The following is a 576,716-nucleotide window of genomic DNA, read 5'->3' on the forward strand; positions in this document are numbered from 1 at the left end:
CGGGATAGAATCCGGCGCCCCAACCGGGACTAGAACCCGGTGTGCCGGCACCGCAAGGCGGAGGATTAGCCTGTTAAGCCTCGGCTCCGGCCGGGAACCCACTTTTAACCCAATGGCTCCACCACAAGTTTCCTGAAGCTCTGGCCCCTGGGAGTGTGCGTGCTGCCACCCATGACCAGGGAGGGAGGGAGGGCAGGAGAGCACCGGCCCTCTGCTCTGATCCCCTCCCTCCTTCCTTCCTTGCCTGCCCTTTTCTTTCCTGGTTCCTTCTTTCTTTTCCTCCTGTCTATGAATATTCATTGGGAGCCTGCACCTGCCGGGCCCAGGGCTGTGAGCTGGGAATACGGTATTAACAAATTTTATATTCAGAGAAGGGGCAGGGGGAACAGGACAGATAATAAAAAGAACCAAATAAACACAGTAATTATAGATGGTGATAAGGACTGGATGTGACCTTGAAGGGTATCAGTAAGTAGAAGGGCACTGGGTGCTGACGATGGTGGGAGTGGCCATGCCAAGATGGGGGCAGGGCAGCAGGCTCAACTCTGCTCCTGCCAAGCCTCCTGGGTCCAGGCAGCAGCAGCCAGCATTGCCTGGGGAGCTCTGGAAGGAGGCCGGCCTCTCCTCTAGAGTGGATGCAGGTAAAACCTCAACTTTCTCATCTGTCAAATGGCAACACAATCAGCCCCCAGTATCCACAGGTTCCGCATCTGTGGATTCAACCAACCTTGGACCCAAAATATTCAAAGACATTATTGTGTCCCTACCGAACATGTTCAAACTTTTTGTTCTTGTTAATCCATAAATAATAATGTCTAACAACTTGCAGAACATTTTCATTCCATTAGGTATGCCACGTAGTCCTGAGGTCATTCGAAGTATAGGGAAGGGTGGTGTAGGTTATACGTAAATACTACAGCACTACAGGCATGTGTAGCCTGGGATTTCAGCAGCCTGGGACTCCTGGAACCCCTCTGCCTGGATACCCAGGGGTGACTGGGACAATAATCTCACAGACAATAATGTCACAGACATGATACATTGTTTGAGAAATCCCAGCGGATGAGGGATTCCATAAAAGTGAGTTGGAACTGTAGCCAGGAGAGCTCAGCTGGGCATGAAGAAGCACTTTTGATGGAATGGATGACAGAGCATTAGAGATTCCCACGAAGACTCTATTTACCCATCCAGCAGGGCGCCTGACTCCTCCTAGGTTTCACAGTTTAAAATCAGGCAGAAATGAGTGAATTGTTCAAGTGTAAAACTGATTTGGGGAATAAATGACTGACAGAGATCAGAAGGTTCTTTGCTATTCCTGTTCTGGGGATTCCAGAAGATTCTCTCTCAGTCGTTCCATGTGGATGACTGAAAATCAGCCCGTGGCCCCTGCAAGGGGTGGGGGCTGGGAGAGATCCTTGTAGCCCACATCAGCCCAGCCAAGTAGCCTGGGGGCCCACCAGGGGTGACACCAAGGGACAGGCAGAAGGCACAGAGAGCAAAAGAACAGAGCTGTGACCAGAGCGTCTCAGAAAGCGAGAGCTGAGGAGGCTCGGAAACCAAGCGCTGCGAGACAGGGCACCCAGTCCTGTGCCTGGGGGACCACAGTCCCCTCCCTGGCCCTGTAAATCCACCAGCTGGAAGACATGGACCACGCTGCTGGAGCCGCCTACAGATTCTGTCCCCTCACTCTGCGGTGAGGAAAGTCGGCCGTCTGGAGACAGAACCAGCATCTCTGAGTGTCGTGCCTTCTCTCAACCCCCAGGTCCAGGCAGGGCCCGGAAGTGGCTCAGCCTCTGGTCCCTGACGAAGCAGACGTGGCGTTCGCTGCATCTGCACTTGGAAGCGTGCCTGCCTTTGGTCTGGCTGTTGGCATCCCTGAGGCTCCCCTTTGTCCACGTGGCTGAACAGGCCACGGCAGGAGCCACTGTGCCACCAGCTTCCGTGCCAGCTCCTTCCTGTAGCGACAGCTGACTGCAGAGCCAGCCAGTCTGGCTCAGCTGGTTGCTGAGATGGGCTCTCAGGGAGCCTGGCAGGGTGGGGTCTGATGGGGTGTACCATGTAGAGATGCGTGCTGGAGCATTTAGAATAGAGAGAGAGAGATGCCCAAGTAAGCAAACAATAATCAAAGGAATTGGATCCCAGTGACCATCGGCTGGCTGGTTTGAGGAGTGGACCCAGGCAGCCTCAAGAAAGGCATGGTCAGGGAGATGGCCGGCAGCCATGGTTGGTCCCTGGTCCATAACCACAGGTCATCAGGAGCATGTCTCTGCTCCCAGGAGGCACTGGGGCTTCATGTCTACTGTGCAAGAACAGAAGTGAGGAGCTCACGATGAGGCGAGAAGTGCCAACTCAGGACCTGCTTGGAGGGAAACAGCCACCAACGTCCCCTCCCAGGAAGAGGGAGACAGCCACGTGGTCACAGCGCATTTCCGGTTCCCTCTGAAGTGTCTTCTTGCCTCGCAACCCCACAGACCCAAACTTCTCACTGGCACCAAACGCAAGCCCCCAGGGCTGAAGGTTAAGGCCAGTGTCATCTCTTCTCCAGCAAGCTTGAGGAACCAGCCTCCTCATACAGAAGCCATCAGTGTGAGCCCCTCTCCCACAACTCAACTTCTCCAAGGCCCTCTCAGCTCCACTTTCACCTCGCTGTGGCTGGTGCCAGCCCCCCGGGAAGAGGCGCTCTGAGTGCCTATGGCTCCAGACACGCCGCCCCCACCCCTTCCTTCACTGCTAGCATGCAGACGGTCCCCAGCTTAACGATGGCTCAACTTGTGATTTTTTGACAACACGATTGAGCAAAAGCAGTATGCGTTCAGTGGAAACTGGACTTGGAATTTTGCATTTGGATCATTTCCTGGGTTAACGCCGCATTGATGCGGTCTGACTCTCTGGCAACATGGGACAGCCCCACCTCACCAAGGGCGATGGCCAATGCTCTGCAGTGTGCTGTGTGGCTAAGCCAGGATGTTTGATAGGTGAGGCACACCAAGCGCATTTCCCACTTATGCTATTTCCAAGTGACTGCGAGTGTATCAAGGCAAATCCATCGCCAGTGGAGGAGTGTCTGTCCTGAAGATGTATCTTTGTCTAAAATCCAAGTGTGCAAATATTGCCATTGGTTTGCAACACTCAGCCAGAGGAACACAGTGGGAACCGCAGGTGAATGCAATCCAGCCGTGTGCACCTGTTACTCCACTTCTTAGCAACCTCTTTACCCAGCAGGCTTCACCCCATCTCTCAGTGACATCTGCACTGGCTGAACTTGATTTTCACAAGTCAGGGATTTGGGTGAGGCAGGAAGTATGGAGGGCCCCACACTCTAGAGGGATTCTTGGACTTGGTCCAGGTGTTAGGAGAGATCTGAGTTAGGATCTCTCATCACTTCCCTTCTCTTACAACTAAAGGGAGGGAGTGATTGGGAGAGGAGACGAGCTTCTCTCCTCACACACCTCATCCCCCTGCTGCTGCCCTTATCACAGACACAGTGGGAGAACCCAGGTAGAACGTACGCAGTCGGCCCTCTGTGAGGCAGAATGGCTGCGCTGGTGCCTGCCATTCACACACCCTCCCTGTGAGACTGAAACTTCTGCAGTACAGGGAATGTGTCTCTGCACTTCCCAAGAACCAGCACAGAGTGGGCTTCCCAGACGTCTTCTAAAGCAATCCTACGGCTGTGCCTGTGACGTGTCTCTGAACCCAGTTCAAGCCGTCCATACTTGATGCATAATTCATGAGCAGTCCAGCCCTGTAGCACATCAGAATACCCCGATTCCCAAAATGGTTGACTGCACCTGCAGGCGTGGGACTGGGCTCGCTCTTATCTCTGGACATCTCACCACTGGGCTCGACTTCACGGAGTCTTCCCTCGAGAAGCCAATAGCAGGCATTCGTAGTTCCCGGAGCCCCTCAAGGACAAATGGCTGATCCGGATAGGGCCAGAAATCTCCCGAGGATTTAATCAAGGGTAACGAAGCACGAGACCTCCCCTAGGGGCAGTCAGCTGAGGGAGCTGTGGTTTTCCTGGCTCTCCAGGGACCACATTAACCTGTTGCTTTCAACTGCCTTGCGTTGCTCATTTACATCTCCTCCCCGGGGATAGAGCGGCCACGCCGATCCTCCCCCGTGAATGTAATTCCTGAAATCCAGCCAAGACTTGTGGGGGGGATTGTGCAACCGGAGGAGAGGGAGGGGCATAGACGTTGGGAAATTCTAAAGAAATGGAAAATTCTGCCTTGTATTTCAGAGTATTTGCAAACAGCCTCTTAGCCGCAGAAGCGAGTCACACGCGTCTCCTTAGCACCATGTCTGCAGAGCGGAGCGTGGGCCAGACTCGGCTGCCCACTGGGAACCGATGGAGGAAGATAGCAGCAGGTTCCATTCAGGGAGGAAGTTATTGACCCAAAGCATCACCAGGGGAATTCAGATGGAACGCTGCCCCTGGGGCCTTTGGGAAGCCACTGCCCTCCTCGAGGCGGACTTGGGCAGCCCTCGGAGTGAAGATAAAAATCCTAAGTCCCGGCTCTGCCTGCTGCCACCTGTGTGACTCGGCCAAGGGCTTCCCAAGCAGAGTGTGCCGCATGGGCCATGTGTCCCCATACACTGCTCCCGCATCTGCGGGGCTTGCATGGGCCCGGGACAACAGCCTTCCCCGTCACCCCAGCACACCTGACACCACCCAGCGTGCTCCACCTGGCCACGCCAGGAAAACTCAGGATTCCACAGCCCTTGACCTCCCCGCTGCAGGGGACTGCAAGGGTGCCTGCTGGTAGGAACCATGCACAGTCGCTGCCTGGTTCGGGCAGGGCAGCCCCGTAGGCAGTGAACGGCAGGCACAGCAGCAGTTAGAGGGCTCCCAGCCATCCTTTTATCGTTCCTGACGTGGTCTCAACCTCAGGCTTCCAGACGCTTAGGGGCCACGTGCTTTTCTGCCCTGCCTTTGACAAGGCTGCAGTGGGGCTCAGCAGAGGCTTGGAGCCAAGGCTGACCACACACCCAGGGCAGTGCCTCCCTGGGGACCTGAGCACCCAGGATACTGAGGTCTCTCTCCTTGTTCCCACACGTGCACGCAGTGCCTCGGTCCCGGGAGGCATCTGAAAAGCTGGTTCTCTGGCCTATGCGGGTCCTGCTGCCCATCATGGCTGGGTGCCATGAACCCATCACGCTAAGGCACAGGAGGCAGGTGGACGTGAGCATCAGCGTGAAGAAAACCACCCCTGCCATCCAAAGTGTGCCATCGTGTGGCCGCGTGACTGCTCTTGCCTTTGACCGGTGACATTGGCCTTGCTGCGAAGAGGCTGGAATAAAAAGTAAGACGTGTGGACTCCGGGGACGTTTCTGGGTCCCAGACTCCCTCTTCCTAGCCCTGTGTCATCATCCTCTGCCCCCTCTCACTCTCCATAGCTTTTTGGCCACCAGACTTTGTGCCTGTGTCTCCTTAGGACCTTCCTAACTGGTTTCCTTGGCCATGGTCTCACCCAATTCCTGTCCATCCCGCACTTCGCAGACCAGATAGCCTTTCCTACACGGGCATTGATCTGAGCAAGGTTCCCAGTGCGTCCTCAGCATGGCCCACCAGGAGACCCTTCCCCAATGTGACTTCTCTCCTCTGTTTATTTTGTACCCTCACTCACCACCCGCCTCAGCCACACAAGCTTGGTATATCCTTGGATATGCTGGGCTCTTTCTCAGGCTTGTATAGTTTTGTACATGCCACTGTTCTAGAATGTTCTTCCTCTTGCCCCCACCAGGCCTGATCTTGCCTGCCCAGGGTGTCGAGGACTGTCCTTCCTTGGTGTGCTGTACTTCCTGCCCACACAGTCAGTGCACCATGGTGGAATTGTGCAGAAGTCCTTGCACCGTGGTGTGTCTCCCAGCAGAGGGCAAGCAGCCTGTTTCCCTGTCACAGCCCTGCGTGGTGCTACACACATTTAGAGCGCTGCATCGTTGGCCAAAGCATTCTCGGGCCATCCTGTCATCTTGCAGGACCCATACAGATTCCAGAACGTGGTGCACGCTTATTATAAACGTACTGGAAGGCAAATGAGGGGAAGGCCTGTACCCAGAATACCACCACTAAGGAGGAGAAGAGTAAAGAAGAGACCAGTAGTACCACTGCATCCTTGGAAAGCCAAGGGGAGTGAAATTTGGGTCAAACTCAGGGTTAGACTGCAGAGAAGTGTAAGCTATTCCAGCAAGGGCTCCGTGAGAAGGAATTAGGAAGCCTTCCGTCCCCGCGAGCCACGGGACAAGTAGGAGGCAGGGATGTGAGTCGGAGCTGCATCCTTGGAAAATGACTGAGCTGTGAGCAGGTCCAGGGCCAATCTGCAGCCTAGCGTGGAATGAGAGGTTGCTGGGAAAAGGAAAGGGACGTGCCTGGGGAGTTCCGAGTCTCAGATCTCTGCAGCAAAGCACGCTTGGCCATTACCAGTATCTCATGTTAAAAAAAAGAGAGAGAGAGAACGTCAAGCAGAAGCCACTAACAGCGTCAAAGCGCCAAGAACCATTCACAAGTAATCTTTGCTGCTTTGCCAGTTCCATCTTATTTATTTATTTATTTATTTTACTTATTTGATAGGTAGAATTAGCCAGTGAGAGAGAGAGAGAGACAGAGAGAAAGGTCTTCCTTCTGTTGGTTCACCCCCCAAATGGTCACCACGGCCGGCACTGTGCCGATCCAAAGCCAGGAGCCAGATGCTTCCTCCTGGTCTCCCATGTGGGTGCAGGCACCCAATCACCTGCACCATCCTCCACTGCACTCACTGGCCACAGCAGAGAGCTAGACTGGAAGAGGAGCAGCCGGGACTAGAACCCGGTGCCCATATGGGATGCCGGCGCTGCAGGCGGAGGATTAACCAAGTGAGCCACGGCGCCAGCCCCCCAGTTCCATCTTGCACCTACACTGACTTGGTGTGCTTCCTTCCTTACATAGAAGAAATCCATCTTCATGGCTGCAGCATGAAAAACAGCAGATTTCTATTGGCCTCTACCTTCCCAGATACCTCTACCTCATTGTGCTTTCCCAAACTGCTTGGTGATAATGGATTGATCCCAAAGAGCATAGAATGAGACCCCGCAGGCACAGCCCAGGACTGAAGGAAATGTGTAGGGACTGGGGAGTCAGGTAATGCACACGCATCACAGCCTCCAAACCACAATCACCAAGTTTTGCTTTGTTATCTATGTCTGATGAACAGGATTAAAGACAAAAGTTTTACCTAAAGTTTGCAAATTGCAAAAGCCCAGCTTGTTTTGGGCCACTAATGCCTAGAACCTGTGAGACACAAATGTCACAGAGCATTTGTCCTAGGAGAGCTGAACAAGTGTTGAGAAATCCGATCTCCTTCACTCTGAATGGGGCAAGATTCTGCAACGTGGATGGCATTTGAGTGCAGGGCAGCCTTTCCCAAGCAGACAGCAGCTTTATACTCTGTCTTCCAGATGAGAAAGGCCTGAGAGGGCCCCACCACTAAGCAAGCTCTTGCAACAATAGGAAGATGCCCCGATGCCCCGAGACAGACACCCTGCACCCTTGTCTGTCCCCAGCAGGAAAAGGCTGCACCAAGTGTGGTGCAAGCGAACGGAGGCTTCGGCTGCCTCTGGCTGTGGCACTGGGAGACGGCCAGGGCGAGGAGGATGCAGCTCCCACGTGAGATCCACAGGTCAAGAGCATCAAAGAAGAGAGCGAAAACCACACTTTTATCCCCTGGGAGTGGAGGGACAGGTCTGTCTGGATGGAGAAAGGGCTCAATTTCCACAAGATTTCATTCCTTTTGTCTACAAAGAGACAATGAGGGGTTTCTCCCCTTACCTCATGGATTGCCAGAGTAAATGTGGAGACGAAAACTCATTTGCTTGGTCCCCAAGAAGGCAGCCGATTCTTGAGGTGAGCGAGTCCTTCCCCTTTGGTCAAAGAGTTTGGCTGTCCTGGATGAGGGTACCGGAGGCCCTGTTGGTTTTTATGGGTCTGTGGGTCGGCTCAGACTGGTTGCCGACTCATCTGTATGCAATCGCACTCAAAGAACATGGTTTACTTTATAACCGGATCCAACAAGAGTAGGCGTGCCAGGTAAACGGGCTAGGTACACCAAAGGTGTTGAGCTGCCAAGGCTAATTAAGAAGAATTTGTTTATGGAGCTGTGGCTTGGAACCAGAAGGCCCGTGTGCTTAGGCCAGTAGTGTCGGAGTCAGGTGCGTGAGCCTGAGCGCATGTGAACACAGGGTTAGATGAGCCAAGATGGAGAGGGGCCCTCAGGAGCCCCTCTGAAGTCTCTCCTGCTCAGGGACTCACTCTGTGGCCCTAGACGGTCAGACTCACCTTCCCTTGGCCCTTCAACTGTCACTCTGGTCCCTGGGCAACATAGAGCTTTCTAATAGGCTTTGTGGGTAGGGCAGTGAAGACCTGGGGCAAGGCTCCTAACTTCCCACCCACCCAGAGGTGGAATGGAGGGTGGTAGAAGAATGCAAGGAATGCACTTGCCATTGAGTAAGCACAAAAGTCAACTTGCTCCAAGTGTCAACATTCTCTCCTTCCATCACTCCCTCCCAACCTTCTCGGGTCATCTCTCTCTCTGATTCTAACTAGGAGAGAGAAAATCATCTCCCATCTCTCCTTGGTTTGTCTCTTCCAAACGTTCATCCAGGTCATGGTGTCCTCCATGAACCCACTTCATTGCTGTGGTCACCACTGGGAAGCATCAGGTAACTGTCTCTTTAATAAGGTGCAGCTCATTTGCATGGAGCAACAGTGGTGAGTATGGGTAGGCTACACACATCTTTACTGTCTGTCCCCTTCGCTTAACACACTGCACACGGTGGTATGAGATGCCAGCCTTTATTCAGGAGTCCAAGTGCAGAGAAGGATAGGAGGAAAGTCCAAGCAGCATGCATCCAGCTTGGACGGCAGATGTCAGAGGCTCTGACCCCACAGGACTTGCCTACATCACGTGGTCACAGAGGGAGTGAAGCAGAAACTGACGCACCACTACATGGGACAGGGAGATTTTATTTTCTGACACTTAGAAGTATAGCCAGTTGTTATTGAGAAGAAGAAAGGAATATAGTAGATTGCTATGGCCTGACTATGTCCCCCAGAATTCATGCGTTGAAATTTAATTGCCAGTGTGATGGTTTTACAGGGTGATTGAGTTGTGAGAGCAGAGCCCTCAGGGATGGAATTAGGGCCCTTGCAAAGGGTTTGAAGGGGAGAACCTGGGCTCCTTCCTCTTTCCGCCAGTCTGTCTCCCACCATGTGAGACCCAAGCACTCAAGCTGCGGTCTTGGATGGAGAACCTGTAGGTTTCCCAGAAGTGTAAGCAGTAAAGTCTGCTGCTTCTAAGTTACCCAGGCTCGTATATTTTGTTATCGCGACACAAAGAGACTAAGGCATAGGCATCCGGGAAACCGCTGAGGGAGTGGAGTCTGATGGTGCAAGGAGGTGGCAAAGCCGTAGGGGAAACAGTGGGAGGAGCGATTCAAAGCGTGCTCTGGCCATGGCCTCTCCCTCCACACAGGGTCCCCCTGTGGACCGCCAACCAGTCCCTACTGTTGCTCCGCATCCCTGGGCTCACTCCAGTCTCCAAAAGTTCCTTCTTTCACAATCGTTCTGCTGACCTGCGTGGTCTTCTATGTACCTTTCCAGGTCTCCCAACCCCATACCCAGCTTCTTGTCTCTTTTGTTCCTGAATGCCAGAGACCCCAGCTGCCCCCTCCCAATTTTGCTCACCTGAGCATTTGCCCTAATATAGTCTTTTCATTATTATTTATTTATTTATTGACAGGCAGAGTTAGACAGAGAGAGAGACAGAGAGAAAGGTCTTCCTTTTTCTGTTGGTTCACCCCCCAAATGGCTGCTACCGCCGGCCTGCTGCATCAGTTTGAAGCCAGGAGCCAGGTGCTTCTCCTGTTCTCCCATGCGGGTGCAGGGCCCAAACACTTGGGCCATCCTCCACTGCCTTCCCGGGCCACAGCAGAGAGCTGGCCTGGAAGAGGGGCAACCGGGATAGAATCTGGCGCCCCAACCAGGACTAGAACCCGGGGTGCCGGCGCCACAGGTGGAGGATTAGCCTAGTGAGCTGAGGAGCCGGCCGTCTTCTCATTCTAAATCCCATTGTAGAGTCCACTGCTTGGAAAACCTGGATGGGTATATCGTGTTGTTCAAACAAGACAGGAACAGTCTGAGAGCTGAACAGTGGAGACACCGGCATTCTGAAGATCAGCTCGGGAACAAGCTTTGTGACCCAATGTCCAGAGCAGAGAAACACCAGGATGCAGGTGTCCTGAGAGTCCCCAGCAGTGTGAGCCCTGGGGATGCCTTTTCATTCTCCCAATTATCCAGCAGGTGACCGTGGGAACACAAGCACACATATAAAACACACACCTCTCCATGTGAGCACGAATTCTCAGAGGCAGGACAGAATATACCCGCAACGAGGAAGATAAATGTCTTCACTGCTTCATTCCTTGCAGGGTGGAGCCAGAAAGTCTCATTATTATGCAGACTAATTGGTTCTCTACCCTTAGACCTCTAACTTCAAACCTGGACCCCTTTGCACCTGCTGGGAATGAGAAAGTGCTGGTTGCTAAGCAACAAGAAGGCAGAGCTGATGCCTCCTTCCCGTTCCACAAATCCTGATTATGATGATGCACAAGTGAAAATATTTGACGGCAACTTCCACAAAACCAGTGTGGCTCATTTTCTCAGTCTTTGCCCCATACCCACTGTTTCCATGAGAATTCTGATCCTGCTCTGGGTAGCAATGGTGATGCTGCCACCTGCACCATCCCCACCCACCCAGCTCCCCCACAGGACAAGACAGAGGGACTCTTGGCTGTAAGAAGTCCTTGCATCTTTGAGGTTTGATGTGAGTCTGTGTGATGTCTGAACATGTTTGCTACAGAGAAGAATAAGAAAATGCATTGAGATGGTGAGGGGGACCAAGCATGGGATCCACATTTTCCTACGGAACGGTTTTGAGGAAGACGTAGACCAGGGGGAAGTGCTTTGCCTCCAGGACACTGACTGCCACTGAGAATGAGAGTGTGGCACTAAGTGAGAAATTGCAGGTCAAAGGACTTATCATGAAAGAGAGACTTGAGGAGAAGACGGTGGTAATCCCATTCATTTCTCCCAAACTTGTTGAGTGCTTTGTAAACAAGAACTACCATGCTAGGTAGGCACTTTAAGAACAGCAAAAATGAATTAAACATGCATCTTACCCATCGATAGCTCAACATCTAAAACTATTTTTATTTATATAGAGGGGAGAAATTTCATATATACAGGTTTTAAAAAGATATTTATTTATTTATTTGTTTGTTTGTTTTAGAGGTAGAGTTTCAGACAGAGAGAGGGAGAGACAGAGAGAAAGATCTTCCATCCACTGGTTTACCCGCCAGATGGCCACTGTGGCCAGAGCTGAGCTGATTCGAAGCCAGGAGCCAGGAGATTCTTCCAGGTCTCGCACGTGGTGCAGGGGCTCAAGCACTTGGGCCATCTTCTACTGCTTTCCCAGGCCTTAGCAGAGAGTTGGATCAGAAGAGGAGCAGCAGGGACTTGAAGTGACACCTATATGGGATCCCAGTGCCACAGGTGGAGACTTCGACCACTACGCCACCAAGCTGGCCCCTTATATGTACAGTTTTAAGAGCATAAGGATACTTCCCACCCTACCCTCCATCCCTCACTCACTCCAACCCCTCCTCCTCCTTCCTTTCTTCTTTTTCTTTCAGATTTTACAAAGATGTACTTTCAATTTACTTTATAATCACAAGCTTAACCTTCCACTAAATAAAGTATTCAACAAGTACTAAGTAAAAAAACCACAGTTCTTCAGTATGTAGAACTATAAACAATAGTCAAATCTCAAAACATCAATTTCACTCATATATATTACATTTTTTGTACTCTATATATTAGTTACCACAAGTCAGGAAAACATATAATATTTATCTTTTTGGGACTGAATTATTTCACTAAGCATAATGGTCTCCAGTTGTATCCATTTTGTTATGAAAGACAGGATTTCATTCTTTTTTATGGCTGAGTAGTATTTCATTTTATATATATATATATATATATATATATATATATATACATATATCTCACATACACACACACACACACATATATATATCACAATTGGCATCGGCAAAGACTTTATGGATAAGATCCAGAAGCACAGGCAATAAAGGCAAAAATAGGCAAATGGGATGACATCAAGCTAAAAAGCTTTTGCACAGCAAAAGGAAACAAAGTAAAGATGCAACTGACAGAATGGGAGAAAACATGTGCAAACTATGCAAGTGATAAAGAATTAATATCCAGGATCTACAAAGTGCTCCAAAAAATCAACAAAACAAAACAAATAACCCAATTAAGAAATGGGCAAAGGACATGAACAGGCATTTTGCAAAGGCTGAAATTCAAATGAACAATAGACATGTGAAAAAGTCTAGGATCACTAGCCATCAGCAAATAAAAACAACGCAAATAAAAACCACCATGAGGTTTCACCTCACCCCAAGTAGAATGGCTCTCATACAGAAATCAATAATCAACAAATGCTGATGAGGGTGTGAGGGAAAATGTATCCTAATCCACTGTCAGTGTGAATGTAAACTTGTACAATCATTATGGAAGACGGCATGGAGATTCCTCAGAAATCTGAAATAAGATCTACCATATGACCCAGCAATCCCACTCCTGGGAATTTACCCAAACTAAATGAAATCAGCATGTGAGTTATCTGTGACCCCATTGAAAGAAGCAGTGTTTAAGAGAAGGTGTGTCGGTAGCTGAGACAGAGGTGGGCCGGTGGGGACCAGATGACATTAAGGGTGTGTTGTGTCCACTGGGGTTTTGACCTCAGAGATCTCTCGACACAGGAATTGTTATTTCTTCCTGGGGAGGAGACATAAACTTGAAATGTGGGAGCCATGGTTCACCCCCAACCCCACCACATGATGCTTATCATTATTTGTGTGTGTTTCATTTTCTCTCTCGAGGAGTTTCCCCGTGTTTTCCACAGAATTTCACATGTACAGACTACTTCATAGTTAGGCATCTCTAGTACATTTTTGACAGCTACACAATTTCTCTCTCACTAGGACATTGTGGGGCACATCCCATAAGCCTCACAGCATATTATTCCAGAACAAGGAACAGGAGGTGCCAGGTGGTTGAAGACCTGGCCTCATATCCGCTCTGCCAAGCTTCCTACAAACGGCTGCTGGCATCCCTAGGCAGTGCCCTCAGGTCTGCATGCCTCTCTGAAATGCTCCAGAGACTGAACAGCTCGCAGTCAGCTCTCCTGAAGCAGGTGCAACGTCAGCACTAACAGTCACGGCCAGTGGCAGCTGCTGGGAACGGAACCACCCTGGGGCTGTGCAGCTTGAACCCCATACACTCTCAGATGTCTGCTTCCAGGAGGCAGAGTTCGCACCAGAGGTCACAGACACGGGAAGCAGGACCCTGGGTTCCAGCTCTTGCTCCTCCCCTGATCCTTCTGCTGGGGGCTCCAAGATTTCTTTTCTCAGGGAGTTAAGGCAGGCAACACAAGGCGAGATCCGTTAGTAAAGATGTTGAGCTGTTTTCCCTCTGCAGCTCAGAGGTGCCTTGGTGTTGCACTGCTATCTGGATCTTTTCAGCCCGGGAAGGAGGCAGAGAGAGCTTCTCTTAGCAGACAGAGGATTTGTGAGTTCAGCTGCAGGAGGACCTTGTACATTCTTTCAAAAAGGGTCCTGGTGTCAGCTGAATTCAGGCACCAACTCTGAGAATCTGACCACTCGGGAGTTTTGTTTTCTTAACTTGAAAGGCAGGGAGAGAGAGAGAGGGAGAGAGAGAGAGATTGAGAGAGAGAGAGAGAGAGAGAGAGAGAGAGAGAGACAGAGAGAGAGTTAGTTCCCCAACTACTAGTTCACTTTCCAAATGCCCACAACAGCCAGGAAAGGGTCAGGCTTTAGCGAGGAGCTAGGAGTTCAGTCTGGGTCTCCCACGTGGGAGGCAGGCACCCAAGTACTTAACCTATCACCTGTTGCTTCCCAGGAGGTACATTCGGGAAGCTGGAATTGGGAGTGGAGTCAGATCTCCAGCCCAAGTGCTGTGATACGGCACACAGGAGTCCCAGGCAGCATCCATATAGGGCAGGGGGACACAAGAGCCCCACAGTGGTCTCCCAAGATTCATCCTCCCACCGGCCTGACCCCTGTCCCAGCCCTCAGCGAGGGAGACAGGGCTGCCTTCCTAAGTCTGTATCCTTGGGCTTCTCCAGGAAGGCTTCCACACCTCTGAGCCAGCAGCCCCCTCTTTCTCTCTAACCCCTGAAGACCTTTGCTGATACAGCTTGAGCACCCCAGATCTGAACGTTTGAAATCCAGAATGCTCCAAGACCTGAAAACAATGTGACACTGCAAGTGGAAAAGTCCACCCCTGACCTCCCAGGACTGGTCACAGTCAAACCTGGAGCACTAAAAATGAAAAAGAAATAAACCACGTGTCGAGACATGGGTCCCACCCCCAAGACTGCCCGTCACGCTAATGCAAATATTCCAAAATCTGAATCCGCGCACTGTGTTCCCAAGCATCTTAGATGATGGCTCCTCAACATGACCGTCTCTTGGCCCCGCTGTGTGCACCTGCCTGTCTCCCTTCCTGGCTAGAAGTTCCTGGGAGGCAGGTGCCTCCTCCGAGTCTTCACAGTCTCCTCTCAGGTCCCTCACACTCCAAAGCTACGAAGAAACAACTTGTCCAAAAAAGGAATGGAGGAAGGACTACAACTGTGTTTCCTCTTCCCTTCACCTTGAACAACCCGCTCATGCAAGATGCACATTCCTCTACAATGTGCCCCACCACCACCACCACCAAGGAGCCACCAGATCTTTTTTTTTTTTTTTAATTAATTTATTTGTTTGAAAGGCAGAGTTACAGAGAGGCAGAGGCAGAGGCAGAGAGGCAGGGAGGGAGAGAGAGAGAGAGAGGTGTCTTTCATTGGCTGGTTCACTTTCCAAATGGCTACAATGGCTGGAGCCAGGCTAGGAGCCAGGAGCCAGGAGCTTCTTCTGGGTCTCCCACGTGGGCACAGGGGCCCAAGGACTTGGACCATTTTCTGCTGTTTCCCCAGGTGCATTAGCAGGGAGCTGGATCAGAAGTGGAGCAGCCAGGATTCGAACTGGCACCCATATGGGATGCTGGCACTTCAGGCGGCAGCTTAAATCACTGTACCACAGCACCAGCCCCAAAGCTGTTGCTCATACTCAAGATCAAGACACAAGGTTCAAGCTGCCAGGTGCCACTGCGTAGTTTCTTCTTTTCACTGTCTGGGTCCCCGATCCTAGAACACACACAGGAGTCCCTGGACTGTGCAGTCCATGGCAAAGTAGGTGGGGGAGGTTGTTTGAATTTGGGGGGATTTCTGTTTGCTTGGAAACCCCCAAGATGGCCTTCCTGGGACCAAGACACACATGCATAGTGGTGGGAGGGTGGTACAAAGACAAAGCTGAGTGTCCCCACCACTCTGTGCCGGAGGCCATGCCCCTGAGAGCCACAGTACCCTGGTGACCAAACTCCAAAAGGCCCAGCCTACCACCGGCTCCAGAACAATGGTCAGCTGCTCATAGCCCTGTTTTGGGAGGGGCTCGGGGATGGGGAGGTGGTAGGGCATAGGCCAGGGGCTCACACTAGAGACTTGGGAAAAATCACAAGAAGGGGGTCCAGGGGCCCCTCACTCTGCCTCCTGGGCAACGCTGGCCTGGGGTTTTCAGATCAGCAACTCGGACATCTTGTTCCAGTGTCCCCATTGCCTCACACCTGTCCTCACAAGATCAGAAATCAAGACAAGTTCACACAGTCCCAGCTGGCCACCCCCACGTGCTTATTGAATGTGTGGGAGAGGTGGGGAGGCGAGCACAGGGAGCAAATTCCCCTGCACAGATCGCCTATGGCAGGCACCTCTGCTCAGCCACGCAAGGTGATGAGAGCCGGCTTTCCGATCCAGCACCCAATGCTGGCTCCGCCGGCACCTGCAGTGACAGCCCCTAAACACTCTGGCCAGTCCGGTGACCTTGACACTGATTCACGTCAGCCACGTTAGCTGAAGTCAAGTCTGGTCCTGCCATGGTGACCTGCCTTACACCTGCCTTGCTGGAAAAGCCGCCCACAACTAAAGCTGTGGGACGGCTTTGGGTGCTCCCCACAGGGATGAACCCCAGACCCCAGGCCATCCCAGAATATCTAGGAACTTGAGAAGAAGGGCTGTCTCTGGCCTGCAGCCGCCAGGGGCTAGGGCACGAGGATTCCACGCAGGGGAAGGAAACGTGCGTTCGAATAAGGGGCCCAGATTTCAGGCCGGCAGCCTCAGGGAGCTTGGGTTGTAGGAAAATCACTGACCCCGGAGTCAGCAAATCTGGGTTTGCAGTGTGCCGTGGCCACTTCACAGCAGTCTGACCTTGGGGTGGTTACGGGAGCTTCCTGAGGCTCAGCTTCCTCCCGTGGAAAAAGGACAAAGTAGGCCGGCGCCATGGCTCAACAGGCTAATCCTCCGCCTTGCGGCGCCAGCTCACCGGGTTCTAGTCCTGGTTGAGGCACCAGATTCTATCCCGGTTGCCCCTCTTCCAGGCCAGCTCTCTGCTGTGGCCCGGGAGTGCAGTGGAGGATGGCCAAGTCCTTGGGCCCTGCACCCCATGGGAGACCAGGAGAAGCACCTGGCTCCTGGCTTCGGATCAGAGCGATGTGCCGGCCGCAGCGGCCATTGGAGGGTGAACCAACGGCAAAAAGGAAGACCTTTCTCTCTTTTTTTTTTTTTTTTTTTTTTTTTTTTTTTTTTTTTTTATCAGTTTAGTATATATTAGGTAAAGATTTCAACTTTTTGCCCATATAGCAACATCAAGTGAAAAAACTACCATTGGATTACTAATTATAGCATTAAATAGCAATGTACAGCACATTAAAGACAGAGATCCTACATAATTTTTTTTTTCAAATTAATTAATTTTCTATGCCATTTCCATTTTAACACCAGGTTGTTTTTTTTTTTTTTTCATTTCCAATTCTCTTTATATACAGAAGATCACTTCAGTATATAATTAGCAAAGACCTCATCAGTCTGCGCCCACACAGAAATGCAAAGTATAAAAATACCGTTTCAGTACCAGTCATAGCATCACTTGGCTTTAGACGACACATTAGGGACAGATCCCACATGGGGTGTAAGTACACAGTGACTCCTGTTGCTGATTTAACAATTTGACACTCCTGTTCATGGCGTCAGTAATCTCCCTAGGCTCTAGTCATGAGTTGCCAGGGCTATGGAAGCCTTTAGAGTTCGCTGACTTTGATCTTATTCCGATAGGGTCATAGTCAAAGTGGAGGTTCTCTCCTCCCTTCGGAGAAGGGTACCTCCTTCTTTGATGGCCCCGTTCTTTCCACTGGGATCTCACTCACAGAGATCATTCATTTAGGAGGAAGACCTTTCTCTCTGTCTCTCTCTCTCACTATCCACTCTGCCTGTCAAAAAAAAAAAAAAAAAAAAAAAGAAAGAAAAAGGACAGTATACTTGTATGGAAACATCACTTGTCGGCCTTATTTTTATTACTGCTATTGCTGCTGAGTGTCACCCTAAAGTGGAACGAAGCAGGGGCTAGGAATCCTGATTTCAGCTGAGGCCTCCATCAAAGCACAGTGCCTCCCCCGGCTGTAACACGGGGGCACACACAGTGGTCTCCGGTGGGCTATGTGCAGGGGCTACATGCAAGGGGGTGTGGGTGGCTGGGATGCTCGTTGAAGACTGGCGAGGCCTCACCTTGGCCTGGGTGGTCGCACCATCAGGCGAAAGAATTCCAACGGGGAGCTCTGCTCTGCAAAGGCATCTTGGTGTTGCCCATGGGGCTGCTCCCTGTGTCTTCTGGCCGTTTACAAGCACATCCGTGGACAATATCTATGACCATCTATGCAAGAGAAGTAGCTGCAGGGGAGGGCAAGGGCTGGCCTTGGCCTCATGGCTCTTGGCCAGGTTTACAATCTTGTCTCCTTACCCTGGCTGCCTGGGGCTCTTGGAATGAAGTGGTCCCATTCCCCACTTCTACCCGGGCAACCCACACCCCAACCTCACCTCGTCCTCCCTGGGAGTAAGCAGACACCATGAGCACCATCCCAGGGCCCTTCCAGTCTTCCTTGTGAATCTGCAGTGGAGGAGGAAGATCCTTCCACTCTCACCCGCAACCCTGGGGCTTGGTTTCTTCTGGACCTCCAGGCTCTCGACAGCAGGTGATTGCATAGAAACAATTGCCCAGGACGCGTTTCCCACTACTATGAAGAGGGGGAGGCAGGCATATGACCCTCTAGGAAGCACCCTGCAAGTGATTCTTCAACCCCCAGCAGGTGTACACACGACCAGACAGATGGAGATAGATCCTGCCATCTAGGAAAGGACCATGTCACCTGTCCCTGGGGCATCGCCCTTTGCCAGAGTAGGGCTTTAGCACCTGGGGGATCAGCGTTGGGTGGAGGAGTCTGCACCCCCGAGAGAAGGCTCACCTGCATAGAGTCCTCTCACAGGGCCAGAACTAATGTAGTAAAGAGAAGAACAGGCCCTAATGTACTGAGAATCAGGCACCTTCTTTCACAGTCAGCAGACTCCAACACCCCAGTCCACTGAACACGACCTTCATTCCATAGTCAAGGCCAATAGGCACCCAGGCATCTACAATTCACGCCCTTGTTGGACTCCAGGCTCACCTAGCAAAATGCCAGGGATGATTAGCCCTGAGCTCTGGCTCACTGCCTATAGGGAGAGCTGGGCTGGATAACGCCATCATGGCATCTGTGTTCTCAGCACAGCTACAGAGCTCACTGCATTAGTCCATGAGTCGGCATTCTCGTGCAGGCGCCAGCAATCTGGACTGTCGTTGATGGAGACGGGTGACCTCAGGAGGGGGCCATGCTGGAGATCAGGTGTCTGGACTTGCAAGGAGATTTTTTTTTGACAGGCAGAGTCAGACAGTGAGAGAGAGAGACAGAGAGAAAGGTCTTCCTTCCATTGGTTCACCCCCGAAATGGCTGCTACGGCCGGTGCACTGTGCCGATCCGAAGCCAGGAGCCAGGTGCTTCCTCCTGGTCTCCCATGCGGGTGCAGAGCCCAAGCACTTGGGCCATCCTCCACTGCACTCCCGGGCCACAGCAGAGAGCTGGACTGGAAGAGGGGCAACCAGAATCCAGCACCCCAACCGGGACTAGAACCTGCGGTGCTGGCGCCACAGGCGGAGGATTAACCAAGTGAGCCAAGGCACCAGCTGCAAGGGGATCTTGCTAAGCTACGTTGCTTCCTGGGATCTTCACTTGCAGGGAGACGCCCTACCATCACCACTAGCTGTGCTCCTCTGTCCATAAGCTTTGATAGCTATTTATGAGTCTGCTACCACACAGGGCAGGCAGCCTTGAGGAGACAGGAAACATGACCTGATTCATCACCATAGCACAGAGTCCACTGTATGTTAGGGTTGACACACATTTGTAGCCTAGATGGTTGAAAAATACATACGCACTTGACGTTAAGACACCCAACTCTCTTCTCTGACTTGATTCCAGGAAGCTGGTAGTGAGGCCTAGACTCTTCAAGCAAGAGGTTGAAAGAATGGTTCCTGTGGCCGGTGCTGTGGCGCAGTAGGTTAACATCCTGGCTTGAAGCACTGGCGTCCCATATGGGCGCCGGTTTGAGACCCGGCTGCTCCACTTCGATCCAGCTCTCTGCTATGGCCTGGGAAAAGCAGTAGATGGCCTAAATCCTTGGGCCCCTGCACCCACATGGGAGACCCAAAAGAAGCTCCTGGCTCCTGGCTTCAGATTGGCACAGCTCAGGCCATTGTAGCCGTCTGGGGAGTGAACCAGCGGATGGAAGACCTCTCTCTCTCTCTCTCTCCCTCCCTCCCTCTCCACTTCTGCCTCTGCCTCTCTGTAACTCTGCCTTTCAAATAAATAAATAAATCTTTTTTTAAAAGCACTTGGAGAAAACAGAGACCATGCAGGGAGAAGACAGCCTCAAACAGAAAGCGTACCACAAAAGGATCTGCACTTTCCGAGAATAAAACAGGGGGAGCTCATAGAAATCGAACTGTGATAGAAAACACAGAACTCTCAAAGGAAAGGGGAAGGGAAATGCTTGAAAAAAAAAACATACCAAGCCATGCAACGAAAATACAAAGGCATGCGAGGAGAGAAAAGATAAGGAAACAAGAGGTTTCCACAGCCAGACATCTGAGTGACAGGAATTCTAAAATGAGAGAATGGGGAAGAAATCATCAAAGAGGCACTGCAAGAAACTCCCAGATGGAGAGGCGATGATTTAGAGAGCTACCCGACGCCCAGCACACCGGATGGGAAAAGTCTCACATGGAGTCGCGTCGTCATGAAATCATCACACCACTGTGGACAAAGCAAAAGGCCTGCAGGTTTTCAGGTGGAAAAAAAGAGGACCCACAAAAGGCTCCGGAATGAAAGAATCCAGCTGCAGGCTTTACAACAGCACCGGGACGTAGAAGGAAAGTACGAGCTGCTCTGAAATTCTGAAGGAAAACTATTTCCCATTAAGAAGTCTAGCCCTGAGCCGGCTGTCAGTCAGAGACGGGGCAGACTCTGAGAAGCAGAAGATGGATCTCCGCGACTCCCATTCTCAGAGAGCAACTGTGGGATGTGTCCCTCCAAAGTGGCAGAGAGAACCAAGAATGCTACCCAGGATTCAGGACACAGGGGATGCAATTTGGGAGTGTCCTGGAAACAGCAGAAGCCTCCGGTTGAGATGTGAGGTCCTACACAGGGTAGAGAAAAACCATCCACCCATCGTGGTGCCAAGGTTTGAAAGGTTAACCCTGGCAACAAAGTCCAGAGTCTTCCACAAGAGGCAAAGTGAAAAGAAGCAGAGAGAGCAAGGGGACCAGGAAGTTTCCGGGGGAAATTCCTCCAGGAGGTGGAATTAATAGGCAATCCAGTGAGGCTGGGCATCATGAGAAGAGACTACCAATGGTGGAAAGTGTTTCTGTTGCTGACATTGGTGATGAAAAGAAAGCTGAAGACAACTCATCACTCTCGGGAAAACAAGAAGCTGTGCAGGAAAGAAAAAACAAACTGGTTTGCTGCATGCATCAGCTATAAGTAGAATTTTATAGACATAATAATATTAAAACTGTTATCCAAACAAGATAGTGACACAGGTGCATTGCTGAAGGAGAAATGGGAACGGTGAGTGCGGGATGGGGACAGGGTCAGAAAGACAGCTGAGTTTCCAACTTCACAGTGGAAAGTGAATGGATGATTTCTGAGACAGAAACATCTAGAACTATTATTATAAGCGTGTCATTCAGAGATATGCAGGAAAACCAAGCGGCGAGGGGTAGGAATCGCCAAAGGAAATGAAAGTAGTAGCTTGGCGATTCAGAGATGGAGCACAAGGAAGCACAGCTGTTTTCATTTCAGATTATTTGCAACACTGTTGTGCTTCAAATATGTGCGTGCATACCTTTCTCTGATAAAACAAAAACTAAAGATCAGAGGAGTGAATGACTAAATGCATGTGCAAGAGAAGTTCAAAGACTGTGGAAAACAGAATTAAGGATGCTGGGTGGGTGCAGAAAATATATGGCATCGTGCTTAGGTTTCTCATAACATGCATTTTCCACACACGTTTTGAAGATTCTGTACTCCACCAGGTGTGAAATCTCTTGCAACCACTAGATGGTGCCATTGGCCCCTTGTGGAAACCACGCCAGGAAAGGGGGGACACTTAACTTGCCTGTCAGCTCATCTATGCATTCTTCCACGAAAGATAATTAAGTGAGAATTTCAGCAATAAAATGAGGAAGGAATTAAAGCTGCCTATTACGATAAATGGTATTCCCCGCTGGTGGTGCCGGAATTGAAAACGCTCTTGGGACAGCCCAGAGTCGCGCCCTCCTGTGCAGCCAGCAGGGGGCAGGTGGCTCTCTCTGGGCACCTGGGCCCAGACTCCCGAATGAGAGGGAATCCAGACCCGGGGAGCCAGGGCCACCACCGATCCTGTGGTCAGAATTCAATGAAACTCGCTGACAAGTGTGTTTGGGGTTCCCTGTGGTGGGCAGGAAGGTGACCCACCAGTAGCAGGCAGGCGAGGCCCAGCCAAGACCAGCAGGCTGCTGCCCCAGCCAGCATCCACTTTCTTCATTGACACTGGACAGAGCCGTGTCTGCCACCCCCGCACAGCTCCAAGGACACCGCCCAAGGCGGATCACGGGTGGGTGGGTGCTCTCCTGACAACACTTCCCTTGACCGTGTGACGCTGTGGTTATGCCTTCCTTGCCCGCTGCTGTGCTGAGCTTTGGGAGATGAATCTGTCCTGGGTCCTGAGTAGACGCCTCCTCACTGAGCAAAGCTGGGGCGCTGACCACGCGGCTTTCTTGCCACTCCGCCGTCCTGCGTGGCGCTGCCACCCTGGCCTGGCCATCTTCCTCTGCCCCTGCCCTACACAGGGACATGGCCTCCAGCTCTGGCCTCTTCCCTCCCCTCTCCTCCAGGTACCTACACTGTTTCTCGGAGCTGCAGTCTTCTCTCTGCAGAGGGCGTCCTAAGGTCTGCATCCCCCCCCCCGACTCCCTCACTGCACGCATCCATTGCCCCACACAGGTGGCTCTGGGCCCCTGTCGGCCTGCGGGTGTCAGAAACCCTTCTGCAGCTCTCACAACCAGCCCTCCACCTGCTGAACCCCTCACTGCTCTCTTCTTCGGGTGCATAACTCAGGAAACAGTCACTGGGGATCAGGGATTCTAAGGAGCAAGATCCCACCATCAAGGAACTTGTAGACGGCAGGTAGGGGAGGGAGACAGCACATGTGACCAGAGTCCTAGTGGATGAAAATGGAGGGGACCCCTGGGGACCCCTGGAGAATCAGCTCCAAGTCACCCAATGTTATCGCTGTTCTCCACGGGTGTCCAGATGTTATCAGACGCTCGGCCCTGTTGCTTCTTTCTAGCTGTGTCTTCTGCATGGTTTTCTGCAAAACCCCACGGTGCCCCTGAGCCACTGGGGGAAGCTCATGAGCAAGAAGATGCTGCTCTCTGAACAGGCGGAGGGTGTAGCCTGAGACGCTGCCCTTCTTGCCCACACCCAGCAGGTGGCGCTCCCGCTGCTATACTGGGTTGGCATCCTGAGGTTCTTTCTGCACCTGCCTGAGAGGTTGCCCTGTCACCCAGTGTCTGGCCCACAGTGCTCTCCTTGCTTCTAATCCTAGCCTGCAAATATAGTAGCCAGCAGCCACAATGCCGACTTCAATTAAAATTATTCAAAATGGAAAATTCCATTTCTTATTCACAGAAGCCACGTTTTGCATGTTCCAATCCACGCATGCGGGCCACATTATTCAGAATATTATAGATACATTTCTCTTTCTTAATATTTACTTATTTATTCAAAAGGCAGAGTGACAGAGACAGAGGGAGAGACAGAAAGAGAAAGAGAGGCCTTCCATCTTCTGGTTCTCTCCCCCAAATGACTACAAGAGCTAGGGCTAAGCCAGACTGAAAGCAGAGCCTGGACTTTCATCTGGGTCTGCCACATGGTAGTAGAGGCCCAAGTGCTTGGACCATCATCTACTGTTTTCGTGGGCACATCAGCAGGGAGCTGGATGGGACGCAGAGCAGCAAGGACTTGAACAAGCACTCTGACCTAGGATGCCAGCGATGCAAGTTGCAAGCAGTGGCTTACAGTGTTGTGCCACAATGTAGGCCCTTTCAAACCTTCCTTCCTTGAAAAAGTTTTTTGGACGGGCTGGCATTGTGGTGCAGCGGGTAAAGCCGCAGCCTGCAGTGTAGGCATCCCATACAGGCACCGGTTCTAGTCCCACCTGCTCCACTTCGGATCCAATTCTCTGCTATGGCCTGGGAAAGCAGTAGAAGATGGCCCAAGTCCTTGGGCCCCTGCACCCGAGTGGCAGACCCGGAAGAATCTCCTGGCTCCTGTCTTCAGATTAGCCCAGCCTTGGCCATTGCAGCCATTTGGGGAATGAACCAGCTGATGGAAGACTCTCCTTCTCTCTCTCTCTGTCTCTCTGTCTCTCTCTCTCTCTCTCTCTCTGCCTCTGCTTCTCTGTAACTCTGCCTTTCAAATAAATAAAATAAAATAATAAAATAAAAGTTCTTTGGACAGCACTGCTTAATTGTGCATATCTCTGCCCCACCAAAACCAATGTCTTTGTGGAACTAGTTATAACACCCACTGCCATCCTTAACAAACTGGGAGCTCTTTGAAGGCAAGCTCTGTTCGGCTTGTCACTTTATCTGCAGAACTTACACCCTATCCTTTCTGTCACTTGACAAATATTTGTTGATCATCTACTATGTACTAGATGCTGTGCTTAGCACTGGGAGCAGGTGCTTCTCAGAGGTGAACAAGAAAACTGTGATCCCTGCCGTCAGGAGCATCACAAAACCAATGCTGTGTGATTACTCATTGAAATGAAATGAATCATTCCACCCCCAGGCAAATCTTCTCAGTGACATTCGTAATTCTTCCCAATTCAAAAGTCTTCCATAATGACATTCCCATCTGCAGATTCCCATCCAGATTCCACAGCTTGGGATCCAGGGCCCTGCCAAGTGGCAGAGGTGTGACATGGTTAGCATATGAGTCTGTCCCTGCTGTGCTAGTGAAATGCCACAGAACGAGCAGCTTCATCCACACAACTTTAGTCCCCATAGCTTTGGAGGTTGGCAGTCCAAGAGCAAGGTCTTGGTGCAGGGGCCCAAGGACTTGGGCCATCTTCCATTGCTTTCCCAGGCCATAGCAGAGAGCTGGATCGGAAGTGGAGCAGCCGGGACTCGAACCAGTGCCCATATGGGATGCTGGCCCTGCCGGTGGCGGCTTTACTTGCCACGCCACAGCACCAGCCCCAATGACTTCATTTGAATGTAGCCACCCCTTCACAGGCCCTGTTTCCAAATGCAGTCACCTTCTTAGCTGCAGGGGGCTGGGACTTCAGTGTATGGACGGGGGACACAGTTTAGCCTATAATCATTCACATGATTTTGGAATCTAACAAAACTGGTCCTTACACCAGCTCTGCAATGCACTGTTAATAACTTGCCACTGAGAAGACACTGCTGCCGGCTCGCTAGCTCCCTCACAAGGCTGTTAGCAAAATCACAGCCAGGACTTCCACGAAGTACCTTGCAGAGCTCACGACAGAGGAGGCACTCAACCAGCTGAAGCCACTGCCATCACTCCTTGCCCCCTCCCCAACCCCCCCTGGCAACCCCTGCCTTCCTCTGGCCCCTGCCCACTGCCCACCCCCATCCGTGGTACACACCCCTGCCCCTCTCTGCATATTCAAATCCAGCCTCCCTGCCTGGCTTGGTCTGGAAGTCCCTTCTCCTTGGCCTTGGGGTCAGAAGTGAGCCTCAGCTCCTCTCTCCCAACTCCGTTAGCGTTCCTGCCGCTTGCAGCTCGCCGTCCAGTTGTCACTGACCCAGTGAGGTCCCACGTGGTTAATGCCTCCACTCACTTTGCCTGCACATCCACTGCCCCTCCCGAGGAGATGTGAGGCATGGTGGACCCAGGCCGCCGGGGCACTCCATGGTCTCTCTCCCAGCACCTGTCTATGTCTTGCAAACATAGGAGGCTTTCTTCTACCAGAAGAGGCTGGGAATACAGAAGCACTGGCAGAGGTCTGACCTCTGTGGGGACCCCACGCAGGATGCCTGAAACCTCTGACAGTGTGGAACTCTGCATCTGGGATGTTTTTTGCTGCACAAACAACTGAATGTCTCGCCCGTCTTTATGAAGCTCTCATGATGTGCTGTACTGTAGCTGAAGCTTTCGTCGCTACAGGTGCGACAGAAAAGTGAGCACAACGTTTTTCCCTTGTTCGCATGTTCACAGATTTGTTCTTCCCGTGGATCTTAGCCACCTCAGCATGGGATGCTTTTCTCTCCTTGTGAAGTCGGGGACTTTCTGCTTTTCACACAAAGGAAGCTCTTTGCAGCTTCTTTTTTTTTTTTTTTTTTTTTTTTGGCATATCTAAATCTCCAGCCTCCCTGGTCTTGAACTATGGGGCCGTTATGTTACTTTTATTTAAAAGGTCTATTCGAACGTGAGCTCTACTGTGCCAGTCGATCTGGTAACCAAGGCAGCCACTGAGAGACTAACGGGTGGGTAGCATATACAGCGTGGATACACTGGACCAAGGGGGATTCGCATCATAGGCAGGAGGGAGTGGGATGGCATGAGATGACGTCACCCTACTCAAAACAGCAGGCAATGAGCTGTTTACTTCTGGACTCTCTCAGGTAATATTTTTTAAAAAGTAATTGATCACGGTAGCTGAAGTCAGGAACACTGAAACAGTTGCAAGGGGAATTACGTAAGATGATCCATATCCACAGACTGAACAAGTGTGGAAGGGGTGTGTGTGCATGTGTGGTATATGTGTTGTGTGTGTTGTGAATCATATGTATGTATGTAGTATGTGTGTGTACTGTCTCTGAATGGTGTGTGTATTGTGCAGTGTGTATACGTGTATGATGTGTGTGTTTATGTGTGTGCATATGCTGTGTGTGATGTGCGTGGTGTGTGTGTGTGGTGTGTGGTGTATGCGCATGTGTGGTGTATGTGTGTGGTATGTGTGTGTGTAGCTGTGTGATATATGTATGCATATGTGTGGTTGTGCGTGGTGTGCATACATGTGTGGTGTGTGTTGCATGTGCATGTATGGTATATGTATGTGGCATGTGTATGTGGTATGCATGTGTGTGTGTATGTGCGTGTGTGTGTTCGGTTTTAATAAGAAGAAACCATGGGAGACAAAAAGACCAAATAGAAGCTGCTGTTTCTGTCTTGAGGGAAGAAGTGACCCAGGCTGAAGTCAACAGCACAGGCAGTGTTTTGCTTTGTTTTTAAACTGAGTGGCAGCTGCGCAATTATTTGTTAAGTATTACAAAGCAATATCTCATTAATTGATAGATCTATGCTGTTTACAGATGAGCTCATTACCATAACCAAGTAACGTATGAGGAGTTCTCATATGAGAAAAAAATACTTAAAATATTTGTCTTAGAAGAGATTCAGTTAGAATTTCAGAGTATAACTCAAGAAACTCTTTTAATTAATATTTTATCTGGTAGGAAATATTTATGAGACATTACCAGTCTCATAAATGCAAATGGAATTTCCATAAATAGGAGAAAAATAATTTCCTGTAAGTGTCATATTCTAAAGAGAAAGTGCCAATGGAGAACGGGTGGTCTGTTTGATGAAGGAAGGTCAGAGAGGCAGATAGCAGGGGGTGAGGAGGGGTCACACACATGGATCCTTCCAGCACGCTCTCCTATACTTCCAAGCAATGCAAGGCACGCTTAGCGCCTTCCAGAGCTGACCGAGCAGCTCTTCCCTTGAGTCTGTTAGCCTGTCTGTCCTCCTTGGAAGAAGCGGCCATGGGAAGGCAGGGCTCGCCCAGGTCTGCGACGGCCCCTCAGCACCAGAGTGCCCTCTGGTCTCCTGGACTCGAATTTTCGGCCCCATGACCCAGGATCCCAGCCCTGAGAGAGTGTTTGCAAGACCAAATTTCCCAGATCGCTCCAGGTCTTGCTTTAAAGCCAGCTGGGCTCCACCCATTGTTGCAGAAGGAAGACCTGGTGGCTCTTTCTACACAGTCCCAAGGCTACTGCTACCCCAGGACGGTGTGTCTCATCAGAGCTCAGAACTGCAGCGGGTGTGGGTTCTGGGCCCAAAAGCTGCACAGCTGAACCTTCTCCTAAGAATGAGGAGATAAGGGAATATGAATTTTCCTCTCCAGGTGTTAAACTGTAAGACCAACCAACATATTGTGAGCACCAAGACAGGCTCAGTCCCCTAAGGGGGCCGAGAGATGTCCTGGTTGTCTGGGCCAACAGCGGCCACACGGAGCACTCAGCGCCTCTGCAGAGAGAAGGGGGGTGCCCAGGACTTCTCCATGCACTATGCCCATGGTGAGGGTGGGGGTTCCTATAGGCACCGGACAGCAGGACAGCAGGGCAGGGACAGCGTTGGTGCACGTCTGTCTCAGGGACAAGCATTCTTCTTTGTAGTTAAACAATGCAGTTTTCTTGTTGTGGGTGAATTTTACTTAATAAATACTCGCTGAGTGCCAGGTACTGGGGATACCACCCACTCAAGGGAGCTGTGCCTGCCCCCAGATGGAGGAGAAGTCACAGGCTGGCAGCCGGCGTGTAGAACCCCAGGGCTGGGCCACAGACCACAGACGGAGCAGTCAGAGATAACGAAGGCTCGGGACACCTGTGCATCCTCTGCCCCGCCCACCCAGGCTGCTGGGTCCCTTTGCCAGCTGCCTCTCCTGCAGCTCACCGGATTACGCATCAGTTCAGGGAACCACCTTTCCCCAGGGCAGGCCCGAGTCCAGAGCGGAAGGGCTGGAGGCTGAGAGGGCCCTGCCGGAGCAGCTCTGCCCAGGCCTGGGGCTGCGTCCAGCTGTCTCTGCCTCAGGCTGCTGCTGTCTTGCAGTGGTGGGCACGTGTCCCGTTTATTCCAACCCACAGGCCGCTGGGAAGAAGAGCCAGGGGCGTACAGAGAGCCAGGGCACGGCAGATCTGTTTTCTGCCCTTGGACCGTCTCCACTTGCAGCCGGCGGGTCAGTCTGTAGTCTGTAGCCCCTCAGCCCAGTCTGTAGGGGTGTGGACACTGTGCCCGGACTGTGGCTCCCCTGACTTTCTGAAGGAATTCCCCCATCTGCTGCCCCCCCCCCCAGTACCCTGCACAGTGACGGAGCAGCCCCTCCTAGGCTCTGAGACACGCCTTCTGCTGTAGGACTCTCTTCCTGCTTTCTGTCTGCTCCCTCGGACGCCCTGAACACATGCACACTCGCATGTGTGCATGGGGTGCTGGCACATGTGCACAGGCACTTACACACATACACGAATACACACACGTGCACACTCACACGCATGGGCACATATAGGCACCCCCCCACACACACAGCACTCACGTGTGTGCCCATGTACACAGGTCCCAGCACCACCAGCCCAGGAGGGCATAGCGGGGAAGTGAGGCACCAGTCTGGGGCAAAGAGTGGAGCTCTGCTTACACACTCTCTCTCTCTCTCCTCTCTCTCCTCTCTCTCTCTCTCTCTCTCTCTCTCTCTCTCTCTTCTCTCTCCTCCCTCTCTCCTCTCTCTCTCCTCTCTCTCTCCTCTCTCTCTTCTCTCTCTCCTCTCTCTCTTCTCTCTCTCCCCTCTCTCCTTTCTCTCTCCTCTCTCTCCTCTCTCTCTTCTCTCTCTCCCCTCTCTCTCTCTCCTCTCTCCCTCTCTCTCTCCTCCCTCCCTCTCTCTCCTCCCTCCCTCTCCTCTCTTCTCTCTCTCCTCTCTCTCCTCTCTCCCTCTCTCTCTCCTCTATCCTCTCTCTCTCCTCTCTCTCCTCCCTCTCTCCTCTCTCTCTCCTCTCTCTCCTCTCTCTCTTCTCTCTCTCTCCTCCCTCTCTCCCCCCTCTCTCTCTCTTTCTCTCTCTCTCTCTCTCTCTCTCTCTCTCTCTCACTCTCTCTCCCTTCCTCCTCCCGCCGGTAGCGTCTCCGGAACCCAGGGAGCCCCCGCCCCATCCCCACCCCGCCCTGTAGCCTTTGCCCGGGGCCCTTTAAATCGCAATATTACCCAGAGATTTCATTTGTCCTGGGAGGGAGAAAGGAGGTGGAGAGGGAGAGAGAGGGAGGGGGAGAGAGCGCGAGCCCGCCTCTGGCTGCTCTAAGAAAAGGGAGTGACTGAGGGGCTGGCGGTGAAGGGACAGGATGGCCGCAGGACCCCAGGCTCAGGGGAAACCATAGGCTGCGGCCACTGCGCCGGTCATGGCGGTGGCCCCAGAGTTCCCTCGCAAGCCCTGAGCGCTGGCGCCCCTCGCCGAAGTTTCGCACCGGCGGGACGCGGAGCTCCCATCGCGGCCGGTAAGTTGCCCCTCCGTTGCACCCCCGGGTTTCCTGCCGGGTTCCCGGGCTCTGCGAGACAGAGACCCTCGCTTCTGGCCCCTGGCCCACCGAGGGGGCGGTGGGGATAGGCAAAGGCTTAGGGCGGGTCCAAAGTTGCGCAGGGAAATCCGCGGTGCCTGCATCCAGCGGTGGCCTGGGGCGCTTGGGAGGCTGCTAGCATCTGGCCGCTGGTGGGAGACCCCAGGAGCTGGCTGCGGGGAGAGGCCGGGGCGGTGGCGGCTGGGGGATGAGGGGGCGTCATTGCCCTGGGCGGCGGCGGCTCTACCTGCAGAGAGGGACAGGATGGGGGCGGCGGCTCCCCGCGCCTGCTGTCTTCAGCGTCTTCTTGCTTTCTCTTGTAAGCGGGGCCAAGCTGGAAGCACGGCCTTGTTATTTCTGCCCGGGTCACTTCCTGCGTGCCTCCCTAGCTATTCTTCAACATCTATCAAAGTGCTGGGAAAGGCGAGGCGGGCGTGCGGGCACAGGGAACAGAGAAAGGCAACCTCCTCTTTATCCCCCCTCTCCTCAGCACAGTGCCTCTCCCCCGGACAGCTGTGGACCCTGGTTCTGCCCCCACCTCCCTTCCAACAGGGCTCTCCTGCACCAGGGGCTGTGCAGCCGCCCTGGGTCCGGGAGGAGGGGGTGCTCCCGGACCTGGTCTGAATCTCAGAGTTCCAGCGCATCCCCCAAACACGTCGTCGAGGCAGACAAGGCCAGCTCAGCACCTGCTCCGAGAGCCCTGGTCAACAGCAGTGGCAGGAGCAGATGGCCGGGGGCATGCACGCTAGCCAACCGCTTTTCACTCTCTTGTCATCCTTTCAAGGAAGCAGATCTTGCCATCCTCACTCCACAGGTGAGACCTGGCAGCCCAGAGAGGCTGTGTCACTGGCCTGCAGCACACAGCTCGTAAGCAGAGGCTGTCACCTGGGTTTCACTCCCAGACGTACCTGGTTTTCGTGAACAGCCACCCAGTTAGAGGGCTGTGTGGTTCACCAAGCGCTTTCCATGGGAGAGAGAGAGAGGTAGGGGGGAGAAGCTGATACTCAGGGAGCCACATGCAGGCTGCACTTGTGTATGTGGGTGAGTCCAGTCCTACAAGGCAGTGCTCTCTCCTCTGGTGTGTGGATGAGACGAAAGCTCACGAGTTCTTCCGTGCTAAGTGGCAGCACTGTTAACTTCTATACCCTGCCCCCGGCTTCAAGTCCTGGGAGGGGTCTTCTCACTGTCAATCACTAGCCCTGAAAGTGTTCCCCACTTCCCCGATCCATGCCTCTTCCTCACATCCAGGTGCAAATCCTGGCAGTGGGCTGAATGGGGCCCCAGGCTTCCTAGAATCTGAACACAGCAGAAGAAGTGGCTTAGGGGTTGGAGAGAGGAGGCCCCGGAGTGGCTCTGACTTGCCGAGCTGGGCCAGCCGGCTGTGAGCTGCGACTGCGGACGGTGGAGCCCACCTGAGCCTCACATCTTGCTCCAAGGCAAAACGCAAAGTCTCCATGGGTGTCCAGGGATGCAGGAGTGAGCTGCTTGGAAGGACAGCAGCAAGGCCACCACTGAAAGGGACGAAGAGCACACAGGGAACTCACCTGCCCACACCGCAACCCATGGGGATCGCACAACCTGGCCTCCGACAGAATGGGCCCAACCACTGGGGCTGGGCATTTCCTGGCCTCCGCGGGAGCCATGCGAACAGCTGGCCTTACTCCCCTGCTCGGTTTCTTGCGCAGGCAATAGGTCTATAGGAGACAGATGGCAGTGGGCTCCAGCCGGCAAGCAGTGCCCCTGAGGAGGAGGCAGGACAAAGGGCAAGCAGAGAGACGCACCTGCCGCTCGCTCTGCCCAGAGTGGTTCCCAAAGCCGAGCTCCTTCCCTGGGCTGGAGGCAGCTCTCAGTGGGACTCCCCACTGTGGATTTCCCTAAGGCTGCACACACATCCTGGGCCCTGCAGCTCGCTTCCCTCTGCCTCCCTGCCCCTGGTGCAAGCTGCCAGGCAAGATGGCTCTGGGCTTTCTGCACGGGCCTGGGTGGATTTCTTGCCCAGGAACTGGGGAGACTCTTAGGGCTGCTTTAGTCACCTGTGATGAGGCCAACCCCAAGCAGGGACCAAACAACTACAGTATTGTACTCTAGGCCCTTTCTCTCTTAACACGGCCCGTTCTCCATGCCTTAGGTGGCTGAAGTCATGAGCACGGGTGCTGTGTGTTCAGATAACTTGGGAACTGCTTCTGCTTCTGTTTTTTTATTTTGTTTTAAATCTGTTCAGGCATCTGATCACCTGGTGTTTGCCAGGGCGAATTCAATGTTGAAAACCTTGGAATGTGACTGTGCGGGCAAGGTTACGTTTCCTATTTAGGAGAATGCTAACAAAAGCTTGCATTTTCTATGCCAATTACTGGGGTGGGAGGTGGAAGGACAAGGGAGAGGAAGCAGGGGGCCCAGGATCCCACCAGGTCATTCAAGGGAGCCAGGTTTAGATGAAATGTTCGCTGTGCGTCTGAGCTCCAGCGGCCATTGGGAGCTGGCAGGGTTTGTAGAAGAGAAACTATCATGAGATGGCTCTTTAGATGGTTGGTTGCCAGCCAGGGAAGCATTTTTTTCATTTTTTTTCTAAAAGCAGGAAGATGGGGGGTTCAAACACACAGAATTGTAGTGCAGCATTTGAGTCAAAAGGCCTGAGTGCATTTTACAGAGACTTGTAGAGTGGCTTTCTCTGAAGTTGTTTTATAAAGAAGCTGAGAGCACCCCACTGCCTAAAGCCAGGGCCGGCTGGGCTGGCCTCCCTGCCATCCACTCCCTCCCACCTTGACATTCAGATAAGGGAGCTATTCTGGTCTACAGAGCCGGGGATGACAGTAACCGTCGCCAAGAGCAGTGTTAAGCTAAATGTCAAAGCCAGACCTTCCGCACATGACCCTGGAGATGCTGGCGGGGCCTTAAATGTTAAGTTCCATTATCTTTCCAGACCAGAGCAGGCTGGGGGCAAAGGTCAGGGATCACCTGACCAGGTGGCAGGTGGCAACAGCACTTCCTAGACACCAGGGGTCAACCCCTATGGGGGGCAGAGGGTCCGGGGACAGGGTAGCCGGGAAGGGGATGGAGGTGGGTGGGCAGGAAGAGTGAGATGAAGCCTGCAGACTCCTGGCCATCTCCTGTCCTGGCTGTTTGGGGCCAGATGAGCTGCCCACTCCCACACCTTCTCTCCCATTTCAGGCTCCTGACCTTGCAACACGGTGGCCCCTGTGCCAGTATTCTCCACTATCTCCTCCTGCTCAGAAAAGGAAAGTATGGGGTGGGGTGCAAGAGGGCCACAGATGATGCCTGGGGCTGTGCCTGTGTCTCACCCCAGCTGGACACCAGGGCACAGAGACCTCCCTCCCAAGTCAGATGAGCTCAAAGTCTCACTGGTACCCTTTCAGATGCGCGCATGGAGGTTCTCTGGTGCAGGCCCCTGAGACAGAAGATGGGGGTCATTCACACAGAGGGGCTGTACCGGCCCAGGAATCAGCGCCTGCTTCAGCGGCAGGTGCCATGAAGGAGATGTGCCGAGGCTACAGCAGGCAGAGGCAGAGCAACCAGGGAGGCTTTCTGTGGGGCTTGCAAAACACCCAGAGGGGCTGGAGAGGGGTGGAGGAGGCCCCGGGCATGGCTCCAGGAGCGGGGAGCCCAGGTGAGCAGCAAGGGAACAGGAGGGGGGTAAGAGCAGGGCCCGCGGGGCGACGACCCCAGAAGCTGCCCTGTGTGGCCGTTTCCTTTGCATGTCGCCTGCTCCTTCTCCCCAGCACCCACCCTGTCGCCTTTACTTCCTTTCCTGGCCTCTCCAGCCAGTTTGCTTCCTCCACTTTTGTCCTTTCCTCACTCATTCTCTTTATGTCAGTGCCCCGCTGTGCCTCCTGGGCTCAGTCCCTCCCACTTTTTTTTACAGCATTCGTTCTCCTCTGTCTTTATTAAATAGCTTTCTATCATGAGATCATTGTAAACTCACGTGCATAGAAGAAATAATACAGAGAGATTGCCCGTGCTCTTTACCCAGCCTCTCTCAGCCTCGCGGTGTGCAGGACTACAGCACGACATCGCAAGGGGTGACCGCTTGCATTCACTGTCATGTGCATGTCCACCAGTATCTCTGGGGGTGTTGTTCTGTAGCCAACACCTGCTCTCTGCCACCGCCTCCACCCTCGAGCCCCTGACACCACTTATCGTCCCCTGTTTCTGTAGCTTTTTCTCCTTTCAAGAATGCTATACAAATAAACTCACACTGTTGTGGTCTTTGGGGATTGGTGTTTTCATTCACCATAATTCTCAGGACATTCCCCCAGGGATGGGGCAGGGAGGTCTCGGATTTATCGCAAAGTAGTGATCCACAGTGGAGTGGATCACCATTTGTCTAAACGCTCGCTCACTGACAGGTGTGCGGGTTGTCTGTAGTCCAGGGCTACTACAAGTCTTTGGGTGCTGAGCTTTGTGTGAACATAAGTTCTCATTCCTCTGGGATGCCTGCCCAGAGGGCGACCAGAGTCCTAGGGTAGTTTGCTTGAAAATTTTGTCTTTTTAAAAAAAAATTATTTATTTTTATTTGGAAGGCAGAGTTACAGAGAAGTGGAGGAAGCAGAGAGAGAGAGAGAAAGAGAGGTGTTCTATCTGCTGATTCACTGTCCAGATGGCTACAATGGCTGGATTTGCACCAATCCGAAGTCAGGAGCCAGGAACTTCTTTTGGGTCTCCCACGCAGGTGTAGGGGCCTAAGCACTTGGGCCATCTTCCACTGGTTTCCTAGGCCATAGCAGAGAGCTGGATCATAAGTGGAGCAGCAGGGACTCAAACCGGCGTCCATATGGGATGCTGGCGCTGTAGGCCAGGGCTTTAACCCATTGTCCAGCTCTGGCCCCTTTCTAAAATTTTTAGCTTCCTCTTTTACATTGAAAGCCATGATCCATTTTTAGTTCCTTTTTGTATAAGAACTGAGAGTCAGGTCAGGATTCATTTGTTTTCCCTATGGGTGCCCCTGGCCCCAGCACTATTTGTTGAAAAAGATTGTCTTTCCTCTATGGAGTTGTTTGTGCACTTTGGTCAAAAATCTTGTGCACATCTTTGTGAAGGCCAGTTGTGGGGTTCTCCCTTCTATTCCATCCATCTCTCTTCCCATCATCCATCCAGCAACACTGAATAGTCGTGACTGCTGGAGCGGCGACTAGCCGTGTAGTGAGTCTTAAAATTAGGTAGACTGGCCCCTTTAAACATTGTCTTGCCTAGCTAGCTTCTTTGCCTTTCCATATACATGTGAAAATAATCATATCAGTATCTACACAAAACTATTGTGGGATGCTGCTGGGAGTCGCGGTGAGCTGGAATCAGTACATCATCGCTGGGTTTTCCAGCCCACTGACGCGGGCGTGCTCCCTCCATCCAGCCCACTGACACGGGCGTGCGCCTCCACTCCTTTAGCTGCTCTGTGACTCCTCCCTTCTGCACTCAGGAGCTGCCAGCAGGTCTTTCTGCTCTCCTATTCGTAACCTCGCTTCCTTTCTCAGGCTTTCAGTTCCCTTTCTATGAAATGGGGCTAATCACACCGACTGGAAGTGGCGAGAAAAAGCTCAATTAAGCTGGGTACTGGGAAGCGCCCGCAGGCCAGTGTCCCATGAGGTGTTGCCCTTGCACCGGCCCTCTTTTCTCTTCCCCTCCCTGCCCCATGCTCACCTCCTGCACCTGCACTCACTTCCTTTCACTTTGTCACTTCTTTACATCATCCGTGTTTTTATCTTCCTGTCCCATTCATTCTCCCCTATTTCTGTGGTTCCTCTTCCTCCAGTCGTTAGCAGCATTTTCTTTGCCTTGTTTTCCTGAACTGTGAGCGTGACTCCAGGGCAGTCAGCCTGGGTTCAAATCCAAATCAGCAACTCACCTTCCTGTGCCCAACATGGAAAACAGTACCCACCTCAAATCTTTTCTGAAATGAGATAGTCCGTGTAAGGCACTCGGTAAAAATCAGTGCATGGCGCGCTCTGCTAGGGTTCAGCCACGTGGCTGGGGCTTTGCCTAGTGGGCTCTGTGTCTCTGGTTCTTTCTCACTGGTCTACTTACCTCTCTCACCCTCCCATCCTTTCGTACTTGTACATAAATATAATCATATCCACAGCATCCTGCTCTCTCGCTGTTGTGTTCCCTGCATTTGCCCTATCTCATATTCTGTAATCATCACTGATAAATCGACACTAGCCCAGGAAGTCTGTCCCTTGGGCTGTAGAGAGGAAACAAGTGGTTTTTCATTTTGATTTAATTATTAATCCCTGTTATTATTGAATGCACAATACATGCAGTGTGGGGTTACAAGGGAGAAAATGTAGGATCAGGGGGCTGCCTGCTTTCAAAGGGATGGCAGACGGAGAGGAGGTAAGACTGGACAGACAGGTGCAATTGTGGGGGAAATGTAAAATGAATTAATTTGATTTCCAAGGCCTTCAGTCATGATTCTGCAGAGGCTTCCTGCATGTCTGCAGAAGGCGGGAGGTGGGTGAGCACGCGGATCGAGTGGTTGAGCCTTAGCCAAGGTCTAGCGTGTACAGATGGAAGGGGCCAGGCGTGGCCCCCGGCAGCTCGCCAGGGAGGACGGCGAACCGGGCCGTTCCATCCTAAGGGACCCTCAGCCACACGCTCACAAGCCTGCTCCAAGGTGCCCTGCTCAATACTTGGGTCCAAACGCAGTGTTAAATGCCTTGAAAGATACTCAAACGTGATTAAGCCTTTCAAATCTGTGTCCCACACTTCAAATTAGTTCTAATATATGCGCTTTTTAAAATCGCTGCATATATGTGGACTTGCTTTGATATGCTCAAATGGATCTTTTATTTATTTATTTATTTTTTGACAGGCAGAGTGGACAGTGAGAGAGAGAGACAGAGAGAAAGGTCTTCCTTTTGCCGTTGGTTCACCCTCCAATGGCTGCCGCGGCTGGCGTGCTGCGGCCGGTGCACTGCGCTGATCCGATGGCAGGAGCCAGGTGCTTCTCCTGGTCTCCCATGGGGTGCAGGGCCCAAGCACTTGGGCCATCCTCCACTGCACTCCTGGGCCACAGCAGAGAGCTGGCCTGGAAGAGGGGCAACCGGGACAGAATCCGGAGCCCCGACCGGGACTAGAACCCGGTGTGCCGGCGCCACAAGGCGGAGGATTAGCCTGTTGAGCCAAGGCGCCGGCCAAATGGATCTTTTAAATACCAGCTTTTTGTCTCTGTTTTCTCCAAAGAATCGAACTCCCCAAGCAAAATATCAGATCTCTCTGCTCTCATTTCAGGCCAGAGCCCTGTCTTCCTCCACAAACCCTTCAGTGAAAACCATTCAGCCCGCCCCTCTCTGTCTGTTGTCTTGACTGTGAGCTCTGAGCATTGCTGCTTCCTTCATGACAGAGTAACCGTGGGATTTGTGCTCAGCGCTTCTAATAGGGCGCTTGGGCCTCTCCAGACACCAGAAGATGATGCCCGGGGCTTTATTACTTCCTTAGACTGGGGCCGGGAATCCTGCAAGGACACAATCGCAATGGGGATCAGAAGCCCCCAGGGCAGGGCCGCCCGAGGCTGCGAAGGCCCCTAGCCCACTTTCCGGTGCCCCTTTGGGCACTGACCACACCCAGCCCTTGCTTTGCAGCGGGATATCAGGGCCGCCTGTTGGACCTGTCCTAAGTCTTTGTAAGTTCTCATTGTTTGTCTTACATGAGACTAAACAGTCAGTGTTTCTGGGTCTACGATGCCCTTATCCTGGGTTTCAGTTAACTTCATTAGTGTGCCCTTGGCCAAGCCCAAACTGCTCAGCTGTAGAACAGTTAACATGACAGAATCCCCATCAGTCAAGTCAAGAGTTGTGAAAGAGTCCAATGGAGAGGCAAATTGCCATGTTCTTCTTCCATAATACTAATTCTCTGTAATAGTAATGCTGGCATTATTTCCTGCTCCGTCGTTGTTCTTAACCTATACCAGGTCAGGTGAAGGGCCAAGTCCATTGCGTATGTAGTAGGGCAGAATTTTCCTGAGAAGATGGCTGGTGTTTCATTCACATTGTGATGCCTGTTGGTATTTGCATTTCTATTTTTGAGATTTATTTGTTTATTTAAAAGTCAGAAGAAGAGGAGAACAGAAGAAGAGGGAGGAACAGAGACAGAGAGATTGATCTTCCACCTGGTGGTTCAATTACCAAAAAGCCACAACAGCCAGGTCTAGATCAGGCAGAAGCCAGGAGCCAGGAACTCCATCCGGGCCAGGAGAGTCAGGACTATAATCCAGAGCCAAGGTCGCTGGACCCTGATGGATGAGAAGTAGGAGGGAAGGAGAACAGGGGCTCGGAGTCAGGCCAGGGATAGTTCACAGCTGCGCTCTTCCAAGCCATGTGGCCTTTGGCAAGTTCTCTCTCCCTGCTCTGAATCTCAGTGTCCTTATCTGTATAATGGGTGCCTTGTACTTACCCATTAGCATTGCTGAGTTAACCTATGTAAGGCACACACATGCACGTGCACACACACACACTTCACTTCCAGAGCTATTTTGCAAAGAAAAACAAGTCAGTGCACCCTGCTGCCGGAGGTGAGTTGAGCACAAGCCTAATACAAAATTCAAGAGTGCAAAGAGCATGGGGAACACAGCACAGGTGGGACACGTGCTCCCTACGGAGCCTGCCCTGGATAGAGTGCCTCCAGGGGCCAGCCCAGCGACTGGGGAGCAACCTCAGCCCTGTGTCCTTGTCCTCACCTGGACTTCGTTCTCAATGGTAATCCCACCCGGGCTAAGGGACCAGATTCAAGGGCTCCCCTGTGAGGGACAAAGGCATCTCAGAATGGAGCCCAGGGCGTCCTGAGCAGGGGTAGCCTATGAGCTCATGATCCAGGGATGGGTAGGGCCGGGAGGCCAGAGCCTGTAGCTCAGCAGTCAGAGCAGGGACAGCCCTGGCTGAGGAGTGTCGCACCTGACACAGCCTGTACCTAGGTCCACACTGCCCCTGGCTCTGGGTTCCAGCCCCTTGCCCTGCTCCTGGCACCCAGCCCCTCTTGACCACTGTGGCTGTGGGTCAACACAAGAAGGCTCCTTTTCTTGGGCATTCTGCCCCAAGGCAGAGCTCTGCATTCCCCAGATCCTCATGGAAGCAAGAAGCATCCCAGCCATGAACAGCCACACTGTGGTCAGCTCCACACAGCCGTCCTATTGGTCCATGGTCCTCTAATCCTTGGTCATCAGCAGTCGTTGCCCCTGGGCCAGAAACCAGCTTGGGGGAGGGGGCACCTGCTCCGCCCTCCTCTGTAGCAAGGGCACATGAAATCTCCCGTTGAGTGCCACTGGGGGAATGGGAGCATCAGGATGCCACCCAACGCTGCCCTCAGCGGTGTGTTTGCAAGCAGTGCAGGCCGCTGGGGGGCAGAAGATGTCATTGTAGCCACGGAACATGTCCTAACAGCCACCTGTATAGGAGGACAAAGCCATGCCAGGAGGAGGGGCTTGCTAGGACCTCGGGAACCAGCTAATGGTGATGGAGGCGCGCATGTGTCCGTGTTGATGTGTCATCTTCCCCCAGCCCAGGCCTCCTGCCATCCTCTCTCCTGAGGACTGATGGGCTGTGTTCAATGCAGACCCATTAGTGCAAACAAGACAGCTGTGAGGAGAATTCGTTGGCGCTATCACAGCCCTTAACACCAGGCTCAGCATCACTGCTAGTGTAAGCCGATGTGTCCAGGGGAGGAGCAAGCTTCTCCGTGACTCAGGAGCCCAGAATGTAAATTGGCAGCTCACAGGCTGGATCTGACTCAGACATATGTTTGCGTTGGCTAGTTCAGTGTTTTCCAAATTCACCAAAATTGTTGTCAATATAGAAAAAAAATTTTCATGTTCACGAGTTTTAATTTCTAGTTTCCCTAGGAAATGAACGTGGAACTTTGCAGTACCAGCTCCACATTCTGCCCTGGTGATAATTAGCTAAAGCCGAGTCACTGTGCCCCTCTAGACCTGATCATGTGCTCAGCGCACTGCAGTCCCCGCCATGCCCTATTGTTTCCCAAAACCCAGAGCAAGTCTTGCTTTCATTTGCCTTATATTTGTATGGCTACTTTTCCAGAATAAAGATAAGATAATTAAATATTCTAAATTTCTTTCTCTATGAAAAAAATATAAAAATTAAGTTCTTTTTTTTAAAAAAAATCATTTAACTGAAAGGCAGAGTAACAGAGAGAAAAGGGAGAGAGAGAGAGAGAGATCCTCCATCTGCTGGTTCACTCCCCAAATGGCCACAATGGCTGAGACTGATCCAGGCTGAAGACAGGAGCCTGGAACTCCATCCAGGTCTCCCATGTGGATGGCAGGGGCCAAAGCACTTGGTTCACCTCTGCTGCCTCCCCAGGCACATTTAGTAGGGAGCTGGATCAGAAGCAGAGTAGCTGGGACTAAGATCAGCATTCCGATATGTTATGTCACAGGTGCTGGCTTACCCTCCTATGCCACAGCAGCGACCCCAAAAATGAAGTTCTGAGAAAACCCTCCATTTAAACACAAATGGAAGAAAGCGTGTGTCTGTCTATGACCAAGAAGCATAGGCAGCGAGTCTGTGTGGCAAGAACACTCGGTGAGCCCATGTGTCTGCCCCTGCAGGCAGCAGAGTGCCACAGGGACCCGTGCATTCTGAACATGCACGGCCCGCCCAGCTCAGAGATGCGGGAGTAACGAGACCCCGGCAGAGGCAGCTGAAGGAAGATCCAGCCGTGAAACGTTAAGAGTGAAACTGGTGGCTGCCAGTTAGTGGTCTTTCCCTGCTGGGGGACCTGCTGTCCAAGCAGATGCCCTTTGAACAGTGAAAGTGCCACACCTAGAAACTGCTGGAACACCAGGTGTGACCTTGGATGCGTGGAACCTGTTTCCTGAGCGCAATCGGGAGCTTCTGGGGGCAAGGACTGTGGGAGTGTGGAAAAGTCGGGAGCCATTGGAAGATGAGCAGGAGCCGCTGGAGGAACCCAGGATGGTGGTGGAAGACTCAGCCCCCACAGGCAGGGCAGGTGGACCGGGGCACTGCAGGGCAGGGTAAGCGGTTTCCTGACCCAGATTGGTTGTGCGTCGGTCCAGCTGCATACGGGGCCAGGTTTCTCAGTGCCTGATCCCCACTGAGGCTCGGAGCATCTGGCCAGCCCCTGAGGGCTGGGGAGGAGCAGCTTCCAGGGCATGCTGGCTGTGCTTAGAGCTCCTGGAGTCCCCAGCTCTGCCCGTTAATCATCGTGTGCCCATAAGCAAATGACTAAGACTTGTGCTCTTTATATATATATATATATATATATATATATATATATATGCATATATATATTTAATTTATTTGACAGGTAGAGTTATAGACAGTGAGAGAGAGAGAGAGAGAGAGAGACAGAGAGACAGAGAGACAGAGAGAGACAGAGAGAAAGGTCTTCCTTCCATTGATTCACTCCCCAAATGGCTGCCACGGCCAGTGCCGCACCAATCCAAAGTCAGAAGCCAAGTGCTTCCTCCCGGTCTCCCATGCAGGTGCAGGGCCCAAGCACTTGGGCCATCCTCCCCTGCCTTCCCAGGTCACAGAGAGAGCTGGCCTGGAAGAGGAGCAGCCAGGACTAGAACCGGCACCCATATGGAATGCCGGAGCCACAGGCAGCACCAGCCCTGACTTCCACACTCTTATGATCTGGAAAATGAGGCTACTAAGAAGGACTCCATGGAACTGTGTGTGGATTAAATGACACGATGCAGGGGCCGGCGCTATGGCATAGCAGGTAAAGCCGCCGTCTGCAGTGCCGGCATCCCATATGGGTGCCGGTTCCAGTCCTGGCTGTTCCACTTCTGATCCAGCTCTCTGCTATGGCCTGAGAAAGCAGTAGAAGATGGCCCAAGTCCTTGGGCCCCTGTACCCACACGGGAGACCCAGAAGAAGCTCCTGGCTCCTGGCTTCGGATTGGCGCAGCTCTGGCTGTTATGGCCAACTGGGGAGTGAACCAGCGAATGGAAAACCTCTCTCCTCTCTCTCTGCCTCTCCTTCTCTCTATGTGAAACTCTGACTTTCAAATAAATAAATAAATCTTTAAAAAAATGACATGGTACATAGAACCACACAAGAGACAGATGTCCTCTCCCAGAGCTGTGTTCCTGTCTGCCCCCACCTTTCAGTCTCGTGCCAGGAAGCGTCCACTACCCCTGCCCCTCCACTCCCAGGGCACCCCCGGCTCTTCTGCACCCACCCCAGCCATTCTGAATTCACAGCTCATCTAGGTCTCTCCCCTCATTCATAACTGGGCTGTGTGCTCTTTGCCTGGTGGGCAGGGAACAGGCCAGTGGCCCTCGGTCTCATCACCTACCATAGTCACCCCGTGGGGTGGGACCAAGGCAGCACCTCCTGTGGAGCTTGCAGCACCCTGGGAGGACCGGCCTCTTACTAAAGGTGGGCTAAGGATGAGGCGTGACTTAGGGAACAAATGCAGATTTGGGGGACCTCAGATTGAGTGCCCGAGAACCTCATTTTCACACCATGCCCAGTATGGAAAGCACAATGCCTTTCTACCCCCCAGGACCCAACACCCAAAAACACTAGGACATGCTCAGTGGAGGTTCACTGATTGGCTGACTGACTGACTGACTGAATGAATGAATGAGTCCGTGGGCTTCACATCTGCACCTCATGTGCCATGACTCAGGCGAATGTGGCTCCTATAAGGAAAGCTGCAATACCTCCAGGAATTCAAGTCTCCGGCCCCACCGCACAGGCGAGGGCAACAGGTGCAGAGCGACGGGGCTTCACATGAAACACCTGATGGAGGTGCTCAAAGATTTACCGCTGCCCTGGCTCCCAGCCCTAGTCAAGCCTCACCGTGCTACAGTTTTTCTCGCTTTGTTTTAGGATTGGTAAATTTAAAGGCTGAGAAAGCAGGGCTGGCCCTGTGGGAGGTCCCAGCTCTTCCTTTTTGTTTGGGAACCCAGCTCTGGTGGTGGGGCTACTGGATGACACTGCCCTCCCCCACCCTGCAGGAAAAGGGGCCTGGGTCTGCCAAACCCCCATGCTCCTTCCCTGGGGACTAGGCTCAGCCTTCTGTGCCCTGCAGGCTCCCCCTGGACATTCCCAGCTGCTCTTTCTGCCCTGGGGCTGGGCTGGACTCTGGCTGGCCACGTGCCCCAGGCTGCCCCCTCCCAGCCTCAGAGCAGGTGGCTGTCGGGGGACCAGAGCAACAATGCTGTTTCAGGCTCCTCTAGAGGCACTGTCCCAGGGGACCCACGCCCCCCATTCTGGCTCCCCCCTCTCTCTGGCTCCCACGAAGTGCACGGGGGACCTAGAAGTCAGGAAGAGGCCTCTGTAGCGATGAAGGAGGCAGGTGACCTGCAAGAGAGACGCGGCCCCCAGCCTGGCCTCAGCATGGGATTGGGGTGGTCTCTGCTCAAGGTGAACAGGCAGACAGGGAAAGTTCTTAGAACGTCCTCCTGGCACAGCTTCCTGGGGAAGTGGGGGTTGGGTGGGGGCTCCCAATGCTAGAATCCAGAGGAGCAGGGTCTGGATCTCAGCTCTGGACACTAGCTGTGTGGCTCTGACAAATTCTCAAAGCTCCTGGTTCCCTTTTTGTAAAGTGAAGGTAGCACCCTCTGCAGGAGCCAGTGAGACGAAGCGAACCAGCAGGCACTGTGTGCACACGACGCACTCGGGACCCTTGGGTCCTCCCTTCTTATCCTCGAATTATTGCCTGCAGCACCCCCACCCCTGCTCCCTGTCCCAGTCCTATCCCAGAACCACACCTCCACCACTACCAAAATCCCAGGCACCCCTTCCTGTGTCTTTAAGTCATCCTAGACTACTTAGAATACCGAGTCCAGCATAATGCACATGAATTGCTATACTGCATCATTTACAGAATGACGAGAAAAAAAAAAAATCTGTGTGTGTTCAGTACAGATGCATTTTCTCCCAATACTTTCGATGCCTGTTTGGTTGAATCCACAGATGCAGACCCCACAGACCTGGAGGGCCAGACACCTTTCATTTAGTCACCAGAGCGTCTTCAGATTCGTACTATCATCATCCCATTTCGCAGGCACAATCGCTGAGGCTCAGAGAAGTCACTTCTCTCAGAGTCGTTTAGCTCAAGGTAGAATAGGAACCTAGGCACTCTGATGTCACACTCAGCTTTCCTCATTGTCCACACCCAGCTTCATTGTCTGTCCTGATCTGCAGGTCAGAAGTCCAGGCATCACGGAGTGCGTTCTCGGCCCTGTTCACACGAGGCCTGTGGTTGTGGCAGAACTCAGGTCATGGTGGTTTGTAGGCCTGAAGCTTTCACTACCTGGTTGGCCATTAGCTGAGGCTATTTCAGCCCCTGGACCCTACCATCCTGGAATTCAGTAGAAGAGGGTCTCCCTCTCATCCAGTTCCTCTAATGCTGCAACTTGTCTCATTCCGGAAAAGCCCAGTCCCTTCTGAGGGCTGCTATGACTAGGTCAGGTGCACCTGCCATGCCTTCTTTTCCTTGAAGTCCCCTGTGCCACACAACAGCTTCTAATGATGGGAATGAGGGTCCCATGGCCACATCCCCCGATGGGGGGACATCTGAGGAAGTCTGCCTACATACATGTGCCTTCTCTCTACCCAGGATATATGAGGGGATTTTCATAAAGTTCATGAAAAATCCAAGTTACAAAAACACTGTGCATTGATTTCAAAAACATTTTGCACCAAAATCAGCACCTTTTGATTCACTTTTGCATGAGCTTTTTGAAATCCCCATATTCTGTCCTTGGGGGGCGATTGGAGCAACCCACTCACCAACCTGCCTGGATTTTAACAACCTGCCATATGTTAACAGTGAGTGCATTCCTACAGATTCACTGGTTTGTGTTAATATACAGGTGTCTCCCTGGGATCCATGAGTTTGTCCTCCTCCACTGCTCTCCCGCCAACCTCATCCCATGTCTCCAATCCCAGGGAATGCAGATTCTGACCTCGCATGAAGAGAGAAAGGACATGGATAAAAGATGTCAGTGAATCTTGTTTCCCTGGATGGGGAAACTGAGTCAGAGGCAAGGCTCCAGCCCAGTGCTCTCTGCTGACCCCAGGGCAGCTCCCATCACGCTGTGTAGCCATAGTTCTCCTCCTTCTGGACCACCCCCATGGTGGTCTTCCCTGCTGGGCACGGGTGATTTCTGGAATCCTTCATCCAGAGCCCCATTGAGATGGATGTCAGCTCCAGTAATGCATCTTCTAAAATACAACTTCCTTTGATGTTGCCTCTTTTGAGTCTTTCTCCACTTGCGTTTTGCTATCAAAGGGACTAAGCCACTGTGCTGGACTCCAGGCTCCCAAGAGCTTTCATCACGTCTTGGACGGTGTCCCATTCACGGGCACAGGAGGAGGTGGAAGATGAAGATCTGCGAAGGGCTTGTTGAGATGCAACGGGATTTGTTCAAGCCCGTGGTGCCTCACCCCCGTCCTGCGGAGAGCCCATCTCCTTGCTTTGTTCTCTGCAGAAGCTTCCACACAAATCCTAGGTTCAAAGAGGCACTGCTAGAATATAAACTACGGGAGGGCTGGGTCTGCATTAACCTGCTTCTCCCACATGGGCTGGACTACAGTAGCTCCTCAATTAATGCTCACAGAATATCTGCATAAATTGTAAGTCCGATTAAAGAAACTCATCTCTGTCGTCCCTGAAAATCCTTTTGAACTTAGAGGCACGTGGCCCTGGAGGCCAGGGTTCCTAGGGTGCACATTTTGTTTATCCTTGGAAGAAATCTGGATAACAGAGCTCCATGCCAGTCAGCTCAATGCCTACCTTGCAAGTCATCTATGCTGGAGTCTTGGATGGTTGACTTATGTGCCCTGTGCCTCATCTTCTTCATCTGTAAAATGGATTTTAGGAAGGCAGGCATTTGGCTCAGCAGTTAAGACCTCGTTTGGAATGCCTTGGAGTTTCTGGGTTCAAGTCCTGTCTCTACTTCCAAACCAGCTTCCTACTAATGCACCCTGGCAGGCAGTAGGTGATGGCTCAAGGAGTTAGGTCTCTACCACCCACATGGAGACCTGGGTTGAGTTTCAGCCTTCTGGCTTCAGCTTGGTCCAGCTCCAGCTGTTGTGGGCAGTTGAGGAGTGAACCATAGGGTAGAAGATATCCCTTTCTCTTTCCTTCTCTCTCTCTCTTTCTGTACCTTTCAACTAAAATGAAAATAAATATTTTCTTCAAACAACATTCCATGGAGCTAATGAAAGTTGGATATTACACTTCAATTCAAGGATACATGTACATTTATACTTATCTTATCATATATTCTTCCTGTGGATCCCTTTCATGATGCCCAGGGCTGAGATTTATATGAGGATCCTCCATAAAAGTTGATGGAAAAGAGAATACAAAGATAAATTACTTTGGTGCCAAAAAAAAATTAAATTCATGTTTGCTTTTAATACTATGCATAGTTTTTTCATTTTCTTTTTAAAAAAGATTTATTTATTTATTTGAAAGGCAGACATACAGAGAGGAGGAGGAGAAGAGAGAGAAAGATGGGGGTGGGGGGGGAGGTCTTCCATCTACTGGCTATTTCCCCAGATGGCCACAATGGTTGGAGCTGGGTCAGGCAGAAACCAGGAGTTTCTTCCAGGTCTCCCACGTGGGTGCAGGGGTCCTAGCACTTGGGCCATCTTCTACTACTTTCACAGGCCAAAGCAGAGAGCTGGATCAGAAGAGGAGCAGCCGGGACTTGAACCAGAGCCCGTATGGGACACTGGCTCTACAGGCAGAGGTTTAACCTTCTACACCACAGTGCCGGGTCCAATTTTTTTTCATTTTCAGTGACCTTTTGAAGACCCCTACAGCAGAGCAAGCTAAGGCAAAGAAAGTTCAGATCAGCTTGGTTTTGGGTTGTTTTCGGACTGTAGGGCACGTTTGCTGGACGCTGAGCCCCAGAAGAAACCTTACCCTGGCGTGAGGGAGGAGCAGTCCGTGTGCACGGGGAGAAGGAATCGCGGCGTCAGTCAGAGCGACCGCCTTTACTGCCTGGTCCTGTCAAAAGGCGACGTGTCCAGGGCTGCACTGAGCTATCCTAGGAAACAGTTCCCTGGGGGCCGGCGCTGTGGCGTAGCAGGTAAAGCCACCGCCTGCAGTGCTGGCATCCCATATGGGCGCTGGTTCAAGTCCCAGCTGCTCCAAATTCCAATCCAGCTCTCTGCTATGGCCTGGGAAAGCAATAAATGGCCCAAGTGCTTGGGCTCCTGCACTCATGTGGGAGACCTGAAGAAGCTCCTGGCTCCTGGCTTCGGATCGGCACAGCTCGAGCCATTGTAGCCATCTGGGGAGTGAACCAGTGGATGGAAGACCTCTCTTTCTCTCTCCTTTCTCTGTGTAACTCTGACTTTCAAATAAATAACTAAATCTTTAAAAAATGGAAATAATAACAGATATTTTTAAAAAAAAAAGAAAGAAAGAAAACACTTTCCTGTTTCCGGTACAGCACAAGGCTTTCTGTGACAAGAACATAGGAGAGTACGTTTAAAAATAAAGAAGGAAACAGTGCGGAAAATCAGCAGAAAGCTGTTCTCCCCAAAGAGCTGAAGGCAGGAGAATGTGCTTCCCCAGGTGCCCTGGCCGATGACTCATTCTTGCGGGCACTGTGCCTGCCCCACCCAACACCAGCAGCTCAGGCAGTCCCTGCCGCCCCTCTGCTGGGATCCCTATGTGGATCCCCGCGAGCTCAGGACCTGGGGATCTGCAGCGTTTCTCAGGCCTGATGCATGTCCATTGGGTTTTCAGTGAAACATCTGCACAGGCCACATCTTGCTTGGGATTCCACAAAGCAGCCCCATGCATGTCCCTCTTTGTTGCATGTATCATTATGAGCGCCCTGTGACGGAGCAGGGAGCAGGTGGCTCTGTGCAGAATGGAACGTGGCCAGTGGACGTCCAAGACAAATCATCCTTTGCATGACCCTTCGACAAGTTTTAAAGGTTACCTTCAAATGGCCGCAGTCATTCAGGCAGCAAAGGAAAAGAAGTCCCAGGGCCATCTGCCATCCCAGGTTGGGTGAGCTCTGCCTTGGTTAACCAATGAGCCGGTTGCTTCATTGACTTATAGAACACTCACCCCATTATTCTATCCGGGACACGTTTCCTGGTGTGCTGTCCGGCTACACCCACAACTGGGGTTACCCCCAAAGTGATGGCTGGGCAGTTCCCACAAAGGAACACCTCAAACCACCCCAAAATAGGGCCGATGTGTATTCCAAAGAAGGAAGTGCTAAAGGCCAGGGTGGTCTCGAAGCGGCCAGCTGTCCTTGAGAGGGACACTGAGAAAAAGCCATCCTGCCCAGGTGTGTCTGCATCCAGGGCTCAGGTGTGGTGTTTACACAGGCCTTAAGGAATTGGTTTAGAGCCCAGGCTGATTTCTAAGAGCTTAACAATGTGTGCAGTCCTTCAGTGTTTCAGGCAATGGCCTGTACAAGTCTATCAGTGCCTGGGAATGTTCAAAGCTTCGGCTTGGGCTCAAGCATACAGCAGAGAACAGGCAGCTGGCTGGGTGACAGAGCAGCCAAGGCACCCCCATGTTTCTCAGCCAGGACAGAGAAAGAGAGAGGTCTTCCATAAGCTGGTTCACTCCCCAATTGGGGAGCAATTGGCTGCAAAGGCTGGAGCTGCGCCAATCCAAAGCAAGGAGCCAGGAGCTTCCTCCGCGTCTCCTACATGGGTGCAGGGGCCCAAGGCCTTGGGCCATCTTCTACTGCTTTCCCAGGCCATAGCAGAGAGCTGGATTGGAAGTGGTGCAGCCAGGACTCAAACCAGCACCCATATGGGATGCTGGCCCTGCCGTTGGCTTTACCTGCTAAGCCACAGCGCCAGCCCCCCATATATTTCTAGAGCTTCATTCTCCTCACCTGCAAGAGGCGGGGAAGACGGCAGTGCTGTCAGCCAGCTTTGCTGTGAGTGACAAACGGGGCAGTGCATTTAAATTTCTTACACAGTTGCCTGGTTCATGAATACTCAGAGGCTTAAGCTATTGTTATTCAGTGCAGAGATTCCCATGGTCTTTCCTCAGATCCTCAAAGTATTCTAAGTGGGTTGGAGCAGCAGAGCAGAGAAACAACAGATTGGGTATCGCAGGTGTCTCGCTGTCTCCTCAGGGCATGGACTGGAAAAATGCTTCCCCGTCCCTTTGAAAACCACGGGACGTGAACATCTTGCCCATTTCAATTTCTTAGAGGCCAGGGTATAACTGTATCAGATTTTGCCATGGTGGGTCCGCATGGCAATTTGTCATTTTGGTGAGTGCTCAGCCAGCCACAGGCGCCCTGTTCAGACAAGAGGAGTGGCCACGTGGTGAATCAGACACGCTGCCTTTTCCTCTCTGTCTGCTGCTAAAAGATCCCAGATAAAAAGAAGGGAGACAGCAAGGCATAAAGGCAAGGGCACAGGCTTTGAGCCCGGCGAGCAGGTTTCAAATATCAGCTCTGCCACTTTCTGGTTTTGTGGCCTGGATATCACTTAATCTTTTAACACTATGTCTTCCTGTATTCTCATCCATGTACTCATGAAGTACCTTTAGCATACAGAGGATGAGAGGACCACAAAGACTTCAAGCAGGGGCCAGTGTTGTGGTGCAGCGGGCTAAGCCGCCACCTGCGTGTGATGCCGGCATCCCGTATGGGTTTGACTCCTGGCTGCTCCACTTCTGATCCAGCTCCCTGCTGATGCACCTGGGAAAGCAGTAGAGGATGGACCAAGGGCTTGGGCCCCTACACTCATGTGGGAGACTCAGAGTTTCTAGCTCCTGGCTTTGGCTTGGCCCACCCTCAACCACTGAGGCCACCTGGGGAGTGAACTAAGGTGTGGAAGATCTCTGTCTCTCTCTGTCTCTCTCTCTAACTCTGCCTTTCAAATAAATAAATAAATAAATAAATCTTTTTTTAAAAAAAAGATCATGAAAATGGAATTTAAAAATGTTTATCTTGGTATAAAAAATTGGAAATCTATGCATAGTTTTTTTCACAACACACATTTTCCATGAACTTTTTGAAGACCCCCTTGTGTTGCCTAAATATGCTGTAGGTGCTTGGAATGTATCCAGGAACAAAGTGTACAGAACTATGGCCTTGAGGAACTTACACCCCAGTGAAGGAGAGAGACCTACAAGAAAACACAGTGCATAAGCACACATCATAAACTGGGTATTCCAATATCTAACTCCAATGGGTTATGTGGTGAGCAAAGGCAATAACCCAAGAATATTACAAGGACCATAGTAGACATTTATTAAATTGTTATGATTATGATGTTTTCAATTGCCCCCAGAGTTCCTTAAATCCTTTAAGCACTTTTTGTGTAGTTTACATTCAGGGACTGTTCATGTATTCATTCAGCAAACAACTGCTTTTTTAAAAGACTGTATTTATTTAAATGAGAGGCAGAGTTACAAAGAAAGGGAGAGGCAGAGAGAAATCTTCCACCTGATGGTTCACCCCCCAAAAATGTCTGCAACACCAGGAACCAGGAGTTTCTTCCTGGTCTCCCACACAGGTGCAGGGGCCCAAGGGCTTGGGCCATCTTCTGCTGCTTTCCCAGGCCATCAGCAGAGAGCTGGATCGGAAAAGGAGCAGCCAGGACATGAACTGGAGCCCATATGGGATACCGGCAGAGGATTAACCCACCAAGCCACAGGGCCAGCTGGCCCCCAGCAAAATCAACTCTTGAGCAACTATTATGTGCCAGGAACCGTCCCTGGAATACTAACGAGCTGCCCTTGAGAATTCAGTCGGATGCCCTGCATGGTAGAGGGTCGGGGTGTGTGTGCGCGCGGGGTACAGGGGGAGGGGAGGTCTCCACTCTGGTGTTTCTGTGGCTGAGGACAGTCTACTCCACTCATGGTATCTTTTTTTAACTCAGCGTATCCCAGCTATGGCTGGCGACTCTAGGAATGCTATGAACCAGGACATGGAGATTGGAGTCACTCCCCGGGACCCCAAGAAGATCCCCAAACAGGCCCGCGATGACGTCCCCATCGCCACCGACCGCACGCGCCTGCTGACCGAAGGCAAGAAACCGCGGCAGCGCTACATGGAGAAGAGCGGCAAGTGCAACGTGCATCATGGCAACGTGCGGGAGACCTACCGCTACCTGAGCGACCTCTTCACCACCCTGGTGGACCTCAAGTGGCGCTTCAACCTGCTGGTCTTCACCATGGTCTACACCGTCACCTGGCTGTTCTTCGGTTTCATCTGGTGGCTCATTGCTTACATCCGGGGGGATCTGGACCACGTGGGCGACCAGGAGTGGATTCCGTGCGTGGAAAACCTCAGCGGCTTCGTGTCGGCTTTCCTGTTCTCCATCGAAACGGAGACGACCATCGGGTATGGCTTCCGGGTCATCACCGAGAAGTGCCCCGAGGGCATCGTGCTGCTCCTGGTACAGGCCATCCTGGGCTCCATCGTCAACGCCTTCATGGTGGGCTGCATGTTTGTCAAGATCAGCCAGCCCAAGAAGCGAGCCGAGACCCTCATGTTCTCCAACAACGCCGTCATCTCCATGCGGGATGAGAAGCTATGCCTCATGTTCCGCGTGGGCGACCTGCGCAACTCCCACATCGTGGAGGCCTCCATCCGCGCCAAGCTCATCAAGTCCAGGCAGACCAAAGAAGGGGAGTTCATCCCCCTCAACCAGACGGACATCAACGTGGGCTTCGACACCGGCGACGACCGCCTCTTCCTTGTGTCTCCGCTCATCATTTCCCACGAGATCAACGAGAAGAGCCCCTTCTGGGAGATGTCTCGGGCCCAGCTGGATCAGGAGGAGTTCGAAGTCGTGGTCATTCTAGAAGGGATGGTGGAAGCCACAGGTAAGGTGCTCTGTCCGCCCTGGCCACCGAGTCCCCTGCCCACACCCAGGACCTTGGGCCACTGCGACCCCAAGAAGATGCAGGTTTGTGTCTGAGGGTCTAGAGACAGCACAGGGCACCCAGTCCCAAAACTGTGGTCCAAAGGGCACTGCTGCTCAAGCTGACACTAACGCTGAGCCTTCTCCAGGCGAGGTTCTAGACTTGAAACATATTTTAACTCTTTGTCTCCCCCCCCCCCAATAAAAGTTTTCAGTTAAAGTACAGATGAAGGAAACATGGGCGGAGACAAGTTAAATTATTTCCCCAAGAACAAGCACTAACGCCTAAATTGCAGAGCAAAGTTGTGAACCTCAAAGTAGCCGCACTGCCTTCCCCACCACAGCCTGGCACAGGTGCAAGCCCCAAAAAGAGTTCTCTGATCAAATGACTTTGGTAAGCATGGGGTGACACAGAAGACCGATGCTTTCCAGTAGGGTGGCTTTGTATAACGTGAAGCTCATCAGAGAGGAGTGTGCAGCCTCTCTTGCACTCAGGGCATCCACAGAGAATCCTGGTTCTGGAGAGAGAGCTATGGCCCAGCCCTGGGGGAGGGGCTCTTCTGGCCACGCCCACTCCCGAGCAGTCTGCCGGGTGCTTTCCTGCTCTGAACCCAGAGCAGGCTGGCTTGTTCCTGCAGTGCACAGTCACTCATGCTGGGCCAGCGGCTCTCACATACACCCTAGAACGTGACCTCTTTACCTTCAGCCTGCTCCTCCCCACTCAGGAGCTCACCCTCACAGGCAGCTGGTGGCCAGGAGCCTCCGCTGTTCCTCGGTCACGTGGCCCGGGGAGCCTAAGGCCTAAGGGAGCCCAAGCCCGGGCTGAGAACCACCATCCCCCTACCCACATTCAAGGCCAAGTCTCTCGGCTGGGAGCCCACCAGCAAAACCCTGCACCTGCCTTTCACTTCCTTCCCTCCTCTCACCTTCTTTCTCTTTCTATCACAGAGTAGACAGAGCAGCCAGAGAAGGCAACTTAGAAAACTCACCCATGCTCAGAATGACACATTTTTTAGAAGATTTATTTATTTATTTGAGAGGCAGAGCTACACACAGAGAGAAGGAGAGACAGAGAGAGAGAGAGGTCTTCCATCTACTGGTTCATTCCCCAAATGGCCTCAATGGCTGGACCTGGGCCAGTCCAAAGCCAGGAGCCAGGAGCTTCTTCCTGGTCTCCCACATGAGTTCAGGAGCCCAAGCACTTGGGCCTTCTTCTACTGCTTTCCCAGGCCATAGCAGAGAGCTGGGTTAGAAGAGGAGAAGCCAGGACCCGAACTGGTGCCCCTAGGGGATGCCGGCACCGCAGGTGGAGACTTAACCTACTATACCACTGCACCAGCCCTCCCTTTTTAAAAATTATTTTGTTCTAATTATTGCACATAACAGTGAAGGGCTGGCTTCAGCCCCATTTTATACATGTGGATGCTGACTGTCCAAAGGATGGCACAGGCTGTCAGTGTTCACACTACGGTTTTTCACTAAAATAATAGGGGCTGTCTCCCAGGTGGCCGAGCGCTCCTTTGTGGCCTTTGGGAAGCTGCTTCCTGGATGGGAGACTCAAAGGGGCATCCGCAGACATTCCCATTGTTTTGGAAGCAGTGGCATAGGATGGGGCTGCTAACAGACTTCAGGGACTGGTGCCAGAGGGGGCTGCTTGGCCATCTGCTGGGAGCCGGAGCCTGGCCAAGCAACATATGGTGACAGCCGCAGTATCCCCTGGGGCCAAGGACAGCCAGGATGCAGGAACCTTCCTCCTGCAGAGCTGGGGGCTCCCGGGTCACCCTGCCCTTGATCGGAGCATCAGCTGAGTTTGCACAGAGATCTCCCCTCAGAAACCACAAAGGGGGACCTGGGTCAGAGACATGAGGATAAATGCTAAAGCCATGCTTGACCCTCTCCTCCTGCAGTCACCCTGGCTGATGCCGGCTGTGCAGCAGGGAGCGCCTGTGGTCCACACACAGCAGCGGGAGCAGACCCTGACCCGGCCCAGCTGGCTCCTTCTGCAACATCTCCCTCAAAGTCAGTGGCCCAGAGTTGCCTTGTCCTAACTGCTTGACTTCCTCCCTTCCTGGGGAGGCCCACGAGGAGGGAGGGAGGCCATCTGGCCACATCTGTCTGACCTCAGTGCCTTGAAGGGTGTGGCCAGCAGGCTCACCTAGGCAAGCAGAAGCTGTGCTGTCAGATCTAGGTTGGAACAGCAGCGCTTCACCATCGCCTCCCTGTGTGCATTTGTGCAAGTTGCTTGACTTGTCAGCACAATGAGGAGGGCCAGCCTCGGGTGCTGGGAGGATTCAATGCCGAAATGAACACCAGATGTAAAGGAGGCTGGAGACTCCTCCCAAACACGTTGAAGGGGGACAACGGTTGTAGGTGGCCAGGGACGCATGCAGGTTCGCTCCTGCTGGGCAACCCAGGCCTCATCCCCGGGGGTGGGGCAGGAAGAAGAGCAGGAAAAGCCCAACGGGGACTCCTGTGGAAGGCCTGGCTCACTGAGCCCTGGGGGGCCTGCAGGCATCTAGCCTGGACCTGTAGACCTTGGGTGTCTACACCTCTGTTGAGGCTGGGGACCAGTGAGCACTGAGAGGGGAGACCTGGCCTGGGGCGGGCATCTCCTGAGAGCAGCCAGGAGCTGTGAGCCCACCGTGTTTGGGGGTGCCAAGGGCCTGGAGCACATGTGGGTGGGAAGCCACCTTTGACCTGGGTCCATGAGACTCCTCCCAGGCAAGGCTCCCAGAGGGCAGCTGCAAAAAGCGTCTCTCTCTGCTTCCGAAGAGCACGGCCAGAAGATTAAATATCAGGAGGCTGCTTTCCTGGGACTTAAGAACAGAGGCTTCCTCATCCATAAACAAAGCTTCCCTCCCTCTCTGGAGAGAAAACAGCACCTAAAAATAACACAGGCATGGCGAGGGCTGAGTGGACAGGGAACGGATGCACTGGGGCATCCCCAAATCGAGAAGCCAGGCTGTGTGTGTGTGTGTGTGTGTGTGTGAGGCTGCTATCCATATGTGTCTACTCACACAGTCCCCATATACTCTCAACTCCCGGCAGCCTCAACTCGGAATCTCTCCTGCCTTTTCCTATCTCTTTTCCTACCTCGGTCTTCTGGACCTAAATGCTTTAGCAGTAGCCACGCCCTAGCCTCAAGCTATTTCAAAAGTGAGTTCATCCTAGTCAGGGAGGTACTCCAGGATCGTGTGAGTTGAGCTCTGATTTTCTGCCCCTGTCATACCTTGAGCTCCTCCAGGACAAGTCTGTGTCTCGGCTTTCTATTTCCAGTGTGATTAGCATGAAGTGAACCTTCCGCAAATGCTTGATTGGACGAATAGGATGGACAGGTGGCTGGCTGGGTGGGTGGAAGGAAGGAAGGAGACAAGGATGGGGGATGGATCGATGGCTGGATGAATGGGTGGAAGGAGGGACAGACGGATGTGTGACTGCACCTTCATTTATGTGGCCTCTCTCTCTCCAGGCATGACTTGCCAAGCACGAAGCTCCTACATGGATACAGAGGTGCTATGGGGCCACCGATTCACACCAGTGCTTACCTTAGAAAAGGGCTTCTATGAGGTGGACTACAATACCTTCCACGACACCTACGAGACCAACACACCCAGCTGCTGTGCCAAGGAACTGGCGGAAATGAAGCGGGAAGGCCGCCTCCTGCAGTACCTCCCCAGTCCGCTCCTGCTGGGGGGCTGTGCTGAGGCAGGGCCGGATGTGGAGGCTGAGAAGGACGGAGAGGATGAGCCCGAGAGGCTCTGTGTCTCCCGGGAGACCAGGGGCTCCGTGTGAGGGGGCCACGTCCCCGAGGCCTCCCCTCCCCGGTTTCTGTGCACAAAGGCACTGCGGAGTCGGGGCAGGGGAGAGAAGAGATTGCTGATTGAGCTTCGGTAGGGGGCCCAGGAGCTGTCAAGGCTCAGTGGGGGAGAAATATCTCATACATCCCCTAGCTTAGGGCCTCCCAGAGCAGGTGGCCTCTTGCAGGGCACATCCTGGGCCCTTTCTGTCGCAGCCTCTGTCTGCACTGGCTAGAGGCCAAGCCAGCCGGGCTTCCCCCACGATAGCAGGTGCAGGGTGGCCTCTGTCCTCTCTCTGTCGACTGATGCCCAGTCACTTCTCTTCCGGAGACTCCTCAGAGACCTCCCCAAGGACTGACAGCTGCAAGGGGCTCCCCCTGCCCTCTTGCTGTGACCTGAGGCTTGTGGGTTCAGAGAGGAGGAGGATCTGCCTGGTAAGATGGCAGCTCCAACCTCTGGCCTGGGGGGTGAGCTCATGGAGCCTTTGTGGCTTAAGGTCCATCCAAGTCCTGTAGGCAACCCCTTTGAAATCTGAAGCCAATGGCATCCTGTTGAGAGCCACAGAGCACAGGGTCCTTGGCCGTCTCTGCCACCTGCCCAGTGAGAGTGTTTCCCCACTGCTGTGTCTGCGTGCCTGCTGTCACCCTCCAGATGCTGGATCTCCCTAGAGTGAGTCTTAGAAGGGAGCCTGGGCCCTATGCACCATGGCCTGTGCCTCCCACCCAAGGGAGAGCCTCAGCAGCTGGCTTTCGTCCTGTCCTTCATGGCCCAAGACCCACCTCTAACCGGCTCTGCCGTGCTCTCTCACAGTCTCAGAGCCTGTGGTGTGAGGGGGGAGAAAGCCGAGTTTCAGAGGGCAGGGTGGGCAGGAGGAGAGGGGGATACACAGAAAGGAAAGCCACAGCGATCTGAAAATAAGCCCCGACACAGCCTGAGCTCAGGGTGCTCACCTGTGCTGTCAAGGTGAGTAACAGGACATGAGGCAGGGGTGACAGGTGACAGACAGGTGTCAGGGAAGGACTCCAGGGGAAGGACATGAGGCAGTGGTGACAGGTGACAGACAGGTGTCAGGGAAGGACTCCAGGGGAAGGACATGAGGCAGTGGTGACAGGTGACAGACAGGTGTCAGGGAAGGACTCCAGGGGATGGACATGAGGCAGTGGTGACAGGTGACAGACAGGTGTCAGGGAAGGACTCCAGGGGATGGACATGAGGCAGTGGTGACAGGTGACAGACAGGTGTCAGGGAAGGACTCCAGGGGAAGGACATGAGGCAAGGGTGACAGGTGACAGACAGGTGTCAGGGAAGGACTCCAGGGGATGAGCACACACAATGCAAGATGGGACAGGAGCTAGCTTAAGTCCTGGCCTCACAGCCAGGCCCAGGTTGAACCACACTCCTGGGCTGGGTGAGAAGCCCCTGGATTTCCCTCCTACCTGGCAGGGGGCCTTGGCCAGGCAGGACAGGGGCAAGGCCCAGGGAAGGAGGGGTGGGCTGCCACCTCCCACCCTGGGAATGGGGTCAGGGAGGCGCATGTTAAGAGAAACAGATTAGAGAAGAGCCTTGACGTGGATGTCATGGGCTTTTGTGTTCCAGTCTGGAAGTCCAGGTAGCAGTCTGGAGGCAGGCGGTATAGACCGCCCCATCTATAAAGCAGGGACTGAGATGGCCTCCTGCTGGGCTGCCTTGGACTGGCATCGAGCATTCCCATGTTCCCAGGCACACGGCCTCACCCAGCCACGGCTCCCCTGGCCTCTGAAGACAGAAGCCTCATCCTGTCCAGGTGCTGGAGCACCTTCCCAGGGGGCAGAGGCAGAGCCACAGTGAGACAGGGCAAGGGGGCGGCGTGTGGAGCCCAGGCCCCACACCCTCAGGCCAGGTCTTCTAGGTCCTGGGGCTGGTAAGAAGAGGAGGGAGGTGGCCTGGGATGGGACCTGCATGCCTCCCAGGAGAGGGTCTCTGTGTTTGGCACATGGCTGTGACCTTGAGAGCAGTGGGCATGTGGGGCCTTCCCACCAGGGGCATGAGGGAAGGGGTAAGGGACTGGCACCCCACCCTCAGGGGAAAAGGAGGTGGACAGCAGACCTGCACCCACTGGGGGAGCCAGTGCAATCAAGAGTCTAAGGTGGGCGCCCACCACCAAGCCTGGATGCCTTGGTTACATGTAGGGGAACTACAGCCCAGCTGCTGGGTGAGGGCCAGCACCCCCGCCCCCACCCAGGCTCCCCAGATCCAGGCCTACCCAGCAGGCCTATTTCCACACCCTGTTGTTGCCAGGCCTAGAACTGGTCGGAGTCAGACGCAGTCAGTGCCCACCGGTGACAACCCCAGGGAGGCGGCCAGGTGAGGCAAGGATGGGATGCCATGGCGACAGCCACCCTGGCAGCTGGACATTGGCCAGGTTCCTGATTCACACCGGCCTCCATGCACCATTCTGCAACGTCCCCCACCTGGCCAAGGAAGGCACCCTCCAGCTCTCTAACGCTGCTGGGGCCTCCAGGAGTCAGGGCCAAAACCCATACGTCAGCACACTCTAGGAACTCCAGAGGGTGCGGAAGGGGAACAGATCAACACAACGATGTCCTGAAACTCCCCAGGCCAGAGCCCGCCAACACAGGGATTAGTAAACTATTAATCTCCATGTGCCAATTCTGCTTCCTGGCGTGGAAAGAAGTGACAGTACAAGAAGGCAGCCCCTGGTATCCCAAGCAAACCCCATCCTGGACGATCAGTTGCTCCAATCAGAGTCTGGAACATTCTCCTAATCGTACCCTAGAAGTCCTGGACCAAACATGGACTTACCAGATGTTAAGTCTGAGGGCCGCCAGCTTTTCAGTGGGTCGCTTCCCAACACTGCCCCTCCGTGCAGACCCCCTGCGGGGTGTGGCCCTCAGCAAGGGAGTGGCTCTGAGCTCGTCACTGTACACGGACCAATGGGAGCGGAGCCAGGCTTGGAGACCGGGTTGCTGGTGATTCCCACAGACCTCAGCATCTCCAGATTTCCCAAAGCAACTGCTCATCTGTGAGACTCCACAAGTTTGGGGAGTCGACTTCCTGCCTTAACATCCCCACCTCTCCTGTCTGGAAAGGCCCACTACCAGGGAGAAGCCACCAGGACCCCAGAAGAAAAGCTTGCCCTATGGCCAGTGCTGTGGCTCACTTGGCTAATCCTCTGCCTGCAGCGCCGGCACCCTGGGTTCTAGTCCTGGTTGCTCCTCTTCCAGTCCAGCTCTCTGCTGTGGCCTGGGAGGGCAGTGGAGGATGGCCCAAGTGCTTGGGCCCTGCACCGGCATGGGAGACCAGGAAGAAGCACCTGGCTCCTGGCTTTGGATCGGCACAGCGCCGGCCATGGCGGCCATTAGGGGAGTGAACCAATGGAAGGAAGACCTTTCTCTCTGTCTCTCTCTCACTGTCTATAACTCTCTGTCTGTCTCTCTCACTGTCTAACTCTGCCTGTCCAAAAAAAAAAGCTTGCCCCAGTTCTCCCCCTCTCCACCCATGAGCACCCCTGCAGGCCAAGGTGGGTATTGCCCATGACTCTCCCAACAGATGCTACCTGCCAGCCTCCTGCACAGCTAGGGAGCCCACTGGTCTTCATTCCTGCTGCTTTGGGTTATTGCCTAGGACAGCTGCTCTTGACGGAGGAGAGGAGCTCCTGTGTGTCCGGGGAGTCCCTTCTCTATTGCTGATCTGGAGCAAATGGTCCCCATTTTTCATGGCCTCCTTCCTGCTGGCCTCAGTGGCGTGTCTCAGGGAAGGGGAGCATCACAGAAACCTAAATTGCTTGCACTGAAGTTGCCAAAAAGACAAGAGTTGCTGCTGTCGTCTAAGCCTGAGTCCGGACTCATCTCTGCAGTGTCCCGTGGCCTGAGCACCTGTTGTGTGCCCGGCGGCAGGCTGGCGTCACCGTGGTGCGTGACCTTGATTCTCAAAACACTGCAGAGAAGCACACAGTAGCCCCTCGGTACTAACGAGACAGCCGCGGTTCAGAGAGAGCCGTGCTTTTGCTCAAGGCCACAGATAATGAGACAAAGCTTTGGTGCCAAGCTCCTCCCAAGCACACACAAGGGGCCACCAGGTTGCATAAACATCCCTGTCTGCAGCTCAGCAGCAGGACCAGGGACAGCCCCTCCTCTCCCCACAGCGCCACGCTGCCACGTGCACTGTGCAGCGGAGCTCCGGCCGCCAGCCCCCAGCAGGGCTTGCCTGTGGCAGGATAATTGGGAAGCACCTTTTTCTGGTTCCCAGAGAACTAATGAGCTGTGAAAGGAGATCCGATGGGGAAGAATCACTTTACTCTGCTCAGCTTCGTGCTTGCTAATGACATCTCCTTAAATTGCTGTGTCAAATCTCTTTGTCTCCGTGTAGGATTTGTCAGTCTTATAAAAAAAAAAAAAACGCCACCGCACTGCTACAAATTCACCCAATAAAATGGATTTGGCCTTACAGGATTCTTTCTCATTTTAAATACGTGGCCACTGCTTTCCCAAGAAACAAACTCACTGCCGGTTTCAGTAAATGTGCCCTTTGTGTTTTCATCAGACTGAAAAATAGAATATTAACATCCGGACTGATGCTGAGCGGGTCAGATGGGCAGAGGTGGGGAGGAGAGGAGTGGGCGGGGCCAGGTACACCAGGTGTCAGGGCTCAGCCTCGGCAGAGCAGGACAGCAGCAGGTGCAGAGGATGCAAGAAGGGAGGGTTCTCTCACTCACACCTTCATTCCACCTCCCGATCACACTCATGCGCTTCAGTGTCCAGTATTCACAATCCACACTACCTAACCCTAACCGCGGTCATTGGTTCTTCATTACTGTGACAAAAATACTTGAGGCTGGGTACTTACAAAGATGGAGGTTGGGGCAGGCATTTGTCCCAGCATTGAATATGACAAGTTAACCCACCCATATCCCACAGCAAAGTGCCTGGGCTCCAACCCCAGTTCCACTCCTGATTCCAGCTTTCGGCTAATGCACAGCCTGGGAGGTGGTGGGGAAGCTTCAGGTAGCTGGGTCCCTGCCACTGTGTGGCTGATTGGGTTCCTGGCTTCTGGCTTTGGCTGGGCACAGCCGTTCGGGCAGTGACCCGGTGGAGGGGAGCTCCATCTCTACCTCTCTATGTCTCTTTCTTTCCTGCCTCTCAAATATGTACAAATAAACAACAAAATGAATAGCAGTTCATTTGGCTACAGTTTTGGAGGCTGAAAATCTAATCCTTAGGTACCAGCTCCACAGTGGCCAGAACCTGCTAACTTGCTGTGGGGAGAGATCACATGGCCAGGCAGGAAGCCAGAATGGGGGGGTGGGGCCAATCTCACCACTCTCCACAAGGCCACATCTCTTAAAGGTCCCACCACCTCTCAACACCATCACACTGGGGTCTGAGCTCCCAACATATGAATGCTTGGGGGATGCAATGAAACCATGTCCAATTCCTATCACTAAGTCATGAGTAACTTTGAAAATGCCCATTTTGGGAGTCTCTGGACTGGTAATCTACATTTGTGCCATAAGTGCCCAAAATGTTATGGGATGGGGTAGTGCAGGGGCGGGGACAAGGAGACCATGACAGTTAACACTGGCAGAGCTGTGAGTCTTCAGGGCAGACCATGGATTGTCACTGGAAGTGGCGTGAGCAGCAGAGGAGGGGAGGCTAGCTTCTCTTCTGCCCTGGCTGACCACTGATGACCCTGGAGCATCCAGGCTGACAAGCAGGCTCACCGAAGAGCTCTCACTCCAACCTCTGCGGAAGGTCTGGCAGCTCGCCCAAGCTATGACACGAAAGGAGATGCAATACCATGAGGTGGGAAGGGCTCTGCCACCCTGTGGTTGTGGGGCTGGTTCCTGCACCTGACCCAGCAGCCCACCGGAGCTGCTGGATAGAAAGCAGGTGCCCAGTCTTTCCTGGCAGCACTGACAGTGAAACAGCCTCCATGTTGGGGCTGAAAAAGAACTGACTCCTGCATGCCAGGGAGCCTGGGGAATGGCTGGAGGTTGCTCTGCAGGGACTGTGCTACAAATGCTGTCCCAGGTCAGAATGGAGACACCAGCACAGGGGGAGAAAAGTGTCCAAATGGGCACATTTGCTGGTGAGATCTGCATTATAATTTAGGGAAGGAGATCTATACACACACACCTAATAAAAAAGCAAAACCCTAAATGTTCCTCTTAGAAAAACTCAGCCCAGGGGCTGGTGTGATGGTGCAGTAGGTTAATCCTCCACCTGAGGCACCAGCATCCCATATGAGCACTGGTTCTAGTCCTGGCTGTTCCTCTTCTGATCCAGCTTTCTGCTATGGCCTGGGAGAGCAGTGGAGGATGGCCCAAGTCCTTGGGTTCCTGCACCCACATGGGAGACCTTGAAGAAGCTCCTAGCTCTTGGCTTCAATCAGCCCAGCTCTAGCCATTGCAGCTATTTGGGGGGTGAACCAGCACATGAAAGACCTTTCTCTCTGTCTCTCCCTCTCACTGTAGCTCTACCTCTCAAATAAATATTTAAAAAAATAAGAAAAGAAAAGCCCATCCCAGCCCAGGAGATCCACTCTGCTAGCACCCCCAGAAGACCAGCACCCCCATATTCACGCCAGATGCCTCTTCCCACCCCATTCAATCCAGCTGGGAGGCCTGTTGACATCTTTGTAGAAGTCAATGTCTGGAAGGCGTTTTGCATGCAGAAGCACTGCTGGCTTTTTCTCTAAGGCACTCTTCACTTCTATCCAGAAGCTGTTACTCAAACAAGTGGTTGACTCCCACAGGGGAAGCAAAGATCCCAAATCTCAGGGGAGAAATTACTGAGCCTTTAGACGCCTTTGCATGTGCTTTGAACTTCATCCCTCTACCCAGTGGCAAAATCATTAAGGGGAGAGACGCAGAGCTGAGAGGGGTGCGGCTGCTGCTGGCGGCAGGGCTGATAGAGACGTGCGGTGAGTGTGCACCCAGTCAATGCCACTGCCGCGTCCCAAATTGCCTCCTGGATAACCCTGCTCACAGAAGAGACTGCAGCCTGCCTGTGTGACGTGAGTCTTCCCGGCAGTACGTGTTTCCTCTCCTAACCGTGTGGTTACCTAGAGAAGCGTGCAGCCTTGGCCATCCGGAAATTTACCCCTCACGGAGGACAGCCCCCTGGCTCTGATCCGCAATGACAGCAGGGAAGGAGGGGAGAGCAATGGCTAAACCCGGACTGCACCCTGGCGGACGGAGACTGGCTGTGTCAGCCCCCGCGCCGGCCCCATTCCATAACGCGTTGGGAGAGCCTGCCCCCCACTTTCCAGCTGAAGCATCAGGCTCGGATTCTCCCCCACCCACACAGCCTGCCTGTGGGTTCCCACAGGCTTTTTGACCCGAGGGCGGAATCCTGCAAGGCAGCGTCCTCCTGTGCTTGTCTCCCAGAATCCCACGCTGGCAGGAGGACCTGGGCCTTTGTCCAGCAGCGGCCCATCCTGACCATTTCCTCCAGGTTTGGGGTTGCTGGGCGTCCCAGTGACCTCACTGTGGCAGAGGGTAGGGATGATGCATCAGCGATCACAGGGTCCAGGGGGGTCTCTGAGTCCTCATGACTTTATTTTCCAGTGCAGTCCCTCCTTCAACAACCACATTTTGAGCTCCAAATCTGTGTCAGAAGCAAGAAGAGACACTGTGGATTCAGTAACAGTCAAGACTGTCTTAGTCAGTCCCAGCTGCTGTAACAAAAGATCTTCGGCCGGCTAACTGACAAACAACAGAAATTTGCCAGAGGCAGTTCTGCAGGCTGAGGTCCAAGGTCAAGGCACCAACACACTGAGTGTTAGATGAGGGCCCACTGCTCGTGGGTGGCTCCTTCATGTTTCATCGTATGGTGGAAGTGGGAAGGGGCTCAACACTGATGACCTCATCACCCCTCCCAAAGGCCCACCTCTTAACACCATCACTTTGGAGGTTTGGGTTTCAATATACTTTGCACGGTCACAGACATTTAGACAGTAACGAAGATGACTTGCTCTCATGGCTCCCTGGTTGGTAGGGAACAGAGAGCAGGGGATCAGAGATGGAGAAAGTGTGAACACAAGGATGACTGTTTGCAAGAAGGGCTATGAAGGAAACAAACAGACCAAGCTCTAGAGCAACATGTGGCAGGGCTGACGCTCTGAGGGGTGCCTGTTCTGGGAGCTGGGACTCACCAGGAGACTTGGTCAAGGCTACTGAATCTGGGCAGAGCAAGCGAGTGTATGAAAGCCCTGACATGGAAGACGCAAGGTGTGTCAGCAGAACTGAAAAAAGACCACGGCACTTGCAGCCCTGGAGGGCAGGGAAGTGGAGTCTACCCATGCCCGATGGGCAGGCAAAGCAGGTAGTTGGGATTTCATTCCAAGGCAGTGGGCAGCCATGGGAGGGTTTTATTGGAGGCTGACCTGTGTGACCGGGCTCAGACACAGGGTCCCCCTGTTCTCCTGGGGGTCACAGGTTATCAGCCACATGGAGGCATTTCCGAGCTGCTTAGTCTAGCTGTTCTCGATCCTGTCATCTAAGGCCTAAAAGCCACAGATAATTCCAAATACTTCTTCCCAGGATGAGGGAACTTCAGAACCATGGAAAATGGAATAAAGCAATGTTTATCTTGGTGCAAAAAATCTGAAATCCACGCAGTTTTTTCACAGTATGCATTTTGCAGGAACTTTGGGGAGACCACTCATAGTACCAAGTTGCAAACTCAGGTGTATTTTTGCCCATTCCCAACAAATTCATCCTAAAGACTATCTCACATCCCTCATATAATCGCCAGATTGCACAAGGATCTTTCCATGTGCCACAGCCCACAGCCCACGGCCACAGTCACTTGCCTCATTTTCCACCTGTGCCTTGGGAACAGGCTCTCCGAGCTGGTCACACTGGATACCTGTCTGCCATGGGCTACTTAAGAAGTGGAGAAAGTCGTCCAGAGGGAGAGACAGACATCTTCCAACCGCTGGTTCACTCCCCAGGATGGGTCAAACCAAAGCCAGGAGCCAGGAGCTTCTTCCAGGTCTCCCACATGGGGCAACAGCCCAAGCATTTGGGCCATCCTCTTCTGCTTCCCCAGGCACATTAGCAGGTACCTGAATTGGAAATGGTACTTCAACTCGACCCAGCGCCCATATGGGATGCTGGCATTGCAGACAGAGGCTTAACCTGCTACCCTTACAGCACCAGCCCCATCTCCCCCTTTTCAATCTCTGCTCCCTCCGCCTTCCTGTCTCACCCATGCACCCCACTGCTCCCTCAGTTCTCCCTCTCAGGGACCCTGGGGGCAGGTTTCCATCCCCTAGCCAGCTTAAACTTTCTCCTCTGCAGATGAAAATGAGACTGTTTCTTTAAAACAGCAGCAGCAGCAGCAAATAAGCAAACCAACGCCTTTTCAGAGTGGAAGGCTTTGGGAGACGGCCCTTTGCCTCCCTCCTCTGAGTCGCTTGGTTCACTAATTGTGTAGCTTTCTTTGCACTCTGTTTACAAAGATCTTTGTGGTGTGCAGACCAAGACAAATGCCGTGTTGTTGGTCACTACAGTAAAGAATTGGGTGAAAACATATGGATTCAGACATAAAAGAAAAAGACTGAAGGAAAAGACACAAAATGCATGTTTTAGCTAAAAAAGCAATCAATGACTCGCCATCAACTGATGTTAGTGATTTACACAATGACGAGGCATCCAGTGCCCATCCCAGGCACGGCCTTCCTGCCCCGCACAGGGCCACGCCATGCTCTCCACCTTCATCTCTACAGACCTGCTTTGGACCTGCAGCAGCCAATCCCGTGAGCCCGGAGCCCGTCCTCACCTGTGTTGTGCACGGAGGAAGTGGTGTGGGTTCGGGGTTTCCTGAGGGCAATCCTTGGTTTAAAGCACAGGTGTGGGTTGAATCAGGGATTCCCCAGTTCCCAGAATGTTTCCATGCCCCAAACAAGAAAATAAAAATATCACATCCTGGTTGTTTGTCCACAACTGGAGGGGGACAGCACCCTGCCCACAGACAGCCCACTGCCCCGAGACCTTCCTCTGCCCAACTTAGCCGCAATACTGCAGGTGGCCAGGAGGAGGCAGCATTTCCCACCTGGCCTGCAGAGGGGATTTCTGCAGAACAGGGAGTCCAGTTCTCACACTCACACACAACCTCCCTGAGCAGCCCTCACTGGAGCACTCCAAGCCAGGGCTGAGGACTCCCAGACCAGGCATGGTGCCCGAGACTCGAGTCCCACCCAGCTGTGAGCAAGAGAGGCCTGAAGCCCAACAGGGAGACAGATGTGAAGGCTACACAACGACCCCAGTGTCAACTTAACCTGTAGCCTGTACACACACACACACACACACACGGTAACAAAAGTGTAAGAAACATACACCAGATGTCCTCGTATCAGTTGGCTTTTCATTACAGTAATGGAATACCCAAGGCAGGTGACGTTATAAAGGAAAGAACCTTATTTGGGCTCATGGTTTTGGAGGTTCACGGTTCAAGATCAGGCTGGCCCCATGGGTTCAGGCTCAGGGATGGCGTTCCTGCTGGTAGAGTCCAGATGCAGCTCAGAGTATCACACAGTGTGCACGTCTGTGATCTTCTCCTTAGAAAACCACCAGGATGGGGCCAGTGCTGCGGCGTAGCAGGTACAGCCACTACTTGCTGTGCTGTGCTGACATCCCATGTGGCCACGAGTTTGAGTCCCAGCTGCTCCATTTCCAATCCAGCTCTCTGCTATGGCTTGGGAAAGCAGTAGAAGATGGCCCATGTCCTTGGGCCCCTGCATCCATGTGGGAGACTTGGAAGAAGCTCCTGGCTCTTGGCTTTGGATCTGCCCAGCTTCAAGCATTGTGGCCATTTGGGGAGTAAGCCAGTAGATGGAAGACCTTTCTCTCTCTCTCTCTCTCTCTCTCTCTCTCTCTCTCTCTCCCTCCCTCCCTCTCTCTCCCTCTCTCTCTCCCTCTCTCTCTCTCTCTCTCTCTCTCTTTCTCTCTCCCTGTCTCTCTGTAATTCTGCCTTTCAAATAAGTAAAATAAATCTTTGGAGGAAAAAAAAAAACCACCAGGATTAAATCAGAGGGCTCCACCCTAACTATTTTATCTAATGCTAATCATTCCCCAAGGGCCCCACCTCTAATTTAATTAAATCCATAAGGGGATTAACCTTCCATACTCTTTCTATCACTAACCCTTAGTATCAAGACATTGGGGACCAAATTTGGGGGGTTTAGCAGGGAAGCAATCCATACTCCACCCATAGCCCAGGCCAGCACCGTCAGCAGCAGTCCACTCTTTGTCCTAAGCAGGCTGCAGCCTTGGAAGTTCCCACTGCAACTTGCCTGCTCCCTCCCAAGCTCAGGAGCTCGGCCCCAAGAGGCCAAGCATGAGAACCCATGTCGTGCCCAGCTTTGCTCCAACACCGGCTTCCCTCCCCCTGAACCCGGCCTCCGTTTCTCTCTTTCCGGCCTGTCACGTGATCTGGGCTGCTCTGACTTTCTCTCCTAATTACTTCTTTTTACATGGGGAGCGTTGCCATTTCTTGGATTTCCACTGCCGATTTAAATGCGTTATTGTCATTTCTGAAGCATTTCTTTAAATTTCCTGTCACCTCCTGGGTTTCTATTGTAACGTCTGACATGTAACTAGTTTAAAGGAGTGAATTTCCATATTCTCTTTACAGATTTGCGTTCTCATTTCAGCTGGAGAAGTAGCTGGCGGGCAGAGAGGTGTATCGGATGAAATGCTGGGCTCCTGCTGCAAGTGAGATCTCAGGGGGAAAAATGTCAGAGATGAACCGTGGGTACAGAGCTTTGCGGGTTAGCGTCAAATTTGATTCCTGAATGACTGCCCGCATCCCACCCCACCTCTCCTAATTTGTACTTACTGTGTCTAGGACAGCCTGTTTGGGAAGAGAACGCAGCAACAGCCTTGGTCATGTCCCACGTAATTCCACCTCTTTTGTCTTATGAACTCGAGGCTGGTCTCTGTGTCTCATGAGCCAGCACCCTTTCCTTCCAGGGTGCCCAGCGCTCTCTCCCCTGCCCTCCTCAGGAAAGCTTGCTTCAAATTTCTGTAGCACAACCTTGTGGCCAGGCTTCACGGACATACATCCAACAGGTGGCAACACGTCCACCAACACAGTGACAAGGCAGACACAAAGACACGGCCCCCGCTCTGAGACTCACAGCGGTCACCACTGCGTCATTCCGGGGTTCACTCTGCTTCCTGCCCGTAGACCCCACAGCCAGCCCTCCTCGCCAATTAACAACCAGAGTCATAAATACAACACCGTGGACGAAACAGCAGGCTCCTGCCCTGGCATTAACGTCTCACCACTGCTGTCTGCTAACACCTCCCTGTGCAGAGCAGGAGGCATCCCCGTCAGCCCTTAAGCCAGCATGGAGCCTGCCCTGCCTTTCCCTCAGTGTCCCCCTCCCCCCTCCACATCACCTTTTCTTTTCCATGCAAGCACAGGCCTCCTGAGAACCTCTTAGGCCAGGCTACTTGGGCATCCTGTCCTGTTGCTCAGAGCAGGACACTGTTGTGTGGGGCCCGGATCCCCTGTGCCCTCCCAGTAGGCAGCTCTCCTCCCTGTTTTCCCTGCACCCCAGCCTTGCACGCCTCCACTTGCTCTGCAGACATCAATCTGCTGTGTGTGTGCTCCACAGCTGGCTTCCCCTGCACCTGGCACTGCACCAGCTCCTGCCCAGGGTTTCCTGGTGGTCACTGGAAACACAAGCCAGTCAGGCTTCATGCACGCTGGGCAGGGTGCTGGGGCCAAGGGCACGTCTCGGCTAATGAGCTTCAGCTCCCAGTTACTCCTGTGCGTGGGAGGGCTGATGGGAGTGCATTCTAGAAAAGCAAGCAGGCTCTCCTTTCCCTGGGCTTGTGAAGTCATGAGCAGGGATAGGGTAGGACCCAAAAGAGACCTCTGGAAGCCGGATTCTCTGTCTACCTAATGTGGGCAGTCGATGGGACCGTTGGCTCATGAATCAGCCCCTTTGCCGTTGCGAATACTCTCTTCAGAGATGCGGGCAACACGCGGAAATGAGTCACAACAGAGAGCTGTAATAAATTCATCTCCAGCAGAGCAGTCCCCCGAAAATCACTTGCCAGGTCACAGAGCCAAGCAATGACCTCAGTCAGCCCCGGCTTGCTGTGACCCAGCGGACAGAGCAGACTGGTCGGCTGGGGGTCAGCGGTCCCACTTGCTGGAAACCCTGCCCAGAGAGGGGGAGCTGGAGGGAGCAGTTTGCACTTGGCTGTGTAAGTAACACCTTCCCGTCTGCTCAGTTGCTTCTCCCCCAGCACTCTACCCATGGTGTAGTGGACAAGATGGTGACCAAGGCTGTGATGCCTGTGTTCCCACTCCTTTCCCAGCCCCTCCACCCGCACCCGCCCTGGCATTACTTTCCCTATAATGTCTGCTTACTCTTCTCTTCCCCTCCTTCTCCATGTATGTGTTTTGCTGGTTGGTTTTTCTTTCTGCCATAGTTCAGACTCCCCCAGATTCGCATGTTGAAGCCCCAACGTGGTGTTAGGAGATGAGGCCTTTGGGAGGGACTATGAGCTGGAGCCCTCATAGATGGGATCTGGTGCCTTATAGAAGAGGCTGGATCAAGACCCCTTGCAGCGAGAAGGTGCCCACCTTGAACCAGAAAGTGGGCCCTCACCAGAGCCCAGTGCTGGGGGAAACACGTTGCTGCTGTTACAAGCTGCCCAGTCTTTGGCAGAGCCAGCCCCAAGGGAGCCGTCCACTGATGGCCTCGTCTGCCTTCAGACTGAAGTCACCTGCCCCACAGCCAGGCCTGGACATTCTGGCTTCCTCGATGCAGGCCCAGGCCTGAGCTCCCACGGGCTCTCTGAGCCTTGCTCCGGGATGCCCTGCCCTCTGAGGATCTTCGTCTCCTTCTGTAGGCGGCAGACTCACCCTAGGCTCTCTCCACCCACTTCTGCTTAGTTCCAAGCTGACAAATCATCTCCGGCCTTCACCTGAGCCTTCAGAATTTGCTGGGGCTGTGCTTTTGGTCTCTGATAGCTCAGTTGATCCTTATGACCAAACCCTGACCTCACTTTCAGCACAGCCTGTATTCTTGCCAGAGGAGATGAGCGTGTCTTTCCACGGCCACAGGGACCTGCTGGCTTCCAGGCACGTTCCGAGGTGACCGACCATTGGTGGACTTGAGCCCTTCATTCTGTGTTGTCATGGGGCAGAAAACAAAACTACCCAGCTCCACAGTCATTATCCACCCCCTGCTCCATGCCTTTCATTTTCTGGAGCTGTGGCATGAGCTGGAGAGAGAACACAGGCTAGACTGTTGAATGTGGGTGATGGCCATCGAATGGGGGTGATGGCCGTCGAATGGGGGTGATGGCCATCGAATGTGGAAAGCCAGGTCTTTTTACACCAACTCTTTCCTTCATTGGTTGAGGCTTGCCCTGGGGCTCCAGACTCCCAGCCAGGCAGTCTAGTACTCTGGCCAAGCAAGCTCTTACTGCACAGAGAAGCAGGGTGTGGGGCAGGAAGGGAGACGGTCCAGGGCAACACCCAGAGGTGGGCCTGGGGCCCTGGGAGCTGGGCATCAGCAACATCTGCCTTAGGGGACAGCTGACCTGCACTGCTCAACTCTCTCCACTATCTCTGGGATGGAGCGGTAGGTATGGTGGAGGCCAGGGCCCATCAATTCTTAGAGCTTTGTGTGGGAATCATGATTTTTTTTTTCAACAAGTGGACTTTTATAAACCGGAATGCAAACTTCATATGAATTTGTCAAAGGAAATGTGAAACTTCAAAAAAATAATAATAATAACCTCACAGCTGCTCTGTGTGGCCTCCTAGGGCCCCCTTCATCCACGCAGAACATGTTGACAAGAGGAGCTGTGCATCACTGCCAGTCACCCAGGATCTTTCAGCAAGGAAACATCGTACAAGACCAGATCTGTGGTGTAGAGGGAGAGTGGGCAGGAGAGAGGGATCGGGCCTCCAGCAGATTCCAAGCGCCCGGGGTCAGAACACACAGTGTCGGGTGCAGCCATGACAGCGGTGGACAGAAGTTCTCATGCGGGTGGGGACAGGGAGGCATCCCCAAAGTCGTGCTGCAGGTAGCCCTGAGTCCCCGCTGGGAGAGCCACTCTGCAGAGCGCCCTGGGGACGATGCCACAGAACGCAGAGCTAACACAGGCCAAGGCAGTCCCCGGCCAGTTCATCCAGGCAACGAACTGGCAGGATGAGCAGGAGTGAATTCATTAAAGATATGGAAGGAAAACACCCTGGACTTCGGAAGCAGCATGTGGATGCGAGGAGCCTGCAACGCTGGAGGAAGGGACAAGTGTGGGCAGAGTCCTGGGCACGGGGGCTAGGGCAGCCCAGGGGGGCCTGGCAGCATCTCCGGAGCCAGCCCAGTCAAGCCTCCAGGCCATGTGGAGGATTCTGAGCTGACCCTGGCTGATTCACGCTGGGGAGCTAGGAGATGAGATTGGGAACTCGGAACAGATCAAGCGGGTTGCAGTGTGCAGAGTGACCTGGGGAAAGCCCGGAGTGGCTGCAGGAGGTCAGTTAGGAAACAAATGTGTCAGTCCAGGAGGCAACGCTGGTAGCTTGGTCCTGAGGAGCAGCAGCAATCCGTAGCTATGGGAGGAAACACACAGCTCCGGGAGCTATCTAAGAGGTCGGGTTGAGGGGCAGGGGAGGAATGGGAGAGGTGGATAGAGCAGGGCGAGAGAGGTCAAGATCGCTTCCCTCATTTGGGGCCTGAACAACTGGGCGGGTGGGAAGAACATTTATGAAGAGTGTTGTGGAGCAGGGTCTGGCTTGAGATGGAGCTAAGTGCCACCTTTCCTGTCAGCTACAGAGATGCTGTGTACATCCCAGGAAGACTCTGAGTTGGGAAGGAAGCCGGGGCAGGACAACCACAAAGGCAGACCTGAACCAGGTGGTCCCTGGGGGAGCAGCCCCTGGTGTCACGAGGGGGTCACGAGGGGGTCATGCGTAGACGGCAGGGACGTGAGCTACAGGCAATGTGAGCGGGAGGCGAGCTCCGGGGCAGGCAGAGCGGTGCAGGAGGTGAGACATTGAGAAGGAGGGTGTATACCTCCATCTGGAACACTGGCTCTGGAGCTGGGACAGGAACCAGGGCCTGGAGGACTCCAGCATGGCCTGCTGCTGTGTTAGGATACCAGCGACTGGAGCAGGTTCAAACACTCACAGGACAGGGGCCAGCACCATAGCTCACTTGGTTAATCTTTCGCCTGTGGCACTGGCATCCCATATGGACTCCGGGTTCTAGTCCTGGTTACTCCTCTTCCAGTCCAGCTCTCTGCTGTGGCCTGGGAGGGCAGTGGAGGATGGCCCAAGTGCTTGGGCCCTGCACCCGCATGGGAGACCAGGAGAAGCACCTGGCTCCTGGCTTCGGATCGGCGCAGTTCCAGCCAAGCCGTTAGCAGCCATTTGGGGGGTGAACCAACGAAGGGAAGACCTTTCTCTGTCTCTCCCTCTCACTGTCTGTAACTCTACCTGTCAAATACATAAATAAGTAAAATACTCACAGGAAGACTCTACTAAGCAGGAGGGAGTGGGAGAGGCCTGGCCACAAAGTCACGGTGGAGAGTGAGGGCCCAGGGCAGGTGGGAAGGCTGGACTTGGAGCTCCCGGCAGGCCTGCGGGGCCTGCTCCCTTCCCTCTGCCTCCCTGAGATTCCACTTACCCTCCCTCTCCCAGAAGACTCTATTCTCCAACTCAGTCCTCATTGCTCCCCTTAGCCATGGCGTGCATGTGGTCTCCGTCTCACTGTCCACACTGAATAAGGACCAGTATCCCCCGGAAGTACCAAAGGCCTCGCCTGCCCACTGGCCCAGCCGGTGAGGAAGTGTCTCCCCGTTGTTGGTGAACCCTCCTCAACACCCCGCACTGACCTGAGCAGAAAGGGAGGTGCCTGCAGAAGGCTCTCTCCAGGAGTGAGGCAAAGGACGAAGCCCCACGACCCGCTGTGCACAGCAGGACTCCGCCCCTTGAGTGAGCGCTCAGAAACGGACAGGCAGCCTGCGAAAGAGGCCACAGCCCTGGGAGCTCAAGTGTAAGAGCTGAGCTGGGGGAAGGGGGTGCCGAGGGTGGGGTGCTGACAGCATCCCTGGTGCCCGTGCAGTTCCTCTCCTCATCACACCTGTCAAACTCAGGCGCTAATCTCAGAAGCCACTGGGAGGTGTTAAGAGCAGATGAGGTGTGAATACCGTGGAGGAGATAACCAGCCCCAGGCAGCTCAGAGCCCTCCAGGCTCCCACTCCCCATTTTCGCCCCCTCCCCCCACTCCTCCAGCCCCCCCCCCACAAGGCTCCCTGCAGGGCCATGTTGACCACAGGCTTCTCACACCTCCAGGAACTTGAAGTGGTGGGTAGGCGGTGGTAAAGTGTTTAGAGCAGTGCCTGCGGGAGACAGAGAGAGTGTAAGTGCTAAATACAAAACCACCAGCACCAGCACCACAGAAGTTCTTATGACTGTGCAAAAGTAAGGGAGAGAGCCAGGGAAGCCTGGCCGTGAGCAGTGCCTCGGCTGTCCACTGGTAAGTCACTGATCTCGCTCGTGCTTCTTCATCAGGGAAACCAGGTCCTCCCACCTACGGGGCAGCGGTTGTCATGGGGACAGAGAAGCCAGCCCAGAGGGGCTTCACAGGGCTGGGGCCCGGTTTTCCCAGGGAAGGATGCTCTTCCACAGATGCCCACCATCACTCCAGGAAGGCTTCCCCAAAAAGACGCTGTGATGGCTGGCTTTCTATGTTGCTTCAGCTGGCCCACGGAGACCAGACACCTGGTCAAGCATCACTCTGGATGTCCCTGTGAAGACGACAACACCTTTTAAAGCTGTGGATTTCAGATAACACAGACCGATGCCTCCATCATGGTGGTCGACCTCCTGCAGCCAATGGGGGTGCTGACAGAAGACTGACATCCACGGGGCCCAAAGATGACTTCTGACCCGTGCTCCAGCATCAAATCCTGCCAGGGTCTCTAGACTACAAGTATGTGAGCCAGTTCCTAACAGGAGTCTCTCTAGCTATGTCCATCCTATTAGTTGTATTTCTTTGGGGAATTCTGACTAACACATACACAAAACTCCCTCAGATGGTCAGAATGATGCAAAATCAGGCCACGCCCCTACCCATCTGACCACCCGATGGGCGTCAGGGCTCTTTGCCCATTGGGCTTCTGCTGTGGTCCCTGCTGAGCCCCCATGCCTATCAGAATGGCTGCCTATCTGCACAGGGACTCCAAGAACACAAGGCCTGGGGGGCCCTGGCACCAGGTCTCACCTGGGATGGATGGAACGTATTCATTCCCCAATGTATGGAGTCCATGGTGCTGGGGGCTGGCGATAACAACCACAACCAGAATGAGTTTCAACAAATTGGAAACTTAATCCACAGTGAAGTACAGCATTATTGTGTAAGCCGAGAAGACAAGAGAAAAAAGTACTGTAGATTTCAGAGATGTCAGTATGGGGGAAAACATATCTTGGAATGAACACGATGTGATTATGATAACAATAAGTTGTCCAGGACTTGCTGTGTCCTGGTCCTATTCCTACTGCTTTACGTAAATTGATTCCCATGGTCCGTGGATCTACGAGATAGAATCTATTACCAGCCATTTTATGGATGAAGACACTGAGACACAGCCAGGCGGGGTGCCCTGCCCAGGGCCACACTGCCTCTATGTGGCAGAGCCAGGCTTTGAACCCAGACCCTGAAGCGTGGCCCCGCGACCTCAAGAGCTCTACAGGGATTGAAGTTAGGAGACTGTCCCTTCCAAATTTGCCCCGTTTTGCAGCATCCAGCTGAGCAGCCTACAGCCCATTCTGGAAAACCCAGTGGCTGTCGATCAGCTCGGCCATAAGTAACCACCCTTCAATGTACCATTAGCTTTGCTCGGGAAGCAAAGCACATCCACAGCAGATCCCAACTTGCCAGGATGTCGCTTTGCCAGATGGCACTTCTGGGGAGAGGCCAGAACGCAGACAGTACCATGCTGCAGCCTGGATTTGTCCAGAGGACAGGGAGTCCCTTAATTGTATCACCAAGTTAATTGTCATGCACCTACCAGGCATAAGACAGCTGGAAAGGACCAAAGATTCAGAGGAAATGTGAGAGAACGCTCGGGCCCTTGACAGCCCCAACGAACCTGGGGCAGACGTCTAAAATGTAACAGGAAACGGAAGCCAACTGAGGCTTCGCCCCGCGGTGTGATTCCTCAGACGGTTTGTTCTCCTCTGGCGCTATTCCTCTGGGTTTCCACGGCATCCTGGGGCATGGCACCTAGGCAGAGGGATGATGCTGCAGCTCCAGTTCCCATGGAAACTAGACTGGGACGCAGTAGCAAAAGGCTCCTCAAGGCCATCAGCTCCAAGGACTGGAGACAGAGTGGCTGCTACTCACCACAGCATGTGACTTTACCGGGAGCCCCAGATTTCTCCAGCTCGGCTCTGTGGTTCCTCCCCACCTCCCCAGCCTGCCACTCGGCCCTGTGTCCAAGTCTGGAGATGCCGCCCATGTCGGTGGACAAGAGCTCCCGAGCCCTTCCCCCTCTTGAGAGCCTCGGAGTGCGTCAACTTCAGTATCAGTCACAGAAATGACTTCCCGGAGGCAGGGCTCGCTGCCTGCAGGCCCACTGTCCTTGTCCCCATGTCCCTCTCCTCCCACTGCTTGCCCTGGCCTCCCCTACGTAGCTCCTCCATTTAGCCCTTCCTTGCGGGATGCCCGAGCCTCCTGCCTCCCCCAACCCACGCTGTTCCTGCCTCCCAGAGACTCAGGGTCAGAGGCGGAGGGCAGGCTGCCCCCTTGGGACTCATCTCTGTCAGGGCGGTCAGCCCCGAGCAGGGCCCAGTCCCCAGGGCTATGGACATCCCCAGCCAACCCGGGGCCTCTGACCTGTCATAGGGTCCAGGTGAGGCAGGGAGTCCAGGTTCAGATCCAGCACGCTGGGGGAACAGAATCCTAGGTGATAAGGGGCCATGGACGAGCCCACTTCTTGTCTGGATTTCAATTAGGATCCAGATTGCACCTGGCTTCCTCCAGGTGGACCCGGGCAGTTAGGGCTATGGCTGCAGGGCCCTGCATGGGCCCAGCCTCTGCCTCCCCACTGTCTGAAGCTTGCACAGCTCTGGGGCTCACCATGGGGACTCCCTGTCCACAGAGAATGAGGGGACTTGGCTTCTCCCCCTTTTGTGACTGGGGCCAGCACTAACAGGGTTAAAACCCATCCACACGAACAACTAGGATGCACACATCAGCAGAGGTGGCAGCACGGTCAGGTCTACTGTGAGGGTCAGTGTTGGTATTTCAGCTTGACTGGGGAGAGGCCTGTAGGGCTGTGCTACAAGCACACACCTCAGGAGATGCTTTTAAAGCCATTCGACTATTTAGGGAAGGGGCTGGGGCGGGGTTCGGAGCGCTGTCACCAACCAGCCAGGAGTTACAGGAAGGCAATGAACCTCTGTGTCCACAGTTGTCACGAGTGGGCTAGTGGTCGACACTCCTTCCTTCAGCTGGGCCCAGGCTGGCTGAACACTGCCTGCCCTTGGCCTCTCCTGCTGGTGGAACTCGGGGTGAGGGAAGGGGCAGGAGGGGAACAATAGCTGGGGTCAATGTCCTGAGCCAGGTCTCTGCCAGTGTTCAGTGTCTGCTCCTTGTTTAACCATCCTAACATTGTAGGAACTGTGGATTATTCCCATTTTACGGGTGAAGAAAGTGAGGCCTAGAAATACGATGGGGGAGGGATGCACAGAGTCACAGCTGGGAAGCTCAGGGACACGACTGTGAGCAGCCTGACTTCAAAACCCACAAAGCCCACCCCCACCAAAGGGACTTGCCCCAGACGTCCCATGGGCTGCGCCGCAGGGCCAGAGAAGGGGCGGTAGGGGTGAGGCGGTGGGGGGCGGGGGGGCGGAAAGTTTAATGAAAGGGCTACTTGCAAAGATGTGGCCTGAGTCTAGGGAAAGCCACAGGGGTGATGCAGTTTGCAGAACAGAAGGTCAAGGTGAGGAAAAGGCTTCCAGGGTCCAGTGTGCAGACCTGAGAGTAGCCCATGGCAAGAGCCATGGTTTCTGCAGGGTGACACAGCCCACAAGGACCCTGCAGGGATCCCCTGTCTCCTGCAGCTCCCCTACCCATGCTATGGAGAAGGTCAGGGTCTAGTGCAGCACCTGCCAGGAAAGAGAGCCGGCGGGTGAGCCGTTGGTGGTGCTTCAAACTGTTGGACAGGGTTCCCCTGAGGAAGGCTGTGTCCTGGTCCTGTCCCTGACACAGGACCTGACGTCCTAGCACAGAGAGCACCCCCAGTCTCCTCCGGGCCCTGCTGCCCATTTCCAAGCTCTCAGATACAGAGAAGCAGCACGGGCTCAGAGAGCCAGTCCAGGGCCAGATGGTCAGAGCAAGATGGCAGCCATGCTTCCCAGTGCCTCCCTCTGTTCTCTCTGCCCAGGAGGTCCCTGCACTTCTGAGGATCATGGAGGTCGTATTCCTTCCTCTCCCACCTGCTTCTGGGGAGGAAATCAGGCAGCCCCAGCTATGCAGAACACTTGGGGTTTGGTCAGCTCTGCTGGGGTGCAAATCCACCCGTGGAGACCACATAGAAAGCCTTGATGTGGTTCAACATGGTGTGTAGGAGAGAAAGGGGGGAGGGTGAGAGTTTGAGCTGGTGCCTCCATCTACCTCCTCCAGCCACTGACCATTCTCCAGCATTCATAGCCACGTGTCTGGGTCTCCACCTGGCAATGTGTTGGGCATCATATATTGCTACGTGTTTTCAGCATCTGAACTGGACTTTGGGGATTTGCTGTCCAGCCCTAACCCACATGGTTCTCTCGTAGGTTGTAACAGCCCGTTTACACCATAGATGGGGTAAGTTGTAGGACAACAGGTTTATTTTGGTTCATGGTTCAAGGAGCCACATCTGGGGAAGGCTTTCTTGTCCTGAGGTTGCACAGAGTGCAATGATGAATCACTATGGTAAAATACCTGAAACAGGTTCATTCTATAAGAAAAGAGGTTATTTTGGCCTACAGTTTTGGAGGTTCACAGTCCAAGATTGGCAGTTCCCATTGGTTTGGCTTCCAGTGATGGTGTTCTTGCTGGCCATCTCACATGGTACAGGGTGTGACACAGCAAGAGACAGGCAGCACAGGTGTCTATGTCTGTGAGATCTCTTGCAAAGCCACCAGGGCTCTCTCATGGGGCTGCACCTAACAAATACAACCTAATCACTCCCCAAAGGTTCCACCCTGAACTCAAAATTGAATAAAATTTCCACCCACTTAGCACCATTGACATAAGAGTTCAGGCACTGGGGCCGGTGTTATGGCATAGTGGGTAAAGCTGCCTCATGCAATGTTGGCATCCCATTTACATACAGGTTCAAATCCCAGCTGCTCCACTTCTGATCCAACTTCCTACTAATATGCCTGGGAAAGCAGCGGAGAATGACCCAAGTGCTTGGGCCCCTCTACCCATGTGGGAGACCCAGAAGAGGCTCCAGGCTTCTGGCTTCAGTTTGGCCCAGCCTCAGACATTTCGGGCCATCTGGGGAGTGAACCAGTGGATGGACGATATCCCCCACTAACTGTGCTTTCAAATAAAAAAAAAAAGCCTTTAAAAAAAAACACCAGACTTTGGACTGGCATTTAGCTTGGCAGGTGAAACCATAGCCTGAAACACTGGTATCCCATATGGGCACTGGTATGAGACCCTGCTGCTCCGCTTCTAATCCAGCTCCCTGATAATGGCCTTGGAAAAGCAGTGGAAGGTGGCCTGAATGCCTGGGCCCCTGCCACCCACATGGGAGACTGGGGTGAAGCTCCTGGCTCCTGGCTTTAGCCTGGCCCAGCCCTGGCCATTGTGGCCATTTGGGGAATGAACCAATGGAATTTAAGATCTCTCTCATTCTCTCCCTCTCTCTCCCTCCCTCCCTCTCTCTCTCGCTGCGCGCGCGCGCGTGTGTAACTCTGCCTTTCAAATAAATAAATTAATTAAAAAAAGATATTCTGGGGACTAAACTCCAGAGTCTGGGAGAACAATTATTCAGACCACAGCACGTGCATGGCCTCTGGTCTCTCTTTCTGACCACATGACCTTATCTAATCCTGCTCACCTCCCAAAGGCCCCACCTCTGGACACCACCGTCAGAATGCTTCCACCTGCAGAGGTCCCATTAGGGCAGTCCTAACTCAGCAGTGACTCTGATGGCTCAGAAGCCCTGGGCGGCCCGTTCAGGAGTATGAAGCCTCCATGCAGTGCAGAGAGAGCCGCTTCCTTTGAAGAGTGGGGCTGTTGCCACAGAGCATTGCCTGCAATGGGGGTGTTTCTTTGTTTATTTTAAATATTTATTTATTTTCTTCTACTTAAAAGAGCAAGAGAGAGAGAGAGAGAGGGAAAGAGAGAGAGAGAGAGGCCCTCCTACTTGTTGGCCTCTTTTATGAGGTAGGGGTGGTGCCTCTGCAGGCATGATGCCATCTGGGAATTGTACGGCCCCTCCACAAGTTCCACATGAAGCTCAACATCCATGTTCTCATGGTGTCCTCCCTCAATTCCCACATGAAGCAGGTGCATCCCAGGAAAGGGGGCGTTTTGATTGACAAGTAGGAGGATGGTTACACAGGAGGGCTTGCAGCAACTTTTAGTTCAGCAGACCTTAACTAACTATCCATCTACTTATCTCACATCTCATCTGCTGGTTCATTCCCCAAATATCTGTGAAAGCCAGGACTGGGCCAGGCTGAAGCCAGGAGCCAGTAACTTCATCCAGGTCTCCCACATGGCGGGCAGGGACTCAAACACTTGGGCTATCCTCTGCTGCCTTCCCAGACACGTCATCAGGAAGCTGGATGTGAAGTGGAATAGCTGGGACTTGAACCAGAACTCCAGTTATGGGATGCTGGCATCACAGGTGGCAGCCTAACCTGCTGTGCCCCAATGCCACCCCAGTGGGCGTTTCTGATTCATACTCTGCCTTAAAGTTTGTTTTCATGTACAAACTTTCTATTCTATTCTCTTCTGTTCTGTTCTGTTCTGTTCTCCTTCTATTCTCTGTTTGAAAGGTGAAACATCTGCATGTAGGGGCCCGGACTGAATTCTTGCTGCAAGGCAGGGTCGGCTAAAGTCGGAGCCAGGCAGGGTCAGACCTGACTTCAAGGTGTTTCATTTTCAAGTTGGTTTTCCCAACTCTCTCCGCTCCACTCCAAACCCTCTGTCCTGCCAGCAGTAAGTGAACGTCACCGCTCCCTGAGTGCCAGGGCTGGGTAACGGATGCACTCAGATCCCAGCTGAACAGAGAAAGACAGCACCAGGCGAGGGTGAGAAGGCAGCTATCTCTGCTAACAGGGGCCCCTGGATGCTAATTCTGGATCAGCTCAAATGTAGTTTGTGGTTATCCCGTGAGTCTACAGCTCCTACCCAGATGCGAGTCCTGTCTGCCCTCTAATGAAGCCTTACCCACTCAAGATGGTGTCACAGGGCCTGGCGTTGTGGCACAGCGCCCACTTAGCGATGAGAACCTCTGGGATTGGAGCGCCAGCTTGAGTCCTGGCTCCTCTGCCTCCTGCTACTGCACCTAGGAAGGCGGTGGAGGATGGTCACAGTGGTCGGGCCCCTACCACCCACCTGGGAGACTTGGATGGAGTCCTTGGCTTCTGGCTTTGGCCCAGCCCCAGCTGTTATAGGTTATCTGGGACACAAACAAGAGGATGGGAGATTTTTGTCTCTGTGTGTCTCCTCCTCTTCTGTCAGCCTGCCTTTTAAATGAATGAATGACTCTTGTTTGAAAAGATGGCACCATAGGCACAGCATTGGTGCCTATGCCTACTCCAAAGTTCCAGCTGGCAGACAAACAATGCCTTTTTATTCCTCCAAATCCTTTGAGAGATGCTTGTATTTGGGAGCTTTTTGATCCCAGCCCTGGATCGTCTCCATGGCAGTGCTTGTATCACAGTGCATGGGAAGCTGATACGGTCAACTCTCACTGGACAGAAGGCCTGGGGCTCTTCAGTAAACCAGAGAAGATGCCTTGCTGTGAGACACAGTCCCATCGTTTTCCAAAAATTGATTTGCATTCTCTGAGAGATGTAACTCATATGTCCTTGTCTTGTTCCTGAATCAAAAGTTATAGTTTTGGAACTGGCGCTGTGGTGTAGTGGGTAAAGCTGCCACCTGCAGTGCCAGCATCCTACATGGGTGGCGGTTCAAGTCCCGGCTACTCCACTTCCGATCCAGCTCTCTGCTATGGCCTGGGAAAGCAGTGGAAGACGGCCCAAGTTCTTGGGCCCCTGCACCCACGTGGGAGACCCAGAAGAAACTCCTGGCTCCTGGCTTCAGATTGACACAGCTCTGGCCGTTGTAGCCAACTGGGGAGTGAACCAGCAGATGGAAGACCTCTCTCTCTCTCTCTCTCTCTCTCTCTCTCTGCCTCTTCTCCTCTCTCTGACTTACAAATAAATAAATAAATCTTAAAAAAAAGAGAAGTTGTAGTTTTGCAATGAAATGTTTTTGTGCAGATATTTTTTGTTTGTGTGTTGTGGTTGGCCTGGAGTGTGGAGCCCTGTTCAGGAGTGGCTCTGATCCCTACACCCAGCACCCAGGGACAGCAAACACTGGTGAAGGAATCTGTACCCTCTCTGGCTTTGGGCCTTCTCGCAGCACTTCCTTCTAAGCCCTTTCCCTAAAGCGAGGGAGGAGAATCTACACAGCCATGTTCTGCTCATGAACAATGACTGGGACTTAAAGATCGCTGTTCATCTGTACTACTCCCCTTGAACTTGTGCTTCCGTGGGGCCTGTCTGCTGAGACTTGGTTGGCCTCCGCTGTTCTCATACCTCCTAGGGCAGGCAAGGGCCAGGCGGAGCTCTCCTCTGGGTCTAGGCCAGCCTCATCAGTCTGGCAAATGAGTCCAGGATTGGCTCTCTAGACCTGGCCTGTCCCTCCTGCCGACCCGGCTAAGGCCTCTAGCTTCCTGCCCATTTTCCTCTACTAAGCTACGCTCAGTGTTTGTTTTCATAATAGAAACATGAACTTCAGGGTCCTGGGCATGGTCTGGGCTATTAGTAATGGGCACTTCTCTTACTTTGGCCTGTGGAGTTCCTTCTGTTAGATCCTCAAAGTGAGAATGAACGAGTGGCGGCTCAATCTCCAGGAATTCTTGGGCTTCTGGCCTAGTACCACCCTAGTCTTTGAACCTGCAAGTTGGACTTAAGGCCATGAAGGGGAGGAGAGACAGAGATGAGGGTAGAGAGGTAGGTAATGCCCAAAATGACTTCCCATGCCGCCCCAAGAAGACTGATTCATTCAAAGGTGGGCCTTAGGCCACCTGCATCAAGCAATCTGAGGCATGAGTTAAAAATGCTGACTCCTGAGTCCCATCCCAGATCTATTGCATCAGAATTTTGTGGGTGGGGCCCAGGAATCCACATAGTTAAATTTTAGAGATTCTTAAGCATAAATCAGTTGAAGACACAGGCACCATTGAGTGAGATTTGGTAACTGAAGAACCCAAGCAGATGGCTGACATAATCAGATGGGTCACTTTGGGCTGTACTTTATGGAATGAAATTTTACAACTGAGGTCAGACAAGCTGTTATTATAATACTCCAGGTAAGAAATGATGACGCTCTGAATTAGGCCACTAGCAGTGGGGATCAAGCAATATGATGTCCATGGTGACTGTGTAAATAAAGGACAGTTAGGGAATTCAGAAGGAGGCATAATTTGGGGAGTGAAGTCATTAGTTGCTCAAGATATGTTAAGTGGAGGAGACGTCCAAAGAAACTGTCCAGGAGAAAGTTGGATGAACAGATCTGGAACTTTGGAGACAGTTCTGAGCAAAGGATACAAACAGAGGACAAAGGAAATCTTTGGTATGGATGCAATTGCCAGGAATATTGTGAGGGCCAGGAAAAAGGGCAGAGGACAACCTTCAGGAACACCCAGACTAAAGGCTTAGGTGGAAGAAAGTGCCCTGTGACTTGGGAGTGTAATTTTTGTGTCTGTTTTTGGAACATTTCACATTTTAACAGGACAGAACTTTGTTTGAGTAGTGGCTGGTAAATATGGCTCTATTGAAGTATTTTCCCCATTATTTAATTAGTTCTATCAATAATCACACAATGAGATGAATGAGGAAATCTTCAAAAAAGTTCATGGAAAATGCATATTATGAGAAAACCATGCATGGATTTCAAAAATGTTTTCATCAAAATATACTTATTTTTTAATTCCATTTTCCATGAACTTTTTAAAATGTCCTTGGATGCAGTAATGACCGGAGTTAAATGTCCTGTTAGGGACAGGGGATCAGAGGCCTGAATGGTGGAAGAGCAGCTATACTATCAGGGGCGGGCCAGGTGATGCAGACATAACTGTCCGTTCTTCACTGAGGCTCAATGTCTTAGTCACGTTTTCATCACAAGTCAACAGCTGACGCTTGTGAAAGAATTAGGTTATTTTAGCTCACTGTTATGGAGGTTCACAGTCTAAGATCGAGAAACTCCACTGGTTTAGCATCTGGTGATGGTGTTCTTGCTGGCAGAGTCATGAGGTGGCATAGACCATCATGTGGCTGGAGGGAGCAAACCTGCCTGCCTATGCCTCTCCTTATAAAACCAAAATGATTCAGTCGTGGGCTCCACCCTAACAGCCCAATCCCACCTAACCATTTTCCAAGGGCCTCATCTCTAAACATAATGCAGTTAAGTTTCCACACTCCTAGTACCTTTTTTTTTTTTTTTAATTTGTTTGACAGATAGAGTTGGACAGTGAGAGGGAGGGACAGAGAGAATGGTCTTTTTTCCGTTGGTTCACTCCCCAAATTGCCGCTACGGCCAGAGCTAGGCCAATCCGAAGCCAGCAGCCAGGTGTTCCTCCCAGTCTCCCATGCGGGTGCAGGGGCCCAACCACTTGGGCCATCCTCCACTGACTTCCCAGGCCACAGCAGAGAGCTGGACTGGAAGAGGAGCAACTGGGACTAGAACCTGGTGCCCACATGGGATGCCAGCACCGTAGGCGGATGATTAACCAAGTGAGCCATGGCGTAGGCCCTCCTAGTACCTTTTACATAAGACTTTGGGGACCACATCCTTAATTTATGGGTCTTTGGGGGACACTCAAACTTATATCCAAACCATAGCATTCAAGTCTCTGCACATTGAGAAAGCAAAAATTCTTTCAGCAAAAATGTCTTCAGTAGGAAATGCCACTAGTTGACTTTTTCAGGTGTGAGTATAAGAAAAATCAGAAATATATTTTTGGAAGGACAGAGTGGAAAACTGCTTTTCTACACTTCACATTTGAGTGGGGTCAGAACAGGCATTTGCTTTAAATGTCTCTTGACTGGGAATAAATTGGATTTTCCTGTTTCCCTCTTTCCATGTATGTTGTTGGTAATAATTCACAGAGTAAGTTCCTATCTGTTTTTCCATTCCCCCAAGTAAATGTTTGACCACAGTTGCACTCTGAGAAGAAGAATTTACATGGCGAGCTTCACCATGCACCAGACCTTATTCTAAGTGCATGATGGGTATGAACCCATTTGCTTTGTACAACCCTGGTATGGCACAGAGACTGTTCTCTTTGCTTTATGGAAGAGTAAGCAGGGATGGGGAGGCCAACTGACTTCACCAAGGTCACCCAAGTAGTACGTGGCCAGCTGGGGATTCTCACCCAGCCAGTCTGGCTCCCGGGCCTGCTCTCCTGCCCTTTAGTTTATACCTCTTTAAAGTTCATGGGTTCTGAGTGGTGATTAATAAGCGGAACCATTTAGATTATACAGGTGCTTTTGAATTTCTCAGAAGCCGCCAAACGTAGTCAACAACCGTGAACTAACATGAAAGTTTCTGATAAACAAACGCAGGGAAGCAGAATAATTCATAAATGTTCTTTCTTGCCATCAGATGACTTGGGCTTTATAATAGATGTACATTTCATTACACAATGTCATGCATATTTATCACTTTTATTCAGTTTCACCTGCCTGCTTTCAGCTAGATTATAAATTCGAATTTATAATGAGGTTAAGAAGTGCACATCCCCGATATTTGGAGCCAAGGCACAGGAAGCCAGTGAAAACCTATGATGCACTCCTAATGAATGAGTCAGGCAATGAAGGGGCGCTCTGAGCGCTCATTCTACTTCACACACACACAAATCCATTGTTTTCCCAGTCACTTGATTTGGGAAATCTAAGTCAAAAATATTTTTTAAGGCTTGGTATTCTTTTTAGAAGATATTTAAATATATTTTTATACCTTCAAGAGATATAGCCAGATAGATGGAATTCCTTTTCAAATTACCCTATAGGATCCATAGAATTAAGTGCTTTTTTTTTTTTTTTTTTTTGACAGGCAGAGTGGACAGTGAGAGAGAGACACAGAGAGAAAGGTCTTACTTTTTGTCTTTGGTTCACCCTCCAATGGCTGCTGCGGCCGGCGCATCTCGCTGATCTGAAGCCAGGAGCCAGGTGCTTCTCCTGGTCTCCCATGCAGGTGCAGGGCCCAAGCACTTGGGCCATCCTCCACTGCCTTCCCGGGCCACAGCAGAGAGCTGGCCTGGAAGAGGGGCAACCGGGATAGAATCCGGCGCCCCAACCGGGACTAGAACCCGGTGTGCCGGCGCCGCAAGGCGGAGGATTAGCCTAGTGAGTCGCGGCGCCGGCCTAAGTGCTTCTTTTTAAAAAATGAAGAAAATAACAAAGTTTCTTGCCCAAGTTCATCTCTGTACAGAAGACTGTGACTGAAGGTGGCTGTGGCCCAAAGGGACCGCAAACTCTGCCGCCAGCACCCTGAAGGCTGCTCTCCCTCTTCCTCTCCGTCATCACAGCAGCCTCAGGTGCAGCTCCGGCCTCTGGGCCACATCTGACACTAGTTTCAAAGAGTGAAAGCTTGGGGCCGACGCTGTGTCGTAGCGCGTAAAGCCACCGCCTGCAGTGTTGGCATCTCATACGGACGCCGGTTTGAGTCCCGGTTGCTCTACTTCTGATCCAGCTCTCTGCTATGGCCTGGGAAAGCAATGGATGAAGGCCCAAATCCTTGGGCCCCTGCACCCATGTGGGAGACCCAGAAGAAGTCCCTGGCTCCTGGCTTTGGATCAGTGCAGCTCCGGCCATGTGGCTAATTGGGGAATGAACCAGGGGATGGAAAACCTCTCTCTCTCTCTCTCTCTCTCTCTCTGCCTCTCCTTCTCTCTGTGTGGAACTCTGATTGATAAATAAACAAATAAATAAAACGAATACTTGAGGCTAGTGCTGAGGCACAATGGGTTAAAGCACATATCGGCACTGTTCAAGTCCCGGCTGTTCCACTTCCGATCCAGCTCCCTGCTAACGTTCCTGGGAAAGCAGTGGAAGATGGCCCAAGTGCTTGGGGCCCTGCACCTGTGTGGGAGACCCAGAAGAAGCTCCTGGATTTGGATTGGCCCAGCTATGGCCATTGCGGCCATTTGGTGATGGAAGATCCCTGTCGGTCTCTGTCTCACTCTGTAACTCTGTCTTTCAGATAAATAAAGTAAATCTTTAAAAAAAGAAAAAAGAATGCATGCTGGTGCCCAGAGCCCTTCTGCTCTGCTGCTGGACCTGGAGAACTCAGCAATGTGCAGCACCCCTCCAGCTGAGAACAAGAAAACAGATAAAAACTTCAAACAAAATAAAACAAAAAATCCACGTTTCCTGAAGGCACTGTTAGCTCCTGTTAGTGAGCTAAGAAACTCTTGATGAGTTACTGGGGAAAGATCTAGAAGTCAGAGGCTCAGAGACCCAGCAGCTCAGGCCGCTCTGGGAGCACGTGTGGTTCTAGAAGGGTTGGCTGAGTGGCTGGGCAGCCTGTCACGGGACTGGAGTCCAGCACTCAGCAGGGAAGGGTGAGCCGGTGCATGCTGGGCGGCCCGATGAACCCACTTCTTTCTGGGTCAGGATCACAGCAAGGCTGCACCTGGGAGAAGCCGAGCCCTGGACTGTGTCAAGTAGGCTACAGTTTGGCTTCAAGCTCTCCCAGTCTCTGGGACGGGAGTAAGAATAGCCCTCTGTGTTGGCATCCCTCGAATGATTATAGCTCAGGGATAATTTTAAGCACACAATGAGAAATAACAGGCATACAAGGAAATAAGAAAAGAAATAAATAGGCAACAGAAACAGACTTATAGGGACTTAAGAAATAGGAGTTGTTGGACGTGGACTTTTTTAAAAAAAGATTTGAGACAGAGAGCTCCAAGCCTCTAGCGCACTCCCCAGACACCCACAGTGACCCCCGTTGGGGCAGGCCAGGTCAAAACTGGGAGCCGGGAGCCAGGGGCCTAGTTCTTGAGCCACCCCTGCTGCCTCCCAGCGTGCACACTAGCAGGAAGCTGGAGTCAGAGTGAAGCCAGGTGCTCTGACATGGACACAAGTATCTTAACTGATGCATTCAATGCCCACCCCTCGACGTGGGCTTCGAAATAGATGACAAAAGACAATTTTAAGCATTGTGGCAGAGCTGGAAATTATACACACACACACGCATGAGGATACTTCAAAAAAAATTTAAAAATGTTTATTTTGGTGCAAAACTCAAAAAGTTCTGGAAAATGTCTATTTTGAAAAATATATGCATGATTTCAATTTGTTTTGTACCAAAACAAACTTATTTTCAGATTCTACTTTCCATGAGCCTTTTGAAGTGCCCTCAGATATAATACTTCAGAAATGCAAATTACCAAAGTCCATTTTTAAAATTCAACAGATGTGCTCTGTAAGGAATTTGGAAAGATAATTACTGAACTTATGGACTGGCAAAAAAAAAAAAGTGCTCAAAATGAAGCATGGAGAGACGAAACAAAAAATACAGAACAGAGAATATTAAACTCAATGTGCCCTGAGGCTGCCTCCTACCTTGGGTCCCTCTTCAGGGAACTGCAACTTCAGTATGTGGACAAAGTTGCAAACCTCATGTAGGAGAACATGGCTAGGTATGAACCAATCGCAGCAGCTGAGCACCAGCCAACCCCAGGCTGCCGACTGACCTGCACGTGTCCAGGTAAGGCAAGCGCCAGACTAGGAGCAGTCAAGCTGTTTGTGTGCCTCACTCCCGTTTTGTGTGTGTGTGTGTGTGTGTGTGTTTGAGATTTATTTATTTATTTATTTGAAAGTCAGAGTTCCACAGAGAGAGAAGGAGAGGCAGAGAGAGAGAGAGAGGTCTTTCATCTGCTGGTTCACTCCCCAGTTGGCCGCAATGGCCAGAACTGCGCAGATCCAAAGCCAGGGGCCAGGAGCTTCCAATTCACAAATCATTCTTCACTCAATGAAACTTGTTAAATTTAGCTTGCCAGGAATCAATCTTTCTCTCTTTCTCCTTTTTATACACCCTTCTTTCCTTTCTTTCTTTTTCTTTCTTTTCCTTCCTTCCTTCCTTCCTTCCTTCCTTCCTTCCTTCCTTCCTTCCTTCCTTCCTTCCTTTCTTTTAATATTTATTTTATTTATTTGAAAGAGTTACAGAGAGAGGCAGGGACAGAGAGGTCTTCCATCTGCTGGTTCACTCCCCAGATGGCCGCAACGGCCAGAGCTGTGCCGATCCGAAGCCAGGAGCTTCCTCCGGGTCTCCCACGTGGGTGCAGGGACCCAAGGACTTGGGCCATCTTCCACTGCTTTCCCAGGCCACAGCAGAGAGCTGGATCGGAAGTGGAGCAGCTGGGACTAGAACCGGTGCCCATATGGGATGCCGGCGCTTCAGGCCAGGGCATTAACCCACTGCACCACAGCACCGGCCTCTTTTTTTCTTTCAACAAGAGTAAGAGGCAGCGGTGATAAAGCAAGAGACTAACACACAGACGCTTGGAATCTCAGGAGCGGAGATGAAAAACAGACAATATTTAGAGAGACAATGACTGAGAACATCACAAAAATGCCAAAAGATATTAAGCCACATATTTAAGGAGTACTACAACTCTAAGCCAAAGACAAAAGAAAACAATTTATCTATACCTATATCGTTATATATCATCTCCACTTTAAAGCACATTTTAATAAAAATGTTAAAAATAACAAACAGAAAATCTTAAATGCAGCTTGAGGGAGAAATGATTGAACTTAGAGCTGACTTCTCAACAGAAACAACAGAAGTCACAGACAATGTAGAGAAAATCATGGGTACTCCAATGAAAATGACCTTCAAGGATGAATGTGAAACGGACACTCTCCCACACAGAAATCAAGAGAGTTATTCATTAGCAGGCCCACACTGAAGGAAATACTGAGGGTTGTTATTCAGACAGAAGGAAATAAGCTCACAAGGAAGTTCAAAGGTGGATGGCCCATTAAGGAGATAATGGATGAACCTGGCTACATCACATTTCACATATGGTTCCTTAAAATGGACCATTGAGGGAGTGACAAGATGAGGCAAGGAGTGGGAGAAGACATTTGCAACACACAAAATGAACCAAGGGTTCCTATCCTTTACGTATTCTTATGCAAAGCTCTTCTTGAAATTAAGAAAAAAACAAATACTCAAAAAATGGGTAGTGGAGGAGCCAGTGCTGTGATATAGTGGATAAAGCTGCTGCCTGCAGTGCCGGCATCCCATATGGGCGCCAGATCCAGTCCCGGCTGCTCCACTTCCAATCCAGCTCCCTGCTAATGTGCCTGGGAAAGCAGCAGAAGATGGCCCAAGTCCCTGGGCCCCTGCATCCACATGGGAGATGCAGTTTGGTTGAAGCTCCTGGTTCCTGGCTTCAACCTAGTGAACAGAACATCTCTCTCTGCCTCTGTCTGCATGGAACTCTTTCAAGTATATAAATCTTAACAAAAAAGCTATTAGCCAAAAAATCAGCTCCTTGCTGCTTAAGTAGCTTGTCTTCGGGATTTAGTTGTAGTAATAAAGGGCTGGCTGATACAGGAAGTTCACAGAAGAGAGGCCGGGGATTGAAAGGGACTTCTTTCACCTGGCAATGGCCACATGGGTGTTCACTCTGGAATAAACCTGCATGGCACTTTTCAATGTACTGTATTTCATGATATGACAGGTTTTACACAAGAGTGAAATTTGGGACAAAAGGGGGGAATTAGTAAGATGGGCTCTTGGAACATACATGGAGATTTCGATTGTTATGATTGGTATTACGAATGTTCTTTTATAAACTGTAATGAGTTCATAGTATTCAGTTACTTGCTCTGCCATATATATATATACATATATATATATATATATATATATTTTTTAAATTTATTTGACAGGTAGAGTTAGACAGTGAGAGAGAGACACACACAGAGAAAGGTCTTCCTTCCGTTGGTTCACCCCCAAAATGGCTGCTATGGTCGGTGCTATGCCGTTCTGAAGCCAGGAGCCAGGTGCTTCCTCCTGATCTTCATGCGGGTGCAGGCACCCAAGCACTTGGGCCATCCTCCACTGCACTCCCTGGCCACAGCAGGGAGCTAGACTGGAAGAGGAGCAACCAGGACTAGAACCTGGTGCCCATATGGGATGCCGGCGCCGCAGGCGGAGGATTAGCATAGTGAGCCACGGCGCCGGCCCTCTGCCTTATATTTTTAACAAGTATGCACACTCCTTGTAGTTATTTGACTTTTCAAATTTAAAAATTAATTTAGAAAAGAAAAATCTTACAAATACATATGTTTGTACATTCAATCCACAAGTAGCATTGAAGATGGAAAAGCTGGAAACTCTGCTCCATGGTCCAAGCCTGTAAGAAGCCCAAGGAAACCTGGCGACATTTGATTAGCGCTTCAAATAGTTGGCTTGGCCTCCATGCAAAGCAATGGGAACAGGAAAGGAGAACTCACCCTTGTGGGTTCTAAAGATTCCTTGCATTTCCCTGCAGTCAGGCTCAGAAGTGGGCCAGGGGAGATTAGAGCAGAGAGCAGCCTGGTGGGTTCAGGGTTAGAATCGGAGCCCCCAGGTTTCCTTATAAGAGAATGCCCCAGGCAGCAGAGAAGGCCACAGAATTCTCTAGATGGAAAGGGCAGGCACCGTTAATCCAGCCACGGATTCAGCTGAAGTCCAGACACTTCTTGCTCCTCTCTCTCAAGAATATTGTCCTGGGAGGCCGGTGCTGTGGTGAGATAGGCTAAGCCTCCACCTGCGGTGCCGGCATCCCATAAGCAGCTCTCTGAGAAGCTGCTCCACTTCTGATCCAGTTCCCTGCTGATGCACCTGGGAAAGCAGCCGAGGATGGCCCAAGTCCTGGGGCCCCTGCACACACATTGGAGACCTGGATGAATCTCCTATTCCTGGCTTAGGTTTGGGCAAGCCCCAGCTGTTTTGGCCATTTGGGGAGCGAGCCAGTGGATGGAAGATATTCTCTCTCTTTATCTCTCTCCCTTCCTCTCTCTCTCTCTCCCTCTTTTTTTCCCTCCCTCTCTCTCTAACAGCATTTCAAATAAATACATAAATCTTTAAAAAATGCAGAAGTAAAAAAAATTCAATATTAGTATTAGTTTTTAAATAAATTTTTTAGAAAGTAGAGAATATATCAGAAATGAACAATGGGAGAAAAAAAGAGAAATTGAAGATCCATGTTGAAATTTCAAAATCCAAGTAACAGGGATTAATAAAAATCACTGAGTGGCTGGCGCTGTGGTAAAGTGGGCTAAGACTCCATCAGGAGCGCTGGCATCCCATGTAGGCACCGGTTCAAGTCCTGGCTGCTCCACTGGCGCTGTGGTGTAGTGGGTAAAGCTGCCACCTGCAGTGCCAGCATCCTACATGGGTGGCGGTTCAAGTCCCGGCTACTCCACTTCCGATCCATCTCTCTGCTGATGGCCTGGGAAAGCAGTGGAGGGTGGCCCAAGTCCTTGGGCCCCTGCACCCACATGGGAGACCTGGAAGAAGCTCCTGGCTCCTGGCTTCAGATCAGCCCAGCTCTGGCCATTGCAGCCATCTGGGGAGTGAACCAGTGGATGGAAGACCTTTCTCTCTGTCTCTACCTCTCTCTGACTGTAACTCTACCTCTCAAATAAATAAATAAATAAGAAAGAAAGAAAGAGAGAGAGAGAGAGAGAGAGAGAAAGAAAGAGAGAAAGAAAGAAAACAAGATCATTGAAAGTATCAGAGAAAGGATACTTTGATCTCTCCAGAACTGGAGACTGGACATGAGCATTTGCAGATTGAAAAGGCCATAAAAACCTGGCACAGTTAGTGTGAAATGACCCATACCAAGATACATCAACATTAAAACTCAGAACACCAGAGGCGGAAAAAAAAAAATCCATGAAAGTTTCCAAAGAGAAAACTAGTTCACAGATGAGAGATCTTCAAAAAGTTCAGGGAAAATGAGTATTACACAAGTCTATGCATGAATTTCCTTTTTTTTTTTTTTTTGCTCCAGTTTCATTCCATCTTCCACACACATTCTGACATACCCCACGTAAAGATCAAGGAACAGAATGCCATCAGACTCATCAACCACAGGAGACCAGAAGTACCACCATCAGAATGACAGGACAGGGTTTTCATCTGGAGTTGCATATTCAGCCAAAGCATCAAGCAGAGTAGAATGGAGCACAAAGATATGTTCAGGCACAGAAGGTTACAAACATTACTTGCAGTTTTTTTCCATTAAGAGGCAGGAATGAAACCGTGCACGGGCAGCCAGGGTGCAGGACACAAGTGGTGGCCTCCAGAGAGAGGGAATGGGTGCCCCCACAGTGCTCCTGCTACCCAGCAGGCTTCCGGACTGTCCAGCCCCGAGCAGGAGGGAGCGGCAGGCAGAGCTCTCTATGACCTGCCTGCAGAAGGAAATGCACAAAGAAGCAGATCAGCCGATACGGAGAGATTTACAGACCCACGGCGGAGGCCAAGGGCGGGAATAATGAATATTGCTAGTAGGGCTCTGTGCTGTGACGCGGGGAGGAAAATACAGACGAGAACGTGTGTGTCGTTGGGGCAGTGAGCAACACAGCACTAGCGTGAGTGTCCTCTTCATACTCCTCTTTAGGGGGAGAAACCGGAAACAATCAAGAACTAGCACACTGTTCAGAAACAGCGTGGTAAATACCAGACAGAAGCAACGTCTAACATGGTTGAACAAGATTGTCTCCGGAAACTAGGAACTGGGAAATCGATGGAAATTGCTAGTGTAGCAGAAGACTTGTGATCCTGTTTGACTTTGAAAGTGAACAATTCGTATTATTTTCATTGCAAACAAGTTTTTATAATAGATGGAAGTGGTTAAATATTGCATGGCATTATTAGATCAGTTCTCACTTTCTACTGGATCCAATGCTACTGTTCTTTTCCTTATGTGAAGAAACCGTGACTACTTCACTCTTTTCAGGGCATTCAGGGTGATGGAGGCTTTAGGAGACGGAGTGAGTACCTTACAAATGCTCGAGGTGCTCAGGTTTTGTGTGGGATGAGTCAGTCACATAGTTAATTAACAGAGGCCCTGACCAAAGCCATACCTGTCTTACACCTAGTTCAGACCACGTTCAGCTAGACGAGGTTTCCAGAAACGTGTTCCAGGCAAACGTTCTATAGATAACGTGTCCTGTGAGCTGATGCTGTGTCTCCTTAGAACTCTGACCATGACTCGTGCCGTGGCATGGCGTGGATCTCTTAAGCAATTCTGCGGTTAGAAACAATCCAACCCATGAGCTTCATGGCATCATCTGAGGATGGGGACTGGGACCAGAACTGGAGGGCAGGACTGGCAGGTGCAAGAAGCGAGGCTGGAAGGATCTGCTCCAGGGACCGGGCTGTGAAGCATGAGGGGCTTGGTCGCCTGGGAAGCTCTGCTCACAGCACAGTGTCTGTGCCCACAGCCACCTAGTGGGACAGGCAGAGGAATCTATCTTTGTAGAAAGCTTTGCAGGGGCGCATCCAGGTTTGGAAGTTGTTGGGGCTCAATAGCCCTGCCTGGACCTGAGAGTATAGAATGGAATACAGTGGAATGCAGCTGTTTCATGCCATTCTCCAAAAGGTGACGGTAAATAATAGTTCAGAATTTTAAAACATGAATCTTCCTGGAAACAGGGAAACCTCTTTAACAAAATCAAAGCTTCACTTGGTGTTTGGAGTTTTACCCAGCCTATTCCATTTGCCCTTCTTTATTCAGGGCTTTTTCCAAAAATACACACATCAGCTCTCAGTATTAGCTGTCAGGTCACTGCCCTTAAAACGGCTCCAGGAGGCCAGCGCTGTGATGTAGTAGGCTAAGCCTCTGCCAGCGGTACCACCATCTCATATGGTTACTGGTTTGAGTCCTGGCTGCTCCTCTTCTGATCCAGCTCTCTGCTATGGCCTGGGAAAGCAGTAGAAGATGGCCCAAATCCTTGGGCCCCTGCACCCACGTGGGAGACCCAGAAGAGGCTCCTGGCTCCTGGCTTTGGGCTGGACTAGGCCTGGTTGTTGTGGCCAATTGGGGAGTGAACCAGCAGATGGAAGACCTCTCTGTCTCTCCCTCTTTCTGTGCCTCGCAAATAAATAAATAAATAAATCTTAGAAACACTGCTCAGGTAAAAGTAGGGTACAAAGAGATGACGAAGAATGACCCTGACTCACCTATTCAATCTGGGAACCTTTTCAGTAAAGGGGAATGTGTGTGAAGAAAGAATGTGTCAATAGCACCCTCTGGTGGCTGCTTAGAGATGCCAATTCCTACACAGCATTGGAAGCGACTCCTGGTGGCTACAGGGAATGCCCTTTGCTGTGGGGCTGAGCTAAGACACGAGTGTGTTAAAGCTGTTGTTTTCAGCGTTCCCTTGCCTTCTGAAACTTTGTGTATTTAACAAACCTACCTGATCTATCCCGCATGCCACGTGCTACGGAGCTCACAAAGTAGTGAAGAGGCAGAGATGGTTGGTAGACTAATCAGTCATTAGAAATGACTCTGGAGTGAGGGTGCTGCTGAGAGAATTAGGAGGGTGGCATGACCAAGAGGCTTCCCCAGACTGGGTCTTCCAGAAGGCCTGGGTGATAAAGTAAGATCAGCGGCTGACGAGGCCTCCCCTGGGCAGGGGTCTTCCAGGCCAAGGGCACGGCTCTCTACAAGGAACCTGGGAGAGCAGATGGAGGCAGAAGGGTGGGCCCTGCAGGCCAGGCTGAGCAGTCCGCATTGAACTGAAGTCTGGTGTCCGTCTTTGGAGGGGCAGGGGGAGCACTTCAGGTTGGAGAGCTGTGCACTCACTGGCAGCAGGCAGATAGTCCCAGGTGGCATCTAGGTGGCCTGGGGGACTTCACAAGTATCACAAAACCTCAGGATTGGCAGGGACTTGCCATATTTGCTCCAGCTGCCTGTCCAGAGTCTCCATCCTGTGATACCCTGGCCCGATGACCGCCCATCACTGACTATCTCCACTATCTAGGATAAATCGATCAGAGTAAGTCCGAGCCCTTGCCTTCTCAGAGCTTCCGCTGGCTCACGTGCTGTCAGCTGGCTCCCAAGTCTCCTGGCTTTCACTGCCGTATGGGATACAGGTTAGCTGGGTGCGCTGCCGAGGACCCCGTGCGGCATCTTCCTGGTTAATAAGGAGGGCTTTGAACCCGCAGTGAGACACACTCTCTAACCAAGGAGAAAATGGGGGCCCGTTTTTGTAAGAGGGAATCAGTCCCAAAAGCCAAGTGGTGCTAACCTTAGAGGAGAATGACAGCATTGGTCACTCATGGATCGCTCACTCGTGATTGGTGCAGCACAGTATTTTTGAGTCCAACATTGGCTCTGTCTGCCTAGCCTCAAGGAAGCACCTTCCACATTCTGGCCTTTAAAGAGAAGACTGAAAAGCATCAAAGAGACAACACGGCCATTGGTACCCTGACAACGACAGATACTGGTAGGAAGAAACGCCCACCAGGGTCACATCAAGTGGTGTGGAGGGGCCAGGCAACAATGAGAACTCAGAGAGTTCTTCTGGCTCCAGGGACCCAAGGGCATTTGGGGTTCCTGGAGTCCCGGGAACTGTTAGGGCCTAGGTAGCATCAATGCTATGTTATCTCCTCTGAAACACATGCACACAGGAACTCAGTCACTACATTCATAAATTCTCCCGACTCAGTACACAGGCTCTGTATCTTTGTTGAAAAATACTTAAGCCTTCATGTTGCCTTCTCTTTCAAGGTTGCTGAAGGCCTAGAAAAAAAGCATTCCTGGGGCTGTGCTGTGGCATAGCGGGTAAAGGCACTGCCTTTATGGGATGCAGTGCTGGCATCAACATGGGTGCCGGTTCGAGTCCCGGCTGCTCCACTTCTGATCCAGCTCTCTGCTATGGCCTGGGAAAGCAGCAGAAGATGGCTCAAGTGCTTGGGTCCCTGAACCTGCATGAGAGACCCCGAAGAAGCTCCTGGCTCCTGACTTTGGATTGGTGCAGCTCTGGCTGTTGTGGCCATCTGGGGAGTGAACCAGCGGATGGAAGACCTCTGTCTCTCTCTCTCACTGCCTCTGCCTCTCTGTAACTGCCTTTCAAATAAATAAATAAATAAATCTTAAAAAAAGCAATCTTCTCAGTTCCACGTCCTCAGATACTTTGCAAGGCGGATGCAGGTGTGGGAAGAGAAAGTCCCTACAGAGATTCATAACATCATCCTCCCTCTACTCCAAACAACCCCTCTGTCCCTACTTGCCAGACACATCTCAAAGCTGATCCCCCTTAGAGAGATGTCCCAACAGATCCCCTCAGCAGTTTAGTCACTTTGGAAGCTGAATTTTAGATCATTTAGGCCTGCTTGTCTTTCCTTCCGGGATCACCAGCCAACACCAGCAGTCCAGATGTGGCTGTCACATATAAAGCTAAACCAAATGATGGGGTAGATTCATCCTCTGTACAGAAGCAAAACAAGCTGTTGTATTCCAGCACCCAGTACAAAGGGTCCCTGAGGACACACTTACACTGCATTACCATGGCCAATTGATTTCTTCCACATATAGCCATGCACACGCTATGCTGTAGCACTGTTTAAGGCACTAGGATATAATGGCAAAGAAGACAAATCTCTTGTCCTTTTTGATTTCAAATCCTGGAGGAAATATAAATGAAAAATCCATAACTTAAGAAATGGAGTGAGGTCGGGGCTCTGGGAGTGATGAGATGCTATTTTAGATAGGGTGGTCCTGGGGCGTCATCTCTAAGGGGTGACAGTAGGAACAGACTTGGGGAGGGAGCCACATCTGGAGCCTGAGCAATCCAGGGGCAGGCATGTTGTGCAGTGCAAAGGCCAGGACAGAAGTGCACCTGACAGGTTTATGGAAGGACAGGCAGTCGGTGAGGCCGTGGAGGCCAGGCAGAGGGAGGGTGGTTGGCCCAGACTCTCAGCACTCAGGGAGTGCCCCTGCCCCTTTGCAAGCCATCCTCCCTCTCTCCAGAGCCAGAGGACGTTCCCTCTCCTTACTTCATGAAGCTTCTCTAGCTCCCTAATCTTTGACCAGTAACCTGTGGGTGAAGGGCCACCCTCTGCCACTGCTATGGGGTCCCTAAGAACCCCTCCCTGGGCAACCTGCCAATCTCCTCTGCCCCTCCAGGTGGTCCTGAGCTTGTCCGCAGGAGGCTGTAAGCGTGGCTTTCAGCAGCAGGAAGCTAAAGCATTGCTCTCGCTGGTGCTGCTGTGGTCAGTGACTGAAGTTGGGGGAGGGTCTGAGTGACAGTGGAGCTTCATAGCAGAGGGCAATGGCTCTCAGCTCACCTCCCCTCCTAGCACATGGCCCACCACACTGCAGGCATCCTTCCTGTGGTCAGGCAGGATGAGGCTAGGGCTTGCCGAGTTGGGTGCAGCAATGATTTGTCTTACTTCTGGGCTGCCTTTTCACTTAACCACACCTGGAGACCCACCGTGGGCAGAAACGTGGCAGAGACGCAAACTGCAGGCTCTGGAGTTAGGAGATTGGGCTTGGGTTCCGCTTAACCTCTGCAGTATGGACCCAAACCCATTACGTAAACCATCTGGGCCTGTTTATTGCAGGTGGCAATAAACGTAAGGATTCTACTTCACATAACTGTTCGGAAGACTAATGAGTTAATAAATGCAAAACACTTAGGATCAATTACCTGCCAACTGATCAAAAAATCATTAAAATCACTTCTCTGGAAAAGTGTTTTGCTTTAAAGACCTTAAGTCTTAAGAAAGTCAGGAGAAATGTGTTTAACAGAAGAGGCTGACGTTGCGGCATCGCGAGTGAACCTCCCTGCTACTGGGTATTCTGGGAGGCAGCAGGTGATGGCACAAGTTGTTAGGTCCCTGCCACCATATGGAAGATGTAGATTGAGTTTCTGGCTCCTGGCTTCCTCCTGGCCCAGTCCCAGCTGTTGTGAATATGTGGGGGAGTGACCAGTGGATAATCTCTTTCTTTCAAATAAAAATACATAATTCTATAAAAGTTCAGGGAAAAAGTTAAAAGACAAGCATATTTTCTTATGTGAACCATGTGAACACTGTTTTTCAAAGGTTGCTCCTTAATAAATTCTTAGTGATACAAGAAAATTGATTCAGCTCTTTTTAAAAATATTTATGTATATATTTCAAAGGCAGAGTGACAGAGAGGGAGATCCACGTACATAGAGACAAGAGATCCACCATGCATTGGTTCACTCTCCAAATGGCTCCAACAGCCAAGCGTGGGCCAGGCTGAAGCCAGGAGCCAGGAGCCAGGAAGCCCATCCTGGTCTCCCAGTGTGGCAAGGGTAAAAGCACTTGGGCCATCTGTTGCTGCCTTCCCAGGTGCATTAGCTGACAACGCAGGCAGCTGCTTAACCTACTGTGCCACCATACAAGGCCCAATTAAATTCTCAATGATACAGTTATCTAAGAATAATATAATCCTCTTCCATTCACCGGCTGCATGGTCTCGTACCACTTCACGGTAAGAAATCCAGGTCACTTTTTTTTTTTTTTACAGGCAGAGTGGACAGTGAGAGAGAGAGACAGAGAGAAAAGTCTTCCTTTTTGCCGTTGGTTCACCCTCCAATGGCCGCCGCGGCCGGCACACCATGCTGAACTGAAGCCAGGAGCCAGGAGCTTCTCCTGGTCTCCTATGCGGGTGCAGGGCCCAAGCACTTGGGCCATCCTCCACTGCCTTCCCGGGCCACAGTAGAGAGCTGGCCTGGAAGAGGGGCAACCGGGACAGAATCCAGCGCCCCGACCAGGACTAGAACCCAGTGTGCCGGCGGCGCAAGGTGGAGGATTAGCCTATTGAGCTGCGGCGCTGGCCCAGGTAACTTTCACTCAGTGCTTGCTCCCCTGCTAAGCCTTTTGGAACCGCCTATTATCTAATTTAGTCCTCACAGCAAGTCTTAGGTACTATTATTACTTCTATTTTAGAGACGGGAAAGCCCTGGCTTAGAATTTTAGAAACCATTATAGAGGGTTCCGGTAGTTTAGTGGGGAGCTTAGGATCAGTTAAGTAGCAGCCGGGATTCAACTACCCAACCCTGATGTCTGCTTTTATCAGCGTGTAAGCCGGCCAGGTGCCTGGGCCTAAATCTCAGCTCCATGCAACTCTGGCCTATGGCTGCAGGTAAAGTGCCTCACTTTCATGTGCTTTATTGCAGCTGGAAGCTGATGGGCTACAGGCAACGTATAAGACAACAGACACAAAATGCCTTCAACAGTGACTGGCACTATAGTACAGTGAGCATGTTAGTTACTGTTAGCTGTTGAAAACCTTGTTGTTTTATTTTCCGCAAATGATAGAAGTACTTAAAACTAAGAGTCAAAAAAGCTGATTATGTGAAAGTAGTTCTTGTGGGAGTTTTGGTGAGGGTAGCTACATTGCTTGATTTGAAGAGCTGTATCTGTTTTCCATGAATACAGTATTGAAACAACTGACTGCCCAAACAGTAGACACCTACCAGCCACACTTCCTAACCAGCCTAAGTGCATACCTGCTTCACTATACTATGTAGGCATGTAATGGGAGGCAATTATATACACAGTAATGCTTTCTCTTGACCACCTGTAGAGAATGAATTATTTCCACATTATCCAGCTCAGTTAGTTCTAGTTTTTACATATCATTGTTGTACATGAAACTAGTTAATATTTAAACAGAAGGAGGTGGGGCAGGCATTTGCTGCCTGGGATGTCTGCGTCCTACATTAGGGGTGCCTTGGTTCAAGTCCCTGCTCCACTGCCGACTCCAGCTCCTGCTCATGTGTACCCTGGGAGGCAGCAGGTGATGGTGCAAGTGTTTTGGTTCCTGCCACCCATCTGGAACACTTGGATTGATTTCTGGGCTCCTGACTGGCCAGGCCCAGCTCTGGATCTCCCAGTCACTTAGGAAACAGACTAACAGATTGAAGATCTGTGTCCTTTGCCTTCCAGCTAAGTTATTTACTTAAAAGGGGGACAGAGAAATCAAATTTCTGTTCCAATGTCACCAACATGATGTGAAACCAATATGCGAATTGGAAAATAGTGGTAAAGCTCAACAAACTATAGACAGGTTCCCTTTGAGAGAAGGGACTTTAAAAACACACTAGCAACAGTTTAGCCAACTACACTCTAAATCTCACGGCACGGTTGCAAAAATGCAGAATCCTGAGGCCGATCCCAGGCCGATCTGATCAGACTGCCTGGTGGTTGCTCATGCCATCTTGTTTGCCCTCTCTCCAGGTGTTCTATGGATTCTGAGGTCTGAGCACTACTTGCTGAGTTTAAAACATGAACTAGTGGCCAAGAAATCCCAGGATGCTTTTCAAAAAAAATTTTAGGGCATTAAAAAAACACTAATTGAAAAGTTCTGATGTTTCTACGTGTCAGCATGGCATTGTTTCTTTGCTGTGGATGTTAAAACATCTTCTGTGGGGGATTACCCTGCAGTTATTAACAGGGAAACACTATTGTGTCTCACCAGCTTTCTCAAATTCAGGGTAAACTTACTCTTTCTCACCACCTTATACAGTAACATCTTTCTTAAGCCTAGCTACTCAAGTGCTCAAGATCAAACCTAGATACTCAAGATCATGAAGCCCTGGGTAGTAAGAAATAGATGAGAGGCTGAAGTTGAGGCACAGTAAATGAGGCCGATGTTTGTGATGCCGGTGTCCCATTTCAGCAGGCTGGTTTGAATCCTGGCTGCTCCACTTCCGATCCAGCTCCCTGCTAATGTGCCTACGAAGACAGCAGAAGATGGCCCAAGTACTTGAGCCCCTGCCATCCATATGGGAGACCAGGAGGGAGTTCTTGGCTTCTGGCTTCGGCCTGGCCCAGCCCTGGCTGTTGTGGTCATTTGGGGAGTAAACCAGTGGATGGAAGATCCCTTTCACTCTGCCTTTCAAATAAATGGAGGGAGGGAGGGAAAAGAGGACACAAATTCCATACAATCCAGGGTAATCTTTCAGGTCCCAGTTCCGAACTTCTTTTACTCACCATTTTGACAATCTTCTGTCCTTTCCAAGAGTCACAAAGCGAAGAGGAAGAGGAAGGAACATTTACAGGTAGTTTGTTACCAGTAGCAAGAAGTAACAGCAGAAAGCAAAGGATATAGAAAACTTCTAAAAAGGCACAAAAATAAAAAGGCACTGGTGTTGGACTATTTGGCAAGCAAACACTTTCTTTTCTTCTTTTTTTTTTTTTTTTTTTTTCTTTTTGACAGGCAGAGTGGACAGTGAGAGAGAGACAGAGAGAAAGGTCTTCTTTTGCCATTGGTTCACCCTCCAATGGCCGCCGCAGCCGGCACACTGCGCTGATCCAAAGCCACGAGCCAGGTGCTTCTCCTGGTCTCCCATGTGGGTGCAGGGCCCAAGGACTTGGGCCATCCTCCACTGCACTCCCGGGCCATAGCAGAGAGCTGGCCTGGAAGAGGGGCAACCGGGACAGAATCTGATGCCCCAACCGGGACTAGAACCCGGTGTGCCGGCTCCGCAGGTGGAGGATTAGCCTATTGAGCCGCAGCGCCGGCTCTCTGTGTGTCTGAGGGTATCACCATTGTGCAGTAATCCATACATATGATGTCTTTCAGTAAACCCGCAGCAGTATGAGTATATCCCGTAAATACTTACATCTCACACTTTTCAGAGGAACACCTAACTATGCGGAAAATGTGGCCACCTGCATGTTCTGTTTCTGCTGGCTTCAGGAGCCAACTTTCCTGTAGTGGAGAGTATTACTTTAAAACACGCCTTTCCCTAAAATCTTCAGCATTACTAGTGTATTTATCAGTGATCCATCAATTATATATACACACGTGAAGAGGTGCGTGCCGTATTTTCTTCAGTATGAAGGAAACTTGGTGATGAAACAGCTGGCATGGAAAGCAGAGTCCAGGAAGTTAAAGACTCAGCGGAAACGTGGGTCTTCTACCTCATCTGAGCAGTCGCCACAGGCACACACTCAGGCCCGGGAGTGTTTATTGAAGCAAATGTTCTACCTGTGAGTCTGGGGGGTGGCATACAGGCATATGAAAGGTGGCCAGCTCACCAGGGTCATCTGAAACAAGCAGGACACCCTCCCTACTGCTGGCCAAAATGGACAGGCCTCTCCTACATTTAAATGAAGAATGATTTGCAGTTTCTAACTTGCAGTAGGAAGAGTCAATGCTCAACAGTCAAATACTTGGGGTCCCCTCCTAAAGTCCTGATATATGTTGACATGGAGTTCGACGTGCTACTGTTGTGCAGAGAGGTCGGCCAGGTCGATGCTGAAATGGCTGAGAATTCTGCAGAAGGCAGCTAGGCCACTTGTAGCACACGGCTCCAGTCTACAGCACCTTGTCTCACTGCATGAGGGGACTCCCCAGGAGCCCGTGGAAAACTGAAATTAAGTCACGTTCTCGTGCAAAACCAAACTGAAATCCATGCAGAGTTTTTTAACGCCACACATTTTCCATGAACTTTTGGAAGTTTGTCACAAGCCAGCTTACGACAGGTGGCCTGGTTTAGGTGATTCTGTTCTGGTCATTTCATTCTGAGAAGAAAATGGGACATTCAAGATGCTGTGTGAGAATCTTTTTAAAATGTGTTTTTTATTCACAATCCCGTTCTGGAAGACGCTGAGAGGAGAGGCCGATTCGGCTTCCTGGGAACTGCTACCGTGGGAGCCAGACGGCAGCAGCGCGTATCCCTGAGGACAGCCCTCAGGTTGTAGGTCACCTGTACTTCCCAGTGCAGAGTGAGAGGCCTGTACAGCCCGAAGGAGGTTAGAGTTGGCCTGGGGGACATCTGGCCAGGCAGTGCACTGAGAAAAACAGATAAAAACCAAACCAAACAAAAAAACAAAAACACAGGGGGCAGTTCTACCCCTTTCCTCAGATAATATCCCCGTGGGTGTAACAGCCCATGTTACACACAACACACTTCTTTTGGTCCAAATTACTCCCCATCTGTTTTACTACAGATCATATTAGGTAAAAAAGGAAACACAATACACACAGAAGTCTGTTTTAACCTGAAATAATTCTGTTGATATTTGAATTGCTTTCAGTGGGACATTTGCTTTAAACCACAAGATATCTCCAAGTACAAAACCCCTTCTCTCCCACCCCCCAACCAACCAACCAACCAAAACCCCAAACCCACAACTCAGCTTCAAATAAGTTTGGAAGAAATGAGGTTCTAAATATTTACATACAGGGCAAGAAATAAATCACAAAACTATTTACAAAAATACATAAGCTTATATGCATTAACAATTTACACCAGTTCACAAAAAAATATTAAAACGTAAAAAAAAAAAAAAACCACTATATAAATTAACGTTAAGAACTCAAAAGTATGACCTAAGACTTCCTAGGATGCTTCTCTCATGCAGGTCATGGTTGAAAAAATCAGGTTTTGCTATCTCAGAATCTAAACTGTAAAACAACCATTTTTATTCTTTGAACATTAACAGTACTTATCAGGTAAGGAATAAAGACCCTCTGCGCACACTGACACCATCTTGCACACGTTACGACACACCATGCCTGACACCTCCGGAACACATAGCACTGAGATTCACATGCCTCTCACCATTTGGAAGTCACCTTCTGACATACCTTCGCTCTCTCAACTGATCTCCTTGCACACTCTGCTCAGGCGAGACTCTGCTAACTTTACCACATGGGTGACTGACAGGGCTGGAGAAACTGGACTTGGCAGACTCCTGCTTTAACTAAAGGGGCAAATTTCAAGTTTACAATGGATATGTTATTACTGCTTACAGCATGATCACCTACTGTACCCCCTCTCATGTGAAAGGCCCCTCTTTACATAGTTAGCCCTAAAAATGTTCAACCTCACCCTAAATTTTAAAAAATGCTTTGCTAGTATAAGAAACGTGCAGGCCCTACCCTTGGGACCAACCCAGGAACTTTCATGTTTAAAACTTTCATGTTAAGTGAATATAGTAAGAAATAAGGCTCAGATAAAATCTATTAAGAAGAAAATGGCATCTGTGGGGCTGGTAGGAAAGTTTCCAGCCAGACTGCCAGGGCCTAAACAGTAAATACTTCAAACTACACTAAGGAATCAGAATTCTGCCCCAAATGTAAAATCTGGAGACACGGCTCTGAGAACATCTAAAGGATGATGGGTTGCATGCATAAGGCGCTCCAGTCCCTTGATGGCAATGCTCCATGGCAACACTTGAAAGCAGTAACATTCACTGGCCCTATTTGTGAAGTCACACCGCAGGGGGAACGACGCCGAGGTAAGCGGTTCACAGTGATTTGCCATCCGATGTCTACCCCTCAGGATCAGAGAGGGAAAATGTGGGCAGGGTCTTTTAGACAACCAAATCCAAAGTTAAGGCTCTTGCTACATACACTGAGCGAAACACCTCTAGATTGGATCTAAAGTTTGTGTTTCAACACTTCTGTAATTTGAGTCGCCATTCTCTATTCAAAATAATTACCTGATACTTCAAAACCCACAGTACTATTAATAAAGGAGTTTTTCTGAGGAATTAACCTTCATATTTATAAAAGGGACTTTAGCTTCAGGAGTGAACAATGTGTGTGACAACAAATCCACAAACATTAAAGCTGCACTGGCCTTCCTCTGCCACTTCATTTTGGACCCTCGGTTACTACAGCCATGTGCACACCAGCTTCTCTTCCTAACCTCCACAGTTGGTGAGAAGCTGCAGGGCTGGTGTGCTCTCCAAGGGACAAAGAGTTGCCTACTTGACAAAAAGATGGTCATGGTTAAAAAAAAATAATTGCTACATATTCACCAAAGAGCAAAGTCCAGTATGTAGCAGCGGATGTGCCCGTGTGCCAAGGGGAACTTTCCTACCAGACTTTCCAACGTTCTGACTACGCTAGCTGGGCTTCCACCTTCCATGTAAAGGCCTAACCTCCCACAGACCTTGTCCCTTATCACCACCGGCTCAAGAATTATACCATGGTCTTTATTTCAGCCCTCCAATTAATTCTGGGAAACAAAAGAAGACCTTATAGAGTACTTCCAGATATAAATTGTGTTGTTCTTAAAACTTTTTCTTTTACTAAATATAAATTCTTATAATGTAATGACTTTTTTTGCAACAATAGCAGCATGATTTTAGCCTCTTAAAAATTTTCTTCCTTTGCCCTAAATAAAAGTTAATTCCAAGTTCTAAAAAGCCAGAGCAGCAACCATCCATTAAATGGAATGACATCTCCTAGTGTCTTCTATAAAGTGAGTATTTAAAATGTACGAATGTATAAAACTCAAGTATTATTAAGAGTTATGGAATGAAACGATATCCTAACCTTATATTGTAAATTCAGGACTGCCTTGCTGGTCTAGTCTGGCGTATCTGTGGCGAGGTGGACTCAGGAAACAGAATGGAGTTGAGCTAGAGAAGTGTCCTGTTCTTACTATAATAAGGAATGAAGCTTTCAAAACAAAGTCACATGCTCACGAAGTTATAAAGAGCTGTACCTGAAATGCTGGTGTAATGACAGTTATGTTAAGACTGATCTCACAAGACCAGAGGAAGTGAAGTCTATGTAACTGCTCAGGACATAAACAGCGGTTGCCTGGGAAAGCCTCCGCTGAAGAGGGGCTGTGTAGAAGTGGTTATTGTGGGAACTAGCAGTTTCCTAACAGACGACACAGCTACATTCCCAGGGATCCTGTATCCTGGTTCAGAAACAAAATTTAACATGTAAATTTATGGCCAAGATAAATAATGTGGGTTTATCCAAACCATGTTGATTTTTTTTAATTAAAGAAAAAAAAAAAAGCAAGTTGCTAATTTAAGAGAACAAATGGGGTCTGAAATATTTGTACTGAGATTCTCATTTACCAAACGTTGTTGAGCACGAAACCCTGAAGGCAGGCAACACATTCAAAGCACTGACAACTTTCTGCTGCTAACACAGTGCAATGACAATGAGAACTTCACTTTCTCCCACCTAAGAAGTTTCCTCAAATTCTAACTTAAAAAAACAAACAAACAAAATAAGCCTTCTGCAGTGGTACGAGCCTGTTCTTGAACTGTGAGGAACAAGCATGGAAAGAAAGACTGGGAAGAGCATACAGTTCAGCCTGAGTCGAATGGTCCCACGTTTTATGATGACTCTTTAGTATGTTTAATTTAAAGACTTCCCTGCTTTTTACCGTCATGCTTCTAATTGTCTGACTGATTGTTCTGAAGGACCAAAGAGCTTCCTTCCACTCTCATCTAACACACAAGCCCCTTCTCAGCCGAGGGCTAATGAAGGAGAAGAGGGAGCATCCCACTGGGCAAGCTGTGTAGCTGCAGAAGAAGGGGGAACACAACAGTAAGTGTCACAGCCCACCAGGAAACAGATGCAAACTGCTCTGGACTTGGTAGCAAAGACTAAGAAGCCAAGAGAGAGTTAGGTTCAAATTCAGCTACAGGCAGCCCTCAGGCTCTTACAAATTAGCCCTATGTGGCAAGTGTGGTCTCTGACAAAGTCTTTACTCAGTTTCCAACACAGTGCTTTACAACCATTCAGCTCGCTTTTAAAAGACAAAAACGATACAGTCTATAGATGGAAGAGGTGGTAATGAGGCAGGGAAGGGGGGGGGGAGATGCTGATTTGTTTACTTTTATTATGTTTTTTAAATGTGACCAGGGGGTTGTAGCATTTTTTTTTTGTTTTTTTAATCTTTTTGGTTATTGAAAAAAATAGAACAGTCCACTGTCCAGCAGAGACTGCTTCGACTCTATTGCTCCCAGGGCTCATTCTGCGTGGACCTGTGTTTCAGGATGCTGCAAGGCCAGCTCTGTGGGCAGGAAGGCCCCCTGGCCCAAAGCTGTCGCGTATGTCCTGCTCTGTGGGTGGGGAAAGCCAGGGGGCACGTACGTCCCCAGGCCTCCCCCTCCAAAGCCCCCCCTCTGGTGCTGAGGCAGGGAGTGGTAATCCTCCAGGTTGTCATACTGGGACATGACAGTCATATTGCTCTGGCGCTTGCCATGTGTTTGGTATGGGTACAGCACACCGGGGTCCCTCTCCACGTTCTGGGTGTGATGGAGTTTGAGGCTGTGACTCCTCTCGGGCTTAGGAGGTGGGACCGTGGACTGTGTGAAGTGCTCTTCCTCCTTGTAGCAGTCTCTGGGGTGTTTCTCTGAGGCCGGAGGCTGCCTGGCTCGAGGCCGCTCCAGCTCTTTGGGAAGCCTCACCTCCTTGTGGTTCAGTCTCAAAGACTCCGGACCTGCTGGACCATATTTCCCTGCAGAGTTATGGTAACTCCCTGGCTCCGACGTGTCTGGAATTCCTTTGGGCCCATAATCTAACTGTCCAGCTCCCTGCAGGAAAGGAGCCCCATTTTTCGATTCACATAACTGCCTATGGCTTGCTTCCGGATGTGCCCTGTGCTCAGGGAGGCTGCAACCCACGTCGTGAAGCCTCCTGTTCCTCAGGCTGCTCTGCTTCTGTGGGAGAGAGGGTTTCTCTCCCTGCGTGCTGCCATACCCTGCGTGGGCGTGGGTTCTGTCTAACTCTGGCTCTGTGTGCTTCCTGTAGAAGCGGTCATCTCCCTCAGGACTGATGACCTTGGGTGGGTGCCGCCCCTCCTTGCCCTCTGCCACTGAAAGAAGTCCAGTTTTCCCAGGATCTGATTTGCTGCGCAGATGGATGACATAGATCCCACCCAAGTCATCTTGCACAGCTGGAGTCATATTATCGTACTGCGACATGACAGGCCCTTTCACCTTCTGCCGAGCACGGCTCTCTCTGCGGATGGACTGCATGCGGTACTTCTCCATGTCTTCAAGATCCCAAGAGGCATAGGTGTGCTTTACATCAGCAGCTGGCGCCATGTTGACTACATGATGGTCATTACCAGAGAAATAGCCGGTCATGTTGGCCCGTGGGCGAGGAGGCAACCCAGCATAACCGTACAAGCTCTTCCCTTGCAGCCTAGGATTGTAGAAAGCAAAATCACGACTGGGTAGGCGGTGAAGGGGTCTCAGCTGTACTGTGCTGTAGGCATCCGCATCACACAGGGCCCCATCTGGACTGTAATAGGAGCCAGAAGAGGAACTGGAATATGGGCTATACCGGTAGTGGACCCGTCCATTCTCAAAGTAAGGCTGAAGCTGCGTTACGTGATAATCCGAGCGGGCCTGGGAGGACTGATATGGCTTGTACTGGTACAGGGGTCTTGGGCAGTAGGCTGGTTCATCATCTGGGGGAACCTCTGTCCGTGAAATGGGAACAGAGCGAATCATGGAAGATGGGGGTGCGTGGAGAGACTGGACCCTCCGGATGGTAGGGTATGGTGGAATATCTTCAGGGTAACAAGTACTCCTCACAGAAGAGCTCGACACATACTCGATCCGGCTGCATGGCTTGGAGTGGTGTACAGATGCGTTTCTTCCTGGGGCCACATATGTGTTGTAACGAGGCCCCACAGAGGCTGGTGGCTCTGATCTGGCACCATACACTTGGTGTTGCTCCATTTTATTGTGATGTGGAGGTACACTCTGGGGACGGTACTGGCAGTTTGGAGTCATACTGAAATGCAAACAGTTTTCCGGACCAAAGGGTTCGGTGGTGACATCAGGCCTAGCAAAGGAGGAGGAGTACACTATTTTCTGAGCAGCATGCTTGGGTTGTAGCACAGGAGGTGGCAAAGGCATCCCGTCATCTACAGAGGCCGATGAAGAAGTGACAAAGGAGTGGTAATTTGGACTGCTGGTGGCATCCGCACTGTTGGAGTGCATGACAGCAGTGAGCTTACTCTCTGCCGTCCTGGCAGGGGGTACTGGTGCAGCAAAGCCACAGGAGTGCACGGGGACAGACTCGGCTCGCAGGTGCAGCAGTGGGGCCCTGGCGCTGTCCCGCACTTTCTCAGGCAGGCCTGGCTGGAGAGCAGCGGTAGCCATGGGACACTGGGCAGCAGCGCTACCATCACTGACAAAGACAGGTGTAGGCTCATCCAGAGCTCGGGGTTCAGGTGGCCTCTCTGGAGCTGGAGCTACACCTTGAACCTAATGAAAGATGACAATATGATGAGTTTTATGCCTCCCATGGAATCAAATACTACTCTATCTGTAACTCACGAGTAGAGGCTATTTCAGCCATTTTGAACTTTTCTCAAGCTACATGGCTGAACTGGACCTATCCCCACTATCAGGAAAAGAAGGCCCATACTACCATTTGGCACAAAAGCCATCGCCATTTTTGTAGGACAGTCCAAAGTTTTCTCGTTTATGATAGGTTTTAAATGTGACATAACATTGACTATGACATCATCTTAAGACCAAAACAGATTTAAAATAGTACTGCTGAACTTAAAAAATATTTGTATATACCCAGGCTATAGGTCTAGCTTAGTCTCAATACCAAGAATACCTTGTCAAGAGTGGATTCTGTCAAATGGAGAGATTTCTGAAGTGATTCACAGCGGCACATTCAGTAGCTTTAAGAGCCCAAATACAGGGAAGAGTGATACAGTGACCCTTCGAAGGTGGCATTCAAGGCAAAGGTTACTATACCTCCTCCACCTCCTACTCTGCCTCGTCTACAGACTCCTGAGCCCAGTTTGATCCTCACAGCAATACTTCAAATCTGCTATTCCTGACAAGTAGCTGCTAAAAGTTGCACCCTTCATTAGGACTAGAAATTAAGTCCTTCCTGTTCAAGGTGACCAGCAGTGACCAATGGCACTTTTTTTAAGAATTAGAAAATTAGGAAGAAACTTTAACATTCTGCAAAAAAAACATTCTCTCATCCAAGACTGCTTGACTATGGAGCAATCATCTGGTTACTGTTGAGAAAATAACAAAGAATCCCAAGGCACTATCATCTCCAATACTTCCAAAGAAGTCTGCAAGGCAGAGAAACTTAGAAGCATCTTGAGAATTAAGTATCTGCACTGTGCAGATGTGAGGAATTGGCAGACAGTGTTAAATAACTTGCCCAAAGTCACAGTAAGTCAGTGATGGAGCTGGGAAAGAAAACACACAAAACAGCAACAACAACAAAAACAGGTGCTGTCCTGACACCTAGAGCCCTTGGGTCTTCTTTACTCAGGATCTCTCAGTGTTCCTGTGAACAGGCTTGATGCTTTAGGAAGGAAAGGAAGCAGGCACAGTTAAGCAAGAGTTCCACCTAGTAACTGCTTCTTTCTCCAAGAGAAAATCAGCAACAAAGTTAAGGCAGATTCCAAGAACACAGGGAAACTATTTCATGGAAACCTGCCACAGGACTTAAAAGTAAATGTCGGATCTGACTCAAAGATAACAACACTCCCTGCTGGAAGATGACATACCTTTGGGAAAAGAGTATTTCATCTCCCTGACTTCCTCCCCTTCTTACCTTGTGAGAGTTACTTAATCCTATACCGGCTGCTGCTTGTACTTGCCCCGCGACTGGCAGCTGCTCTGTTGACCTCTGGGAAGGAGGTGGGGGAAGGGGCCGGTTAGTTCTCTGTGTGCGCTGGAGGGTTGCAGCAGTAAAGCCAGTGGCAGCAAAGCCAGCAGTAGTGGACTGTTCAACCACATCCCAGTTGACTTCTCTGGGGCTTATTTCAGCTGCTGCTGTCACGTAAGCCATGGAGGCTATGCTGGTATTATCTTCGGGGGTCCTGGAAGGAGGGTAGCTTTTGTCCCTAGGCAAATCAGAAGGTGTGGGAGATTTGTCTGCAGGTTCTAAAGGGTGATGGGTCTTATCCACACTTGCACCGAGAAAAGGAGGAGGCTGATCCCCGCTGCAGAAACGGGCTGGAGGCTCTTCCTGATCCGCGAAGGAGACAGTCGGCACACTGGTCTTCCCTGACTGTTCTTCAGGGACACTCACGTGATCGTCACACCGCTCTGAGTCTGGTACAACCGAAGTGATTCTGGCCTTTTCTGGGGCCCCAGACACGTGGGATCGCTGTGGCTGCTCCCCTGCTATGTGCACTTGGTGGAGCTGCTCCCCAGACTCAGCTGTGCTGGAAGGAGGGTCCTCCCCAGCAACAGACTCCTGGAGAGGCACGTCGCAGTCCCCTGGCACACGGCTCTGCAGCTGGGACTGATCTGCTGATCGATCCGCTTGGAAATAGGCTTTATCTAGAGCAACGCTAGAGTAGGAACTGGGAAATGCATCTTCCGTTGCAGCCACTGCAATGTCTCCGTAATTTGTGTAGCCAGTCTGGGAAATCCCGGGTCTCTTCAGGGACTGGGTTGAAGCTTGCTGTGCAGACTCAGCTAATGCTAGCGCCAACATTCGGGCAACATTTTTCGGAGGTGGTGGTGGTGGGATAAGAGAGACTGAACTGACAGGAACGGAATCCTGAGGGGGGTCATGGGTAACTGCTCCTAGTGGGAAATTGGGAAAAAAAATGAGAGTGAAAAGGTAACTTATGTTAGCCTATATGGAAAGCCAAACACTCCCCATTTGATCATTAAAAAACAGATGCCTTCCACAATGGCAATCCATGATCTTCCATCCCACATGCAAATGCTGTAGAAAGCACATCTGCTTCCGAAGAAAAACGAAAGCAGTGTTTAGAAAGACTGCAATCTCCTCTTGAGTTGCTACAGAGATGGGGGTGAAAAAAAGCAAACCCTCACCTGGCTCAGAGAAGACTGCTTAGAAAACAGGCTTCAAGTGCTTGAAGATTAAGAATAGTTTCTAACGTCTGAGGCTGTAGGCTGGCTTGCTAACTTGTAAGGCTACCATAAAGGTATTTTATGACAAGGGAAAATATAATCAAGAGCTATGAATGTGTGCAAAAATCATCCATGAATTCTGACTGTCCAAAGAGAGAAGGGGACTTTTGTGAAAGTCTGAGGCAGGACTACTGTCTCTGTGGGGAGTTTTGTTCCACTGGCTTTTAATGTAGGGCTTTGAGCCATTAGCACCTCCCAGAACAGCATCCTCTTTGATTACACACTAGCTGTGGAGCAAATTTCTCTCTTAGAAGGCACAGGTGGTACACAGGATCAACGATCCCTCTTAACTTAAAGAAAGAATGGAGGAAAACAAACGATACCTGTCTGAGTCTGTCCAGCAGCCACAGCCTTGCTCTGACTGCTGCAGACAGACTGCTCCTCCTTCCCTGGCAACTCTATTTCTTCAGCAGCCGCCTGGCCCAGGGGCTGGACGTCAGATTCGCATCCTTCTTGGGCCTCCCTCTCACTTGTTTTCATCTTTACTATCTGGGTGGGGGATCTATTTGTGACATCACTTTCTTCAATACTTCTGTCCCAGGTTGGAGACGATGTGTTCTGAGCTGCAGGATTTGAGACTGCACCAATGACTTCTGACACCCGAGGTGGAAGGGTCACTGAAATTGGCTCAGATATGTTCATAGAAGGTGATTTGCTTAATTTCCTTCCCAGCTTTGGGGAGAAAGCATAGACAACCTTTTCTGTAAACGAGGATGGCTTAGATGATTTCTCTTCGGTTGGGCTCAAGTCCAGAGTAAAGAACGGACTCAGTTTCTCCTGAAGAGGAGAGACCGGTTCAGAGCTTGCAGTGCTTCCTGGCGTCTGAGACTGGCTACCACCTGCTTCTACATCCTTTTTACTGGCACAGGATTTATCCTTGGAGTATCCTAGTGAATCTAAAAAGGAAATACTGCTCTCCAGACATTCTGATTCAGGCTTGGGAGGACTACACTGGAAGGACATTGGGTCAAAATCCAAGCTGGCTACTCCGATGTCCGGTGGGCTCAAGTCAACATCCTCGGCTGAATGCGGAGACACAAGGGCTGGAATGTGGAGCAGCCCGACCTCCTCCTCACTCTCATTGTCGTGGGGCAGATTGTCATAGGAATTGCAGCGGTTCCCCAGCATCTCTCCATTAAATGAGGCAGACAGAGCGTCACTGCTGGATCTGGGTCTTCTGGGTCGGAAGAGCTTGGAATCACCTGGGGAAAACAGACAACAGTGTCAAAGCACGAACGTCGCAGCATACACAATGCCAGGAGAAGCCACCTATACAGAACAGCAGTAATTTACTCCACAGGGCAAGAAAATGCCACTTCTCATTTTCTGCCTAGAAATCGTCTCTCAGTGTGCACAGATCATTTCAACTTAGAGTCACCCAACTCCCAAGCCCAGTGCTAAATAATAAACACATCTGGTATAATCCGAGGAAGAATGCAGCACTGTGTGGTCTGGATGAAACAGAGACTCAGAACTCTTAAGATTCTATTACTAGTCCAACACTGACTCTTGGTGTGACTTTGGGCAAGTTTTTCATTTCTTTGTCTTATTTTATTCCCAAACTTACACATGACTTGTGAGGTAGAATTATAACTTGAAGTAGCACTTTGGATATGTAACAGGGAGAAGGTTTCTTTTTGTGGGGAAATGTCTTTATAATACCCACATTTTTCAAAAAAATTCTCTTCTAAGAAAATCTTCAAAACCTCATAGAATCTTTACATGTGTTTTAGGACTCCTTTCAGATACTTAAAAGTCATCTCATTTTTCTCTCTAAAGGAACAGGCTTTATGTTCCTCAAATGTAGAACGTATGTGATCCTGATAAAGTATAACTGGCAAAAAGGGGACCTCCGTTCCATTAGAAAAATGACAGTTGGCATAATGAACATGTACTGTATCAAGGCAGAAACTAACACAAATACATTCACTAATGTACTGAGCATTATAAAACGAATCCCTACCCCAAATTATTTTCTGCTGAACATTAGCATCTACCCAAACCACCACACAGATTTTGTAGATGATCTGGTCTGCAGTTGGCCAGCCCCTGAAAGTGATGTGGGAGAACCTCTTGAATCACAAGCAAAGCTGGTAGTCTATGAAGAGCTGGCCGTTAACGCTTTTACATGGAGACAAGAAATCTGACCAGGATGATGAGAGCCCAGGATACTTCCAAAGATCATGATTTGAAGATCATGACTTGAGACATCAAAGTAGCTATCGTCAGTTTTGCAAAAGTGACCTGCTTTCTAGTCCCAATACACAGGCCAAACATCAAGTAAAGAGTGTTCTGTTGCACTTCGCATGTTTTTTTTTTTAAATAAATAAATAACTTCTTCCAAATTAACACTGTGAAGTAATGTCTTATCCTAGAAATTAGTAGAACTACAGCTATAATCAAATTTTCCTAAACAGAAAATTCAGCAAAAAGTTTGTTGCATAACTGTTTTTTCAAGTTATGTTGCAATCAACCCTTTTTCACTATTTCCCATGAAATTTGGGTCCCCATATAAACGGATTCAGTTTAAGTTGCCTTCTTCAGGTACTGATTATCCTTAGAAAAAACGACATTTCTGTTTTCAACCTGATCTATGTATGACACTTACACCATGGTAAGACATGTGCATGACAAGAGACTACTGGTCCAAATAACAAAATGGCTTAATGTTGTACTTTTTTTTTTTTTTTTTTTTATTTGACAGATAGACAGTGAGAGAGAGAGAGACAGAGAGAAAGGTCTTCCTTCCGATGGTTCACCCCCCAAATGGCTGCCACGGCCGGAGCTATGCCGATGCGAAGCCAGGAGCCAGGTGCTTCCTCCTGGTCTCCCATGTGGGTACAGGGCCCAAGCACTTGGGCCATCCTCCACTGCCCTCCTGGGCCACAGCAGAGAGCTGGACTGGAAGAGGAGCAACCAGGACTAGAACCCGGTGCCCATATGGGATGCTGGCGCCTCAGGTGGAGGATTAACCAAGTGAGCTGTGGCGCCAGCCCCTAATGTTGTACTTTTTAACATGGTGCTCCTGTAGTGGAAACGTAAAGAAGAAAATCGCAATAACACCAATTTTCAATAGGTAATAATAAATATGAACGGTTAACTTAAACGTCTCAGCTATTTTTATGTAAACTCAATAGCAATTATGCCAGAAATGAAAACAGTAAAGACTGTAACCATATTAAAACATCAATAAATTTTAGTCTGAACAATACTAAATTGATATTAAAATATACTCAAATGGCTGTGTTCTTTTATGCAATATAGCACACAATAAAACGATGGATTCCTTCCGTCTTACCATCAACTGCATGGAGAGAAGTAAGAGATTCCTCACTTTTAGCTGAACGGAGGGCTCCCTCTGCCCTGCCACCTGAAGAATCAAAACCAGACAGTGTGAAGTTGGGACATGTTACACGTGTAGCAAATAAAGGATGCGCATCTTTCCCTGACTCATGCTGACACTTCCAAGAGTTAGGAGCTGTGCCTTTGGTGGTCATATTCAATTTGCTGCTGTACTGTTTTCACTATGGAAAGTTTTTTTAGAAAGTTTTTATTTAATGAATACAAGTTTCATATGTACAGCTTTTAGGAATATAGTGGTTCTTCCCACCCCTTCTCCCATTCCACCTCCTACTCCCTCTCCCATTCCATTCTTCATTAAGATTCATTTTTAATTGACTTTATATACAGAAGACCAACTCTATGCTAAGTAGAGATTTCAACAGTTTACAGACACACAAAGTATAAAGGAAAGTTTGAAGAGGACAAGATCTACCATTAATTCTCATAGTATACCTCATTAAGTACAGAGGTCCAACATGGGGAGTAAGTGCTCAGTGACTCCTGTTGTTGATTTAACAGCTGCCAAGGCTATGGAAGCCTTTTGAGTCCACAAACTCTGACGGTATTTAGACAGGGCCATATACAAATTTTGGAAAGGATTTTGAACTTGATTCTAAAGGATTATGAACTTGAGCACAGAGATGAACTAAAAGACTTTTCTTTCTTTTTTATTTCCTGAAGACAAATATCATATCTTAAGAAGGCATTGTACTGAATTAGAATGGACCTTAAACTCAATGATTGGTGTTCCTATTTTGTTACATTTATTTGCAAGGTGGAGTTACAGTGAGAGAGAGGGGGAGAGACAGAAAAAGAGATCTTCCATCCACTGGTTTTCTCCTCAAATGGTTGCAGAGACCAGAGCTGGGCCAGTCTGAAGCCAGGAGCCAGGAGCTTCATCTGGGTCTCGCACATGGGTGCAGGGGTCCAAAAACTTGGGCCATCTTCCACTGCTTTCCCAGGCCATAGCAGAGAGCAGGATTGGAGTGGAGGAGCCAGGACTTGAACCGGCACCCATATGGGATGCTGGCACAGCAGGCAGCAGCTTTATCCCTACACCATAACGCCAACCCTGATTAGTGTTCTTTTAAGAGTAGGTAAGGGGCTGGTGCTGTGGTGTGGCAGGTGAGGCTGCCTCCTGCAGTGCCAGTATCCTAGATGGGCGTCGGTTTGGGTCCTGGCTGCTCCATTTCTGACTCAGCTCTCTGCTGATGGCCTGGGAAAGCAGTGGAGGATGGCCCAAGTCCTTGGGCCCCTGCACCCATGTGGGAGACCTGGGGGAAGCTCCAGGCTCCTGGCTTTGGAAGAGCCCAGCTCTGGACACTGGGATCAGGATCCTGGAGTTTAAAAAAGAAAGAGTAGGTGAGGACACAGAGATGCACAGGAAAAGGCTGCACGAAGGAGGCAGAGTCTGGTGTGATCCTGCCACAAGCCAAGGAATGTCAGGAGCCACCAGAGAGAGGTAAGAAAGGACTCTTCCTGGAGCAGAGAACTGCTAGAAGCCACTCAATTAGTGGTAATTTTCACGACAGCCCTTGGATATTAACGCAGACACTTTAATTATGTATGCTGAATTTCGTTTGCTAAATGTCTCCATCCTCTCTCATCCTTTGGTGGCCCTGGACACTGCCCACACTTCTGTTAGCCCTTCCTCCCCTGCTGGATTAGTGCCGTCTCTGTCCTTTGTCTACCCTTGTAACCACTTCCTTTCTCTCTTCTCCCATGACAGCTCTTCTCTTCCAGTTCTTTTTTTTTTTTTTTTTTTTTTTTTTGACAGGCAGAGTGGACAGTGAGAGAGAGAGACAGAGAGAAAGGTCTTCCTTTGCCGTTGGTTCACCCTCTAATGGCCGCCGCGGTAGCGCGCTGCGGCCGGCGCACCGCGCTGTTCCGATGGCAGGAGCCAGGTGCTTCTCCTGGTCTCCCATGGGGTGCAGGGCCCAAGGACTTGGGCCATCCTCCACTGCACTCCCTGGCCACAGCAGAGAGCTGGCCTGGAAGAGGGGCAACCGGGACAGGATCGGTGCCCCGACCGGGACTAGAACCCGGTGTGCCGGCGCCGCAAGGCGGAGGATTAGCCTGTTGAGCCGCGGCGCCGGCCCTCTTCCAGTTCTTCATACACTGCTTTTCTCCAGAATTCAGTCCCCAACCTACTTCTCGTCTCACTCTCCTCCATCTCAGAAATACCTCTTAGTCCCATGTGATTAGGCCAATCCCTAAAACCCACGTCAAGGCTAAGGCTATCTTATCTGACCACTAGTCCCTCCCCAACAAGAATGGACACTTGCTAACACAAACACCTATACAAACCTCTCTTCCAGTAACTATGATTCAGTACTGAAATCTATTTTCTCACACATAGGGTTACATGCTGAGGGCAAAGGCACCACCTTACTTTGCTTTCTACCTGCAGAGCTCGCTATGCAAGTATCTAGCACAGACTTAGGGAATGATGATTATCAGCTGAATGAGTGATTAGTGAACGAGCTGGTGATACTTCTAACATTACCTGGAAAGACTCAGAAGATGTTAATATCAGCAGAATGTGAGTTTTAAACTAATTTTAAAAAGCTTTATTCAACAATAAAAGATTTATTTTTCCAACAACATACTCTCATTACTGAGTTACCTAGTAAACATAAAGTGCCTTTAGTCATAAGCATTACAGACTCAAAAGGCCTATTTAATCAGTTTGTCATTTTAAAATCTATGAGAATATATACCAATAAATTTAACTACCAGAGCAGTACTTACTACAAACTATAGACAAGCTATGAAACAATTGTGTTGTGAATTTTTAATCCATATGTAATTTATACAGCTTCCTCAACAAATTGGTTATTTTTACATATTCACATATGCAGGTACTTCAAAAAGTTCATGGGAGACAATTAAAAGATAAGCCTACGGTGGTGTAAAAAAAATTGAAATCCACGCCTAGGAGTATAATTTATGTCATCTTTCAAGTTAGGAATAAAGAATTGGTAAAGAAGACCATCTATGTGGCCATATGACACTGAAGCCTATTATAATGATAATACGTGGCTCCGTGCCCACCGTGCAGCAGGAGCCGCCCCTTCAGGGCAAAGTGCTCTGTGAGCAGCAGGATGCGAGACAGCTGTGAAGCCCTTACCTTTCAGGGCCATAGCTTTCATCTCTGAAGGCTCGCTCTCGTTGCGCTGCAACTTCCGCTTAGACACGGAAGACGACTTCCCCAGGTTGAAAAAGGAGCGCCAACTGCCAACGGGAGACTTCTTCATCTTGGTTTGAGGCCTCTTTCTGTGAGAGAGAAGACATTTAATCCTCAGCATTCAGAGAGCCAACGATCCATCTCCTGCTCTAGAAGAAGAAAGAGCAAACGATACCAAGAACCAGCCATAGAAACACAGCTGGACAGGGAGCAGACACCCTCCTTCCACACAGCGCACTCAGCACAGTGCAGTGAAAGCGTGGAAGACACTGCACGTGCAGACTTTAATGCCAGTAACTGGTCGCACAATGCTCATTTCTATACAGAACTTCAGATCCAGCCTCCTAGTCTGCAAACCAAGTGGGAACAAGAGAGATCTGCAAGTAGAAAATGGTAAGCTTCCACAAATAAAACAGAGTTGACAATAGGGGTGAGGAGAGAGAATAAGAGCAGAAAAGAAAAGAACAGCAAGTATCATACACTAATGCCAGGCATGGTGCTAACTGCCTTACACATGTAAACCCTTGGATCAGACAGAACCACACGAGGCAGGTACAACTACCCTCATTTTACAGCTTACTGCTGCAAATAGAGTTTTGTAAAACTTTGTTTTATACCTTTGTGAAACCAGTGGTTAAGAATGTTATACTACTATAGTTTTAATCATCTGTGATTGCTTTCAGATTTACTGTATATTGTCAAATGGTCATTTTCCCATTCAATTATTGTTTATAGCCATTGTCTATATCCCCACTAAACTAGGTCTTTTTGTTTTCTAGTTGTTAACTTCTTATTTGGTGAAGTATTAAGCCTTTTTACTGTAACGTAAATTTAAAAGATGTTATCTCAAAAACTAAAAAAAAGAAAGGGAGAAGGAGGGAGGGTGGGAGGGAGAGAGGCTGAGGATATCATTATGTTCTCAGAATTGTATCTGACAAAGTACACTGAACCTGCCAAAAACTTAAATTAAAAAATTAATAAAACAGTAAGAAACTGAAATAACTACTCTAACATTATAAACTACTAAATGCCAGGTCTGTTTGCATCCCAACACCAACTCTCTCTCTTTTTTTTTAAATTAATTAATTAATTATTTTTTTATTTCATAAATGTGAATTTACAAAGTGTAACTTTTGTATTGTTGTGGCTTCCCCCCCCCAACATCCCTCCCTCCCGTGGCCCTCCCCTCTCCCATCCCACCCTTTATCGAGTTTCATTTTCAATTACCTTCATATACTGAAGATCAACTTAGTATATACTAAGCAAGGATTTCAACAGGCTGCACTCACACAACCGCACAAGGTATAGGGTACTGTTCGATTAGTAGTGTTTTAAAGTTTCATAGTAAAACACATTAAGGACAGAGATCCTACGTGGGGAGCATGTACCCAGTGACTCCCGTTGTTGATTTAACAATTGGCACTCTTATTTATGACGTCAGCAATCACCCGAGACTCTTGCTATGAGCTGTCTAGGCTATGGAAGTCCCTTGAGTTCACCGACTCTGAACTTGTTTAGTCAAGGCCGTGTCACAGTGGAGGTTCCTTCCTCCCTTCAGAGAAAGGCGCCTCTCTCCTTGATGGCCTGTTCCTTCTGCTGGGGTCTTGTTCACCAGGGTCTTTCATTTAGATTGGTTTTTGCCATCATGTCATGGCTTTCCATGCCTGTGAGACTCTCATGGACCTTTTAGCCAGATCCGAATGTCCCGAGGGTTGATTCTGAGGCAGGAGTGCTGTTTTGGGCATATGCCATTCTATAAGTCTGCTGTGTGTCCTGCTTCCCCTGCAGGATCATTCTCTCCCTTTTAATTCTATCCTTCATTATTTGCTTACACTGGTCTTATTTGTGAAATCTCTTCGACACATACCCTATCTTTTTGATCGGTTGTGTATTTATACTTTTCACTTTACCAAGTGCGTTGGCATTGGTACCTGCCTTCTTGGTAAAATTGATTTGAAATCCCCTAGTTCCACCATTGGAGGTAAGTCCGAGTGAACATGTGCCAACCTATATATCTTCTCCCTCTCTTATTCCCACTCCTATGTTTAACATAGATCACTTTTCTGTTAATTTTAAACGCCTAAGAATGATTGTGCATTGATTACAGAGTTCAACAACAACAACCACAACAACAAAAATACTAAAAGGAATAAAATAGTAAGTTGTTCCTCAACAGTCTAGACAAGGGCTGATCTTGTCATTGTCTCTCATGGCCCAACACCAACTCTCTTTAACTACTACTTTGTAAAGAGAATTGACTGCAGCAAGTGTTTGGCCTGGCTGTTATGACTTCAGTAAGGATACCTACATTACTTATATCACATGCTGGAGTGCCTGGGTTCAAGTTCCAGCTCTACTTCCAATTCTAGCTTCTTACTAGTGTACATCCTGGGAGGCAGCAAGTAACAGCCCAAGTAGTTGGGTCTTTCCCACCCAGATGGGAGATCTGGATTGAGTTCCCAGTTCCCAGCTGTGGCCTAGCCTAGGAACAGCCATTGTGGGCATCTGGGGAGTGAACCAGCACATGGGAATTCTGTGCATCTCTTTCTGCTTTTTAAAGTAAGGAAATAAAAGAGAGAGAAAAGTATCTAAGCACAAAATAAAACTTAAAAACAATCTTTGAGTAAATTATGGAGATAAAATATAAAACCAAAATGTGAAGACAAAGCTGGAATGACAAATAAGTATAAGACTATGCTCCACGTTTTTACTGTCAGAACATTTTTAGTCATGGGAAGTTGACTGGAAGTTAGAGGAGTATACGCAAAGAAGAAATTCAAAGGTTTTATTAGTATGACCCAGTCCAGAAAAGTGGAATAATTCATTGATTTCTAATAGCCAAGGGAGTAGCATAGACATCAAACTAATTCTTACATACGAATCTTCCCACAACAACCTTGTAAAGAAGATAGAGAAACTATGGTATCGTCATTTCTTCAGAGAAATGGAGAATTTCAAAGCCAGAAGGGACACTGAGAGAGTGCCTACCCCTACCCCTGTAGTGGTTTTCAAAGGTTAGCACACGGGCCGGCGCCGTGGCTCAGTAGGCTAATCCTCCGCCTTGCGGCGCCGGCACACCGGGTTCTAGTCCCGGTCGGGGCACCGATCCTGTCCCGGTTGCCCCTCTTCCAGGCCAGCTCTCTGCTGTGGCCAGGGAGTGCAGTGGAGGATGGCCCAACTGCTTGGGCCCTGCACCCGTATGGGAGACCAGGGTAAGCATTGGCTCCTGCCATCAGATCAGTGCGGTGTGCCGGCCGCGGTGGCCATTGGAGGGTGAGCCAATGGCAAAGGAAGACCTTTCTCTCTGTCTCTCTCTCTCACTGTCCACTCTGCCTGTCAAAAATAAATAAATAAATAAATAAAACAAAGGTTAGCACACAGCAGAATGGCCTGGAAAAACTTGAGGAAAGGCTGATTAGCGGGGCCCCACTCCCAGAGTTTTTGATTCAGTGGGTCTGGGGTAGACTGGAGGATTTGCCTTCACAGAATTACCAGGTGCTGCTACTGCCGCTGCTGGGAGTCTTAATGTGGAATCAGTGTCCCACAAGTCACTGTCCATTCATTACCTTCTGAATAATCTGTTCCAATACAACTAATTTCCAAATAAACCTCAAAGCATGTCTCACAGAGAAAAATCAAGCACGCATAGTGGAAGTTCCTAATTTTTCCTAGCTATTTTCCCTGTGTAATTGACTTTTTTTTTTTCCAAAAATTCCACAATGTTATAATCCTTTGCTAAAATCCTAGTGTCACTCCTGAGGAAGGGTTAAGTATTATGTATATTCAAATGAACAGGTTTTCTTGGGAATGGCCCAGATTTTAATACAGTAATATCAGGGGCTGGAGCCATGGTGCAGAAGGTTAATCCTCTGCCTGCGGCGCCAGCATTCCATATGGGTGCCGGTTTGAGTCTCGGCTGCTCCACTTCCGATCCAGCTCTCTGCTGTGGCCTGGGAAAGCAGTGGAAGATGGCCCAAGTCCTTGGGCCCCTGCACCCATAGGGGAGACAGGGAAGAAGCACCTGGCTCCTGGCTTTGGATCAGTGCAGCTCCGGCCTTTGTGGGAGTGAACCAACGAACAGAAGACCATTCTCTCTGTTCTTCCCTCACTGTCTGTAATCCTACCTCTGAAATAAATAAATTTAAAAAATTATATAGTAATACCAAAACACAGGAGCTAGCATTGTAATGTAGTGGATTAAACCAGTTTAAGTCCTGGATGCTCTACTGCTGATCCAGTTCTTTTATGATGTGCCTGGGAAAGTGGTGGATGATGGCTAGAGTGCTTGAACCCCTGTCAACCACCTGGGAGCCCAGAATGGAGTTCCTGCCTCCTGGCCATCTGGGGACTGAACCAGCAGGTAGAAGATCTCTCCTTTTCTCCTCCCTCCTCCCGCTGCCCCTGCTGCTGTCACTCTGCCTTTCAAATAAATAAATCAATCTTTAAAGAAAATACTAATACATAAAATAGGAAAACAAAAATATTACATAGCTACGAAAACCAGATCTTAAATAGGATTTAATGAAATTTACCTTTCCAGTGGGAACTCAATTATGGTATGAAATTTTCCCTGAAGTGCCGCAGGTCCTTCTCCAACTTCAATGTATTTATTTTCAGTCACAATTGGAGAATTGACCTGAGCTTGTGTCCGCGCCTGGGCTTCCTCCAATGTCAACAGCTTAGTGGACGGGGAGGACACCAGCAGGGACTTGGGCCTTGACAGAGAAGCTTCAAAAGAGAAGGCAAGCGGTGAAGACTCAGCTTTGTGCGAGCACCTGTCTTTCTGCCTGTCTCCCCATCCATCTAGCTCTCGGTGTTGTCTCTAATTTTCTGTAAGTTTTTTAAGTAGCAAAGCTATAATGCTTTATATTGAGTGAGAAATAGAAGGTGACACACCAAGTCATGTTAACAGTGAGGCGTAACCATATATGTAATTTTTAATAATTTAACTATTTCCCATTCTTAAAAACTACCAGCAAAGGATAGCACTCAAATATTTTTAGTTTTGGAAGGAATTTTTCTTCTTCTGATCCATATTACACTTCTATATACATCAATAATAGATGACAGGGTGTTTTTTTTTTTTTTTTTTTTTTTAATGTGTCATGAACTTTGACCACAGGGGGTCTAGTACGTAGTACTTACTATAAACTGTCAAATGTTCATTCTGGAAGACAGATATAAACTGGCTGCCTTCTAACAAAAAGAGTATCTTTTTTAATCAAGTTAAGAAATACCTAGTTTTCCATGCCTTAAAAGCTCAGCTCTGGGTCCCTGCCAGTACACCAAGTCCCTCGGGCCTTACCTGCCCCTTCCTGCATGACTGCGCTGATTTTGCCGCTGAAGAGCACGTCCACGTGATTGAGGATGAACTCGACAACCACAGACTGAATCCTCACTTCCATGAAGGCCGCCGTTCCACTGAAGCAGGCAGATTCTATCTGCTTTGACCTGGGAGGTAAACAACATTCCCATCAGAGTCAAAGACAGCAGTCTTGAAGAACAGTTTGTTTCTATGATCATATCAAAGACAAGCCAGAGGAAGAGATCGTACTGTTGCAATTCCTTAACTAAACCCCAGTTGCCTGTTTTAGGGAGACACCAATTAAAAAATATCTGTTTCACTTTTAAAAATTTTCTGTAAGGAATACTGATGAACTAAGACTTTTATTTAATATAATCAGTTTTTCTAAAGGCCATTAAGTCAAATATAAATTACCTTAGCAAGTTTGGAGCCCAAACAATTGCTAGGTTTTTAGCATGCATATTTGTGATGGAGCAGTAGTCAGCCAGAAGAGACAAATGTCTCATCAGGAACTCCAGTGTTCTGGAAGATGAAAGAAACATTATGTAGCAATACAGACCATGAAAACCCACCTATTTATAAGTTTTCAAGAGCAAAATGAAAAATGAGCCTATTCAAATCCTACTAATTGTTTTTTACTGCCTACTGTGAGATGTGAATCCTCCACAAAAGCTAGTTTTATAACCAAATGATATTTTGAAGTTATACTTTCTTACTTGCAGCAGCAGAATGGGAAAGGATTTGAACAGTTCTTCTATTAAAGAATTAAAAATATGTTTTTGGAATAAAGACCCTACCTGAAATCCTGATATTCTAGTTTATCTTGTCCATTCACTATTTGCTTTATTTAAACAATTCCAAATATATTGAGATTAAGCAACAGAGTATTTTTGAAAAAAGAACATCAGCTTAAATATAAATTAAACCAGATGGAAACCACACACACACACACACACACACTACCTATTACTAACCTTGTCTCAAAGTGTCCCTACCTAACTATAAAGGAATTAAAACTACTAAAGACAGCAAATGAGAAGGAAATACAAGATTCTATGATTTCAAACAGTACTGCAAGTTAAATTATGGTCTCTATATGAGCCACAAAGATTCAGATGGGCCCAACAGGAACTGGAGAAGATAACAGTTATACTAGGCTTTTACAGGGGTCTAATTTAATTGTCATGATAACCCTAGGAGAACAGAATCACCTCCCTCCTGTAAAGGAGAAAGTAACAGCTTACTGAAGGTCGCACAGACAAGCAGTGTCAGGGCTGGGATTCAGATCAACATCAGCATAGCTGTGAAGTCCCTGCCCATTCAAGAGCGCCTACTCTGTCCGCCCTACAGTGATTCTCTGTGCCTCCTGGACACAGTTAAATAAGGAAAGGCAGGCAGAGAGACAAGTGCCGCTGACCTGGGACTATGTAGAGGTAGGAAGCTTGAGCAATGTGTTTAGAAAACAACATGAAGGGGCTGGTGCTGTGGCATATCAGGTAAAGCCACCGCCTGTGGCACCGGCATCCCATATGGGCACTGGATCGAGCCCCAGCTGCTCCACTTCCAATCCAGCTCCCTGCTAATGTGCCTGGGAAAGCATCGGAAAATGGCCAAGTCCTTGGGCCCCTGCGCCCACCTGAGAGACCCAGAAGAAGCTCCTGGCTTCAGACTGGCCCAGCTCCAGCCATTGAGGCCATTTGGGATGGCAGTGGATAGAAGATCTCTGTCTCTCCTTCCTATCCCTGCCTCTGTAACTCTGCCTTTCAAATGAGTAACTAAATGCTTTTTTTGAAGAAAGAAAAAAAAAAACCATAAAACTTATTATTGGAGTGACAGATAAAGGAAAATGAAGATCAAAGGCCTTTAGAAAGGTATTTTGTAGGAAATGCAAATTAGGGGCCAGGCACTGTGGTGCAGCAGGTTAAGCTGCTGCTTCTGACACCTGCGTTCCATACCCCAGTGTGCCATTTGGAATCCCACTGTTACCATCTGGGCAGTGAACCAGTGGATGGAAGTTCTCTGTCACTCTGCCCTTCAAATAAAAAATTAATAAATCTTAAAAAAAGAAATGCAAATGAAAACAATCAAATATAGCTATTTCATTCACCCATCTAATTATAAATAATTTAAAAAAATTTTTAAGATTTTATTTATTTATTTAAGAGGCAGAGTTACAGACAGTGGGAGAGAGAGAGAGAGAGAAAGGTCTTCTGTCCACTGGTTCACTCCCCCAATGGCTGCAACAGCCGGAGCTGCGCCGATCTGAAGCCAGGAGCCAGGAGCTTCTTCCGGGTCTTCTATGTGGGTGCAGGGGTCAAGGGCTTGGACCATCTTCTACTGCTATCCTAGGCCATAGCAGAGAGCTGGATGGGAAGAGGAGCAGCTGAGGCTAGAACCAGCACCCACATGGGATGCTGGCACCGCAGGCAGAGGATTAACCTACTGAGCCACAGCACCGGCCCCTAATTTTTAAATTTTTTAAAGATGTATTTATTCATTTGAAAGGCAGGGTTATAGACAGAGAGAGGGAGAAACAGAGAGAGGGGTGTTCCATCTGCTAGATTATTCCTCATATGACTACAACAGTCGGGGCTGAACCAGGCCAAAGCCAGGAGCCAGGAGCTTCATCCAGGTCTCCCACGTGGGTGCAGGGGATCAAGCGTTTAGGCCATCCCTCCTCTGCCTTCCCAGGTGCATTAGGAGAGACCTGGATTGAATGTGGAGCATCCAGGACTCATATGGGAATATTGGTGCTGCAAGTGGCGGCCCCACTCACATTGCCACAGTGTTGGCGCCATAAATAAATGTTTTAAAAAAAACAACAGAGGGACTGGAGACAAATTAATAGGTAGAAACTGACAAAGGGAAGGTGAGGAAGTAAAAGGGTTGGTTCAAGAGTTAAAACAATACCAGAAGGAGAATAAAGGATTGGGATTAAATTGTAATGAGCACCATCAACAAAATAATACAAGAAAATCTCCCAGAGCTGAAAAACCTGAGTGTCCACCTAGAAAAGACCCACGAACTGTCCAAAGCAAAGAATTAAAATAATCTCTATGTAAGATATGTCAAGGTGAGCACTGACCAAGCAGGTTATGTTCTGAATCTGCAAGCCTCTAGAAAGCACAGAAACAGAAGAAGACAGGGCATCCCAAAAAGTGACACACATTAGGGCCAGACTTCACTGTAGCAGTTGTTGGTAGATGACAATGGTCTAATACTTTCAAAATTATGAGGCAAAAAGTTACTTACATACTAAATTGATATAGCTAATTTTCAATTACATGCAACAACAGAGTAAGTATTTTCAGGTATCAAGATTTTTAAAAATTTACCTCTCTTAAAGCTTTTCTCAGGATTTAAACTACAAAAACTGGGAGTAAAAACAAGGCAGGTGACAGGAGACACAGAAAAGAAAGGTTCTGTCTCGTGAAGGAGGTGAAGGGAGTGGTCAGCCAAAGGCAGGGTGGGGCTTGATAGGGTCACTGAAGATCTAGAGAACGTTCAGTTTCACTGATGCAGGGGACAAAAGGTCCTGGAAGGATGTTTTCAGGAAGAAGAAAAAAAAGAGGTGAAAAGCTGCTTGACATGGTTGTACACACCGACAGAACATCGGTAGTTCTGCCAGAGTCTGGTGGATAAGCTAGCGATGAAGACACTCAGCAAGCCACAAAGCTCTCCAGAAAACACAACAAGCTGTACCAGAAAGGAAATACAATCCTAGTACATTATTAGCAGGGGTTGTGAATTTAAGCCCAAATGGCGGTAACTAGACTAGATAAATAACTAGACTCTGAAGATGGTACTGGGGAGAAGAGGCTTTAAGAGAGTTAAATCTTCATTTACCATAAAAAGAAAGCAAAAAAATAGTATAAAAAAGTAAAAACTTAAGAGCTACAAACATAAACATGCCATTTAAAAACAGAGCATCAACTCCAGAACTAAGAATTGGCAAAGAGAAGTTGGGTATGAAGAAGTGTGGAGCTTTGCATGCGGCTTGACTTCCAAAACCCTGTACGTACATCATATTGCTAGTTTCCTCTCAGTGTGCAGGAAAAAGGTATTTACATCATCCTTCATACACAATTTTCAAGTCAAGGGGCCAGCACTATAGCGTAGAGGTTAAAGCTACCACCTGCAATGCTAGCAACCCATATGGGTGTTGGTTTGAGTCCCAGCTGCTCCACTTCCGACCCAGCTCCCTGCTAATGGTCTAGCAAAGCAGTGGAGGATGGCCCAAGTATCTGGGCCTGTCACCCACGTGGGAGACCTGGCTGAAGCTCCTGGCTCTGGGTTTCAGGCTGGCCCCAGCCCTGACCATTGTAGCCATTTGGGGAATGAACCAGCAGATGGAAGACCTTTCTCTTTCTTCTCTCTCTCTCTCTTTCAAATAATAAATAAACCTTTAAAAAATATTTTTTCCAAGTCAAGAGGCATTGGCTTAACTCAATTCATCTGTGTTGCTACGTTTTATTTATTTTTTTAAAAGTAAAGGCCAGGCTCACTCACAGATTTTATCATTTAAAAACATCCTAAGAAAGCATTACTTGTATCCTGCTGACAGATAGGAAGACTGATGCTTTGAGAAGTCACACAGTTGTTTGGCAGTTCAAACTCGGGTCCATCAATCAAATTTAATGTTCTTTATATTGAACTCAGTTGTTCTGATCAGTTAGTAATGTTGACCCTTAAAGGTATTTTTCCAATAACTGTCTTTGATCAGATTTGCTTCCTGAGCCTTCCTTTTCAGGCCTAAATATCTCGATTTCTTTGTGTTTATATCACAAAAACTCTTAATTTCCTTTGAGTTTTTCTTTTTCATTCTCTCATGAGTCCTTCGATTACATCACGCTCCTCTTAAGACAGGCTCCATTAGTAGTACAATGTGATTATGCTGTTACCCTCAAACTATCATGCATTTATATCAACAGAGCTGACTGAATAGTATGCTAATTTTTAGTACTGGTTAAAAAATGTTAGTGTTGGCACTGGCATTGTGGTGTAAGGGGTAAAGCCACTGCCTGTGATACTGGTATCCCATAGGGGTGTCGGTTCTAGTCTCAGCTGCTCCACTTCCAATCCAGCTCCCTGCTCATGACCTGTGAAAAGCAACAAAAGATGGTCCAAGATGTGGGAGAATTGCATGAAGCTCCTGGATCCTGGCTTTGCCCGGCTCAGCCCTGGCCACTGCAGCCAACTGGGAAGTGAATCAGCAGATGGAGGACCTCTCCCACTTTCTCTCCCTCTCTCTCTCTATAACTCTGCCTTTCAATTAAATAAATGAATCTTCTAAAAAAATTACTGTTGATTTAGTGCTGAGATTTAAAATATACACAATCAAAGTCATCTTGAAAAACAATACCAAATTACTTTTTATTACCAAAATATTTTGCTAAATTTAGCTTTTTTTGCCAATAACTGAATTTTTAAAGTGTATATTTTGCTTCTTTATAATTCAAAGTTTCTACTGTTTTCTTTCTCACTAGCAAAATAGCTTTGGCTGGCGCCGTGGCTTAACAGGCTAATCCTCTGCCTTGCGGCGCCGGCACACCGGGTTCTAGTACTGGTTGGGGTGCCGGATTCTATCCCGGTTGCCCCTCTTCCAGACCAGCTCTCTGCTATGGCCCGGGAAGGCAGTGGAGGATGGCCCAAGTCTTTGGGCCCTGCACCTGCTTGGGTGACCAGGAGAAGCACCTGGCTCCTGGCTTCGGATCAGCGAGATGCACTGGCCGCAGCGGCCATTGGAGGGTGAACCAACTGCAAAGGAAGACCTTTCTCTCTGTCTCTCTCTCTCTCTCACTATCCACTCTGCCTGTCAAAAATAAAAAACAAAAACAAAACAAAAAAAATAGTTTCAATTTTATTCTGGTCTTCTCAGACACAAACAAAAATATTTCTGAGAGTCCAAAGATAAAAATTAAACTGGGTTTTAAAAAGTAAATAAGTAAAGACAATTTCTGAAAAGTAGTAACAACAATAAAACTAATACAAAATCTAAAAAAGAAATTCCAGACTTAGTCAGCATTCATTCGTTCCTTTTTTCCTGTATTCAGTCGTTTACACAACATTTCCTAAGTACCTATTGGATGTTAAGCACAATGTCAGGCCCTGGAGATACAAAGCAAATAAATAGATATGAATGGACCTATTTATGAATACAACTCACTCCAGAAAAATGGAGCTTTAATGCGTCAGAACCACAAACTCAAAGGAAAAACCACTTTTACATATGAGCTGACTTTTACCTCTAACTTTTTTACCTTTTTACCTCTAACTCCAACACATAGTTTACCTGTAGTGTGGCGGGGGGAGCTGCTGGATGACATCATGAATTTTTATCAGCCTCTCTTCATCTGTTGCTGCAGAAACGGCATCCTGTAACAGTCACAATGCAAGATGAACTAGTAAGTTTTGTGGGTAAAAACAAAAGTTCTTCCCTTTCAATTCAGTTTTCACTCAGCTTAACTCTCTTTACTCCCTGATGATAAACAGCAAGGAAGTACAACACAGTATCAGGGAAATAAATTACCTTTATGTGATGGAAACATCAGCATCTTTTCAAATATAGTTTTTTAAAAAGCTTGTAGGTAAGATAAGGGTGATAAGATTAATGGCTCAAAGTCAGAAACTAAGGGGATGACAATGTGAAAACAGCAAAAACTAGTTAGCCATAATGTTTTATTTTTCAAGGAGTCATTTTAGTCACAGAACTACTCCTTATATACAACCAAAATAATTTTTACATGTTTTGAACAAAATTGCAGCAAAACTTCACAAAGAACCTGGTTCAGAATGACTTGTACTCACAGAGAATTTCTCATACAGCTGGTAGGTGAGCAGAGGGTTTGGCAGCTCTCGGAAGTACAGCTTGCAGAGAGAGCCCACAGAGTGGATGTCTTGGACATACGGCTCTTTTGTCAGGTCGGGGACATGCTCAGAGTCAAATTCATGACTAACACAGACAGAAGAAGACAAAAATAACATGATTTTTACTGAAAGAAAGTAAGTACATGACTTAAAAACAGAAAGTCCCAAAGTGTTCACCTCTACCTCAGTAAGTTGCTGTTTTTTCCCCACGTTATTATATTTCATATACATTATATTTGTGCTTTAGCAGTCACTGGATGTTTTTTCATAAGACAGGTATCTTTCTATGCAGAAATTAAGGGCATGGCTTTAATATTAAAATGGAAAATAACTCATAAAACCCATATGAATAAGCAGCTCTTATAACACACTGATTGAAATCAGGATTCCTAATTTCCAATAGTTTGCATATCCAATATTTTGGCAATTCCAGAAACTATGGTTGAGTGGCAACTGGGTCCATGTGGATGTATAGAAATTCTACAGACACAAGTTGTATAGCACAGATACACTTTACTGAAGCAGGATAAGGAAGTCAGAAGCGATAAGAAGCAATTCCCAGCCAACATCACATTTTAATAGTATTAGAGTAAAAGGACAGTTGTGCTTGAACTACAAAGGCAGATAAAGTGAAATTCTCTCTCAAGGAAGCTAGTTAATACTAACCCACATGTATGAGAGCCCTTAACCCTGTACACAGAGGACTAACGTGTCTGAACATAAGGCTGCCTGCATCTGAAACCAGATAGAAACTGTCTTTGGTACAAGAACCAATTTAAGTGTTTCCAAACACGTATTCTTGAGAACAGAGATGAACTCTAAAGTCAATGAAATTATTAAAATTTCTAGAGAATGGCAGTCACCCTGCACCATCATGGGGAAAAAAAAAAAGAAAAAAGAAGGTATAACAGCGTATTAGGAATGGACTAGAACCCAAGAGGATGACTAAGGAAAGACTTCTATTGCTAGTGGCTCAGAGAAGAACCTGGGGAGGATACAGAATAGGCAGCCATGCACACTTGAGAGACACTGAAGAATTCGAGTTAAAGGAAACTAGAAAAGCTTTGGCTCCTAACAATTTCAATAAAAACTAAAGGAAAATTCATTATAATGTAAATTTCACCTCTCATGGTTGTCATGGGTTCAGATTCAACTTGCTAAAACCTTCATACATCATGAAAAACAAAAAACAGGTTCTGCAGAGGTTACAGTCTGGTTCTGATACTACAGATGAAGTCACGCCACTTAGAAAAACATGCACAGGGAATATGGCTAGTACTTCCTATTTCATCTAAACTATTTTACTGCAAATTATAGTTATCAGAATAAATGACTAAATTCAGAAATAACTTCATTTTAGTAAGTGAAACAGGAATGCAAATGAAAACGTCTTTACCGTAGTCTCTGGATATTGGAGGCAACGCCAGAGAGACGATATATTCCATCCACGATGCCATATCTCTCAATGAATGCTGTGCAGCTTTGAAGAACCTGGGGCACTAAAGAAGTTTCAAAGACAAATTAAATTGGTAGTGTCTGGTGGAACCAAAGTTACTAAAAAATGGGAATGTCCTAGTTTTAGCAAACAAAACACTTTGCAAGTTAAAGGCAAAGCGGGGAGGGGAGCAGGTGTTTGGCTTGATGGTTAAGGTACTGTTTAGGTACCCACACTCCATACTGGGACCTGGATTGGACTGTCAGCTCTAGTTCCCAATTCCAGCTTCCTGCTAATGCAGACCCTGGGAGGTAGCAGGTCAGATGGCTCCAGCACCCATGTGGGAGACCCGGATTGAGTTCCTGGTTCAGCCTGGCTCATCCCTCAACATTGCAGGCATCTGGGGGAATGGACCAGTGGACGAGAGCTGTCTCTTTCTGTGTCTCTCAAATTAAAAATTTTAAAAAGGTAAAGGGGAGAGGGATTAATTCACTACAAAAATTAGTGAGGGAAGGAATGTGCACTTAGCCTAATGGTTGAGACATCTGCCTCCCATATCAGAGTATGAGTTTGACTTCTGGCTCCATCTGGACTCTAGCTTTTAGGCAATGCAGACCCTGGGAAGCAGCAGAAGTCTCGAGTAATTGGGTCCCTGACACCCATGTTGAGTTACCAGTTCCTGGTTTTGGTCCTGGGCCAACCCCAGCCACTGCAGGTATTTGGGGAGTGAAAGGGCAGATAAGAGTTCTGTCTCTCTCTTTCTCTCAAATAATTAAATAAAAAGAATTTTCTTCTTTAAATGGAAGAGGTATATTTACTTAAATTCACATTTAAAGAAGGCAATTGGTTCCTGAACAATCAAGCCTGGCTCTGCATCCTGACTTTCAGGTGAGAGTTCAGGCATCACTAGGACAGACTCTCCAGGATCTTCTGCAATAGACTCACCTAGACCAGGTGACAACAGTAGGGACGAACTGTTTGCTCCCACATCGCACCAGATTAAAAACTACACAGCTGGGCCCTATGCAGTGGCATAGCAGGTAAAGCTGCCACCTGGGGTGCCAGCATCCCATGTGGGTGCTTGTTTGTGTCCCAGCTGCTCCGCTTCTGATCCAGCTCTCTGCTAATGTGCCTGGGGAGGTAGTGAAGGACGGCCCAAGTCCTTGTGCCCCTGCACCCATGTGGGAGACCTGGATGAAGCTCCTGGCTCCTGGCTTCGTCCTGGTTCAGCCCTGGCCATCATGGCCAGTGGGAAGTTAACCAGTAGATGGAAGACCTCTCTTTCTGTCTTTCCCTCTCTCTCTGTAACTCTGCCTTTCAAATAAATCTTTAAAAAAATAGACAGCTGTCCAGCTGAACTTCACAAATAGCAAAGGGATAAAGTTAAATGTTTATCCCATAACATAATAGCTCATGATGCTGTAATTTTCCCTTCTAAAAAAGTTTCTTTTCTTTTCATAACTAATGCCAACTCTAGTTATATTCAGCAAGCTAAACATCAACACCATGCAAAGTTCTAAGTAATTTCAAATACATGGAACCTTTTCATTTCCTGCCCACTTTGCATTAAATTTACTGGGTTCTGACTCAGTATTATCAGCTCCCACGGATACTCCAAGAATAAGCAGAAAAGAAAGAAGTGTGGCCGGTTAGCTTTATGGATACACTCAAAGGGACAGATATTCTGGGGTTTACAGCCTACAGCTGAACTTTCATACAAGCATTCAAGAATTTATAACATCTGAGATTTAAATATTGTTTATGCTGCAGCACGGATTGTTGAGTCCACAAGACTTTAGTAGCTGGTCATTTGATAGCATTAGTTAAAAGCCCTGAAAAGAAATGTTTGGAAGAACATGATTTGGTTTATGAAGAGGTATTATACTAGAGACGAAACATTCACAGGGACACATGAAAGAAATAAATATTTTAATAAGAATTTTAGATTATGTATTTCACTTACAGTGTACTACTGTAGCATCCTTTATTCTGTAACAGACTTTTCCTTGGTTTTTCTGCTATTGGCTATCCTTCCTGCAGTCTATCTTTTAAATCAGATCCTATAACTCACGTTTAAAACTTAGTCTCCTTATTTTTTATTTTTATTTTTTATTTAAAAAAACAAAATCAGAAATGGATAGTATTGAGCACTTAACTTAATATATGCCAGGTTTGGTGCTTACTTCCAACTGACTTTGTAATTCTCAGAGAAATCATAATGTACTATCATTAAGCAGTGACAGAAATAAGATTTTAACACAAACAGACTAAGCACACAGCCAATACTTCTAACTACTCAACAGAACTGCCTGGCATATAAGGCCCTTCACAATTTACCCTGAGTTATTATCATATTTCCATATTTCACAGTTCTAGGCCCACTGAAAACTCACCTTTTGCCATACAGAACAGTCTTCTATGGCTCCTTCACGACTCTCACCCAGACTCTCCATCATCCCCACCCTTTTCACATAGAAAATTCTTGGCTATTGTTAAAAAGGAGCTCAACTACCCTCTTACGGAAGTCTTCACTGCATACCCACACGTGGAAGCAGCTGCAGTACTATGGTTCAAAGAACTACATAGTTCTGAATTATCATTGATTTGTTTACATAACCATTGTCTCTTCCTTGACTGAGTATTCTAGGCAAAAATCATGCTTTGTTCATCTTTGTATTTTCAAAACTCAGGAGTACTGTCCTGGAACAATATATAATATTAGTTAAGTGAATAATTTACAGGTGTGCTGAAAGCTTGAAAAAGTTTATATAAAATATCTATTAAGAGCTTGGGTCCTATTTATTATTATTATTATTATTATTTGAAGAGGAGGGGGAATGAGAGAGTGATTGATTAATTTCCCATTTGTCAATTTGCTCCCCAAACTCACACAAGAGTTAGAAGTTGGGCTGGGCCAAAGCCAGGACCTAGGAACTCAATCCAGGTCTTCCATGTTGGTGACATGGACCCCACTCAATCACCACTTCCTCTCAGGGTGTACATTCACAGAGAGCTAGAACTGGAAGTGGAACCAGGACTTACACCTAGGCACTCATGTTGTGTTCCAAACAGCACTTATCTGCCACACCAAACATCTACCCTTGAGCCCTATTTCTGATTGAAGGGCACTTCAAAGGTTCATGGAAGATTCTGATGAAAACAAGGAAATTCATACACAGTTTTTCATAGGATCCACTTTCTCATGAACTACTTGAAGTACCTAGTATTGCTCCATCAATGACAAACTCCATGTGTTAGGTTTCTATTCTATAAACTACAAGTGGAGCAATACAATTTGGGTCTAAGAGAATTTCTGTCATCCACTTCAAAGGAAGCTGATTTAGAGATCACTGGGAAAATAACATAATTACTTAAAACAAAACAGGACTTTGCTTCTTTTTCTTAAGACATTTTTCATTATGTATGCTTAAAATCAGCATGGTAACTCACCCAAGTACACAAATGCCTGCCTTCAGAGTCCTCAGCTTTATTTTCATACAATCAGACTCTTTATTTAAAAAAATGCATAAAAATAAACTGCCATTATACAAAGGTATAGATAAATTTTGCTGGACTCTTACTTATTCCTGTAATATTAATTCTTATCTGCTAGGGAAATATAAAAACACAGAGAATTAGAGGCTATTCTCTGATAAAAAGACCACACCTCTACAGACATTGAAAACATCTTAATGGTTCTTTTACATTTTATGTTTCCTAAGCAAGAAGACTGAATTCTACAAAACAATCATAGGGAGAGGCTTAATACATAATATTTTAAGTATTATTATAATCTTAAGACAAATAAGACATTTAATAAAAATAGTTTGCAAACCTAGAAGAAACAGCTAGATTCCTGAACATATACAACCTACTTAAGTTGAGCCATGAAGACATAGGAAACCTAAACAGACCCATTACCAAGGAAATTGAATCAGTAATAAAGATCCTCCCAACAGAGAAAAGCCCAGGACTAGATGGTTTCGATGCTGAATTCTACCACACATTTAAAGAACTAACTCCAAGTCTTCTCAAGTTATTCAAAACAATTGAAAGGGAGGGAATCCTCTCAAATTCTTCCTATGAAGCCAGCATCACCCTCTTTCTTAAACCCAGAAAAGACGCAACAGATAAAGAGAACTACAGACCAATTTCTCTAATGAACACAGATGCAAAAATCCTCAACAAAATTTAGACCAATCAAATCCAACAATACATCAGAAAGATCATTCACCTAGATCAAGAGAGATTTATCCCTGGTATGCCAGGATGGTTCAACATTCACAAATCAAACAATGTGATATGTCACATTAACAAACTTAAGAACAAAAACCATCTGATTATCTCAAAAGATGCAGAGAAAGCATTTGATAAAATATAACACCCTTTCATGATGAAAACTCTAAGCAAATTTGGTATATAAAGGGCATTCCTCAACACAATCAAGGCAATTTATGAAAAACCCATGGCCAGAATCCTATTGCATGGGAAAAAGTTGGAAGCATTCCCATTAAGATCTGGAACCAGACAGGGATGCCCACTCTCACCAATGCTATTCAATATCATCATGGAAATTTTAGTCAGAGCCATTAGACAATAAAAAGAAATCAAAAGCATTCAAATTGGGAAGGAGAAAGTTAAGCTATCCCTATTTGCAGATGACATGAGTCTATATATAGAGGATCCAAAAGACTCAACCAAGAGACTTTTGGAACTCATAGAAGAGTTTGGCAAAGCAGGAGGATATAAAATCAATAGCCTTTTTATACACAGAGAATGCTGTGGCTGAAAAATAACTGCTAAGATTAATTCCATTCATAATAGCTACAAAAAAAAATACTTTGGAATACATTTAACCAGGGATGTCAAAGATCTGTACAATTAGAATTATAAAACATTAAAGACAGAAATAGAAGAAGATACAAAAAAATGGAAAAATTTTCCAAGTTCATGGATTGGAACAACCAAAATCATCAAAATGTCCATGTCCATTCTTCCAAAAGTAATTTACAGATTTAATGTGATACTAATCAAAATACCAAAGACATTCTTCTCAGATCTAGAAAAAAGGATGCTGAAATTCATATGGAAACACAGGAGACCTCAAATAGCTAAAGAAATCTTATACAACAAAAAACAAAGCTGGAGGAATCACAATACCAGGTTTCAAAACATATTACAAGGTAATTATAATCAAAACAGCTTGGTACTGGTACAAAAACAGATGGACAGATGAATGGAACAGAATAGAAATGCCAAGAAATCAATCCAACCATCTACAACCAACTTATATTTGACCAAGGAGCTAAAACCAATCCTTGGAGCAAGGACAGTCTTCAACAAATGGTGCTGGGAAGACAGGATTTCCACATGCAGGAGTATGAAGCAGGACCCCTATCTTACACCTTACACAAAAATCCATTCAAAATGGTTTAAAGACCTAAATCTATGACCTGATACCATCAAATTACTAGAGAACATCGGGAAAACATTGCAAGACATTGGCATACACAAAGAGTTCTTGGAAAAGACCCCAAAGGCACAGGCAATCAAAGCCAAAATCAACAAATAGGATTTCATCAAATTGAGAAGCTTCAGTATTGCAAAAGAAACAGTAAAAGTGAAGAGGCAACCGACAGAATGGGAGAAATCATTTGCAAACAACGCAACTAATACAGGATTAATAACCAGAATATATAAAGAGATCAAGAAACTCCACAGCAACAAAACAAACAATCCACTTAAGAGATGGGCCAAGGACCTAAATAGATATTTTTCAAAAGAAGAAATCCAAATGGCCAAAAGACACATGAAAAAATGCTCAGGATCACTAGCCATCAGGGAAATGCAAATCAAAACCACAATGAGGTTTCCCCTCACCCCACTTCGAATGGCTTTTATACCGAAATCAACACCACAACAAATGCTGGCGAGGATGTGGGGGGAAAAGGTACCTTAATCCACTGTTGGTGGAAATGTAAACTGGTAAAACCACTATGGGAATCAGTTTGAGATTTCTCAGAAATCTGAATATAGACCTACTATGTGCCCCAGCCATACCACTCCTGGGAATTTATCCAAGGGAAAGAAATCAGAAAATAAAATAGTTATCTGCACACCCATGTTTACTGCAGCTCAATTCACAATAGCTAAAACATGAAATCAACCTAAATGCCTGTCAACTGAAGACTGGATAAAGAAATTATGGAATATACACTCTATGGAATACTGCACAGTAGAAAAAAAATGAAATCCAGGCATTTGCAACAAAATGGATGAATCTGAAAAACATTATACTTAGTGAAATAAGTCAGTCCCAAAGGGACAAATACCATATGTTCTCCCTGATCTGTGATAACTAATAGTGTACCTAAAAGGAAATCTGTAGAAGTGAAATTGACACTTTGAGAAACAATGACTTGAACAGCCCTTGTCTTGACTGTGGAGGAACAGGTTTCTTTTTTTTTTTTCCCCTTAATAGAGAATGGGACTGGGAATGGGAGAGGGAGGAGGAGGTGAGGTGGGGGCGAGGGTAGGGGTGGGAAGGCGGGTATGATGGGAAGAATCACTATATTCCTCAAGTTGTACTTATAAATAAAATTTTCACTAAATAAAAGGTTTCTCTGGGGAAAAAATTGGTAGCAAAATGAAAGAGAAAGGCAGAAACTTTAATTTTGAATAAAAAAGAAAAAAAACAAAGCATTGTGTCAGAACATGAAAAGAGTTTCCTTTTGGTCTAGTTCCTTATTTCACTAACATGTAGAAAAGTAATGAGAATCCAAAACAGTAAGTCTCGGAAAAAAATCTGAGTTAAAAAAAAGACACCTTCAGGTGGGTACTGTGGCACAGTAGGTTAAGTGTCCTCTTATGATGCCCACATTCCATACAGGAGCACCTGATTTGAGTCATAGCTACTCTACCTTCCTAATCCAGCTTCCTGCTAACAAGTTTGGGAAGCAGCACATAATGGTCCAAGTGCTTGGGTCCCTGCTACCCATGTGGGAGACCCAAATAGAGTTCTTGGCTTCTGACCTAAGTTGTGGGCATTTGGGGAGTGAAGCAGCTGGTGGAAGGTTGCTCTCTGTCACTCCACCTTTCAAATAAATAAACCTCTAAATGTATGCACAGATACACACATATGTATTAAAATATTTCTTAAAAGGCATCTTATTAGACAACATTCCCCAACCACCTAACTACTCAGGCAAACGCATTGGAAATAATGACTGCCAAAATATAACTCCAAAATGTTTTCTCCTAAAGATTACATATCATATGATTTTCTTTTATATTCAGTCTCCAAGTAATATACTTCAAATCCACTTTGGTTTAACATTCTTAGTTTTAAAAATATCATCATATGATAACAGAATAAAAAATAAAAATTTGCATTAAAAGCTGATGATCCTTGGGCCAGCACTGTAGTCCAGTGGGTTAAACTCCTGTCTGCACCGCCAGCATCTCATATGGGCACCTGTTTGAGTGTCAGCTACTCCACTTCCAATGCAGCTCCCCACCAATGAGCCTGGGAAAGCAGTGAAGGATGACCCAAGTGCTTGGGCCCCTGCCAACCAAGCAGGAGATACAGATGAAACTCCTGGTTTTAGCTTGGCCCAACCCTGGCTGTCATGGCAATTTGGGGAGTCAACCAGAAGATGGAGATCTTTATCTCTTTAAATCTTTCAAATAAATAAATAAATCTGTCAAAAATAATAAAAAAAATATTTTTAAAACCCTGATGATCCTTAAGATTAGAATCAAGGCTAAAATAAGTAAGAAGATTATAATTAAGCATGAAAGAATTGATAGCTTGACTTTTCTTGACAGGTTTTGTTTCACTTGTTCTTGTCAATTATTCTTCCACCCATCCATTCACTCATCAATCACATACCTATCAAGTCCTTTCTATTGGGCAGGCATTGTGCAAGCATAACAGTGACAGATGAAAAGGCTGGAGTTCCATTATAGAGAACTGGCTTCCAGTCTAGGTGACAGATCTTTCATTAGGGAAGTATGATTACCTGAAATCAGTTTCAGTGGTTATTTGGGCCTTGTTTCCTTGAGTTGAGCTCTGATCACAAAGTCCATGTACACACATAGGCCTCCTGATGAATGGGCCAAACATCTCAAACTCAGAGGCATGTTCAGGCAACAGATCTTGGTCTTTTTTATATTATATGTTCAATATAATTTTATCTATTTCTGCAAAGTTTCCCCCCCTCTTCTTTTTTAGCAATCTCTTTTCAGCTTCTCAAGGAAATCTGATTTTAAGTAAGTGCAGCACATAGGGTAACTCTTATAAAAAAGTACCAATACTACAAGAAAATTCTCTCCTATTCAAAGGGATTTTTATCACAATTATGGAAAACGCAAACAGTGTAGCGAAACTGGCTACTTTTCATGAGATATTACATGTTAGCATCTATCATCTGCTATCATTAATAGGAATGGAAACATACCTGAAATTTCTATGTATAACTAAAACTTAATGAATTGATGTTTGAAAGCTAATTGAGCATTGTAGAACAAAATGGAAAACGGTCACTCACATTAGTGATCACATCTAAGCAAAGTTGAAAAATGGTAAGAGATACAAAAAAAAAAAACTAATACAAGAAATGTTAACTCTAAAATTAAGAACGTCTATGTCAGGCATGTTAGTTTATGTACAAAAAAGTACTATGTGGGCACATTTAAAAGAATTACTTCTACAGATAATTGTGATGTAATCTTTAATGAATGATTAAACACCATGGTTTGCTCATAGCTGAAAATGCTGTAAGATTATCTCAAGTGAACCCTGACACTAGGAATCAAAAATAAAAGCATGAAAAGAAAATTGCCTTGTCAGGCTCCTACATGATTTCTTACAACATTCTGCATGAAAGAAATAGGTCAGTAGAGACACTTGCTCCAGCAGGGAGGTGCTCAAGTCTAGAAGTACAACAGGATAATCTCTGTAAAGTTGATTATTCACTATGATTAACAGCATGAGTCACTTAGCAAAGCACTATTCTGATATGTGCTTCCTTCTCAGAAAACTCTAGTAAAAAATCTACTTTGCTTAGGGTAAATACAGGATTTTAAACCTTAAACTAAAACAGTAGTTGGGAGCAAGAAATGATTATATACATTATATCTACCTATAGAAGTATCTAGATTTTATACAACATATCCACGTTAATATATTTTATTAATACATATTTTCTCTCTTCACAATTTTGTTACAGTATATATAATTCTTAGTTATGATTATTCTAATATGTTAATTTATAGTTTAAAGATACATGTTCAATTTTAATTGTTTCAATTTAGATTTTAAAGTGTCTTTGTATGTAAATAACATATACATATGATGCAATTGCAGTTGAATATGCACTACATAGTCTCAAAACCTTAAAAATAATTCCTCATACAATTACTAAATCAGACTAATAAATCATTTTGATATTAAATTCATTTTTTCTACTTAAATGAATTTTAGTTTAAAAACATCTAAAGTTTTGCTCTTCCTGATTGTCTTCATTTGACTATTCAAATGAATATCCTGCATATGTTTATTGTTCAATTTCCATCATCCCCAATAAAACAAAAATTATTTTAATATGCCAACTAAAATATATCTGACCTCAGTCTTCAAAGTTTCTACGACCATGAAATCCTTCTAATTTCAACCATACTGTAATGTCACAAGTATTTTTAGTTTCTGCTTCTTGTAGTCTGTGTACAGACGTTCTCTGTGGCACAGGCCATCAGCTAGAAGACCTTTATATTCTAAGATTATTTAATTCATCCCTAATATTAATTCAGAATTCCCTAAGTCATCTATTTCTGGTTCTCGCCAACTCTACAGGCAGACGCTTCCTGAATATTCTAGCAGCCCCAAAGGAGAGGACGGAGGAAAGTGCTATTTAACAATATCAAGGAAAACTCCCCTTTCCTTCCCTCCAGTGCACTCACTCCCTGCACCTCACTATATTCCTGACTCAGAATTCAAATGATGGAGGAAGGACCGTGATGCGATGTATAAGAGTTGGAAGACTGATTTTCGCATTTTATCATGGACATCTCTGAAGTTCCCTCTCCAGCCTTGCTCCACCCAGAGCCCACATGAGCACTGAGAAAGCACAACCCCTTCCACACTTGCTGCTGCCCGGAAATTAATCAGGCAGCAATGCCTGCTTAACCTGCCCCACGATGGGGCAGACAAAATCAGTATGTAGAGCTTGGAAATGGAAACTGTGAGTTTATGAACTTTATTTTTACCTTCAAAACCAGAATTCAGAAGGTGCTCCCCCAGGTCACAGCCAAATACCCTCTCTTTCAAGATTCCCCGTTGCTTCAGCTTCTGCTTTGTTGGACGAGACTTCATGAATGTTCGTAGGAAAGTAATGAGCTTGCCGTGCTTTTTAGACACTAAAAAATAGTAACAAAGAGAAAATATCCTAGTTTTGTGGCAAGAGGTTACATTTACTTGGCATGAAAACAAACAAACATCATAGAGACAGACTAGAAAAAAAAAATCTATTACACATTCATCTTACAATCTGTAGGAAATTTCCAGCAGAAGTGCAGCTAACGACTGTGTTATAAATAACATTTTTCTACACTTTCTTCTCACCAGTCTACGATTTTACTTGATGGTATTAATAACAAGTTTAAGTGTTGTAACTTCTGTCCCGTAAATGAAGGTTGGTATACCAGCCATCTTCCCAGTGCACAGGAAGGGCTGCTACACAACTCCAAAAGGGACCTGAATCTTACTTTTGCTTTGGAAATCTTCAAAATAAGAAACACTTAAAATGTTGCAAATGGGCTGGTATTTCTAGCCAATTTGTAAGATATTTACCTGATGTTTAGAAATTATCAAAGCATTTGTAACTGGGTGAGTACAGGTAAGAAAAGAAAACTCCCTCTTTTCTCATTTTACAAATAGGACAATCCCATGATGACAGAGAACACACTTGTTGACCTATTGGTTATATAAATCTCTCTCTCTCTCTCTCTCTCTCTCTCTCTCTCTCACACACACACACACACACAGAGGCATCAGGTCTTCTAGTAATGTTCACCTAGCATCTAAATCTACACACACTAAATACATAACCTTAAGTCAGACCAGGACAGAGGATAAGTGGATTAGCACTGGGGGAAACTACTTCCACTGACTGATATATTACAAAGACAATAATGTAAGTACCGAAAACAAACAACTCCCCTCAGAAATGACTTCTGCTGAGAAGTGCAGGTACAGGAAAAATCATGCAAAAGTCAACACATGCCTAGTATGATGAGCTCATGGGTGAGCCGCAGGAAAGGACACAAAGCCATTATGCTTCAGTCCTCCTACAAATGATGACTCGGAGAGTTACTGTGTCCTACTGTGGTTTCTAAGTGAATCTCAATCTTAGACATCCTGAGCTCCCGAGGGGACCTGTGGCCTAGATGTACACTGGAGGCATTGCTCTGGACTGGATCAAACCTTTCCTATCCATTTCTTTTTGTTTTTACTAAAAACATTGCTTGCAGGTGTAGCCATCTTTTGTACAGACTGTAGCAAGAGGGTGACAAAGCAGTCTGGCATGCTGATGACTGACAGGTTTCCTGGGACATCTGACTTTCCATGCAAAAATCAGGAAAAATCCTGGGCAAGCCATGACAAAGCAGTCAGCCTAAGCTGCACACAGACTAAAATGGAAAATGTATTCTTTTCACTAACTATCTGAAATATTATTAACATCAAAATTACAAGCATGATTCTATCTCTGATATGCTCTGAAGATTAGTAAATTATAACACCTGTTGTATCTGAGATTCCTTGCTGTAAAATTAAATATGTGCTGTTTTATTCGTGAATGAAATACAATTATAGCACATGTGTTTAACTTCTGAGGTCTGCTACACACATACTAATGTTGCTATAGCAGAAGTTATGAGCTGGCATGTTTCCTTTTCCCCATGTTGCAATCATATTGTGTGTTATGCATCTTTGGTAAAGAGTGGCCATTTCTGTTCATTTTCAAATATTTTTCATGTGAACTTTAAAATAATTTTCAGTAAGTTCCACACAAAATACAATTAAGTTTGGTTAGCAACAACTTAACCTTACACAGTAATTTGGAATAACTTTAATTTCCACAGTATTCAGTATTTCCACCTAGAAACAGGGTATGCCATCGTTCTTCTAAATATTTTATCTTTCTTATTTACATATTCCACATTTTCCTGGATAGGGACATTGTGGAACATGATTTTTACTGCTTTTCTAGATCAATCACTTTCTTCTATTATGGTTTTCGCTGATAATCACTGGTATGTTAGAAAACAAGTTCTTCAAGTATAGCTCACATATGGTCATTTATTCAACTCACAATAATTTTAGGATTTTAGTTGATCCTTTGGTAAATGTGGTAATTCAAGGCTTTTTTTTTTGCAGAAGTAACTCCTGATTGCTGTTCAGATGTTACTAACCAGCTAGAACCTCCAAGACACACGTCAACAGGAGGCATTCACATTTTGTGCAGAGTTGATGAGAACACCTGCTGAATGGTGTATATGAGAAGACATTCTTTTAGTCACATATTTCAAAGAATGTTTCAAAGCAATGGGAATTGAATCTCAGTTATTTTTCAATCAGAAACAAATATACAATAAGCACTAGATCTCAGGAGCTGTTCTAAGTTCTGAGACTACAGTGAGAGATGAGAAAGACAAGACACACGCCACCACAGGGTTTACTGGGAGGAGATGGACAACAGGGATAGGAACACAGTCAGTACTTAGGATACATTTTATATGTGCAAGTAACCGCATACATGTTTCCACATAGGTAAGATTCGTTTCTCACAGCACTGTTTAAGGGTAATATTATCCAAATTTTAGATGAAGAAACTGAGGCGCAGAAGAGGAAGCTAAAAGGCTCAGGTTTAAAAATCAGGATTCAAATCAGGCCATTTGCTTCAAAGCTCAGACTTCTAGCCAGCAGAAGGTACTGCTGCCGTGAAGACAACAGGTAATATCAGGTTGTTACTGGTGGCTAATGGGAAATCAACTGGGGGAAGAAACCACTGCAGACAGGGTGACCGGGGCTGACTTCTCTGGAGAAGTCTTAGCTGAGCTGGAAGCCAAGAGACCGTGGTGAGCCAGGGAGACAGTGGCACAGGATGAGGCCGAAGAGCAAGCCAAGGCAGGATTCCAGGCCAAATGGAGTCAGGGTTGATGCTCTAAGAACACGCTGAGTGCCTGAGCATTTTCAAACAGTTTCTGTAAAAATAACCCAACATGTGTATCAGAAACCTGAAATTGAAAGCACATCCAGGGGAATTGGCTGAACAAACTGAGATTTCCCCAGAGAGGATGGACATCAGCTTTTGCTGTTTCTATCGTTAAGGAGGATCTCTACTCACCAACATGGGGGCATCTTCAGGACACAGTAAGTCAAACACACAAGGCAGAGAACAGTGCATTTACCACGTGAAAGCATGAGGAACGCACACGATGCACACACACACACACAGAGTATCACACAGAGACTGTTTGCACACAGGAGCTTATTTTTGCAAAAAGAAACACTAGAAAGATAAAGCAGAAACTAACAAAAATGGGGCAAGTAAGATGGATTGCGAGAGTGGAGGATGGGGACAGCGAGACTTCCCTGAGCAAAATTTTGCTATATAATTTGGGTTTTGAATCACATTAATGTTCTTTCTGCATGTTCAAAAATAAACATAAAACACTTTGGAAAGCAAATTCTAATGCTGAAAATAACCTGAAAACATGCATCCAATAATATACAAAATTCATAACATAGGGGCTGGTATTGTGGCCTAGTGAGTTAAGCTGCCACCTGGGATGCCAGTATTCCATACGGGTGCTGGTTTGAGTCCCAGCTCCAGCTTCCTGATACAGGCTTGGAAAAAGCAGCAGAAGATGGCAATAGTCCTTGTGCCTCTGCCACCCTCATGGGAGATCCAGATGAAGTTCATGGCTCCTGGCCTTGGCCTGGCCCAGCCCTGGCTATTGCAGCCAAGTGGTGAGTGAACCAGCAGAGGGAATATCTCTGTGTATGTATGTATGTATGTGTGTGTATGTACATACATACATATATATAAAACTCTGTATATATACATAACTTTGACTTTCAAATAAATAAATAAACCTTAAAAATAAGGAATGTCTGCTCATTTAAAAAACTGATAACATAGTCAAGAGACAGAAGATAGATGACTCATTAGTAGTAAACTGACCACATGCTGAGTAGGGATATACTCAAAAGAACAAAAAGATTGCCAAGTAATATCTAGCTTCATTCACATGTTTCACTTGTGGCAGTATTGGTAGTGTAGTTCTGAAACAATCTGATACACATTGTGGGACAAAACAAATTATCAGAAACCAAGATTTCAAAAAAGACAGAATGATAAAATTAAAGAACTCAAGAAAAAAAATCTGCAGTGTTAACCGTTACTTGGATATGTCAACATGAACACATGATTAACATGCACCTACATACTTTCCCTAAGCCCTGACAACTGAAGATACTCTACTGACAATGATGTATCAGTAGAAATGGAGACCTGAGATCTCAAATCTGGGTTTCTAAATATCCTCTTTTAGTAAAATGATCCTGAAACCCTTGAAGAAATGCCTGATTGCAAGTCGACAGCAGGCAAAGCACAAGGTGAGAGCAGGAAACCTTGCTGTGACAGAAAGCAAGGGACCCAGACTGGTGGAGCTGTGCCAAGGGGTCAAGGCCAAGGGACCCCCTTCTTCTCTGCTCTAGGACTATCTGACCATCACAAAGGATGAACAACCATAACTGACTGTAAAACATCCCATAAGTAAAAATTCACGAGTCCACAGTAACAGTTCCCAAAAGGAAGGAAATAATGATTTTGGGGACAAATGAAACTGGAAGATGTTTAAAACTGCAGCAGCAGTCTGCCAGATTAAACTGGGCTGTTCAACAGGACAAAACAGAACAATTCACTTCTTTCAAATGACTTAGTAATATCCTACTTGGAATTATAAACTAGAACTAATTATACAAGTTAATTAACTGTTCCTGCACAATTCACGGATAACTGCATGGAACCAGATTCGTAAATTTGATTGGAACTTCCAATCAAACCCTCACCACCACACAATCCCCTTTGTCAGAAGGCAGCTCTGTACAACCTCACTCTCTCGGGCACTGGGTACATCTGTGCCTGCTTCTTGGTTTGGTAAATTTGGCTCAAGAACAAGGAAACTTGTCTTTCTGTTCCTGTTAACTAAAGACTTCACATTCACTTTTCCTAAATGGTGACGCAAGGCCCAATTAAGAGCTGCAATAAAGCTCAAAGCTAAGGCACTGCACAGTGTCCCCAGCAACTCTGTGCGCACTTGGCACTGGGAGGCCCTGGGAACCTGGGCTGAAATGTGTGCAGCTCTGCTTCTGCTCTGTGAGGCCACCTTGCTCCTGTTGGAACTTGAACCTAAAGGTGGAATGAGAGGAAGAATCATCACATGGGCTCTCCTTGCCAGTCTGTATCGCAATCTGAGGCCCCGAATCATAGGTATTACGATGGTAACTACACATAAACCCTTCAGTGAGTTCTAAGCCTTCAATGGAAGATTAAACCATCTTGTGCAGAATTTGGGTCTGCTGTTACTCATGCTATAACTGACATTCTCACACACTACAGTAGAGATAGTTGTGGGGGAATGAGAAGCCCTGACATCTATAACTAAATAATCAATTATCCGGCAAGATAGACTCATTTCATTGCACTGAACATTTAAACTAATAAAAATATTCCATTTGATTATACTCAGATCTGAGGATCTGATACTTCCAAATACAAACGTCTCTTTGTACTAATTTTATTCGTTTCAAGCTTCCTTCTCATTTCTTAGACACTAAAATGGCCAAAAGGGGCTTATTTTGGGGCACAGCACTGTCCCTCACCACTGCCTTCCTGTTCAGTCTTACCACCTGCTGTCTGGGGAGAAACATAGTGCTGGCCCCTGTCAATCCCATGAGAGACCCCACTGAGGAAGGGGCAGTCGGGGGCTGGTTTGAGACCCGGCTCTAGAGAGGAACATGGGAATGCAGTGGGCAGGGAGGTGGTCAGCGTCAGGGTTCACCAAATACACTAGAGATGCAAAAATGGTAATAGATAAATGTCCACAGATAAACTACTTCCAAAATAAAACACAAAACAATACTCAGACAAGATGAAATCATACCACTTTATATCCAATTCCCTATTCTAGAGTTAAAATGCAACGTGTGCCGCAATGCTGAATTCTTCCACACTAGACACGACAGATTTTATATCTGCAATCTTCTTTTAAACCCGAGACAACCCCACCAAACCAGTCTTTCTGGTAGTTAATAGCTTTAGCAGTAAGACACACAACTGAGTTATCTCCAAGGCAAATCTTTATGATACCAATAACCAGTGAATAGGGAGATACTAGAAATATGCAGCTCAGTAAGCCACAGTGAACCTTGAAACGTAGGACAGGCCACTGGAATTGCGCAAGCACAGTATTTCTCAGACAGTCCCAAAGTAGTCTTCTAGTATTTCACCTAAACTAGATTTGTCTAAATTGGTCCTCAGAAATCTCTAAGACCGATTTAAGGCAGGTCTTGACTTGGAATCACCTCTGAGCATAAAGGAAGATGGTCTTTGTTTAGATAATGGCCTCAGCATTGTTGACTTGATGATATGCATTGAGTTCTATGATCTATAATAAACTCAAGGCCAAGCAGACAGAATTAGACAATAGTGGTGGGGCTATATAATACCTGTGGAAATTGCCCTGATTAAACCTAAGGTGTAGTAAAGTATAAAATTAATGTTCCATGTGTCCTGTGGCATTTCCTCACATCTGGTTTACACCATCCTATCTTTTACTCAGAGGTTTCAGCTCAGATTATCTGGCCATTTTGAAGGAAATACAGGAGAGGAGAAAACACATACAGGCAACTCCTAGGCACACCGACATTTAAGGCCAAGAAACACTCGAATGGCACATAGTTTTCTATTTCCCTTCTTTATACCTTTATTCTTTTCAGTTCTGGGAGATTACTTTTGTCAATCTGGTGAGTATAAAATTGTACTTCTCTATAATATGCATGTCTGTGGTTGCTAAGGACAGTAGGTGTTTTTCCATGTTCATTGGTCATTCAGGTTTCCTCTGCTGTGAAATGAAAGGTTATATTTTGTGCCGATCTTTCTACCTGTCTTTCTCTTATCCATGTACATGACTTCTTTACATACTCTGGCAATGACTCCTTTGCCAGTTACACATGTTGCAAAAATCTTCTCTAAGTCTGTGGTTTATCTCTTGGAAAAATTTTAAAACATCTTCAGATATATTTTTAGCACTTTACGACATCTTTCCTCTTCTTCTTTATTTTATTTTATTTTATTTTTTATTTTATTTTTTATTTTTGACAGGCAGAGTGGACAGTGAGAGAGAGACAGAGAGAAAGGTCTTCCTTTTGCCGTTGGTTCACCCTCCAATGGCTGCCGCGGTAGGCGCGCAGCGCGCCGATCCGATGGCAGGAGCCAGGTGCTTCTCCTGGTCTCCCATGGGGTGCAGGGCCCAAGCACTTGGGCCATCCTCCACTGCACTCCCTGGCCACAGCAGAGAGCTGGCCTGGAAGAGGGGCAACCGGGACAGGATCGGTGCCCCGACCGGGACTAGAACCCAGTGTGCCGGCGCCGCAAGGCGGAGGATTAGCCTAGTGAGCTGCGGCGCCGGCTACGACATCTTTCCTGATCCCAAGTCATAAACACCAGCCCTACTTCTTCTAAAACTTCTGCTTTTTCATGTTTTTTAGCTGACTTTGTGCTTTTTGTGTTTTGTGTTTAGGAAGGGACAATTTTATTGCTTTTCCTCATACGTATAATCTACTATTACATCATCTTTAATTGGAAGTTCTTGCTATATTGATTTATAAGACTGACTCTGTCTTAAGTGAAATGCATATCCAAAGCTTATAGAAAATGCGTATCAACGGGGCAAGGACAAAAGCCTTAGCGTGTGATGGGTCTCCTAGTGAGTTCTCTTGATTCTATCAGTTCTGTCTCTCCATCAAAACTTCCCTTTCTTAACTCCTAGCATTTTATCTGAACATATGAGCCCCTCCACTGATTCTTCAAAACCGCCTTGCATTTTAATTTTTACCTCTGTTATGGTTTGCACTGGATTAGTCTATCCAAAACCCATGCAGATGTTCAAATCCCAGATTTGTATATTAATGACTAATGGATGAAAATGGAGACTTGATCTAATTACACTATCATGGTGGTGAGCCGAGTGGAAGGTCTTTAGATCACTGGGAGCCAGCAGACGAGGGATGAACACACAGGCTACATAGTTTCCTGTGTGTCCCTCTGCTCCCTGGTTCACCATGTGATCATTTCTCCACACCTACTCTGCCATTGCCAACTTCCACCAGATGCTAGACTAATTAATGGGGCTGCCTGATCTCAAACTGTGAACTCCCAAACTGTGAACTAAATAAATCTTCCTTTTTAAGAAACTGTCATCAGGTATTCTGGTTACAGTAATGAAAATAAGACTAGCAATACTATTTCATATAAATTTAGAATAGCTTGCAAAATTTTGGGCACTTCACTGAAGAGAAATTGGTTATACAGATTATTGTAGAGAATGCATTTGTTTATGACAGTGAGCCTTCTTATCAATGAATATAGTATCTCTCTTTACTTGTTTAAGTTTCTCTTATATCTTCCAATAAAATTTTCTAATTTTCGGCCAGCGCCGTGGCTTAACAGGCTAATCCTCTGCCCTGCGGCGCCAGCACACCGGGTTCTAGTCCCGGTTGGGGTGCCGGATTCTCTCCCAGTTGCACCTCTTCCAGGCCAGCTCTCTGCTATGGCCCGGGAAGGCAGTGGAGAATGGCCCAAGTGCTTGGGCCCTGCACCTGCATAGGAGACCAGGAGAAGCACCTGGCTCCTGGCTTCGGATCAGCGAGATGCGCCGGCCGCAGCGGCCATTGGAGGGTGAACCAACGGCAAAAAGGAAGACCTTTCTCTCTGTCTCTCTCTCTCTCTCTCACTATCCACTCTGCCTGTCAAAAAAAAAAAAATTTTTTTTTTCTAATTTTCTTCCAGAAAGGTCATATAAGTTCTGTTATGGCTAATTTTAGGAATTTAGTGATTTTGCTGCTAATCTAAATATTATCTATTTACTAAATCTTGTTTTCTAATCCTTTATTATTAGTATTTACAAATAAAATTAGCAACATGGTGAATGAGGCACACACTGGTTCCAAGATTACAACCTTGTCTCTGACGCCTCTAGCCGTGTGACTACAAAGAGCCTAACCTCTGGGCCCTAGCCTTTCCTTATCTATGAAGAAGTCAAAAATAAGAACTGTTCCAGGATAGTTGCAAAGATTAAATTAGTTAAGTCTACAGCACTGAGTGATGAATAGAAAGCTATTATTGTATTTTTCATCTTTTACTCTCCAAGTTGGCTGAACTCTGTTATTACTTCTTATAACTTGATCATAGCTTTTTTTCTGGATTTACAGATCTGATATGAATACAGATCTAATTCTTTCCAAACTTTTTTTTTTAATTACTACTTATTTTCATTTTGTTTGAAATACAGAGAGAGACCATCAATATTCTGGATGACTTCTGAAATGCCCACAAGTGCCCCAATGCCTCCAAAAGCTGCTTATCTTAGTCTTGCCTTTAAATAGATTGTTTAATAGGTTTCACCACCAAGAATGCAATTTGATTGGGATTTTTGGGTAGAAGCCTTAAATATAAAGCAATTCGCTATTCCTAACTGCTAAAATATATAAAACGAACAGTGTGCTGGCCTTTAGCAAGTGATTTCTCTGCATCTATTATGAAGATCTTTTGATCTGTCTTGTCTGAGTTTTGAGATTAGTAAGCTAAATTTTACACACTTTGCAGTCTTGTTTTTATATTTATGGGATGAATCCCTTTTCTCCTACTTTCCCTAAATCCTCTTCAGTGATGAAAATGGGTGCAAGAGACTTGAGAAGGCACATGACAATTTAAATAACAAAAGCCTTAAGTCACAGTTAAGTTCCCTCCTGAAAACTGTAATAATCTTAAGAGTACTGTAAACATAGTAGAAATGGCCTTCAATACACGAAGAGAAACTCCATAGGGTGCAAGCACAGACAAAAAAATTCTAGAAAATGGAAAACTGCAATAGGCTGTAGATGCCTTAAAAACTAGCAAAGCAGAATGACAAATTGACAGTGATAGTCTTAAATAAATAACTGAGGTGAACTCTGTCACTTAGTACTTCCAAATTTATTAAAAGAGATGCTGATGTAAAAACCACTTTTAGCATGCACTGTCATACGAAAAGATCTTTGAGTAACTGAGAAATAAAACTTCTGAACAAGTTAAGTGAGCACTCATGCTGGGGAAAATGTGATGTAATTCCTATTTTGCCTATATAGCTTTAAGTACTGCAACTAGTTTAAATTTAACCAATAAAAGTTTTATTTGCAAATAAATTATGTAGAATAACTCTAAAATCTTTTAAAGAAAAATTTCTAGGTAGTTGAGCAAAATTCTTTTATTTTTTTGGACAGGCAGAGTGGATAGTGAGAGAGAGAGAGACAGAGAGAAAGGTCTTCCTTTTTGCCGTTGGTTCACCCTCCAATGGCCGCTGCGGCCGGGAGCAAGATTCTAATATGTGACTCAAATATTGGCTAAATGAACTAATTCCGTTTTCTAGCAACTGAAACAGAACTTCTTGTAACTTTATCTCCTTTATAATATAAAAACACTTTAATGTAAATAAGGCTTTTAGGACAAATAATAATGTAAAAGCAATTCCTTAAGGCAATAACTAAAAAATAAGGATGAATAATTCTGATGATGTGCTTTTCAGTTTTACAAAAAAAGAAAAAACCTTCCACATCACAGTGAAGTCATTATTGTAAACTACACTCAGTTCTGATTTACTGAAATAAGGACATGCTGAAGAACTTCTGTCACTGGCTTGATTGTTACTTCTGTAAATCCTCTCGTCAATTTGGTGACAGATCTGCCCTCTCCCTGGCTCTACCCATTGACCTGTTCCCATTCCTACAAAGGAAAAAAAAAAAAGATAAATCCTACACCAGATATCCAACAAGAACTGAACAAAAATCTAGAAACTGCAGTAATATCACAACAGAAATTACAGTGCAGCTAACATCTACAGAGTGTTACTATGTCCCAGTGCTTTCCAGACTCCGGCTTTCACATCAGTGCAGACCTTAAGGGGTAGTGATGAGGACTCAAGTTATTTGGATTGCTGTGTCGGAGATGGGGATTCTTAGATTTTGTTCTTGTCTCTTGGCTTTGATTCTGGTCCAGCCTTGGCTATCCTGAACATCTGAGGAGTAAACTAGAAGGTGGAAGTTGTCTGTCTCTCCTTTTTTTTCTCCCAGTCTCAATTTTTTTTTTTAAACTTGCATCTTGGGACAGGGGTTATGTTGTAGTAGGTTAAGCTGCCACTTGGGACACCCACATCCCATATTGTAGAGCAAGTCCAGGTCCCAGCTACTGTTTTAAATATAAATTCTTCCTAATGTATCCTGGAAGTCAGCAGATATTGGCTCAAGGGCTTGGGCTCCATTCACCTGTGCAGGAGACTTTGATGGAACTCCAGGCTCCTGGCTTTGGCCTGGTCCAGCCCCGGCTGTTGGGGACATATGGTGAGTGAGCTAGTAGATAAAAGACCATTCATTCATTCACTCATTCATTCATTCATTCATTCTCTATCACTCTGCCTTTGAAGCAGAAGAAAATAAACACTGAAAACAAAAAATCATCCTGTCTGAATGTCACACTCTAAATGATTGAAAATCAAATACAAGCACTTCTCTCTGCACACTAAAATCACTGCCTTAAGTTTTTCAGAGGGGCTGGCACTGTGGCGCAGTGCCACAATAACTGCAGCCTGCAGTGCCAACATTCCATGTGGGCACCTGTTTGAGTCCCAGCTGCTCCAGTTCCAATCCAGCCCCCTGCTAATGCACGTGGGAAAGCACTGGAAGATGGCCCAAGTCCCTGGGTCCCTGCAGCTATGTGGGAGACCTGAAAGAAACTCTTGGCTCCTGGCATCAGCCTGGCACAGCCCTGGCTGTTGCAGCCATTTGGGAGAATAAGCCAATGATGGACAATCTCTCTTCCTGTCTCTCCCTCTCTCTACAACTCTACCTTTCAAGTAAATAAACAAATTTTTTTTTAAAAAAAGTTTTTCAGAGGAATGAGTATGTTGAGTAAAATCTATCTCTAGTACATTCTATGTAATGATTTAAACATCATTAAGGGGATTATTAGAATAATGATACTTTATTTCTCTCCTCTCTTCTGTGTCCAGCTCAAATGATCAAGATAAACTAATAATTATATTTCAATTCCTTCTCTTTAGTGTATTTCTTTTCACAGACTAGCAGAATATATTTGGATACTATAATCTGATTAGAGGTTAATGTGCAAAACATAGTAGGAGCTTATGAAACTATGTAACAAAGAAATAAATAATTACAAAACATCAAAATAACTGAATAAACATATGTCAGGAGAAAATGTATCAATTGCCAATAGGAATATGGAAATGGAATGTTCTGCAGCATTAATCATCAGAGAAATATAAATGAAAAGCATACACAATATGACTTTTCCCCAGTTAAGATGGGTATTATCAAAAATACAAAAAATAGTGCTAGCAAGAATTTTGAGATAATGGAACTTAAATGCAATTGGTGTGAAAACAAATTGGTATACTATTGTGAAAAGCAGTACAGAGGATCCTTCAATTAAAAATGGAACTGTGTATGAGTGAAATGGTCATCTTTTCATTTGATTATTGTTTATCCCTTATCCACATTCCCAGCGAACCAGGCAGGGTCTTTCTACTTTCCACCTAGTTTAACTCTTCATATAGAACAGCAAGCCCTTGACTATAATGTAAATTAAAAATGTTATCTCAAAATCTTAGAAAGAAAGAAAAAAGAATCATTACAAAACTGTGTTTATGAACTACATTTAATCTGCTCCCTTTATATTAAAAACAAAAACTATTTAAAATGTAAAATATTCAATTCTAAGAGGTGAAAATGATAAATTATATTTCCTCTGATATTTCTTCTGTTTATATAGGTAGTCTCAACTGATCCCTTTATCTTTGTACAGGATCTTTAAAAAAACCATACTGAAATACCAAGGAAGGGATGTATTTTAAATAGATTCATCTTCTCAAATATCCTAATACTTAATCTTTAGCTTGCATTTGAACATCTCAGGTGCATTTTTTCTACTGAATCTGACATCTCCATTCAAATTTTTGAAATATATAGATTATAAGTTTCATATAATACATCACTCAGGCCAATGGCACTTCTAAGTCTTAACACTTTTGGAAAAAAATGAGTAAGAATAGTTTGTATGAAAATTTATTCTTTTTTATATAATGGGAACAAATTTCACCTATTTCACATATACAGTTTTAACAGCATAATTATACTTCCCACTCTTCACTCCCTCCCTCACTCTCACCCTTCTTCCTCCTGTTCTTATTTTTTATATTAAGGTTTTTTTTAAAGATTTTATTCATTTATTTATTTGAGAAGTACAGTTACAGACAGAGGGAGAGACAGAAAGTAAAGTCTTCCATCTGTTGGTTCACTCCCCAAATGGCCTCAAATGGTACTGTAAATATATACTATATACACACACACACACACACTCTCTCTCTCCATAATTTCTTCATCTAGTCATCAGTTCCTGAACATCCAGGTTAATTCCGTATCTTAGCTACTGTGAACTGAACTGCAATAAACCTGGGGGCACGGATCACTCTTTCATATGCCGATTTCATTTCCTTTGGGTAAGTTCCCAGGAGTGGAAGGGTTGGGTCATATGGTATACCTATTTTCAGATTTCTGAGGAATCGCCTACTGACTCCCATAATAGTTGTACCAGTTTACATTCCCACCAATAGTGTTCTTTAATATATTTGGTAATACCTTATAACATCTAAATGTATAGCTGGTATGTGGTAAAAATATTACATAACCACAAAACATTAGTAACTGAAGATTTAAAAATATACACTTGAGCCAATGCCCTAGTATTGAAAGCTTTCATGGCTCTCTAATCATAAGGCAGAACGTCTGATGAAGGTTGTCCTGCAATCATGCCCATTATCCAGGAAAGTGCTAGTGAGAGAGCTCTGGACCAGGAATGTACAGATGTAGTTTTAGTCCTGATTCTGCCAATAACTGATTATAACATTCTATTTTATTTTTCTTTTCTGTGTTTCATGGTCTCTCTTGATCTGTCAGTATTTTTTCAAAATATTTTAAAATAAATTTACATATTTTTTTCTAATTTGAAAGGCAGAGAGACAGAGAAAGATATCTCTCCCAATTATTGGTTCATTCCCCAAATGCCTACAATGGCCAGGACTACTAATTGGTTTAGCCCTTAATCAGTTTAGACTTCCATGAAAATTCTAGATTTCAATTAAAACAGCCAAGAAATCGTGAAGTACTCTGAGCAAAGTGTGGAGTGTGAACAGCACAGAAAGTTTACAGTCTATGAAAAATATCTTTTCTTGGGAAGATTTATCAGGGGGAAAAAGCAGACATTTAAAAGTTCCTTGGAGAGTTTTATCCAAAAAAAAATTCAGGCCTCTGAAATTATCCTGGCAAAGGCTACATGAACTTGTCAGGTGCAGGTGTTTGGCCTAGAGTTAAGTTAGCACACCTTCATCCCCACCGCAGTGCCTGTACTCACTTCCTGGTTCTGGCTCTTGACTGGAGCTTCCTACTACTGCAGACACTGGGAGGCAGTGGTGGTTGAGTTCCTGGCTCCCAGCTTTGATCTGACCCAGCCCCGCTGTGGAGGGTATTAGGAGTGGATCGGCAGATGAGAGACCTCTCTCTCTGCCTCTCAAAGAACTTTTTAAAAAAAAATTTAATAAAACAAGGTTTCAAGGAAAAATATCACCGTTAAAGTGTATTGTTTTATGCACTCATATAGTATATTAGGTTCAGCACTTTTTAAATGAAGTTTAATTTAACTTTTTTTTTTTTTTTTTTGCTTCACGAACGCTCAGAATAGTTAGTAGGAGTCTTAATATAAGTAACTTATATAACATGCTTATAACTGTTGCCAGGACTTCATGTATAACTGTACTATCTCTAATTGCTAAAGACATTCACAGTTGTTGATCATGCCACATGGTATACTGTTGCTTACATTTCTTTATTTGTTTGCATGTCCTTTTTCAACAATACAATACAATGGCCACTTATAGTTTTTATTAGTAAATACCATATACTTTATAAAGATTAATTTTTGATGTGACTTTCAAAAACTGAAGTAGGAGAAAAACAAGGCAAATATTATCTAAGGTTCTCAACTTCTGAAAATTTATATTCCACCAGATTTTGGTGCTCAAAAAGCAAAATACTCAGTCCCTCTAAGAATCCCTGAGGTTAGCTTCTAATTTTTAAGTCAGAAATACAAGTCATTCAGCCTTAGATTTCATTCCCTTCTCAAGCATAAGTCCAAGAAATTCCTGAGATAAATTGAATCTTAAATTATAACAGACTATTGAGGCTACTGTGGAACCATAAGGCGCAGAATCACTTTTGATCAATGTATCATAAACAATTTTTCAAGTATGAGAAAACACAGTTCTCTGACTGATGCAGGTAACAGCTGCAAGGGGCTGCCACAGAGAAAATATCTGGGAGCAGCCCAAGAATGAGGTTCTGGAATGTGGACGACTGTATCAGTTTGATGTCTGAACATTCCAACCTCAAAGGGAGGAAACAGGTATCCAAGAAATGTCATGTATACTCCATGCTAAATTAAAAATAGCACTGACAGTAAAGGCTCTTGATTGAAAAATGGGAAGATACCAAGTTACATAAGTCAGACAAGCTTCCATTTACTGAAGAGAAAGAAGAGCCATTTCAAAAGGCACTGCTGACCAGAATGCAAATGAATGATACTAAGGCTTCTGGAAAACAAATCTATAGTGAATTTTAGAAAAAAAAAAATAATACTGGGAAAAAGAGAAGCGGACAACACACCACAAACTGCCATTTCAGAATATGCCAGAGGCTAAATAAAATTCGCTTTGGATGATGGAATGCTGAAGTTAAACTGTATCTTGTCTGCAGGGCTGAGAATGAAATCAAAGCTGGACAGTTACAACATGGAAAACAGGAGGCAGACAGTTACAACACCAAACCAGCCTGGCATGTTAGATAGAGCTTTCCTACTCACAGCTCCCTGGGGAAATGGTCAGAAGGTTAAGGGAAAACTCTGTCATTATCTACCTTACACATTTATGTTTCCAGAAGCTAGAAGGCTCAGATTTAGATTTTTAGATTGATAAAAAAGAGTTTTATCCTTTTGCTGTTAAAAGTAATAATCATTCATTTTTATTTAAAAATTTAAATAAAAATTAAATTAAAAATTCTAACAATAAATGCCACTGGGTTTGTTCTTCATACAGAAAACAGAAACGATGTAAGGGTTATTTTTTTAACTTGGTGACTTTACCACTTTGGTTATTATATAAAAGACTATGACTAATTTCATTTCTAAAAACAGAACAAAGGGAAGATTTGCATTTTACCAGAAGGAAGTAGGAGGAACCATGAGGTGGATATAAATTCCTGACACTGAAAGTATTTTAACACCAGAACGGGATAGAAGATACAGGTTACAGATTTTTTAACTTGCTAATAAGACTTTTTACACTGATGGGGCTGGTACTGTTCCACAATGAAACTGACTCTGTTTTCCAGACCTAGTTTAATTTAACGTAGCTCTGCATCTTAACTCCAGGACTGAAGCCATGTTGGGAGGGAGCACTCCACAAGGCTCTTGCTCTCACTCTCACTCCTCCTCCTGTAGTTTTCTTAAAGGGAAACTTAACCCAAGAGAGTTTAGATTGCCAAATACCAGTCTTACATAAGACTTTTTTTAAAAAAAGATGTGACAGCTTCAAATCAATATCACAGGAGCAACAGGTGCTTTAAAAAAATGGCTAGGAAAAAAAGCCCTGAATTCTGAAATTCCTCCACTTATGGTCGTGAAAACTAAAATAATGATGTCATCCTAGCAACAGTGTAATAAACATGAAAAGAAAATATTCAATTTCTTGACAGGGCTGATTTGTGGTTCACAGAAAATTCTGTTCTCCCTGTTATTTAATGGAAAGTAATTATTACCCAGGTCTAAAGGAAGCAGCATATAAACATGGGATACTTAATACCTCAGGGGCAAAAATCCCTGAGAGGTAATGCAACATATTTCATGGATGGAGATGGCCATCCTCACCAATGCCCATGAGGCGTAAAACACCGTATCTGAAGTAAGAAGGGCAGAAGGGCTGCATTCCTTGTGGTAATCTAGGAAGACACTTTTTACAGCTTACTAAATACTTGCAAATAAGTCAGCATTGTCCATTTTGCTTTAATCAGTAATTGAAACATTACTAAACCATCAGTAGAAAGTGTAAACATATGATATACACTGAGTGCTTAAGATGTAAAGAAAGATATGTTCTTTTAACATGAACATTCCTGTTATAGTAACCTCAGGTCTATTAAATACTGAGAAATAAGCTGATGGGAAATAGTACATAAACAGGTATTTCCTGAAACTGCGTAGGAAAATACCTATGTGGCACAAGCAACAGAACCCTACTTCAAAATATGGTCATCTCTCTACAAACATGACAAATATTAATGCTCAATTACACAATTCTAGATAATTAGATAATTAACCTAAATTTAGCTTAGAGCAACCAACTTAACCCACCCGAATATAATCTAAAAATAGTGTCAGTTGAGAAAAATATTTGAACAACTGACTGAGATCTCCTTACCTCTTGCTGTGGTACAAGTTTTAGGATGAATACTTAAATTATTCCAAATGACTGTATTTAGCAGTAGACTCAAAAGCTCTGCCTTCCGTGCAAAAGCATAAAGAATGAGTCATAATCACGTGGGCTCAGACCTCCTCCACCACAGGGCAACTCCAAGTCAGGTCTCCAAGGCACAGGCAGGGTCAGCTCTGTTCGCAGGGCCCCTTTCTGGCAGCACTTCTGTGGCCCGGTTCTCTGTTCTTGATGGAACCCAGGGAGCTGGCTGGCTGGTGGGGGAGCTCTGCCTTCAGGAGCTTAATCCTCCTCTGTCAGCAGGGACTGCCTCACAACCCACAGGAACGCCCCAGCCTAACTCACACTTGCAGAACAGGCTTCACCAGAATAGCTCCGCCCACCTACCTCACACAGGTGACTGTTTCCAATGCAGAAAACGCCTGGGTGACATTGATATTTTATTATGCCTTTTATCTTTTAAAAAGTTACATACTATTTAGTTGTTTATATCGGCCAAGTGTGTGGGAGACAGTGTATACAATAAAAATGATAGCACACCAGGCCCAGATAAAATAAAAAAAGTAATTGATCAAGTAGGAAGTATTGCCAGTGGAAGCCGGACTCGTTTCACAGCATCAGGCTAAGAAAACAAACACTTTTAGTATCTCTGCTGATACTGAGGTGTGATCACTATTCTACTAACACATTTTTTAAAAAGCACTCATTTACACAGCCTCTGTGAAAAGTTCTGAGAAAGACAATAATCTCTCTCTCTCTCACACACACACACACATTAGGAAGAAAAAAGGCGATTTCTTCAGCTTTGAAAATCCAAAATTAATCGAATTTCCCCAAGTGTGGCCTCCTCCTCTGCCCACTCCTGGTGTTCAGTTAGCTGAGCCTTCCTCGGGCAGCACTACACTCTTCTGCTCTACCAGAAACATCCATCAGTGAAAGTGAACATCTGTGGCAACCGCTAACAAACTAGATTCAAAAACCTCAAATCTGTGACTTCTTAAGAACACTCTAATTAGTGATTGGCATAAGTGCAATATGTTGAAGAGACTCAATATTTATACCAAACAACAGTACTGAATTGACAATGTTAATTAGAACTATTTGAAGAAATAAATGTACTGGAAAAGACTGACATACTTTCTGTTTCAAATGACTTCTTACTAATATTAACATAAATTCCACCTTCATGTATGTTTTAGCTAACAAAAGGACATCAATATTACACTACTTACTATGTGCCAGACACAATCCCAAGTATTTACAGAATTCTTCACCGTAACTCTGTGTAGTTGATTCTATTAATTATCCCACCTTATAGGTGAGGAAACCAAGGCAGGGAGATTAAGCAAACTGCCAAGGTCGAACAAGTGATCAGCAGAGACAAGATCCTCACTTAGCATGCACCAAGCCAGGATCTGCTGCTGTATGCTGCTGCTAACAGAATTTATTCTTTCCTTCCTCTCTGAGCATAGTTCTAAATACAATTGTTGATAATGGTAGGCCACAATTAAAAAGCAACGAATTAGTATGATTTTATAACATGAAAGACCATGGAGAAGTCCAGTATGTGGTAGGAACAAAACAGGGTAGCTTTTACCAATGGTACAGGTGTTGTTTATGAAGTTCTTAAAATTCATTCACAGGACAGAAAGCAAAGACACTGTTCTTCTCATCAATTTTAAACTAACGTACCCCACCTTTACATCCCCTTCCCTTGGTCAATATTGAAAACAATAAGGGGACTAAAAAACAGGAAGAAGAGAGAGGGAGATAGAGCAGGGGGAGAGAGGAGGAGAGAGAACATGAAAAGAAAAAAGTACATACTGTGGAAAAGCCACTCAGGGAGTATTTAGTACAATTCATAAGTCCCCCATATTACCTAACATCTAAGAACAGACGGGAATAAAACTACATTTCACAACAGTCTGCCTGAGTGTGGGAGAATTATACAATCAATGACAGTAACTGTCACCTGAAAGCCAAAAGGCTGCTCTCTAGGTCATATAAAATGCATGTTAGGAAAACGATTCCATGCAAAGACTGGCACATCTGGAGTGAAGTCTGTGCTGTATTTAAGTGTATTGTGACAACGTCAATTTCCTCATTTTGATGAGGTATTATATAGTAATGTAAAATGGTACATCTGGGAGAAGTTGAGTGATAAGTACCTAAGAATTCTGTACTATTTTAGCAACTTCTTCTGAAATGAATTATCTCAAAACGTTAAAAAACGTCTGTCAGAAAAGTTTTAGGTGTGTGGTCTAGTGACTGCTTGAGGATGAGAGAGGGCATCTGTCATCTCTCTTGTTAACAGAATGTTCATAGGCTCTCTGCTAATGGGACTGGGATGGTGGGGGTGGGCAATAGAGAATTCACTGGAAAGGCAATAGCTATATTCTAACCATTCTATCATAAAAATTAGCTGAATGACTCCAACTGTTTGTGGTATGTCTGGAAATGTTACCAGCTCCATGGCCAAAATACACCTGCTTCTAACAGCTGCTATCCCAGTCTAAGCCACCAGCATCTCTTGCCTGGCTCATTTTAATGCCTCGGTTTCTCTTTTTCTACTTATGTCAGCAACCAAAGCAATCCCTTTAAAACGCAAATTAGATCAAACAACTCCTCTGCTCAATACCTTCCAGCACCTTCCCAACTCACTCTACATAAACACAAAAAGCCTCACAGAGATACAAAGGCCCCAGAGTGGATCTGATCTCCTCTCCCCTCTTGACCTCACGGTCACCTTTTCACTCTCTGTTGGAGCAGACTTGTCTGGCCTGCAGATCCTTCAACAAGCCAGACACACTTCCAGCTCAGCCGCATCCCACTTGCTGCCCTCTCTCTGGAAAGCTCTTCCCCCAGGTATGTGCATGTCTCCCTTTCTCATCTACTAGAGGTCTTTGCTCAAAAATAACTTTCTAATGAGCACTCCCCTGGCCACCCTACCCTCTTCTGAAATTATGACCACACATGTATCACATCCAAGTACGTCCTAGTCTCTTACCCTTTCTGGGCTGTGCTTTTCTCTATACCACTTATTTATCACACTGTCTATTTTATTTCTCTGTTTACCCCTCTCCCTTTCATCACACTTGAATGTAAACACGGAAATGGCAGAATTTCTTTCTACTGTGTTCACTGCTTTAGTGATAGCACCTAGCATGCACTCAAAAAACTCTTGATCAATGAATCAATGAACTCTAGAAATGACCAACAGTGAAAAGGATTATTTAGGGCAAAGAGAAGACTGATTAAGGCCAGTGCTGTGGCTCACTAGGCTAATACTCTGCCTGTGGCGCTGGCACCCCAGGTTCTAGTCCTGGTCGGGGCGCCGGTTCTGTCCCGGTTGCCCCTCTTCCAGTCCAGCTCTCTGCTGTGGCCCAGGAGGGCAGTGGAGGATGGCCCAAGTGCTTGGGCCCTGCACCCACATGGGAGACCAGGAGCAAGCACCTGGCTCCTGGATTCGGATCGGCGCAGCACGCTGGCCATAGCGGCCATTTTAGGGGTGAACCAATAGAAAAGGAAGACCTTTCTCTCTCTCTCTCTCTCTCTCACTGTCTAACTCTGCCTGTCCAAAAAAAAAAAAAAAAAAAAAAAAAAAAAAAAAGACTGATTAAGGCCTACTTTAAGCATTGGCCAAATGACACAGAGATTAAGGAAACATTTTTGACAACTGTAGGGAAGTTGTTCATTTTTATAATTATCAATCAAGAGCTATTCTGGCTTTGGAAATTTCGAAGGTGGAAATGTAATTAGGACCCGTAGCACTGGGATCACCTGGCAGCTTATCAGAAATGCAGAACTCCAGTCCCTTCCCAGATCTACAGAATCAGGATCTACGCTTAACAACGTCCCCCAGGTGAGCTGGGTGAATGCACATGAAGGCCTTGAGAGCCTTCACACGGGGCAAGGTAAGTTTTCACAGGCAGAAGAGAAGATTAGGGGCAAGGGAAGGAGGCCCAAAGTACGCTGGGAGAAGAGTAAAGAGAAGTGTTACTGAAGCTGAATTACATAAAATGGGAGGAAAGGGTCTGGCGCTGTGGCACAGCAGGGTAAGCCACTGTCTGAAGTACCAGCATTCCATATGGATGCTGGTTTGAGTCCCAGCTCCTCCACTTCCAATCCAGCTTCCTACTAATGCGCCTAGGATACCAGTGAAAGACAGCCCAAGTGCTTGGGCCCCTGCATCCACATGGGAGACCTGGAAGAAACTCCTGGCTCCTGGCTTCAGCCTGGCCCAGCCCTGGCCGAAGCAGTCATTTGGGGAGTAAATCAGTGGATGAAAGAAATCTCTCTCTGCGTCTCTCCCTCTCTCTCTGTAACTCAAATAAATAAATAAATCTTTAAAAATAAGAAAAAATATGGAGAAAAATAGGTCACCAAGGTAAGTTGGTTCTGATTTTTGTGAAGCACTTTAAATTCTAAAGATTTTATATGTAATTCTGGCACAGGAGGAAATCATTAACATTTTCTGAAGATAAGGATTACCTGATAAAGTTACAAGTTACATTCTAAAATTTGAACCTGTAAATATTAGGATGGGTTAATTCAACAGGCAATAACTGTGCATACACATCTTATGGAAGAGATAGAGATGAAAGAGACTTATTTGTCACTTGTGAGAAAAGCACAATTCTATGAACAAATGAAATGACTATTACATTAGATCATAAGTAGTATTGGGAAGGCATTAGGGAGGGATGGGCCAGCGAAGCTTTCAAGGAACAAGCAAATTATAGTCTGAGTCTTGAAACCGGAGAACACCACCAACTGGCCGAACTGGGGAAACAGGGCATTTCAGGTTGAGGAAGAGCAGGACCAAAGGGAAGGCTGTGAAACCACGTGGCATGTTCAGAGAGCAGAGAAGCAGATCCCAGCTGAGTACATGGGAAGCAAAGATTAAAACAGAAAGGAGGGGTGGGGGGTGGCAGCTGCAAAAGCCATGAAGTAAACACGTTTTTACATTAAAGAGGCTGGCACTTGGCAATTATGTTCTGATGCCCACGTAACACGTCAGAGTCCCTACTTTGAGGCCCAGCTCCACTTCCATATCCAGCTTTTGGCTAATGTGCATCTTGAGAGGTAGCAGATGATGGCTCAAGTACTTGAATCTGGATTGAGTTCCAGGCTCCTGGCTTTGGCCTGGCCCAGACCTGGCTATTGCAGGCATTTCGGGAGTGAGCCAACAGATGGGAGCTCTCTCAATCTCTCTCTCTCTACCATCCAAATAAAAATAATTAAAAGAGGCATCAGAAAGGATGATGGTTAAAAACAAAACTCACAGCTTTCAGCAATTCAATCCATGCTCAGTTTAACTCATCTTTTGCCCCTATTTCTGTTCTGATCATATAAGACTTGTGGAAATTCAAATACATTTTATTGGCTCCTATTATAACAAAGATATACCAAGATACTAAATAAATACTTGTTCTGAGACAGAGAACAATAATGTTTGTCTCTAGTCAATAGTCTAAAGTGGGAAGAATTCTGGGTTTTGACTTAATGAATCACACGTGAGTTAATCTAGTCAAGTACCCAGGCCAGCGCCCACTGTGCAGTGAGAACCACCAGTCAGTGTTAGCTGTGATTACTGTGCTGTGTCCCGCAGCATCGAATTCTGTAAGCTCGGTTTGTGAAGCCTCAGGCGTCTCTGAAGCCTTCTGTGTTGGGGTAGGAAGAGTGGCAAAGAAGTACTGAGATTAAAGTCCAGTTTAAACACAAGTACTCACAACTCTAAAGTGCTTTACAGATACACAGTAGGCTAAGTTTTCCAACTGTTTTTTGCTGATGCAGACTGAAGAAATAGCTCATTCCTTTGCAATGTATTTGGGGAGAAACTTCCTGCAGCACTCCAGCATTTTAGGATTTCTTTGATTCTTTTACCAGTGCCTCCGAGGGCACTGATTTTAGTATGTGATTTTTTTTTTATAAAGATCCATTTATTTGAAAGGCAGAATGACAGACAGAAAAATAGGAAAAGACAGAAAGAAAAAGATCTTCCTTCTGCTGTTTACTTCTGAAACAGCTGCAAGGGTCACTTCTAGATCAGATTAAAGCCAGGAGCAAGGAACTGCATCTGGGTCTCCCACAGTAGTGGCAGGGGCCCAAGTTCTTGGACCACCATCCAATGCTTGCCTAGTCACAATTAGCAGTGAACTGGATCCAAAGTAGAGTAGCTGGGACTTAAACTAACACTCTGATGTGGAATGCAGGCAATGCAAGCACCAGTTTAATCCCCTGCACCACAAATGGGGCCCTCCACACCTGATTTTATTTTATTCTATTTTTTTTTCACACCTGATTTTAAACCAGCCTTCAGCACTCAAGTAGGTATCTGTCCAATGGGAATATACTGAATCCAACACTCCCAGTGGGGTAAGAAGCAACCAGGAATTTCTCAGGTGACACGTAAATATGTGGTCACTTCACACTAAAGTGACATGTAAGGAAACGTAGCTACAAGGGAGCAAAGTGCTGAAAAGTGAAAAAAAAAAAAAAAAAAAAAAAAAAAGAAAACAGAAACAACCCAGGAACAATCAAGTGAAAAATAAAGAAAAAACATTAATTGGGTAAAACTGTAAGCATAACAACAACAATAATAAAAAAGCAAGATACTGGAAAACTGCTTTTCTAAAGAACACTGAAAGGATACTTTTTAATTTTAAAATCAGTTACAAACTCAGGCTGATTAGTTACCTTATAATTTACTTCTTAAATACAAAAATTTCATCAGCATTATGCCTAATTACTAAATCTTCCTCCAAAATTAAATTCCTAGGTAATTTTATGCCTGTAAACAATAAAAATCAGGTATCATCAAAAAAGACCACAAAAATTTATTAAGTAAACTCTATTTATCCAAAGACAGTCATCATCCTCACTATAGTTAATTTGTTTCAGTGATACACTGGCACACAGATTTTATCAATACATAATATTTTAACTAAACTAAATAGACCAAGTTCCGACACTCATGAATTTAAGTAAGATGGTAGACAAAAATAAATGTAAGGAAATAATAGCTGACCTTCATCAGGTATCCAGGAATCTTAAATGCCTAATGTTCAAAAGAATCTTGCCTCAATTTTTAATATAAGGAAACTGAAAATCAGAGAAGCCACATGATGTACACACAGACAGTGAAAAGGGCCACCAGGATTAAGATCCCAGGTTGGCTGAGCTCCAACCCTTCAACCAACTACTTTTCATACAGGCATGCAAGTTCAACATCTGCATTAGATCTACTGTCACAAAAGTGTCCCTTGTACAGGATGGTTGTATTAAGAGAAGGACCCTTAGGGAACACAAAAAACTCAACAACAAACAATCCACTTACAAATACATAAACGATCTGAATAGATATTTCTCAAAAGACAAACAAATGGCCAATAAGTACATGAAAACACACTCAATATCACTATCAGAAAAACACAATTCAAAACCACAAAGACATGTCATCTCATCTCCAGTCAGAATGGCTATAAATGAAAAAGACAAATATTCCCAACACAAAGAAATGATAAATGTTTAAGAAAATGGAAAACATTAATAATCTTAACTTGATCATTACACATGGTATATACATAAACAATTATCACACTGTGCCCTATAAATACATACAATGTATTTAGCTATTTTGAAATACACATTCTACTCTCAAGTTCAATGAGATCAACTTTTTTAGATTGCACATAAAAGTGAGATCATATAATATCTGTCTTTCTGTGCCTGGCTTATCTCACTTAACATGACATTCTCTAGGTTCATCCATACTGTCACAAATGACAGGATTTCATCCTTTATTTACGATTTCCATTATATTTACATACTACATAATCTTTCTTGAGTCATCTGCTGAGGGACACTTAGGTTGATTCCTATCTTGGCTACTGTAGATAGTACTACAATAAACATGGGAGTGCTGATGCCTGTTTCACATATTAATTTTATTTCCTTTGAGTATATACACCCAGTACTGGGTTTTCTGGATCACAGAGTAGCTCTATCTTTAATTTTTAAGGGATGTTAAACAAGTTGATGCTAGCTATTTTGGAAACTTTTGAGAAATGCACCTATTTCCTAAAAACAAATTCATAAAACCTAGAAAAACTTTTTTTAACAGTCCCATATATATTTTTAAAATTATTTATTTATTTATATATTTTGCGTGTATCTCATAAATACAACATTAGGAACACAGTAATCTACCCTCCACACCTACTCTCCCATGCATTCTCCCAGCCCTCTTCCTCTTCCCTCTCCTGTTCCCTGTCCTGTTTTCTTTTCTCTCTTTTTTTTTTGACAGGCAGAGCTAGACAGTGAGAGAGAGAGACAGAGAGAAAGGTCTTCCTTCCTTTTATATATATTTAATTTCATATATATACATATATATGTATAAACAAGAGTCACTGTGCACTCACTTCCCATGCAGGACCTCTGTCCCCAAAGAGCTGTATCACAAAACTTAATAGTAAAACTTGTTCTCAAGAATCACTTCCTTTTGGTGTATTAAGTGGAAGATACTCTTGTGTCGCATAAGTTATAGTTATGTCTAAGAGCTCACAAAAGATAGATCATTCTTGAGTTCTTCTTAAAAGATAATTAAGTTTCTAAAAAGAAAAAGAGGGAAGGGAAAAAAGAAAAAAAAAAGCTCAAAATCACCTTTAAGATGCAATAACTTGAATAAACAGCCCTTGTCTGGACTGTTGAGGAACAGCTTTTGTTGTTGTTGTTGTTGTTGTTTCTTTTTTAGACTAAGTGTTGAACTCTTTACCTAGAATAGAGTTAATCCTCTGTATATAAAGTTAAATGAAATAGATCTTAGTGAAAAACAGGATGGGGGCTGGTGCCACGGCTCACTAGGCTAATCCTCCACCTGCGGCACTGGCACTCCGGTTTCTAGTCTCGGTTGGGGCACTGGATTCTATCCCGGTTGCTCCTCTTCCTGTCCAGCTCTCTGCTGTGGCCCGGGAATGCAGTGGAGGATGGCCCAAGTGCTTGCGCCCTGCACCCGCATGGGAGACCAGGAGGAAGCATCTGGCTCCTGGCTTCGGATGGGCACAGCATGCTGGCTGTAGCGGCCATTTAGCGGGTGAACCAACAGAAGGAAGCCCTTTCTCCTCTTTTTCTCTCTCTCTCACTGTCTAACTCTGCCTGTCAAAACAAAAAACAAAAAACACCTAATGCCTACAAGAAAAAAAAAAAAAATCACTGAATTGTAGTCCTGATTAACAGGTCAAAAAATCCTTAACTAAATATATAGCAAAACAAATTTAAAAAAGGGAAAACTCAAATAGGAGTTACTGTATTTGTCTTCTTTCTCTTCTGTGTGTCTGTTCCACTGCTGAGATTCATACTTCGTTTATTTTCATGACGGCCATCACCCTCTCCCAACGCAGGACTCCTGCATGCACTTCCTGTAGGGCCAGCCTGTGGTGTGAATTCCTTCAGTTTTCACTCAGCATGGAAAGTCTTTGTTTTTCTTTCATTTTTTAAAAAATATTTATTTATTTATTTATTTGAAAATCAGAGTTACACAGTGGAGAGGCAGAGAGAGAGAAAGAGAGAGAGAGAGAGAGGTTCTTCCATCTTCTGGTTCCCTCCCCAGTTGGCCGCAATGGCCAGAGCTGCACTGATCTGAAGCCAGGAGCCAGCAGCTTCTTCCAGGTCTCCCACATGGGTGCAGGGGCCCAAGGACTTGGGCCATTCTCTACTGCTTTCCCAGGCCAATGCAGAGAGCTGGATTGGAAGTGGAGCAGCTGGGACTAGAACTGGTGCCCATATGGGATACCAGCGCTTCAGGCCAGGGCGTTAACCCGCTGTGCCATAGCACTGGCCTCTCCATTTGTGAAGGGCAGTTTCTTTTTTTTCTTTTTTTGAGTATAATATTCTTGGCTGGCACTTGTTTTTCCTTCAAGACTTAAAAACATTTCATCCCATTCTCTCCTAGCCTGTAAAGTTTAAGCTGAGAATTTGTCATTAATCTAATGAGGATTCCTTTCTACGTGACTCAACACTTTTCTCTTGCTGTTTTTAAAATTCTCCTTTTCTCTTGTATTTTCAAAGTTCAACTTTAAGATGGCTCAGAGAAGGTCTTTTCTGGTCAAGTATGTTATGGATCTTTTAGGTTTCTCAGAACTGGATATCCCTATTCTTTCTCAAGGTTCATGAAGTTTTCAACAATTACTTCACTGAATGGATTTTCTATGCCCTTCCCTTTCTGCTGTTTTTCCAGGTGTATTAGCAGGGACCCGGATTGGAGTTGGAGCAGCCAGGAACCAGCGCCCATATGGGATGCCGGCATTGCAGGTGGCAGCTTCAAACATTATGCCACAATACCAGCCCCTAATCTGAGGTTTATGAGTTGCTAAATACCCCAGCCTTTCAGCTGGGATTTTTGTGGAGACTGATAAGTGATTCTGAATTCAAAATTCATGTGGAAACACATAGAAAAGAATATACAAGCAATCTTCAAGAACAAATAAGTGGGAAACTTATTATAATACATCTCAAGATTTATACTCAACGATGGACAAATACATCATTGAAACAGAATAGAGTCCAGAAACAAACCTGTGTATATGTGGATACTTGATTTATGGCAAAGATAGCATTGCAGAACACCGTCAAAAGGACAGTCATTTTTTTTTTTTTAAGATTTATTTATTTGAAAGGCAGAGTTACAGAGAGGCAGAGAGAGAGAGAGAGAGAGAGAGAGAGAGAGAGAGAAGAGAGGTCTTCCATTTGCTGGTTTACTTCTCTTTCTTTCTTTCTTTCTTTCTTTATTTATTTATTTTTTTTTTTTACAGGCAGAGTGGACAGTGAGAGAGAGAGAGAGAGACAGAGAGAAAGGTCCTCCTTTGCAGTTGGTTCACTCTCCAATGGCTGTCACGGCCGGCGCGCTGCTCGCCGGCACACCGCACTGATCCAAAGCCAGGAGCCAGGTGCTTCTCCTGGTCTCCCATGGGGTGCAGGGCCCAAGCACTTGGGCCATCCTCCACTGCACTCCCGGGCCACAGCAGAGAGCTGGCCTGGAAGAGGGGCAACCGGGACAGAATCTGGCGCCCTGACCAGGACTAGAACCTGGTGTGCTGGCGCCACTAGGTGGAGGATTAGCCTATTGAGCCACGGCGCCGGCCTAAAGGACAGTCATTTCTACAAAGAGTGCCAAGTCATCCTGCTGGATATTTGAATATAAATTCTTTTTTTAAAAAATCATTGTTTTTGAATTCTTTATCAACCAGTTTGTTGATTTCTACCTGTTTGTGCTGTGTTGCTAGAATTATTATATTTCCTTGAGGGGTGTCGTGTTACCTTGTTTTTTCATGTTTATTGAACTACTACATTGGTTTTTATGCATCTGGTGGGTGAGTTCCCTCTACCCGTTTTATAGGGCAGCATCTTTCAGTAGAGCACCTTCTGCTTGGTGATGTATCCCAGGGTCCGGACTAGATGTGCTGCACTGCCTTGGTTCCAGGTGGATGCTTAGATGTAGCATCTGAGCAGCTTCTTCAGTTGTAATCAACAATGGTGTTATCTGTGAGTGTCTGTGACTTAGGCCGTAGGGTAGTGGGTGGGAAGCAACCCCTTAGGTGGGAAGGGTTCACTGGCAGCTCTAGATGTGGTACACCCAGCTGTAGGTGCGGGGCACCTATCAGTTTCCACAGGTTCTGTGAGAGCAACACCACTCCTATAGGATCAAGTGAGTGAAGGGCTATGAGCCCGGTAGCAGAGTGCGGAGTCTATCAGTGTATGAAAACAGCACAGGGACCAGGCCACCACACTGTACTCAGATTAGACAGCGGTCAGTATCTAAGGGCTGCATGGTTAGTATCACAGGGCCTCAGAGGCTGAGCTGCTCAGGGAGGTCTGCTCAGCTACCTCCCGGGGCTGAGTCAGGTGGGTGGGGCCAAACTTTTGCTTCTCAGGGCCTCCAGAACCAAGCATCTGAGAACAGACTGCTTAGTTGGCCTCAGCACCAGGTTCTCACACAAGAGATGACTGCTTCCCACTGTCCTTGGTGGGCCAAGCCACTGACGAAGGGTTGCTTGACTGCTTGTTAGGGCCACGGGTGGGTAGGCAAGGCCACTTGGCTGCTTCTCTGGGCAGACCTACTCAGGGCTTATTGAGTGGCTGATTCCTGGGACTCACAGCACGGAGGTGCGGCCTCCCAGTTGTTTCTAGGACAGCATGAGGGTGGGAGGGGCATGCTGGCAGATTCCTGACATCAACCATGGGTAATTAGGAGCCACCTGGAATTTTCCTGGACATCAGAGGGAAGCCAAGGCTGCCAGAATGTTTTCCAGCCAAACTAGGCTCAGAGCCTGTGAGGGCCAAAGGGTTGTCTAGCCAAAATTTTCACGTGTGTGTAGCATGAATAGAGACTGCCAGTCTCTTGCTTAACCCTTCTCCAACTGATTTAATTCCCTCTTGGCGTTGGGTTGGTTTTGAGTGATGGAATGATAAATGCTGTGTGTTTATAAGGTTCTTCATAAAGTCATTATGTATCTCCTTGCTCTGCAACATCTGGTCCTGCACTCACTTGCTATCTTACTTCCCAGTAGGTGGAATCCTCCTTGGCACTGTGTTGGCCACGGCTGGGGGAGGAGTCGTGGATGCAGTCTATTGGCCACCAGGCTAAGGCAGTTACAGAGGCTCAGTTTGCAGGACAGGGCCCGTGGGGCTCTGCCCAGCAGAGCTTCACCATGGCAGACCTAATGCTGGACCTGGTGCTGAGGCCAGTTAATTAATTTCCTCTCCTTTCCTCAAGAAGATGGTGTTTCTCCTCACACTGTGCTGCTTAGAGCTGGAGGAGGGCTGACACAGGCAACCCTTTCCTTCATGCCCTCTTCACAGCGTGCAATTACTGCACTAAAATCAAGCACTACAGACTCTCGTTTACCTTCCCCGGCTTTTGTAAAGGTAGACTGGTGCATGAATAGCTGTGCGAATTGGTGCTGCTGTGGGAAACTGACTAGTGGAGGATCTTACTGAGCTGCCCTTACTGATTCTTCACATCCTTGGGTGATGAGACCTCTGACAGGCAGCTGTTCTAAAATAACTTTTCCACTTTGTGATGAGCCCTTTAATAAAGCTCTTAATTTTAATTGAGCTTAATCATTAAGCTTTTCAGTTATGATTAATGCTTATATCTAACCCAAGGTCACGGAGATATTCTAATGTACTGTCTTCTAAAAGTTTTATTCCCCTTTCATATACAGATCTGATTCTCCTGGAACAGATTTGTTGTGTATGGGTATAAGGGTCAGTTTTTTTTTTTTTTTAATGTTCAGATGTCCAATTGACCCAGATCTTTGAAATGACTGTTAAATGTCACTGCCCTGTAATGCCACCTTTGCCAAAAATCAAGTATTACATACACAAAGGTTTGTTTCTTGACCCTATTCTGTTCCACTGATCTATTCATCTATCCTTGCAAATGATTCTCAATAGCAATTACAGTAAGTTTCTGAGCTTTTTGTTCTTTAACATTACCTTGCATTTTTTTTGTCTCCATTTTCACATAAATTTTAGAATCAGTTATCAGTTTCCACAAAATTCACAACGAAAGGTTGGGGCATTTGTCAGCAACTCTGCTCCCACTGGCTCTGACCTCTAATTTTCATTCCCTTAGCAGTGTGACCTCCTCTGCTCCATCAGCAGATACCCAATAAAGTGCCACATGCTGGGTTACCTCCTGAATTCACTTCTTCTGCTTCATCTTAGCTCAGTAACTGTCTACCGCCAATAGCCCTCCAGGGCTTTTATATATATAAAATGTATATATTCTATATATTTGAATGTATCTGTCCAACTTTTCTAACTGTTCTCAGAGGGATGTTCCCACTTCTCCTTTTCTTCCCCTTACCCCCCTCCTCTCTTTTTCTTTCTTTATGGTGAAAAAGGTAGGTAAGATGGAAAGATGGAGAACTCTAGCATGGATATCATAAAAAAGTAATGTTGAAACTAGCAATGAAAATTATATAATGAGAGTTGAAGAACTGTCTAGATGGCCTAAAAAGAAGAAGGCCCATAGCAGACGGAAGACTCCCTGCACTTGAAGATAGCTCAAAGTGTCTAAACTGAAAAGAGAAAGAAAGAATAAAGAGAAATCAAAATGAAAGGTCTTGAGACTGTAACTGATGTGTAAAGGGTAAGACAGAGAACAGCACAAAAATAAATACTTTAAGAGATAATAGCTGAGAACACCTTGCATTTGAGCAAGATATCAATTAACCGATAACAAATAAACTCCAGGCATAGTAAATATAAAGGAAACATGTGCTTTCCCATTCTCCATTAAGATTCATTTTCAATTAAATTTGTACACAGAAGACCAACTCTATATTAAGTAAAGATCTCAACAGTTTGCACCACACACACACACACAAAACTGTTTGAGAACTAGTTTTACAGTTAACTCTCAATACAACTCATTAAGGACAGAAGTCCTGCATGTGGAGTAAGTGCACAGTGACTCCTGTTGTTAATTTAACAATTAACACTCTGATGTATGATGTCAGCGACCACCTGAGGCTCTTGACATGAACTGCCTAGGCCATGGAAGCCTTTGGAGTCCACCCTCTGTCAGTGTTTGGACAAGGCCATGTACAAAATGGAAGTTCTCTCCTCCCTTTAGAGTAGAGTGCATCCTTCTTTGTTGGCCACTTCTTTCCCCTGGGGTCTCAACACAGAGATCCTTCATGTCGAACATCTTGTGTCACAGTGTCTTGGTTTTGGGACAAGCTTCCCCTGTCTTCCTCTTCTCTTCTCCAACTCTCATTGTCTTTTCCTTAAGGCTCCGTGGATATTTGCTAACTTGGTCAGGACATGGTGACTCACTTATTTTTGTATACACAAATAATTGAACATATTGAGAATATAAAGAACAGTTTCAAAAGAAAAAATTTTCCTATTACCCTTGTTGTATAATGATATAGAGAACTTTAAATTTTGCTTCAAACTATAGCTGCATCTTTTAGATTTGGCATCTAACACTGACAGATGGCAATGTTAAAAATAAATAGAACACTCAAGTTGTTTATACTGTAGGCAAAGACAGTTTTAAAGTGTGAAACAAGTCCAAGTATGACAGAATTCATATCATCCTTTTTAAAATGTATCAAGAATGCACATTTCCCTATTCCAACTCTGTGATGCTACCCATAAACGATAAAATATTAGCTTTTGAAAGTATGCTTGTTTTTTATATGTCATTAGTAACTAAGAATTAATAATGCCACACAGGTCAAGGAATACAAACTGTTTTCCAGAGTTACCAGTAAGTGATCAACCTTATCACCAAAGGAAGCATCACTTTCCCATTCAAAACATGAGAAAATATTTGATTGATATAGTTTATTTTAATGCCAATATTAAGCTAATTTTTAAAAACTCAGCTCGCAGTACACCTCTGAGTCAAAATTTTCAAGGATGTTTTAATGATTAATAAAAGGCAAGTTTCCACAACAGAAGAATGGGTAAAAATAATGCACAAAAAATCACAATACATTTTTAATGCCAAATTTTAGTAACTTCAAAATAGTGACTATAAAAACAACTCAATTATTTCAGTAAAGAAATAAAGCCTTTGAAAGAAATCTAATACTCTTTTCATGACAACAGTCAACAAATGACAGAGATAGAAAGGCACTTCCTGAACCTGATAAAGAGCATCTATGAACCCCACTGCCAACATCGTAATCAGTGGTGAGAGACTGCATGTTTTCCACTAGGTTCAGGATCAAGGCAAGGATGCCTGCTCTTGAGACTTCTGTTCATTAATTTATTAGGTGTTTGCACCTGGGCAAAACTGGGTAAGGAAAAAGAGCAAAAGGTATCAACACAGGAAAGGAAGAATTAAAAGGATCTCTATTTGTAGATGACATGATCTTATATATAGAAAATCCCTAGGAATCCACTAAAATCGACTAGAACTAATAAACAGTTTAGCAGAGTTTCAGGATACAAGATCAACACACAAAAATTGTATTTCTACACTCTTGGAATGAAGAAAATGAAATGAAGAAAATAACATCTATAATAACATCAAAAAACTGAATACTTAAAGATAAATCTAACAAAATATACACAAAAGTTATACTATGAAAACTGTGAAACAAGAAAAGAAAATTAAAGAATATCTAAATAAATGGGAAAAGATCCCATGCTCAAGGATTGGAAAGCTTAATACTGTTGAGATAATGCTTCCCAAATTGAGCTACAGATTCAATATAATCCCTACCAGAACCCCAACTGGCTTTTTTGTAGAAACTGACAAATTGTTTCTAAAATTCCTAAGGAACAATAAAAGACCCACAAAAGCCAAATCAACCATTAAAGAACTTTAAAGTAGGAATAAACACACATCCTAACTACAAAACTTACTACAAAGCAACAGCCGTCAAGAAGGGGTAGTACCGGCATAGGACATACAAATCAGAGTTCAGAAAGAAGCTCATGTGTCAAAGGCAAGCCAGGAGGCAGGCACTCTCCCACAAGGGTGGCAGGAGCCCAGTTCCTGAGTCATCACCTCTGCCTCCCAGAGGCTGCCTCGCTGGGGAGCTGGAGCTGGAGCCGGAGCTGGGAACTGAACCTACACATGACGCTGCGGGACGTGGCCATCTTCACTGCAAGGTTCCCCGAAGTCATGCAAACATTTCAAGTCCAAAGTCTTATGTGAATGGTCAGTAGATAACTTACTATGTTAATCGGTGGATTAAAAGTGGAGGCTTGGACCAATCCTGGTATCTGGGGGGTGTGCCCTGTGAGAGGTCCTTAGGTCACTGCCCTCAGAAGGGTTGGTTGTAAAAGCTGAGTGTGCTCCCTTCCGCTCTCTGCTCCCGGCTCGCCCTGTGATCAGTCCTCTGCACATGCCCTGCTATTGCCAACCTCCACAACCATTGGACACCAGGCTAACAGGGACTGCTCAATCTGCAACCACATGAACACTAGAATCGTAACAATCACTAATGAACATTTACTGAGCAAGTACCTACTAAGGAAGTTTTTTTGAAAAGTTTACCTAAAGAAGGATAAAACTGCCTGGAAAAACACTGAGAAGCCCAGCTGAAGTGGAACAGCAGAGAACATTGTTTTGAAGTATTTTCTCTACTAAGCAATAAAGTTAGTTTGTCTAAAGTAAACAAATTCCTATGACAACAACTACAGCAATGCTCCCCTAATGGCAACGAAGAAATAAGCTTTAAAAGGGGTTACTACCTTTCACCTTTACATAAATACTATATGCAAAGACTGTTTGATGTGTGCTTTGGGAGTAGATGTACAAATACACTAAATAATGAAAGAATAAACTTTTTCCTTCATAACTCTTACAAACAATTCCTAAACATAGAAGATACTTTGAAGAAATAGCTCAAATAAATCCTGAGGCCCAGAAAATATTTTTCTTTTATTGGTAGGAGGCAAAGGGCATAAGAAACATAACTAGAAAATGTAAATTTCATTCCTTCCTCTTAATCTTTGCTTTCATTTTATTCTTTAAAAATTTGTATCAGATCAAAAAGTTCCAAAGTAGGTATTCTATGGACTCCTAACTAACCAGATTAAATTACCTCCAATAAGTATAGAAATTCCAATTTTCTTTAGTTTTATCCCCTCTAAAACTGCTTTACTTATTTGTAAAATATGCAATACTATGTACTATATGTACGCATGTGAAATGCTGCTTAAGACAGTTTGGATGTTCACAGGCACTGATAAAATATATATTCCCTTCATCTATTAATTTCTAATTAATCATACCATCACTATGTTAGTTCTCTAGACCTATTATATTTTTAATCATTTATTCATCAATAAGCTACATTCCTACTGAGTAATTAGGAAAGCAAACAACAAAGCTTATTGTAGAGCACAGTTTTAAAATTTTTCTAAAACTACAAATGCATGTAAACCCTCGTGAAATGAACAACACAGACATAAGAATACATTTTAAAATTAAAATGATATAAAATTAACAATGCTCATTTTATGTCAATAAATGCAAGGAATAATAACAACAAGTTACCTACTTGAAGGGAGATCTTGGAGCAGTTGGTAAAGTAACCACACTAATAAAAAAAGTGTACTCACCTGGTTTTGGCACTGAGTTGGTCACTGACTGGGGAACTTTCTGGTTAATTAACTCAACACAGTGTCCAGGGAAGAGTCCCACCTAAAGAAAAGCACAGAGAGAGGATTCTAAACCAGCAGACGAACCAGTATGTGAACACTGCCAATTCAATTCCAGTAATGTACTCCACAGTCCCTCCCAAATGATTGTCTTATTCCAAGACTCTAAATAACAGATGATGCCAATTACACAAACAAATAATAAAACAATCTGTTGCTATGAGTATATAGAGTTATGCGAGTACTCCGTCCAAATAGCTGTCAGCTTGTTTTAGTTTTAAATTTTCCAAACTTCTTTTAACAGCAGATAAAATAGTTAGGCTGACTACAATCTATGCAATCAATAGGTAATATTTTTATCACTTAATAAATCACTTTGCTGAAACCTCCATCAACTGTCACCAATTTACTATATTTATTGTCTTCTTTATGATTTTTTAAATATTTATGTATTTATTTGAAGGGCAGAGTTACATTAAGAGGGGCAGAGAGAGAGAGAGAGAGAGAGGTCTTCCATCTACTGGTTCACTCCCCAAATGACCATAATGCTCGGAGCTGCGCCCATCCAAAGTCAGTAGCCAGGAGCTTCTTCCGGTTCTCCGATGCAGGTGCAGGGGCCCAAGCACTCGGGCCATCCTCCACTGCTTTGCCAGGCCATTAGCAGGGAGCTGGATTGGAAGCGGAGCAGCTGGGACTCTACTCAGCACCCATACAGGATGTTGGCGCCACAGGTGGACAGCTTTACCCACTATGCCAGGGCACCCTGCCCCCTTTATGATTTTTTAAAACCTCAACTTGAAATGTTTGTGTGAATTTTTTCTTCCTTCTCTCACAGGTTTCATTAAAAAAATAACGACTAGTATAAATTTCTAAGACAATCAATCATTCAAAATTCAGCTATTCACTGCTGTTAGAGAGCCAGGGAAAGAAAGGGGAAGAAAACAGCCTGCCTCAGCAGTGGAGAGACTCTGGTGTTGAAGACAACACCTCACTGACCTTGTGAAAGAACTGTGACAAGTGGTATTTAGAAACACACTGAGCTCAGATCACCGAGAGAGACTGTATACGTACACAGAGTGGAAATCATACAGAGATAAACATTCTGGAAACAAAAGTAAAAAGGAAATCTTTACCAATATTTATAGATGTTTCCTGAGATAGGAATATGAATGGGCTGCCACACAGCAGATGTTAGAACTGAAACATGCAAACTCCATCACTCTGTGTAGCCCTGTGCTGACAGGCTCGGGGAAGAGCGGAACAGTCTTCCAAGAGTATGACTCATCATGAAGTTGGGAGCTGTAAAATTTCCATCTGTGTGGAACTGCTTTCATAAACTCATTTGCTGTATTCTTATTTCAAATTCTGGATCAATATTCTATGATAGTTCTTAAAACTATGAAGACATAACCAGTTATTTTGAGCTGAAAAGACATTAACAAATTACCAGCTTGGTTAGAAAGATCTGAATTTGGTATTCTTAAAAGCCAGTATGTATTTTCTTCCAAAATGTGGTTTAAGTATTTGTTTTATGGGTAAAATTCCATAAACAAATTCTACCCAACATCCAATTTCACTAAACAAATGGAAATTCTTCCAAGATTGCTGGAACCAGGTAAAAATTGACTTGAAGAATCCTTCTCATCCTCTCTTACAAAAGTTGGTGGTCATAGAGAGTATGCGGGGCACCAGCTAACACAGCAGCCTCAGGAACAAGGCATTTGGGTTCAATCCCGAGTCTGTCACTCACTAGATCAGGTGTGCAACACACCCTCGGCGTTTCACATTCTTCACCTATATCACACAGCTGCTATGAGAATTACATGGACAGCCTAAGTAAAATGTATATCGTAAGTGCTCATAAAATGTTATGTGGTATTATCCCAGTATGTTGGCTACCAGAAAACCTAGAGGGCTCTCACCCCTTCATCACATGACATATATGAAACATAACATGTATGACATGTAACACTCAAATCTCCTCCCTCTCAAATATAATTCTTTCCATAAAATAATTCATTTCAATATACAAACATCTGCAAATTGTCAGAGGAAAAAACAGGTTCTAAACTTGGCTCACTTACTCATTTACTAGGCTCCGTAACTACAGCAAACTGCTTAATATCTCGTCTAATCTCCATTTCCTAATTTGCAATGTTAGGGGTAACACGACCTATACTACAAGAGTTTGCATGGAAGCATTCAGCCTAGATTCTACTCAAATTAGCTCTCATCAACTAAAAACTAGTTTTCCACCCCTTCTTTACAAAGAACAAAACCTAATGAGCTTTCAGGGAGCCACACTATATATGTTAGTTACATAGTCTCTTAATTTCATCTCAATGCATTAAATTTAGGTATACATGGGAACTGCTGTTGTATAATATGTAGACATCTGTAGTAGGCTCACCTAACACCTAATTTTAATCATTTTATTGTAACATGCAATATTATTAAATACTAGTCAAACCAAATAGCCAGTTTCCCAGACCCCTTCCCCTCAGGTGAAGCCAAGGCAAATATAAACACCGCTCTGCTGCTAGCATTGTGTCTCCCGCTTTCAGCTGCAAGTTCAAGTGCCTTGACTGAATCTGTAGTAGCCATCATTTGATCTTAAATGGAAGGTCAGGAGAGTCTTAAATATTTTTGCCCAGCATCATTTAACTACTAACTCAACACCAACAATCAGGTACCCTTTTTGTTCACTTTCTTGAAGTCAAAAGAATTCTTAACAGTCAAGGGGTCTTTTACTTAAAAGAGTCAGTACAGGGAAAATATTTTGTCTAGAAATTGTTTAAGCTGTCCACAGTGGAATACCTAGGATTGAGTTCTGGCTCAGCTCCCAATTCCAGCTTCTGGCAAATATATACCCCTATGAGATAACAGAAGACAGTTCAAGCAGTTGGATCCCAGCCACTCATGTTGAAGACCTGAATTTAGTTTTCAGCTCCTGGCTTCAACATGGCCTTGCTCTAGTCATTGTGGGCATAGGAGGGGTGAGCCAACAGATAGAAGTTATCTGCCTGTCTGTCTCTCTTCTGTGCCTCTCAAATAAATACATATTAAACCTGTGAAATGTAAACAAGTTCTATATTCTTATCAGCAAGTCTGCATCATGAAAAAAAAACCCATGTTCTGCTGAAGATGTACAAGAATGTAACTGATTCTAAAAATGGTTAAAGAACATTTAAATTTTTCTGATAAATATTCAACCTAGTATTTCACCAGACTAAAACAATTTTAACAAAATGGCAATGGTAAAATTAAGAATTTTGGCAAAATAATCTATTAACTGTGTCACTCTGTTTCATTTTATTTTTTTCTGCAGCAGTGACAATTGCTAAAACTTTTACGTTATATGGCTTGAAAGGGAGACGGGAACTAAGAACACACAGGGGTCAAGATTAGATTCAACTCCAGGAAAAATATGGAAGAGCAAGAAGAGACCAGCATCTAGGACATGGTAGTAGAGAAGTGGGTAGTAAGAATACAGTAATTTAATGAAAAGAACAATGTAGAGAAAAGGCTGGAGCAGGTTAGGATGGGCTTAGTGGAACAGGAGAGGAGCCATGCTTTGGTAGTTTTTCCCTCAAGCCTTTGAAAAAAAGCGAGGAGAAGCCAAAATTGCTATGTGCTTTTCCATGTGGAAAAGGCCTTGCTTGAAGTACTCCGCAGTGTTCGTGGTATAAACGCTACCACCATGGCTGGTTTCAAGGTACCAACACTGACACCACTGAACACAGAATTGCAAAAAGATGCTGAGTAGCATTCTGCTAAGAAGTATTTATACCATACAGATACACTATATGGAAAGAACCTTGAGAGCACAGATAATATAAAAATGTAGTAAAATAATCACAAGAAAGGTTTATTACCTTTGATTTTAACATAATTCATTTAAGTATAAATTTACATATTTCAATCTTATAATTAATGGTTGTGTTTAATACTGTCCTGGAGAAGGTGTTTGGTATAGTGGTGAAAATGCCCCTTGAATATCTGCACCCCAAACCAGAGTGCCCAGGTTCCACCTCCAATTTCAGCTTCCTGCTAACGAACACAACAGGAGGCAGCGGTGATGGCTCAAGTAGTCTGATCTCTACCATCCACTTGGAAGACTGGTTCATAGCCCCCAGCTTTGACCTGGCAAAACTCCAGTTCTGGCAAGTTTTGGGAGTGAGCCAGATCTGTCTGTCTCTGTCTATCCCTCTTTATCTGCCTTTCAAATAACTAATCTTTTTTTTTTTTTTCAATAAAACCCCTGTCTTATGAAATTCACAGAGATTTCACAAGGGGCTCCAGCTCACACTCTTCTCTCTGCTGACACTTGCTTCTGTGCCTGTCCACCTTGAGTAGCTCTTGGGAACTGACTTCCCACAGCAAGGCAAGAACGTGGCTCACCCTATAACTCTCATAGAGTAACAGGTGACTTATAGGGAACAGATTGCAATCTGGTTCTTCTGAGCTTCTACCTGAGGATACTCAAAATAAAAAGAAAATCAAGTTTAGCTTACACAATGAGTTACTAAAAAATATTCTGGTGCAACTCACAGGGAACATTAGAGAGGAAACTACTAAGTGTGAAACTTTGGTAACAGCAAGAATGGAATGGAACTACTGGCTAACAATGGGGTCTAATCCCAATTATAGTCTCTGTGTGCCAACCAACCAAATTCTAAAAAGGAATTTCAATAAGTATATGCTTATTAATGACTTTTTCAAACTTCCTATTCTAATATTTAATTTATAGCTGGTGAAACTTTAGGTAGGTCAGTGTAACAAAACATACTTCTAGGGGCCAGTGCTGTGGCATAGCAGGTAAAGCCATAGCCGTCAGTGCTGACATCCCATATGGGTACTAGTTCGAGTCCCAGCTGCTCCACTTCCGATCCAGCTCTCTGCTATGGCCTGGGAAAGCAGTAGAAGGCGGCCCAAGCCCTTGGGCCCCTGCACCCACATAGGAGACCAGGAAGAAGCTCCTGGCTCCTGGCTTCAGATTGGCCCAGCTCCAGCTGTTGCCACCAATTGCGGTGCGAACCAGTGGATACAAGACCTCTTTCTCTTTGCCTCTCCTTCTCTCTGTGTGTAACTCTGACTTTCAAATAAATAAATAAATCTTTTTTTAAAAAAATACTTCTATTATACTACTGAAGTTAAAATACAGTAGTTAGGGGCCAGCATTGTGGTACAGAGGGTTAAGCCGCTGGCTGTGACACCAGCATCCCATATGAAGGCCAGTTCAAGCCCCAGCTTCTCTACTTCTAATCCAGTACCCTGCGAATGCACCTGAGAAAGCAGAGGATAATGGCTTGAGGACTTAGGACCCTGCTAGCAATGTGAAAGACCCATATGGAGTTTCAGCTTCCTGACTTAGGCTTAGCCCAGCCCCAGCCATTGCAGCCATCTGGGGAATCAACCAGCAGATGGAAGACCTGCCTCTCCCTCCCTCTCCTCCTCTCTCTCAAATAAATATATCTTTTTAAAATTCCATATTTAATTGTCATAAAGAAAGGGTATAAGGCTTTAGAATATGAAGAATGATTTCCCTAAATCATTTTGTAAATTATTTCCATGAAACTAAATGTTTAAGTATCACTTGAAAGGACATATCTGGTATCATAACCTACGAGAAGACAGACAGCAAATTATCAAATAACATCTGTTTATGAAACTAAAATGACACCAAAAAATAAAGAAAATAAGTTAAGAAAATTCACATGTTTCTGTGATCCAAAGAGAAAAAAACTACAAAATTGTGTTCTGTTCCTGGCTATACCATGTATTTACTGTCTGCAAAGCAGAACAATTTACCTAAATTCATTCATCTTTGTATTTGTATAATTTTTAAAAGATAGTTTAAAACCAGATGATCCACTATCATCTTTTCTACTACAGAAATCCAAGATTCATGTAAGTAGACAAGTAGAAGCCACTACTATTCGTAGATCTCTGCTATGGTCTGTTCTTCTCCCAGAGTGCCTAGGTTTCCCTAAGCTCTACATTCAGCAACAGGGTAACAATGAGCTGCTTGTTTAGCCCATTAGCCTTAGTTTCCTCATCTGTAAAATGAGTAAAAACCGTACCTTTAGAAAGCTGCCTGAATTAAAGGCAAATGCACACCTAAGAACACACAGGAAGTATCAGCAACTATTATTTGTAGAACCCCATACTCCCTCTTCTCTTGAAATTGTGTAACATTACAAATGAAAATTTACAGTCCATTATTTCCCATTGTTTAACTGCAGAGAAAGATTTTGTGGTATGAAAAAGTACAGCTTTGGCTTCCTGGATATTAGAAGAAGGTGACAATATTTATGTAAATGGGTAGGTAAATTGCCTGAAATTATAAGGGAGAAGGTTTCTAAATATCAGCCCCCCCCCCCCTTTTTTTTGACAGGCAGAGTTAGACAGTGAGAGAGAGAGAGACAGAGGGAAAGGTCTTCCTTTTTCCGTTGGTTCACCCCCCAAGTGGCCGCTACGGCTGGCGTGCTGCACCGATCCAAAGCCAGGAGCCAGGTGCTTTCTCCTGGTCTCCCATGTGGGTGCAGGGTCCAAGCACTTGGGCCATCCTCCACTGCCTTCCCTGGCCACAGCAGAGAGTTGGACTGGAAGAGGAGCAACCGGGACAGAACTGGTGCCCTGACCGGGACTAGAAACCGGGGTGCCGGCGCCGCAGGCGGAGGATTAGCCTAGTGAGCCGCGGTGCCGGCCAATATCAGCCCTTTAAAACAAAGATGACTTTTCTGAAAGTAAGTTATACAGAACCACATTAAACTCTTGAGATTAGGGAGGTTTTATTGTCTCAAAATCACTTCTCTAATATTTATGCACAAAAAACATTCCCAGTTAACTCTAAAAATAGTGGATCTTGTTGATCATCCTGTGAAGAGCTAAGAGAATATGAGTTGAACAAAATCCTGTCAATCTCTAAAGGAGATTTTTATTTTATTTGACAGGTAGAATTAGACAGTGAGAGAGAGAGACAGAGAGAAAGGTCTTCCTTCCGTTGGTTCACCCCTCAGTGGCCGCTGCGGCCAGTGCTGCACCGAGCCAAAGCCAGGAGCCAGGTACTTCCTCTAAAGGCGATTTTATCCATTAGATTAACTATATTCTAAATGTGTTTTAAGGAGTATTTTCAGGGAGAAGGAGTAGGAACACTTAATAAACTATGTTTAACTGGTCCTTTACCTATGCATGGTAATCATGAAGAACAGTAAAATGCAAACTCCTGCTCCATCCCCTGAGCTTCTAATGACATCCAGTTTTAACAAGTTTCTCAGGACACCATGTTGTACCAACCCCCAGATAAAACTCTAAGAAACACTGCACCATACAAATAATCTCAGAGATATTAGCAGGTCATATGGTGCTGTACCTTTTACCTTAGGAAAAACGGCACTAGGAGGCCTCACCTCACATTTCCAAAAACAGTCTACAGACAGGAAGACAAATTTGACAAGTGAGACTGCTTAGTTTCAAAATGAAGACAAAAAGAATTGTTTTTTTTTTTTCATTCGTTTGCTTTTTCTGAGGTCCCCATTATGATGAAATACCTCAGAAAACGAAAGATTCAATGTCTAAGACAGACAAAAAATACAGACTTCAACAGTAGCTAATATAGCTTCACACTTCCTACTCCCAGAAGTTTTAGAAAAGAAAGACCGTCACTGTAGAATTTAAACACAGGGGTGAACTGGTTCTGTTCCCATGGCAGCAGTGTGGGCAGGATTAGCACAAAACATTGACTAAAACTTGGCAAAGGCTAGTCATCACCAACACTAGCTGACTAGCAGAGTTTACCAACAGCACACACACAAAACAACACAGTCAGTTTCACATCTCCCCACACGCACTGAATTGGAATTTGGGAGCTTAAGCCCTAGGACTGATTATTTCTAGCACACTTCACTGGTTATTCTTTATAGACACTAAATATAAGAATCAATGACAAAGAGCGGTAGAGAGAATTATTAGTAACAGGAACTGATGGAGGTAGTAGAGCATTCTAAGTGTATTCAGTAAATGCTATTCCTTGGACCAATGTCATTTATACATTGAGACAAAAACGCAATGCCACTAAAAATCTACTAGACTGGCTAATTTTTTTAAAAAAAAAAACTGTCAATTATCAAATTATTAAATGCTGACAAGGAAATGCCATAGCCTCCTGGAAGACATACTCTTGACAGTATGATTCAGGTAGCATGCTCCTTCATATTTACCCAAAGGAGCTGCAAACTCATGTCCACACGAAAACCTGCATCTGGGCGTTTACAGAGGCTCTACATGTGAGGTTTTACTCTAGAGGCCAAAAAACATGGAAGCAATTGGGATTTCCTCCAGAAGGTGAATGGACAAATAAACCATGGTGCATCCATCCTGAATATTAGATAATGACTTTTTTAAAAAGGAGCTATGGAGCCTTGAGAACACATCACAGAATCTTGAATGTATCTTACTACGTAAAATAAGCCAATGCGGGAAAAAAAAAAAAAAAAAAAAAAAAAAGAAGCCAATGAAAAAGGCTACATGCTTTTGATTCCAACTACATGATGTTTTGGAAAAGGCAAAAGTATGGAGACAGTAGTAGGTCAGTGGTTGTCAGGGGCCAGGGGAGGAGAAAATGAATTGGTAAAGCATAGGTGATTTTTTAGGGTGCTGAAAATTATTTTATTAATATGGGTCCTACATGTCATGATGCATTTGTCAACACCCACAGAATGTATAATACCAATAGTAAACCCCAATCTAAATAGCAGACTATATTAATAACAGTATATCAATACTGATTCATTAATCAGAACAAAAAGGCCAAAACCTGTTTCAATGGCCATGAGGTAGAATTTGCGACCGTATTTCTGTCTATGGGATTCAGGCCAAGGTGTTCCTCACACTGCTCTTCTAGCCACAGTGCTTGCTGTGTGCTCCAGGCAGACTCAGCAAACAGCATTTCTGCAGCCTCTATGACAAAGCAAGATGTCAGGAAGAGGGAAAATTGTCTATGTTTCACATAGCTGTATGATATGAAACTGTGAACTCTCTGCTCAACTATTCTTTCCACCTAAAACTGTAGTAAAAACCATGGCTTTTAAAAAATAATAATAAATTAAAGTCACAACACAACAATTGCATGGTACCAGTTCACAGCAACAAAGAGTCTCCACGCTGAAGCCTATACCCTGCTGTGTCCTGACAGCTTGCCAAAAGGAGTCAGCAACACACCTGGGACCCTGAGCAAGAAAGAAAACACAGTCCACGTGCATCTCATAAGCATGTCAAGCTGAGCAGGGCTCCCGTGGCGCTGGCTACCACACGCACTCCACAAAGCTTCCCAGCAGTTCTGGGCAAGTGAGGGCTCCACAGACTCTGCTTCCAGCCCGGGCAGCAGCCCGCATCCATTCTCCCCTTCACCCTCTCCTGACAGCGCTCGCCATGAAATCCTCTTGTTCCGCAGGAAGACCACAGTCTGGCGCCCCTTCACCGAAGCAAGCCCCAGGTCTCCTCTGTACTGCCAGGGAAGACGGGCTGCCACCTCTGCATTCCTCCTTCGGGGTGTGTTGACAAAGCCCTGTCTGCAGAGCCCGTGTGCGACCAGACCCAGTCAAGAGGCAAACACTGTTCCCGGACTGGCGAGGCTGCCTGGTTCCACTGACAGGAGCACTAACAGGTCATGTGGACAACCTGCCACAGAAGACACCTTTAAGACTTCACTCAAGGTCATCTCCAGGAATCCCTCCCAGGCCTCCCCTGGTGTCCTCCTGAGTCCTGAACCTCGCCACTCATGAGATAAACCCAGAGGAGGTCACTGACACCTGCCTGTCTTCTGTGTCCTAAACCAGTGCACACGAGAGAGCGTGCCACCAGAAATGAAACGGGCCCCGGGCTGCCACCTGCAACACCAGCATTCCGTCCACCTTCCCCGGCAGACAACCTCTGGTGCTCTTTACAAAGGAACTAGCGTGCAGGAAGAGCAAGCAACAGTGAACTGACAGATGCTTTACTTAAAGCACTTGATTCCTTCATATAAAAAAGTTTGTTTTTTTTTTAACAGTGACATTTAAAATTTGTTCCTGGTTCTATGGGCACCCCCACATCACTCCTCTTCTCAAAGGCACACTCCCACACCACCCATATAGACAGACTGCCTTTCTATGCCCAATCAGACTACTGAAAAATAGCATTCTTGTAGAAATAATTTTTCATTTTCAATTACAAATCAACCTTAAAGTTGAAAAATAAAATTGAGGCTGGAAATGTGGCATAGTGGGTAAAGCTACCGCCTTCAGTGCCAGCATCCCACATGACTGCTGGTTCAAGACCCAGCTGCTCCACTTCCAATCCAGCTATCTGCTATGGCCTGGGAAAGCAGTAGAAGATGGCCCAAGTCCTTGGGCCTCTGCACCTGCATGGGAGACCCAGAGGAAGCTCCTGGCTCCTGGCTCCTGGCTTTGGATTGGCGCAGCTCCCGTTGTTGCGGCCAGTTGGAGAGTGACCCAGTGAATGGAAGACTTTCTCTCTGCCTCTCTTCCTCTCTCTATGTAACTCTGACTTTCAAATAAATAAATAAATCTTTAAAAAAAAAGGAAAAGGAAATTTGTTTTTATTTTAAGTAATATCTTTGGACAATCATTTTTAACCAGCTTTTAACTTATTAATTTATACTAATTTTTAAAAGTAGTAGTTCATTTAGGCAATAAATCGGGTGTATAAATAAAGTAGGAATAGAATTAAAATGTTGAATAGGAATATAGAGATTATAAGTGGGACATTCTCATTTTAAGAAGAAACTGGAGAGGCTGGCTTAAGATGCTAACATCCTATATCCAAGTGTTGGTTCCAGTCCTGGCTGCTCTACTTTGAATCCAGTCCCCAACTAATGCACCTAGGAAGGCAGCAGAGATCCCCCAGGTGTTTGGGCCCCAGCAACCCATGTGAGAGACAGAGCTGGAATTCCTGACTCATGGCTCCAGCCTGATCCAGACCTGGCTGTTGTGGCCATTTAGGGAGTAAATTAATAGATGAAGATCCTCCTCTGTCTCTGTCACTCTGCCCTTCAATCAATATTTTTTAAAATATAGTTCATAGAAAAATGGATTGAGACGGGAAGGAGAGGGGACGAGAGGCCAAGAGGCGGGAAAGAAACTGCAGTCCAAAGAAAGAAACTGACTTATCTAAGGTTATATTTAAGAACGTTAGAAGCAGGGCCAGCGTTGCGGCACAGTGAGTTAAGCTGCCATCTGCAATGCTGTCATCCCATATTAAAGTGTCCGTTTGCGTCCTGGCTGCTCCGTTTCTGGTCCAGCTTCCACCTAGTGCACCTGGGAAAGCAGTGGAAGATGGCCCAGGTGCTGGGCCTCTGCACCCATGTAGCAGAAGCAGCAGAGTTCCAGTTCCTGGTTTCAGCCAGACCAGGCTCAGCCATTTCAGGCATCTGGGGAGGGAACCAGCAGATGGATTATCTCCCACCCTCCCTTTTCCTATCATTCTGCCTTTCAAATAATAGATAGATCATACATATACATATTTATACACACACACACACATATAGTGCATACATAAAAGAAGAAGGTTAGAAGCAATTTCAAAAGCAGAACTAAAGCATCATTGTCATTTTAAAGCCAAATTTAATTTTTGGTCATCTTTGAAACCCTAATGTCTATACCTCATTCCTACTCTGTTTCATATTTAATCAATAACACCTAGAGGCCAGCACTGTGGCACATTAGGTTAATCCTCTGCTTGCAGCACCAGCATCCCATATGGGTGCCACTTCTAGTCCTGGCTGCTCCTCTTCTGATCTGGCTCTCTGCAAATGGCCTGGGAGAGCAGAGGAGGATGGCCCAGGTTCTTGGGCCCCTCTGAAGACCCAGAGGAAGCTCCTGGCTCCTGGCTTCAGATTGGCCCAGTTCCAGCCATTGCAGCTGTATGGGGAGTGGACCAGTGGATGGAGGACCTCTCTCTCTCTGTCTCTCCCTCTCATTGTCTGAAACTTTACCTGTCAAATAAATAAATAAAATATTTAAAATAAATACCTACTATTCATAGCAGCTCTGAAATTAGAGGACAAATGAAGTGGAACCCCAACTGTATAAAAAGGGAAGTTGGGGAGTGATATGAATACAAGTTTTCTGGTCTTCATTGACAATTAAATTGCTATACATGCTCTTATAATGGAGAAAGTGACACACCAAATTTATAAAATAAAAAAGTAAAATTATTTAAGTTTAAATATCAACATTTACTGAGGAAAAAATATACAGCAGGCCTGGTCTAAGTACTGTACATTTTCATCCTAACAGATTTAATCTTCACAACATTCATGAAAAAGAACAGTACTGCAATCTCCTTTTTACAAATAGAAAACTAAGACACAGAGAGTTAATATATAATTTGCCCAAAATTATATGGGATTAAAGCCCAGGAAACATGGTATCAGAACCTACACTATGAACCACCATGGTATACTCTTTCAGATTGTATTATTATTTTTTAATAAAGTACATTTCACAAAAAAGCTAGTGACTGATCTTTTTTTTAATATGAGGTAGTTTCACAAAATTGGTGGGGAAATGGAATTAAGAGATAATCTGTATTTTACTCGAACTTTTTGAAGTCCCTTCCTCTGTAAAGCTCAAAATATTTATATAATAGTAAACAAATTCCTAACAAGTATAAGCATTTTACTTATAATGCATTTAGAAATTCTTTCATAAGGAAACCACAGAAAAATTTAAGCTCTGCACTAAGGTGACAACTCTTAGGCACTGTCAGAGGCTCCTCCATAGACAGTTTTACAAGATGAGAGAAAATCCACCTACTGTAGAGAAATCAGTGCTCAGTCAATATAAAAGATGCCACTATTCAGTCTTTTTTTGACACATATGTTAAAAAGACCTGAAACTACTTTAGATTTTGTTGTTGTACAATTAATATACAGTTTACACTGAGCTATAATGCATTTGTATAGAAAAATATTGACCAACTGCCATAATTCTAGAGAGAAAATATATGTGAACCATCATTTAAAACCAAAATTGAAGCAAGGGAGTGAGCAGGTGGCCTAGGGTTGAGGTGCCTACATCTCACACTGGAGTCCCTGGGTTCAGCTTCCAGCTCTAGCTCCTGACTCCAGCTTTCCTCCAAAGCACACCCTGGAAGACAGTGGCAGTGGCTCAAGTAATTGGGCTCCTGCCACCCCTATGGAAAACTTGGATTGTGTTCCTGGCTTGCTGCTTTGGCTGGCACCAGCAGTGGCAGGCATTTGGGGAGTGAGCCAAGAAATGGAAAATTAATCTTTCTTTCTCCCTCCATCCCTCCCTCCCTCACATCAATAAATAAAATTTTAAAAAGCAAAGTAGATTGATAGATCTGATCATCTAACAACGGCCATCAGGTCTGAGACTCTGCTTTCACATGGTTGACACCATCATGACGACACGAAGCAGAAGGAGACAACAACTGTAAAAGTAACAAAAAAGGAATTCCAAGTCTAACGGCATTATCATCTAAATTTCTCTGTCACTGCAGATAAAGTTTGCGGTGACAACACCCATTGCCAGTACATCTCATAAACAGAAACACTTCTGAAGCAAGAAGAGAGCTGCCCTTGGACCGTCCCCACACAGAGGTTTTCATCGCCTACCTGGAATCCGTGCTTGCCTCGCCACCAAGTGCTTAGCACTTTGGGGGGCATGTCAATAACAGAAACGATGTCTCCCACCTGCAGAAACAAAATTTAGATGCATTTTAAACCCATTTTTGTATCTAGAACTTAAATCTACAATGTATAAAAGGGTAAACTACTACTTTATGCTCCTTTAATCTCTGAGAAAACATCCATCTTTTAAAAATAAATTATTAATATTACCATCTTGCATCTACAAAAAAATTAGGCAGCACAAAGAGTGGGATCCAACTAACACAGTCTGTGCTGGCGTCAGGAAGCCAGATCTGTAGCATAAGATTTGTTAATGCAAGGCAGCATAGCATCATCATTACTTCTGTTAAATACTCTTTTACTGTTGTCATTCCAAGTCATCAGATTCACTTACGATAGTTTGAAATACTCATATATAGGACCATAACCATTTCTGTTAACACTCTATTCAGTGATTGTTCACTATGAGCAAGGCACTGGACTCAGCACCTGACCTATTATTTAATCATACAGAAAAAAAAGGTCCAAGGTGCACTGTTCTTAAGAGTAAAATCTGATGACAACTTGCATTCTTTCAACAGATAGTGCAATATAATTTTTCCATTAAGGAGCTGATGTTCTCGACCATAAAAAACTAGTTAGTTTATATAAACTTGTAAAAAATCATAAATGTTCAACTTAACAATATTAGTTTTCATATCTACCATAAAGCAGTTAACTTCTTCAGAGCAATGTTTCTAAAATATATGTAGGAATCTATGTTCACAACTGAATTTTCAAATCATGAATAAGCAACCTTACAAAGTCATATTTGCTAGGAGCCATGGCATCTTTCAGGACCTACGCTTCCTTCTGTACAGAACCTGGAAGTTTAGTTTTAACACTTCAAATTCTCTCTAGTCAAAATTCATACTGTTCTTTCTTACACTGAGCAACTGTCGGCTTTTGCTCTTTCATTACCAAATATGTATTTTAGTGAAAGAAACTTAATTTTCCTTCTTTTGTGTCTGATGGCAAGAAACTGTCATTTCACCTTTTGTCTGCCCTTTAACTCGATCTTTCAACAACACGAAGAGAAGTATCATTAGTTGCCATTATTTTCTGGTACTAAAAACACGAAGATAAACCTTGCATTCCAGAAGCTCAGCAAGACAAACAGAAGAACAACTAGGACTAAAAGCATTAAGGGATTTGGCAGGGATGAGCCATGAGAACTGCAGAATGACACTGGGTCCAGGACGGGAGGGTACATACTGTATGGAGTGAGGGAAGGAAGATCCAGGATGACTTCCTGGAAGAAACCAGAAACCTTTAAGCTGACAACCATTTAAATGAAAACAGAGGACATTTCAAGCTGAAAGATAAAGGACTATAGAAGAAATCCAATGTTTTTAATTTTTTCTCTACTTATGGAAATGATGGAAACACTTCAAGATGAGGCTGCAAAAGTAGCAGGGGCCAGGTAACAAACAGCACTCTACCACTTACCTCTAAGGTCAATTCATCGGGAGCCCGAGCAGTGTACCTCTTTATGACGTGAGCAGCACCGACTGCAGGAGTGTTGATGGATGATTCCTCGTGAACTAGAAGGTGATTACCCTTATTATCGATCTGGAACCGAAAAAACGTACTATGACACAGGACATAAAGCCATGTGACTTTCAAATGTTTCACTGACTAGCCATAAAAGAGAATTCAGTTTAGAAAAAACAATCCAAAGTCTTAAATTTAAAAAAAAATTCTATTTAATGCCAGTCCTTGTGCTGTGCATAATTGATTTAATTCTCATAATTCTAAAAATACTTATCATTATATTATCAACTAAAAGCAAAGAGGCTAACATTGAAATAAGTTCTGTAACGCACAAGATTAAATAATTTTTCCAATATCACAAAGGCAGTGATAGAAAAATCCCTTCAGTGCAAGCTGGCCTAGCTTGTATTTTCCACTTTCACTGGGAAGAGAGAGTAACATAGCTCTACGTAGGTAAATTACAGCAAAATACCTAATACAACATCAGTACCGTCTATTAAATGGAACCCTTTAAAAGGCTCTCTTGCTCATGAATAGTTGAACACTGCTTTTAAATATTACTTCAACTGAAACATACACACACACACATGCAATCACACTTTGTGCTATAGTTTGCATGTGGTTTACCCCCACCAAACTCATATGAAGGCTTAATTCTCCAATGCGTTAGCACTAGGAGGTAAGCGAAGTATCTGGGCATTGGGGATGGAGCCCTCAGGAAGGGACTGACGCTTTTCTCATGTGAATGAGCTCTTTCTTGCTCTTCTGGCACTGGATCAGCTACCTTAGCACTGGCTGTTATAAAGCAAGGCCACCCTTCATGTTCTCCGCCTTCCACACATACCCACTTCCCCATCCACTTTCCACCATGAGCTGAAACAGCATAAGGCCCTTGGCAGAAGCTGAGCAGATGCCAATGACATGATCCTGGATTTCTCAGCCTCTAGAACCATTGCCAAAATCAACCTATTATTTTTTTCTTTATAAATCACCTAGCCTCAGGCACTCTATTATAGCAATATAACTTGACACTTTGCAAAAATTAAAAATTCATTAAATATCAAAACAACAGCAATTATTGAGACTCGTAAAATATATTAAAATTATTTTGCCAGATTATCAACAGATTTGAGGTAAAAATATTTCATATACCACATATTTATCCTCCCAGAAGGTGAAAAAAAACTGCATTTGCTTTGATTCCTGAAATTCAACAGGTATCACACTAAGTTAATATTAAATTTGTTAGGCAGACAATCTAAAAACAAGCTTTCATAAAAGATGAATGTGGTGGTACCTCCATCCAGGTGAGAGCAGGCCCACAGTTGATCTTGTTGCCCGCAATAGCTGAAAGGCGTGATAGGTAAGCCATAAGCATCTGAGAGACAGACTAGAGAGAAAGAAAGATTTAGTATAACTAAGAGGAAAGATATGACACTTTCTGGCACAGGAACTCTCTGTTGTAAATTTTTGTTTCTAGATAACAATCTAACACCATTTTTGAAACTTCACTGGCTTGTCACTGAAAACAATGGTTATGTACACAGTCATTCTCATGTAGAGCTGAAACATTTAACCCCTTTTCATCAGGGGTCATACTAGTCCATAGCTTCTGTTTTTATTGCTTTACCTATTTTTGTATCAAAAAATCTAAGTAGCAGCTGGTGTTGTGGCACAATAGGTTAAGCTGCCACCTGCAACACCATGAAGCTCCTGGCTCATGACTTCAGCCTGGTCTAGTCTCAGCCACTGCAGTACAACTGCCTCTCTCTCTCTCTCTCTCTCTCTCTCTCTCTCTCTCTCTCTCCTGGCTCCTGACTTCAGCCTGGTCTAGTCTCAGCCACTGCAGTACAACCGCCTCTCTCTCTCTCTCTTGGCAGCCATGGTAATACATGACCCTACACCATGATAATAAAGTTGATCAATCCAGGAATGTGATATGATATTAGCTGGACTAGTCCAGGTCAATCCAGAAATTAGGAATTATGATATAAGTCCCAGTGCCACCTGGCTGCTCTCTTAAAAGGAGATAAAAAACTGGAACTTAGTAGTAGTAGCCATGTTCTTAGACAATCTGAGTGAGAAGAAACAAACAGGCAGAGGAGGGAAACGAATAGACTTGTATGTTTTCTGCAGTACAGAGGAATCTGGATTTTTTAAATCTCCAGAAGTCATTCTTTTGATAATATTTATTTATTTCATTGAAAGCCAGGATTACTGAGAGGCAGGGAAAGACAGAAAGATCTTTCATCTGTTGGTTCACTCCCCAAATAAGTCACTTCTACCAGGCTGAAGCCAGGAGCTTCCTCTGGGTCTCCCACATGGCTGCAAGGCCCTATTAGCTGGGCCATCTTCCACTGCTTTCCAGGCACAGTAGCAGGGAGCTGGGTCAGAAGTAGAATAGCCAGATATTGAACCAGTGCCCAAATGGGATGGTGGCCCTGAAGGTGTCAACTTAACCTGCTATGCCACAAAGCAGGGTCCTAAGGAATCTGCTTTTAAGACATTTGCTGAGACCTCCTACAATGTCAGTTATTACATGACAGGTCTTATCTCCACACTATCTACTTAACTGTCTTAGAATTAATTTAGAGTTTAAATGACTTACCTCAGGACCTGTTCAAGCATCCATTGTGGCTGAAGTCTCATGTCAATGTAATTTTTACTCTTTTGAGAATATCCATTTTGCTCTATCAACAATATTGGTATTTTTTTCCTCTATGTTGGTATCTTCAAATTTCACTATGATGTTTCTAGGAGTCTCTTTACTCATTATACATTAGTCCTTAATGGACCACTGAATCAGGAAATATTGCTTTCTTTACTTCTAGGGAAATTTTTATATTAATTTTCAATTATTCCTTCCATCTACTGCCACCTATAATTTCCATGAGTAGTAACTTCTCTAGACCTATTTTCCACAATTCCAAACTATTATCTCACAATCATTTCACAGTTTATCCCTTTCAGGGGCTGTATTATTATTTTGTTTGTTTTGTTTTTAAGATATTTATTTGAAAGGCAGAATTAGAGCAAAGTGGGGAGAGACAGGGAGCGAGATCATCCATTCACTAGTTAACTCCCCAAGTGGCTGCAACAGGGCTGGGCCAGCTGAAGACAGGGAACTGGAACTCCATCTGGGTCTCCCACGTGGGTAGAAGGGGCCCAAGCACCACAACCAACTGCCACTGCTTTCCTAGGCACATTAGCAGGAAGCAGAGACAGAAGCAGAGCAGCCTGATTTGAGCCAGTGCCCATAAGGAACGCTGGCATCACAGACAGTGGCTTAACACACTGTACCACAATGCTGGCCCCAGGGGCTTTATTCTTACAAATAACTTGGTTCAATCTTCCAGGTCACTAACTCCCTCCTCAAGTATGTTCATTTTGTATATAGTCCATCCAGTTATTCAGGTTTGCTATTATGAAAATTAATTTGAATAATATTTTCATTTGCAACATCCCTGCTTGAGTTTATAAAAATCTACTCTCACTTGGCAATTGTGATGGCCTCACTTTCCCTGCAGGACATTAACCACATTTCCTAAAGTCTGTTATTTATTCTTCTTAATTTTTTGTTAGGTTTTTGTCTGTAAAATTTCTAGTTTTCCTGACTTCCACTTTCTCTTGTACGTTCATTTTAGGCTGTTATTTTTCTCTCCTGCATAAATAACATAAAATCTTAACCCATTTACTTTCAAAGATTCCTCACAATTTTTGAATCCCTGATACTTTTCTTACGATAATAAAAAGATTTTTTATCTTTTTAAGTTTTTTAAGTCTTATGTTATTACTAAAATTTTTGGCATGACTGGAGGTAGATGCAAGGACACGTCCTGCCATCAAAAATTAATCAAACAGCATTGCTTTAATATGTATTTCCTTGGTCATCAGTGATGTCAACAGATTTTTAATACTTTTGTTTTCATATTTTATATCATCTTCAGAGAATGTCTGCTCAAATATACCATCTGTTCATATATTACTGCATGAGGTTTTTGTCTCCTTATATAATTATGTATTGAACCTACTCTACTTCTAAGTATCTTACACAGCATTACTGATTTTACAATTATAGGACAGTTAAGTAATCCCAGAAATCATCTTGAATATTCAATATAAGCTTTTATTTATCATATACACAAAAATTTCTGCTGATTCACATACAGTAATGACTTCTGTAATGTATACAGTGCTTACCTCTGGGCTGTCCTTCAAGGTATCAGAACGGGGAAGCTCTGAGAGCTGGGAGAATCTTCGGTCATAAATACAAAGATGAAGATGTTTATCAAGTACCCGAAAATCTTCATAACTTCTTTTAACAATCCAACTTTTGCCCTATGGTTAGGGAAGAAAACACTCCTATAATTTACCTCCATTGGGAAATCCTTATGAATCAGGACTTATTCTATACTGGTATTTTATTCATGGGATCTTACATTTTCTACTGAGAAGTTTCTACTAACTTGACAGTAGATAGTTAAACTCCAAAACACCTTGGTGAGTTATATTGCATTAAAAAATCAATAATAGAAAATAAGACAGAACTCCCATTAATGTTCTTCCCCCTGCTGCTTACAGTGTTAGGATCATAACTGCTAACTGCTAACTGCTAGGTGGTAAGATAGTATATGACCCTAAACCTACAGGAGGAAATATGAAATAATTTTGGGTAGGAGAATATTACCTAAAACTAAAGAAAAATGAAATCAGGTATTAGCATCATTACTTTTGGTGACCAAGACTGGAAATACATTCAAAACCACAAGTACTGAAGATACCCTCTATAAGCAACTGATACACACATGTTATTTAGAACCTATTAGCGCTCCCTTCTTCTTAGGCCTTCTGAAATCAGGTATTAGCATCATTGCTTTTGGTGACCAAGACTGGAAATATATTCAAAACCACAAGTACTGAACATACTCTCTATAAGCAACTAGAACCTATTAGCTCTCCCTTCTTCTTAGGCCTTCTTTGCTTCTTTGTCCAATCCCACAAATTCATTTTGAAAACTCACACACACTCTGATAGAGCATACTTAGTAAACAATGTCTTCTAAGCTTCTCTTAAGTCTATCACTTCCTTATTCATTCCTATAGCCACACTTCAGTAAGGACCATGGTTACTTCTTATCTGGAATACCAGCTCCTTACTTTTTCCTCTATCTCCATCCCTAGTCCTGCCCCACTCCAACCCTCAATCAAAGAAGAAAAAAAAAAAAAAGTAAACAACAACAAAACCCACAAAGTTATCAGATTACACTGCAAAAATTATCCTTCAGGCCGGCGCCGTGGCTCAGTAGGCTAATCCTCCGCCTTGCGGCGCCGGCACACCGGGTTCTAGTCCCGGTCAGGGCACCGGATTCTGTCCTGGTTGCCCCTCTTCCAGGCCAGCTCTCTGCTGTGGCCAGGGAGTGCAGTGGAGGATGGCCCAAGTGCTTGGGCCCTGCACCCCATGGGAGACCAGGAGAAGCACCTGGCTCCTGCCATCGGAACAGCGCAGTGCGCCCGCCGCAGCGCGCCTACTGTGGCGGCCATTGGAGGGTGAACCAACGGCAAAAAGGAAGACCTTTCTCTCTGTCTCCCTCTACTGTCCACTCTGCCTGTCAAAAATTTAAAAAAAAAAAATTATCCTTCAAAAGCCTCTTGTGGTCAAAAATGATGAACAGATCTCGAGAACACATCCTACAGCTTTGTAATTCAATCTAATTTTATATAGAGGCTTTCAGCTCATGGAAAACTGCAGGGCCTAGGGGAAAAAGCATCCACAGCAATCTCCGAATTGAAGGATGCATATGACTGGATATTTTTTCCACCTGCTCCAGCCGGCTGGGCCAGAAATGATACAGGGTATCACTTCACAGAAGAGGCAATCATTTCTAACCTCTGATGTGTCAAAAATGAACACCATTAACTCATGATTAATCTCACTTTGGACTGTAATTCTTTCTTACCTAGTGGAAAGCCACACCAACTCCCTCTTTCAGAGACTGTGAGGATGAAATAAGAGAACAGATGTGGCACAGCGCTTTAAAGAACAGTGACATGGTCCCTTTTCCAAGAGATGCTAATTCAGTAAGTCTAGATTATGATCCAGTAAATTCTGATGATCAGCCGGAATTGAGAATCACTGGTCCACAGAATCAAGTCAAAACTCGTATGCTAATCTCATAGCTTTCATCATCTGGGCCCTAAAAATTTCCTGACTTCTCTCCTTACTCCTTCACTTATGCCTTTCCTTCTACTTATGCTGAATTATTTCCATTTGTCCAAAACATGAGCTGTATGATAGATTTTTGCCTCCACGATTTTGGTAAGTTGTGTCCCTTCTGCCATAGGTCTTTCTTTTCCTCTGTGCTCAAGCAAAGTCCTTTGTTTTCTCAGTTGCACTACTCTCTACTCAAAGCTTTCCTGAATGACTACAGGAAATTAAATTGTTATTTTGGGCTGGATATGGATCTACATCTACATCTATATCTACATCTACAGCTATTAGTTAAACCAAAAAGCAAACATTACCTCTTATCACATATTTGCAATTTTTTTCAATCTTACATACATTTTATTAAGTACATAACACTTCAACTATTAGAAAAGTACAAAAAAACAATTTAAAACATACTTATGTATAGTCCAGAGAAATTAAACAGACGTTAATTTTTGTATGTTTTGAAGTTTTGAATTTCTTTTAAAAGAACCAATCGTTACGGTTATAAAACCTCATTCCCTCTCCTGTTCTCCTTTGAAAAGTAAGAACTGGAGTTGATCATTATAATGCATGAATGCCCATTTTTATACATTTACTTTATATGCATTATCCATAAACAATGTGTATTATTGTTTTAAATTTTCTATAAATTGTAAACTTACATTTTTGGAAGTTACAATTTTGTAACTTACAATTTCCACTTCACATCATGTTGGGATTTATCCATATCCAATGAAATAGCTGAAGTTTTCATCTGACCAAAAAGGCCTTACTGCCATCACCCATAGTATTTCAAACTTAGCCATTCTATCTTCTGATCTGGGTTTGACCTATGGTGTTGTCTACACTTGCATTTGAATACCTTTAGGTATAGCACAGCAAGCTCTAATTTGCCAGCCATTAATGTACCCAGACATTTTCCTTAATTTATATTACTAGCTGTACAGATTCTGAAAATACTTAAATCTCACAATTTCATAAATAAATAAAAAGTTAAAAGTGTGGCTCTAGAATCAGAATATATCAATTGTGAATTCTGTTTAATAATCAAATCAAATAACAATGTAAATTGTTTTCATACAGTGCCAGGCAAACAGAAAGAGCTCAATACATGCTTAACACATGCTAGCCATTTCTGTTCTCTAATTAAATTTTACTGTTATTTATTAATTTGTTGTTTATTGAACCTACCCAAAGTAGTAAACAAAGTTTCCAAACAAATTCCCAGTCTATTTAACAGAGTAAACAACCACGCACCTAAGGCACAACAAGTCAAGACAAAATAACATTCCTATCAACTGTTTTTCAGTTGATCAGTGTTTCAACCAGGTAAGGGGTAACATATCTTTGGAGGTTAAGGGTTGCATTCCACAGTGACTATATTATCAGCTTCAGGTTGGGAAAATAAAATCTCGGATTTGATAGTATACTTTTAGAGTAATTCAAATTCCTTGGTGATCTTTTATTTTGGTTTTGTTTTTCATGCTCCCTTTCAAAAGAAATGTGAAACTAAGATTTTAAGTAAAAAATAAAAGGCAGAACAACCAATCAGGGTTGTCAACTCTTAAGCAGTCCATCTGAAGTATCAAAGGTAAGGAGAAAGACTTGCCACCCAGACAAGCTCAAATCTCAAAGTCTGACTGAGTGTTATGTTCAAGTTCAATAAAACACAGTCCTGTGTTTGCTGCCACCTAGCGCTTTGAAAATACAAACTGGCTCAGCTTTTAACCCTTTTTCAGCTAGTATTCCTCAAAAGCCAGAATGTTCTGACATAATTGGAAATTAATATTTGCTACCTAGAATATTATTATCTTCTTGGCTTATATAATTTTTTTTTTGTCTTTTAAGTTGTTGAGCATTTGGCTCCTGGCTCTGGCATGGTCCACCCTGGCCATTGAAGTCATTTGGGGAGTGAACTAGCAGATCTCTGTCTTATCCTCTCTCTGTGTAACTCTGCCTTTCAAATAAATAAAATCAATCTTCAAAAAAAAAGAAAGAAAGAAAGAAAGAAAAGAAATAAGCCAAGCACAGAAAGGCAAATACCATATAAAATACCATATGTTCTCACTTACATGTGAAATCTAAAACAATCAACTTCATAGAAGCAGAGAGTAAAACACTAGTAATCAATCAGAGAATGGGAGTGGAAGAAATTAGGAGATGTTTGTTGGTCAAAGCACACAAAGTTGTACTTAGGAGAAATGAGTATTTAAGTTGAAAAATAAACTTAGAATGGAGTAAAAAATATTAGTTGGTCTTGCTTGATTGGGACATTCTTCCTACAGGGTATGTATTTATGTATGTATGTATGTATTTGAAACACAAACTGATAGAGAAGGAGACACGGGGTACAGATCATTTTCATCTGCTGGTTCACTCCCCAAATGACCACAAAAGCCAGGGCTGGGCCAGGTCACAGTCAGGAGCCTGGCAGTCCATCTAGGTCTGCCATGTGAGTGACAGGGACCCAAGTACTTGAGCCATCATCCACTGTCTTCCACTGCTAAATTTTTTTTTTTTTTTTTTGACAGGCAGAGTGGATAGTGAGAGAGAGAGAGAGAGAGAGAGAGAGAGAAAGGTCTTCCTTTGCCATTGGTTCACCCTCCAATGGCCGCCGTGGCCGGCACACCGCGCTGATCCAAAGCCAAGGAGCCAGGTGCTTCCTCCTGGTCTCCCATGAGGGTGCAGGGCCCAAGGACTTGGGCCATCCTCCACTGCACTCCTGGGCCATAGCAGAGAGCTGGCCTGGAAGAGGGGCAACCGGGACAGAATCCGGCGCCCTGACTGGGACTAGAACCCGGTGTGCCGGCGTCGCAGGCAGAGGATTAGCCTATTGAGCCACGGCGCCGGCCTCCACTGTTAACTATTAACAGGAAGCTGGATAAGAAGCAGAAGAGCCAGAACTGAAACTCATACTCCAATACAGGATGCAGGCATCTTAAGTGGTGGTTTAACCTAGGGCACCAGAACACTTGGCCTTATAGCATTTAAAATACATTTCACGTGTGGGCATTTTGCCTTGTGGTTAGGACAGCATTTGGGACAACTGCATCTCAGGTCAGAGTGCCTGCATTTGAGTCCCAGATGTAATCTCAATTCCAGCTTCCTGCTAATGCAAAGCCAGGAAGGCAGCAGGTGATGGCTCACGTAGTTGGTATCCTGCCACCCGTGTGGAAGATCTGGATGGAGTTCATAGCTCACAGCTCTGGCCGGGCTCAGTCTCAGCTATTGCAGGCATTTACGAAACAAATGAGCTGATGGTAGAGCTTCCTCTCTGTCTCTCTCTCTTTCCCTCCCCTCTGCCTCATTCTCAAATAAAATGAAATAAAAATATTTTTAAAGTGGTAGCAAAATATATCTTTCTCTGTTTGTATCTATTATGCCAGTTCAAATTTAGCTCATTTTGGCATTCTTTTTCCAAGTAACACATGAACTGAGAAATCTTACAAAAATACATTGTTGATTCAGTTACATTTCAGAAGTGACAGCATTTGTCAGGTTACAAACTAATCAATGGATTTCTGGTTTCTGGTCTGCAAATATGGAATGCAGAAGTCACCAATCCACCATTGTTCAGCAAAGCTAAACAACTGGAAAATTAAAAAACCTATTTAGATAACATCACAGAAATGAGGTCACAGGGCAGACCACAATCCTAAAACTGGAGACAGGCAAGTAAATATACAGAATCACAACTTAACCAGGGAAGAAATCCACAAGTAAAAATGTCTGTGGGAACTAGTGCTGGGGTAGGGAAAGGTAAACTGCAGCTGATAAACTGCTGGAGGCTCAGGGATGCCATATCTGAGAGTGAAAATTAGAATGGGGGGCGGGGGGGAACAGTGCCGTGGCTCACTGGTTAATCCTCCACCTGCGGTGCTGGCATCCCATATGGGCGCCGATTCTAGTCCCAGTTGCCCCTCTTCCAGTTCAGCTCTCTGCTGTGGCCTGGGAGGGCAGTGGAGGATGGCCCAAGTGCCTGGGCCCTGCACCCACATGGGAGACCAGGAGGAAGCGCCTGGCTCCTGGCTTCGGCTCAGCGCAGCGCCGGCCATAGCGGCCATTTGAGGAGTGAACCAACGGAAGGAAGACCTTTCTCTCTGTCTCTCTCACTGTCTATAACTCTACCTGTCAAATTAAAAAAAAAAAAAAATTCCAGGGAGGCCCAGGAATAGGGAAGCAACAACACACACACACGCACACACACTTGCGTTTTACCTCCTGGAGCTCTACAAGGTCCTCACAGTGATATATCAGAGAAATCCACTCATGCTTCCAATAGTGGGAGGAGCAAAGGAAAATTTGAAATACACCAGAACATTATGTTCTCAAAATAGAATCATATAAAATACACAAAAGAAATAGTAGTTCTTAACAGCGTTCAGTAGGGGCTGGCATTGTGGTACAGTACATTAAACCACCTCTTGGGATGCCTGGTATCCCATAAGGCACTGCCTATTCAAGTCCCAGCAGCTCTGCTTCTGATCCGGCTCCCTATTAATATGTTTGGGAAAGCAGCAGATGATGGCCCAAGTACTTGGCCCCTGACATCTGCCAGGGAGACCTGAATGGGGTTCCAGGCTCCTGGCTTCAGCCTGGTCCAGCCCTGGCCATTGTAGCCACTTAGCCATTAGTGAACCAGCAGACGGAAGATGTATCTCTGTCTCTTCTTTCACTCTGCCTTTCAAATAAATAAATAAATCTTTAAAATAAAGAGTTTACTCCACATAATAAAAAGGGTAACAATCTGAGGTGATATATAGTAATTAGCTTGACTGCAGTAATCATGTCATGATGTACACATGCATCAAAATATCACATTCTAACCTTACACATACACAATTTTGTTGTCAACTTTACCAAAAAAAATTAGCAAAAAAAAAAAAAAAACCATACAAAGCAGGAAAAGTATGAGACAAACACAAAGGACAAGGACAACAAATAGGAAACAGATAGATATGTCAAATATTTATCCAACTATATCAACAATCACTCTAAACAACAAATAGAAAACAGAAATAGATACGTCAGATATTAGTCCAACTATATCAATAATCACTCTAAACAACAATGGCCTAAAACACCAATTAACAGACATACTGTCAGAGTGGAAAGAAAAAAGAAAATATATGGCAAATCTAAGAAACCTGCTTCAAATATAAGACACATCAGGGGCAAGTGTTGAGCCTAGCAATTAAGCTGCCAGTTAAGACACCCTGATGCCTTATTTTTTTAAGACTTATTCATTTATTTGAAAATCAGAGTTACAGAGAAACAGCAGGAGGGAGAAATAGAGGGAGAGAAAGAGAAAAAAGAGATCTTCCACCTGCTGGGTTCACTCCCCAGATGGCCACAGGCCAGGAGCTGGATCAGATGTGGAGCAGCTGGGACAGGAGCCCACATGGGAGCCGGCATGGCAGGTGGTGGCTTTATCTGAAACACCACAACACCACCATCGCCCTACTCTCCATGCTTGGATTCAAGCTCTGGCTCCATTCCTTTTTCCAGTTTCCTGTTATTGTGAACCCTGGAGCCAGCAGGTGGTGGCTCATAGAGCCAGGCCCCTGCCACCTACATGGAAGACCTGAATCAAGTGTTTTTTCTGGGTTTGCCCTGGTCCAGTCACTGCCCTTGAAGGCATTTGAGAAGTGAGCTAGCAGACAGGAAATGTTCTTTCTCTCTCTCTAATGTAACTGGGAAACCAGCGGAGGATGGCCCAAGTGCCTGGGTCCCTGCACTTACGTGGAAGACCTGGAGGAAGCTCCTGACTCCTGGCTTCAGCCCGGCCCAGCCCCAATTCTTGAGGCCATTTGGGTAGTGAATCAGCAAGTTGAAGAGGTATCTCTCTCTCGCTCTCTCTCTTCCCCTCTCTCTCTCTCCCTCTTTCTTTCCCTCCCTCCCTCCCTCTCTCTCTCTGTAATTCTGACTTACAAATAAATAAATCGTTAAAAAATAGTAATCAAAACAAAGCAGGAATAGCTCTATTTCAAAAAGCAGATTCCAAAGCAAAGACAACAATAAGGGATAAACAGGGATATTAAAAAATGTAACAGGGTCAGTGTTCCTAAAAAGAGTGTGAAAACACTAGGAGGCAAAAACTGATAGAATTCCTGGAGAAACAGGATGCGCTACTATAGCTGGATACTTTAATCCTCTGAGAGAAATGGACAGATCCAGCAGCTGTGAAATCACTAAGGATACGGTTGATGCAACAACACCATCAAGCAACTGGATATAACTGACACCTGCAGACTATTTAAGTAGCAGCATTACGCATTTGTATCATTCTCACATGGAATACTCACTAAGACCACATTCAAATATATAAAACACATTGTAGCAGGTTTAAAAGAACAGAAACTATGCAATGTCCGCTCTCAGACCACGATGAGTTAAACTAGAAATCAAAACCAAAGACAGCTGTAAGAGAAATCTTGAGATTGCACAGGCCTGAGGACCGGGCCTGGCTGCCATCTTGTGTGCCCTTCTCACAGCAGGTGCATGCTCACCAGTCTCCCAACCCAGACCTGCATAGCAACCCCGAGCCAAGTTCAAGTGCACAAAGTGGATGAAGCCAGTAAAATAACAGAATGTCTTTCTGGAAGTGTGGAACTATGGTAGTTGCCTTCCCAGTCTTCCTGCGCCTCTCCCACTCCTGCATCTGGAATGACCCACCAGGAGGCACAGGCTACACCCTCCCACTTCTCTGCAGTACTGTTAATTTGCCTGCATGAACACTGTGCCTACCACGTTTTCCTCTGACATCTTGAAGTACTCTGTAGTTCCCATTATGTACTTGCCCTCAGTCATGAAGTCTGAGGAGAACAGAACAAACAAGAGTGCTCCCTGAGTGCATCTTCTTCATTTATCAAGATCCTCTAAACACAAAAATCTTGGCAACCAGGAGAGAGTTTAGAACGCTTCCCGGGGCTGGTGCTGTGGCACAGCGGGTAAAAAGCCCTTGCCTACAAGTGCCGGCATCCCATATGGGCACCGGTTTTGGTCCTAGCTGCTCCTCTTCCAATCTGGCTCTCTGCTATGGCCTGGGAAAGCAGTAGCAGACGGCCCAAGTTCTTGGGGCCCTGCACCCACGTGGGAGACCCAAAAGAGCCTCCTGACTCCTGGCTTCAGATTGGCGTGGCTCTGGCCGATGTGGCCATCTGGGGAGTGAACCAGTGGAAGGAAGACCTCTCTCTCTCTCCCTCTACTTCTCTCTGTAACTCTGTCTTTCAAATAAATAAAATAAATCTTTAAAAAAACAAAAAACAAAACAAAACAAAAAAACTTTCCCCTGTGATGGAGACCAGCCCAGCCATCCCACTCCTGAGAATTTACCAAAAGGAAATGAAATCAGCATGAGTGATCTGTACCTCCATGCTTATTGCCGCTCAATTCACAAGAGCTAAGATATGGAATAAACCCAGATGTCCATCAACTGAAGACTGGAAAAAGAAATTATGGTATATGTATACCATGAAATATTACACAATAGTAAAAAAAAAATGCAATCCTGTCGTTTGCAACAAAATGGATGCAACTGGAAACCATTATACTTAGTGAAATAAGCCAGTCCCATAAAGACAAATATCATATGTTCTCCCTGATCTGTGGTATTTAATAGAGTACCTAAAAGATAATTTATGGGCTGGCGCCGCAGCTCAATAGGCTAATCCTCCGCCTTGCGGCGCCGGCACACTGGGTTCTAGTCCCGGTCGGGGCACCAATCCTGTCCCGGTTGCCCCTCTTCCAGGCCAGCTCTCTGCTGTGGCCCGGGAGTGCAGTGGAGGATGGCCCAAGTGCTTGGGCCCTGCACCCCATGGGAGACCAGGAGAAGCACCTGGCTCCTGCCATCGGAACAGCGCGGTGCGCCGGCCGCAGCGCGCCAGCCGCGGCGGCCATTGGAGGGTGAACCAACGGCAAAAAGGAAGACCTTTCTCTCTGTCTCTCTCTCTCACTGTCCACTCTGCCTGTCAAAAATTAAAAAAATAAATAAATAAATAAATAAATAAAAAGATAATTTATGGAAATGAAATTGACACTTTTGAGATGTGATGATTTTGAACAGCAGCCCTTGTCTTGACTGTTAAGCAACAGTTTATATATATACACATATATATGTATATACACACTATATATGTAAGTATATATAAATATATATATATACACACTATTTGTTGAGCTCTTTATTAGTGTAGGTTAATATTATGTGTACAAAGTTAATTGAAAATAATCTTTGTAAAAAATAAGAATGGGAATAGGAGGGGGAGAAGAAAGAAGAGTGGAAGTGTGGGCAGGAGGATGTGTAGGGTGGGAAGAATCACTATGTTCTTAAATTATATATGAAATGCAGGAAGTGTGTATACGCTAAATGAAAGGCTTCTAGGTGAAAAAAAAAAAGAATGAAAACTTTGCGGGATGCAGTCTGACCATGCAGTCAGATGAGCCCTATGCATCTGCCCCTAGAAAAGTGCTGGGTTTCTGCAGAGGAAGAATATCCTGCCATTGATTAAAAAAAAACAAAAAACAAAAAACAGAGTGCATAGTTGCTGCTGCAGCTTTCCTCACATTACCAATAGGAGCAGGTTTTGACCTGCTTCATAAGCATCATAAGCAAGAATGGAAATCATCTCATCTTAACTAAAATGAGATCTGCTTGTGTTGATCTCATGTTTGGCGGAAAATTGAGTAATTATGCAGCAGACAAATTAGCAGTTTCAAGTTATTTTATTCTTTATTTCTAGTTTCAAAAATCACAATGTTTATGGATAAGCGTATAAAGGTGATGACAACAAGCCAACATATTGATAATGCTGAGTTTTATACGAGCCTGATCATATTGTTCAGGAAGAAAATGAGTTTTTTCAAATGTTTCCATAGAGATACACTTTTATTCATTTTCTTTTAACTTATGTTGTTGATACTACTAGCTATAACCAATTACACAGTCAATAATTTTCACTATAAATAACATTAACTAAATTAATTTGTAACTTTCATCCACGTTAAATTAGCCAAATCTATCTTTAGAAATGAATCACAGGGGCTGGCGCTGTGGCATACTGGGTGAAACTGCTGCCAGCAGTGCTGGCACCCCATATGGGCACCAGTTCGAGACCCGGATGCTCCACTTCTGATCCAGCGCTCTGCTGTGGCCTGGGAAGGCAGTGGAGGATGGCCCAAGTGCTTGGGCTACACCTGCATGGGAGAACAAGAGGAGGCTCCTGGCTCCTGGCTTCAGATTGGCGCAGCTCTGGCCATTGTGGCCAATTGGGGAGGGAACCAGCGGATGGAAGACCTCTCTCTCTCTCTCTCTCTCTCTCTCTCTCTCTGTGTGTGTGTGTATAACTCTGACTTTCAAATAAATGAATGAATCTTTAAAGAAGAAAAAGAAGTCACAATTTATTCACTTAAAAAAAAAAGAAAGAGAGCTGGAAGAATCAGCAGTAAAACCTGACAGTATAAACAGAGATGCCAGTTCTGGTGCCCAGAAATCTGGTAACATCCAGTTTTGAAGGCTATAGGGCTGACCTCATGCAAGAAGCCAGGATGTGAGTCCTTCTTGGGACTTGCCTGAGAAGACGCAGGAGGTTCTGTTGTTCCATCCATCTCTTGGGTCCTCTGGCCCCTCCTCCATCTACCCTGGGGCTTCCTACTGAGGCTGGTGGGTCTCATCCCCGGGCTTATGGACTCTGCCTCTGCAGGTTTAAAGAGTTTGCAGAATCTCCACAGAAGACTGAACAGGGATAGACAAGGTCTGTGGTTCTTAGAACCCAAAAACTTGGCATTCAGAGCCCTGTGTGTGGCATTCCCTTCCCCTCACATATCCCTGCTGTGAAAAAGCAAGAGCCAACCAACCAGGAACAAGCCACTTCCTTCATCCAAAGATGCATCTCCAAGGAAGAGAAGGGCTCTGATTGTTCCTCATATTGAACTACAAAGTTAGCTGCTGATGGGGGGCGGGGGGCTTTCTCCCTTGGGATCACATCCTCGGTGAGCTGAGGCACTATTGAAAACCCCCTTTTCTTTGAGGTAACATGTTTAGTCTTTGGTGAGACAAACTCATCAGGGCTACCTGTGACGTCCCTGTTACACCAGCTTCCCACAGAGAAGAGGGAGGCACAGAGGCTGTGTTGCCTTGCTGGCTAGTGCACACCCATTCACGGTGGGGCTTATCCAACTATTTAAAGTGTAGCAAAGGCTACTGACTGCCAGACACACTCTTTATTAGGTAGAGGACTTTGCTTTTATTCAGACTTCAATGCTTACAACTTAAATGGACTACATTTTCCAGACCCCTTGGCTAATCAGACCGTATGACTAAGTTATTGCAAGCAGAATGTTTGCAGAAGAGTATAGGATAACTGGAATCCTCTTTTAGGGAAACTAACTCTTTGGGAAGAGAATTCGTCCTGCCATTGACCTGGAACACGTCCAAGGTGGCTGGCACTCCCACAGTTAGCTTGGGCCATGAGGTTACCTTAAGGATGAAAGCTGCTGTGCAAGGGTGCTAGAATAGAAAGGTACAAAGAGCCCAGCTCCCTAACTGCCACAGAGGGCTAACATGCTAGCCCTGGACTGCTTGCCTCTACACTGCTTTGAAGGATGAGATAAATAAGTTCCATCACCGGTGTTCCCAATTTTCTGGCACAGGCAGCTGAGTCTGATTCTAACAAATATATTGAGAACTCTAAGAATGGCACCGCTTAATTTCCTGACTAGATAGAGGCTTATTCTCTCATTCTCCGGGGATGCAGCAAGCTAAGGTGAACAGCACTAACTTCAGGGCTACCATAAATAGGTTTGATCCCCTGATTTGATGCTAGCTGTGTGCCTCAAACAGTATTTCTGCATCTCTGTAACCATTCATTTAGTTGTCTTCTCTCTTTATCCCCATATTGAGCATTTTATTTTAAATAATCAGAAGAAACTCTAGGTGAATGCATATTTGTGTTTATTTCTACATAAACAACCCTGCTGTCATAATCTCATGAATATGCTGCTGGGGTTAAGTTAGATAAAAATACCCATAGCTAAGGCAGTCCAGAGCATTGGGAGGTCATCAAGAGAAGAAATAGCAAATGGATTCTCTAGATCAAACTCCCACTAACAACAAGAAAAAGTGGGCTTTCTAAGTTCAAACTGAACCACAAGTCTACTAGACCCATGAGGGATGGTACCCAGTTTTCCATGGCATTGTTCCCAAACCCTCGAGCCTGTGCCTAGCATGCTGACCATACAGAGAAAGATTTCTATGTGGGGCAGAAGCAGAAAGGCCAAGCTGGCTGGGAATACACAAACATCTCTCAACCTAGGTGCTTTTAAAAGACCCCAAATAGCTGAATTGTGAGAGAAGCTGTCTATATGTGCCTCTGACTGACTTTGACTGACTGCCAAGGCCCATAAAGACCCCAATGCTCTGTCCTGACATAAGAAAAATACGTTGGTAAAATTCAACATTGCCAGTCGTTGGTTGGTTCACAGCTGCGGCCAGGGGAGAGAAGTATGGTAAACTATGTGAAGGGGAAGTGGACCACTCCAGTGAAAGAAATAATGGCAGGACTTCCACCCTGGCGGTGACCTAGTCTTCAGTAACACAAAGCTGTAGTTTTCAAACTGTCTTACTTTTGGACTCTCCTGGCAAGGCAAAAGACCCTGTCGACCTCCAAAACTATTGCCAAAAAATAGTTAACAATCTTAGAATTGGAAGAGATCAGCTAATTTAATTCAGTCTCTTTCCCAACTTATAAAGTGTTGTGGAGTGGGTAGCCAAGGTCACAGCCAGCTAATGGCAGAAACAGGCCTAGGACTAGGTTCCCAATTCCCAGGTTGTGTTTCACCATGAAGCATTAATTTGGCCAAATGACTTCTTCATCAGTTATATTTATTTTACTCAGTTCAGAGGCAGAGAGACAGAGAAGTAAGGTTAGAGTTCCTATCCATTGGTTCACTCTCTAAATGACTGCATCAGCTGGGCCCAAAACTGGAAGCCTGGAATATAATCTGGGTTTCCTATATAGGTGAAAGGACCCAACTACTTGAGCCATCACTGCTTTTTCCCCAGTCAGGAGCTGGAGTCAGAAATCAAACCCAGGTACTCCAATATGGGATGTGAATATCCTATCCACGAGGCTACACACTTGCTCCCTTGGTTATAGTTTAACATGTAATTCAATTATCAACAAACTGAGTACAGTCTCACTTTAAAACCTTCATCTTAATATGATCTGAAATTCAAACTACCTAGAGGACCCTGGAACACCCAAATTTTGAGCCCCAAACAACTTGAATCAAGAAAGAAACCATGAAAATAGCCTACAGAAACTAAAGATATTTGGAAAAGAAAGTCCACATTTTGAAATAAGTTCAGAAGCTTACTGGTCTGACTGCTAAGAAAAAAACCAACTGAGAGCATGACTGTGCACTGATGCCCCATCCATTTCCAGAACTGCTGTGCTTGACATAAAGGGAGTCCCTAAAAGACCAAGGCCTGGAGAATAAAAACCTACAAGCCGCCAGACACATGTTTTCCTCACAAGCCACAAGTCTAGATCCATTCTCCATGCACTGACCACCCACAAGGTGCCAGAAGCTTTTCTATATATTTGATTCTTATATTCAAGGACAGGCATCAGAGAAGTGACATATGCAAGGCCACAAAGTTAGGAATGGAGCCAGAATTCACACACAGTCCCTGATCTGACTCTAGGCCTCTTTCCAACAAGTCTTTGGGGGAGGAGGTTCAAATAAGGAGTTTTAACTCCCAGGAAATAAAAGGTGGAGGCCAAAGGTGCTGCAACTCCATGTGCCATCTGTCCCTATGCTGCTCACACCATCTGAGCTTTCCCAGCAGAACCAGCCTTGAGGATTCACTGAACAGCTCTTGCAACTGCAGCCAAAGACAATGGCTACAGGAATTTTCATGCATTCCTGCATTTTTATTGTGGCAGAGAAATAAAGCTAACTCCTTTAAGGCATTCATCTGTGTCCATGGTATTTTGTTCTGCTACTTTGCCTTGCATCTCCTTCCTGGGGCACATTATTCTTCCCCCTCACCTCTCATCACCTAGGTGACAGCTAGAGCTGGCAGTGAGCCATGACCAACTGCATCTTCCTGGGACACTTATTCCCTGCCTTAGGTATTCACGTGCCCATGAGCACATATACGTTGTGGGGTCACAGGGCCTTGTCCTGACGAAGTCTTTCAGTGTGGTGTTTTTTGCTTTTGAAATGCTTCTGCTCAGCTCCCATGGCAGGCCTGAGTGTGATGAGAGCGCACGCTGCAGCTGATCCAGGTGGGGGCTCCTGTACTGACTTTATAATCTCTAGGTTACTATTCTCCCCTGGCTGGGACATATGGTTCTCATTTCTAATCTCTGCCACATGTTCTCCATGTGAAATCGCCTTTGCCTCCTCCTTGCCCAGTGACAGTGAAAATCGCACACAATGGCTGTGCTGCAGGGCAGGAGTGAAGGAAGGTAAAAGAGCTGCTCCTTTGGGTTAGCACCAAGCCTCAGCAGGTCCCGGGTTCCAGATGGGAAAGGCTTCCTCCTTTCCCCCAGGCAAGGCATTGGGATGAACAGCCAGACAAGCTGGGCTTGTTCTCCGGTCTAAGTTTCAGTTGGTACCCAGGCCACAGAGCAAGACCCTCCCTGACATTTGCCGTATTAGTAAACACAGTGTGACTATTTACAAAGCGACGTAATCACATCAAACCAATGATTACTCCTTTCCAAAACCACTGCAATGGTCTGCACAATGCTATTTACATCGTAGCCAGAACCCTCAGCCACTGGAAACTCCTTTTGTTTAAGCTTTCAGAGCTCAAAAACAATACCTGAAGGAAACCAATTACATTTGCTATGATAAAATAATAAATCATATGTATGCATTTTGGCAAAAGATAATATCAAGGCAAATCACTAAACAAATATGAAAATACAACTTTTCCAAACTTGTGGGATACACAGTGAAAGCAGGGGTTAGAAGGAAATTTATAGTATTAAAAGCTTAAGTTAGAAAAGAAAGATCTGAAATCAGTCAGCTATGTTTCACCTTAGGAAACTAGAATGAGAAGAGCAAATTAGTCTAAAGTAATCAGGCACACAATAAAAATGGAGCAGAAATCAATGAACATGAACTTAGGGAATCAATAGAGAAAATTAATAAAACCAAAGTTTATTCTTTGATAAAATTAATTTCTAGACAAGTTGAAAAAAAAGAAAGAGAAAAAGATGAAAGAAATAAAAGAGGAGCATCATGGCAGATAATATGGACAATAAAAGGATACAGAACAACTCTATGCCTACAAATCTGGAAACCCAAAAGAAACAACCTGCCAAAACTCCCCCACTCACCCACCCACACCCACAGACAATTTACATGGGCCTTCATCTATTTAAGAAATTAAAATAATAATGAATATCTTTCCTAAAATAAAAAAGCAACAAACCTAGATGGATTCACTGATAAAGTCTACCAAACATTCAAGGAACAAATTATACCAACTCTAAAATCTCTTCCAGAAGACATAAACAGAAGGAATATTTTTCATCTCACCCAAATAGCAAAAGTACACAGAAAAAAATGAAAGAAAACTAAAAAACCAGTGTCTTTCAGAATAGACATTCAAAAATCCTCAACAATATAATTTGAATCCAACAATGTATAAAAACTATTGTACTCCATAATTAGGTGAGATTTATCCTAGGTATGCAAGGTTGGCTCAACACTCAAAAATCAACTACTGCAGTCCATCACATCAACAGATTAAAGAAAAGTCACACTATCATATCAATGAAGTACAAAACCATTTAACAAAATCCTGTACCTATTCATGATGAAAACTTTCAGTAACCTTTACATAAATGGGAATTTCCCTAACTTGAAAAAGAATATCTACAAAAAACATTTACTTAACCTCATATTTGATGATAAGCTTGTTTTTCCATTGAGATCAGAAATAAGTCCAAGATGTCCCCTGTTATAATTGCTTTTTAATACAGTCCTGGAATTCCCAGCTAACATTTTCAGGAAAGAAAGTACAGTCATGTGTCACTCATCATGTGGGAATTATCTGAGAAATGCAGTTAAACAATTCCATTCTTATATGAACGAAGTGTACTTACACAAACCTCACAGTATGAGTCAATCATTCAATGTGGCCTCTTGATGCCATCAAGAGTTGTAACACACATGAGATGTATGAGGCTGGTGCCAGTGTAATATGGCACACTGTCCTCCAGTAAATTCTTTTTATATATAAGTAGAATACATTCTAAGATACAATACCAAGTATAACATAGTGGCAGGTGTTTAGTGGATAATATGCCCACATCCTACATCAGAGTACCTTTGGTTCAATTTCCAGCTCCAGCCTGTGACTCAGCTCCCAGTTAATACAGACCCTAGGAGGCAGCGGTGATGGCTATAGTACCTTGCCACCCATGTGGGAAACCTGAATTGAGTTTCTGATTCCTTGCTTCTGCCTGGCCCAGCCCAGGATGTTGCAGGCACTTGGGTAACGAACCAGATAGATATTTTTCTCTGTCTATGTTTCTCAAATTTAAGAAATTTCTAAAACTACAACATAATATATAAACCAGTAGTACAGTTGTTTATTATCATTATCAGTAGTATGTACTGTGCATAATTGTATGTGCTATATATTTATATAACAGGCACCACAGTAGGTCTGTTCATACCAGCTTCAACACAAATACATGAGTAATGTGTTGTGCTAAGATGTCATGACAACTATAGTATCAACAGGTGAAAGAAATTTTTCAGCTCCACTATAATCTTATATATGTAATTTATGGAACCAGCATCATATACATACTCCACTATTGACTGCAACTTGGTTACGTGGTGTAAAAGGCGTTTAGATTAGAAAGAAATATAACTGTCTTTATTTGCAGATGACAGAAATATCTATGTAAAAAAATTCAAAGGAATTAACCAAAAAACTTCTAAAACTAATTAGCAATTATACTAAAGTTCCAGGATATAAGAATGACATACAAAAGTCAATCTCCTGTATAATAGCAACAAATAAATGGAATTTGAAACTGAAAAATATTGGTATTTGTTCTAGCATACCAAAATGACATACATCATAAAAAATTTCCAAGATCTACATAAGGAAAATTACAAAACTCAGGTGAAAGGTGTCAAAGACCTGAATAAATGGACAGATAGTCCATGTTCATGGAAAAGAACACTGTATATATCAGGATATCAGTTTTTCTCAATGATATTTAGATTCAATTAACTCCCAAGGAAAATCTTAACAACTTTTCTGTTATCAAAAAAGTGTTTCTAAAGTTTAAAAAGAGAAGTAAAAGATCCAGAATAGCAACACAATATTGAAAGAGAAACCAATTCAGAGAACTGATACCACCCAAATTCAAGACTTAACTATAAAGCTATAGTAATCAAGACACCATGGAACTGGCAAAAGAATAGAAAAGAGATCCACATAAAGTCAATTAATCTTTGACAAAGAAAAAATGGCAATACACTGGAGAACAGAGAGTCTTTAAAATGGTTTGGAACAACTAGACATCAACTTGCAGAGAACTAAATCTAGACACAGAACTTACATCCTTCACGAGAATTAAATTAGAATGAATCACACACCTAATACAAAACAAAAACCGCAAAACTCCTAAAAGGTAACAAAGGAGAAAATTTGGGTGACTTTGGTTATGGCAATGATTTTTAAATACAACACGAAATGCACAATTTACTGAATAAGTGACTGATAAGCTGTGCTTCTTTAAAATCTAAAATTTCTGTTCTGTAAATAATAATGTCAAGAAAATGAGAAAATAAGCCATAGATTAGAAGGAAATATTTACAAGATACATCTAATTAAAAAATACCTGTAATATACAAAGACCTCTTTTTTTTTTTTTTTAATTTTTTGACAGGCAGAGTGGACAGTGAGAGAGAGAGACAGAGAGAAAGGTCTTCCTTTGCCGTTGGTTCACCCTCCAATGGCCGCCACGGCCAGCGCGCTGCGGCCTGCGCACCGCACTGATCCGAAGGCAGGAGCCAGGTGCTTCTCCTGGTCTCCCATGGGGTGCAGGGCCCAAGCACTTGGGCCATCCTCCACTGCACTCCCTGGCCACAGCAGAGAGCTGGCCTGGAAGAGGGGCAACGGGACAGAATCCGGCGCCCTGACCAGGACTATCAGGGTGTCTCCTTGCAAGTGAAGATCCCAGGAAGCAACGTAGCTTAGGACATGTGCAAGATCCCCTTGCAGCTGGTGCCGTGGCTCACTTGGTTAATCCTCCGCCTGTGGCCCTAGCACCGCAGGTTCTAGCCCTGGTTGGCGCCAGCCTGTTGCTATTAAGTTTTAAGAGGAGCCTGTTGCTATTAAGTTTTAAGAGGTCTTTGTGTCCAGCACCGTGGCTCACTAGGCTAATCCTCCGCCTTGCGGCGCCGGCACACTGGGTTCTAGTCCCGGTCAGGGCACCGATCCTGTCCCGGTTGCCCCTCTTCCAGGCCAGCTCTCTGCTGTGGCCCGGGAAGGCAGTGGAGGATGGCCCAAGTGCTTGGGCCCTGCACCCCATGGGAGACCAGGAGAAGCACCTGGCTCCTGCCATCGGATCAGCGCAGTGCACCGGCCGCAGCGCACCGGCCGTGGCGGCCATTGGAGGGTGAACCAACGGCAAAAGGAAGACCTTTCTCTCTGTCTCTCTCTCACTGTCCACTCTGCCTGTCAATAAAATAAAATAAAATAAAATAAATAAATAGATAAGTGCGTATGTATTTTTTCAACCATCTAGGCTACAAATGTGTGTCAACCCTAACATACAGTGGACTCTGTGCTATGGTGATGAATCAGGTCATGTTTCCTGTCTCCTCAAGGCTGCCTGCCCTGTGTGGTAGCAGACTCATAAATAGCTATCAAAGCTTATGGACAAAGGAGCACACCTAGTGGCAGGCCAAAGCAAGGAGCCTGGAGTTCCATGCAGGTCCCCCATGTATGTGCAAGGGCCCATGCACTTAAGCCGTCTTCTACTGCTTTCCCAGGTGCATTAGTAGGAAACTGAATCAGCAGTGGAGCAGCTTGGACTTGAAACTCAAATCAGCACTTATATGGGTTGCTAGCATTGCAGGCAGGAGCTTAACCCACAGTGCCAAAATCCCAGCCGCCAGGTTGACGCTTTCTACAAAACTAAGCATATGCTTAATGCAATCAAGCAAGTGCATTCCTTGATATTTACCAAAAGGAACTGAAAATGAAATGAACAAAATCCTATATACGGAAAAGTTTACAACAGCCTCATTGAAAATTACCAAAAGCTGGAAGTGACCAAGGCGTCCTAAAGCAGGTGAATGGATGAATAAATTGTGATACACCATACCATGGAATATTGATCATTGTAGAAAGAAATGAGCTGCTGATGGGGCCAGTGTTGTGGTGTAGTGGTTAAAGCCACTTCCTGTGATGACGAGATCCCAAACAGGCACCAGTTTGTATCTCGGCTGCTCCACTTCTGATCCAGCTCCCTGCTAATGGCCAACAGGCTTCAGCATGGCTTAGTGCTGGCCATTGCAGCCACCTGGGGAGTGAACCAGCAGATGGAAGCTCTCTTGTTCTCTATTCCTCTCTGCCTCTCCTCTCTCAAATAAATAAATAAATATATCAGGAAAGGATAAGGAAAAGGAAAGAAAAAAAACAGCTACTGAGGGTGAAAAGACATGGAAGAAATTAAATGCAGATTACTAAGTAAAAAAAAAATCTGAAAAGACTACATACTATATGATTCCAATGATATAACATTCTAGAAAAAGCAAAACCATGAATATATAAAAATGTTAGTGTTCTGGAAGGGGTTAACGGTAGGGTGGGGGATAAAGGCAAAGCACAGAGGATTTTTAAAGCAGTAATACTACTCTGTATATCATCACAACATTGGACATGTCACATTCATTTGTCTAAACTCATGGCATATATAACCCCAAGGGTACATCGTAATGTAAACTATGGACTTTGGGTTATAACGATGAGTTACTGTGGGTTCCACAATTCTACATGTCTTTATAAGTTCCTTTATCATAGGGAGGTTATCTGAAAAAGAATTGATGAACAATTATCTCTTTAAATAAAAAGAGTACTAAAAAATTCATGGAAAATAAAATAATGCTTATTTCTCTGCTACAAGAACTCTTTGAAGTCCTCTCATGTACATGGATTTCAATATTTTTCTGTAACAAAATAAATGTATTGTTTAAGATTTTTATTCATTTGAAAGATGGAGACAGAGAGCTCTCATTGGCTGGTTCACTCTCCAAATGTCTACAAAAGCTGGGGCTAGGCCATGCCAAAGTCAGGAGCTGGGAACTTAGTCCAGGTCTACGACATGGGTGGCAGGCACACAAGCACTTGAGACATCATCTGCTGTCTCCAGGAAGCACTCTAGCAGAAAGCTGGAATTGGGAACGGATCCGGGACTAAACCTAGGCATCACAGGAGATGTGGGTGTCCCAAGCAGCATGCTACCCAACAGGGCAAACACCCGCCTTGAAACCTACCTTTCTTTTGTTTTCACATTTTTTTTAAGATTCATTTTATTTGAAATGCAGAGGGAGAAAGGGGGAAGAGAGAGAGAAAAAGAGAGAGAGAAAAAGCATCCATACACTGGCTCAACTCCCCAAACAGCCACGATGGCCAAGGCTGGGCAAGGCCAAAGCCAAGAGCCAGGAACTTGACCCAGGTCTCCTACATGGGTAACAGCGGGCCCAAGTAGTTCAGCCACCTTCTGCTTGCCCAGGGACATCAGAAGGGAGCTGGATCAGAAGTGAAGCTGTGGAGACTCAAACCCAGTGCCCATTTAGGATGCCACTGTCGCAGGCAGTGACTTAACCCACTGTACCACAACATTGGCCTCTAAACTTATCTCTTAATTGCATTTTTTCTATGAACTTTTTGAAGTACACTTATATATGAACAAAAGAGAACAAAAAAAGAGACCTGATTTGAATCTCGGCTTCACCCTTTCTTAAATGCAGAACCTTTCACGTTACTCCCAGTCTTACACAGCAGCTACAGTGAAATGGGAATGACAATGCTGTTGATTCGCAGAAGCATCCGGAGAGTTAAACCGAATGCTGGCAATCTGCCTAGATACTCTGTCGGTACACAGATGCTCTACCAGCATTAGCATTCACCCCCACTCCCATAGCAACCACATTTTCTAAAGGGACTGAGTAGAGGAGGAGACACTGAATACCATGGAGTGTGTTTCTGGTGGAATTTCAAGCATGGGAACATAAGAGAACAGGAGATGCTTTGAGGCAGGGAAGCATAACCCTGAAACCAACTGTTTACCCCACCTCCCATAACCTGAATGTGACTTCAGATGACTATAAATATATATACAATTCTTGATCTTTAGAAAAAATAAATGATTAAATGATCCTGTATCAAAAAATAGTTAATATGACTTCATACTCTCCGACTTCAGTAGGAATCATTAATATCAACTACTCTAGAGCTGACAATGAGATGATAAAATATTAATTGTTTTACTAAGCAATAGTTATACCACAAAACTGTACTTATGGAAGGAAAAGATCAAACAGGATTTTCACTAGGATACATGTTAAAATCAATTCCCATAGCAGTTACGTTTAAATTAGTCATTTTAAAATTAATACTTAGGAGCGGGCATTCAGCACAGCAGTTAAGATACTGCTTGCATCACCCAACAATAACATAGCTCTGGGCTCCTGGGTTTGGCTCAGCTCATCACCAGCTGTTTTGGGCATTTGAAGGAATGTTCCAGTAGATGGAAGATCTCTTCCTCTTCCTCTTTCTCTCTATCCAACTCCTTTCAAATAAGATGGAAGTTTGAAAAACAATGTTTTTAAAGAGTAGCTGATGCTTACTTATTTGCCAAAGAATAAAGCAACACACAACCTGGTTTAAGGATTCGACGCCCTTGACATTATACTCACAAATGTTTATTCTATGCAGTTGTGCTCCATAATCAATCAGGGTTTATCTAATTTTCTTCACTTTTAGATCACTAAATATTCAGCATCTGGAAACAGTAAAGTTTTCTTTCTATATCTATCATGACATATTCCTGAATTTCCTAGGATTTTTGTCAATTTTCAATGATTTTACATTAAGATTTTTGAGATGTATGTGATTTGCAGAGGAAAAAGCAGTAGGCTGAGGGACTGATCAACTTCAGAAACAAATTGGAGACAGCATTTCTTCATCCACAGAAGCTGATCTGTTTGTTCTCTATAACACATATTTTGTTAGTTTGTTTACTTGGAGAACAGAACAAAAAGATAAGGGAAGGAATATCAGTTAAGATAACATACTCTAAGCACGAATAGTGTGCAAGAAAGAACCGAGGGATCCAACAGGGCGTTACGGATCTAATCTTCAAGGTATCTGAGAGTGCTGTTATCCATGGACACCATTCAGCTGAAACACACCAACAAGGCTACATGAAATATGTATGATTAGCATCTGTTCTCACTGTTTTGGGCCCATGCTATGTCAGCTGTGAAGTATTTCACTATTACTAAGACTACATCTATTACCCTGGGACTGCACTCAGTTGGCCTTGACTATCCTTCCTCAGGGCCTCCAAATTATAAGGTTTAATTTTAATTTTAATTTATTTTCTTTTTATTTGAGAGAGAGAGAAAGAATGAGAATATGACTCTCCTCCATCCACCGGTTCACTTCCCAAATGCACACAACAGCTGGGGTGTGCCAGGCTGATGCTAGGAGCCAGGAACTCAATCTGCGTCTCCCATGTGGGTGGCAGAGACCTAAGATCTGCTGCCACTCAGGGTGCACATTAGCAGGAAGCTGGAATCTGAAGCAGAGCTAGGCCTCAAATCCAGGCACTCCTACACGGGATGCAGGCATCCCAAGTAGCATCTTAACCACTACCTCAAATGTTCTCCCTGTAAAGTTCATTTAAATGTATATAGGAAGATTAATTTATTAGATTACATAGATATAGATATGAATGTTATATAAGGCCCTTGTCCACTGTAATTAAACAAAGAAACTAGATGGTCAGTTTCAGTGAATTTACATAATTCTTTATTAACACTTGGAATATACATGCAATTTTAGGGCAGCCAACCAAATCATATTAGAAAATGGTACAATAGTAGGATGGGTTAAACTCCTGGTCCTTTAATTTTATGACGTTGGAAAGTTATGTACTTTCTTGAGTCTTTGCTTTGCCCTCTCTAAGAAGAAAACAAGGCTACTGGTCTCACAAAGCTGTCGTCGGAACTAAATTACATACTACTTGTCACAATATCTGTGTACTATACATACACATGATCAAGAAATACCTGCCAGATTTGTATCTATTCATGGAACACAATGGTTTACATGTTTGGGTTATTTAAAAAGGAATAAAATATTTAAAAAGCAGGCACAGCCACAATGAAAAGGTTCAAAATAAGACCTGAAGAAATTAGTACCATTTGCCAAAAAGGAAAAAGATGATAGCCATTTGCCAGTTCTAAGTTAAGAGAATAAGAGAAGAGGGGGTTAAAAAGGAAGAACCTAAACTTTTTTATTAAATAAACAACTTCAGGTGCAAATTATTTAAAAAATAGAAATCAGAGCCGGCGTCATAGCTCACTTGGTTAATCCTCCACCTGCGGGAAGGCAGTGGAGGATGTGCTTGGGCCCTGCACCCGCATGGGAGACCAGGAGGAAGCACCTGGCTCCTGGTTTCGGAACGGTGTAGCTCCAGCCATAGCGGCCATTTCGGGGGTGAACCAATGGAAGGAAGACCTTTCTCTCTGTCTCTTTCTCTCACTGTCTAATTCTATCTTCAAATAAAAAGAAAAATAAAATAAATAAAAATAAATTTAAAAAAATAAAAATAAATAAAAAATAGAAATCATTGAATAGCTTCTGGAACACACTACATCAGTGTGAAGTATACAATGATGACCTTATCTGAAGACTAAGCAATTTCTTAACTCTGTTCTAAACTGAAAAATCCAAGGAGATGTAGAAAAAGCTGGGAGCTAGGAAGCTAACGTCCTTAGTGGATCCTGCTACTAAGAATCCATGTAGCTTAGGACAGCCACCTCAGTAAGGTGAGCCTCAGTTTCCTCGTTTACATAATTAGAGGGTTTGATTATGAGTCTTAGTTATAAAAAATTATTCCAGTTTAATATGACTTCTGGTGACATATGGTTAGCCGTGGGAATCCATCAAACATTACTTACAGTGAAACAGAGAAGAGGTTCAATGGCATTATTACAATACAGTAAATTACTACTTTGATGCAGTAAGTAGTATGTTGAGTAGTCTGGATTTTTTAATTAGCTTAACAAGATATTTACAAGTAGATAATAACCTACCTAGGTCACTAATACATGAGGTACAAATAACTAACATTCCAATACATGCTATATAAACACCACGCTTATCTTTTGAAGTTCATTTTGAAAAAAGCATAGATATTTTAATATTTTGCCCACAGGAATAAAAATATTCTCATTCTTGGATGGTATACAGAATATATATAAATTAATGGTTTTTTCCAAGCCAAACTGTATTTAGCTTTATCAAGGATTCTTTTCATAAACAATCATGGTATTTCAGATAGGATATGGGCAGACAATCATGAACAGTATATAACAACTTTCAACTTTGCTTTTCAGTGGACTATCAGAATCAGAAAGCCACCATAAAACCCAATAAAGTCTTCATTTGATGCTCTGAAAAAGGAAAGTTTAGAGTGAGGGTTGACATTTCACATTTAGCACGTTGTTTAACAACATTTCACAAGCTGACCCTGGCTTTCAGGAAATGAAACGAAAATCGCAGAATGATCAATCTGAAGATACACAATCTAGAGAAAGAACCTTTTTGGAACCACTGCTCTCTTAAAGGACACCCCATCAGTGTTGTCTCTGTGAAGTCTAGATTGCCTGTCATACTGGTAACAAGTTTTGGGGGTGCAGATCCCAACAGGTCTCTGGGCTTAAGGGAGTTAAGCCTGTGCTGAAGGCAGGCAGGGAGGAGCATGGTAGAATAAGTTAGGTTGTAGAGGGACTGGTGAATTCACTCCTGACAACCCAACCCTGTACTCTAGATAAACAAGATACACTTGTATTCATTATTAGTAACAGCTGATCAAAAAAAGTTCTTGATAGTACCGCCAAAAATAAACTCACCTTCAGAAGCATTTTTACAAAATATTACATGAAACTTAGTGATTTAAAGCAGCCTACTTCCTCAAAGAAACTATGACAGAATAAAACATATAAATAATATGTGTTAAAAGACACGAACGCTATGTGACTTAGGCCATCTTATTTAATACAAGTAAAATTTGATTTCCAATCCCATATACTGACACCTAAAAATAAAAGCACTTAATCTGGAAACAGCTCCCTCAGCATCAACAAACCTGAGAACTTAAGTATTTCCTTTATGATATAAGCATTAAAACTTTTTAGATTATTTAATTTTAACTTCATGTACATGATTAATATTTTTTGAGAAAAATCATAAATGTTGTGAATCTTACTTTCTCTCAAAGAAAACAAAAAACTGTGTATAGAAGAAAGATTTCCTCCAAAACACTCATTTCACAATGACTAATTCACTAACAGGAAGAAGGCTCAATGAATGTAAAATAAATAAAGAATTACACGAAGTGCTTATATGATGGAGGATGTAATACTACAGCTGACATATTTAAAAATCTCATTAGGAGCAAGTCATAAAATTACCCTCAAAAAGTTCTAATCAAGAAACAGCAAACTTCAAACACACACACATTTTATTGGTCAGAAAATATGAGTGAGCATCTGAGGCAGAGAAAACTTAGTTCACTGTTTTTTGTGCATGATCAACTGCCATTGCATGTAACCTAATGACCAATAAATTATACCTTTCTTTTACTCTTAAAGAAGTATTCTCACTTAAGGTTGTAAATCAGTAACTGCAAAACTAGTGTGACTAAATTGATCATGTCATCTCTGAGTGCATGTAGAAATGTTAACACAGAGGAGATAAAGTAAGATATCCATTAGTAGAGCCACTGTTGCTTATTCCTAAGTGCTCAAAGCCTTAGGGAAAATGCAGAGTAGTGGCGATGCTAAACCACACATTCCACCCAGAGTGTATGAACAGATTGAGGATACTTCAGAAAGTTTGTGGAAAAGGGAATCAAAAGCTATTTGTTCCAGCCCTAACCTAACTGCAGCCCTAACTTAAATTTTTCGAAACTGTAAAATTTTTGAAGTTGTTTATGAGAAGTCTTCATAAAGTTAATGTAAAATATATATTGTGAAAAAATAGATATCAAAAAATTTTTTATCAAAATACACATCTTTTAATTCCATTTTCAAAAACTTTCTGAAATAGCCTATTTCCTTTTAAAATGATGCCATTCATTTTCTTAAAAATTTTAAAATGTACTTATTTTTATTTTATTTGAAAGGCAGAGAGACAGAAGGAAAGAAATAGATGGAGAGAGATCTTGCACCTGCTAGTTCTTATCCCAAAAGCCTGCAACAGCTAGAGCTGGGCCAGGCTGAAATCAAGAGCCGAAACTCAATCCAGGTTCACTCACATGGTGGCAAGAATCCAAGTACTTGAGTCGACATTTGTAGCCTCTGTGGGTATGTAACCACAGGAAGCTGCATCAGAAGCTGAGTAGGCTGGATCAGAAGCTTAGTCAGGACTCACACCAGGCAATGAGATGCAGGTGTCCCAAATAGCAATTTAACTGCTGTTTCAAGCGCACCCCCTTTGTTTGATTTTTTATTTTTAAGGATTTGTTTATTTGAAAGGTAGAGTGACACAGAAAGAGGGAGAGACTGAAAGAAAGGTATTTTCAATCCACTGGTCATTTCCAAATGGCTTTTACAGCCTAGGGTGGTCTAGGCTAAGGCCAGGAGTCATTAGAACTCCATCAGGGTCTCCCATGGGTGGCAGTTACCAAAGTACTAGGGGTATCATGTATTGCCCTCCCAGATGCATTAGCAGGGAGCTGGATAGGAAGAAGAGCAGCTTGGACTCGAACTAGCGCTCCAATATGGCAGGTGGGCATCCCAAGCAGCATGCAAACCTGCTACACCACAATGCCTGCTCAATTTCACGTCAATATTATGTAAGTTTCCATGGCAATTTGAGAAAGATACTGTATAAAGGAAATTAAAAACTCAAAATAATTCTTATTAACTTTATGTGAAATGGAGAACACAAAATTACCTGACAAGCAATCTGCACGAGGTAGACCAGCTCTTTAGATTCACAGCCATTTTTCATTACTTCATTCTGTTCTTCTGAAAGTGAAAGCTGTAATACAGAAGAATGGGAGAGGGAAAGTCATGCTTAATGAACTAGCATTTAAGAATACCTTGACCCGTACATCAATATAATGTCAGACATGGTCCTGTTGCTTATAAATGCGGATAAAATAATTCAGCGTTTCAAAAAACTCCATTTCTAGGAACCTTTTGGTACATTGCATCTAAAATGGGAAAACTCATAAAAGCAGTAAATAAAGCACATCCATTCTGGTGCATTCTTCATTTCCTTCTTTAAGTAGTGCACACATGAAAGGAAGGCATTAACCTGGGCACTGAGAAACAGAAAGGCTTAAAAACTTCAAAGAACCCAGACTATTACAGATTGCAACTGGCAGCCCAGAGAACAGCTGGGGCCTATAGACCTGTTTCATTTCAGACTTAGCATGTGGATCTGCACACTGAATTTTATTTTGTTTTTATTTAAAATAGCAACCAACATGTGCAAGCTAAGTTTCCAAATGAAAAATACTTATTTCTGGCTTCTACTGAAAACTCAGAAAATTAGGATTATTGGGGCCTATAAGACTCTCCAAAAGAGTTTGCCACAGAGCTAGTAGTCTTTATTTTTTTGTCGGCATCTAGGCTAAGTGTCAACTGCCATTCATCAGACTTGTGTTGTTATTTTTCTCATACCCATATGCTTTGATTCATTTATGTAATACATCTGCCCCATCTTTGTGAACTTGCCATTCTGTTCCAAAGTTGGACAATGCTGAGTTAAATGTGTCAGTAACTGGCTATGTAATATCAACCTTCCTACTTACTCTTTTCTCTGAAAATCGAGATGATATAAAGCTATTGAAACTTGTAGGCGATAAATAAGAAGATACACACCTATGAAATACATGAATTCTCTTATCTTTATATTTATTAAGATTAAAAGTAGAAGATACGCAGACAGTTCATGATAATAAGTACTTCACAAATGTAGCATATCAATAACAAATATGATAATAAATACAAAGTTGATGAAGGTATATTCTCTATTTAGGAAAGCAGTGTCTGTCACTGAGCATTTAAAAAAAAAACATATTTTAAGTAGAAGAAATTCACAAGAAAAAAACCATCAGTACATTATCCAAAATATGCCAGATCGCCTGCATATTTTTATTTTTTAAAAAAAATCCAAGAACTAAGGGTAAAAGGAAACAGGAATGAAACAAGTTTCAGAAAGTAACAAGACTTTCAGGAGGTCTGGTAGAGAAGCAAGAGGTTAAAGAACCTACCTTAGACAAATGAGAAAGTAGTCAAACCTGGAGTGACTGCAGGTAGAGTTAAGGACAAACTAAAATTACAGGGAGCACTCTGTAGCCGAATGTGAACGCCCACTCATCCACTGATTCCCACAGGTAATCATGGGCACACCGAGGCTGGGGCAAAGCAGCCTTGCAAAGCCAACACACACACACCTGTGAGTTGACACGCAGTGAGGGGCAGTAAAACCGACAGAGCACAGAGACACTGAGGGATGTCCCTCTGAGTACACTCAGCAACAGAGGACGGCACAGCAAAGCTGAGGGACATCCGCTGAGACACCACATGATGGGGGTCCAGGGAAGGGCAGAGGAACGGGAGCCCTCCAGAGCCACAGGAAGCTGGGAGAGCAGTGAGCAACCAGGTCGTGAAGAGCGGAAAACGTGCTCCTTCTCAGGGCTGAAGACTGTGGCTCTGTGAGAAAGCACAGAGGCATCTTCAGCTTCCTCTGTGAAAGACGCCTCCAGAACCCACCCTCAGGATATTTAAAGGCTGTGAAAAACTTGATCACATAAGACCTGCCAAAGGTCAGATCCACATCAAATGTAGAGCAAACTGACTTGGTCCCCAAATCTGAAACCCTGGAAGAAGAGAGAAGCTCTCTCCTGGAGATAAATATTACTTACTTCCATCTTAGTCTTTTATATAATGTTATTTCACATTAAAAAAATTACAAAACACACAGAGAACGAAGATAATGTGACCCCTGGTCACAAGAAGAGACAATAAAATAAAGCAGACACAGAAATGAACCAGATATACAAATAATAAGTAAAAGAGTATAAAACAACGTTGAAAAGTAAAACAATGTAAAAAGACATCTAGGAAGGAGGGATTCTGAAAATATGGTACAATAGGAAGCTCCAGGCGTCTGTCTCACCGCCTAGACAGTCTGATATACTATTTTGGAACTCTGGTACCTACTGAAAACTTGCAACTTCCAAGGAAAGGTTTGGATGGGAAACTGCACTTCATTTTGCCAGTATCGGCTTTAAACACACTGGCAGTTGCTCATCCCTCACTCCCAGTACTGGGACAGGCAGCTGTGTGCATATTCCTGAACAGCGTCTACAGACCTTACAGCAGCCAAGGTGGGCAAAGGGATCCTGACTTCGAGTATCGGGGGTCTATGCTGTGATTGCTGATTACGGCTCCTGATCACAGAGGTACAAAGGGGTGTGTGGCCATTGCAGGTAACTCCCAACACTGTGGCAAGCCCCTTCCCCCCTGACTGAAATGAATTACAGAAGACGTAAAGGGCCAATGCCTTTTCCCTTCTCCCCATCCTTGTATTTTTCTTTTCCCCTTTTGGGAGACAGACATCAAAGACTAGGGCATGCAACAGCAACTGTGTATATGGGAAAATTAGGAAGTGACTGCATACACATAGGGAAAGGTGCAGGCTCAGAAAAGACCAAGAAGACATTAAGTTTATCTCCAAGGCTCATCCTCAGCACAGGCCAAAAGAAAAACAAACAAACAACATCCCAAACAAACAAAAACAGGAATAAAAAACCAGCAAGCTCAGAGGAAGAGGGAAAATCTGATTTTCAGAAATTCTACATTATTAGATTCAAATGTGCATTTTTTTAAAAAAATAAAAGGCATGTAAAGAAACAAGAGTGGTCAATTCATAGGGAAAAAAAGAATCAACATACATTATCCCTGAAAAAGCCTGATGCTTGATCTACTATCAACTGCTGTAAAGATGTTCAAAGAACAAAAGGAAGAAGTATAAAGGGGTAAAAACCTAAAAATAAACCATAAAGAAATCTATAGCCAAAAAGTGCAACAACTAGAGTGGAAAGTTTACTTCAGGGATTTAAAGGAAAGTTTTAGTATTCAGAAGAAAAAAAATCAGTGACCTTGCGGACAGGACAATAGAAATGATGGGGTCTGATGAACAGAAAGAGAAAGGGCTGAAGGAAAGTGAGCAGAGCCTAGCAGAGCACAAGATACTCTCAGGCAGACCAACCAATGTGAGAATGCTAGAAAAATCAGAGAGGTGAACAGTGCAAAGATATGAAAATAAGTATCCCACAAGGGAGACCTGGATCAGGTTCCTGGCTCACAGCTGTAGCCTGGCCTGGTCTCAGCTACTGCAGACTTCTGGGGAGTGACATGAATTCTCTCTGCCTTCTCTCTCTCTCAAATAAATAAATAAATAAATGAATAAGGGAGGGATGGAGAGAGAGAAGAGAGAAGAAAAAGTGAAGAGATTTTATCTTTTATCAAAAATCTTCCAATAAACAAATTCCCTGAACCTGACAGCTTCACAATGAATTCTAAAAAATACTTAAAGAAATTTTTTTCAAACATTTCCAAAGAACTAAAAAAGAGGAAACACTCTTTACTTCAATTTATGACACCAGCATTAACCTGATACTAAAGACAAAGGTACTACTTGAAAACTTCAGACTAATATCCCTTTATGAACAATGATGCAAAAATCCTCAACAAAATACTAGCAAATGAAATTCAGCATCATACTAAAAATCTTACACATGAGATTCATTTCTGGAATGCAAGGATGGTTCAACACACAAACATCAATCAATATAATACACCACAAAGTTAACAAAATAAAGAAAAAAACACAAGGTCATTTTATCTGGCATAGGAAAATGATGTGGCTAAATTCAACACCCTTTTATGATAAAATAAAATAAATTTGGAAGAGAAGGTGATTTTCTCAACAAAATAAAGGCCACATATGAAACACAACTAAATCATGCTCAATGATGAAATTCTGTTAAGTATTTCCTGTAACATCAAATCAAGCCAAGAATGCTGATTTTCATCACCATTCAACACAGTACTAGAATTCTAGTCAGAGCAAGAAAAACAAATAAAAGTGTCCAAATTGAAGTGGAAGAAATACAGTTATCTCTGTTCTCATAGGATATGATCTTATATGGAGAGGACCTTAAAGACTGCACACACAAAAAGTAATACATGAACCCAGCAAAGTTAAAGGATACAAAATCAACCATCAAAAATTAGTTGTATTCCTATACATTACAATCCCAACCAAAACCCCATTGATTTTTTTTTAACAAAAACAGAATACCCATCCTGAAATTCGTATGAATTCTGAAGAAACCCTATGTAGCCAAAACAACCTTGAAAAAAAAAAAAAAAGAACAAAATTGGAGGAGGTACAGTTACTTCCTGTTTTTAAAACTTAATACTTAGCTACAATAATCAAAACAGTGAGGCATTCACATAAAAATAGAGTCTAATGACAAAGAACAGGGCCCTGAAATAAACTCTCACATTTATGCTCAAAAGATTTTTGGCAAGGGTATCAAGACTATTCAACAAGGAAAGGACAGTCTTCAACAAATGATAATGGAAAAACTAAATATCCACATGCAGGATACATGTGCATGTGGATATCTAGTGATTAGGTTAAAAATTAGGTTAAAGTTTGGTTGAAAAAAATAGTAGAACCCTAAACAGTACATATAGAAATTACCTCAAAATAGGTGAAAGACCTGAAGGTGAGAACTAATAGTACCAAAATTTTAGAAGAAAACACAGGACAAAAACATCAACAAAGTGGATTTGGCAATAATTTCTTAGGAATGACACACACGGCACCAGCACTAGCACTGGACTTCACAAAATTTGCATCAACACATACTATCTAGAGAGCAAAAAGGCAACCCAAAGAATGAGAGAAATTTGCAAATCATGCATCTGATAAGAGATTAGTACTTAAATATACAGAGAACAAGACCAAAAAGAAAAACAACTCGATTCAGAAAGAGGCAAAGGACTTGAATAGATAGATGTTTACCCAAAGAAGAATATAAATAGCCAACATGAATTATTAGGAAAATGAAAACCTAAACTACAATGAGATACCACCTCACACCCATGAGGACAGCTTTCACCCAAAATCAGAAAATAAGGGCTATCATAACTGTAATCATAATATGTGAGGGACAATTAACAACAAAAAGAAATGGGTGTGCCTACCCCAGCACCTTGAGAGGTATCTGGTATCTCAGTGGGGATGACTATGCATTTGATGAATAACTGAATAAACAAACCGTGTCTCACTGGAATCTGGTACTCCTTTTCCAAACTGAATTCCTCATCTTTCTTCACATATTCTCTTCTTTCTGAATTCCCAAACTAAATAAACTACACAGCCTTTCACTGGTTGACCAACCTAATCACTCCAGGTTCTTCTTTTCTTCCCCCAACGTACAGTCTTTCTACATTCCCAGACTCAAGATCTACCCCTTAACCTTTGAGTCCTTTATCTCTGCTGTTTTTCACACCTGTCCCTTTTCCCCATGTCCTACTGTTGCTTCTCGGACCTGACTGTAGGCCTCCTTGCATTGTGTCTGGATGACTGCAGAGCAGATGATGACAAGTCTTCCAACTAGTCTCTCTCTGCCTCCCATTACACACTGATCATGGGATTCTCATCTCAAAACCTCACAGTCCTTTCCCATTTCCTGCTAAACAGGTACTGAAAAGTCCAAATACCTTAGATGCTTGTTGAATCTCTAGGCATTTCCATTCTTCCCCAATTCATTCTCATCCCTTCCAGGTGCTTTTACCTGTATTATCTGCCTTGCCCAAGTGTTCTTCACCTGTATCTCTATATATCCAACTTCTATACAATTTCAAATAAAGATGAGGACTTTTTAATGACACAGGAAATAACTTCTCTTATTAAAAACTGTTAACATTTATAACATTCTTCTTACCTTACATTTATTGTTATATTGCTTGTTTCTTTGAGGAAAGACTCTACTAACTTCATCAGTGGTGCTCTCATAGGTGGCTCTAGCATACAAGGTATTCAATAAAAAGTATCCAGAATAATAAAATTATTATTTGAAAGGCAGAGAAACAGACAGACACAGTTTGCTCTACCACATACTGGTCCACTCCCTAAATGCCTATAAGAGCCAGCAGCAGGCCAGACCAAAGCCAAGAGCTGGGACCTCAATCTACGCCTCCCACACTGATGGCCAGGACTCAAATACTTGAGCCATGACCTGCTGCCTCCCAGGGTGTGCATTAGCAGGAAGCCAGAATCAGGAACTACTGCTGGGACTCAAAACCAGGCACTCTGAGAAGTAATGCTGCCATCTCAAGCAGCAGCTGAGGTTTGAAAACGAGTCTGAATATTAATGTGTTTGATACAGTACGCCTGACATCAACAGAATATACTGTAAAGACTGAGGTACATTTGCCTATGGAAATTTACAATAACTCAATAATTTATGTAATTTTTACTACCGTCAAAATAACAGTATCTGAATCATTTGTTTATTAGGAATAGTAAGCAGGATTTCCAAATCTCATTATTTCCAAATTCCTTCTAAATCTATCTTTGGAATTATTTTTTCTGTATTCTATTCACTTTTCCATCACTGTGGAAATTAAGCACATTAGTGTTGTTAGAATCTGTTTTTAAAAAAATATTTATTTATTTATTTGAAAGTCAGAGTTAAACAGAGAGAGAAGGTGAGGCAGAGAGAGAGGTCTTCCATCTGCTGGTTCACTCCCCAGATGACCGCAATGGCCGGAGCTGCGCTGATCCAAAGCCAGGAGCCAGGAGCTTTTTCCTGGGGCCTCCCATGTGGGGTGCAGGGGCCCAAGGACTTGGACCATCTTCCACTGCTTTCCCAGACCTTAGCAGAGAGCTGGATCAGAAGTGGAGCAGCCGGGACTTGAATCAGCGCCCATATGGGATGCCGGCACTGCAGGCAGCGCTCTACCGGTTACACCACAGTGCTGACCCCTAGAATCTTTTAAAAATACAATTCCCTTCAAGGCCAGCGCCGTGGCTTAACAGGCTAATCCTCCGCCTTGCGGCGCCGGCACACTGGGTTCTAGTCCCGGTTTGGGCGCCGGATTCTATTCTGGTTGCCCCTCTTCCAGGCCAGCTCTCTGCTATGGCCCGGGAAGGCAGTGCAGGACGGCCCAAGTCCTTGGGCCCTGCACCCGCATGGGAGACCAGGAGAAGCACCTGGCTCTTGGCTTCGGATCAGCGAGATGCGCCGGCCGCAGCAGCCATTGGAGAGTGAACCAACGGCAAAAAGGAAGACCTTTCTCTCTATCTCTCTCTCTCACTATCCACTCTGCCTGTCAAAAAAAAAAAAAAAAAAATCAGCAACCTTCAGATGTTCAGAAAAATCATTTTTGTACATGAAGAATGTAAATCAGCGGCACATAGCAGGGTAGAAGTTTATCCCTACCCACACAGGAAGGCACACATCAAAGTCTAATTAACAGATTGCAAACTGGGCACAAAGCTTTTATTCATCTTTTATAGTTCAACAGTGACTGCAGTTCCACGTGTCACAGCTATGGAGTCTGTAAACAAGTTTCTTTTCACCTCAGTAGCTTGTAGATGTGAAAATATGAAAAATCATTTCCAACAAACAATGTAACCTGGTCCACCCACCCTACTTTTACCTCCCACTATTCAACGCAGAGAATAATGCTTTGAAATTACTGAGTTCTGGATGCTAAGTGGAAGAATAACCCTATAGAGAAGTCACGTCTTGCGGGGTCAATAAATGACAAGAGTTGTAATTACAGCACTTAAAGAACAATCAATAACAGACAAAATCACCCTTCAAATTTATTAGGAAAACACACAACAGTTTTTCCTTCCAGAACTGAAATAGAGCACTACTTCCTCAATTGGTACCATAATAAATAACTGATTTGCTCATATTTAACAATAACAATCACTTTCAACTCTGTGTAACGCCCACAGTAAGAAGAAAATAAGACACAAAAGTGGAATCACTTCTCTTACCTACTTCTCTCACACACACTTGTTAGGAAACAATGCTTTGTGCATACTTTCACATTTCTGTACAGTCAGGGCTTTCTGAGCACAGAGCACTGGCATCTGTGTTAAAGGATGACTGAACAGCAGCCCTAAACCCAGATCATCCAGAGACAAAAAGTTTTATCTCTCTACTCAAGTTGTATGTTTACATTCCAGGGTGTTTCTAAAATAAAGATATTTTAATTATTTTCCCCAGAGAAGGCTTATTCACATTCCAAAGTTCTCTCTTCCCATCTCAAGAAAGGAGAATGGGCAGAAATGTCAGCTACCCTACTTAAGCTCCAAGTCCCAAAACTGCAGAATTCCTCTTATGATACAAAAGCCCAGGGTAAACACAGGGTGTATCTGGTTATCATAACATCACTCCATGGAGAACCAGAGCCCAAGGAGCCAACACAAGTTATTCTTGAAGTAAATAAAGGGCCTGACCTCTGACCCAGAGACCTTCTATCTTGGTTAGAGTGTGAGTGAGTGTGAGTGTGAGAGTGTGCGCATAATTGTTAGTTTATAAGCAGGGTAACTTTTGGGACCCTTCACAGCCTCAGGCTTAACTTTTTTTAGTCAGTTATAGTTACTTGAGAAGCAAGAGACAGGGAGAGATTCCATCTTGCTGGTTCATTCCCTAAATGCCTGCGACCAGCAAGGTTGAGACAGGCTAAAGGCAGGATCTGGGAACTCAATCCCACATGGAAGACAGGGCCCAACTATTTGAGCCATCATCTGTTGTCGTGCAGGGTGCACATTAGGAGGAAGTCAGAATCATGAGTAGAGCCAAGATTCAAATCCAGGAATTCCAATACGGGATAACAAGCTTCCCATCAACACCTAAAGCACTAGGCCAAATGCTCACCCCAACAATACTACTTTTCAAGCACATTCAGCTGAATTCCTGTAAGTGAGCTGTATGTGTAATTGTGACTCCACTGGAGATGTATTTTTTTCATAATCCAGCTGCCTTTAAATACCAAACTCTTCAGCAGCATAATCTCAAATGATACAGTTAAATGCTGGTATCTGGATGACCCCATCATTGATAACTCACTACCTGAACTATTCATTCCAAATCCTCCCCACAAGTAATAGTGATTTCCTAGGGTAAAAGGAGTATTAGTACACATTGTTCAGAAAATTAGGGCTGAAATTATTGTTTCTTTTGGTTCAAGCAAAACTAAACATTTTGGTCAGCTGACAACAGTATACTAGGTTGGACTGTTTCAAATGTTTACAGGTGTAATAATATGTACTTTTATAAAATAAGATTTTCTTTTAACTGAAAATATCTACAAGTTAATCTGCAAACTGCAAGCATCTTAAAATGAAGGGAAGTAATTTTCTTTGGTTTATTCATTGTTATTAATGATATAGTGGCTCACTTGCATAGGAAGTACTTTGGTGATGCACCTCCCTTGTCTCAATATTGCATTACATTCAAGCCACCTGGACAACCACAGTTTTCCACATCTTACAGGTGGTCATTTGATTTCATCTTGTGCTTCCTCACAACTTCTGCCTTTCTCCAAAGGACTTTAACAATTACTGAGCAGGGGCTGGCATTGTGGTATTCTGTGTAAAGCTGCTGGTATTCCTACCATAAGGGCACTGGTTCATATCCTGGCTGCTCCACTTCTGATTCAGATCTCCGACAATGGCCTGGGAAAGCAGTGAAATAAGGCCCAAGTGCTTTGGCCCCTACCACCCACGTGGAAGGCTCCAGGGAAGTTCTTGGCTCCTGGCTTCAGCCTGGCCCAGTCCTGGCTGTTGCAGCCATCTGGGGAGTGAACCAATGCTAGAAGATATTTCTCTCTCTCTCTCTCTCTCTCTAACTCTGACTTTCACATAAATTAATCTTTAAAAACTTAAAGAATTAAATAAAAATAAAAAGTCTTGATCAATCTGGTTTGTTTTTAAATATTCTCAATTTTCAGTTATCTATAACATAATTGGAATAGATACATTTATACCTCTTTATACATAAGAAAACTGAGGACCAGGATCATTGGAACTTATTTAAGATGACATGAGTTACACGGTAAGATTATGCATCATACTTCAAGTACATTAAAGATATAGGATAATTCAGAACATGGTTTATTCCTTCTTGGTAAAATAAGAGTTCTGTCACTTTATTCAGTTCCCGCATTACAAAAGAACATGTAGAATGGCTTCAGGATCAGACTGCCTTGATTCGAATACAAGCCTCATCACTTATCAGCTATCATCTTAAGTAAGTTTTTAAAATTCTTTTTACCTTAATATACTGATCTGAAACTACTGAGAGGAGTTAACAGGGCAATGTACAAACACAATTCAACATAATGCCTGGCTCTTGAAAGCATTCCATAAATACTGGCTTGTGTATTTTTAACTATAATTCTGATTACTTCATTGTAAATGACACTTGGATTTTTAAAATTTTTATATTATTTCTCCTTAATATTTTTAGACTGGGGTCAAACTTCACTTTCTTCCTTCCACATTTCCCAGGGTCAAAGCAAGAATGGGTAATGACAGTCATATCTGCATTTCTGAGCCACCTGCATATAGGTTTCCTACAGAAAATTTAAGACACGGATATTACATTCATCCTTTTCATATGCTTATTTTTGTCAAAATCAGAGCTCTTCCATTCAGGTTAATTTAATGCCTTCTATGGAACTGGGTAAAAAGAAACACATTCATTCAACCAGACAATAAAGTCAAGGTAAATCAAACACACCCAATTTGCCATCCTACACACTAGATGGCAGCACAACACAAAGCACAGAAGGAAGGGACCAAGGCTTCAAACTCAATGAGCACAGGTTTTTGTTTGTTTGTTTGTTTGTTTGTTTTGCATAGTACAAGGTCTTTTTTTTTTCCTTCTTACAGAAGAATATTTCATGAAATGTATATAAAACTATGTTTTTGGGCAACAGAAATATTACAACATGGAAAAGAAATGCAGTAAGGATAAGTTTACAGAGCTCAAAACTATATGGCTTTAGTTAAAAGAAGCAGGTTCTTAATTATTGACCTCTATCTCTTTTTTTTTTCTTTTGAGGTTTTAATTCCTGTAAACAAAACACATGCCATTTCTACATCAAGACATTTATACATTGTTTTTCAAAAAGAAACTACACAATTTGGCCAAAACACTATTCAGTAGAAGATATGCAAACATGTATGTACTTACTAAAAATCGATAGCTAAAAGCAAATAAACTATTAACAATATCTACAGCATTTCATTTTTCTAAAGGTAAGAGCCATAAATAGTACAATACTGATATTTGAGGACACCTAACAGTTGTTAACATGCACGTTCTAATAAGTATATACATATGTGTTATTCTTAACCATTTTCCAGGCGAAAAAGAAAAGAACTAAACTTTCAATTCTAAAAACAACAATAAAAATGTAAAATAGGGGAAAATATGCTTAGGAATCAAGGTATTAAAAATGAGTAAGAAAAAAAGCTTTATGAATAAAACCATAAGTTCTTCACTAAGATCAAAGTTTTGTGGGGTTTTTTTGGTTGCTGTTGTTGTTTTTTTTTTTTTTTTTTTTGGACAGGCAGAGTGGACAGTGAGAGAGAGAGACAGAGAGAAAGGTCTTCCTTTCGTTGGTTCACACCCCAATGGCTGCTGCGCCCTGGCACGCTGCAGCCTGCGCTCCATGCACTGATCCAAAGCCAGGAGCCAGGTGCTTCTCCTGATCTCCCATGGGGTGCAGGGCCCAAGGACCTAGGCCATCCTCCACTGCACTCCCAGGCCACAGCAAGAGCTGAACTGGAAGAGGAGCAACCAGGACAGACTCTGGAGCCCCGACCAGGACTAGAACCTGGTGTGCCGGCGCCGCAGGCAGAGGATTAGCCTATTGAGCTGTGGCACCGGCCCACTAAGATCAAATTTTAATAATGTCTTATAACCCATAAATTTGAAAAACTGCAGTAAATGGACAGTTTTCTGAGAGAACATAAGTGATTAAAATGGGCCAAAGGAGACAGAAAGAACTTAATAGCCCAATAATGAAATCCTAAATTGAAACAGTAAAGATTAAGTCCCTAATGGGTAACCCAGCTCAAAAGATTCTGAAAGAAAATATCTACTAAATCTTCAAAGAACAGGTAATTCCCACTTACACAAACTATTTCACAGCATTTAGTTAAAAAAAGAGCAAGGGCCAATGGAAATTCTCCAAACTCAGGCTAGTGGACTGCTATATAGGTCAACGTCACTAAATGACATACTTGCAAAATTATAAAAGTAGAGTGAAGAAAGCAATTTCTTTTTAAGCATTTATAATCTAGTAGAATGTATCCTAGGAATGTAAGATATTTCAACAACCTTCTTCTATGACTAGAGAAATTCTTAATACTGATTTTTAAAGATAGCTTATTTGTGCTCTAGGCAAGTGGACGAAAATAAGAATGTGACATGGTACAATCTCTCCTGCCCTGAGGTATCATAAATATTTTTTCACTGGAAGAATTGGAGTGATATATGCAGATATACAGGGTTCCAACAGTCCATCTATAACGGGACCCTCTATTACAAGTGTATTTCCTTTCTTCCTTATCAGAAATAGGATAATTATATCACTATGTTTCTAAATCTATACATATGAAATACATGAAATTTTTTCAGCTTAAAGGAATTAAAAAGACAAGAAACAGGATACTGTCTTTTATGAACTACCTTCCCTAGCTTTTTAATTTTAATTTTTAGCCCTTCTCTGTATCTTTTGTATGTACTGAGGGATCAATTTTTCTTCTTCTTATTTGTTTCAATGGAACTTTCTTAGGATTTCTAATTGTCCATCATCTACTCTGAGTCCCAATCCTAATTTAATAAGTATATCTCTACCTAGAAGGTTGGTTTCTGCCTCTGGAACATATAGGAAAAATCCTGACCCTAATTTTGGGACCTGAAATCCTTCCCTTTTTTTTTGCCAGACATTGGCGCTTTTTTTTTTTTTTTTTTTTAAAGATAACTTTTGTGCTGTTTGGTTGACAAGCAAGGGAGGACTGGACAGCCCAGAGTTCACCAGGAATATTAACTTCTCCCCTTCAAGGCTTCCTGGTAGGATCTGTTGAAGAGGAACCCTGACCCTGCTACTCCCTGCTTAAGTCCATGAGGTGAATTATCTTCTATTTTTAATGCCAGGCAATTTTTTTAAATGCCCCAGCTTTCCACAGTTAGAACATTCAGCAGCTCTAGGTGTATGTTAGCCAGTTTTAGGAGCTATTCTTTCCCTCTTTATGATCTTTTGGCCCATTTCCCTACAAAGGGAACTTTCTCTTAACCTCTTGTCCATTACTTCTACTGTGGATATCATAATCTTTGCCTTTTGCTTTTGTTTCTCTTCATCTCTTCTTAGAAAAACTTCCTGAGCTTCTTTTCATAATTCCTCAATTGATCTTTCATTTAAACCATCTAGTTTTGTAATTTCTTAGTGCTATCAGGCCAGCTCTTAGTGACAAAGTTGACTTTTAACAACCCTTGCCCAGCTGACTCGGGGTCAAGCCTAGAGTATTTTCTCCCGTGATCTCGAAGCCTTTCTGAGAAAGCAGAGGGAGTTTCCTCTCTAGGCTGTTACTGTGGTTGCTGAACTTCAAATGCCTCCGAGACATGTTGTGACGTAAGGGTTGATTTTCTAATGCCCTTGGTCACTGATTTCCCTAGATCTTGCATTTTTGCTCTGTTATGTGGGGAGTTATTATTCCACTGGGGACCTCTGGGAACTTGTCCTAAGCTGAAGAGACTCACGGTCCAGGGGGATGTTCTCTTTCCCAAATGGCCAGAGCTGCCCTCCTGATCAGCCCCCATTCCTCTCCTGTGAATAATATATTCATTATGGACATCATTTCAACCCATGTATAGTAGCTGGGACTCACAAATTAGTTTAATTGATACGCCTGACCAACTGAGTCTTCCAAAAAGTGGCCTCATTTCTTTCTTAAAATTTCTAACTTACGTACTAGGAGCAGTGTTGGGGCCAGCACTGTAGAATAGCGGGTAAAGCCGCTGCCTGCAGTGCCGGCATGCCACATGGGCGCTGGTTTGTGTCTCAGCTGCTACACTTCTGATCCAGCTCTCTGCTGTGGCCTGGGAAAGCAGTGGAAGATGGCCCAAGTCCTTGGGCCCCTGCACCAGTGTGGGAGACCCAAAAGAAGCTTCTGGTTTCTGCTTCAGATCAGCCCAGCTCCAGCCAATGCGGTCAATGGGAGAGTGAACCAGTGGTTAGAAGACTTTATCTCTCTCTCTTTCTCTGCATCTCTGTAACTCTGCCTTTCAAATAAATAAATAAATCTTTAAAAAAGGAGCAGTGACAAAATCAATTTCTCCCTGCCCCACCAGGACTTCCTAAGTGGGTACATATTAGATCGCTCGCCTTGTCATACCTCAGTTCTCTAATCAGAGCTCACAATTCATGTACAATATCTTAGCTAGAAAGAACATTAGCTAGCACCTAGTACTTACTATATCCAGGAACCACACTCCCTCTCAGTGAGAAGATAGGGAAAAAACAAGACCAAGATTAACATATGACCCCCCCTACCCCACGCAGGGGGTCAAGAGAGCATGGCTCAGTGAGAACTCACCCACTGTCCACCGCACCAGCAACACTTCTTGCATGTCAACACCATTTTACAGCACACCTTACAGCTGAGCTGAGTGAATCTGGATGGGCAGACCATTTGTCTAAGAACACTGCTAGAAAGGTGCTGAAATGAGACTGGAACACATTTGTACAATCTAAAGCTTATTTTACACCAGAAAAATATATACAGGCTTGACACTCACTGTACGAGGAACAAACTGGGTTAAAACAAAGGTATGACTTAAAAACAGACCACCTTTTTTCAAATTCTGGATCTCCTATTTACTACCCGTACAATCTCTGGCAAACTTCTTTATCACTCACAAATCCTATGTCTATCTCTCTAAACTGGGGATTTGAGAACCTAACTCATAGGATCCTTGTAAGGCACCAACCAAGCTTTATTCTTCCGAATACATAGCTCACTTGCCAACTCCCACATGGATCCGAAAATGCTCACTCTTGACACCCATTAACTGTGTACACGCAGGTATATCTACTTCCAGACCACTGACTGTGGTTTGTCTAGGCCTGGTCAGAGCAGTTAAGAACACAGACAAGCCTCAAAGAATAATGATTTTTTAAAAACAGAAAAATGAGCAGCAAAGGATATAACAAAGTTCACAGAATGAGAAATATAAATGATTTAGAAGTATAAATAAGTACAATTTTACTCATAACTAAAGAAACACAAATTACAATAACAAATGATGCCATGCTTCACCTACTGTATAGGTAAAAACATGAGATGTTTCACTGCCACTGCTAAGAATGTGAGGAAAAAATACTATAAAACAAATAGGCACTTTTTTAGAAAATTAACAAATTCCAACATGTTAAACTGAATATATCCTTTGACCTAGTGAATCACCTTAGAACATTTTATTTAATGAATATAGTCATATCAATAAACCCAAACTGTCCACCCACAGAATACTGATTAAATAACATAGTATATTATTTTTAAAATGAAATACCATGTAGCTATGAAAACAAAAAAGATAATTCCAAATTATTGAATTGACAAAATAAGCCCAAGATAATACTTCCAAGTAAAAAATCAAGTTTCAAGGCACTGTATAGTAGAATTCTATCTGTGTTTTTAAAAGATTATGGCTAGCTAGCTAGTTATTGCTAGAATTCTATCTGTGGATACTGGTATATATTTCACAAATATATAGAAAAGTTCTAAACAGTTATATAATCAATATTTAACAGAAAGGACAGAATATGAAGAGATCTTTAACTAGCATTTGTATTTTTTTAAAGATTTATTTATTTATTTGAAAGTCAGAGTTACACAGAGAGAGAAGGAGAGGCAGAGAGAGAGATAGAGAGAGACGTCTTCCGTCTGCTGGTTCACACCCTAGATGGCCGCAATGGCTGGAGCTTCGCTGATCCGAAGCCAGGAGCCAGGAGCTTCTTCCAGGTCTCCCACGTGGGCACAAAGGCCCAAGGACTTGGGCTATCTTCTACTACTTTCCCAGGCTAAAGCAGAGAGCTGGATTGGAAGTAGAGCAGCAGGGACTTGAACTGATAACCATACGGGATGCTGGCATTGCAGGCTGGGACTTTAACCTGCTACGCCATAGTGCTGGTCCTAGCATTTGTATTTTTAATCATTTATTCCATTTGATGTTTTATAATAAGCTCTTAATAAAATATTCTTATCTCATAAGAGCAAAATTTAAATGAATAAAAATAAGAAAACAATATTTTTAAAGTCAATTGTATCTCTTCAAATTTAAACTCATTAACCTATTCATCTCATTCATCTATTCATTCAACAAATATTTATTAGGCACCATCTGGAAGCTGGCAGGGGATCAAATGAGGGTGAGAAGATAAATAATAAAAAAAACTGGACTTGCCAAATGGTGGCAGGTGCTCTGGAGGGAAAACAAGCACAGGAGGACAATAAGGAATAGTGGTGACTCCGGTCACATTCTTTAGTAGGAAAGGTGTTCTGAGAAGACAACATTGGTGCAAGTGTGCTAAGAGGGGAGGCACCGGGGCGCTGTGGCATAGTAGGCTAACTTACACTTGTGCCATCAGCATCCCTGCTGATGGCCTGGGATAGCAGCAGAGGATGGCCCGAGTACTTGAGCTCCTGCACCCGCGTGAGAGACCCGGAAGAAGCTCCTGGCTCCTGGCTTTGGATCAGCCCAACTGTGGCCACTGCGGCCATCTGGGGAGTGAACCAGCAGGTAGAAGATCTTTCTCTGTGTCTCTAGCTCTGTCTCTCGAATAAATAAATAAAATTTAAAAAAAGAGGGAAGTCACCAAGGTATATGGACATCCCGGGGGGCTTACAAGTGGAGAGGGCAGAGATCACAAGCTCCCTGAGGAGGGCAGATGTGTTGGAGAGGAGGAAATGGGCCACAGTGTCTTAAAGGCTCTAAGGGGTAGAAGAGACAAGGGTCACAAAGGAGCTCCCATAAGTCCTTGCAGGGAGTGTTAAGGAATAAAATATGAACTAACTGAAGGTTCTGAAAAAGGGGCACGACATGATCCACATCAGCAAAGACTCATTCCTGAGGCCAGTGTTGTGACAGGGAGTTAAGCCACTCCCTGGCTGATGCTGGCATCCCATCTGGGGGCCAGGAACAATCCCAACTGCTTCGCTTCCTATCCAGCTCCCTGCTAAGGCACCTGGGAAGGCAGAGGAAGATGGCCCAAGTGCTTGGGCCCCTGCCACACACATGAGAGGCCCAGAAGGAGTTTCAGGCTCTTGGCATTGGCTTGGCCCAGCCCTGGCTATTGTGGTCATTTGGGAAGTGAACTAGCAGATGGAAGAAGAAGAGAAAACTCTGTGTCTCTCCCTCTCCTTCTCTTTCAGTAACTCTGCCTTTCAAATAAATAAAATCTTTAAATGAAAAAAAAATCATTCTTGCTGCTGTTTCAACACCACAAGGCTATTTAGATAATCTTCCCTTGGTGATAACAGTTCAACTTATGGTGATGATAGAGAAACTGGTGTATGAAATCATATTCTAGAAGTATTTTAAGGGCCAAGCCAAGAAATTCACTGATGGACAGAATGTGAGAACTGATAAGGAGAAATCCAGGAGGCTTCCCAGTTATCAGCTGGCCCCAGGACAGAGCTGCAGCTGCTATTTACAAAAACGGGAGGACAACAGGAAGCGCAGTTTGAGAGGAGACTGTTCTAGGCAAGCTAAGCTGCAGATGTACATTAGGTATCCAAACAAAGATGTAGTCAGCTGCATAGATAAGGTTGGAATTCATGAAAATGCCCTTTGCACCTTGTATATGGCATTGATAATACTGACCCAAATTACTTACATCTGAATTGTTTTATAAGCAAATGGTCTTTTATCTAAATAAAACTGATACCTGGAGGGCTGGCACTGTGGCAATGCACTTACAGCTGCCACCTGCAATGCCAGCATGCTGTATGAGTGACAGTTCCTGTCCTGGCTACTCCACTTCCAGATCCAGCTCCCTGCTAGTGGCATGAGAACAACAGCAGCAGATGGCACAAGAGTTTGAGGCCCTGCCATCCATGTGGGAGACATGGATGAAGCTCCTGGCTCCTGGTTTTGGCCTGGCCCAGTCCCAGACATTGCAGCCATCTTGGGGGATGAACCAGTGGAAACAAGATCTCTCTCTTTGTAATTCCGATTTTCCAATAAATAAAGAGTTTTTTTTAAAAGCGATCATTGAAATTTATTACACACAGAATTAATAATAATTATTCTCATTTTATAAGTAAAACCTCTATGTTTTGGATATGGTTTAAGTGTCTCCTCCAAAGGAAGGTTCTTGTGCCAGAAACTTGGCCCCAGAAGTGGTGGAATCATTAAAAGGCGAGGCTTAATGGGAGGTAACAGGTCAATGAGGCACCACCCTTGGGAAGGATTAATGCTGGTCTCACAGAGTGACTTAGTCCTCCAGAGAGCAGGTTGTTCCTAAGTGAGGCCACCCCAACACACTCTGCGCCTTCCACACAAAGCAGGTTCCTTTTCTGCTTCTCTGGCATGCTGCAAAGCAGCCAGGGGAGACCTCACAGGATGCCAACGCCAATGCCATGTTTTTGGTCCTCTAGGACTACGAGCTAAAGAAACCTGGAAGTACGTCATAATAAAAATTAAAAGAGGGGGTGGTGCTGTGGTACAGCAGGTTAAGCTGCCGCCTGTGATGCCAGCATCCTATATGGGCACTGGTTAGAGCCCCAGCTGCTCCACTTTTGATCCAGCTCCCTGTTAATATGCATGCAAAGCAACAGAAGATGGCCCAGGTACTTGGGCCCCTACACCCACGTGAGAGACCCAAAAGAAGCTTCTGGCTTCAACCTGGCCCAGACTGGCCACTGCAGCCATTTGGGGAGTGACCAGCAGATGGAAGAACTCACTATCTCTCCCTCTCTGTCTCTGTTAACTCTATCTTTCAAATAAATAAATATTTTTAAAAACATTAAAAGAAAAAAATAAGAAAGGAAAGGGGGGTGGGAACATGGGCAGCACAGAAGGTAGGGTGGGAAGTATGACTATGCCCCCATATCTGTATATATAAAATATATGAAATTTGTTCACTTCGTATAAATTTTTAAAAAAATTAAAGAAACCTCTTTTCTTTATAACATACCCAGTCTCCCAGGTATTTTGATATAGAAACACAAAACAGACTAATACAAAGCCCTAATGCAATGGAGTAAGCCAACTGACAGTTCCATGCTTACTAGCATACAATGGAGCTGCCCAGAATGGGACTGATAACCTACTACAGACAGATGTTACTCAGTTTTCTTATTTTTGTCCTCAGAACGTGTTTCTACTCTTATATTAAAAATAAGTGCTACAGGATTCATTTTCTATAAACATGCTTGGAATCAATGTGCTAGGGTGGGGGCTGGCATTGTGGCACAGAGGGTTAAGTTGTCATTTGCAATGCCAGTGTCCCTTACCTGAGTACCAGTTCATCTTCTGGCTGCCCTGCTCCCAATATGGGTCCCGGCTAATCCACCTGGAAAGCAGCAAAGGCTGGCACAGGTACTTGGGCCTGTCACCCATGTAGGAGACACAGATGGAGTTCTGGGCTCCTGGATTCAGCCTGGACCAGCCCCAGCCATTTGGAGAGTGAACCACTAGATAGATCGATTAGATATCTCTCTCTTTCTCTCTAACACACGCATACACATGTGCTCTGGCTCTGGTTATACCTTCCAAAAAAAAAAAAAAAAAAAAAAAAACAACTACAATAAACAGGGCCATCATTTTGGTGCAGCAGGTTAAGCTGCAGCTTACAAAGCCAGCATCCTATATCAGAGAGCCATCTCAAGTCCCAGCTATTCTGCTCCAATCCAGCTCCCTGCTGATGTGCTTTGGGAAGGAAGCTAATGATGGTCCAAGTAACCGAGCCCCTGCTACCCATGTGGGAGTCCCAAATGGCACTCCATACTTCTGGCTTTGGCCTGGCTCCAGCCCTGGCCATTGTGGCCATTTGGGGAGTGAACAAGTGAATTGAAGATTCTTTAGCTCTCTCTCCATCTCTCTTTGCAACTTTTCAAATAAATAGATAAATCTTTAAAAGTAAATAAATCTTTTTTAATGTGCTAAAATTTATTTATTTTATACAAAGCAAGGTAGTGACAAAGTAACAAGAATCTAATATTAACTGCTTGTAGTAACAAAATGTACGTCGGAGGTTTATGTTGTTTTTGGTCTTCTTTAAATGGCAATCAGTCCATAAAAATGTAAAAAGAGAGAACAACCAAGTCAAAAAAAACATAAACATGTAAGTCAAGTCAGGTTGCTATTACAGTTCCTTTACCATTCAACTTAGTTAACAAAAACTAGAGCTTTTCTCCTGATGGTATATGACTGATCCCAATAGGAAACAGAAGGCAAACAACCTTGGAAGATATAGTAGGTAGGGATCTGTCTCCAAAGACATTACACAGAAGGGCAAGACTGGCTGGAGAATCGATTTCACATGAGAGGTGTGTCAGAGAGCGAGCCTACACAGAGGGGAGAGTCTGGAGAGGACAGGTGAGGTATCTTGGCTGATTTCCTTTGAACTACCTCAGCCCCAGTGCTCCAGGAGCCTCGTGGTCAATAACCACAATCATGTAAACTCTCAGTCATTTGCCTCGCAAATGAAGGGTCACAAACTGAGTTAATACCACATCTTCTTTTCCTGTTCTGCCTGAATAGCGGAAATATATATATATAGGATAAAATTATGAGTGGTGGGGGAAAGACAAAAATGGTACAGCTCTTTAACAGGACGATTACAAGACTGTGCAGTGGTAGGAAACCATCAAACACATTCCTGCCCACCCCCAACAATTAAACACAGTCCTCCAATTAACAGGACAGAATCCTAACATTACTTTCATTCAGCAAACTCTCAGGAGAGTCAAACCCAGTTGAATAACTATTGTCTGTGCCCTACCCACATCCTCAATGACCCTATAATAAACTCTTTAATGATAAAGTTAAAAACTACAATGTTGTTTAGTACAACCTCATTCACCGCAGAGATAATGGAAACAAAACCCAACAAGGCTGAGCTACTTGTGCAGGTCACAAGCTGTTTAAAAAACATAAAGGAAATTAGAATCTGTATTTGCTAAGGTCAGCAGTTTCTCTATTCCACTGTATCCCACTTACCAATGAAAGTTTTATTTTTATTTCAAATCTGAAAATTACTGACCTACTATACAATATCAACATTTTAAATACCTCACATGGTTTTAGATCTCTATAGTTCTAATTCTTTTCTTGATGCTCGCTAAAACTCCCTTATAATACTTATTGCCTACAAAAGAGCCCATTTTTAAACTTGTAAAGACCAAAAAATAAATCAACTAGAAAATAATTTAATTAAGTTGTAAGCTGTGTAGATTAGATTTATTAAAATGCATTAACAGTCAGAAAATGAAAATATATTCATGAATGTCTTCTTAATCAGTTCTTCCTGACCTAACAAATTTATCATTGTTAACTGGAATCTCGAGGATATACACATTAAAGAAACAAAATATCCTTTGTTTGATTTCAGAGTAGTCAAGTATTAAAAACTTCTGTTTTTTTAAATTATCAATTTATCTGAAAGAGAAATGTCCTTTATCTTCATAAATCTTACAGATCAAATTCATCTAATTTTATATTAAATAAAATCATAAACAGTAGAATACTGCAGTATCAATCATGCCTTGTAAGTTTTCTTTGGTAGAGAGATTAAAATTTGGGGGACTGGCAAAAGGGAGAGAACCTATCTTTACTGTATGCAGAAATTAAGATATTTTCCTCTGTTTAAACCTATTTTAAAAAACAAATGCATAAAGAATGATTTTTGTTCTAAGAAAAAGAAATTTTTAAATGATTGTTTCATAATTTTTTTAACATTAAGCTGTCAATGACTTACAGTAACAGCAAAGTATTTACCTCTATGCCAACAAGTTAGATTCTGTAATTATATGTAAATGGAAATGCTAATAACATCAAGACATTTCTGAAAAAAAAAATACTCAGGTGAAACCATTTTAATCTGCCAAGTATCAAAATTCAAAATAATTAAGACAAGGTAGATTAGGAAACTTACAAAGCTGCTCCACAGACCCTTGGACATATGAATACAATACATGATCCAGGGCACAAAATCAGACAAAGGAAGGAGGAAGGACTGATTTTTCCTTAATTGATATATGTTAGTGTGATGGTTAATTTTATGTATGAATTATGAGATGAATTCATACATGAAAAGTGTTAGTCAACAGAAGAGAATTTTTAAAAATTTCCTCAACCAGTAAGACATTAGTAGAAGAAACTATTGAAAAGTGTCACCTATCAGAGATATATATTGTATACACACAGAATTAGTTCAGAGCTTCAGAAATGCCTTGAATATACCTGTATGCTGCCAAACTCAACGTTCTCATAATGGAAATGCGCACATTCAGCCATCCTTGGAAAGTGACCTTTAGTGAAGGGTAACCTGAAATACATCAAAATAAATAAGAAATAAGATAAAGGAAGTCAAAACTGCCTAGTCTGAAGTGAAAACACAATGAGTGTGAGAGCTCATGCAAGCAAAAATACTTAATAAGCACATGCGCATGAGCCACATAGAGCCACACAAACTCTTTCAGAAATACAGAATCAAATAAATGAAATAAATATTTGCATTTAGTGCACACATCAAAAATAAAACATTTTATATATACACATACACATATACATATATATGTATTTATATATATATATATACTCTTCTAATTATGACAATCCGAGTCAACATCCATAGAAATATGTACTTAAGCAAATTTTAAAGAAACTGATTCTGAACAGCCAGTGTCCAACCAGAAGCAACACAAACAAAACCATGTTTTACCTGTGAATGTTGTCACAGCCCATCAGTCCTGGAGCAGTGGACCTGGATGCACAATGAACATCTTTATCCTATCTTCCCTCTACTTACACATGCAGTACAGCTATCTAACATTTTATAAGTGAAAAGACAGTTTTGTGTTCAAAACAGAACAGGATAAGTTCAGATATTTGGCATCTATTTCAGGTTTTTCAAAGGCAAAACTGAAATCAAGCAACCTTTATAAGCAACGGAGTCTATTTTTCTAAATGTATAAGAGCAGACATTAAAGGTACTAAGAAGAACACACTTGGTTTGTTCCTGTTAAAAAAATGTAACCTTTAAGACAGTAACATTCATCATTTTAAGATAAAAAATAAACAGTAATTTCAGACAAGCAAATAATCTGCAGCCCTACTACATTGTTAAGCCACAGTTTCAGGATGTACAGTATAATTTAATGTATGAACAGCAACTGCATATTTAGTAAGGAATTTAAAGAAAAGTTTTAAGAGAACTGAAGAAATTATTTTCCTTTATAGAAATTCATTTAGAACCCACTTCAAAGTAAAACTTACTTTTTCACATGTTTAACCTTCATACTGGCTGTACTGCCACATGTCTTAAGAGTAAGATCTCCAGGAATCTCTGGCACATCTGCTCCTCTTGCCTTTAAAAACAAAAATGAAGACAAAAAAAATGTGTGACTATCCCTTTGGTATCAGTATTTCTTAAAAAGCATATTGTAGTTAATTTTCTTGGTTCTTCTGACTTTGTACCAAAAGGAGTACATTTCATTTTAATAAAGTTTTTAAAGTTATTATTTATTGAATTTTAATCATTAACTAGTAAGTAATGTTTTATATTCACCAAATTTAAATATTTAGCTTTATTGCAGAAGAGAAAACTTCCTGTGAAAATAAGAATTGTCTTGCTCTTGTAATCAAATTTTAAAATCAAATCATGAGTCCCATTGGAAACTAAATCCCCCCAGGAGCAGTTAAAATAAAATAACCTTGATTATAATTATTAATAAAAGCTAAAGCAGTAATATAAACATAATGAGATCATACATGCATTTCTCAGTGTAAATCCTGAAAATGGCAATTAAATATACTTCTAATACTTCTTATTCCTTAGACTGTCATAGTATTCATACAAGTAAACTTTTTTCACTTGGGGATACACTTAGCTGTTTCATTTTTAAAAGTAACTGAAAACTCAAAAATTTCTTAACAGAACAAATGAAATAAAAATTAAGTCCAAATATCTGTCTTCAAAAACAAATTTATGATATAACACTTGTATCTGGAAAAGAAAAATAAAACTGAAATAGTATATTCCATGACAATAGCCACATAATTTAACAGGAAAAAATATGAGATGAACACTTAAAATGAAATTTGAAAGGCAAATCACAACCTTAATATGGACTGATTTTGTTTTCTCATTAAAAAAAAGTCAAGATAATTGGATACATGTTTTCTAAAAAATACCAAGTTTTCAAAGATATGAAGTAATATGGATGTATAAGAATTAACCCTTGGTATATTATCATAGCTCACTGGACACAATCTTTGCTTGACAAGTTTCTTTCCTTATCAAATTTAACCATTAATTAAGGTTGATATTTCATAATCAATGATTCTTAGATGTCTTTTAATTCCTTTGTAGAGGTCTTTCAAAAATAACAGTATTTCCTATTTGCTTTAGTAATGCAACAGAACTCATTTCAACTTGCAATTACCACATGGAGTCACTAAAAATTAAATAAATATAAGATTGAATCTTATCTTATTTTTCCTCTACCTTGAAACAGAATTATTTCATAATCCTATTATTATTTAACACTCATCATCATTTATCATTGATTTCTAATGAATCAAAAACAATTTTTAAAAGATTAAAATAAAAGTTTTAAAAGAAAAAAAAAAAAAAAAAGAAGGAATCACCTAACAAGAGGGATTGGCAAATTTTTTCTTCAAGGGCCAGCTGTTTCAAACTACTCAAACCTGCTACAGTAGTACAGAAGCATCCACACACAAATGACCAAACATGACCATGTTCCAATATAATTGTATCTGCAAAAACAGGTGGCCAGGAAGTTAAAGGTACCCAACACCTGACCTAAATGTTTGATGCCATAATGAAATAAACCATCATCCAACTTAAACATTGTGTTGCCCAATTACTGTACTTTTAAGAAAACATTTAAAAAGCTCAGAGACACCATCTTTAAGGTCATATTTTTATTTCATTGAAAATATTTGCTAACTCACCAGTTTTCATTTTTTATTCATAACAGAAAAGAAAAGAAAAGCAACAAAGATGGCTTACAAAGATGAGAAACTCGATTGTGTTGAGGAATGTTCCTTATATACTGAATTTGCTTAAGTTTTTCATCATAAAAGGATACTGTATTTTATCAAATGCATTTTCCACACCTATTGAGATAAGCATATGATTTTTGTTCTTCAGTTTGTTAATGTGATGCATCACATTCATTGATTTGCAAATGTTAAACCACTCTTGCATATCAGAGATAAATCCCACTTGGTCTGGGTGCATGATCTTTCTGATATGTTGTTGGATTGGATTAGCTAGTATTTTGTTGATGATTTTTGTATCTAAGTTCATCAGGGATATTGGTCTGTAGTTGTTCTCTGTTTTACCTTTTGCTGCTTTAGGAATTAAGGTGATGCTGGCTTCATACAAGGAGTTTGGGAGGACCCCCTCTAATTGTTTTGAATAGCATAACAAGAACTGAAATTAATTCTTCTTTAAACATCTGGTAGAATTTGGCAGGGAAGCCATCTAATTTCAGGCTTTTCTTTGCTGGGAGAGTGTTCATTACTGATTCAATCTCTATCTTGATTATAGGTCTGGTTAGGTTTTCTATGTCTTCGTGACTCAATTTTGATAGATTTTGTCCAGGAATCTATCCAATTCTTCTAGATTTTCAAATTTTTGGCATATAGTTCTTTGTAGCAGTTTTTGATGATTCTTTTTATTTCAGTGATATCTGTTGTTACATTTCCATTTTTATCTCAGATTTTATTGATTTGGGTCTTCTTTTATTTTTTTCTTAGTTGGGCCACTGGTGTATCAATTTTGTTTATTTTTTCAAAAAAAAGCTCTTCATTCCACTAATCTTTTGTAATTGTTGTTTAAATTTTGTTTACTCTCTAATTTTAATTATTTATTTTCCTCCTACTAATTTTGGGTTTGGTTAGTTGTTTTTTTTGTTTTGTTTTGTTTTGTTTTTAATTTCTAGGTCCTTGAGACACATTTATAGCTTATTTATTAGGGGCCTTTACAATTTCTTGATGTATGCACCAACTGCCATAAACTTCCCTCTTAACACTGCTTTTGCTGTATCCTGTAAGTTTCAATATGCTGTACTGTCACCTTCATTCATTTCCAGAAATTTTTTTATTTCCCTTTTGATTTCTTCTATGACCCATCATTCATTCAGGAGAATGTTGTTCAGTCTCCATGTGTTTGCATGTGTTCTAGAGATTCTTCAGTTGTTAATTTCGAGCTTCATTCCATTGTGCTCAGAAAAGATGCATGATATCATTTCAGTTTTATTGAATTTGCTGAGACTCGCTTTATGGCCTAGCATATGCTCTATCCTAGAAAAAGTATCAAGCACTAATGAAAAGAATGTGTATTCTGCAACTGTGGGATGAAAGGTTTAGTAGATATCCATTAGGTCCATTTAGCACAGTGTAGATTAGCTCTGTTGTTTCTTTGTTGACTTTCTGTCTAGTTGATCTGTCCTTTGATGAAAGTGGGGTGCTGAAATCCCCTATTAATATTGTACTGAAGTCTATGTCTCCCTTTAGATCCATTAACATTTGTTTTAAATAGCCAGGCATCCTGGCTTTGGGTGTACATATATTTATTATAGTCACATCTTCTTGTTGAGTTGATCCCTTAATTATCACATAGTGCCATTCTTTGTCTATTTTAACTGTTTTTGTGTTAAAGTCTATTTTGTCTAATATTAGTATGGCTACACCTGCTTCTTTTTGCTTTCCAAAAGCACGGAATATCTTTTTCCATCCTTTCACCTTCAGTCTGCGTGTACTTTTGTTGGTGACGTGTGCTTCTTGTATAGGCAGCAAATACATGGGTCTTGCTGTTTATTCCATTCATCTAGTCTGTATCTTCTAATTGGAGAATTTAGGCCATCTTCATTCAAGGTTACTATTGATAAGTAACAACTTAGCCCTGTCATTTCTCTGCAAATATTCCCATTGTTTGCTTTGGATTTCCTTCATACTTTTATTGGGACATTTTCTGCCTTCACATTCTTTCATAATTATGACTATCTTTCTGTGTTTCTAGTGCAGCACAGCCTTAATCATCTTTTGTAAGACTGGATTAGTGGTGACAAATTCTTTCAATTTGTTTGTTTTGGAAGGTCTTTATTTCACTTTTATTCACAAATAAGATTTTCCTGGTATAGTTTTCTTTTTTCATTTAATACTTGATGGTTTTATTTTTCTTTCAAGACTTAGACTATGTCTCTCCATTTTTTTCCTAGCCTATGGGTTTCCAGTAAGAAGTCAGGGGCCAGCATCGTGGCACACTAGGTTAATCCTCCACCTGTAGCGCTGGCATCCCATATGGTCGCTAGGTTCTAGTCCCAGTTGCTCCTCTTCAGTCCAGCTCTCTGCTGTGGCCTGGGAAGGCAGTGGAGGATGGCCCAAGTGCTTGGGCCCTGCACCCACATGGGAGACCAGGAGGAGGCACCTGGCTCCTGGCTTGGATCAACATAATTCCCGCGGTTGCCATTTGGGGAGTGAACTAACCAAAAGAAGACCTTTCTCTCCCTCTCTCTCTCTCACTGTCTGTAACTCATCTGTCAACTAAATAAAAAAAAAAAAAAAAGATAAGAGGTCAGCTGTGAGTCTAATTGGAGATCTTCTGAAAGTAATCTGGCATTTCTCTTGTACACATGTTAGAATCTTTTATGTTTTACTGCTCAAAGTTTGACTACAATGTGTTGTGGTGATGATCTTTTCTGGTCATGTCTATTAGGACTTCTATGTGCCTCGTATTTGGACATCCCTTTCTCCAAATTAGGGTAGTTTTCTGCAATTATTTCTCTGAATAGGCCTTCTAATACATTCTCTTTTTCTATATCTTCAGAAACTCTTAAGACCTGTGTGTTCACAGTATTCTAAAAGTCTCCCTTTTTTTTCACCTTTTGGACTGAGAAATTTCCAAAGATTTGTTTTCTAGCTCGGATTCTCTCTTCTGCCTCACCAAGTCTGTTCTTAAGGCTTTCCACTGTATTTTTTACTTGACATATTAAATTCTTCATTTCTAATATTTTAGTTTGATTTCTCTTCAAAATATCAATCTCATGGAAGAATTTTTCTCCCATGTCATGTATGGATTTCTTTAACTTGTGAATCTGTTTCTCATTTCTTCTGAGTAATCATGTGATCAACCTTTTGAATTCCTTTCCAGGCATTTCATCAACCTCATCATCTTCACATTCGAATACTGAAGTGTTGATGTGTTCCTTTGTGAGGGTTATGTTGTCTTCATTATTCTTGTTTCGTGAATTTCTGTGTTTATTTTTAGACATTTGTGGAAATATTTGTCGGTTTTTTCCTCTGATGGATTTTATCTTTGAACTATGTCTCTGTGGTTTGGTGGATTCTCTGCTCTTTCCCCATTTATTCACGATATGATCACCATTTAATTATGCTTCTAAAATGGAATTATAATACTGCTGCATAGAAATAGCACTGTTCAACAGAAAATAAAGAGACCATAGAAGGCAACCAAGTACATGTTCATAGAAGCACACAATATTTGCATTTAAAGTCTCCATGTTTCAAAGCAACAGTGAAACCTAGTCATGAAGACACCCACATCTCAGGGTCCCTGAATTCAATTCCAGACTTAAGGTCTTGGCTCTAGTTTCCCACCAGTGCAGATCCTAGGAGGCAACCGTGATGACTCAAGTAATTAGATTTCTATCACCTTAATGGGAGGCCTGGATTGCATTCCTGGCTCCCAGTTCCGGCTCCAGGCTAATCCCGGCTTTTTTGGGTATTTGAAAGAGTAAACCCGTGGCTGAAAGGTTGTTTGTTCTGTATCTCTCTCTGTTTCTCTCTGTCTCTCTCCTTTCCTTCCAACCTTCCTCCTTCCCTCCCTCTCCAATAAATAAGAAACATTTAAGGTTTTTTTTTTTTTTTTACGTTTTATATATCTATCTCTAGTGATAAATAGATATTCTTAAAAGGTAAATCTGTGGCCTGCGCCACAGCTCACTAGGCTAATCTTCCACCTGCGGTGCCGGCACCCCGGGTTCTAGTCCTGGTTGGAGCGCTGGATTCTGTCCCGGTTGCTCCTCTTCCTGTCCAGCTCTCTTCTGTGACCTGGGAAGGCAGTGGAGGATGGCCCAAGTCCTTGGGCCCTGCACTCGCATGGGAGACCAGGAGAAGCACCTGGATCCTGACTTCGGATCAGCGCGGTGCGCTGGCCACAGTGCGCCGGCCGCGGCGGCCATTGGAGGGTGAACCATCGGAAAAGGAAGACCTTTCTCTCTGTCTCTCTCTGTCCACTCTGCCTTACAAAAAAAAAAAAAAGGTAAATCTGTTTCAATTATGCTTGAATTATAAACAACAGACACAAAGGCAGAGTTCCAAAAACTTTAAGGGAATTAATATAGCAAATAATGACTTTATCTCCTCACTGTCCCCTACATTCACTTTCATATCTCTTGTTCTCACTACGTGATTCAACTAATAATGTGCTCCTTGCCCTTTTCTAAGCAGCCCTCATCCTTGGGCAGACCTGGAAGCAGTGCTCCACTCTAGCTGCCACGCAGATACGTAGTAGCTAGAGTGAAAACCCACTCTTCTGGAATGGGAAACAATGGAGGAGAAACTGTTGTATAAAGACTGCAGGGGTAATCCTTGGTATCTTCTCCTCTCTTTCGTTACCTGGATGTGACAACAGCCCCAGTCTGAAAAAAACTATGCAGTACCTGCAGCCAAAACACTTAGAAAATTCAATCTTTCAATCCAGAGAAAACAGAAAAACAGCCTTGAAGAACCAGAGTGTGTGTGCAAAATCTTCACCAAGAAACAGTTGAATAAAAGCACAGAAGTCACTGTAAAACTGATTTTTTAAAAACTGAGTGGAAATGTCAGTCTGAACCCAGCCAGGCTGATGCCCAATAAAACAAAGTTAACATCATCCAGATGATTTTTATAGGAGTCAGTCTCACAACATAAAGTTCAGAAAATCCATGTCACAACCCAAAATTACTAGCACTACCCAAAATCAGTCAAACATGAGCAACTGCCCAAGGCAAAGACAATCAAGAAATGCCAAATCTAAGATGAAAAATGAGGAGTTTCCAAAGAGTTGATGGAAAATGCATACTACGAAAAAAATTATGCATGGATTTCCAAATTATTGCACCAAAATACATCCATCTTTTAATTCATTTTTCCATTAACTTTTGGAAGTACCTGTGTAGAGGTTGGACAAATCAGACAAAAACCTTAAAACAGATACTGCATTAGATATCAAAACCAATAAAAAGACTGGAATTCTTTCAGTTAAAAAATGGGAATTTTTTTAGGTCTAAATGAAAAGTTAGAACTAAAAAATATAGCGTCTGAAGTGACTTGGCTCAATAGCATAACGGAGAGGAGAGATGGAAGAGTAAGTGACTCTGACAATATAGAAAAAGAAAGTAACCAATCTAAAAAAACTGAAATATTTAAAAAGGTTGAAAAACCTGACCAGATCCATAGATATCTATGGGACAATAACAGAAAATGTAACACAACTTTAAATTCCAAAGGTGAGGAACAAAAAAACACATCAGAATGGGGGGGGGGGGGGTGATTCCTGAAAACTTTACAAATGTGTTCAAGATATACAGTTACAGATCAGCAAAATCCAAACAATAAAATAAAAAAGAAAACTACAAACCAAATACCAGAAATACCTTGAGAGAATTCAGAAGGAGAGATTCATTACACATAAGGGACAGGGTGGCAGGGATAAGATTTTCAACTATGGATTTCTCAGCAGAAAGCACAGAACTGGAAGACAGTGAGACAACATATATAAAATGATGATGGGAGAAACATTAACCCAGAAAACTTCATCAAATGAAAATATCTTTCAGAAATTAAGTAAAAACAAAGACATGCTCAAATCAAGGAAAATTAAAAAAGAATTTGTCACCAATAGATAGGCTCTAAAAGAAATGCTAAAGGATCTTTGGTTAAAAGGAAAATGATACTTTAGATGAAGTGAAACGTGGACTTTCTGGTACTTTCTGGTGCCAAGGAATGGCAACAAAAATGGTATTGGATACATGTAACAGATTATTAATGTCTTCTTAAGTTCCTTTAATGTGTCACTGAAAGCAGACATTATAACAATGGATCTCACAACTCACAAAAGGAAGAAGTTAAAGGGACTTTAGATGGGGGTAAGTATAAATTTTTACTTGAAGTGCGAAGTAATCTTGAGTAGAATATGAGAAGCTAGCAATCAAAACCAACAATATATAAAAAACAGAAAATAACATGACCAAATGGATAATCTTAGGAATGCAAAGTTGGTTTAATATCTAAAAACAATCAATGTATCTCAGTACACAAACAAAAAATAAGAAAAAAATTATATGGTATTCAATAAGGCAGCAAAAGCAACTGAAAACATTCCAAATCCTATTCATGAAAAAAAATCAACAAATGAACAATTAAAAAAATAAAAATAAAAAAATGAACAAAAAACAAAGAGAACATCCTTCATGTGACAAGAAGTATCCAGAAAGAAACTAAAGGTCTGTTCATCTTGATGCAATATCTATCATATCAACAAATTTGATCAAATTTCTATCATATCAACAACAAGACAAAAATACATGAAATTACCAAATCTATTCAACATTATTCTGGAGGGCTTAGGGAGCACAATCAGAAAAGTAAAAGAAACAAAAGACTGCACACATATAAAATCCAAAATATACCAACTCACAGAATTAATCAAAGAATTCATCAAAGTATCCATAGCACTAAGATATCTATATGAAAATTTAATTACATTTTATATATTTATATATTAGCAACAAATAAGTAGAAAAAAAAATTTTAAAGCAACACCAATTACATTGAAGAAAACATCAATTTTTTTTATTTTTTATTTATTTTTTTTTTTACAGGCAGAGTGGATAGTGAGAGAGAGAGACAGAGAGACAGAGAGACAGAGAGAAAGGTCTTCCTTTTTGCCATTGGTTCACCCTCCAATGGCCGCCACAGCCGGCGCATCGCGCTGATCCGAAGTCAGGAGCCAGGTGCCTCTCCTGGTCTCCCATGCGGGTGCAGGGCCCAAGCACTTGGGCCATCCTCCACTGCCTTCCCGGGCCACAGCAGAGAGCTGGCCTGGAAGAGGGGCAACTGGGATAGAATCCGGCGCCCCAACTGGGACTAGAACCCGGTGTGCCGGCGCCGCAAGGCGGAGGATTAGCCTGTTGAGCCACGGCGCCGGCCTGAAAACATCAATTATTAAGGCTCATATCTAAATAAAAATCTGAATGTTCTTGCTATGATCTGAATGTTCATGTCCCCCCCAAATTCACATTGAAATCTAACCCTCAAAGTAATGGTATTCAGAAATGGGACTTGAGGAGTGATTAGATCATGAGTACTCTACCTCCATGAATGAGATTAGTTATAAGAGAGGCTTGAAGGCGGGCTGTTTGCCTCATCCACTGACTAGGCAACAAAGACAGCACCATCTATGAGGAACAGGCCCCTCTGCACACTGAATCTGCCTGCACCTTCATCTGGGACATATCTGACTCCAGAACTATGAGCAGTAAGTTTAAACCACCCAATGGAAGGTATGTTCATATAGCAGACTGAACAGACTATCACAGAGTTCTACAGTAAGAACCACAAATGGTGCCAAAAACTTAAAGAAAACCTAAACGCACACAGTATACATATACTTCATTTGCACAGCCTGAAAGATGCCATAATATTAGGATATTAATTCTCTCCCCAAATTATCTACAGGTTCATCTGTGGATACTAGAATGCTAATTCTAAAAGCTTAACGTGGTTTTGCAAAATCTGAGACTATCAAGCCAAGAAGCACAAAGCTGGCAGACTTTCTCTACCAGACATCAAAATTTATTGTGAAATTACAGTAACTAAGACAACTGCAGTACTGGTCCAAATCTCAAATAATGAACAAATAAAGTACACTTGAGAATTTAGATGGCAGCCAGCCATATAATTATCTGATTTAAGACAAAGGCACCACAGCAACTAAGTTGGGGGAAAAATCATTTAGATAAGTGCACTACTTAATCACATTTCTATAGATAAAAATAATGTGGACCCCAACCTCCTATCACACACAAAAATCACTCTTAAACAGTTCAGAGACCCAAACATCAAAAGTAAATGTGTTCTTCTAGAAAATACCTTGATAACATTGGGATCGGCAGAAGAAATTTAATAAATTAGGTATCACTAAAGCTAAGAATTTCTATTTAACAAATGATAGTATTAAGCATATGAAAAAGTAAATCAGAGTCTGGGGGAAAAAAAACTTGAAACACATAAATCAGATAAAGGACTAATACCCATAATTTGGCCAGCACTGCGGCTCACTTGGCTAATCCTCCGCCTGTGGTGCCGGTCCCCCGAGTTCTAGTTCCGGTTGGGGCACCAGATTCTGTCCCGGTTGCTCCTCTTCCAGTCCAGCTCTCTGCTGTGGCCCAGGAAGGCAGTAAAGGATGGCCCAAGTGTTTGGACCCTGCACCCGCATGGGAGACCAGGAGAAGCACCTGGTTCCTGGCTTCGGATCGGCGCAGCACGCCTTCAGTAGCGGCCATTTGGGGGGGGGGTGAACCAACGGAAGGAAGACCTTTCTCTCTGTCTCTCTATCACTGTCTAACTCTGCCTGTCAAAAATTAATTAATTAATTAATTAAATTTTTAAAAAAGGACAATACCCATAATTTATAAGGAATCTCTAAAAGTCAACTTAAAAAAAAAAAGACAGGCATTGTGACCCAGTGGGTTTAAGCTGTCACTTGCAAACCAAGTTCCAGTTCAAGTCCCATCTGCTAGGCTTCCCACACCACTTCCTGTCAATATGCCTGGGAAGGCGGCAGAGGATGACATCCAAAGTCCTTGTGCTCCTAACACCCATGTAGGAGACCAGGACTGAATTCTAGTTCCCGGCGTGGGCCTACTCCAGCCCTGGGTGTTGTGGCCATTTGGGGGCTGAATCAGCAGATGAAGACTGTTCTATCTCTCTCTCTCTCTACTCCCCACCTCTCTGTTACTCTGCCTTTCAAATAAATCAATATTAAAAAAAAAAAAAAAAAGACAGCCCAACAGAAGAAAAAGGTGAGCCTTCTATGAATACATCACGAAGGAGGATTATCAACAGTCAACGAGACTATGAAACAAAAATCATCACTTTAGGATCACAAGTAAAGACCACAGTAAGAATATATTATTCATATATATATATACATATATACATATATATAATAGAATCTAGACTCAGAGAATATATTGTAGGATTTCGTGCATAGGAACAATGGTTACCTTTGATGGGAAAGATACTGACTAGTAGATACTCAAGGGAGAGTTCTGAATTTCATGAAAATTTCTGTGTTTAACCTCGGTCATCATCACACAGGAAGAAAATGTAGGCAAAAAATGCATCAAGTTCTACAATAAAGATCTGTGGTTCCTTTGTATACAAGTTATACCTCAATGAAAAATAAATGAGAAAACTAAATGGAAAAACTACCTAACGGCATGACATTACGGGACTGTCCCCTTTGTGGGCTTCCTCCTGGTATCCTCAAACTCAAATATCTTGACGCTCCTTTCCTGAAGTCTCCCTACCTTATGTTTAACAATAGGTATGATCATATTTTTTAAGTTCTTGCTTTCTTAGAACAGCTACTTAGTACTTAATTACAAAGGTACAAAGAGAACACAAAGTCAAAAATGCAAGTCAAAAGTCAAAAATGTTAAGCCAGGGCAGGCATTTGGTACAGCAGGTAAGTTGCTGTTTGTGGTTCCTGCATTCCAATTCAGAGTTCCTGGGTTCAAATCTCATCCTCACTTCTGATTCCAGCTTCCTGCTAATGCACACTCCAGAGGTAACAGATGATAGCTCCAATACCTGTTCTCTGCCTCCCATATGGGAGAGCCAGACTGAGTTCTATGTACCTGGCTTCTGTTGAGGGCATTTGGGGAGTGAACCAATGAAGAGGACATCTTTCAATCTCTCTCTCTCTCTCTCTCTCTCTCTCTCAATTGCTTTCAAATAAATTAGATGGACTTTTTTTTTTTTTTTTTCAAATGCAAGTCAAGAACCTGAGCACACTCAAGAAAAGCAAAGGCTTAACTTGTGGAACCAAAGAGACGACTGCACAGCAAGATCATTTCCATCAGGACTCTCAGAAGCGAGGGTTTCACTGGCCAGGAAGTTCCAGTGCTGGAGCAAATCACAGTACCACACACAGCCTGCTCCAAGCACCCCCGAAAGAAGTAACCTTGTCAGTGCTTCCTAGCACTAGTTGGTTGTTTGTTTGTTTGTTTACCTAACTCATAAAAATTTTCCCCAGATCCTTCTGTTTCATTTGCTAGTGCCACACTAAATATAAAGGTTTTCTTTTCCCAAAAAACTGGTATCACGGATTGGTCTTTCTGTGCATCAGGCAATGACCTACCTCATTTAGAAATGACAGAGGAAAATTATAGTCCAATCTCATCTGTTAACAGAGACGCACAGAAATAGCCTAGAGCCTTTAGCCCAGAGGTTAAGATGCCTGGATCCCTCATTGGAGTTCCTGGGTCTGATTCCCAGCTCTAGCTCCTCACTCCAGCTTCCTGCTAACACAGATGGTGGGAGCCAGCACTGATAGTTCAAGTGACTGGGTTCCTGCCACACATATGGGAGACACACAGCATTCTCAGCTCCTGGCTTCAGCCCCAGCTGTTATGGGCATTTGGGAAGCCAATCAACAGACTGGAGCACCACTCGCTCACCGCTCACACTCTGTCTGTCTCCCTCCCTCCCTCTCAAATAAAACTTGAAAATGATGTTTTAATACCTTTAATAAAATAATGAAGCAAATCCATTACCAAATTAATAAAAGAAGAATCACAACCAAACTCATTTTGTTCTAAGAATACAGGACAACTTAAAAATCTGAAAAATCTATTATTAATCTTAATAATAATAAAATTGAGGAAAATAAAAAGCTTTCTATAAAAAACTCAACACTCATTCATGATAAGAACATCTAGCAAGACTTCTGGTTGAGAATGTAGATTAAAGATATATTTATTTTTGCTCTCTTTTAAATCTTACTAAAATAACATTGATTTTCTTCCTCATCATTTTCTTATATTTGGCAACAGTCAAAAATGTCAAATGTTTATCATTACTCTCTGCAAGACTATTTCTAGTTATTAAAGGATAGAAACAAGGATGGCCATTGATAAGAGAACAGCTGGATACATTATGTTGCATCTACACAACAGAACATAGTTATAAAAATTAAGAGGAAGATATCAATCTATACTATGGAGTAGTTTTAGCATATATTAAGTGGGAAAAAATTTGTGTAAGAACAGGATACTCTTTCAAAAAAAAAGAGAGGAAATATAAAATTACATATGCATTTTCTTTCATTGAAAAACCGGGAAGATAAATAAAACTAATTTTAATGTTCACTTGTGTAGGAAACAAAAAACAGGGATAGAGGATACAGTGCTTTAATAGTTCAGATATTGGGACCATATAAACATTCCAAGTGTTTGTTAAATTAATTTAAATGGAAATGGAAAAAAGGACAATCCTTAAAAATAAAAAAAAAACTAAATAAAATAAATAAACCTAATTTTAAGTTGATGGATTAAACACACAGAGGAATTACTGCAAATGACGGTAAAGCAAAGCAACAGATTCCTAGTAGGATATATACTACAGATGAAAAGAAGAAAACTATTTCTTGTAATACTGACATCATTTTGAAACTGTTAAAGTTGAAGACTAAAACAAACAAGTAATTGTTAATGTCTCCAAAAACTTAGTTTTCAGCACAAGAGATATCAATACAAAAATCAAAGAAATTAAGTAGAAACTCTTATTCATTTCTTCTGCAATTTTCTGAATTGTGTGCTTGCCTCTGCATGCATATACATTTGAATAAGGCAGCTGTAATGACAGAGCAAACGCAGGAGCTATAATGAATCTTGATTATACCAAGTTATAGAACTGTGTCTTGTGACATACCAGTGTGTGTGATTTTAAAATGAGAGTTTAATAGTAATACAGTTACATAGATTTGGAGGTGACTAAATGCTGAAGAATGCTAAATAATGTGCCACAGGAAGGATTTTTATTTCTAACTTTCTCAGCACATTTTTTTTAAAAAAAACAAATCTGCCTGTGTGTGAGAATGGCATATCATACTCACAGACAGAAGAAAACTGAAAAGGATACTATCGGCCGGTGCCGTGGCTTAACAGGCTAATACTCCGCCTTGTGGCGCCGGCACACCGGGTTCTAGTCCCAGTTGGGGCGCTGGATTCTATCCCGGTTGCCCCTCTTCCAGGCCAGCTCTCTGCTATGGCCCGGGAAGGCAGTGGAGGATGGCCCAAGTCCTTGGGCCCTGCATCCCATGGGAGACCAGGAGAAGCACCTGGCTCCTGGCTTCGGATCAGCGCGATGCGCCAGCTGCAGCGGCCATTGGAGGGTGAACCAACGGCAAAAAGGAAGACTTTTCTCTCTGTCTCTCTCTCTCACTATCCACTCTGCCTGTCAAAAAAAAAAAAAAAAGGATACTATCAATCTAAATGACAAATTCAAAGGGAATTTTTAAAGGTCTAACACAGGGCTAAGTGTTGTGGCACAGCAGGTTAAGTGCCACTTGGGACACTCACATCCCATTTCAGAGTGTTCAAGATCCAGTCCCGCCCCCACTTCCAATCCAGGTTACTGTGGATGTGCACCCTGGGAAAGGACAGGTAATAAAAGCTTAAGTACTTGGGCCCCTGCTACTCACATGGGAGACCCAGATGGAGTTCCTGCCCCAGCCCTAGCTGTTGTGAGCGTTTTGGGAATGAACCAAATGGATGGATGAATGATTTCTGTCTCTCTCTGTCTCTGTCTCTGCCTTTCAAATAAGTAAAAATAAATAAAACTTTTTTAAAAGGCTACAAAGATAAATCAAAATGGATGTGAAGCTTACCAAGAATAAAATTTACAGCCCTGAGTTTATACTGGAAGCTCAATTACATAAGTATAGGTGTGTAGAATTCACTTTGTTTAACAAGAATTCATGGAACAAGATCTAAGGCTTACAGTTTACCACAGCTTAAAGTAATACCCAAGTATAACCTTACTAGGAAAAAGCTAATACAGTTTTTTAAAAATACAGCATGTATAACAAGGGAGGTATTTGTTTCCCCGTAATCTGAACCAGTAACCACATAGGGAAACTTAATCCGTTTCAGGAAAATATAATTTGATATGGAAAACTTGTAAATCAGAATTTATCCTGTCTGTTTCACTAGTCCCTAACCCAAGAAATATTCCACCAATCATACACCAGTACAGATTTTAACAACTGTTTCGGATAGCCTATTCTCCTGATCCCATATCCAAATAAGCACAAACACTGACTAGGTAACCATAAAGTGATTTAACAGTGGTGAAAGACAGCACTCTAAAGTATAACCATAAACAATCCCCCACTCCCCACTCCCCATATGTGACTCTCCTCCAAATACTATAAACACCATCTAGACAGATAACAGCAGAATGTTAATGAATATTACAGGTTTTTAAATGAAAAGAAAGAGGTGGGGTAATGTTGTTTAATAATGTTTAATTCAGAGCTGAGAGAAATTTCATTCAGCCATTCCACCATAAAGAGAGAAATGAAACCAAGAGCGAAAAGGCAATTTACATAGTGTATTAGTGAGAGCATTTGAATTGAATTTTTATGACAAAATCGATAATGTCTAACATAGGCATTTAAAAAGGGTTAGTGGGAGGGAGAGAAGGAAGGAAGAGAATATCACTATGTTCTTAAAATTATATCTACAAACCACACTGAATCTGTTGAAAATTAATTAAAATTTAAAAAAAAAAAAATGGCTGGGGCCAGCATTGTGATGCAGTGGGTGAAGTTGCTGCCTGTAACCCCAGCATCCCATATGTGCACTGGTTTGAGTTCCAACTGCTCCACTTCCAATCCAGCTCCCTGATAAATTGCCTAGGAAAGTAGCAGAAGATGGCCAAATGCTTGGGCCCCTGCCCTCAAAGTCCCAGCCTCCTGACTTGGGCCTGGCCCAGCCCTGGCTGTCTCTCGCTCTCTTTCTGGAAGGCAGCTGTGCTCACCACTATACCACCAACGCCTCCTTCTCTCTCTCTCTCTCTCTGTAACTCTGCCTTTCAAATAAATAAATCTTGAAAAATTAATAAATACATAACAATGAAGTTCAAAAAAGTGAAAAATTGGGACAATGAAAATGTTTTTTCCATATCAAAATATGAAAGAAGCATTTATTTTGTAAGACTAACAAAGATATGGCACAAAGGACACTAAATATTACCAATTAAAACACAAATCCAGGGCAAGCTTTTAGTCTGCCTGGGTACAATCCCCAGGCCCAGCCCCTGACTCCAGCTTCCTGCTCATGCAGATTCTGGGAGGTAACAAGTGATGCTCAAAGAACTGAGTTCCTGCCACACATGTGAGAGACCTGGGCTGCATTCTCAACTCCTGGCTCCAGCCCCAGCCTAGGCCCAACCCAGCCCCAGCATTGCAGGCATTTAGGAAGTGAACCAGTGGATAGGAGCTCTCTCTGTCTCTCAAATTAATAAAGAAAAATTTTAAAGGAAAAAAATACAAGCTTATAAACCATTTTGGTAAGTAATTGGGAATCTCTATACTTTGGGGGTAATTTCCTATAAGATAATTATAAAATGAGAAATCAAAACTTGAGATAGAGATATCATCATTATGAAAGACATAAAACAAACCGTGGTATTATAAAATATGTATTTGGTCTTCGTCCAGTTTCCTGGCATACAATTCCTAAAATCCTTAGAATCTCCAAAGCAATAAATGTGTTCTGTAGGCTGACAGTCCTAAGTAGCTTCAAGATGACAGCTGGTCAACTGAAATATCTGATAGCATTAGAGAACTGGGACTTCCAGCCTCACACACCAACCTCCAGCAAGGGGAGAAAGGCTAAAGATTAACTTGATCACCAACGGCTGATGTTTAATCAGTCATGTCTACCTAATTAAGCTTCCATAGAAACTCAAGATGAGTTGGTTCAAGGAGTTTGTAGAGAGCAGAACACATATGGGTTTCAAGGAAGAACACATTCACACACTGGGAAGGTAGCACACCCCAACTCCACGTGCCAACCCTTCCACACCTTACCCTATGCATCACCTCATCTGCTGTTGATTTGTATCCCTTACAATAAGTATTAAAACTAAGAATTTCCCTGAGTCCAGGGAGTCCTCTAGCAAATTAAGTAAACTTAAGGAGGGGGGCTGTAGTAACCCCAATTAATAGCCAGTGGGTAACAAACACAGTAAGATAACCTAGGGCCTGTAACTTGCGTGTGAAGTTGGGGAGCGAGGTAGTCCTGGAGACTGAGTCCTCACCCTGTGGGATTTGATGCTCTCTACAAGCAGTGTCAGCACAAAGCTGGATTAGAGGACACCCAGCTAATGGCCCTGGAGAACTGACTGCTTGCTTGCAGGTGAGGAAAAACTCTGCAACTTTTGAGGTCACAGAAGTGATCCGTGTTGACTGTTGCTGAGTTAGAAGAGAGGAGAAACTGGGTTTATTTTCTTTTTTCTACAGAAGCCCCAGCTAATTGAAGAACAGCAATAATATGTCCTTTTATATAGGGTACTAGGTAGTCGTTAAATGTGTTTATTAGCATTTTCATCTAATACTACTAACAACACACTGCATACACTAATTTCCCCCAAGCAATCAGTTTTATGGAATCTTAGATTTAAAATTTGCAAAATATCTGTAATTTTTCCTTCCCTCCTCCCACCTCCAGTACCCCACCAGTGCCTCCAATTCACCAAATCTACTGCAATAGTTTGCAGGGATCTGCCTCCTGCAGTAGAGAACGGAGTAGAGGAAGGGCGGGAATTCCCAAGCACAAATCCACAACATTCATTACTCAACAAGGAAGATATGATTGCATATTTAACACAGTAGAGTTTATATAAAATTCTCTCATACTTTGATAAGGCACAGTAGCCAAATAACATATATACATATACGTGCATATTTTTACATAAACATATATCTGAGATCAACTGAATAAATGATACCTTAATACTAAATTTCAATGTCAAGAAAAAGAAGCTATTTATCAAAATGAATAATTAACACTATAGATAATCAAAAGTAGCATCACCAAACAAGATTCACAAAGGACATAAAAACACAGTATCTGTTAAGTGCATATTACTACCAAAGTGGTCCAGGAATATTCTTTTCATCAAGGAACAACAACAACAAAAAATAACAATACACAAAGGGGAAAGAAGTCTTAATCAATGTCTTCTTTATGTTTGAAGCTAGCAAAAAGATTCTGAAAAATGAAAGGGGAAAATCCTGTTTTTCTTTTTTTTTGCCATTTCTCATTTTCAACAGATTCAAATTCTATTTTTTGTATTACCTTTGTTATTTGTACTCAGAATTTGAGGGCGGACACAGGACCTTAAGATTAATGTTATAAATAATATTTCTTGACAATGATTATGAAAATAACATTTCTGCTTAAAATACAGATAATGGGAAATATTTGTGGACATAAATAGGAAAAACATTACAGGAGTTGTTTTGTTGCTAGTAGAGCTACAGGCTCACACATGGATCAACTGAATAAATGATACTTTAATACAAAATTTGTACTGTCAAGAATGGCAACTGCCACTTTCAATAACCAACCACAATTGAACCAGAGAAAATACATATAATGAAATCTCAGAAATGATGTTTATAGAAACATTTACATTATAACTGGTCTAAGTATTATCACCTTTCCCACAAAGGAACATGAAATAATGTAAGAAAAAATAAGTATCTCAACATTATAGAAGAAATAAATTCATAAAAATAAATTTGCTAAACAAAATAAACATTTAGTTGAACAACAGTATGTATGTCACAAAGAAAGTCAACTGAGTTCTCTCTCAGAATCTTTTTTTGTTTGAGAGACAGAGACAGACAGAGGGCACTCTAACTGGCTCACTCCTCAAATGCCAGCAATGACCAGGGCTGTGCCAGGCATAAACCAGGAGCAAGAACTTAACCCTTAATCCAAGTCTCCCACATGGTAGCAGGAACCGAATCACTTGAGCCATCACCTGCTGTCTCCCAGGGTCTTCATTAGCGGGAAGCTGGAATTGGAAGCTAAGTCAACTCAAACTGGGGACTCCAACATGGGATGCAAGTTGTCTCAAGCAGCTTCCTGACTGTAAGCCCAACACCTGCCACTTCTGGAATATTTTCAAAAGAATTAAAAGAATTTTGATACAAAAAAGAAATCCTTAATGCTAAAAATAGACTAATTAACACTGTTCTTCACTGATTCAAAGGGTACTTCATAATTTTACAATTCCCTAGAGACGGCATCACTATAAAGTAATGAGAAAGAAAAATTATTCCATTTTTATAAGCCTGTAATCACAAGTTCAGATGAATCTCCACAAACTACCAACAATCCCTTAAACACATATGTACTTTCTAAATCAAATCTGTGACTGTTTCCTAGTGTTCTCTCTTAAAATTGTTTTTGGCATTATGTGTACTGTCATCCTACTTGACAAGGTTAGCTCTTGTACTAATACATGCTTCACATATGCAAAAACTCAAGACTTCTGGATTCAAAGTAATGGTAAAGGGGATATTTTAATTTCCTAATGTCTTAGTGCCTGGACACCACAGACCATATAAACAGCCATGAACTAAGGCCCAGGAGTAAACAATACAGTTATTCCCATTCAATTCTCTAGTTTAGGAACAAAAGAACTCTGAGGGGGGGTGAAAGAAAAAAAAATCTAAAAATGATCATAAAATTAGTGTTCTGACAGCAAAGGAATTGCCTTCAAGTTCACTTCTACCGAAAATATTTCCCCAGAGAGAATCAATTAACCGCAAGGAAAATTATTCAGAGACAGTGTTTAAGACAATTTGGGAAGAATTATTAGCAAGCACCATTAGGATAATTAGCACAACCCCTCCACTAGGCAACAGCTGGTTAATCAACCTAAAACGAACACATTTACACATTAAGCAAAACTTTTAAAGGTTCTGAAATTTATATTCTTCTATAATTAAGATTTGTCATTTTCCTCATCTCATCCCATCTGCCCAGATCATTAAAAATAATTCTATTTATTCAGGTTTTTGATTTGTTACAGATACAGGGTTCCAATAATGTATAATTTTATATAGAGGTTCCTAGGAAAATCTAATAGTATACTGTTGCCTTTAAAGATAATTCACTGAGGTAAATTAGTCTTTAGTGCTGCTAGAAAATAATACTCTATTTCTACATTTGAATTTTGTACACATTGTTATCTAGTAACAAGAATTTACATGTTACATATATTATTCAAATATGAATATTAGAATAAGGCAGTATGAATAGAAGGGAAGAAAGAATCACAAATGAGATGCGTGGCAGGCAAGATTTTTATTAAAGGAAGAAACAGTAAGATTTTAAGACTACTCCCACCCTCCAGTTGAGACCCAGAGGAATCATTATTCCTCTGAGTACACACGTTTTGTGTAGTGTTTTCCTTGAATATTTTGTAAATTACAGGTATTTTGAAAAGCTATACCACAAATTTTATGGGTAAAAATAACATTCAAATCACCTACAGCTTAAATAGTGTAATATTTGGAACGTGGTTTTCAGTTTAATTATTAACAATGAAATGACAGGCTTAAGCTCTGGTTCAAGAGTTCAATGCTTTCAGGCTTAACTTCATGAAACTGCAAATTTTCAACCTTTTTTAACCTATAATATTAGCAATTTCATCCAATCCGCCTCAGTGCATGCTGGAGAAATCCCACAATTCCAGCCAAAACAGCACACCACGGAAGGGGATGAAGCAGAGGAGGCTTGCAGTTGTTACTGAGAGCTGGACTGGCAGAAACTCAAAAGCTGGACTTTGCATATTAATCGATGGTTGCATTTGTGATTGTTCACAAAGCATCATTACATAAAACATTCAGCTTTTAAAGACATGAGATGATAAACATCATCCTTTCCTCTGATTTAAAATTCATCCATCAATCAAAAATAGAAGTTAAATATCACACAGCAATAACAGAGCCAAGATATTCATTTAGTGAGTATTTGCAAAGACTTTTTTTTTTTAATTCAAGCCACAAATGTTTTTACAAGTTGATGGGTAAAAAGAACAAGCGTAAATACTAAAGAAAGTGGACAACTATCTCTTCAAGGAGCAATCAGCAAAATGCACACTAACTCTTAAATTAACTCTTGTTCAAGATTATTCAGGAGAAACAATCCAGCTGTGGTACCAACTTCTTTCTCTTTCAGCAAGTAGGCAATACAGGGGAAATGGCCCAAGCGCCACTTGTGATAACCAAGAAAACTGTACCAACAGCCTCACTTTTGTTTTAAAATATGGGAGCAGAGAGGGGAGAGAAAAGAGAAAACATATGAGAAGAAACTCATATTAATGAACGAAAAGTGAGTTCAGAAGCTAGAAAAACTGAAGGTACTTTCAAGAAAAAACAAGCAGTTAAATCTGCCCCTCCACGTCCCATCCAAAAAAAGAGAGAGAGAGAGAGAGAGAGAGAAATAAAAATGGGGCCAGCCAGCATTATAGCATAGTGGGTAAAACCAATGCCTCCAACTCCCGCATCCTGTATGAGCAATGGGTCAAGTCCTGGCTGCTAATCTCCAATCCAGCTCCTGGCTAATGTGACTGGGAAAGTAGGAGGAGGTGGTCCCTGCACCCACATGGGAAAACCAAAAGAAGCTCCTGGCGCCTGGCTTCCATCCCGCCCAGTCTGGGCCCTTGTGGCCATTTGGGGAGAGAGACAACAGATGGAAGAAGTCTCTTTCTCTCTGTTTATTCCTCTCTCAGTAACTCTGCCTTTCAAGTAAATAAATAACTTTTTTAAAAAGATACAAAAAAGGAAAAGCACTTTCTAGATGAAAGAACACAAAATACAAAGACCCTGAAGTGGAAGAATGTCTGGCATATTTGAGAAATTATGAGGAGGCCAATGCAACTGAAGTAAAAATGGTTAAGAAAGGAAGAACTTTGGCATTTAAGATAAATGAAATGAGGCCGGCGCCGTGGCTTAACAGGCTAATCCTCCACCTTGTGGCGCCGGCACACCGGGTTCTAGTCCCGGTCGGGGCGCCGGATTCTATCCCGGTTGCCCCTCTTCCAGGCCAGCTCTCTGCTATGGCCCGGGAAGGCAGTGGAGGATGGCCCAAGTCCTTGGGCCCTGCACCCGCATGGGAGACCAGGAGAAGCACCTGGCTCCTGGCTTCGGATCAGCACAATCCCTGGCCGCAGCGGCCATTGGAGGGTGAACCAACGGCAAAAAGGAAGACCTTTCTCTCTGTCTCTCTCTCTCACTATCCACTCTGCCTGTCAAAAAAAAAAAAAAAAGATAAATGAAATGAAACCACCTCATTTATAACAAAAACAAGGTTTTGAACCTGGATGTCCAGAAAAAAGTCAGTGTTATCACCATAAACTATGAAGTTAAAGAAGAGGAGGCTCCGTGCTGGGAGCAGAAAGATGAGGCTGGTGAAAGCTGTAGTTCACAGATTGCACCAAGTCTTCAAGTGGACAGTAAATGCTCACAGGGCTAAGACGGGGTCAGGAAGTCATCTCTGTGGAGGTGACAGCAAAGAACGGGGAGAGAACAGAGACACAAAAGTGCTGTGGCCAACGGATGCCAACTCATAGCAGGAAAGAGACAGGCCTGAAAACATATAACCTTCAGGAGTGAGGGAGTGTGAGTGTGTGCACAAGTGTGTGTACGTGAGTGGGGGGAGGGTAGGCAGCAGGGAGAAAGACAGGGAGGAGTAGATGGGACAGACAGACGGAAAGAGAAAGAAGGGAAGGTAGGGAGGTTGATCACACTGGGCATTAACATTTTTTCTAGCTTTTTAAAAGTTTCTGGTATTTTAGGAGTTGAAAATGTATGTCTTCTTTATTCAACTATTTGCGTAGGTGAGCATTTGTTGTCAAAAATATTTATCTTATCAATTGCTCCAACATGACCTCCTTTAGCCTGAGTCCTGACCACATACTATTTTAAAGACTAAAAAGGAAACTGAAATAAGTTGGAGAATTATCAGGATTCATTCTGACAGCCCTGAAATGATCAATACTAGATCATCAAGGTGGTTTGAGTGCAAATATTCAACACTGGAACAAGACACGCACATACAATGCACATATGGCGCACACACAGTTTTCTCTTCAGATTTTTTTATATTTTTCTTTTTGAAAAGTGTTAATATTTAAATACAAAAACTTCCATATGTTATAAATAATTGCAAATAAGTATTTTACAGTTAGTAAATTAGAAATTCTCTATAGCTTCAGATTTCTTTAAATATTTACTTAGCTACAGATTTATGAAGAATATATGAAACACAAAAGAACAGAGCACTAATGCAGGCTTTTATTATAGTTGTTTTGAATTTAGAATGATCTATATTAAATCTATAAGGTCTTAACAAGTCATATTTCTAGCTCCCTTTTCAATATGTATCTTAAAAAGTTAATATTCTGGTTGTACTATGCAGATCAATAAAAAATTCATCATTTAGCCGGCGCCATGGCTCACTAGGCTAATCCTCCGCCTTGCGGCGCCGGCACCCCGGGTTCTAGTCCCAGTCGGGGCACCGATCCTGTCCCGGTTGCCCCTCTTCCAGGCCAGCTCTCTGCTGTGGCCAGGGAGTGCAGCGGAGGATGGCCCAAGTGTTTGGGCTCTGCACCCCATGGAAGACCAGGAGAAGCACCTGGCTCCTGCCATCGGAACAGCGCGGTGCGCCGGCCGCAGCACGCTACCGCGGCGGCCATTAGAGGGTGAACCAACGGCAAAGGAAGACCTTTCTCTCTATCTGTCTCTCTCTCTCACTGTCCACTCTGCCTGTCAAAAATTTAAAAAAAAAAAATAATAATCATTTAAGCCATTTTATTTCAAAAATAACTCAAAAATTAAGTAAATGGAATTGTTTGGGGGAAATATTATATAAGGGTTTCTCTTAATAATAAATTTCAAAGTGATATTTCAACTAGATTATTATTGTGAGGAAAAGGTTCTAAACTTTCCTGTTCTTATTTACTGTTTGCAATTAATGTTTTCTAAAAGCCGGCATTTTGGCATTGCAGGGTAAGCCACCTTGCAACACCAGCACCCCATACTGGAGCTCCATTTCAAGTTCTAGCTGCTCTGCTTCCAATCCAGCTCCTTGTTAATGCACACAGAAAAGCAGCAGAAGATGGCCCAAATACTTGGGCCCCTGCTACCCATTTGAGAGACTCAGATGAAGTTTCAATAGGCTCTGGCTTTGGCATGGCTCAGCTCTGTAGCCACGGTAGCCATTTGAGGAATAAACCAGCAGATGGAAGATCTCCCCACCATCCCCTTTCTGCTCTCTCTTCCTCCCTCCATCCCCAGCTCCCTCTCTCCTTCCCTCTCTTTCCCTCTCCATCACTGTTTCAAATAAATAAATCTTTAAAACGATTACTACTTTCTAGAGAAATAGTAAAATGTGATTCTAATCTCATTTATACCCTTTCATCATTTATTGTACACTTTTTTCAACCTAGCAATGCACTATACCTCTTGTTAAATTCCCAAAAGATTATAGCACCTGTCCTCAGGGTACTTTATATGAAGAAATTAGAGTACAAAACACACACTAAAATGCACAATATAAATAGTATTTTTGTAAGTACTTAAATATATAAATGTAGATGCCAGAAAATTCAGTTATTTCACATGTATATAACATGATAGAATACAGAGTAAAGGGAGCACCACATACAAACAAGTGTCACCTTTCTTTTCATTCAATAAATTAAATGTAGATTACCTGACGGTTGTAAAAATTGCCATGAAATTGTGAAAGATTCACAAATGGGCAAAACTATTACTACTACCCTTTCATTTTTTAATATTTATTTATTTTTATTTGAAAGGCAGAGTCATAGAGAGGCAAAAAGAAAGAGAGGGAGAGAGGTCATCCATCCACTGGTTCACCCCCCAAATGGCTACAACATCCAGAACTGGGCCAATCCGAAGCCAGGAGCATCTTCCAGGTCTTCCCATGCAGGTGCAGGGGCCCAAGGACTTGGGTCTTCTTCTACTGCTTTCCCAGGCCATAAGCAGAGAGCTGCATCAGAAGTGGAGCAGCCACTGTTCAGTGGAGGTGAACAGGATTGCATCATTTTGTTATATATTTAATCATGGTTTGGCAAATATGAAAGGAAGGTATTTTGACCAGTTTTTTAAAATATTTATTTATGTGAAAGGCAGAGTGACAGGGAGAAGTGACAGAGATCTTTCATCTACTGGTTCACTCCATAAATAGTAACAACAGCTGGGACTGAGCCAGGCCAAAGCCAGGAACTGAACTCTACCAGATCTGTCATGTGTGTGGCAAGGTCCCAAGTACTTGGGCCACCATCTGCCACCTTCCCAGGCACATTAGCAGAAGGCCACATCAGCCAGGACCTGAACCTGCACTCCAATATGGGATGCCAGTGTCACAAACTGTGACTTAACCCACTGTACTACAACATGGAACCCTGAGTGAGTTTTAATATCCAACTAGTACCTTCATTAAATAATGTGTTAAATCTTTAACATTTGTTCATTCTGTCTTTGCAGGAAATTCATTAGTAGTGCCTCTTTTAAACCTTTAAACCTTATTCTTCAATAAAAACAAACACAAGGTGATTCCTACCCTCTCTCAAAGAACTAAGCAACCTACTAGGGAGGCAGATAAACTCATATGAATTAGATTAAAATGAGGTAAGTATGATATAGATATGGAAAGCATATAATGGGAATTAGAATAACATCATTTTCTATCTGGAAAGTTTAGGAAAACCTTACCTCTTAGACTTAAATCTTCAGTTACAATATATATTAAACTAGGGGGTCAAAAAACGGGGACTAATCTAGCCCACCACCTATTATTATATAGCCACCTTTCAAACTGAAAGAAGTCTTTAAATGTTGGCAGCAAAAAAAGTCAAAAGAATTATTCTTGAATAACACAGGAAAACTACATGGAATTCAAATATCAGTGTCCATAAATAAAGTTTTATTGGAAGACAGTCACATTCACTTGTGTAAGAATTTCTTATTACTGCTTTCACACTGCAATGACAGAGCTGAGTAGGTGCAAATAAAGAGCATATGTGACATTGTCATCAATTCACACTGCTGCTTGGCACAATATAAATTGTAAAATTTAATTATAAATCAACAGCATTTCAATTGCAGCATGTGTTACCAAACTACATTTTAAAAAACTACCAATGCATTTATATCACGTAAAAATAAAACAGGATATGAATGCACTTAGAATGTCATATTTCTTTATCAATTTTTTCATCAAAATAGATGGCAAAACATTGTTTCTTATACAATGACATATCTCCTGTGCTCAGAGAATTGAATATACATCAACCATACAAATCTATGCAGTCAACATAATATTCTAAATTCAAGGAAATCAACACTAAAAATTCAAAAAAAATAAAATAGAGTATATTACCATGCAAAATTTCTTCATAAAAATCTTTAAAAAATACCAAGATTGTTATCTAAATAAATTTCCAAGTTGCCCATCTTATCAAAGGACAGAAAGTATTTTACTAATGGTGAGTTAATTAAATCATGTTTGAGTGCAACAAGTCAAAGAAGTATAGAAAAGAAGTATAGGCCGGCGCCGCGGCTCACTAGGCTAATCCTCCGCTTTGCGGCGCTGGCACACCGGGTTCTAGTCCCGGTCAGGGCACCGGATTCTGTCCCGGTTGCCCCTCTTCCAAGCCAGCTCTCTGCTGTGGCCAGGGAGTGCAGTGGAGGATGGCCCAAGTGCTTGGGCCCTGCACCCCACGGGAGACCAGGAGAAGCACCTGGCTCCTGCCATCGGATCAGCGCGGTGCGCCGGCAGCAGCGCACCTACCACGGCGGCCATTGGAGGGTGAACCAATGGCAAAAAGGAAGACCTTTCTCTCTATCTCTCTCTCTCACTGTCCACTCTGCCTGTCAAAAAATTAAAAAAAAAAAAAAAAAAAAAAGAAAAGAAGTACAGAAACTTCGAAAAAACAAACTGGTTTAAGTTTATCAGCCTTCTGGTGAGAACAGTTGCTTGAAGAATTAAGGAAATTTTGAGTAAAATCAACATTTGCTCTGTGGTTTAACGAGTGGCTTTCCTTGACTCGATAAGTCAGCAAAATGGATGAGTAACCAATATTGCTCAGTTATTGAGAAACCAATGTTGAGTGTGAAGTGGCTGAAGAATTAGGCCCTAGGAACAGTCTACACGGGACAACTAGTGGTGAAAATACTCTCAAATATATTGAGCAAATATTACTTCAGTACAACCTGAAATGTAACATACTAAGAACATTATAACCAATTTTGGTTTAAAAAAATGTGAAAGGAAAAGGATTTGTAGTTGGATACATTATCACTGAACACTAAGCAACTTTGCTAATTAGTTTTCACTGCAGACTTGCTACTTCTTATTGAATGTATTCTAAAATTAAAAGACAAAACATACCTATATAAAAAATACTATAAGAAAGTCATTTTGATGACAGCTAATATTCTTAGAGCCGCAAGAAAGTGCTTGCTACTGTACATGTTTCCCAAGGCAACAAACGATAGAACAAGAAGAGAGATTTCCCACATAAATTCTAAGGGTATATGTTTTCCATATTCAAATTAAAGTTACAGCAAACTACAATAAAAATTGCAAACTAAATTTCCAAACACAAACTCCATATAACTATGTGATACAGGAACTTCCACATTGCCTTAGACTGGAGGTGATAATCTGTAACATCATGGACATTAAAAGCAAATATCAAAAGTAGAACTGGTATGGTTTGAACATTTGAACCTCAAAGTCTTATGTTAAAGTTTATGGATTAATGGTTGATGGAGTATGGGTGGAGGCTTAATCCAATTACAGCCTCACATACACACATACACAAGGCACCTTTTTTTTTTTTAAAGATTTTATTTATTTATTTTTTGACAGGTAGAGTTACAGGCAGAGAGGCAGAAAGACAGAGAGAAAGGTCTTACTTCTGTTGGTTCACTCCCCAAATGGCCACAACGACCGGAGCTACGCCAATCTGAAGCCAGGAGCCAAGTGCCTCCTCCCGGTCTCCCATGCGGGTGCAGGAGCCCAAGCACTTGGGACATCCTCCACCGCCTTCCTAGGCCACAGCAGAGAGCTGGACTGGAAGACGAGTAGCCGGGACCAGAACTTGGTGTCCATGTGGGATGCTGGCGCCGCAGGCGGAGGATTAACCTGGTGCGCCACGGGTGCCGGCCCCACACAAGGTACCTTTGAAAAGTGACTGGACTTCATCACTTGCTTGGATGGAGTCCCATGATGGAATCACGACAGCATGGTAATGACAGGCCAGAGAGGGTCAAGGAACAGTACACTGCCTATCTCTCTCTTCTTCCTGGTCAGTATGTGATCATCCCTAGGCTATCGTCAGCCTCCACAGAGTCCTGACCAATGGGGCTGCTCAGTCTTGGATTGTGAATTGACAAATTGCATGCAAAAAGAAACTTTCTTCCTTCCTAAGTTACTTTCCTCAAGTATTTTAGTTAAAATGATGAAAAGCTGGCTAACTCAAGACCCTAACAGAATTTTGTATTTCCTGAGTAATGAAGAAGCTGAATTAAAATCATATAGTTAAGGCCGGCGCCATGGCTTAACAGGCTAATCCTCCACCTTGCGGCGCCGGCACACCGGGTTCTAGTCCCAGATGGGGAGCCGGATTCTATCCCGGTTGCCCCTCTTCCAGGCCAGCTCTCTGCTATGGCCCGGGAAGGCAGTGGTGGATGGCCCAAGTCCTTGGGCCCTGCACCCGCATGGGAGACCAGGAGAAGCACCTGGCTCCTGGCTTCGGATCAGCGCGATGCGCCGGCCGCAGCGGCCATTGGAGGGTGAACCAACGGCAAAAAGGAAGACCTTTCTCTCTGTCTGTCTCTCTCTCTCACTATCCACTCTGCCTGTCAAAAAAAAAAAAAATCATATAGTTATAAGCTGATGTCAGTATTTACAGTAACTGAGTGAAAAGACATTTTTAAAAGTAGTCTTATTACAGATGAACGTCCACACTCAGTTTTGACAATAGGGAATACTAATGTTGAGCCATAATTAAATAAAGTGTCACACACACACACACACACAAATTTCATTGTTCTTTTTAACAGACCTAACTACAGAAAGTTGTAATAAACTAAACATGGATCTCAGGACCGATGCTGTGGGACAGCGGGTTAAGCCAATGCCTCCAGCACCAGCATTCCATATGGGTGTTGGTTCAAGTCCCAGCTGTTCCACTTCCTTGATCCAGCTTCCTGCTAACACGCCTGGTAAAGCAGTAGAAGGTGATCCAAGTCCTTGAGCCCCTGCAGCCATGTGGGGGACCAAGATGAAGCTCCTGACTTCTGGCTTTAGCCTGGCCCAGCAATTTAGGAAGTGAATCAGCAGATCGAAGACCTTTCTCTCTCTCTGTCTCTCCTTCTCCCTCTCTGTAATTCTTTCAAATAAATAAATAAAATCTTAAAAAAAAAAAAAAACACATGGATCTCAAACTTACGTAGAAAACTAAAAGCTGATTTTTCTACCTACCCCTCAACAAAAATGTCTAACATCTCAATAAATGTATGTTCCATTCTTCAGCTTGACCAGGCCAAAAATTTTGAATTCATCCTTGATATCATTTTATCCTTCTGATCATTAGAAATGGTTGGCTTTTCCTACAAATCTATATCCACAATCTGACCAATTCTCACATGTCTCCTACTACCCTATTTCAAACCACAATCATTGAACACCTTCTAATTGATCTCTTTACTATCTTTTTTGTCTCCCCCTACTCACAGCAGCCTGAAAGTTTCTTTACAATCTAAGCCAGATTACGTCAAAAGTCCTGCAATGGTTTCCCATCTCACTCAGCATTAGAAGTGAAAGCCCTTACTAACGGACTACAAGAAGCCAGGAATCCGCTCTGCAGCCACCCAAACCACTCCTTTGACTTCATCCTCTCTCTTCTTCCCCTGGCTCGTTCAATTTCAGACACTTTGCCCTACTTGTGTTTCTTCCAACTTGCCTTTTAATTCTATACCATAATATTTAACTTGTTTTTTCTGTTTCCTAAAATAATCAGTTCCCAGAAAAACATACTGCTTGCTCTTCACATTCTTCTGGTCCCTGCTCCAATCTCACCTTCACACAGAGGCCATCTGTGACCACCCCTGTAACCAGCAACTATACCTTCACATAGCGCAATATACTACACTGTGACCCCACAGAATCTATCTAGAACAACATCTGGAACACAGCACTGCTCAATAAATACTTCTTGAATAAATGAACAATGCAACAAAAAATCCGTAATTTGGTGAGGAATAATTCCTCATCCCTTTCCCTCTGATAAATACAATAACACACATATGCATGTGCATAAAACTGACTTACCATCGCACTAAGTGTTTCTTCCCAATCAGGCCGCTCTCGGGGATGAACATTCCTGTGCAGTTCTGGAACAAAATCATCCTCTTCAGAATGTACTGAGGACTTCATCTTCCTAGAAACAAAAACGTAAGAGATTCTAAATAGAATTTCCATTTCAATGAGAGCTACCAACGATTACAATACAAAGAGCAGAAAAACTATATGTCAGGTTTGAAGTTTTAGTTAAAAGAACACTGGCCCCACTTTTGTACCCTGGCTTTCAGAGATCTTTTGTGATACACCAAATGCCTGCTTTTATTCAAGGAGATGCAAGTAAGGTGTACACCTAGTTAACCTTTATGGTCTATGGTAATTATTATCTCAGGACTGATTTATCTGTTCAACACAGCATGAAACTTCAAAAAATTTGCAGCAGTAATTCTTTGCATCAATACTTATAGATGTATGCTGAGCATTAGTAAAATTCCAGGATAAAGTTGGATACGGCATTTCTGGTTCAAATCTATGCCACAAAGCACATCAAACTAGCACCGGATGAGAACAACTATGAATACTGGGCAAAAAGAAAACTATTTGTCTGAAGGTACCGGAAAATGACCAACACCGACAGAACTTCCAGGGCTACAATCTTTCACACAAGGAATACCCAATTTAATCATTCCTTTTTCTATGTGAGGTTTCTCCAAATCACAATGTTGTAAATCAACTAAGTGAGTCAAGGAGGCAAGGGGAAGGTTGGATTTACCAAAGCAAATGGGGCTTCAGAGAATAAAAGCCTTTCCAAAGACCAGTAGAGAAAGAGCCCAAAAGCATTTACGATGTTCTCTTCAAATCATCAACTCATTCTTAAGCTTACAACAGGTAGTACAAGATGCCAAGAAAGCCACTGAAAAAGAAAAACTACAGAGCTGAGTAGACATTTGTGCAGCCAACAGTGCTGAGGAGACAGAGGCCAACAAACTCTACAAAGATGCAGGAGCACTGCAAACCCTGAGCTCTCAACTGACACTGCAGAGAGGCCCTGCCTTGGGAACAGGCCACAGGAGGAGGGGCTTCAGAAAGTTCAGGGGAAGTGTGTATTATGGAAAACTATGCGTGGATTCCAAATTTTCTTCACATCAAAATACATTTATCTTCTAATTCCATTTTCCATAGAATCTGGGAAGCACCATTACAACAACAGGCTCTAACAAGCCTAAAACCAAGACATGACAAAGTTACACGTACCAAAAGAAAAATTAGGTCACTGTAGAGGAAAAAGCATTCTCCAAACTCTCTAAGAATTTCTTCCACATTCCCTGGGAGCCAATAAACATTATGAAATTTAATTTTTTAAAGGGAAAAATGTATTTTTAAAAAAAACTAGAAAACAGTCAACATAGAGATTCACATTTCATCTAAATTTTATTTTTTATTTACAATTTTTTAAATTTATGTAAGTTGAACGATTTCATGTATTTCATTTATATAGATTTAAAAGCGTAGTGATACTTCTCACCCTACTCTCCCTTCTACCCTCCCTCCTCCTTCCTTTCTTATACTTTCTTTAAATTTTACAATGACATAATTCAGTTTACTTTATAATCATAAGATTAACCGTCCACTGAGAAAAGAATTCAACAAATAGTAAGAAGGAAAAACACTGCTCCTCAACAGTAGAGACAAGGCTATAAGCAATCATCAATTCTCAGAATGTCCATTTTCCTCATATACATTATAATTTTTTGTTTTAGAATGAACAGAAAGTAACTTAAAATGGCTAGGATGCCTTTGTGATTTCTACTTATGATGTAGAAAGCTAAATAACATTACTCCAAGACTAAAAAAAAAAAGTCAATCTACAAAAATAGAACTTTTCTAGAACACACCAGAAAACTCAAAATCCCTGAGCAACCAACCAGCCTAAACTCTCAGGAAAGACAGGTCTCTCGAGGTAAGATGGATGATAAGAGATTACCTGACAGGGTCAAAGCATCAGGAGAAAGGAAGTAAAAAGCTAGCAAAAAAGAATTCAATTAAATGTTTAACAACTTGCTAAAAAATTTATAATTATATGTTCAATGAAATTAATGAGAAAATAGATGAAAGATGAATGCATTCAACAAGAATTGAAATCTATATAAAAATCAGTATTCATTCTACATATAAAAATACAGTCTCCAAAATAAGAATTCACTTGTGAGGCCGGCACTGTGGCGAAGCAGGTAAAGCTGCCACCTGCACTGCTGGCATCCCATATGGTTGCTGGTTCAAGTCCAAGCTACTCCACTTCCAATACAGCTCTCAGCTATGGCCTGGGGAAGCAATAGAAGATGACTCAAGTCCTTGGGCCCCTGCACCTATGTGGGCGACCCCAAAGGAAGCAGCAGGTGATGGTTCAAGTACTTAGGTCCCTGTCACTCACATGAGAGACCTGCACTGGGTTCCCAGCTCCTGGGTTTAGCTTGGCTCAATTCTGGCTGTTGCACACACATATGTAAGAAGTTGGCTAAGATCAAATGCACAAGTCAACCAAGGGATGCAAGATTTTTCTTTCTCTCTCAAATAAATTAAAAAACAAAGAATATACATTCTTTTCAAATACATGTGGAACATTTAGTAGAAGACTAAGTGATCAATCATGAAGCAAGTCCCAACAAATATAAAGAATTCAAGTTGTGAAATATGTGTTTTGTGACCACCACAGAATTACATTAACACTTAACTACTGATAAAAAATCTAGAAATTTCACTCAGTATTTGAAATTAAGAAATACTACTATTGGGGGTGGGTGCTGTGGTGCAGAGGGTTAAGCTGTTGCCTGCAGTGCCAGCATCCCATATGGGCTCCCGTTCAGTGCTCAAGTTCTGATCCAGCTCCCTGCCAATGCACCTGGGAAACCAGTGGATGATGGCCTAAGTCCTTGGCCCCTGTTACCCACCTGGGAAACCCTGAAGAACCTACTGGCTCCAGCCTAAGCCAGTCCAAGCCCTGGTGGCCATTTGGGGAATGAATCATTAGGTATATAGATTTATTTACTTACTTAAAAAGCAGTGTAATATATATATATATATATATATATATATAGAGAGAGAGAGAGAGAGAGAGAGAGAGCAGTGTAGTATATTTATATATTTATATATATATTTTATATTTATATATATTTTTCTTTTTATATATATACTTTTTATTTATATATATATTTTTCTTTGCCAATTCATTGATATCTGTTCCTACTTTTTAAGATTTATTTACTTACTTAAAAAGCAGTGTAGTTATATATATATATATATATATATATATATATATATATATATATAAAGCAGTGTAGTTATATATATATATAAAGCAGTGTAGTTATATATATATATATATATATATATAAAGCAGTGTAGTTAAGTAAGTAAATAAATCTTAAAAAGTAGGAACAGATATCAATGAATTGGCAAAGAAAAATAGTAAAATTATCCAAGGAAAGTGTAGAGAAAAAAAGTTTAAATAATAAATTAATAAAATGGAAAGCAGGTATATAACAGAGAAAACTAACAAAGCCAAAACTTGACTACTTATAAGAGTAATAAAATGGACAAGCTCTAGCTAGATCAAATCAATAATACAAAGAATGAAAAGGGAGCCATAACTAGAAAGCCTGTAGACATTATGAATAATTTCATTCCAATGTAGTTGAGAATTCAATTGAAACAAACAAATTTGTTTAAGAATACAATTCACTAAAACCAAAACAAGAAACAACAAAATCTATATAGTCTTATAGCTATTAAAGAAATTAAATTTGGGGGCCGGCACTGTGGCATAGCGGGCTAGGCCTCCACCTGCAGCACTGGCATCCCATATGGGCACCACTTCTAGTCCCAGTTGCTCTCTTTCCGATCCAGCTCTCTGCTATGGTCTGGAAAGCAGTGGAAGATGGCCCAAGTGCTTGGGCCCCTGCACCCTCATGGGAGACCAGGAGGAAGGAAGCTCCTGGCGCCTGGCTTCAGACTGGCTCAGATCCAGCCACTGCAGCTATCTGGAGAGTGGACCAACAGATTGAAGACCTTTCTCACTGTCTCTCCCTCTGTCTGTCTGTAACTCTATCTCTCAAGTAAATAAAGATCTTTAAAAAAAGAAATTAAATCTATAAATGTCATTATAATAGGTAAAATTTAATTTATAGTATTCATTAATTTTTATAAGTACTTTCATGAAAGTTAATAAACACAAACACTGCTAACATGATACTTAACGGTGAAATACTGAATGCTTTCCTGCTGAGATCATAAATACATCTTGTTCTATTCAATACTGAACCTCAGATCAACTCAGTTTGGGAAATGTAGGGTGGGAAGCAGGGCAAGGAGAAGAAAATATAGAAGTTATAAATATTGAAAAGGGAAAAATAAATTCTCATGTGAAGATGACATGGTGTGTAAATAGATGATTGATTATACAATTTGAGTAAGATCACTTAGCAAAACCACTGGTTGTATGGTTGATATGCAAAAAGCCAAGCATAATTATATATTTCAGTACATATAATTATATATTAAGGCAAAATAAATGTCAAATAATACATAATTTTTTTTTCATTTTTCATACAGTAAGACTACTACACAGAAGTGGCGAGCGCCACAGCTCAATAGGTTAATCCTCTGCCTGCGGTGCTGGCACACCGGGTTCTAGTCCCGGTCGGGGCGCTGGATTCTGTCCCGGTTGCCCCTCTTCCAGGCCAGCTCTCTGCTGTGGCCAGGGAGTGCAGTGGAGGATGGCCCAAGTCCTTGGGCCCTGCACCTCCATGGGAGACCAGGAGAAGCACCTGGCTCCTACCATCGGATCAGCGCGGTGCGCCGGCCACAGCGTGCCAGCCGCGGCGGCCATTAGAGAGTGAACCAACGGCAAAAGAAGACCTTTCTCTCTGTCTCTCTCTCTCTCACTGTCCACTCTGCCTGCCAAAAAAAAAAAAAAATGACTACTACACAGAAGTGAAAAAAATTACTGATGCAAGGAGCAGACCTTTAACCTAGTTATTAAAATGCCCATGTTCCACACTGGAGTACTTGAGTTGGATTACTAGCTCCAGTTTCCCACCAATGCAGCAGACTCTGGGAGGCAGCAGAGCAACTCAAGTAAATTGGGTTTGAGTCACCCACATGGGAGGCCTGGACTGAGTTCCCAGCTCCCAGCTCCCAGCTTCAGCTTCAGCCTCGGCCCATTTAAAAGGCATTTGGGATCTCCCTCTTATTCCCTGCTTCTCAAATAAGTTAAAATTTTTTTTAAAGTTTTAAAGAATTATTGCTGTAATCTGCAACATATAGATGAATCTCACAAATGAACAAGACATGCACTAGTATGTCGTGCATTAGTACCTGTCATATGTTTCTACTTATGTGAAGTTCAAGAACAGGCAAAGTTAATCTATGGTGACAAAAAAGAGAGTAACAGATTACCTCTGGGAGAGACTGAGGGGCAAGGGTCTTGTATGCAACAAATATTTTGTATCCTGACGGGCTGTGATTACTTGAGTGTATAAATAAATATACATTTTTCAAAGTGCGCACTATGAACTGTGGACTTTTTTTTCCTTTTTTTTTTTTTTTTTTTGGCCAGGCAGAGTTAGATGGTGAGAGAGACAGTGAGAGAACTATAGACAGTGAGAGAGAGACAGAGAGAAAGGTCTTCCTTCCGTTGGTTCACTCCCCTACTGGCCGCCACGGCCCGCGCTGCGCCGATCTGAAGCCAGGAGCCAGGTGCTTCTCCTGGTCTCCCATGGGGTGCAGGGCCCAAGCACTTGGGCCATCTTCCACTGCACTCCCGGGCCACAGCAGAGAGCTGGACTGGAACAGGAGTAATCGGGACAGAATCCGGCGCCCCAACCGGGACTAGAACCTGGGGTACCGGCGCTGCAGGAGGAGGATTAGCCAAGTGAGCCATAGCGCAGGCATGAACTGTGGACTTTCATTATATGAATATTGTACCTTAATAAGATTATAAAATAAATGTAATGGTAAAGGTTACACATTAGTTTAATGCACATAAAAATCACGTTTATGTATTTTTCTGCCATGCCACAATGAATCAACTCTATAAAAATTTAATGTCTAGGGGCCTGCGTTGTTGTGGCACAGTGGGTTAAAGCCCTGGCCTGAAGCGCCAGCATCCCATATGGGCACTGGTTCTAGTCCTGGCTGCTCCTCTTCTGATCTAGCTCTCTGTTATGGCCTGGGATAGCTGTAGAAGATGGCCCAGTCCTTGAGCCCCTGCACCCACATTGGAGACCCAGAAGAAGCTCCTGGCTCCTGGCTTTGGATCGGTGCAGCTCTGGCCGTTGTGACCATTTGAGGAGTGAACCAGCAGATGGAAGACCTTTCTCTCTCTCTCTGCCTCTCCTTCTCTCTGTGTGTAACTCTGTCTTTCAAATAAATCTTTAAAAAAATTAATGGCTATTTATTTGATTATTTTGTTTGATGTCTTTAAAATTATGGGCAACTTTGATCCTTAAAATATTTGACTATAATTTCATAGCTATCAGAAAGCTGCATTGTTGAGGAGTGCCAGTCAAAACACCTGAAAAAATCTAATGCTAAATTTTTACAAGAATTTTCTCTTTTTTTCTCCAAAGAAACCTTTTATTTGAGGAATATAAATCTCATAATTACAACTTTCAGAATATAGCGATTTTTCCTACCATACCTGCCCTCCCACCCACACTCCCACCCCAGTCCTCCTCTTTCTCCCATTCCCATTCTCCATTATGATTCATTTTCAATTTACTTTACACACAGAAGACCAACTCTATACTAAGTAGATTCCAACAATTTTACAAGAGTTTTCTCTAAAACATTTTCAGACTTCATTGGACATATTCAATCAAGAATAAAATGGAGCAAAACACACTCTTTAAGTTGAAAGATTATGAGAGCCAGCCTTTCTGTCTTACTGCTTCCTCCATTAAGAATTATTCGAATGTTTGATTATCACTCATTTTATCTGTATGAGATTCTTGCTCATAACTTAAGAAAAATCATGTGATATTGAAGCTCCAAAGAAAAGCCCAAGTGGATTCTCTATTTTAAAAACTATTTGTTTTTGTGTTTATTTATTTGAGAGGCATAATGGTAGAGAGACAGACAGTGAAATCCTCCATCCACTGGTTTACTCTCCAAATGGCCACCATGGCCAGGGCTGGTCCAGACGAAGCCAGGAGCCAGAACCTCTGCCCAGGTCTCCCACACGGAAGTCACCTACGAGAGTAGTTCAAAAAATTCATGGAGAAAAGGAATCAAATGTTTATGGCTGTGCAAAAAAAGTTCCGAAATACATTCATGCTTTCATAATATGCCTCATGCCTCTTTCATGCACTTTTTGAAGATCACACACATACAATATTGTCCAAGAAATGTACCTCAGAGACTGTTCAACCCCAGGCATATCTGTGTCTTGGTCCCTGGAATAAACTCCAAGCAGCCATAGAACAACGCCTTCCTCTTCTGAGTCTGAAACTCACTGTTTTTGTTTATTTCTGGTTCTTCGCCACGTCTGATTTGGGATCTTCAAGAGTTGTGGTCAGTAAGTTATTCCCCACTGGTGACACCAATGACAGGAAATCTGTTTTATGGTGTGACTATTTGGTGATATTGGTCAGATAGAAACAAGCGTCTATTCTCTGTCAGAGAAAACAGACAATTTGCTTTATTAGTCAAATTTTGTCTGTATAAAAATACATCTCAATTCCACTGGACAGGATAGTTTTCATAACATTCTAAGTGATGAATTTGGTGCTCTCTGTTCATCTTACCATGGCTGAAGTCGTAAGTAAACTACAAGGCTGCTGTGCATCTATGTGACTGTAACTGATGAAAGCCATTATCTGTCATTACAGAATATAATTTATTTTCCTACATTCAAATGATAGTAATTAAGACTGTAAATCCTCCTAAAATATAAGAGCTCTATTCAGCTTAGTTATATACATTAACAAGTACTGACGTAAGTCTAAAATTCGAGAATTTGCAGAAAATAAAGAAGCTGAATTTCCAACGCTAATGGGGACATTTGTGTTGATGATGAAAATTGAGTAGTGGTTCACTGAAATCAGATCAGACTGTGTTTGTCACTTCCAACTTAAAATATCTGGTATGCTATAAATTCTTAAGTACTACAACTCCATCATACAAAAATCAAAAAGGAACAAAAAGTATATTATGAAAAAATCTTCTAATTCCTGTCTCCAATCTGTCCAATCCTTACCACTAAATTTTCCAGCTCTCAAAGTAATCAATTTCCATTATTCCAGACATTTTTATTAATTTATACATATATTCATAAGTATATTTAAGTTACTTATATATATGAGAGGATATATCCACACAACAGTAAGCACTGAACAATGCTGCTCCTTAGCATGTTTATACATGGTTGTGTACTTTATTTTTAATACCAGGAAACTATAAAAAGTTTATGGAAAGTGGAGTTAAGAGATAAGTTTGTTTTGGTGCAAAAATCTTTGCTTTTTGTGTGTGTATGACATTCATATTGCTTTTTAAAAATTTACTTAGGGGAGCCCAGCGCTGTGGCGCAGCGGGTTAAAGCCCCAGCCTACACCACCACCAACCCCATATGGTGCCAGTTCGAGTCCCGGCTGCTTCTCTTCTGATACAGCTCTCTGCTATGGCCTGGTAAAAGAAGTCCTTTGGAGCCTGCACCCACGTGGGAGACCTGGAGGAAGCTCCTGGCTCCTGGCTTCAGATCAGCTCAGCTCTGACTTCTGCGACCTTTTGGGGAGTCAACCAGCAGAATGGAAGACCTCTCTTTCTTTCTGGCTCTACTTCTCTCTGTAACTCTGCCTTTCAAATAAATAAAATAATTCTTTAAAAAAAATTTTACCTAAGTATTTTCATTTTGTTGAAAGGCAATGAGATAGAGACAGAGATCTTGCATTCAAAGGTGTATTCCCTAAATATTCACAATAGCCAAAGTTGGGCTAGGACAAAACCAGGAGCCTGGAACTCAATCCAGGTCTCCCACATGGGTAGCAGGGACCCAAGTACTTAAGCTGTCATCTGTTGCCTCCCAGAGAATGACAGCAAGAAGTTAGACAAAAGAAGCTGGAATCAGAAATGGAGCTAGGACTCAAACCCAAATGTTCCAATATGAGATGCACACATACCAAGTGGCATCTTAACTACTGCACCAAAGATCTTGTCCCAATGCAAAAAATTTTGAGATCCTCTCATACCTGTATGTCCTGGAAAAATCTCCATAGCAATTTATACAGCCTTGCTGTTTTTACAACTGCATAATATCCACTATATAGATGTTCCATAATTTATTAAGCCAGTCCCCTACTGATAGATACATGATCTCCAATCTCTTGACATTATGGCCAATTGTACATTTCTACATACATACAAGTATATCTGAAAGATAAATTTTTAACAATAAAAAATTCTTTTCATGCCTATTAGCCTATTTTTCTATTGGACTGCTAAGTTTTATCTATATTTAGTAGTTTTTATATATGGAAAAGATTAATCCATCTGTAATACAATTTTCATGTATTTTCTCAGGTTATAATTTGTTCATTATGTTTCTTATAATGCAGAAGTTTTCTTTTTTATGTAGCCTAATTGCTCAATCCTTTTTTGACATTTTAAGTCATAAGTTCTGTTCCCCTTATCAAAAAAATTTTAATACTCATGTTTTCTGTCAAAATATTTGTGATTTCATTAATCTTCTATCACTTGTAATTTATCCTTGGTATGAGTTAGGATTTCACTGTTCTTTATTTCGCAGAGATGAGTATCTAGTTTTCCCACAAACTACATATTGAATAGTGCACACGTCCTCCACTAGTTTTTGAGAAGCTATCTTTACCATATACAAATCATCCTATGGCTATGGGTTATTTCTAGGCTACCATCTCCACTCATTACACATCTCCCCACCTCCAGCACCATAAGGCTCCAATTACTAAGGCCTCATATTGTACTATCTGGTGCACATGTCCTCTATCCATTACCCATGCTCTTTTCCCTATCCCTAAAAATTTTCTTGGCTGATTATTTAGCCAAGATCAATTTATTTCAAGATGGGGTTCTCTGGGGGCCAGCACTGTGGTGAAGTGGGTAAAGCCACTGCATGAAGCACCAGCACTCCATATGGGTGCCAGTTCAAGTTCCAGCTGCTCCACTTCCAATGCAGTTCCCTGCTAATGGGCCTGGAAAAGCAGCATAAGATGTCCCAAGTGCTTGGGCCCCTGCAGTCACATGGGAGACCTGGATGAAGTCCCTGGCTCCTGGCTATGGCCTGGCCCAACCCTGGTGCAGCCATTTTGGGAGTAAACCAGCAGATACAGGACCTTTCTCTCTCTTTTTCTCTGTGCCTCGGATTTCCCTCTCTGTAAATCTGACTTTCAAATAAACAAATAAATATTTGTTTAAAAATCAAGTTATCTAGTATTTGAAAAAGCATTTTCATCATCACATTAAATTTCCTAAATTAATTTAAAATAAACTGACAGCTGTATGGTGTTATATATGTAGGCATGAACATTGTTCCAAATGTCTTTCATGTCTTTCAGTAATGTTTTACATTTTTTCATATAAATCTTTGAGTTCCTTTCAAGTATATATATATATATATATATATATATATATATATATATATATATGATAGATGGTGGAGCTGGGCACTGTAGGCTAAGCCTCCAGTGGCACCAGCATCCCATATGGGTGCCAGTTCGTGTCCTGGCTGCTCCTCTTCTAATCCAGCTCTCTGCTTATGGCCTGGGAAAACAGTGGAAGATAAAGTGCTTGGACCCCAGCACCCATGTAGGAGACTCAAAGAAGCTCCTGGCTCCTGGCTTCGGACTGGCACAGCTCTGGCCCTTGCAGCCATGGGGAGTAAAGCCCAGATGAAAGACCTTTCTCTCTGTTTCTCCCTCTACTGTCTGTAACCATACATCTCAAATAACTAAATCTTTAGAAAAAAAGTATATGTAAGTTTAATTCTGGTACTTTGCCTTTTAACCACTCTTGAGAATGGCATTTATCTTCTGTTTATTGCTTGACACACTATGGCTGCCTGCTTTGCAGACAGAGAAACTGAAATGCACTGGCACACAGCAGTCCCTCCTCATGTGACAGACCATTTTTTCTTGGAAGAGCCTACTTTCCAGCCTGGAGAGGACACGGAGGCAGCAGTTCACATCCCTAAAGAAGCCCACCCTGGGAGACAGATGGGACGCTGCTACCCCTGCTTCTCTTCAGAATCCATGAAAAACATTCCAATGACAGACTGTGTATCTATGAAGAAACAGATCTCTCCTTCTCCAATCGTGGTACATATACACTGTGGGATACCGTTCAGCCTCTAAGAAGGATGAAATCTTGTCCTTTACAACAACAACGATGGAACAGATACTGTGCTAAAGCAAAATACACCACGCACAAAAAGACAAGTACAGCATGATCTCCTTTACATGCGAAATCTAAAAAAGGTCAGAGTAGAATACTGGTGACCAGAGCTGAGGAGAGTGGTTTGGAGGGAGAGATGAGGAAAGGTTCTCTGATGGATACTAGGCTACAGCATGGTAGTACAAGAAGTTCCGGTGTTCTATTACACAGTAGGGTAACCATAAGCAATGATATTGTACTGCATATTTTTCTTTTAAAAAACTTGAAGAAATAATATTAAATATTTTCATCATACAGAAATGATTAATGTTTGAGGAGATACACATGTTTACTCTGAATATTACACAGTATCTCAAAACATCACATAGTATTCCACAAGTTTATATAATTTTATGTCAGTTAAAATTTTAGTTATGTATATAATTACACACACGCATACACACATAATATAACTAAGGATAAAAGAAAGAACAAGTTACCTACATGAGGAAAGAAAAGGCAGATGGACATCTGAGCAAATACAAGAAATCAGAGTATAATACCCATAGAATTTAACCTGATGAAAATGCTCAAGAAAACATCAACCAAATAATTTAGAAAAGTCACATTAAGATGAGAAGTGATACAGAGGAGAGGAAACAACAGTAAGCACTGAACAATGACATATAATTAAATCTGCATGGATGACAAAGCACATGACACTATCTCAGCAAAAAAAAAAAAAAAAAAGAGTTGGGGTGGGATAGATTGTGGATATATGAAAAGGTCCTAAAAGTCTCATCAAGGGGGATGAGACTGAAATAAAAGTACCCCACACATCTTATGAGAAAGGGAAGTAGAACAGAAAACTCCTTGTTGGGAAAAAAAAATTACAATGAGGTAGATGAAACTGATTTCCAAACATTAACAGAGAAAATACACATTTGAATATAACAACATGAAAATGGAAGCTAATCATTAATGACAAGTAGAAATATAGCATAACTTCAGAAATTAAATATCTTATATGATTATAATCTTATCTTATAATCTTATATGATTATAATCTTGCTAAGCCAAGTCACTTGATGTATTTTAATTTTACGTATTGGCTACACTACATTTATAAAGAGACCTTTAAATTTTTCAGGGAATTTAATTTTTTTTACATTTTAAAGTGCAAATAACTGTTTGGGGGGTATAGTATTTTAATGACATATAAAGATTAAGGAAAAATGTTTTAAAATTTTTAACTCAAAATAAATTAATAACCAATAAGTTTTATACAGCTTTTTATACAGTTTCTGTGCTCCTAGGCCCTTCTGAACATCAAAAAACTCATAGAGACATAAGAAAGGCCCAATTTGGACTCCATCCCAAAGGGCTTAATTACAGAAATACCAAGAAAGTCTTGTAGCAGCATGTCTCCTGGTTAAGAAAGAATCAGTACACAGATTATAAAGGCAGTCTAATGGCTCCACTCCAGTGCTATACAAAATTCTCTTAGATTACAGATGTTCACATCAGAATCTGTTGATTAGAAATAAATTCATTATTTTTGCAACATTGATAAGAATGTGTTGAATAAAAGTTATATTTTTAAATGTTGAATGAATATTTTGGGAACTAAACTAAACCCAAGATTTCATCTTAAAGGTGAGAGAACAATAATGAAAAAAAAACTTTTCTTGGCAAAAAATATGCATCTTTTGGCCGGCGCCGTGGCTTAACAGGCTAATCCTCCTCCTTGCGGCGCTGGCACACCGGGTTCTTGTCCCGGTCGGGGCGCCGGATTCTATCCCAGTTGCCCCTCTTCCAGGCCAGCTCTCTGCTATGGCCCGGGAAGGCAGTGCAGGATGGCCCAAGTCCCTGGGCCCTGCACCCGCATGGGAGACCAGGAGAAGCACCTGGCTCCTGGCTTCGGATCAGCGAGATGCGCTGGCCGCAGCGGTCATTGGAGGGTGAACCAACGGCAAAAAGGAAGACCTTTCTCTCTGTCTCTCTCTCTCTCACTATCCACTCTGCCTGTCCAAAAAAAAAGCATCTTTTTTTCAAAATCAGAATATTACAGGTGTGATACTGGTAAAATCACCAATGTTTAATTGTTAAAACTACTCTATCCATGCAGGCTCAGATTGAGAATCTCTAACTCAAGAATTTCTGCAGAAAATAAAAGAGCAATCAGTTACAAAGGCATGGAATCATCAAATAGCTTTACCGACTCTCAGGGGTATCAGTCATTAAAGCATCTTAAGATATTTGTGCTAGAAATAGGACATCACAGATACAGTTCTTCACTATCTGGACTGTTGTAGCATCTTCATACTTGTGCCATTGATGCAAATAAGGCAGAAGACAGATGCAACAATCCAGTCAAGCGAATCAAAATATACTTCTATTATACATAGTATATATAACGTAGAACAATTATAGTTTTAGAATGCCATAAATCAATAGTGACATTCCCCCCAAAACACTAAAACATGTTTATTTATAGCAAATTATCCAGTCAAATGGAAGGGCAGAAGTTTTCTTTTACATTTAATTATTTTATAATATTCACTTATACAAGTGAAGATCTGACTGGGAGATCAAAACATCCATAGATCCTTATTTTAAAGGTACTCAAGTTCTAATACTGTAGTCCAGGCCAGCGCCGTGGCTCAATAAGCTAATCCTCCACCTTGCGGCGCCGGCACACCGGGTTCTAGTCCTGGTTGGGGCACCAGATTCTATCCCGGTTGCCCCTCTTCCAGGCCAGCTCTCTGCTGTGGCTCGGGAGTGCAGTGGAGGATGGCCAAGTCCTTGGGCCCTGCACCCGCATGGGAGACCAGGAGAAGCACCTGGCTCCTGGCTTCGGATCAGCGAGATGCGCCGGCCGCAGCGGCCATTGGAGGGTGAACCAACGGCAAAGGAAGACCTTTCTCCCTGTCTCTCTCTCTCACTGTCCACTCTGCCTGTCAAAAATAAAAAAAAATTCTGTAGTCCAGTTATGTATTTTACATCACTTTCAATGTCAGTTACACCTGGATTCAAATTTTTGCTCCATCATGTACAAAATTTTGCTATAGCATGACCATGTGTGCCAAGTAGTTCTCTCAGCCATTAATTCATCATCTAGAAAATGGAAAAAAATAATACCTACTTTATAGGATTAATATAAAGTAAACCGATATATAACAAATAACAACTCAGAGCAATTTTGTGTGTGTTGGAATTCAAAAACTTGTTTTTCTTTTTCTACCTTATATTTCTCCTTGTTAATTACAAGATTCTGTTAATAATCACTAAGGACCCTTCGAAACACTCTGAAGGTCTCTAAATATTGTAGTGTAACAGCAATTTTACCATGGTGATAAGGTAGATAACCACCCAGATTATTAACTTCATACTACAAATGAGAAATCTTCATATGAGAGATTTGTGAGTCAAGGGTGCACAAGTTTGAACTACTTCCCTGAAACAGATTGTGCAACATCCTATAGTGCTGGAATCTAAGAAGGAGTATCCTTTCTGCCAACCAAATCCAAAAACGAAGGATACTCCAATTGCTACTAGACAGATACTAGCTCCCATCTGCGCGCACTTCTCACTAAATCAGGTGGTTGTTGGAACCACCAGAAACTGCATTCTAGATAAAATAGGACCTCACTCAGCCATAGTGCCAAGTGAGATGATGCTATTCTTTTAAGAGTAAATGTAAAATCTAACATAGAAACTATTCAGAGAAAAAGAACACTGTATAATCTTTTGTCTTCATTTTATTAAGTCTGTTGTGCACTTGCGGAAACGTAACCATAACAACATTTTTGGTTTCATACATAATAGCGTGGATTTTTTAAAACACTAGATAGGATGAAGATTTATTTGTACATTTTTAAAAAATTATTATTTTCACAAGATGAAATCTCATGTAACACTGAATCTACTGTTTGGTTCTCCCAAGGTCACAGCCGCAACTCCTCCTATCCAACCCTTCACCTTCCACACCCACACACACATTTTTTCTGCTAGGCATTTCACAGGAATGAGCCGGGATGTTGTGAAAGCACTCTGCTGCCATGTTTCCTCATGCCGCACTGCTGAATAGGTGAGAAACACTACATGATAGTGGCCCTTATCCACATCTCTTTGTTGCATTTGTAAACAGGTAAGATCAAATCTCAAAATCTTATTTGGTTTGGGAGGGCCATAGTGATATTCAGATAGGAAATGTAATTGTAAACAGAGAAAGAACAAACGAACGTCCCATAGCCTCATGATCTCCTAAAACAATGTATACACCAAGACAGTTTTCAGAATAAAAACTGCTGTCACACTCCTCAGAAAAGAACATTTGTTTTAACTGTCCAAAGAGGGTCCCAGAGACATCTATCACCTAACAAATAGATCTAAGTTTTTTAGATACCAAACCTATTACAACAGCAACAACAAAGTAAATTGTTTCTTCCATGGACAAAAACCCCCAAATAACTTACACAAGTTTAATACCAAAACAAACCAATTCAATACAAACTAAACAAATATTGTATTCCCACTCACTGTTCCTGTGACACTGACCATGCTGAAAACTAAGGGTACATGTAACATTAGCATACCCTGGGAGAAATGAAATTTATTCAAACCAGCAAGGCTAAATAAAAAATGAGAGAACAAGAAAAAAAGCAATCATATCCAAATAAAGTATTTCACTTTCATACTTGAACATTAAATTATTCTTTTAAATTTTTAGATATACTTCTCATTTAGTTTAAACCCCAGTTAACAAATTCAGTATAAGTTATCAAGTGTTCCTAATATAGAATCCTTCCTGTCACTGAACCTATAAAAATGAAAAATAAAATCTAGGCATAAAGAATATGTATATATTCTTTTTGAACATTCAGCATGAAGACAATATCTGATAAAAATGGTATGCTCAAGCAGCATACCCAAGCAGTCAAAGGTGAAATTATCAGATGTTTAATTGCACATGTGGGTGGCAATGATAAAATATAGTACAAACTTTAAATTTCACAGATATTTTTAATGCCTCCGAAAATGTTAAATTGTTAACACTGCATGAAAAAGAAAAGTCAAAATAAAGTTTCCTGAAATTCCTAAGCGTACAGCAGAATTAGTAAACCACTGATCCTCTCTCCACAAGTTGGGTGAGTTACCTTCCTGCACCAGTCACTCAGCCACTCGGGAGGTATCCTCTATAAGCTTCAGTTATGAAGCTACTGTTACAGATGCAATAACCAAGAAAGATTGGAGGCGGGTGGGGTGAGGTGTTAAAGTCAGAGACAAGAGTAAAGATCATAGCCACAAAATATCCAATTTGTTCTTAATTAAAATTTTTCAAACAGTGCATAAGGCAACAAAAACAGGCAGACAGACAAATACACCACATACCCTAGAACCCATTCCAAGAAAAAGAGGAAGAGAAATCTATCACATCCAAATTCAGATCAAATCTATCAGATAGAAATCAGATACAGGAAGGGTAGCAGTTCATTCTGAGTCGCCACTTGAAATTCCTGAAATGCTACTGCAGAACCTGCCTAACACCTTCTCTTCCTGGTGTTCTAACAAGTCAGTTAAAACACATTTTACAAGCTCAGGGCAAGTTGTGGAATGAAGAGTGCCACATCCAACTCGAAACCTGTCTGCTTCAGCTGAAACCTCCCCACCCCCGACCAACCCCTCAGAAAGACACAAAGGAAAAGAGCTGGAAACACAGAAGGCGGGGAGGGGGGCAGCAGGGAACATGGAGGGACAAAGGCTGAGATTCAGGGAACCTCAAATTCCATAATTACCTGAAATTCTCTTCCTTTTCTCCCTCCTCACTGTCGGTCACCTGGGTCCTGACTGCTGAATCCAAACAAAATACACTGTCATCCCCCGAAATGCTACTCTCACTTTCAGTGTCCATCTTGTATCTTAAAAAGTGTAATCCTCAAGGCATGGGAGAAACAGCACCAGTGTCCAGGCTGCTCAGCGACGTACGCACACTCAGGTGTGTGGCAGGTACTCTGCTGGCAAGAGATGGTACTGGTTTAATGACAGCTGGGGCACAGACAGGAAACTACAGGCAGCACATTCACTGCGTCTGACTGCCTCACCTGTGATACCTTGGGCCCTCCCACTGCCCTAGGCTCCCTGACCTACATAATCAAAAGCAGAATCCACATGAAGGTGATTTGGCACTAATTATTTCTTTTAAAAAATTATTTATTTATTTTGAAAGCGTTACAGAGAGGGATAAAGAGAGAGGGAGAGAGAGTCTTCCATCTACTGGTTTGCCTCCCAGATGGCTGCAAAGGCCAGCACTGAGCCAGGCCAAAGCCAGATCTCCCACATGGGTGGCAGAGGCCCTACCACTTGAGCATCTTCCATTGCTGTTCCCAGGCCATTAGCAGGGAGCTGGATTAGAAGTGGAGCAGCTGGGACACGAACCAGTGCCTATCTGGAATGCCAGCGTCTCAGGAGGCAGCTTTACCTACTATATCACACCACCAGCCCCTAATTACTTTTTTGAATACTATTTTTCCTTTTTCAAAATTTCCAGTTAAATTCATAATAGGTATTTTCCAAAAAGTAGACTTTTGTCTATTTGTAGCTTTTTGTGATCTCAAACTTGGGAAAAGTAAAGAGAAAACCAGAAACATAACACTACTGATAAAGGTTTCCAGGGCTAAGCACAATGACAGGCATGTTACAGGTAGCATAAGAGGATCACATTTAACAGAAAAAACAGGAATGGCCTAGGGACGTGCCCAGCTCCATGGCCTGGAATGCTGACACCTTCTCTTCTGCTGCTCAGTACTGCAGCCACGCAAACCTTGGCTCAGGGATCCGTAGCAAAATGCAAAAGCCAGGTTTGCCTATGACCAGAACTGTGGTGCGGCAGGTTAAGCCACAGCTTGCCGAACTACTCCATTTCAGTCTAATTTCCTGCTAATGTGCCTGAGAAAGCAGTGGAAGATGGCCCCCAGTACTTGGGTCCCTGTCACCCATATGGAAGACAGGCTGGAGTTCCTGGCTCCTGGCTTCAGCCTGGCCCACACTGGCTGTTACAGTCATTTGAGGGATGAACAAATAGATACAAGATTTCTCTCTTTCTCTCTCTCTCTCTCTCTCTCTCTCTCTCTCTCTCTCTCTCTCTCCCCCTCAATTTTTATTATTCTGCATTTAAATAATAAACATTTTTAAAAGAAAAATTAAAATGTCACAAGATGGAAAATGCTGACAGTTATAAAATTCAACTGTACACATCCATGGTGTCAATAAAATATCTTCTGGGAAATGAATGAAAAGTATAGCATCTGGGGCTGGTACTGTGATATAGCAGGTAAAGCTGCTGCCTGTAGTGCCAGCATCCCATATGGGCACTGGTTTAAGTCCCAGCTGCTCCACTTCTGATACAGCTCTCTGCTATGGCCTGGGAAAGCAATGGAAGATGCCCCAAGTCCTTGAGCCCCTGCACCCCTGGGAGACCTGGAAGAAGCTCCTGGCTCCAGGTTTCAGATCGGGGCAGCTCCGGCCATTGAGGCCATCTGGGGAGTGAACCAGGATATGGAAGACCTCTCTCTCTCTCTCTCTCTCTCTCTCTCTAATTCTGCCTTTCAAATACATAAATAAACCTTAAAAAATTATAGCATCTATGACCCTGTCAACAACATAACTAGTACTTAAAAAATAGCCATGCTGGCAGCCATCAGAGATACATCATGTGTTCATGTTTACTGGCCCTTTACAGAGCAGTAACAAACTACTGCTACTAGACTAATACAAAAAAAAATTTTTAAAGAAATCTTCTGGTCCACCCTTGAATTTTCACACTTGAAAATAAGGAAAATTAATTTTTAGCTGATATTGCTTATATAGCATCTTTTTCCTTTTCTCTTGTTTTCTTTGGAAAGTCAGAGAGAACAAGAGAAATCCCCATGCACCACCTTACTTCCCAAATGCCCAGGGGCCAGGAACTCAGTCCAGATTTCCTGCACCGGCACTCGAGATGCACCTGTAAGTGCCTCAAGCACATCTTAACTGCTAAGTCAAATGCCCTCCCCAATACGTTGAAGTTCTAATAGCTAATCTACCTCAAAAATCCCTTACCATCGTTCAAAGATCATGAAGAGAAGTTCCTTCCTCACTATTAAAATACAAGCTAACGTAAGAAAATCCTAAGAGAAAATGAGAAAGTCCTCTTTAAGCGTAATGTTAAGAAGTCCTGCAACCAGGAAAGACTGATATATCTTATTACTTAAAAAAAAACTTTTTAAATCTTCCATTAACAAAAAAATTAACGAATAAAGGCTAAATACAACCAAATTGAGGAAAAGCTATTGGAGCATATCATGTAGGGCTAATTGTTTAACATATAAAGGTTTCCATCAAATCTTCAAGACTCACCAACCCAAAAGACAGGCAGACAAAGAGCGTAAAAAGAATAATCAGAAAAATACAAAAGAACTGTAAGACACAGAACAGTACTTAACTTCACCCAAAATAGAAATGTAAAAGAGAGAGAGAGAGATGAATTTAATCTATTAAACAGAAAAAAATTTAAGAAGGCTTTAATAAACTGTTTGAAAGAACATATGGGAAAATAAATATTTTATATTTATAAGATATTACAGTATTGGTGGGAGTTTAAACTGGTACAGCCTCACACAGGGCATCTGGCACAACATACCAGGATCCAAAATGTACACCTTTTTGGCTGAGCAATTTCTTTTCCAGGAAAAATTCTTACTGTCACAGGTAGAAATAAGTAGGAACATTCATTGCTGCTTTAAAATAGAATAAGATATCAAAAACAGCCTAACTTGTTCACTAGAAAAAACTAGATGATGAAGTCATGGGGCATCTGTGGAATGGAATGCTACACAGGAGAGTGAAGGGAGAAAACAAGGCAGCCCTATTGGTCACCATATGGTAACAACCATGGAGCATATGATTAAAGCAAAAAAGGGACAAAGGTGTAGAGCGGCGTATGACTCTATGTGCGCCAAATTCCTCTTTGAAGAGCGTGCAGCTGTCTGTAAAGGAGGAAAGTAGATGGAGAAGAGGAGTAAAAAGGAAGACAGTTTCTCACTATATCATTTACAGAAACTCCTTGCCAAACAATTCATTAAGTTTAAATATAACATTTCATGTCCCTCAGTGAATAGTCCGATTTGTAAATACTATTTTACAGGAATATACGTCCTCTTCTAAACCATACTAACATTAACCCTATTCATTCTCCTATCATCACTGATCTGGTCTTTCAGTTACCATCACTGATTTTCTGAACTTCAAGCCCTTTCATGGATTTAAAAAAAAAAAAAAAAAAAGTGAACCATGCAGTCTTTTTACACAGAACACAGATGAACAGTCTGGCTTATCTAAGACCATTCCGGAACTCGCCTTTTCTGGTCCAGCTCCACTCAGAGCTTCACCTCCGCAGAAAGGTCTGCTACATCCTTCATCAGATGCTCCAAACAGACCTTCTGAGACTTGTTCTCGTGGCTTTGCCTCCGCTACCTGGTTTTCAAAAAGCATTCTAAACGTCAAAATCAACCTGTGTTTCTGTTTCCTGTTCCCTTCTTCAGCAGCCAATGAAAATGCAGCAGAAACAGAAGGTGATGAATTGGAGAAGGGGGCAGGGAGGGGTGTGGAACAAAGCAGAGCCCCTCCTCAGGGACCAGTATGCTGGTCTGCAGAGGGACTGGGTATTCCTAAGCACCAGAGCATGCCACTAACTCCTTTTTCCTGATCAGGCAGGCTTCCCTTTCCCAGTCACTTCCTGACAAGTGAACTCTAGCCTTTGAACTAAACCATATGTTTAACTAGCTATTGCTTGGAACTCAGTGATTCTTGTCTTCCAGCATACAACAGGTTAGGAAACTGAGGGAAAGAGAAATATCTAATCCCACAGCAGCAAGGGGAAAAACATTCCTAGAAACAGTTGAAGAATTCCAAGGTTAGGGCCTGCATTTGGTTAAGCCCCTACCTGCAATGCTGGCATCCCATACGGGCACCTATTTTAAATCCCGGCTGATCCTTCCAATCCAACTGCCTGCTAACGTGCCTGGGAAAGCAGTGGAGAAGAGCCAAGTGTGTGGGCCCCTGCACCTACATGAGAGACCCAGATGAAGCTCGTGGCCCAGTCCCAGCTGCTGCAGCCATATGGGGAGTCAGCCGGCAGATGGCAGATGGAAGATTCTCTCTCTGTCTCTCTCCCTTCTCTCTGTAATTCTGCCTTCCAAATAAAATAATAAATCTTTAATAAAAAAAATTCCAAGTTAGAGTACTTTTTTTTATTTTTTACCAGAAATCATGTTTAAAAGTAGCCTGTTTTTCTAGGAGTAAAGGTAAAGTAGTAATACTAAGTGCATACAGAGAACTTATGTTATGTGCCAGGCACAGTGTTAATGGCCTTACATAATTAATTACAAAATTCACAAACCACCTTTTAAGACTCATGTTGATACATTACAGGTTAAAAAAAAACCTAAGGCTCAGCATAATAATTTGGAGCTCATATATCTGCATTAAAATCAGCCCAAGTCCTAACCACCATATAGAATGTCCTTTCTGTAGGAAGAATATGTGGTTTTCATGTGCTCCACATTCAGCTCATTAGCCTGACTCTGGTCTCCCAGTTTTGTTTCTGTTTTTGTTTTGGTGGGGAAGAAGCAGTGATACTACTGACTTAGATTCTGCTCCATATCCTGTCCCCACACAAGGCTGAACACTGTATGCATAAATTCAGGTTTACTACCAGAGAGGGACACAGACAGATCACACAGCAAAACAACAGCAGAGCAGAAGTAGAACCAAGGTCTCAACACTCTCATTTTCTCCCATCACAATATTAGAGCAGTCTTATTAAACTGACCAACAGGAACAGGCCTTTTTAGCCTAGCAGCTAAGCTGCTCATATGTCACAGGAGAGTGACTGAATTCAACTCCCAGCTCCTGACTCCAGCTTCCTGCTAACACAGACACTGGGAGGCAGCAACTGGATTCCTGCCACTCACCTGTGAGACCTGGATTGGTTCTGGGCACAGCCTAACCCCTCTACGGCCATCATGGGCATGTAGAGAGTGATCCAGGATGGGAACTCTCTCAGTGTCTCTCTCTTTTTGCCTCTCAAATAAATGAAAAAAAAAATTTAAAAGAACTGTTCGACACAGTGCATAGTTAACAGGACAATAAACATCTCCTCAATTATGTACCAATCTTTTTAAACAGAATAGAGAAGTTCTACTTGACTGGCAAATGGAATACTTCACATTAGAGTAGATTTTGCTTCACTAAACACAAAGATTCAAAGAAAGATTTAATTTTGAATTGTTCAAAAAAACTAAATGAAATTTCAAATTTCATTCTCACTGCAAAGATATATGCATATTCAATAAAAACCAAAAAATGGTTTTTCATAGAAAATGAAGTATTCTGCAGTCAAACAGACTGCCTCAAATGCAACTGTGCCGTTTACAAAATGTTAGTCTTAGATAAGCAATCTGAATTGCGTCTCAGCTTGGTAATCTATACAATAAAAAAATACACATAATGAAACTGCCTTATTGCACAGCATAAAGTCCTCCATGAACAACAGCCATCATCATCATCATCATCATCATCATCATCATCATTGAAACCATAAAGTGTTTTCATCACTGATTACATAAAATCTGTGGACCTTTGGCTCTTTTCCATCTTATCATCCTGTAATTTTTATCATTATTTAAAAGAGAGTAGTGTATTTAAAAAAGAGTATTTAAAAAAGAGTAGTGGGGCCAGCACAGTGACATAGCAGGTAAAGCCGCCACCTGCAGCACCGACATCCCATATGGGCACTGGTTTGAGTGCTGGCTGCTCCACTTCTGATCCAGCTCTCTGCTATGGCCTGGGAAAGCAGTAGAGGATGGCCCAAGTCCTTGGGTTCCTGCACACATGTGGGAGACCCAAAAGAAGCTCCTGGCTCCTGGCTTCAGATGGGCGCAGCTCCGGACCTTGCAGCCATCTGGGGAATGAACCAGCAGATGGAAGACCTCTCTCTCTCTCTCTGCCTCTTTGTAACTCTGAATTTCAAATCAATAAATAAATCTTTAAAAAGAGAGAGAGAGAGTAGTAGTAGTAGTAATCTAATAAATAACAGGAAACAAGTCCCAGCTTAGCTAATACATTGTTTTCTAATTATCTGAATTCCTTTCCTGAATTGTGAAGGATGGTAAGTCAGCAATTTCAACAGGGGAGGGTGTTGTGGCACAGCAGGTTGCCTTACCCTTTGGGACACACCCCAAGTCAAGAGCAGCACTTCCCATCCAGTTCCTCACTAATGTGACTAGGAGACAGGCAGGGCTGATGGCTCAAGTGCTTGGACCTGTCACCCTTGTAGGAGGAGTTCCTGGGCCTTGGCTTCACCCTGGCCTAATCCCAGAAGTTGCTGGCATTTAGGGAGTGAATTAGCAAACAGAAAATCTGTGCCTCTTCCTCTCTGCCTTTCAAACAGAATAAATAAATCTTAAAAAAAATTACAAGAGAAAGTGTATACTCTTCCCTCATTGCATTAATATAAGGGTTACAAAGAACATACAAAATCAGATCATGAAACATGAAATATGACATTTCCAATCTTCTTAAAGAAGTAAATATAAAATGAAAATTTTGCAACTATAGGAACAAGCTCCCTCATAATTCAGCTGAAATGACCTATTGTTTTTCAGTCCTATGTCTTTCAGTATAATAAGCAAAGATTAAAAGTGATACTTTCTGGAATATTCAATTTTGAAAAGTGTGTAATATTAATTATAAACATAGAAAACTGATTTCAACAAACACATAATTTCAGGTTACACTTTCACTGGATCACTGACCAACTACCTTCCACCATCAAATATTCGAGAATCATCATCTCACATAAACATAAAAGAAAAATACTCTTAACAGTCCACCTAACCAGATTCCCTGGACACAACTTTTCACCACTAATCTCAGTATGCAAAAACACTACAGAGTATGAGTTCATTATCATAAAAAATAGAATTCTTAGTATACACATACGTAGAAAAGTTTGAAAAATTAAATAAAATACTGAATACTTTTACTTCCTATTTTATATATACTATTTTAATTGTTTAACATAAAATGTGTTAGTTGTTTAATTTCAACAGGAGCTAAAAGGACCACTCCATACTTTCTTCTCTTGAATAGCTGCCACTGAATAATACATATTGACTAAATGACTAAAAAAATTCAAGAGAATGGAATATAAATTCCAAGACAAAGGCAATGTGAATATAAAGGAGGCAATATTTTATACAGATCAAGGCAAATCACAATAGAGAAGGAGAACACCAAAAAACAGCAAAGTTTACAAACAAGTACCTGGTCTAACTAGCTAAGAAAACGCAGAGATTCTTTCGATGACGGGATCCCAGAATCATGAAACCAATTTATGTATCAGGACTTCATAAGAATTCTTATGTTTCCTGTCCTAACCGGTAAAGAACCAAAATCAAGGGTGTTTACACAACAACGGATAAATTCAACACCCTTAGGATTACTGAGGTGCACAAATCACAGCTATTTACCAACAAATGTTAAAAGTTCCCACGATCCAATCCAGAAATACTTTGTTCTAGTACTCCAAAGTTCAAGGTGCTCATGTGCACAGGGAAACATAGTCTACTAGATGAAATTAATCAGAAGCTACAAAGAATAACTCATACATCCACCAAGTTATGGACACAGAGAACAACCAAGTTGTATTAACTTTAGAATTCCACTGGCAGATTCAATAAGTAACAAAAACACTTGCTATATCAGATAACAGCAGAATTTAGAGGTCTCAGGAAATCCTTCTCACTGGCTAAACAACAATCTCATAAGTCTGACAGACCACTCATTTTTGCCTACAATCTACAGATGGACTAAGTCAAATGATATAATTAATAAAGTCTGAAACAAGTTATAATTTTTCTAGCAATGGGTTAAAGAACACTAAATGTAGCAGCAAAATAAAAACAAAAAATAAAAACACTGACAAAACTTAACATAATCATTCATGCCTTTAAATGACCACAGAATAAACAATATTTCTATGTAAAAGGTAATCTACACAACTAAAGGAAGGAACAGGAGCATAATTAGTGCAAAAATACAGTTTTGAAAGTTAGAGACCAGGGCCAGTGCTGTGGCACAGTAGGTTAATTCTCCACCTGCGGTGCCAGCACCATTCTATATGGGCACCAGCTCTGGTCCAGGCTGCTCCTCTTCCGATCCAGCTCTTTGCTATGGCCTGGGAAAGCAGTGGAAGATGGCCCAAGTGCTTGGGCACCTGCACCCACATGAGAAACCCAGAAGAAGCTCCTGGCTCCTGGCTTCAGATTTGCCCATCTCCGACTGTTGTGGCCATTTGGGGAGTGAACCAGCAGATGGAAGACCTCTCTCTCTGTCTCTCTCTCACACTCTGTGTAACTCTACCTCTTAAATAAATAAACAAATAATCTTTAAAAAAAAGAAAATTAGAGACCAATTTTATCACAACTGAGTTGGTAAATGATCTTGAGAAGATAATGAAAGTTGAATATTCTTTCCTATAATTTTTTAATTAAACGACATAGTATTTTTTGTGAAAAATTTTTTATTAAAGATGCTATAGTCAGCGATATACAGGGAAGAATACACCATTATTTTCAAAGTTAGGGCCCTAGAATTGCCAGTTGTGGTCATGGAATAAACTGAATTGCAGTCCTTCTAGTTTCCACCTCTTCCTAATGTTAATAAAGTCACACACACACACACACACAAAAAAAACCCTCAGGGGCCAGTGTTGTGGCATGACAGGTAAAGCTGCCACCTGCAATGCCTGCATCCCATATGGGCTCCAGTTCCTGTCCCAGCTGCTCCAATTCCAATCCAGCTCCCTGCTAATGATTTGGGAAAAGCAGCCAAAAATGACCCAAGGGCTTGGGGCCCTGCTACCCATGTGGGGAGACCCAGGTTTGGCCTGGCCCAGCATGGCCACTGTGACCATCTGGGAGTGAATTAACGGATGATGGTATATCTCTCTTTCTCCTTCTCTGTAACTCTTTCAAATAAATAAAAATAAAATCTTTTAAAAAGAAAAGAAATCCTCAATGTAAATTTAGTGAATAATATCAGGGATGAAAGCAGACTTCACCTGAGTGAAAGGTCAAAGGGAAGGACCAAGATGTAACCACTAGGGGAAAAGATTAGGGCTGTGCCAAATGTACCAAACCCATGGGCTTGAAAAGATTAGGGTGTTGCATCAACTTGGGAATTTCTCCCACCAAAGAAGTTGAAGAAATACCAACATATCACATAATTTGAATCTACTATTTTACCTACTGGCATTCTTAACTAATTTAACTTTATAATAAATATTCAGCTTGCTAATGCCTTCCCCTGCTTGTTCCTCTGCCATCCCCAGAGAGAGGGTGGGGCAAGGGTAAAGGCAGAGGGTGGCAGGTGTCAACAATCACTTTAAATTAAAGTGCTATAGAACATTCAGCTACTATACAAGGATAATCATTCTATCCACAAGTAACAGAAGCTAAAATTCATACTTCTCAACATTAACTTGAGGTATACGTTCCAATCTAAAATATGTATATTATCACTCCTGGTATCAGTTAATCTTCAATTTTGCTTTCTTAGAAAAGAGAATTAAGTTCCTATCTGCTCATTTTACTTGTATCTTGAAAGAGAACAGCTTTTTTCCTATTATCTTTTGTTATGGAATATTTTGCTGGGAAGTTTTTATGGATTACAAAAATAATAAAGAAAAATTTTTAAAAAATGAGATGTAGCAAAAAAGAAAAGTTAATACAGACATACCCTTAATAGGCTTATATTTAATGATACATAAATGAGGCATTGATTAACTGCCTATTTCTTCTGATTTTGCTAGAACCAGACTATCAATACTATTATCTGTGGCACTTCCCATCTTACATGTTTCAAAATAAACAATGAATCAAAACTACATTGTCTGGTGTCTCAAACAGTACTTACAAACTAGCACGGCTATTTTTAAGCTTTAATTCACGATCTTCAGGTTGCACGACTATTCTCTCTTGGGAAGAGAAGCTTGTTTAGAAATGGTAATAATGGGGGACCGATGCTATGGCACAGTGGGTTAACGCCCTGGCCTGAAGCACCAGCATCCCATATGGGTGCCGGTTCGAGACCTGACTGCTCCATTTCTGATCCAACTCTCTGCTATGGCCTGGGAAAGCAGTTAGAAGATGGCCCTAGTCCTTGGGCCCCTGCATCCACATGGGAGACCCGGAAGAAGCTCCTGGCTCCTGGCTTCAGATTGGCGCAGCTCCAGCCGTTGCGGCCATCTGGGGAGTGAACCATCAGACAGAAGACCTCTCTCACTCGTTCTCTGCCTCTCAACTCTCTGTGTAACTCTGACTTTCAAATAAATAAATAAATCTTAAAAAAGAGAGAGAGAGAGAGAGAGAGAGAAATGGTAATAATGGTGTAGGGGGTAAAGTCACCGCCTGCAATTCCAACATCTCATCTGGGTGCTGGTTTGAGTCCCAGCTATTGTACTTCCAATCCAGCTCTCTGCTGATGGCCTGGGAAAAGCAGTGGCCCAAAAAAAGATGGCCCAAGTGCTCCAGCCCCTGACACCCACCCCACATGTAGGAGACCCCACTGTCTATGACTGTAAAGAAGACTTTGGGAGTGAACCAATGGATGGAAGATCTCGCTCTCTGTCTTTCCTTCTCTCTCTGTATATCCCACCTTTCAAATAAATAAGTCTTAAAACAATATTCACTGCAATTTTGTAGATTCAGAGATTATGAAAGTTAAAAGAATCCTTGAAGACTATTCTGAAGTCAACTAGAAAACCAAAACTCTTAAAATTTGTTTCCTTCTCCTACCTTACGATTGTAAATTTTCAAAGTACTTCATTGTTTAATTCAGATACCCACAAAAACCTGATCATGTGAAAAGGGAAAACACACTGCCCACATAGTACACATAAGCAAAGTGAGGCCTGCTTAAATTCACACAATTTACCTTCTAAGTGACCTGTGAAGGGACAGTCAAAATGTCTCCTTCATTGAGAAATTTCCAAATTATTTCCCAATCTAAAGCATTCTCCTTTCTGCTTTCCTGCAGTATTTTCAAAAATACTGTTCTCAATAATTTGAAAAATGCTTTCAAAATATTTTTAAAATCTAAGAAAAACAGGCATTGAGAGACTGAGAATAACTGATTTGCCCAAGAACTTACAAGTAGAGACACTGACCCCAGAAATTACACACCTAGGCAATTATGCTCACTACCCAAGTATGATCTCTTCTGCTAGAACACCTTTTCTGTGCCCCGAATTACTTCATATGAGGTTGGCAAAAGGAGGGATGATGTCAATATACCTTAAATTATACATAACAATTTTAACTAGGCATGAATGCTTTCAGCCAAGCATGTCCAGGTTAACACCAAGCTCACTAATGAACTGAATGCAGAAGATTGTTAATTTCTACAGGATACTCATTCCTGTCCCTTTGCTGCTGCTTCAAGTTGGTCACCTACCATGTCACTGTGGGACTCCTTACATGGAATTTCCTCCTCTTTTCATTCTCTGTCCTCTCTGCAATCCAGAGTCTCAGCCCTTGATTACACTCTTCCACTGAAAGAGAAAATCCTATATTTATGGTAAAATTTATTTATTTTTAGGGCTCTCGTATGTCTTTTTAAGATTCACTTATTTACCTGAAAGCCAAATTTATACAGAGAGAGAGGAGACACAGACAGACAGAGTTCTTCCATCTGCTGGTTCACTCTGGGCCAACCTGAAACCAGGAGCCAGAAACTTCCTCCAGATCTCCCACATAGGTTTAGGGTCCAAGGACTTGGTCCATTCTCAGCTGCTTTCCAGGTGCATTAGCAAGGAGTTGGATCAGAAGTGGAGCAGCGGAGACTTGAAATGGTGCCCACATGGGATGCCGGTGCTGCAGACACTGGCTTAACCTGCTGTGCCACAGTGCCGGCCCCTGGCATGTCTTTCAAACTATCATTTTTATTAGGATTGTTACTGCTTTTACTAGTTCTCAGGATACAAAGGAATAAAGATTTTGAGTGATCTGTGCAACTCTATTTTTCCAAGACCTTTTTATAACCACAAGATTTTTCAAAACCATAAATACCACTTTATAGCAAAAACCACCATCTAAAACATACTGTTTTAAAATCTGTATGAACATTTGTTCCACATTCCTTTATAGCCAGTTTGATCTTTCAAATCTTTCTACAAAATAAAATTGCTACCTCAAAAATACTGGGCATCTAACACAATAGAACATTCATTCATTCACGTCAGTGCCAAAAGTAAGGAGCTCCAAAGAATGTACATCAGAGAACTGTGCAGACATGCCAGAACTGGCTCCTAAACTTGACTGGGCATCAGACTCACCTGAGTAGCTTTAAAAAATACAGGTTCCCCCATAGAGACCAACTAGATCTCTAGAGACCAGATTCTAGACCCTGCATTCGAAGAAGCTCCTCAGTTAGTCCAGTTTAATCCCTAAGCATTTACTTAAGAAAGAGGAAAGGCCAAAACTTAGGCCCAACAAAGGATATATGTTTACTTTCTGCAATCATTCCTACATGGAGGGTACTAAAATTGTACTTAGACTGTTTTTAAATCGTGTATCTCAGAATTAACCAATTCAAATACAGAAGGGCTGTTCACTAGCCATAAATGACTAGCAAGAGGTTTGAGTAAGTGAAAATAGCTACATCCTCCAATCACCTGACATGCAAATAAGCTTCTCACTGTGGGAAAAGTGAGCAAAAATCTTGTAGTATGTAAGATATGCGTACACAATAAGTTTTGTTTTCTGGCACAATGCTCCAGCAATCTGAAAGAATGAAAGTCATCATTTCCTTCGGTTTTTTATTTTATTTTATTTTGGAATCTTTGGGTCTGTTGGAATAAATTATTCTCATCAAAGCTGCACCAATATCATTTACAGTACTACTAACAGTATCATTTATTTTACCTAAACATAATCTAGACTCATGTTCTCCATTAGTATTTCTTACTTAAACACTTCTATGACTCTACCACAATTGGTAGCACATTATTGTTACTATGCTTCTAGTGTATGGCATAACACAATTGTAACTTTCTAGATGGCAAGTTACGCTCATACAAACAAAATGCTCTAGGACCCTTAATAGCATCACTTGTGACTCCAATATTTGTGATTGAGAATATTTATAAGAAGACAACAGAACTTTAACTTGGGGGCAAAAATACTGCACAAGTTACATATAAAGAAACAAATCTATGGCCGGCGCCACAGCTCACTAGGTTAATCCTCCACCTTGCGGCGCCGGCACACCGGGTTCTAGTCCCGATCGGGGAACCAGATTCTGTCCCAGTTGCCCCTCTTCCAGGCCAGCTCTCTGCTATGGCCCGGGAGTGCAGTGGAGGATGGCCCAAGTGCTTGGGCCCTGCACCCCATGGGAGACCAGGAGAAGCACCTGGCTCCTGCCATCGGATCAGCGCGGTGCGCCGGCCGCAGCGTGCCAGCCGCGGCGGCCATTGGAGGGTGAACCAACGGCAAAAAGGAAGACCTTTCTCTCTGTCTCTCTCTCTCTCACTGTCCACTCTGCCTGTCAAAAAAAAAAAAAAAAAGAAGAAGAAGAAGAAACAAATCTAGGGTGGGCATTGTGACACAGCAGGTTAAGCTGCCACTGAGGATGCAGATATCCCACACGGGAGTGCCTGGGATCAAGCCCCACCTCTGCTTCTGAGCCAGCTTTCTTCCTGGGTGCACCATGGGATGCTCTGCTTGTTTGGGGAAAGTTTTCTTGAAAAACAGCTATGTCCATTCATTTACTATTGTTTTTGTCTGCTTTCCTTCTCCAAAGGTAGAGCTGAACAGCTGTGACAGAGATCATATGGTCCATAAGGCTTAAAATATTTATTATCTGATCCTTTACAGAAAACATTTGCTGACCCAAGCTGGTGTTTTCATCACATGAAATCATGGACAAACAAATGCAAAATTCTTCTATGTTCAAATTGTTCCCTAATAATCACATTGAAACAAATTTCTATCTTCAAAACAAAAGCTGTGGATGAACCCTAGGACTGTAGTCAACATCTGGAAAGCACAGTGAAGGCAACAAGTGGAGTGACACCTGACTGAAGCTGTTTATATCCTCATAATCTCTCTGTACTTGAAGTAAGACCAACTCTTAGGCATGTTCAGTTAAATGAGCCAGGTAATTTATCTTATAGTTAGTTCACTTTGTGTTTTCTATTACATAAAATAGCAATTTATGGGGTTGGCACTGTGGCATTGCAGGTAAAACTGCCACTTGTGATGCTGGCATCCCATATGAGTGCCAGTACATACTCAGCTGCTCCACTTCCCATCCAGCTCCCTGCTCAAAGCCTGGGAAAAGCAAGGATGGATGGGCCAAGTGCTTGGGTATCTGCCACGCATGTGGGAGACCTAGATGAGGCTCCTGGCTCTGGCCTGGCTCAGCACTGGCCTTTGTTGCCACCTGGGAAATGAGTCAGAGGATGGAGACTTCTCTCTGTCTCTCTCTATATACTACTCTTTTAAATAAATAAATAAATAAATCTTTTAAAAATTCATCTCTTACAGAAAAGTTGCATATAGTACAGAGATTTCTCATTTATCTTGAATCCAATTATATCCATTGCATTAACTTCTTTTGTACGTAGAAAGGATCTTCAAACTTAGAAAAATACATAGCATGTAAGTTTTTCAGCGAAATACACATTACAAAATGTATATTATGAAAAAACTATGCATGGCTTTCAAAAAACTGTTGCACCAAATGAAACTGCTTTTTTTTCCTTTATGAAAGGAGGCAGAGTTATGGGGTTGGGGAGGGGAGAGACATCTTCTACCCACTGGTTAACTCCTCAAAGGGCAGCAACACTTGGGACTGGGTCAGGCCAAAGTCAGGAGCCTGGAACTACAACCAGTCTCCCGTACAGGTGTGGGGGCCCAAAGATCTGAGCCATCTTCTGCTTTCCCAGGCACAGGAGCAGGAAACTGGATTTTAAGTGGAGCACCTGATGCTTGAACTGGTGCCCATATGGAATGCCAGTATTGCAGGTAGAAGCTTAAGCCACTGAGTCACAATGCCGGCCCCACCAAATTAAACATCTTTAAGTTCCATTTTTTCAAGACCTTTTGGAAGAACCCTCAGACAGTACATTTGTCAAATCTAATGAACCAGTATTCACATATTACCATTAACTACAGTCTATACTTTATTTGAATTTCTTTAGTTCCTTTCTTATGTTCCTTTTCTGTTTCAAGGTCCCATCCAGGGTATCATTGCTTTTAGTAACATATCACCTTAGGTTCTTCTTGGTTGTGACAGTTTCTCAGACTTTCCTTGAATTCAGTGACCTTGAGTCTCTTTAAAAATGTGTCTCTTTAAAAATGTGACAATGCATACAGTAAATCCAACATAGTACCTATTACACAGCAAGTGCTTAGCAACTGTTGTTACTTTGCAGATGTTCAGGCAAATTATCAAAATCAACTCTGACATCTGCTTTTAACATCTTCCAGTGCTTGGGGCCAGCATGGTAGTGTAGAAGGTTAAGCCTCTATCTGCAGTGCTGGCATTCCATATGAGTGTTGATTCCAATCCAATTCTCTGATAATGTGCCTGGGAAAGCAGTGGATAAGAGCCCAAGTGCTTGGGCCCCTGAACCCACATGAGAGACCTGGAAGAAGCTCCTGGTTCCTGGCATCAGCCTGATCCAGCCCCCAGCCATTGCAGAATGAACCAGTGGATGGTAGATTCTCTCTCTTTCTTTCTCTCTTTCTGTCTCTCATTCTTTCTCAGTATCTCTGCCTTTCAAATAAATAAATAAATCTTTTTTTGAGTGCTTTATGTAGATTCAAAATTTGAATGATTCATTACATAACTTTAATTACATTGTGCAGTATTAAGTATGTTACATAATATCTACTTATAAAACTGGTACAAGAACAGAAACTTATGGATAGCACCCCAATGCTGAAGAATGAAGCACAAACTTGTCAGTATGGTGTACATAACTGCACCCTTTATACCTGCCTGGCATTACATCAGCTGTCATTCAGTCAGAGCAACTGTGTGTAGTCCTCCACCTGCATCACGCTGTGTCAGGTTCTTTATGAAAGTGGTTCCCTATACTTTGAATGCACTCCAGTCTCCATCACAACTAATCACCAATACACACATCCTACACAAAATGCTATTAGTCTTGCTAAATTAGCACAAGTGTCATCTGTTTTGAAAAGCCTTATCTCATGTCTTCAGATAAAACCTATATAAATTTAAATGGTAATGTCAGAATTATAAATGGAGATATAAGAGAGGAAAGGAAATGACAGATTGGGGTAGAAGGGGACTGAGGAAAATATTTTTGAATGCATATAGCTGAAACACAGCAGAATTCTCAACTGTCATTGTGCCAAATTTAAATATAAATATATATATATATATATATATATATATATATATATATATATATTCAGGACTACAATTCCCAGCCAATGAAACAATAAGACTTAGGTGGGTGTTTGGCCCAATGGTTAAGCTGCCTGTTGCAATTCCCACACCCCACACTGGAATGCCTGGGTTGGAGTCCCAGCTCCAGCTCCTGATTCCAGCTTCCCGCTAATTCAGACCCTGAGGGACAGCTCCCTGCCTCCTACATGGAATGGCTCCTAGCCTTCAGTCTGGTCCAGTCCTTACTACTGCAGGCATTTGGGGAGTAGACTAGCAAATGAGAGCTCTCTCTCACTCGCTTGCTCTCTCTCTCTCTCCCTGTTTCTCTTTCAAATAAATAAACAGATATTTATGAAAACAAAAGTAAGGCAAGACCCAATAATTACTGCAGGATGCATTCTCTGAGAAGCAGACTCAAGACACATTTGGCATGCAGAATGTTTATTAGGGAGTGCCAATAAGAAGAAAAGAACATCTGTAGGTGTCAGCATTGTGGCAAGCAGGTTATGCCACTGTAAAGTTGTGCAGGTTCAAGTCCCTGCTGCTCCACTTCTGATCCAGCATCCTGCTGGTGCATATGGGAAAAGCAACAGAGGATGGCCCAGGTATTTGGGCCCCTGCCCCACACACAGGAGACCCAGATGGAGTTCCTGGCTCCTGGCTTTGGCCTAGCCCACCCCTGGCTGTTGAAGCCCTTTGGGGAAGACCTCTTATCTCTTCTTCTCTCTTTCTGTAACTCTGCCTTTCAAAGAAGTAAAATAAATCCTTTTTTTAAAAAGATTTATTTATTTATTTGAAAGGCAGAGAGAGGAGAGACAGAGAAGTCTTCCATCTCCTGGTACACTCTGCAAGATTTTTCCATTTTATTTGGATATTATTTCAAATACAAACAGCTTTACTTTGGAGGCTGTCCTTTGTTCCTACTAGAAATAAATACAAATTTCAATTGTATGAACATAGGGAGAGATGTAAAAAAATTATTTTCTTATACTTTATCTTTTATGTTTAGGTAGTTATGATTATTAATTATGAAAATAGTTAAGAATTTACAAAGTGTATCCTTTTCTTCTGTTCTTATTATTTCATTGAGTTCAGGCTGCGGCATCTTTCCTGCAAACTTTCTAGTATTCCTATCTTTACACATGATGAACAAGAACATGTAAACTGTTCTAGCAGACTATTTCCAAGATCTGTTATGCAGTAATTGCTTTTTATGTTTCTTTGTTTGTTTCTTACACTTTCCTTTTATCTAGGGAGTCAATGACTAAAAACTGAAGCACAGGAAGGACACCATGAGCAGCCAAATACTCAGATACAAGAAAACAAGAGGCTAGGGGCAGGGTAATGGCGGGAGTGAAAGTGGGGGAAAAAAGCAATCATATTTTTAAGATGCAATCTTGGCACTCCGTAGAAGCAAATATTGGAAAAGATTCTTTGCTTACTTTTATAAATACAGGCCTTTTGCGAACCTTTCTAAAAATCTAAAGATTTTATTTAAATAATAAACATTCATTTTACAAAATACCAACTAACAAAGTAAAAGACAGCTGATCCACATAAAAGTAAGTTCAACTCTCCTGTCAAAAACAAACAGGTTTCTGTATGCCAGGATTCCTCAGAGAACATTAAGTAATTAAGTTGGATGAGGTCTACCATGTAACCAGAACCAAAGTTTCACGGAAGAAAACAATCAGTTGGGCATTTGCCCATATACGCCACTTAACCCAAATCATACTTTAGCACTATCTTGAAAAAGTACAGTCATGCAGGGCTACACTCTGAGAAAAGCATTATTAGGTGAGTTCCAAGTTGGGAAGCTTCACAGCATATACAAACACAAACCTAGATGGTACATACTATGCCCCTAGCTATATGATATTGCCACCGTCATATATATGGTCCGTCACTGACCGAACCGTCACTATGCAGCATGTGACCACATCAAGGACTAGTACCAGATAATTCAGCATAGAAATTAAAAGATGCCAATTCCAGTCAGTTACAGCCTTTAATTTACTGAGGACTAATAAAGAACTGGTAGGCTCTATGACAACAGTAAAGTAGCAAAATAAAAATAAGAAAACCGGGGCCGACACTATAGCTAGCGAGTAAAGCCGCCGCCTGCAGTGCCGGCATCCCATATGGGCACCGGTTCGAGTCCCGGCTGCTCCACTTCTGATCCAGCTCTCTGCTATAGCCTGGGAAAGCAGTAGAAGATGGCTCAAGTCCTTGGGCCCCTGCACCCACCTGGGAGACCCGAAGGAAGCTCTTGGCTCCTGGCTTTGGATCAGCACAGCTCCAGCTGTTGCAACCATCTGGTGAGTGAACCAGTGGATGTTAAGACCTCTCTCTCTCTCTCTCTGCCACTTTTCCCTCTGTAATCGGACTTCCAAATAAATAAATAAATCTTAAAAAAAAAAAAAAATAAGAAAACCACTGATTCAATTCAACTGCCATACACTAACTCAGGTTGTACAATCAGACAAAGGTGGTAAAGACAACAGAGATCAGCGCTAATATACTACGAGAGACACCATCCACACTGTCATTACCGAAGAATTCACAGAATGAGACAAGCAGAAATTTTAGAAGGTTCTAGGCCCCAAATTCACACTGCAAAAATTGTTTAATAGAATAATTGTAAATTAAAATCTTAGTGCCCCAAACCAGTAACAGTAAAGGAAAGGGACTCACATTTATTGAGGCTTAACAACCAGGCAAAAGAATTATATTACCAAAAACAACAGAGTAAGGACCTCTGAAATGTCTTAACTTTCTTAAAATTCTGGAAATCAACCAAAAGCTTGCAGCTAATCCAGAGAATTTTGTTTGCTTTTTTTTTTTTTTTTTTTTTAAGAAAACTGACTGAATCACAGTGCAAACACTAAGTTCACTGGTATTTTCACTTGTGCTATTCCCTCTCTCTTCTTTGCAGTCTCACAGTGGCCTTGAAAATGAATGACCCAGGGCCGGCGCTGTGGCATAGCGGGTAAAGCCGCTGACTATAGTGCCAGCATTCCATACAGATGCTGGTTCGAGCCCTGGCTGCTCCACTTCCTATCCAGCTCCCTGCTATGGCCTGGGAAAGCAGTAGAAGATGGCCCAAGCCTTTGGGCCCCTGACTCCCCATGGGAGACCCGGAAGAAGCTCTTGGCTCCTGGCTTCAGACAGCTGTCGGACAAAGAATAGATTATACAAAATCATAAAAAGAAAGAACCAAGGAATAAGATGCCTACAGGGGCTTTCAAATTAAGATCTATTATTGGAAATCTAAAAGGCTACTCACATGTACAAGGTTGTGTGCACACTCAGGGTTGTTTGTGCACACAACAAAGTCCATTGGGAAAGACTTGAGAAAACTGACTTGGAGGCTCTAAGCAAAAAGGAAGGGAAAGGTTACAGAAGAGTTGTCAACTAGATGAGTAATGTAAGGGCATAAGTCACCCAAAGGGCCTCTTGGCACAAACTGGGATACTGATTGGTTTCACGAGTTTAAGGGAATCTGTAGACAATCATTAGCTGACCTCTAAGTTCTTTGAGCAGAGACGTCTGTGGGCACACATAAAGAATATAGACTTAGGGGCCAGCATTGTGGCACCGTAGGTTTCTACCACCTGCAAGACTAACATCTCATATCAGCATGCTGGTTCAAGTCTCATTCAGCTTCTTACTAACCCACCCGGTAAGGCTCCAGATGATGGCCCAGGTGCTTGGCCTCCTGCATCAAATGCTGGAGACCCAGATAGAGTTCCTGGCCCCTGGCCCCTGGCCTCAGGCTGGCCCTGCCCTGGCTGTCCTAGCCACTTGGAAAGTGAACTAGCAGTTAGAATGTCTGTCTGTCCCTCTCAACAAAGTGTACTTTTGTCACAAGATGAGACAATTACAAACAAAAGGAGACACCTATCAAAAAAAGTCCTAAAATACACAAAGCAAAACTGACAGAACTGAAAGGAAAATTAGACAGTCTAACCAAGTAGTTTAAAACTACTAGGGACCCGGTCGGGGCGCCGGATTCTGTCCCGGTTGCCCCTCTTCCAGGCCAGCTCTCTGCTGTGGCCCGGGAGTGCAGTGGAGGATGGCCCAAGTGCTTGGGCCCTGCACCCCATGGAAGACCAGGAAAAGCACCTGGCTTCGGATCAGCGTGGTGAACTGGCCACAGCGCGCCGGCCACGGTGGCCACTGGAGGGTGAACCAATGGTAAAGGAATACCTTTCTCTCTGTCTCTCTCTCTCACTGTCCACTCTGCCTGTCAAAAAAAAAAAAAAAAAAAAAAAACAAAACCTACTAGGAAGCTGGTGCTGTAGGGCAGCAGGTTACAGCCCCGGCCTGCAGTGCCAGCAACATACATGAGCGCTGGTTTGTGTCCCAGCTGCTCCACTTCCAACCTAGCTCCCTGCTAATGTGCCTGGGAAAGCAGCACGGAATGCCTCAAGTCCTTAGGCCCCTGCACCCATACGGGAGACAGAGAAGAAGCTCCTGCTTTGGATCAGCTCAGCTCTGACCATTGAGCCATTAAGGGAGTATATCAGCAGATGGAAGACCTCTCTCCCTCACTCTCTCTCTAAGTAACTCTGTCTTTCAAACAAATTAAGTAAATCTTTAGAAAAAAGAGACTTCAGGCTGGCACCATGGCTTAACAGGCTAATCCTCCGCTTTGCGGTGCCAGCACACCGGGTTCTAGTCCCGGTTGGGGCGCCAGATTCCATCCCGGTTGCCCCTCTTCCAGGCCAGCTCTCTGCTATGGCCCGGGAAGGCAGTGGAGGATGGCCCAAGTGCTTGGGCCCTGCACCCGCATGGAAGACCAGGAGAAGCTCCTGGCTTCGGATCAGCACGATGCGCCGGCCGCAGCGGCCATTGGAGGGTGAACCAACGACAAAAAGGAAGACCTTTCTCTCTGTCTCTCTCTCACTATCCACTCTGCCTGCCAAAAAAAAAAAAAGACTTCAATACCATATTTTTTAAAAAAAAAAAAAAGATTTATTTGTTTATTTGAAAGGCAGTGTTTAAAAGCTGGAGGGAGAGACAGAGAGAAAGGGAAAGATTATCCATCCGCTGGTTCATTCCCCCAGTGGTCTCAATGTCTAGGGCTAGGCTAGGCCAAAGCCAGGAGCCTGGAACTAGAAGCACATGGCCATATTTACTGCTTTCCCAGGTGCATTAGGAGGAAGCTGGATCACAAGTGAAGCAGCCGGGACTCGAACCAGCACTAACATAGGATGACTACATAACAGGCAGAGGCTTAACCAGCTGCACCATGACAATAGCCCCAACTACTATACTTCCAATAACGGATAAACAACTAGAAGACGAACAAGAAACAGAAGACTTGAACAGTATTACAAATCAGCTGGACCTAACAGACTATAGGCTATGTTATCCAAGAAAAACAAAACACATTCTGCTCAAGTGCACGTGCACCACTCTCCATGTTAGACCACATGTTTAGCCATAAAATAAGTCTTAACAAATTTAAAAAGATTGAAATCCCACAAAGTATGTTCTCTACACACAGCAAAATGAAGTTCAAAACTAGTAACACAAGGTAATGTTAGAAAGGCAGAAGTGTGTAAAAATTAGACAACATACTCCTAAATAAAGATCAAAGAATTATCAAGGGAAATTACAAATAGTCAACATGAGTAAAACTCAACCACCAAAATTAATGGGATATAATGAAAACAATGTTTATTGGAAATTTATAGCTATAAACATCTGTAATTTTTTAAAAGATAATGCAGGTTTTCCATGAATTTTTTCCTAAATGCTTATTTTTCTCACTGAAAAGAGCAACAGAAAGACAAAGAGAAAGATCTTCCATCCACTGGTTCACTCCCCAGATGTGCACAACGCCAGGGCTAGGATAGACCAAAGCCAAGAGTCCAGAACTCATCTGAGTCTCCCATGTAGGTGGCAGGAAACCAATTCTTGAGGCATCACAGTGCTCCTCAGGATACTTAAGTGGAAGCAAAGCAGCCAGAACTCACACTGACACTCTGATATGGGATGTGGGAAGCCAAAGCAGCAGCTCAACTTGCTGTGCCTTAATGCCCAAATTCAACTCCTGTATTCTGAAAAGCAGAATATTTCAAATCAATAACCTAAGTCTCCACCTTAAAAAATTAGCAAAAAAAAAAAAAAAAAAAAAAAAGCCAAAGTGAACCCAAAGCAAGCAAAGACAAATAGTAAATATACCAGAGCAGAAAGAAATGAAATGCACAACAGGGAAAAAAAATCAGAAGAGAAAATCAAGTTATTTCTTTAAAAGGATTTTACAAACTGATAAATCTTTACCTAATACTGGCATAAACTCTGTTAAGCAATACATATAATTTTATTTAATAGTCACAACAATGGAGGATATTGCATTTGGCTATGCCCCATTCACACAATGGTGAATGAAGTAAGGGGGTTGTGAATTATTACATTATTTACACTAGAACCAGGAAATAGAGAAGTCAAAATTTAAGTCCTGTGTTTTTTATGTAATGTTGTACTACCTGGACCACTTTTGGGTTTTATGAAAATCTAGGCTTTAAAGTATATTTTAAAGAAAATAATTGCAGTTGCTTAGCTTACTTCTGTCAAATATAAGTTTTAAATTATACTTTCTTAGCTTAAATTGGGCACTGAAAAACTTTACTTTCCATTAGCCTATTAACTTCACATACTTAAAAAAAGGATCTACTGACAGAAGACCTGAGGGAATCAGCATAAATGAACAGATGCAGATTATTTTTACTAGGCACCGTCATATGGAAATGAACACTTGAAAAAGTTACAAAATGTTATTTTTACTTTCAATAACTTTTGTGAAGTCATGTCTATAGTAATTTAATTAGTGAACTTTTAAATAAAAGTACTCTGTAATTAAACTTTATACTATTGGCTCAATTATCAAACATCCAGGGTGGGTATTTAGCACAGTAGTTAAACAGCCATTCCGGATGCCTGCATCCCAGAATGGATTATCTGAGATTGAATCTGGCTCTGTTCCTGATTTCAGCTTCCTCCTACATGTGCATCCTGGAAGGTAGTGGGTAATGGCTCAAGTGATTGGGTCATCACTACCCACATGGGAGACCCAGATGGAATCCTCAGCTCCCACCTTCCGCCTCAGCCAGAGGCCACTGGAAACATTTGGGGAATGAACCAGGAAATGGCAGCTCTCACTCCCATATGTACTCTCTCTCTCTTTCTTTCTCTTTCTCTAATAAATAAAATAAACCTTTTACACTGTTTTTAAAAACTCTTGGGGGCAGCCACTGTGGCGCAGTGGGTTAACGCCCTTGCCTGAAGCGCTGGCATCCCATATGGGTGCCGGTTTGAGTCCCAGCTGCTCCACTTCAGATCCAGCTCTCTGCTATGGCCTGGGAAAGCAGTGGAGAATGGCCCAAGTCCTTGGTCCCCTGTACCCGTGTGGGAGACCTGGAAGAAGCTCCTGGCTCCTGGCTCCTGGCTCCTGGCTCCTGGCTTCGGATGGGTGCAGCTCCAGCCATTGCGGCCAATTAGGGAGTGAACCAGTGGATGGAAGACCTCTCTCTCTGCCTCTCCTCTCTCTGTGTAACTCTGACTTTCAGAAAAAGAAAAAAAAAAAACTCTTATCAAAAACCCAATTAATATTGTTTTAAAATAAAATCTACACCGCTACCACCTTTATAAAGCAAACACAATGCTGCATTAACTGAAAATTTAGCATTAGCAGTCGATAGACAGTAAGAACACAAAAAGTGTAATGGACAGGCTGTTAGCAAGACAGGGGTCCCAGGAAAAGAATAACACCTGATTCCCATAAAATGACTCAATTTCTTAACACACTTGGTTACTGAGGATTCGAATGATCACCTTTGCTAGAACAGCCTGAATATTAGGAAATACATATATGTAAAACTGTGGCCACACACCAAACAACAAAAACATTCCTAAGTTGCTACATAAAATATCCAATTAGCTGCTAAAAACTCAGGTGTCACTCTGGTAGAGGAAATAATTACTGTAACACAGATGAGAAAATGAATCTAAAATTCATTTAATCTAAAACCTCTTAATACTTCTCAACCTATAATGAGTTTATACCCTAATAAACCCATCATAAGTCAAAACTGCATTTGATATACCTAACCTACCCAACATCATAGTAAGCTTACCTTAAACATGCTCAGAACACTTACATAATGCCTACATAATTATCTAACACAAAGCCTATTTTAAAATAAAATGAATAGCTCATATATACACATAATATGGATATTTTGTAGACATGATGGAACACAAAATACAATACCCCCAAAGCTGCTGGCAATAAAGTATACTGTAGCTAATCAGTGGCTAGGATCCCAAACAAAATATAAAATAACTACATGCAGAGACTGGTGGGTATTAAAGAAACAGACCATCTAAGGGACATAATATCTGGCCCTGTCACATCAACTAAAGACAATTTTAAGGCCGGCGCCATGGCTTAACAGGCTAATCCTCCGTCTTGCGGCGCCGGCACACAGGGGTCTAGTCCCGGTCGGGGCGCCGGATTCTATCCCGGTTGCCCCTCTTCCAGGCCAGCTCTCTGCTATGGCCCGGGAAGGCAGTGGAGGATGGCCCAAGTGCTTGGGCCCTGCACCCGCATGGGAGACCAGGAGAAGCACCTGGCTCCTGGCTTTGGATCAGCGAGATGCGCCCGCCGCAGCGTCCATTGGAGGGTGAACCAACTGCAAAAAGGAAGACCTTTCTCTCTGTCTCTCTCTCACTATCCACTCTGACTGTCAAAAAAAAGAAAAAGACAACTTTAAAGGACCATCCTATTTCAGAATTCTGAATGCTCAGAGTCAGCTAGGGCCTTTCTTAAAACTACATCATACCCAACTTCTCCCTCTACCCATTTATTCCTTCTCTTTTCTCCCTGCCATTCCCCAAGATGTTGATATCAATATTATCTTAATACATTTCATGACATTATTCTCCAAACCACAGAACCCAATATGCAAGAGCAACCAAACGCCACCAAATCTAGCAAGGCGGCCAGTGTTGTGGCACAGCAACTAAAGCCATCACCTACAACTCCAGCATCCCATGTGGGCTCCAGTTAGGGTCCTGGCTGCTCTACTTCTGATCCAGTTCCCTTTTAAAGTGCCTGGGAAATCAACAGAAGATGGACCAAGTGCTTGGGACCCTGTACCCACATGGGAGACCTGATTGAAGCTTGTGGCTCCTGGCTTCAGCCTGGTTCAGCTCTGGCTATTGCAGCCTTTTGGGAAGTTACCAGTTGATGGGAAGATACCTCTCTCTTTGTCTCTCCCTCTCTGTCTGTAACTCTTTCAAATAATAATAATAATAAAAAAGAACCAAACTTATGGGTGAGACCCATTTAGTTCTTTTACCTGAGAACACACTATAGTTCTCATGTTCTCAGTGGCTGGAACTGAAAGGCAGTTTTATTCATTGAGGGTGTCAAATGTCAGAGTTCAGGATCACTGAAGGGATGGAAATTAAGAATGAAAAGCCCAGAAAGGAGGGGGCTACAAAAGAGACCTATCATCTGCAAATAAGCTCACCCCATAAAGCCCAGGAGAAAGCAGGAAGGCTCAAAGAGGCTGAGCAGGTATCTCAGCTGCTGCCCATCACAGAGGAAAAAGACGTTTTATAAGGTAACCCAAGTTAAATTTCTGGTCAAAAACCTAAATTACCTGACACACTTTAGAAGTGAAGATCATGTTCCAGGATTAAAGGAGTCCCCTTAGTCTAAGTGCAAAACCCTGGCCTAGTAGAAAATCAACACTCCGTATGTTTTAACTATTCACTAGAACACTCAGAAAGATAATAAAAGATAGTCTCTATAAGGCATAATCCACAATGATTAGTACACAAAAGAAAAAAAAAAGTAGGCCACAGTAAAGAGAAAAAACTATCCACAGAAACCATGCAAAGCCCTAAATACTGGAATTAGCAAGCAGTTTAACTATTAATAGACCAAACACTCTAATGAAAATACAGGGACTGTCAGACCATATTAGAAAACCAAGACCAACTACATGTTGTTGACAAGCAATACATCTTAAAAAAAAAAAAAAAAAGATTTTATTTATTTGAAAGACAGAGTCACAGGGAGAAGTAGAGACAGAAAGAGGCCTTCCATCCACTGGTTCACTCCCCAAATGGCTGCAATGGCCAGAACTGAGCCAATCCGAAGCCAGGATCCAGAGCTTCTTCCAGGTCTCCTACATGGGTGTAAGGGCCCAAGGACTTGGGCCATCCTCCACTGCTTTCCCAGGCACAGTAGCAGAGCTGGATTGGAGCCAGGACTCGAACCGGCACTCGCTACGCCACAGTGCCAGTCCCAGCAAATCATCTTAACAATAAGGACATAGTTAGATTGAGGGAAAAAAAATATGAATAATATAACTAATCATAGAAAAGCTGTTTGACTATACTAATAAAGACAGCTTAAAACAAATTAGATAAGATTTCAAGAAATATAGTATTAACAGAAAGGGGTCATTTAGAAATAATAAGTCAATTCATCAAGAAAACAGAACAAAATGAGGCCAGCACTGTGGTGCAGTGGGTTAACGCCCTGGCCTGAAGCACCAGCATCCCATGTGGGTGCCAGTTTGAGACCCGGCTGCTCCACTTCTGATCCCAGCTCTCTGCTATGGCCTGGGAAAGCAGTAGAAGATGGTCCAAGTCCTTGGGCCCCCGTACCCGTGTGGGAGACTCAGAAGAAACACCTGGCTCCTGGCTCCGGATCGGTGTAGCTCAGGCCATTGAGGCCATCTGGGGAGTGAACCAGCGGATGGGAGACAGAGATACCGTCCATTGCTGGTTCACTTCTCAATCACCTGCAGCAGCTGGGGCTGGGCCAGGCTGCAGCCAGGAGCCAGGAGCTCCATCTTGGTCTCCTACATGGGGACAGGAAGCCAAGTACTTGAGCCATCATTCACTGCCACGTCTCAAAGTGTGTTTGTTAGCAGGAAGCTGGATCGAATCCCGGCACTCTGATATGGAATGCCAGTGTCCCCCAAAGCATTTTAACTGTTGTGTCAAATGATCACCCTTCACTGTGATTTTAATTTTTATTTTCTTAATGATTAATGAGGATTGAGTACCTTTTTATGGCATTTATCTTGACCATTTGGATCTCTTTGTAAAGACCTGGTTTTTTTTTGTTTTTTTTTAATGTTTTCTTTATTTGAGAGTTAGAGGGACTGATCAACTGCCGGGGTGTATTTAACTATACCAGAAAGTCACTGTATTCTTTGACATGCACTTATATTTTCAATAAACAAAATGCTTTATCTACTATCCTTAAGAAAGCAGTAACAATGATTAGTTTTAGACCCCTGGTAACCCCTGAATACCACGGGTGTTTTGATACCCTATGTGACTACATGGGATGTACATATAAAGCACTTCACACTTCAGGATCCAATGAAGGGCCACCTCAGAGAAAAGGAACTCAATGACTCAGGTACAAGAGGAGCCAGCTCCATTTTTATTCAAAGAAATGGCAGGCAAATTCAAATGATGGTATTTGGCAGATATTGTCTCGAAAATGAACAAAGCAAGCTGTCACTTCAAGGAAAACAATTGTCAGCATTTGTTACAAATGATAAAATTTGAACTTCTGAATAAAAGTTGTATTTTTAGCAAATATGTATCTGACAACATAAGCTTGACAGCTTGATGATTTCAGTAATGACGTATGTGAATGATCTCAGAAGGCCAAAAGCAAGGTGCTAGCCAGCCTTGGCTCTCATCTGAAGGCTCTGAGGCAAGCTCTGCTTCCAAGGTCACTCAAGCTGCTGGCCAAATGCAGTCTTTGCAGTTGTGGGGCACAGTTTCTTCACCGGCTGTCAGCCAGGTACCACTCCCAGCTGTCAAAAGACACTGGCATTCCTTATCACATGCCCCTTTCCCATCCTAGAGCCAGCAATGCATGTCTAATCCTTCTCATGTTTCCAAACTCTCAGGCTCCCCTTCTGCCACCAGCCTGAGAAAGTTCCCTTGCTTTTTTTGTTTTGTTTTGAAAGATAGAGTTAGAGTTAGAGAGAGAGACAGAGAGAGAGAGAGACAGAGAGAGAGAGAAAGAGGTCTCTCTGGTTCACTCCCTCCAAATGGCCACAACAGCACAGGCTGGACCAGGCTGAAGCCAGGAACCAAGAGCTTCATCCAGGTCTCCCGTGTGGGGGCGGGGGCCCAGGCCCTTGGGACTTCTTCCACTGCTTTTCCCATTAGCAGGGAGTTGTATCGGGAAGGGAGCAGCAGGGACTCAAAGCAGCTCCCATATGGGATAACCCAATAATCCTCTGAAAGTTCTCTTTTAAAGGGCCCATGTCAGGAGACTGGTTTCCCCCGGATAGTTTCTGCACCCTACAGTCAAATGACTTGATACTTTAATTATAGTATATTCACAGAGGAAACAGATTGGTATTAGATTGAATAACCAGAAAAAAGGAAAGGGGTGGGGGAGGGTGTATTGACCTACCACAGTTTTCATAGCATGTTCCTAGTCTATGCTTGTCTCAAGAATACATGAGCAAGCCTGTACCCGGGAGGTATGTGGCTCTGTGGCCCCTCTGACAGGCTCTCCATTGGTCTTGTCAAATTTCTCAGCATTGTACCACTTTCCGAGAGTTTCCTCACTCAACCTTTTTAACTTCTCTTGTCTACAGAACCAGATCTCCTTAGATCGCCTTAGATCTCTTCCACCTGAAGGTAGAATTGTTCCGTATCTTGCCTGAGCTATGGATTACTCTAACACATAATATCTGTCAAAACTTGTCAAACTGTACACCTAAGACATGTATTCTAAGTAAATTATACTCCAATAAAAATAAATAGCTATGCTAAGTAAATATCAATGTATCTTTAAAAAAAGAGCCCTTGTCTTTTACACATATGAACTGAAAAAGTTACAAGTGAAATGATGTCAGAGATTTGCTTCAAAATAACACTTGGTGATGAGAATGGTTTTAGATAAAGCAAAATTGGTCCCATATTTAAAGACAGTTGAGGAGGTGGGTGTGAGGAAACAGTGGGTCAAGCCAACACTTGAAACACCATCATCCCATATTAGAGCACTTGATTCAAGTCCCAGCTCTTCTGCTTCTAATCTATAGCTTCCTGCTAATGCACGTAATAGGCAGCAGATGGAGGCTCAAGTACTTGGCCCTGCCATCCACAAGAAGACCCAGATGGAGCTCCGGGCTCCTGGCTTGGGCCTGACCCAACCTCAGCCATTGAGGGCATTTGGGGAGTGAACCAGCAGATGGAAGATCAAGGTCTTGATCTCAGCCCTCACCCCCACCCCCTAGCCTGCTCTGGTTCCCTATCCTCTTTTTTTCTGTCACTCTTTCAAATAAAATAAAAAACTTCTTAAAATCTTATGATTATAAAACAAACAAAAGTATGTCATCATAAAAATAAATAGTGATGATATACTTTCCATTATAATTTATAAAAAAAGAAAGACATATATTAAAAAGAAAGGAAAAAAAAGACTGTTGAAACTAGATGAGAAGTACGTGGAATTCATTATATTCTATCTGTACTTTCGTACATATTTTTTGAATTTCCAGAATAAAAAGATGCCTGGCATCACCAACTCATGGTACTGAATATATTATGACAAGATTTCTAATATACACAACTAGTTGGTTTGAGTACAAAATGGTACAACCACTTTAGAGATGACTTTGCCTAATTACTAACACTGAAACAGCACATGCCCTTCAACTTGACAACTCATTTTTTGAATGCCCTAGAGAAATCATACACATGAATACAAGGAAAAACACACAAGACAATTCAATGAAACACTGTAATTTCAAAATGTTTCTAATAATCTAAATGTCTTTGTGATAATGTATAAAATAACTGTGAAATAGTCATATAATTAAATATATGCAATAGTTAAAATATACCTTCATGTATTAACATGAAATAACAAAAGATGAGAAAACCAGTTGCAGAGTGATAAATATAATACAAAATTCTAAAAGTACAATATATAGTTTTAAGACTACACAAAAATTATTATAGCCTAATCCTATATAATATAAAGTTTTAATGTACATTGTATTAAGCCATGTATTATTTATGGATAGACCTATGTACTAAATACAGTTCTATAAATGAGTATGATACTGTGCCAAATTCTGAGTAATGGCTATTTATAGAAAAGAAGAAAAGAAAATTATATCAGGGATTCAACTCCATATGTAATTTTTAGATAAAAATATGTGAAGTACTGAGGCAAAATATAAGGAATCAATGGAACTAGTATACTGGTTTATGTTCCCTTCTGTAGCTTCCAGTTTATTTTAAACACTTCAACAATGTTTAAGAACAACAACAACAACAAAAAAGGCTATTGCAATAGTTCCAGAAAAGTTCCTGACAATTTATTCTTTTTAAAATAAATTCCAAACAGTACCTCATTGATTCATCCTACATCAGAACCATAAACTATCCCATTTCAGTTAAAATACTGATTTGAAAATATCCGCAAACACCAATAATATATACTATAAAAATATGACTGACTGGGGCCAGTGTTGCGGCACAGCAGGTTAAACCATACCTGCAACACCAGCACCCTAGATGAGTTATGGCTCTTCTGCCTCTGATCCAGCTCCCTCATAATGCCCCTGGGAAGGCAACAGAAGATCGCCCAAGTACATGGGCTCCTGCCACTCACATGGGAGACCAAGACGGAGTTCCTGGTTCCAGGGTTCAACCTGGTCCAGACCTGGCTGTAGCAGCCATTTAGAGTGCGAAGCAGCAGATGGAAGATCTCGCACTTTCTCTTTTTCTCTCCATAGTTCTGCTTTCAAATAATAAATAAATCTTGTTTAAAAATGAATGACTAAAACCAAATATGGCCTAAGCATTATGCCAAATAATTTCTAGATTATATAAAATATGTAAAATGAATAGCACACACTATCTGTTATTTTCTTTTAAATATTTTTCCTAAGTAAACATGAGACTACTTCAAAATTTTTCTAGAAAAATGGAATTAAAAGATAAGCCTAAGTCAAAAAACTATGAGTAATTTTTTCATAACACATTTTTCACGAGCATTTTGAAGACCCTCACATATACAGATTTCAGCAATGTTTGCACCAAAATAAACTCTTTTGAATTCCACTTTCTGAAGAACTCTCATATGACAAAATGTGAATTTTACTATTTGGGTGATAAAATGCACATGTGAATGCTATAATCCTCTTCTCTGTACTTTTTCTGTATATTATGAAACTTTTTGTAAAGTTTTTTAAAAATAAACATAATGTAAATACCTACGGAAAGGAAGGAAGGGAGGGAGGCAGAGAGGGAGGCCGGAAGGGCAAGCTGCTTTCTAGGAAATTTTTCCAGAAGACATCCTCTTTAGTCATTCAAAAACTAAAAGTGCTACTGCTACTTGAATAAATGTGGAAACCATCACACTTAGGTGAGGTAGGAAGAACTACTCAGTGTATGAGCTACTGACTTAAAGGGAAGTCTGCCAGATAACTGGTTTCTAGGAACAACAATAAACACAGGTATCCTATCACTGAATCCTCACTTTATCATTCCCCTAGTTTTCCACGTTTTTAAGAAGGACTTTACAGACTGATCACTATAATGGGTTGAACAATGACCCCAAAAAACCATGTCCACATCCTAATACCCAGACACTGTGAATGATACATTATTTGGAAAAACGATTCTTACAAGTGTAAATTGAGGATCTTGAAAGAAAATCATCAATCAGGTGGGCTCTAAATCTAATACAAGTGTCTTTAAAGAGACAGAGAGAAGACATGGACACAAATGAGAAGGCCACATGGAGACAGAAAACATCAATAGGAGTTAATGCAGCCACAAACCAAAGAATACCTGGAGCCACCAGGAGCTGGAAGAAGCAAAGCCCCTTGAGCCTTCAGAGGGGGTGTGGCCCTGCTGACATCTTGATTTCAGACTTCTGCCCTCCAGAACTGTAAGAGAATACACTTCTGTAGTGTTAAGCCACCAAGCTTGTGGTCATTTGTTATCTTACCTTCCCAAACACTCCCCTACTAGTTCAACTGGCCACAGACTTACCTGCTCTGGAATTTCATCCAACATTCACTGAGCCCCCACACACTCTCACCTGAGCCTCTGCCCTTAGATGCTGTATGTGCAAATATTTACATCTTAACTATTCTGGAACTATCATCAGTCACAGCAAAAGTGAGGTTTTATCATTTTTGCTGTTATCTGCTAGCATTCAGGGACTGGTAAAATGACAGGGCACCAGTGCCAGCATAAAAGGTGTAACAAATAAAGCCAGCAATGGCATTGAAGTTCAAGTCCTGGCTGCTCCACTTCCAATCTAGCTCCCTGCTAATGTGCCTGAAAAAGCAGTGGAAATGTTTGGGCCCCTGTACCAGGTGGGAGACCTGAAAGAAGCTCCTGGCTCCTGGCTTTAGTCCGGCCTGGCCCTGACCATTGCAGCCATTTGTGGAGTGAACCAGCAGATGGAAGACTGATCTCTCTTCCTCTTTTTTTCTGTACCTCTGTCTCTCATATAATTAGAATAAATGTTTAAAAGTTAAAAATGGCAGGGCACCAAGGACACAACTACAGTGTGTTCTAAGCTTGGTTTTCAAATAAAAGAAAATTAAATTCTGTCACTGGGCAGTGATAATACTGACAAAAAAAAAAAAAAAACAGAAATAAGTGATATAATTGGAGTACAGAGTCTTTGGTTAAAGGGAAATTATATAGACTTTTGAGCCTAAGTATAACACAATCCAATCTAATTTATTAACAACTAACCTGGTTCAAATGTGATGGTTCCATTAAAAGATGTTTTTATATCTAACCAATTAACAAAGCAGTCTATCTTGCCTAATTTCATAGCAACAGAAGTAACTAGATTACCCAGAAATTCTGACAGGTATGCCTCAACTGTTTTCCTCAGCCCACATCTCCAAGGCCTCCTGCACTTCTGAGCCAAGCCACCCTCCAGGATTTGGGGTGGACAGCACAGTCTCCTGTCACTGATGCAGCAATATCACATGTCCCCCTGCAAAGGGAAGTGCAACAGCAAGAATGCAGAACCAGCAATGAGAAACGGCTGGCAGAAGGAGGACAGATGCCCCACTCCCCACCCCCTTGCAGACCAGGAAAGGGAGTGCAAAATCAAAGACAACAGGAGAACTAGGGCTTCTGGAACAATAAAGGAGCAGCTCTACAAAGTGCACAGGAAAGGACTGGAGACCCAGGAACCAGCTTCCACCTTTACTGCAACAAGCCAGAAAACAAATGCAGTGGATGAATGGATGAGTAACAATCAGTGAACACCACTAAAATCACTGAGCGAATTATCTAAATCACACTACTAAAATCACTGAGCGAATTATCTAAATTACAAAGCACCTAAATTAATAGTATTCTATTTTCTAACATTACAAAGTATACTTTAAAAATTAAGGTTCATCTCGCTCTCAAAATTCAAAACTAACTTACCAGCAAATCGTGTCACTGAACCTACAAAACAAATTCTCAATGTATTTCTCTATTCTCCACTACCAACACAGTTCAACTCATCATCATCTTTCACCTGGAGTAACAGCAGCTTCTATTTGATCTCCTTATTTCTATTCCCTCTCAGTGAGAGGGATGTTTTCAACTTTAAGTAAAATCATATTACTCTCCCATTTAAATTTCTCCATGGTATCTCCATGCTGTGGCCCCTGCCTACCTCTCTCACTTCCCTCCTGGCACACTGCATTGGAACCCAAAGCTCTCCTGTCCCTGCAACAACAAACTCTGTTCATTCCTTCCCCAGGCCTAATGAACTCCCTGTTCCCTCAAATTAGGGCCCAGATGTTGACCCAGGTGGGTTTTCATCAAGGTCAGCTCACATATTTCTCTCTACCTGAGGCCTTGTAGGACCACAATAACCAAAACCCAACCAACCTACCTGCATAGTCTTTACCTCTAACACAAACAATGTTTTATGCAGTCAAGACTATAATGCAAAAGCTTGAAGGTCTAACAGTAAGCACAAGTTTAAAAAACAGAACACTAGATGGTCCTGGAAAAAATAAGTATTGAAGGAAGCACTTTCCATACTGATAAGGTATTATATATAATTAAAAATTTTAGGCCGGCACTGTGGCTCAATAGACTAATCCTCCTCCTTGCGGCGCCGGCACACCGGGTTCTAGTCCCGGTCGGGGCACCAGATTCTGTCCCGGTTACCCCTCTTCCAGACCAGCTCTCTGCTGTGGCCTGGGAGTGCAGTGGAGGATGGCCCAAGTCCTTGGGCCCTGCACCCGATGGGAGACCAGGAGAAGCACCTGGCTCCTGCCTTCAGATCAGCGCGGTGCACTGGCCACAGCGGCCATTGGAGGGTGAACCAACTGCAAAGGAAGACCTTTCTTTCTGTCTCTCTCTCTCACTGTCCACTCTGCCTGTCAAAAAAAAAAAAAAATTTCTCAAGGTACAGAACAAAAATTAGAACTTGAAAGCTTGAGGCTGGCACCGTGGTGTAGCAGTTAAAGCCACTGCCTACAATGCTAGCATCCCATATGGATGCCATTTCGAGACCTGGCTGCTCCACTTCTTGATGCAGCTCTCTGCTATGGCCTGAAAAAGCAATGGAAGATGACCCAAGTCCCTGGGCTCCTGCACCCACGTGGGAGACCTGGAAGAAGTTTCTGGCTTCTGGCTTCAGATCAGCTCAGCTCTGGCCATTGCAGCTTTTTGGGGAGTGAATCAGTGCAAGGAAGACCTTTCTCTCTCTCTCTCTCTCTCTCTCTCTCTCTCTCTCGGTAGCTCTGCCTTAAGTAAATCTTAAAAAAAAGAAAGAAAGAAAATGTGAATCTCATCTCTTCCTCAAACTCTATTTAATATGCTACCACTTCTGTTGGAAGGAGGGAAAAGAAAAAAACACTCACACATATATGCATAATTTTGTATATATACACATGTGTATACAAATAGTAACTACATATACATACTTGAAAAGCCCTAAAATATCCTTTTTTTTTTTTTTTTTGACAGGCAGAGTGGACAGTGAGAGAGAGAGACAGAGAGAAAGGTCTTCCTTTTGCCGTTGGTTCACCCCCCAATGGCCGCCACGGTAGGCGCGCTGCAGCTGGCGCACCGCGCTGATCCGATGGCAGGAGCCAGGTGCTTCTCCTGGTCTCCCATGGGGTGCAGGGCCCAAGCACCTGGGCCATCCTCCACTGCACTCCCTGGCCACAGCAGAGAGCTGGTCTGGAAGAGGGGCAACCGGGACAGGATCGGTGCCCCGATCGGGACTAGAACCCGGTGTGCCGGCGCCACAAGGCGGAGGATTAGCCTAGTGAGCCTCAGCGCCGGCCTAAAACATCCCTTGATACACAGGCAGTGAATACTTTAAACTCTTCCATTTCTTATGAATTTTAAACCATCTGAATGTATTAACTATTCAAATATAACTTGAAATTTTAAAAAAGACTATAATTTAAAAATATTCTTAAGAACTCTGATGATTTTAATGGGTTCTTTTTTCAAACAGACATTATTAAAAGTTGGCTATTCTTACCATCTCAATTTTGCACACTCACAACCCGAATGACAAAAATACCGTCAGCAGAAAAAGAATGCATTGTTCAACTGGTCTTATTTTAAACTTTCAAAAATTTTAAATTAGGTTTCACCAAGTGAGATCTATTTTCACATTTGGGACACTACATTTCTTATCTGTGTGTAAATATGAGTTATTTCAGCTTGGAAAATATATATTGTTACCAAAACCATACAATTATCCAGCATCATTTCATGCCCACCTTTGAATCACTAGTATTTTTGTGTGTGTGTGGTTTCTTAAATTTTACTTAATTTTATTTGAGAGACAGAAACAGAAAGAAAGTGAGCACCAATCCACTGGTACACTCCCTAAAACGTCCCTTAAGGCCAGTGCAGGACCAGGCTGAAGCTAGGAGCAGAAGACATAATCTAGGTCTCTGTCTCCCATGCTGGTGGCAGGAACACAATCACTTGAGTCTTCACCATTGTATCCCAGAGTCTACATTAGCAAGAAGCTGCAGTCAGGAGCCCGGCCTGGAATTGAACCCAGGTATGCTAATGTGGAACACGAGCATCTTAACTAATAGGCTAAACCCACACCAACAGTTTGTATTTTTAAATGGAAAAACATTGGCCTTACTTGCTTTTTTATAACAATTTGGGGGTTTGGTGGCCAGCATCATTGCATAGCAAGCTGAGTCGTTGCCTATGATTACCAGCATCCCATCTGAGTGCCCTTTCACATCCCAGCTACACTACTTCCAATCCACCTTCCTGCTAATGAGCCTGGGAAAGCAGTGTAAGATGAACCAAGTACTTTGGCCTCTGCCACTCAGGTGGGAGACCTGGATGGAATTCCGGCAGCAGACTAGCTCAGTCCTGACAATTATGGACACTTGGGGAGAGAACCAGCACATAGAACAGCAGATAGAAGATCTCTCTCTCTCTCTCTCTCTCTCTCTCTCTCTCTCTCTCTCTCCGCCTTTCAAATAAATATAAATAAATAAATCTTTTTTAAAAAACAGTAGGAGGGTTTTATTTCTTAGTGCTTGGTAACTTAGTACTTATCTGTGAAATTACCTGTAGTTTCCTCTGTATAACCAACTATACTATAAAAAGACATGTGTTCTAAAATGAAATGGTGAGGGTTGGAGTCTGGCACTGTGGTTAATTTTCTGCCTGGCACACCTGCATCCCATATCACCATATCAGAGCGCCTGGATTTACAGGTTCAGTTCCCTTTTTCACTCCAGCTTTCTGCTAATGTGTACCCTGGAAGGCAGCAGGTGATGGCTCAAGTAATTAGGTCCCTAACACCCACTTGGGAGAACTGGATTGCTTCTGGCTACTGGCTTCCACCTAGCCCAGTCTCAGTCACTACAGGAATTTGGGGAGTGAATCAGCAGATGGAAGATCTGAATCTCTTCATCTTTCAAATAAATAAAAACAAATAGTCTTTTTAAAAGTAAATTGCTGGCCATGGTTCTGGATGTAGGGCATTTCAAGCTATTGAATTTCAAACTGAATAATTAAATAAAAAGCTAGCCATCTTCATGCTACTTCTCAATATGGAAGTCCTTGGCAGGTGTGCCAAAAAAATACAAAATTTAAAATGAAACATCTTCCTGGTGGATCAATATCAAATGTTGCTATATTTACACAAAATTCACTATGTTACAATATACACACTGCAAACATTGTATGGATTTTTTTTAAAGATTTATTTGAGAGGTAGAGTTACAGAGGGTGTAAGGGAGAGACAGAGAGAAAGGTCTTCCTTCCTTTGGTTCACTCCCCAAATGGCCACAATGACCGGAGCTGTGCCAATCCAAAGCCAGGAGCCAGGTGCTTCTTCCTGATCTTCCATGCAGGCGCAGGGGCCCAAGCACTTGGGCCATCTTCTACTGCTTTCTCAGGCCACCGCAGAGAGCTAGATTGGAATAGGAGCAGCCAGGACTAGAACCAGCACCCATATGGGATGCCAGCACCGCAAGCGGAGGATTAACCTACTGCACCATGGCGTCGGCCCCCGTTATGTAGATTTTTAAAAAATATGAAGGGGCCATCACTGCAGCGCAGTAGGTGAAGCCTCTGCCTGCAGCACCAGCATTCCATATGGGCACCAGTTCTGAGTCCCGGCTACCCCACTTACAATCCAGCTCCCTGCTAATGTGCCGGGAAAGCAGCGGAAGATGGCCCATGTACTTGGGCCTCTGCACCCACGTGGGAGACCCAGAAGAAACTCCAGGCTTCGGATCAGCCCAGCTCCGACCACAGCAACCATCTGGAGAGTGAGCCAGTAAATAGAAGACCTCTCTGTTTCTCTCTTTGTCTGTAACTCTGCCTCTCAAATAAATAAATCTTTTAAAAAACTATGAAATATCAAAAAAAAGCATACGTACTTATTTCACACATATGACATTATATGTAGCCACACAGAAAATTTGTAACTTTCACATCTATTTTGGTAAATATATGTACAAGTAAAAAATGGGATTCTTGGCCAGTGCTGTGGCGTGGGTTAAAGCCCTAGCCTGAAGTGCCAGCATCCCATATGGGTGCTGGTTTGAGTCCTGACTGCTCCTCTTCTGATCCAGCTCTCTGCTATGACCTGGGAAAGCAGTAGAAGATGGCCCAAGTCCTTGGGCCCCTGCACTCACATGGAAGACCGGGAAGAAGCTCCCGGCTCATGGCTTTGGACCGGCACAGCTCCAGCCGTTGCGACCATTTGGGGAATGAACCGTGATGGAAGACCTCTCTCTCTGTAACTCTGTCTTTCAAATAAATAAAATAAATCTTTAAAAAAAAATAAAAAGAAAATAGGATTCTGCTTACAAGGTCCCTGTTCTCAGTGCCTTAAAAACAACACTGGTGATCATCCAATTTCATAATTCTACCTCTATATTTATACCTGCAATAAAACAATGATAACTTCACACAAATAATACACACACATAAAACCTACATCCTGCAAGAAGTCTTCATTGCCACTTTTATTTCTTTCAGTCAATTTTTATCAAATGCCTTTTTCTAAGAAAACACTGGTTTCTACTTGCTAGACTGCTTTCCTTGCTACCATTTTCTAGGACTCTAATTTTCCACCATACAGAAACCCAAATGTATTTCAGGACCAATGGCTTCTGTTAGAATATTCCTGTGTCCACTACTTGAAAGGGCTAAAGATTAGAAGGATCAAGCACAAGAGGACTTCAAAAAAAGTTGTAGAATTCAGAATTAAAAAGTACGTTTATTTTGTTGTAAACAGTTTTGAAATCCATGCATAATTTTTTTCAAAATGCACATTTTCCAAAAAAACACTTCTCATGTATGGGGTTCAAAATTTTTTTGCCCCCAAATATACCTGTCTTTGTTCAATTTTTATTAATGTTCATTTTATTTGAATGGCAAAGATACTGAGGAAAATCTTCCACTCGATGCACTTCTCACATGTCCACAAGAGCCAGATCTTGGCCAGGCCAAACCCATAAGCCAAAAACTCAATCAGGATCTCCCACGCACCCGAGTGGCAGGAACCTAAGCACTTGAGCCATCATGCTGCCTCCCAAGATGGGAATTAGCGGGAAGAAGAGCTGCATGGACTTGAACCAGGCACTCCAATATGGGGTGTAGGTGCCCCAACAGCAACTGAACCTCAGTGCCAAATGCCTGTCCCTATTTTTATTTAATCTCATTTGCCACCATCTTTTTGAAATACCCTTATACTTACATTTAAATCTTCACAAAACTGTAATGGCAATTTGCAGCAAAGTTCCTAAAAAGGATATTTCTGTTTATTATAAAGACTTTCAGATTAGCTACCCCATCAGGTATTTTCTAAATGTTCATCCTGTTTCTTTACCTACTAACTCTCAGTACCCACATTTCTTTTCTTTTTCTCTTCACAGCTGGAGTGGAGAGGTGTGTACCTCAAGAAAGAGCCAAAGGAAATTTCTGGAGAAGGGCATTTGTCCTAGCAGTTAAGATATTGGCATCCCAGCTGGGAGTACCCGGGTTTGAGTTCTGGCTGTAGCAAGATTAAGTTCCTGGGCCCCCAGCTTTAGTTATGTCAATCCAGCAGCTGCAGGCATTTAGAGAGTGAACGAGCAAATGGAATATCTCAATCTTTCTCTGCATCTCTCTATTTACCAAGTAACAATCTTTTTTAAAAGTTTCTGAGTGTTTTCTGTAGGTAATGACAATAATACTGCTAATTTCTATATCAAACAAGTTGTAAACAACTGTATTTTTTAAATTTGTCATTATTGCAGCAAAGTTTTTATTAGGCCACTATGTACATCTTATTGCACTCTTAATTCATTCAGAGCAATGGGAGAAATAATCTTTCTCTTATTGTTGCTTCTTGGTTCATTAAAATCTGTATTTCATAGAATTTACCTCAGTTGAGAAATGTAAAATGATAAAGGCATCTGAGGAGTAAAACTACACCATAAAATGTTAACAATAAATGGCTTGCAGATCGCCTAATAAAGCTAATATTTGCAACTCAAAGAAGCCATTTGATTCTACTGAATCACACAGTGCACATGGCTCACACTAACTTCAATGAAATGACCAATCACAAACCACAGTGTAATTTTAAAAAGCAGTTATAGGGCCGGCGTTCTGGTGCATCGGATTAAAGCCCTGGCTGGCATCCCATATGGGCGCTGGTTCGAGACTCTGCTGCTCCACTTCCGATCCAGCTCTCTGTTATGGCCTGGGAAAGCAGCAGAAGATGGCCCCAAGTCCTTGGGCCCCTGAACCCGAGTGGGAAAACTAGAAGAAGCTCCTGGTTCCTAGCTTCGGAACGGCGCAGTTCCGGCCACTGCAGCCAACTGGGTACTGAATCATTGGATGGAAGACCTCTCTCTCTCTCTCTCTCTCTGCATCTCCTCTCTATGTGTAACTCTGACTTTCAAAAATAAATAAATAAATCTTAAAAAAAAAAAAATTGGGCCCGGCGCTGTGGCACAGAGGGTTAAAGCCCTGGCCTGAAGCGCTGACATCCTATAAGGATCCCATAAGGGCGCCAGTTCTAGTGCCGGCTGCTCCTCTTCCGATCCAGCTCTCTGCTATGGCCTGGGAAAGCAGAAGATGGCTCAAGTCCTTCGGCCCCTGCACCATGTGGGAGACTCAGAAGACTCTCCGGGCTCCTGGCTTCGGATCAGTGCAGCTCTGGCCGTTGTGGCCATCTGGGGAGTGAACCAGCGGATGGAAGACCTCTCTCTCTGTCTCTACCTCTCTCTGTAACTCTGTCTTTCAAGTAAATAAAATAAATCTTTAAGAAAAAAAAAGCAGTTATAGAACTTCAAAAATAACAAAACTTAAATTTTTTATAACCTTTAAAAGCAGAAACTGTTAGCTATTCCAAACCCAATATAAATAATTTCATTTTTTCATATTAGTAAGTTCTAAGCATTTTAAATAATTCATTAATTGAAAATCATGTTTTAAAATAAAAACTATCAAAATATGCATTTTCTATGGTTTCATTTCCATAATAAAACTAGAAGATCATTGAATTCCTATTCTTCAGGAATTATTTATTAAGAAATAACCTAATCTCTAGGCGGGCGCCGTGGCTCAACAGGCTAATCCTCCGCCTTGTGGCGCCGGCACACCGGGTTCTAGCCCCGGTTGGGGCGCCAGATTCTATCCCGGTTGCCCCTCTTCCAGGCCAGCTCTCTGCTATGTCCCGGGAAGGCAGTGGAGGATGGCCCAAGTGCTTGGGCCCTGCACCCGCATGGGAGACCAGGAGAAGCACCTGGCTCCTGGCTTCGGATCAGCGAGATGCGCCGGCCGCAGCGGCCATTGGAGGGTAAACCAGCGGCAAAAAAGGAAGACTTTTCTCTCTGTCTCTCTCTCTCACTATCCACTCTGCCTGTCAAAAAAAAAAAAAAAAAGAAAGAAATAACCTAATCTCATGACAACTGCATGTGTTTATATTTGTAAGCTAATATTCTAAATCCCTTTAAAAAGTTGGAAATAAAACTACACTTGATCTTAGCCAAAAGGCCAAGAAGCGTTAAAAGTTGGAAATAAACAAAAACACATGCAATTAGCAGTCCATAAAGTATACAACATACAAATGTATGATAAAATTTATAGTTATATAGAATGCAAATACAATACAACATAATAAAATAGGCAATATAAAATACATATTATCTACCATTTATTATATGTCAACTTTATGATACATTTTCATATTTAACTCATATACCAACTCTGTATCATAAATAGATAATACTACTCTCATTTTACTCACTAGAAAAACACAATCAAGAAAGGTTAAGAACAAGCCAGGCCGGCGCCGTGGCTTAACAGGCTAATCCTCCGCCTTGTGGCGCCGGCACACCGGGTTCTAGTCCCAGTTGGGGTGCCGGATTCTATCCCGGTTGCCCCTCTTCCAGGCCAGCTCTCTGCTATGGCCCGGGAAGGCAGTGGAGGATGGCCCAAGTGCTTGGGCCCTGCACCCGCATGGGAGACCAGGAGAAGCACCTGGCTCCTGGCTTCGGATCAGCGAGATGCGCTGGCCGCAGCGGCCATTGGAGGGTAAACCAGCGGCAAAAAGGAAGACCTTTCTCTCTGTCTCTCCCTCTCACTATCCACTCTGCCTGTCAAAAAATAAATTAATTAATTAATTTTTTTTAAAAAAAAGCCATAATTCAAACATAAGGATGACCAAATCCAAGACCTCTGTAATTCAGAAAGGCAAACTAAGTTTCCAAATGACCTCAAATACAATCCTGTTGCCCATGTTTGGTTTTTTACTTAGTTTTTAAGTTTAATATACTTCTCTGATATTTGGAATTGATATTTCCTTTTAACCTTTATTTAGTTATTATTATTTTTTTTTAACTGGGAAAGCAGAGAGACAGAGACTTCCATCTGTTGGCCCACACCCCAGTTGCCTGCCAATAGCTAGGGCCAGACCAAGTAGAAGCAAGCAGCCAAGAACTCAATCCTGGGGCCTGCGCTATGACATAGCAGTTAAGTCTGATAGAGACTCCAGGGGCTTCACTTCCGATCCAGCTCTCTACTGTAGCCTAAGAAAGCACTGGTGGATGGCCCAAGTCCTTGGGCCCCTGCACGTGTGAGGGAGACCCAGACGAAGCTCCTAGTTCCTGGTTTTGGACTTGCCCAGCTCCAGCAAATGTGGCCATCTGAGGAGTGAACCAGCAGATAGAAGACCTCTCTCTCTCTCTCTGATACTGCCTCTGCCTCTCTGAAACTCTACCTTTCAAATAAATGAATAAATCTTTAAGAAAAATTCTTTAAACCAATCCAAGTCTCCCATATGAGTGTCAAGGACCCAAATACTTTGGTCATCACCTGCTACCTCCCAGGCCCCATATTAGCAAGAAGCTAGAATTGGAGGCCAGTGTTGTAATCTAGCGGGTAAAGTTGTCCCCTGCAATGCGAGAATCCCATATGGGTGCAAGTGTGCCCCTGGCACACATGCAGGAAACCAGTGGAAGCTCCTGGCTTCAGTGTGGTCCAGTGTTGGCCATTGAGGCCATCTGAGAAGTGAATCAGCAGATGGAAGATCTCTCTGTCTTCTCTGTGCACTCTCACTCACTCGCTCGCTCTCCCTCTCTAACTCTGCCTGCCAAATAAGTAATTAAAAAAAAAAAAGGATTCAAAACTTAAAACTTCCACATAACTACTATAAAGCCTACAAACTGTAATTCTAAAAATAAACATACAAGATTAAGACCACACTATTGAGGCTGGTGTTGCAGCACAGCAGTTAAGCCACCACCTTCAATGCCAGCATCACATATGAGTATCACTTCCAGATCAGGCTGCTCAATTTGTAATCCAGCTCCCTGGGATTGCAGCCTATGATACACCTGGGAAAGTAGCCTATGATGGCCCAAGTACTTGAGCCCCTGCCATCCATCCATGTGGGAGGCCCAGATGGAGTTCTGGGTCCTTGACCTCAACTTAGACCTGTCCCAGCCACTGCAACCATCTGAGGAGTAAACAAGCGGATGGAAGAGCTGTCTCTCTGTGTCTCTCTCTCTCTCTGTTTCTCTCAGTGTCTGTCTGTCTCTCTTATAATTATGCCTTGCAAATAAATAAGTAAATCTTTTTTTTTTTTTTTTTAGAAAAAGAGCAAAAGGGTGGGGTGGGGGGGGGGGAGAGACGGACCACACTATTAACCAAAGGGCCACAAAATCAGTCAACTGATTAGTAAATAAATTCACCAGAATCAACTTTCGCCAATCCTAAAGTTTATTATAATGTCATAAACAAGAATATACAGGAAAAATGAAAGTTCTGAAGAGTATATTTTCTGTAACACAAAATACTACCTTATGATTGAAATCAAACTACAATCTTGTAGTTCCCTAATTCTTCCTTTTTTAAAGATTTTATGAGGCCGGCGCCACGGCTCACTTGGCTAATCCTCTGCCTGCGGCGCCAGCACATCGAGTTCTAGTCCAGGTCGGGGCGCCGGATTCTGTCCCGGTTGCCCCTCTTCCAGGCCAGCTCTCTGCTATGGCCCGGGAAGGCAGTGGAGGATGGCCCAAGTGCTTGGGCCCTGCGCCCCACATGGGAGACCAGGAGGAGGCACCTGGCTCCTGGGTTTAGATCGGCACAACGCGCCGGCCGTGGCGGCCATTTGCGGGCTGAACCAATAGAAGGAAGACCTTTCTCTCTGTCTCTCTCTCTCTAACTCTGCCCGTCAAAAAAAAAAAAAAAAAGATTTTATGAGGCACTGACATTATGGCGTAGCAGCTAAAGCTGCCACCAACGATGTTGACATCCCATATGGGCACCGGTTCGAGTCCCTGTTGCTCTACTTCCAATCCAGCTCCTTACTAATGACCCAGAACAGAACTGGAAGATGGCCTAAGTCCTTGGGCCCCTGCTCCTACGTGGGAGACCAGAAGAAGCTCCTGGCTCCTCCCCTGGCCATTGTGATCACCTGGGGAGGAAAGCAGCAGATGGAAGATCTCTCTCTGTCTCTGTCACTCTCTATAACTCTGCTATCTTAAGAGCTTACATTGTTGGTCAGCACTGTGGCATAGTAGGCTGGCCCTCCGCCTTTAGCGCCAGTATCCCATAAGAGCATCAATTTATGTCCTGGCTGATCCTCCTCTGATTCGCCTCTCTGCTTATGGCCTGGGAAAGCAGTGAAGGATGGCCCAAGTGCTTGGGCCCCTGCATCCGCATGAGAGACCCAGAAGAAGCTCCTGGCACCTGGTTTTGGATTGGCCAGTTCTGGCCACTGCAGCCATTTGGGAAGCAAACCAGCAGATGGAAGACCTTTCTCTGTCTGTCTGTCTGTCTCTCTCTCTATGACTCTGCCCCTCAAATAAATAAATCAAATCTTAATTTTTTTTTAAAAAGAGCTTACACTGTAGAGAGAAAGACAACTGTTTTTATAGAATTACTTATTGGGGACTGTTAATGGCTTTAAGCATGTCAGAGAGTGGAGAATGCCCAGGTCTACTGCTCTAGACAGGACCATCAGAGAAAGCCTCTCTGATGACATGACTTGCAAACAGAAGTCTGAAAAAACTGCTGAGTAGCATATATCTAGGCATATGGACACACATGTGCAAAGGCTGGGATGCAGGAGCACTCTTCCGGCCATGTGATGCAACAGAGTAGTGAGGATGAGTGGAGCAGTAGGTCAAAGGATTCCAAAAATAGGGCGGAATCATGTAGGTCTTTCCAATCAGTGCTGAAAAATCCCTGAAATTGGGAGCTACTAAGAGGTTTTTAAAAAGAACATGACCTCATTTATACATACTTGGAAGGATTAATCTGGCTGTTGTGAGACCAGGGCAAAAATCAAACAAAGAGACCAGTTGAGAGCTGTTGCATTAGTCAACAGATAATGGTAACTAACAATGGGATGGTAGCAATGGAGGTAGTAAGAAGTGGTCAACTTCTTAGACGATGGAGTTGGACGCTTCAGTGGATGCAGGACAGAGGGGGAAAGAAAATAAAGTCAATGTAGACCCCAGGGGTTTTGATGACCCAAGGTAATTTTCAATCTTCTCAACTACAGCTCTGAGTAACCCTGACTTCTCCTCTAGCTTGAATAAAATTAACTCACCCAAAAGCTCCCAATAGAGGCCAAAACATCAAAGGGTTTATTTGCAGTTCCTGAAAACTTTGAGGACATAAAGCAAGCCTTTATGTTAAAGGATTCTTCCTTTTTCTATATGCCCTCTCAGGAAAAATTCCCAACAACTAATCCAAGGAAAGGGGTATTTTCACCTTTCTTGCCCATCCTCTTAGTTCTCATAATCCAGTAAGAAAAGAGAGTTGCACAATCAGAACACACTGAGTGAAAATCCCCTGACAGTCATTTATCCAATCAGTGACTTCAGAAGCAGTTGTAACCCAGAACGTAGGATCTAGGCAAAAGTGGGGGCCACAAGAGCAGACCAGGAACAATCGACTGTCTTGGGTTGTAATCCCAAGGATGTTCCAGGACAGATTATCTCCCAACATTTACTCAGAGAGGGCCACACCACCACCGAGAAGGAAAGCCCAAGAGAAGAGTGTGGGACCATGTGTTCTGCTTAGGCAGGAAGGGCCCTCCTGCTCCCCCTTTCTACATCCAGGCACTCACCTAATCCTGGCAAAGCACTTTGTGGGAAGCAGTTTCTTTAAGGAGCTACAGCTTCCTTTTGTCTCCTTCACTTGTCACAAGAAAGCTCTCCTTTGAGCATCTCCCATGGGTTAACAGTTTACTGGTCACTGTGCTCCACCACTAACACCACCACCTAGTTATAAATATCAATAACAAGTGCCCACATACACAAAAGGTTGATGCACAGACTGATAGGATTTCCTTTAGATGCATAAACACTTCCTTAATCAAAATGGAGATTCTTTTGAGAATGTAAAAAGTGTTATCTTTACAGTAATGTTTTAAAATTTTATCTGAGAGGTACAGAAAGCTCCCATCACTGTTTACTCCCCAAAGTACCACAATGGCTGCATCTTAGAAGCCAGCAGATGGGAACACCACTCAGATCTCCCATGTGAATGCAGGAACCCAAGACATGGGGCACCACCTGCTGCCTTCCAGAGTTTGCCTTAGCAGGAAGCTGGACTCGGGAACTGACGCTCAGTAGCAAGCCAAGGTACACTGTGAGACATAAGCTAAACATCAGACCTATATTACACTGTTTACATAACGATACAAAATTATTCTGTGACCTTTTTACCTCTAGCCTATGCCCCATTCCAGATAATGAACACATTTCTGTGAGCACACACTCAATGTTAAGGCACATACTAAGTAGTCTACTGCATAATCTCATTTACTCCCCACAGAAACTCTGGAAGGCATATACTACCGTGACCCCACTTTGCAGATGACTCATATCGGGATTGGTCAGATCACTCATAGCACCTGAATGACAGAGCTAGGAGAGATTCCAAGACTAAACACAACTCATTCTCCTAACTACAATTACACTAACCACCTCTTAGTCCACCTCGAACAATCTTCCTAACATACAAATTGCATGATGTCAGTTCTGTCTAAAAAATAATACGTTAAAGTGCTTTCAACCGCAAACAAAATAAAGTCCAAACTCCATAGCACCTTAGGTTTAGCATCATCTCCAATTAACCTCCTACTCCTATATTATTGACAACACAAACTGATAGAGACTCCAGGGGCCCCTGGAATGGAAAGGAAGAAACATATGACATAATCCTCCAGGACCCCTGGGTGAGGAGAGGAGAGAAACATATAAAATATAACCTGCAGATGTTGCTGCATCCACACAACATCCTGCCCACTATGGACCTTTGAGCATGCTCCTAATGTCTAACCATGTTAGGCCACTATTGATTGGCTCTTGGTCAAACCAATGACATTTAGGCTCTGCTAAGTCCCTAAATGATTCATGGCTCAATAGCATATACCTCAACCAATCAGATTACCTTCCTCTTTTAGAAATGCCAAAAACAACAACAACAAAATCAGAGCCAGTCTTTGGAAGCACCTGGGGGCAAGCAGGCCTCCAGGATAGGCAGCCTCAGGTAGGGCAGACCCTCCCAGCTGCCAAAGAGCTCCCTTCTGCTTCTTTCAATTAAAGTCCTTCCCTTTGCTCACTCCTTCCCTGTCTATGTGCCTCATTCTTCATGGTTAAGAGACAAAGGCAAGTAGAGAAGAAACGTTGTTAACAAAGAAGACTGCAACACTCCTCCAAGAATCCAGCAAAGACAGACTATGACCCAACAGGGGAGAAGGCTGTAACACAGGAGAGTTGTAACACACATAGCTGCACCACACACAGGTGAAACACACACAGCTGTAGCACAAAGAGCTAGCACAAGGGAGCTGTGTTGTTTCTAAAGAATCTGATGAAACAAAAAATCTCCCACATTTCTTGGGGACAAGACACAGACATGAGCATCTGAAGCCACAGACTCCTCCTCCACTACTGCTGCAACACTGACACCAGAATTCCTGCGACAAAACTACTGGGCATTTTCCAAATGTGTTCTACACTATGCCACACCTGTCTACTCTCACATTAATCAAATCAAAACTGCTTATCCTGTGATAACAGAACCATCTTTCTAAAATCAAAATCAAAATTCTACTCTTCATCACAAGACTTTTTGCCAAAGCTTATAGCACATATACAATTAAAAAAAAAATGTTCTTCCAGGGCAGGCATTTAGCATAGCAGTTAGGATGCCGCTTGGGACGCAAGAATCCTGTTATCAGAGTGGATGGACTTGAGTCACAGCTCCACTTCTAAATCCAGTTTCCTTGTTATTGTGCATCCTACAGTAGCAGTTGATGGTTCAAGTATTTGGGTCCATGCCACTCACTTGGGAGACATGAATTGATTTCCAGGCACCTGGCTTTAGCTGGGCCCATTCCCAACTGTTGTGGGCATTTGGGGAATGAACTAGTGGATAGGAGATCTCTGTCTGTCTCTGTCTCACAAATATATAAAATATTTTAAATGTTTAAAAATAAAATTAAAAGTTTTTTCTCACTTTGGAGAGCCTTTAACATTTTCTAACTTCTCAATTATGATTCTATCTTCTTTGTACAAACTTCTCTCAAATTCCAAGGCCAGGACCACAGTTTGTAATCTTCACTTCCTACATATTAACTCCACATCAAATACCTGCAGAATTAAATTTGAGTAACACTGTAAGTTTAAAGATTGGATTTCATCTTCTCAATTATAGCAAGTAATGGTTTTCATCTTAAAATTTGACTTTCAGGTAACCAAAACCTATCAAATAATTTAAACCAACATTTCTATACTGCAAGTGCCTTTCCCCATTTACAGTTGATAACAGAAGGTCTTCATAATCAAACTCTCCCTTACTCAGAAAGGCACAAACACCAGCACTATACAGTGCAAAAAAACAGACACAATTAAGTTCATGAAATATTTCTTCACAGATCTTTGTTTTCTATCGTGACCAAGAGTGTAAAATTTAGGGGCCAGCATGTGGTGCAGCATGTTAAGCAGCAACTTATGAAGCTGGCATCCTATGTGGGAGTGCAGGTTCAAGTCCAGGCTGCTCTGCTACCAATTCAGTTCCCTACGAATGCACCTGGGAAATCAGCAGAAGATCCAAGTACTTGGGTTCCTGTCACCCACATGGAAGACCTTGATGTAGTTCCAGTCTCTTGGCCTCACCCTTTACCAGCCCCAGCCACTGTGGCCATTTGAGGAGTGAACCAGTGAACATAAGATCTTTGTCGGTCTCTCTCCCTCTCTTACTCTGTCACTCTGCCTGTAAAATATATAATATATATAAAATATATAATTTCTCTGTCCCACTGGACTGGGACAGAGAAAATCAAGCAGTTCACTCTGGAGAGCTTATTGTTCAGTGAATGGTCTAGGAAAGTTTATCTTGCAACACTGTATTCAGCGGGAGCCAGACCACCACAGACTAGGAAGGCTACAAGAAACTAGTCTGAGTCAGAGCCTATTTTTCAGAAAATTTTCTAGGAAACCTTATCATCTTGCAACATTGTGTGCATACAGGGCCAGACCACCAGAGACAAGAAAAGCTGCCAAATTTCAAGTCTTAGATTTTTTAACGCACCACAGTATGAAGATGTACACTGCAAACAGGAGGGACCTTCCGCTTCTCCTCTTTTCTTCATCCTGGACACTCCTAAACCCTGCTATAAAAGCCCTAGCAAGCCGGCGCCGCCGCTCAATAGGCTAATCCTCCACCTGTGGTGCCAGCACACCGGGTTCTAGTTCCGGATGCTGTCCCGGTTGTCCCTCTTCCAGTCCAGCTCTCTGCTGTGGCCCGGGAGTGCAGTGGAGGATGGCCCAAGTCCTTGGGCCCTGCACCCCATGGGAGACCAGGAAAAGCACCTGGCTCCTGCCTTTGGATCAGTGCAGCGTGCCAGCCGCAGCGGCCATTGGAGGGTGAACCAACGAAAAAGGAAGGCCTTTCTTTCTGTCTCTCTCTCTCTCTCTGTCCACTCTGCCTGTTTAAAAAAAAAAAAAAAAAAAAAAGCCCTAGCAAATGGCTTTTTCTGGAAATGATACCTTTCCATTATCTCTTTGAACACAAGTCAAGAAAGCCTTTCTGAAGCAACTCCCACTTGGGCTGATTACATGGCAACACCCCAAGCAAAAGAACTCCTTGTGTCCACCAACTTAGCTTTCTTCACATGAGTAATACATTCTTGAAAATGCAGCTGCATTAAAGAGTTAAAATAATAGCAACCCAGATGTTCATAATAGTAAATAATTTTTATCATATTAACAACACAAAACTAAACTTGAAGCCACTAGGATTCATTAAGTACTATCAGAACTAACATCTTGAAGTAGTACGACAGGGGCTGGCATTGTGGCGTAGTGGGTTATACCACTGCCTGTGACACCAGCATCCCAAATGGGTGCCGGTTCAAGCCCAGGCTGCTCCACTTCCCATCCAGCTCCCTGCTAGTATGCCCGGGAAAGCAGCAGAGGATAGCCCAAGTGCTAGGGCCCCGGCAATGCGGGAGACCCACACTGGCCTCCATGGTGATTACACAAACGTCTTGGTAAGGATGCAGCGATGTACCATGATAAAGACTTTGGAGTCTGACTGCCTGAGATTCCAATTCCAATTCTAATCCAAGCATTTACTACCTATGTGAATATGAGGGGAAATTTCTGTGAAACTAAACTTCTTGGTATTTCACAAATGCAGCCCCATAATTTGCTGTCTCTGTAAATTCCTACTGATAACAACCTTCCCTAACAGCAGGAACATCTCCAATCATTTCCTTTTCAATAGTTTTGTTCATGTATTCAATAAATTCCCATTCTACCTAATTTACTCTTCTCTAAGGACATTTATATTGCCTTATGGTAAAGCTATTCATGTTTGAATTATTCTTGAGGGCAAGGCTATCTTACTTATCTCTAAGACACACAACACAGGACCTAAGCAAGCATAAAATATTTTTAAATCAAGTAAGATGCAAGTAATCTGATTATTTAATTCCTCCTCTTCCTTCTCCCAAGCTCCAAATGTCTGAGTGGGAAATTTATGCTTTCTTTTATATCTTTATACTTTATGACTATACTCATTATATCATAAGAAATCACTGCATAAATCTTTTCTATCTTGTAATATGAACTGAAAAAGTTTGAGTCTGCAGAAGTCAATTTTGTATAAATTTTAAAAACAACATTTCATCAACAGAAGTACAAAGGAAAGGTCTTGGAGAAATCTCAGGAGCCAAGAGAGGACCATGTGTAGCTTAATTTAGCAGATAAAAAAATGGTTAGAGGACTGAGACGTTCCTGAGTTTGAATTCTTTTTCCACTATTTACCAGCATTGCAGTTTGGGGCAAGTTATATAACTTCTTTCTTTATTTCCTCCCCATAAAATGGAAATCCTGGTACCTAAGAGTTGTAAGAAATAAATGAGATCATGTAAACAAAAAGCATGCATCAAATCCTGATACATATCTTACATTCAACAAATGAACTTTAGGGGTATATCTGAATGTTGTGGCACAGAGGGTTAAGCCATTGCTTGGGATGCCCACACCCCATATCCGAGTGCTACTTTAAGTACCAGCTACTCCACTTCTGATACAGCTCCATATTAATGCACCTGGGAAAATCAGCAAAAGATGACCCCAGTGCATGGGTTCCTGCCATGCACTAAACCCAAGGTACTGCCTCTCTAGAAAAGATAAAACAAAACAGTATTCAACAATGTCCAAATGAATTTAAATAATGTCTAGGGGCCGGCGCTGTGGCGCAGAGGGTTAACCCCCTGGCCTGAAGTGCTGGCATCCCATATGGGCGCTGGTTCTAGTCCTGGCTGCTCCTCTTCCCATCCAGCTCTCTGTTATGGCCAGGGAAAGCAGTAGAAGATGGCCCAAGCTCTTGGGCCCCTGCACCCAAGTGGCAGACCCGGAAGAAGCTCTTGGCTCCTGGCTTCAGATCAGCACAGCTCCGGCCATTGCGGCCATCTGGGGAGTGAACCAACAGATGGAAGACCTCTCTCTATGTTTCTGCCTCTCTCTGTAACTCTGTCTTTCAAATAAATAAAGTAAATTAAAAGAAAAGAAGCTATTTTAAAAAATTCTAAATATACATCATGAACTACCAATAAAAGAGTATCATTTAGAAATACAAGTAGAGTGGTAAACGTCAGAGAGGAAAGCAAAGTTAAAAATAATTATCTCTGGAGTAAAAATGGGAGGCCAGATGTGATTAAGTTGGATGAGATGTATCAAGAGACTTTCTTTAAAAGTCTTGTGGTAGTACTGCTTTTCAAAATTATGTTCACGATTTACCTGATAAGCATACAAACTAATTCTAATACACATACACATATACATTCATTATTAAAATTCAGGAAGAGCCACAGTTACAGTGAGACAAGTAAAAACTGTAGAAATCATCTCATGGTTAAGCACATGAATACGTTCACCCAACCCTACAAGTAATGCCTCCTGTGAGCCTCTGCCCAGGGCTTGGGCATTAGGAACTCAACTCAAATGTCACGAACAACCGAGGAATTTGAACTCTCACAGTCAGGGTATGAAATAAAAGACACTCTCACAGGGGCAGGTGTTTAGCCTAGTGGTTAGTTAAGATGCCACCATCCCACACTAGAGTACCTGGCTTTAACCCCAGCTCCAGCTCCTCCTCCTGCTTCCTACAGCAGTAGTGATGGCTCAAGTAATTAGGTGTCTGCCTTCCAAATTGTATTCCCATCTCCCAGCTTCATCCCCAACCCAACCCCAGGCATTAGAAACACTTAGGGAGTGAACCAGCGAATGGGAGTGCTCTTGCACGCACGCTCCAGCTCTCTCTCAGACACTCCCAAGCATTCTCTATCTCTCTGCTTCTTAAATGGATAAAATGTTTTAAAATAGACATATTACTAAAATTATTGCTATTAAATATGTATAGAAATAAACCTAGAATAAACTTCTTAAATATTCATTAAAGTTATTTCTGGTAAATGAAACTTGGATATACCTCTGTATCACCAGATTTTTAAAATAAAAAGCATTTGTAATTTTTACAAAATGCAATAAGGTGATTCTTTTACTACAGAAAATCTTTGGGGCCAGCATTATGGAATAGAAGGTTAATCTGCCGCCTACAACACCAGCACCCCGGTTCAAGTATCGGCTACTCTACTTTCGATCCAGCTCCCAGCTAATGCAACGGGAAAAGCAGCACAGGACAGCCCCAGTGCTTGGACTCCTGCACCCACATGGGAGATCCAGAAAAGGCTCCTGGCTTCAGCCTGGCCCAGCCCCAGCTGTTGCATTCACTTAGGGAGTGAACCAGCAGACTGAGACCTCTCTGTCTCTCAGCTTTTCAAATAAATAAAATAAATCTTTAAAAAAAATTAATAAATAATGTTCACAACTCACACCCAGTAACAGCACACACATACAACTCACAGTCTTCCATTCACAACTTCATTCATTTCAATGACTTCATCTATACCTCTACGTGCAAGACTTACAAATAAATTCTATAGCAACCTAATTCCTCAACTTCCAACTCCACAATGTCAACTGTCCCCTATATGGACCAGTTGGATGTTACACTGCCAATTCAAACAAGTCGAATATAAAGCATCATTTGCCATATGCACTAACTCATCTTCTTTATTTCCCAAATGCACATTAAGAACAGAAAGCATATTATATCCCCAAGTCACTCAGGTTCAAAACCCAAAAGTTGGGACTGGCATTGTGGCATATTTTGGGTAAAGCCACCACATGCAACTCTAGCATCCCATATGGGAGCCAGTTCAAGACCCATCTGCTCCACTTCCAATCCAGCTCCTTGCTAATATGCATGGGAAAGCAGCAGAAGATGGCCCAAGTACTTGGGCCCCTGCACCCACGTGGGAGACCCAGAAGATGATCCTGACTCCTGCCTTCATCCTGGCCAAGCCCTAGCCATTGCAGCCATATGGGGAGTGAACCATCGGATAGAAGATCTCTCCGTGTCTGTCTCTTCCTCTCTCTGTGTAACTCTTTCAAATAAATAAATAAATCTTTTAAAAAAGACGCAAAAGTTATCTTTAACCTCTCTCTCTCTCCCTTACTCCATACATAAAGCTAACAAGTCTTTATCCCATCTGTGTAATGCATCTGAAAATCTACTCTACCTTCCTGTCCCACAAATACCACAATCCTTTCAGTCTTCATTATATATGTCCTGAAATACCACTAATGATCATACATCAAGTGAATGTGAGTATGACACAGTGCTGTCCTAAGTACAAAGCATAAAACATGTAAAGGAAAGAGTCAACAAATGTTTCTGAATGGATGGAGGGAAAGAACATCTCATCTCTCCCACCTCCAACAAATCGTTTTGCAGAGTTCTCCAATCTTCCTAACACACGGTTCTTGCCTATCACAAGAGCCTTCGCTAGCCTGGCATCCAAACCATTCAAATGTGAGGACACTATGTTCAGCCTTCTCTCTCTCAGTTCTACTCAATTAGATCTATCCTTCGTTTTCCCACTCCTGTCTTTGTCTCAGATGCCCCATGAAAAGCCATCCTCCATAGTTCTACCTCTCAGAATTCAATTTATCCTTCCAAGTTCAACAAAAACGTCAACTTCTCAACCCCATGCATCTCTGCTGTCCTGAGGTGGGGTTCTCCCAGCTTTTTTAACTTCCTTGTGTCACCACTTTTTTATTATGTTTCACAACATATTGTTTTCATCACCAAATGAATTTTGAGTTTTTTAAAAAAATTATTTATTTATTTGAAAGGCAGAATCACAGAGAAAGGGAGAGACAAAGAGAAACTTTCCATCTGCTGGTTCACTCTCCAAATGGCCAAAATAGCCAGAGCTAGGCAGGCCCAAAGGTAGGAGCCAGGAGCTTCTTCCAAGTCTCCCAAATGGGTGGCATTTACCCAGGGCCTTGGGCCATTTTCAACTGCTCTCCCAGGCACATTAGCAGGGAGCTGGATCAGAAGCAGAGCAGCAGGGACTCAAATCGGCGCCCATATGGGATCCTGGCATCACAGGCTGCAGCTTTACCTGCCACGCCACAATGGCAGGCCCAAGTTTAAAGTTCTTTATGAACAAGAACAACAATTTTGTTTATCTCCCTTTGCCCCTAATTATAGCATCTCACATAATAACAAGGAATTTCCTTGTAATACCTTGCATTTCCTCAGGAAATAAGACCTTAGCATCAATAATTTTAAAAAATAAACAGCAGTAGCCTCCAATTTGAGTGTTTTATAGATGACAGACACTATTCTAAGAACTATACACAGATAATTTCATTTATTCTTCACAGCAACTCTTTGGCAAAAGTAATGCAGGGGGCATATCCCTAATCAGTCAGGGGTGAGGAACCTTCTCTGTCAAGGGCCATTTGAGGGCCATACAAAACTATCAACTTAAAAATTAAACTGCTATAAATTTATTGAATTTCAAGTCCTGGCTGCAGATGCCTTGGCAGGGCGAGACCAAATGATTTTGCAGGCCTTATTCAGCCCATGGGTGTGGAGTTCCCCACTCCTGCTTTATCTGAAATGTTTGGGACCAGAAGTCATTCAGATTGTTCATATTCTGAGATATTTGCATATACTTAATGATATATCTTGAGGATGGAACCCAATCTAACTATGAAATTTGTTTCGTATTACACAAAGACTGAAGATAATTTCAGACAGTATTTTTAGTGCATCTGTGTTTTGACTGAAACCCACCAGTTTAGGTCAGGTGTGGAATTTTCCACTTGTGGCATCATGCTATCATTCATAAAGTTTCAGATTTTGGAGCATTTGGATTTCAGATTTTTAGATTAGGTAAAGTCAACCTATATTATCATCTACATTTTACAGATAAGAAAGTAGAGGCAAGGATAATTACTTTACTGGAGGTTTAACACTATTTTTCAATTGTATAAATAATTCTGCAATTGGCATCTTTGTGTATAAAGTTAGGTTAGCCCCTTAGCTCATTGGATTAGTTCATTAGACAAAAATTATAATACTGTATAGATGGTTATTCATATCTAATTTTTAAATGTTTTCTAAAGGGTCCAGAGCTATGGTGCAGCAGGTTAAAGCCCTGGTCTGCAGTGCCAGCATCCCTTATGGGCACCAGTTCAAGTTCCGGCTGCTCCACTTCCTATTCAGCTCTCTGCTATGGCCTGGGAAGGCACTAGAAGTTGGTCCAAGTGCTTGGGCCCTTGCACCCACTAGGGAGACCCAGAAGAAGCTCCAGGATCCTGGGTTAGGATCCTGGCTTCTGATCAGCCCAGCTCCAGCTGTTGTGGCCATTTGGGGAATGAGCAGATGGAAGACCTCTCTCTCTTTGTCCCTGCCTCTTTGTAACTCTGCCTTTCAGATAAATAAATCTCTTTTAAAAAAGTTTCCTAAAAAGATTAACTATTTGATAAAGCCACCAACATGAGGTTAACAATTTTACTGCCTTCTCATTAGCTATATGCATCACCATTATTTTCTCATTCCAGTACAAGTAGACAAAAGATAAAATGCAAAGTTTCTAGATCTTAAGTAACTGTGTTGTACTGGTAAGGCTTATTGCCAGTGTTTTGGGTAATCACTGCCTTTGTTATAAACAATACTTTAAGAAATATCAGGCAAATAATAATTTATTAGAAATTACTTCATTATATTTAGACAGTTCATAGGAAATCAAGTAGTTAATCTATTCAGATATTCATGAACCTCTGAATATTCCAGTCTTCTTAAAATACACCAGGATTATGTGTGCTTCTAGTCCTTGGGTAAAAATCAGTAAATACAATTCCTGCCTTCAAATGGATCATGTTTTGAAAACATCAGCATCATCTTGAGCTCTGAAAAGTTGATTACTGGATCAGAAACCAATTAAAGAGGGAGTCCTTTCCAAGTTCATTGTAACACTGATTTTTACCAAAACTGTTTCAACTTTCATACAAAGAAAAACCCACATGTAACAGAACTAATGAAGGGTCAAAAAAGTTCAACAAAGCATTATCAAATAAGAGACTCCAAAAATAAACATCTGCAACTAGAAAAGACAATAGGGGCTGGTGTTGTGACATTCAGGGTAAAAGCCGCTGCCTGCGATGCTAGCATCCCATACAGGCACCGGTTCAAGCCCTGGCTGTCCCACTTCAAATCTAGCCCTCTGCTAATAGCTTGGGGAAAGTAGCATAAGATGACCCAAGTGTTTGGGCCCCTTTACCCACATGAAAGATCTGGATAAAGTCCCTGGCTCCAGGCTTTGGCCTGGCCCAGCCCTGTTCATTGTAGCCATTTGGGGAGTGAGCAAGTAGGTGAAAGACCTTTCTCTCAGTCTCTCCCTCTTTCTCTCTGTAACTCTGCCTTTCAAATAAATAAATCAATCTTTAAGAAAGGGAGAGAAACAAAAGGCAACAGCCAGGGCAAAACAATCTATAAAAAAGTCTGTGGGCTGAAGACATTAAAATAATAGGACCCATCAATGATGTACAAAGTAAGGAAGAAAGAGGGGGTAGGCACTGTGGTACATGGGTTAGGCTGCTGCTTGCAACATTTACATCCCTATCAGAGTGCCAGTTCATCCCTGCCTACTCTGCTTTCATTCCAGCTTCCTGCTAATGCAGCCAGGGAGGCAACAGATGATGACCCAGGTGCTTAGGCCACAGATATCAACCTCTCCTCCTCTCCCTCTGTCTCCCTCTGTGGCCCTGCCTTCCAAGTAGATGAAAAATAAACATTTAACAAAAAAGAAGATACAAAAGATACAATTTTAAGATTAATTTATTTGAAAGGCACAGCCACAGAGAGAGAGGGAGAGACAGAGTCAGAGACAGAGAGAGATCTTGCAAACACTGATTCACTCCCCAAATGGCCACAATGGCCAGGGCTGGCCAGGCCAAAGCCAGAAGCCAGAAACTCTATCCAGGTCTTCCACACGAGTGGCAGGGGCCCAAGAACTTGGGTCGTCTTCTGCTGCTTTCTCTAACGCATCAGTAAGCAGCTGAATCAGAAATGGAGCAGCTGTACCTTGAACCACGGGAAGCTTAACCCATTGTGCCACAACACTGGACCCAAAATTATTTTTAAAGAAAGGACAGCAACATTATATTTCCCACAGGATGAATTACTGCCTCAAAATACGACAGAAAAAATGAACCAAAAAGATTCTTGAAAAAATGAGACAAAGATAATCCACTCCTCAAAGCAACAAGGCAGTAAGTACTTAAACAGAGATGAAAACCATCCTCTCTCAATACAGTGAGACGATTTTATACTATAGATCACTAGTGGCAATTGAGTATTGAGATTAAACCTCTGGTCCGATTCATTTTAGGAATTTCTAATTCAACTCTCTAGCTTTGTAGGCATTTAAAACCAGTTTTCCAGGGTGCTCAATCATAGCACTGGCATAAGATTTTAAAGGGATCTGTCCTTTCTCCTCCTCTCAAACTCATCTCTACCATGAATCACGCTATTTTCACTTTAGTCTTTAAAGTGATAATGAACACCATAACATCAACGTTTGATGGTCATGGACTTCACATCCAACTCAAATGCAGCATTACCCACAATGGAACCCTTTTTCTCCTCACCTAAGAGAGCCATCCACACTACTGTAAATGCACCAAACTGCTAGGGCTGACCCTGAGTCATTAGCCCCCATAGGTTCAGCTTTCATCTAACAAATGGTTACTCAAAATTACATTAAATGATTTAAAACCGCAATAAAATGCTTATTCCATAATTCTCATAACTGAGTAGAAAATTAACATGCTCCCATGTAAACACTTCTTGGTTAAAGACCAAAGATACTTGTACATTAAAACATAATGCTATGCAGATTCACTTCTATTCATCACTCAAGGCAAGTTGCCAGTAGTCACAAGATTTTCAACTGATTAAGGTCATTCATAGGTTTATCTTCTCATGTATTCACACATCCTGTTTCATGAATTTAAAGTAAACTATGATACTTTTTATTAAAAGATTTTAAAGAGACCTCACAAACAGTATACATCAAAGGAGGAGAAATCACAATACTTCCTCCAGATAAAAATATACCAAATTTTACCAATCTGCCTTCAAAGAAACTTTATTTCATCCTCTACATTAAAGGAAAAAAAAATATTTTGCAATACAAAAAGGGCTTAAAGGGGACTGAACTGTGGTGTAGTAGGCTAAACCTCCTTCTGTGGTGCCAGCATTCCAGGGCGCTGGTTCATGTCCCAGCTGCTCCTCTCCCGATCCAGCTCTCTGCTGTGACCTGGGAAAGCAGTGGAAGATGGCCCAAATCCTTGGGCCCTGCACCTGTGTGGGAGACCCAGAAGAAGCTCCTTTTGCATAAGTCCAGCTCTGGCCATTGAGGCCATTTGAGGAGTGAACCAGCGGATGGAAGACCTTTCTCTACACCTCTCCCTCACTCTGTGACTGTGCCTCACAAATAAATAAATAAAATCTTTAAAAAAAAAAAAAAGAGTATTACAGGGACCAGCACTGTGGTGTAGCAGGTAAAGCCACCGCCTGCAGTGCCAGCGTCCCATACGGGCGCTGATTCACATCCCAGCTGCTCCACTTCCAATCCAGCTCTCTACTAATGCACCTGGGAAAGCTTTAGAATATGGACCAAGTGTTTGGGCCCCTGCGCCCACATGGGAGACCCAGAAGAAGCTCCTGGCTCCTGGCTTCGGATGGACCCAGCTCCAGCCATTGAGGCCATTTGAGAAGTGAACCAGCGGATGGAAGACTTTTCTCTCTCTCTCTCTCTCTCTCTCTCTCTCTCTCTCCCTCCCTCTCTCTCTCTCTGCCGCTCTATAACTCTGCCATTCAAATAAATAAATAAATCTTTTAAAAAGAAAAGGGCATTAAAGAGCAATTCACTCATCTTCTGAAGGCCATTTTTAACACATAAAAACACTATGAAGTTTATAAGCACAATCCTTAAGTTCCAGTAAAAAATGACTTCCGAAAGAAAAACTCTTGTTTCAAAGTATTCACTACAAATAGAATACTAAGTATTAGAGGAAGAGGTAGATTCTAAATTGAAACTGAGTCAGTGGGAATTTTCCTTTTATTCCTAAATTTATTTAATAAAAGGGAAATGGGCGAATGTGTTTGGCCCAGTGGTTATGCCGCTGGTTGGAAAACACACATCTCATAGGCAAGAGCCTCGTTCAAGTCCTGGCTCCACTCCAAATTACAGCTTCCTGCTAATAAGCACCTGGAAGACAGCTTGGGTCCTTGCCTACCTTGTGAGAAACCTGGACTGAGTTACTGGCTCCTAGCTTTAGCCCAGCCACAGCTGTTTGGCATTTAGGGAGTGAACCAGCAAATAGGAGATTCTCTCTCGCTCTTTCTCTCTCCCTGCCCTCTTCTCTTTTTCTACTTCTCAAATAAAAATATTTAAAAAGTCAAATTGAAAAAGAAATCAATATCCAAACATCTGCTCCCAAAATTATTTACATGCAATCTGACTGAAAAGAAACTGGGGCTGGCACTGTGGCGTAGCGGATGAGGCCACCACCGCCTGTAGTGCCGGCTTCCCATATGGACACCGGTTTGAGGCCCGGCTGCTCTACTTCTGGTCCAGCTCTCTGCTGTGGCCTCAGAAAGCAGTGGAGGATGGCCCGGGTCCTTGGGCCCCTACACTCAAGTGGGAGACCCAAAAAAGCTACTGGCTCCTGGCTTTGGATCAGCACAGCTCCAGCCGTTGCAGCCATCTGGCGAGTGAATCAGCGGATGGAAGACCTCTCTCTCTCTCTGTAACTCTGCCTTCAAATAAATAAATAAATCTTTAAAAATAAATAAATATATAAATAAGGTAAATAAAATTTATCTGTTCAAGCCTATTTAGCCTCCTACATCTTTTCTTCTAGAGTCTGAGTAAACAACGTCCCATAATATCTACCCCCACAGAATTTTACAATAATTACTTCTCAATGATGAGATCTAAGGAAATTTTTTTTATTTATGTCTTGGCTCTCATATTTTTGATATCATTATTTGAATTTTTAAAGATTACTTCTAATTAAAGTTTAAGTGAAAAATCATTCTTTTTCCAATACCTCAACAACTCTTATACAAAACAACTTTTAAGTAGCTTTCTACAACTAAATCACCACAGCCTCCCCTTACCTAGGCTAACTAGAACACTCTCCTGACTTGGTTACTTCTCATGTTGTGTTGCTTGTATTCTCTACAGATTAAACTATATATATAGATATATATATGAAGCTTAGAATACAGGTTCTCAAAAGTATTGTTATCATTATTATTGGTTTCTTTAAAATACTTGGCTGAATCTTCTGTCTCTTCCTTCCAGGTCCCCAACACTCACCAATACTGCTGATGACTCAGGCTGTGGCTGACTATGACCCCGTGGCTTGAATCTGCTTTATTTGTGCCATATAAACCCTTACATAATGAACTTGGTGCCTATTGTGTACCTGGTACTGTCTGTGCAAGACACAGTACAAAGTAAATAAAGAAGATTTTTTATCTCATGGAGCTTAGAGTCTACTTCTTTTCTGGCAAACCAAGAGAAAGCACAACACAATGCCAAACAGATTAACTTTTAAAATAAATGATGTGGTGGAAGAATGACAATAATACACTGATTTAGGTAAGAAGAGTAATAGGTTTCTATAAGAGATATGTGCAAAAGATTCCAGAATTGGTTAAAAAGAGCACAAAATTTCCCAGAAAAAATCTATCACGTGTCAAGCATCTATAAATACTCCTAAATTTACAATTAGGTTATGTCCAATAGAAAAGTGTTGAAAATATCGAAAAGTTGAAACACATTTAATACACCTAGCCCACCAAACACCAGACACAACACAGCATTAGCAGCACACTGCACAGTCTGAGTTGTTTCACCTCATAATTGACTAGGAGCTGTGGCTGCCACCAAACAACATCACAACAGTATTTTTCCACCTATTGCTAGCCTGGGAAAAGATCCAAATTCAAAACTCCAAGTAGTTTCTACTGACTATATATTACAAACAGTTGCATACTGAACCAAGGTCAGCCAGGGGCTGTCTGCATCTGGCGAGTTAAATATAACAGCAACATGGAAACAACATTTAGTCCACTGACCATCAGTCTACAAAGTGAACAGCATTTGGTTCCATTGATAGGACAGTATTTACTTTGTAGGAAAACAATCATACAACACACACACACACACGAAATAAACTCAGAGGGATGAATTCCAAGGAATTTCATATACTAGGATGCTTCAAAGAATTCATGGAAAATGGAATTAAAAGACAAGCTCATGCGAACCAAGCAAGAATACTATACTCAACAAAGCCATTCTTCAAAAATGAAAGAAAAGTAAAGATTTTTCATAAAAAGCAAAAACAAGGAATCTGGGGGTCAGCGTGTGGCACAGTGAGGTTAAGCCACAGACGCAATGCCAGAATCCCATATGGGCGCTGGTTCAGGCCCCAGCTGCTCCACTTCTGATCCAGCTCCCTGGTGGAGCACCTGGGAAAGCAGTAGAAGATGCCCCAAGTACATGGGCCCCTGCCACCCATTTGGGAGACTGAGATGAAACTCCTGGCTCCTGGTTTTGGCCCAGCTCCAGCTGTTATAGGCATTTAGGGAGTGAAGCAGCAGATGGAACATCTCTATGTATGTGTCTCCCTCTCTGTAATTCTTTCTCCATAAATAAATAAATCTTTTTAAAAAAAAAAAAGGCTTTAAATAAAAAGGCCATTTCGACAAGAAATGCTTAAGGGAAAGCAAATACATAAATCTGTAATGATATTACTACTGAGTTTTCCTGGTGCTGATGCCAGGTCACACCTGCAGACTCTAAGCTGAGACAGTGAGGCTGACACACATAAGTAAAGTGGTTTCCCAGAGCAGTGCCATTCCCACCACATGAAAATCCATCCCAAACACTGCCTTTCCACATGTGGACTTCCTGAAGAGCTGCAGGAGAAGAGAAACACTCAAGTAAGAAAGATAGCCGTAAGCAAGACCAACTTTACTCATCTGAGAAATACGACTGAAGAAGGAAACAAACAGAATGACAGGCACTTTCTATCCACCAAAGCTCTGAGCCCTTTAAACCATATCTTGATGAAAACAGCCAGAGGCAGCAGTACTGGAGACACACATGCTGGTGCTCTGATTCCAAGGTATCCAGGATTACATCCTCACTTTGCCACATAACTGACTGCTTAACATCAATTAATGTTCCTCCATAAGCCTATGCAAAATAGGGGGAACACACGTTTCTGATTTACTACTTTACTTCTAATAGACATATGTAAAACTTTAATCACTGCTAGGAGAATTTTATGTTGGTGTCTATTTTCCCTAATTATCTTATGCCACTGAAATACACCCTCTGAAATCAATGAAGATACCTCATTTTACATATCAAATTACTACTATCTACATATCAAATTACTACTACCATTATTTACTATCTTGGAACCCTGAATGTTTTTATTTCTTAATATGGATACCCACAATAAATAATGATAGTAATTTATTTATTTACAACACAGCTTTTAAAAAAGTAATTATATGGAACCTGTGGGGAATTTTTTTTTAAATTATATTTAGAAAATCACACTATTGCTGACTGTTTCTTTCACCTCTGCCTCCTCCCACCATCAGAAGTTAAATCCATGATGGGCATTTGGCACAGCAGTTAAGATCTCATTTGGGGGGTCAGCACTGTGGCACAGGGAGTTAGAGACCTGGCCTGAGTTGCTGGCATCCCATTTGGGCGCCGGTTTGGGTCCCAGCTGCTCCACTTCTGGTCCAGCTTTCTGTTATGGCCTGGGAGGCCATTAGAGGATGGCCCGAGTCCTTGGGCCCCTGCATCCGTGTGGGAGACCAGGAGGAAGCTCCTGGCTCCTGGCTTTGGATCAGCTCAGCTCTGGCCGTTGTGGCCATTTGGGGAGTAAAACAGGGGATGGAGGAACTCTCTCTCTCTCTCTCTCTCTCTCTCTCTCTGGCTCTACATGTCTCTGTAACTCTGTCTCTCAAATGAATAAAGTAAATCTTTAAAAAAAAAAAAAAGATATCACTTGGGACATCCACCACCCATAATGCAGTGCCGAGTTCTAGTCCCAACTCCTCCACTTCCAATCCAGTTTCCACTAATGCCTACCCTGGGAGGCAGCAGAAGGCCAAGTGCTTGGATCCCTGCCACCCATGTGGGAGATCCAGATGGACTTCTAGGCGCCTGGCTTCAGCCTGAACCACTCCCAGCTGTTCTGGGCACTTGGGGAATGAACCAGAAGATGGAAGATACCCTCTGTGTCTGGAGCTCTCTCTTGTTCTGTCTCTCCACCTTTCAAATACAATGGAAATAATTTTTTTTATTCAAAAAGAAAGCCCATATTGCTTTTGTTTGCTCCAATGAAAATTCTCATTTTCCATTCAGTAGAAGAATTATTTCTGAAGCTATTATATCATAAGCTTTTCTATTATCTACTTTTAGTACATTTGTGTTTTCAATAGTTTCATGATATTTTTCATCCATTTTGATGAGCTTTAACCACTATGGCATTAAAAAGTAAGAAAGAAGGAAATTAACTACCTCACATATGTTGTGTCATTTAATCTTTCAAAAACTCTTATGAGAGATGTAACACAACCTCCCCAGTCACAAGGCTACTTAATGTAGAACCAGAAACCTGAATTAAGGTAATCTTGACTCCAAACTATGCTATTATCTGTGATTTTGGCTTTTAAAAAATCTTACCGCCTTTTCTATAAAAAAAAAAAAATGTCTTTTTGTTGTCAGAAGTCTGAAAAATACACAAAAAAAGCAAAATTTTAAAAAAGTAAAACTATTTAACTTCTACCCTCTAGAGATAACGCCTGCTTATAGTTCAGTGAATTTTTTTCTTCACAGAATGGCACCCTAAGTTTCACAAAGGCTGTTATTCTTTACTTTCAATTACAAGCAATATACATACTCTCATTGTGCAAAGTTCAAGAACTCCAATACCCTAATTCCAGCCATTGCTATTTATAGTTTCACTAAACAGATTTTTTCTGTGCACAAATATATCCACATATAAATAAAGTAGTTCATTGAATGTTTTTATAAATACCTTACTAAGTGTGTGCATGTGTACATAGTCATGTATTATTAATGATGGGGACATTCGGAGAAATGTGTCATTAGGTGACTTTGTCACTGTGCAGCACCACGGAGTATACTTCACCAACCTGCATGCTAAAGACTACTGCAACCTAAGATGCAGGTATACTTGCTACTGCTGACCAGGTCTAGCATTTAGAGAAACACTGTTATGCAGCACATGACTGTACATGCATGCATAGGTGTGGTGTGTGTGAATGTGTGGGTAATTTATGATAACCAAATATATATGTATTATCCCACACTTCAGATTTCTTTTTGCATTTAATATCTCTTGATGATGTCTCCAAGACTATAAATACATGTTTTATTTTTTAATTTAATGTTTTTCTTGTAATTTTTATGTATTTAAAAGGCAGAGAGAAATCTCCCAGCTGCTGGTTTACTCCCCAAATATTCACACTATCCAAGGCTGGGCCAGGTCAAAGCTGAGAGTCTGGACACAATTCAGACTTCCTATATGGATGACTCAAGTACTAGAGCCATCACTGATGCCCCCACAGTGTGCACACTAATAGGACTCGAACCCAGGCACTCCAATATGGGATGCAGGCACCCCAAGCAGCATCTGAACCACTATGCCAAATGCCTACTCATATTTGGGTTTTTAACAGCTACTGATTTTTCAATAAGGTTCATGGCTTATAGAGTTCTTCATATTTATTTTACTTTGAAATAAGCTTTATAATGGCTATGTAACATTCTTCTATTTGGATACACTATAACTAATTATTTTTATGGAAGATTTTGACACCAAAGTTTCATAAATAAACTATACTAAGTATATTTCATTAAATATTCTTATACATTTTATATTACTTTTTAAAGACAAGTTCTTAAAAGTAGAATTACTAAGTCAAAGTAACATTCCAAGAGTCTTTTTTTAAAGGAAGTTTTTTTTTTTTCAGAGATTTATTTATTTATTTGAAAGTCAGAGTTACATAGAGAGAGAAGGAGGCAGAGAGAGAGAGAGGTCTTCCATCCACTGGTTCACTCTCCAATTGACCACAATGGTTGCAGCTGCATTGATCTGAAGCCAGGAACCAGGAACTTTCTCCAAATCTCCCACATGAGTCCAAGGGCCCAAGGTCTTGGACCATCTTCCACTGGTTTCCCAGGCCATAGCAGAGAGCTAGATCAGAAGTGGAGCAGATGGGACTTGAACCGACACCCAACCCATATGGGGACACTGGCACTGCACATGGCAGCTTTACCCACTACACCACAGCCCCGACCCCCAAGAGTCTTGATATATAGTCCTTCACTGCCCTTCAGGGAAAAAAATCAGGCTGGTGTTGTGGCTTAGTGGGATAAGCTGCCACAGCCAGGATCAAAGAGCTAATTCAAGTCCTGGCTGCTCTGCTTCTGATCTAGCTTCCCTCTAAATGCATCCTGGGAGGCAGCAGATGCTAATAGGAAAGAAAGAAAAAATATCATAGCAGATGTGGCCTCCCAAGATGGTTCAAGTGTGTGGGCATTTGCTGCCCATGTGGGAGACCAGGATGGAGTTCCACATTCCTGGCTTCTGCCAGGCCCAGCCCTGGCTGTTGTGGGAATTTGGAGAGTGAACCAGCAGATAAAAGACCTGTTTCTCTATGTCTCTCTCTCTCTCTCTCTCTCTCTCTCTCTCTCTCTCCCCCTCTGCCTTTCAAACAGAAGAAAACAAATTTTTAAATATTTAAATAAAAAAGAAAACACAGGGGTTGGCATTGCGGCACAGTGGATTAAGCTGTCACTTGCAATCAGCATCCCATATAGCACCAGTATGGTTCATGTCCCAGCTGCTCCACTTCTGATCCAGCTCCCTGCCATTGTGCCAGGGAAGACAAGAGAAGATGGCCCAAGTGCTTGGGTGCCTGTCACCCATGTGGATGACCCGCAAGAAGCTCCTAGTTCAGCATGGCTTAGTCCTGGCTATTCGGGACACTTGGAGAATGAACCAGAGAATGTAGTGTCTCTCTCTCTCTCTCTCTGTGGGTGGGTGGGAGTGTCTCCCTCTCTCTAACTCTGCCTTTCAAATAAATAAGTCTTTCAAAAAAATGAAAGAAAGAAAGAAAGAAATTTTACATCACTTAACATATTCTGGAGCAGTATACAAATTTCACTTCACTATTTTTACTTTTAAAAGACTTACTTATCCACCAAGTAACAGATGCTAAAAAGTTACAATAAATGCTAAAACCCAACTTCAAATTTGGCTCAGACACAGAAAATATCAAATAATTTAAAATTAGCAAGTTCTGCTTCTTAATATAATAGTTAAGAGAATTCCAAAACAGCAGACAAAAAAGTAAACGGATCCTATCAATCAACTATATTTAAAATGAAATCTAATTATCATAAATATTATCAAAGAAATACAGCAGAGAGACCAAGATGGCAGAATACGGAAGGAGCTATACTGCTCTAGTCTAGGGGAAGATGGCTAAAAAAACATGGGGAGGGTGGACTCTCAGGGAAGCATTAAGGAGAAAATGGCAGAGGAAACTACGCAAATTAGAGGGACATTGTGGATCTACGTGGAGGGTGTGGACATGCACAACTCGGGACCTCAGCAGTCCAGAGCCTCAGCATAAGCTTTGGAAAGTGAGATGAGACCAGACTGCAGAAGCCCAAGCCACTGGCGATAAGGCTGCAGGAAGAGCCTGGTGTGGGTCTGGCTTGGAGCTCTGTGGGGAACAGTATACCTGCCAACCTAGAGGGAAAAAAAGTGGGGCAGCATGTTTCTCTCTCCCCAACCACAGGGCACCAGCATCCTATAACCAACCAAGAGGGGACAGGTGCCATTTTGGACATATGTAACAGCTGCGCCAGCTCATGTCTGTGCACCCAGAAACCAGCTGAGAGGAGATGCCTGAGTCTGGCTGGGAGAACTGACGGGGGCTAGATGCTCGTGACTGGGGGAGCCTGTGTGCTAGGACTGTGGAGACACTGTGGCTGCGTGTGAGGATGCAGGGTGCAGCTGGATCTTTGGGCAGTCACTGTGAGTGGCTCCACATGCTCAGGGCTCCCTGACTCCCTGGTGAGGGTCACTGCTGTGGGATCCATGCTCACACAGAGGGTTGCATGGATTCTTTGTGTGGTTCTTGTGGCAGCCCCACTAGAGCTAGCGACCAGGCATTGGTCTCCTTGGCAGAGAGGAGGTATGGAACCATGCCAACAGAGCAGATTAAACCTCCCCTATGATAAAAAAAAAAAAAGAAAAAGGAAATTAACAGGCCCAATGTAGGTGTCACCTTGGACACTCCCCTCGCCCTGGGCACTGAACAGAGGCATAGTCCAAAGATAAAAGCCATCACAGGGAAAATTAAAACACACACATACACACACACAACACACACACAAGTATCTCCACAAATGCTTAAAAATAAATGCAGCAATTCAAGAAACAAGAATAAGAAAGACAACATGATGTATCCAAAGGAACACACCACCACCTCAATACTAGAATGTGAAAATGAAGAGATTGAAAAAATGCCAGGAACAGAATTCAAAAAACTGATCATAGGATTACTTAGAAGTAATCAGAAGCAACTCCAATAATTAAAGAAATCCATATATGACATAAATGAAGATTTTTTCCCCATGAAATTGATATTTTAAAGAGAAATCAAAATGAAATACTAGAAATGAAGAATTCAACATCAAATTAAAATGTGGTGGAAAGCCTTAATAACAGATTCAGTGAGGCAGAAGAAAAAATATCTGAGTTAGAAGACAAATCTATGGAAATTTTAAAGTTAAACCAAAAAAAAAAGAAGAAGAAGAAGAAGAAATAATCAGAAAACTCAAAAACAGTGTTGCAGATTTATGGGATACTATCTACCAACCCAACATAGGGGTCATAGGAGTGCCTGAAGGTGTGGAAAGAGAGAATGGATTAGAAGACCTTTTTAGTGAAATAATTACAGAGCACTTCGCTAATGTGGAGAAAGAAAGGGACATCCAAGTACAGGAAGCACACAGAACTCCTAAAAGACATGACCAGAAAAGATCTTCACCACAACACATTGTGGTCAAACTCTCCACAGTAAAACATAAAGAAAAGATTCTAAAACATGCACAAGAGAAATGCCAGATTACTTTCAGAGGATCTCCAATTAGACTCACAGCTGACTTCTCATCAGAAACCCTACAGGCTAGGAAAGAATGGCAAGATATACTCCAAGTCTTAAGAGAAAAAAACTGTCAACCCAGAATACTGTACCATGCAAAGCTCTCATTTATGAACAAACGTGAAATAAAGACCTTCCATAACAAACAGAAATTGAAAGAATTTGTCAACACTTGTCCAGCCTTACAAAAGATGCTTAAGGATGTGCTACACAGAGAAACATGGTCAGCACTATGAAATAAAGTGAAGGCAGAAAATCTCCAGATAAAAGTGCAAAGGAAATCCAAAGTAAGCAATAGGAATAATCATGGGAAAATGGCAGGGCAAAGTTGTTACTTATCAATAGTTACCTTGAATGTAAATGGCCTCAACTCTCCAGTTCAAAGATACAGACTGGCTGAATTGATTAAAAAAAAAAAAAATCTATTTGCTGCCTACAAGAAATACATCTCACCGATAAAGATACACACAGACTGAAATGAAAGGATGGAAAAAGATATTCCATGCTAACAGAAACCAAAACAGGGCTGATGTAGTCATTCTACTACCAGAAAAATATAGACTTTAACATAAAAACTGTTAAAAGAGATAAAGAAGGACACTATGGAATGACTAAGAGATCAATTCAATAGGAAGATGTGACTACAAGAAATGAACATGCACCTAATTACAGGGTACCCAGTTATTTAAAAGAAATGTTAATGGATCTAAAGAGAGACATAGATCCAATACAATAGTAATGGGGGACTTCAATACCCCACTTTCAGCAATGGACAGATCAACCAGACAGAAAATCAGCAAGGAAACAACAGTTAATTGACACTATAGACCAAATGGACCTAACACATATCTACAGAACTTTTCACCCTACAGTTACAGAATACACATTCTTCTCACCAATGCATGGAACTTTCTCTAGGATAGACCACAGGCTAGGCCATAAAGTAAGTCTCAGAAAATTCAAAAAAACTGAAATCCCATCATGCATTTTCTCTGACCACAATGGAATGAAGCTGGAATTCAACAACTCAAGAATCTCTAGAACATATGCAAACATATGAGGAATGAACAACATGCTCCTGAATGAACAGTGGGTCACAGAAGAAATCAAAAGAGAAATAAAAAAACTGTTGAGGATTTTTTTCATATTACTTGTTGAACTCTTTACTTAGTATAGAGTTAATCTTCTGTGTGTAAAGTTAATTGAAAATAGAGTTTAGAAAAAAATAAAAATGGGAATAGAAGAGGCAGGAAGAGAAGAGTGGGAATGCAGGTGGGAGGGTGGGTACGGTGGGAAGAATCACTATGTTCCTAAAGTTGTGTTTATGAAATGCATGAAGTCTGTATTCCTTAAGTAAAAGGTTTCAGGGGAAGGGGGGAACCATACCAGAAAAAAAAAGAAAGCAGAAAATGTTGAAGGTTAATAATTATGTGCCTCAACCTTGCATTGTCATCACCACAGAAAAAACAAACAACTTATAGCTTAGAATCAATTCTAAACTAATTTTAACTTTATATCTACAGCATTCTTGAATCATCTTTAACACCTGCACCATCACTAATTGGTCTATTTCCAGTTTAACAGCTTTGCACTCTGCTAGTCATGCCTAATTTTTGATTAGCAATGGAAGAACACAACAAACTCCACTAGGATCCTCTCTCAAAAAGTTGGGTAAGATGCAACGACCGCCAGCTAATTAGCTGCCTCTTAACTAAATAAGGCGGTGCCTACAGAGACAGGCATATAGCTTAGTGGTCAAGACTCCTGGATCCCATATCACAGTGCCTGGGGTTCGATAGCCAGTTCTACTCATACTAATACAGACCTTGAAAGGTAGCAATGATGGCTGAAGAAATTTAAGTCCCAATGATCCATGATGGAGACACATATTGAGTTCCCAGTCCCTGGCTTTGGCCTGGTCCAGCTCTCTGTTGTAGGTATTTGGAGATGGAACAAGAATATGAGAGCTTTTTACATTATATAAATCATTAAAATCATTTACAAATCATTTAAATTACTGTTACCAGGGGACTGGCATTGGGGCATAGCAGACAAAGCCATCGCCTGCAACACTGACCACACATTCCATATGGGTGACAGTTTGTGTCCAAGCTGCATCACTTCCAATTCAGCTCCCTGTTAATGGTCTTGGAAAACAATTCAGCTCCCTGTTAATGGTCTTGGAAAACAAGATGGCACAAGTATTTAGGCCCCTGCCACTCATGTGGGAGATCCAGATAAAACTCTTGGCTTCGTACTGGCCCAGAGTTGGCTCTTGTGTCCATCTGGGAAGTGAACCAGCAAATGGAAGGTGTCTGTCTCTCTCTCTCTCTCTCCCTCTCTCTCTTTCTTTATTCCTTCCCTACTCCCTCCCTCCTTCTTCCAACAACTTTGACTTTCAAAGTAAATAAACAGCTCTTTTTAAAAAATAAAATAGCTGAATAGGGGGAAAAAACACACTGATTTTGACCAGGAGGAAACAGCAGAAGCAAAGGAAGTATATTCCCAGGGGACAGCTGGAGAGCAATTTGCAGTGGAAATTCTACAGAAAGAGGAGGGACACCACAGTGCAGCATGGGACAGTGGGTGCATAGCAGCAAGCACGGACACCACACACAGCTGCAGCCAGGGCTGGAACAGACGTCAGCTGCTGAGAGTGAAGTGAGAGCAGACTGCAGCAGCCGGTGCCACTGGTGATACTGCATGAGGGAGCACCTTGCTGACAACACTGTCTTTGAGTCCAGCCTAGACCCCTACCAAAGGGCAGGGAACCCTAATCCAGCCACGGAAAAACATGTTTCTTTCTCCCCATCCTCCCACAAGGGCTCCCGGCAACCAGCAGGGTGAAGGCGGAATTTTGACACCAGTAGAGGCTGTGGCAGACCTTGCACATACAACCAGGGAATTTTACCAGAGGAAAAATCCTATTCCCCACTGACTTTGAATGTGGCTGGGAGGAATGACTGGGGGCTGGGCACCCACTTGAGATTGTGAGCTGCTCTCATCCTCTCAACCTATCAGACTCCAGGGCTCAAACTGCTAAGGCGGAACACACACACAGGGAGGAACACCTGGGAACATCTCTGGTCTCTCAGAGAACAGGGCAAGCTCACAGGGATGAAGAGTGGATCTTTGCACCCTGTGACTGTGGGAGCCTTGCACACTGTGACTGTGGGAATTCTGTGACTGCACAATGGGGCGTGGGGTATAGCTGGGTTTCTGGGCAATCACTGTGTCTGGTGTCAGAGGCTCAGAGCTCCCTGACTGCTGAAAGTGGGTCATTGCAGAGGGTTCTGTGCTAACAATAAAGATTGCACAGATCCTTTGTACAGTTCATACATCAGCGTGGGTGACAGCTATACCCACTGTGGACTAACTGGAGGCACTGATCACCTTGGAAGAGAAGGTGAGGTGTGATCATACCCTCCCCCCTGCAGACAGTAGAGGAGATCTACCACACTCAACTTCCATGTTACTCTGGAATCTCCCCCCAGCCTTGAGTACAGACCCCACCCAGCACACACCTCTAGGTAATCACTGAAGAAGCAGATACTCCACTAAGCCACAGAGGCATAGTTCAATGATAGACATCAGTGGAGAAAACCAAAAAGTGTTTTCATGAATACCTAAAAATAAATGCAGAAATTCAAGAACCAAGAACAAGGAAGACAACATGGCTCCCCCAAAGGAATACAACACTTCAATATTAGAATGTGAAGATGAAGAGATTGAGGAAAAGCCTGAAAAGGAATTCAAAAGGCTAATCACAGGATTATTCAGAAGTAATGAGAAGCAAATTCACAAGTTAAAAAAAAAATCCATATATGACATGGAAGAAAAATTCTCCCATGAGATTGAGATTTTAATAGAAATCAAATTAGAATATTAGAAATGAAAATTTCATTTTATCAAATTAAGAAAAACAAACAAACAAACATTGGAAAGCCTTAACAACAGACTTGGTGAGGCAGAAGAAAGAATGTCTAAGCTAGAAGACAATTCTATGGAAATAACTCAGGTCAGATGAAAAAAGGAAGAAGAAATCAGAAAAATTAAAAAGTGTTGGAGGTTTATGGGATACTATCAAATTAACCAACATATAGGTCTTAGGAATTTCTGAAGGTGTGGAAAGACAGAATGGATTAGAAGGCCTGTACAGTGAAATAAGAGCAGAAAACTTTCCTAATTTGGAGAAAGGAACATCTAGGCACAGGAAGCACACAAAATTCCTAATATACATGAAAAGATCTTCACCATGACATAGTGCAGTCAAACTTTCAACATTAAAATGTAAAGAAAAGATTCCAGAATGTGCACAAGATAAACACCAGATTACTTTCAAAGGATATCCAAATAGACTCACAGCTGATTTCACATCAGAAACCCTACAAGCTAGGAGAGAATGGAGAGACATAATCCAAGTCTTAAAAGACTGTCAACCCAGAATATTATACCCTGCAAAATTCTCATTTATGAATGAATTGAAATAAAGACCTTCCATAACAAAAAGTAATTGAAAGAATTTGTCACCACTAGTCCAGCCTTACAAATGATGTTTAAAGATGTGCTACACACAGAAACACAGAAACATGGTCATCACTATGAAAGAATGTGAAGGCAGAAATTCTCCTAGTAGAAGTACAAAGGAAATCCAAAGCAAACAACACAAATTTTTACAGAAAAATGGCAGGGCCAAGTCATTACTTATCAATAATAACCTTGAATTATAAATGGCCTAAATTCTCCAATTAAAAGATACAGACTGGATGAATGGACTAAAAAGCAAGACCCACATAATTTAAAACTGCCTACAAGAAATACATCTCACCAACAGAGATACATGCAGACTGAAATTGAAAGGTTGGAAAAAGACATTCCAAGGTAGCAGAAAGCAAAAATGACACGAAGCCATTGTAATATCACACAAAACAGACTTTAACACAAAAAATGTTAAGACAAAGAGCAGCACTCTGTAATGATTAAGGGATCAATTCAACAGAAAGATGCCACTATAACCAAAGTAATATTCAACCAATACCAGGGTGCCTGGTTATGTAAAACAAATGTTAATGGATCTAAAGGAAGACACAGACTCCAATACAACAGTAATAGAGGACTTCAACACCCCCACTTTCATCAATGGACAGATCAACAGACAGAAAATCAACAAAGAAACAACAGAAATAATCTACACTATGGAGCAAACTGATATCTACAGGACACAGTTAATTTTTAACTGTTCAAGTCTGATTCCATTAAAGTTATATTATAAATAAAACGATGCATTTTTTACTTGCAGTTAAGGTTAAGTAAATATGGTGAGAATTTCATATCCTAAATTACATTCAGTTCTGATTTTTAATCAAACAGGAACCCTACCCTCTTAACACACCATTTATTAATTGAAAATGGGGTGGTGGGAAACAGTGATATAGTCCATATACACACAAATCTCTGATCATTTGGTTGTCTATTTTAAAAAGCAGAAAAAGTTTCCCTCAGGTCTGGCATTGTGGCATAACAAGCAAAGCTGCTGCTTGAAATGCCAACATCCCATATGGGTGCTGCTTCCAGTCCCAGCTGTTCCGCTTCCCATCCAGCTCCCTGCTAATGGCCTGAGAAGGCAGCAGAAGATGGTTGAAGTACTTGGCGCCTGCCACCCATAGGGAAGACTCTGAAGAAGTCCTGGCTCTTGCGTAGGGATTGGCCCAGCCCTGGGCATTGCAGCCATCTAGGGAGTGAACCAGTGGATGGAAGCTAGCTTGCTCGCTCGCTCTCTCTCTCTCTCCCCATTTCTCTCTCTCTTTCTTTCTTTCTTTTTTTGACAGGCTGAGTGGACAGTGAGAGAGAGACAGACAGACAGGTCTTCCTTTTCCCTTGGTTCATCCCCCAGTGGCCACTGCGGCCGGCGCGCTGCGGCCAGCACACCGCGCTGATCCGAAGGCAGAAGCCAGGTGCTTCTCCTGGTCTCCCATGCGGGTGCAGGGCCCAAGGACGTGGGCCATCCTCCACTGCACTCCAGGGCCACAGCAGAGAGCTGGACAGGAAGAGGAGCAACCAGGACAGAATCCGGCGCCCCGACCAGGACTAGAACCCGGTGTGCGGGCACCACTAGGCGGAGGATTAGCCTATTGAGCCGCGGCACCGGCCCACTCTCTCTCTGACTTTCAAGTAAATCTATGGGGGGTGGGGGTGGGGGGCAGTGCTATGGCATAGTAGGTAAAGCTGCTACCTACAGTGCTGCCATCTCATATGAACGTTGGTTTAATCTTGGCTGCTCCACTTCCAATCCAGCTCCCTTTAACGTGCTTAGGAAAGCAGTGATAGATGGTTCAAGTGCTTAGGCCCCTAAAACCATGAGGGAGACATGGAAGAAGCTCCTAGCTCCTGGCTTCAGATTGGCCCAGCTCCAGCCATTGCAGCCATTTGGGAAGTGAACCAGCAGATGGAAGATCTCTCTATCTCTCTACTCTCTCTCTGTCTCTCTCTCTCTCTCTCACTCTCTTTCTCTCTGTTTGCCTCTTCCTCTGCCTCTCTGTAATTCTGCCTCTTAAATAAATAAATGAATCTAAAGGGAAAAAAATGGTTCCTCAAGTTATCATCCTGACCACGTTTTCCAAGATATTCTCAGTGTAAAAGAATATATTGGGGCCAGCACTATGGCACAGCAGGTAAAGCTGCCACCTGCAGCAACAGCATCCCATATGAACGCCAGTTAGAGTCATGGCTGCTCCACTTCCGATCCAGCTCTCTGCTACGGCCTGGGAAAGCAGCAGAAGATGCCCCAACTCCTTGGGCCCCTGCACCCACATGGGAGACCCAGAAGGGGTTCCAGGCTCCAGGCTCCAGGCTCTTGGCTTTGGATCAGCCCACCTCTGGCCATTAAAGCCATTTGGGGAGTCAACCAGCAGATGGAAGACCCACCTTGCTTTCTCTCTCTCTCTCTCTCTCTCTCTCTCTCTCTCTCCTCCCACGCCCCGCCTCTGCCTCTTCTTCTGCCTCCCTGTAACTCTGCCTTTCAAGTAAATAAATAAATTTTTTAAAACATGTCTCAGGTATGAAGACACTGTCCTATGGAAATTCAGAACACACAGTCTATTGCACCCAGAAGGCGCATCATTTCCCTTCCTCATTCCTGTTCACTTCTCAAAGAAAATGGGTTAAGAATGGTCAATTTTGAAGATAAATAATTAACTATTTTACTTTAACACCTTATGATTTCTCCCAAATAAATCAATGTGAACTAGAAGGGGGAAAGAAGTGAGACACAGAAGAGAAACTTCTTCAGACTGACAATATCAGGTTGTTACCAACAAAGATCACTGCTTTAAATGTCATACACAGATGATTCATTCTTCCAGATGGACTCAGTCACTATTCATGCTTCATCTTTTTGAAGCAAACTAATTTCCAAACACAGCTTCTACAGAAATGGTCGTAATAGTAAACAAAACAGCTGATTACTTACAAATGAGAAAATTAACTATCAGTGCAATTAAACACATACATTTAAACTAAATATTTGATTATGGCACATTGCCATGATTTATGCTATGAGAGCACTAATTTTAAATGTGATGTACTGTGTGTGCACCAAGAAATCATTTTCTGTTTACTCAAAAAATCTGAAAAACCATTAAGAGGTTAGAGTTCCTAACTGCATTCTCTTAATGGATAAGCAGAGTAATGCCGGTATTTCAATCAGCTAGTTAAAGGAAGCATATGGTAGAAGTTAGAAGGCATGCAAAATATGCAAAAGGAATATTAATTCCACCTAACCAGTTGACAATCCCCAAGGTTAGCAAAGGCCATCTTAAAGAACATAATTGGAGAAATTAACACTAACATTTACAAAAACATGTTATAAAGCTGTAATAATTAGAACAGTATAGTATTTATAAATAGGTAGAAAAACTGACTTATAGAATAAAACAGAGTCCACAAACAACCCATATATATTGGTTACCTGATTTATGACAAAACTTACTCTGCAGTGCAGTGGAAAAAGGATAATCTTACTAAATGGTGCTGACTCAATGAAATAATCACATGGAAAAATGCATTGTGCCCCTCACATCTTTCACAAAAAGAAATTCCAAAAGAGATACAGATCCAAATATAAAAAGTAAAATCTTTTAAAGAAGACCATATGGATTATCTTTGTGACATTAGGCTAGACAAAGATACATATTTTAAACAATGTCCAAAAAGAACTGACCATAGAGGAAAACAAGTTGGACTATAATAAGAGCTATTCCTCAAAAGACCCTTGAAATAGTGAAGAGAGGGGTAGGTGTTTGGTCTAACAATTAAAGACACCCATATCTTCTATCAGAGTACCTGGGTTTTATACCTGGGTTCTAGCTCCTGTGTCTAGCTCCTTGCTAACAAAGAACCTGAGAGGCAGCAGTGATAGCTCAAGTAATTGCGTCTCTGCTCAGATTTGGAAAGAGTTCCCAACTCCCAGTTTCAGCCTCAGCCCATCCCCAGCCTTTGTAGGCATTTCAGGAGTGAACCAGGAAATGAGAGTTTGATCAAGTTCATGTTCATGTTCCCTTTCTCTCTTTTCCTCTCTCCCTCTCTCCCTTTCTTACCTCTCTCTTCCTCTTCTTCTCTCCCTCCCATCACTTTCTTCCTCCTGACAGCTCTCAAATAAGTAAATAAAATTTTAATCTCCCCCAAAAAGAGTAAAATAACCCAGGGAGAAAGAAAAGATATTCACAATACAATATTTCACAAAAAAGTACCTAACATATAAAAAAGACTCCCACAAAGAATAAAGCAAATACCCAACAGAAACATGGGCAAAAGACATGAACAGGCATTTCATAAAATAAACACCCACCAGAATGACTAGATTAAAAAGTGACAGCATCAAATGCCAGTGAAAATGCAGAACGCTATCACGATAATCCACATGGGACACAGTAGAGCTTTGTTTCTTGGTCAATTGTTGTTTACACAAATGGGCTCAGTTTGTGAAAACTTCAAAGAGCTGCACAATTCATATACATACTTTCACTATATGTATATTACACATGATTAAGTTTTTTATAAAAGGGAAAAGATCTCCACAACTAACCTCGGTATGGAGATCAGCTCAAAAAGTCAAATTTCTGTCCTTAACCAAAGCAGATGACCCATATAGTGCTCTGGCTAGCTAGAAGTTCTCTCCATTCAGAGGGAATTCTTTAGTTTCAATATAGATCATGTAGCTAAATGAAGCTAAGGACTTAATATGAGAGAAAATGAAATGACAGTAGGAAATGCTACAGACTATTTTTGATATTACTTTGCATTTCTCAACCTTCCAGCAGTAACCAATATCCATCCAGCTGGATACCCAGCTGGTCCAATCATGTCTAAAAGACAGAAATAATCAGAAAAATCCCAGAGTCTTCCAGGTTTGAAGTCAGATAAAATCCCTTGTTAAATTATAATCAATCTCTGAGAGTATATCATAATGTACATGTAAATTATATCAGTTAGAAACAATGTTCAGATGCATGAAAAAAAACAAAGTCCAAAGGACAGTGACTTAAAAGAAATTAGGGAGGAGGCAGTCAGGCACATGTGCTTCTAACCAAATGTAAATTCTATCAGAAAGTAGAAGGAGGAGGGGCTGGCACTATGGCACAGCGGATTCAGCTGTGGCCTGCAATGCCAGCATCCCACACGAGTACTGGTTGCTCTACTTCAAATCCAGCTCCCTGCTGATGCTCCTTGAAAGGTAGTGGAAGATGACCCAAGTGCCTGGGCCCCACCTACCCACATGGGAGACATGGATGGAGTTCCTGGCTCCTAACTTTGGCCAGGCCCAGCCCCACCATTGCAGCCATCTGGGGAATGAACCAGCAGATGGAAGATCTTGACCCACCTCTGTAACTCTGCCTTTCAAATAAATAAATCTTTTTTTAAAAAATAGTGTCCTCCTCTTTTCTGACACATCATCTCATGTAAATTAAAAAAGAGTACCTGATAAGTTTAGTAATGCTGAGTACATATTTTTTAATCTAGCCACTTACAAGTATTTAACTCCTGATATAGAAGTGATTTTCTGTAGTACAACTCTCACGATTTTTTATTATTAGTATTAATGTATTTGAAAGGCAGAGATAGACAGACAATGGCTGAGGCTGTATCAAAGCCAAAGCTCAGAGCTGGAAATGCAACTCAGCTTTCCCATGTTGGTGACAAAAACGCAATGCTATGAGTCCTCATCACTGCATCCCTGGAGTCAGATATCAACCCCAGGTGCCCTGACGCGTCCAGAGGGCATCTAAATCACTAGCTCAGATGCCCACTGCCCTGGAAACTTTTTTCAAAGTATTTTCCATACTACTGAATATAGGAAGAAATTGAAAAATTTAAGCACCATAGCGCTTAAAGGCCAGGAACAGCCACCATTTCTTCAGTTAGTAGGATCACTGTCCAGGTTATTTTTCTTTCAGATTTGAATTTTAACCTTTTAAAAGAAAATTATTTAAAAAAAAAAAAGTTGAATGTTTTTTAAATACTCAGTTCTCAGATACAATAAGTAAATAACGAATCAAAAACTAACAGAACTTATTTATTTATAAAGACATTATTTGTTTCCTGACAATTTTTTTTAAGAACACTAAATTTTCAGTCTGCCTTTTTATGACCCAAAACATTATTTGCCATTCATCCAAAGAACTTACACTGGTCATTTTATAAAATCAAGTATAGTCATCCCTCAGTATCAGTGACAGACTGGTTCCAAGGCCCCTAGGCAGATTCCAAAATCCATGGATGCTCAAGTTTCTTAGATAAAATGACACAATATATGCATATCAACCTATACACATCCTCCCCTTTATGTTTTTTAAACTTTATTTATTTGAGAGGCAGAAAGGCAGAGAGAGTGAGCGAGCGAGAGCGAGCGAGCTCCAGTCCTCAGATTCATTCCCCAAATGCCCACAACAGCCAGGACCAAAGTCAGAAATGCAATCCAGGCCCCCCAAGTAGAGGGCAGGAATTTGAGCCATCACCACTGCCTCCAAGGGTATGCATTAGCAGGAAGCTGGGGTTAGGAGTCAACAGCCAAGAATCAAACCTAGGTGCTCCACTACAAAACACAGGCATCTTAGCCACTAGGCTAAACACTCACTCTCTTTCCCTATAATTAAAATTACTTACATTGCCTATTCTCTTGTTCCATCCAAATTAGGGGCTGAAAACTGCTCTTCTGCAGCAATATGTACTATGTCCCTCTTTCACTACACTTCCGGCTCCCAGCCTTTCAACCATCTTCCCTGACAGCCAAACTTCCCTTTCACAGAGCTAGTTCCCTCCTACCACACAGCCCTGTCTCCTCTGAGAAACAGATGTCTCAGATAATTAACTCCTGAGGGCCTGCTTGGTCCAAAGGCATTTAAAACAGAGGCATAAAAAGAGCTTAAAAATCCTCTGCTAGTAAGTCATTATGTTTCATAAGAGTAGCTGATAAATCAAGACTCAAGGATAGGGTGCAAGCATCTTGGCGAAGCAGTTAAAGATGCTGGTTAAGGTGCCTATTTACCACATAGGGTGTGCCTTGCTTCAAGTCCCAGCTCCACTCTTCAATTCCAGCTTTCCACCAGTGCATACCCTGGGAGAGAATCATGATAGCTCCAGTGCTTGGGTCCCTACCAACCATATAGGAAACTTGGATTGAGCTTCTCAAATAAATAAATAAAATGGAAAAAAAAAAAAAAAGACTCAAGGCTAAAGCTCCCAAATATTTTTTCATATGAACAAAAGTCTTCAGGAAATCAGTGAATTAAGATCTACATTAAGGGGTTGGCACTGTGGTGTAGCGGATAAAGCCGCCACCTGCAATGCCGGCATCCCATATGGACACCAGTTCAAGTCCCAGCTGCTACATTTCCTATCCAGCTCTCTGCTATGGCCTGGGAAAGCAGTAGAAGATGGCCCAAGTTCTTGGGCCCCTGCACCCGTGTGGGAGACCCAGAAGAAACTCCCAGCTCCTCCCTTCAGATCGGTGCATCTCTGGCCACTGGGGAGTGAACCAGAAGATGGAAGACGTCTCTCTCTCTCTCTCTCTCTTTCTCTCTCTCTGCTTCTCTGTAACTCTGTCTTTCAAATACATAAATAAATAAATCTTTTTTAAAAATTCTACGTTAAGCTTTGGGGCCAATGTTGTGGCACAGCAGGTTAAGCTGCCACTTGCAATGCCTGTATCCCATATGGGTGCTGGTTCAAGTCCTGGTTGCCCCACTTCCCATCCAGCTCCCTGCTAATGCACCTGGGAGAGGAGTGGAAGATGGCCCAAGTGTTTGGGCCCCTGCACCCACATGGCAGACCCAGAAGCAGATCCTGGCTCCTGGCTTTGGCCTGGCCCAGACCTGGCTGTTGCAGACATTTGAGGAGTAGTGAACCAGCAGATGGAAGATTCATCTCTCTCCCCCTAACTCTGCATTACAAATAAATAAATAAATCTTTTTTTAAAAAAAACTATGTTAAGCTTTTTTAAAAAATATTTATTTATTTATTTATTTGAGAGGTAGAATTACAGACATAGAGGAGACAGAGAGAAGTCTTCATCTGCTGGTTCACTCCCCAAATGGCCACGATGGCCGGAGCTGGGCCAATCTGAAGCCAGGAGCCAAGAGTTTCTTCCAGGTCTCCCATGTGGGTGCAGGGGCCCAAGCACTTGGATCACCTCCCACTGCTTTTCCAGGCCATAAGCAGAGAACTGGATAGGAAGAGGAGCAACTGGGACATGAACTGCTGCCCATATAGAATGCCGGCACCGCAGGTGGAAGCTTAACCTAATGTGCTGGCCCCTCTGTTAAGCTTTTCATAAATTAGTTTTTAATAAATGTTTACTAAAAATCCAGACACCTTTCTTATCATAAACACCATAGTAATTTTCAACCCTAACCCTTATAATTCACCAAGACAATGTTGCTAATGAAGTCAAACATTCAACTCCTTTGGCTCCAGTTAAGTAACACAAACACAGATTTCTGCAATAATTCATAACCAGATCCAAATTACAATACTGACCACTGATCATAAAAAGTACTACCAAAAATATATGAAAAATATGTTAAAATGTTTATAGATGGGAAGGAGGAACTACTTCAAAGCACTACCTAATGGTGAATTGATGACTTAATTTCAAATATAAACATTGTGCTTCATTAATCACGGCTAAGAGATACGTAACAACCTGAACCACAGCCAGTTTTTCTCCACAATGGAAAGAGTGATATTGATTCCTTGGCCATTTACAAGGACAACAGATTTGAAATAAAGCCATGTACTCTAGGCCCAGTTTGATACTGACTAGTGCAAGAGTATACTCAAAGGTTAAGCTATGCTATCAGACTTGAACTTATGGGACCCCCATATTGAGCGATGTCACTAGATTTTTATTAACCACTGTGGGAAAGACAGGAGAAAAAAAGTACTACAAATGTCATTATTCCTACTTTCTCACACACACAAAGACACTTTTCTGTAGATTTATTACTTTACTCATTCATTTGACAAATATTTATGGGTTTTGCTCTGCAAATAATGCCCAAGATTTGAATAATGTAAAAGACAGACAAGAAATGAGTGTGACCCAGATACAGAAGGAAGCTTTTAGTAGGACTATAACAAGAATTGCAAAGGAAGGAACCACAAGTGTCTACCAGCCTTGTCAATGCATAAAACGGCAGTAATTAATGTGGCCATTTTTCTGAGACAATATTTTTAATGACTATCATTTTGGAATATGAATATCTAATTAGGTTTTGCTGTGCAGACATGAGATTCTTCTAAAACCAGTTAGGAATTTCTTCCAATTAAGTTTTGGAATGTTTTCTTTTTTTGTTTTTCTGGAGTACAGTCATTCAACAACTCTGCAGAAAACACAGAGAAAGCATATCCCAAGTCTACTGGCAGCTTTTCCCATTTTCAAACAATCCCTCCTTCAGAGGCACAGCTACAGGGGTTCGAAGGTCACTGGCGTCTTTGTACTCAGTTCCATGGCACTTACAAACAAACTGTTGTCCCCATTCCTTCAATGAAATGGGCCGCAACAACTGCACTGACTGAACTTTATATCTGAGGCCAGTGTGAGCATTACTCAACTGAGGGCCGTAGTATTTCATTTACACTGCAGCAAAAAAGTATTAAATCTCTTGTGAAATACACTAGTTCATTTACTGGATGATAACGGTAGTCAAACAGAAACAACAATATAGGTAGAAACTCTCTTAGGATTTCTTATCGTAATCATCACACTTCTTATCTCATTGTTTCAAAAGTACTTGTTGACTTTGTTTTCCAGGATTTTTCCTCATCCTGTTCTTTCATTTTGAAATCACACATGATGAAAAGTGAATACACTTATTGTAGATTTTTATCTAGAGTTACAAATATCAAAGTTATTTAAAATATGGGAATGAATATGACAACATAAGAAAATTTAAGTCACGAAATTTATTTTTAAAAGGGCCTAAAGTATCCGTATCAGCTCCTCATTCATAACTGATAGCTAATTGTGCTAAGTTAGAATACACAAAAGTTGAACATTTAACTGTTTAAGCTGTCCACTTAAATCAATCACTTTAAAAAATAAATTCCTAATATCATATTATAATAGCAAGCTCCAAAATCTGTCCTAGCACAACTAAAATATTCTTATTGCTAAATAATCTAAAACTTACTCCCATTTAACAATCAACTAATAATTAATCCTAAAAAAGGGTTACAATCACATCTTTAAAATAAACTTTCTAGCAACAAAGCTGCAAACTTCATGAACACAAATCAACTAAATCATGATGCTCAAAGAATTAAAAAAAAAACTTTGACAATACAAAGAAACCATTTACTCCACACAGAAAACTTTCCATAATTATTTCTAAGTAAAGCAAATACTTCTAAAAGGCTGAAAATCTAGTGTACTAAGCCACCAAGAGTGTGTTGAACACTACACTCCTCAGAAACAGCAGGTCTAATCTCATTTTTTTTTTCTTTTAATGAGCTTAGAATGGAGAGAGAAAAAGCTAGAAGCAAAAAGGAAAACAAAGATCTCATAGCATAGGTCACAGGATTTACAGACATACTGTCAAAATTGAGAATAAGGTGACTGTATATGGGTCAAATAAAATAAAAAGTGCTGAAAGCAGAAAAAGAAAAGTTACTCCAGATTTTACTGCATAACATTCTGTAACTTAGAAATATTTCCAGACCACTGGTGCCTTATTAGAGTCATTTAGCCAAGCATTTGTTTTTCTGCTTCTGCTAAGTCTATAATACTGAAATGCTAAGAGTATCATAATACTTTTCATATTCTTATCTAGCTAAGACTAATCTGCAGAATTTTCTAAAACTGTCGTCCTGTTTCAGATTTCGCCCCCAACCTTTCAAGAGGTCAGCCTCTAACACAACAGTTCCAGTTCCAGGAACTTAGTTCTCTACATGGAGAAAACTAGCCTCCATTTTGATTAGACAGAAATGTTCAAAGAAATAAATCCAGTAAAAAAAAAAAAAAAAGGAATTTTTTTCTGTTTCCAACTCCCTTAAACCTAGGCAACTGTATACTGTTCAGAAAATATTCCTCAGCAAATAAATATATGAAAACTGCTTCCTGTTAATCAAAATAATTTTGATTTTAAACATTTCACTAAATGGTCGCCAGGATATTAATGGTAAGTTTTTTAAAAGCAATCTTAAATATATCAGACTCTTATTATTCGGCAGGAAATTAATATGTCACTAGGAAATAGACATTCCTTTTTTTCTGGCTACAAGGGGAAATCTTCAAATTCTGACGATTTTTAAAACTAAAAGGGAGGCTGGCACTGTGGCATAACAGGTAAAGCCCCCCATGCAGTACCAGCATCCCATATGGGCGCCTGTTCCAGTCCTGGCTGCTCTACTTCCGATCCAGCTCTCTGCTCTGGCCTGGGAAAGCAGTAGAAGATGGCCCAATTTCTTGGGCTCCTGCACCCACATGGGAGACCTGGAAGAAGCTCCTGGTTCCTGGCTTAGGATCGGCACAGTTTCAACCATTGTGGTCAACTGGGGAGTGAACCAGTGGGTTGAAGACCTCTCTCTCTGCCTCTCCTTCTCTCTGTGTAACTGTGACTTTCAAATAAATAAATAAATCTTAAAAAAAAAAAAAAACTAAACAGAGATGTTTATATTTAGCCACTACCCTACCATAATATGATTAATGAAGACAGAGTTTTATATGTACACAGAAACAATGCCTGCTCTTAACATACAAACTAAGATAAAAATACAGAAACCAGACAAAACGGTCGTAACTATTTTATAAAAAAAAAAAAAAAACAAAACTGATCAAGCCAGTTTAAAACAGAACTAAAATAGGAGCTGGCGTTGTGGCACAGTGGATTAAGCTGCCATTTGCAATGCCAGCACCCCATATGGGCTCCAGTTCCTATGCCGGCTACTCCACTTCCCATCCAGCTCCCTGCTAACAGCCTGGGGAAAAAAGCAGCAGAAGATAGCTCAAGTGTTTGGGCCCCTACCACCCACACCGGAGACCCAAAAGAAGATACTAGCCTGGCCATTGTGGTCATTTGGTGAGTGAACCAACAGATGCAAGATTTCTTGATCTCTCTCTCTCTTTCTCTCTCCCCCTCTGCCTCTCCTTCTAACTCTGACTTTCAAAATAAATAAATCTTTATAAAAATAATAAAAATAGAACTAAAATAGACTAAGCTTTGAGTTTTTCCTCAATTTTTGAAAAGGTTATACTATATTATCTTCGAATCACTGTTGTCGGAGCTGGCACTGTGGCATAGTGGGTAAAGCCGCCACCATCATTGCCAACATCCCATTTAGGCGCTGGTTTGAGTCTCGGCTGCTCCACTTTCGATCCAGCTCTCTTCTGTGGCTGGCGAAGGCAGCAGAAGATGGTCCAAGTGCTTGGGTCCCTGCACCCACGTGGGAGACCCGGAAGAAGTTCCAGGCTCCTGGCTTCAGATCAGCCCAGCTCCAGCTGTTATGGCAATTTGAGGAGTGAATCAGCAGATGGAAGATCTCTCTCTCTGCCTTTGCCTCTCTGTAACTCTGCCGCTCAAATAAATAAATAAATATGGCCAGCGCCGCAGCTCAATAGACTAATCCTCCGCCTGCGGCGCCGGCACCCCGAGTTCTAGTCCTGGTTGGGGAGCAGGACTCTGTCCCGGTTGCTCCTCTTCCAGGCCAGCTCTCTGCTGTGGCCCAGGAGTGCAGTGGAGGATGGCCCAAGTCCTTGGGCCATGCACCCGCATGGGAGACCAGGAGGAAGCACCTGGCTCCTGGCTTCGGATCAGCGCAGTACGCCGGCCGCAGCGGCCATTGTGGGGTGAACCAACAGAAAAGGAAGACCTTTCTCTCTTTCTCTCTCACTGTCCACTCTGCCTGTCCAAAAAAATAAAAAATAATAAATAAATAAATCGTTTTTAAAAAGTCACTGTTGTTCTTATAGTTCTTTTTTTATTTATTTTCATTTTTGTTTGAAAGGCAGGCAGAGAGACAGACAGATCTTCCATCTGCTGGTTCACTACTTCCCAAATGCCCACCACAGCCAGCCCTAGGCCAGGACAAAGCCAGGAACCCAGAACTCAATCAGGGTCTCCCACATGGTGGCAAGAACCCAAGTACTAGAGCCACACTCCCAGGGTTTAAAGTAGCAGGAAAGCAGATCGGAAATGGAGTAACTGGAACTAGAACCAGGCACTCCAACATAGGATACATCTACCCCAAGTGTCTACTTACCCACTACACCAAATGCCTGCCCCAGAAGACAAAGACAGGGACAGAGATAGACAGCTCTCTCTTGCTGGCTCAAACCCCAAATGCAGGCAAGTTGGCGTGCGGGGGAAGGCAGGAACCACAGCTGCCTTCCAGGATATGCATGAACAGGAAACTAGAGTCGGGAGCTGGAGTCTGGGATTGAGCCCAGATACTTCTAATGTGAAATGTGTGTGTCCTAACCAGTAGGCTGAACACTCAAGCCACCTCTATTTTTATTATGTTTTTATTTCTTTAACTTTTCTTTGAAGATAACATTTATTTTATTTACTTGAAAGAGTGACAGAGAGAGAGAGAGACAGAGAAAGAAAGGATCTACCAGAGTCGGCATTGTGGCTTAGCGGGTAAGGCCGTGACCTGTGATGTCAGATCCTGCATGGGTGCTAGCTGGTGTCACAGTGCTCCACTTCTGATCCAACTCCCCGCTAATGGCCTCAGAAGAGCAGCAAAAGATGGTCCAAGGGTTTGGTCTCCTGCCATCCATGTGGGAGACTTGGATAAAGCTCCTGGCTTTGACCTGGTTCAGCCCTGGCTGTTGCAGCCATCTGGGGTGTGAAACAGAGGGTATAAGATAATGCTTTCTCCTTCTCTCTCTTTCTCTCTCTCTCATTCTGACTCTCAAATAAATAAATAAATCTTTAAAAACAGAAAGATATTCCATCCACGGGTTCACTCCTGAAATTGTCACCGCGGCCAGGACTGGACCATGACAAAGCCGGGAGCCTGGAATTCCATCTGGGTCTCCCATGGGGTAGAAGGGGTCCAAGTACTTGGGCCATCATTTGCTGCTTTCCCAGGAACATTAGCAAAGAGCTTGATTGGAAGTGAAGCAGTCAGAAATGGAACTAGCACTCTGATATGAGATGCTGGTGTCGCAGGTGGCAGCTTAATCCACTGCCCCATAATGCCACCATGCCAGTCCATGTTCCATTTATGTATTTAAAAGGCAGAGTCACAGAGAGACAGAGGCAGAGAGAGAAACAGAGAGAGAGAGAGGTCTTCCATCTGCTGGTTCACTCCCCAGATGGCTGCAACAGCTGGAGCTGGGCCAATCTGAAGCCAGGAGCCAGGAGCTTCTTGCACGTCTCCCACTGGGGTGCAGAGGCCCAAGAACCTGGGCCATCTTCCACTGCTTTCCCGGGCAATAGCAGAGAGCTGGATCGGAAATGGAGCAGCTGGGGCTCGAACCAGTGCCCATATGGGATGCCGGCGCTGCAGGCAGTGGCTTTACCCACTACACCAAAGCTCCAGAGATAATTATTTTTAACTTTGCTTTCCTCTCTGATGTTTACCACTCTACTTGTATTTCTAAATGATATTCTTTTATTGGTAGTTCATGATGTATATTTAGAATTTTTAAAATAGCTTCTTTTCTTTTAATTTACTTTATTTATTTGAAAGACAGAGTTACAGAGAGAGGCAGAAACATAGAGAGAGGTCTTCCATCTGTTGGTTCACTCCCCAGATGGCCACAACGGCCGGAGCTGCGCCATCCGAAGCCAGGAGCCAGGAGCTTCTTCCGGGTCTGCCACTTGGGTGCAGGGGCCCAAGGACTTGGGCCATCTTCCACTGCTTTCCCAGGCCATAGCAGAGAACTGGATCAGAAGAGGAGCAGCATGGACTAGAACCAGCGCCCATATGGGATGCCGGCACTTCAGGCCAGGGTTTTAACCCTCTGTGCCACAGCGCCAGCCCCTGTCTCTGTAGTTCTAATGTTCAAATAAATATTTTTAAAAATGTTTTATACATTTTAAGAAGTTTTTAGAACATTATGTCAGAATGTATCTCCAAAAAGAGAATAATAGTGGAATACACAATATACTGAAATCTGTTTTCCAAAGTCAGTCAACAAGTCAATTATCATACACAGCTCTTATGGTATAACCAGAGAGAAACAACAACAAAATTAAAAATAAAGTCTTTTCCAATAGCTGCTGAATTTGAACTATCACCCTGATACACCAATCTTTAAACATCTTGGGCTCGACAAAATTACTTGGTTCTACTGCACAGCAATTAGATAATGGCTACAGCTTTTAAAAACAGCATCCTTCGTTATAAATACAATAAGCTCATCAGATATTCTATTAAAGAAGTGATTTTTAAAAGGTGACTTTTTAAAGATTTGTTTATTTTAAAGGCAGAACAACAGAGAGGAGGAGAGAGAGAGATCTTCTATCAGCTGGTTCACTCCCCAAATGCCCCCGACAGCCAGAGATGGGCCAGGCTGAAGTCAGGAGCATGGAACTCCATCCAAGTGCTCATACTTGGGTACCAGGGACCCAAGTGGTTGAGCCATCATGTGCTGCCTTTCCAGGTCCATCAGTAGGAAGCCGGATCAGGTACAAAGGAGCCTGTATGAAGCCAGCACTCTGATAGGCAATGCAGGCATTCCAAGTGGCTATTTAACAGTCTGTGTCACAATATCCACCCGAGTAATTTATTTCTTGGAACCTGTACTTTATTAAGAATGCTGAATCTCAAAATTATTATCTTCCTTCAGAAAGTAAACATATGCTAATGACATACTTAAGATCAAATCTCAAAGAACAAAATTATTACTCTAACTACAAAAATTCTGCTATCTTTATCTATCTAATTATTTTTATTTTTATAAGCCATAAACAGACCTTCCCATTTAGGACACACAAAAAGATGAAATGTCTTTGGATGCATTTCCATAGATCCTTAGTAGACAGGGAGAAAACATCCAATCAAGCTGGCTGTTGGTCTATTCAATTAGCCCAATTTTGGCACTAATGAAGTCAAGACCTTTTTATTTGTGACTCTCTGGTTATCTCTGAATAGAGAAAAACAGATTTCTATGAGGGCAAGTTGAACCTCCAATATACCTGAAGAAATTCATGGTTTTTTCCCTGACTTCCATGGTAGTTTCAGGTGAAAAGCAAACAGTTCAGTTAAAAATGTTGTTACACTAATAATTTTCAAATTAGAAGAAGCACTAATCCTAATACCATAACATGCACATGTTTTCAATACACTAAAAACCACAAATGCATGAACTTGTGTTAGCATCAATTAGCGAAACTATGTAAAAACTGTTATGTTGATTTTTTAAGATGAATATAAACTAACAAAATAATAACTATCAACACAAACACTGAAGGCCCATCAAAGACTTTGGAAAAAAAAAAAAAAAAAACGGCTGGAGAGATTTTGTTGTTAGGAGTGTTTGAAAAATCACTGGCTCAGTGTGTAACATTAACAACCTATTAGGGGGCCGGCCGGCGCTGTGGCATAGCAGGTAAAGCCGCCGCCTGCAGTGTGGGCATCCCATACGGATGCTGGTTCTAGTCCTGGCTGCTCCACTTCCGATCCAGCTCTCTGCTAAGGCCTGGGAAAGCTGTGGAAGACAGCCCAAGTCCTTGGGCCCCTGCACCCACATGGGAGACCCGGAAAAAGCTCCTGGTTCCTAGCTTCAGATCGGCACAGCTCCAGCCATTGTGGCCATCTGGGGAGTGAACCATCAGATGGAAGACCGATTCTCTCTCTCTCTCTCTCTCCATCAGATGGAAGACCGATTCTCTCTCTCTCTCTCTCTCTCTCTGCTTCTCCTTCTCTCTGTGTGTAACTCTGCCTTTCAAATAAATAAATAAATCTTAAAAAAAATCTATTAGAACTGCGATATTATTGATACTCTTCTGGAAAAAGACTACAATACAAAAAAAGACCTCACAGCTTGAAACACTGACTTCATTTTACGTCACAAAACGTAAAATTACTTCTAGGTCAACTATTTTTTTTTAAACATTAGTACTATCAAAACTAGTATGAGTACTTGACAGGAGTGCCACAACCACTCACTTGGGAGAGAACATTCTTAAATGATACAAACTGGGTACCCCCAAGCAAAAGGGGGGGCAGGAGGAACTAGATCCTCATACCATATACAAAAACTAACTAAAAAATGGATCAAAGATCTCAACACAAGATAGCTAAAACTATAAAACTCTAAGAAGAAAACATAAAAGAAAACCTTCATAACATGAGTTTGGTAATGATTGGATATGACAGCAAAATAAATAAATAAAAAATTAGATAAACTGGACAACATTAAAATTAAGAATTTCCGGGGTCAGTACTAAAACATAGCGGGTAAAGCCACCACCTGTGAAGCTAGCCCCTCATACACGTGTCAGTTCATGTCCTGGCTGCTCCGCTTTCGATCCAGCTTTCTGCTAATGGGCCTGAGAAAGCAGCTGAAGATGGCCCAAATATTTGGGAGGCCTGGGTGATGCCCCTGGATCCTGGCTTCCGCCAGGCCCAGCCCTGACCATTGCAGCCATCGGGGGGGTGAACCAGACAATGAAAGACCTCTGATTCTCCTTTTCTCTCTCTGTAACTCTGAATTTCAAATAAATAAACCCTAAAAAAATTAAGAACTTCTATTTATCAAGGGACACTATTAAGAGAGGGGGAAAAGCAACCCCCAAAATGTTTCAATACTTGAAATAATATTCATGTATATGATATAGGATTGACAGCAGGAACACAAAGAACTCCCAATAACTCAGCAACAAAAACATTTAAGTATGAGCAAAAACGAACAGAAATTTCTCAAAAGATGATGTACAAACAAACAACACACATATTTTAAAAATGTTCAACATCACTATCATTAAAGAAATGCAAACCAAAACCCAAGCAGGAGGCTGGACATTGTGGCACAATTGCCATGCAAGGCAGGCACCCCATCTCAGAGTCCCAGCTGCTCTACTTCCAATCCAGATCCTTGTGAATGTGCTTGGGCCCCTGATACCCATGTGGGAGACCTGGATGGAGTTTCTGACTCCTGGCTTCAGTCCTGACTATTGCAGCCACTTGGGAAGTGAATCAGCAAATGGAAGATCTCTCTCTCTCTCTCTCACTCCCTTTCAAATAAATCCTTAAAAGAAAATCATAATGAGATAGCACCTCTCTCTCCTATTAGGATAGCCACTAGCAAAAACATCAAAAGTCATTCTTAAGTAGTTGGCAAGGATGTGGAGAAACTAGAACTTTTGAACACTCTTGGTGGTAACATAAAATGGTGCAACTGGGGCTGGCACTGTGGCACAGTAGGTTAATCCTCCGCCTGCAGCACCGGCATCCCATATGGGTGCTGGTTCTAGTCCCTGCTGCTTCTCGTCAGATCCAGCTTTCTGCTATGGCCTGGGAAAGCAGTGGAAGATGGCCCAAGTCCTTGGGCCCCTGCACCCATGTGGGAAGCCTGGAAGAAGCTCCAGGTTCCTGGCTTCAAATCGGCACAGCTCCAGCCGTTGTGGCCATCCAGGCAGTGAACCAGCAGGTGGAAGGCCTCTCTATCTGTCTCTCCCTCTGTCTGAAACTCTGTCTCTCTCTTTCACTGTCTGTAACTCTACCTCTCAAATAAATAAATAAATCTTTTAAAAAATAAATAAATAAAATGGGGCAACTGATAATAGAAAACAGTATGGCTATTTCTCAAGCTAAAATAGAATTACTATATGATCCAGCAATTCTACTTCTGGCTGTATACCCAAAAGAACTGAATGCAGATCTTGAAGACAGCCAACTCAAATGTCTACTGATAATGAATGGATTAAACAAAATGTGATATGTATGAGAAGTCTTTAAAACGTTCATGAAAATGCATATTATGAAAAAACTACAAATGCATTTCAAAGTTTTTTTGCACCACAAAAAATTTATCTTTTAATTTCAGTTTTCCACATGAAGTTCTCTTATACATACAATGGAATATTAACCTTAAAAAGGGAAGGAAATCCTGTCACATGCTACAACATGGATCTGCCTTAAGGACAATATATTAAATGAAACAGGCCAGTCACAGAAAGACAAAGACTGTACTATTCCACTTGTTTGTGGCACCTAGAATAGTCAAAGTCATAAAAATAGAAAACTGAATGGCGGTTACCAAAGACTAGGAAGAGGAGAAATTGGAAAGTTGTCTTATGGTCACAAGTTTTAGTTTTGCAAGATGAAAATGTTCTAGAGATCTGTTACACAGCAATGTGAATATACTTAACACTATCGAACTGCACATCTGAAAATGCTCAAGACAGTAAACTTTATGTTATAATTTACAACTTTAAAACATTGTAAGTAATTACTCAAGGGTCTTTTACAATGATTAAATACATAATATATATATAAGGGGCTTAGAACAGTTCCTAGCATATCAGTAATGAAGTGAGCAGTCACAATAGTTATTGGTAAAATTAATAAGACAGATATTTATCACTGAGTCCTGAATTAATAACTCAAAAAACGGGAAGACAATGAACTTGTACTTAGACTGCCAAGCAAGCACTCCTTCAATTCCATGCCTTAACCAATAAACAGAATGTCTTTGAGAATAATGCTGGATCAGTTCAATACATAAAACGCTGTAATACATATATATATATACATACATGCATGTTTCACAATAGCTTTTTCCCTATTAAAAATTATAGTAAGGGGCCGGCTCTGTGACATAGTGGGAAAAGCCACCTTCTGCAGTGCCAGAATCCCATTATGAGCGCCGGTTCGAAGCCCGGCTGTTCCTCTTCCAATCCAGCTCTCTACTATGATTTTTTTTTTCTTTTCTTTTTTTAATCTTCCTTCCGTTGGTTCACCCCCCAAATGGCCGCTATGGCCGGCGCTGCGCCGATCATAAGCCAGGAGCCAGATCCTTCACTGCCTTCCCAGGCCACAGCAGAGAGCTGGACTGGAAGAGGAGCAAGATGGACTAGAACCCAGTGCCCATATGGGATGCAGGTGCCACAGGCGGAGGACTAACCAAGTGAGCCACGGCAGAGGATGGCCCAAGTCCTTGGGCCCCTGCACCCACATGGGAAGACCCAGAGGAAGCTCCTTGCTCCTGGCTTCGGATCAGCACAGCTCTGGCCATTGCAGCCAAATGGGGAGTGAAACAGCAGATGGAAGACTTCTCTCTCTGCCTCTCCTCCTGTCTCTGTGTAACTCTGACTTTCACATAAATAAATAAATCTTTAAAAAATGATAGTAAAAATAAGCATTAACACGTTTTTTGAAAGCCTAACTAACCTTTTGCCACTCACAAAACCTTTAGCATTAAATCCCTGATTCTTGGGGCGTATGGCATAGCAGTTAACATGCCCACTTCCCATATCAAGAGTTCTGGCTCCTCTCCCAATTCTAGCTTCCTGCTAATGCAGATGAAGACTCAAGTAGTTGGGTTCTTTTTTTTTTTTTTTTTTTTTTTTTTAATTTTTATTTTTGACAGGCAGAGTGGACAGTGAGAGACAGACAGAGAGAAAGGTCTTCCTTTTGCCGTTGGTTCACCCTCCAATGGCCGCCGCGGTAGCGCGCTGCGGCCGGCGCACCACGCTGATCCGATGGCAGGAGCCAGGTGTTTATCCTGGTCTCCCATGGGGTGCAGGGCCCAAGGGCTTGGGCCATCCTCCACTGCACTCCCTGGCCACAGCAGAGAGCTGGCCTGGAAGAGGGGCAACCGGGACAGGATCGGTGCCCCGACCGGGACTAGAACCCGGTGTGCCGGCGCCGCTAGGCGGAGGATTAGCCTATTGAGCCGCGGCGCCGGCCAAGTAGTTGAGTTCTAGTCACCCACGTTGAAGACCGAGAAGAAGAGTTCCCAACTCCCCTGCAGGCACGGGGTAGTGAAACAGCTGATAGATGCTTTTTCTTTTTTTTTTTTTTTTTTTTTTAATATTTATGTTATTTATTTGAAAGAGTCACAGAGAGAGGTTGAAACATACACACACACACACACACGCGCACACAGGTCTTCCATCTGCTTGTTCATTCCCAAATGGCCGCAATGGCAGGAGCTGGGCCGATCCGAGGCCAGGAGCCAGGAGCTTTTTTCCGGGCCTCTCACATGGTTCAGGGGCCCAGGCACTTGGAACATCCTCCACTGCTTTCTCAGGCATATTAGTAGGGAGCTGGATTGGAAGTGGAGCAGCTGGGACTCAGATCAATGCCCATGTGAAATGCCAATGCTGCAGGCCAGAGCTTTAACCCTTTGCACCATCATGCGGGCCCCTCTTTTTCTCTTTCTCTCACTGCCTCTCAAACTACAAAAATAAATTAATTAATCCCTGATTCTCTGAAAGCAACTGAAACACATAAATGTCACCCTCTTCTCTTATTAACAACCTGTTCCTAAATAGGGATGGAGGAGAGACAAATTGAGAATATAAACTACGGGGGCCCAGCACTGTGCTATAGGAGATAAAGCTGTCGCCTGAGTTACAGCATTCTACATGGGCACTAGTTCATGTCCCACATGCTCTACTTCTGATTCAGCTCCCTGCTAATGACCTGGGAAAGCAATAGAAGATGGCCCAAGTGCTTAGGCCCCTGCACTCACGTGGGAGGACTGATGAAGCTCCTGGCTCCTGGCTTCTGGCTTCAGCCTGGCCCAGCCCTGGCCGTTGTGGCCATCTGAGGAGTGAACCAGAGGATGAAAGATCCCTATCTCTTCTTCTCTGGCCCTCTGTCTCTCTAACCCTTTCAAATAAGTAAATAAATGTTTAAAAAGAAGACTATAAGCTATGGAGGCACAAGGAATTTGGCATCTCTCATGTATTCTAATACCAAAAACCATGATGAAGAGCTCAGATTGCTCTTTTCACTAGCTCTTTCCAAGTAAAACCATGACTACTCAAAACTCTCAGAGCAAGATTTCTCAACATGGGTAGGCATTATTGACATTTTTTGACCAGATAATAATTCTTGGTTGTCCTCAAGTAATATTAGAGAATATTATTCTGAATCTAAGAATATGAATCTTTGTCAGCCCATGTTAAGTGCTTAGGAATACCCTCACATTATTTATTAAGTAACACTCAGAAACACACAGGCACTTTAAGGTCAGACTTGAATCTGAATTCTCAATCAATCTACCACCACGCCTTGTAAACCTGGGCAAGTAAACACACTTTTCTGAGGCCCACTTTCCTTCAACACTGATAATACTGCCAAGGGTCATGTGAGATTTAAATAAAGTAACATCTGTGAGGATTAGTGTAAAGTAGACACTAAGAAAAGGAAACGAATTTACATTTAAGTGTCAAAATTTCATCATAACTTTTATGAAAGAAGTATTTCTAACATGTATTGCATATTTTCCTGCCTTAATATAGTCTAACCTTATATAAATGATTGGAAGAGTGAGCATTTCAGAAAAACATTACTGTAATAACTAAATGTAACACTACTGTAGAGAAGAGAGCTATCAAAATGGGGAACACAGAAAAATCAAGCTTTAAGATGACAGATCAACTGATTAAATCTCATAAAAACTGTAACACTTAATAGTGACTAAGTACAACAGTAAATATTTAGGCTAAAAAAATAAAATAAAGGGAGACTGTGTCACAGAAGTTGGGATAGAAAAGATAAACAAGGTAATTGTTTGCAAACACCCAGCACCATAGAAGCCAAACTGTCAACAACAACAACCAAGTACAGTGGTCCTCTGTACCTCTAGATTCTGCCTCCATAAGTTCCACAATGCTCCAATTGAAAAAACTTGAAAAAAAAGTGTCTCCACTGAAAGTGTACAGACTTTCTTTTCCTGTCATTATTCCCCAAACAAAAATACAATATAACAATTATTTACATAGCGACTACAATGTACCATGTATTGGGAGTAATCTAAAGATGATTTAAACTATACTGGAGGATGTACACAGGTTATACCCTACTACTACATCGTTTCAGGTAAGGAACTTAAGCATCTGCAGATTTTGTTATCTGCCAGAGGTCCTGAAACCAAGCCTCCATGAGGGACAACTGTACCAGGAACACTATTTGGGTTAGCAGAGAGAATACACCGAAATAAGCCTAAAAAGAATGGAGTTCTAGTTTCAACCGGCCTACTTGAATGAGAGTATGTTGCTAGGTAAGCCATTTAACCTGGATCTCTTTCCTCTTTAATAAGAAGGGCACAAAACCTACTTTGACACCTCCAACATTGTCAGGTAGACTAAATGATAATGTTCATTTGCAAATGCTCTTAAAGCTACGTGTAGAACATCTGATACTATGAGTCTTGTATAGTCACCACGCATCAGTATAGAGCAGGACTTCCCAATGTATTTCACCTTATGGCACATATGGAAAATGACAGTACTGGTACAGGCACCCTAGGGTAAATAGGCCATGCTGCTGAAACCCAAAACTAATCAGCCTAGAAGTTCTTGACTCTGTCCCTAACAATCCTCTCTGGGGACCAAGAGAATCATTATTTCTGGCCCATCTGTAACACTTTCAGAGCGCTGCCTAGCACACCATTTAGAAAGCTCAAACTAAAATACCATGTCTAATTTGGGGCACTATGAAAAAAGTTAACATTTTCCAAAATCACCCACTCTGGTAAACAGGATCAAATTCAGAGCTTGGCCAGGACAGAAAATACTGCCTTGAAATAAGCCATAGAGACCTATCCTGGTTTCAGGCTTTGGAGGGTCAGGCACATCCATGTCCAGGGGATCAATTCTCACAGGGCCTAAAGAACAGCCCATCTGTAGCCTACATACCCCAGCCTTCATTCTGACCAGGACCTGAGGAATTCCTGCCTGCATCCAGGGTTTGCACAGGTCTCTTGAGTTGGTTTTCACAAGGACAGACAACTCTACCACCAGTATTTACACCCATAGGTCAAGCAATGGTTAAAAAGGGGCTGTCTTAAAGACGTGTAGAGATAAACAGGGTGGAATATCCACATTTGTGCTCATGCAAAATTCCTTACACAAAAAGCCTAGAAAACAGAGGAGGGTCTCAAGTCAGAGGTGAGCTGTCTGTACTTTATCATGTCCTGCGGCTGAAACGAGAGGGCTCTGAATTCTCCAGTTCCCTCTAGGTCATTGTGAACATTTATTTGTAAGGATAGGCAATGGAACATCCTTTATTTTTGGTAGCCTGATTTATAATCTGCAAATTTTTAGGCACATGGCACATGGACCTTCATTTGTATTCAAATCAAAATTCCAGAGAAGAGCCTGAAAAAGGATTTAAAAATCTTGTCTTATAAAGACTAGTTGAAGAAAATTAGTACATTTAGTCTGGAAAGAAAAAAGACTGATAAGAAACTAAAAGAACCAGCCAGATTTCAAGACAGCTAAGGAGCTATCACATGAAAAATAAAACAGATCAGTGTGGTGCTGAAATGCAAGGAGTGCATTCCAATTCAATAGAATGAGGAATTATTCTAACAATTAAGAACTGTCAAAAGAGTTGATCTGTAATGGGAATAACTGAATTTCTGGACACCGAAAACACAGAAGCAGAGAGTGGGTGATCACCTCCCAGGGAAAGTGTAGGAAGAATTCTGCTATTGGAGCAAGTAAACCACCTACTCCCTAGAGGCCTATACTGCAGTACTCAACAATCTGATGATGATACATGCAGAGACCAGGGAATTGAGGCACCAGGCAAAAAGCAAATTTACATCCTAAAGTAATCGATCCCCGTCAGCTTACTCTGGTGTCTTTTGTCTCCTCACAAAAATAAAGGTGAATACCTCCACTCTAAAAAATTAATTATTGAATCAAAGGCTGAAGTAGCCTTGCCTCAAAGGTGTTGTTGTTGTTGTTGTTGTTGTTGTTTCGCTCCCTACCCTCCAGCAAATTGTAACTTTCCCTATGTCTCCCAGTTAGAACCTCTGACTTGTCATTTTCAGGACAAACCTTGTTCCATTCCCACAACAGATCTCTCTGTCATCAACAAATATTTATTAGTAGAGTGCTAGGGATACAGCCATACCTAGACACAGAGCCCTTATGAGTAATTCATGAAAAGGGGGAATATAAACTAAACACACAGGCAAAGAAACTAATAAACTAATACAAAGAAGAGAATGGATGATGTAGAAGACAGAGATGGAAGATGCATGCATGTGGATAAGCATAAAGGCCTCTCAGTAGAGGAGGAAGGCAGCTGTGCGAGATCTGAGAGAAGGCTATTCTAAGCAGAAGTACCAGCAAGCACGGATCACTGAGAAAACAGGAGCCTTCCTTGTTCACAGAGGAAAGGGAGAACATCACCTACTACTCAACCATTAGAATGGGCAAAATCTAACACACTGACAACACTAACAAGCATTTGGAGCAACAGGAACTCCCATTCGTGGCTGGTGGGAATGCAACATGGTACAGGCTCTTGGGAAGGCCGTCTGGCAGTTTCTTACAAAACTAAACTACTCTCACCATTTGATCCTGCAATCATAACCCTTGGTATTTACCCAAAAAGAGTTGAAAAATCACATTCACATAAAAAACCCCCACACAGACATTGGTAGCAGCTTTATTCCTAATTTCCAAAACTTGGAAGTAACCGTGCTGTCCTTCAGCAGGTACAATATATGCAGAAAATGGAATATCTTTAGCACTAGTAAGAAATAAGCTATCGAGCCAGGAAAAAAACAGAGAGAAAAACTCAAATGCAAAGTCCTAAGTGAAAGAAGTTAGTCTGAAATGTTTGAGGTGACAGAGATCTCATTACCTTGATTTTATCACTACAAAACATACACAGGTACTGAAACAGCACTGTACCCATACATGAACAATTATGTGTTAATTATAAATTTAAAAAAACTTTAAAGATGTTAACCTGAAAAGGCTACATTACTGTATGATTCTAACTATATAATATCTGTCAAAGACAAAACTATGGAGACAATAAAAAGATCAGTGGTTGCCACGTATCAGGGAGAGGAAAAGAAATGTGAATCATAGAAAATTTGTAGAGCACTGAAACAACCCTGTGTGTTACAGGTTGAGAACACGTAATCCAAAATTCTAAAATCTGAAATGGTCCTCAAAATGAAATATTTCAGGTCCCGACATGATGCCTTCAAGTAGATAATTCCATCCCTGATCTCGTGTGATAGGTCACAGTCAAACCATAGGCCTAAAACATAAATATATATATGAAACATAAATGAATTTTGTGTTTAGCCTTGGATCCCAACCCCAAGATACCTCATTATTTTTAGGTAAATATTCCAAAATTTAAAAAAAACACAAGTCTCAAAACACTCTGGTCCCAAGTATTCCAGATAAGGATACTCAACCTACACTACAAATGGTAGATACACATCATTAGAAATGTATCCAGATCCACAGATTGTATATCACAGGACACATCCTAATATAATCAATGAGCTTTAAATGGCAATAATGTGCTAACATAGGTTCAACACTCCACTCTGGAAAAGGTTATTCATAATGGGAAAGCTGCGTACGCACAGGGACAGGAGTGTATGGGAAATCTCTGCACCTTCCACTCAGTTCTGCTTAGAACCTAAAAATGAAGTCTAATATAATTAAAAACAACACCACAACAAAGGAATGTGCCTGTGACAGAAGCCCAGTGAACAAAGGAGAAACTAAGGAAAATGAGGTCGGAGAAGAAGCCAGGAGCCAGACATGTATGATAGACATCTTGAACCACATGACTTTTTATTGCTGGGGCTATCCTGGGTACTACAGGATGATTAGCAGCACCCTTGGCCTACACACACCAGTTGCTTCACCTCCCAATTTCTGAAAAACCAAAAATGTCTCCAGACACTCCCAGACCTCCCCTAAGGACAAATTCTCCCCTTGCTGATAAGCACTGGAACAAGACCTCACAGGTGACCCAGACGAAGGTCTTGTTTCCAAAACAAAATGTCAGATTTTAGTTTTAGCAGTACATGTATCAGAAACCCAGGAAGCAGCAGTGATACAATCTGATTAACATCTAACGTTATTTTGGCTCCTGAAAGTGGGAAGGTGGGGGGAAGGACAGAGACTAGAGGCAAGGATGTCTCTGAATGAGGATGGAATGTCTGCTGGCAGTTTTCCAGAAAACAAAGGCAACAATCTCAGCCTAGGTTTTTAAAGGGGGGGTGGGAGGTGGGAAACAGAGACAGTGAGGTTCAATTTACATTATGAAGGTAGGTTTAACATAAAAAAAAAAAAAATCATGGATGACTCCAGGGGTTTGGGCCTGCCCAAGTGGTGGAAAAGGGTGCCACTTACTGATGAGACTTGGGAAAGATGGAAGAAGTGACCAGAGGCAAGAATGAGTCCAGTCCTGCTTTGTTCATGCCACCTTAAAGCTGTCTATTAGACACCCAAGTGGAAGCATGGAGTCAGGTGAGTCTAGAGTTCAAAGGAAAAGAATCAATACTAGATAGGAATTTGAGCTTCATCGGCATATAAATTGATACGTGAACTGATAAAATGGTTGCAATCACCTGAGAACCCAGAGACCTTCCAAACTTTCAAAATGGGCAGGGAGGAAGAAACTGGCATTAAGAATACAGAAAATGAGCATCAGTGACTAACAGGTCAGAGGAAGTAGTCAGCTGATGTGAAACAGTGGTGAAAGGTTAGTAAGATGGACGTTGAACTGACCACTAGCTCTGGCAAGCTAAAGGTCATTGTAGCCCTGACTAAAAGCAACTTCAGTGGAGTCATGGAACAGGAGTCAAATGGGCCAGGCTAAAGAGAGAATCGGGGAGCCGGTGCTGTGGCTCACTTGGCTAATCCTCCGTCTGTGGCGCCACCATCCCATACGGACGCCAGGTTCTAGTCACAGTTGCTCCTCTTCCTGTCCAGTTCTCTGCTGTGGCCCGGGAATGCAGTGGAGGATGGCCCAAGTACTTGGGCCCCTGCACCTGCATGGGAGACCAGGAGGAAGCGCCTGGCTCCTGGCTTCAGATTTACACAGTGCCAGCCGTAGCCGCCATTTGGGGAGTGAACCAACGAAAGGAAGACCTTTCTCTCTGTCTCTCTCTCTGTGTGTCTATAATTCTACCTGTCAAATAAAAAAAAAGAGAGAGAGAGAGAGAGAATCGGGAGGGAGGAAGAATATAGAATACAAACTCCTAAAAATTTCTACTGCAAAAGTCAACAAAGCAACTGGGAGTAGCTGAATGGGATCTTAAGGCAGAGGAGCAGACAGCTTAAGAGGGGACTTGCTTAAGGTACTACTTGCTCGAAAGATAAAATTCCATTGCTCTCTCAACCACCAACAGTCCAAGGCCAGTACGTAACACCGCTCCACAAGATCATACAGGGATCCATTCACCTCTCCCTTCAGGTATCACTCTCACCTGCAAAGTTGAATCATATACCCCGGCACTGTGTTAACAGCCTACATTCTGTAGGCAAAAAAAGAAAATATAAAGTGGCTTCTGTTCACACACACCACTTCTGTTCACATCCAGATAGCCAGAATTTAGTCATGTGGTCACAATGAGCTACAAGATAGAGGCTTTTTTTTTTTTTTTTTTTTTTTTTTGAAGACTTATTTATCTTAAAGCAGAGAGATCTGGTTTACTTCCCAAATTTCTGCAACAGCTGGAATTGGTTGAAACCAGGAGCCTGGAACTCTATCTGGGCTTCCCAAATGACAGGGACCCATCTAGTTGGGCCATCATCTGCTGCATTCTTGGGTGCTTTAGTGGGAAGCTGGGTCAGAAGCTGAGCAACCAGGACCCAAACTGGCACTCATATGGGATGCGGATGTCCCAAGTGTTGGCTTAACATGCTGCACCACAGTGCCTGTCCTGCCTGTGACTTTTTAATAGTAGTAAGACCTACAGATTTCGTCTGGGCATGTGATCGTCCCGGCAGAGACTGCTGATTTCATAGAAGTAGAGAGCAGAATAGTATACATCAGCGGCTAGGAAGGGCAGAGGATTGGGGAGATGGAGGAGAGTTGTATAATAGGTACCAAAACACAGTTTGATAAGAGGAATAAGTTCTAGTGTTCTACAGCACTGTAGGATGACAATAGTTTACAAACTCTTTATTTCATAAAGACTGGGAAGAATGGAGTTCAAAAGCTCCCAACAAAAAGAAATGTTTAAAAAGATGGAAATGCTGCAGCGCCGGCACCCCGCGGTTCTAGTCCGGGTTGGGGCTCCGGATTCTGTCCCGGTTGCTCCTCTTCCAGTCCAGCTCTCTGCTGTGGCCCGGGAGTGCAGTGGAGGACGGCCCAGGTCCTTGGGCCCTGCACCCGCATGGGAGACCAGGAGAAGCACTGGCTCCTGGCTTCGAATCGGCGCAGTGCGCTGGCCACAACACACCGGCCATAGCGGCCACTTGTGGGGTCAACCAATGGCAAAAGGAAGACCTTTCTCTCTGTCTCTCTCTCACTGTCTAACTCTGCCTGTCAAAAAAAAAAAAAAAAAAAAAAAAAGGATGGAAATGATAATCACCCTGATTTGGTTGTAACACGTGTGTGTGTGTATGTTTGTGTATAAAATTTTCACAATATGCCACCCATAAATATCTACAATTATGCGTCAATTTTTAAAAAAATAAAAAGAACGGACCGGCATTAGGCATAACAGTTAAGATGCCACTTGAGATGTCCACATCCCATGCAGGAGTACCTGGATTCCATACACAGCTCCACTTCAAATTCCAGCTTCCTGTTAATATTAATGTACACCTTAGGAGATACCAGGTGATCGCTCAAGTACTTGGGTCCTTGGAGTCGGCACTGTGACACAGCAGGTTATGCTGCCATCTATAACACCAGCATCCCGTGTGGGCACCAGCTCAAGTCTCAACTGCTCCACTTCCAATCCAACTCCCAGCTAATGTGCCTGGGAAAGCAGTGGAAGTTGTCCCAATTGCTTGGGCCGTGGTACCCACATGGAAGACCCAGATAGAGTTCTAGGCTCCTGGCTCCTGACTTCAGCCTGGCCCAGCCTTGGCTACTGCAGCCATCTAGGGAGTGAACCAGTATATGGTTTGTCTCTGCCTCTCCCTCTTTCAATGTAACTCTTTCAATTAAATTACATAAATCTTTAAAAAAAAAAAAGAAGAAAAAAAAAAGTACTTAGGTTGCTGCTACCCATGAGGAAGACCTGGATTGATTTCCTGGCTGCTGGTTTCAGCCCAGCCCTGGCTAATGCAAGCTCTGGCTAGTGATTCACCTGGGGAGTAAATCAGTGAGTAGGAGATCTCTCTATCTGTGAGAGAGTGAGTGAGAGAGAGAGCGAGAGAGTCTGCCTTTCAAACAAAATAAATTTTTTCAATAAAGCTGCTGTCTTGAGGCAGAAGTTCTCAAAAAAAAAAAAAAAAAGCCATCACAGAGAATGGAATTTGGTGGACAGTTATTACTGCTATAAGTAATATAAAGCATGTGTGTGTCTACTGAAAGAGATGATTCCGTGAAGAGATTAACAATTTAGTTTTTAAAATACTTATTTATTTAAAATCAGAGTTGCACAAAGAGAGAAGAGACAGAGAGAGAGAGAGATCTTCCATCTGCCGGTTCACTCCCCAAATGGCCACAATGGGTGGGGCTGGGCCAGGCTGAAGCCAGGAGCCAGGAGCTTCTTCAGGATCTCCCACAAGAGTGCAGGGACCCAAGCACTTGGGCCATCTTCCACTGCTTTCCCAGACACATTAGCAGGACACTGCATTGGAAGTGGAGCAGCCAGGTCTCGAACCAGCGCTCCTATGGGATGCCAGCGTCGCAGGCAGCGGCATTACCCACTACGTCACAACACCAGCCCCTGGATTAATAATTTAAGAAAATAATAGCAGAAGTAAAGCCTTTAGAAGGCAAGCAAGACTGAGGTACAGGGCACCAATTTATTGCTTCCAAGTACGGGGTCACTTCAGTCTCTTGTCACTTCATACATATTTACTTTCCAGAAGAGAAGCTGTCCCTCTGAATGCATTTCTAGTAAATTCAAGTAACCCTTTCCTTCCAGCTCGTAAGTCAAGCAATTTACATGGAACCCGTGTAAAAATCTGGCCTTGACTGAGTTCTCATCTGCTGCTGTCTACTGACAGGTTTGGTTAAAAGTTGCTGCTTTTCTGTAACAAAAAAAAAAGAGAGAGAGAGAGAGAGAGAGCTTCCGATCTAGAGAAGCTCATTGTACACGTTTTCAGTGTTCAAGGTCACAGCACATCTGTTACCTTTCCAACAGTACATCCCAATTCCTCAACCTGCCAGTTCATCCCTCTATCTCGTTGCCTACCAGTATATATATTCTCATAATACAGTTTATCTTCCCAATCAAATGAATACCTTCTAAGGGCAGAGAGTCAATGACACCTTCCTTCATATTTTCCACTACATGTAGCTCCATGGAAAAACATGCATGAATGTACTCAAAGGATACTTTTTTCACTAATATAATAAATGTGGGGCCAGTACTGTGGCCAACAGATGGAAGACTTCTCTCTCTGTTTCTCCCTCTCACTGTAACTCTACCTGTCAAATAAATAAATAAAATCTAAAAAAAAAAAAAAAAAGACTGTGACTCCAGGTTCAAAACTCCTCTCCCTGTTACTTCACTTCTTGATCAACATACTGTGTAATTACTGAACTTCACATATGTCCTTCAAAACTACTAAAAATGTTACTCATCTTAGGGGCCAGCACTGTGGCATAGAGGGTAAAGCCTCTGCCTGCAGTGCCGGTATCCCATATGGGTGCCGGTTCTAGTCCTGGCTGCTCCACTTCCAATCCAGCTCTCTGCTATGGCCTGGGACAGCAGTAGAAGATGGCCCAAGTTCCTGGGCCCCTGCACCTGAGTGGGAGACCCGGAAGAAGCTCCTGGTTCCCAGCTTTGGATCCACGCAGCTCCAGCCATTGTGGCCAACTGAGGAGTGAACCATCGGATGGAAGACCCCCCCCCCCCTGCCTCTCTTTTTCTCTCTGTGTAACTCTTTCAAATAAGTAAATAAATCTTTAAAAAATAAAAAGAATCCTTTGACCACCTCTGTCTCCAATAAAAGAACAGCAATTCCTGTTCCCATCCTTCACGTGAGGAAATGATAACAGTACAGCCTACTCAAGGTCACAAGGCTGAACTCCAGATAGCAAAGATTTTACTACTTCAGGGGAAGTGGAGGGAATATCTAACTACTTTGGAATTATCTCCCAGAGCACAGTGCCTACCTTTGTGAGTACATCATAACATTCCCGTAATGGACAGGTCAGATACATGTTCCCTCTCACTACTTTCCATCTCCATAACCGCCAGTATTAACATAGTTTGCAATACTTGTTATAAAATAAGCTAGTAAATATACAAATTTTCTCTGAAAACCAGAATTTTAGTTCCACTATTGAATATTCTAGTCCATGTTTTTCTCTTGAGAAATTAAATCAGATACCCTACTTCTCACTTCCTTTTAGTTGTCTTAAAACAATCTCCTTTAACCACCAGGGAAGGCCCCCTTGTCCAGCCACACTGTGGTCAGTGTGTATGTTATCAAATCCTTACTTTTTACTTCTTTTGGGAATATTCCTGCTCAACCGTAATCTCTCCAGAGAGGAAATCCCTGGTTTTGTTTTTTCAACGTGAAAAGACAACAGTTGACAGCATTTCTTTAGGCCTCCAGGTTTTCAGGGGTGCTGCAGCTAGAACCGGCAGTCTTCCAGGGCCCTCCGCCCCCACCCCTCTGTTCCACAAGCACGCTGTGGGAACGCAATGTCCAGCCGTATCTCCCTGGGACCATCCTCCCACAGTTACGCATCATCCAAGGCCATGAAATTGAACAATCTGTAGGACTCCAAGAGCCACAATGACCCACTTCTGTTTTAACTCAGTCAGAACAATGGCCTTTTTTATTTGCTCACTCTTCATTCAGGATTATCATTAAATAAACCAGCATTTGAAGTTGAGAAGCACATCAGACTTCTCAATTGTCAGATAATTTATACAAAATGATTGAAAAAATGGTCTTAAAATTGAAGTCTCTAGATAATAAACTGGGTCTATCTTCAGGGAAAAAGAAACTTAATATTGTTTTAACTCTGGAGAGGATGTTACAGAGATAATAATGCAAATCACAAGGAAGACTTGGACTATAAGATACACATAGGGGAAGTTATCCAATCCTGACCTAAATACAACGGGTTTTTCTCACAAAACAAGAAACAAACAAAAAAATAGAAACAGAATTTAAAACCAACTTGCAAACATAAAAACATTACCAGGAAATGCATCAGGAACCAGGAACTGTGAAAACTAGAGCAGAAGGATCTTCCCACCCGTTCTTAATTATCAAAAATAAAGAGGTGTTTCATAAAACTGCAGTGTAACAGCTTAGAAATTTCTCCAGTTATTCCAATTGTCAGCTGATAACTAATGGCTTCACTAAAGGAGAAAATTCCATAACAAGTAGCAATCACGCAGGAGAATAAGTATAGTCTGGGACTATTCTTATACTTATTCGCTTTGACCTATATTGGAATGCCTGGGTTCAACTCCCAGCTCCATTCTCAGCTCTAGCTCCCTGCTAATGCAGCCCTTGAGAAGCAGCGGTGACGACGACGGCTCAGGGAACTGGGTTAACTGCCACCCACGTGGAGGCCCTGGTGTCAGTCCCAGCATTCAGCCTCAGCCCTCAGTCCAGAGTTGCAAACACTCATGGAGTGAACCAGAGCATGGGGGGAAGCACGCTCATTCACTCACTGGCTCACTCGCATTCTCACTCGCTCGTGCTCTCTCTCTACCTCTCAAACAAATAAATAAATACAGCATATTTTTAAGACTAAAATTGATCATCATTATCCATCATTTACTGAAAGCTAATGATATGCCAGATATTAGGCTAAGCCTGGGCATTTATCATTTCATTTAATCCTCATTCCAACTCTCTAAGGTAGACGCTACTCTCATTCCCTGGTGACAAAGCACTGAGGCATCAAGATGTTAAGTTTATCCAGAATCAAAGTTTGTAAATATCATGGCTGACATCTGAATCTAAGTGTATCTGGTTTCAAAGTATTTTCATATTTTTCCAAAGGTCTTAACCTTATAATGCTATGGAAGAAAATAAAATTTTTGTTAATTAAAGCAAAAAATATCAAATTCTAAATCAGAGGTTGGCAAGCCTTCTTTATAAAGGGCCAGATAATAAATATGTTATGCTTTGCAGCCATAATGACTCGCTCAGAAAGCATTCAACTCCACTACTGTACTATTGTCAAAGCAGCCCTCAACAACAAAAAATTGACTGTGTTCCAATTAAACTTTAAGGGACACAAACATCTGAATCTCACATGCTTTGTACTAAGCCCAAAATATTGTTTTTTTTTTTTTCCAACCATTTAAAATTTTGGTGAAGTAGGGAATATCACTATGTTCTTAGAATTCTATCTACAGGGAGCCAGTGCTGTGGTATAGTAGGCTAGGCCTCCACTTGAGGCACCGGCATCCCATGTGGGCGCCAGTTTGTGTCCCAGATACTCCTCTTCCAATTGGCTCTCTGCTATGGCCAGGGAAAGCAGTAGAGGATGACCCAGGTGCTTGGACCCCTAACACCGTATGGGAGATCCAGAAGAAGCTCCTGGCTCCTGGCTTCAGGTCAGCTCAGCTCCAGTTGTTGTGGCCATTTGGGGAGTGAACCAGCAAGGCGAATCAGCAGATGGAATACCTTTCTCTCTGTCTCTCCCTCTCTCTCTCTCTAGCTCTACCTCTCAAATTATAAATAAATAAATCTTTTAAAAAAAATTGTATCTACAAATCACACTGAATTTGTTAAAAATTAATTAAAAATTAAAATATAAAAATTCAAAAATAATTATTGGCTCCTGAGCTACAGATCGGATATGACCAACAGGCTGTATTTAGCCAACTTCTATCCTAAATAATACACACAAATATCAAATATTTTTGGCTAAAAAATTCTCACAATCCTACCATTTATTTTTTTTTAAGATTTATTTTATTTATTTGAAAGACAGAGTTATAGAGAGAGGTAGAGACAGAGAGAAAGGTCTTCCATCCGCTGGTTCACTCTCCAGATGGCCGCAATGGCCAGAATTGCGCCGATCTGATGCCAGGAACTGGGAGCTTCTTCCAGGTCTCCCACATGGGTGCAGGGGCCCAAGGACTTGGGCCATCTTCTACTGCTATCCCAGGCCATAGCAGAGAGCTGGATCGGAAGAGGAGCAGCTGGGACTAGAACCGGCACCCATGTGGGATGCCGGCACTTCAGGCCAGGGCTTTAACCCACTGCACCACAACGCCGGTCCCACAATCCTACCATTTAACCACCTCTAGTATTTTAAACTGATACTTTAAAGAAGCTCCAATTGTTAATAAACTTCATCTTTCCCAGAATAATTGAAAATTCCAACTATTGTAGAACTGTAAATACTACTGTGGATTTCCTAAAGAGTGAGATGGAAGGGGCCGGCACTGTGGCACAGAGAATTAAAGCCCTGGCCTGCAGTGCTGGCATCACATATGAGCACTGGTTCAAATCCCAGCTGCTCCACTTCTGATCCAGCTCCCTGCTTATGTGCTTGGGAAAGCAGCAAAGGATGGCCCAAATCCTTGGACCCTGCACCCACCTGGGAGACCTGGAAGAAGCTCCCGGCTTTGGATTGGCTCAGCTTTGGCCACTGCGGCCACTGCAGCCACTGAGGTCATTTGAGGAGTGAACCAGTGGGTGGAAGACCTCTCTCTTTTTAACTCTGTCTTTCAAATAAATAAATGTATAAAAAAAAAAGGAAAACTGAGATGGAATCACAAAATCTTGGAACCAGTAAAAAACATTTTTAAATGCCACCTACATGTGCCCAGTCAATCTGTCAAGTGAAATAGGTTTGTAGCCGGTGCCGCGGCTCACTAGGCTAATCCTCTGCCTTGCGGTGCCGGCACACCAGGTTCTAGCCCCGGTCGGGGCATCGATCCTGTCCCGGTTGCCCCTCTTCCAGGCCAGCTCTCTGCTGTGGCCCGGGAGTGCAATGGAGGATGGCCCAAGTGCTTGGGCCCTGCACCCCGTTTGAGACCAGGAGAAGCACCTGGCTCCTGCCATCGGATCAGCGCGGTGCGCCGGCTGCAGCGCGCCTACCGCGGTGGCCATTGGAGGGTGAACCAACGGCAAAAGGAAGACCTTTCTCTCTGTCTCTCTCTCACTGTCCACTCTGCCTGTCAAAAAGAAAAAAAAAAAGAAAAGAAATAGGTTTGTAATTAATACTAAGTTTATATGTAACAACAGTAATACCACATGTATATAAAAACATTATACAACGCATTTTCACAGATTTTCTTCCATCTGATCCTTCGAAATGACTCTAGGAAAGACTACACAAATCTTCTCAGCCTTATTTTGTAAATACGAGAAACTAAGCTCAGTCACAAAGATAACCTGCCCAGGGAAGGTACAACACCACACGGCTGTTAAGAAATAGAACTGCAACGGTGACCCAACTCCGAGTCCTTGCTGTCTCTTGACTGCTTCCTTGGACATCAGATTTCACATTCATAGATTAAACCCTAAAGAGTCTCGAGGATACTAGTCTTAGCCTTTAAAAATACAGCTGTGCTTAGCTCATCTTTCTTTTGCTACCATCATCCAACAAAGAAAACAGTTGCCAGTCCTTGACATTTATTATATGCATCTACCGTCAACAGTGATTCTATATATGCTGTGCTGATAATACACCCAGGGCAGCTTGGGAAGGGAAATCACTGTTGAAAAAAAAAATCATCTCAAGACAGAGAACAAGCAATAATAATAAAAAACATGCTTTATACAGCACCAAAGAGAGATGGAAGGAGAGAGAGAAACACAGGAGAGAAAAAGAGTGAAGACGAATGTACTGCCATTGAAGTTGCAGCTCAAATGCAGAAAAGGATCTGGTGGCTGGAAAATGATAGGGGGCTGGGAAAAGGAAATAAAGCGAACATAACTACTGGAATTCAAATCAACATCAAAGGCTCTAATAACAGTTGAGCCTGCCTTGCTGGTTCTTAGTCTCTCCCTAGAAAACAAAACAGTTATATAACCAAAGGAGCTTCTGCCAGCTAACGTTTCCTCTCTGTCCCACTTACGTCTTTTCTCCCCCACTACTGCACAGGACACCTGTCCCCCTTCATCCCACCCCACCCCCCTCCACCCTGCAATGTGCACGATCCTACAGCAAACTGGGCTTCCACCCTAGCTGTGCCTGGACAAGTCTCTGTCCAAAGTGCTGCTTTACTTCAGGTCTGCTATAAGGACCACGGTACAAAGATAACTAACTTAAGCAACCTCACACCACTTACCAACCTCACACCACTGTAGATGCTCTACAGAGCATCCCCACATACCCAATTTTAGGTATGAATCAGACCGCAGACATTCCTGAAAATGGAAATGACACATCCTAATACCTCATCCTCACAAATAACCCTATTAAAAAGAATACACACTAATAAACACTTGGAAAACTTTGAGGATGTGTCGTAGAAGCAATTACACCTTCTATTTCCTTCGCGCTCAAGTCCAAGGGACGAATGTCAATCCAAGTTAAGCGAATTTCTCCAACACGGACAAATATATTAATGAATCACATCGTCACTACCCAAAAATACTGCAACAAGAAATCCAATTACCGAAATCAAACTAGTCCATTTTGTGGACTCTAAGAGCCACTGTACCCCAGTACCATTTGCTTTTTCTTCCTCCACTAGAAATACAAACACAAGCAATGTTTACAAAAGCAAGCAATGTATCAGAAAAGGGATTCCCATTCAGACTAACTTAAAAGGTCTAAACCTGTGCCAAATAAAACTCTGAAAGAATGGAAAATAAAAAGAGATGCTGACAACAATGCCACGGCCCAGCTGCCAGCTATCCATGTAGCATCATGCAGTGCCCGGAGCATTTTAAACGCCCGTTGTAATTCTGCATACGGATCAAAAATCGTAATTATCCAAATTCTGTTTCCTAAAGGCTAACTACTAAACTCCAACCCAAGCATCCTGCCCTAGGTCTCCTGTTCGCCTCTACCTTCTTTGGCCTTTCACAGCAAAAGGTGAACGTATAAAGGGTCCCGCAGTCTAAACATTAAGAAATCAGGTACGACTTTCCCTAGTTCCTTGTCTGCTCTGCACCAAGATCCTCAACATCAATATTTACTCAAGTCAACTACATGAAAGGGACAGGACACGGAGGTGGTAAAGACAGCGGAGGGGAAAATGGCACTAAGTCGCCGCTATCGTCCAACTTCGTCCCATTACAGAGACGCGAGGCAAACTCCACGGGAGTCCCGGGGCGGCAGAGGCATCGGGCTCGGCTGCCCTTACCGCCCCGGGGGGCGGGCCCGCGCGGCCGCCGCGGACACCCAGGGAAACGCTCGCCGCGGCTCCCGGGGGAGCGCCGGGTCCCCGGAGGCCCCCGCGGGGCCATTCCCGGGCAGTCGCAGCTGCGGCCTGACTTCAGCCTGGGGCTGGGAGCGCTGCAGCAGGCCAGGAATCCGTCCCGACGCCTGGATCGCCGAGGCCGTGGGGCACGCGGGACACGGCGGGCCCGCAGCACCGGCCGCCCCGGGGAGGCCGGCGACCCGAGTCCGGAGGGAGGGAAGTACGGGGGAAGCCCGAGAGGGTTCCCCCCGGGAACGTTCGGCCCGGAACCTTCACTTCACCAAGAATTTCTTCCAAAAAAAAAAATAAATAAGAGCGAGGCCCCCGCAGCCTTCCCCGCGGCGCCTGCCCACGTCACCGGCGCCCCTGGCCCTCCCGCGCGCCCGCCTTACCGAGCCCCGCGGCCCCGCCGCGCCGCCGCGGCGTCGCTGCGCCCCGATCGCCGCTCCGTGTCTGCCCTCCGCGGGCCGGGCCCGACGCCCTCCGCCCGCCGCCGCCGCCGAGCCTAGCGCCTGGCCGCCGAGGGCCGCCGCGGGGGCTCGGCCGGGCGCCCCCCACGCCAGCGCCTCATGCCGCCTCGCCGCCCCGTCAGGACCGGGGGCGCCGGGGCCCGGGCCGCGGCCTCAGGTCCCCGCCTCCGGCACGCAGCGCGCCTGCCCTCCCGCGGCAGAGTCGGGCCCCCCGGGGCCGCCGATCTTCGGGCTCCGGAGCCCCCTCAGCCCCGACGCCTCCGGGCCGCCCCCGCAGCGCCCCCGCCCCGCTGGCCGGCGCGCGCGCCCGCCGGAGCCCGCCGCCCGCCCTGCCTCCGCCTCCCCAGCTCCGCCTCCTCCTGCACCCGCGACGCCCGCAGCGGGGAGAAGAGGCGCGCGGCCGCGGCCGCGGGCGCGAGCACGCGCCGAGGGGGGCGGGGGCGCGCGGAGGCCTCGCCTGCCGTTGTCCCGGGAGCGCACGTGCGCTGCGGTGGGGCCCGGCCAGGGGCTGGCGGCGGGCTCCCCGGGGGGCACGGGGCGCGCTGGAGCCCGAGAAGGGCAGAGGTGCACGGGAGGGCTCCGAACGAAGTCTGCTGCTTCGGCCTCCGCGCTGTGCGGTGGCGCAAAAATAAAAAAATCTGGCGCCGCCGCCGCCGCAGCAGGAACACCAGGAAGAGGCATCCTCCGAGACTCCGCAGGAGCCCCCGGCTGCTCCCAGCTGACCCCAGAACACTGTCCCCGCGCGGGGGAGACTGGGGTATTGCTGCACATCAGGAGGATGCTCGCCTCTCCGTGCCTTGCGCACTGGGGTCGAGAACCAACTCGCGCCGGTGGTTTGCGTTGGGGGCCCGGAAAGTTCCTCCGGTTGTCGTCTTCAGAGTTATGGACCAGAAAATGGGAACTGGTGTGGCAGGGGAGAGGAAGGCCAGGCAGGGTGAAGGGGTCGCTCACCTGAGGGTGGCCAGACTTGGAAGAGGGTTCTGGGGACTGGGGAAGGCGCTCCCGGGGAACTCCCTGCCTTGGATGACACTGGCCTTGGTTCTTCCATTAATCCTTTTGTTCAGCCTCCAAAGACTGCAGCCAGCGGCCATCTGTGTGGCAGAATACAGGCGAGCTGGCTAAACATCCTGCCGTGTTCTATTTTCTTTTTTTATGTGCCTGTCGCTCCTGTTTCTGTATCTAAATGTTGGGGGGGAGGGGGTTAACCTACATAATTCACTCTTGTTCTCAAGCCTAGGGGTGCCAAATACTGCATCGTCTAATGTCAGTACAGTGATTTGGGTCCACTCAGCATTTAGTCATTTCAGTGGGAGTCATTGAATGTAAAACGTGGCCTTGACCACAATTCACAAAATTTCAAGGGCGCATGCGAAATACCCTGGAGAGGGATTAAGAAGTGAATACATACAATAGTCCTACTCTCCTTCCTGCTTGGTTTCTTTGAAAACCAAGATTCTAGATTCTAGCACAGAACCACGAAGGAATGAGAAGATCTGCAGAGGTACAACTTGTGACAGGTGGGGGGGGGGGGTCTAAAGTGAACTCGCACTAAATGGCACCTGGGACCCATCAGGGTCTTCATGGATACTTCCTAAGTGCTGGAGAAACAAAAGCAAATGATAGAAACTAGAGACCTTGGACCTCAACGGAAGACCGCGGTTTAAAAATTCTTCTCTTGCCAAACTGCGGCAGTGCCACGGGGATCCCAGAGCCATTCCTGCCAAGGAGGGCTAGGTGTGGATGCAGGTGCTTGTGCTGTTCTCAGCGCTGGGTGAGCCTTAAAGCAAACATGGTGCACCACCAGGAGGAGGTCAGTGTGGGATAGAAAACCAAGTCCCTATGGGAAGCAGGTTGTAGCCAAGGTCTCAGTGTCTTGGCCACAGTCAGCTAAGATAGCGACATCTGCGTTCTTTTGGAAAGCCTTCACATCCCAAAATGTTGCCGTCAATGCTGAATCCCAGGGTAGTCAATGCTGATGTTTGGAGGTGGTATGGGTAAGTAACAAAAGCCAAGAGTCATCTTTTTTCACATTTTACTTTAGTGTCTCAAAACGTTTTGACTGCTACCTCCCTGTTGGTATTACATCGAGTTCAGAGAAAGAACAAATGGATTTCTTACCTGTTTTCGAAATGTCAGAGGTGTTTGAGCAAGTTCAAGGGTGTTGATGCCACTTGATCTGTTCTGATCTAGTACTCCCTATCCTTGGATAGAACCATCCAAATGTCCTGTGATTAAGTAGATGTTATTGCTAAACCTGCATATAAACTGGAGGTGGCCACTCTGGTGTTTCAGATCTTTGTAATCGATTACCTCTGTCCTAGTAACACCCTTAGCAATTAAATCCATAAACCACAAAAATTGCAACATTGCCTAAAATGGAAAAGTCTGTCCAACTGTTTAAAAAAAGGTTAAATAAATAACTATATTTGTTAATGTATGATTTGAGTCGGTATTCACAAGGGGAGGGGCAGCAGGTGGGGGAGCTCCCCCCCCCCTAAAGCTTTGGAAGCTGTGGCCTGTCCTCCTTTCTCAGCCTTGGCACTGTCGTCTTCCAGGAGGCGGCATCTGGGCTTGCTCCCCGCGGGTGGCTCAAATCAGTTGCACTGCAGTCCCCTCCAGGCACTGAAGCAACGTCATGGTGCAGACAAGTAGCGCCAGTGAGGAGGACAGCCTCGCGGAGAGACTGCAACACTTACCTAACCTTGAGTTTTTCAGAGAGAGCCTGGGAGTTGAGCAAAGGAGACAGAAGCTGATTTGCATCCCAAAATTGAATGCTCAACAGCTGGCTTGAGACAAGTGAGTTGCTGAAAGTGGGCCAGGTTTATTAGAGAATTTTCCCCAAGTGATAATTGACATTGCTTTGCTTATTTTTTTTTCTGGCTAACGGGCCAACTCATATTGTGTCCCCATAAAGCAGGACAACAAAAGAAAGTATTGCAGAAAGTGTACTGTCTGTAGCACTCTCCTACCTAGTGTTGATGCCCGTGGAACAGTCTCTGGAAACAGTGAACACTGACAACCAAACGCTACTGGGCAATATATTAAGGACCATCGGTCATCCTGTCCCCTCGAATTTGACAAATCCTTGGAGCATTCAGTGAAATGATAAAATGTCCATCTTCTTGTCTCTCCCCATCACATCTTGGTTCACTAGCCTCTATGACAATAGTTTAGAACTTTTCGTTATTCTCCAACTCAGATTTGTTTCAGTCTTGAAGCTTAGCACCAGCTGTACTCCACTGTGTGTCTGCCTTTGAATCATGCAGCCAGGGGAGGCCTTCTCCTCTTGCAGAATTCTAAATGTGCACTGCCTTAGGGCTCTGAGTCTGGGCACCTCCTAGTCTCTACTCCCGCCCTGGCAGCCTGCACTCACTGATGCTGATGTATGTGCTTAACCCTGACTGCACCCCTGCACTGCAGCTCATAGATCCAGCTGCCTCTGTGACAATCTCTGCTTGCACATCGCAAACTTAGTGTGTTAGAACGGAACTCTTGATTTTTCAATATTAAAAACAAAACCAGGATCAGCATGGTGGCACAGTAGGGGTTATTTTGGCCGCTTGCAACACTGGCACCTCATATCAGCATGCTGGTTGGAGTCCTGGCTGCTCCCCTTCCAATCCAGTTTCCTGATGATGCGCCTGGGAAAGCAGCAGCAGGTGGCCATAGTATTTGGGCCCTTGATACCCATGTGGTTGACCCGGAAGGAGTTCCAGGCTCCTGGCTTCTGTCTGGCGCAGCCCTGGCTTGCTGCAGCCATTTAAGGGAGTAAACCAGCAGTTGGAAGATCTCCCTGCCTCCCTCCTCTTTCTTTTCATTCTGCCTTTCAAATAAATAAATACTGTTTAAAGATTACCATCTACCATAGCTTTAAAAAAAAAGGCAAAACCAAATATTGCTTCCTCCATCTCTTCCTCTATCTCAAAACAAAAACATCTCTCAATGTGGTGATGTTCGTTTCAGCAGCAGATCCTTTTAATTCTACCTTCAAAATATATACAGAATCCAATCTTGTCTCTCAACTACCAACACCCACATCAGCACCCCCATCTCTCTCCTAGGTGACCCCAACAGTCTCCTCTGAGCCTGACTGCTTCCACCCTCCCTCCTGCCCCAGCCCCTTGGCCTATTCTCAACACAGGCAGCAGAGAATATATTGCAAAACATGAGTGTGATCATGTTAATCTCCTTGCTCCAAACCCTCCAGGGCTCTATGCTTCTCTTCCTGCTGCAATAAAATCTAAAGTCCCTTCCCCCGCCTTGCAAGTTCCACAGTCCCTCCCCAACCTCTCCAGTCTCAACTCTGGTCCAGTCGTATCAGCCTCCCGCTGTTCCCCACACCTGCATGGGGCCCCTGCCATCTTCCTTTTCAAACTGACTCTCTAAAATGGTTCTATCCACTGTTCTCTTGACCTGCTTTATCCTTCTTCACCCTGTGATTATGCTGTGTCATTGATATTTATTACTTGTCTGATGACAAGCTGTAAGCCTCATGAGGGCAGGGCCCGTGTCTATTGACTGTTCCATCAACACACTACGCAAGTGGCACTGACAGGTGCAATGTCTTGTCTGCTGCTGCTTGTTGCTGTGGACCTAGCTTTATACTTACTGCAGGTGGGTGCCATTGCAAAGGATAAGATTATGTAATTTGTAATTCACAAACTATCCTGGGAATCTAAGAAAATGTCAAGATTCAACAAAGAAAGAATACATACGAAATGAGTAAGTTAATGCCTGTGGGACAAAAGCAAGGTCTTACCTAGCAATTAGGTTTTGATATGTAGAAGTTAAAGGCACAGAAAAATGAAAGTCAAGTTATATGAATGTAAAAAGTGCCTTTTCATTCCTAACAAAAATAGCCACCATGTTGAAAAGGCACATTTTGGGAAATGCATGTTCTCCTTTCATTTTTTTTCAAGACATTTTATTTATTTGAAACTCAGATTTACAGAGAGAGAGAAGGTGAGACAGAGAGAAAGGTCATCCACCTGCTGGTTCACTCCCCAAATGGCCACAACAGCTGGCTGTGCCAGACCAAAGCCAGGAGCCAGGAACTCCCTCTGCGTCTCCTATGTGGGTTCAGGGGCACAAATACTTGATCCTCTGCTGCTTCCCCTGGTGATTAGCAAGAAGCTGGACTGGAAGTGGACTAGCTGGGACCCAAACTGACACATGGAATGCCTATGTTGCAGGTGGCAGCCCTACCCGCCACACTACAACATGGCCTGTCTTGTTCCTCTATGTAACCTTGTACAAATCAATTAACTTCTCTATGTTCCCATCTATAAAATGAGTCTGCTCACTTTCTGAAGTTGGATAGCATAAAAGCATGATTTAGGGGCCAGCACTGTGGCACAGAGGGGTCAGCCTTAAATGCCAGTATCCATAGGAGCACCAATTTGAGTCCTGGATGCTCCACTTTTTTTCTTTCTTTAAAGATTTATTTATTTACTTGACAGGCAGAGTTACAGAGAAGCAGAGACAGAGAGAGAAAGAGAGGGAGAGAGGTCTTCCATCTGCTGGTTCACTCCCCAAATGGCCACAACGGCTGGAGTTGCACCAATCCAAAGCCAGGAGCCTCGAGCTTCCTCTTGGTCTCCCATGAGGGTTCAGGAGCCTAAGCACTTGGGCCATCTTCTACTGCTTTCTCAGGCCATAGCAGAGAGCTGGATTGGAAGTGAAGCAGTTGAGACTTGAACTGTCGCCCAGAAGGAATGCCAGCACTGCAGGCAGCAGCAGCTTTACCTGCTACACCACAACGCTGACCCCTGCTCCACTTCTGATCCAGGTCCTTGATAATGCACCTGGGAAGCCAGCAGAAAATGGCCCAAATACTTGGATCCCTGCCACCCGCGTGGGAGACCCAGATGGAGTTCTAGGTCCTGGCTTCAGCCTGGCCCAGCGCTGGCTGTTACAGTCAATCGGGGAGGATTTGGGGGAGTGAACCAGTGGTTGGAAGATCCTTTTTCTCTCTCTCTTTCTCTCTCCCTCCCCTTTCTGTCTCTCCCTCTCTCTGTCTGCCTTCAAATAAACAAATAAATATTTTCAATAAATAAATAAATACAAATTTAGAAAGAATGATTTAATTATTCGGCAAACACTTTGGAATAAAAAAATTGAGAAATCAACAATGATTATTGTGTTTTCCAAACTTCTTTGTCTACTCGTTCTAAAAAGAGGAAGAAATGCATATATATATATATATATATATATATATATTTGACAGGCAGAGTGGACAGTGAGAGAGAGAGACAGAGAGAAAGGTCTTCCTTTTGCCGTTGGTTCACCCTCCAATGGCCGCCGAGGCTGGCGTGCTGCGGCCAGCGCACCGCTCTGATCCAAAGGCAGGAGCCAGGTGCTTCTCCTGGTCTTCCATGGGGTGCAGGGCCGAAGCACTTGGGCCATCCTCCCCTGCACTCCCTGGCCACAGCAGAGAGCTGGCCTGGAAGAGGGGCAACTGGGACAGAATCCAGCACCCCGACCGGGACTAGAACCCGGTGTGCCAGCGCTGCAAGGCAGAGGATTAGCCTATTGAGCCGCGGTGCCAGCCAGAAATGCGTATATTTTTAAGATACATCCAAGAACTGATGAAAATCAACAGCTCCTTGAGGGCTGGCACTGTGATATAGTGAGTAAAGCTGCCTCCTGCAGTGCCGACATCCCGCATGGGCACTGGTTCGAGTTCCAGCTGCTCCACTTGCAATCCAGCTCTCTGCTATGGCCTGGGAAAGCAATAGAGGATGACCCAAGTCCTTGGGCCCCTGCACCCACATAGGAGACCTGGAAGAAGTTTCTGGCTCCTGGCTTCAGATCAGCACAGGTCCAGGTGGTTCCTGACTTTGGATCAGCACAGCTCCAGCAGTTGCGGCCATTTGGGGAGTGAACAAGCAAACGAAAGACCTCTCTATCTCTTTTATTCTCTCTCTGCCTCTACCTTTCTGTAACTCTGCCTTTCAAATAAATAAATAAATCTTAAAAATGTGTTAAAAAAAAAAAAAGAAAATCATCAGCTCCAAATCACTCAGCATTTCTAAAATCATCAGGAAAAAAATATTTCTGAGCTAACAAAGCAACCTGCAGTCAGACAAGTCTGTGAGCTACTATTTGAGACTCAGGTCTCATGACAACAACAAGTAATCCTTATTATAGACAGAAGAGAACTTGGACCAGGAAATGAAAAGAATAGCATTGAAATGTAAGTATTTGTATAAAGTATTAATTTCACTCCTTATCAAGCAAAATTATGTAGAGGTTCATGAAAGAATGGACAAAGAGGCAACTATATTATATTTAATATAGCTGAAATATTTAACTATTAAATATTATATTTAATATAGTTGAAAATTTTTTAAGATTTATTTATTTATTTGAAAGTCAGAGTTACACAGAAAGAAAGGAGAGGGAGAGAGAGAGAGGGAGAGAGACACAGAGAGACAGAGAGGTCTTCCATCCTCTGGTTCACTTCCCAGTTGAACGCAATGGCCGGAGCTTGGCCAATCCAAAGCCAGGAGTTTCTTCCATGTCCCATGCGGTACAGGGGCCCAAGGACTTGGGATTGGAAATGGAGCAGCCGGGACTGGTGCCCACATGGGATGCTGGCACTGCAGGAGGTGGCTTTACCTGCTATGCCACAGCCTCGGCCCCTATAATATTTCTATACATGAGATCTTTGGAGAGTGTAAGATGTGTAGAAGAAGAATGGCGTGCAGGGGACTTTTTGAAGTGTGTGTCTCTTCGGAGTGCATGGTTAACTGAGGTGACTTGGAGGAAGCTTCTCCCATTGGTGGTTGTGATGGTGGAATCATGAGAAAGCACAAGCACACACACACTTCACTGTGAACACATTGTGTGCTTGCCCCACTCGTCCCTGCTCCCTCCTCTGACTCAGCTCTGCTCAGAAGCTGGGGGATGCTTCCCATCCCAAAGCCTTTTCTTACAGCACTGAGCCAGCCTTGAGGAAGTGCATGGGAAAGTGACTTGGGAAAGCAAGAGATCAAAGAGAGGTCACTCAACTCCGGGGCTGCTGCTTTCCCAGGGTGCTGCCTGCAACTCCCCTCCCACGATTTTGGCTTTTATGGCTTCCAGTTTCCAGCACTTAATGCATCTCAGAAGGTCTCAAACATCTGTGTTTTCCTGCTATCTTCAAGATACGTGCTGGCTCAGAATTTCCCTATGCTTCAAAAACCGAATGCAGTAGCTGCGAGGTTTCCCGGGCAACTTGGGAAGGATATAGCAGAGAACATGGCATGTTGTTGTTTGTAAAAATTACTTGCGCTTGGCCTGGGAAGTTATCTTGTAATTTAACTTTAAGCATGGGCGATCCCTGGATATCCTGGGGGCTAAGGGTCACAATATATCCCACAAAACAATCAAACATCCCATCAAAATAAGATTCCCCTGTTCCCACACTCAGTTTTTTCTCCTACGTGTTTCATGCTAAAAACAAACAGCATTACTCCTCAGAGTGATATAAAAGGCCAGCCTCAAGCAGAGCTAATAACAGACTCAAACTTACCAGTTCACACCTTCTTTCCTGGGTCACAGTCTAATTTTAAAAGTATTTCTCAGTAGTTTTTTTTTTTTTTTAAGATTTTTTATTTATTTATTTGACAGGTAGAGTTACAGTGAGAGAGAGAGGCAGAGAGAAAGGTCTTCCTTCCGCTGGCTCACCCCCCAAATGGCCGCAATGGCTGGAGCTACGCTGATCCGAATCCAGGAGCCAGGTGCTTCTTCCTGGTCTCCCACACGGGTGCAGGTGCCCAAGCACTCGGGCCATTCTCCACTGCCCTCCCAGACCTCAACAGAAAGCTGGACTGGAAGAGAAGCAATCAGGACTAGAACCCGGCGCCCATATGGGATGCCAGCTCCGCAGGTGGAAGATTAACCAAGTGAGCCATGGCGCCGGCCCCTCTCAGTAGTTTTTGATGGATTTGGGCATGGGGGTGGATGGTGGGGAGACAACAACCACCCCTTACTCAAGGCAACAGCGAAATTTCTTGAATTGTACTATAGTAGTAGCTGCTAAGAAAATTAGAGCTCAGGTAGTTCAGCGTTTCCTGTGTGCCTTTCCACGGAAAACCTAGGCTTTGCGTATTTTGAGGTGTTGTCTACATTGAGAAAATCTGACAAAATTAAGACTACACTGCATGATAAAGTAGACTATGTCTTGTTGTAAAGATATGTCTGTACTTTGGAAATTTATATTCATTAAATAAAAAGTTAAAAAAAAAGATATGTCGATATCTGGGTCACACTAACCGGACAAGGATGTTATTTAAGAGTGTTGTTAACCACGCGCTGCTATACATCACAGGAGAGTGCTCAACTCTCTTTCTACTCTCTTGCCTCCTCTCAACTACTGGAGGTGAGACGATAAGAGGGCCTTGCATTTGCATTCCCACCACTGCCTCCAGTTACCGTACCTCATATAGGTGGCCATGACACTTCCCATGCCCACAAGAAGATGGCATCAAAAACAGATCCTCGGCTGGCGCCGTGGCTCAACAGGCTAATCCTCCGCCTTGCGGCACCGGCACACTGGGTTCTAGTCCCGGTCGGGGCGCTGGATTCTATCCCGGTTGCCCCTCTTCCAGGCCAGCTCTCTGCTATGGCCTGGGAGTGCAGTGGAGGATGGCCCAAGTGCTTGGGCCCTGCACCCGCATGGGAGACCAGGAGAAGCACCTGGCTCCTGGCTTCAGATCAGCGCGATACACCGGCCGCAGCGGCCATTGGAGGGTGAACCAACGGCAAAAGGAAGACCTTTCTCTCTGTCTCTCTCTCACTGTCCACTCTGCCTGTCAAAAAAAAAAAAAAAAAAAAAAAAAAAAAACAGATCCTCAGAGTGGGTGTTTAGCCTAGTGGTTAGGCCACCTGTGTCCCACATCAGAGTGCCTAGGGTTCAGTTCCAAGCTCCAGTTCATGAATCTGGCTTCCTGAACATGCAGAAGCCAGGAGTCAGCAGCTGACGGCTCCCACCCATGTGGGAGACCCAGGTTGAGTTCCCAGACCCAGCTTCAGCCTGGGCCAGACCTTTAGGAAGTGGACCAGATAATGGGAGCCTTCTCTGTCTGTCTGTCTCTCAAATAAAACGATGCACTTAATTTTTATTTATCTTAGTTTTATTTGAAACACAGAGAGACCAATAGACAGATACAGGAAATGATTGTCCATCTGCTGATTTACCCTCAAATTCCTGCAACAGCCAGGGATGCGCCCAGTTGAAGCCAGGGATCTGGAACAAAACCCCCTTCTCCCACCTGGGTAGCAGGGACCAGGTACTTGAGCTATCACCCGCTGCCTTCCAGGGTGGACATTAGCAGGAAGCTGAAATCGGGATGTGGAGTTGGGACTCAAACCCAGGCACTCCAGTACGGGACGTGGGTGTCCAAAGCAGCATCTTAACCCCAGCTTACTACCTGTCCCCCTCTATAAATAAGCGCCTTTTAAAACAAAACCAGTCACCATTGAAATTCAGTGACTCCAGTTAACCTCTGGTACATGGAGAAGCCAAACCACTGGCATCTCAAGTGCCTAGTCCTTACTGGTTTTTGATGGGCAAATAAGTCTACGAAAGCAATTTTTCTGTTCTAATCATTCCATGATTACTACCCCTGTTTCTGGGTGGGCTCTAACTTCCTCCATCTTCCAGTCGTCTGTTTCAGTCTCCTGAGAAAGGTCACCTTGATACCATAGTGGTATCCTCTGACAGGTAAAACGAAGTCCTCCATCATGTTTTCCCTGAGCAGGTCAGGAAGTTCTGGCTCTTCTTTTCACCAAGGGAGTCTTTCTAGCTTCAAGGAGGTGATGAAGTCTCACTGAGAAGCATCCTCCTCAATGAAGTTCTCCTCTGAATGCTACCACCATGCAGGCTGGGCAAAGCAAAGCCATAGGGGAGCCCCTCTCTTCTCGACGCTTCTGGCTTAAGATAGATCAAATCAGTTAAGGCTAATCTATGGGTATACAGACATCAAACAGCTGTGCAAACATTGGACAGATGCATAAATTAACCACAAAAGTAAATAAAGTATTTACATTATGTAAAAGTCATGCAGCTGCTGTTGTTATGCACCACGAAGGCTCAAGAGGGAAGGATGAACATTAGGCTGAACAGATTGTATTTTTCTGTTGGGATGGTGTCAGCAGGAAGGAGCAGAAAGGTCACACATGGCCTGAGGAACAAAGACAAACTGTTACATAAAGTCTTGTCTGCTGGTACACAGCCTCGAAGCCTGGTCTTCAGAAAGAGCTGGTTCTATTTCTCAGAAATAACTTCTCTGTGTCAGCCGCTGCCTACAGGATCTGTGTCAGTTACTCGCGTGAAAGGGTCAGAAATGACCTCAGTGGTCACTCACAGCAACAGCCCAATTAGGTGACCTGAGAGATGCTCCAAGAGCTCTCCTGCCTCAAGACACAGCTTGACACTCTACATGTGTCCAGGGTGCAACAAAAGGACCCACAGCAGCCCACTGCTATAGGAGAACGCTGCCAGCCTTGCACCATGGAAATTTCCTCCTCTTCTGCGGGGAGGAACTTGGGAAGCAGCACAGCTTTATTTAGCCTGGATTCCTACACTCGACACCTGGAACGTAGGACACATGAATGATTGATGAATTACTAAGCTGCTCGTGAATCTCTCCTTACTAAGGCAGGGAAAGGCAATATAGGTTTTTGTGTTCGTTTTAAATAAAAACATTGTATTTAATTCAGACACATTATATGTAGTAGTCTGTATTTGATAAACAGTAAAGATAAGAAAGCGATGAAATAATACAAGCTCCTTGTTAAAAAAATTAGAAATCGAAAAATTCACAAGCACAATTCAGAGATAATCACCATTAATATTCTGGGATGTTTCTTTTGCATGTGTTTTTTTTTTAATATTTATTTAGTTAGTTGAAAGGCAGAGTTACAGAGAAAGAGGGAGATATCTATATATAGAGAGAGATATCTTCTATCCACTAATTCACTCCCCAAATGGTTGCAATGGTTGGGACTGAGTCAAACAAAACCCAGGAGCCAGGAACTCCATCCAGATCTCCCACATGTACGGCGGAGGCTCAAGCACGTGAACCATCATAGGCTGTTTTCCCAGGTGCATTAGCAGGGAACTGGATTGGAAGTGGAGCAGCCAGGACTCAAACTGGTGCTCATATGTGATGCCAACCTTGTAAACTGTGGCTCAACCAGGTGTGCCACAATGCCAGCTCATGCATGTGTTTGTATGTATGGATGTCTATGCAAATTTTAACAGAAACTGGATCATACTGAGATTAATGTGCACAATCTGCTCCCCTCCCCCGCCCCCCCCTTTTTTTTTTTTGCTTTTCATGATGATAAATACTTACCTGCAACATTTTTATGTAATCACACTTCCTTTAATAGTCCCATACCGATGGACATTTCTGACATCATTTTTTTGCTTTAATTAACAATGGCTTCTAGGTCATCCTTGTTGCTAGAGGCGTGTGCACATCTCTGACCTCCAGAGGCAGGAATCTTCCCTCACTCGCTGGCTGGTACCAAGAACTCCATGCTGAATGCCTCAGCCCTTTGTCTTAAGGATTTTGCTCAGTTAAAACCCCAGATCATTGTTTCTTAAAACACCCCCAACACTAATTTCCCATTTCATCTTGGGAAGTCCCAAGGAATATCTCAGAGGCTGGTTCTATGTTCAGAATTTGGGCTTTGGCCAATCAAACGAGAAAAGTTCCAAAGTTCATGCATGTTCTGGTAGAACTGTTAGACTTTTATAACTGATGAAAATCCTTAAGCAGTTGCAAACACAGCTAATGCTCTGTTGTACTAAATTTTGCCTAAATTCAGTTTATGATAGGAAGTAGGTTCAGTTCTTAGCATATTCTCCTAGGATCTGGTCCAAATATTCATTAATGCTATTCCTAAATTTTATATTCTTCACATTTGTCTGGTTTCTGTAAATTCAAGTCTATTTACCTCAGAGTCTACCTTCATTACTATGTGGTCATTGAATTAATGTAATTGAGACCTTAATTGTTTATTTCACCTTCAAGCAATATAACTGTGGGCGGTTGTCCTAGAATTCTCTCATGGAAATGGATCGAGAGTTCTTTTTATCTACAAATCCAGAATTTTCTTCAACCCCACAAATGTATCTCTGAGGTGCATTACTGTGCTGTACTGGTTACCCTCTGGAATATAAAGTAAGAGAAGTGGAGTTTCCTGTCCTATGCAACTGGGTGTGTGTGTGTGTGAGAGAGAGAGAGAGAGAGAGAGAGAGAGAGAGAGAGAGCTGGGGGCGGGGGGAGAAAGAGAGAATGAATCTCCCACGAACTGTTGTACATCTCCGGGGACTGAGGGCTGGCAATGTCAAGGACTATCAAGTACTAAGTAGCCCTAATTGCGCTGTGACTAAAGGACAGTTTCCACTGGAGAGCCGCAGAGCAACCGCAGGGAAATGATTGGATCCTTCCATTCTTCTAGTCTCACGCCTGATAATATTTTTCAACTCCTTTCATTACAGAGGCATAAGAATAAATTCGTTTACAGTTGGGGTTTCAGGATTCCACAGGAATAGCATTACTTTGTGTTATCTTTGAGGCTCCTGTGTGTGTGTGTGTGTGTGTGTTCATCTGACCACTAAGGAGGGACAACTGCTCTAGGAACAGTTCTTCTCTCTCCGACTCTCTTGGGGAGAGTATCCAACTGAAACTTAATGAGTATGAAGAGAGCCGGAGAGGAGAGATCATAACCACCCACTCACACATATTTGGCACTTCAAGCTTGGAGCAATTAATAACCAACTCCTCGAGTTGGAAGCTGTCGTGCTCACAATGCTGTTTTAATTGTTCTCACTCACACACCCCACTCAGCACACCTTCCTTCCAAAAAAAGCTCAAACAAACCCACTTTTCAGTCTTGAAAAGCAAAAGAGGGGAATTTAGCTCAAAAGCTAACATAAAATGGACCGAGGACCAAAGACTCTATGTGCAGGAAGCCAGTATTTTTACCCCAGTGCCACAGTTGTTTGCTGTTCTTCTGTATGTGTCTGTTCTTAGGGAACTGGGCTTCTAGTGTGGTTTGTCTGGATCCCTTTCCTCTGACAAGGACTGGAGGACCTCATGGGTCCCACCACTGGGAGTTCCACAGGAAAGAGAAGGAACGAGGGAGAGTCTTTTATGGAGAAAGGGGAGTGATGCCAAAATAAAGATAGCACACAAACAGAAGAGAGGCAGAGACCATGAGCCAGAGAAGGGGGCCTGGAAAGGCCACTGCGTTGAGCAAAGCAAGGGTTTTGGAAGCCAGAGAACAGAACCAGGGACTGAGACATAGGAAGACCACGGCAGAGAGCCATGGTGTCAAGAACAACAGGGAAATGCCCTGTACTTGGGACAAGAGCTCTTGCTGCCTGCCTCTTCTTTACTTACAGGGCAGGATATGTGGGAGTGCTGGCTATGGAAAGGCTAAAGACAGCCCTGAAATGCATAGATCACCGATTTGCAGGCACTCGGGGGTCTGACCCCTAGGTACCGACCATAGCACAGTGTTCATGGTAACAGCGAGGCGTGGAACAAGTAAGTGTTCAATGTACTATAGCAAATATAATCATTACCCTTGAGGGTACTTCAAAAAGTTCATGGAAAGTAGAATAAAAAGTTTATTTGGGTGCCAAAAATTTGTGAAATCTATGCTTAGAGGGAGCTTCAAAAAGTTCATAAAAATGCACCTTATAAAAAGCTATGCATAGATTTCATAACTTTTTGCACATCTTTTATCCACTGGTTCATTCCTCAGATCAGATGGCTGCAATGGCCAGGGCTGAGACAGGCCGAAGCAAGGAGCCAGGAGCTTCATCTAGGTCTCCCAGATAGGTGGCAGGGGCCCAAACACTTAGACCATCCTCCATTGCTTTCCCAGGCACATTAGCATGGAGCTGGATCAGAACTGGTGCAGCTGGGACAAAACCCAGCACCTATATGGGATGCTGGTGTCATAGGAGGTGGCCTCTTGCGCTACACCACAACGCCAACTCTAAGAAATTTTTTCTAAATTCTGTTTTCCATGAACTTTTAGAACTCTCCTCCAATATGGAACATTTACTCTGTTCACACGAATTGTAAATAAATGTCTTAATATTTGCAACAATAGTTCTAAGTAAGCATACTTATCCCTGCTTTGCAGCTCAGAGAACTGAGACAAACATTTAAAATTTTGCCTAACATCAGGTAGAAATCACCAGCACCAGGGTTTGAACTCAGATCTTTGTGCCCTCAGAGCCCCAGTTCTTCTCAAACTTGAGAGAACGAGGTGTATACATTCCTCCTCCTTCCCAGATATCCCAATTCTGGAGTTCCAGGAGTGGGAGTGTGAAGTGCTGTATTTAAAATATATATTTATGTAATTATTTCTGGCTGCTTGAGAGGCAGAGGGAGATGGTTTTTCTGTTCACTGCTTTACTCCCCAGATGCCCACCATGGCCAGGGCTAGACCAGCCTGAAACCAGCAGCCTGGAACTCCATACAGTCCTCCCAGATAGGTGGCAGGAACCCAATTACTGGGCCATCATCTGACACCTCCCAGGATGCATTCACGGGAAGCTGGGTGGCAAGCAGAGTCGCAGGGGCTCACCTGTGCTCAGTTATGGGATCTGGGTATCCAAGTGGTGGCTTAGCCTGCTGAACCACGGCGCCTGCCCCCGGGGCCTGCGTTTTACCATGCATCCCTGGGGGTGCTGATGTATGCCCTCGGGCCTCCCTGCCAAACCTACCAAAACACTGTCCTCCGCCGCAACAAAGGCAAAAGCAGATAGCAAACAAGTGTAAAAATAAAACCAGAAGAAGTTTCATGATTAAAATTATCAACCTGGTACTGTATGATGGTCCTGGTAGTCTGCCGATTTTTCTCCCAAAGCCTGTGTTTCCTGTGGTTTGGAAGCAGCCCAAAGCTAACCCACTGGTATCTGGAAGGATCAAGCTTCCTCGCCAGATGTGGTCCAATCCTGCCTCCGGGCCCCAGACCCACCTCTTCTTAAGCATCCATGGGACTGTGTTCTACAGGGCTCTCAAGGCAGGAACATTAGGAGCCCATTTCATTGGCTCTAATCGGGTAGAAAGTGAGGGCTTGCCTTTCGAGCTACTCTCAAAGACAGCTTCAAAACAAAGGGATCAGTTCTCACAATTACGCACCAAACAAAGCACGCTGATAAACATCACTGCTGGGTTTCCCAGCGTCCTTCTCGGGTAGGACCTGGCATTTCTCTTGCTTTGGTTAAACCCTTGAATTCCTGGACCAGAAATGCCTCTCACTTGTTCACCTGTGGGATTCCTCATTTCCCAGGGTCCCCCCTTTAGGACTGATTCTTTTTACCTCAATTTCCTTACAGACATTGGGAGCTAGGATTCCAGAGAAACCTCAACAGTCTGTAACGGGTTTCTTTGCAGTTTCCAATTCTCCAAATGAGAACAAACAGATCATTTGAATAACTCATAATCTACATCAGCTGGCGAAGTCTGTGTTCATTTCCTCTGAAACTGCCTAAGTCTTCCCTTCCCTTTCTGCCTGCCTGCCTGCCTGCCACTCCAGTTTGTCTAAGTGCCTTTGTGGCCTCCACTGCAGGCCTCGGGCCAAGGCAAAAAAACAGATTCTTTTCATCTATTCAAGTGCGATCTGGGGCAGACAAGCCTGCTCCACAGGCAGGAGGCACTGAGAAGTGTTCTGTATTCAGCTTTCAGCTCCACAGAGTCCATGGTGGGGGCCTTGTCCTTGGCAAGGCCAAAGCAGTCGCCAGGGCCATGGGCAGAAGCAGGAATGCTGTTTGCTTGGCCTCTCTCTTCACCTGCACAAGACAGCCCACTAGCAGGAGTTGCAGGCATGGTGCATCAGGCAGAGTTAGACAGTGAGAGAAAGAAAGAGAGAAAGGTCTTCCTTTTCCGTTGGTTCACCACCCCCCCGCCCCAAGTGGCCGCTACGGCCAGCGCGCTGTGCTGATCCGAAGCCAGGAGCCAGGTGCTTCTCCTGGTCTCCCATGCAGGTGCAGGGCCCAAGGACCTGGGCCATCCTCCACTGCACTCCCGGGCCACAGCAGAGAGCTGGACTGGAAGAGGAGCAACCAGGACAGAATCCGGCGCCCTGACTGGGGGAGGATTAGCCTAGTGAGCCGTGGTGCTGACCTGTTCGCTTCCAACTTTAAAAAGCACTTTCTTTACCTCTCAAAATGGCAAATGCTTTGTTTTCTTGAGACGCCAGATAAATTCAGAGAACATTACCACTGCTACACAGGGAGGTGATTAATACCATCATAACTAAATGGCATGAGCTACATAACTGTAGTTAGTATCTGGCTCCCATCCGGTCTTGGATATCACAGGACCCAAGACTTGAAGTAAGTTGGTAGGAGAAGGGAACTGGGTGAAAAAAATAAGACTGGTTTATCAAAACATACCTGGCCTTGTGTCAAATTCACTAGAATTATGCTTTTTTTCCTGGTGTCTTTTGAATATTTCACTTCATGTTATTATGATGCGATTATGCAAAACATAGCACACACCATTCAGAATGTACTTGTAAGAATAAAACAGGAATTATAAATATTGGCAAAGGGGCAGCACAATAATCAAGTATTGATTATAACACAAGTATTGTATTATAATCAAATATTGATAATAATAAAATACCTGAAAAAAACTAAAAAAACACCATCAGAAAGAATATGAAAACTCACTAAAATGTAAGTTATAGGATAAGTTTATAAGCATGCAACCAGAAAGTAAAAATGGGAATAATTTCTATGTAAAGTAGAAAAATGTTAAACTACCCAAGAATAAACTGAATAAAAAGTGTTAGTAGCAAAATGAAAAAATTATAAGATTCCAGGGGCCAGCGCTGTGGCTTAGCAGGTAAAGACACCACCTGCAGTGCCAGCATCCCATATGTGCACCAGTTCAAGACTCGGCTGCTCCACTTTCGATTCAGCTCTCTGCTATGGCCTGGGAAAGCAGTAGAAGATGGCCCAATTCCTTGGGCCCCTGCACCTGCATGGCAGACCAGGAAGAAGCTCCTGGCTCCTGGCTTCAGATTGGTGCAGCTCTGGCTGTTGCGGCCAATTGGGAAGTGAAACAGTGAATGGAAGACCTTTCTCTCTCTCTCTGCCTCTCCTCTCTCTCTGTAACTCTGACTTTCAAATAAATAAATAAATCTTAAAAAAAAAAAAAAGAATCCAAGGAAAGAGAAAAAAGACTAGTTTTGGTCTAGTAGATCTCAGTATTGTAAAGATGTCAGTTTTCCACAAAATAATCCATCAATAGAATGAATGCCAACCAAAATCCCAATAAGATGTATTTAGGGTAGTACCAGCCAAAAAAATGGTCTGTTAAAGGATAATTTTCAAAATCCAGAAAATACTCCATGTGCACATGCCAAAGATTTTATTTAACTTAATGAATAAGCCAGTAAATGTTATGACTGATTCAGAGAGCATCTGAAAAATTTGGTATATAAAAGTAGTCTAACAAAGCAACGTTAGGATAAGATTGCCAAGTTTGATTAGGAAAAACAAAAAAAGTTAATGCCCATCAGAGCATAAATCTATTGCACATAGATCTATTGCACACCACAGAAATTAAATGCATCTCTACCAGACAAAAATCTACAATGTACCAAATAATGTCACTGAGTCTGAACTATTTAACCAACAGTAAACAACAAACAAAGTACATTTCTCTACAATTCTCAAGTAGCCTTTATCTGCATAGAACATTAAAAGGGTGCATTACCCACTCTTGCCTTATTTCCAAGATTTGGATAATTTTTCTACAAATTCCAAAGTTCATTAAAAAAATAAACTTGAGAGTAACTAGGCAATTGAAAAAAGAAATGAAAACAAAACAAAAACAAGGGGAGAGGAATTTGCCTTACCTCTTACAACAGAGCCTATGCTCAACAGGAGGATGAGAGCCTTCCCTATATGGAGAGATGAGTGAGAATTTGACATCCATCTTCACCAACTGTCCCTGCCTTGATTACAGGAGCGATGTGTGCTTGCCCAGGCATAGCTGGCATTTCCAATCTAGCTCAAATCATGCTTATGCTTTCACTCCCACTTAGCTCGATGCTTTGTCTTGGTATTCTCTCGGCCAGCACCCTGCAGGCAGGGAGGAGTGAATGGCATTTCTTACAGTGATCCTGATGTTTGCAGTGGTCCTTTCCATCCAAGCGAGACTGTTATTTTGGGGAATGCTTTGGTATTTTTGAAGTCTTTTCTTAGATTTAGAGACCTGAAGCAAATTCCTTGTTATTTTCCCTTGCTCCTGGAAGCAATTTCATCTGTGGCATTGACACACAAAGCTGCAGCGTCCCCTCTTTCCTTTCTTGGTAGCCTTTTGGTCAAAGGGCGCACTGAATAGCACAGAACCAGAAGTACGAGGAGACCTGGGCTTTCTTCCAGGCTCTGTCAATAATGATCAACCCTTGGGTGTGTTTTTTCATTTGTGAGTTCAGATCCTTCAGCTCCTTGGACTCTTGCGCTGAGATTCTGTGACCATCATTGTTCAGGTTTGTGTTCACCTGCGCTCTGGGTACTGCTAAGATGCACATGGTGTTCTCAGAAGTCCTTCTTTGTCCCATACCTCCTGAACTGTGTCATTGTTGGGGGCTGGGGCCTGGGTTGAACAGGAGTGCTCACCCCCTCCCTGGGGTTCTTGCTAATAGAATAAAAATCAAAGGGTAACCTGAATAGGGATACTGATGTCTAGTAGTAACCACACAAAGAATTTATCTAATTCTTCTTTAGACCACAGTTGGTTTCCTACTGACTTAGAATCCCAGCCTAACCCACTCTTTCTCCACCAAACCAAGTAATCTCCTGTAAAAAATAATTCTCAAATCTCTCTTTAGCAGTCTTGGGATATTTTTGGAATACCATTTCATCACCCAGGAAGCTTAACATCCTTAGTAACAAAGATTGATTATAATATTAAAAATACCAGGGCTGTCGCTGTGGCATAGCAGACAAAGCCGCTGCCTGCAGTGCCGGCAATCCATATGGCATTTCTTTTTTTTTTTTTTTTTTGACAGGCAGAGTGGACAGTGAGAGAGAGAGAGACAGAGAGAAAGGTCTTCCTTTTGCCGTTGGTTCACTCTCCAATGGCCGCCACGGCCAGCGCGCTGCAACCAGCGCATCGCGCTGATCCCAAGGCAGGAGCTAGGTGCTTCTCCTGGTCTCCCATGGGGTGCAGGGCCCAAGCACTTGGGCCATCCTCCACTGCACTCCCGGGCCACAGCAGAGAGCTGGCCTGGAAGAGGGGCAACCAGGACAGGATCGGTGCCCCGACCGGGACTAGAACCCGGTGTGCTGGCGCCACTAGGCGGAGGATTAGCCTAGTGAGCCGCGGAGCTGGCCTCCATATGGCATTTCTTACAGTGATCCTGATGTTCAAGACCTGACTGCTCCACTTCCAATCCAGCTCCCTGTTGATGGCCTGGAAGAGCAGTGGAAGATGGCCCAAGGACTTGGGCCCCTGCACCTACATGGGAGACCCAAAAGAAGCTCTTGGCTCCTGGCTTTAGATCAGTCTAGCTCCAACTGTTGCAGCCATTTGGGGAGTGAACCAGTGGATGGAAGACCTTTCTGTCTCTCTCTCTCTCTCTCTCTCTGTTTGTAACTCTAGCTCTCACATGAATAAATAAATATTTAAAAGATACCTTGATTTATTTTCCCTAATTAGAATAGAGCTTACCCCTCAGACATTTAATACCCTTTTCAGAAAATAAGTAAGTAACACTGTATCTTTGCCTCTGTTCAATCGTTCCTATCCTTTTCTATGATTGCAACGTTCAGTGATTGACATCAGCACTTTTCATGCAAGTATTTTGTGTGACCCAGAGAGAGCTGGAGTCATTCATTTTAGAACTGACCACCTAAGCAGCATTCGGGGCATGGCATGAAAAGGGGTTGAAGAACAATTTACAATTTATATGGAGAGGACGTTTGGCATAGCAGTTAAGATACCCCTTGGGACACCCACATCCCACAGGGAGTGCCTGGGTTCGAGTCTCCGTTCTGCTCTGGATTCCAGCTTCCTGCGTCCCTGCCACCCTTGTGGGAGAGCCATGTAGAGTTACATCCTGGTTTTGGCCTGGATGGACTAACTGCAGCTATTGTGGGCATTTGTGGCAGGAACCAGCAGATAGGAGATCTGTGTCTGTGTGCCTCTCTGTCCCTCTGCCTCTGAAATAAATAAATAAAATTTAATTTAAAAATTTTATATATATCTTAAAGGTTTTGTAGAAATATGAAATATTCTGCCCATCTGTTCTGTACTTCTCACCTGATTTAGAACATAAATTAGGGGCTGGTGCTGTGACATAGTGAGTAAGGCTGCCACCTGCAGTGCTGGCATCCCATATGGGCACTGGTTTAAGTCCCGGCTGCTCCATTTCTGATCCAGCTCTCTGCTATGGCCTGGGAAAGCAGTAGAATATGGCCCAGGTCCTTGGGCCCCTGCACCTGCATGGGAGACCTGAAGAGACTCCTGGCTCCTGGCTTTGGATTGGCGCAGCTCCGGCCGTTGCAGCAGCCATCTGGAGAGTGAACCAGCAGGTGGAAGACTTGTCTCTCTGTCTCTCTTTCTCTGCCTCTGCCTCTCTGTAACTCTACCTTCAAATAAATAAATAAATATTAAAAAAAAAAGAAAAAGAACTTAAATTAAAACCATCAGACTAACTAGAATGTGTCAGTGGATATAAGAGAATACATTTTAGTAGCAAATAAAATATTATCCTTTATATCTTCTCTGAATACTATTGATTCTTCCTTTAAAAAGCTGCAGATTATTTTCACATATTTTAATTAAGCAATGAAAATTTAGGCCTATGAATATGTTTGACTATATATTCATGTTTGTGGACTTTTTTTATGTGCAATACCACCTTTTTTAACAATCAGGTTTTCCTTATAAATGCTTTTCCTCAATTGTAAAAACCATTTTACTATTTTAAAAAATAATGCTGGGAGGGGCCGGCACTGTGGCTGCAACAGCTGGAGCTGAGCCGATCCGAAGCCAGGAGCCAGGAGCTTCTTCCGGGTCTCCCACGCGGGTGCAGGGGCCCAACGACTTGGGCCATCTTCCACTGCTTTCCCAGGCAACAGCAGAGAACTGGACTGGAAGAGGAGCACCCAGGACTAGAAACAGTGCCCATATGGGATGCCGGTGCTTCAGGCCAAGGCTTCAACCCGCTGTGCCACAGCACTGACCCCTTGCTTTTCAAATAAATAAAATAAATCTTTAAAAAAATTAAGTAAAACCAAAAGGTAGGCATTGTGACTCAGTTGGTTAAGCCAACCCTTGGGTCACATGCATCCCATATTGAAGTGCTGGTAGAAGTCCCAGCTACTCTGCACTTAATGACCCAGTTTCCTGCTAATTCACCTAAAAGGGAACATATGATGGTCCAAGTCCTTAGATTCCTGCCACCCACCTGGGAGGCCTGGGTGGAATTCCTGGATCCTGACTTCTACCTGGCCCAGCCCTGGCTGCTGTGGTCATCTGGGGAGTGAACCAGAGAAAGATACCTCTCTCCCTTTATAACTCTGCTTTTCAAATCAGTAGATCTTGTAAAAATAAAAAATTAATAACAGCATACCACATTGTTTGCAATACTAAATGAGGGTTACACTAGGTATGTAAAGTAGGAACTCCAGAATAAATCCAAAACTATACTCTTTCAGATTCAGACCTGTTGGAATAACCAGCAGATGAGCAGTGATCTTGGCTAAGGAACTGAGGATCTTGACTGAAAGAGGGAGAACTAGACATGGTGGCCAGCTCTATTCCGTCACCCCTCTATCAGTTAGAATTCTTCCAAGTGTCAGTAATAGAATATCCTCAAAAGAGGTGTAAACAGCAGGCAGATGTTCAAGGGCAGTCCAGAGTCCGGTGTTCAGGGTTGGTGATGTGACGCTGAGACGTGTCAAAGGCCCAAATGCTTTTCCAGGTTGTTCTGCCAAACATGACTCAGCGTTTCCAAGCAATATTTCCAGGGAAGAAGAAAGGGCATTTGTGTTCCTGTGTCCTTGCGTCCCTTTTTATTGGGGTCCTCCCAGTCGCCTTTCCCTTCAGGTATCTCAGATAGGATTAGATCACGTGTTCACACCACACCACACAGGAAACTAAGAAAGTGAGTGTGTGGCATTTTCCATCTGTATCGTGGAGGAAGTCTGTACCAGCATGGAAGAAAGAGTTTTCCACAGACCTCTAAAGCATTGGGTGATATCTTGTCACCCGCAGAAAGTCTGTAATACAGAAGCAAGGCAGAGTGCCTGTGTTTTCCAAGGGTGCACTTGAGGTCTGGCCTGGAGAACTGTTGGGCTTTCCTTATGGACAGTCAGATGGCTTTCCTATCCAGCTGCTTGGAACCAGTGCAAGACTCTTAAGGAGAGGAGGATTGTCAAAAGCAAACAGTCAGAATTTGAGTTTGACTATATGCAACAGGACAACGTGCAAAAAGCACGGTAGAATCACTTAGAAGTTTTATTTATTTATTTATTTTTGACATTAGAAAGCACTCAGGAAAAGATAAGCCAAATTGCTCGCATGATGCTATCAGGGACCCAAACACCAAATACCTTTCCATTTAGCCATTCTAAGAGAATGTTGTCTCCAACCTCATGATTCCAAAATGGCACCTGTTCTACCCCTAGTCCCATGCATCATGGCAACATTTTAGGCAAGAAGAAAGGATGATGGCAAAGTGACTGACAACTGGGTTATTTCCTTTTAAAGAACATTCTTGAGAGTCATACAAAGTAACCTTGGCTTTCGTGTTTTTAATTTTTTAAAATGTTTTTAAAAATTTATTTATTTATTTGAAAGTCAGAGTCACAAATACAGAGAGAGAGCATGAGATCTTCCACCTTCTGGTTTACTCTGCAAATGGCTGCAATGGCCAGAGCTGGGTTGATTTGAAGCCAGGAGCCAGGAGCTTCCTCCAGGTTTCCAACGTGGGTGCAGGGGCCCAAGGACTTGGGACATGCTCTGTTGTTTTTCCAGGCACTTTAGCAGGGAGCTGGATCAGAAGTGGAGCAGCCGGGAGCCAAACCAGCTCCCGTATGAGATGCTGGCACTGCAAAAGGTGGCTTTACCTGCTATGCCACAGCACCGGCCCCTCTGCTTTCATTTTTATTGCAAATGTCATGTGAACCTCCTGCTGTCAAATAGATTGGGAAATGTAGTTTTGTAGCTACACCCATGCAATCCTGAATAATGTCAAAGTTCTGGTTGTAAGAAAGTAGGCAAAAGTGGATTTTGGTTAAGCACTATTAATTTCTGTTACAAAGTTGGGGTTTTATGTGAAAACAAGGAGTGGAAATAGTATCGTGTAACAGTGGTGGAGATTTCTCCCAATTCATAGCATTTTGGTGTATGGATTACAGGAAGGAGATGAGGGAAGATCATTTTCTGCTAGTTTTCCTGGTTGTTCAGGGGAGAGGAGGTGCCTGCTGAAGGATCAGTGATGACAGCCCCTGCTGGGAACAGGCTGAAGACCGGCAGAGTTCCTCCACAGACTCTGAGTCAGTAGGAACATATAAACAGTGAGAAGGGGATTTTGCAAGGCTGCCTGGATATGTACTTTGCAGATGTCATTCTTGTTACGTGTTGCTAACATTTGTGACCTCTTTCTGAAATCCTAGGGAAGACGGACTTGAAGTAGGAGGTAAGACTGCCTTGTCCATACATCTGATTTTCCCACAGGTGCTGGGAGAGTGTGAGTCTAATGAAGGCTGTGTGTGGTCTGATACTAGTGACCTGGGGGAAGAATGAGGCTGACCCAACATTGCATAGTTCATTGGCCTGATCTCTCCTGTTGGAAACAATATAGAACATAATAGAGAGTTCAATGGAATATAAACAAATCCCTAAAATGTGAGAAATAGAGCCAAAATGAGAAGCAACAAGCATAAGCTAGAGCTGTTAGAGAGGTATTCTTGGAAGAACTAGGTCTATAAATGGGACTCACAGAAGAGAAGAAGTTAGAATAGAGACAGGGAGAACACTCAGTTAAGATGCGGTAAAGCCTCCAGTGAGAAGGAAGGAGGCACTTCCTGGAGGCGAAATTCCCTCCAGCAGATTCTGAAATAATCTGAAGGGAATAAGAAATATAGGATAGGAGAGAATGGAAGAAATGAATTATTGAGGACCAAGAGAGTTACAACTCACTTAACACCTCCCTTCTTTTGTTAATATTTCTAATCAATTGCCCAGCCACACAAAGGCTTGAGAAAATCAGAAAATCAAATTAAATAGAACTTTGATGAATAATAGCAAGAATGTGGTGTGCAGGGCTGATGTTATGGCGTAGTGGGTTAAGCCACTGCCTACAATACCATGTTGTATTGGGCCGTTGAATTGGGATGCCAGTTCAAGTCCTGGCTGCTCCAATTCTGATCTAGCTCCCTGCTAATACAGCTGGGAAAGCAAGTGCTTGGACCTCTGTACCCACATGGGAGACCCAGAAGAAGCTCCTGGCTCCTAGGGAGTGAAACAGTGGATGGAAGATCTTTCTCTCTGTGTCTCTCTCCCTCTCTCTGTGTAACTCTGCCTTTCAAATAAATAAAATCAATCTAAAAAAAAAAAAAAAAGAAGAAGAAGAAGAAGAATGTGGTGTGCATTACAAGCATCTGGAAAGCCATCTGGCAGGGCTTAGTCCCACATACATTGACAGGATATATACAATATATGTACACATAATAATCATGTGTATGATTATCATACTGGTGGCCATAACTATGGAGTAAGCTGCTATAATTCAAACCAATGAATAGAATATACACAAGTACTTCAGAAAGTTCATGAAAAATGGAATTAAAAGATAGCGGTTGTTGGAGGCTGGTGCTGTGGCACAGTAGGTTAATCTTCCGCCTACTGTGCCGGCATGCCATATGGGTGCTGGTTCTAGTCCTGGCTGCTAATCTTCTGATCCAGTTCTCTGCTACGGCCTGAGAAAGCAGTAGAAGATGACCCAGTTGCTTGTGCCCCTGCACCTGCATGGGAGACCTAGAGGAAGGTCCTGGCTCCTGGCTTTGGATCGACCTAGCTCTGGCTGTTGTGGCCATTTGGGGAGTGAACCAGCTTGGAAGATCTTTCTCTCGGTCTCTCCCTCTCACTGTCTGTAACTCTACTTCTCAAATAAATAAATAAAATCTTTAACAAAAAACAAAAGCTAGGGGTTGTCTTGATGCAAAAAAAAAAAAATCTTGAAATTCATGCGTAATTTTTTTCCTAACATGCATTTTCATGAACTTTGTGAAGATCCCTCTATGCATGGATTTCAATGTTTTTGCATCAAAGTAACCTTATCTTTTAATTCCATTTTCCATGACCATTTTGAAGTACCCAGAAACCTGGAAGGACAGTAAAGGCATAGTTTTGAGTTTAAGAAGTAAGAAAAGTGGAGTGGGCATGTGGCCTTGCAGTTAAGATGCATGTTGCCCATATCAGAGTACTTGGGTTCAATACCTGGCTCTGGATCCTGATTCCAACTTCTTGCTAATACAAACCCTGGGAGGCAGCAGTAATGCCTCAAGTAATCACGCTGCTGCCACCCATGTGAGAGTCCTGGATTCCATTCTGGCCCCTGGCTTTAGTCTGCCCTCATCCAAGCCATTGTGTGCATTAAGGGAAGTGAACCAATGGATGGGAGCTGTCTCTCTTGCTGTCTGTCTTGCTCTCTCTCTTTCTGTCTCTCAACTTAAAAAAAAAATTAAAAAGAATGCAAATGAAATGCAAGCATCATGTCATTTATGTAAGTTAAAAACACGTACACACAGAATACTACATTTCCAAGAATCATTTCCAAGAATTCATGGAGGAAGGGAATGAAAATGGAGATTGGGAATGAAGGAAGAACTTCAACCGTCAATTTATAGAAGAACTCATGATGATGGGTATACTGCAAACTCACCTCTCTATGCCTGAAGTTTGTCCTCTATTCTCCTCCCCAGAAAATAACCTGTTGAAGGGAAAGTACATAGGCCTTAGTAGCTTTCCAAGTATTTTTGTGTGTGAATATCACTAAAACATATAATTCTCCAGTGTGAAAATGGTGATAACAGTAGGAGTCACGCCAGGCTATTGAGAAAATTAAATAAGATAGCATGTTAGATACCCAAATGGAGCCATGTCCAGGCGCTGAGTATTTGACTGGGCTCATTGGCTGACCAGGTGACCTATTGTGAACTTGCTATCACTCTCACAGGGTTTACACTCAATTCCTACCTCAGCACAATGATAACTCTTTCCATCATGGACTTTCAGTTCAAGCAAATATTCACAACCATATACAGTACACTAAACGCAAGGGTATGCCGTCCTGCTTCCTGTTGACCTCAGCCCTACAGAGAAAATAATAGCTCTGTTCATCTCAGCTTGGGGAAACTCGTTTCCACCAATGTTCTCCCCACCATCAGCGTTAGCCCAGTGCAATGCTCCTTTATGGCCATTACTCACCAGAGAACACAGTCCTGCCAACTCCGTGATTACCAGGCAGCATGAGCTGGCGGTGAAGGCTAACGTGGCCAACTGACACCGCAGGGAGGAGACGACTGGCCAAAGTGTAATGACCTAAACTGGCATTTGGTCAGTTCATGGGGATTCTGCTGGCCTATAGTCAAAGGTCTGGTGCTCTGCGCTTGGGTCTTTGGGAAATAGCATCACGCCACAGTAGAGTCTGCAAAAGTAACTTAGAGACACCTACTGGGGGTAATGTACTGCTTGTCACCAAACTGACAAAAAATAGAGGTCTGAGAAGCATTCTAGTGGCCTCTCTGCTACAAGTACCCAAGCTAGAACACAAGCTGAGTGTCTTAAAATCAAGCTGAAATACAATCAGAATGTTCTTCGCTACAAAAACCCTGTCCCTGCAGGGGAAAAGCATGTCATCTTCCCATCTTACAAAGGACTTTCTGGAACGTGCCGTCTCTCCTGCTACAGTGCATCATCCATAAGCTCCACATCATCTACTCCTTAGCCTCAAAAAGTGGGACATCCCAAAGGACCTGATAACCTAAAAGGATTCTCATGGACCTTCTGTACATGAAAGACTGGCTAAATTCCAGGATTTCCATCACACAGATCTAAGCTAAAGTTTATTTAGTATATGGGCTGGGACAAAATATAATTTCTATAGTTCAGAGTTTTAAAGTCTCTTAGAGGTCTGCTAGTCCGTCTTCTTTTGATCTTTGAAGAAATTATGATTCAGAATAACCTGCCCAGTGTCGAGCACCTAGCTCATTTCCATTCAACATTCATTTATTGAATACCTGCTACACTCTAGGCATTGTATTAAACACTGGCAATATAGGATAGAGTGAATAGTAATAAAATACGGCACACCAGTAAGCATGCATCCAGTCTCTTTGGATTCCATTTTAACTTCATTGCTTTGGAGCTGTGTCACTTTGGGCAAGCTGCCTAACCTCTCCAGGCTGCAATGTCTGTGAAAGGATGCAATGAAAAAAATAAGGTTCTTTTGCTGCAGTATATTTGAAATCCACACATAGGTTTTTCATATACATTTTTCATTAACTTTTATCAGAGACATGCATAGATTAAAAAAATTATAAGCGAATAAGCTTACGTTTTTCCATAAACCCTTAGAAATAACTTTGTAAGGTAACAATAAGTATATTATCACGGGATTGTCATAAGAACCACAAGAGTTAATTGACTCTTGCACATAGAAGAGAGAAAATCACCTGGCATATAGCAAGAACTCTAAATATTCGTTCTTTAAACACCCAAATTCTGCCCTCTGGAAGCTCTCTATCCTTTGTTTTGTCACACAACCCCATACCTTGGGGGAAGTGCTACACCAGCCAATCTAATTCGTGTTAGAGTGGCTTGAGGGCACACACTTGTCTAGTTTGCTCACGCTCCTCCTCCCCTCAGCTGTCCCACCTTCCTGCAATGCCTGGTATAGTGCCTGCTACATAATAGACTCTATCAGTATTTGACAAGTGGATGAATGAATGGGCCACAAAACAAAGTTTTAAGAAACAGGCATCCTGTGGAGCAAAGATTTTAATAATATGGGAGAACTTCAAAAAGTTGGAATTAAAAGACAAGTTTATTTTTGTGCAAAAAATTTTAAAGTCAATGCATAGTTTCCTCTTAGTTTGCATTTCCTGTGAACTTTGAACCCTCATACTTTAAAAAATGAGAACGAAGTGAGATTCTAGGTGGTTGAAGCAACCAGAGAAAAGGCTCAGGAGCATGAATGTCACTGGCTCTCTACTTCTAGAGAGATGTCTACTGTTCTCATCTCCTTTATTGGAGGCATTTAGGAATTAGGGCTGGGTGAGGGCCATGGAATCCGTTGCACTCGGCTTCTGATGTACAGTATAGCACCATTCTAATGAAACCAGGTGCTAGTTAAGATGCTCAGGGGTTATCAGTTGTCCTCTTTCTTCTAGCACACACTCATTCAGAAGTAGCTGATTTCAGAAATCCAACCGGGATTAAAGTACTGAAGGTGTTTTTGCTTATCCCATCTGCTCATCTTTTTTTTTTTTAAAGAATTATTTTATTTATTGAAAGCAAAGTTACAGAGAGAGGTAGAGCCAGAGGGGGGAGAGAGGGAGGGAGGGAGGGAGGGAGGGAGGGAGGGAGAGAGAGAGAGAGAGATCTTCCATTCTGCTGGTTCACTCCCCAAATGACCACAACAGCCAGAGCTGAGCTGATCTGAAGCCAGGAGCCAGGAGTTTCTTCTGGGTCTCCCACACTGGTACAGGGTTCCAAGCACTTGGGCCATCTTCTGTTGCTTTCCCAGGCCATAGCAGAGAGCTGGATCAGCAAAGGAGCAGTTAGGACTCAAATTGGTGCCCATATAGGATTGCAGGATAGGGCTTTAACCCGCTGCGCCACAGGGCTGGCCCCCCATCTGCTCTTCTTGAGAGTGATTAGCTGTTCTCCTTTTGTTGGCTCCTCCTCCATTAAGAGTTGGATTATTCTTTTGAAGATGATAAATTCTTACAGCAGAGATGTCTTTTGTCCCCCGATACTCATTCTTCCCTTTTCCTGTAGCAATAACACCCTGGGTTTGTATCTGGACATTCAGAATGAGACACTTCCCAGCCTCCCGTGCATCCACATGTGGCCAAGTGAACAAGTGGGCTTCATTTGAGGGTACTTCAAATAGCTTGTGGGAAATATAATTAAAATATAAGTTTATTTGGGTGCAAAATTTTTTTTAAAATTATACCTATGAGAGATCTTCATGTAGTTTGTGAAAAATGCATATCATGAAAATACTATGCATGGATTCCAAACAAAAATTTTGCACCAAAATAACTCATTTAATTCCATTTTTCCACAAACCTTTTGAAAGAACCTTTCATATCCAAACAAAAAAATACATTTTAAAACAGTGACTTTTTTCCTCTTCCCTTTATAATCGCTCTTCTGGGTAGAATATGAATGTGATGCTAGAGCTAAACCAATAATCTCAGACCTTATGAATGGGAATGGAAAAAATGCTCAAGGAGGCCTGAGTCCCTGATACTCTATGGAGTACATATGGGAGCACCTACCTCCATACTTTTTTTTTTTTTTTTTTTTTTTTTTGACAGGCAGAGTGGATAGTGAGAGAGAGAGAGACAGAGAGAAAGGTCTTCCTTTTTGCCGTTGGTTCACCCTCCAATGGCTGCTGCGGCCGGCGCATCTCGCTGATCCGAAGCCAGGAGCCAGGTGCTTCTCCCAGTCTCCCATGTGGGTGCAGGGCCCAAGGACTTAGGCCATCCTCCACTGCACTCCCGGGCCACAGCAGAGAGCTGGCCTGGAAGAGGGGCAACCGGGATAGAATCCGGCGCCCCAACCGAGATTAGAACCCGGTGTGCCGGCGCTGCAAGGTGGAGGATTAGCCTGTTAAGCCACGGTGCCGGCCCCTCCATACTTTTTTTATTTAAGATTTTTTTTTTTTTTTTTGAAAAGATGAATAACTGAGAGGAATGGGGCAGACAGAGAGAAAGAGAATCTTCACTCTGCTGGTCCAATTCTCCCCTGCCAAAAACCCACAATAGCTGGGGCTGGGTCAGGCAAAACCCAGGAGCCAGGGACTCCATCCAGATCTCCCACATGGGTGGCAGAGACCCAGGCCATGATCTGCTATCTTCAAAGCGCACCAGGAAAAAGCTGGGTCAGAAGTGCAAAGTAGCCAGGACTCAGACCAGGCGCTCCAACACAGGACGTGGGTGTCCCAATCTGTAGCCTCGCCTGCCGCACCACAACCCCTGCCCTAGCTGCAGACTCCACAGGGAAATAAGCTTCTGTCTTATTTACTATGAGCCTGCTGCTGCTGTTTGCTCCTGCAGCCGTGTCTCACCCTCACTGCCACCTACCCTGCTGTCTCTTTTGCCTCCTCCACATCAGTTATCACAACTCAGAGAAAGAACTAAAATTTAGCAAGCAAATAAGAATAACAGTAATTATAATGATGACTACATGGTAAACACTTTGCTTCTTTCTTCCCCATCCAAAAATATCACATTGTGAATTTCGTGACCATATTTATTATTTTGGGATTATCTCATTTACATTCTATGAATGTAGATGATTAAGAGTCAGTCTGAGTGGAAGAGGAAGTAAGTGGTAAAATATGGAAAAAAGAGGAAAGATGTTATTGAAACACTTTAGGTGGAACAAGATAGTACATGTTTAACCGTAAGTAAATTATAGTACCTTCAGAATGCAATTTTTTAAAAGATTTATTTGAAAGAGTTACAGAGAGAGGCAGAGACAGAGAAAGAGACAAGTCGTTCATCCACTGGTTCACTCCCCAAATGGTCGCAACAGTCAGAGCTGAGCCGATCTGAAGCCAGGAGCTAGGAGTTTCTTCCAGGTCTCCTGCATGGGTGCAGGGGCCCAAGGACTCAGACAATCTCTGCTGTTTTCCCAGGCACATTAGCAGGGAGCTGGATCGGAAGTGGAGCAGCTGGGACTTGAACCTGAGCCCATGAGGGATGCTGGTGCTGCAGGCTGGGGCTTTAACCCTCTGTGCCACAGCGATAGCCCCCTTAATGCAATGTTATGAAATAATTAAAGATTGTGTTCTGGAATATTTACTTCTTTGAGAAATGAGCAAGAAAGTTTGACAAATAAAAAAGTAGATTCCCAAATAACATGAAATATATATACATACATTTCTGCATACAGAGACAAAACTTGGAATACAAACACCAAGATGCTAATAGTAGTTATCTCTGTCCAAAAGAATTATAGATGCTTTGCTTTCTTCTTTTTTATTAATTCAACATTATAATTTTGCATGATAATCAAATATGGTTTATATATAATTTTAAGTTATTGAAAAAGCAATTATTTTTATTTATTTAAGAGGGAGCGAGGCAGACTCAGAACTCTCATCCACTGGTTCCACTCTCCAAATTCCCAGCAGCTAGGAATCAAACCAGATCTCCCACATGGGTAGCTGGGACCCAAGTACTTGAGCCACCACCTGCTGCCTCCTAGACTGTGCAATAACAGGAATTTGGAATTGGAAATAGAACCAAGACTCGAACACCTGCACTCTTGGTATGGGATGCAGGCATCCCAAGTCTGTCTTTACCACCACACCAGCTGCCTGCCCTGCAAAAGCAGTTCTTGAGTAGCAGCAGAAGCAGGATACATTCCCACGTGTGGCTAAGGTTTCTATATTGCTTTTTTTCAGAGACAAATGTTAAGCTATGCGGTGATAAACAAGCTAAAAACTCAGTGACTTACAACCAAGGTGTATTTCTTTTTTGTTTTTCAAAGACATTTATTTATATGGAAGGCAGAGTTACAGAGATAGGAGGTGAGAGAGAAAGAGAGAGAGAGAGAGAGAGAGAATCTTCCATCCACTGGTTCACTCCCCAAATGACCGCAATAGCCAAGGCTGAGCCAGGCCGAAGCCAGGAGCCAGGAGCTTCATCCAGATCTCCCATGTTGGTGCAGGGGCCCAAGGACTTGGCCCATCCCCTGCTGCCTTCCCAGGCATATTAGCAGAGAGGTGGATCAGAAGCAGAGCAACCAGGATTTGAACTGGCACCCACATGGGTTGCTCGTATGTGGGCAGTGGCTTAACCCACTATGCTACAATGCTGGCCCTCAAGGTATCTTTCTTCATGTAAAATCCTCCCATAAAATCCACCTGATGGCTCAGGGGTCTATTTTGATATTGAGCTGTAAAGGCCACTGCAGACAAGAGAGGGACGGAGAAGACACCTCCATTGGTGGATTATTGGTGAGAACTGGTGCAGGGTCCTTACCTGATAGCAAGGGAGGCTGCTGGGAAATGCGAGAGGGGGAGGGTATGGGATATTTGGTGAGTAGTGTCACATATACTGGGGAGATCATGTTCTTTCAAATCAACATCAAAATTCATAGTAAAGAAGTAACTAATTGAATTTAGGACTGATTTTTGAAAACATATATACAACGGAATATACAGTTGTATGTTTGCTACAGTTTTAAAACTAATTGGCCGGCGCCATGGCTCAACAGGCTAATCCTCCACCTTGCAGCGCCGGCACACCGGGTTCTAGTCCCGGTCAGGGCACTGGATTCTGTCCCGGTTGCCTCTCTTCCAGGCCAGCTCTCTGCTGTGGCCCGGGAGTGCAGTGGAGGATGGCCCAAGTGCTTGGGCCCTGCACCCCATGGGAGACCAGGATAAACACCTGGCTCCTGGCTTCGGATCAGCGCGGTGCGCCGGCCACAGCACACCGGCCACCGTGGCCATTGGAGGGTGAACCAACGGCAAAGGAAGACCTTTCTCTCTCTCTCACTGTCCACTCTGCTTGTCAAAAAACAAAACAAAACAAAACAAACAAACAAAAAAAAAAACTAATCAACACTGGCCATGGTGGTGAGGAAGGACGAGGAAATGGGCAAAGATGAAGCCAAAATGAGTGGTTTCTGGTCCTCCCTCCCGGCTCTTTCAGTTAGAACACCTACCCATGCATCACACTCCTGTTAATGCCTGAAGGCAAGTTTCAAACCATCGTTGGAGAGGAGACATGGGAGATTGAGGACTGAGACATGACAAGGAGAGAGAATGAGTGTTTCTGAAGGTCTTGGAAGTGCAGCATGACCCCTTCCCTGAGACCATGGGAACAGCAGGCCAAAGAGTGGGTTGGTCTGAAAGCAGAGACAAAAGCCAGGGTCCAAACAGGATGGAAGAAAGCTAGGAGAACTGCAAGATTTGGGCAGTGCCAACTGCAGAATAACTAGCCAGGAAGGGAGGTGGGAATGGGAGTAGGATTTGAGCATTTTGCGTCAAATGTGAGCCACTGTTTAAATCTTGCTCTTAAGATACAGCAGGTGGGCCAGCGCTGTGGTGCAGTGGGTTGACGCCCTGGCCTCAAGTGCCGGCATCCTATATGGGCACCGGTTCTAGTCCCAGCTGCTCCTTTTCCGATCTAGCTCTCTGCTATGGGCTGGGAAAGCAGTAGAAGATGGCCCAAGTGCTTGGGCCCCTGCACCCGTGTGGAAGACTCAGAAGAAGCTCCTGGCTCCTGGCTTTGGATCGGCACAGCTCCAGCCATTGCAGCCATCTGGGGAGTGAACCAGCAGATGGAAGACCTCTCTCTCTCTGTCTCTACCTCTCTTTGTAACTCTGTCTTTCAAATAAATAAAATAAACCCTAAAAAAAAAAAAAAAGATACAGCAGGTTGTGAACTGTAGTACATTTGATTTAAGTGGTCATGGGTAAAACAGACAACAGAAATTGACCCAGAAAGTACATGGCTCATAGAAAGAGCTCCCAGTGCATGAAGAGCCAGGACTACATGGAAAACCCCAGATGAACAGGCATCAATCCAGACTGGGTACAAGTTACAGATCCATGGTGGGGCTGATTGACCTCAGGAAGGCACAAGTATTCCAGTATCCTGATCCAAACATCTGAATCAGGATCCCCGCAAGCAAGAGTAGAATTCAGCTCCGAGAGAGAAGAATCTAGCCAAAGATACTGAGATTGGGACCCTACCCAGAGATGGGGCTTCAGGTCAGGTGCCACCCAAGGACTGGAATACAAATGAGGAACCCAAGGAAAAAAATAGGTCATTTTAGGCAAGGACAAAGGCGGAAGAGAGACTGCAGCTTTGGGGGGTGGGGTGGGGGATGGATACCTGAAAGCTTGCCTTCCAAAAGCTGCTGAGAAGTGAGGTGGTTGGAAGGCTGCGTGTAGCTAAATGGATCGAGTCCCCGTGGTTTGGCCTCCTGGCAGCAAACTAAAGGGTGCCAGTGAGGGACAGGGGCAGGAGGTGACTCTTGCTGACTATTCCTGCCCAAGAAACCCATCTGCAGCCAGAGCTGCCCCTGCATCCCAGGCAGTAGGGTGAGCAGCCCCTCCTGCCTGATCGCAGGGCAGATGCTTCCTGGGGGCCTGCAGACCACTTCCATCTCTTCACTGCCGCTTTGCAGGTGCAACAGAAGGCCTAGCAAGACAGGGCGGGCTGGACCCGTGCACCCTTGTCAGCTGATGCTTATCAGCCTTCTCCATGAACACTGCGTGGGATATCAGCTGAAAGGAAGAAGGGGTGGAAGAGAAGAGGAAACAGGAAGCCCAACAGGTAGGAACATCACGAGGTGCCTGTGGCAGTTTTGCTTGTCTTGGCCCTGGATGTGCTTGGATGAGAGTAGCGCTCGCATCCCATAACCTCTGCAGCTGGAGGAGGCCAGGGCTGTCATCAAATGCCGTTAGCGTGTTGTCGTTGTCATGGGTTGGTGCCCCCAGATTGCACATTTGCTAAGGATTCCTGATCCAAAAGGGCTTACTAACAATTAAAGGGTATCATTTGGTGTTTAATGCATGTCCATATCCTCAGAGGGACTAAACACTGGGGAGAATAAAAAAATAACTGCTCGTACATAAGGAGAGCAGAACACTTACACGGTTCACATTCTACAATTTAGAGCCAACTCATCCTTACCAAGCTCCCATGCGCCAAGTATACCAGGGGACTTCCAAAGGTCATGGAAAATTGAATCAAAAGGGTTTTTTTTGGGGGGGAGGAGAGGGTGCAGAAAGTTTCTGCAATCCAGGCATAGATAGTTTTATAAGATAACATTTTCCATGAACTTTTCAAGACCTGGTATACATTATTTCATTTCATCTTACAAAAATCCCTTCCATATATATTTTATCCTAATTTTGATTTCCAGGGCATTAAACTGGACCACACATAGTGGCAAGTCTGGTGTTCCCTGGGCTCCGGGGAATTCAGATTCAAAGAGCTGCCACACATCAACTTGATGTGAGTCACTGACACAGTTGGAAACAGCCACAGTCAAGTGCCACATATTTGGGAAGAGGGTGGCAAAGTAAAAGGTGGGAGGAGAGAAGTGACCAGAGGAATGGGAAGGTTTGAGGCCAGGTGGAGCACTCTGAGGTTTCCTGGATGTGGTGAGGGTGGGGCGGATTACCTAGAGGGGAGGGCCGTAGTGTTGTGGAGAGGTGGCGGGGGCAGGAACAGCTTGCTGTCTGAAATAACAGAGTGAGTGAGTGAGTCAGTCGATGACATCGTCTTAATTCGTGGGTAAGGGCGGGAGCACCCTGCCTCCTGGATGCAGGTAACCAAAGGCCACAACTGCAGGGAGAGTTGAACTTACCAGCATCAGCCTCCCCCCTGGCAGGGATGCTGGGCTGCGCGCACACGGCCTGCTAATTCCAGCCCAGACTGGCAGACAGCAGGGGCTCTGTCTGGGGGCGGAAAGGCACCAGAGCTGGGGAGGACACGTGGAAAGGAGGGAAATAAGCTCTGAGCTATTTTTAGTGCGGCATCTCTGTGCCTAGTGGCCTGCGCGTGCCTGGGAATTCATCAGATGGAAACACGGGCATGCGCAGCCAGCTCTCCAACTTCCTTTCCATCCAAGATTGCTTTTGACAGCCTCACCCGTGTTGGCCGGGCTTCCTACTCACGGTCCTGTCCTGAGGCACTGGCGGTCAGCTTCCCAAGGCCTCTGCCCAGGACACCTCCAGTGGTGAGGTGATGGCACCAGGAAAAAGCACACATCGAGGAACCAGTAGCTTTGGACATCAGAGGGGGAAAAAAGTTTCCCGATTCCCCAGTCTTTAACCAGGGCCAAATACAAACTCAGCTTGGTTGGAAATATAAGCAGAATGGAATTCAGTAGAAACTTAAGTGAAGCCACAGACAATTTTCCCTGAGCTACAGTGGAAACTCGACACCCTCATAACACCTAAGAGCTTTCCCACCAATAAAACATGTTTGCAAAAAGCATTACATCATCAGAAGAAATGCTGATTGGCTGAGTCTGTCTTCAAGGAGAGATTCATCTCTGACAGCAAAAACTTTTCCAGGAGCCTCTTTGGGGCATCAGACCCCGTATTTCCTTTTTCTTCCGTCAGTGCAATTACTTGAGAACAGCAGGGGACTGCAAGTTCGGTAGGTGCTGCTTGGGCCAGAACTTGAGTTCCAAACTGAGTTTGCTTCGCCCTGAGCATCTTAGTGCTGTCAGCCCTAGCTTGGCCACATGGGGAGACACAGAAAGGTTTCATGGGGAAACACGCTGCTCCCTCTGTGCTGGCTCTCAGCTTAGACAGAGCCGTGGTGGTTTTGCGCAGCTGCCAAGGAATGTCCTCACTGAGACCACGGAAAAGCCCAAGCAAAGTGACCTGGGCGGCAAGGCGAAGCCTTCGAGGGAGACCTGTTTGTTAATTGCTGGCCTGCAATGTGGGAGGTCAGGCAGGTGGGCCTTTGCCTTCTGGGAAATCCCGAACTTTCATTCCGGTTGCTTACCTATGTTTTAGCGACATGAGATGAAGAAACAGAAAGACCTGAACCCCTAGGACAGCAGAGCAGACGATATACTTTTCCTACCACGTGAACAAAAGAGTTTTACCCACTGGTGTTTGCCTGGGAAGTAAGGAAAGAGGAAGGGTGAGGGGACATCAAAGATGTGGGAAAAATGGAATCAAAAGACAAGCTTATTTGGGTGCAATGCATTATTGAAATCAGAGCAGATTTCGTAATATACCTTTTCCATAAATGTTTTGAAGACCCCTTGTATGTTGGGGCCGGTGCTATCGCTCAGCGGGTGAACTCCCTGGCCTGAAGCACCGGCATCCCATATGGGCGTCAGTTTGAAACCCGGCTGCTCCTCTTCTGATCCAGTTCTCTGCTATGGCCTGGGAAAGCAGAGAAGATGGCCCAAGTCCTTGGGCCCCTGCACTCCTGTAGGAGACCCCGGAAGAAGCTCCTGGCTCCTGGCTTCGGATCAGCACAGCTCCAGCGGTTGCAGCCAATTAGGGAGTGAACCATCGGATGGAAGACCTCTCTCTCTCTCTCTCTCTCTCTCTGCCTCTCCACTCTCTGTGTAACTCTGACTTTCAAATAAACAAATAGATTTTTTTTTTAAAATAAAAAAGATCCCTTGTGTGCATGTGTACACAAGGCTTCAAACTGATTTTTGTAGCCAAATGAACTCAGCTTTTGATTTCCATGAACTTTTGAAGTGCCCGCTTCTAACCTCATCATCTCAGCCACAGTTCTCCACTCTTCCCCCTTTCCTCTGACCCTATTTAGTTCCTATGTCTGCTTGAATCTGGCGAAAGCCACAGCTTGAGAAAGGTAGGCACTGCCACTCCCACTGCCTTCTCACTCTTTATGCTTCCCCACTTCCCCTCCCGCCTTTCTTTTTGCAAGAAATTACAATAGATTGCCGTGGTTGTCCCTTATAGATCATGAGAGCAGGAGATGGAGCCACAATGCCAATCTGGTGCCAGCCAGAGACTCTGGGAGCACCCTTCTCCCTTCTTCTGGCTGGATTCTCACCTAACTACAGCTTTGGTCAAGACAGGGATTTTCTAGAACAGATCTGTGCCTATTATCCCCAAATTAAAGTCCCTCCCGGAGGTCCCGGGGCAGGAAGAGGGTGGGGCAGCTTCCGGGGAGGCCAATCTGTCCTGTTCACTTCTGGAGAGCACGGTTCCTCCAGGCTGTTTTCAGGTTGACACGGTACCCTCTGCACTGAGTCTCTGAACCAGGAAATAGTTTCCTAACACCCAGTGTCCAAAGTGAGAGGAGGGAAGGAGCTCATAAATCTTACTCCAGGAAGTAGGAGGTGATTACCGCCCTGTGGACAAAGTGAGGGTAAAGTGTGGCCTTTAATGTGGTTAAATCTTTCTGTCGTCACAGTTTGGGTTTGAGAGCAATGAAAATAGGAAGAGAAGAGGCCGGCGCTGTGTTGTAGTGGGTTAAGCCTCCACCTGCAGCACCGGCATCCCATTTGGGTGCTGGTTCCAGTCCTGGCTGCTCCACTTCCCATCCAGCTCTCTGTCATGGCCTGGGAAAGCAGTGGATATGGCTCAAGTGCTTGATCTCCTGGAAGAAGCTTCCGACTCTTGGCTCGGATTGATCTAGCTCCAGCTGCTATGGCCATTTGGGGAGTGAACCAGCAGATGGAAAATCTTTCTCTTTGGGTCTCCCTCTCTCTGTAACTCTACCTCTCAAATAAAATAAATAAATTTCTGTAATAGGGAAGAATCGCACTTGGGAGTGGGCAAAAATCAGAGGGGTCACAGAGATAAACCAAGAGCGTGGCTGCAGGCACCACGTGCCTTCCTGGGGCTGAGGGTGAGGGAGCAGAAGGTTTACTTGGTGCCAGCCCCAGATACCCAGAGAGAGGCTGCCAGGGCCTGTGGTCAGGTCTTGCTTGTTCTTTTTTTTTTTTTTTTTGACAGGCAGAGTGGACAGTGAGAGAGAGAGACAGAGAGAAAGGTCTTCCTTTTCTGTTGGTTCACCCTCCAATGGCAGCTGCGGCCGGCGCACCGCACTGATGCGAAGCCAGGAGCCAGGTGCTTCTCCTGGTCTCCCAGGGGGTGCAGGGCCCAAGCACTTGGGCCATCCTCCACTGCACTCCTGGGCTACAGCAGAGAGCTGGACTGGAAGAGGAGCAACCGGGACAGAATCCGGCGCTCCGACCGGGACTAGAACCTGGTGTGCTGGCACCGCAGGCAGAGGATTAGCCTATTGGGCTGTGGTGCCTGCCCTTGCTTGTTCTTTCAAACAGAATCATCGGAGGCCACAGCAGGCAGTTAGCCTTTGTTAAGAAGGGACCATCACCCACAGTGCTCCAGCCTGTTCCCTGCATTATTCCTCTATCTGCCCAAGCCCCTTGCCTGTTCCAGGTCCCACCAGCTCCTGCTCTCTGTTTTGGAATGAAGCTCAGGTTCATTGCTACAGTCTGTTCCTTGTAGGACTAATCCCAGCTTGCCTTTGTGAGCCCATAACTGGCCCTTTAAACGTGGTCAGCTCAGCAGGCCCAGGCTGGCACAGAAATCGGTGGCGGCAGACAATAGCGTTTATTCCAGGCAATTGTCTCAGCCTGGCCGCTGCTTGCTTCCTTCCCACCTGCTGCTGTGGCCTATCTTTTGCTCCTGGGATCTGAATTCATTCTTATAAGCACTGGCTAAGAGGCAATCCCTGGATCCCCTGCCCTCTTTGGGAGGGGTCAGTGGCTGGGTCACACCCAGCCCCCTTTGGGAGAGAGAACATGAACAGCAGGGCAGGGGTGACTGACAGTTGTTTGCTCAGCTCCTTCTTTGCTGCTGGTCCTTCCAGGTCAGGGCAGTTCCCCGGGCTCCGCCCAGCACTAACCTGCTCGGCCAGGTTTGCCTCAGCCCGCTCTGAAAGGATAGCCACGTCCTGCCCCTGCAAGGTGATCTGTTCAGGAAGCACAGGACAAAAGGGCAGGACTTCAAAGCAGCCTGGGCTAAACACGGGGCTCCTGGTTTACGGCCCACAGGGGTGGAGAGTCGGGAGAGGCAGCCCACTGTCCAGCTCAGAGGCTCTTCCGGCCTGTGATCCTTTTGGCCCCACACTGCAGTGTCCTGGCCCCTGGGAAGGCACCTGCCAGTGTGAGTCCCCAGCACCAGCTCTGGAAGCCATGCTGCTGTTTGCCCCTCCCAGTCTCCTGAAAGGGCCCCTCCCAGAGCTCCTGCTTGGGTACTAAACACTAGCAGGCCCTGGTCTCCCAGTCTCTCAGTCTCTCCCTTAGCTTAAAGGGTCTTTGTAAACAAACCTCTTCCTAAAATTAACTCACAAAACCAAGGGAACAATGTGTTAGGTGCAACAAGCCCCCAGGGTCCCAGATTGTAAGACAGGTCATTATCTCCTCTAGAGATAACATCTTGATGTTAGATCCTGTCTTGAGGGTTGTTTTTGTTTGGTATTGTTGTTGTTGTTTAGGAATCTCAAGACCTCAGCAAAAAAATAAGCCCCACCTGCACACGGCCCTTAGACTGACTACAACCCACTTTGCCTTCTTCAAAATTCCCAAAAGAACACCATGGCCATCCTAGTTCTGACCAGTCGAAAGGGAGGCCATAGGCATTGTGGACCAACCAGAGACTCACATGGGCACCTCTCAACCCGACTTCAATCAGCAAGATGTCTTACTCTCAGCCTCAAGGAGTAGGACATTAAGCCGTCAGGGCTTGTACACCTTGCTCTGTGTTTTGGGAATAAACTCCTACTTTCTCCCACCACCCCAGTGTCAGTGATTAGCTTCCTGTGCTTTGGGTGAGCAGACCCAGGGTTGGGGTTCTACAAGAGCCTGAGTCCTGGGGGCTGGAGCTGTGTGGCAGCATAAGCCACCACTCGTGATGCCAGCATCCCATATCAGAATGCCAGTTCAAGTCCCAGCTGTGGTGCCTCTGAGTCAGTTTCCTGATAACCCACCTGAGAAGGTAGCAGCTCCAGTGCTTGGGCCCCTGCAGTCCATGTGGGAGACCAGGCTCCTAGCTTCAGCCTGGCCCAGACCCTATTGTTGTATCTATTTGGAGAGTGAAGCAGCAGTTGAAGGATCTCTCTCTCTCTCCCTCTCTCTCTCTCTCTCTCTCTCTCTCAACTTACTGTGATGCTTCTGTGGGCACTGCCTTGAGGCCTAGTGGGTAAAACTGCTGCATGTGATGCCTGCATCGCATAAAGGCCGGTTCAAGTCTCAGTTGCTCCACTTCTGATCCAGAGCCCTGCTAACAGCTTGGGAAAAGCAGCAGCAGATGGCCCAAGTGCTTGGGTCTCTGCCATCTAAATGGGAGACCTGGATGAAGCATCCAGCTCCTGGCTTTGGCCTGGCCCAATGTTGGCCATTGCGGCCATCTGGGGAGTGAACCAGTGGATGGAAGATCTCTCTTTCTCTCTCTCTCTCTCTCTCTAACTCTGATTTTCAAAGTAAATAAATAAATAAAAAGAGGGAGAGAGAGAGAGAGATTCCTCCCTCCCCTTCCCTTCTCAACAACATAGAGAGATAAAAGTAGTACTAGTGGGGGCGGAGGCAGGCTGAGGCATGGGGCACGGGGAGGTAAATGGAGGGGTGAAAATAGCAACAGCAAAGAAATGGAACACCTGAATCTGTTTGAATCGCCAGGTAGCAAATGGGGAGCTTTGAACCTATGCAGCAATGGTGATGGTAGAGGAAGGAAAGTTAGGGCACAGGAGCTTCTTGCTATGTCTCTATGACACTTACAGCTGTCTTTTATAGCATGGTTAGCGTATGTCGGTAGAAAGTGTGTCTTGGGGCTCCAGGAGGTGGTGTGGGCTGGTAGAACTTGACCACCTCGTGCTTATGCAGCTGCAAGACGTCGCTCATGCTCCATGAAGCTCAGCTTCTTCCTTTGAATAGCACACTTACTAATAACCCTATTTTATAGGGGTCTGGGGACTGCATTGAAGAAACATCAAATCCCTGCCAACATCGTACATAATAAAAAGTTGCTATTAAGTTCATGCTTCGCTCTCCTCCTCTGTAAAACAGGGATAATAAAATACTCATAGCATTGACTTGTTTTGAAGATTAACCACGTTTATAGTTACAAGGTTCTTAGAAAGGTGCCTCGCACACAGCAAACTTTGTGCGAGTGTTATTAAATAAAATGAATCATTCCGCTATTTTCCACAGTACCTCGACGCTGCCTGGCCCCGGTAGGTGCTTTGTCAATATTGCTGAAATTAGTCTAATGCGTGCACTAGGGCTAGGAAGAGTCGAGGGTAGACACTAGAGGATGGTGTTGGTTAGGCTCGGTAGCATGCTTCTGCTTTTTCCTTCTCCAGGTTAGTGTCCTATGGCTGAGTTCCCAGTCTGGAGTCTGCTCTGGTTTGAATTTTTGTGTCCCCTCCAAAATTCATGCTGAAAGTTAATTCCCAGTGCGACAGGAGGTAATTAGGCCACTTCGTAGGTTGGATTAGTGTCTTACAAGGGTGGAGGGAACAAGTTACCCTTTTTACCTTTCACCATGGGAGGACACAGTAGTCCTTTTTTCTGGAGGACATCGTTTTGGAAGCAAAGACCAAGGCCACAGCAGACACGAACCTGAGGGCACCTTGATCTTGGACGTTAGCCCTCAGAACCGTGAGAAATAAATTACCCAGTCTCAGGTATTTTATTGTACAGCCTGAACAGACTCAGGCACGCCCACATCCATGGATCCTCTCCCTATTCTCTTTGCTCAGTGCTTCTTTCAGAAACTGCTGTGGGGATCCAGAGCTCCAGCTGGGCTCAGGCAGACCACCTGCTTCACTTAGCCCAGGTTCTGATCTTCCTGCGTGTAAGAACACGACCAGAGGGCACAGATGGAGGTGAGCAGAAGAGCAGGAGTTATTGAAAGGCGTAGGGAGGGGTTGGTGCTGTGGCGTAACAGGTAAAGCTGCCACCTGCAATGCTGGTATCCCATATGGGCACCGGTTCTAGTCCTGGCTGCTCTACTTCCAATCCAGCTCTCTGCTATGGCCTGGGAAAGCAGTGGAGGATGGCCCTTGTCCTTGGGCCCCTGCACCCACGTGGGAGACCTGGAGGAAGCACCTGGCTCCTGGCTTTGGATTGGTGCAGCTCCAGCTGTTGTGGCCATCTAGGGGAGTGAACCAGTGGATGGAAGACCTCATTTTCTCTCTGCCTCTGTCTCTCTGTAACTCTGCCTTTCAAATAAATAAATATTTTTAAAGAAGGCAGAAGGATAATATACACTCAGACAAGAGAGCAGGCCACTTCCTGAGGCAGGGTTTTGGGGCTGGGGTGCAGTGGTCATCTCCAGGAGAGTGTCATGGAGTCTGGTGTCTGAAGGAAAGTGAGACTTTTTAAAAAAATTTATTCTAAAGACAGAGTTACAGAGAAAGAGGGAGAGACAGAGAGAGGTGATCAATCTTCCTTCTGCTGGTTTACTCCCCAAATGGCTACAACAACCAGGGATGGGCCAGACTGCAGCCAGGAGCCAGGAGCTATTTCCGGGTCCCCCACATAGGTGCAGGGGCCCAAACACTTGGGTCATCTTCCACTGCTTTCCCAGGTGCATTAGCAGGGAGCTGGACTGCAAGTGGAACAGCCGAGTCTCAAACCTGCACCCACTTGGGTTGCTGGCGCCGTAGCTTTACCTGCTATGCCAGTGCCGGCCCTGGAAAGCAAGGCTTAGCTGCACACTAGTGGGTGTGCAAGTCTTTGGCAATGCACAAGACGTCTTCTCTGACCCTCGCGGATTCCCTGTCAGGGCCACATTAGAAGGAACAGAGCTGATTCCCGGACCCCAAGCCCCCCATTTTGCTGGGGAAGCTTGTGAGCAGACACCACAGCTCTGCCTGCACCTTTTGTCTCTCCCCTTGTGTGCAGTTTCCATTTGAATTTCCCTTTGTGATCTCTCACTACAAGATCCAGAGTTTCCACTGGACGCAGGGTCTAATCCCAATTCAGAACATATTTATTGCATTTGTGTAGGGAATTTGCATGTTTATTCCAGGATAGGGAGCCTGGCAGGGAAGTGAATCCATGAGAAACAGTGTTAGAACCGTCGGTCACTCTGCTGCCTTTCTTCTCAGTACATCCAGGGCCTATTCATTTCTGGCACAACGTGTCCTGTGTATTTATTGTGCCTTCTATCCTGGCTAAGCGCTTACTTCCACCCCTGTTGCATCCTCAAATCACCTTTATGTCTGTTTTACAGAACACACTGAAGGTCAGGTTAATTAAAAAACTCGACCTTGGTCGCACAGGTAGTAAGTGGCCGAGCCAGTCCTTAAAGCTGATTTCAAATCTCATGCCCCATATACTGTGTTCAGTGGCCCCAACAGGTGCCCTCAAAATCAGATTTGACTGTTCTCTCCTTAATACATAAGGAGACTTTCTGACATTTTTGGCTGGCACAGCCAAAAAGTGTGCATAACTTTGTTCCAAACAAAGAGTCTTTTGCATCACTTTTTTTTTTTTTTTTTTTTACATCTAAAAGCATCTTTGCTGCTGTACCTTCTCAACAATACCAGCTCCTTCCTACTGAGAGCCACAGCCTGTTGCCGACTCTAAGAGGGTTCTTAACAAAAGAACTGGAACAGGAAGCGTTTTTTAAACAGGCTGTCCCTTTCTTTGAATAATTCAAGAAGATGCTATCTGGGAGATCAGGTTTTCATGAGCTCTTCTCAAGTTCACTGTCACTTGCTGTCATCTAAGCAGGATTGAAGGGTGGACAGCAGACACAGGAAAGTGCTCCAGTTTGAACGGCGGGTTGGGAACACATTGCAGAGCCAGGCCATTCACTTCCCATCTGCACTCTCTGCCAGCAGAATAGAGCGTGAGCTTGAATGGCAGGTTACGGTTCTTTGGGAACAAATTTAGAGGAAATGAATGAACGAAGTAATGAATGAAATCATTGTTGAACCCTGATAATAGAGGGTGTATCGTGGGCAGCGAGGCTTTGAGAACACTAGCTCCAGGCCCTTGTGGGGAGCAGAGCAACCAGACCAGTGGAAAACAAGCATCAGGGGGGAAAATGGCTAAACGGGGAACTTGGAACACGACTCCCATTCAAACGTGTCTTCCGAGTCTGGTCTCAGCAGCAAGTTCTTGCCAATTCACTCGGCAGAATAAGCAGGCCGGGAGCCCACCCCGCACAGCAGGGAGTGTTGAAGCAGCCTCTAGGACAATAAGGAGGAAATTGGTTTTCCGGGAAGCGATTTCTCTATCATCAGAGTGGTTCTGCATTTGCATAGAGGAGGGGATAGGCTGACAGTTGGAAGGAGTCCATCTGCTATTTGGAGTGTTGATCTGGATAGCTATCGTGTTGAAAGGACGCGAGGAAATGCACTTTTAATACTGGCAGGAGCGTTGATCTACAGACTAGGGGGCCTGCAGGCCAAAGGCACTGCGTGCAACTGGACCTGCCCTGAACCCTTGAGCAGATTCTTGAGAAAAATCTGTCTTTTCTCTTACTAAATATACAATGAGGTCAGACAGGGCATGGAGTAGGGGTTAGGGGCAAACCGAAGACTTAATAATAAATATTTATGGTGCCCAGCTCATTTCAGGGCTTATATGATCGGTCTTACATGTCTGCCAGTCTGACTTGTTGCCGTGATTCGCACTGGAACTTAGAATGCCAGAGGGGCTAGTAGCTTATCTCTTGTCATTCTAGCGTCCTGTTTCTTGGTGGGGGAGAGGAAAGCTTTGGAAAATAGCATCTACTTTGCACAGAATGCTACGCTCTGGAATAAAAAGTGCTCCAAGTTCACCAAATTCCTTTTAATTAATTATTATTATTATTATTATTTTTTTGGCAGCGCTGTCCAGGTCTGCAAGAACCTAAGACCCTGAGCTGTTGCTGGTTTCAAAGGATTTCTCCGGTGCTGGGGCACAGCCGCACCCCTTCTGGCTGAGCTCAGTTACAGCAGGCTCTGTGGGCTCAGGCCAGTCCCTCTGATGGAAAGTGGCTGAACAATGGCCCCTTCTTGTCCTCCCCTACCCACGCCCTGTTGACTCAACCTTCTGAGTTGAGAAAACAGAAAACATTTCTGCCTACGACCTCCAGCGAGTCAGTTCACCTCTCTTTGGGCTTCAGTTTGCCTCTACTGTGAAACGGGGTGGGGGTGGGGGGACGGGATCATCTCACAGCCAGAGCTACAAAATCCCCTTTTCTGGGGCAGCACCAGTTCAAATAATCTCTTCGCTGTCCCTGTAAATGCACTTGGGGTTGTCAGGCTCAATGTCCTAGTTTTGGATTCTGAAAATATGGTCACTGTATTTATAAGATCAGTTTCCACACTGACATTCTATGCCACTAGGATTCTAAGTAGGTAATAGCCTTAAGTACTGTTCTAATTATCTTGCTGTATGACCTTGGGCAAGTTGGTTAACCTTGCTGGGAATCAGGCCCTTATCTGGAATAGTAGAGATAATAAAATCTTATCTCAAGGCAGGGAGCTAGACTAGAAAGAGGTCTCTCTGGTAAGAGATTTATGCTTCTGTGACTTGGGGCGCATCTGTTGATGGGCAGAGGCAGTAGCTGGACTCCTGGAAGTCTAAAGGGGGCCTGCAGCCTGCTCCCCAGATGGATGCTCAGAGACCTGGATGGGGTCCCTTTAGGACCCTGAGAAAGACCAGGAAGCACTCTCCTAGCTGCCTGCTGTGCATCAGCGAAGGCTTGCATAGAAATGTCAGTGGCCTCTTCAGGAGAGTTTCCTGTGCAATCCTTCTCTGGGGAACAGAAGCAAGCCTCAGGAATTCCCCCCAGGGTCTTAGGAATGCCACAGTATTGCCTTTCCTTGCCTCCAGTATTGCACTATCAAGGGAGATTCTCAAAAGTTGAACTCAAGAACTTGCCTCCTAGGTCCAGTAATAAGCTGTGTGATGCAGGACAAATCACTTAAGCTCTCTGGGCACCAAATAGTCCGACTCATGATGGCTAGACTTAAGATTTTTCAACTTCATGATGGGTGTCCAAGTGAGACATGTTTGGTTTAAATGCTACTTTGAATATTGCAGGCTGGTGCCAGGTAGTCCAATCATCTCTCCGATGCTGGGCAGTGGCAGCTGCCGTAGCCGGCAGTCATCCCCGACGACAGGAGGGGAAACAACCCATACTCTATGGTGCGCCATGCTGTGAGCTCTGAGGATCTGTAGGCTGGGGGTATTAAATGCATTTGCAACTTGGGATATTTTCAACTTACCAGGGGGTAGATCGGGACACAACCCTAATGGAGAAATTGAGGAACAGTAGTATGTGTGACTACAGGAACTACAGGATCACCTCTCAGGGGTTTTAAGGAATCTCCTATGGTGGAGTTCAGGTTCCAATAGAGGGCTATTTGGGTAGGAGGGGGGAGAGCTCCTTTTCCTCTCCAGTCATAAGTAGGCAACCATGTCTCCCACTGCCCTTGCAAGTTATCAGTGATGTGGATGAGTTTTGATCTGCTTTTATCCTTATCTCCATCCCTTGTGTCTCTTTCCTAGCTCTGAGCCAGGCACATGACAGAATGCCTCCTGGTAATTTGGGTGTCCCTTAGAAGACATTTTGTGAGTATTTCTAGTATTTCATTTGCCTTAAGCAAGTAATTTCTCCTTAATCAGCCCCCCTGTCAGTTTTCCCCCTTTGGGTGAAGACAAAGCTATCAGTAGTGGGCACAAATGAATGTAGATTTAAGAACTGGGAGTCAGGCAGCCTGGCCTAATCCCACACAAGGCGATGGAACCTGGGACTCTCACCAAGTTTTCTAAACTGAATACTGGGATTATTTTTTATCCTCTTTTCTGCCGTATTCCTCGTAGTTCATTCAATCCTGTGGGCTTTCTCCCATGGATCATTCTCACACAGTCCGTTTGTTTGCATCTTCCCTGTTTCAGCCTAGACTGAAGATACAGTGAGGGTTCACCTAGATGGCACACCTGCAGCAGTTTCCTTTGAGGCCTCGTGGTATGCATTCTGTCTCCCTCCCAGTCCATCTTAAAACAGTTGTGGAGGGCAGCTATTCTGGTGTTGCGTGTTAAGCCGCCGACTACAAAGCCAGCATCCTATATGGGCACTGGATCATGAAACACCCAGATGCTCCTTTTCCACTGCAGCTAATGGCCTGGGAAAGCAGTGGAAGATGGCCTAAGTGTTTGGGCCCCTGCCATCCACATGGTGACCCAGATGAAACTTCTAGCTCCTGGCTTCAGCCTGGCCCAGCACAGGTCATCGTGGCTCTATCTGGGAGTGAGCCAGTTGGATGGAGGATCTCTCTTTCTCTGTCTCTCCCTCTGTCTCTGAAACTCTGCCTTTCAAATAAATAAATAAATACATCCTCAAAAAATGTAAAACAATTGTGGAATATTTTAAGAACAGAGAAAAGTCAAGAGAATTGCATAAAAACACTCAGGAGATGCAGAAATCCCCACTTTTTGGAACTATTAAGATAGCGTCTTTTGGACCGGCACTGTGGTGTGGTAGGCTAACCTTCTACCCATGGCACCAGCATTCCGTATGAGCACTGGTTCGATTCCCAGCTGCTCCACTTCCGATCCAGCTCTCTGCTATGGTCCGGGAAAGCAGTAGATGATGGACCCAGTGTTTGGAACCCTGCACCCGTGTGGGAGAACTGAAAGAAAGTTCCTGGCTCCTGGCTTCAGATGGGCCCAGCTCTGTCTGTTGCAGCCATTTGGGGAGTGAAGAAGCGCATGGAAGACCTCTCTTTCTGTCTCTCCCTCTCTCTGTAACTCTACCTCTTAAATAAATAAATATATTTTTTTAAAAGATAGCATCTTTTTAAAGATAATCAGTTTCAGGGCAAATCCTGGTTCAGCCACTTTTTAGAAGGTGGCTTTGGGCAACTTCCCTACCCTCTCTGTTCTTCGTTTCCTCATTGGTAAAATGGGAGTGATAAGAGCAGAGCACGGACTTCATAGGGTCTTTGCCAGAATTGAATGAGCATGTTCATTTAAGGGCTGTATGTGTTGTCTTTTTTTAAAACTAATTAATTAAATTATTTGAAAGGTAGAGTTACAGAGAGACAGAGGCAAAGGGAAATAGAGAAAGGTCTTCCATCCGTTGGTTCACTCCCCAGATGGCTGCAACAGCCAGAGCAGTGCTGATCCGAAGCCAGGAGCTGGGAGCTTCTTCCAGGTCTCCCATGCAGGTGCAGGGACCCAAGGACTTGGGCCATCTTCTACTGCTTTCCCAGGCCATAGCAGAGAGCTGGATTGGAAGTGGAGCAGCTGGGCCTCGAACCGGCACCTATATGGGATGCTGGTGCCCATATGGGATGCCGGCACCGCAGGGAGCGGCTTTACCCGATACACCACAACGCCAGCTTCTATGTAAAGTCTTCATTATCATTCTTTACCCTTCTCTAATCTTGTCAAACTTAGATCAATCTACTCTGCAGTCTTTCTAGAGAGAATTTTCAACAACACAAATCTAATCCTGTCACACACCTTTGAAAATCTGCTAATGGCTCCCTGTTGACCTCAAGACAGAGTTCAGACTCCTTCACAGGCCTTCCAGAACCTTCCAGAACATTCATGTCCGGCCCAGACTAACCCCCAACTTGCAGTGTAATGAGGCACCAGGAAGAGGACAGTCCGGGCTGAGGAAACATCAAGGGCTGGACAATAGAACTGAGGGAGGTGGACCGCAGAGGCCAATGTGCAGTGGCGTGAAAGGGTGTGGCTGGGGCTTAGCGGGCTGGGCCACCGCCTGCAATGTCTGTATCCCATATGAGCGCTGGTGAGAGCCCTGGCTGCTCCACTTCTGAATGAGCTATCAAAGTGGGCCCTCCTTACCTGTGGGTTCCAGCTCCATGAGTTCAACCATGGAACATTTTTGAAAAAGAAGATTGTGCTTGTACTGCACACATGCAGAAGTTTTCCTTGTCATTAGTCTCTACACAGCCAAGTACAACAACTACTTAACATAGCATTTACACTGTAGCAGGTGTCATCCACATGAGAGACACGGCCTGGTTCATGGCTTCTGCCCTGGTCTAGCTCTAGCTGTTGCAGGCATCTGGGGGAGTGAACCAGCGAGTGGGATTGCTCTCTTACCTCTCACAAATTTTGAGGTATGTAAGAGGATGTACATAAATTATATGAAAATACAATGTCATTTCATATAAAGCATTTGAGCATTTGCAGATCTGAGTATGTGCAGGGGGTTCTGGAACCAATCTTCTGTGGATACCAAGGGACAATTGTGTAAGTAAAGGGCTTAGAACAGTTCCAGGGCCATTCCTGGGACTCCAGAATGGTTATTTTTGTTTGGGGGTACGAGTAGAGGTCTCCTGGTGTAGATTCTGTGACATCCAGAGGTAGCAGAGGAGACAGACTGGGTCAAGGTGATTGGCAGTTGGTGCTGTGGCGTGATGGGTAAAGTCACCGCCTGCAGTGCCAGCATCCCATATGGGCATCGGTTCGAGTCCCAGCTGCTCCATTTTCAATCCAGCTCTCTGCTATGGCCTTGGGAAGCAGTGGAAGATGGCCCAAGTCCTTGGGCCCCTGTACCCACGTGGGAGATCCGGAAGAAGCTCCTGGCTCCTGGCTTCGGATTGGCGTAGCTCTGGCCATTGCAGCCATCTGGGGAGTGAACCAGCAGATGGAAGACTGCTCTCTTTCTCTCTGCCTCTGTCTCTCTCTAACTCTGACTTTCAAATAAATAAATAAATCTTTTTAAAAAAAGATGATTGGCAGTACCCAGAACAGAATTCAGGGTGGGGGCCCCAAGCCGCACAGCCCAGCCACAAGGCCGCTGATGGGACCAGGGTAGCAGGGATGGCAGCAGAAGGAGAAGACACTGGAGAAAGATTGCGAACTGGATGACAGATTAGATACCGGGGTCAGCGACAGCTCCAAGGCAGCATTACTGAAACATTAGCTCCAGAAAGTGCTCTGTGAGAAGTATGCATTCATCTGCATTTGGAAAATGATACATTGTCCTCATTTTAAAAAGTGTCATTGGGTTTTTTTTTTAAAAAATATTTATTTATTTTTATTTGAAAGGGAGAGTGAGAGAAAGAGAGGAGAGAAGGAACGGGGAGAGAGACAGAGAGATGTCTTTGATCTACTGATTCACTCCCCCTAATGGCTGTAACAGCTGGGGTTGGTCCAGACAAGAAGTTAGGAGCCTGGAGTTCCATCCAGGTCTCCTATGTGCGTGGCAGGGTCCCCAGTATTTGAGCCATCCTCTGCTACTTTCCCAGGCACATTAGCAGAGAGCAGATTGGAAGCAGAGCAGTCAGGACCCAAACTGTTCTTCATATGAGCTGTCAGCATTGTAGCTGGCTATTTAGCCCACTGTGCCACAATGCCAGCCCCAAATTTCCCTTTATAAACTTTTTAAAAAAAATGTTATTAATTTAGTTGAGAGGCAGAGAGATTAGAGATACAGACGAGGGCGTCTATTCACCGGCTTACTCCTCAAACGCCCTGCATCAGTCGCTGGCTGGGGCCAAGGCACCGGGACTGAGAACTCAACCCTGTGAGCCACCATTACTGCCTCCCAGGGTCTGCATTAGCTAGAATCAGGAGCCAGAGGCAGGCATTGAACGTAGCTTCTCCCATATGAGGTGTGGGCGTCTTTGCCTTCAGGCCAAATGCTGTCTGCTGATGTCCCCTTTCTGGAAAGTCACAATGCACACTAGAGGAACCTGGAACTCGTGTAGCAAAGAAGCAGCACAAATTCTGATAAATCCAGTCGTTCCAAAACAGTTTAGTGACAGGGACACCCCTGCACGGATGGAAATCTCCAGGAACCAGTGCTCAGGAGGACCCCCCCTGGAACTCACAGCCCTGAGCGAACATGTGCAAGTCATCGAAACGGCACGGGGCAGACAAGGACACACACAGAGCACACCGTGTTACGCTTTTCCTCCCTCCCTTCTCTGGGGGGGCTCTGGCGGTGGGGAGCCCAGGAGGACAGTTGAAAATTAAATGCACATTTCCTGTCCTTGCCTGGTGTGAACGAACGCCGTCCCTCTCACCCGGCCTCCCATCCACTTCCCTCTCCGTGGTGTTCGCCTGCCCTAGAGAGAGAGCCATCTGGAGAGTAACTAACGCTGCAACTTCCACTCTTTCAAGGGAACGCCTTTTAGTCCAGAGTGTTTTACTTCTACCTCTGTTATAATAAAATCACCCGACTAGGCTAAGTGGTTTCTTTGGGGGTGATATCATTATGACAGTTTTTCCTTTTCTCTGGACTCAAGGCTGTCTCTCCCGCGAGGACTCCTTGGCATTTCCGTGAGGTTTATTATTCTGCTGTGCTCGAAGGTTGTGGCATCCTGTTTGCGCTGCGAACAGTAAAATCAAATCCCCCTCAGGATCCCTCGCTGAGCCCCAGGGTCACTTCGACTGGAGGACTCCCATCTGTCCTAGATCAGCATCCTGGCCCGGACACAGGACTGGGACTGGAAGGGAAATCCACCAGCAGAGGCCGTGCCAACCTTGCTGGCTTGTGTGTGAGTTGTGAACGGGAACAAATGCCAGTAACAGCAATGCGCAGAGGGCCAGAGACAGCGGCACTGTTCACCGTCAAGTGTCAGGAACATGGAATGGACAGCTCAGGTGGCCCCACCTGTGAGCCGTATACAGTCTCTTTTCTTTTCTCTCTCTCTCTCTCTCTCTCTTTCCTTCCTTCCTTCCTTCTTTCCTTCCTCCCTTCCTTCCTTCCTTCCTTCCTTCCTTCCTTCCCTCTCTCTCTCTCTCTCTTGCTCTCTCTCTCTTTCCCTCCCTTCCTCCATCCTTCCCTTCTTTCCTTCCTTCCTCCCTCTCTTTCTCTCTTTCAGATTTATCTATTAATTTGAGAGGCAGAGTTACAGAGAGAGGAAGAGACAGAGAGGTCTTCCATCTGCTGATTCACTCTCCACATGGCCACAGCAGCTAGATCTGGGATGATCCGAAGCCAGGAACCAGGAGCTTCTTCCAGGTCTCCCACGTGAGAGCAGGGGACAAAGACTTGAGTCATCTTCTACTTCTTTCCCAGGCCATCAGCAGAGAGCTGGATCAGAAGAAGAGCAGCCAGGACTTGAACTGGTGCCCATATGGGATGCTGGCACCACAGACAGAGGCTTAGCCTACTACGCCACAGTGCCGGCCCCACATTAAGTCACTTTCATCCATCAAGGACAGCCCTAGGAGTGGGCATTTGGCTTAGTAGTTAAGATGCTGCTAGTCAGAGGGCCCGGGTTTGATACCAGTTTCTTGCTCCTGATTGTAGCTTTCTGCCAATGCACAGACACTGGGAGGCAGCAAGTAATGACTCAGATAATTGGATTCTTGCCACCCATGTAGGAGGCTTGGATTGAAATCCCTGTTCCCAGCTTCAGCCCCAGCCAGGGGTTATCGTAGGCATTTGATGAGTGAACTAGCAGATGGGAATCCTCTATTTCTCTCCCTCTCTCCCTGCCACTCAGATAAACAAAGATTTTAAAAGATCTTTTTGTTTATTTTAAAGGCAGGGCTGGTGTACTTCTCACACGGCTGCAAAAGCCAGGCCTGGGCCAGACTGAAGCCAAGAGCTAGGAACTCCATCCTGGTCTCCCACATGGGTGCCAGGTGCCCATGGACTCGGGTCATCATCTGCTGCCTTCTCAGGCGCGTTAGCAGGAAGCTGGATCCGAAGTCCGGGGACTCAAACCGGCACTCTGATATGAGATGCTAGTGTTTAAGCAGTGCTGTGCCGCAATACCAGCCTCATCCAATCAATATATATCATTTTAAATTTAAGATAAGCCCCCAGAGAATTCCTCTGAACATTCAAGCAATCTCAAATGGCAGCAGGCTTCCTCCTGTGGTCTCTGGCCAATTTTGCTGCCGTTGGAGTTGGGGCCTCATTCGTCTCGGACCTTCAAACACGCCTATTCTCTTCACTTCCTCCCATATCCTTTCCTAGAAGAATGGGGTCATCAGTGCATTTCTGCTCAGTCAACTGTTAACACATGCATAAAAAAGAGAGGCATCTGGCATTGACATAGCTTAACACATGCAGGTGCCGTCCCCTCCCAGCAATGCCAGCGTTTCTCTCTTGCTCACTCCCAGCCTGCCAATGTTCTCAGCCCAGTTTTCCAGGGCAAACCAGGTCCTTGAGGGTTGGAATTCAGATAGCATACCCAGTTCCAGGTCAAAATTATCTTTCCAGCCACTAAATTCCAAATCTGTTTTTCTACCTGCAGTCTCTGGATTGGCCTCACCCAGTATAGTCGCTTCCAACCCTGCACCAAGCTCTACAAGGCTCCGCTCCAGTTGTGCCTGTAGCCATGTGGCTTGCTCTGTAAGGACTGCCATAGTTTCCTGCCCATAATCCAGTGCTTTCCCTTCTTGGCCAGGTAAGAAGATTTCACCCAAGGAGGCTGAAAAACAACAGCAAGGATCTGAAAGAAGACTGACTTCTGGAATTCAGATGGGTGGAAGTTAGCGTTGACAACTTTTCTTTTTCTAAAGATTTATTTATTTGAAAGGCAGAATTGGGGGCCGGCCTTGTGGTATAGCAAGTTAAACTTCCCCCTGTGATACCAGCATCCCATATGGACACCCATTTGAGACCCAGATGCTCCACTTCGGTTCCAGCTCCCTGCTAATGCACCTGAGAAAGTGGTGGAAGATGGCCCAAGTGCTTGGGCCCCTGCGCTAATGTAGAGTGGAAGATCTGGAAGGAACTCCAGGCTCCTAGCTTCAGCCTGGCCCAACCCTGGCCATTGCAATCATTTGAGGATGGAACCAGTGAATGGAAGAGTGCTCTCTCTCTCTCTGCCTTTCAAATAAATAGATAAATAAAAACTTAAAACAAAACGCAGAGTTATAGAAGGGGAGGAGAAAGAGAGAGAAAGAGAGAGAGAGATATCTTCCATCCATTGGTTCATTCCTCAAATGGCCAAAATGACTTGGGTTTCCCAGGTGGCTGGCAGGGTCCCAAGCACTTGGGCCATCTCTGCTGCATCTCAGGTGTATTAGCAGGGAGCTGGATAGGAAGTGGAGCAGGTGGTATTCCATATGGAATACCAGCATCACAGGCAGTAGTTTAAACCCCTGTGCCACAACACTTGCCCCTGAAAACTTTTTAATATATAAAAAGAAAGTTGAGGGGCTGGTGCTGTGGTATAAAATATTAAGCCACTACCTGCAGTACTGGTGTCACCTATGGGTGCTGGTTTGAATCCCAGTTGCTCCACTTTGGATCCTGCTCCCTGCTGATGTGCCTGGGAAAGCAGCAGAAGATGGCCCAAATCCTTGGGCCTCTGTACCCACATGGGAGATCTGGATGAAGCTCCTGGCTCCTGACTTTGATCTAGCCCAGCCTTGGCCATGGTGGCCATTTGGGGAGTGAACCACAGATGAAAGATTCTGTCTTTCTCTCTACCTTTGCCTCTCCTTTTCTATAACTCTGACTTTCAAATAAACAAATTAACCTTAAAAAAAGTAAGTTGAATCTTCTTTTATTGTCTTAAGTTTGTGAGACCAAAGGCATATGAGTCACTTGTATTGTTGTTACTGGTTGATAGCTTTTTCCTGTCTAATTAAGACCACAATATATTCAGCTTTATGTCCCCAGAACCCAGTCCAACATTTAACTATAGAGTGCGTTCAGTGAATTGTCATTGGACAAATTTCTCTTTTCAACAATAATTCCTCCTGGTGACTGGTTAGCCTCTGCTTGATCCTCCTCAGCAAAGAGCAGCTGTTGAGCCATAGGCTAGCCCATTTCATCAACAGACACACTTGGCACAGTGGGTTCAACTGCCATGTAGCATGCCTGCATCCCATCTTGGAGACCTGGTTCAAGTCCTGGCTACTCCATGCTTCCAAGCCAGGTTCTTCTTACTGCACCTGGGAGGCAGGGATGACGGCCACAGGACTTGGATTCCTGCCACCCACTTAGAGACCTGGCCTTGGCGTGGCCCAGCCCTGGCTGTTGCAGGCATTTGGAGAGTAAATTAGCGGATGGAAGATTTTCTCTCTGTCTTTGTTTTTCTTTGTCACTTTGCCTTTCAAATAAATAAATAAATAAATAGATAAGTTTTTTTTTTTAAATAGACACTTAGATTTTAGGAGATTTTTCTTACATGAAGTTGAAATTTTCCTTTTACAAATTTAAAATATTTTTCCTATTTCACCCTCAAGGGTTAGATCAACAAATCGCCTGTGTCTTCCTATGTGACATTTGGGTTTTTTTCTTTTTTATTTGAAAGGCAAAGAGAACGGGAGGCGAGAGAGAGAGAGAGAGACAGCAAGAGAGAGACAGAGATCTCTTAAACGCTGTTTCACTCCCCAAATGCCTGCGACAGTTATGGGTAGGCCAGGCCAAAGCCAGCAGCCCAGAACTCCATCCAGGTCTCCCATGTGGGTGTCAGGGACCCAAATACTTGAGCCATCACCTGGTGCCTCCCGTGGTACATATTAGCAGGAATCTGAAACTAGTAGGGGAGTTGACTTACACTGGGCACTCCAATATGGGATGAGGGCATTGCAAGTGCCATCTTAGCCACTATATGGAACACCCATCCCTTAATATCTGTTTTCTTAAGTATCTTCTTTTCCATGCCAAACATTTCTAGTTCATTGAATTTTCTCTTAAATGACATTTTCCCTTTTTAATATAAATTTTTTATTTAAAAAACTATTTTTTTAGTTTGAGAGAGAGAGAGAAAGAGAGAGACAGAGAGTTCTCTGCCACCTGCTGGCTCACTCCTCAAATGCCCCCGATGGTCAGGGTTAGGCCAAACTTGGAGCTGGCAGATCTTGAAAACCTGTTCCTACTATTTACCTAGAAATTTTGGTCCTCTGGCCAGCTTTTCCTCATTCATGACACCTCCCTCAACTCTCTAGATTTCCTTCCTGCCCTGATGACTCTCTGAAAACCTCTGCTCAGCTGAATGAGCGTGTGTCAGGAGACTCTCCCCTGAAACCCACGCCAATTGGTCACTACTCCTGGCGAGGAGAGCTCGAGGGTTGCCCTCTGAGCTTCAGGGCAGGCCGCCCAGCCGGCCATCTCTCGTCCTCTGCATTGAGCCTTCTGCTTCTCCGGAGGCACTGTGAAGAGCGCGTAGACTTTCAGGAGGCCAACACAAGAGTGCTGCAAATGGGGGCCAGGGCAGCCTGGTTTTGACAGAAGTAGGTTGGATAAAGGGCTGGGGAATTGGATAGTTTGAGGAAAGCAACATTGAGTTGGGAATTGTAACAGGTACAGAAATGGAAGAAGGCAACCAGATGAGGGCACGGGTGTTTGGAGGGGTGAATAGATGAAGTTGCAGAAGGGGAGGCTGGGGTATGGCAGGGAAGGGGTGGAGCTCACATTTTTCCTCCATTGCCCATGGTCCAGTGCTTAAAATTCCTTGAAATGGCAGCTTCTGAACTAAATCTGAGACTCAAGTTACTGAATTTAGCTGTCAAAGAAAAATTATTCCTTTCAAATTTTATTTTAATATGCTTCTATTCTGAATTTTTCATCAAAATGTTTTATATTTTCACTTATAAAAAATGTATGATTAAATTCAGAATAAAATGTTATATTATAGAGATATCAGTTATATCTTTTTTTAAAATTTATTTTATTTATTTGAAAGAGTTACAGAGAGAGGTAGAGAGAGAGATAGAGAGGTCTTCCATCCACTGGTTCACTCCACAGATGGCTGCAACGGCTGGAGATGTGCCGATCCGAAGCTAGGAGCCAGGAGCTTCTTCTGGGTTTCCCACGAAGGTGCAGGGGCCCAAGGACTTGGGGGCCAACCCCCACTGCTTTCTCAGGCCACAGCAGAGAGCTGGATCAGAAGAGGAGCAGCCAGGAATAGAACTGGCACCCATATGGGATGCTGGCACTTCAGGCCAGGGGGTTAACCCACTGAGCCACAGTGCCGGCCCCCAGTTATATCTTTTAATCTCATGTTAGCCTATTAACAAATCAGTAGCTGAGCAAATTCAGTCTTCTATGTATTTAATAGAAATGAGAATTTTCACTAGCAAAAAGCTGAAATACAAATATTTCCTCATCTATAGCTCTTTCCCAAACGACTTGGTAGGATAATCTATGGATTTGGTTGTTTTTGTCAAGTGAAAGCAGTCAAACTTTAATTCTTTTTTTAAAAAATATTTATTTATTTAAGAGACAGAATTACAGACAGAGAGCAGGAGACAGAGGTTTTCATCCTCTGGTTCACTCCCCAAATGGTTGCACTGGCCAGAGCTGAGCAGATCCTAAGCCAGGAGCCAGGAGCTTCTTCTGGCTCTCTCACGCAAGTGCAGTGGCCCAAGCACTTGGGTCACCTTCCACTGCTTTCCCAGGCCATTAGCAGGGAGCTGAATTAGAAGTGGAGCAGCTGGGATGTGAACCAGCATCCATATGGGGTGCTGGCACCACAGCCAGAGGCTTAGCCTACTATGCCACTGTGCTGGCCCTGAAACTAGAATTCTCTACCTACAGTTTCTTTTTTCTTTTTCTTTCTTTTTTATTTATTTGAAAGGTAGTGTTACATAGAGAAGATGAGAGACAGAGAGAGGGAAAGACAGAGAGAGAGGTCTTCCATCTGCTTGTTCACTTTCCAAGTGGCTGCAATGGCCGGAGCTGGGTCAGTCTGAAGCCAGGAGCCAGGAGCTTCTTCCAGATCTGCCACGTGAGCGCAGGGACCCAAGCATTTGGACCATTTTCTGCTGCTTTCCCAGGCACATTAGCAAGGAATTGGATCGGAAGTGGGGCAGCTGTATCCATATGGGATGCTGGTGCTGCAGACGGTGGCTTAACCTGCTGTGCCACAGCGTGGGCCCCCAACCTGCAATTCTTTTCCTTTCCCTTTTCTTGAAGGTTTTCTTCATAAAAATGTTCCTGTGATGGATTAGCAGAATCCGGCTGCAGAGCTCAAGCAAATATTCTGGAGCCCTGATTTCACTGCAGGGGAAAGAGCCTGTGACTTGCTTGCCGTCACGGAGCTGCTGGCCAATTGTTAGTCCTGTAGAGAACGCACTGCTGCAGGTTCTCCGACGTCTGGCATTTCAATGTGGATGCTTCGTCTTCTGGATCAGAACACGGTCCCCCATTTCTCCTCTGGAGCTTGGTGTTGCCCTTCCCAATGGTCACAACCATACACACCCTGAACAAACCGCAGCTCTGCCTCCTCCCTGAGAGCTGTGAAGACCACACAGCCAAGACACAAGACCTGCTTATTCGGGCCGGCACTGTGGCATAGCGGGCAAAGCTGCCGCCCACAACCCTGGCATCCCATATGGGCGCCAGTTCACTCCTTGGCTGCTTCACTTTTGATCCAGCGCCCTGCTGATATCCCTGGGAAAGTGATGGAAGGGGGAAGGGGAAGGGGGGAAGGGGGAAGGGAGAAGAGGGAAGGGAGAAGGGGGAAGGGAGAAGGGGAGGGGGAGGAGGGGGGAGGGAGAGGGGAGGGGGGATAAGGGGGGGGGGAGGGAAAGGGTAATCTATCTCTGACTGGGTCCAAAGCTGGGAGCAAGGAATGTAAACAGTCAAGGTCTCCCACTTGGGTGGCAGGAACCCAATCACTTCAGCCATCAGCAGCTGCCTCCCAGAATTAATTAGCAGGAAGCTGGAGTCAGGAACGGAGCTAGATCTTGCACCTGGGCATTGCAATATGGGATGTGGGCATCCCAAAGGGCGTTTAACTACAAGGTCAAATGTGTCCTTGGCTTATTCCAAAATAAAGCAAGACTAGCCTCTAGGATGGAATTGAAGCATACAAAGCATACAACTCGGAGTGATAACTGATAGATGTTGGTTAGTGAGGCCGGGCCAGGACCGGATACTTGCTGGCCTAAACATTGAGAGCTACCACAGTAACTAAAGAGTCCTGTTAGGTGAACAAATATAGGAAATTTATGAAGAACAATTGCCTAGGCCCATCCATTCAGCACTGCTGATGGCTACTACAAGTTGAGCATCCCTAATTCACACACTCAAATCTTAAATGCTCCAAAATCTGCAATTTTTCGGCACTGATATGATGCCACAAGTGGAAAATCCTACATCTGACCTCCCATAAGAGGTGGCAGTCAAAATGCAGATACACTGAAAATACTGTACAAAATTACTTTCAGGTTATATGTATAAGCTGTATATAAAACATAACTGGATTTTGTGTCTAGACGTAGGATCCAGCCTTAAGATATCTCATTATTTCTATGAAATCGTTTTTAAAAAATCTGAAATCTAAAACATGTCTGGTCCCAAGCCTTTCAGGTAGAAAATACTTTATCCATCTTAATTATTACAGAAACATACACCATGTGCTATATAGGAGAGTAAAGAGCAGACAGCTCTTTCGGGGGAGATCCGGAAGGTTTTATGGAGAAGGTGATAGATGGGTTGAGCCTTCATATAGTTTTTCATCCTGCAGAGACAGGATAGAGCAGGTGCAGGAGTGGGTAGTTCATGAAGAGGGAACATTACACCCATAGGTAAGGATTCAAGAGGAAGAACAAGTAGACTGATAACTTGTGGGGACCTTAAGTTTTTTTTTTTTTCCCTTCAAAGATTGAATAGAGGTAAACTCACCAACGTCCTTGGAGAAAAGACATTTTTATTGTGTTTTGTTTTGATATTTTCCTTAAAGCACCAAGGCACGTGTAGGTATGTGTCAGATTGCCTCCTTAAGTTGATGGAAGTTGTTTTTACGGATACAAGAGTGCACAGAAACATGTTCTGTGAATATACATGCAGATTCCTCACACACAGACAAATGTCCTTTGTGGCAAGTTTGGAAATCATCCAGCTCCTGGTCTTGCCAAATTCAGACTCGTATTGATGGTAGCCATAATGGACAGAGAGATGATGTAATGCAACAGCCTCATTTTTATAGCCAGTAAGCCCGAGGCTCAGGGAGTGAGCTGTTCAGCATTACTACATCATCCACTTAGTCAGTGGGAGAACCAGGACAAGAATTTGGGTGTTGCTATGAACTGAGATGTATCCCTTCAAAATCCATACACTGAAGTCCTAAGCCCCAGCACCTTAGAGTATCACTACATTTGGAGTAGAATCTTTAAAGAATTATTAAGTCAAAGTAAGGCCGTCACAGTGGGCCCTGGTGTAATCTGACTGATGTCCTTATACAAAGAGCTGAGCGGGAGCAGGCCTTTGGTCCTGGTTAAGATGCCTGTGTCTCGTACCTGGATTCAACCCGATTGTGCTCTGATGGCAGCTTAGTGCCAATGCATACCCTGGGAGATAGCAGTGATGGCTTACGTCTTTGGGTTTCTGCCACCATGTGGGAGACCTGGATTGAGTTCTCAACACCTGGTTTTGACCCCAACCATTGGCCATTGCATGCATTTGCAGGGAACTAGTGGATAGGAGTGCTCTGTCTCTCAAAAAAAAAAAAAAAAAAAAAAAAAATCCCCAAAAAGGAAACAAAACAGAAAAGAAAAACAAAGCAGTGAGTGACACAAGGCACTAAAGAGGAGCAGATGAAGACACAGGAAGCAGACAGCTCTCTGGATGCCAGGGGAAAGGTCTTAGAAGAGGCCCGTCCCACCAGCATCTTAATCTTGGACTTGCAGCCTCCAGGATTGTGAGAAAATGAATCTCCGTTGCTTCAGTCTGCGTAGGCTGTTATGGCAGTCTGGGCAAACGGAGACAGGCATGCTGAGGACCAGGCCCTGCTCTGGCAGCCCCCACAGTGAGTAGGAAGAGGCTGTGAGGCCTGTGGTTGGCCAAAAGGCCTGGCCTCTGACCCTGAGGCATGGCTCCTGCCGTCTTGGGGAATATTCTTGGGATGAAGACTAGCCCAGGCTGTGCTTCTAAGTTACAACCTCACTCAGTGAATTTATTTCCACCTCTGAGACTCGGAAGAAATTCACCAAGGTCAACTCAACATCCATGGCCTTTTGCAAGTGATACTAGTGATAGTGTAATGATGATGAAGACGTGATTGTGCCTGATGACCCCCCAATAAGTGTGACTGGTTTATTTGCATGCCTTAACTTCCTGTCTTGATTGCAGTAGTCTCACTTTGAGCAAGGACTGTAACAGCATGCGCATTTTTGCATTCTTTGCTGTTAATTAAAAAACTCCCATTAGATAATGAGGAGAAAAATGATCAGCATTACCACAAACAAACAGTTCCCTGCGCTGGCACCAACACAAGGTCATTTGATGGGGGCTCTCAGAGAGGCTCAGTCGGACTCCCCATTGACATACCGCCATCTGGTGGAGCCGCGCCCATGGCCTGGCTTTCACAGTCTGATGTTGCCTGTGTTTTGACATATGTTTGTTCCAGTTTCCTGCTGATTTTCCTGTCAGCTGTCCAAACCCAGGGGCGGGAATCACGCAGGCTCAGGCCTCAGCAAAATACTGAAGGAGGCAACATTTTATCTGCTTTTCTCTGGTTTCCCCTGTGAGTGATACCCACAGCCTGGTGTTCTCCTCCAGATGAAATCTGAGTTCCTCTCCCCAAATGAACAGCGCTCCCTCCCCCAAGTCCTTTAATCTGCATAAAACTCACAGTGTATAAGTTGCGTCTCAAACTCCTCTCCTATTTGATTCTCAAGCAACTTTTTGGAGCAGGTTAGTCTAGAATATTACTGTCATTCAAGAAGAATTCATTGAATAAAAATCATGCTCAGCCTGGGAATTAGGGATACAAAGAGAAAAAAGATGAATGGACAACTTAATCCACTGGCTCAGCTCCTGGAGCCCACTTTTTTTTTTTTTTTTGACAGGCAGAGTGGACAGTGAGAGAGAGAGACAGAGAGAAAGGTCTTCCTTTGCCGTTGGTTCACCCTCCAATGGCCGCCGCGGCCGGCACGCTGCGGCCGGCGCACCGCGCTGATCCGATGGCAGGAGCCAGGTGCTTCTCCTGGTCTCCCATGCGAGTGCAGGGCCCAAGGACTTGGGCCATCCTCCACTGCACTCCCTAGCCACAGCAGAGAGCTGGACTGGAAGAGGGGCAACCGGGACAGAATCCAGTGCCCAGACCGGACTAGAACCCCGGGTGCCGGTGCCGCATTTCTGTGTCATTTTAAGAGACACAGAAAGAGAGAGAGCTATTTCCATCTGCTGGGTCTCCCCAAATGGCTGGGCCTGAAAGTTTCTAGGAGGATCAACCTAGCGAGCCGCAGCACCGGCCCCACATATTTTTAGGGTCTATAAAATGTGTGTTTTTTTTTTAAGATTGTAATTTATTTATTTGACAGGTAGAGTTACAGACAGTGAGAGAGAGAGACAGAGAAAGGTCTTCTTCCTTCCATTGGTTCACTCCCCAAATGGCTGCTATGGCTGGAACTATGCTGATCCGAAGCCAGGAGCCAGGAGCTTCCTCCTGGTCTCCCACGCGGGTGCAGGGACCCAAGCACTTGGGCCATCCTCCACTGCCTTCCCAGGCCACAGCAGAGAGCTGGACTGGAGGAGGAGCTAGAACTCGGCGCCCATATGAAATGCTAGCACCGCAGGTGGAGGATTAACCTTGTGCACCACTGCGCCGGCCCCTATAAAATGTTTTAATTAAAATTTGTTTTTTAGAAATTTATTTCTTTTTCTTTTTTTTTTTTTTTTGACAGGCAGAGTGGACAGTGAGAGAGAGACAGAGAGAAAGGTCTTCCTTTTGCCGTTGGTTCACCCTCCAATGGCCGCCGCGGTAGCGCGCTGCGGCCGGCGCACCGCGCTGTTCCGATGGCAGGAGCCAGGTGCTTCTCCTGGTCTCCCATGGGGTGCAGGGCCCAAGCACTTGGGCCATCCTCCACTGCACTCCCTGGCCACAGCAGAGAGCTGGCCTGGAAGAGGGGCAACCGGGACAGGATCGGTGCCCCGACCGGGACTAGAACCCGGTGTGCCGGCGCCGCAAGGCGGAGGATTAGCCTGTTGGGCCACGGCGCCGGCCTATTTCATTTTACTTGAAAGGCAGAGAGACAAATGTGTCATCTCCTGGTTCATTCCCCAAATGCCAGCAGCAGCACGGCTGGGCCAGGTCAAAGTCACGAGCCTGGAGTTCGATCTGGGTCTCCCACATGAGTGGCAGGGACCCAAGCACTTGAGCCACCATCTGCTGCCTCCCAGAGTGCACATTAGCAAGAAGCTGGAATTGAAAGCAGAGCTAGGACTCGAACTCAGGCACTCCAATATGGGATGTGCATATGTCCTAAATAGCGTTTTATCTGCTGCGCCCCTGACATTACTTATAAAACTAGAAGAGGGCTGGGGCTGGTGTGATGGCATGGTGGGCTTAGTCACCTTCTGTGATGCTGCCATCCCATGTAAGAGCGCTGGTTTGAGTCCTGGCTGCTCTGCTTCCAGCCCAGCTCCTTGCTATTGTGCCTAGGAAAGCAATGGAAGATAACCCCCTATGACTACTCATATAGGAGACCCATATGGAGTTCAGGTTCCTGGCTTCAGCGTGGCCCAGCCCCAGCTGTTGTGGCCATTTAGGGGAGCGAATTATGGATGGAAGATCTTTCTCTCTCTCTGTCTCTCTCTCTCTCTGTAATCCTGCCTTTTAAATAAGTAAATAAGTCTTTAAAATTTAGAAGAGGGGATGGGTGTTATGGCAAAGTGGGTTAGGCTGCCACTTGGGATGCCCACACCTGATATTGGAGTGCCTGGGACCAAGGTTCCCAACCACTTTCCTTCTAGCTTCCTGCCTCGGCACACCCTATGGGGCAGGATTTGAGGCAGGTAACGGCTCAAATACTTGCATTCCTCCCAACTGCGTGGGAGATCCAGATGGAGTTCTTGGCTCCTGGCTTTGGCCTGAAAGAATTCTGGCAATGGTGAGCATTTGGGCAGTGAACCAGTGGATGGAAGATTCTCTCTCTCTGTGTCACTCTACCTTTGAAATACATAAACTTAAAATCAAACGAGAAAGGACTGGCACTGTGGTGTAGCAGGTAAAGCCACCACCTGCAGTGCCGGCATCCTATATGGGCACTGGTTCAAGTCTAAGCTGTCCCACTTCTGATCCAGCTCTCTGCAATGGTCTGGGAAAGCAATGGGAGATGGCCAAGTCCTTGGGTCCCTGCACCCACATGGGAGACCCGGAAGAATCTCCTGGCTCCTGGCTTCGGATCAGTGCAGCTCTGGCTATTGCAGCCATCTGGGAAGTGAACCAGCGAAGAGTTGACCCCCCCCCCCCCCCGCCACTCCGCCTCTGTGTAACTCTGCCTTTAAAATAAATCAATACATCATTTTTTAAAAAATCAAATGAGAAGAAAAAAATGAACTTTTAGGCAGAACAAACTGAATAGCTTTGTGCCAATGGAAATATTTAGTATACTTTTAATATCTTTAAAATATAATTTTCAATATTTTTATGGAGGAAGAAGTCTGTTCTGGCAAAATTACCCAGGACTCACAAAAATTATAGTGGAGCCCTAGAAAAGGGAGAATGAAATTAGTCATGCATATAAAAGTAGCATGGGGCCATGGAGTGGGAGGAGTTTTAGTTTGTCTCTAAATGGGATTGAAACATGTTTGATTGAACACACCAGGAAAGCCTGAAAGTCACTGTACGGGGTGTGGGAAGCTCCCGGGAAGGCAGGGGAGCTATGGCTGCTCTTACAATTCACATTCACAGGTGCTGGGAGCCTTGGTGAGCTGGTGGCAAGATCTAACAGAGATTTATTTCTCTAGGGCAAGTATGTAGAGCACTTACTTATAAGGGGTTTCCTAGTGGAGAGGTAATCCTAAGAAAGAAGAAAACAGGCACAATGTACTTGACCCTGTGGGAAAGCCCCATAGACTGTGAACAGAGGATTCTGTCTGGATGCAAAATGTGGTAGACGCCATGAAAACTGCCCTGCTTCCTTTCTGGATGTAGGACTCATTCCCTCAGCTGCCAGAAGATTGCCCTCCCCTGTCAGCTCTCTTCGGAGAGTACGTGGGCTGAAGAAATTTCTTTGCCCACCCAAGAGCAAGCCTCCTTCAGCGGGCAGCCTGCCTCCATCGGCTGCTGATAGTGGGAGAGAGTGAAAGTCTGGTCCCTTCTCCCAACTCAAGACGGCCTTGAAGCACTGTCCCAGCTCCAGAGCCCTCCATGGACTCGGCTGGGACTGCCACTGGTAGACATTGCAGCTCTGCTTCTCTTTCATACACACCTGCTTCTTCCCCTCCATGCCACAGGTGCGGATCCCAGATGTATTCCCTCAAAAAGTTCCTGCACCCCAATCTCCATCTAAAGTCTGACTCCTGGGAGAGCCAGCTGGCAGCCATAGTCTTTAAAGGTATTGAGGGCAGCTTTATTTGCTACATGTATTTTCTAAGTGCTCCATACATACTTGAAAAGAACTGTGTTTTCCTTGGAGTGAGTGTTTAGCCTAGTGGCTAAGATGCCTGAGTCCCAGGTCAGAGTACCTGTGTTTGTTACCTAGCTGGAGCTCCTGCCTCCACTTTCCTGATAATGCAAAGTGGGAGGCAGTGGTGACAGCTCGGCTGGGTTCTTGCCAGCCACGTGGGAGACCTGGATTGTACTTCCAGCTCCTGGCTTTGGTCTTGCCCAGTTTTGGCTATTGTGGGCATTGAGGGAGTGAACCAGTAGATGGGAGTTCTGTGTTTGTCTCTTTCTCACTGTTTCTCTAATACACACACACACACAAACACTTTAAAAGAATGTTTTCTCCAATTTGGGATAGTATATGCTATATATTCATTATATTTAAACCTGTAATTGTGCTCTTTTATTTTAAAATATTTATTCATTTTAAAGGCAAAGAGACACAGAAAGAGAGGGGTGGGGGTAGAGACACACAGAGAGAGAGAGAGAGCTATTTCCATCTGCTGGGTCACTCCCCAAATGGCTGGGCCTGAAACTTCATCAGAATCTCTCACGTAGGTAGCAGGGGACCACGTGTTCGGGCCATCTCATGGTGCTGTCTCGGGCAGATTAGCAGGCAGGCAGGAACTGGCACCCTGACACCGGAGGCCGGCATCACAAGTGGCAGCTTGGTCCACTGCGTCACGATGCCAGCCCCTGCAATCCCCTTCTTCAGGTCTCTGGAGCTTCGCCGAGGCCACCGTCCAGTCTTTTCCTTCCCATTTTTTTCTTACTTCTGTGCGTGTGATAGTATCTGTCTATAGATTGAAAACCATTATAGCTCCCTGGTAAATTGAACCTACTGATGTTCTTATCGTTAACAATGCTTTCCTCACTTAAAGTCTATTTTTTATAGTCACAGCTTTTTTGTTTTTGACAGGCAGAGTGGACAGTGAGAGAGAGAGACAGGGTTGCTGTTGGTTCACCCTCCAATGGCCACCGTGGCCGGCGCGCTGCAGCCGGCGCACAGCACTGATCCAAAGGCAGGAGCCAGGTGCTTCTCCTGGTCTCCCATGGGGTGCAGGGCCCAAGCACTTGGGCCATCCTCCACTGCCCTCCTGGGCCACAGCAGAGAGCTGGACTGGAAGAGGGGCAACTGGGACAGAATCCGGCACCCCGACCGGGACTAGAACCCGGTGTGCCGGCGCCACAGGCGGAGGATTAGCCTAGTGAGCCACAGCGCCAGCCATCTGGGTTCTTATCTAAGGACACTTCAAAGGTTTGTGGGTGAATGAAATTAAAAATGAATTTATTTTGGTGAAAACATTTTTCACAGTATCTGAAAAATGTATATTGTGAAAAATCTATGCCTGGATTAAAAATGTTTTTGCACCAAAATAAACTTAAACTTAAGTTACATTTTGCCACAAATTTTCTGAAGTACTCTCAGATTTGGAGATGTATCTTTTGCAACTAGAACATCATCTAGGTGTTTTAAAAATTCAGTCTAGCGCCGGCGCCATGGCTCACTTGGTTAATCCTCTGCCTAAGGCACTGGCATCCCATATGGGCGCTGGTTCTAGTCCTGGTTGCTCCTCTTCCAGTCCAGCTCTCTGCTGTGGCCCGGGAGGGCAGTGGAGGATGGCCCAAGTGCTTGGGCCCTGCATCTGTGTGGGAGACCAACAGGAAGCACCTGGCTCCTGGCTTCGGATCAGCGCAGCGCCGGCCGTAGTGGCCATTTGTGGGGTGAACCAACAGAAGGAAGACCTTTCTCTCTGTCTCTCTCTCTCAATATCTATAACTCTACCTGTCAAATAAATTTTAAGAAATCAGTCTAACAATTGTGGTTTTTAAAAGTTTTTATTATTTATTTATTTGAGAGGTATAGTTACAGACAGAGAGAGGGAGAGACAGAAGGAAAGGTCCTCCATCTACTGGTTCACTCCCCATATGGCTGCAGTGGCAGGAGCTGGGCAGATCTGAAGCCAGGAACCAGGAGCTTCCTCTGGGTTCCTGATGCAGGTGCAGGGGCCCAACCACTTGGGCTATCTTCTCCTGCTCTCTCAGGCCATAGCAGAGAGCTGGATCGGAAGAGGAGAAGCTGGGGCATGAACGGGCTCTCATATGGGATGCAGGTGCTGCAGGTGGAGGCTTAGCTCACTATGCCACAGTGCCAGCCGCTAGCAATTATCTTTTCACTAAAAAGTTGAATCCTTTTCTTGAATTACCGATAACTTGCTTATACATTTAGTTAATTCCTATAGTCTTATAATTTCTATTCATTCTATTTTTCCTGTCTACTTCTCTTACCTTCACTTGAATCGTTTGAGACTTTAATCTTCTTATACTTATTTTTAAAAAGATAATTATTTATTTATTTGAGAGGTAGAGTTAGAGAGAGAGGGAGGGACAGAGAGAAAGATCCTCTACCTACTGGTTCACTCCCAATTGGCCACCACAGTCGGAGCGGAGCCGATGTGAATCCAGGAGCCAGAACTTTATTATGGGTCTCCCATGCAGGTGCAGGGGCCCAAGCACTTGGATCATCTTCCACTGCTTTTCCAGGCCATAGCAGAGAGCCAGATTGGAAGAGGAGCAGCCTAGATACAAACTAGCGTCCATATGGGATGCTGGTACCGGCAGAGGCTTAGCCTACTACACCGCAGTGCTGGCCCCCCTAATTTTGTTTTGTAATTGTGTTATATACTCTATGACTCATTTCTAGTGGTTATCCTAGGCATTTTAACACTTAGTGTAGATTTGTTCACTTCCTCCCCAAACATTTGCCAACATGTTTGCCCATTGTTTCTTGTGTCTGGCCCTTTTCTCTGGAATTATTCTTATTCTTTCTTTCTAAGTACGTTGCATTTAGAATTTTCCTGAGTGAGGTTTTTTTTTAGATTGATTTTATTTATTTGAAAGACAGAGTTACAGAGAGAGGCAGAGACAGAGAGAGGAGAGAGAGGTCTTCCATCTGCTGGTTCACTCCCCAGATGGCCCGAATGGCCGGAGCTGCGCCAATCTGAAGCCAGGAGCCAGGAGCTTCTTTCAGGTCTCCCACTTGGGTGCAGGGGCCCAAGGACTTGGGCCATCTTCTACTGATTTCCCAGGCCATAGCAGAGAGCTGGATTGGAAGTGGAGAGGCTGGGACTAGAACCGGCACCCATATGGGATGCCGGCGCTTGAGGCCAGGGCTTTAACCCCCTGTGCCACAGTGCCGGCTCCATGAGTGAGGATCTTGTGGTGATAAAATATCACAATTTTTATTTGTCTGAGTGTGTTTTCTTTTTAGATTTTTTTAAAATTATTATTTACTTGAAAGGGTTACACAGAGAGAGAAGGAGAGGCAGAGAGAGAGGTCTTTCATCCGCTGGTTCACTCCCCAGATGGCCACAACAGCTGGAGCTGTGCTGATCTGAAGCTAGGAGCCGTGAGCTTCCTCTGGGTCTCCCATGTGGGTGCAGGGGCCCAAGCACTTGGGCCATCCTCCACTGCTTTCCCAGGCCACAGCAGAGAGCTGGATTGGAAGTGGAGCAGCTGGGACTGGAACCGGTGCCCATATGGGATGGCAGCACTGCAGGCGGTGGCTTCGCCCACTACACCACAGTACCGGCCCCTGTCTGAGTGTCTTTATGGCACTCTCAAAGGACAGCATCCAATGATTATCTCTTAGCACATTAGACATGTGCTCTGGCTTCCACTGATGACAGTGAAAAGCCAGCTTGTAAATCTGATTAACGGTTGTTTGCAGATCATCTTTTTTCTCTGGTGATGTCAAATCTTTGCTCTCTCCCTTTTTGATGTTTCACAATTTTACCCTGATGTCTCTGTATGTGAATTCTTTTTATCTAACTTACATGGGATTCACTGGGCTTCTTGGATCTGAGATTTGGTAGCTGTGTAAAAAGTCCATAGGATTGTTGGCCATTGCATCTTCTTGTATTTCCTATTCACTCATTGTATTAGCTCTCTTTAGAACTCTGAATAAATGTACATTAAGGCCTCTCACTATTCTTCTAGATAGTCCTTTAACTTTACCTACCAATTTACTGATTCTATCTTTGGCTCTGTCTACTTCATTAGTCAACCTATCCATTGAGTTTCAAACCTCAAATATCACTTTTTTTAAACATATCTTTTATTTTTTTAGATTTATTTTTAAGGCAAGTACAACTTCAGTAATATAGCAATTCTTCCCACCATACCCGCCCTCCCACCCACACTCCCACCCTCATCCTCCTCCCTCTCACCTTGCCTGTCCCATTCTCCATTAAGATTCATTTTAAATTAGATTTGAACACAGAAGACCGACTCTATACTAAGTAAAGATTTCAACAATTTGCGCGCGCGCACACACACACACAAACTATTTGAGAACTGGTTTTACAGTTAACTCTCAATACAGTTAAATCTCAATACAGGTCTTGCATGGGGAGTTAGTGCACAGTGACTCCTGTTGTTAACTTAATAATTAACACTCTTATGTATTACGTCTGTGACTCTTGAAGTGAGCTGCCTTGGCTATGGAAACCTTTTGAGTCCACAAACTCTGTCAACATCAAATATTATATTTTCAACTCTCAAGTTTTGTTCTCTTCAAATCTTGCTATTCCTTATAGGCTGTTATTGCCTGCTCATATTTCCAAACTTTAATTTGTTTAAAAAGAGAAAAATTGTCATTATAAATTATTTTGGCATCTGCATGATATTTTCAAATCCAAAGGGTTTAAGGATCTATTTCTCTTGTCTCTTATTTCTGCTGGTTCTATTTCTTTCTTGTAGAGTTTACTACTTGGTTCGTGATAAGCTGTTCATTTCCTCTGGAGCTTGATTTCTGTAAGGCTGACATTGTACTTTAGCTCCTCACAGCAGGGTTAGCGTTGCTTTCCACGTGCTGGCTTGGGGCACCATCAAGCAGGGACCCCTTTAAGTTAAGGGCTCAGCTTTAGTTCTTGTGAACTATACAAGGAGCATGAATTCAAACTGAAAACCATGCGGAGGTCAGCGTGTGGTTACACATTTTCAGGGAGACATTTTTTTCTTCACATTCAAAGTCTAGGTTAGGGCAGGCAGATTTCCTTTCTGTTTGTCCCTGCAAGGTGAGAGTTACTTTATCATTCCCAACCCTCTGGACATAGACATTTTGGGCTTTCGCTTTGAAGGGGTCTCCTATGACTCCCTCCACTTTAACTCCTATTCCTTGCTTCTCATGCACCTTTAGGAAAACAATGCCAGAGTCTCCAAAGGCTTTTACCGTGGTTTCTCTATGGAGAGTGATCATTTTCTGCACTTCATGACAATTGAGCAATGCATCAAAAAATGTGGTGGTGGATGCTGTGATGAGTTAAATCATCACTTGGGATGCCCACATCCCATATTGGAGTGCCTGGGATACAGTCCTGACTCTGCTTCTAACCTAGCTTCCTGCTAATGTAGCTGGGAGGTGTCAGAGATGGCCCAAGTACTTGGGCTCCTGCCACTCTTGTGGCAGACCTGCATGGAATTCCTGGTTCCTGGTTTTGGCTTGGCTCAGCGCTGGTTGTTGCAGGCCTTTGGGGAGTGATCCAGCAGGTGGATGATATCTCCTTCTACCTTCTCTTCCTCTCCATCATGCTGTTTTTCAAATAAATAAATAAATTCATGATTAAAATATTTTCTAAAACCTTTTATTTATAATCAAGGGAATTATTAAAGGTATCAAATCTGGCAGACTGCTAAAGAAAGAAATTTTTTTTAAAGATTTATTTATGTGAAGGAGGAGTTACAGAGAAGCAGAGGTGGGGAGGAGAGAGAGAGAGGGAAAGAGAAAGAGAGAGAGAGAGAATCTTCCATCCGCTGGTTCACTTCCTAGATGGCCACAATGGCCAGAGCTATGTCAATCTGAAGCCAGGAGCCAGGAATTTCTTCTGGGTCTCCCACATGGGCACAGGGGCCCAAGGAATTGGGCCATCTTCTACTGCTTTCCCAGGTCATAGCAGAGAACTAGATCAGAGGTGGAACAGCTGGGACTCGAACTGGTGCCCATATGGAATGCTGGCACTGCAGGCAGAAGCTTTACTTGCTACGCCACAGCACCAGCCCCGATTCTTTTTTAAAAAAGATTTATTTTATTTATTTAAAAGGCAGAGTTACAGAGAGAGGTAGAGACAGAGAAGATCTTCTATCTGCTGGTTCACTTCCCAAATGGCTGCAACAACCAGGGTTGGGCTAGGCTGAAGCCAGGAGCCAGGAGCTTCTTCAGGGTCTCCCATGTGTGTGCAGGGCACCAAGCACTTGGGACATCTTCTGCTGCTTTCCCAGGCCATTAGCAGGGAGTTGGATAGGAAGTGGAGAAGCTGGAACTTGAACCAGCGCCATATGGGATGCTGGCACCACAGGCTGCGGCTTTAACCCATTGCACCACAGCGCTGGCCCCCAAGAGAGAAATTCTGAGAAGTTTCCAGAACTTTTTGGGTTTCCCATTCTTCCCCTTTAACACACACTTTTTACACGCTGTGTCATTGTGGGTTGCTGTGACTGTCCCTGCAGAGCCTTCTCAAGGGTCAGGAGGAAGTGGAAGCTCCACGTTCCCAGCCCTGATGAGGCCATGAAATAAAGCAGGTGCTTGAGAGATGAATGGAGATAGCTGAGTATCTGAAAGAACGAATGAATCCTCAGCATGACCTCTAACCCTCTTCATCCGCACCACCTAAGAACTTCCAGCAAACCAGTGCCCTAAGCCTGTCTGTGGTCTCTCTCGCATGTCGGGGAAAAAGGATAGCATTTGTGCAGGGTCTTTTTGCACCATCCGCTGCTGATCACAGCTTCCCTTCTGCACTGAGAACCACAGCCAACTGGGATAGGGTCACAGAAAGCATCAAATCCGACCTGTAAAAAAAATAGTTTTTTTTTTTTTTGACAGGCAGAGTGGACAGTGAGAGAGAGAGAGACAGAGAGAAAGGTCTTCCTTTGCTGTTGCTTTACCCTCCAATGGCCACTGCGGCCGGCGCACCGCGCTGATCTGAAGGCAGGAGCCAGGTGCTTATCCTGGTCTACCATGGGGTGCAGGACCCAAGCACTTGGGCCATCCTCCACTGCACTCCCTGGCCATAGCAGAGAGCTGACCTGGAAGAGGGGCAACCGGGACAGAAGCCGGTGCCCCAACCGGGACTAGAACCCGGTGTGCCGGCGCCGCAAGGCGGAGGATTAGCCTGTTGAGCCATGAATGCCATAAAATCAAAACGCTTCTTGCCAGTCGGATCATGCCCACAAGTGTGATGCCTGTGGATCTCAGCAGCCCCGAACAGAAGGCACAGATGACGTGCATCGAGGGCCTGGCACGCAATAAGCTGGACAGGCTGATGGGGCGCAGGTGCCTCGACCCTCATCCTTCTCAAAACGAGCACAACACTGGTCCCAGAGCCTTGCTCCTTGTCCCCTGCCTTCACACTTCTGACTTAAAGGCGAACAAATAACTCTCCAGCAATTCCTCATCTTCAGGGGTTGCCAGCAAGCTTATAACATTTTTTTTCACAGTTGAATTATTCTGCTCTTAGTACTGGAGTAAAGAATGTAGAGTAGTAGCGGCTGGGAGACGTCAGGAAGCTGTGCCAAGACCAACAGTGTCTAAACGTCTGCGTGTGAGTCACCAACCTTGAGGAAGTGTGTTTTCTCTTTACAAAACACCTTCAAATACTCACACTGTAAAACAAGTTCACATTGAAGGTCAGGGGTCAGTGTTGTGGCTGTGATGCCAGCATCCCATATGTGCGCCAGTTCAAGTCCCAGCAGTTCCACCTCTGATCCCGTTCCCTGCTAATGTGACTGGGAAAGCAGCAGAAGATGGTCCAAGTGTTTGGATCCCTGCACCCGCATGGGAGATCTGGAAGAAGCTCCTGGCTTCTGATCAGCCCAGCTCTGGCCATTTTGGCCATCTGGGGAGTGAGCCAGTGGACAGAAGATCTCTCTCTCTGTTTCTCTGCCTCTCTCTTTTTTTTTTTTTCTTTTTTTCAGGTTTTTTATTTATTTATTTGAGAGGCAGAGTTACAGACAGAGAGAGGGAGAGACAGAGAGAAGTCTTCCATCCACTGGCTCACTTTCCAAATGGCCGCAGTGGCCAGGGTTGGGCTGATCAATGACAGGAGTTAGGGACTTCTTCTGGGTCTCTCATGTGGGTTCAGGGGCCCAAGCACTTGGGCCATTCTCCGCTGCTTTCCCAGGCCACAGGCCATAGCAGAGATCAGAAGAGGAGCAGCCAGTGCATGAACTGGCGCCTATATGCGCCTATATGGTGCAGCAGGTGGAGGCTAAGCCTACTACACCACAGCGCCAACACAGTGACATGGCCTTGCAAATAAATAAATAAATAAATAAATATTTAAAAATAAAAAAAGAGGGTCAGGAAAGAAACTCACGGTGTGAGGCAGCCTCTCCACCCCTGGATGAATGACCTCCTCCACCTGTTCTGAGGGCACTGAAAGCTTCCGAAACTGACACAACTCGCTTTCAGGCCTTTCCCACTCTTCTCATTTGATTGGCGCCTCCATCCTCTGAACTGTAAGACGAGGATGATGCTAGCAAGCCTGCCCCACAGAACTACCGATGTAATACATAATCCCGTGCTTAGCAGGTTTCTCATGCTCGCGATGACAAATGCCATATTTTTATTGTGCATTTCCACTTATGAAGGCAGAGGACCTAGAAGAAACTGAACCTGAGAGAGAAAGGGCTATGATTAACGTCACTTAAAGGGCCAGTGAGTGCCCACAGCAGGATAACAGCCTCACTTCCTGACTTCCAGTCCTGTAGTCTTTCTCCCATTGCCTGTTCCTAACACTGAAGTCACACTTTCACTGTTAACTGCTAACATCTCTATAGCGGTTTAATACTTGCTCAGTGCTCCCTAACACATTTTGCTTCTGTTTTCTATCAACTTTGTGAGGTAATTTGATAAAATGATTTTTTAAAAGATTTTTTGTTGTTGTTGTTCAAAAGCCAGAATCAGAGAGGGAGAGATAGATTGATCTTCCATCAGTGGGTTCACTTCCCAAAGGGCTGCAATGGCTGGGACTAGGTCAGGCAGAAGTCAGGAGCCAGGATGGTAGCTGCTTCCATGTGGGTGGCAGGAACCCAAGTATTCGGGCCATCTTCCATTGCTTTTCCAGAGAGCTGGGTTGGAAGTGGAGTAGTGAGGACTCGAACCGTGCTCATAAGGGATGATGGTGTCGGTGGGCAGCGGCTTAACTCGCTGCACTACATTGCCGCCCCCCCCCCCCCCCACGCGGTTTAAACAGATGAAAGAGCTGAAACGCAGAAAAAGAAAATGAGTTGTCCAATTTCAGCAAGTCAGTAGCAGCCTGGGATCTGTGCTCGGGCCTCCTGGCTTAAGATCTGCCTCCTTTGAGGAGAGGTCAACCCTGACTTTATCTTCTAAAATACCAAGCTGTTATTTACTGAGGCCAGACCCTCTGCTTGCTCAGAAATGTATTCAACCTGTTCTTTGTCCTGATGATGATCTCAGGCTATTGGGTCCGACAGATACTGAAAAAATAAGTAGAAGCTTCCAATAGAGATGGCAGATTCAACATCTGCATCTTTCCTCCCTCCCGAGCCCTATTAAAAGAGTAGCAAAGGGATTTCTTTGGAAGTCAGAAATGCAGAAGAATGCAGAGGTTGGGAGTGGAGACAGTAGCAATCAAATCTCAGAGGTTCAAGAGCACAGGCACTGATTTTGCAGGTGCAGAAGTTGATCCAAGGCCAATGACATGGAAAGTTAAGACCCAACGGGGGGCAGTGCAGTGGTGTAGTGGGTTAAGCCGGAATCCCACATGGGCTCCTTTCAAGTCCCAGCTGCTTCACTTCTGATCTAGCTCCTTGCTAGTGAGATTGGAAAGGTGGCAGAAGATGGCCCAATGCCAAGGCCCAAGCTTCTGGCTTCAGCCTGGCATAGCCCCTGCCATTGTGGCCATTTGGGGAGTGAACCAGTGGAGGGAAGACCTCTCTCTGTCTCTCCCTTTCTCTCTCTAACTCTGTTTTTCAAAATAAATAAAACAAAATTTAAGAAACCAACTGGATTTGGAGCTGGCGCTGTGGTGTAGCAGGTAAAGCCGCTGCCTGCAGTGCTGGCATCCCATATAGACGCCGGTTTGAGTCCTGGCTGCTCCACTTCTGATCCAGCTCTCTGCTATGGCCTGGGAAAGCAGTAGAAGATGGCCCAAGTGCTTGGGCCCCTGGGAGAAGCTCCTGCCTTCGGATCGGTGCAGCTCTGGCTGTTGTGGCCATTTTGGGGAATGAACTAGTGGATGGAAGACCTCTCTCTCTGTCTCTCCCTTTCTCTCTCTTACTCTGCCTTTCAAAATAAATAAAATAAACTTTTAAAAAACCAACTGGATTTACATCTCAAATCTCCAAAAAGTTGAGGAGAAGTGCTATCCCAGGAAGTGAATGGAGCTGGGCCAACTGGTCATTTCAGGAACAGTTAGGACTTGAGCAATCAAATGATATGCCCCACAATCGCTTTCTGGATGGAGGGTTATGCTCTGGAGAGGGTGAGACAGAGACCCTCTGGATAGGTGCACATGGAATGCTAATAGTCCTAGAATTTCTCTTCTACCCATGTCCTAGAACACTAATAGTCAGGCAAGGCATTAAAAGAGCTTTTTCCAGGAATCTCACCAACCTAAGGGAAAAAAATCTTTGGATACAGATATTAACATTTCCCAAATCAATCTTCTCATCCAAACCCCATCACCACCAACCCCCATCACCCACCCCCCCACAGGAAGACCAATTAGCTCTTTTTTTTTTTTTGACAGGCAGAGTGGACAGTGAGAGAGAGAGACAGAGAGAAAGGTCTTCCTTTGCTGTTGGTTCACCCTCCAATGGCCTCCGCGGCTGGCACGCTGTGGCCGGCGCACCGCACTGATCCGAAGGCAGGAGCCAAGTGCTTATCCTGGTCTCCCATGGGCTGCAGGGTCCAAGCACTTGGGCCATCCTCCACTGCACTCCCAGGCCACAGCAGAGAGCTGGCCTGGAAGAGGGGCAACTGGGATAGAATCTGGCACCCCGACCAGGACTAGAACCCAGGGTGCCAGCACCGCAGGCGGAGGGTTAGCCTGTTGAGCCACGGCGCCAGCCCCAATTAGCTCTTAATTCCCATTAACAGATAACTAGGGATTGTCAGTTGTGAGAGGAGAGCAACACCCATGAAGCTTTCAGAGAAAAGCAACTTGGAGGAAATAGAGACTATTTGGGTGGCGAAAACTTTAAAAAGTCTGTTATTGACATTATTAAAGAAGAGAAAATGTTGTACCTATGGAAAAATAATAGGACACAACAAAAATTGAACATTATGGAATTTTTAGAACAGCCCTTGGAAATTAAAAAGTGCAATACTCAGTAGATGGACTGGGATATAAATTTGAGGAAGCAGAGCAAAAGGACACAGAGAAAAATTGGTGAAATGATTAATTGAATGTGTCAACTTGACTGTGTCATAGAGTGCCCAGATATGTGGCTAATCATGATTTCAGAGTATGTATGTGAGAGTGTTTCCCAATGACATAAGTATCTGAATTGGTAGACTGAGTAAAAGAGAGTCCCCTCCACAATGGGAGTGGGCTCCATTCAATCCCTGAGAGCCTGAATAGAACAAAAAGATGGAGGAAGGAGAAATTTTCTCTCTGCATAACTGCTTGAGCTGGCACACTGTCTTTCTCCTGGCCTTAGTCTAGGACTTACACTATCAGCCCTTGGGTTTCAGAACTACATTACCAGCTTTTCCTGGGTCTCTAGCTTGTATAGAAAACGTGGAATTCTCATCCTTCATAATCTTGTAAGTCAAGTCAAGCCTTGTCAAACTAGGACTCCATCCATATGACTTTTGCTGGGTTTCTCACAGACAGTTTCTGGAATATACTTCATAATTACAATTATATTTAGTTATATTTGGTGTAGGTGCTATCTATTTATTCTCCTGTTGGTTCTGTTCTGTCAGAAATTCTGACACCAGGAAGAAAACAACAGAGCAGTCCAAGAGGTCTGACATCCAGTTAATAAAAGTTCCAGAAAGACACACCAAAGGAAGTAGACAAAAGGGGTTCATTAACAAGTGGAGGAATTTTTCAAAACAGAAGGTCTTAAATTTATAGATTTCAAGGATCCACCAAGTGTTCCTCTGGGAAACGCATGTATTGAGATCTATGTTAGAACGCATCTTCATGAAACTTGGGTCTTTGGAACAAAGAGACGTTTCTGTGAGCTTCCAGGAGAGCAGTCCCACACAATGATCAGGAATAGCTCTGCACTTCCTGACAACCCTGGTAGCTGGCAGGCATGTGCGCAATACCTGCAGAATACTGAGGAAAAGTGTTTCCAATCCAGATTTCTTTTCCCAGCCAAGCTGTCAATCAAATGTGAGGACAGAATGAAGGTATTTTTAGACGTGGAGGGTCTGAAACACTTAACTCAGAGCTCGTTATTTTCAGAGTACACATTTGCCAGTTTATCTACTTGCTAAAAACTGTAGCCTCAAAGCCGACACGCACATGACGCTTTTGCCATCATTCAGATATACCCAGGGAGCAAAAACGTTGAGTCGCTGGATGTGTGTGGTTCCAGCCGAGGTTCAACAATGAGACCATCTGCCCTCCTGTTTCAGCTCATCCTGTAAACAGTGTGGCCTGTTTAGTGGCACATTTCCTCACTTTTCTGCCTTTTGTTGCTCATTTTGCTGTTTCAAATGACCTCCATACACAGTGCTGAAGGGCTTTCTTGGGTTCCCAAGTGAAAGAAGGCTGGGGTTTGCCTTGGGGAGACAATCTGTGGGCTAGAGAAACTCTATTCAGGCATGACCATGAATTCAGTATTAATGCGTCAACAGCATCTATTAAATGTCTTAAAACAAAAACACACACAAAGCAAGGTTTTGTCATCATCAGAAGTGTTGTGACTGCAGGTGCATAGAAACTGGCCCCCATATTTCACCTCTGAGCAAAGGCTCAGTATTGACTAGTTCAGTGGCTTTGGTGACTTCTAGAACACAATGCTTGTGGACAATGAGAACAGATTCTACGGCCCTGAGGTCCTTTGTTGGGAAATTTCTATTTTTATTAAAAGATTTATTTGGAAGTCATGAGAGAGAGAGAGAGACAGAGAGACCATCCATCTGCTGGTTTACTCCCCAAATGGCGCCAATGGCCAGGGCTGGGCCAGGCCAAAGTCAGGAGCCTCATTGGGTTTCTCTCTCTTTCTCTCTCTCAATCAAGATTTATTTATTTATTTGAAAGGCAGAATTACAGAGAGGCAGAGGCAGAGGGGAGAGGGGGAGAGGGGGAGAGAGAGAGATAATCCATTCCTGGTTCACTCCCCAAATGGCCGAAATGGCCAGGGGTTGGCCAGGCCGAAGCCAGAAGCCAGGAGCTTCTTCTGGGTCTCCCACATGGCTGGTGGGATGCAAGCACTTGGGCCATCTTCTGCTACTTTCCCAGGCCATTCGCAGGGAGCTGGATTGGAAGTGGAGCAGCTGGGACACGAACCTGTGCCCATATGGGATGCTAGCATTATAGGTGGTGGCTCTGCCACCATGCTGGGCCCTATGTCTCTTTTTTTCTGGAGATTTCTAAAGATTTGTTACTTAAAACAAGGTTGGGGCTGTTCACCACTCAGAAGCCGATACTCGAGAGACCCAAGTAGATGCAAGGAAACCAGGTTTATTCAAGAGGCTGGTATCGCAAATTCTCAAGTTATCAGGAAGGCTTTTGAAGGGAGCGGAAGGGGGAGATAAAAGAGAAGTCGGGACTCCAGAGGGACAGGACAGGGCCAGCTGCATCGTGGCCCCGGCGAGGTGATAACGGGCTGGTCAGAGTGACAGTGATTATTTTCAGCTTGCAGCCATAAATCCGGTCCTCTGGTCACACTGACTGAAGCCGGATCACTCTGCAACTTCAGGCAGCTTTGTCAAGGCCAGTTTTATGGAATTCACAAGCAAGGATTATTTATCTGTGAAGTTACATGTGAGTCTGGGTTGTTGCAAAGCCAGCAGCTGAAGCAATTGTTTGTACAATGGGGGAATGAAAGAAAGGACCCATTCTGATTACTGTTAGAGAATGGGGGGTACATAGAGGAGAATACAGGAAACAGGAGGAGAGCCAGGGAGTTCCCAGGCTGCTGGGAGGGAGATGGCAGGATGGCAGCTGGGTCAAGGGCACGGGCTCCCAAAGCCTCATGAGAGTGGAGACGAGCTGGTGCTTCCGGAAGGCCTGCCAAGGAAGATTTGGGACTGAATGAAAGACAGCCGAGTAGAAAATGAAGCAAAGAAGAAACAACCAAGCGTTAGCCGGGGCAACGGTACCACCATTCCCAGGGTTTTACGTGAATTGACTCATGTTCTGCTGGGTGGGTGGCTGTTAAGCAGGACCACACGGCTGGCACGCCGCAGACGGAGCACTGGGACCTAGACAGGGGCTCTGACTCCAGGCTGGCAGTCACTGAAAATGGAGGTCGCCACGCTTCCGTGCAGGAGTCCGAGGGGGTGGGAAGGTGTAGCCAGCAACAGGCTCACCTTCCAGGATGAGGGATCGGCCTATGGGCTGGCAGCTGAAGGAAATCAAGATGTAGTCTCGGGGCACATTAAGGGCACAGAGGAAAAAATAAAATAATTACTTAAAGGAGGCGAACAATAACAAAATAACTTAAAAGGGAGAACTAGGTACAGGAAACTGCTGATTTTCTTCTTTTAAATTTCTTTCCTTCCTCTGCTCCTTCCTTCCTCTTCCCCAAGATTTATTTATTTATTTGAAAGGCAGAGTTACAGAGAGAGAGAAGGAGAGACAGCCAGAGATCTTCCATCTGCTGGTTCACTCCCCAAATGGTTGCAATAGGAAGGGCTGGGCCAGGCTGAAGCCAGGAGCCAGGAGCTTCTTCCAGGTCTCCCATGTGGGTTAAGGGGCCCAAGAACTTGGGCCATCCTCCACTGCTTTCCCAGGCACATTAGCAGGGAGCTGATAATGTGGAGCATCCAGGACTTGAACAGGTACCCATATGGGATGCTAGAGTCACAGGAGGTGGCTTTACCCTGCTATGCCACAAAGCCAGCCCCAGGTCACCGCCTCCTTGAGTGATGGGTTCTACCTTGGCTCTGTGATCTCAGGTACTCAGGGTGTGTCTCGAGAGACTGCTGGAGACTGCTGTGTCGGTGCCTGTGTCCCACGTTGTGTGCAGTGACAGCCCTTGGCAGCTCCAGCTTCTTTTGTGGAGCACAGGTTTGGGAAGAGGGGCAGGTTAGATAGCCCTGGGGGGTCCCTCATTTGTAGTTGGCATCAATAGGTCAATACCAGCAGCTGCAGAAAGAGTAGGGAGGTTGGGACAGATGGGGTGCTGGGCAAGGGCTCTTTAGCCAATCTGGGGCCTTAACTCACCCAGAGATGAATACCCCTTCCCCACCTCCATGATGCCGGAGAGGCCTACAGGGGTGTCTACCAGGCCAAATACAGTCAGGAGGGGACACAGGAAAGCTGAGGACTCCCCCACCCCTTCCCTGGCTTACAGGCTCTATCTAGAATCGGGAAACATTATTTCTGTTCTTTATTTTTAGCTTTATCAAAGTACACAGGCAAAGAGTTCTACAAAGTTTAAGAAAATGAGCCATCTGGGCAGAGCTGCGGCTCAGTGGGTTAAAGCCCTGGCCTGGCTCCTGGCTTCTGCCTGGACCAGCCCTGGCTGTTGTGGCCATCTGGGGCGTGAGCCAGCAGGTGGAAGATCTCGCTCGTGCATGCTCTTTGTAATGCTTTCAAAATAAATAAATAAATCATAAGGAAAAAAAGAAAAAAGGACGTGGTGACCTCAGGGATGTGGAAGACCCTTATCCTCCAATGCCACACTATTGCCCTCACCCCCAAGCAGATGGGACACCCTGTCTCCTCTCTCTAATTTCCCTGCCGCTGGCTCTCAGGGCACAGCTTCTGATACTGAGTAGGGGACACTTCTGCGTACGCACCCCCCTCCTTCTCTGCTTCATGACAAACTCAAAACCCAAAGTTGCTGCTGAAACTGCTGGGAACTGAGACCCTAAAATGCACACCTTTCCCACTGTATCTGTGTGTGTGTGTGTATGTCCCTTACTCATTCTTTTTTAAGATTTATTTATTTATTTGAAAGTCAGAGTTATACACAGAGAGGAGAGGCAGAGAGAGAGAGAGAGAGAGAGAGAGAGAGAGAGAGGTCTTCTGTCTGCTGGTTCACTCCCCAATTGGCTGCAACAGCTGGAGCCGCACTGATCCAAAGCCAGGAGGCAGGAGTTTCTTCCAGGTCTCCCACGCAGGTGCAGGGGCCCAAGGACTTGGGCCATCTTCTACTGTTTTCCCAGGTCATAGCAGAGAGTTGGATCGAAAGTGGAGCAGCCGGGTCTCGAACTCGTGCCCATATGGGATGCTGGCACCGCAGGTGGTGGCTTTACCGGCTAAGCCACAGCGCCACCCCTCACCCCCCCTTACTCATTCTTCAGCACCTTCTGACCCTCAGCTAATGGAACAGCCAGTTCTCACCTACTGCACAGGGTTCCTGGGTGAGGGCTCCATGAATCAAGAAGCTGGGGTATTGTGTGTGTGTGTGTGTGTGTAGGGGAAGGTGAGACATCCGAAGAATATTTTGAGAAACACCAGCGATCAGCCTTCTGGCATGTTGAAGCAGATGACTAAGCCCGTGACTAAGCCGCAGAACGGGCATGAATGGAACGGGAGGGGGAGCAGAGAACTGCTCTCACGGAAGAGAGCTTCACGGAGGACAAAGTTGTCTTCAGTAGATGAGGAACAATGGCGGGCGTCGGCACGCATTCTTCACCGCTTTCACAGAGGCTGGACAACGCACATTCACAGAGCCAAGGAAACCTGACAAGATGGGACAGGGCTGTAACTGCGTCTGGACGGAATGGGGAGAGTCCAGGCTTCAGCATCGCCCAGGAGAGTTTTCCAAGAGCAAGGAGGGGGCGGGCAGGCCAGTGTTTGGCACCTTAAAGCTGCTGCCTGGGACACCCACGTCCACTATCAGAGTGCTTGGTTCAATCCACTTCTGATTGAGCTTCCCGCTAATGTGATTCTGGGATGTGACGGGTGATTGTTCAAGTGACTGGGTCTCTGCCACCCACGTGGGAGGTCCGGATGGAGTTCTGGGCTCCTGACATCAGCCTGGTACAGCTCTGACTGTTGCAGGCATATAGGGAGTGAGCCAGTAGATGGAGGATCTTGCTCTCTGTCTCTTTGCCCTTCAAATAAAATGGAGAGAGAGAGAGAGAGAAAGAGAGAGAGAGAGAGAGAAAGAGAAACTGATTTGACTATATAAAAAATAAAAAAACTTCCTGTATCACAGAAAAAATCGGAAACTGAACTTACCACCATGTGAAAGGCAATAATCTGTGAGTTCTCCATATTTACTGTTAAGAAATGTCTTAAACCAATGGCTTCTTAAATTTTAATTTTATATTTTGGAACTCAACAAAATGATATGAATTTCACCTGGAAAACTAAAAAATAGAAGCCAAGCCAGGGAAATTTGAGGAAAAACAAAAGTCTGGAAGGAGGGTTGGCTTTACCAGATGTTAAATCATATCATGAGGGTGCAATATTATAAGAAGAAGAATCACTATGTTCCTAAAGTTGTACTTATGAAATGTACAAAGTTTGTATTCCTTAAATAAAAGGTTTCTGGGAAAAAATTAGTAGTAAAATGTGGCATTCTAGACTAGGGGCTTTTCAAGCTGTCATTTACAATGCATAGTCACAGTTTCAGTCTAGTGGATTGACACATTTTATTTTAATAATTAGAATAAAAAATACCAGCATGTCACATGTGGTAAAAAAAAGGTTTAGTACTAGAAAAGAAATAGCTTAATCCAGAGAAGAGCCCAGAGAGGCGTGGACACATGCGAACTCAGCACCAAACAAAAGCAGGTGTTTCCTGTCAGAGAATAGGGATGCCGTGTTCCAAGCTTGGCACTGAGATAAGTGGGTACTCAGCCACCTGGGAAAAATAACACCCAGTCCCCGCCTCACCCCTTAGACCCAAATACATTCCAGATAAATCTGAGAATTAAACAACAAAATAAATTTAACTTATAGCAGAAAAGATAGGTGAACTGAAAAGAAAAAAAAAGAGATAATAAAATGAAAGCAAATCAAATTCTAGAAACCCTGGTCGAACTATAAGGGAATATGGACCAGATTTCTGGAGGAATGAGGCTCTTCTGAGGAAACCAAGAGGGTGTAGGGATACTGATCCAGGTGTTTAAAACATACCTTCTGGGGCTGGCACTGTGACGTAGCGGGTAAGGCCTCTGCCTGCAGTGCTAGCATCCCATATAGTTTGAGACCTATGGCCTGGGAAATCAGTGGAGGATGGCCCAAGTGCTTGGGCCCTTGCACTTTGACATGCCCCTAACCCTTGGCATTTCTTCTCTGGGCGGCAGTTTCTTTAGGCAACTATACCGTCCCACTGTCTCCTTTTCTTGTCACAGGTAATTCCTGCCTCAGGCTATTTGGTGATGCTTCAAGCACACAGCATGATTGTACCCACTAACACTGGCACACAGTAGGTATTAAAAAATAGTTGCCCTTGGGGCCTGTGGTGTAGACAAAGCATTAACGCCTTGGCCTGAAGTGCCAGCATCCCATATGGGCACAGTTTTAGTCCCGGCTGCAACTCTTCCAATCCAGCTCTCTGCTGTGGCCTGGGAAAGCAGTGGAAGATGGCCCAAGTCCTTGGGCCCCTGCACCCACATAGGAGACCTGGAAGAAGCTCCTGGCTCCTGGCTTCGGATCGGCGCAGCTTCGGCCATTGTGGCCATCTGGGGAGTGAACCAGTGGATGGAAGACCTCTCTGTCTCTCTCTGTAACTCTGTCTTTCAAATAAATAAAATAAATCTTTAAAAGAAAATAGGTACCCATCATCATCATCTGGCACTGATTTTTTTTTTAAGATTTATTTTATTTATTTGAAAGTGTTACACAGAGACAGAAGGAGAAGCAGAGGCAGAGAGAGAGAGAGAGAGAGAGAGAGAGAGAGAGAGAGAGGTCTTCCATCTGCTGCTTCACTCCCCTACTGGCTGCAATGACGCGAGCTGCACTGATCCGAAGGCAGGAGCCAGGAGCTTCCTCCGGGTCTCTCACGTGGGTGCAGGGGCCCAAGGACTTGGGCCATCTTCCACTGCTTTCCCAGGCCATAGCAGAGAGCTGCATCAGAAGTGGAACAGCCAGAACACGAACTGGTGCCCATATGGGATGCTGGCCCTGCAGGTAGTGGCTTTACCTGCTATGCCACAGCACTTGGCCCCAGTACTGAACTGTTGAGGGATGCTCAGTGGCAGCAAACAGGCAGTGTCCTCAAATAAGTGCTTACAGAGAAGTTCCCTGGATGCAGGCAGAAAACCAGGGTGTTAAGAGGATAGCTAAGTAGTCTCTGAGAGCTGGACAAACTGCACGGCCACAGCGGGAGGAGAGAGGCTGCTAAAGAAAAAGATCTAAGCCCAGGACAGCCTGTGCCATCTGAACTTACCAAGGCCACTTCTTTGAGTCATGAGAAGAGCAATTGAATTGGACAAGTCACTGCTAAAACAGCTGGAGAACAAGCAGTTTAAACAGTCCGTTGCCCTTCCACTCAGCTGTGGGATGTGAGCCACTGGGGCAGGTGATCCACAGCCTAACATTAGGAAGCCTAAGACTGAGTGGGGGACTATCCCCATGCCCTGTGCATAGCCAGGAGCTTTCTTTAGCAAGCCCACAATTCCTAACTGGCCTCTTCTTTTTGCTTTGTTTTTAAGTGAGCTGACCAAACTTTAATTTTCCCCTTCTTTCTCCCAATTCCCTAAATTGGCTCACGCTTCGATTAGGTGGGACTATGGCCTTTAAATAACACGTGTCATTGATAACTTCAAAACCTTTGGAGAAGTTGGAGGTGGGAGAGTGGAGAGGTGGGTTCTGCCTGAAAAGACAGCGTAGGAGGAGGGGGCTGTGGGAGGAAAGGGGCCTGAATGATGTCTATTTTGGTCCTACCATCTGCTTGGTTTGTGAACCAGCAACTTTTTTTTTTTAATTTACTTATGTATTTTAAAGCCAGAGCAACACACACACACACACACACACAGAGAGAGAGAGAGAGAGAGAGAGAGAGAGCATGCATCCCATGGGAGACCAGGAGAAGCACCTGGCTCCTGCCTTCCGATCAGCGCGATGTGCCGGCCGCAGCACACTGGCTGCGGCGGCCATTGGAGGGTGAACCAACGGCAAAAGGAAGACCTTTCTCTCTGTCTCTCTCTCTCACTGTCCACTCTGTCTGTCAAAAAAAAAGAGAAAGAGCATGAATCTTCCATTCATTGTAGCAAATGACTGTTAACAGTCAGGGTTGGGCCAGGCTGAAGCCAGGAACCTCATCCAGGTCTCCCACACTGGTGTTAGGGGCCCAAGCATTTCAGCCATTTTTTTGCTGCCTTCCCAGATGCATTAGGAGGAAGCTGGATCGGAAGCAAGGTAGCCATGGCCCAAACTGGCACTCTGATATGGGCTGCTGGCTCTCAAGTGGCAGCTTAACCCACTGTGCCACAACTCCAGGCTTGTTATGGGCCAGCCCCTCAGCCAGAATTCTTGAAACCTCACCACTCACCCATAGCACACAAGAGGGAGTGCCAGATTGCTCTAAATTTTGTATTTTCTTTCTTTTTAAAACAAGATTTATTTATTTCTTTGAAAGTCAGAATTACAGAGAGAGGAGGGAGGGGGAGGGAGAGAGAGAGATAGAGAGAGAGAGAGAGAGAGAGAGAGAGAGAAACTTCCATCCTATTGGTTCACTTCTCCACATGGCCACAACAGCTGGGGCTGAGCAAGGTCGAAGCCAGGAGCCAGGAGCCAGGAGCTTCTTCTGGATCTCCACGCGGGTGCAGGGTCCCAAGGACTTGGGCCATCTGCTGCTCTCCCAGGTCCATTATCAGGGAGCAGGATCAGAAATGGAGCAGCCAGGACTCATAGGGGCACCTGTATTATGGGATGCCAGCACTACAGACAGAGGCTTAATCCTCTTTGCCACAGTACTGGACTTTCTTTCTTTCTTTTTTAAATCGTCCTACAAATAAAAACTTATGCCAGCCTTAAAAATTACAGCAAGCTTCCATGATGTCTATTCCAGCAACACCCCAAATGGCACAATCTGAGAGGGAAGGCATTGCTGTGTAAAGACAGTGCAATCTGCCTATAAGAAATCATTTGGTGAGTACTAACTGTGGATTCATTTTATCATTATGACTTTCAAAAATTTTTCATTAAGGTTATTCAAAAAATTTTTTTAATTGCAGAAGCAGTGAATGTTGATTGCAAAACAATTCCATGACACAATTATGTGTTCAATAAAAAATAAAGTCCCCAGTAGGGAGCTCTAACCCCACTCCTGGAAGGAAGCCACTTTTCACATTTGGATGTCACTCTTTGGGATTTTCTTTACACAAACACGGAGACGCATATGCACTCTCACAGAGCAGGAGCGGAGAGGGTTTTCTTGTCAACTTATAAAGCTAGTTTTGCTGCACAGATTGTCATTTTTAAAAAACGGCTAAAAGGGATTAGGCCACTGGAGAAGCACAGGCTCAACAGTTTCCAGACTGGATCCCGAGAGCACAGCTAAGCCATGAGACATCGGCTTGATCTAAATTAAAGTGGGTGTTGGAGTTCTTTTTGTCATCTAAAGTTCATTTTGGAAATAATTTTACTCACCAAGAATTCTCTGGACAGAGTTCCTATTTCTTCAGGAAATGATCTTGATAAATATTTGAAGTAGAAAGGGAGCTCTGCAGGGAGAGACAAGGTGGAGGCTTGTTTCTCTGGAGGGAAAGGCTGGAAGGAACAGCCACTCTAGGCTGCACAGTGGCAATGGGACCCTTCCCAAAACCCCCAAGCCTTCTGTGTAGATATCATGGGGCACATGGAGTGGCTGCTCTGCAGGGAGTTAACTTGGGAGAAAGGGACCTTTTGTCTACGGGAATCCCCCAAGACATGGGGCAAGGGGTTCACGACAACTCAGTGTAGGTACTCGATGATACCTAGTTTTCATTTAGAAGGAAAATACTTAACACATTTATTACGCTGATTTATATCTTTTCAAAAAATATTTATTTATTTTTGAAAGAGAGAGAGAGAAAGAGAGAGAGGGAGGAGAGAGACAGAGAGAGAGAGAGAGAGTCTTTTATCCACTGGTTTACTCCCCAGATGGCTACATTGGCCAGGGCTGGTCTGGGCCAGGCCAAAGCCAGGAGCCAGAAGTTTCATCCAGGTTTTCCACACAGGTGACAGGGGCCCACACACTTGGGCCATCATCCGCTGCTTTCCTAGGCCATTAGCAGGGAGCTGGATTGGAAGCTCAAGCCAGAACTTGAACTGGTGCCCACGTGGGATGCTGGCATTGTGGTGCAGCTTTACTTGCTATGCCACAACACTAGCCCTTGTATCTTGTTATTAAGAATTTAGTATCTTTTTCTGGGTTAATATTTTTATCTTTTTATTAATAAATGTGTTACTATCCTCTTATTGCTATGTTCTGTGGCACAAAGAAGCGGCATGAATGACTGATGCAGGAGATGAAATGTGACTGAACATCAGCATTTACCAATCAACTCTCACTCTGCGTTCTGAGAATCACTGATCTAAATTGTAGACTTCGTTGTATACTCTAAATACAGAAATATGTAATTGTGTTGGTAATAAAATAATTGCATTTTAAAATTTTATATTATCTTTGTTACAAAGTTTTAAAAAGTGAATCAGGGGGCTGGTGCTGTGGTGTAGCAGGTAAAGCTGCCGCCTCCAGTGCTGGCATCCCATATGGCCGCCCGTTTGAGTCCTGCCTACTCCACTTAGAATCCAGCTCTCTGCTATGGCCTGGGAAAGCAGTAGAAGATGGCCCAAGTCCTTGGGCCTCTTCCCTCTTGTGGGAGACCTGGTGGAAGCTCCTGGCTCCTGGCTCTGGATCGGTGCAGCTGTGGCCATCACGTCCAGTTGGGGAGTGAACAAGCAGATGGAGGAACTCTCTCCCTCACTCTCTCTGCCTTTCCTTCTCTCTATGTGTGGCTATGACTTTCAAATAAATAAATAAATATTTTTAACAAGGTAGATCAAATATTAATAATTTATTATAACGAATTTATCTGGAGAATTAAAAAAATTCTTAGTTTCAAAGTATTGTATTCCAGGGCCACTAGAATTTGGAATTCTTGGTTTTCTGCTGCTACACTACAATTTTCAAAGTGTTTTGTGGTCTGGGGTGGGCATTTGGCAAAGCAGTTAAGCTGCTATTTGGGATGCCTGCATCCCAAATCAGAGTCCCTGTGTTTAAGTCTTGGCTCTCATTTCTACTCCAGCTTTCTTCTTTTTTTTTTTTGACAGGCAGAGTGGATAGTGAGAGAGAAACACAGAGAGAAAGGTCTTCCTTTGCCGTTGGTTCACCCTCCAATGGCCGCTGCGGCCAGCACATCTTGCTGATCCGATGGCAGGAGCCAGGTGCTTCTCCTGGTCTCCCATGCGGGTGCAGGGCCCAAGCACTTGGGCCATCCTCCACTGCCTTCCCGGGCCATAGCAGAGAGCTGGCCTGGAAGAGGGGCAACCGGGATAGAATCCGGCGCCCCAACCGGGACCAGAACCCGGTGTGCCAGCACTGCAAGGCGGAGGATTAGCCTGTTAAGCCACAGCGCCGGCCTCTACTCCAGCTTTCTGCTAACGCAGGCTATGGGAAGCAGTAGGTGACGGCAAGTTTTGGGTCCTTGCCACCCATGTGGGAGATCTGGACTGAATTCTGGGCTCTTGACTTTGGCCTGGCCCAGCCCTAGCTGTTTCAAGCATTTGGGAGAGTGAATCAGCCAATGGGAGACCTTTTTCTGTCTCTCTCTGCTTCTGTTCTTGTCAAATAAATAAATAAATAAAAATTTCAGAAGTATTCTACGGTCAAATAGCTTAAGAGAGAGATTGCTTTAGAGTGTTGCTATTACAGACACATATTTGAAAAGACAGAATTTGGACCTGGCATTGTGGCACAGCGGGTTAAGCTGCCATGTGGGACATTGGCATCCCATAGCAGAGTGATGGTTCAAGTCCTCATTACTGTGCTTCTAATCCTTGCTGCTATGCCTGGGAAAGCAGCAAATGATGGCCTTCTCCATCATCGTCCCTTTGAAATAAAGAAGTAGCTTCTTAAAAAAAAGAGGTAGGACTCAGAAAACATTAGGATGTATTTTCATATTCTGGCTACCTTCAGAAAAGGCTAAGAAACAGTAATTTGCTTATTCAAATTATAGGGGAAGCTGAGCGATAAATTACCCATTAGCCAACGAACATTGACGGCTAATACCTATATAAGTCAGATCACAGATCGTCCCCTCCAATCGCCCCTCCCGCAACTTCTAATGAAATCCTTGGGACATCAATAACTCCTGTAAAGTCACCATGAATATAAGTCAAGTGTAGCCAGGGTGAAGTGGCAACATGAGGAATCCACAGGCTAAGGGCCTTCTCCTGTGAATGGTGCAAATCAAGGATACTGGCTGCTGGAGACAGTGGTACAAGAATTAAACCATTATTAACACAGAAATCAAGAAGAGTATAGTCAAATGCACTTACATAGGGTAAGCAGATTAAATACAATTCAGCTAAGGGAAGAATTCTCAGGGCTGGAGACACTTAGGACCAGGGGAACAGATGAAGGCTTTCTCAGCAAAGCTGAAGATTATTTGTGGTTCCACTGTACTTGCGACTGAAGTGCCACTGAGAAGTGGGGTTCCAGCTGTCAGCTGAGACAAGAAGCGAGCTCTGCAAATGTGGCAGCAATCTTTCAGATGTGTCCCTAATACCCTGTTAGTCTGCTGCAGTGTGAAATCACTTCAGAGCTCCCAGGGATTGTGGGGATAGCTCCATGGAGACCAGAGAATCAGGACCGAATAAACACTCACGTAGAATGGATTCTGAAAAAAATCTCGGGATTCAACCAACTTACTTCAAATATCACACCCCAAGTCCTTGCCCCAAATATTTCCCCACCACTTCTATAATTCATTCATACACCTCTAAATCTTGGCATCTCACTCCTGTTTTCCCATCTTCATTTCTATCTGTTAATAGTGACCAAGTCCATGGGATTCTACTTCTGCACCTGAAATCCATTCCTTCCTTCTGATCTTAAAGGCCAGTGTGGGGGAAGGAGAGAGAGAGAGAGAGGGAGAGAGAGAGGGAGAGGGAGAGGGAGAGGGAGAGGGAGAGGGAGAGGGAGAGAGAGAGAGAGAGAGAGATCTTCCATCTACTGGTTCACTCTCCAAATGGCCACAACAGCTCAGCCTGGGCCATATCAAAACCAAGAGCCTGCAGCTTCTTCCAGGCCTTCCACGTGGGTGCAGGGACCCAACCACTTGGGCTATCTTACGCTGCTTTCCCGTGTGCATTAGCAGGGAGCTGGATGGGAAGTGGAGCAGCCTGTACACAAACTGGTGCCCATTTGGGATCCTGGTGCTTGCTGGCAGGGGCTTTACCTTCTACGCCACAGCACTGGCCCCAAACTGAGATTATTATACAAATATTCTACTAGCCCAGCTTCTAGTACTCCCCCCATGATTCATTTTATGATTACTGTAAAATTTGTCTTTCTAAAGCACAGTATAAATCACATTGTTTTTCCTTTCAAAAATATCAATTACTGCTCGCTGTGGTTTGGATGTGGCATGGGGGTCTTGCATTGGAGGCTTGGTCCCCGGGTGGCAGTGGAGGATGGTGTGGAATCTTTAAGAGGTGTGGTCTGTTGGGAGGTCCTTGAGTCACTGCCTTCAGAAGAGAATACTGGTCTCCTGGAGTTCTCCAGACAGCGAGCTGTTAAAAAAGGCAGCCCGAGTATCTGACACATTGTCCTCTGGTTTGCTGTGCACAGATGTTTGCTGTTCCTTCCACATGTGCTCTCACCACCATGTTTCACCGCCATGATGGGATGCAGCCGTGGGCCCTCACTAGAGCTTAGTTGCTGCAGGAAGCATGCTTAGATTAGTCAGCTCCTGATACAGCAATTAGAAGCTCATTAATATACTCCTCATGGATCTGAATAAAAAACTATGCTTCTCAGCCTGGTATTCAAGACCTCCAGCACTTCCTGGCTTTGTTCCCAGAGCTCCTCAGTGTCTGTGCTGTTACCCACACATGTCCATGGTCCCAATTCCATCTCCCCTTCAAACTTGGTACACCTGGATCTCATTATGCACACATCTCAATTTACTGAGCATCATATTTTCCAGGGTTCGTATCCAACATCACTTTAAAGAAAACCATCTCTTCTTTACCAGCTACATGTCCTAGCCTGCTTTTCAGGACCCAACCACATTGTCCTTAACCTCTGTCATGATGTGCTTTCTATTTATCTGTCGTACTATTATTTCAGGCACTGTATTAGGCAGCAGTAATACGGGGTTAATAAAACAGCTGTGACCCTTCAAATCACAGAGTCAGAATTACCTCTGAATCTTTATGGTATACCACATAGTAAGTGGGTAGCTAGCACAAATAAATTCCTTATAAATAATATAATATATACATATAATAAATTCCTTATAAACATGCAGTGTCATTCCATTAAGATGTACATTTCAAAACCATAATTCTATTATAAAAAGGATAATTTTAAACAGAAAATTAGGAAAATCTTACAGTGTTATCATTCAGCCCATAATTAAAGAACAGTACATAGTTGTGGGAAAGTGGAAGGGAAATAGAATCTTTTCAAGAAACCAGTTTAGAATAAAATTTCCATTTCTTAAAGACACTTGTAAGTTTATGTGTTTTAAAAAATAAGTGGGAAGATGAAAGTAAAAAAAAATCAGAGATTGGTATCCATGGGACCTTGAATGAATATAATTAACTGGATGAATTAATGAATAAAAAATGTGTGTTGGTTTATTTGGAGCTAGCATTTTAGAATCTCAGTTAAATCCTTGGAAGTTCATGTGGAGACAGCATAGATATGGGTATGAACAGTAATCAGATAAAAAGATGAAAGACATAATGATGAGATGGCTTATCTTAGATTATCATTAATGAGAAAAACAAGATTTCTCTCAGGCCCATATCTTTGACCGAACCATCCGTGAAGAAATTCTGGCATTTAAAAGGTGGGAAAGTTTTTACTATACATTCTAGCTTTAAATTAGTAGTCAAATTATTACACTTTACCACTCACAATTGTCCAATGCCCCCAGCCACATTCCTGCCCACTGTGCCTCTGCTCTGTGGTCCCCCAGTTATCGCACAGGCATCTTTGATGTTCAAGGGGACACCAAATGCTGTCACACGGCCTGCGATGCCTTTGTTCTGTGGTCAGTGGATACAGACACTTGAAGGTTTTGCCAGTGTTGAAACTTTAGCACCATCAGAGAGGTGGCTGGTAGGAAACTTGGCCTTGGCCAGCACCGCGGCTCAATAAGCTAATCCTCCGCCTGTGGCGCCGGCACTAGTCCATGTTGGGGCGCCGGATTCTGTCCCAATTGCCCTTCTTCCAGGCCAGCTCTCTGCTATGGCCAGGGAGTGCAGTGGAGGATGGCTCAAGTGCTTGGGCCCTGCACCCCATGGGAGACCAGGATAAGCACCTGGCTCCTGCCATCAGATCAGTGGGGTGCGCCGGCCGCGGTGGCCATTGGAGGGTGAACCAACGGAAAAGGAAGACCTTTCTCTCTGTCTCTCTCTCTCTCTCTCACTGTCCACTCTGTCAAAAAAAAAAAAAAAAACCCAAAACAAAACAACAAAACAAACAAACAAAAAAACAAAACAAAAGAAACTTGGCCTTGGAGCTGTCCTCACAGCCAAGGAACAGGGAATAGCAGTGCACAGAAATGAGTCCATGGATATGCAAGAAAGTTTGGTGACATAGGCGGTGACAATCAGATGATGAGAAATGACTTTCTTTAATGCCAAGAGTCTTGAGCACTGGTGCTCTTCATCATGACCAAACCTTGGTGAGTGGACCAGCAGGGCATCTGCTCCTTTCTTTGAGTCAGAGAGGAAGCTCACAGTTGTCTTGGAATCCTTGACATCAGTGGGGCTAAGGGGGCAGTCAAATTCAGAGGCAGGGCCGGTGTTCCAGCGGCACTGTCATCAGCACGAGGACTTCGCTGCTATGGCAACAGTGAGATTTGATGTGGCCTCTGGTGCCTTCCTTGTGGATGAGGATGGTGTGAACTCTCAGCAAACCCTGCACTGATCATTTCTCTATGAACAGAACATGCAGATGTGAGACATTTGAAGAGGACTCCTTCTGAAAGCTGTTACAAACCCTCTCACAGGAAATGGACCAGACAGTGCTTTGATTCATCACAGAAAACAAAAACAAGATGGGTGATTCAAGACAGAAAATTTTATTTTGAAAACTGCAGAGAACAACTGCTTCAGTGAATATCTAAATAAAGTTTAACTTCTACATACATAATTTTAGATATATGATTTGCAACTTATTGAGCATCAGGACTGCTTCTCTCAAAATTAGTTTATTTTGAAGTAAAGGACACTCAATTTGACATTAGACTTAGGAAAACATAAATAAAGTTCATTTAATATTTAACATACACAACTTGTCCTTAAGTTAAATATTTGAAAATTATAACCAATTAGTTCTCTAAATTTGGCTAGTTAATATGCATAATTTTATATACCTATGTGTATATAATACCTATGTGTACCTATGTGGCAAAAATAGATAAGATTTAGGAGACATGGACAATATAAATAATTTGATCTGATTATAGAATGATTATAAAATTCTGTAAATATTCTTCCTATAATATTTATTCATTAATGGTAAAAATGATTTCTTCTTCTGGTCTTTGGAGATGAGTATGTGTAAGAAAATGTTTGGTGGTCCATTTTCAACACAGAATGTAAATTACTGTTACCTAACCTGCAGATGTAGCAAAATTCACTAGGCAAAAAGAACATTATGGAGTAGCCAACTCACAAGAGAAAATTAGAGAGAAGGAAGTAGGAAGGTAACTTTGTAACTTAGGCCACACCTGGGAAGATTGTACAGCCCACAGTACTCAGCCAATGAGGAGCTGGGGGGAGGGGCCTGCATGCTAGGATATACATTGCTTGCTCTATTTGCTCCAGGTGTAGCTGCTCCTTAGACACCAAATCTTGCAAGACTGATAATAAAGTCTCACTTTGCACTTCCTGAGTGTGAATCCATCTTGAGTTGACAGGTGAGGATATTTTCCACATTACTGGGGGCTCATGTGGCACGTGCCCCACCCAATTTTGGGTGATTTGTTCCATTTGAGTGCCCAGTATCTTGGCAGAAGCCATGGAAAAGATTGAGAGTTATTTGGAAGACAACAGATGCCACACAGAAAAGAAAAAGCAGGCACTGCAGCAACCAGGCAACCTCATGCATGAGCCAAGGTAGGAAAAGTTGGACTGTAAGTACTGCCTTGGTGGTGGGGTATTTTTGGAGTTTGAGTGTGTGTAACCGAGATGTATCCTAGTTTGAAGCGAGTGCGGAGTCCTTGCCACGGTTTTGTTCTCACCCAAGGGAAATGGCTGAAGATGAAACTGGTCCCTGGGCGTGCAAAAATCCACCACCACGGGTGGGGAGGGGTGGCTGAGCTTACAGGAAAAGTTGGGGTGGTATGCAAGACATCTCCGTTATGGGAGATTGAGCACACAAGGAAACTCAGGCACAGAGACTGGTCAAAATGGGCAATCAGAAATCTAGACCTAGGGGAGGGGAGCCCAAAGAGGTTCCCTCTAATATTTCGCCCAGATAGTCCACTGTGGAGACTTTTGGAGCCTTGGAGGACACCTGTCATATCAGGAACAACAACAACAACAACAAAAAAGCAAAAAATGACTAAGTATTGCTGTGGCTCAGATGAAAACTGGATGTGACAGGCCTACTTTTCTAAGAAAAAGATTATGCTCTCTGCTGGATGAAGGAGTTGACCCCTCAAAAGGAAGGAGGGGGGATCTCAATGTAAAGCTTTGGGACCCCTTATGTTTGCCTCCTCCCCATGGCCCTCTGGGTGGAGGACAATAAAATCAAGGGGTGACAGTAAGAATGAGGTAGGACCCAGGGATCATGAGAAATTTGAACCAACAGCCCCCTTACATTCTTGTCCTAATTTAAGAAAGGAATTAGAACAATGTAGAAAGCACCTAAAAAACGTCCCTATCCACTCAGCCCCTCAAACAACAAACATCTAGTATGTTCCCCCTTCGGGAAGTTCCTCTAGGACAAGGGGAAATCAGGCTTGTGCCTCTGCCCTTACTGGCACTGAGGGCAGAACAATCCTTGGACTGCCATGACATCTATAATGAAGATCTTGTTGACAGGGGAGGAGAGGGGAATGATTAGTAGGGATGCCTCGGCTATTTGGAAAAAAAAATCCCCTCGGGCAAGGGGTCTTATTGGCTGAACAAAAATTTCTGAATGTTGATCATCAATGGAGTAATAATGACCTCAGGGATCCAGCAGAAATCAGGATTTCAGAGAGCTAGTAATGAAAGGAATCAAAGAGTCTGCTCCCAGGTCACAAAATGTCTCTAAACATTTGAAATTCTTCTGCTTTTCTACAGACCCCTAGAGAGCAAATGAGGAAATACTCTGGATTGGATCCAGAGGACCCAGTGGGAGAAGGATTTTTCAAATTTTGTAATTAAGAGGTGGTCTGATATCACAACAAAATTACAAAAGATTGATGGGTGGAGTGAGAACTCAAATGAGCAACTATTAAGGGAAACACAGAAAGTTTTCCTAAGAAGAGAAAAAACAAAAACAAAAGTCATGGTTTCCACATGGGGAAGCCATTAAAAAGAGATGGTATCAGAATCCCCCTTGCAAAAAATGGGGAAATCCCAAATTTCAACAAACAGCTAGGAGAGAAATACAGAGGGGAGCTCCTAAACGGTTAAATGGATGTTGCAGGTGTGGAAAGAAAGGACAGTTCAAGAGAGAAAGCTCAGAATGGAAGATAAAAAAAAAAAAGGCAATTTCTCTCATGACCTTTGACGAAGATTAGGGGGTCAGGGGTTGCTTCTGGGTGGGTCCCACCAGGAACTCTTGATAAACTTGAAGGTGGGGCTTGAAGGGAAAGATACACTTCTGGTTGACACGAGCTGCAGGTTCTTCCCTGATGGTGTCAGTTAAAGGGCACAAAATTCTCCAGGGAAAAACTGATGGTATTGGGGGTAAAGGGAGAGGAATACCAGGTTACAGATTTATTTACTTATTTGAAAGTCAGAGTTACACAGAGAGAGAGCGACAGAGAGAGAGACAGAGACAGTGTGAGATCTTCATTCCCCAAAATGGCTGCAACAGCCATAGCTGGGCTGATCCAAAGCCAGGAGCCAGGAACTTCCTCCACGTCTCCCACATGAGTGCAAGGGCCTAAGCACTCTGCTGTTCTCCCAGGCACAACAGCAGGGAGCTGGATCTGAATCAGAGCAGCCAGGACATGAACTGGTGCCCATCTGGGATGCTGGCTCTGCAGGCTGGGGCTTTTAACCTACTGAGCCACAGCACTGGCCCAAAATGTAACTGTTCTAACATTTTATAAATGCAAGCTGTGGATAAGGACAAAATCCCCAGTGAGAACAACATACACTGATTAAAAAATAATGCTGGATGTCATAAAACCTGGGTAGAAATGAGGGTGATACACTCTACAAAGTGTTTACATGACCCCCCCAACCCCAAACTGGAAGTTATGCCAAGGACACTGATGTCCACAATGCATGTGAAAGGGAAAGGAAGCTTTTCCATAGAACTATTGAGTGAAATGTCAGACACAAAAAAAGCAAGATGTCTAAATTAACACATCTGATGTGATTTTAAATATGTACTTCCAACCAAATTGCTAAATTGATATAAAAATAGGCATCAGAAATCTCTCAGCTACAAACCTAAAACTTAGCCCTCACTTCTTATCTTCTCAATGAAAATGGGTGTCTCCTTTTCAATTAATTTTTAAAAAAAATTTATAGGGGTGGGTGTTTGGCACAGTGGTTAAGATGCTTCTTGAGAAATCTACATCCCATTCTGGAGTGCCTGATGAGTAGCAGTCCCATTTTTTATTCTAGCTTCCTGCTAATGCATACTGGGAAGCAGCAGGTGTTAGCTGACAGCTGAGTAGTTGGGTCCCTGATTCCCTTTTGGGAGACCCAGACTGAATTCTGGGCTGCTGGCTTAAGCTCATTTTTTTAAAGAGTTATTATGGCTGGTATTGTGGCATAGTGGGTAAATCATGTATGGAAGATCTGTCTTTCCTCTTCTCTCTCTGTGTAACTCTGCCTTTCAAATAAATAATTTTTTTTTTTAAAGTTAGGGGTGGTGTAGTGAGTAAAGCCGCTGCCTGAAGTGCTGGCATATCATACAGGCATATCATACTGCCCAGTTCAAGTCCCGCTGCTTCTCTTCTGACCCAGCTCTCTGCTATGGCCTGAGAAAGCAGTAGATTATGGCCCAAATGCTTGGGCCCCAGCACCCACGTGAGAGACCTGGAGGAATCTCCTGGCTCCTAACTTCGGATCTGCTCAGCTCTGGCTGTTGTGGCCATTTGGGGCATGAACCAGCAGATGGATGGAAGATCTCTTTCTCTCTCTCTCTGCCTCTGCCGCTCTGTAACTCTGCCTTTCAAATAATTAAATAAACTTTTTTTTTTAAAGTTATTTAGTTATTTTGAAAGAGTTATGGAGAGAGAGGGTGAGACAGACAGATCTTCCATCCACTCCTTCAATTCCCAGAGTTGGGTCAGGCTGGAGCCAAGAGTCAGGAGCTTCATTTAGGTCTCCCAAGTGGGTGGCAGGGGCCCAAATACTTGGGCCATCTTCTGCTACTTTTCTCAGGCCATTAGCAGGGAGTTAATACATAAAAATACATAGAAGTGATACTAGAGAAAGAAGCCTTCTAATAGTATACAAAGGTTTTGACAGTTAAGGTTTATGCCCCTACTAATTATGAAGCTGAATTAAAGAGCTGAACCAAACCATTCATGTATGTGGTGGCAAAACCAAGAACCAAACCTAGGTCTCCTATTCCAGGTACCTAAATGAATATAAAGGTTCCCAGAACATCAGTGGTTATCATGAAGAAGGCAAATGATAAGTGCAGCTGAATTTGAAATTCAAAGTGAAATTCAAGCAAAGAAGGCACAAAGAAAATGAGCCCACTTAGAATCACACATGCTGTAAATTTTCTCTATATCAGATCAGGAAAGTATGGCCCACGGCAACACTGGGGTAAAAATACTCTTAAAAGATTCACAGGACAAAAACTCTTGAGGATTGTATCCAGAAAGAGAAGTTGGCTTCACAACTCTGAAGCCTTATAGTCCAGCAACTTATCATCACATACGGAAGGCAGATACAGCTTACTTCCAAACCCTACGAATGGACTCAGACTTAGAAATATATCCTAGTTATGAAATCCCAAAAATGTAAGTAAGATGAATTTTAAATGTTGTAAGTTTAAAGTGTAATCTAAAATACATAAACAAATTAACTTCTGTAACATATTTTCATATTATTTCCAAACGAGCAGTACTGAAAATCAAAATGATCATCAAGATATAACATAGCTTTACACCCTGTGACATGCAAGATATATAATAAAACAATAGATATATTATGTAACCATGGTTATCTAGTTTGGAAAACACTTGGTTTTCTTTAGCACTTGGTATTTTGTTGAGAAAAAAAATCCAAATCTTAAAATAACATAAGTTATCATTTAGCATTTTAAATAATATTCAGACATGCTAGATTGTTCAGTATCATTCTCCACCATCCATTCTTTTGCCCATCAAAGCTAGGGAGCGTGCAATGAGTGGACAGTATCTAACAATAGGTCAATCAGAGCCATTACCACAAAGAAGCAGTTCTGTCATTCACAAGAAGGTACTATATCAGAGACAGCAACTTCCACTTCCGGGAGAAATACAGGCACTCACTGCTTCAAAAGCTACCTGCTTTCTTTCCTTTCTTCAAAAGATATTTAACAAATCTTCAAGACACATGTTTGGCACAGCAGTTAAGATGCTCTTTGGGCCATCTGTATCCCTTATTGGAGGGCACAGGTATGAGTCCTGACTCCACTTCCAATTCCAGCTTCCTGCTACTGTGCACCCTGGAAGGCAGCAGGTGATGGCTCAAATACTTGCGTCTCTGTCACCCATGTGGGAGACCCAGATTGGGTTCCAGTCTCCTGGCTTCTGCCTGCTTAGTTCCAGCTGTTGTGGGCTGGTGGGAAGCAAACTTAGCATGGAAGATCTGTTTTCACACAAATAATAATCTGCAAAATTTCTAGAAAAGAAATATGCATTGATAATTGAAGTTTGTGGTGTGTGTGCGTGTGTGTGTGTGTGTGTGTGTGTGTGGTGGGTCATGAAGCCCTTCTGAAATCTGAGATGTCTCCAGCTGGTTTCTAATTTTTTTTTTCTTTTTTTGTAAAGATTCTAGTTAGTACAAATTCTGAGTTGTACATGATTCTGGTTTTTTTTTTTTTATTTGACAGGTAGAGTTATAGACAGAGAGACAGAGAGAAAGGTCCTCCCTCCATTGGTTCACTCCCCAAATGGCCACTACGGCCAGCGCACTGCCCTGATCCGAAGCCAGGAGCCAGGTGCTTCCTCCCGGTCTCCCATGTGGGTGCAGCGGCCCAAGCACCCGAGCCATTCTCCACTGCCTTCCCAGGCCACTGCAGAGAGCTGGACTGGAAGAGGAGTAACTGGGACTAGAACCTGACGCCCATATGGGATGCCGACACCACAGGCGGAGGATTAACCAAGTGAGCCACGCACCAGCCCCTGGTTTCTCATTGTTGAAAGCCATAGGTCTTCTCCTAAGAAAAGGACAAACAAGTACAGAATTCATAAATCTTGGAAGATAATTTGTAGGATGCCCACAGATTGCAGGCTGAGAATTAGAAATATCGAGTACAAAATTTCCCATGGTCCTTCCAATTCTCTCTCTCTCTCTCTCTTTTTTTTTTTTGACAGGCAGAGTGGACAGTGAGAGAGACAGGGTTGCCGTTGGTTCACCCTCCAATGGCCGCTGCGGCCAGCGCACCGCACTGATCCGAAGGCAGGAGCCAGGTGCTTATCCTGGTCTCCCATGGGGTGCAGGGCCCAAGCACTTGGGCCATCCTCCACTGCACTCCCTGGCCACAGCAGAGAGCTGGCCCGGAAGAGGGGCAACTGGGACAGAATCTGGCGCCCTGACCGCGACTAGAACCCGGTGTGCCGGTGCCGCAGGCAGAGGATTAGCCTATTGAGCCGAGGCACCGGCCCCTTCAAATTCTCTTTTATAATTCTACCTGACTCACAAGAATCAACCCAATCATTCAAAACCAAACTATATACTCTTATATTGCTAACACTTACAAAAAAAGTTGACAGTAATTACATGAATAGTATTCACCAGAAAATAATTATATCGGTCACATTTTAAAATATATCACGTGACAAGTGATATTAATATATATTATAAAATTCTTCACATAAAAGAACAAATTAATCCTCACATTCTGGAAAAATAGAAACATATATTGGTTTTATTTCCCATTCACAGCTAAGGAAACAGAAGTTCAGAAAACTATTGGCTGGGGGCCAGCACTATGGCTTAGCAGGTAAAGCCACCGCCTGCATTGCCGGCATCCCATATGGGTGCCAGTTCGAGTCCCAGCTGCTTCACTTCTGACCCAGCTTTCTTCTATGGCCTGGGAAAGCAGTAGAAGTTGGCCCAAGTCTTTGGGCCCTTGCACCCATGTGGGAGACCTAGGAGAAACTGCTGGTTCCTGGCTTTGGATCAGCTTGGCTCCAGCTACTGTGGCCATTTGGGGAGTGAACCAGCAGATGGAAGACCTTTCTCTCTGTGTTTCTCCCTCTCTGTGTATGTTACACTGCCTCTCAAATAAATAAATAAACCTTTAAAAAAAAAGAAAAAGAAAACAACTGGCCATGGTCACATAGCCAATGAGTGCAGAGGTGGGAACCTAATCCAGGATTGTATAGTTCTAGAACTGAGCTCAATACATTTTCAATACATTATTATATCCTGACACTGCCCAACACCCTTTCAGCACAGACAAAATAATTTTTTTAAAAAGGTCTAATGGGCAATATTTTATTGTAGACATGTTTTCATAACAGTAACATATTTAAATGTTCATTTTCCTCTTGCATTATTAACATAAAACATTTTTTTAAAAGACAAGACAAAGGCTGGTGCCTCAGCTCAATAGGTTAATCCTCCGCCTGTGGCGCCGGCACACCGGGTTCTAGTCCCGGTTGGGGCTCCAGATTCTGTCCTGGTTGCTCCTCTTCCAGTCCAGCTCTCTGCTGTGGCCCGGTAGTGCAGTGGAGGATGGCCCAAGTGCTTGGGCCCTGCACCCGCATGGGAGACCAGGAGAAGCACCTGGCTCCTGGCTTCGGATCAGCGTGGTGAGCCAGCTGCAGCGTGCCAGCTGCGGCGGCCATTGGAGGGTGAACCAACGGCAAAGGAAGACCTTTCTGTCTCTCTCTCTCTCACTAACTCTGCCTGTCCAAAAAAAAAAAAAAAAAAAATTTAAAAAATTAAAAAAATTTAAAAAAGACAAGACATGGTGAAGGTAATGATTTTTTTAAAGGGTTTTCTTTTAAAAATTTTTTCATGTTATTTAAAAGGCACCAAGTCAGACAGTGAGCTTTATCTGCTGGTTCATTCCCCAGGTGCCCTCAGCAGCCTGGGAGGGGCCAGGTTGAAGCCAGGAGCATGAACTCTAATGCCGTCTCTATGTGGGTGGCAGAGACCCCAGTTCTTGAGCTGTCAGCTACCATCTCCCAGAGGCTGCATCAGCAGAAAGCTGAATTGGAAAAGGAGGAGCGGGAACTCAAATCAGGCCCTCTGATACGGGATGCAGGCATCCTAAGCAACTTAACACTGTGCCAAATGTGCTCAGCTGAGTTTTAACTCAAAAATGACATTTTGTTACTGTATGAAATGTTTCTTCTCTCTCACCTATTTCTTGTTTTTCCCAAAGAAACCTTTTATTTAATGAGTACATATTTCGTAAGTACAACTTTAGGAATATAGTGATTCTTCCCACCATACCCATCCTTCCAACCCTTATTCCCATCCCATCTTTTCCTCCCTCTTCCTCTCCCAGTCCCATTTTCCATTAAGGTTCATTTTAAATTAACTTTATACACAGAAGACCAACTCTATACTAAGTAATGATTTCAACAATTTGCACACAAACACACACACAACAAAACCTGGGAAAAGTTTTACAGCTAAATCTCATAATACAACTCATTGAGGACAAAGGTCCTGCATGGTGAGTTAGTATTCAGTGACTCTTGTTGTTAATTTAACAATTAACACTCTTACATATGACATCGGTGATCACCTGAGGCTCTTGAAATGAGCTGCCAAGGCTATGGAAGCCTTTTGAATCCACAGTCTCCATTAGTATTTAGACAAAGCCACAAGCAAAGTGGAAGTTCTCTCTTCCCTTCAGAGAAGAGTACATCCTTCTTTGATGACCACTTCTTTCCACTGGGTCTCTCTCACAGAGATCCTTCATGCAGGATTTTTAATAAAATTTTCCACAGTGTCTTGGCTTTCCATGCCTGAAAAACTCTCACTGGCTTTTTGGGCAGACCAGGATGACCAAGAAATCTTAAAGGCTGATTCTGAGGTCAGAGTGCTACTTAAATCGATTGTCATTCTTTGAGTCTGCCGTGTGGACTGCTTTCCATGTTGGAACATTATCCTCTTTTAATTCTATATATTATTATTACCAGATACTTGATCCTATTTACATGATCACTTTAACACTTAATCCTATCTATATGTTCACTTTACCACATAAGATGGCATTTTTATTACCCAGTTTAATGGGATTTGGGGTCCCATGACAAGTTTTATTTTATTTTATTTATTTATTTTTTATGTCTTTTTTAACTTTTATTTAATGAATATAAATTTCCAATGTACAGCTTATGGATTACAATGCCTTCCCCCTCCCATAACTTCCCTTCCACCAGCAACCCTCCCCTCTCCAGCTCCCTCTCCCCTTCAATTCACATCAAGATTCATTTTCGAGCCGGCGCCGCGGCTCACTAGGCTAATCCTCTGCCTTGCGGCGCCGGCACACCAGGTTCTAGTCCCGGTTGGGGTGCCGGATTCTGTCCTGGTTGCCCCTCTTCCAGGCCAGCTCTCTGCTGTGGCCAGGGAGTGCAGTGGAGGATGGCCCAAGTGCTTGGGCCCTGCACCCCATGGGAGACCAGGAGAAGCACCTGGCTCCTGCCTTCGGATCAGCACGGTGAGCCGGTCGTCATAGTGTGCCAGCCGTGGCGGCCGTTGGAGGGTGAACCAACGGCAAAAGGAAGACCTTTGTCTCTGTCTCTCACTGTCCACTCTGCCTGTCAAAAATACAAAAAAAAAAAAGATTCATTTTCAATTCTTTTTATATACAGAAGATCAATTTAGTATACATTAAGTAAAGATTTCAACAGTTTGCACCCACATAGAAACACAAAGTGAAATATACTGTTTGAGTGCTAGTTATAGCATTAAATCAAAATGTACAGCACATTAAGGACCATGACAAGTTTTAAAACTGTACCCTTAGAAGTAAGTCCATAGGAATGTATGTAGGACTACACAGCTTTACAGTTACAAACTTCCTCCTCCCTTATTCCCACTCTTATTTTTTACTGAGATCTATTTTCAATTGACTTTATACACATATGATTAGCTCTATGTTAATTAAAGACTTCAACAAATAGTAAGAAGAGGAGGAAAAAATATAAAAAACACTGTTCCTCAACAATCAAGACAAGGGCTGTTCAAGTCATGCTTCTCCAAGTGTCAATTTCACTTCTACAGATTTTCTTTGCTGTGCTCTGTTAGTTCTCACAGATCTGGGAGAACATATGGTATATGTCCCTTTGGGACTGGCTTATTTCACTAAGCATGGGGTTTTCCAGATTCATCCATTTTGTTGCATATGACTGGATTTCATTTTTTATGGCTATGTAGTATTTCATAGTGTACATACCTCATAATTTCTGTATCCAGTCTTCAGTTAACAGGCATTTAGGTTGATACCATGTTTTATCTATTGTGAACTGAGCTGCAATAAATATGGGGTGCAGATAACTCTTTATTTGATTTCATTTCCCTTGGGTAAATTCCCAGGAGTGGGATGGTTGGGTCAAATGGTAGGTAGATCTATATTCAGATTTCTGAGGTATCTCCATACTGTCTTCCATAGTAGCTTTACTAGTTTACATTCCCACTAACAGTGGATTAGGGTGGTACCTTTCTCCCCACATCCTTGCATTTGTTGTGTGTTGATTTCTATATGAAAGTTATTCTGACTGGGGTGAGGTGAAACCTCATTGTGGTTTTGATTTGCATTCCCTGATGGCTAGTGATCCTGAACATTTTTCATATGTCTGTTGGCCATTTGGATTCCCTCTATTGAAACATGTCTGTTTAAGTCCTTTGCCTCTCTCTTAATGAGGTGTTTGTTTTGTTGTTGTGGAGTTTCTTGATCTCTTTATACTTTCTGGTTATTAATCCTTTATCAGTTGCAAAATTTGTATAGTTACATAGTTTGAATGATATTTCTGCTGTGTTGTTGCATTCGATTTGCTAGAATTTTGTTGAGGATTTTTATGTTAATATTCATCAGGGAAATTGTCTGTAGTTCTCTTTTTCTGTTGCATCTTTTCTGGGTTTAGGAATTAAGGTGAGGTTGGCTTCATAGAAAGAATTTAGGAGGAATCCTTCCCTTTCAATTGTTTTGAATAACTTGAGAAGAATTGGAGTTAATTCTTTTTTAAATGTCTGGTAGAATTCAGCAGTGAAGCCATCTGGTCCTGGCCTTTTCTTTCTTGGAGGGCCTTTACTACTAATTCAATTTCTGTCTTGCTTATGGGTCTATTTAGGTTTTCTATGTCTTCATGGCTCAATTTACATGAGTTGTATGTGTCTAGGAATCTGTTTCTTTCAGGTTTCCTGGTTTGTTGGCCTACAGCTCTTTGCAGTAATTTTAGATGATTCTTTTTATGTCTGTGGTGTCTGTTGTTACATTTCCTTTTTAAAATTATTTTAAAGATTTATTTATTTATTTGAAAGTCGGAGTTACACAGAGAGAGGAGAGAGAGAGAGAGAGAGAGGTCTTCCATCCACTGGTTCACTCTCCAATTGGCCACAATGGCTGGAGCTATGCTGATCCAAAGCCCGGAGCCAGGAGGTTCTTCTGTGTCTCCAACGAGGATGCAGGGGCCCAAGGCCTTGGGTTGCCTTCTGATTTTCCCAGGCCATCGCAGAGAGCTGGATTGAAAGTGGAGCATCTGGGACTTGAACTGATGCCCATATAGGATGCTGGCACTGCAGGTGGTAGCTTTACCTGCTAGGCACAGCACTGGCCCCCTACATTTCCTTTTTCATCTCTAATTTATTTTTTTAAAAATTTATTTATTTTTATTTTTTATTTTTTTGACAGGCAGAGTGGACAGTAAGAGAGAGAGACAGAGAGAAAGGTCTTCCTTTTTGCCGCTGGTTCACCCTCCAATGGCCACCGCAGCTGGTGTGCTGCGGCCAGCACACCGCGCTGATCCGAAGCCAGGAGCCAGGTGCTTCTCCTGGTCTCCCATGGGGTGCAGGGCCCAAGCACTTGGGGGTCATCCTCCACTGCCCTCCCGGGCCACAGCAGAGAGCTGGCCTGGAAGAGGGGCAACCGGGATAGAATCCGGCGCCCCGACCGGGACTAGAACCCGGTGTGCCGGTGCCACAAGGCGGAGGATTAGCCTATTGAGCCACGGCGCCGGCCTCATCTCTAATTTATTAATCTGGGTCTTCTTTCTCTTTTTTTTGGTTAGTTGTCCAGTGGTGTGTCAGTTTTGCTTATTTTTTCATAAAACTAACACTTCATTTTGCTGATTTTTTTAAAATTTCATTTTGTTGATTTCTTCTCTAATTTTAATTATTTGTTTTCTACTAGTAGTTTTGGGCTTGGTTTGCTGTTGTTTTTCTATATACTTGAGATGCTTTGATAGCTCCTTGTTTGGTGCCTTTCCAATTTCTTGATGTAGGCATGAATTGCTATAAATTCCCTCTTAAAATTGCTTTTCATGTATCCCATAAGTTTTGATATTTTGTATTGTCATCTTCACTTGTTTCCAGAAATTTTTTGATTTCTTCTATGGCCCACTGTTCATTCTGGAGCATGTTGTTCAGTCTCCATGTGTTTGCACACGTTCTAGAGATTCCTGAGTTGTTGATTACTAACTTCATTCCATTGTGGTCTGAGAAGATGTATGGTATGATTTCAATATTTTTTGAATTTGCTGAGACTTGCTTTATGCCTAGGATATCGTCAATCCTAGAGAACATTCCAAGCACTGGTGAGAAGAAGTGTATTCTGTGGCTGCAGGGTGGAAAGCTCTGTAGATATCTGTTAGGTCCATTTGGTCTGCAGTGTTGATTAATTCTGTTGTTTCTTTGCTGATTTTCTGTCTGGTTGATCTGCCCATTGCTGAAAGTAGAGTATTGAAGTCCCCCATTACTATTCTATTTGAGTCTATGTCTCCCTTTATATCCCTTAACATTTCTTTTAAATAGCCAGGTGCCCAGTAATTAGGTACATATTCACTTATAATAGCTACATCTTCCTCTAGTTTGGCAGGTACACCATCTCCCACAGGGCTCCAAGCCGGATTACCTCCAGGGTTTTCCTGCAGCTTTAACATCAGTGGCTTGGCCTGCTGCAGTCTGGTCTCTCCTCTCTTCAAAGTTGGTGTGAGGCCTCGGCTGCTGGGGTCCTGAGGTGTGCGTGCCCACACCCTCCATGTAGGTCCACTGTGTCCTTCTAATTTGCATAGAGTTTCCTCTGCCATTTTCTCCCTAACTCTCTTCTCTGAGACTGCACTCTCTCCACTTTTTAAAAATATCTTCTCCCAGATTATAGAGCGCTAAATTCCCTCCCTACTCTGCCATCTTTTTTAATTTTTAAAATTTATTTATTTATTTGAAAGAGTTACACAGAGAGGGAAGGAGAGGCAAAGAGAGAGCAAGCAAGGTCTTCCATCTGCTGGTTCACTCCCCAGATGGCTGCATCGGCTGGAGCTGCGTTGATCCAAAGCCAAGAGCCAGGAGCTTCTTCTGGTCTCCCACATGGGTGCAGGGGCCCAAGGACTTGGGCCATCTTCTACTGCTTTCCCAGGCCATAGCAGAGAGCTGGATCAGAAGAGGAGTAGCCGGGACTCAAACCAGTGCCCATATAGGATGCCGGCACTGCAAGCAGCAGCTTTACCCATTACGCCACAGAGGTGGTCCCTGTCATCTTAATCTTCTCCCCTTCTCTCACCTATTACTTTTCTCAAAAGAACAGAACTTCTAAAAACATAATATTTATTTCAAAGTTGCCATAAGTAGTGTATTTATTCCTCAATTTAAGATTTTTATAGGTGTCCTATATATAGGACTATGAGACATATGGGTAAATATGCAAAAACCACTGATTCTATGTTGAGAATTCAAAGAAATCAAAAGTAGGGCTGGTGTTTTGCCTAGTGGTTAAGATACAAGTTAAGATGTCTGTGTCCCACATTGGAGAACCTGGGTTGGATACCAGACTCACTTCCTACAAATGGGTACCCCAGGAGGCAGTGGTGACAGCTCAAGTGCTTGGGTCCCTAGCACCACATGGGATATGAGATTTCATTCCTGGGTCTGGCTTTGGCCTGGCACTTCTCGTGTTCATTTAGGGAGTGAGCCAGTGGATGGGAGCTTGCTCGCTGATAAATATTACATAAAAATAAATGATCTCAGCCTCTGTCTCATGTCTCACATTTGACATCACAGTAGAGGGTATTCATCTAACAGAAAAAAGGAATCAAAAGCTTAAATGCCCAATTTAAAGCATATGAAGATTCTTTGAAATCAATCTCTTAAGAAGATCAAAATATTTCTTTTAATTTTTTACACGACAATGTCCATTTCAGTCCTCTACAACTCTCAAAGTTCTTGATAAATAAAAGGGTCAAAATTCATAGCATGTCCAACACTAGTGGGAACCCTGATATGCCCTCTGGACTTTGGGTGATAATGATTTGTCACTAGAGGTTCATCAGGTCCGACAAATGTACTGGTAAGGGATTTTAATAAAGGTTGTGCTTCTGTGGGAGTAAGGAATACATGGGAGATCTCTATACCTTCTGCTCAATTTTGCTGTGAACCTAAAATTCCTATAAAATGAAATACATTTTTTTAAAAAGAGGGATGTGTCAAATTCATCCTGTTCTCTTCTTAATAAGAAAATACTGTTTTTTAAAAGTATTCTGCATTGAATTTCTTGTCAGGATACAGAACTTGATATTATTATAGAATACTGCAACTTACAAAACAGTAAGATTATAATTATCAGGGGGCCTATGCTATGGCATAGTGGGCTAAGCCTCTGCTCGTGGTGCAGGTATCCTATATGGATACTGGTTCATGTCCTGGCTGATCCTCTTCTGATCCAGCTCTCTGCTTTCGGCATGGGGGAGCAGTGGAAGATAGGCCAAGTTCTTAGGCCCCTGTAACCCATGTGGGAGACTTAGAAGAGGCTCCTGGTTCCTAGCTTCGGATCAGCCCAGCTCTGCTGTTGTGGCCATTTGGGGAGTGAACCAGAGGATGTAAGACTTTTTTCTCTGTCTGTACCTCTCTCTGTCTATAACTCTGCTTGTTAAATAAATAAATAAAATCTTTAAAAAATTATAATCATGAAATACCAAAAAAGCAGATTTAAATGTCAAAATGATGAAGCTAAGGACAATATATTATCCTGAGATATTTAGTTTGAACTTCTGTTTATGCTATTGGGAATTATTAAGGCAACATATAAAGGGTCCAAAAGCCTGACAGGGCTGTATTCCATATTGCAGAGTGCCTTGGTTTGATCACTGCTCGGCGTCTGACTTGGGTTTCCTGTTAATGCACACTCCGGGAAGCAGCTAGGAGATAGCTCAAGTACTCAGGTCACTGGCGGCCACAGGGGATACCCAGATGGAGTTCTGGGTTCCCTGCTTCAGCCTGGTCCAGCCTCAGCTGTTGGAAGCATTTGGGAAGTGAACCAACAGATGGAAGGTAGCTCTGTGTCTCTTTCAAATGAAAAAAAAAGAGAGAGAGACATAGAATTACCTTTACACACACACACAAAAAAAGTGTGAAGTGGGTTAGTTTGAATGATTAACTAAAAAGAAAGGAGGAAAAGCAGAAGTCAACAGCAAGACCACCTCCAGGGAGCTTTCCTGGAGCCCGCAGGTAGCATTAGCAGGGGTCCAGTGCCTACTCAGCTGTACCCTCCGGCAGGGCCAGGACGCCAGGGAGATGGTCCTATGGAGAGAGCAGTCAAATAATCCTACTGGAGAAAAACGATGCAATGGAAACCAAAACAAACACAAAGCAAACCTATGCAACCAGCAGAGATTCAGGCCCTGAGAACCTTTTCCCGGAAGAAGTAACATGAGCTTCAGGTGAAGAGCCAGAAGCAAAGCTAAGCAATTAAAACGGAGTTACGAAAGCTTTTCAAATTCCAGCCCCCCAAAGCTGGGATTAAGCCAACGTCCAGCCCGGACATCCCAATGGGCAGGGAAACGTCTCCGTGGAGCGGCTGCTGGTGTTGGAAGGGGTCGCAGTTTCCCGTGTCATACCTGGATGACAGATGGCCTGCACCACAGAGCCAGGGCAGGCGCCCCGGCGTGCCCACAAGGTCCCTCAGACAGGGCAGTCCCAGCCGAAAGCCAAGCCCCTGACTGACGGCGCCTCCCGTCCCGCTGCCCCGCTCTGGAACCCAAAGCCAGCCGCCCTGGGTGCACGCTCGCCGGGACCCCGGCCCAGCACCTGCCTGCCCTGCTCCGGCAGGGGCGAGCCTAGGAGCCGCCGGGGAGCCAGAGTGGGACCCCGTCGGGGAACAGGAGCGCACGCCTCCCTCTAAGCGGGTGACAGGAACCGTGGAGGGGAGTAGCGGGGCCCCAAACCCCGTTTCCGTGCACGGTGCGCGCGCGCGGGGTGCGTTCCGACGCGCGGCTAGGGTCGGGGATGGCTCGGCGGGAGCGATGGCCCCGTACGAAGGAAGCGGGCACAGAGGGAGACGAGTGTGGGTCATCTGCCTCCATGCTCCTCTGCGGGGCTCCTCTCGGTGTGCGGGCCGCGGACCGGCTCCCGCGCGCAGGGGGCTGCGGGCAGCGCTCCAGGAAGTGTGGTTTTCCGGGTTCTCGGCCCAGTGGCTCCCTAGGGCGAGCAGGGGCACACGTGTAGGGGAGGTTAGACCCGGACGTCCTCTCTACACGTGTGTAGCCAGGAGTCCGTGGCAGTACAGAAATTTAGTGTCTATACAATCCCCCCAATCCCCTACGAACTGTCAGAGTTCTTAGGGACTCTGTGTTTAGAAAACAAAGAGGGGTGGGGAAGGGCCTCACCACATCTCTCCCACTCGCACGTTAACTTTCACCGGGAACGCATAAAAAACAGCTCTGTGTTTGCAAATTCCGCAGTGTAGAAACCTCAGGGAGCAGTTGATTGACCTAAGTGCGTGCTGTGAACAGCCAGTGCCAGTACAAGCGACGCTGAAATCAGCCAAGGTTTTCAGTAACACCTGCCAAGTGGAATGTGAGAGACGGAGTTCAAGGGAGAGCAAAGAAACAAAACTACTTTCGAGAACGCTATTATCCTAAAAGTGTCTTTTGCCGAAGCAACCTCAACCTTCAACAGTCTTACAAATCTATTTCAGAATAAAGTTAATCCTAGTGTGAGAGGTGACTCAAAAGTTTAGATTGTCTACAAGGCACAGCACGCCCGAGTGGTTATAGACTATAGGTTATTTTGCTTGGTTGTTTTAAAAACAGGACCTGTTCTTAAAAAAAAAATAAAATAAATGTTGGTTTCTAACTGGCCTATTTCTGGCTTCTGCTTGATTGATAATGGCCAAGGCCACCAGTCTGGTTTTTCCTGTCTTCTCCCGGCTGCAGCCACAGGATAACACAGGTGGCGCCAGGGTCAGCGACACCATGCCTGACCCTGACCGGGAGCAACTGAAAATTGAATCCTTACATTTTTCAATACGGTTAAAAATAACCTGGCTGATTGGCTAATGGCTTCTCACTTCTGTATGCCTGCTTTCTGCTTGCACAAGCCCACATGCGTAATTAAATGACTGATAAAATGTAGGTTTTGCCTTTAAACCCCCCCCCCCCCCACTGCAACTGGGGGCTGTCTTCTCCGGACTTGCTCTGTGAGAAGGCACTTACCAGCTGGCTAATAAAGATCTAATTTGACCTCAAAAGTCTCTCTGTTTTTAATCTGTGCGCCCCACAACACTAGAACATATCGGAATCTCAGTACATAGGTTTGTATGGATTTTGTTAGAAATGTGCATGTATATGTACGATATTTAACAACTCGAAAATGACTACTTGAAATTTCATTTCTAGAAAAAGATCAATTTTTCTTTGTTACATAGAAATAGAAATAATTCTTAACATTTCAAAATATTGCTAACTAAAGCATTAATATTTTGCAAATTTAATGCTGAAAAAATAGAGCAGGACCAATTTTAAGTGTGCAGTGGGGACCAGCGCATGGTAGAGTGGGTTAAAGCCCCAGCCTGCAATGCCGGCATCCCATATGGGTGCTGGTTTGAGTCCTGGCTGCTCCACTTCCGATCCAGCTCTCTGCTGTGGCCTGGGAAGGCAGCGGAGAATGGCCCAAGTCCTTGGGCCCCTGCACCCGCATGGGAGACCGGGAGGAGGCTCCTGGCTCCAGGCTTTGGATCAGCTTAGCTCTGGCCATTTCGGTCATTTGGGGAGTGAACTAGCAGAATGGAAGACCTCTCCCTCTGGCTCTACTTCTCTCTGTAACTCTTTCAAATGAATAAAATAATTTAAAACAAGTGTGCACTGAAGAAAAGTAAAGTTTGGAACAAGATGAAGTACCGTACTTGTATGTACGGAAATACTTCAAAAAGTTTGTGGAAATTTGGAATTAAAAGATAAGTTTATTTTAGTGCAGAAAACCTTTGAAATACATTTTTTTCATAATAAGCACTTATATGAACTTTTTGAAATCCCCCATATTTATTTAGAGCATGTTCTAATAGAAATTTTGTCTTTTTATAGTCTGTAACTATTTGTTTAAAGATTCATTTATTTGAAAGTATAACATAGAAAGAGAGGAGAGAGAGAGAAGGAGAGAGAGAGAGAGAGAGAGAGAGAGAGAGAGAATAATCCATCTGCTGCTTCATTCCCTGAATGTCCCCAACAGCCAGGAGTCAGGAACTGCATGTGGATCTTCCTTTGAAATTTACTGATGTTAGCCAGTTTCGAAAATTTGCCTTAACCCATTGTTTTTCCCATTTAGCATTTCACTATTGCTACACCATTCTGCCTAAGTCAGATCGCTTTCCGCTTCCCATGGACCTGCCTGGACCGAGCGCTCAGGCTGCTCCTTTGGGGGAACTGAGAAGTCTCTGCGGAACAATATATGCAATGACAGGAAGAGTGCAAGTTGCCTTCAGTCCTACCACACTCGAGAAGATTTGTGACTTTCCTTGCCACAAAAACACTTGGAAAAACTTTATTTTTCAATAATTATTTCTGAAAGTTGTACAATCTACTTCTGAGCAAAAGTGTGTCCATTTGGATGGTAGGAACTGACACAGAAAAACAAATGTCATTGCTTTTCAGTTCTATCATGTCCCAGTCCCAAATGCACGATCTCTGTGAGAAAGACCCTTTCATTAGAATACAGCTTGGTAGTAGCTCATATTCTCATAATGAAATTTGTCCTGGAGAAGTTTACTGTTTGAAGTATTTTTAGAAATTAAAAGGCGTGCAACATGGCAGACACTGCTAACTGCTGGAATCTGCTTGTCTTCTTCCTCAGTAAGAGAATACCAGTATTTTGGGAGAGTAAGCATGTGCCCAGCTGAAAGATGATTTTTCAGCCTCTCTTACAGTTAGACCAGGGTCCAGCCATGAGAGGGAAGGACGTGTTGCATGAGACATCAGAGGACGGCTGCTTACAGAGAATTGATCCAATTGTTGGTACCTCTTTTATCCCTCTTCCTTTCTGAGAGTGATGGCTGGAGTTTAGCAGCTGTCTTGGACTACAGAGCTGTTTGTGGGTGGGAGTCAAGTAGGCTGGTAGAAGAATGACACCGGGAGCCCGAGTCCTTGATGACCATTGAATCATCATTTCAGCCCTGGGTTGCCTACTTACCTTGTCTAAGCCATTGTGTTTTGGGCTCTTTGGTTTATACAGCCAGACCTGACCCTGATATAAGGATATAAAGGGGGACCAGCTTTGTGGTGCCGTGAGCTGAGCTGCCTCCTACAATGCTGGAATCCCATATTGCAGAGCCAGCTCAAGTCCCGGCTACACGGCTTCTGATCCAGCTCTCTGATAATGTGCCTGGGAAGGCAGCAGAGCATAGGCCAAGTACTTGGGTTCCTGCCATGCATATAAGAGACCCTGATGGAGTGCTGGGCTCCTGGTGTTGGCATGGACCAGCCATTGCACTCACCTGAGAAATGAACCAGTGGGTGGAAGATATCTACCACTCTGCCTTTCAAATAAATAAAATCAATCGTTAAAAATGAGCATATGGAGATATATGTGCATAACATGCATTGGAGAAATAGTGGATATTTAAATTATGGTCAGTTATGCAACGCTCTACTTTCTCTGCCACATGAAATCAGCCTGACCTACTGGCCTTTGAGGAGGGGAGGGAGTTGGAGTTGGAGTTCAATCACATGGCCAATGATTCAATCATGCCTACAAAACGAATCCCCAATAAAACCTCTGGACACCAAAGTTCAGTGCAGCTTCCTTGTTGGTGATGTTCCAGGAGGGTGATACATCCTGACTCCATGAGAACAGGGCATTTGACTCTCTCCCAGACTTCACCTAAGTTGTGTCTCTTTATTTGGCTGGTCTTGATTTATATCCTTTCTAATAAGCCTGCAATCACACACCCAGTGCTTTCCCGAGCTCTAGGAGTCATTCTGATGAATTAGTAACGTTAAAGGGGACAGCCTGCAGCCAGCGGGTCAGAAGTATGGTTGATCTGGAGAATTCCAAACTTGCTGTTGGCATCCAAAGGGAAGGCAATTTTCTGGGGGCATAGTGCCGTGACGCCGCGGGGCTGGTACTAATTTGGGGTAGTCATTACCTGATTGTATTGCAATATTGTACTTGAGTGGTGGCTTCCACCAAAACAGAATTACCTTTAGGCCTTGAGGTGTTGGAGGTTCCAGTTGGAAAAACAATAATATTTGCCTCTGATAAACAAAATGTGGCTGCTTCTAAAATGCCTAGGCCTCCAGGCTTTGTTTCCTATTCAGTTAGCAACTTAGAAGTGCTCTTTTACTGGGTCAGTGGAGAAAAAAAATCTAACAGTCATGAGAAGATCAGCTGATGAAAACCACTGATTCAGAGAGAAACAGGGTTGAGAAATTGGGCAGGGCGCGTGAATTTAGTTCACTGTGCCTTGGCCGTTTTGCATAGAAAGTTCTGGATAATACTTCGGGATGATCATGTTGCAGTGCTCTGCAGATGATGTCATTCCCTCCCTTAAATGGTTGCTGGTGGCCATGAAACCACAATCTAGAAGTCATGCACTCATAATCCTTGCACAGATGGTACAGAAAGCAGCTCAGAAAATTCTTTGATCCGGTCTCTAAGTGATTCCTTCTGGGAGTTCGTAAGCTGATTTGATAAAGGAAAATTGTTATAATTGCATTCATTTTTTAAAGACGAGAACCAGAAAAAAACTTTCAGCCTGTATCCTCAGAGGCACAAGTGATTATGAGAATAAAACCACCTGCTCTCCCACCTATTTGGAGGGTTTCAGTTGTTCTTTGTATCCTTAGCTGAGACTCAGATTTCAGAAGCCCAGAGGGTAATTGGATACACACCTACCTGGAAGCAGTACCACATAAAAGACTCTCCCTTTATGGCCACAGCTGTTAAATGGAAAACAGCTGAGGTCAAGGGGAGCTCAGGACAAGCAGGTTTACGCATCGGTCAGGACTCACAACTTCACTCACAGGTGACTCCATGGCTAAGTTACCATATCCCACTTCAGAGTGCCTGGGCTGGATATCTGACTCCACCCCCTGACTCCAGCTTCCTGCTAATAGAGACCCAATTTTCGGAGGCAGCAGTGACAGCTTAAGTATCTGGGTTCCTGCCACCCCACCCACTTTGGAAACCTGAGTTGAGTTTCTGAGTCCTAGCTTTGGCCTTGGCCCAGCCTGGGCCATTGTGGGCATTTGGGGAATGAACTAGTGGATGGGAACACGTTCTCTCTGTCTTAAAGAAATATTTTTTAAAAAAGAATTTCATTCAGAATATTGTCCTCGAATCTGGAATGCCATTTGTATTAGTCCGTTTTGTGTTATGATAATGAAATAGCTGAGGTTGGGTTTGGCCCATGGGTCTGGAGGTCAAAGGTTAAAGGGCTGCAGCTAGTGGTGTTCCTGCTGGCAGAATCCCAAGGTGGTGCAGCACATCACACTCGGACAGAACAGAGGATTCTGAGAAATTCAAACAGGCACCAGAAGCTGGGTGGAGGACCAGCAGAAGCAGTTTATTAACATCGATGGCTCCAGTGAAATTGGGTGGCCGATCCAGGTTCCTTATAATATTTACAGGTTCATCAGCATCTTGCATTAATAATTACAGCATTGGTGGGCTTAGTTGCAGCCTGTGTGATGCAGGACCACCAACAAGGAACTTGAGACCACGCTTCCGGAGAACTTGAGCGGGGCAGGGGTTGGGGGAGTTGTAGAGAACCAAGATTAGTATACCTGCCTAGAAATGTCTACACCTATGGGGAACAGAGATTTGGATGACTGCCCAGACATGCCAATACCTATGGGGAACTGGAATGGGGGTTACAGTAAATAGAGTTTAGGACATCTGTCCCTCTCTTGTCTCTGGTCACAGCCTAACTTTCTCTTCCACACAGCAAGTGACAGAGAGTGTGTGCATACCACATGCATGTTTTGTGGTCTCTCTCTCTTCTTAAAAAGCCACCAGGACTCAATCATGGGAGCCTCACCCTTAAGACTTGATCTAATCCACATCCCCTCCTACAGGCCCCACCTCTGAGCACCTTAGAGAAGTTTTCAGGCTCTTAATATCGCCACACTGGAACCCTTGGGGAATTCATTCAAACCATGTTGAAACCACTATACCATTTCTCTTAGGATAATGCCTACTTTACTGCTCTCCTCAAGCTGACCCTTTGCCTTGAGTTCTGTCAATCATTTCCCTTTTCTCCTCTCTCAGCGTTCCATTCACACCTCTTAGGCTGCTAGCAAAAAGCCTGAGGCACAGTCAGCTGATTTGGGGACAACAGGTCAGTAAAGGTGTGGGCAGGTTCTAGGGAAACCTACAAGGACAATCTTAGCCCCCAGAGCTAGGAAGAGAGCAGTTAGCAGAAACTGGGGAGGAATAAGCTGCGTGGCTCGTGCCTCTCCATGAATGCCTTGAGAAGGCAAGACAGCTAACGGGGCAGCCTTGGAAGAAGGGAGCTGGGCTACAAATACTCCAATCTCCCTCTGGTCCTTCCCTTTGACCTTCCTAAGTGACACATCCACCCAGCTAGCAGAAGCCAGAGGACACAGGTAGCTGGATCCAGAGGAAAGTTGCAAGTTTCATGCACAAAAGTCTGCTCTTTGGGCAGGAAGCCAGGTGGAGAAGGGAGAAGAGAGATCTGGAAAAACAAGTAGCACACCTGCTGTTACATTTTTGCTCATGCTGGGCTTATCACCTAGAGAACTGCCATACGATCCTCTGGCCTGGTCTAGGATTCAGCTTATGACCTACGTTTAAACAGAGAAATGCCTCTCTCTCAGTTGGTATTTTGATCTGTATCACCCACACGGACACTTATACCTCCTTTATTGCCAATCATGTTTCATGTGTACATAAGGATCCTACTACACATAAAAGGGCCTCTGAAATTTCATAGGAAAAATTTCCATGATTTAGTTCCATTGTCCATGAACGTTTTGAAGCCCTCTTGTATTATAAGCCCTGAGGACCACATGAGTATGTCCTTTCTCTTCCCCTGCACTGACCAGTGTTAATGACTGTGTAGTTTCTTCACAGTATCATAAATTTTCTCCTAAGGATTTGTATCTATAACCACAACTCAACTTTAAACTATCACATTCTATCTGAACAACTTCTCCCTAATCCAAACTAATAGAGTTTTAAACATGCAGTTTTTACATTTAAAAATTGGGACTGGCATTGTGGCACAGTGGGTTAAGCTGCAATCTGTGGCCCCAGCATCCAATATGAGCGCTGGTTGGAGTCCTAGATGCTCCACTTTGGATCCAGCTCCCTGCTGATCCATAGTGGCACCCACTGTGCCACTGCACCTGAGAAAGCAGTAGAAGGTGGCCTCCAAGCTTAGGCCTCTGGCACCCACTTGGGGCCCTGGATGGAGTTCCAGGCTCCTGGCTTCAGCCTGGTCTAGTCCCGGCTATTGTACCCATTTGGGGAGTAAACCAGTCAATGGAAGATCTCTCTCTCTCTCTCTCTCTCTCTCTCTCTCTCTCTCTCTCCCTATCTCTGTGTAACTCTGCCTTTCAAATAAATAAATATTTTTTAAAGATTTATTTATTTATGTGAAAGGCAGAGTTACACAGAGAGAGGAGAGGCAGAGAGAGAGAGAGAGGTCTTCCATCTGATGGTTTACTCCCCAATTGGCCGCAACGGCCGGAACTGCATCAATCCGAAGCCAGGAGCTTCTTCTGGGTCTTCCACACAGGTGCAGGGGCCCAAGGACTTGGGCCATCTTCTACTGCTTTCCCAGGCTACAACAGAGAGCTGGATTGGAAGAGGATCAGCCGGGTCTCGAACCGGCACCCATATGGGATGCCAGAGCTTCACACCAGGGCATTAGCCACAGCATGGCTAAGCCACAGCACTGGCCCCAAATAAATAAATATTTTTAAAAAATGACATGCATAGGCTGTAGTGTTGTAGGCTAAGCCTATGCCTGCGGTGCCAGTGTCGTATATGAGCGCCAGTTCATGTCCCACCTGCTCCTCTTCAGATCCAGCTCTCTGCTATGGCCTGGGAAAGCAGTGGAAGATGGCTCAAGTGCTTGGGCTCCTGCACCTATATGGGAGACTTGGAAGAACCTCCTGGCTCCTGGCTTCAGATGGGCCCATCTCTGGCCCCTGTGCCCGCCTTCTGTCTGTAACTCTACCTCTCAAATAAATAAATCTTAAAAAAATTATATGTATCCTGACTTATTGAGATCTGTGTATATGTAAGGCACATTGTTGTTGATAGACACACACATATATAAAACTGTATCCTTGTTTCTGTGGGCTCCTCTCCATACATACCGCTCTGTGTCTCCCACTGAGACTAACACTATCCTGAATGAAATGTTTATCACTCTCATGTATTTATTTGTAGTTTTAGCCTACTTGTATTTAGTTTGTATTTTTTAGCATTTTATTTATTTATTTGAAAGTCATAGTTATATATATATATATATATATATAGAGAGAGAGAGAGAGAGAGAGAGAGAGAGAGATTTTCCATCTACTGGTCCACTCCCCAAATGGCTGCTTTGGCTGTCCAAGCCCCGCCCCAGCTGCTGTGGAGCCAGGAGCTTCTTCTAGGTCTCCCACTTGGGTGCAGGGACCCAGAGACAGGCCATCCTCCGCTGCTTTCCCAGGCACATTAGCAGGGAGCTGGGCTGAAAGTGGAGCAGCTGGGACTTGAACCTGCACCCATATGGGCGCAGCCTATGGGTTAGTAGCCTAACCCATTGTGCCACTGCACCAGCCTGAGTTTGCCTGTTTTTGAAGTTTAAATAAATGATATTATACTACCTGTACTTTTCTGCCACTTTTTTCTTCTTTGTATTTGAGCTTTTTTCCTGGTGATACACATGACTGTGGTTTATGCATTTTTAAACTACTGCGTAGCATTGCAGTCTAGAAATATACTTTAAATTGACTCATCTATCCTGTTGATGGATATTTGGGTTTTTCCAATTTTTTACTATTACAGACAAGGCTGCTATAACATTTGTGCCAGTGCAGAAGATTACATAGCCAACGTAAGGATTTTCTGGAAGTAGAATTTCTGGTTTTCTAGTGTGTGTGAGTTTCACTGAATTTCAAATTGTCTTCTACATGGCCATGTGAATATACACTTTTAGGAAAAGTTTCTGAGAACTAGTATACATTCTGGCCAACCTTTTGTTTTGCCAGAATTCTTAATTTATATCAGTCTGGCAAGTAATGTTATCTTCTGGTTTTAATTTGTACTTATCTAGTTATGAATGAGGTCTTATTATTTTAATACATTTATTACCAATTCAGATTTCCTTTTCTGAGAAATCCCTGTTCAATTTTTTGTGTCCATTTTTCTACTAGCATTTTACTCTTCTTCTGATTAGTCTTTTAGGAAATTTACAATATTCTGAATAGCATTCCTCTGCTCATTATGTGAGTATTAAATATCTTCTTCCAGTTTGTGGCTTATCTTACTTTTTAATTACATCTCTTGATACTCTTACTTCTTTATAGTTTTAATAGCAAGCTTACAGGACCAGCTCAGAAATCAGGCAAAATTAAAAACATATACTTGCCTGTAGGACAACTCAGAAAAGTATAGTGAATGAATGGAATCTACTGTATGATAAAAATGCTACAAACACCAGTTAGTTGCTATCAATAAGAAATTTGCTTCTTGTAAAAATGCTGGAATTGTCTAGAAAAATCTAAAAGGTTTATTTATAATTGTTTTAAAGTGGAACTGCTGAGACTTGTTCAATGAAACATTTAAACTTGCATTAATACTATATGTCTTGGCATTTATATTAAAAATCCACACATACATGAAAATGGAAAAACTGCCAGTACCTGATTTCTGTTCCCTATCTTTCCACTTGCAATAATTTAATTAGGTACCTTTTGACCTCATGGAAAAAATTATCTTATAATCAGAACTACTAATAAGAAGAAGAACTTTTTTTGAGAATGAAATGTTTTCCAGCATAGAGGATTCTTAAGCACATTCTCCACATATGCGGTGTGCTAGCTGGATGTTTTTTGACATAATTGTTACATGTTTGGCATGGATAGCACCCAGCTGGTGTCTTCAAAAAGGCCAATCAGATAGGCCTCACTTGCCTCCTGCAAAGCACCAGTGGCTGTGCTTTGGAAGCGCAGATTTGTTTTGAAGTCCCGAGTAATTTCTCGCACCGGATGCTGGAGGAGTAGTTTTTGAATCAGTAGTTCGGTGGACTTCAGGCAACATCTAATTTCAGAGTGCCACAGTACCACACCTGCAATGACAAGGCTTCTTACCCCTCCAGTAGAGGGCACACTCTTGCCAGTGGCTTCTGTAGCAGCTGCTTCCTGGGTGCTACACCATCGCTGATGTGCAGGTAGTATGCTTTGTACCAGCCATGGTATGAAGACCTTCCTACTTAGCTTGCCTTATGCTAAAGCCAGGCCAAGAGGCACTCACTTTTTAGTTATGTCTTTTAGTTAGACTATAGTCAAACTGATCAATACTTAGCCATGGGTGGACTTTAAAATAAAAACTTACCAATGTTTTTGAGAGGCAGAGAGGAAAACAAAGCAGGGATGGGGTGGGGGAAGAGACTCTCCCCTCCTGGACCTGGCCTCATCCTCCCCTTTCTCCTCCCACTTCTCTGACTTCTCCAATTTTCTTTGTACTCCTCTTTGGGATGCAGGGTTCCCTGGGGCTCTGCCCTGGGTCCCCTTCTCTTTTGGACATTTTCCCAATGCTCTTGAGACTCGCTTGGCCTCCGGGGTCACCTATGTCCATGGGAACTGCCCACTAGTCCCTGCAGCAGCTCAGGCCGGTCTGTTGTGTGGACACTGCCTTCTGGCTTTTTGTCCACATAAGTACCCCACAGACCCTCAGGTTGGGGCTTCGCTCACTCAATTCCCCATCTCATCTGAGTGCCACTACGAGTCCCAGAGCCCTGGCCAGCAGCCCCCTGTCTGCCTCACTGCCCTGCCCAGCTGTTTACCTTTACCCCTGTCTGCCATCCACTCCCTCTTTCCTCCTGGCTTCTCACTTCCAATATCTGTGCTCCCAGAGGGAACCTTGGCACCCCTGTCTACCCCATGCTCTGAGGTCCACGTGCCTTTCCTTGGGCATCTCCTCTGTTGGGGCCACATCCCCCCTCTCCTCCCTGCTCTTCACCAGGACACACCTGGACCCCTCTCTGGGTTGGTCCAAGAACACTGGGACCCACTAACGAGGAGCTTTTGCTGCACACTTGTCAATCTCACGCCTGTTGGTGACTGCCCCCCACTTCTCCCTTCTCTGGGACTGGACAGACTCAGTTTGTGCTATTGGCCCCACCCCAATAGGTCCTGGCTAGACACCTGACCATAACACCACCCAATGGGATTCTCTCCCTCAGTTCTGACTGGGAAGAAGGAGACCTCTGGGAGGCCTGGAGTCAGAGGCCCTGAGAGCCGTGTGGATCTCTTTTCTGCGGGCTTCTGTCTCTCCCTTTCCTTCACTTCGCTGCCCTCCCGAGTGGCACCTTTCCCTTTGAGCTCCTCGGGGGTGGCTCCCACGGCAGCTGAAAGAGGTCCTAGGCTGTAGCTCTTCTCTGACCCGACACAACCCCTCCATCACCTCACAAAGGGGCAGGTGCGGAGGGGCGTGGCCAAGCCTCGAGGGGCCCCAGCCAGGGCCTCCCTCTGCTCGGGGTTCCTGAGAGGCAGCGGGAGGAGGGCCTGGCGGGGCGGTGTCCGGGCCGGGCAGGAGGAATCCGCCTCAGCGCCTCAGAGGAGGATGTGGGAACTGAGCCGGGAGGGGCCTGCAGAGGTGGCCTTGGAGCCAGGGCCGGGCTCAGGCGCCGCCCTCCTCCGCTCACTGCCGGGGCCGAGCCGGGCAGCTTCCTCAGGCTGCTCAGGTCGGCTGGGGTCGGAGGTCGTCCTGCCCAGCCCTCCGGGGCACCCGGTACTCAGAGTCCGCTAGGATTCAGCCTCCAGCCTCCAGGGGCCACACACAGCCGCCGTGAAGGCCACCCGTGCTCAGGGAAGAATGGGCCGGTGGGCAGCGGTGGAGCCCCGGGAGCCCCATTTCTCACCTCTAAGCTCTTTTGTTTTTTAAAGATTTGTTGTTTCTTTGAAAGTCAGAGTTTGAGAGAGACAGATCTTCCATCTGCTGCCTCATTCCCCAGATGGCCACCAATGGCCAGAGCTGGGTGGGTCTGAAGCCAGGAGCCGGGAGCTTCTTTCGGGTCTCCCACACAGGTGCAGGGGCCCAAGCACTTGGGCCATCTTCCACTGCTTTCCCAGGCGCAATAGCAGGGAGCCGGATGGGAAGTGGAGCAGCCAGGACTCGAACAGGCACCCATGTTGGATGCTGACATTGCAGGTGGTGACTTTACCCATTATACCACACCGCTGACCCCACCCCTAAGCTCTTTAGTGCCTGGCTCAGTGACTGGCTGGGCTCTGTGAGCACCTGTGGAGGAGCTGTGACCCGAGGAGAATTCTCTCCTTCCACCGGCCTCTGGTCCTCACCTGACGCTGATTCGAGGGAGGTAGCCGGTCTCACAGGCCGGCAGCTGAGCCTCGGTTTCCTGATGGGTAACGGGAAGGGCCGCCTTCCCCAGGGCCGGCCGTTCCACGCCACACTCCCCACCCCCGGCCTGGAGTAGACGTCTTCGCGTGTAACCCGAAGAATCCGCGTGTATGATGTAAGTGAAACACTGCTAGAGACACCCTGCCATGTTCTCCATCGTAAACCCCTGCGCACAGGTGGGAGTCATTAGCTAACAGGAGCAGCGTGGAGGGGCGGGGCTTCCCGTGGGGGCCGCTAAGGAGGAGCTCGTGCCGGCTGCTTCTGCTCCGGCCTCCCGGGCCTGCACACCGCCGGGCCCCCGCGCCTTGGCTGCTGTCTGGGCTCTGACTCCGGCCTCCCGGGCCTGCACACCGCAGGGCCCCAGCGCCTTGGCAGCTGTCTGGGCTCTGACTCCAGCCTCCCGGGCCTGCACACCGCAGGGCCCCAGCGCCTTGGCAGCTGTCTGGGCTCTGACTCCGGCTTTGGCCCGCGCTCACCCTGGGAGGCAGCAGGTAAGGCCCAGGGGAAGTGGTGAGAAAGGCCAGGCAGGAAGTCCCCAGCCCTTCCGTTAGGCTCCCCACAGCCACCTTATGACCCGGAGCCTAGAGGTTTCTTAGTAGTCAGTAATCCGTGCTAATGTGGAGTTTAAAGCAGCCCTCTGGTGTTCCTTGACTGATGTGTGTCAGGTCTTTCAGCAACGTTAAACCCCTTTAATGTATTGAGAATTCATAGCAGTTACTGTACTTTTTTTTAAACTAAGGTTTATGTTATTTATTTGAGAGAGAGTTTTCATCTGCTGTTTCACTCCCCAAATGGCCACAATGACCAGGGCTGGGCTAGGCCAAAGCCAGAAGCCAGGAACTCCATGTGGGTATCTCAGGAGTGTGGCGGGGACCCCTGGGGTGGTTTTCCGTTGCATTACCAGGCACTCTAGCAGGGGGCTGGCTCCCAAGCCGGTAGCTGGGACATGAACCAGTGCTTCTCTATGGGATGCCTGCATCCCAGCGCCGGCCCGTACTTGACTCCTTCTTTTTATTTTTTATTTTATTTTATTTTTTTTGACAGGCAGAGTGGATAGTGAGACAGACAGACAGAGAGAAAGGTCTTCCCTTTTTTTGCCGTTGGTTCACCCTCCAATGGCTGCCGTGGTAGGCGCGCTGCGGCCGGCGCACCGCGCTGTTCCGATGGCAGGAGCCAGGTGCTTCTCCTGGTCTCCCATGGGGTGTGCAGGACCCAAGCACTTGGGCCATCCTCCACTGCACTCCCTGGCCACAGCAGAGAGCTGGCCTGGAAGAGGGGCAACCGGGACAGGATCGGTGCCCCGACCGGGACTAGAACCCGGTGTGCCGGGCCACAAGGCGGAGGATTAGCCTGTTAAGCCACGGCGCCGGCCTTGACTCCTTCTTGTAACACATGTGTGCTGACATTCAGCCCCGAGATGCCTGGTCTGTTGTTGCTTTCATCATACACATACTCTTCAAATACACCACACACTTTCTTATCTCTCTGCCTTCCTGGATGATGTCTGTTACTTAAAACTATGTCTCCACCTCTCCCACCAAGGCACTTCTCAAGGAAAGCTGATATCCTACAGAGCCCTCAAGTATCCCCACCTGTGGGAGATGTTCTGTGCTTCTGCACTTGACCTTCTGTTCTCTCTGCTTTGAGGAGAACTCATTTTTATTTGCAATTTGGTTTTCATCGTACTCCTTAGTAACACCTCTTGTACTTCCATCATCTTCACGAGGAGTAGGTGCAGGTCGGTCACCTGAGATTATCCACGAATCTTCGTGGTAAAGACTCCTTTCATCACGGGTCTCTAGCTCATTGGATGCTTCCTCATTGGTAACTGGTGTTCAGCAAATGTTTGTGATTGTAAAGAAATTTCAGGTCAGGAAAATGAGAAGGGGTTGAGGTGTTCTTAGAGTAGTAATTTTGAGACTTGCTAGAACATTCGTAAATGCACTATTGCAGCCTTCTCAAGTGATATGTATATGTATTTTCGAGTTAGGACATCACTGAAATTTACTAATACATTTTCACAGTGGTTTTCCTAATTTTTACTCCTAGTAGTAGTATACAGGAGTTCCAGTTCCATAACCCCACTAACACTTAGTCTCTTAACACTTTAAAATGTCTATATGAGTTTTGCTTACTTTGACATTGGATTTGATATTTGGATTATGTTTAAGTATAATGGATGATATAAACTTCTGTTCTTAATTTGATCATTTCTTTCATCTTACTTTCTTTGTATACAATATGTTGCTTTTATATTGTATACCACTGTCAACATTTCATTGTTTTCTCTTATTTTTTTCAAATATTACTTTAAATTGACTTTAAAGATATAGTAAGGGAGGGGGGAGAGGGAGAGAGAGTGAAGAAGAAAAGAGGCAGCTCCTCCACCCACTAGTTTACTACCCAGATTCCAAAAGTCAGAAGTGTAGTAGCCTGGATTCCACGTGGCAGTCCAATATGGGATATGGGTCACCCAAGCAGCAGCTTAACCTGTGCCACAACCGGTGCCCCTTCCCTGCTAGTACTCATATATGCAGGAGTATTACAAATCTCTAGTTCTGTTTTAGCAGCATGGCACGAGTGTTGAAATGTGGAATATTTCTTATTGTCTATTTGTATTCTTATTTTATGTATTCTTTAATTTGGGAATGATTTCAAAGTGTGGTTTTTAAATTCCAGTGGATATGCTTCGAGGGAATGATTTTCATTTTATCAGAGAATATGCATTGCATGATACTCCTCACCTTTTGTGGAGATGTGTTTATGCAGATACAGGTTCCTCTGAAGGGAATGTGCTCTGTCTTTGTTGGTGTATGTAAGTACCCATTAGAACAGGTTCACTCATGTCTGGTGGCTTGGTCTAATTCTACTAATGTCTTTGTCTGCTTAGTCTAAAAATATCCAAGAAATTTACATTAAGATTCTCCTCTATAATTGAGAATGAATTTGTACACTTCACAGCTATGTTTTAGGTTTCCACAGGTTTGGTATTGTGTATACGTACATGAATGTCTACATGTATAGTCTCATTAGCCATTAAACTTCATATTTATTTTTAATACCACTTTCTTTTCAGCTTATACAGGTTCTGTACTTAAATATGTACATAAATGTGGATATACATAGTATCACTAGATATTAAGCTTCATATTTTCAATTGATAGAAAAATTTTACATATTGTGTACAACATGATCTTTTGATATGTGTCTATATTGTGAAATAACTAAATCAAGCTTTTCATATGTATAATCTCATGTATTTGTGGGTAAAGCACTCAGTCTGCTCTCAACAATATTGATGTATACAATGTTATAAACTGTCTCCCCCCCCTCCCCGCCTCGCTCCCCCCCCTCCCCTCCATCTCCCCTCATTTTCTGTCTTCAAATCAAGTGAAAATAAATCATAAAAATTCAAAGATAATTGCCATTGTTAGCAGGTGTGAAGTGATTCTCATTGTGGCTTTATTAGGAATTTCCCTGGGGATTAATGATATGGCAGATCCTTTCATATATATTTGAATGTCTCCTTTTGAGTAATGTCTGCTCAGGTTTTTGCTCATTTTAAAACTTGTTTTTCTTAGAGTTATTGGATATTTTGGTGTGTTTGGATATTAGTCCCTTATTACATGGTTTGCACACATTTTCTCCATTTCAAAGGTTGACTCTTCACTCTGTTGATTGTTTCCTTGCTGTACAGAAGCTCTTCCATTTGATGTAGTCCCAGCTCTCAATTTTTGCTTATGTTTTTGAGGGCATATCAAAAAAATCACTGCCTGCAACAGTGTCATGCAGCTTTTGCTCTGTGTTCTTTTGGTACTTCAAGAGTTTCAGTTACTGTGTTTAAGTCATTAAGTCATTTGGGGTTGATCTTTGTGTTATAGATGAGCTCTAAATTCACTCTTCTGCTTGTGGATATCCAGTTTACCCAATACCATTTACTGAAGAAACTCCCTTCCTCGTTGGGTCCTCTTGGAATCATTTTAAAAAATCATCTTGCCCTAAATGTGATATGCTGAACTTCTTGGTTCATAAAAATTCTGATATTAATACATCCACCTACATCCTCGTGTCATTGGGAATATCCTGATTCTATGTTTTCCACTTATCCTTTTCTCTGTCCTGGTATTTTAGTTAACTTGTATACAAATGAAATATAGGTAGAGTCTTAACATTGAATTGGAATAACTGTTATTTACTTTTTCACATAAGGTTTTAAGCTTCTGTTTATATTTATTAAAAACACATATTGGAATTTATTTCTATAGATTATATGTCGATTATATGTTTGATAGCTTTCGGTCAGTTCTCGATAGTCCACTATTATATTCTGTTAGACTGCGCACGTTTTATTTATTCCCTTTTTCCTCTTTACTGCTTTAAAGTTTGTACATTTTCTTTTTCTCCATGACTGGGTTGTCAGGGGGATGGTCATGAATACAAACTATTATATCCAAAGTATATAAATGAGTTGGGGCTGCATCCCCAGAGGCCACCGTTTTCTGGGAGCCCTTTCTAGGAGGCACGATGAGCCCAGAAGTCTGAGCAATGGTGAAGTTAAGCATAGAGTGGCAGGGAGTCTTGGCTTCAATATTCTACTGCTGTCACTTTTTCTTTTGACAAAGTTACTGCTGATTGTATAAACAGTAGGTTACTCATCATGGATTTTAACAGTGATTGAAAATTGATGTAATGCCTGAATATTTGACATGGTGTGCCTTTGCATGAGTTCAGAGTTGTATTATTCATCTATTCTTGTGGATCTGTTTTCATAGTGATATGATTCATTTTTATTGGAAAGAACAGGTCTTTGAGAAGTTAACTACCATGATTGTGTTTCTCTATACACCATTGACCTTTTACTAAAGGTGCACAATGATGGTTTTTATAGTTTTTACAGTTCACTGTGTCATGTTCTCCTAACTCCATGAGCTTTTTTTTTTTAAACTTATTTAATGAATATAAATTTCCAAAGTACAGCTTATGGATTACAATGGCTTTTTCCCCCCATAACTTCCCTCCCACCCGCAACTCTCCCAACTCCCGCTCTCTCCCATTCCATTCACATTAAGATTCATTTTCAATTATCTTTATGTGCAGAAGATCAATTTAGTATATATTAAGTAAAGATTTCAACAGTTTGCACTCACACAAAACATAAAGTGTAAAATTCTGATGGAGTACAAGTTATAGCATTAATTCACATTGAACAACATATTAAGGACAGAGATCCTACATGAGGAGTAAGTGCACAGTGACTCCTGTTGTTGACTTAACAAATTGACACTCTAGTTTATGGCATCAGTAATCTCCCTAGGCTCTAGTCATGAGTTGCCAAGGCTGTGGAAGCCTTTTGAGTTCGCCGACTCTGATCTTATTTAGACAAGGTCATAGTCAAAGTAGAGGTTCACTCCTCCCTTCAGAGAAAGGTACCTCCTTCTTTGATGGCCTATACTTTCTACTGGGATATCACTCAGATCTTTCATTTAGGTTTTTTTTTTTTCCAAGAGTGTCTTGGCTTTCCATGCCTACAATACTCTCATGGGCTCTTCAGCTAGATCCGAATGCCTTAAGGGCTGATTCTGAGGCCAGAGTGCTATTTAGGACATCTGCCATTCTATGAGTCTGCTGTGTATCCCGCTTCCCATGTTGGATCCTTCTCTCCCTTTTTTATTCTATCAGTTAGTATTAGCAGACACTAGTCTTGTTTGTGTGATCCCTTTGACTCTTAGACCTATCAGAGCCATCAATTGTGAACTGAAATTGATCACTTGGACTAGTGAGATGGCATTGGTACATGCCACCTTGATGGGATTGTATTGGAATCCCCTGGGATGTTTCTAACGCCACCATTTGGGGCAAGTCCGATTGAGCATGTCCCAAATTGTACATCTCCTCCCTCTCTTATTCCCACTCTTATATTTAACAGAGATCACTGTTAAATTTAAACACCTAAGAATAATTGTGTATTAATTACAGAGTTCAACCAATAGTAGAACAAAAAAATACTAAAAGGGATAAAGTATTAAGTTGTACCTCAACAATCAGGACAAGGGCTGATCAAGTCACTCTTTCTCATAGTGTCCATTTCACTTCAACAGGTTTCCTTTTTGGTGCTCGGTCAGTCGTCACCGATCAGGGAGAACATATGATATTTGTCCCTCTGGGACTGGCTTATTTCACTGAGCATGATGATTGCCAGATTCCTCCATTTTGTTGCAAATGACCGGGTTTCACTGTTTTTGACTGCTGTATAGTATTCTGTAGAGTACATGTCCCATAATTTCTTTATCCAGTCTACTGTTGATGGGCATTTGGGTTGGTTCCAGGTCTTAGCTATTGTGAATTGAGCTGCAATAAACATTAATGTGCAGACAGCTTTTTTGTTTGCCAATTTAATTTCCTTTGGGTAAATTCCAAGGAGTGGGATGGCTGGGTTGTATGGTAGGGTTATATTCAGGTTTCTGAGGAATCTCCAGACTGACTTCCATAGTGGCTTAACCAGTGTGCATTCCCACCAACAGTGGGTTAGTGTCCCTTTTTCCCCACATCCTCTGCAGCATCTGTTGTTGGTAGATTTCTTTTTTTTTTAATTTTTGACAGGCAGAGTGGACAGTGAGAGAGAGACAGAGAGAAAGGTCTTCCTTTTGCCGTTGGTTCACCCTCCAATGGCCGCCGCGGTAGCGCGTTGCGGCCGGCGCACCGCGCTGTTCCGATGGCAGGAGCCAGGTGCTTATCCTGGTCTCCCATGGGGTGCAGGGCCCAAACACTTGGGCCATCCTCCACTGCACTCCCTAGCCACAGCAGAGAGCTGGCCTGGAAGAGGGGCAACCGGGACAGGATCGGTGCCCCAACCGGGACTAGAACCCGGTGTGCCGGCGCTGCAAGGTGGAGGATTAGCCTGTTGAGCCACGGCGCCGGCCTGTTGTTGGTAGATTTCTGAATGTGAGCCATTCTCACCGGGGTGAGGTGAAACCTCATTGTGGTTTTGATTTGCATTTCCCTGATTGCTAGTGATCTTGAACATTGTTTCATGTGCTTGTTGGCCATTTGGATTTCCTCTTTGGAAAAATGTCTATTGAGGTCCTTGGCCCATCTCTTAAGTGGGTTGTTTGTTTTGATGTTGTGGAGTTTCTTGATCTCTTTGTAGATTCTGGTTATTAACCCTTTATCTGTTGCATAGTTTGCAAATATTTTTTCCCATTCTGTTGATTGCCTCTTCACTTTCCTGACTGTTTCTTTTGCAGTACAGAAACTTCTCAAATGGATGCAATCCCAAATGTTAATTTTGGATTTGACTGCCTGTGCCTCTGGTGTCTTTTCCAAGAAGTCTTTGCCAGTGCCAATATCTTGCAGGTTTTCTCCAATGTTCTCTAATAATTTGATGGTGTCGGGTCGTAGATTTAGGTCTTTAATCCATGTTGAGTGGATTTTTGTGTAAGGTGTAAGGTCTTGCTTCATGCTTCACGTGGAGATCCAGTTTTCCCAGCACCATTTATTGAATAGACTGTCCTTACTCCAGGAATTGGTTTTAGATCCTTGATCAAATATAAGTTGGCTGTAGATGTTTGGGTTGATTTCTGGTGTTTCTATTCTGTTCCATTGGTCTATCCATCTGTTTCTATACCAGTACCATGCTGTTTTGATAACAACTGCCCTGTAGTATGTCCTGAAATCTGGTATTGTGATGCCTCCGGCTATGTTTTTCCTCTACAAGATTGCTTTAGCTATTTGAGGTCTCCTGTGTCTCCATATGAATTTCAGCATCATTTTATTCTAGATCTGAGAAGAATGTCTTTGATATTTTGATTGGAATCACATTGAATCTATCAATTGCTTTTGGGAGAATGGACATTTTGATGATATTGATTCTTCCAATCCATGAGCATGGAAGATTTTTCCTTTTTTTGGTATCCTCTTCTATTTCTTTCTGTAAGGTTTTGTAGTTTTCATCGTAGAGATCTTTAATGTCCTTATATAGTTTATTCCAAGGTATTTGATTGTTTTTGTGGCTATTGGGAATGGGATTGATTTTAGAAGTTCTTCCTCAGCCGTGGCAATGCCTGTGTATACAAAGGCTGTTGATTTTTGTGCATTGATTTTATATCCTGCTACTTTGCCAAACTCTTCGATGAGTTCCAGTAGTCTCTTAGTTGAGTTCTTTGGGTCCCCTAAATAAAGAATCATATCATCTGCAAAGAGGGATAGTTTGAGTTCTTCCTTCCCGTTTTGTATCCCTTTAATTTCTTTTTCTTGCCTAATGGGTCTGGCTAAAACTTCCAGAACTATATTGAAGAGCAGTGGTGAGAGTGGGCATCCCTGTCTGGTACCAGATCTCAGTGGAAATGCTTCCAACTTTTCCCTATTCAATAGGATGTTGGCCGTGGGTTTTTCATAAATTGCTTTGATTGTATTAAGGAATGTTCCTTCTATACCCAATTTGCTTCGAGTTTTCATCATGAAAGGGTGTTGTATTTTATTGAACGCTTTCTCTGCATTATTGAGAGAATCATATGTTTTTTTCTTCTGCAGTCTGTTAATGTGGTGTATCACATTGATTTTTGTGAACATTGAACTGTCCCTGCATACCAGGAATAAATCCCACTTTGGGTGGATGTTTTTTCTGATGTGTTGTTGTATTCTATTGGCGAGAATTTTATTGAGTATTTTTGCATCTATGTTCATCAGGGATATTGGTCTGTAATTTTCTTTCAATGCTGCATCTTTCTCTGGCTTAGGGATTAAGGTGATGCTGGCTTCATAGGAAGAATTTGGGAGGATTCCCTCTTTTTTGATTGTTTGGAATATTTGAGAAGAATTGGAGTGAGTTTAAATTCTGGTAGAATTCAGCAGTGAATCCATCTGGTCCTGGGCTTTTCTTTGTTGGGAGGGCATTTATTACTTTTTTGATTTCTTTCTCAGTTATGGGTCTAAGTTTTCTATGTCTTCATGGCTAAATTTAGGTAGATTGCATGTGTCCAGGAATCTATCCATTTCTGATAGATTTTCCTGTTTGCTGGCATACAACTCTTTGTAGCAATTTCTGATGATTTGTTTTATTTCTGTGGTGTCTGTTACATTTTCTTTTTCATCTCTGATTTTATTGATTTGGGTCTTTTCTTTTTTTAGTTTGTTGGCCAGTGGTGTGTCAATTTTATTCATTTTTTCAAAAAACCAGCTCCTCGTTGGCTGATTTTTTTTTTGTAATTTTTTTTTGGATTCAGTCCTGTTGATTTCTACTCTGATTTTAATTCTCTTCTCCTACTTGATTTGGGCCTCGTTTGCTGCAGTTTTTCTAGATCCTTGAGATGTGTTGAAAGCTCATTTATTTGGTGCCTTTCCAATTTCTTGATTTAGGCACCTATTGCTATAAAATTTCCTCTTAACACCGCTTTTGCTGTATCCTGTAACTTTTGGTATGTTGTGCTGTTATCCTCATTTACTTCCAGAAAGTTTTTGATTTCTCTTTTGATTTCTTCTATGACCCAGTGTTCATTCAGGTGCATGTTGTTCAGTCTCCATGTGTTTGCATACTCTCTAGGGATTCCCGAGTTGCTAATTTCCAATTTCATTCCTTTGTGGTCTGAGAAGCTGCATGGTATGATTCTAATTCTCTTGAATTTGCTGAGACTTGCTTTATGGCCTAGTATGTGTTCAATCCTAGAGTAGGTTCCATGCACTGCTGAGAAGAATGTAAAATCTTTAAATGTAGTATTGAAAGTTCTGTAGATATCTGTTAGATCCATTTGGGCAATAGTGTTGATTAAATCTGCTGTATCCTTGTTGATCTTCTGTCCGGTTGATCTGTCTATTTTGGAGAGTGGAGTATTGAAGTCCCCCAGTACTATTGTATTGGGATCTAAGTCTCCCTTTTAGCCCATTAACATATCTTTTAAATAAGCTGGTGTCCTGTAATTAGGTGCATATACATTGATAATCGTTCTATCTTCCTGTTGAATGGATCCCTTAATCATTATATAGTGCCCCTCTTTGTCTCTTTTAACAGATTTTGTGTTAAAGCTTATTTTGTCTGATATTAATATGGCTACACCTGCTTTCTTTTCATTTCTGTTGGCATGGAATATCTTTTTCCAACCTTTCACTTTAAGTCTGCGTGCATCTTTGTTGGAAAGATGAGTTTCTTGTAAGCAGCAAAAAGATGGGCTTTGTTCCTTAATCCATTCATCCAGTCTGTGTCTTTTAACTGGAGAGTTGAGGCCATTAACGTTCAGTGTGACTATTGATAACTAGTAACTTTGCCCTGCCATTTTCCCAAAGATATTTCTAATATATGCTTTGAGCTTCCTGTGATCTTTTGCTGGGCGTTTTTTTTCCTTTACCTTCTTTCATATTGATGAGCGTGTTTCTGTGTTTCTGTGTGTAACACATCTTTAAGCATCTTTTGCAGGGCTGGATGAGTGGTGACAAATTCTTTCAATTTCTGTTTGCTGTGAAAAGTCTTTATTTCACCTTCATTCACAAATGAGAGCTTTGCAGGACATAATATTCTGGGCTGGCAGTTTTTCTCTCTTAGTACCTGGGCTATATCTTGCCATTCCCTCCTAGCCTGTAGGGTTTCTGATGAGAAGTCAGCTGTGAGTCTGATTGGAGATCCTTTGAGAGTAATCTGACGTTTCTCTCTTGCACATTTTAGAAACTTTTCTTTATGTGTCACCGTGGCGAGTTTGATTACAACATGTCGTGGTGAGGATCTCTTTTGGTCATGTTTATTAGGGGTTCTATGAGCTTCCTGTACTAGGATGTCTCTGTCCTTCTCCAAACCTGGGAAATTTTCTGCTAGTATCTCACTAAAAAGGCCTTCTAATCCTTCTCTCTCTTTCTCTCTCTCCCTCTCCCTCCTGGAACTCCTAGAACCCGAATGTTGGGTATTTTAATAGTATACTGTAGATTCCCGACAATATTTTTTTAGATTTCTAATTCCCTCTTTTCTTTAATTTGATTGTTTCCTTTCCTATTCTCTGTCTTCTAATCCGATATTCTCTCTTCTGCTTCACTCATTCTGTTTTTAAGGCTCTCTAATGTGTTTGTCATTTGATCTATTCTTCATTTCTTTATGATTTCTCTTCACTATCACAGCTTCATGTTCTTCTAGTTGCTTCATTTCATTTTGATTCCTCCTTAATATTTCATTTTCACAAGAGATTTTCTGTCCTGTCCAGTAAGGATTTCTGTAGTTCAAGAATTTGTTTTTGAGAACTTCTTAGTGTTCTTATCAATTTTTTGAGTTCCATTTCTTGCATTTCTTCTGTCTCATCTTCATAATCTTGAATTGGTGTGTCTTGTTCATTTGGGGATGTCATAGTGTCTTCCTTGCTCTTGTTACCTCAGTTTTTGCATTTGTTGCTTGGCATTGTTGAGATATTCTTTGGGTTCTTCTCTAGCTGTGGTGTTTTTTCTCATTATACTATCACTCTAGATCAAGTGGACTGTCTCCTTTTGATGGATCCTTAGAGGCATGTACTGGGTGTGGCCAGAGAGCTCTGTTTTGTTCTTCATGGTTAAGGGTGTGCCAAAAGTGACTCACCCAGGGTTTTCTCTCTCTTGCGTGCGCTCACTTGCTCGCTTTTTTTTTTTTTTAAACTCAGAAGGGAAGTAATTCGGCACAGCTGAGCAGAATTGAGGGTAGTCAGTGTATGAAATCTGGCCCCTGTGGGTATAATATTTGTCTGCTCTTCCCCAGGGACCACACAAAGTGTCTATGCAGTCCTCCGTGTGGTCTCAAGTTTCCCTGCAGTCTCCCACCGGGTTGCCAAGGTTACCAAGTTTGTGTACTCCATCGGTTCTCTCCCACACCCTCAGATTTTCACAGTCTGAGTTCATTAGCTCCATACCTTCACTAGGTCCTAATCTCCTGTTATTTCACCCCCCTACCCAGAGTCAGGTTTTTCTGCTTGGTTGATGGTGGGCGCCACTTTACATATGTGTAAAATGGTGCCTGCTCTTTGTCTTGCTTGCCTTTGTAAGCTGAGTGGAGACAGAGGCTCATGTCCGTGCTGGTTCCTTTTATTTATTTTGTTCTCTCCTCTAGTTAACCTGGTGAACTTTCCCCAGTGGGGCTTCAAGCCTTGTTCCCTCTAGGCTCTTTCTGCCATTTCCCCACCAATGTCTCGGGCTACGAAGGTTTCGCCTTGCCTCCCCTTCCAGCGTTGGTATGTAGACTCCGCGGCTGGGCTCCTGAGTTGTGGGCATCCTTGCTCTCCCTGTAGGTCCTCCGTGTCACATCCACTAGATCTGGAAGAGTTTCCTCTGCAATTTTTTTCCCGAGCTTTTCCCTGGAACTACAGTAACTCCACTTTTATTAAACTATCTTTTCCCGGACTATCAGTGTGCACCCTCACTATTCCACCAACTCCAAGTTACAGGTCATGAGCTTTGATAAATTAATTTTCATAAGCTAATAAATGTGTAGCATTTTAAAATAGAGATGAGTTGTGGTTAGTTAATAGAGAATTAGAAGTGATTTCATGAATATGACAATCCAGGAATTCCCACAAATAAAAGATCGGACTTTTATTACTTTAAATGTGGTAGCTTGTTAAAATTGCACATTTTTTTTCTGTTAAAATATTCCTATATTCCCTTATTAAGGAGAATAAAACTTTTTGTAATCTTGGTTAAAGAGCACCTATCATGGATTTTCCCAGATATTGTGAATGTGGAGTATAATACAAACACATGATTTATAAGATTTAGGTTTCTTGTGAAGTGATCAGTTAATCTGAACTTTCTAAACTTTTCATACCACTTTTACTGATCAGGTAGGCTAACAGTACATGAAAATAATGATCAGGCTTAAGAAAATCAAGTGTACTAAAGTAAGTTGAAATACAATTTTGAAAAACTTTATATTAACAGTAATTATGTTCATGGGTATGTCTGTAAAACCATAATTTGCATTCTTTTTTAAATTTAGGAGTCCAGACTAATAGTAAATTGATTAATGGATAGTTTATAAGTACTTGAATAATCTCTCTGCAAGATAAAATATTGAAATATTGGTGAGAAGTTCTTGCTAATGGTTTTCATATTATGAGATCTTATTCCTGTGGAATATTTTGCTAAACATATTATTTTTGGCACTTTAAGAGGGTGTAAAAATGGTACACATAGCTGTAAGTGGTTGTTTTATGTACGCAGTTGCTCATCTCTGAGTTTCCTTTGTTAAAGAGAAGTGAGACATTTTGAGTAGAGATGAGTGTTAAGGCTATTCTGAGCATTAATATCAGAAAAAGACTGAAAGTGAATGCAAAGTATTGGGATGTATTTTCATTTTTCATTGGAAAAAGGAAATAGATTTGGGGCCAGAATTGTGGTGTGGCAGGTTAAACCTGTTTGGGATCAAATATGGGTGCCCATCTTTGGAGGTTTCATGTTATCTTCCTTATTTCTTGAGTTTCTGTATTTTTGGCCATTTTTGGAGATACTTTTTTCCCCCTCTGATGGCTTTTATCTTTGAGCTAAGCTTCTGTGGCTTAGTGGAGTGTCTGCTCTTTCAGAGAATACCCAGAGATATTTGCCAGCGTGGCCAGAGAGCTCTGGTCAGTGCTCCAGGTTGGGGCGAGTATCAACACCCATGTTGAGCTGGTTTATCTGTTTTTAACAGAAGGAGTGGTATGGTCACCTCTTTTGGTTTGACCACACCCTCACCTCCTCTCTTCCATGGTAATCAGTGCCCAGGTGTTAGCCCTCTGTTGGTGTAATACTCATCTGTACTTCCACGTGGACTGCATCAAGGATCTGTGCAGTCCTCAGTGTGAGTCCAGATCCCATTGCAGTGATCCATCCAGGTCGTTAGGGAGCTCTGAGCATGTGGAGACACACACAATGGTTTCCCAGAGACCCAGCCTCACCCTGCACACTCTCATGCAGTCATAGTGTTTTCAGTCTCAACATCCAGGGCTCCAATGTCAAGGAATACAAGAGGATCCAGTCCATCTCATTAGCCTGTCCTGTCCACAGACTGAGGGGTTCTCAGACCTGCTATCTGTATGTTCCACCCAGGTGGATTGAGCCTGGGAGCCCCAGAGCTTGCAACTCTCTGAGAGGTTGTGGGGGGAACCCCACAGTTGTATGTGGGTGCCCAACCTGCCAGCCTCCCAAACCCGACTCAAAGTTAGTAGGGAATGCCGATATTTCTCTCTGGTAAAATTGCTGGATCACACGAGTGCACAATACTTGCCAACTGCAGCCCTACACGTTTCACAGTTGTGCTGGGCATGTACAGGAGTCCTTGCAGGTGGCTCTTTCACCAGAATGGCTCCCTCTCCCCACCTGTTGCTGGGTGGGTGTGGCGGAGCTGCTGCTGTCACCCCACTGACAAGGTGGTGATTGTCCCCACCAATTAGCCCAAAGTGCTGTGGTCGCCCCTGCTGACACGATGGAGACTGTCCCCGCTAGTTACTGGGTGTGCACACAAGAGCTGCAGCAGTTGTTACCTGCTTATGTCCAAAATGGTGCCCGCCCTCCCACAGCGGGCTGCAGGGGGCTGTTGTGGAGGGGGGAGATGGAGACAGAGATGTGCCACTTTTTCCCTTCTTCTGGGTGCATAGTTGTCCTGTTCCCCTCAGGGTTCTGTGCTAGACTCAGATGGTGTAGTCCACCATGCCCTCCCTCCAGCTGTGTCAGCAGTGCCCTGGGCCTGAGCAGTTTGCTGACCTTGCTTGCAGAGTGGGTGCTTTCTCCAGACCGGGGCTGCTGGGGTCTTTTGCTGTGTCTGTGCGTGTTGTGTGTCTGTACCTTCTATACAGATCCACAGTATCTCCACTGCTTCCAGAGTCTCCACTGCAGTTTTCCCTGCAACTTTCCCCTGAGAGTGCACTTTCTCTACTTTTTTTCTACTATTTTCGCCTAACCTAGAGCAGACCACCCTGTCACCATTCTGCCAACTTGGAAAGCCTGTTATTGGTATTTTGATAGAGATTGCATTGAATCTGTAGATAGCTTTAGGTGGTATAGACTTTTTAATGATATTGATTCTTCCAATCCATGAGTAAGGAATATCTTTCCATTTTTTTGTGTGTCCTTGATTATTTCTTTAATCAATGTTTGATAATTTTTATTATAGAGATCGTTCACTTCTTGGATTAAATATATTACTATTTGTTTTTTGTGTGTGTGAGTGGCTATTATGAATGAGATTTCTTTCATGATTTCTCTTAAATGAATTCATCACTAGCATGTAAAAAGCCATGTTTTTTTGTATGTTTATTATTTTGTAACCTGCAAGTTTACTGAATTGGTTTATCAGTTTTAACCATTCTTTGGAGTATTTGTTTTTCCAAGTGCAACATCGTGTTATCTGCAAACATGGATAATCTGACTTCCTCTTTTCCAGTTTTATGCCTTTATTTCTTTCTCCTCCTTAAGTGCTCTTGGTAAAACTTGCAGTACAACATTGAATAAGTAATGAAAATGTCTTGTTCCAGATCTGAAGGGAAATGCTTTCAGCTTTTTGCCCTACAGTATGATACTGGCTGCTGGTTTGTGGTATATGACCTTTATAATTTTGAGGGATGTTCCTGCTATACCTAATTTGTGGAGGTGTGTTTTTTGTTTTTTGTTTTTTTTTGTTTTTGTTTTTTGTTTTTTTAATCAAGGGGTACTGAATCTTTTCAAATGCCTTCTCTGCATCTATTGAGATGACTATATGGCCTTTGTTCTTCACTCTGTTGATGTGATTTTGGACACTTATTGATTTGCAAATGTTGACCCACCCTTGCATTTCTGGGATAAATTCCATTTGATCATGGTGTGTGATCATTTTGATGTGGTTTTAGATTCAATTTGTTAGTGTTTTGAATATTTAAATCTCTGTTCATTTAAGGATTTATGTTAGTAGTTTTCTTTGTTTTTTTTTTTTATTATCAATGTGATGATGGCTTCATAAAAAGAGTTTAGCAGAGTTTCATCCTGTTCAATATTTTGGAATAGTTTGAAAAGTGTTGGAGTATGTTCCTCTTTGAATGTTTTTTAGAATTCAGAGGTAAAGCCATCAGGTCCTAAACTTTACCTTGATGGAAGACTTCTGATTACTGCTTCAATTTCTTTGCTTGTTATGGATCTACTTACATTTTCTCTATATTCTTGATTTGATCTTAGGTTGTACATATCCATTTCTCATTTCTTTGAGATTTCCAGTTTATTAGCACATAGTTCTTTTTTTTTTTTTAAAAAAAGATCTATTTATTTGAAAGAGTTACACACAGAGGAGAGGCAGAGAGAGAAGTCTTCCATCCGCTGGTTACTTGGGCCATCTTCTACTGTGTTCCCAGGCCATAGCAGAGAGCTGGATAGGAAGTAGAGCAGCTGGGACTAGAACCAGCGCCTATATGGGATGCTGGAGCTTCACGCCAGGGCGTTAACCTGCTGAGCCACAGCACCAGCCCCAGCACATAGTTCTTAATACTATTTTCTTATGATCCTTTGTAATTTGATAGTGTCAGTTGTAGTATTTCCTTTTTTCATCTCTAATTTTATTTGAGTATTTTCTCTTTTTTTCTTTGTTAGTCTGGCTTGAGGTTTAGCTATTTTGTTTATCTTAACAAACTAATTTTGTTCTTTTATATTTTTTAGTTTCAATTTCATTTATAGCTACTCTGATCTTTATTTCTTGCTTCCTGCTGATTTTTTCCTTGTTTTTCTAAGCCTTTTAGATGCATCATTAGATATTTAATTTGAGGTATTTCTCTTTTTTAATGTAAGCATTTAATGCTATAAACTTCCCTCTTAATACTGCTTTTGCTGTATCCCACAGGTTTTGATATGTTCTGCTTTCATTTTCATTTATTTTAAGAAAGTTTGATTTCTTATTTCTTCAATAATCCATTGATCATTCAGTAGCATGTTTAATTTCCAAGTATTTATGAGTGTTCTGTTTTTCTTGTTGATTTCTAGTTTTATTCCTTTATGGTCTGAGAAGATACACAATATGATTTCAGTCTTTTAAAATTTGCTGAGACTTGATTTGTAGCCTAATATGTGGTGTATCCTAGAAAAAGTTCCATGTGCTGATGAGAAGAATTTGTTTTCTGTAGCTCTTGTGTGAAATATCCTATAAATATCTGTTGGTCCATTTGCTTTGTAGTATGTTCCAACTCTATACGTTTATTGAATTTCTGTCTAGATGATTTATCCATTGATGAGAGTGGGGTGTTGAAGTCATCCACTACTATTGTATTACAGTCTATCTCTCCCTTAGGTCTAATAGTGTTTGTTGTGTATATCTGGGTGGTCATGTGTTGGGTTCATATGTATTTATGATTGTTACATGTTTTTACTGAATTGAAATTTTTATCAAAATATATTCTTTTTATTTTTACAACATTTGACTTAAAGTCTGTTTTATCTGATATCAGGATAATTATGCATGCTCACTTTTGGTTTCCATTTGCTTGATATATCTTTTTCCATTCCTTCAATTTCAGTCTATATTTTTGTGAAGTGAGTTTCTTGCAGGCAGCATATAATGGGGTCATGGTTTTTTTATCCAGTCAGCTAAACTAAGTCTTTGATTGGAAAATTTAATCCATTTACAGTCAAGGTTAGTATTGAAAGATAAGAAATAAAACCTGTCACTTTGTTTTTGGATAATGATTCTACCTGCTCTGGTGGTGTCCTGTGTTTTCATGATGTTCACTTCTAATGCAGGACACCCTTTAGAATTTTTGTAAGGCTGGTCTGGTGGTGGTAAATTTTCTTTTTTTGCTTAACTGGAAAATATTTTTCTTTCACTTTTAAAGGATAGCTTTGCTGGATAGAATATTCTTGGTCGGAAGATTTTTTTCATCCCACTCTGTTCTGGCCTGAAGGTTTTCTGCTGAGAATAATGTAATTGGATTTCCTTTATATGTAGCAATGCTTTTCTCTTACTGTCTCTGGGATTTTCTCCTACTCTTTAACTTTTGACAGTCTGACTACAGTATACCTTGGAGAAGATCTTTTTTGGTTGAGTTTGCTTGAGGTTCTTTGAACTTCTTGTATCTAGATGTCCATGTGTTTTTCAAGACCTGAGAAGTTTTCAACTCTTATTTCATTTAGCAGGTTTTCAACACCTTTTTCCTTTTTAGCTCCTTTAGGAATACCTATAATATGAATATTTGGTCATGTAATGATATCTCATATTTTGCTTAGACCTTCATTTTTTATTTATTTGCATATGTTTCATAAGTACAACTTTAGGAACTTAGTGATTCTTCCCACTGTACCCATCCTCCCACCCACATTCCCACCCCTCTTCCTCCTCCCTCTCCTATTCCCAGTCTTATTTTTACTAAGATCTATTTTCAATTAACTTTACACACAGAAGATTAAGTCTTTTCTAGATTCTCATGGACTTTTAGCCATTCCAGAATATCTTAAATGCTGATTCTGAGGTCAGCTTGCTACTTAAGGCTATTGTCATTACGATTCTGCTGTATGGACTGCTTCCCATGCTGGAGCATTCACTCCTTTTTAAATCTATTACTACCAAACACGTAGTCCTATTTATATGATTTTGACAATTAATCCTATCCATATGATCACTGTAACACTTAAAATGCTCTTTTTAACACACAGTTTAAGGGTATTTAGGGTCCCATGGCAAGTTTTTTAAATTTATTTTATTTATTTGAAAGAGTTACAGAGAGAAGTAGAGATGGAGAGGTCTTCCATCCATTGGTTCAGTACACAGATGGCTGCAACAGCCAGAGTTGCACCGATCTGAAGCCAGGAGCCAGGAGCTTCTTCCAGGTCTCCCACGTGGGTGCAGGGGCCCAAGGACTTGGGCCATCTTCTGCTATCCCAGGCCATAGAAGAGAGCTGGATGGGAAGAGGAGCAGCCAGGACTAGAACCGGCACCCATATGGGATGCCAGTGCTTTAGGCCAAGGCTTTAACCCACTGTTTCACAGTGCCTGCCCCCACTCCATGGCAAGTTTTAAAACTGTACCCTTAGAAATAAGTACATAGGAGTTCATACAGAACTATACTGCTTTACAGTTACAAACTTCACAATTACCACTTAAGGAACATGTTGATTCTTCCCACCATGCCTGCCTCCCACTCACACTCCCACCCTTTTCCTCTTCCCTCTCTTATTCTCTAATTTTTTTTTCTAAGATCTATTTTCAATTAATTTTATACAAATATGATAACACTATGTTGAGTTCAATTAGTATGAATAAAAAAACTTTTTCTCAACAGTCAAAACAAGGACTGTTCAAAGTCATTGCTTCTCAAAGTGTCAATTTTACTTCTGCAGGTTGATTTTAGGTGCTCTATTATCACAGCTCAAGAAGAACATACAGTATTTGTCCCTTTTAGACTGACTTATTTCACTAAATATGTTTTCCAGTTCCTTCCATTTTGTTGCAAATGACTGGTGCACTTTTTTTTTTTTAACCGCTGTATAGTATCCCATGGTGTACATATCCCATAATTTCTTTATCCAGTCTTCAGGTGACGGGAATTTGGGTCAATTCAATGTCTTTGCTATTGTGAATTGATCTGAGATAAATATGGGGGTACAGATAGCTCTTAAATATGCTGATTTCATTTTCCTTGTTTAGGTTCCTAGGAGTGGGATGCCTGGGTCATATGGTAGGTCTATATTCAGATTTCTGAGGTATCTTCATATTGTCTTCCATAGTGGCTTTACCAGTTTGCATTCCTACCAACAGTGCATTATGGTACCTTTTCCCCTGCATGCTCACCAACATTTGTTGTTAGATGATTACTATATATAAGCCATTTTCTAGTGGGGTTGAGGTGAAGCCTCATTGTGGTTTTGATTTGCATTTCCCTTATGGCTAGTGATTTTTTTTCATTTGTCACCGTTTGGATTTTCTCTTTTCAAAAATGTTTAAGTCCTTTGAACAGCTCTTAACTGGGTTGTTTGTTTTGTTGTTGTTGTGGAGTTTCTTGATCTCTTTATATATTCTGGTTGTTAATCCTTTATCAGTTGTATAGCTTGCAAATAATTTCTCCCATTCTGTTGGTGCCTCTTCCCTTTCTTGAGTGTTTCTTTTGCAGTGAAGAAGCTTCTCAGCTTGACGTATCCCATTTTTTAATTATGGCTTTTATTGCCTGTGCCTCTCGGGTCTTTTTCAAGAACTCATTGCCTATTCAAATGCTTTATAGGGTTTCTTTTTTTTTTTTTTAAACAGGCAGAGTTAGACAGTGAGAGAGACAGAGAGAAAGGTCTTCCTTCCATTGGTTCATCCCCCAAATGGCTGCTATGGCCAGCGTGCTGTGCCAATCCAGAGCCAGGAGCCAGGAGCTTCCTCCTGGTCTCCCATGCGGGTGCAGGGTCCAAGCACTTGGGCCATCCTCCACTGCCTTCCCGGGCCACAGCAGAGAGCTAGACTGGAAGAGGAGCAACCCGGACAGAATCTGGCACCCCAAACGGGACTAGAACCTGGGATACTGGCACCACAGGTGGAGGATTAGCCTAGTGAGCCACGGCACCGGACTATAGGGTTTCTCTAGTAATTTGATGGTGTTGGGTTTTGGATTTAGGTCTTTAGTCCATTTTGAGTGGATTTTAGTGAAAGATGTAAGGTTGGGGTCTTTTTGCTTCTGCATGGGGAAATCCAATTTTCCCAGCACCATTTGTTGAGACTGTCTTTGCTCCAGGGGTTGATTTTTAGCTCATTTGTCAAAGATAAGTTGGTTGCAAATGCTTGGATTTATTTATGGTGTTTCTACTCTGTTCATTAGTGTATCCACCTGTTTTTGTACTAGTACCAGGCTGTTTTGATTATAACTACCTAGTAGTATGTCTTGAAAGCTGGTATTGTGATGCCTCCGGCTCTGTTTTTGTTGTATAAGATTGCTTTAGCTATTTGGGATCGCCTCTGCTTCTATATGAATTTCAGCATCCTTTTCTATATCTGGGAAGAATGTCCTTGGCTTTTTTTGGGTCCTGGGCTTTTTTGTTGTTGTTGGGAGGTTATTTGTTACTGGTTCAATTTCTTTCTTTGTTATTGGTCTGTTTAGGTTTTCTATGTCTTCACGGCTCATTTTCAGTAGGTTACATGTGTCCAGTAATCTATCCATTTCTTCTAAGCTTTCAGATTTGTTGGCCTAAAGCTCTTTGTGGTAATTTATTTTTTCCCCCTGTTCTCACCTTTTGAGATGTATTTATTTGAGAGGGAGAGGGACACAGAGTCTATCTGCTGGTTCACTCCTCAGTTGGCTCCAATGGCTGCAGCTGGACACACTGTAGGCAGGAGCCAGGAGCTCTCTGGAGGTCCCCCAGGTGGGTGCAGGGGCCCAAGGACCTGGGCTATCCTCCACTGCTTTCCCAGGAGCCTTAGAGAACTAGATCTGAAGTGGAGCAGCCGGGACTCGAACCGGCGTCCAGGTCGCATGCCGACACTGTAGGCAGTGGCCCTACCTGTTAAGCCCCAGCGCTGGCCTCTTACCTTTAGAAGGTGTGAAACTCAGTGGAACATTCCACCATGTGCTTGTGTAATTTCTTATGATTCTTTTTATTTTTGTGGTATCTGTTATGACATCTCTGATTTTATTAATTTAGGTCTTCTCTCTCCTTTTTCGGTTAGTTGGGCCAATGGTATGTTGATTTTGTTTATTTTTTCAAAAAAAACAGCTGTTCGTTGTGCTGATCTTTTTTTGTTTTTTGCTTTTGTTGACTTCTTCTCTAATTTTAATTCTTTGCTCTTACTGGTTTTAGATTTGGTTTCCTGTTTTTCTAGATCCTTGAGCTGCATTGATAGCTCATATTTTTGGTGCCTTTCCAATTTCTTGATGTAGGCACCAATTGCTATGAACTTTCCTCTTTACACTGTTTTTGCTGTATCCATAAGTTTTGATATGTTGTATTGCCATCTTCATTCATTTCCAGAAAATTTTTTTTCTTTTTTCTATTTTTTTTAACTTTTATTTAATGAATATAAATTTCCAGTGTACAGCTTATGGATTACAATGGCTTCCCCCTCCCATAACTTCCCTCCCACCCGCAACCCTCCCCTCTCCCGCTCCCTCTCCCCTTCCACTCACATCAAGATTCATTTTCAATTCTCTTTATATACAGAAGATCAATTTAGTATAAAGATTTCAACAGTTTGCACCCACATAGCAACACAAAGTGAAACATACTGTTTGAGTACTAGTTATAACATTAAATCAAGGACAGAGATCCCACATGAGGAGCAAGCGCACAGTGGCTCCCGCTGTCGACCCAACAAACCGACACTCCAGTTTACGGCGCCAGCAACCATCCCAGGCTGTCGTCATGAGCTGCCAAGGCCATGGAAGCCTTCCAAGTTTACCGACTCTGATCATATTTAGACATGGTCATAAAAGACAGAGTGGGGATAGTAACCAATGATCCTAAGAGTGGCATTTACCAGGTTTGAACAATTATACAGCATTAAGTGGGGAAGAGGACCATCAGTACACACAGGTTGGGAGTAGAGCCATTGGTGGTAGAGTAGAGGTTATGATTACAAAGGAATGAGGCCCATGTGCACTAGACAGGGCCTAGAACAAAGGACAGAGTCATTATTGGAGGAGCTAAGAAAGGTGCTGTCTAAGCTACAAGTAATTTTTCTGATTGAGAGGCAAATAGAACCTGATAGAAGGGGCTTGATAATAATCTGGTGGGCTTTAGGCCTTGTAAATTCAGAGGCCCAGGCCTATCTATCTCTTCACATGGGGTATATCCTAAGGGAGGTGTGAACCTCCTAGGGGAAGGCACTCTGTTGACTTTCATTACTTGGCTGGCCTGGGAGGAGAGCTGGCCAGGTAAAGGCAGGGGGCATCTCTAACAAGAAATTTACAGTTCTGCCTGCAATGTTGCTGACCCTACTTGACCATCCCCTCAGCTGCAGTGGTCACTTTGGAAGTTGGGCTGAGTGAAGGGCTTTTCAGCTTAGAGCCAATAAGATCTGTGGGTCTGACCTGGGCATCCTTTGACTCCAGGGCAGGTCCATTTCCAGTGATCCAACTCTTGGCAGAGCTGCCAGGACTCTTCACAAGATGACTTCTGCTGAAGCCCAGGCTTACCACATTGAAAGCCACTGCAGTGGACTGGCCTGTTGGGTCTCCTTGAGGGCAGATCACTGTACAGATCAGCCATTAATAGGCCTGCCACCCATTGCCTCTGATGCCTAGCTTTCTTTTCCTCCTGGTTTGTGTTAAAGCAGACCAGAGGATGCAAGTCAAGGGAGTGCCCAAGTCCCATCTCTAATCTTCGGTGGCCTGAACTACAAGTCTATAGTCAGAGGCATGTTCTGTAGTAGTTTTTCTAAGGTAGAGAATGCCCATGAGGAAAATTATATTCTCACTTTAAAACTTTCTTTCCCTTTGGTCTGAAAGGGAGGTTTTTTCTACTTACTGTATACTTCGCTGATGGCGAAGTGAATCTAGCTATGAGATTATTATTTAAGTTCTTATTTTGGCTATGCTATTACAGAAGAATGTTAGCCATCTCTTTTATAAGGTCTAAAGATTAAATTGTGCGTCCTACAGATTCCTTTATAATAGAATTAGTTTCCTACCTTGAAGAGAATAGAGAAATGAAAGAACAAGTTGGGCTTAGAATAGAGAAATGAGGGAGCAAGTCCTAGATCGCTTGCTGACAATAGCAATATCACATGAATACTTAGCAAACCGTTTCAACCATTAGATAACAACTTAAGAAAACATTTACCAGAAGGTCCAATGCCTTCTATAAATTTTAAGAATCATGTATTTGAAAACACCTCTTAACTATCTAACATGGTGTAGTTTGTTTAGCCAGTAAACTTAAGCACAACCATCTAAAATGTTTTTAGTTACTTTCTACCAACACGTTTAAAACATATGATACACAGATTCAGGTCACACAAATTAAAATGTATCTTTGATTTTAGCAGCTTAAATTTATGGACAATCTTATCTATAAGCCATTTAAAATAAAACTCTTAATAAAATTTCCCCATGTGGACATACAATATGTACACACATATAACATAGCATAATAGACCAATATAGCAATTTTAATAATAGCTTTTAAAGTCTTTAACTCTTTTTGTAGATTGCCAATTGATTTGAATTGCTTTTTGTTTTTAGTAACCTCAGTTAACCATACTTTCTCTCAGTTAATACATTATTGGCTTCATCTGTTTACAGAGCCATCCCAAAGTACTGAATACAATAAAAGTGGCTGGAAAAAGTCCATAGGAACCTATAGGAGGACAGCTAAACACAGAACCAACAACGCTTTAGTTTTATGAGCAGCAAATCATACATAACTGTGGATGACAAAAGACTTTAAGTCGCCATGTTTAAAATTATAAACTCATCAACCAACAAGAGGCACTTGCTTACTTCACAGTATTTTTGAAAGCACCTGTAGGATTTTACAAGTATTTAACCCTTTAGGCCTCTGGGGCTTTCTCATTAAGATAACTATCATGTCTAGTAACACAAGATCATTAGACATTTTAATTCTCAAACATTTGTATTAATAGCATTTTCCATTATAGAAACTTAAAGTCTGGTACCACATCACATCTTGAGAGTACTTCTACTATAATCCAAATAGCCTGATTAGTTGGTGTCTCTAGAAGTTGAGAGACATAGGTCCTTCGATTTTTTCAGTTGGGCCCAAACTGGAAAAACCAAAGTCCAGGATTTACTGGAAATTTTAGAGTCCAGATTGTTTGAAACTTTGATTTTTTGAATGCCTGTCAAGAATGCCAAGAAGGCTCAAAATCCAAAATATCTGGTTGAAATAAGATTTCTTAAAATCATGACATAACATAGACCAAATTTGATCATTGTTACAAGGTGATTATTCAAAACTTTGAAAATAAGCACATATTTAAATAACCCATAGCTCTTAATAAAAATTCAGCTGTTTTTGAACAATTAGAATTTAACAGACATCAAGAGAACATAATAGATTACTTTAACACATTGCTTTAACAGAGCATCAGAGTTTAATTCTATGTCAAAGAGAAATTGAGCTTCCTGTGATCTTTTGCTGTAAGGTTTCCTTCCTTTACCTTCTTTCATATTGGTGACCATGTTTCTGTGTTTCTGTGTGTAAGACATCTTTAAGCATCTTTTGCAGGGCAGGATGAGTGGCAACAAATTCTTTCAGTTTCTGTTTGCTATGAAAAGTCTTAATTTCACCTTCATTCACAAATGAGAGCTTTGCAGGATATAGTATTCTGGGCTGGCAGTTTTTCTCTCTTAGTACCTGGGCTATGTCTCGCCATTCCCTTCTAGCTTGTAGGGTTTTGATGAGAAGTCTGCTGTGAGTCTAATTGGAAATCCTCTAAGAGTAATCTGACGTTTCTCTCTTGCACATTTTAGGATCTTTTCTTTATGTTTCACTGTGGTGAGTTTGATTACAACATGTCGTGGTGAGGATCTCTTTTGGTCATGTTTATTAGGGGTTCTATAAGCTTCCTGTACTAAGATGTCTCTGTCCTTCTCCAAACCTGGGAAATTTTCTGCTAGTATGTCACTGAAAATGCCTTCTAATCCTTTCTCCCTCTCCATGCCTTCAGGAACTCCTAGAACCCGAATGTTGGGTTTTTTAATAGTATCCTGTAGATTCCCGACAATATTTTTTAGATTTCTAATTTCTTCTTCTTTTCTTTGGTTTGCCTGTTTCCTTTCCTGTTCTCTGTCTTCTAAGTCTGATATTCTCTCTTCTGCTTCGCCCATTCTGTTTTTAAGGCTCTCTAATGTGTTTGTCATTTGATCTATTGAATTCTTCATTTCATTATGATTTCTCGTCACTATCAGTTTCTTGTTCCACTAGTTGTTTCATTTCATTTTGATTCCTCCTTAATATTTCATTTTCAGGGGAGAGATTTTCTATCTTGTCCATGAAGGATTTCTGTAGTTCAAGAATTTGTTTTTGAGAACTTCTTAATGTTCTTATCAATTTTTTGAGATCTGCTTCTTGCATTTCTTCTATCTCATCATCTTCATAATCTTGCATTGGGGTGTCTTTTTCATTTGGGGGCGTCATAGTGTCTTCCTTGTTCTTGTTAGCTTGGTTTTTGCGTTTGTTGTTTGGCATGTTGGAGATATTTGGTTTCTTCACTGTGGTGTTTTTTCTTGTTACACTATGGCTCTATATTAAGTGGACTGTCTGCTTTCAGTGGAGCCTTAGAGGCTTGAGATGAGTGTGGACTGAGAGCTGTGTTTGGTTCCTCAGGGTTGAGGGTGTGTCAAAGATGACACTCCCAGGTTAGGCGTGGTAAATCTCTCTTTCTTTTTTTGATTCAAAAGGGAAGTAATTCCGCACAGCTGAACGTAATTGGAGGTAGTTAGCAGGCAAATGATATACCCACAGGAGCCAGAGATTGGAAGCTCTTTCCCAAGGACCACACAGGGAATCTCTGCTGCCCTCAGTGTGGGCTCCAATTCTCCTGCAGTCTCCCACTGGGTTGCCAAGTTAGATCCTAATCTCCTGTTATTTCACCCCTCCCCCCAGAGTCAGGTGTTTCTGCTTGGCTGAGGGCGGGTGCAGACCTGAGGTCACCCTGCTTATGACATATGTCCAAAATGGCGCCTGCTCTGTCTTGCTCGCCTTTGAGAGGTGAGCAGAGAGAGAGAAACTTGTGTCCGTATCGGTCACTTTTTTTATTTTTTTCCTCTCTCTCTTCTAGTTAGCCTGGTGAATTTTTCCCTACGGAGTTTCAAGCCTCGTTCCCTCTAACCTCCTCTTTCCGCTTGCCCGCTGGTGTCTTGGGCTATTGAGATTCGGCTCACCTAGCGTTCCAGCGCTGGTGTGTTGAGTCTGCCGCTGGTGTCCCGAACTTGGGCTCCCACGCTCTCCACGCAGGTCCACTGTGAATCACTAGTTCCGGAAGAGTTTCCTCTGCTGTTTCTTCCCCTACTCTTCCTTGACCCTGCAGTATCTCCACTTATATTAAACTGTCTCTCCCCCGGACTAATAGTGTGCTCCCTGCCTATTCCGCCATCTTGCCGCTCTGAAACTCCAGAAATTTTTTTTACTTACATTTTGATTTCTTCTGTGATCCACTGTTCATTCAGGAGCATGTTATTTAGTCTCTATATGTTTGCATATGATCTAGAGATTTCTGCGTTATTGATTTACAGCTTTATTCCTTTGTGTTCAGAGAAGATGCATGGTATAATTTTGATTTTTTTTTTTAATTTGCTGAGGCTTGCTTTATGGCCTATCATGTGGTCAATCCTAGAGTAAGTTTCATGCACTGGTGAGAGGAATGTATATTCTGTGGCTGTGGGATGAAAAGTTCTGTAGATATCCATTAGGTCCATTTGGTCTATAGTGTCAATTAGCTCTGCTGTTTCCTTGCTGATTTTCTGTGTGGTTGATCTTCCCATTGCTGAAATTGGCATTTCAAAGTCTCCCATTACTATTGTATTTGTGTCTCTGTCTCTCTTTAGATCCCTTGACATTTCTTTTACATAGACAGGTGCCCCGTAATTAGGTGCATCTACATTTACTCATAAGCACATCTTCCTGTTGAATTGACCCCTTCATCATTACAAAGTGCCCTTCTCTGTCTCTTTAACAGTTTTTGTTGTAAAGTCTATTTTGTCTGACATTAGAATGGCTACACCAGTTCCTTTTTGATTTCTGCTAGCATGGAATTTCTTTTTCCATCCATTCAGTTTAAGTTTGTTGGTATCTTTGTTGGTGAGATATGTTTCTTACAGGCAGCAAATAGATGGGTTTTGCTTTTTAAACCATTCTGTTAGTCTGTCTTTTAACTGGAGAGTTGAGACCATTTACATTCAAGGTGACTACTGATAAGTAATAACTTTGCCCTGCCATTTTTTCCATAAATAGTATTTTTTACTTTGTATTTCCTTTGTATTTTTACTGGGAAATTTCCTGCCTTCACCTTCTTTTGTAGTGATGACACCATTTCTGTGTTTGTGTAGCACATCCTTAAGCATCTTTTGTAAGGCTGGATAGGTGGTTACATAGTCTTTCAATTTATGTTTGTTATGAAAGATTTATTTCACCTTCATTCATAAATGAGAACTTTGCATGGTACAGTATTCTGGGTTGGCAGTTTTCTCCTAAAACTTGGAATATATCTTACCATTCTCTCCTAATTTTTACGATTTCTAATGAGACGTCTTCTGTGAGTTAATTGGAGTTCCTCTGAATGTAATCTGGTATTTCTCTCCTGCACATTTTTGAATTTTTTTTTTTTTTTTTTTTGCTGTGGAGTTTGACTATGTTTCATGGTGAATATCTTTTCTGGTCATGTCTATTGGGAGTTCTCCGTGCTTCCTGGATGCACCTTTTTCCAAAATAAGGAATTTTTTCTGTTATTGTTTCACTGAAAAGGCCTTCTAATCCTTTCTCTGTTTCCATGTCCTCAGGGTTTCCTAAGACCTGTATGTTGGGCCACTTGGTAGTGACTTGTAGATCTCCAACAATGCTTTTTGGTTTTCTAATTTCTTGTTCTTTTTGGTCTTACTGTAAAATTTCCAGAGATTTATCTTCTAACTCAGATATTCTTCTGTCTCACCAACTCTGTCGTTAATACTTTCCACTGCAAGCGGCTGGCGCCGCGGCTCAATAAGCTAATCCTCCGCCTTGCGGCACTGGCACACCAGGTTCTAGTCCCGGTTGGGGTGCCGGATTCTGTCCCGGTTGCCCCTCTTCCAGGCCAGCTCTCTGCTGTGGCCAGGGAGTGCAGTGGAGGATGGCCCAAGTGCTTGGGCCCTGCACCCACATGGGAGACCAGGAGAAGCACCTGGCTCCTGGCTTCGGATCAGCGCAGTGCGCCGGCTGTAGCGTGCTGGCTGCGGCGGCCGTTGGAGGGTGAACCAACGGCAAAGGAAGACCTTTCTCTCTCTCTCTCACTGTCCACTCTGCCTGTCAAAAAAAAATACTTTCCACTGCATTTTTATTTGATCTATTGCATTCTTCATTTCTAGTATTTCGTTTTGATATCTCTTTAAGATTTCAATTTCGTGGGAAAATTTTTCATTTATATCATATACTTTAGTTTGTCAGTTTACTTCTGATTACTTCTGAGTAATCTGATTAGTTTTTTTTTTAAATTCTGTTTCTGGCATTTCCTCAGTCTCTTCATCTTCACCACCCAATATTGAAATGTTGTAGTGGTTCTTTGGGTGGCTCAGAGTGCCTTCCTTATTATTTCTTGAATTTTTACCTTTATTTTTTGGCATTTTTTTTTTTGTCTGATGGCTTTTATCTTTGGTGTGTGTCTCTGTGGCTTAGTGGGACATCTATACTCTCAGTGAATATCAAGAAGTGTGTGCTGGGTGTGGCCAGGGTGCTATTCAGTATTCCAGGGTAAGACCCTAATTGGGCATGGCAGCTCTCCTCTGATTAACTGGATGGAGAGGAGTGGTCTAACTGGATGGAGAGGAATGGTCATCTCTGATGGTGTAACCAGCCCTTCTCACAGCTGAGGGACACCCTGGTGTTAGTCCCAGGGTGCTCAGCCCTCATCCGCTGTGCTTAATGAACTGCACATTTGTTCTGCAGAGTCTTTCCTGTGAGCACGGTCCCCTCTATAGTAGCTATGAGCTACTGTAGGAACCGAGGAGCTTGGAGAATGCAGAGAAGCGCTCTGTGTTTGCCCAGGACCTGGCCGCACTGTCTCCTCCTATGTGATCACTGTTTTCTCAGACTCGGCTCCCAGGGCTCTCCAGGTGGTGGATTTTCAGTGGGGCTACTCCTTTCTGCTATCCAGTTCTGTCTATAAGGAAACTAAGGTGTTCAGAGAGTCCCTGTCTGTGTTGTCCTCCAGTCAGGTTAGGTGCCAGTGGGAAGGTGGGTTTTTCTCTCTGGTTAGGTCTGTGGTTCACACTATGCAAAGTACCCGCCTGCTGCTGCCCCACTCCCTTCTCAATAGTGCTGGGCAGGTAGGAGAGTCCCACAAACTGTGCTCCCCTATCCTCCCGTTGCTGGGCATCTGACACAATGCAGCTGGCATGGAGGAGGAAAAAAGTCTTCTGAATTGTTGTGGCTCTTGCTTACCTGAAGGGCAATCCCTGTTACTGCTGGGTGCACACAAGGGAGGTGGGGCAGCGGCTACCTGCCTGTCTCCAAAATGGAGCCCTCCCTTCCACTGGCTGCAGGTCTCTGCTGTAACAGGGAGAGAGACAGGGAGAAAGGTACACTGCTTTTTTTTTTTTCCTGCCTCTGTGTGCTTGTTCACCTTCTGCGTTGGGTGGTCCATGTGGATCTCTAAAAGCAGTTCACCAAGCTCTCCCTCCTGCTGTATCAGCAGTGCCATGAGCCTGTGGGTTCCCCTCTCACCTGGTTTCCTGTCGTGGGCATCTTCCTCCCTGGATCCAAGCTTTTGTTGTTTTTTTTTTGTTGTGTATTTGCTCTTTCAGCACAGGTCTGGACCATTTCTACTGCTTTCTCAGGGTCTCCTGCTGTGGTTCCCCCACAGCTTTATCCTCAGGGTATACATTCTCCCCTTTTTAAAATATTAATTTCACACTGGGAAAATCAGACTGTCCTGACTGTCCTCTCTCTCTGACTGTCCTCTCTCTCTGACTGTCCTCTCTCTCTGACTGTCCTCTCTCTCTGACTGTCCTCTCTCTCTGACTGTCCTCTCTCTGTCTCTCTGACTGTCCTCTCTCTCTTCCACCATCTTGGAACTTCTCTTCATTCTTTTTAATTCTTTTCTATTTTTGTCTGACTGGGTTATTTCAAAATTCTTGTTCTCAAGGTCAGAAAGTCTTTTCGGCACTTGGTCTATTCTGCTGTTTAAGCTCTCAATTGTATTTTTTATTTCAGTGATTGCAGATTTCATCTCTCAAATTTCTATTTGGTTCTTCTTAATTCTATCACCTTAGTAGTATTTTCATTCATGTCACTCTGATTTCCTTATTTCTTTAGTCTATCTATGTGTATTCTCTTTCATCTCATTGAGTTTCCTTATAAGCAATATTCTGAGTTCTAAATATGTCATTTCATAGACTTGCTCCAGTTCAGCATCTAACTCTGGAGGATTATTATGTTCTTTTGGAGGCATCATGCTACCCTGCTTCTTCACGTCTCCTGTGTCCCTATGTTGATGTCTGCACATCTGGTGTAATTGGCCCTTCTATCTGGAGTACATTTATTGGAAAAGAGTTTATAGTTTATTTGGAATGCAGGTTATCACTTGGCTTTTGCTTTGTTTTTGGTTCTAGGTGAGCCCAGGAGTGTAGCCTTGAGTGAATGATTCTATCTTAATGTTAGTTGTGTCCATAAGTGACACAGGTGTAGTTTGCTACAGTTCATAGGGATAGAGATGTGGCTTTGAGATGACTGTGGGTTTGCTAGGGTGTGTATCTTTGGTCAACAGAGAATTCGGTGTCAGTCTCCTCAGTGATTGTGATAACCAGGACTTTTTCTTGGTATGGTGGGAGACAAGGGTGGCTGCCCCCTTGTCCTACTGGCAATCCTGAGGCTGCTGGGGCTTGTGGAACCAATGCTATGGTTCTAGGACTATGTGATGCGGATGGACTCTTTGTTCATGTCCTGCCAGGAGAGTCCAAATGGTGTTGTAACTTATAACACCAGCCTCCCTAGTCCTAGGACTAGGGGATATGAACTGAACCCTGCTCCAGTCCTATAGGGTGAGATTTGCTCTAGAGGATATGAATCCCAAGAGGTAGAATGCATATAGGTTCTTACCTAGGTATACAAGGTAGATTCCAGTGGCACTGAAACAGTTCTGGTATTGCAGGGTATAGTGGGGTCATTACCCAGATCTCCCAATGTGGAATGGGTTTTTTTATGGGCTGATTCTGGTTTAAGCCCCCAGAAGCTAAGGTGAATCCCCCTGGCTCACGTAGAGTACACAAGCTTAGCTCTGGGGCGAATGCCCAAGAATCCCCACAGTTTCAGGATGCAGGGACTCTTTCCTTTGCCCCACATGTCTCCTTGACTCTGGTGTTGGTGGGAGCAGAACAGAGCTGCCTCTTAGTGACTTTCACTACCGAGTACGGTGCTCTGCGGGAGTGGGGCAGAAGGGAGGAAAGCAGTGCGGCTTCCCTGCTCCAATCCCAGCCGTTGCTCAGACCCCAGTCAACCCCACCCCACCCCACCCTGGCTGAAGTGAATGTCAGCAGGTGAGTGAAATTTCCTTTCAGCTAAAACTGTGAGCCATGGGCACCTGGCAGTTTCTTTCAACCTTGACCTGGTAAGATGGTGGCTCACACTCAGTAGTTGGGTGCATGGTGTGACTGGCTGCAGAAGTGTCTTTGTCTTCTCTACTTTTTGCTCCTCTTGTCCCACGGTCTTTGTTGTTTTTTCATTTCTTTGCTGAAAATTTCCTTGAGTCACACCCCCGGAAACATGTCCTTGTCCTTTATGTGTCCCAGAGCAGCTGAGTTAGTGTGGTTAGATATTCAGCCTTCTTGGGTCCTCCTCTGAGGAGACTTCTGCATAAGATTTTTTCATAGTTCCAATTTTTAGAACCATGTTAATGTACCACATACTGAAATAATTACCTCATTTATAAAAATTAGCATCAATAAGCATAAGTGCAAAATGGACAACAAAATGCATGAGTTTGGATTTATGGCAAACCTGTTCCCCTGGGTCTCTTGTAGTATCTCATGCCAGAGCAAACGTAGCCCCATACCATTGCCTGGCCTCTGTCCGTAGGTTGTTGGCACTGAAATGTGTTCCACAGTAGAAAAGAAAAAAAAGGAAAAAATGGACTACAAACAAATCACTGTGTTATTACAAATGAATTAGACAACCTGCTGGAGCAGGTGAGAACAGAATAATTTACCTGTAACTTAGGAAAATGGCATTTGTTTCTACACACTCTAAATCAAGACCACCCCTGTATATTTATTGTATTCTAGGTAGTAAATGTGTTTTTCATAAAGTTATGGGTTGGAAATTCTGAAATTGCTTTACCATAATGCTAGGATTAAGCGAAAAAGTAAATACATGGTGGGTAATGATAGATTTATTACTTTTAGAGAGAGGAATTATAAGTGTAGGCTAGAGTAAACCCCATGTAGTGGTTGAAATTGGAAATACAAACTCATGGTTTTAAGAAGTTTTTAAAAAGTGGCCCTTTTGTACCTATATGTATATATGTTAATATGCAAACCTGGAGACGTGTGCTTGTGTATATGATAGATACAGAAAAGGACATAGATGTACCCATGTTTGCGTTCCTCTGCATGTGTTTCCTAGCTGGGGCCACCACAGAGCTTGAAAGCATCCCTATCTTGGTGACTGTAATCCAAATACCACCCTGTTCTTGGATTCCTAACATCATTCTGCAGGAAAAGGAGGCAGAGCTCCGAGAGAAATACCAGATTCCGTATCTGGGACCAGGAAAGTACAAGTGAAGCTGGGACATCTCCTTGTGCCACAAAGTCACAAAGAGCTTAAGAAAGAATTGATATCAAAGAGTACAGTAGCCACCCCAAAGGGGTTCCCAGTGGCCAAATCTGGGACAATGTGAACCAAAAAGCAGTGATAATGATATTATTTCAGAGAGTAAAACAAATATCCACAAGTCATATTAGTGTAAATAAATAACTGAGTAAGTAGTGCAGGAGGGAATGTGTTCTTGATAGTAACATTCCAACTCAGTAAGTGTATCATATGGGTTCTGACAAATGCCACAGTGATTGTTTCAGGATAGATTTATAGGGTATTCTAAAATGATGCAACAGGTGGCTTGTTTTTGTACTACCCACGTGATGATAATTTTTTTAATTTTAAAAATTGTTTCAGGCCGGCACCGTGGCTCAACAGGCTAATCCTCTGCCTTGCGGCGCTGGCACACCGGGTTCTAGTCCTGGTCGGGGCACTGGATTCTGTCCCGGTTGCTCCTCTTCCAGGCCAGCTCTCTGCTGTGGCCAGGGAGTGCAGTGGAGGATGGCCCAAGTGCTTGGGCCCTGCACCCCATGGGAGACCGGGAGAAGCACCTGGCTCCTGCCTTTGGATCAGCGCGGTGTGCCGGCCGCAGCGCGCCAGCCACGGTGGCCATTGGAGGGTGAACCAACGGCAAAGGAAGACCTTTCTCTCTGTCTCTCTCTCTCACTGTCCACTCTGCCTGTCAAAAAAATTGTTTCACAAAGAATATGCAGCAGGGACCCTGGTGCCTCAGACACTGACCAAATATTGCTAATTTTTTTCTGCCATTGCTTACGGAAGACGTTGCAGAACATGCTATTTTAATTTTCAAGAGTAACCTGGAGTTCTGAGTCCCTGTTTCTATGTTATTGCCATTTTGTGTGAAGCTTTACTGACAACCTGTGTAGTTGAGTCACAACTTGCATCTAAACCTTTGTCCAGAACTGCACGTCCAGTGGCCATGTCTTTATGTGCCTGTTGCGGAGGTCCTTCATCCTGACAACTCAATTTAGGGTCATCTCCAAAATTGAGAACTCCCTATAGCTCTTTCCTCTGAGTGGCTCAACTATCCAACCAGAAATATGTCAAACTTGTGAACTATCCTTGAATAGTCTTCACCCTTGTTCCCAGGACTCATCCAGGAACCTTCAGTTTTAACCGTGAAATCTCTTGTCTATCTTTCCCTAGCAGTCTATCCTCTTAGGCGCTTTCAGCACTTCTTGTTTAATTACTCACTAAGTGGTGTTCTGAGTTCACCCTTTACCCCTCCATCCACTTTCTGTGTCACAGCTGGAGTGATTGTGTTGAACTGTGTGTCAGATTACATCATGACCTTCAAACGCAGTACTGGCTTTCCTGGTTCCTGAGGTGTGTGTCTGTCTGTCTGTCTCTCTCTTTCTTTCAAGATTTTATTCATTTATTTGAGAGGTAGAGTTATAGACAGAGAAGGAGAGACAGAGAGAAAGGTATTCCATCTGCTGGTTCACTCTCCAAATTGTTGCAATGGCCGGAGCTTAGCCAATTCAAAGCCAGGAGCTTCCTCTGGGTCTCCCACGCCAATGCAGGGGCCCAAGCACTTGGGTCATTTTCCTCTGCTTTCCCAAGCCATAAGCAGAGAGCTGTATTGCAAGAGGAGCAGCCAGGACACAAACCAGTACCCATATGGGATGCTGGAAGCATAGTCAAGGACTTAGCCTACTATGCTGCAGTGCTGGCCATGAGGTATCATTATTTTTTTTAAATTCCTTCCACATGGGTTTGCATGGTCTTGCACCATTTTTGTCAATTACCCTGTTCATTATCCCTTTTTTTGCAGTTGTACTGGCTACTTTGAGTCCTCTGGTAACATGTTCCTCCATTGAGTATTTAAAGCCTGTGTCTTCTTCCCCCTCCTTTTCGTATCTAATGCTGTTCATCTTAGACCTAAAGGGAAACTTTCCCTGGTCTCCCTGGCAGTGCCAGATTGTCCTATTGCCATTGCGCCGTGGGTCTCCCTTTCGGGGCAGCATTGCAATATGCTTTCACGTTTATTCGGGGTAATTCCATGAGTGACCAGCTCGTGCTCTGCTCTTGAGTTAGGACCTTCACTGTTCTCTCCTCCTCATGCAGGATTTTTTGTGGTATAAATTGTGAAATTTGAAAATGGAACTTGACTACTGATAGGGCAAACTTTCTTTGTTGAGAGGAAATACAAATTAACCGTGATAGGAATTCACAGGGGGTAGAAAGTGGGACCCGAGAAGTGAGCTGCTTGGCAATGCAGTGAACCACAACAGAAGCCTTGTCGGGCGTGCTGGTTGGTCATCAAGTGTTCAGCTCAAACTGAAGGGCATCATCTCAGACACTGAAAATGGTGAGATCCCCTGGAAGATGGCAATTTGATTTGAGTGTGACCAAACATTAGAGGATGCCAGGAAAATAGGAGTTAAAGTATTCCCACTTCGGTCAAGTTTTTCTAAGCTTGACTTGATTACTACATGGATTCTAGTAGTATGGCATTAGACCCATATGAAGTTTACTTCTAAGGAATATTACCTGGGCTATCTTCAGTCTCCCATGGAAAAGAATTTCTCTTCCTTCAGCCTATCGTTGATTTGCATATAGCAGATGTTTTTAATGTAATTGCCTCTCATTTAAGTCACTGGCTTTTGAACTTAAGTGTTGATGGTGGTATGAGCGAATGTACAGATGATCTACGAGGTGGGCTGTTTACTCCGTTGCTCGAGGTGCTGTTCAGTGTAAGGAGTGATCCTGGACCCCCTCCCAGGCAGCAGGCAGCTGGCAGCTCTGCAGTACTTGCCCTTCACTTACCAGCATGAACTTCCTCAGACACTTTGCAAACTGCTGAAGGTTCCAGGCTCCCTGGCTGGTAAGTACCCATGATTCTGTGAGTGTTGTGATCCTCAACATTGTCTGAATGTGCTTCTCTCTATACTCAGAACCACTTCTGTAAGAGGAGCTTACGTCTGAAGCCTGCAGCCCATTTTAGAATTGTTTAGCTTATACAAGTAATGTGAGATATAGTATAATATTCTATATGAGGCAATGGGGAATTAGACGTATAAGCCTTACTAAGATGTCAAAATAACTATACCAATTACACATTTAAGGTAATTGCTTATAGTTTTAATTTTAAAATTGCTGAAGTTTTCCTTACTTGCGGTGCTTGGCAAATTTTCTACTTATCTCATGGTAAAATGCCTGCTATTAAGACAAGCTGTAGAGGATAATTGGAAGAATAATTAAAATAATAAGAATATACATGTTGCCTACTGTGTTGTATGGATCCTAGGGATATTTTTATTCAGTGTTTTATAAGTATCCATTTGAAAACATTTGCTTTTCAAATAAATAGAAAGAGTCCCACAACACAAACACAAATGTGCACACACACACACAGATCGTTTATCTTCTGGTTCACTCCTCAAATTCTCACAAGAGCTAGGACTGGGCCAGCCCAAACCCAGGAGTCGGGCACTTCATCCAGGCCTTCCATATTGGTGGAAGTATCCCAAGTGCTTGAACCATCATCTGCTGCTCCCCAGGGTATGCATTAGCAGGAAGCTGGGTCAAAGGCTGAGGTGGGACTTGATGATCCTACGCACTGTGATATAGGATGTGAGTGTTCCAAGTGGTGTTTCGATCTGTGCCACAATGCATGCCCCACAAATACCTCCTTTTTGAATGCATTCACGGTTTGATTTGGTCACCAGTTACTCGGATAAATAACCATACTCACTAATATTCTTTATGGTGTTTTTGCAGCACAGTGGGGTGACAATGGTTCAAATGATGTATAATAGTCTGTATAGAAACAACAGAAGAGAGAAACTGGTAGAACCCAAAAACATAGAAAAGATGAAGTGTAAAGAATGGCTGGTGTTTATGGTCAATTTAAGCAATGTATATATGTGTTTTCTTAATATTTATGTATTTATTTGAAAGAGTTACACAGAGAAGGAGAGGCAGAGGGAGAAGGAGAGGTCTTCCATCTGCTGGTTCCCTCTCTGATAGGCCGCAATGGCCAGAGCTGTGCTAATCTGAAGCCAGGAGCCAGGAGCTTCTTCCAGGTCTCCCACGCAAGTGCAGGGGTCCAAGGACTTGGGCCAACTTCCACTGCTTTCCCAGGCCATAGCAGCGAGCTTGGAAGTGGACCAGCTGGGGCACGACCAGTTCACATATGGGAGGCCAGCACTGCAGGCGGTGGCTTTACCGGCTATGCCACAGTGCCGGCCCCACAATGAATACTTGTTGAAAGTTCCATCATACTCCTTTTAATGTGCAAACATTATGGTGATCCAAAACTTAAAAACATTTTTTTGAAAAAAGGCTAACATGAATCATTTGGGTGTCTTGATTGTGCTCCCAGAGAAGTGTCCTAGAAAGCTATCCGGGATTGAATCGAGTGATCAGACAGGTCACAGCTATACTGATCTCTTTGTAATTGATGATAGCTTCTTCTAAGTGTTATGCAATATCCCATTGATATAAATTTGTTGGTGAGAAGAGTCAGCTACTACTTGACAAATCATATCTACATTCAAGATTTTTCTTAATTATCATTGCCATGTAGTATAAATGGGAGGAAAACATAGTAATGGGGTTGGCTCAGTGGGTTAAGCTGCCACCTGTACCATTGGCATCCCAAATAGGCACCGGTTCAAGTCCTGATATGCCACTTCCAATCAACTCCCTGCCAATTCACCTGGGAAAGTAGGCAGCAGATTAGCCCACATTCTTGAGCCCCTGAACCCACATGGGAGACCTAGAAGAAGCTCCTAGCTCCTGGCTTCAGCATGGTCCAGCCATGGCTGTTGTGGCCATTTGGGGAGTGAACCAGTGGATGGGAGACCTCTCTCTCTCTGCCTCTCCCTCTCTCTCTCTCTCTCTGTAACTCTGCCTTTCAAATAAATAAATCTTTTAAAAAAGAAAAACATAATGCAAAGTAAAATATATATTCTAGAAAACTTGGAATACTAAGGAAAGACGATTTCCCAAACCTACTCTTAAACATTTGATGTAATAATTCCTTTCTCTATTTTCATTTTCTACACATTGTATATAGCATAGTGCTGCATTAATCAGATATTTACAGATTCTCAGTATATGTCGGACTCTGTTCTGGACGTTGGCATGTAGCAGTGACAGAACTGAGATGTTAACTGTTCTGTGGCTTGAATTAGAATTTCCTCATTATATACTCACTGCCAATATTTTTAATGATTTTCTTCTTAAAGGAAAAGAAACTTGAATTTTCTTGTAAGATTGAAGGGAAGAGCACAGTATTTTCTGTACTAACATAAATTTCCTTTGAGAAAATGGGTGACTATAGACAAGGGCAAATCTATTTTTAACAATGATTGCTTCAAAATTTATTGTGAAAGAGACAGTGAGGGTGTTTTCACTTTTGGAGAGTAATGTACTTTAATGATCTTGTCCCCAGTGTAGGTCCATTGGATCTGTTGATTTCTTCACAAAGATTTGGTTGTAACTGAAACATGGGAGGAAGTGAGGCCACCAATCATTGCCGATTATGGGGAAATCCATCTGTGTGCATTGACCACTACCATCGTTAAAGTAAGTGACATCATGGCCTTCAAAATTCTTGTCAGTGACTGATGATGAAGTGGGGAAAATGTCATTGTCATTCTCAGATGTGATTTTCCTGAAACCAAACCAACCATATTTGATATTTTCTTTCACTGTTTAATTTTCAGATAGGGAAAACCAGCTTTATACTGTAATGATATGTGCATAATTGTCTCATTGGGGTGATGCTTGTGTGACTTCCCACAGTGTTGACTTTTTTTCCCACATTATTAAAAATAATTTTTTTGAAGTTTTTTAAAATTTTTCCCACATTATTAAGAACAAGCAGATTTTTTTTCAGCATTGTGATGTTAGTTCCTTTCAAGGTGGTAATTGTAGATGGAAAATCTTTTGCTACAAAGCTAAATACTTTCCTAAAAAAGACAATTAGGAAAAGTAGCTTAACTAAAATATAGATAGTTGGCTGGCACTGTGGCTCACTAGGCTAATCCTCCGGCTCACTAGGCTAATCCTCCGCCTGCGGTGCTGGCACCCCGGGTTCTAGTCCAGGTTGGGGCACCGGATTCTGTCCCGGTTGCCCCTCTTCCAGGCCAGCTCTCTACTGTGGCCCGGGAGTGCAGTGAAGGATGGCCCAGGTGCTTGGGCCCTGCACCTGCATGGGAGACCAGGAGAAAGCACCTGGCTCCTGGCTTCGGATCAGTGCAGTGCGCTGGCCATAGCAGCCATTTTGGGGGTGAACCAATGGAAGGAAGACCTTTCTCTCTGTCTCTCTCTCACTGTCTAACTCTGCCTGTCAAAAAAAAAATATATAGATAGTGGATTATGTATAAATATACAACAAAAGAAGTCTGAATGTTCAGACTCTTCATTTAGAGCCTGTAAGTAGCTATTAAGCCAATGCTTTATTGGATTCCTTTGTCATTTATTTCATTGTATTGGAAATTTTCTAATTATTAGATTTTAATTTATATAAGTTGAGTCTGCGAAGCAATAGGTATTTCTACTGTTTTCTTTCCTGTGATATAAAACTCTTAAAAATGATTTATGTTTTATAAAACCAAGCCTTAAATGAAAAGGATTAGATAAATTTGTAAATGTTAGTTGCAATGGATTCAGTACTTGTAAAATACACGATTTCTTTTGCCTACTAGATTGTAGGGCCTGAGGATACAAAGCTGAGTAAGGCCTTTTAAAAATATATATTTGAAAGATAGAGTTAGAGACAGGGAGAGATGGAGAGAGAGAGATTCTGTCCACTGGTTCACCTCCCAAATGGCTGCAATTGTCAGGGCTAGGCCAGACCAGAGCAGGAGCTTCATCTGGGTCTCTCACATGGGTGCAGGGGCCCAAGTACTTGGGCCATCATCAGCTGCTTTCCCAGATGTATTGGCAAGGAGCTGGATTTGGAAGTGGAGTGGCTGGGACTCTGAATGGCACCCGTATGGGATGCTGATGCTACAGGCAGCAGCTTAACCCACTACACCATAACACCAGCCCCAGCTGTGTAAGTCTTGAATTACTTGCATTTTAATAGAAAATTTGGGATTATATCCCTTTTCTTTCCTAACAATAGACTTTAAGCATCATTTGAAAAACGCAAGTGTTGTTTGGACTTAGTTCATTTTGCAAATATTGTACTGTGGTGATTTTGCATTCTTATGATCAATTCTCATGACCAAGCCTAGCCTCTGTGGACCAGGGAGTACAGTTGTTCCTCCTGTCATCAGGGGATTGATTCCAAGACCCTCATTGATACCAAATTCTGCAGATGCTCATATCCCTCATAGAAAACAGTACTGTGTTTGCCTTTGATCTATTCACATCCTCCATATACTTTATTTTACTTTTTATAATTTTTTAGATAGCATTTTTAATTTATGTTATAGTCAAAGGCTTAATGCTTCACTAAATAGAATTCAACAAATAAAAAGTAAAAAGACTAAGTTCAGCAGGAGTATAGGCAAGGGCTATAAACAATAACCAAATGAACAGATGTCTGTTTCACCCATGTACAGTAAATTTTAAGATAGTCACAGCTCATTAAGATATATCATTCTTAATTTTTAAAAGTATTTTTATTTGAAAGGCAGAGGGAGAGAGAGAAGGCAGAGAGAGAGAGAGAGAAAGAGAGAGATCTTCCATCTACTTGTTTGCTCCCCAAATGGCTGCAATGGCCAGGGCTGGGCCAGATCAAAGCATGGAGGCAGGAACTTCATCCAGTCTCCCACGTAGGTGCTAGGGCCCAAGTACTTAGGTCATCTTCTGCTGTTTTACAAGGTGCATAAGCAGGGAGCTGGGTTGGAAGTGGAGCAGCGGGCACTTGAACCGGTGCCTGTATGGAGGCTGGCATATTAGGCGGTAGCTTTACCCATTACGCCACAGCACTGGCACTACATATCATTCTTAACAGTTTGACAAATAATTAAAACAAGTTACATAGAACACTATATTTTAAGGAAAACTGATAGATACAGGCATTTCTTTGCTTTTTAGTTTTTGTTATATATTTTAAACAAAACATTTGGCTTGGATTTGTCCAAAGAGTTATTGTAGCTAACCCTGTAATATATCACAGTTTGCTCTTGGTCACAAATGTTCAAACCACTCTTATCTCAGGGCATATGATTTTGTGATTGCTCGAGCTCCCTTGAAAAACATCGTTTGTTGTTTCCATCCATATCATCTCAAATTGGATGTTTATCTCAATTTTATGCCAATTTAGTATTCCCTGAAATATAACTATTTCTTTGAGGTACTTTCTAGGAGAATTTTTATCTTAAAACTTGAAGGGAAGTTTGGCTTCTGATGCATGAGAGTCTCAGAATAGCTTAACAGATCAACAACTCTGTTTTAAATCATTTCTTCAGTATATAGCAATGTATGCTGAATAAATGTTTTTATTAGAATGCATCAAAGTTCATTAACCTCATCTATCTACAACTATGTTAAAAAATCATCAGTAGCAAAGAATGTATATCTTCATGAACTCTTTTTCACTTTGTGATTTTGATTATTCAATATGTAATTTTTTCCTTAAATTTACTGCATATGAAAGATCAGAATAACTAATGCTCCATTGTAACTCCTACCTTTGCCACTAGATGTCACTAGTGCTCAAATTAAGATGAGTTCCAGACTAAGCATATAATTCTCAGCTTCTTTCTCTTCCTTTCTTTGAAGGTAGTAAGCATGCCAGCCATGTTTCATGAAGAGAATACACCTGACATACCAGGTGGGCATCTCAGGAAGGAACTGAGCCCAGTCTGTTTCTCCTCTGCTCTCCCTCTCTGGAATATGGTTAGGTGGAGGGCTTACTGGTGTGGAATTTCTGAAATTCCTCCCAGAACTTCATAACAGACTGAATAGGCCCTGGTGTGTG

The 576,716-nt window shown here is 43.9% G+C and overlaps 2 protein-coding genes and 1 non-coding gene across 8 annotated transcripts; 2 read left to right on the forward strand and 1 right to left on the reverse strand.

Annotated features, from left to right (window-relative positions):
* Positions 1 to 29,807: 29,807 nt before the first annotated feature.
* Positions 29,808 to 60,016, forward strand: KCNJ5 (potassium inwardly rectifying channel subfamily J member 5). The gene is made up of 3 exons (XM_062197340.1): positions 29,808 to 29,929; positions 50,824 to 51,772; positions 55,280 to 60,016. The coding sequence occupies exons 2-3, from the start codon at positions 50,836 to 50,838 to the stop codon at positions 55,600 to 55,602; spliced, it is 1,260 nt and encodes a 419-aa protein (XP_062053324.1). The 5' UTR covers positions 29,808 to 29,929; positions 50,824 to 50,835; the 3' UTR covers positions 55,603 to 60,016.
* A 42,426-nt stretch (positions 60,017 to 102,442) lies between these two features.
* Positions 102,443 to 409,810, reverse strand: ARHGAP32 (Rho GTPase activating protein 32). Of its 6 annotated transcripts, XM_062197341.1 has the most exons (25): positions 409,772 to 409,804; positions 329,105 to 329,202; positions 286,717 to 286,977; positions 279,338 to 279,446; positions 249,060 to 249,151; positions 248,506 to 248,547; positions 248,025 to 248,109; positions 225,383 to 225,469; positions 197,131 to 197,268; positions 194,228 to 194,320; positions 192,886 to 193,008; positions 191,383 to 191,460; positions 177,702 to 177,783; positions 141,936 to 142,085; positions 131,631 to 131,733; positions 130,175 to 130,319; positions 129,660 to 129,742; positions 123,782 to 123,889; positions 123,368 to 123,513; positions 122,595 to 122,790; positions 118,006 to 118,151; positions 114,832 to 114,903; positions 111,857 to 112,735; positions 110,197 to 111,179; positions 102,443 to 108,866 (listed from the first exon to the last, which is right to left on the reverse strand). In XM_062197341.1, the coding sequence occupies exons 3-25, from the start codon at positions 286,740 to 286,742 to the stop codon at positions 106,614 to 106,616; spliced, it is 6,219 nt and encodes a 2,072-aa protein (XP_062053325.1). In that variant the 5' UTR covers positions 286,743 to 286,977; positions 329,105 to 329,202; positions 409,772 to 409,804; the 3' UTR covers positions 102,443 to 106,613. The 6 variants fall into 6 exon arrangements, with proteins under 6 accessions (XP_062053325.1, XP_062053326.1, XP_062053330.1 ...); XM_062197342.1 differs by lacking the exon at positions 286,717 to 286,977; XM_062197346.1 differs by lacking the exon at positions 248,506 to 248,547 and having other exon boundaries at positions 409,772 to 409,803.
* A 157,157-nt stretch (positions 409,811 to 566,967) lies between these two features.
* Positions 566,968 to 567,100, forward strand: LOC133764964 (small nucleolar RNA SNORA42/SNORA80 family). The gene has a single exon (XR_009866530.1). It is a non-coding gene; the product is annotated as a small nucleolar RNA SNORA42/SNORA80 family (small nucleolar RNA).
* The last annotated feature ends 9,616 nt before the right edge of the window (positions 567,101 to 576,716 follow it).

This window comes from Lepus europaeus, chromosome 7 (genome assembly GCF_033115175.1).
Source record: "Lepus europaeus isolate LE1 chromosome 7, mLepTim1.pri, whole genome shotgun sequence".
NCBI classification, from domain to species: domain Eukaryota; kingdom Metazoa; phylum Chordata; class Mammalia; order Lagomorpha; family Leporidae; genus Lepus; species Lepus europaeus.

Coding starts and splice junctions, on each gene's coding strand:
- KCNJ5 (XM_062197340.1), top strand. CDS start 50,836: ATGGCTGGCGACTCTAGGAATGCTATGAACCAGGACATGGAGATTGGA. Junction 51,773..55,279: donor AGGGATGGTGGAAGCCACAG/GTAAGGTGCTCT, acceptor CTCTCTCTCCAG/GCATGACTTGCCAAGCACGA.
- ARHGAP32 (XM_062197341.1), bottom strand. CDS start 286,742: ATGCCTGGGGTTGAACAGTCTCTGAG. Junction 225,470..248,024: donor TTGAGTTTGGCAGCATACAG/GTATATTCAAGG, acceptor TCTGTATTACAG/CTTTCACTTTCAGAAGAACA. Junction 131,734..141,935: donor TCTGAATTCTGGTTTTGAAG/GTAAAAATAAAG, acceptor AAACTTCTTTAG/TGCCCCAGGTTCTTCAAAGC.